At 45.5% G+C, this 556,514-nt stretch overlaps 1 protein-coding gene and 1 pseudogene across 1 annotated transcript; both read right to left on the bottom strand.

Annotated features, from left to right (window-relative positions):
* Window positions 1-242,617: 242,617 nt before the first annotated feature.
* On the bottom strand, window positions 242,618-243,747 carry LOC147683515 (28S ribosomal RNA; annotated as a pseudogene).
* An 18,132-nt stretch (window positions 243,748-261,879) lies between these two features.
* LOC147683514 (alpha-1,4-N-acetylglucosaminyltransferase-like) lies at window positions 261,880-539,872 on the bottom strand. The gene is made up of 3 exons (XM_086944868.1): window positions 539,742-539,872; window positions 425,894-426,433; window positions 261,880-263,143 (listed from the first exon to the last, which is right to left on the bottom strand). The coding sequence occupies exons 2-3, from the start codon at window positions 426,302-426,304 to the stop codon at window positions 262,568-262,570; spliced, it is 987 nt and encodes a 328-aa protein (XP_086800994.1). The 5' UTR covers window positions 426,305-426,433; window positions 539,742-539,872; the 3' UTR covers window positions 261,880-262,567.
* Window positions 539,873-556,514: the final 16,642 nt, after the last annotated feature.

Raw genomic sequence — 556,514 nt, 5'->3', positions numbered from 1 at the left:
ATAGTGGATAGGGACTAAACTGTGCGAATATCTGTATCACTTTGTCAGTGGAGAAGTGTGGCTCAAGTGGTTGGAGCTGCAGACCCTGATGCAGAGGTCTGGCCCGGACCAGGGTTCAATTCCCCGCCTCAGCGTGTCTAGGGCTCAAATTTCCCCGGACCTGACAATTCTCGCCTCGGTGCCTATTCCAATCATGGAGTCCCACTCTGTAACTCTGGGCAATACCTTGCTTAATCTCCACAACAGCCCCTCGCAGTGGGATGCCTTGCTTTCACCTTGGGGATGCCCAGTAATGGGTTATCTCGCAGGGAAATACCAGGACGGGTTCCTTAAGCAAGCGCTGGGATGCTTTCGGGCAGCCATGCGCTCTACAAATCAAATTTCATTCATTTCATTGTGCAAACTGGTTCTCCAGTTGCTTACTAGCTATGTGAAAGTCTACATTAGTTATTGATTAGATAACTGAGTATTTGTATGGGAGAGTGAAAGTGTGTGTGGTTCGTTGGGCGGTGTGTGACTGTCCAAAGATGTGTGAATAGTTGATTCCGTTTTTTTTGCCCTTGGGGGTCCTTCTGGGACCCCTGAGAAGGGCTAGGGGGAAGGGGGGTCTCTACCCTGCCCCCTTTTCGTGTTTTCCACTCTTGTTTGGGCTCTCTTGTGCCTCAGTTCTCCTGTGAAAACAAGATGGTGGCCAAAACTTCCTGGTTTGGACAGTTTGGAATGTTGACAGTCGACTGCCAGCCAATCAGGATCGCGCTCGCGCAGGTAAGGGTACACGCACGTACGCGTACAGTACGCGTACGGTGCGCGGACCCGTAAGTTCATATAGATATATATGTGTTTTTGAACCTAATTTTCATAAAAACCACTGGAGCAAATTTCACCAAACATAGCAAAGGCACATCTGCGTACCAGTCCCTACAACTTTGCCAAATTTTCCCGTAATTCCGTACAGCGGTTCGGGCTATAGACTTGTCAGACCGTCCTATGGAAATTAACATGGGGAAAACACGTTTTGAGACCCCCCTTTTTCTCAGCCCCCACTTCACGAATCCCCCCGAAACTTTCAGGGAAGGAGCGGAGCGCAGCGAGACCATTTTAAGGAAGGAAAATTACAGGCAGATCCTTCAACCGGCACCAAAGTTATTCCCAATAGAATGTTCGGAATTTCCTATGGAACCAATCCTAACTATATATACCTACTGGCTATCGCCAGTAGGTAATATATATATATATATATATATATATATATATATATATATATATATATATATATATATATATATATATATATATATATATATACATTAACACCTAGGTAATAGAGTCTACATAAATAAAGACCTCACGTATTGGGAAAAGCAGGAATAAACAAAAATTAGAAAACTTCTCCTTTGGGATATTATTAATTTTTTAACCAAATATAAAAGAAGATTTTATTCCTAGCCCACCACCAGTGATCCTTGTACAAAAACAATGTTTTTAATCCAACTTCACTTTTTTAAAACACCTTTTTATCACATAGGTTTTAAGAGTGCTCACCACATTACCAACAGAGGCTTCTAGTTGGTAGAACATGTAGCTACATAATGGTAACAATGGGATGGAAACATGAGTGACAGTAAAAATATATTGATAGACCAGGCTATTACCAATATATGTGAGAAATGTGCAGTGATGATTTTAAGTATGTATATATATACAGAGGATATAATGTTTTAGCCTGTAAATACTTTTTTATATATCCTTGAAAGATATAGTTGTACATTAACCCAGAAAAAGGTTTGTTGTATATAGTGTATTTATACTGTGATAATGAAAGCATGACTTTGCACAAAACAGCATGATTTTGCACATCGGGTAGTTATACCGTGACTCAAAGGCTAGTTTTGCACATTTGCATAAATTTGCACATATAAATGTCAACTGTTTACAAGAAAAGCATAATTTTGCACATTGTAAATGGCAGCTATAAGCAGAGTTTTGCACAAAAATATGTACTGTAAGCGTAATTTGCACAGGTACTTTTGTCAAAGATGCTATCAACAAACAAGAGTTTCTGGGGTATGCATTACAAGAAAATGGTTGGTTAAGGTATTTGACCGACACTGTCAACATTACAGATTACCAAGTAGCATTGTATCTTTTATGTGGAAAAGAGCACTGTCACTTTAACACTGCATCACTAACATTGTAGAAAAAAAGTGTTTTGTTGGCATTTAAGGGATCAGGTGACATTGCTTCGTGTCATGTGATCAGGGTACGTTGTGTACCAAAACGCGTAATGGCCGACATCCTGAACAGCTAACAATAAAAAGAAGATTGTAAGCACTTATCTGGGTCTGTGCTCCACGATTTTTTCTGAGAAGAAAAGCGCAAGCGACTGCTCGTGGGAGTGGAGTGGTGCGATATATATATATATGTGTGGCTGTAGTTCTCTTGTGGAGACGGAGGCGAGCTCTTGCAACATATATATATAGGTAGCATTACCTTGAATTGTTATTGTTTCTTTAAATACCATGGTAATTGTACTGGAGCAAAATTACTTGACTGGTTTAGCGTAATAACGTAGCACAATGACAAGTGAATACAAGTCTAACAGCGACCAGTTTCAATAATTGTGGCATACGCGCATATATGATTTAATTTAATAACTGCACTTACAGATATTACGCACTAGCACAATGTGTTCACAATTTAAAATGCCCTAGTTGTGAGTAATAATCAGTAGTTTAAATAACGTGTTACTATTCTACTGCAATGCGCGTAAAAACTACAGACTCTTCTGTGTCTATGTAAATAGTATGTTCATGCATGACTCACCTGTTGTCATAACAACCAACAGCCTATCATTGAATATGACCGAGCCCACGATGTGTCAGCATGTTATGCGTTATAAAAATGTATGCCATTCACAGCAGAGTTAAGTGAGCAAGGCGGAGGCTTCCGCCGAAACGCGTCTGTAAGGCATGTTGGATTAAAATATTTCCTTGAGTCTAAGTCACGGTGTCAGTGCCTTCCTTGCATCCGAAGGAATTGGATTGGTAAACAATACGTAGGATTCAAGCTCCTGGGAATCCCTACACTGACCCTCCTCGTTCTGGCAGCGCTGTGGTACTGGGACACAACTTTTGGTGAAACTTTCGAGAAGAGAGAAACACAGCGCCCCCCCAAACCTGCAATTGTGGAGAAATGGATTGTTGATGACACGGACGATTAGCTGACTCGCCGGATCCCTGCGAAGGCTGGAGAGCAATTGTGGGCGTCCAGGTAAGACGGCGAAAATCTGTGTTACTAACGCAACAAAAACACTGCAAAGGTTTATGGGAGAGGTAGTCCTACCGTGTGTGCGTTGAATACACACTGGTAGGCAGTGACTTTCGCAAGTAAACATACAAATCCATATATCTGTTTCAAACATGTCTGTGGAATGGGAAAAATTGCGGGAAGCGGCCGCTTTGGATATATTTGTGGACGCAGATACCAGCACTGCGACAAAAAACAAAAAGGCAGAAACGACGATAACCACCGATAAAGACAACAGTACCAAAAACTTATGTGCAGAACTAGAGAAATTACGTAAAAAGGAGGTATCAAAATGGTGGGAGATAAAATCACTACAGAGATACCTGGACGTGGGCAGAGTACCAAGAGGACTCAGAATATTGGTTGCGCCCACCTACGAAAATCCTGACCCGGCCATGCTACAAGACTGGGCAGACAATAATGCCCTAGCATCCCAAAACATGCTAAAAATACTAATAAAATATGCAGCAAGTGACCGTGAGAAAATCATAACCAGGATACAAGAAATTATGAAGGATTTGGAATCAAGGGAAAACCAAGATGAAATAACTGTGGCATTGAAGGAAATAACCAGCAGGCTTTCCAAACTGGAAGAGGAAATAAAGGAAAGAAAAGCGATAAAGTTTCAAAGAGACCGAAATGACTATGTAAACGGTCGTATCTACACATTTGCCAGAAAATTTGACAATATTAAAAGACAACAGTTATCGGCAACAGCGAGCGGGTCGCAAATGACACCCGCATCAAGTGGAACAGACCTGAGTGCCTCAGTGGAATCAGATCCAGAAAGTGTCAGCTCCTTGGTGCTCACAGGAGAAGTACCAAACCCGGCCCAGGAATTGGCTTTTTTTCGTTTACAGCGCCTCAAATCATTAAGGCCACGGAAACAATCTCAAACAGAATGGACCAAAGGGAAGTCCAAACAAAATACAAAACAAAGAGCCGAAGAAGAAAAGACAGGCGCTGGGGCGGGAGGAACAACGAAACAAACAAAACCCAAATACAGAAAAAACAGGAAACAATAATGGATGACACACGAATGGGAAATTTAGATAACACTGTTATCAATCTGACTGATCTGGAACTGACTAATAGAGAAACGGAAATTCTATCACTGGGATTGACATTTTGCACCACAACCAACTTTGATTACACCCAAACCAGAATAGATCTGTTCCAATTTGTGAGGAAACTTAAACTGCAAAAACACTTTATAAACAATACTAGTAAAAATACGTGCCCAGAAAACACAGGTCAAGGAATTGCTGAAACCCTAAGTATTGCGGACATGGCGGTACTAGGAGACTTGAATGCCCTTGAATATGAAGAATCCCTCAGCCAATTGACACCGGGAGAAATAGCAAATGCGGCAGGCTTAAGCACATATCAAACAGTTGAAACCAAATTCAAACCAAAATCGATATTTATGCCTGTACTGCTCAAAGATGGACTAGACCTCTTTTCTGAAAATGTCATCAGAGACTTAAAAGAACTTTCTACACTAAGTACACGCCAATTTTGCATGAAAGAGCACAACAAGAGAATTGAGTACAATGCACTTATGGCGAAAATACAAACTAGATCAGATATTGTTGTACGTTGGTCTGATAAGGGTGGCAATGTGGTGCTATGGCCACTAAAAATGTATAATGAACAAGCAATGAAGCAATTGCTTGATCAAGAATGTTATTGTAGAGTGAGCCCTAACATCATAGTAGGTATACAGGAGAAGTATCACTGTGAGTTATACAAATGGAGAAATCTTGGTCTAATAAGTAAAGCAGAACTAGCTTTCTTAAAGAATGATTACCCCACCACTCCCCAGTTATACCTAATACCTAAAATACATAAAGACCCTAAGGAACCACCCGGTAGACCAATCATTTCTGCCATTGGTAGTTTGTTCGAAAATACCAGCACTTTTGTAGATTATTTTCTCCAACCTTTTGTTAAAGCACTCCCGGCTTACATACAGGACAGTGGTGACTTTTTAAGACATGTATACGATTTACAGTGGGAACAGGATTTTGTATTCATGTCATTGGATGTACAAGCTTTATACACCAGTATTAGACACACAGACGGGTTGCGGGCTTTGGAATACTATCTTAATAAACGCCCAATAGCATTGTACCAACACACGTTGATGTTACTACAGATGGTAGAATGGTGCCTTAATAACAATACCTTTTTATTTGATAAATTGCACTACAAACAACTGCAAGGTTCGGCAATGGGCACTTGCTTCTCCCCCAGCTATGCTAATCTGCATATGGGCTGGTGGGAGGAGCAGGTTCTGGCCATCAAGCATGAGGTGGAGATGTCACACAATGTGGTGCTTTACAAACGCTACATTGATGATGTTTTTATCTTATGGAGGGGTACCATTGAGAGTGCGGAGGCATTCGCCAAAGATCTGAATGAAAACAGCTTAAACTTGAAATTCACCAGTACAACCAGTAAAGCAGTGATCCAATTCTTGGACATAGAGATGTATGTACAGAATGACAAAATCCAAACCAGAACCTATAGGAAGCCCACAGCGGGAAATGCAGTGCTTCATGCACAAAGCTTTCATCCCACTAGGTTAAAAGAATCTATTCCTTATGCTGAATGCTTGCGCATGACGCGCAACTGCAGTACGGAGGAAGGAGTCACCAAGGCCAAAAAAGATCTATTTGAAAGATTAAGCAAGCGAGGGTACAGACCACAAACCCTCAAAAAAGCTGAAAGCAAGTGTAACACCAAAAACAGAAAGGATTTACTATTTAGCAAAAGTTTGGAGACCGAAACCACACCCGCGAGTGTGACTGGTAACCCCCCAAGAATGATTACTGGCTACAATATGTACCACAACCAGGTCAGAAAGATACTGCAGAAACATTGGCCCTTGATTAAGAATGACCCTGTGATAGGACAACTGAGTGGGAACAGGCCTAGCATAACATTTAGAAAGGCAAAATCCATGCGAGACCAACTAGTGTGTAATTCCCCTACACTAAGAAAACCAGTCACGTGGCCCCCACCGCAGAAAGGCTTTAAGAAATGCACTAAGTGTAAAGCCTGCAAACAAGGGCTTAACATGAAGGAGGTACAGGTACCATTCAGGAACAAACCCTACACCATTAGGGGCGGCTATTCCTGTAAAACGGAATATGCCGTATATGTACTGGTCTGCAGCTGTGGTAAGCGCTATGTGGGAAGCACTATCCACCAAGCACATGTGAGGATATTGCAACATTTGCGCGCTATCACCAATAATGACCTAACGTACCCTGTGGCCAGACACATTAATACCATGCATGATGGGAATATCAAACACATTTCCTATTATGTGATTGACAGCGTACCAAAAAATCCAAGGGGAGGGAATCGCAGACTTGCCCTAAGACGTCTTGAGTCAAGATACATAATCCTGCTTAATTCAAAAATCCCGAATGGATTAAACTCAGACGAAGCTATGACTGTCCACCTATAAATCCTTAGCTGAGCCCTACCCGACAAGACATTCCCATTCCAATTTTTAACTCTGTATATATTTAACATACACCTAATTTTGTATTTGGGACACATTAAGAGCGCCTAAGGTTGTTTATGATTTAATACATTATTTTTGACACAGTTATATCTGTATGTAAATAGAACTACAGTCACACATTTGAAAGTTAGAAACGTATATGACTATTTTCTTTGTGTAATATTTTGCTCAGCGGTAATTATGTCCACTTGGAGATAATGTCATAGGTAGCATTACCTTGAATTGTTATTGTTTCTTTAAATACCATGGTAATTGTACTGGAGCAAAATTACTTGACTGGTTTAGCGTAATAACGTAGCACAATGACAAGTGAATACAAGTCTAACAGCGACCAGTTTCAATAATTGTGGCATACGCGCATATATGATTTAATTTAATAACTGCACTTACAGATATTACGCACTAGCACAATGTGTTCACAATTTAAAATGCCCTAGTTGTGAGTAATAATCAGTAGTTTAAATAACGTGTTACTATTCTACTGCAATGCGCGTAAAAACTACAGACTCTTCTGTGTCTATGTAAATAGTATGTTCATGCATGACTCACCTGTTGTCATAACAACCAACAGCCTATCATTGAATATGACCGAGCCCACGATGTGTCAGCATGTTATGCGTTATAAAAATGTATGCCATTCACAGCAGAGTTAAGTGAGCAAGGCGGAGGCTTCCGCCGAAACGCGTCTGTAAGGCATGTTGGATTAAAATATTTCCTTGAGTCTAAGTCACGGTGTCAGTGCCTTCCTTGCATCCGAAGGAATTGGATTGGTAAACAATATATATATATATATATATATATATATATATATATATATATATATATATATATATATATATATATATATATATATATATATATATATATATATATATGTATATATATATATATAAAGAAAATCCTGACAGCTATCAGCGCAGACACAAGCAGGCATGGACCACCTCTCCCTTGAAGTTACTTCAAACAATGTTTCAAGAAACGCTATCACACCGTCAATCGTGTTAGCAGTGGTGATTTATTTAGTAGCAATCACAGAGCAAGTGCTCTCCTCGACCCGTTTCGCTCCGCATCCGGAGCTTGATCACATGACGCATCAGGAGTAGGTGTTGCATTTTAAAGTGTGTTAAAAGCCCTAACACCCATAAAAAAGCGGATGAAAGGCATATATATACAGTGACTGCATGACTGACTTTATGAGGGAGTGATTAGGTGTCTCAGTGAATGTATGGGAGAGTGACTAGTTGTGTAAAAGTCTGGTTTATTCAGTTGGTGTATAAGTGGCTGTATGGGTGTGTAAGTGGGAATGTGAGTGGTTGTATTGGTGAGTGATTGTTTGTCTGAGTACCTGTATAGTTGCCCAAATGTCTGTGTGGGTGGGCGATGGGTTGTGTGACTGCCTGTATCGATGAGTGAGTGGGTCAGTCAGTGGCTGTATGGGTTAGAGAGTGAGTGGTGGAGAAGTGTGGCTCAGGGGTTAGAGGCGGCAGACCCGGAAGCTGAGATCGGCCCTGGACTAGGTAGGGTTCAATTCCCCGCCTCGGCGGGTCTTGGGCTTAAAAATTCCACGGACTCGATAATTCTCGCTCCGGTGCCTTCTCGACTCACGGGTTCACACTCTGCGACTCTGGGCAATAGCTTGCTTAATCTCCACAACGGCCCCTCGCGGCGGGATGCCTGGCTTTCACCTTGTGGATACCCTGCCGGGGTTATCTCACAAGGGAATACCAGGACGGGTTCCCTAAGCAAGCGCCGGGAAACCCTTTGTGGGTAGCTGTGCGCTATATAAGCTCAAATACATTTACATTTACAGTGTATGAGGGGCTGTGAGAGTGAGTGTGTGTATGGCTGTGTGGGTGAGTAAGTAGATGTGTCAGTGGTATATGGGTGAATAACTGCATATGTGAAAGGCAGTATAGGTAAGTGATGGGGTATATGAGTGACTGCATGGGTGAGTGAGTTAATTTAAGAGTGGTTGTATGGGTGAGTGTGTTTTTGTGTCAGTGACTGTATAGGTGAGTGAGAACTTGTTAGTATATGTATACGTATGTGAGTGGGTGGGTGTGTATCTGTATGGGTGAGTAAGTGGCTGTGTGTTTGATTGTGTCGTTGAGTAGCTAGGTGTGTGAGTAGCCCTATGGGTGACTGACTCCGTATGTAAGTGGCCATATTGGTTTATGAGTAGATACATCAGTAGCTGTATTAGTGGCTTGAGTGGGTATATGAATGGCTGTATGGGTGAGCAAGTGGATGTAGGAAAGTGCCCTTTTTTTGCTTGTTTACCCCCCACTTTTTGCCTGACATCTGATGTGGCCAGACTTTTTTTTAAACATCATTTTATTAATTTTTAAAACATAACATTATACAAATATATGTGTCAATATCAGTAGATTACCATAAAGTATCAATTCAGACAGTAGATTAGCATTGCTATTTTATCATAAAAATGGATTGATACAGAAGATAAAGGAATTAGTTACAGAAATCTACGGGGATCACATAGTAATAACAATATATAATGGCCATATTGTAACCCCCATCTGTTGGTTCATAAACATATGGCAATTGAATAGCAATAAAGAAATGTCTCAGTGTTCTACTTGTTGTCTTGACGAACCTAGTATGAAATACAAAGAAAATTAAACGAACTAGCAAACTCTCCCCCCACGGTTCACTGGTTCATAACATAGCTCGTAACAATCCAAGGTCTTATGAGGTCACAGATGAAATATATCATTCCTAATATAGACCGTATGACAGTTAAATATATGTATACAACTTACTTCATAATAATGGAGAGTGTATATAGGCATATATAGGTTATAAAGACGTCAAACAAACAAATAGCTATAATCACAGTATTCATGGAAGATGTAGAAGTGGTGGACTGAACGTGTTCAATTGGTGACACCGGGGGTATTAATGAATCCATCATTTTGAAGGTTTCTAACTTTTGGTCCCACTCCAAAGAGATGGGTATTCGACGCAACCCCTGAAATTTCTCTTGCCTAATGATGGCACTTTCAGCCGTACCAAAGTAGAGTTCTTGAAAACCAAGGACTACGCACTGCACAGCTCTAAGGCAATCATGCCTATATGTATTGCTTCAAAATATAGACACAAGTTCAAAAACAATTTATTATTAATCTTCAAAAGTTATTTTCAATCAATAATCCAAATCATCTTGGGCTCCGAAATCATAAATATGCAAAACATTTACCTGATATTAAAGCATAAGATTTTTACAATTATGTAAATCAAAGAGTGAATAATCAAATTGAAAAAAACTCAAATTAACCCAATGCATTTCGGGTTCACTATGAACCCTTCTTCAGGGGTTTGTAACAAACAAAATTAGAAATGTTCAGGTCCTTCGGGATGGTTCAGAAAGAATCTACAACAAGAATATACAATGATCAGAGTTTAAAGTGAATAATACATATTACTTACAATTAAACCATCATCTATCTCCTCAGGGTTTGCATTCTCCGGAATTTCGAAAAGAATAAAATATGTACGAGAGGTTTTAATAAGATGAAGAGTGAGAAAAGAAAATGGAACAATTGGTGTCTAAGAAGTGAAGTAGTTTGAAGGTGCTTAAAAATAAAGTCCATTAGCCAACGCATAGATAGCCACTACAACTCCCATAATGCATCCATGCATAAAAAAATCATCATGTAAAAGGATCACCCATGTGATTATTTAAATTACATGCTTCCTCAACGGATCAATATAGATAAATACCTCACAATGTATCAATGGAACATGTATGGCCTTGGAAGATAGTGAGGTCGGATCAAAGGTTCAACTGTGTGATCTACGAGTAAATAATGCTCAATCAAACCATGTACAATGAATCCAATAAACCATCGTTCTCCAAATCAAAGGAAATTAACATACGCCTGGGTGCTTAGAACATGATCCTGTAGTCCAAGTTAGTTATAATGAAGTGAACGTCAAGGTGTCGAATACAGCACCTACACAATGGTAATAAAACCTGAGTTGTAACAAAAGCATAATGATCATTTCTAACCCCCCTTGTGATATCGGGACCATAGTCTCCCTCTTACCAGAAAAGGCATAGTGGAAAGGTTGCCTGTACTCCAATAGTGCTCCAAAGTGTAGTCGTCAATCTTATCCCAAAGTATGCTAGAAAGGTAAACAAACGTAAATGCCTCGTTCCTCTGCCAGTCCGTAACCCAAAACGTCCAGTACCTTAAGTGACAGTATTAACAGTCCATCTCGTGAACTCATCTTGGCGTGTGGAAGAGGGTGTGCACCATGTTAGTCAAACAGCGTCCTCAAATAGTCAAAGCACAGCGCGTCGAGTAAGTGACACTGAAAGAGGACTATCTAAACCCAATTCCCTGTCCCAAAATGGCGCTCCAAACAGAGATTTTCTAATGCTCTCTAAGAGTTCATTACTACCCTCGAGCTCACCTTATAGAAACGATGTGAGAAAATCATGAAAAGGAATAAGATTAATAGCAGAACAAGAGTGATGAAGAGGAAAATATAGAATAAAAAAAAAGAAAAAGAAAAATTATTCACAAAGGATGCAATGCTCCCCCTTACAGTCAGAGTGATAAGTAATCAGTTACAAAAAGCACAAAAGTTCATAATGGTCGTTCAGACCCCCTGGGAATACGGTTCCCAATTTTTTTATCCATTCAGTTTCTTTTCGTGCCAATGTGGTGTGTATGTCCATGCTTGTGTGTGCTATGACATGTTCTAAAATTATGAATCGTAGTTGCGGAATGGTGTGCGCAGTGTTAATCCAATGTGCAGCCAATGATGAATTCATGTTCTTGTTCCTAATTCTGCTTTTATGCTCAATTATTCTCGTTTTAATTTTTCTACTGGTCCTGCCTACATAAATTAGTCCACATGGACATTTTATTGCGTAAATTACGTTTTCAGAGTGTCTCAGAGATATCGATTTCCCAGTTTTTGGATGATGAAACTCTGTACCTGTCATCACATTTTCACATTGTCCACAGTTGTGGCATTTTTTCATGCCCCTGTATTGTTTAATTTCCTGTTTCATTGTGGTTTTTTTAATAGTTCTCTCAAATTTTGAGCACAAGTGTTTGCAAACAATGGAGGATTAGTGAAAACTTTATGAAAATCAGGTTCATTTTCAATTAAGAGTTTCATCATCCAAAAACTGGGAAATCGATATCTCTGAGACACACTTCTGACTGCACTACTGAAAACGTAATTTACGCAATAAAATGTCCATGTGGACTAATTTACACACCACATTGGAACGAAAAGAAACTGAGCGGATAAAAAAAATTGGGAACCGTAATCCCGGGGGGTCGCAACGACCATTACGAACTTTTGTGCTTTTTGTAACTGATTACTTATCACTCAGACTGTAAGGGGGAGCATTGCATCCTTTGTGAATAATGTTTCTTTTTCTTTTTCTTTTTATTCTATATTTTCCTCTTCATCACTCTTGTTCTGCTATTAATCGTATTCCTTTTCAAGATTTCCTCACATCGTTTCTATAAGGTGAGCTCGAGGGTAGTAATGAACTCTTAGAGAGCATTAGAAAATCTCTGTTTGGAGCGCCATTTTGGGACAGGGAATTGGGTTCAGATAGTCCTCTTTCAGTGTCACTTACTCGACGCGCGGTGCTTTGACTATTTGAGGACGCTGTTTGACTAACATGGCGCACACCCTCTTCCACACGCCAAGACGAGTTCGGGAGATGGACTGTTAATACTGTCACTTAAGGTACGGGTCAGTCAATATGGACGTTTTTGGGTTACGGACCGGCAGAAGAACGAGGCATTTACGTTTGTTTACCTTTCTAGAATACTTTTGGATAAGATTGACGACTACACTTTGGAGCACTATTGGATTTCAGGCAACCTTTCCACTACGCCTTTTCTGGTAAGTGGGAGACTATGGTCCCGATATCACAAAGGTGGATAGAAATGATCATTATGCTTTTGCTACAACTCAGGTTTTATTACCATTGTGTAGGCGCTCCCCAGAATACTTTCAGATCACAATCCGTTGGTTTTGAGTATATCAGTCCCCCAAAACAAAGAAATGCCAAGATCTACATGGACATTCAAACAAGGCCTGCTGAAAGAGAAGGAGTATATTACAAGGATGAATGCTTGGATAACACAATTCTGGGATATGAATAGGTACTCGGCCTCAGCAGATGTGGTATGGGATAGCTTTTAAGGCAGGTATAAAAGGGGAGACACTAAGTTACACAATAGCAAGAAGTAAAAGGGAAAAGGAGAAAACGGAAGAGGAGATTAGAACTTTGGTGGCACTAGAAGAAGCTCTAGTTGATGCAGTAAGTAGGCAAGAACCCTTTGAACAGATTCTACTGGCGTTGGAAATACAGAAAGCAGAAACAGGCACTACATTGGCGCAGAAGACAGCAAGGAACTATCTAGCAAAAAAAGAGAAGTGCCACGAATTTAATGATAGGGTTGGCCACCTGCTGGCAATTAGAACCAGACAAACCTTAGCAGCAGGGGAGATAAAAGAAGTCAGGGATAGTAGTGGGATAATTGTAAATAAGGTGGAGGAGGTACAGGAGGTGTTTAGGAGGTTTTATGAGGTCTTATATGAACAAGACACAAGCATTGGAAACATAGAAGAAGAAAGCACGGAATATTTATTACAAAGGCCACAGACTGGGCTAAGCACAGAGGAGAGGGATAAGTTAGAGGAGATATTAACGGTCCAGGAGATAAGAGATGCGGTAGCTAATTTACCATCAGGCAAAGCAACAGGACAAGATCAGATTCCTGCTGAGTTTTATAAAACCTTCTGGGATGTGGTAGGTAAGGACCTGTGGGCAATCTGTTGTTTGGCACAGGGGGGTAGAATAGTATCACAATCATGGGCCAATGCGGATATTATAGTGATCCTAAAAAAAGATAAACCGCCGACAGAACCAGGCTCATATAGGCTGATTACTTTACTAAATGCTGACGCTAAGATATTTGCCAAAGCATTAGCTAATAGACTGAGCAAGGTCATAGAGAGAGTGGTATCCCCGGCACAACATGGTGTTATACCCGGTGAAGGGACTACTCATCATACCAGGCAGATGATCACTATTCTAGATGCAGCAGAGGACTCCGGGGACCCTGTCGCGGCGATCTTTTTGGACGCCGAGAAGGCCTTTGACAGGGTCTCTTGGGCTTATTTATGGAAAGCCATGGAATGGGCAGGTATAGGTAAGGGATTTATTACAGCAATTCAGGCTCTCTATAAACACCCCACTGCTAGGATAAGAATTAATAAATCCTATTCTAAGACGGTAGCAATAGGGCGTGGGACTAGACAGGGGTGCCCAGCCTCGCCTCTGCTATTTGCCATATACCTGGATACGTTTTTAAGAAGCCTCACAGATAATATTAGGATCCCCCCAGTTATATTGCAAGAGAAAGATTTCAAACTATTTGCGTATGCAGATGACGTGGCTATCACAAAATCAGCACCGGAGGGAGCACTGATTGAAATCGAACAGGAGGCGAGAACATTTGGTACATTCTCAGGGTATCTCATAAACAGAGGGAAGACACAAGTAATACAGAATAGATCCTCAACCTTTGTAGACATAAGAGTGGTCCCGGAAGCAACATACTTGGGAGTCAGGGTGACTGCGGATTTAGGGAAATTGGTAGAGATTAATATGGAACCACTGTTAGGGAAGGTTAAAAGAAATTTGGAGAGGGTTAACAATTTACATCTGACATTAATGGGTCGTATTAATTATATCAAAATGGTTACCTTCCCAAAATTCTTATACTTGTTTAGAGCAATTCCCTTATTTTTTGATGGCACATGGTTTAACAGAATAGAAGCAACAGTGAGTAGATTAATTTGGGCACAGGGTAAGACACGTAGGGCGTATAGATTTTTGACGCTATCAAGGGAGAAGGGGGGATGGGGGGCACCAGATTTTAGATTCTACTATTGGGCGGCAGTTCTGCAATACTCCAAGGGGCTTTTGGGAGGGAGTGATCATCAGGATGAGGGAACATACCCAGAGAATGTCTACGAAGCATTGTTGGGAAAAATGGCAGAGAATGCCTTTGTCACCACTGTGGATTTTGCGTATTTCAAACATACAAGGTTTAAGACTTTGAGTGCTGTATACAAAATATGGAGTGCAATTAAGAAGAAGGTAGGATTGGGAAGATATAATAGATATCTGAGGTTATATACGAATAGCGATCTGCCGGCAGAGATTTTTAGGGATGTTGTTATGAAAGAGTGGGATGGCAGAGGAATTAAGAAATTAGGCGACATGTTGGATGTGACAGGTGGGTTCCTGCTATTTCAAGATATCCAATATAAATTTAAAGTACCTGGGAATAATTTCTTTAAATACTTACAAGTAAGAAGCTACTTTCATACAAAACAGGGGGGATCAGCAGGAATGACTACTTGTAGGATAATGGATTATTTGGGGAGCAGTTTACGGTGCTCAATTAGACAACTGTATGTAGAATTACAGGCATACAAAATAGATGACAGGGAGAAATATAGCGAGAAATGGGTGGAACAAGTAAGGGCCCATCCTGAAGCTCTTCAAGCATCATTAGATCTAGGTAGAACCGTTCTATGCTCAGCAACATTACAAACTCAACATTACAAGACTATTTATTCTTTATACTATACACCAGCCAGAATTGCACAATGGGGGGGGTAGCACCGGAATAACTTGCCCACGCTGTAACTCAACGAGCGCTAATATCACTCATATGTTTTCACAGTGTCCACAGCTTTATACACTAAAATTGGCAATAGAGGAATTTCTGGAGAATTCCCTGGGGTTAAAAGTTAAATTAACGGATGAATTGACAATATTAGGCATCAGCATAGGAGATAATATTACACATACAGAATTTCTGTTCCTGGTTACAGCAGTTTTCAGGCTTATTATTGCAAAAGCCTGGAAAGATAAATTGGCACCGACGTTTCAGATGTGGATAGCAAAGATATTATACATATATAATCTGGAGAAAGCTATTTACGACAGAAAAGGCAGAAGGGCAAGAATTTTGGGGGGGCAAGATCTGGCTTCCCATCGAGCAGTGGAAGAGCAGAAAGAACTGAAAAATAGGGGAGCTGGCATACTTCTTTGTTTGCTTGTCGCTGGCTACTGTAGGGTTATTTCGGATTCTGCTTTGTTTTGTTTCTCCATTTCTATGTTTTCCTTTTTGCTTTTGTTTGCTTTTTTAGGTATGTAGCTGGCGGTATTATAAATGTATAACTGTATGAAAACAAAACTCTGTATTGTAAATACTGTATTGTAATTAACAGAAAAAGGGGGGGGGGAAATAAAAACAATTATAAAATAAAAATAAAAATAAAAAAAGTAATCTGCTGGATGGTATAAATGACTGTATGCCAGAAAAAGCATAGGCGAGGGCATGCCCATAGCATATGAATGAGGTCTGCATCCTCTTCATGACATCTAGGACATGAGAGCTTAGCATTTGGGTAAATGGTATTGAGAGGGTGTGGAGTAAGATAGGCTTTATGTAAAATCATGTATTGAATATATTTGAATTTGGCGTTACAGGACACGCTCTTAAGAAATTCTAATATCGACGTCCAGTCCTTGTCATTCGATTCTTTATGTAAGTCCAGTGACCATCTAGACTTAAGTGAAAATAAGGATATGCCAGAATGAGTCTGGATGCCTTTATACAACCAATGTATTAGATGCCGCCCCTCCCCCATAAGAAAAACAGCCTGTACAAGTGCATGGATATCTGGTTCAGATCCATCAGGTGCCCAGTGAAGTTTGATATAGTGAACAAGTGTGGTATGTTGGAGAATTAACGTTGGGGGGACCCCTAGAGCATGAAGAAAATTATCGTAATCTATCAGTGTGCCCTCTATAAACAGCGCCCCTACTGTCGAGACCCCCTCCTGCATCCATGGGGCTATCGTTCGTTTAGCAATTAAGCCAGTTGTGGGTGGGACCCCGAGTAATAGAATATTGGGTGAGTATGGATTCACCTCCTTAGAATATTTCAATGTTTGTTTCCAGTGTGAAAGTGCTGTTTTAAGCAGTGGGAGAAGTGCATGTATAATCTTACCGGTCATAGCAGCATGTAATGTAGAGTGCCTTGTTTGTAAACTTCAAGGAGTATAGTCCAGTCCTTGTATGTGACATCCCTCCAACCAGTATGATAGCCATTGTAGTTGGCAAGCCATGCAATAGGCTCTAAAATCCGGGGAGCATAGCCCTCCCTCCTTAGGACGTAGCTGTAGTTTTGTCAGACTTATCCTCCTACTGCCATTACCCCATATGAGTTCGGTCAACAGTGTATTGAGTGTTATAAAAATGGAAGCCGGAATCAGAACAGGTATATTAACGAAAAAGTATAGAAGATGAGGGAACATTACCATCTTAGACATCTCAATTCTACCCATAACCGATAATGGCAAAGAAGTCCAACAACTGACCTGTTTTCGGGTTGCTTTCAATATATTGCCATCAATGAGGTCCTGCGGGTTCCCTTATATTTGTATGCCTAAGTATTTAAATGTATCAGGCGCCATCCATAGGGTCAGATCATCAAATAGGACAGCGTTCGGGTTGTCATTGGGTCTCATTAAAAAAAGCATTAGATTTAGTGGCATTGATTGTCAGTCCTGATATCAGTTTGAATCATTTAAAGAGAGACGGGATAGGCTCCAGAGAAAGATTGAGATTTTTAAAATAAAGAATGAGATCATCCACCTAAGTCGATACTATGTATGTTTAGTTATTAATCATGATCCTGAGGTCTATTGCTTCTGTACGGAGTTTAAGAAGCAAGGATTCCATTGCCAATACATACAGTAAAGACGAGAGGGGGCAGCCCTGACGGGTACCCCTAGCTGTGGAATTAATTGTGGAAATATGGGAACCAGTTCGGGCTCGTGCCGTTGGATCACTGTATAATAATTGGATCCACTTTAAGTAACCCATAGGGACTCCAAACCTCTTTAGGGTTGCCCACATATAATGCCAAGAACGGGTATTAAATGCATGTTGCATGTCGAGAAAAATGCACCTGGCCCTATGGGAGAAAGCTGCCGCTGTCTCCAAGATATAATGAAATCGCCGTATGTTGAGCGACGTGCTGCGGCCCAGTACGAAACCGCTTTGATCTATTTGAATTAAGTGTGGAAGATAGGGCAAAAGTCGCTTAGCCTGTAGCTTACTAAGTATTTTATATTCTGTAGCTAGTAACGAGAGGGGGCAGTATCCAGAAACATCGCAAGGGTCACCATCGAGCTTAGAGATCGTGGTTACTAGCACCTGCATAGTCATCAGTGGAAGAGTAAAAGTGTCTAGGGCTATACTGTATATGGTCTCAAGGTGGGGCGCTAATTTCTCGACATATGTCGCGTAAAATTCTGTTGGTAGACCATCTAGGCCTGGAGTCTAGTTTCTAGGTAAGTCCTTGATGGCTTCTTTATTGGCAGTGATAGTGAAGGGAGCCTCCAGTTCAAGTTGAGCATTCTCCGGCAACTGAGGAAATGTTAGGTCACTAAAAAAGGCCTCTATGTCGACATCTGAGGCAACGGGAGTGGTAGAGTATAAGTGTTGATAATATTTAATGAAAGTTGAATTAATATCAGCCTGAGTGGTTGCAACAGAACCATCCGGGAGATTAACTGCTGTAATCGGGACAGGGGAAGGAGAATCGAGGATAAGGCATGCCAACAGAGTCCCAGACTTTTCAGCGTCTTTGTGACTGTATTGAGAATACGCCTTATGGTCTATTAGGCAAAGTTGTTCCAGCAGCTCAGCTTGTTTTATTCTAGCCTCTTGGAGATGTGAGCGCTGTGATGGATGGGTTAGTGCTTTGCTTTCAAGCTTATTAAGAGTATCTTCCACTTTAATAAATAAGGTTCCTTTTCACCTCCTGACAGGCTCCCACTGTAGCCCCAATGGTGGTGCCAAGAATTACAGTCTTAAATGCATCCCATTCTACCAAACAGGAAGATGCTGTGTTAGTATTTTCTAGAAAATAATTAGTAATAGTAGTACCCAATGTATCCCGAAAGACTGCATCTTCCATCATTTGCGGCCAAAGGCGCCATGTTGGGACCGGAGTGGGAATTCCACCCCACTCCATGACCATTTCCAGTGGGTTACGGTCTGACAGTGTCTTCCCAAGGTATGTGAATTTGATGATTTGGGGCATCATAAATGTAGAACAAAATATTCTATCAATCCTAGTATGTAATTGATGCAGTGGAGAATAGTAGGGTAATGTACACGCCACACATCCTGTAGTGCCAAACCCATATCCCAGGCTTGTAAGAATTCTGCATGTTTAGTAGGGACTGCTCCCCGAAACAGGGTATGTGAACAATCTAATTGTATATCTAGGACTGAATTAAAATCACCTCTAATAATACAAGGATATGGTGCCCAATAAGTTAAAACGTGTTAAGCGTGTTGAGGTAAGTGCTCTGTTCTGAGTTTGGAGCGTAGACATTGCCAAGAATTACTGGGGCTCCGTCCAGCGCACCATGTAGAAGTACATAGCATCCTTCAGGGTCTATTTGTTGCTCTATCAATCTAAAGGATACCCCATTTCAAACCCAAATCAGTGAACCCTGGCAAATGCAGAATAAGAAGTGTTTAAAAATTGGCCGTTCAATTTCTTCCGCATTTTAGAAAATTCAGAGTCAGTAAGGTGGGTTTCCTAAATGAAGACTATGTGGACTTTATACCTGTTCAAATGAGCATATATACAATGACGTTTATGCACTGGCCCCATGCCTCGAACATTCCACGTCAATATTTTATATTTACCTAATATAGCCATAGTTTAGTTGATTGTCACAATATATTATCATATGAAGACATATGGACCGTAACCATAGAAATAATATTATCTTGACCACGAACCAAAACCCCTATTTGTAAACAAACTCCCCCAATACCAGGGTCAGCAAACAAACTATGTTGCCCCAAACTTTTCTTAAAACATACTACGTTCTCACGGTTAGATACTGCAGAAACTGCAGGGGGGTGGGCTCCAAATGAGCATTACCGGGTATGTGGCAATGAAGCTGCACCCCGGGCCGTACCCAGTAATAAAAATAGTAAGACATGAACCTAGGGGAAAAAGGGAATATTACAACCATATTTCCATTGTGTCTGAGTCCCTGTAAATAGTAAAACACATATTAAGCAAAATTTCCTGAAACGTGTAAAGGAGAATCATGAGACCAAAGCAAAAGCATCAGTCATATAGATCTTTCACAATTTGTGGGGTTTTCGAAGGAAACAAGACACTGTTACTTTCAGAGTCCGACGACAGTGGATTGTCGTTTAATTGTTCCGGAGATGTGACCTGCGTGGGGTCATGCAGGGAGGCAGCAACCAATAACTCCGACTCCAGTCCCATGATAGCCTGATCTGGAGTAGGTTTTTTAACTGAGAGTTGTCGGGCCACTCTGGTTTGACGGGACCGCGACCCTTCCGGATGTAGAGGTATACGACAAAGCTGTTGATGAACATCATCCAAAATCTGGGGAGGCAGTGCGGATTCTAGCCAAGCATTGGCTGCCTCAGGATATTAGAAAAATAAGATCTCTGATTGATTGTAAATTATTTTTAAGCGTGATGGAAACAGAAGTGCATATTTCAAGTTAAGGGCCTGGAGCTTTTTCTTGAGTGGTTGGTAGGAGGCTCTCTGTCGTTGCACCTGCATGGTGTAGTCTGGGTAGAGTGAGATACGAGTATTGGCATAGTGGATGGATGCGTTTTCTCAGGCCTTTTGTAGGAGATGGTCACGGTCCCTATATTTAAGGATGCGGGCAATAAGTGGTCTAGGTGGGAGACCTGCAGTTGGTTTGCCCGTAGGTATGCAATGTGCCTGTTCTATGCCGAAGAAGGTGGAGAGACGGTCCGGGGCTACATGATGCTGTAGCCATTTTTCGATAAAAAAGGTTTCATCTGGCCCCTGGATCGTTCTGGCATACCAATAATATGGACGTTATTACGTCTGGCCCTTCCTTTCACATCTTCTGCTCTATCTATTATGGTAGCGAGTTGTTTTTGCATTTGGGTCAATTGGTCGGAGTATTCTTTTTGCTGTGGGACAGACTCAGCAAGAGTTTGTGCGTGGTACTTGACTGTGTCTAAGAGTTTGGCGTGGTCCACTCTCAGGAGGTTAAGATTATTAGCAAGGGTGCCCATCTGTTGCTCTATAGCATGACGGGACGCCCTGATCTCATGAAGTATTTGATCCAGTTTGTCAGGGAAAGGCATCAAAGCTGTTGGTGGAAAACAGCATATCGAAGATGATTGAGATGCTGAATCAGAGTCCCCCTGTAGTGGCACATCCATCATTGCCATGTTGGATTGTTTCCCTTTTGCACGTCCCATGACAGCGCAATAGATGAGCGTCTTATAAGGAAGGACCCAGAGGCTCAATATGTGCAACTAAAGTCAGCAGCATGCACCTTTAACGTATGTTGTAGGAATTATGCACCAGCCCAGTACCCAGGATGGGTCTACAGTAGTTTCAGTGAGAACATCAAATCACTAGGGGCCCAGACTATGTGGAACAGTGGGGCCCGTGCTCACCTCACTCATCGTAGATCTCTTTTCAGGATCCTGTGTGGTGACCATCTGACACAGTTATGTTCCTGACAATAGTCGGAGTGATGAGAAATGTCTACTTATATTCCTGTAAGTACACACCATGGGGTGTCAGACAGTGTGAACACGGGTAACTGTTGACTGATAATGGAATCGTACATAAGCTGATAACATGCGTGTATTGATAACTGATGTGGAGTACTCTCAGTCCACGGTATGTCACCACATCTACCTCAGCCTCATGTCAATGTCGAGAATTGGCTAAAGGTTTGCCTGTAGGCCTAGTGGGGGGGGGGGCACCATACCACTTACTAAGCCAATATGTCTAGCCAACAGAACCAGTACCATCCATCCAATTTCGGAGCTCAGCTCACACCAAAATGACATGTCAACACCATTCAACCTATTTTACTATCTGGGTAGCAGCCTCCTCATATGCTTGTGCTACGTTATGCCACATGTGCGCCTCTACAAAACACACAATTGAAAGAAAATTACTACATTGATAAATGGTGGAAATGCGTTGCACGTTTTTCACCTACTTGAGAAAAAGGTGGGGTACGGTGAAATCAGGAAGACAAAGATATGTAATTTTGGGGCGCTAGTGCAAAAAAGAGAGGCTCAAATTGCATACACGTGTTTCCCAAATCCAGAAATGAGTAAATGAAAGAATGACTGCTTGATTTCCCCCCCTTAAACTTTGCCAGCATTGGCAGGATTCTTACTCTGGAGGGTCCTGTGCAATCAGAGCCAGAGGACATTGCCACTAAGCCAAAGCTCCTTCATGGCCTTGTATAATGCAGGACACACTATTAGCAATGTACCGGCCTCTATTGCACATAAAAAAGATAGCCATGATATCAGAAAGATTTGAAAGGCAGCAGTCACGGCAGCCAGTGTTGTCCCCTCTGTAAGTTCCTGACCTCCACCTAGACAACAAGGGTTTAAACCTCAGGGTCAGCACAAGGTAAGTCATGGTGGTGAAGCAGATGTAAGTAGCAAAATGTAATTAGTAAGTAAAGGGTGTGTGTGCAAGTGCGTGGTTGTTCATATGTGCTTGTTTGCCTGTTTGTGCCCTCTCTCAGTCTCCTACAGTATTCAGACAACTTTACCCTCAACATTCTGGCCCCTGCCACTGAATCTGAACAAGATTACAGCAGAAGGCTGCTGTTGGGTTTCTCTCAAAACTCCTATGCTGCATTGTCTTAAAGTTTGTTTTTAAAGTGATTTCTGATCTGTACAGATGACATTCTACCTAAGCTATTCACCATCGGGCAAGCTGACACCATCTGACACCTCACAGCATCCAAGCTGCCTCCTGTGTTCCTCAGAGCCTCCATCCATTGCCCATTGATGGTGACCCACTGACTGTACTTAGGGGTATAGGCAGATATATGGGGTTTTGTTACCATCTCTTTATCCCCCAGAGAAACTAGATTCACCTCTTCTGGCTACCCGAAGCTAACTGTGATTGCCTCCCCCCTGAGCATTACGCTGGCCAACTGAGGTGTCTGCCCACCGGTGGGATACTGTGCCCTGTTGGGCATTTAGAGCCATTCTTGAAATGCCCGTACTTGTAGTACTCTATGCATTGGAGTACAAACCTCCCTGTCGGCTTGTCAAAGAACCCCTTATTTTTGGGTCATACTGGGACTGGTTACAACTGTTCTCTTAAACTTTGTTTTGTGGGCCTTTTCAGAACGACTTATTTTTAAGCTTTCCCCCCTCTTTCTTCTGGTGGGACCCCAGATCACCCTTATGGTCCACTCCCAGATACCTATTTGGATACTCTGGTCCTGACCCAGAGGTTCACATCTTCAGCACACTCCCTAGGGTAAGTCAGCTTGCTGTCAACAAGGTGCTGGTGCAACTCAGAAAAACAAATACTAAGCATGTGCTCTCTCAAAATTAGATTGTGCAACCCATTGTAATCATTAACTTTTCCGCCTCACACCCAAACATTGAGTACTTTGCTAGAGCAGTCCATAAAATACGCTCAGGACTGGTTGTGGAGCTTCTGACTGTCCCTGAACCTCTAGGAGTAATTTTCTTGTGTCAGTCCAAACATAGCAATCAAGATGGCTTTCATGGGAGTGTACCTGGCTTGGTTCCCAAACTGAAAAATATGAAGTGTGTCCCACCCCACTGTAGGCATTAGTTTCTACAACACCCCTGCCCCTCTCCCCAGTGCTCTTCTGTGATCTTGTGAACCCTCCGGGCTACCTCATAGGCAGAAAACCATTTGTCAATATCATCCTCCACTTTACAACTGGGCCCCAAATCCTTGGGGATGCGGACCTTTTTGTTTCCTTCAGACATTGCAGGTATGCTGCTGCCATCACTGCTGGACTCTGCCAGTCTGGCTTTGATGTCCAGCTAGGTAAAGAACAGATTTCTCCTGGGAAAAGTTTCACTACACTGAAATCAGTGATATTGATTGATTTCAACCACACAAACTTATTCTCTCATCCACATTCATCCACGACACCTATAGTGTCACCAGTCACAGCAAAAAGGACCCACCAGGACACCAAAAGTCAGTTATGTAAAACAATACTCAAAAGCAACTGATATGCAAAAATAGACAAGTTAATTTTAATAAAATTACATATAGTTTATAAAACAATTAAAAATCTCTTGTCAGCAAATTCATAATGTGCATAAGGAATAAGAGACACAAATGTACTGACAATATAGAGGAATTATATAAAAGACGAGAGAACAACAAACAACAGTGCATAATCATAAAAACATCCTAGATTTGTTACTCCACATTCAATTTATTGTAATATCTCATGGGTGTCCATAAATCATATTGCCAATGTAAGGCGATGATGCGTCGACGTGTTTCGATGGCACTTATATTATTGTAAGCCACCTTCTTCAGGACAATGTATATAAACCGTTCTCTCTCAATAAAAACCACGAAAATATCCTAATCAAAAAACATATAAACTATTTATTACTTACTCAAGCATGCTTTAGGGGATATGTGTGTACCGGCCACACACTTATCTGGGTGTGCAAAGGGCCCCGACCAGCCCCATAGTAGGTTAGGGGAGCCCTACAGATAGGAAGACTAGAACCAGTTTTGGAGTTTAATTTATATTTTTAACTAACTCCGGAAAGGTATTTACAATATCGCATTTCTTTAGATATGCGATCTGATTCTACAGATTAGAACATAAGATATAGATGGAGAAGGGTATACTATATGAGCTAATTAATAGACATATCTTCCTTGGGCTCAATATTTATTAGTTGAACCATGTGGCACCCACAGTACTTATACAATAATCCATTCCCCTCTTAAGTACGACGAGGACCCGGGCCATTCCATGAATGGATATTGCCCTTTTAATTTTACCAACAATGCGTGTATTCCTCGCAGACGCGTGGTGGGCGGTTCTGCACACTGCCGGGCGGGCGCGCTTTCACTCAGGTGCCGTGAATTCAACAAGGTTTAAATAGGGCACCCGGAGTGAACAAAAGTTATACGCCTATTTGCATGATGGTCGGGAGGGAGTTGTTACTCCGCCGAGAGGTAAGGAGAGCCAAATTGCAGAATTGTCATAGGGTCAATATAGGCAGAAATGAGGGGCGCATCGAGTTGCCAGTGTCCGTGGGCGAACCACTTTGAGAGGTTCCTCTCTTGTGGTTCTACCTAAATCACTAGATGAGAGGTGATATTTCTTCCCAGGGATCATTACTAACAGGGTGGGGAGTTAGGAGGATACACTGGCTAAACAGAGAATTAGATGGACTGAAAGTATATTAAGTTGGGTTACAAATAGCAGGGGCGCTCGATAAGATGGAACACACATCTTTAATATAATATAGTAATAAACTACATGAATAGTAAAAGAAGGTTAGTCTCTTTTCAATGTATACTAAATATTTATAAATATGTATTTCCTTTAGATCTACCCCACATGTCAGACAACAGAGTGGAATTGTATGGGGGACATATGCATGCGAGCTGCACCGCATATGCCCATGTAACTATTGGATCCTGGTGAGTATGTTTCACCAACAGAGTTTGAGGATAAGGGGTTGACTTGGTATTAGTAATAGAACTCTGTTGTATGTTCTTTTACTTTCTGAAAAAAATATTACCACTCCAACTATTGGCAACAGGTTTCTCTTATTTATCGGCAATATAACACCCCCCCCAGCTACCGGTAGGTCCTAAGATGGTGTGGGAACTCACATGATATATCAACCCGAGATGTATCATTTAAAAAAAAGAGGGGGTTTTGATATTAAATATAAGTGGATTATCGTCCTTTTTTCTATAGTGTCAGCACCAAGAAGCGTTTGTATTATCGTCCTTCTTTCTATAGTGTCAGCACCAAGAAGCGTTTGGAGCCCTGAGGAGCCCCGCTTAATTTCAACACGCACCCAGTGGAGGACACAAAACCCCCAAGTTACCGGTAGGTCCTAAGATGGTTTGGAAATCCACAAGATATCTCAACCCCAGATATTAAAGGGGTTTTTGATATTAAATATAATTGGATTATCGTCCTTTTTTCTATAGTGTTAGCACGAAGAAGTGCTTGGAGCCCTAAGGAGCCCCGCTTAATTTTAATATATGCAAAAAAAAATTATGAACCACCCCGGAGATATCTAGAGGTGGGTGGAATTGCTCTATCCTTCCTGTCTTGTCTAGAAAGGAAATGATAAATGGGATGTGGTTTGAAGGAAAGGTGATGCATTTATATATGGATATGGGCATATATACGGAATGGATGTACGATTGGTGAAGTGTGGCTCAATGATTAGAGAGGCAGACCCTGATGCAGAGGTCTAGCCCGGGACCAGGGTTCAATTCCCCGCCTCGGCGGGTCTTAGGCTCAAAATTCCACGGACCTGATAATTCTCGCCTCGGTGCCTATTCCAATCATGGAGTCCCACTCTACAACTCTGAGCAATAGCTTGCTTAATCTCCACAATGGCCCCCACAACGCTAAGGATGTCTGGCCTCCATGTTGGGGGTGCCCAGGAGTGGACGCCTCACAGAGAAAGTCAGGATGGGTTCCACAGCGGTAATCGTACAAGCGCCTTGAGACCCTTGCGGGTGAGTAGTGCGCTATACAAGTATCAATTTACATTTTTTACATTTACCCTATGGACAGTTGTGTTTTACAATACTACTTTTAGAGATGTCCCTTTGGGATCTTGTAAATAGGGGTTCTGTGAAACCAGGTGTAGGCACGCCTATGCTATATTAACATCTAGCATTTATGTTGAGTAATAAAAAGGATGATACCTTTTTAAAAAAAATAAAACTATTGTTTGATCTCCGGTGTATAGATAAATATGTACCACGACTGCCCCCTGTCCCCTTCATTCGGGTGGGGGTGGTATAAGTACTGGAGGGTGGGAAATTAGGCAATGTAATTTAACATTGGACAGATATGCTTGAGTAAATAATATATAGTTCATATATGTTTTTTGATTAGGATATTTTCGTGTTTTTTATTAAGAGAGAACGGTTTATATACATTGTCCTGAAGAAGGTGGCTTACAATAATATGAGTGCCATCGAAACGCGTCGACGCATCATAGCCTTACATGGTGTTACATCCAAGGATCTGACTGGGTGTCGAATAAACAATATGATTTATGGACACCCATAAGATTTTACAATTAATTCAATGTAGAGTAACAAATCTAGGATGTTTTAATGAGTATGCACTGTTTGTTCTGGTTCTCTCGTCTTTTATATAATTCCTCTGTATTGTCAGGACATTTGTGTCTCTTATTCCTTATGCACATTATGAATTTGCTCACAAGAGATTTTTAATTATTTTGTAAACTATATGTAATTTTATTAAATTTAACTTGTCCATTCTTGCATATCAGTTGCTTTTGAGTATTGTTTTACATAACTGACTTTTTGTGTCCTGGTGGGTCCTTTTTGCTGTAGCTGGTGACACTATAGATGTCGTGGATGAATGTGGATGGGAGAATAAGTTTGTGTGGTCGAAATCAATCAATATCGCTGATTTCAGTGTAGTGAAAGTTTTCCCAGGAGAAATCTGTTCTTTACCTACCTGTGGTACCCCTTCTCTTGGGTGTGGGGTAACTCCCATTCCTTCTTTTTGATGTCCAGCTCCTTAGGACTCTGTTCATGAGCCAGAAACAACACCTTCTCCTCCAAGGCCATTTCCGCCTTTTTCCTCATGTCCAGTTTCCAGTTTCCTTGCCTCCCTACTTATCTGAAGCTTAAATTCCCACTCCTCCTACCTTTCTGCCCAGCTGTTCTGAGGATAGGCTGCAGGAAGAGACACTGCTCCTTGCCCTGACAAGGGGGCTCAATTTCAGAGTCAAGTCATTCCCTTACACTGCAGTTGGCTCCACAGGAAAGTCGTCTTCTGGCCCCTCCACCCCATTATACTCTCCTGTGTCTTCAATCAGTGTTTAATATGGCTACTCCCAGGTCCTCAGCAACTTTTACAATTGCCCCTTCCTGGTGGTGCTCTTGGCAGGAAATCCACTCACCTTGTAGAACTCTTTGAGCTGGGCCCCAGTCTGGACATTCATGTTGGTCAGCTCAATTTCCATTGCTGCAGGTGTTGTTTCAGACACAACAGTCAAAGGAAAACTTTGCAAAAAAAAAACAAAAGTCCAATCAGGGAGAATTTAAACTCTACTAGGTCTTAGATATGGGATGGCAGAGTACAACAAATCACGGCCCAGCACTTCACAAACAATCTTCACCGCTGAACACCAGTGTAAGAAATTGCGTTACTGGTTGACTGGAATGTGAACCCTGGTCAAGCAGCAACTGCAATCCTTGTCCAGGTATGACACATGCAAACCACAAATTAACCTGATTGCAACCCCCTGGTAGATTGGCGCAGAGCAGTCAGTCTTAATTTAGAAAAACACACAAGATGATGGACTGAATGTTGCACATTAGCAAAACATTCACCCCTAGTCGCAGATCTGTATTTAATCCATTCTTATTTTGCTCACCACGCCACCCCAGTTCAGACCTGGCTATATGCAAATCAGTCTTGACCCTCTGCCTCATGAGAACAGTCCAGCCCGAACTGCCAAGCCATGTCTTCCCTGGACCGGAATCAAGCATCCTAGGACCGGTTTCTGGCTATCAGCCGTCATCAGCCAGGATAGCTTGACTCCAATGGCGTAGTGAGCATCGCTTTGTTCGCCCTGAGTTAGCTGGGTATGCCCAGATGAGAATACCTTGCTCACTCTACCACTGGATTCAAGATAGCCTGGTTGATGAGGATTATGAATCTGAAACTGGTCCCAGGATGCTTGTTTCCGGTCCCGGGAAGACATGGCTTGGCAGTTGGGGCTGGACTGTTCCCATGAGGCACAGGGTCAGACTGATTTGCATATGGCCATGTCCGAACTGGAGTGGTGGAGTGAGCTAAAAAATGATGATGGATTAAATCCAGATCAGTTGACTGGGGGTGAGCGTTTGATTTGTTCAATCACTCCGTTCATCATCTCTTTTGGTATAGCCTTAATTTAGAGGCAATGTGTAAAGTATTCATACAACACTTCAAACAGAAAACACTGCACAAAAAGATCCTACACCAGGTCAGAGAAATAGAGCTTACATTAATAAATAACACAAGACCAAAATGACAAAAAGCTGAAATATAGCTCCCAAAAGCATGAAGCACCAACAGGGACTGGGTCAAAGTCAAAGGTTGAGGACGATAGCAATGCAGCACGGGCCGGATACAGTCCCAGATTAGTCCAGCTGAAGATTTACCTTCTTATGTTTTTCTTTCAAGAGCCCCGTTCATGTTGGAGAGGGTGGCGGGAAGCAATGAGAGCGTCACTGAAGATGGTCAGCATGGCTCAAAGAGCAGGGTGGGCATCACAGACAGTCAGCCTGGATCTTTACATTGTTGCTCCTCAGCGATGGTCGATGCTTGCTGTGCAAAGAGACAGGCTGGTCGGGGCTCACACTGAATTTCGTTGCCAGCTGCTCAGTTCCAGTGGAAACAGACCCATTTGCGGTTGTAAAGAGCCCAAAAGCATGTTTTCAAGAGCTTGGGAGCCACAACAAGTGCCCAGGACCTGATAGCCACCACTTGGGCATCAGGAACTCACTGAAGACGACTCCAGGAGCTGTTGGGGAACCTTTTATGCCTCTAAGGCTCAGATCAGGTGGCCTGCAAACCAGACATTCAAGTCACTCTGAGTTCCTGGGGTCAATGTGAAGTTGCAGGTCCAGTGATTCCTCTCAAGGCAAGAGGGCAGAAGGTCAGCACAACATGGCAGCTGTTCCTTAAGAGAAGAAGTGCAGCTTAGTGGTTATCCTGGTAGCAGCACAGCAGTCCTTCTTCCTGGCAGAGTATCCACAGTTCCAGAAGTGTACTGAAGTAGTGGTGGCTGAGGTCCTTCTTTTATGCACAATTGTGCCTTTGCAGTGAGGAGAAGATTCTGGAGGCATTTCTTTGAAGTGTATACAAGGCCCTGCCTTCCCTGCTCTGGCTCCAGATTAACTACAGGGGGTATACAGTCCCTTGTGTGGAGACAGTACACACCCAATTCAGGTGTAATTAAGGCTGGGCCCTGCTACTCCCTCCCATCCTGCCAGCGATGACCCATACTTAATTAAGCTCCCATTGTGTGTGGCTATCTAGGAGCAATATACAAAGCCCAATCCCCAACTATATCCAGTTGTATGACCCAGAGACAGGCTCTAGGCATCAAATGTCTAAGACAGGAAAATGCTAGCTTTCGGAAAGTGGCATTTTCAAAATTGTAATTTAAAATGCGACTTTAACTTAAGTTATTTCTTCCCGATTGGAAATTGCACTTAAAAAATGTAACAAGACAACTTTAATGTTATCCTCAGGGAGGGATAGGCCTTGCAGTAGTGAAAAACAAATTTTAGCTTTTCGCTATCAGGACATGCCTGATATAAGAGTACGTGTCAAATATTTTATATACACAGCACCCTGCCCATAGGGCTGTCCAGGGCCTACCTTAGAGGTGACATATGTATTAAAAAAAAGGATTGGGCCTGGCAAAAGGTTTCTTCCCCTGTCTCAGCCATTGCCAGAGACAACGCCGGACAGAGCGGGGTCTCACTACGCCTGAGCCAGGACCAGGACGAGGTGAGGTCTCTTCCCCGGGCACCCTGGATCTAACAAATTTACCAGGTGTCATGGAGGAGTGAAGCCACAGTATTTGGAGATTCATATTCTTTACTGAAATATCACAGAATTATTGTTTTGAGTTTTTTCACCCACACTTTTTTTGCAGTCGCACTATTGAGAGAACAGAGGCCCTGATGAAAGCCTAGGGTCATATTCCCGCTTAGGCAGAAACATGTCGGCCCCTATGCAGATATTTGTTAAACTGCAGTAGTATAGTTTTGCGCTGTTCTTTGTTTTTAATTAGGAAGAGGTCTTGGTAGAATAAAGTTGGAATGAGATTCTCTATCCTATTTTAACTTTTCACACACTTTCCTTCGTTGCACTGCACCTACCCGTCTGATCAGATTCTTATGATTGTTCCTTGTGTTGGCATGTGTAAACCATGTGTCCACAGACGGTACTATTTTGTCTCAATGATCTAGAGACACTGTACCTAGGACGGAGGATCACATGAGAATATTGATCATACATGATATTGATGGGAATCCAACACGGGTGTTTATTTTGCTAACACAGGGGCAACCATCTTCTGGATGATGCCTTGAGCTAGTACTCTTACTAATTTGAGACCATAGCTCTTTTCCTGATACATGAATCAGAAGTTAGACCCATAGGTTTTCTAGGTTGATCGAAAAGGTTTCTTTTGCCAGGTCGACATGGCAGGTTAAAACTGCACACACTGGCAACTGCTATTGTAGGCCTCTGACTTGTTTAAAGAGCTGCCTAAGTGGGTAGTGCAATCAGTGCTACAGGCCAACTAGTAGCATTTGATGTACAGACACTTTCTAGGGAATTATAAGTAAATTAAATATGCCAATTGGGTATGAGACAATATAATGATGTTTAGCGGAGAGACGACATGCACTTAAACCCTGATTAGCAGTGGCAAAGTGCTCAGACCTAAAGCTAGCAAAATAAAGGTCAAATAAATGGAGAAGGAAGGCAAAAAGTTGAGGGAAGACCATACTAAGGCTGACAGGTCACATGTACATATTCAAAGAAGATAGTATACTATAAGTATAGTATAAGAGCCTATATGACAGTAGGTCATTACCCAGTGCAGTCAAAAAATGGTGGTTGTCAGTTTCCAGGTGGCTAAGATCACACTAGACATTGCCTTTATTTAAAGCAGTTTTGTGAAGAGTGTCTGAGCAAAACAGTACACTAAATAGTTCTTGGTGGGAATACTTAAGCCCGATTGGCTTCTGCTCTCTGCGCGGTATCCCATGACTAATTGCATGCCTCGGTCCCTGACACACAAAACTAGTAGTACCACAGTGTATATATCAATTACAGTAGCATTTTGTTTTAAACACATAAAAGTCAGACCTACAGACTTTCCCACAAGATACCATAATTCAAAAGGGAGCACAAAAGTTTTTTTAAAAGCCTTCCATAATATATAACATCAGTCCTACTGACTTCGGAAATACAATCATTAATATTACACTTTTCACCAATCTATCAATCAATCAGAGATTTCAACGTGCTCTACTCACCCGTGAGGTTCTAAAGGTGCTGGGGGAGGGGATCGAGCTGCTCCGAAGATCATTTTAAGAGCCATGTCTTGAGGTCCTTTCTGAATTGGTGCAGCGTTGGGCTTCTTCTGATGCTGAGGGGGGGTTTGTTCCAGGTCTTGGTGGCCAGGTAGGAGAGGGATCTGCCACCTGTTTTGGCTCTGTGGGTGCGGGGGACCATGGCTAGGGAAAGTTCGGCCGAGCAAAGGTATCTCTTGGGGTCATGGAAGGAGATCAGTTTGTTGAGGTATTGGGGTACAGTGTTATGGAGGGCTTTGTAGGCATGTGTGAGCAGTTTGAAGGTTATTCTTCTTTCAATGGGGAGCCAGTGGAGGTCGCCGAGTTGTTGGGTGATGTGGTCATGTCGTGGGACGTCAATGATAAGTCTGGATTGGTGCAGCGTTGGGCTTCATCGGATGCGGAGGGGGAGTTCATTCCAGGTCTTGGTTCCCAATTAGGAGAAGGATCTGCTACCTGTTCTGGGCCTGTGGATGCGGGGGATCGTGGCTAGGGCGAGGTCGGCAGAGCGGAGGTATATCTTGGGGTCGTTGAAGGAGGTTTGATTGAGTTATTGGGGTCCGGTGCTATGGAGGGCTTTGTACGTGTGTTAGCAGTTTGAAGTTTATTCTTCTTTTGATGGGGAGCCGGTGGAGGTCGCCAAGGTGTTGGATGATATGTTTATGATGCCGGATGTCGAGGATAAGTCTGGCTGCGGTGTTCTGGATGGTCTGGAGTTTGTGGAGGAGTTTTTTGTTGATTCTAGCATAGAGGGCGTTTCCATATTCCAGTATGCTGGTAATGAATGCATGGGTGAGGGTCTTCCTGGCATTGGGGTAGATCCATTTGAAGGTTTCGCGAAGAACGCAGAGGGTGTTAGGGCAAGTGGAGGATGCAACATTTATCTAGTGGTTTATGGTGAGTGAAGAGTTGAGTATGATGACGAGGCTGTGTGAGTGGTCCGTTGGGATGGGTAAGATTCTGAGGGCAGGGGCAACCATGTGTTGTACCATGTATGGGGTAGATTCGAGGGTGAGGACTTCTGTTTTCTATGAGTTGAGCTTCAGGCAGCTGTTGCTTGTACAGGTTATGACATTTTTTATCCCTTCTTGGAAGATGCGCTTTGGGATGTTGGGTTCCTTTGTGAGGCAGAGGATGAGATTGGTGTCATTGGCGTATGAGACTATGTTGAGTTTGTGTTTCCTGCCGATGGATACAAGAGGGGCTATGAAGACGTTGAAGCACCTGGGGCTGAGGGAGGATCCCTGGAGTACTCTGCATCTCACCTCTGTTGGTTTGGAGAGGAAGGACTGGAGTCTTATTCTTTTCTATTGAGGAAAGATCAAATCCAGTCTACGGCTGTTCCCTGGATGCCAGCATTGTGGAGTCTGGTGGCTAGTGTGCGGTAGGAGGCGGTTTTGAAGGCTGCTCAAAGGTCCAAGGGTATGTTGTCGGTGGTGGCTACGAGGGCGGTCTCTATGGTGAAATGCGCGAATTCGCAGTCTGCAAATTCGTGCAAAAGCGAATTTGCGATCCGCAAAATTCTGATGAATTATTTTGAGTTAATGTTAAAGACTATTGGCTACAGTATTTTTCTTTCTTTCTTCATATAGATGCTACGCAACAAAAGCTCACCCGGAAGGAGATGGCTGTCCGGACCAGAGCCCGTCAGCTGGAGGCCATTTGCGCAGAATATCTACGGCTGGGGGCTCAGGAACAACTGCATCCTCCTCCAGTGCCCCCGGGTCCACCAGCCAGCAGCCTCCAGCTGAGCTGCGCAGTGGCCCGACAGCCTCCCGCCACCGCCGCACAGCAGCAAAAACAACTGCTGCCCCCCCAGAGCCTGGATGACACGTGTGCACCGTGAAAAACTCAGAAAAAGAGTGGACGTCCTGGAGCGCTTGGCTGAGAAACAACAACGCTAGATGCGGGACCTCCGCAAAGAGCTTCGGGACCTCCGCAAAGTGCTGCGGGACCACCTGTCTACAGGACACCGCCGGAGGAAGTGACTTTCCCTTGCCCCTTTTTTAAAGACTGTTGGGGGGGTGGGAATCGGGAGTTGGGGATACGGGACTTTTCAGAGGACTATTTGCTATTTGAAATGGCCAATTGTTTGGGTTAGGGAGGGATGGGACTAGTTTATTTTTGTTAGGGATAATACAATTATTTATTTTACATACTTCAACATAGTGTACGCGTTGATGTTATTTTGTGGGGTGGTGGGCGGGGGTTATAACACGTTTGGTTACCTCAAACTTACCAGCATGAATTATCTAAAACTTCCAAAAATGTTCAAAAGTGCCACCAACAGAGTTAGTGAATTCAATTGGCCTACTAGTACTTTACTAGTACTACTGTCAGTCTCTCCTCCGAGTCCTAGCCCATTATTGTACCTCCCCAAAATGCTTATTTTACCTGTGATTCGTGTTTGAGAACAGAGCTAGGCACAGCGCTGGCTGCATGGCAAATGGCGATTATGCCACCCGGACCCAAATTCCGTTTTTGCGGTGTTAGTAGGAGTGGTACCACACTAGCAGTAGAAGCATATGAAAAACAAAGTAAAGAAATGAGACATTGAGTGGCCTGAGAGGAGTATTAGAAGGAACAGTAGCCTAAGCAATGCTGAAAATAAGTATGGGGAAAAAAGAATTGCATGGATGATTGTGGCTACAACAAGAACAGTGACACAGCAGCATAACAAGTCTTCTTGACATGTAGGAGGATGATGTTGACGATGGATCCAATTGATGGTGGGCATGAAATTCAGAATTTATTTTAAAATACTCGTTTTTTTTAACCAGAATTACAAAATCCTAGGGTTGATCTAGCTGCCTTAAAACTGATTTGAGGAGGTTCCTTGCACTTTATCCTCCCCAGCAAGTGTCTGGAATTATTGTTGTAATTTACTCATACCTCAATGAAAACCACACAGCCCGGGGAAGAGGAATAGGGTTTGAAACTTGGATGGGAATGGGGTTTGTGGGGACAGTTTTGTGGAGAGAGGAAAAAAAGAACAGCATGGACAAACAACAAATGAACATAAACAAATATTTGGATATGAAGCTATCCATAAATCTTTTGAGGGACATAAAGGAAGTGCATGCACTACTGCATGCATGAAGTTGTTTGCTAAATGAATAGGTTACTGAAAAGTAAGTAGTACTTTCTACAATGTACTAACTATGAAGAAACAATGTGATAGTACAGGGCTGCAATAATTACGCAATTTCACTTGCCTATCTGCCCTCAGAGAGAAGAACCACTTAGTACATTAAATTAGTTTAAAAAAATAGCAAAGACAAAAGTACACAATGGCTGGAGGGATGAATTAAAGCAGAGAGCAAACAAATACACAGAGTCACACTCATAGAAGTTCAGAGCAATAACATTACTTAAAAGATAAGTAGAAATGAAGATGGATACTGTAACTGTATATCGTTGTAGTTGTCCTGTTGAATTTGGGAAGTTGCATGCATCCAGCCATTCCTCTTTTTCGCGGTACTCCTCCATTCCATCTGACGCTCCATTGATCAATGTTGGGGACCAGAAGACACCTTTTCCACTGCCTGCCTGGCGGATGCTGAATTGCGGGTCACTAATTGTAAGCCTTAGTTCATCCTTTTTGCCATTGCACAGTGTGAAAGCAGGCCTGTAATTGTTGATGGAAAAACAGGAAGTGATATTAAAACACCACGGAGAAAAAAATGTAAGGTACGCTGTGTAGTGCAAAAATAACGCTTTCAGTTTCAGAGTCGACAGTATTACAAATTTACAATACATACAAGAATCATTTAGAAAGTGCATACTCTGAGTCTCCTTTTCAAGGATAAATAAGTGTGGGCAAAATTTGCGGATCTTTCCCTTCAAGCTAGGTGTAAAGTGTAAACTGTGATTTTAGAACAAAATTAGACCTTCCCAGCAGTGCCCCTAGACCCCTCAACCTACCCCCAAACATCTAGAACCCCCCCAAGCAGCCCCCCAAAAACATGCGTTACTACTACAAGGCCTAACTTTCAACCGAGCCAAAACGCTTTCTGCAACTAGGGCTAGGCCCAAACCCCCCTTTTCCACCATGGATTTTCTCCAATCCACTTGCAATCAAAATTGGACTATCCCAGCAGTGCTCCCAGACCCCCAAACCCACCCCAAACATCTAGAACCCCCCAAGCAGCCCCCCAAAAACATGCGTTACTACTACAAGGCCTAACTTTCAACCGAGCCAAAACGCTTTCTGCAACTAGGGCTAGGCCCAAACCCCCCTTTTCCACCATGGATTTTCTCCAATCCACTTGCATCCGATATTAGACCTTTCCAGCAATGCCCCCAGACCCCTCAACCCACCCGCAGAAAAGTAGAAGACCCCCAAACAGGCCAAAAGCAAAAATGGAAAATGTGACACTTAGAAAATTTGAGGCCTACTTGAAAAATCACTCCAAACGCGCTCCGCAGGTAGGCCCTAACTCCCCTTTTCCACCATGTATTTTCTTCAAACCACATGCAATCAAAATTATACTATCCCAGCAGTGCTCCCAGACCCCCAAACCCACCCCCAAAAACCTAGAACCCCCCATACAGCCCCCAAAAACATGCAAGTGAGCAAAAAGTTAAAACTTTTTCACCATGGATTTTCTCCAAACCACTTGCATCCGATATTAGACCTTCCCAGCATTGCCCCCAGACCCCTCAACCCACCCGCAAAAAAGTAGAACACCCCCAAACAGGCCAAAAGCAAAAATGGAAAATGTGACACTTAGAAAATTTGAGGCCTACTTGAAAAATCACTCCAAACGCGCTCTGCAGGTAGGCCCTAACTCCCCTTTTCCACCATGGATTTTCTTCAAACCACTTGCATTCAAAATTAGACTATCCCAGCAGTGCTCCCAGACCCCAAAAAACCTAGAACCCCGAAACAGCTCCCCAAAAACATGCAAGTGAGCAAAAAAGTAAAAATGTTTTCACCATGGATTTTCTCCAAACCACTTGCATCCGATATTAGACCTTCCCAGCATTGCCCCAGACCCCTCAACCCACCCGTCAAAAAAGTAGAACACCCCCAAACAGGCCAAAAGCAAAAATGGAAAATGTGACACAAAAAATGTGAGGCCTACTTGACAAGTCACTCCAATTGCGCTCAGCAGGTAGGCCCTAACTCCCGTTTTCCACCATGTATTTTCATTAAACCACTTGCAATCAAAATTAGACTATCCCAGCAGTGCTCCCAGACCCCAACCCCACCCCCAAAAACCTAGAACCCCCCAAACAGTCCCCCAAAAACACGCAAGTGAGCAAAAAAGTTAAAACTTTTCCACCATGGATTTTCTCCAAACCACTTGCATCCGATATAAGACCTTCCCAGCATTGCCCCCAGACCCCTCTACCCACCCGCAAAAAAGTAGAACACCTCCAAACAGGCCAAAAGCAAAAATGGAAAATGTGACACAAACAATTTGAGGTCTACTTGAAAAGTCACTCCAAGCGCGCTCTGCATGTAGGCCCTAACTCCCCTTTTCCACCATGGATTTTCTTTAAACCATTTGCATCCAATATTAGACCTTCCCAGCATTGGCCCAGACCACTCAACCCACCTGCAAACAATGTAGAACACCCCCAAACAGGCCAAAAGCAAAAATGGAAAATGTGACACAAAAAATGTGATGCCTACTTGAAAATTCACTCCAATTGCGCTCTGCAGGTAGGCCCTAACTCCCCTTTTCCACCATGGATTTTCTTTAAACCACTTGCAATCAAAATTAGACTATCTCAGCAGTGCTCCTACACCCCTAAACCCACCCCCAAAAACCTAGAACCCGCAAACAGCTCCCCAAAAACACGCAAGTGAGCAAAAAAGTAAAAACTTTTTTACCATGGATTTTCTCCAAACCACTTGCATCCGATATTAGACCTTCCCACCATTGCCCCCAGACCCCTGAACCCAACCGCAAAAAAGTAGAACACCCCAAAACAGGCCAAAAGCAAAAATGGAAAATGTGACACTTAGAAAATTTGAGGCCAACTTGAAAAATCACTCCAAACGCGCTCTGCAGGTAGGCCCTATCTCCCCTTTTCCACCATGGATTTTCTACAAACCACTTGCAATCAAACTTATACTGTCTCCGCAATGCTCCCAGACCCCCAAACCCACCCCCAAAAACCTGGAACCCCCCCAAATATCCCCCCAAAAACACGCAAGTGAGCAAAAAAGTAAAAACTTTTACACCATGGATTTTCTCCAAACCACTTCCATCCGATATTAGACCTTCCCATCATTGCCTCAGACCCCTCAACCCACCCGCAAAAAAGTAGAACACCTTTAAACAGGCCAAAAGCAAAAATGGCAAATGTGACACAAAACATTTGAGGCCTACTTGAAAAGTCACTCCAAACGCGTTCTGCAGGTAGGCCCTAACTCCCCTTTTCCACCATGGATTTTCTTTAAACCACTTGCAATCAAAATTAGACTATCACAGCAGTGCTCCCAGACCCCTAACCCCACCCCCAAAAACCCTAGAACCCCCCAAACAGCCCCCCAAAAACACGCAAGTGAGCAAAAAAGTAAAAACTTTTTCACCATGGATTTTCTCAAACCACTTGCATCCGATATTAGACCTTCCCAGCATTGCCCCCAGACCCCTCAACTCACCCGCAAAAAAGTAGAACACCCCCAAACAGGCCAAAAGCAAAAATGGAAAATGTGACACTTAGAAAATTTCAGGCCTAGCTCTAAAATCACTCCAAATGCGCATTCCCAGCAGTGCTCCCAGACCCCCAGACCCCCAAATACCTAGAACACCCCCAAACAGCCCCCCAAAAACACGCAATAATGCTAGGTCTCAGTTTAAATCGTGGCAAAACCCTGTCTGCAACTAGGCCCAAACCCCCTTTTCCACCATGGATTTTCTTAAAACCACTTGCAATCAAAATTAGACTTTCCCAACAGTGCTCCCAGACCCCCAGACTACGCCCAAAAAACCTAGAACCCCCCAAACATCCCCCCAAAAACACACAATACTGCTAGGCCTCAGTTCAAATCGTGCCAAAACGCTGTCTGCAACTATGCCCAAACACCCCTTTTCCACCATGGATTTTCTTGAAACCACTTGCAATCATAATTAGACCTTCCCAGCAGTGCTCCAAGACCCCCCGACCCACCCCCACAAATCTAGAACACCCCCAAACAGCCCCCCAAAAACATGCAATACTGGTATATCCAAAACATGGCAAATTGCACTGTTCACAAAAAACTTGCTGTTTTCAGTACTTCCACTACTTCGATCCTCTTGAAACTTACCTGGACACTTGTTCCAGCGATTCCCAAGAATCTCAGAAAGGCAGAACAAAATCGAACCACTGCGCTCTTTGAAGAAGAAGAAGAAGATCTACGACTAGTTTTCACTTTACACCCAAACACACGTGCCCGCAAAACACCAAAAAAGGCCAAAATTCTGCCAATTCTGGACCTAAGAACGCCAAACCCCCCTAAAACTTTGCCAACATCATTATGAACGAGCCTGCATCGGGCCCTGAGCCCTAGACTAAGCGGGAACCCTACCAACTTAAACCCAAAAACCCTAGTACATTGCACTGAACCCTAAACCCTAGATATGCTTTGTCTGTCTGTGTCAAAGAGCCTAGGTATGCTACATCAGGATGCTTCACTCAGTGGTGCCTGCCTTGACTGTCTGCAAAGCCCTGCCGCAAGCGTGGGCCAAAAATCTTTTCCGCTCAAGAATTTGCGAATTTTCGGTAATTTTGCGAGATTCGCAAAAAACCGAAAAACAGCAAATTTCGCAAACATAATGGATGTTTGGCCCAAGCTTGAGGCAGGGCCATGCAGACGGTCAAGGCATGCACCACTGAGTGAAGCAACCTGGTGTAGCATACCTAGGCTTTTTGTCAGACAGATAAAGCATATCTAATTGTATGCAGCAAGCCACATAGCCCCAACTTTACATGAACTGCTGTCTGGAGTGGAGTGGACTCTGCCTGGCATAACAACAACAGTACACTTACCTCGCCCTCGACGACTACAACCACGAATAGACAGACACGTAGTTCTGCTGTAGTAGTTGTTGTAGACTGGTTTACCTGTTTGCTACTCACGAAGTGGCCAAAGTTCTTCCAAAAACCGACGCTGATGATCTCTCCATCCCAGTGAGTTACTGCAAAGAAAAAAGATATATTATTTAATCAATCATCATGGTATATTGGTAAGTGAGTCCACTCCAAGGACATTTTGCATATTGGAAAATGCAACATAGTGGCCCCTGAAGTTGAAGTACAATTTGAATTAAACAAGGTAAAAAAAAACAGTGTAGTAGACATGAGTTACAATTACTATGTAAAAGATTAAATAATAACTAAGACAAGACATATGATTCATTTTGTGCACAAAAAACAAACAGCAATTGGTTTCTTCAGAGCCAGACAGCCATTGCTGTCCACTGCATGCCATCTTCTCATTATTAATTACCTATTCTACTTTTTGTCCGCAAGTTCGGCGGAAAATGAGGGCCCAAAGGGCAGCCTCTCCTGTGAATTTCATAATTTACTCTGTCAGCAATCAGCAAGCATGTAGTCAGTCAGTAATTTCAGTCCCACTTGAGGGGACTCGTCTACGAAGACAAAGTTTCTTTATTCTTCGTAATCCATCCATCTGCCTTGAGGGAAATGGATAGGGGGAGTCTGGAAGAGGAGGATAGAGGAGCATGATTGAGTTGTGAACTTGTGAACCTCAGGAATGCAGACTGCGGCACCTTAAAATCAATAAGGAAAATAAGATGAAGACAGTGCTGCTGATGGACTTGTTGTGATTAGTTGATTAGAGTTTTGTTGTGGTAAAAGTTGCAAAACAAAGAAAGACACACAGGAATAAAAGTGAATAAGGACGGAAAAAAAGGAAGTCATTTTCAGGCCTCGGTGTCAGGGAAGTAGAGCTTGTCCCCAAACTCTATGAATTGAGACGGGAGTAGGTCAGCTAACAGAGAAGAACTTTCATCACCTAAGTCGGTGTCCTCTTCTTCCTGCGTGCATTCACGTATTTTGCAATCTGGTGGTATGAAGTGCTAATTCATCTTGATCAGTGTTAATCTCTCCACATTTTTGGCCGAGAGGCGGGTCCTTTTTAGGTCTCATAGAGAGACCTTTTGCCATCCATCCACAAAGCTGACTTTTTACAATGAGGATTTTCAACAGGTCACGTGAAATCACGTGACCACAAGCTCCTCCTGCACGAGCTTGCATTCAATCATCAAAGGCACACAAGCTTCTCCCAGCAGGCAGCCGACCCCCTCCCTCTCCATATGGTCGCTCGAGTTGCAGGCAGCCCACCCCCTCCCTATAATCCCACATCTTCCCTGTGCCTTCTGCCTATCAGCCTCCCTCCCACCTCGCTGATCCACTTATCCCTGCCAGCAGCATTTGCCACATCAAAGGCTTCCGCTGCCCCGCCCCAGCCGTCACTTATTCACAGCCGCAGGCCATGCCTCCCTTCTACTTCCCCTGCTCTCTTCCCCCAGTGCTTGTTTTTCTTTCTTTTTTTTTTTGCATTCTTAGATATCGCAATCTCGACCCGAATGTATTGATTGGTACATATACATGAGCACCAGTACATTTCACAAGAACACATTCATTTTTTAGAGGCATGGGAGTTCAATTGATTTGCCCAGAATCACAGGTTTGTTCCCCACTTCCAAAGTCAGCAGCTCTGTTCCTTACACGACAGATAGGTGTACATCTTTATTTAGATACTCCGGAGTGCACTGTTGAAGCTCCAAGAACGATTCTGATACGCATCTCCACTGCAGCGGGCACAGGTAGGCAGAAACATGGTACAACACGCACTTATTTTGCATCTGCAGGTTTTCAGAGAAAGCCTTCCTTGAAATAAAGACCGCTGCCTACCCTCTTTGCTCCATCCTCTCTCAGCCCCCTCCCTCTTGAACCCTCCCCCCACCGGTTCCCAGGAGACCGCAGAGTTATTTACACTCGCCCACTAATCCCAGCTCTCTGGAGGCCCCTGATGCCTTGCAGACCCGGCCTGACGACTGACACAGTTGCAGAGTCCTTTCCCTATCTGCTAATATCGAATTTCACCTAGTCAAAGTGATCTAGAAAGAATGTGACTTTCACAGTAGTAAATCATCAGCAGACCGAAGCAGCACAACCTCTGAGGCGGCATTTGGGGCCTAAAGGGGGAGAGGGGGGGGGGGGAGGAAAAGCACCGACCAGAGACTCAAAATTAGGTGTGATAAAGGCCGCTTTATTGGAAGTAGGTGCACCTTAACAATGAAACCCTTGGCCTGTGCCGTACAAAACTATACCTCACTAAATATGCAATTTCCTGACAAAGCCCCCCACCCCCTCCCCTAACTGGTTCCCCCAATCCACCAACAGTAAACAATTAGCATAAACGTCAATTTGCCTCTCCACCTGGCTAAATCCTTTATTATGCTTGACCTACCCCCCGCTAATCCAACAACCGTACTCCTATCCTTCCCCCATATATTAGGAAGAACCGCCCCAAGGCAAAATTCACCCCACACCTGCTCCAGCGACACCACCAACCTCACAACCATTGAGCAAAACTAGATGCACCGGCCCCCAAGAAAACTCCTTCCAAAAACCACCGCACACCACCCAACCCCTCCTATGCCCTGAAGAAAGCATTCACCCGTCCCCCTGCCCCCCCCAGGGCCCGTACCTGAAAAAAAAACCCAAACCACTTGATTGAAAACCCAGGGTGGGAGGGTGGGAAAACAATTACCTCCGCTGCCCCCGCCCGGCTGCTGTGTCACCAGTCACCTTCTTTCTAAAATGGTGGCTGGTGCACAAGCTGTCCGGGGTTTTGCGTGGCCAGCCCAAACCCAGCCCAAAACCAGCCCAAAACCAGCCCACCCCCAGCCCAAGGCTACCAAGTAGCCTAAAAACCAGCCCACGTACGGTGCTGGCTCTACCCCCCCCCCTCCCCCGGCCCCAAAACTCCCCGGGGGTGGCAGGCCTCCCGCTGGTCGGCCGCCCCCCCAAATCCCCATAGGGGCCTAAAGGGGGAGAGGGGGGAGGGAGGAAAAGCACCGACCAGAGACTCAAAATTAGGTGTGATAAAGGACGCTTTATTGGAAGCAGGCGCACCTTAACAATGAAACCCTTGGCCTGTGCCGTACAAAACTATACCTCACTAAATATGCAATTTCCTGACAAAGCCCCCCACCCCCTTCCCTAACTGGTTCCCCCAATCCACCAACAGTAAACAATTAGCATAAACGTCAATTTGCCTCTCCACCTGGCTAAATCCTTTATTATGCTTGCCCTACCCCCGCTAATCCAACAACCGTACTCATAATCTTCCCCCATATATTAGGAACAACCGCCACTCGAAAGGCGTGCTAACGGCTTTCGACCCCCCCCTAGGAATCCAGCCCTTCCAGCCATCTGCGCCCCAACCCTCTCCAGTGCCTCCCTCAAGTGTAGCACAGAACTCCATTCCGTACCCCAGGTGGAAAAACCCCAATCCCCTGCCAGTTCACTGCCCCGTGCCGCAGCTCTGGGTGCTACATCCTCTCATCCGTCTACCTTCCCCGCCTATACTTCCTTGAAAAGTCCCTGCATGTCCAATCTATGGCCGCTGGCCTCTCGCCCCCCTACCACCCTCCTGGGACCAGATTCTGACCCCTCAACCTGACACCCCGCCTACCCGCGCCGTACCTCTACCAGATCCCTCCTCACTTGTTGAACCCAACGCAAACCCATTTCACTGTACCAAGCCCACGTCAGGCACCCTCTCCCCTGTTCCACTGCACACACAGCCTGCCAACGCATGCCCGCTCATGCCCCCTTATCCTTGCCGCTGACCCTGAGACCTGTCGTCCGACTCCGACCACTGATTCCGCTGCTTGACCCAGTCCCCCTTTCGGCCTGCTTTACAACTGAGTATGCCCCAACAGAACTCTCCAGCGCCGCTGAAGTTGTCCCCTCCCCTGCACCTGAAAAGACACACATGTGAGAGGCGAGAAATGTCCATCATATCGCATGTTCACTTCCCAACCCCGCCGCCTGCATCTGCCCCGGAACAGTCCGACCTCCAGGGCCCGCGGCCCCCTTCAACCTTGCTGCGCCACCTCCGTTGCCGCCCCCACTCCGATACAATGCCTCCGTACACCTTCGGGTCCTCACCCATAAACCATAGGGCGTGCCGCAGGACCACTAATACCTGTGCCGCATACGTCCCCCGCCAATGGCGAATCGCCCCCTACAGCCCCCCGTCCACCTACTTCAACCCGAACTGCGAGACCCGCTCCTGCGGAAGCCGTCCATCTCCCTGCCCCCACTGCACCAGCCGCCACACTACCTCCCGCGTCCGCTCATATGCACACCCAGGAAATGCCCCCAACGCCTGTCCCCAGCCAAACCCCCCTTTTTCCCCCCACCGACAACGTACCCGAGGATGCGGCCGCGTCAAAACCGGACAGCGTCGGACCCAAACGACGACGTTGCCATCCCCCTGGCTTACGTCAGGCGTGCTTCCATGGCCACGGAGTCGAGCTCTATACAAAGGAATGACAGCCTCTAACTGGGACCGTGCGTCTTCGCTGGTGCCCGGGGCACCCCCAGGTAAGCCACAATGCCCGGAATACCGTCCAGCTCCACTGGCAGTCCGTCGGAAACCGGCCGTCCCACCAGCGAGACGTCAACCAGATAGTGCGTCACCGCCCAGAGCCTGTCCACCAGGAAAAAACCCACTGCAGAATCCACCTAATGGCGCACCCAGCGCACCAAATTTTGAACAGCCCATGTGCCGTGCTGTCGCCCCCCCCCCCCCATGCCAACCTTGGCGCCCCTCCTCTGGCAGGCGCACTTCCATGGCCCGGAGTCGAGCTCTATCCAACCAAGGACAGCACTGTACTGGGACCGTACATCTTCCCTGGTGCCAGGGGCGCCCCCCCCCCCAGGCAAGCCACGAGGCCCATAACTGACCAGCCACCACCGGCAGTGTGCTGAACCCAGCCGTCCCACCAGCAAGAAGTCCTCCAGATCGTGCGTCTGTCCCAGGGCCTGTCCGCCAGGCAAAACCCACTGCAACAAGAAATCTAACGCCCAAACGCTCCCGCGAAATGACAAAACCCCCCCATGCTCTTGACCCCCACCAGGCCCCCCGGTCAAACCGTGTCCCCCCCCGACTGGTGATCCCCCGCGTGCCTCCGACACCACAAGGACGCCAACCAAACTCTGCACTTTGCCCCAGAGCCTTCACCCAACGCCGCCGGGCTCCTCCGCACCATGTTCCTGCTTGTATACCCCACCCCTGAGGGTACCGCCGCTAAAGTCCCGACCGACTGACCCCCACCCCCCCGACCCCACATGCTGCTTGGACAACCGAGACTGGCCAGGCTCCAACCTGCGCCCAACCCCGCAGGAGAACCCGCAACCCCGCCGCGCGGCTCCAACCAAAAGAGGGGGGGGGCCCATCCCCCGCCCGCTCTCCTCCGTATACACCTGCCCGCGCTGACCCGTGATCGCATTGCCGGCTCAACTCCTCCACCCCCACCGGCGACGGGCCTATGCCCCGAACCTTGACCCCTCTTCCCCTCTCCCCGCCCCCCCCTTGGCACCCCTTCCAACCACGCCATTCCCCGGCGCCCCCCCAAGCTCGCCGGTATCTGCACCAACCGACAGCCGAGGATTACTCCAACCACTCCCCCACTTCACCACCATCCTTACCTGGCGTCAAGGCCGGCGTCCACTGGATCCCGCCGCCTAACCAGCGGAGGCGGGGGGGCGCCTCTCTCAGCGCTCCTTGCCGTGGGCATACCTGAAACAACACTACCAACACCGTTACTTTGCACCCCCCTTTCCCAACTCCCCCCCGGAATCTTCCACATACTTCAAGTGCCCCTGGCCTCCTCAGACTCCCCCACCAGTTCCAATGGCCCATGGCCTCCTGCCCAGCACTGGGCCCCTCCTTCCATCTGTCGCCTGTGACAAACCGTTCGCCACCGTTCGCAGTTTGTTTGCTCGGGGTCGTGCCCGAGGGCCACCATTGCCCACGTAACCCTTGTTCTTGCGCCTGATTGTCTGCCACATATAGCCAACTCCTCCACCAATTCCAATGGCCCATGGCCTCCTGCCCAGCACTGGGCCCCCTTACCACCTTTGACTTGTAACAACAGTTTGCCACCTTTTGTATTTTGTTTGCTTAGATACTTTCACGAGTGCCACCATTGCCCCTACTACGCTTGTTCTTGTCTGAGTGTCTACCACCCATTGCCGCCTCATACCTTCACTGATACCTTGCACGTTTTGTAACCTGCCCACGTATCACTTTATCTCCTGTGAAGCACCGATTGCTACCTCATGTATTGTGGATGCTCACCCTTGGCCTCCTCGACCCATGTAACCCCACGTTTACTTACGTAACTTGTTCCTTTGTAACTGTTACCTCGGTACCAACCTGTCCTATTGTGCAGTGCCCTGACACCTTGGGGTAACGTCTGCGCTATATACAATCTCCTAAATCAATAGATAACTCGTCCCCCAATACCCCCTTCTGTCTCCGTCCTACTCCCCCTGTCAGTTCCAGACACCACCACATCCAATCTCCCTGATCCAACACCTCAATGACATGACACCCCCATCCCTGTCGCCAGCGCATAACCCCGGGGCCTAAACATCACACTACACAATCTACCCACCCCAGTCCCCCAAATGCCAAGCCTGCTCGACACCCACCGTGCCCTTTTGGTGATCTCCGTCGCTTATTCCCCTATCCCGACCTCCACAACCCTGGTCCCATCGCTGGTCCCCACCCAGACTGGACTACCGCACTACTCCCCACCCCTCAAACCTCCCACTCCTCTTCTCCCCCTCTCTAGCGACCCCCCCCCCCAACTCCTCCCCGGCATCCCAAACTGACCTCAAAGTTCGCCACCCTCAAGGCCCTTCCACGGTACAGCAAGCCCCCACTATTACCTGCTGGCAGACCCCATGGGCTAGAAAATTCCTGGCTCCCCCCCTATTTAATTGCCGCTCCATCGGGCACGCGTATTCCATGCGACTGCCACTATTGCAGCACTACCCCGCCCCCTTGATCGGGACTCTAGTTAACATGCCCACGCCACTGGTCCAGAGTAACACCCCGTAGCAACCCCCCCACATCTGTCGGTTTCAAAACTCTCACGGGGCCACCACGCCCGTAACCCTCACTCTTGCATTTCTTTGTATTTTGGTTGAAACGTCTAACGCTTTACCAACTGAGCTATCCTGGCATCAGGCCACACGCTTGTCACTTCAGCCTCCTGTACTCTAACCGTACTTAATCAATTCATTCACTGGCAATGCCCCTGTACCCGGTATGTCCTTATTAACAACTGCATGCATCAATGAAGAATAATTTGCACCGTGAAACAGCTCATGCCGTCCTCCCCAAACCCCGGCGGCCGTCCTGACCCTTCGGGGTGGGTATGGCGGGGGCGCACCGCCCCGCTACCCCTCGTGGTCCAAAAATGGTCCCTCGTGGGAGCACGACCGCCCGTACCAGGCAGAGCCGGCCCATCCTCTCGGTCGAGTGGAGCCGCATGCTGCTCTCCCGAGCGCCGCTCTCCGCGTCCCAAGTCCAGAAATAGAGGTGTAGTACAGCATGCCGGGGAACCAACCCCCCACTACCCCCGCAAAGCTCCCAACACCCCGCCGAAACCCCCCCCCTCCGCGCTCGCCGTGCCTCCACCCCCCCCCGCACAACCTCCGTTCTCCGCCGGACACCCACCCCTCACTCGAAGGCCTCCCCCCACCCAGGCCCTCCCGCTTCCCCCCTCGCCCTGCCCCCTCCCCTCAACCCCGTCCTCCCCCCCGTCGCACCTCGCCGCAGCACACTCCGTCCGACATTGCTCCGCAGTCACCCATTGCAATATACAAACCTCGTGTTCAAAACCGGCATACACCTGCCCTGCGTACACAAATAACCGTTCCCACTTCCTCTTGAAAATAGTGTGTCAGCTAATGCGAGCCCCTTGAGCCCATGGTCAAAGCCTGAATTTTAATTGAACTACTTTAAAAACACATTAGTCAGTCAGAATAATTCTTTCCTTGCCACCGAAGAGCTGACAAACCGCCTCTCCGCCTGACGCCATGGCCACGGAACCTCAATGGCAGAAGTCGCTGCGTTAGCACAGTGTACCCGAGTTCAACTGCACTGGCGTGTAAGCTTGTGCTCCGTCTCCTTCACACATGTCCTGCAGTGCGATTGACGAGAGCAACTCCCAGAGCGTGTATTGTACATACCTAAAAACCGCTCGTGCCGATTACCCACACGGCTCCACGCAGCACGAAAACCGACGGCTATGGGGTATAGGACCCGGCTATGGGGTATAGGACCCGCGGCGAGGCCGCACGGTGAAAGCACGCTCCAGAGCCAGGGCACTCCCAGACGAAGGAACCGAGGCCAAGCCCCCCCAGCATCTAACCCATTCCGCCGCCGCCGCCCGGAGCCACCATTCTCCGCCCGCCCCGCCACAAACATCACCACCGCACCTCCCCCGCCGCAAGCCTAAAACCTCACATGCGCCCCCGCAAAATCCGAAACCGCCTTACCCGGCCCCAACAAATACAGCACCAGCGTAACCATTGCGCTCATTGCACGCCCAACGCACAAGCCAATTATCACCCTCGATCGACACAAGTACCCGACGCACGCGTCCCCTAGAAACGCAAACCACCATGCCGCAACCTTACGGTCGAAATTAATCACCAACAAGTACCTCAAAACAATTACCTCCGCTGCCCCCGCCCGGCTGCTGTGTCACCAGTCACCTTCTTTCTAAAACGGTGGCTGGTGCACAAGCTGTGCGGGGTTATGCGTGGCCAGCCCAAACCCAGCCCAAAACCAGCCCGAAACCAGCCCACCCCCAGCCCAAGGCTACCAAGTAGCCTAAAAACCAGCCCACGTACGGTGCTGGCTCTACCCCCCCCCCCCCCCCCCCCCAGGCCCCAAAACTCCCCGGGGGGTGGCAGGCCTCCTGCTGGTCGGCCGCCCCCCACAAATCCCCATTAGGAGCAAGGCGGAGTTACCCCCTTCTGTCAGCCAACTGCTTCAGAACACCCATAAAACAATTAAAGCATTTCATGGCTATTTATGAATTTCTGTCTGCTGCACTTACGATATTTACTCATCGGATCAGCAAAATGAATAGCTATGTAGGTTGTCATGGAAAGTAGCTCGAAACACATTTACTCAATTCCCACTTGATTAGGCAGCTTATTTTTATTTTTTGGGCCTTTATTGAACATTCTTAAAATTATTAATTTTAATGGTATATTAAGTTAAATATTTTAAACAAATATTACTATAATCAGGAAATCTATAATTGTAGTCTATGCATCTATGTGTACCAGCAAACCCATAAAGAAAAGTAAGGCGCAAAGGGATTCATGGAGTATGCAGTGACATCTTCTAGTATAGTTGAAAGAAAACATTGGAAAGTAAATAAATGCGAATTCGGGAAAAAGTAAATTGTCTCAACACATAAATGTCTCGCCATTTTATATGCAAGTCCTTTTCCCTTCGTTATGGTTTCGAAAGTTAAACAATTCCTAGCTCAACTTGTTCCCTCTTGCGAGTCTCCTGTATGATTTTTTTTAAGTTAGGTAAAAGGGTCCGTGAAAACGGGAGTTGATGGTTCTGTTTTTTAGAGCGTCCGAAAAGAAGATAATTCACGCGCCTCTTACAGAGATTGCCCACTAGAGGGAACTAAACTTCTAGCAGAAAACCGGACTTGTCTCATTGTCAGAATCTTGCATACCTTATAATCGCATGCTTTGGTTGAGTGTTCATAGAGCCCACGGCCTCGCATTAAATAACCTCACTGAGGAAAAAAAACACTGCTTTGAGATGCTCTCAATTGGGAAGCAAAATACTTGGTGAAAAAAAGAAGTTAAAAATATAATTTGTTAAATTACGGAAATAAAAAAAAGAAAATATAATTTGTTGTGTATGTAGATAGGTCAGGAAACCCAACCAAGACAATCTTTTTTTTTTTAGAAATGCCTTGCTGCCATGGTGATTGTTTTTCAAATGAACTATGCTGGTGCACGTGTGTGTGGGGGGGGGGGGGGGGAGCGTGCACAGACTAAAATAAAGGGAGATGGGCGATGTATGTATTTTATATTACACATCCCTGGTCCTTGTCCCAGTCATCCCTGCATGAGGTAAATCCCAAGTCAGAGGCAGGAAAAAAAACTGGACTGGTGAGTGAAGCCTGCCTACCCTCAGATGGGCGCTATAAAATGATAGCATGGCGCTAGCACTTGTTGAAGTTATGGCTTGGTTGCTCCAAGCCTCCTACGTGAATTCCGTCGGAGCCATACTCCCCTTTGGGGCTTGGGCGGAAGCCTGGGAGTATCGATGGATGAGAGGAGTCGGAGGTCTCTAGGCAACCGTGGAGGAGAGCCAGTGTTTGCCAAGGGGCTTGTTGGCCTACATTGAGTAATTCGGATTGGTTGAGATTACCCATACACCAGTTTATAATAGATGTCATCCCAATAAATAAATGGAAATACACTTATGGCCACGCTCTAACCTTTGGAGGACTTGGAGGCTTGGCCATCTGCTCCTATTAGGAGGGACTCCGTGGTGGCGAGCTTGATGGGAAGAGCTTCGATGGCAGCAGAAAATACTTTAATGGACCCTACTGAGAAAAGGGTAGACTCTGTCCTTAAAAGTTGTATGCTAGGGCATAACTTCCACTCCATGTAGGGGTTAATGGGGCTTACACTGCGCAGTTTCTGATACCAGACTTTACATTTCTTCTCACAGCAGTTCATGAGGCCTTCTGCCTGCCTCCTGCCTTGAAGGCAATCTGCTTCTCCGCCCCCCTGGCAGCCAAACGCTCTTCAAAGGGTTTGTTCCACGCCCCCCGCCTGCACCACTCTCCATACTTCTCCTCCCACCTCCCACGGCCTTCCTTTCTGCCCGCCTCGCACACCACATCAAAGCGTCCAGATCACAGCCTGTCCAGCCTGTGCTTTCTCTCCCTACCCTTAACCCTTCACCCTGCCCCCACCACCTCTCGATATTGCTGCTTGTTTGAAACTTGTTTCTTCATTTCGCGGCCGTTTTTTTGCGGCCGCCAATGCTTGTTTTGTGTCTCCCCACCCCGCTCCGAGATCGATTCACGGCACTTCCTATGTGAATTCGATGCTGTGACTTGTTTAGGTTTCTTATTTATGTTGCTTGTCCAATATCTCAGCTCCTCTTCTCTTCACTTGTTTTATGTAGGTTTTCCTTTCCTTCCTAACACGGGGCCCTCTTTTCTCCATGTATGCTTTAAGTATAAAGAAACTTCCCTATACCTGATTTCTAGTTATTAGAGTTTTTCTAGACTTTCCCTTGTTTCTCAGGTCTCTATAACAGGTCTCTTTTTAGGTCTCAAATATACAGCACATGCACGGTGTCTTTGAGGGATGTACCATGTTACAACGCATACCATTACAACTACCTACCATTACAATGCTACCATTACAACGCATACCATTACAACGCATAGCGCTTAGAGGTGCTGGATAGTGGTAAGTATAATTTACTATTCCAACTCCAGTCCCCGTGGACACTAGGGAAGGTGTTGGATAGTAAATTAAACTTATTCCCTATCCTAGAGCGCCCCCCAGCGCAATGCGTTGTAATGGTATGCGTTGTAAAAGTTGCGTTGTAATAGTAGGTAGTTGTAAAAGTTGCGTTGTAACAGGTGTATACCGTCTTTGAGGCATGCTGGTTACAGTTGGTGGTTACAGCCTACCCATAGGCTTACTATTTGTTTGCTTCAACATTGCGCTCATATCGTTCGCTCCACTGTGTCATGGCATGTATGCGCTGTGCCTCTTCTTGAGTTTGGCCCTGCCCTAGAACATGGGCCAAGTATTTGTGTACATTCACTGCTCCACTTTTTAGAGCTACTTTAACCCCTTGCATGCTGCCGCGATTTTGCGCACGGATGGGGGCCGTCATCAGCATGCAAGGGGTTAATTGTGCTTATGCACTCCATATGAGGGCTTGTGTTCATTTTCCCTTCCACCCGCACCCATTTGTGTTGTCTCTTTTCGGTCTCAAGCCCCCCCCGCCCGCCCGTCTGCTTCGGCGCTGATTTGAGTTTTTGCAGTTCAGAGAAGTGCAAGTGTTTGCAGTTCTGTCTCGCCCTCCTGCCGCCGCTTTCCAAGTGCTTTTACCATCCTTGTCTCGCCGGCTAAGGTGTTGCATTCCAGTCCCTTTGTATTTCATTCCAGGATAGCCCTCACACTACTACCAGTCTCTGGCAGAGCGTGGTCTCCCCGCTGCTAGGGGAATAGGTGCTAAGTCCACAGACCCCATCAAAACACCCGCCGCCGGGGACCGACTGTGCCCTTCAAGCCGAGGCATCCGCCTGCTGAAGAAGACATCCTGGAAGTTCGCGAGTGCACATTTGTGCCACCGTCCAGACTCTTCTTCATAAGAAACGCAGACCAGCCCTTAATCGAAACATCCGGTCTAAAGTGTGTAGCTGCTGCTTCAGATTTTTCCTGGGCAACGGTTTGATCTTCCCAAACCCCCTTCCACTCCACCACACAACCCAGCGCCGATCAAAGTCCTGCTTCTTGTCAGTGTATTTAACAAAGTATTTTGCGAATCCCAAAAGTTATGTTGCATAAAATATACATATTATAATATATAAAGGCGCTTTCAAAAGGATTTTTTTTATTAGAACGTCTGTCTCTTTTAATATATGAGCAACCCATTATGTTTTATATTGCCACAGTGCTTTGCATGCTGAGAATTTTCAGCGCTCTTCAGTTACCCAGTTCAATGCCCGAGTAGCATATCCAGTCCATTTTAGGTCTCGCCTCTCAATGCGCATGCACATTGAGCAGAGCGAGACTATAGCGTCTTAAACAGACTTTACCCAACTGGGCGATTTGGTGCTGTGCCCGTGCGCTTTTAGGTCAATGCGCTAGCGCATTAACCTAAAATGCGCGTGCACATCATCAAATCACCATCTGTTCCCTCAGCCGCACTCCTCCCACACCTTTGAAGTGAAGCTTAGCTTCACTTCAAAGGCCCCTGCTGCTTCACACCCTCATCGCCGCTCTCCCCACTCCGCCCCCTCCCCTGCCCGCCGTGTCGCATTTCTCCTCCCCCCTCCCCACAGCAATGCCCTCCGTCTTGTTTAATTATTTATCACTGCTGTGTGCAGCCCAAAGCGCAGTTGCTTCATTTCGTCTATTAAACCTTTCTGAATTTAACCGTGTTCTTATATGTCCCCTTATTTTGTATTTGCAAATCTACTGAAAGAAACCCCTTTAGAAAGAAAATTAATACAATTTTACAGACGTTGTAAGCTTAATAGTTGCCTATATTGTATATAACGCGCCACAATTTAACCTAGACATCCTACTGCGCACTCTCCCACCTGTCTTTAAACATTTGTGCATTGCTTTAGCCCTAAATAGTATCCTCAGACCGTGTTATCAGTACGTGTTGAGGTACGGCCTCTTTTCATGTTGAACCAAGCTTGTATATTTGTAGAGCATATATGTTCTGCCCAATCTGTACCTTCGTGCCTTTGAAGTTAAGCTTAGCTTCACTTCAAAGGCCCCTGCTGCTTCACACCCTCATTGCCGCTCTCCCTACTCCGCCCCCTCCCCTTCCCACTGTGTCGCATTTCTCCTCCCCTCCTCTCAACCCTCTCACCCTCCCAACCCTCTCACCCTCACACACCATCACACCCTCGCCCTCAAGCTCACACCCCCGCCCTCACCCTCACACACCCTCACACACCCTCACACACCCTCACTCACCCACACTCACCCTCACTCACCCTCACACCCCCTCACTCACCCTCACTCACTCACCCTCACTCACCCTCACCAGCATAGCATAACAAAACATAGCATAGCATAACAAAACATAGCATAGCATAACAAAAAAAGCATAGGATACACACCCCTCACCCTCTCACCCTCACCCTCTCACCTTCACCCTCACACCCTCACCCTCACTCACCCTCACTCACCCACCCTCACTCACTCACCCACCCTCACTCACCCTCACCAGCATAGCATAACATAACAAAACATAGCAGAGCATAACAAAACAAAGCATAGGATAGGAAAACAAAGCATAGCATAGCATAACAAAACAAAACCTAGCATAGCAAAACACAACAAAGCATAGCATAACAAAACATACCATAGCATAACAAAACAAAGTATAGCATAACAAAACATAGCATAGTATAACAAAACATAGCATAACAAAACATAGCAAAACACAACAAACCATAGCATAACAAACCATAGCATAACAAACCATAGCATAACAAAACATAGCATAACAAAACATAGCAAAACACAACAAACCATTGCATAACAAATTACACCAAAACATAGCATACATAACAAAACATAGCATAGCAAAACATAGCATAGCATAACAAAACACAACAAAGCATAGCATAGCATAACAAAACACAACATAGCAAGCATAACAAAACAAAGTTTAGCATAGCATAACAAAACATAGCATCACAAAGCATAGCATAACAAAACATAGCATAAAAACAAAGCATAGCATAATAAAACATAACAAAATATAGCATAGCATAACAAAACATAGCATACCATAACAAAGCATAGCAGATCAAAACCTAGCATAGCATAACAAAACATAGCATCGCATAACAAAGCATAGCATAGCAAAACATAGCATAGCATAACAAAACATCGCATAACAAAGCATAGCCTAGCAAAACACAACAAAACATAGCATAGCATAACAAAACACAACAAAACATAGCATAGCATAACAAAACAAAGCATAGCTTAACAAAACAAAGCATAGGATAGGATAGCAAAACAAAACATAGCATAGCATAACAAAGCATAGCATAACATAACAAAACATAGCATAACATAACACAACATAGCATAACAAAACACAACAACACATAGCATAACAAAACACAACAAAACAGCATAGCTTAACAAAACACAACAAAACATAGCAAAACATATAATAGCATAGCAAAACACAGCATAGCATACCAAACAAAGCAAAACATAGCATAGCATAACAAAACATAGCATAGCAAAACAAAGCACAGCATAATAAAACGCAACACAACATAGCGTAGCATAACAAAGCATAACAGAGCATAGCAGAGCAAAACATAGCAAGCATAACAACACATAGCATAGCAAAACAAAGCATAGCCTAGCAAAACACAACAAAACATAGCATAACAAAATATAATAAAACATAGCACAGCATAACAAAACAAAGCATAGGATAGCAAAACTAAACATAGCATAGCATAACAAAACAAAGCATAGCAAAACATAGCATAACAAAACACAACAACACATAACATAACAAAACACAACAAAACAGCTTAGCTTAACAAAACACAACAAAACATAGCATGGCTTAACAAAACATACAATAGCATAGCAAAACACGACATAGCATACCAACACTACAAAACATAGCATACCATTGCATAACAAAACATAGTATAGCAAAACAAAGCATAGCATAATAAAACACAACAAAACATAGCATAGCATAACAAAACATAGCATAACAAAGCATAGCAGAGCAAAACATAACATAGCATAACAAAGCATAGCATAACAAAACATAACATAGCATAACATAGCATAGCATAGCAAAACATAGCATAGCATAGCAAAACATAGCATAGCATAAGAAAACATAGCATAGCATAACAAAATAGCATAGCATAACAAATCAAAGCATAGGACAGCATAGCATAGCATAACAAAAAAAACATAGGATAGCAAAACAAAACATAGCATAGCATACAGCATCACTCAGCACCACCACAGCATCAATCTGTGCAATAATTCAACAACAACTGGTTCAAATATGTTATCTCAATGTTTCAAGCTTTATTACAAATGTAACAAAAAGATGTTAATATTTCACTTCTGTTCTTGGATTTTCGTCACAATAAAATACACTGAACATAATCTTCACAAATGTTATTTACAAAAGTTTAAGCTATTGCCACTATAAAGTACAATAACTTTTATTTAAGTATTATAAAGTGACTTTACTTTGAAGGAAGTAGAATATGCTATTAACTCCATCATTCCACAAAAAGCCGCAGGACCAGATGGCATCCCCGGGGACCTGCTAAAATCTGATGGTGTTAATTGGGGCAAATTAATACACTCCCTCCTTCTTGCCATCTGTAGGGGTGCCCCAATTCCCGTGTCTTGGAAGGGGGCAGAGGTGGTTCCCATCCACAAGAAAGGCCCTAGGGATGATCCGTCCAATTATAGGCCGATTAGCTTACTAGATGTAAGCCAAAAAGTTGTCGGTAAAGTTATTCTACTCAGGATACTCAACTGGGTAGATGAAAACAAAATACTTACCGACTTTCAGGCCGGTTTTAGAGTAGGCACCGGTACGATAGAGCAGGCCTTCAGGCTTATGATGATTTACTGGAAGGTGGTAGTGATAGGCAAGGGCAGTCTTTATCTCGCATTCATCGACTTAAAGACTGCCTTTGACCTTGTCCCCAGGGACTTGTTGTGGAAGGTGTTGGCCAACATGGGGCTTCCAGAGTATCTTTTATCCCTATTGGTCAGGCTCCATCAGGACAGCTTTGCCCAAATTAGGTGGGGCTCTGGAGGGGAGAAAACGGGCTGTATTCCGGTCGAGAGAGGGGTACGCCAGGGATGTGTTCTGGCTCCCACCCTTTTCTCTTTGTACATCAATGGGGTGGTTGAGCACCTACTTAAATCACCATCCGACGAACCATCCCTGGCGGGGGTACGCATACCGACCCTCCTCTTCGCGGACGACACGCTCCTAATCTCCAAGACCCCAATGGGACTACAGAAACTCTTGGACAACTTCCAAACCTTTTGTACTGACCGGGGCTTGGTTATAAATACCAATAAAACAAAATACCTCGTCCTTAATCCCCCTAAACAGCAAGTGCGTCCCCCTATCCTAAACACCGAGTTCCTGGAAAGGGTTAAAGCATTTGATTATTTAGGGATACGCATCTCAGACAAAATGGATTGGACTCTCCATCTAGATAAGATGCTGCTGAACCATAAAAGGATCACAGGTGCCCAATTGAGGGAGCAACGTTCCAGTTCGTTCAAACCAATAGGAACAGTCCTAGAGATCTACGCTGCCAAGGGTGTCAGCTCTGCACTATATGGAGCTGAACTTTGGGGCTTTGCATCTTCTCAAGCTTTACAAAAATCTGAGAACAATTTCTGTAGACAAATAATGTCCCTCCCTCAAAGCACCCCACTTTTACCCTTATTTATGGACCTTGGCTGCACCCAGATTGGCGAAATTGCGAAATTCCGTCCTCTCCTATTATGGGCTCGTATTTGGCGGGTAGAGGAACTTAATGCCTACGCCAGAGGCCTGGAAGAAATAATGGCGTCACCACACTGGGCCAGAGTCAAATGGTTAACAGACATGAAAACCTTATTGTCGAACTTGGGCCTATTGGATTTCTGGTCAAGCAGAACCTCTCCTCCTAAACAAGTACTTAAAAACCTTTACCGGGATTGGATTCGCTCCCAAAGGCACTCTAGCACATCCATTGGTAGGCTCACAGAGGATTTTTTAATGTTTAAAGACTGTCCCAGACGAGAACCCTACCTAGACATAATCGGGAAACCGTTTGCCCGATCTTTGTATTTTAAATTTAGAACGGGCACCTTGCCATTGAATACTTTCACCAAATCATGGAAATCCTGCACAGATAAAACTGATCTGTGCCCATCATGTTTAGCCCACCCAGAGACATTAGCCCACTTCCTATTCGTCTGCAAGGAATATGCCAATCCAAGAAGGGCGTGGCTGAAGAACTTGTGCCGGCAACTGGGAACCAGGAGCCATGATGTGGCAATTAGGATTCTTGTTTCGGACAGCTATGTACCCTACGCCTGTGCCCTAGCAAAATTTTTATTTTGGGCTTGGGCTATTCGAGCCAGAAAGCTTAAATACTCTGTTTAATCTCTTTTTAAACAATATTAATTCTAGTAAATGTTATACTTTTTTGCTATTAACTGGAAATGTGTTGCCAAATTTATTATTAACTACCAATTTTTTAAAAAAAACTTGCTTTTATGATAATGGAATTTTATCGAAATAAAGCTTTTTGACTGACTGATTTAAGTATTAATTATTTAAAACAATTAAAAACCATTGTTATTTGTAATATTAATACATGTAAGTCACGTAAATACAACACATATTGCATTACAAATGCTATAGGTGTCACATTTGCGAAAGTTATAACTATTGGCATTGTAAATGACAAAGCTATTAATTTAGCTATTTTCAAAAACAAAACATAAATAAAAAATGTGTCATTTACAATACCAATAGCTCAAACTTTCCTAATACGAGACCTATTGCATTGCAAATGCTTATTTAAGTTACAATGGCACCAGCAGCACTGAAAACACGTTCAGAAGACACGTTTGTGAGTGGGCAAGACAAATAATTTAGAGCCAGGTTGGTGATCAGTTGTCATAGAGCCCTTTTCCTATACCAATACAGCAATGGGTTCTTATTAACAAAGACCTCTTTTGGGTCATCCAGACAGGCCTGCACCATCGACTCAAGGTTCTCCATGGTTGCTCCACTTTGCGTACCATCTGTGGCCTTTGCAGCACTGGAACGAGCAAACCCTTAATGAGTTAGCCAATCCTCTTCCGACAATATTATGGCTGGGCCTGGTGCAGGTGAGGATGATGATATGGTTGCTGGTGTCATTAACGGATGTGAGGGAAAGTGACTCCCTTCGGCCACAGATTCAGACGTGGAACTTGACGCCGGATGGCCTGCTGATTCAGTTGTACTTCTGCCGGCTCCTTGAATTTTCTGCCGCTTTTTTTCGAACCGAGTGGCTGACACAGCTAGCCAATGTTTGTACTTTGAAACATTTGCTTCATCAAAATGAATGAATGCTTTACTGGCCACTGCCTTTTTGTACCGTGGATCCAGAATAGTGGCACATATGTAATGTTGTTCTGTATGTATATTTTTAAGCCTTTCATTGGCAACTAGGCAGCTTAATAACCTCTCCGCCAACTGATATGCGTCTTGCTTTTCAGCATCATCTCGGAACGTTGAAGACACCGCCTTCAGTTGATGTTCTAGCATGCACAACAATGGGATAGATTTGCCCAAAGAACACTCCTTCCTGCTGACTTCACGCGTGAAGACCTCAAAAGGACGAAGCATGTCTGTCAGGCTTGCAACTAGCTTCCATTCCTCCAACTCTAGCCTCATGTCTTTCATAGTAGAACCCAGTTTATAGGCATAATCATTTATTAGCCCCCACTGCTCAGACAGACGCTCAAGCATGTAAAAGGTTGAGTTCCAACATGTTGCCACCTCCTGGATGAGTCCTTTGACTGGCAGTCTATGTTCATGTTGAATGCTCCTCAGCTCCTTCCGGGCCTTAAAAGAATGGCTGAAATGTGTGCAGATTCTTTGGCAGGTGGTGAGTAATAAGCATTGGCGAAATTTGCAAATTTGCGTTCCGCAAATTTGCGGATTTCCCCGCGAAATCGCAAAAAAATCTGCAAATTCATGAATTTTCCAGCGAAATCGCAGATTTTTTTGCGATTTGCCCTGGAATACTTTCTACTAGCTAATCCAGTAAGTGCTCCCTCATTGGGTAAATGTATAGTGCTGTTACTACACTGCAGCTGCGTAAAGGGCCAGAAGATGTGTCTCCAGTGACCATGTGTGCCTGTAACACATGGTCACTGGAGACACATCTTCTGGCCCTTTACACAGCTGCAGTGTAGTAAAAGCACTATGGGGCAGATTTACAAGCCGCTTGCACCTCTTTTGTGCCACAGTTGAGTCACTTTTGTGATGCCGCGGCAGCACATAAGATGCGCCATGGTGCTGGGTATTAACAACGTGACACATCTGAGAGATGTGTCACGTTGTAAAGCCCTGCACCATCAGGAGGCGTTCCGGCGCAGGGGAGGGCGTTCCTGCGCAGGAACGCCTCCTAAAAGTGGCTGAGTGAAATCTACAAGGTTCACTCAGTAATTTTTAGGCCAATGCTGCGTCAAAACCCTGCGCCTGCTTGAAGCAGGTGGGAGGTTTGACGCAGCATTGGGGAGATAGGACCCCCCAGAGCATTGCTGGAGCTGCGTCGCGCTTGCAACCCTGCTCTAGCAATGCGCTGCTTTTGTGGTACAGATGCGTGACACTTCTGTGCTGTTTTTGCCACATGGTACGCCGCATTGTAAATGCGGCGCACCATGGGTGGCGGAGCTGCGGCACACAATAACTGGCGCATCCCTGGGGATGCGCCAGTTATTGTAAATCTGCCCCTATACATTTAGCCAACGAGGGAGCACTTACTGAGAAGACAGAAGACTCGTTTTTTGTGCCCTTCTGCCCTCTGTTATTCCCTTGTTTTTCTGCCTTTCTACCCTCTGTTAGAATCATTTTTTGTGCCCTTCTGCCCTCTGTTAGACTCGTTTTTGTGCCTTTCTGCCCCCTGTTAGGCTCGTTTTTTGTGCCCTTCTGCCCTCTGTTAGACTTGTTTTTCCCTTGTTTTTCTGCCTTTCTGCCCTCTGTTAGACTAGTTTTTTGTGCCCTTCTGCCCTCTGTTAGTCTCGTTTTTCCCTTGTTTTTCTGCCTTTCTGCCCTTTGTTAGACTGCTTTTTGTGCCTTTCTGCCCTCCACATCATCACTCAGCGCTACCCCAGCATCACTCAGCACCACCACATTATCACTCAGCACCACCACATTATCACTCAGCACCAGCACAGCACTACTCAGCACCACCACAGCCTCACTCAGCACCACCACAGCACCACTCAGCACCATCACAGCACCACTCAGTGCCACCACAGCATCACTCAGCACCACCACATTATCACTCAGCACCACCACAGCACCACTCATCAGTACCACAGCATCACTCAGCACCACCACAGCATCACTCAGAACCATCACAGCACCACTCAGCACCACCACAGCACCACTCAGCGCCACCACAGCATCACCCAGCTCCACCCCAGCATCACTCAGCACCACCACAGCATCACTCAGCATCACCACAGCACCATGCAGCACCACCACAGCATCACTCAGCACCACCACAGCACCACTCAGCACCACCATAGCACCACTCAGCGCCACCACAGCATCACTCAGCACCACCACAGCATCACTCAGCACCACCACATTATCACTCAGCACCACCACAGCACCACTCAGCTCCACCACAGCATCACTCAGCACCACCACAGCATCACTCAGCACCACCACAGCACCACTCAGCACCACCCCAGCATCAATCTGTGCAACTATTCAACAACAACTGGTTCAAATATGTTCTCTCAAAGTATCAAGCTTATTACAAATGTCACAAAAAGATGTTAATATTTCACTTCTGTTCTTGGATTTTCGTCAAAATAAAATACACTGAACATAATCTTCACAAATGTTATTTACAAAAGTTTAAGCTATTGCCATTATAAATTAAAATCACTTTTATTTAAGTATTAATTATTTAAGAAAATTAAAAGCCATTGTAATTTGTAATATCAATACATCTAAGTCACGTAAAAACAAAACATGTTGCATTACAAATGCTATAGGTGTCACATTTGCGAAAGTTATAACTATTGGCATTGTAAATGACAAAGCTATTAATTTAGCTATTTTCAAAACCAACACATAAATAAAAAAAATTGTCATTTTCAAGACCAATAGCTCAAACTTTCCTAATGTGAGACCTATTGCATTGCAAATGCTTGTTTTTATATCTGTCAGTGCTTCCTGCTGAGGTTTATTTTTCGTGACAGGTGCCTCATTGCCTACTTGTAACTATTCTCTGACCCTGCTTCAAGGGTCAGAGCAGCATCAGAGAATAGTTGCAAGTAGGCAACGAGGCGCCAGGAGGCACTTACAGGCTTACAGCAGCAGGTGCCCAAGTTGAAGTTAATTTCTTTGTAACCCTTTTGTAAAAGGTTACAAAAAATTAGCTTCAACTTTTGCAACCTCAGGGACAACCTACCCTATGGGCAGTTCCTGAGGTTGCGATGCAATTGTACCAAGAAGACTGATTACTTTCAAGAATCTGATATCCTGATTAAAAGACTCATAAGAGCGAGGATACCCCAGAAGCCTAGTTAGGAAGGCACGCAAAAGAGCATGGTTCAACAATAGGGAGTTCCTCCTAGAACCTAAACCAAAATCTGACTCCACAGAAAACAGACTCATATGTGTGACCACTAAGCATGAGCGGATTTTGCGGATTGGCAATCCGCGAATTTTGCGGATTTGCGGATTCGCAATCCGCAAAATCCGCGAATTCCCGCGAATTTGCGGATTTTTTTTTTTTTGTGTTCGCCCGTGTTTCTGCCAGTTCGCGAGGGTTTTTACAATTTCGCAATTTGCGAACTTACCTGTCGGGTCGCAAGTTTTGCGAACTTGTTGTTTCTACGTGTCCAGCCTGTTTGGGACACTCTTCTTCATCACTGCCACTCTCTGTCACCACTGCCACTCTCTGACTACTCATGCCACCCTCTGGCCCACCCATGCCACCCTCTGTTTCATCACCACACCCTCTGGTTGTCCAGTGTACATTATTTTCGGCAAAGCAAAGCACACCTTCCCTGCCTCAAGTGACCTGAATTAATTTGGGGCTGATTAATGTGTCACAGAATATTTTTTTAGCTGGCACCTGCTTCCTTAGTGCGCCCTGATTAGTGATCTTTTGCACTTGCTAAGTGCTTTCATTGTTGCAAAATTAGTTACAACACCTGCCCTGCCCCAACTGACAATAATGAATTAGGGGCTGATTAATGGATTTTAACTTCCAGCCTGGCTCCTGCTTGTCTCCCTTAGCTGTAATTCAGGACCTTTGTGGCATATGTGTAACTATTCTGAGGTTCAGAGCAGGGTCACATAATAGTTTCAACTGGCAACTGAACTCTGGAGGGGCCCCTCAGGAAGCACTACAGGAAATGGCTACTAATGATGTGCCTGAACTTTTGAACCTGGTAAGTAGTTACTTTCAGTTTTGCTAAGATCGTATTTCTGCAATTTTGCACTTATTCGCGGGGCGCGAACTCACGCGAACAGTGCGAGCAGCGCGAGCAAAATCCGCTGCTCGCGGATTTGCGGATTTTGCAGGAAATTCGCAAATCTCGCGGATTGCGGATTTCCCGAAAATCCGCAAAATCCGCGAGCGTAACGGATTTTCCGCCCATGCTTAGTGACCACCTTTAATACACGTAGCACGGAAATTAAACAAACCATCAATACACATTGGCATCTGATAGCTGAGGAGATAGGAATAGCTGAACCCCCAATGCACGCCTTCCGCAAAGGCAAGAGTGTGAAGGACTTTGTAGTGCACTCCATGCTTAGTCAACAAAACATAGAAAGTCAAACTTCATTGTGGAACATCGCCCCTGTATTGGGCCACTTCAAATGTGGTAGTTGTAAAGCGTGTACCATGGTATCAGAGACAAAAACATTTACCCACAACAATTACACCCACACGATACAACAACATACAAATTGCAACACGATGGGAGCTATCTATGCAATAATGTGCCCATGTGGTTTCTTATACATCGGTCATACCACCCAGAAAACCAAGACCCGTATTCTACAACATTGTAGCAAAATACGATGCAAGGTGCAAGGGGCCCCACTGGTGGATCAATTTCTCAGATTTAATCACCATCCTGAAAGTCTCAAATGGTGGATAATAGAGAAGGTTGCGAAAAATCCACGGGGTGGCAATTATGCCAAACTTTTAAGTACTAGAGAATGCTGCTGGATGCATTTATTGGACACTGTCAATCGCGGCCTGAACGACCGCGAGGAGGTGCTAAGACAAATGGTGGCAATTCGTAATGGTTGACCACTATACTTAACTATAAATGCCTTCTCTGTTCAAATTACATCTGGTCAATTGTACAATGCTCACTTGGCAACTTCCCCATATGAAACAGAACACCAAATAAACCTAGACCACACATGACATGCCAGATATGTAATTTCTGTACCTTGTACTGTATTGACATTGATGACTTTTGGATTTCCGAACTGTATTGCTTTGCAATGTATTGACAGTGATGACGTCTGTGTCTCCATACACATATTGTATGTATAATTGTCCTTGTATATTATGTTTGTTTGAAATAATGTGTTAAACCTTATGAGGTTTATTGTATGTACAATTGTCAGTGTATATTAAGTTCTAAATAATGTGTCAAATGATCTAAATATTTCCCTAAATTTGGAAGCCAGCCCTAAAATAATATGGATTAATGCAGATAAGATTATAAGCGAGTCCATTCGAATGACTCTAACCAGGTAGTAGGTGTACCATTTAAACATGTGAGAATCGATCGATCCCGACTCGAACTTCTTGTAATTCTACACAAACGAGTCCCTTCACACTGTCTATCGTTCGACCTGATCCTTCCTGATTGGCCGATACGTGGACACGTGATATCCAAACACGGAAGTATTAGCACAGCCCAAACGCGGTGCTTCTCTTTGAACAAACGCCGACAGAAGCTGCTCTGCGGTACAAGCCTTCCTGCGGTACCCGGCCTAGTTAAATATTACTGGAGGTAAGAATAGAACGAAATTCTTATGTCAAAACTCCTCATGAACAACCTGCCTATAATTTATTAAATCGGGCACATGGATCAACCCCTCACTCGTCCCGTTTCTCTTTTTCTATATCAGGTAACTCGAGTACCTGCCAGAGAAACTTTACATAAGCACTCGGGCGAACTTTAACGATAAAGGCATCGCAAGACACCTACAACACCGGAATGCCCGAGGGGCACCGGTAGGAACGCGCTATTATTCTTTTTAGCGGTAAGTCCCCGGCACATTTACTGAAGAAGACAAAGTTTAAACTACATACAAATATGGGTTCTGATTGCCTTTCCATCATTCACAGGCCCCATTGAGAATACCAGCCTGATAGAGAGTCAATTTACCACCAACGAGAGTCAAATTATATCCTCTGAACCACCAACAAGATACTAGGTGAGTTCAGTCATATGCAGATTTGAGAACCACCTGGAGTCGATTACCCTTGGGAGAGGGGTTCTGACCCAGTACTCTCTTTCTGCCCAATAGGTGACCTACCTGTAGACGGAGGTCCATACTAGAACAACATCACCGGTAATGCACCCAATACCCACCTTCAACCACACTTGCAAATATGTTGTACCAAGTTTTTAATACCTACCTCATTTTTGTACTATAGGTGTAAAATCCAGACCGAGTGTTTGATAACAGCTTAGCTTACCCCCCCCCCCCTCCATAGTCCTGAAGAAGACCCGCAGCCGAGGTCCCCAATATCCCAAGAGCACCAGGGTCGAAACGTTGACGCTTACCATTTTGATTCGCCTGTATCCTCCCAGTTTAATTGTGATTCTTTTCGCCCCTAATTGACATTTACAGGGAACAGGCTCATATGATAGCGGAGGCTATCCCGCATTGTATTGTGTAAATATTATAACAGTATACCACTATTGTCTATTTCTTTTTTCCAAATCACTTGAGCACCCCTTTCCTTTTTCACCGACTATACTCTTGATAGTCTGTTGCGCCGTCCAGACAATTGTTTTATCAAATTGTAAATAAATAAGTGAATTTTTTGACATAACAAACATCCACAGTGTGGTCATATTTCAATTGCTTTTCTAATATTCCCTTGTTTTTCTTGGTTAATTGTGTCAACCTTTCTGGGTATTGTCCACCATTGAATTTTTCTCTCCCATTGTTTTGATTAAAACAATATATGCAGATTTAATCGCATAACTAAACAACAAATGATATTCATATAAGTGTTTATTTAAATCTAAGTCAAGGACCACTTCTCTCTATACTACGTAACCCTGTAAGTGCTAGGCTGAAATTCGTCCCCGCTGATTCGCTGATTTTATCAATTTTCTGATGTGCCCCTACTTCTGGAGGAACAAGCATTGTAGGTATTTGTGCCGCTCCATGAACCTCTAGTTGCACCTCTCCATGCACCTCTCCATGCGCCTCTAATTGCGCCTCTACATGCGCCTCTCCTTGCACCTCTCCTTGTGCGTCTCCTTGCGCCTCTCCTTGCGCCTCTCCTCTCGCCTCTTCGTGCACCTCTCCTTGCCCATGTACTTGCGCTTGTACTAGTTGCACCTGTGGTTGTCATTGCGGCTGTGGTTGTTGAACACTCGTCAGCTGAGTTAAACCCGGCGTTGATTGGATGGTACTTTCTTGTGATGAGCCAACATCACTGGTCGATGGTGATTGAGAAACTAAAGTAGCTGCCTCAGCAGCACTCATGGTCTTGGACCTAACTTGGCGTGGTGGCACTGAGCCCAATAAAGCGGAGGTGCTGCTTCCAGCTTGGTCCCCCGCAGACACCGCTGCTGCTGCAGGCGTAGTTTTTTTTACCAAAAAAGGTGTCAGTGGGTCCCCCAGTCTCCTTGGTAGGTGGTGACACTTGCTTCTTCTGCTCCTTCTTACTGGCAGTGGCTCTGGCAACTTTTTACGCTGATGGCTAATTCAACAGGCCGCAGTTGCACGGGTTGCAGAGTTGTCTTGTCTGTGGCCACACGTGATGTCACGTGACGTTGTGCTGCACACATTGCTGCAGGACCTCTTCCTGGCACTGGTGGTTCTCTTGTGCACCTAAAGCAATGCAAGCCAGAGGAACATCAGTTAAACACCCCAAAAAGTAAACAAACACACAAAAATCACCACAATTCAATGCCATTCATGCCCTCAATGATGTTTAAATTCAAGACGACCCACAGAAAGACTTAATCCATGCACCACTCACTACCCCTGGGCCTAATGGAAGAAAGCAAGACAAACTGGGTGCAGGCCTGGGCACACTGCCTGGCTTCAAAATGGCCCCTTGACCCCCAGCCACATGGCCAGGCCCTGCCTGGACCAGGCCTCAAAATGGCCCCCACCCACATGGCCAGTCCCCAACACCACCCCAAAAAGTCGAAAAACACACAAAAATCTCCACAATCCAATGCCATCCATGCCCTCAATGATGTTTAAATTCAAGACGCCCCACAGAAAGACTTGGCCCATGCACAACTCACTACCCCTGGGCCTGATGGAAGAAAGCAAGGCAAACTGGGTGCAGGCCTGAGCACACTGCCTGGCTTCAAAATGGCCCCTTGACCCCCAGCCACATGGCCAGGCCCTGCCTGGACCAGGCCTTAAAATGGCCCCCACCCACATGGCCAGGCCCCAACAACACCCCAAAAAGTTGAACAACACACAAAAATCACCACACTCCAATGCCATCAATGCCCTCAATGATGTTTAAATTCAAAACGCCCCACAGAAAGACTTAGTCCATTCACCACTCACTACCCCTGTGCCTAAACGAAGAAAGCAAGGCAAACTGGGTGCAGGACTGAGCACACTGCCTGGCTTCAAAATGGCTCCTTGACCCCCAGCCACATGGCCAGGCCCGGCCTGGAACAGGCCTCAAAATGGCCCCCACCCACATGGCCAGGCCCCAACACCACCCCAAAAAGTCGAAAAACACACAAAAATCACCACAATCCAATGCCATCCATGCCCTCAATGATGTTTAAATTCAAGACGCCCCACAGAAAGACTTGGCCCATGCACCACTCACTACCCCTGGGCCTGATGGAAGAAAGCAAGGCAAACTGGGTGCAGGCCTGAGCACACTGCCTGGCTTCAAAATGGCCCCTTGACCCCCAGCCACATGGCCAGGCCCTGCCTGGACCAGGCCTTAAAATGGCCCCCACCCACATGGCCAGGCCCCAACAACACCCCAAAAAGTTGAACAACACACAAAAATCACCACACTCCAATGCCATCCATGCCCTCAATGATGTTTAAATTCAAAACGCCCCACAGAAAGACTTAGTCCATTCACCACTCACTACCCCTGTGCCTAAACGAAGAAAGCAAGGCAAACTGGGTGCAGGACTGAGCACACGGCCTGGCTTCAAAATGGCTCCTTGACCCCGAGCCACATGGCCAGGCCCGGCCTGGAACAGGCCTCAAAATGGCCCCCACCCACATGGCCAGGCCCCAACACCACCCCAAAAAGTCGAAAAACACACAAAAATCACCACAATCCATTGCCATCCATGCCCTCAATGATGTTTAAATTCAAGCCGCCGCATAGAAAGACTTGGTCACTGCACCACTCACTACCCCTGGGCCTAATGGAAGAAAGCAAGGCAAACTGGGTGCAGGCCTGAGCACACTGGCTGGCTTCAAAATGGCCCCTTGTCCCCCAGCCACATGGCCAGGCCCTGCCTGGACCAAGCCTCAAAATGCCCCCCACCCACTTGGCGAGGCCCCAGCACCATCCCAAAAAGTTGAAATACACACAAAAAGCACCACAATCCAATGCCATCCATGCCCTCAATGATGTTTAAATTCAAGACGCCCAACAGAAAGACTTGGTCCATGCACCACTAACTACCCCTGGGCCTAATTGAAGAAAGCAATGCAAACTGAGTGCAGGCCTGAGCACACTTCCTGGCTTCAAAATGGCTCCTTGACCCCCAGCCACATGGCCAGGCCCTGCCTGGACCAGGCCTCAAAATGGCGCCCACCAACATGGCCAGGCCCCAATACCACCCCAAATAGTAAAAAAACACACAAAAAATCACCACAATCCAATGCCATCCATGCCCTCAATGATTTTTAATTTCAAGACACCCCACAGAAAGACTTGGTCCATGCACCACTCACTACCCCTGGGCCTAATGGAAGAAAGCAAGGCAAACTGGGTGCAGGCCTGCCGCCTGGCTTCCAAATGGCCCCTTGACCCCCAGCCACAGGATCAGGCCCTGCCTGGACCAGGTCTCAAAATGGCCCCCACCCACATGGCCAGGCCCCAACACCACCCCAAAAAGTAAAAAAACACACAAAAATCACCACAATCCAATGCCATCCATGGCCTCAATGATGTTTAAATTCAAGACGCCCCACAGAAAGACTTGGTCCATGCACCACTCACTGCCCCTGGGCCTAATGGAAGAAAGCAAGGCAAATTGAGTGCAGGCCTGAGCACACTGCCTAGGTTCAAAATGGCCCCTTGACCCCCAGCCACATGGCCAGGCCCTGCCTGGAAAAGGGCCTCAAAATGGTCCCCACCCACATGGCCAGGCTCCAACACCACCCCAATAAGTCGAAAAACACACAAAAATCACCACAATCCAATGCCATCCATGCCCTCAATGATGTTTAAATTCAAGATGCCCCACAGAAAGACTTGGTCCTTGCACCACTCACTACCCCTGGGCCTAATGGAAGAAAGCAAGGCAAACTGGGTGCAGGCCTGAGCACCCTGCCTGGCTTCAAAATGGCCCCTTGACCCCCAGCCACATGGCCAGACCCTGCCTGGACCAGGCCTTAAAATGGCCCCCACCCACATGGCCAGGCCCCAACAACACCCCAAAAAGTTGAACAACACACAAAAATCACCACACTCCAATGCCATCCATGCCCTCAATGATGTTTAAATTCAAAACGCCCCACAGAAAGACTTAGTCCATTCACCACTCACTACCCCTGTGCCTAAACGAAGAAAGCAAGGCAAACTGGGTGCAGGACTGAGCACACTGCCTGGCTTCAAAATGGCTCCTTGACCCCCAGCCACATGGCGAGGCCCGGCCTGGAACAGGCCTCAAAATGGCCCCCACCCACGTGGCCAGGCCCCAACACCACCCCAAAAAGTCGAAAAACACACAAAAATCACCACAATCCAATGCCATCCATGCCCTCAATGATGTTTAAATTCAAGACGCCCCACAGAAAGACCAGGGCCCATGCACCACTCACTACCCCTGGGCCTGATGGAAGAAAGCAAGGCAAACTAGGTGCAGGCCTGAGCACACTGCCTGGCTTCAAAATGGCCCCTTGACCCCCAGCCACATGGCCAGGCCCTGCCTGGACCAGGCCTTAAAATGGCCCCCACCCACATGGCCAGGCCCCAACAACACCCCAAAAAGTTGAACAACACACAAAAATCACCACACTCCAATGCCATCCATGCCCTCAATGATGTTTAAATTCAAAACGCCCCACAGAAAGACTTAGTCCATTCACCACTCACTACCCCTGTGCCTAAACGAAGAAAGCAAGGCAAACTGGGTGCAGGACTGAGCACACTGCCTGGCTTCAAAATGGCTCCTTGACCCCCAGCCACATGGCCAGGCCCGGCCTGGAACAGGCCTCAAAATGGCCCCCACCCACATGGCCAGGCCCCAACACCACCCCAAAAAGTCGAAAAACACACAAAAATCACCACAATCCAATGCCATCCATGCCCTCAATGATGTTTAAATTCAAGACGCCTCACAGAAAGACTTGGTCACTGCACCACTCACTACCCCTGGGCCTAATGGAAGAAAGCAAGGCAAACTGGGCGCAGGCCTGAGCACACTGCCTGGCTTCAAAATGGCCCCTTGTCCCCCAGCCACATGGCCAGGCCCTGCCTGGACCAAGCCTCAAAATGGCCCACACCCACTTGGCCAGGCCCCAGCACAACCCCAAAAAGTTGAAATACACACAAAAAGCACCACAATCCAATGCCATCCATGCCCTCAATGATGTTTAAATTCAAGACGCCCAACAGAAAGACTTGGTCCATGCACCACTAACTACCCCTGGGCCTAATTGAAGAATGCAATGCAAACTGACTGCAGGCCTGAGCACACTTCCTGGCTTCAAAATGGCTCCTTGACCCCCTGCCACATGGCCAGGCCCTGCCTGGACCAGGCCTCAAAATGGCCCCCACCCACATGGCCATGCCCCAACACCACCCCAAAAAGTCTAAAAACACACAAAAATCACCACAATCCAATGCCATCCATGGCCTCAATGATGTTTCAATTCAAGACGCCCCACAGAAAGACTTGGTCCATGCACCACTCACTACACCTGGGCCTAATAGAAGAGAGCAAGGCAAACTGGGTGCAGGCCTGAGCACACTGCCTGGCTTCAAAATGGCTCCTTGACCCCCCAGCCACATGGCCAGGCCCTGCCTGGACCAGGCCTCAAAATGGCCCATACCCACATGGCCAGCCCCCAGCACCACCCCAAAAAATCAAAACACACACAAAAATCACCACAATCCAATGCCATCCATGCCCTCAATGATGTTTAAATACAAGACGGCCCACAGAAAGACTTGGTCCATGCACCACTCACTACCCCTGGGCCTAATTGAAGAAAGCAAGGCAAACTGGGTGCAGGCCTGAGGACACTGCCTGGCTTCAAAATGGCTAATTGACCCCCAGCCACATGGCCAGGCCCTGCCTGGACCAGGCCTCAAAATGGCGCCCACCCACATGGCCAGGCCCCAATACCACCCCAAATAGTCAAAAAACACACAAAAAATCACCACAAACCAATGCCATCCATGCCCTCAATGATTTTTAATTTCAAGACACCCCACAGAAAGACTTGGTCCATGCACCACTCACTACCCCTGGGCCTAATGGAAGAAAGCAAGGCAAACTGGGTGCAGGCCTGCCGCCTGGCTTCCAAATGGCCCCTTGACCCCCAGCCACAGGATCAGGCCCTGCCTGGACCAGGTCTCAAAATGGCCCCCACCCACATGGCCAGGCCCCAACACCACCCCAAAAAGTAAAAAAACACACAAAAATCACCACAATCCAATGCCATCCATGGCCTCAATGATGTTTAAATTCAAGACACCCCACAGAAAGACTTGGTCCATGCACCACTCACTACCCCTGGGCCTACTGGCTAGTGAGGCTTTACAGGCACCCCAAAATTAAAAAAAAAAACAACAACGTATAACAGTGAGCTAAAATTCCATGACATAAATGAGAATTAAGTTAACAAAAATCACAGAAACAGTTGTATCATGCACCCATGACTAACCCTGGGCCTACTGGATACTGTGGCTACCCACAATATATATTTTTTTAAAGTTTTGAAAAAAGTTTTAAATCTGTAGTTGCAGCAACTGCAATGCCCCAAACAAACAACACCAACTTACTTGTAAAATCTCAAGTCCAAAAGTGATCCAAACTCCAAAGTCCAAAAAGTCCTCAAATCCAAATATCCAGCAGCAGCCACAAAAAGTAATCCATCCAGCTTCAGATCCAAATCAAAAGTGACCAGGACATGGATAAAGCACTGGAAGGTTGGAGACTCTGAGGCACTAACTTCCTCCCACCCTCCCAAAAATGTACTCCTTGCACCAAAAAGTGCAGCCAAATGTCAATCTGAGGAGTTATTCTGATCAAAATCATAATTTTCAGAAGGTTTATGCTGCCTGCGGTGGATTTCTTGTGCAGAATTGCAATTTTTGCAAATTTGGGAAATCGAGCTGTTCAAATCTCCTGCCGGAAGTCAGCTGCGCGCCACATCTACGTTTTCGGCATTGTTTACTCCCGCGATGCGTGATCGAGGGCCCTTATGACATACTCGCGTTGTCAAACTCTCACTGTGCAAGATGGCGGGCCACGATGACGTAATCGCGGTCGAAAAACTCTTGCGCGGTCACGCAGCAAGTTCCAAACTGGCGCAGCATACGCAAACCGGGAGAAAAACCACTCGGCGGACTCACAATCACGGTAAGTCAACGCAGCGCGCGCGATATTGTAGTTTTTTAAGCGCGACCAAGCAAAAAAATCCACAAATTGCGAATTTGCAGATTTTTGGGCAAATTCGCGTGATTCGCGGATCGCAAATTTGCCAAAAATCTGCAAATTTCGCGAACAAAACGTATTTTACACCCACGCGTACACCACACACAAACTACAGTTTAGGCATACTAAATGTTCAATAATGCACTAAACGAAGGTTTCCTAAGAGAGGTGATAACAGTCTTCTAGTCAGATCAAAAAATACTTGGATACATTAATAATGGTCTCTCCGTTGGGAGGAAAAGCATAATTACTGCCATATTCAGTTTTACGTCCTAGGGAGAAGCAAATCCCTCATAACTCCTTTTGTGTCAATCAAATGTCTAGTAACCCCCCTGGATCCCAAAACAGTTGCAGGGGACATCTCTCTGACTCACGGCCTCGACAAAAGCATGCAGGTCATGTTGCTGCCCTCCTGCTCAAGGGCAACTGCCTTGAACCTTTTGGGAGATTTGGAACAGTGTACTTTCTCCCTACAGTTGGTGCTGTCTGGGGCATGCAACAAGCAGGGTGTCCACCTGAAGTGGTTGGGTTGGGTGCCCAGCTCACTCGGGGACACCCATTCTGTTTCAATTTTTTTTTCCACTAGTGCCCCACTGATTTGGATGAGGATTGCAGCATTCTGCTCAACAAAGCACCCCATCTCTTGGAGACTACTCAAGATGGTCCACGTTCTTTGTCCTTTCAGCACAGTTGTGAGCTCAACTTGTTGACAGCATCCTGCTGCATGGGCACACTCACTGAATCCTTCTCACTTTAAGGTTACCTCTTCCCTCAAAGCAGATGCATCTGCTATAGCTGAGATAGGTCCTGAACTGAGCCCCATACAAAGCACCTAAGTCGCTAAGCAGTTGTGGAGATGACTCTACAAGGTAAACTTACCTTTGGGGATGCAGACCACCAATATCCTTTCTCCTGTCCAAAGTCTCTTTCTTCTCCAGGCAATCTACATTTTTCCTTCTAGGGATCCTGCCTATGTTCTCCCCCCTGGGAACAAAGCCAGCAAACAGTCTCTGAAGTGCAAATATTCTCACCTACACTGATATGTGAGTGCTGACTAGGGGTGGGCGGACATCACCGTTCCCCCCACGGAATGTGCGGAGATTTGCCCTTTCGCAAAGAAGGCAGAGATTTGAGGCAAATCTCTGCACATTCGGGGGCAGAACAGAAATTGGCCGCCCGCCCGCCGCCCACCTCCCGCCCGCCTCCCGCCAGCCATATTAAATTATATTTAAAAGCCTAAAATTAAATTTAAAAAAAACTTACCTGATTGCGGGCGCATCCTTGCCCATCGCGGCTTCATATGGAAGCTGCGCATGCGCAGTAGCCTGCGCATGCGCAGTCCTGGCGAGGAATGCACAAGCGCAGGCTCCCGTGCATGTGCAATTTCCAGATGAAGTTGCGATGGGCAAGGATACGGTCGCAATAAGGTAAGTTTTATTTAAGTTTAATTTTAGGCTTTTAAATATAATTTAATAATGCGGGCGGGAGGCTGGTGGGAGGCGGGCTGGATGCGGGCGGCGAGTGGGCCTGCGTCGCGTAACGGAAATATGCTGAGAGGCACGGAGATTGGTTCAATCTCCGTGCCTCTCCACGAAAGTCCCTTACGCGACTTCCGCCCATCCCTGGTGCTGACACTGGCCATAGAGAGACCTTGAACCATAATCTGGGTTTCTACACAGTGTTCATTCTAGATTTACTGACGTAAATGGAGATTCCAGAGAGATTGATTTAGCCAGTTCATGGAGCTTGTTTATAAGCCCGACTCCGGTCAGGCTAAAGTCTTCATCACTTAAATTTTTTCGGATCTCCAACTTTGTTGCCTGATGTTTGACCTGGTTCTTTTAGTTCACTTTTCAAATACCTAATATATACTGTGAAGTCTTGCAGAGTAACTTGTCCACCTGAGGCATGATCCTGTAAACTCTGTGTATGAGGAGAGATACTGCACTATAGTTCTGCTTTCAAAGTCAATGTCTGTTAGGCCTGTTTTGCCACACAGCCTGTACCAGCAGATGATAAATAAAATGACATTGTTATTGTCATTTTGTTTATGCTGTCTGAGCGCCGCAATGCAATAACTATAGGGTGGGTTGGGCCAGGTACATGAAGGAGGAGGAGTAGACTGCACTCATAAGTGTGCATGTGTGTTTGGCCGGCATCTGAGGCTGGCCAAACACACATGCCTGTTAGAAGGGAAATCTTAGGGTCGGCCGAGCAAGGGGGAGAGGCCTCCAGGCGAGGGCCCTCTCCTAGGATCGTACAGCCGAGCAACCACCCCCCTACAGATGGACGCCACACAAAGATAGGTTCTTAACACTTTTATCAGTACTTTTAGTCAGGTTATCGTAACGATACAGAAGGAACAGGATTCAGGGATCCTCTTAAACTTAGTCTCTGTGGGAAGGGGGTAGCGGGACAGTCTTGGTACCAGTCTGGTACAGGGATATCTTGCGCACAGCTCTCAATCCTCGAGCTGGGGGGGATCTTCGGTATGGGCCGCGGCAGCGCCAGCAGGACCCCAGGGATGGTCTCACGAAGATGGGCCGCGTCAGCGCCAGCAGGGCTCCAAGGATGGTTTCACGAAGATGGGCGGCGGCAGCGCCAGCAGGACTCCAAGGATGGTTTCACGAAGATGGGCCGCGGCAGCGCCAGCAGGACTCCCAGGATGGTTTCACGAAGATGGGCCGCGGCAGCGCCAGCAGGACTCCAAGGATGGTTTCACGAAGATGGGCCACGGCAGCGCCAGCAGGACTCCAAGGATGGTTTCACGAAGATTGGCCGCGGCAGCGCCAGCAGGACCCTAGGGATGGTTGCGACTCTCGACCTGCTCTGGAGCTGCCCCAGTTATAGGTCTGGTGCCCTTTGATGTCCGGACCCTCGCACTTGGAGGTCGGAGGGTCCGGGATGTGTGAGTCCAGACACCCAGCAGGGGGGTGGAGCCAGCGCCCAGGGAGGCTGGGGGCGATCGAAACCAGGCGGATGGGGGACCATCGAAACTCCTTCCCCCATTGATTCGTCAAGTGGTCTCTTTACCCCCTGGTTGGATCGTGGTGCCTCGATGTCGGGGCTTTGCTGGGTCTGTGGCTGGGGTCAGGCCGAGGCCACGAGGCCTGGTCGTGGAGGGTCCAAGATGGCGGCTGGGCCGGAGACGGTGGTCCGGGAAAGGGTCCGGGCCAGCCGAGGGGGTTGAGGAGAGGAGGTCGAGTTCCACCGGGGAAGAGCTCGGGGTTGCCCGGAGGGGCGGCACTCGTGGAGGGTGGATGGTGCTGCTCTTGGCCGGGGAACAGGGGTCGAGGTCGTCCGGGACCCGTAATGCGGGAGGAGTGGGGCCACGCCACGAGGCCAGGTTCAACACGCGTCCTCCCCAGCTGAAGGCAGGGAGAGTCACCCATCTCCTTGGGTATTCTCCTCGCCGAGGCGGAGGAAGCGGGACAGGCCGTCTGCGTTGGAGTGGTCGTTGCCTGGGCGATGCTCCACAGTGAAGTCCATCCCTTGCAGGGAAATGGACCAACGCAACAGCTTCGGATTCTCCCCTCACATCTGCATCAGCCATTGCAGAGGTCGGTGGTCAGTTTGTACCCGGAAGTGGGTGCCGAAGAGATAGGGCCGGAGCTTCTTGAGAGCCCACACCACGGCGAAGGCCTCCCGCTCGATGGTGCTCCAGCGCTGTTCTCGGGCCAGCAGACGTCGGCTAATGAAGGCTACTGGCTGGTCAATTCCCTCTGTATTAATTTGGGAGAGAACTGCCCGACGCCGTGATCGGAGGCATCTGTTTGCACTATGAATTCCCGGCTGTAGTCGGGGGCTTGGAGCACGGGTGCGGTGCACATTGCTGTCTTGAGGGTCTCAAAGGTGGCCTGACACTCGGGTGTCCAGTGTACCTTCGGTGGGTGTTTCTTTGACGTGAGTTCTGTGAGGGGGCCCACAATACTGCCGTAGTCCTTTACGAAGCGCCTGTAATATCCCGTGAGCCCCAGGAAGGCTCGTACCTCTGTTTGGGTGACCGGGGGTTCCCAGGCCATGATGGTGGCGATCTTGGGTTGGAGGGGGGCCACCTGGCCACTTCCCACCTGGTGCCCCAGGTAGGTCGATTTGACACTTGCTGGCTTTTATTGTTAGACCTCCCCGTCGGAGGGCGGCCAAGACCTCCCGGAGGTGTTGGAGGTGTTCAGCCCAGTGGAGACTGTACACCGCAATATCGTCCAGGTAGGCGGCGCTGAACTCCTCGAGCCCCGCCAGCACCTTATTCACTAGTCTCTGGAACGTGGCGGGGGCGTTTTTCACCCCGAAGGGCATCACCCTGAAGTGGTAGTTGCCATCAGGGGTGGAGAAGGCGGATCGCTCCTGGGCGCCCGGGGTGAGGCCGATCTGCCAGTAGCCCGCGGTTAGGTCGAAGGTGCTCAGGTAGCGGGCTGCCTCCAGGCAGTCGATCAGTTCATCAGCCCGAGAGACGGGGTGAGCGTCTGTTCGGGTGACGGCGTTCAGGCCCCGGTAGTCCACACAAAACCTGAGTTCGGGGGCGACGCCAGGCGCGGCAGCCTTGGAGACCAGCAAGACCGGGCTGGCCCATGGGCTGTCGGAGGGCTCGATCACCCCTAGAGCCAGCATCTTGGACACTTCCGACTGGATGCAGGCACGTACCCGATCGGGAACTCTGTAGGCCCGGTGCCGTATAGGTGGGCTATCCCCGGTTTCGACATCGTGGAGGCACCATGGGGTGACCCCGGGGGTGAGAGAGAATAGATCAGCAAATTGTCGTAATAAGTCTTGGCAACTTTGGTGTTGTGCTGGGGTCAGGGTGGAAGAGAGGTTGACTCCTTCCACGGAGCCGTCTTTTTCAAGGGTCTTCAGGAGGTCGGGGAGTGATTCGGAGTCCTCTTCAGCCCCACTGTCGGTAGCCATTAGGAGGCTTAGTTCTGAGCAGACAAAGTGAGGCTTAAGTCGGTTGGCATGGAGGACCCGGAGGGGGTTCCTGGGGGACTCCATGTCCACCAGGTATGTGACAGGGCCCTTGCGCTCCACCACTTGCCCAGTCCATTTGTCCTGGAGGGCGCATGGTTCGACCGGGGACATGACCCAGACCTGTTGTCCAGGCTCGAACTCAATGGACGAGGCGTTTTGATCATACCAACGTTTCATGTCATCTTGGCTGGCTTCGAGGTTGGCCTTGGCAAGTTCCCGGAACCGCTGAGTCTGGTTCCGGAGGGTCAGGAGGTACCGGTACACATCAGGAGGAACATTTTGGGTGGTCTCCTCCCATCCTTCTATGACCAGACTTAGGGGACCCCGGACGGGGTGCCCATACAATAGTTCGAAGGGGCTGAATCCCAGGGACTTCTGTGGGACCTCCCGGTAGGCAAATAGGAGGCAGGGCAGCAACACGTCCCATAGGCGTCATAAGGGCTCCGCCAGGCCCATGATCATACACTTGAGGGTGCGATTGAAGCGTTCCACCAGTCCGTTCCCTTGAGGGTGGTAGGGGGTCGTAAATATGTACGTGACCCCGCACTATTGCCATAGGGACTTCATGTATCGGGAGATGAAGTTCGTGCCTCGATCACTGACTACTTCTCAGGGGAAGCCCACCCGGGAGAAGATTCCCATCAGGGCCCGGCCCACCACGGGCGCTGTCACGGTCCGGAGAGGTATGGCTTTGGGATAGCGGGTGGCATGGTCCACCAGGACGAGTATGAACCGGTGACCTTGTGATGTCCGGGGCTCCAGGGGCCCCACAATGTCAATCCCTACCCGCTCAAAGGGAGTGTTGACGTCTGGGAAAGGTTGCAGGGGGACTTTTAGTTTTTTGCCGCTCTTCCCACTGGCCTGGCAGGTGGGGCAGGCTCGGTAGTGGTTGATCACATCGTTCCTCATCTTGGGCCAGTAGAAGTGGGTCACCAGGCGGCTGTAAGTTTTGTCCTGCCCCAGGTGCCCGGCGAGAGGTACATCATGAGCCAGGTTCAGGAGTAAGTCTCTGAATCGGAGGGGGACTACCAGCACCCGGCTGGCCCCTAGCTCGGCAATCTTCTGCTCACTGTAGAGGAGCTCATTGTCCCAATAGACCCAGTGAGCCCCTTGAGGGAGGGACACGTTTTTTGCTCTTGGCGGAACTGTTCTTGAGTGGGGCCACCTTCCTGGCGCCACTGGATCAGCTCCGGGAGGTCGCGGAGTGGGCCAGTTTCTTCATCGTTGGGCCCCGGTGGACCGGGTTCAGGGTTGGTGTCTTCAGTGATGACGTGCGGTGGAGGCTCGGGCCACTCGGGTTCTTCAGTGGAGGGGATGGCGCGGGCGGCCATGGATCAGGTCGTCGCACAGACCCATTCAGGGAGGCCAAGCATCCCCAGGTGCTCCCTCCGCTCAACGGCAGCCCAGGGGGAGCTCTCGAGGTCGTTCCCAAGGAGGCAGTCTACGGGGGCATCGTCTCGGACGGTCACTTTCAGCATGCCCGACACTCCCCCCCATTCAAAGGGGACACGGGCCATCTGGCACAGGCTTTCAGAGTTATCCGCGGACCGTACTGGGCATAGTACATTGGGCAAGATTTGATCCGGGGTCACCAGATGGCAACGGACGGCCGTCACGCTGGCTCCCATGTCGCGGAGGGCTTCGGCCCGGTGTCCATTATTAATGGTGACCCACTGGCTGTACTTCTGTGTGTTGGCCGGGATTGGGGCCCAGGGGACCATGTCTCTTTCGCCCAGAAATACCAGGGACATGGCTGCGGGTTCCCACTCGGTCTGGTATTGTTCACAGTCTTCGGCTTCTTCTTTGCCTTGTTCCTCCCCCAGGGAGAAGGCAGCGATCTGGCGGTTTTGCGGACCCGTGGGGTTGGATGGTTGGTTTCTCGGACAGTTGGGGTCATTGGCATAATGACCGGGTCGCTGGCATTTATGGCAGATAACGTTGGAGCGGGATCCCGGCTGTGCCGGATGGGCTTCTCTCCCGGCCAGGGAAGGGGGAGTGCTGGTGGGGGGCACCGTGGTGGTGTCCCGGCCCCGGCCCTGTCCTCCTCCTCCTCCTTGCGGACGGTGGGATTCCTGGGGGCTCGGCCTTGGTCTCCCGCCCAGTCCCGGGGGACCCGGGTGCTCTCCCATCGATCCGCTTCAATGGCGAGTTTCCGGGGCTCGTCAGTTTGCTGTCGAGGAGATGCTGCCTTAGTTCGACTAAACAGTTGTTGGAGAGGTGTTCCCATACGATGAGATCGAACAATTGTTCGTAGGTGGTGACCCGGCTGCCCTTGATCCACCCCTCCAAGGCTCTGCTGTAGAAGTTTACATATTCTACCCAGGTGGTACCGGGGATCCTTTTACAGCTCCGGAATCGCTGCCGGTACATCTCGGGGGTGAGCCCATAGCGAGTGAGGAGGGTGGCTTTCATATGCTCGTAGGAGGTCATCTCAGGGTCGGGGAGCTGTAGCAGGGCGTCTCTCCCTTCGTTGACGAATCTCCCCCACAACCCGGCACCCCAGTCTTTTTGCGGAACACGGTGGGAGGTCATGGCTATCTCGTAGGCCTTAAACCATTGCCGGATGTCGTCGTTTTTATGGTACTCTCGGACGACATCTTTGGGGATGTGGACCTTGGTGTCCGTAGAGGGAGTGGAGCTCTGGTTCCCGGAGACGCCGGTGGCCCCGTTTTTCGCCTTAATCTCTAGTTCTTTCAAACCGCGCTCGTGCTCGTACACGAGCTTCTTCTCCTCCAGCTCCCTCTGGCTTCTTTTCTCTTCCAGGTCTCCCTGTAATCATAGTTGCTCAAGGGCTATCTTCTTTTCCGCTAGTTGCAGTTCCCCATCTAAGCGGAGTCTAACCAGCTCCAACTCGTGGAGCCGGCTCCTCTCTCGTTCTCGGGCATCCTCGTGAGAGAGGCCCGTGTTTCTCTCCTCCTCTGGGGTTGCAATGTTCTCGGTGATTGTGATGTCTTCGTTTTGGGGTGGCGACGCTCCAGTCTCCACCCAAGTCTGCAGGGCCTGCTTGAGATCGTCTTTGGTGCTTAGCCCCTTGGTAGTGATACCCAAGTCTTTGCAGAATTGCTTCAATTCCTTGTGACTGTAATCTTCCAGTCGTTCCATCTGGAACTCTGCGGTTGGTCCGGTTTCTTTAGTCGTCATGGTCGCTGTGTGTTTTTGTTTGTAGTGGGGCGAGTTACTTTCTGTACGATTTGCGTCGGCTCGGATCGCGCCGCTGGCCACCAATGTTAGAAGGGAAATCTTAGGGTCGGCCGAGCAAGAGGGAGAGGTCTCCAGGCGAGGGCCCTCTCCTAGGATCGTACAGCCGAGCAACCACCCCCCTACAGATGGACGCCACACAAAGATAGGTTCTTAACACTTTTATCAGTACTTTTAGGCAGGTTATCGTAACAATACAGAAGGAACAGGATTCAGGGATCCTCTTAAACTAAGTCTCTGTGGGAAGGGGGTAGTGGGACAGTCTGGTACAGGGATATCTTGCGCACAGCTCTCAATCCTCGAGCTGGGGAGTTCTTCGGTATGGGCCGCGGCAGCGCCAGCAGGGCTCCAAGGATGGTTTCACGAAGATGGGCCGCGGCAGCGCCAGGAGGACTCCAAGGATGGTTACACGAAGATGGGCCGCGGCAGCACCAGCAGGACTCCCAGGATGGTTTCACAAAGATGGGCCGCGGCAGCGCCAGCAGGACTCCAAGGATGGTTTCACGAAGATGGGCCGCGGCAGCACCAGCAGGACTCCAAGGATGGTTTCACGTAGATGGGCCGCGGCAGCGCCAGCAGGACTCCAAGGATGGTTTCACGAAGATGGGCCGCGGCAGCGCCAGCAGGACCCCAAGGATGGTTGCACGAAGATGAGTTCGTCTCGGTATCTCTCGACTCCAGGATACAAGTCCCGACCTGCTCTGGAGCTGCCCCAGTTATAGGTCTGGTGCCCTTTGATGTCCGGACCCTCGCACTTGGAGGTCGGAGGGTCCGGGATGTGCGAGTCCAGAAACCCAGCAGGGGGGTGGAGCCAGCGCCCAGGGAGGCTGGGGGCGATCGAAACCAGGCGGATGGGGGACCATCAAAACTCCTTCCCCCATTGATTCGTCAAGTGGTCTCTTTACCCCCTGGTTGGATCGTGGTGCCTCGATGTCGGGGCTTTGCTGGGTCTGTGGCTGGGGTCGGGCCGAGGCCACGAGGCCTGGTCGTGGAGGGTCCAAGATGGCGGCTGGGCCAGAGACGGTGGTCCGGGAAAGGGTCCGGGCCAGCCGAGGGGGTTGAGGAGAGGAGGTCGAGTTCCACCGGGGAAGAGCTGGGGGCTGCCCGGAGGGGCGGCACTCGTGGAGGGTGGATGGTGCTGCTCTTGGCCGGGGAACAGGGGTCGAGGTAGTCCGGCACCCGTCATGCGGGAGGAGTGGGGCCACGCCACGAGGCCTGGTCCAACAATGCCCATTTATGTTTTTCCAACCCGGCTGTGTTACACAGCCGGGGGGAGAAAAAGCACAGGCTCCAATGCACGGTCTGAGTGGCAAACGAGGCTGGTCAGACCAATCCTGGTAATGCTCTCATATGGGAGCAGCATCTGGATTGGATGGGAGCCTCTGCCCTGCGGACACATTCCCTTCCGACCTAGCAACAACAATAAGAGCAGCTAGGCGGCCGTCAGCTGGAGCAGAGGGGTGCAGCAGGTACATTTGTTTTATATATTATTTAACCCCCTCCCCAAACTCCTGCCCTTCCCCTGCAGCCACCCTACCAACTAAGGTGGGCAGCATCCGACACTGGTTAGGCCACTGTAGTATTACAGATACAGTGGTTTTGCTGTGCAATTACAAAACCTTCAACTTAAGTATCACTGGAGGAATAAAATAAATGTGATGATAGAGTCAACCCCTGCGAGGTCCAAGGGTTTGACTTTAATTATTGGTGGTAAGGATACTCTGTCGCAACACCAAGAATGTGGTCCACCCACCCAATTTAGATGAGGGCGGACCATAGGTTTAATCAGGGTGGAGACCACTCTGTCTCTGCTGTGAGTAAAACCCTGTGGAGTAAAGGCCAACATGATTTAGATGAGTGGAATAAAAGGTCAGTTTTCACTGGCCATTACAGCCAGATAAGCCACATAGGTAAGGGGCAGAGAAAACTTTTATGTGATCCCCTCGCCATAGAAGACGACTCTGATGATGTTGAAAGCATTTTCTTTAGTATTTTCAAAAAGAAAATCCCACTTCGGCATTTTGTTTTTAAAAATACAAAAGAAACAGTTTGGCGCATTTAGTACACAAACCATAATAAAAAATGTCCCGTGTCACTTACAGGATGCATATGGTATGCAAAATCAAAGCCTATGGCTTGTAAGTAATCTCTGTGATAGTTTTTCTTTGTAGAACAAAATACTTTATGTGTGATGTCATCTCAAGAACAACTTTCCTTTCCAATTCAGAAGCATATACTAAAGTTCAATATATGTACCAAAGAGATAGCTCTGCTATCTACAGTTAGACACTGTGGGTTCTTTCTAACATAAATACAGAGCGACTGGTTTTATTTGACTATGGAGGGACAAATTACATGATCGTTAGTGTGAGCCAATTTTGAATAATTAAAATAATTTTGAGCTACCAATGGCCAACTAACTTCATGAATGTTCCAGCTACAATGCTTAATTACTCATAGTGCAGGATGCAAGGCAGGCTATGAATGCTAAAGCATTGGCCTAAGGGCATATTTATTAAGTGAAGACAGCATGGATGGTTTGACTTAACACTCAGTAGTAGGGGTCAGTCTCAGCTTCCTTGGCAGCCCTAGTTGATTATGTTTTTCTAACCCACTGTAGGACCCAGATTTCAACATTCCCTGGTTTCTGGTCCCTTCTATCTCCTGCTCACTACTTGGTACCCCAGCACCCTCTGTCTCTCATACACACTGCTTCAAGTTCAATGCCTTAAGTTAGGTGGAAATGTCAGCAATACTGTGATGTAAATTAAAAAAAACACTGATGTAGGACAGCGAGATAAATATAACTTGTTCCCTACCATACACTACTGATGACTTTATGTATTGCATTATTCTTGACATGTTCAATGACACAATTGATAACATCACTGATGACATCCTAAAGGACATCTGTTGGACCTGACACCCTTGGCGTGGTTTTCCCCCATCTTTTTGCCTCTGCCTCCTGTATTTTTGATGCTGTGCTGGATTTCGTTTTTGCTGGATTAGATGCTTTGGACACTCTGCCACTGCTAATCAGTGCCAGAGTGTAAGTGCTCCCTATGTAAATTGTCATATTGATTGGGTATACCTGATTGGCATATTTGTATCACCATGAAGTCCCTAGTAAAGTGCACTGTGTTGTGCCAGGGCTGGTGATGACAGATGCTACTAGTGGGCCTGCAGCGCAGATTGCGCCACCAACATAAGTAGCCCTAAAATGGTGTCTCAGGCCTGCCAGCGCAGCGCCTGTGTGCAGTCAGTGGACTGCCATGTCCGCCTGGCCAGTGTCCCCACTGGCTGGGCCTAACCCTTCCCTGTCTGTGCACATCAGTCACCCCTATGGAAGGCTTAAGGTACCCCCCTGGGCAGGGTGCAGTGTATGGGTAAGGCAGAGCATGTACTAGTGCAGGTAACATGCTCTGGTAGTGAGCAGCAGCCATTTTGTGTGCTCACTGCTGCAAGGTTATCTTGCTCCATAGATTAACATGGGGGAGGCTTGTCCCAATGGACACCAGCCTATCTTCCCATAGGAACAAGATGGGACATAAGTGATTGATATCCCTGAACTCAGAATTTAATAACACATCTTTTAGAAAAGGTTGTTTTTAAATTCTGTGTTTGAGAATAGTACTTTTAGAAAGTGGCTGTTCTCTTGTCTAACCTTTCTGTGTGCCTGGGCCTGCTTGTGGATTGACTGTCTGGTTTGAGGGTGACAGGGGCTGCAGAGACCCCAGGAGGTTGTCTGAGTCAGCCCGTCCATGAAAGGCTGCATCTGCTGCCAGGGAAGTGGGAGGAGATAGCACCTGGGAATGACTAGGGCTGTGCCTGCCTGACTACAATGCTGGCTCCACCTCCCGCTGGGCGACTGTCAGCTCTGTCCCTGATACTGAAAGAAAGAAGGAAGCCAGGAAGCCCAAGGGCTCCAGCAACACCCAGAACTGGTTTAGACCGGGCTCAGGGCCCACTTGCACAAAGACTTCAAATACTTTTTGGGGTATAAGAGAAGGACCCCTGACAACAGAAAAGTAGATTCTACAATCAAGAGGAACCTCTGCTGGAAGAAGGACCGCTGAAGAACTGAAGGAAGATTGGCTTGCTGTGTGCTCTAAGGGCTGACCTGTTCTGCTGACCAACTGAAGCTGAGGAGAAGAGGGACTTTGCTGTGTGCTGTGACCCTGCTTACTTGATCTCCAGAGACTTTGCTGTGTGCTGTGTCTCCTAACTGAATCTCCAAGGGCCTGAGAAGAGCTGGCCTCCTGTTCTGGAACGCAGGGTTAAAAGGTTCCTAAGCATTGCCAAACTGCTGAGGAGATCGTGTGGTGTTTTACCCTAACGCGTGTTACCGCTTGCCAGCTGTGGGAGAAGATCGTTGTGCTCATCGGCACAAATTCATGGGTGAGAAGAGGCCCTTGGTGCATCCCTGCATACAGAATTGCCCCCGACGATCTGCTGGCTGGAAACGGTCTTGCTGTGACCTGTGGCCCCGAAAATCTCTTGCCGCCAATTCACCGCCGCGGCCCGGGGCCAGAAACACCCTCCAAACTTGCCGTCCCTGACCGGAGCTGCGGTAGCGAAGATCGAAGCCGCCGCGCTCCCATTGGCCCGGAAGAACGAACCCCCTCAGTGATCGCCGCACTAGGATTGGCCTAGTGCCGCCGCGTCATCACTGAGGCTGCGTCCCGATTGGCCGATTGCGCTTGAGTCAGGAAGGGCTTGCCCCGGGAGCCGCACTGCCGTTGGCTGACTCCCGGGCGGCTGAGGAGGCTTGTCTGCTGAGCCGCGCACTGATTGGCCCGCGTCATATGGACCGCTGAGGATGCCACTGGAGCCGTGGTTGCGGGCGCCGAAGCCAAGGAAGAGAGACCCGACCTCGCCGAGGGAGAAACAGAAGCGATCTCTGCCCCTGGCCTGTCGTCCCTGCTCAGAGAGCCGAGCTAGCTCCCCGCCGCTCCCTGGAGTGCTGAGAGCGGGTGGAGGGCTGCCGGGACCGGCCGGGGCGAGTAAGAGTCTGCTCTGCTCGGTGCGAAGGTGCTGGCACAATCATCGGTGAGGTGCGCTCGCACCTGTTGGGGCTCAGTAGTTTCAAGGGCCAGATTACTAAGTTAATTACACGCTGGCATTGCTTTTACCACTCGTTTCAAGAGCTGATTTGAGATAAGTCAGTAGCATTATTTTTAATACTGATTTACAGAGACTTGAGACAATTCTTTTATATAAGAACTTCCTAAATACAACTGCAACCATCAAGATTAAGTGCAACCTTTTATCAAAGAAGCAACCACTGTGTATTGTTGATTTTTAATTGCTGCAACTAGATAAAGTTATATTTTTATAAATATACTTACCTGTGTGGTCTCAGTTTGGGGTGGATTGGGGATCATTGTTTGTGTTAAGTGCATTTATTATACACATTGCCTTGGGGATAAGCCTGCCTGCAAGAGCCAAGCTACCTAGAGGGTGAGCAGGGGTTATCTACTGTGTGTATTTCCTTCACCCTGACTAGAAGCAAGGGTCCCTACTTGGTCTAAGGTACTTACCTCTGCCAATTAGAGACCCCCAGATCTAACAACATCATTAAAGGCAACACACATGGCATCGCTGATGACATTGTCTAATGAGTGTGACAATTTGATGTACACTTATGACACTAAAGTGTCTTCATTGAGTTACATCTAAAGCAAATGTTGTATACCTTTTGTACTGCTAGTGAATGTACATTTAGGCTTTGGGTGTCTGGAGGGAGTGGACTCTCAATTAAGTCCTCCGTACAATGTGAAGGGTGTACTTAGTAGTGGATTTGTCACTTTCAAGAGCTTGAATTTCTGAATTGGTTAGATATGGGAAACAGAATAATAGATATGGGAGGAGAAAACTAGCAAAGGAGAGGACAGTAGCATAGATGGAGATAGAGGAATTGAAGGGGGAGAAGAGAGAGTTATAGGGGAAAGAAGAAAATCACTGAGAGACAAAATAAAGTGGTAGGTCAAAATAAATTAAATTGTGTATGATGGTAGGGTTAACAATGGGTAGAAGGAAACATAAGGCCCAGATATACTGAGCATTTGTGATTATCAAAGGAGCTGCAAGCACATCTGTGAATTCAAACATGGACATTGGGGATGTAAAACTTAATGCAGATGTCAAAATCACAAAACGTTAACAAAAAATGCACATTTTCCCTTTAATCATTATGTTAGGAAGTCGCAAAAGAGATCTAAAAATAGTCGTTGTTAAATGTATGTAAAAAGCATTTGAAAATTTTGAATACTTGCAAAACAAGTACAATAAATACCACCAACAAAGACCAGGTGGTAACAAGATGCAAAATTTAAACAGTGGGTATGATGCAAAAATGGCCAACACTATGGGGCATATGTATTAAAAATGCATTTTGTGATTTCCAAATCGCGATTGTTTGCAAATTGCTATTTGGCAGTCGCAAAACGCTATGTAAATATTGTTTCCCAAAAATTAGCGATTTGCTAAAGATCGCAATCGCCATTACCGATTTCCAAAATAGCGATTCCTTAATTGCGAAATTGCTATTAAGAAATCGCAATTTTGCAAATCCTCTATTCCGGTGCATCTTGATGACATCATACCCAGGAAGTATGACTGCCCATGCTGTTCCTGATTGCCTGAAGCTGTGTCAGAGGCTGTGAGCAGGAGCACACCACTCTGAACTTCAACACCATCCAAAACACAATGGTTCCACAGGAGAAGAAAAACGAGGCAACTGGCAGGGAAAAACATACATTCTGTGACTAGCAGCAGGAGGTACTCATTGAGGAGATAGTTAAGAGCAATGTAGTGCTTTTGGCAAGAATTCCCTGCACCTCCCAGAGTCACATAAGCGCAAAATCTGGCTGGACATACAGGCTAAGGTGAAAGCCATAGATGTCACACAGCGCTCTATTGGTGCCCTACGTAAGCACGGGTATGAATTGAGCTCAAGGTCTAAGAACAAGGTTGCCACCAGGCTTGCAGAGGCAAAGAAAACTGGTGGGGGCTACATCCACAGAGCCTGAATCCACACCCCTTAAGGATTTGGTGGAGTCCACCCTACAGCATGAAAGCATCAACTGGGTAGCAGATATCGACAGCTCCGACACGCCCAACACCAGACAAGGTAAGATGCATGCTAAATCAGCCCTAACACATTAGACACTTTAGAACACACTCAGGAATGCCCCAATTTCAAAGTAACAATGCAACTCCATTCCACATTTTCCTGGCCACGACAGCAATGCATCATGGGAGATATATTCAGACACATAACACAGTTGAGCAATGACAAGAGGCAAGAGCACAACCAGCACAGACGCAGGAGATGATCCGTCCATATTTTCCGGCTTGGAAGGCACATTGGTCGAGGTCCAGCGTCTGCAAGCCAAAAGCATGAGATCAATACACAAGAAGCTGGTGTCTGTCAATAATAATTTCACAGACATGAAGGAGGGCATCAGAGAACTCAATCACACAGTTGAAGTGGGCAATAAGGCATGTGCAGACAGCATTAGGGAAATGACAGGCGCGGACGTGCACTGATATGAGACAAGCATTGCTGGTAACCCTAATATGCTTTATTATTAAGCGCTAACCTGTGTTCTCAATTGTTTGCTTAAACAGAAAACTCACGTGCTTTTAAACTTCATTTTTAACCTGCTTGCACTTACTTGCACTTTGCACTCTGCTCTTTCGCTTGTCCTGACGCCTGCATCCCCGCCCACCACGGGGTTTCCCCGCTTGTTGTGGAGGGTGCCGGCGTCTCAGGTTCCGGGTTTTCGATGCTTGGGGGCTGCTGGGGGCGGATCATTACAGTTAGCGCTCTAGCGCTCCCAGGCTACTTAAGAGACATGCCATTCTCGTCGCGCAGCCGATGCACGCTGACACGAGACAAGTATTGCTGGTAACCCTAATGCGCTTGATTACTAAGCGCTAACCTGTGCTCTTAATTGTTTGTTTAAACAGAAAACTCACGTGCTTTCAAACTTCATTTTTAACCTGCTTGCCCTTACTTGCACTTTGCACTCTGCTCTTTCTCTTGTCCTGACGCCTGCATCCCGGTCCACCACGGGGTTTCCCCGCTTGTTGTGGAGGGTGCCGGCATCTCAGGTTCCCAGTTTTTTATGCTTGGGGGCTGCTAGGGGCAGAGCATTACAGTTAACGCTCTAGCGCTCCCAGGCTACTTAAGGGGCATGCCATTCTTGTCGCGCAGCGGGCTCGCCGCCGACGCACCAATGGCAAGCCACTCTACGCCTGTCCACGGCCATCCGGGGCCAGGGGCCATACATTATGCCAATTTTTTTTCGTACTCGGCCTCAGAACTGAAACAGCTGGAAGTCAACTGGCCCATCAACCCCGGGACCAGGGCTATCGTTAACAAAGCAGGGATCTTGGCCCACAGGGACACCTACCCTGAGCTTGCCCACCTACCGAGCTGCAGGGAATCCTCTACTCCCGCCAAGAGCTCACCAGAGTCCCCGCTCCTGTGACACTAAAGGTAGGGAGTCAAACCTTTAGCTACCTTAACACTCGCTCAATGGTGAAACATCAACTAGAGATCTTCCAGCTCATAGACTCTGAGAAACCTGATATCCTTCGACTTTCAGAAACATAGCTCACTGCTGAGTTGCCCCCTGATATCTTAGCTGCAATACCCTTCGGCTACTATATCCTCCAGGCCAATTGTCCCTTAGGGAAGATCGGGGGAGGGCTTGCTGCCATCATCCATCAAAGATTCCAATTCTCCTCACTAGGGATTACAGGCATACCTTCAGTCGACAGTCTCATACTAAAATTCGAATCACCTCAGTCCTCTTTTTCTGTGCCCTATATTATCGTCCCCCACACCACATGCCCTCATTTCCCCAACTCCTAGGCAAAATGATCTACCTACTGGTTATCAATCATACTAGAATGATCATAATTGGAGATTTTAATTATTGGCCAAACGACATACAAGAAAGTGTTAGCTCCTTGGAACTAACAGGCCTCCTCCTGGGGAAGAACTGTACCCAGCATGTGAAAGCCGCCACCCACATAAAAGGGCACATCTTAGATCAAGTTTGGACATCCAACCTAGAAATATCCAAGTTACAAGTCACCCCATGTACATGGTCAGATCATCATCTTATTACATTCACCTTGGCCTGTGCCTGCCCGAACAAAACCGTCCAGTTTGGAAATCATCTAGCCAGAAACTTCAATCAGGCCAACATTGATGATTTCTGCTCACTAGTAAAGGCCACAATGCCCACCCCTTACGAATCACTCCTCAATCAGGAAAATAGCATCAAACTTTGGCTCGAATCAGCCAGTGACAGCTTTGCTCCACTTAAAAATATTAATATCCAACGACCTCACGATACCCGACGCTGGTTCTCTGACGACCTCAAGGCTAAGGAATTGGCTCTGAGGCAAGCTGAACACAGTTGGAGACGTGATTATTCTTCGGATAAAAAGGCCACCTACATAAGTCAGCTCAGAGATTATAAAAACGCTCATCTTCAGACCAAAGTAGCTTATTTCTCCTCTAAGATCATGAACTCGGCCAATAAATCCAAGGACATCTTCTCCATTGTTGATGAACTTGCAAAGAATAGTGATGGATTAAACCCAGATCAGTTGACTGGGGCTGAGTGTTTGATTTGCTCAAACGCTCCATCCCTTATCCCCTTTTGTATCGCTTTGTTCGCCCTAAATTGGCAGGGTATGCTCAGACGTGAGTCCCTTGCTCACTTGGCCCCTGGATTCAAGATAGCCTGGTTGATGAGGATTATGAATCCGAAACCGTTCCCAGGATGCTTGTTTCCGGTCCAGGGAAGACATGGCTTGGCAGTTCGGCTGGACTGTTCTAGGCATGGGCGAATTTTGCGAATCTCGCGTTCGCGGATTTTGCGGATTTGCGAACTCGCAATCCGCAAAATCCGCGAATTCTCGCGAATTTGCGGATTTTTTTTTTTATGTTCGCACGGGTTTCTGCAAGTTCGCGAGGGTTTTGTACAATTTCGCAAATTGCGAAATTGTACAAAACGCGTGCGAACTTGCAGCAACCTGTGCGAACACAATTACATGAAGAGAAAGAAGCTCCTGGTCACAGGAACAGCACGGGGATTGCGCTCATGAAAGTCAAGGATGCAAAGGCCTCTACCCAGCATCACAGCTGATTTTCCACAGTAGATTTGGGAAGAAGCACACCTGTCCCGCCTCGAAGACGCTCATGATTGTTTTTGGGCTAATGAATGAGTCACTGAATTTGAGCATCAACTACTTCGAGCGACCATGTGTGTGTTACTATGCAATCGCCCCGAAGGGCACAGGGGTCCCTTGAGTGAGCTGTCCATCATAGTGGGTGAATGGCGGGAAGACGGTGCAAACCGCGAGTGTGTGGGCGGGGCCAACGGTGCGGGGCTTCCATGCGAGTTCACATGCCTCTTGTGTGCATAAAAGGTCAGAGAAAGATCAGTTCAGCAGATGAAGAGAAAGACGCCCCTGGTCACAAGAACAGCACGGGTATTGTGCTCGTGAAAGTCAAGGATGCAAAGGCCTCTATACAGCATCACAGCTGATTTTCCACGGTAGAGTTGGGAAAAAAGGCACACCTGTCCAGCCTCGACGACGCTCACTATTGTTTTTGGGCTACTGAATTTGAGCATCAACTAGTTCGAGCGACCATGTGTGTGTTACTATGCAATTGCCCCGAAGGGCGCAGGGGTCCCTTGAGTGAGCTGTCCATCATAGTGGGTGAATGGCGGGGAGACGGTGCAAACCGCGAGTGTGTGCGCGGGGCCAAACGTGCGGGGCTTCCATGCGAGTTCACATGCCTCTTGTGTGCATAAAAGGTCAGAGAAAGATCAGTTCAGCAGATGAAGAGAAAAAGCTCCTGGTCAAAACAACAGCACGGGTATTGCGCTTGTGAAAGTCAAGGATGCAAAAGCCTCTATCCAGCATCACAGCTGATTTTCCACGGTACATTTGGGGAAAAAAGCACACCAGCCTGGCCTGTTGTAACTATTTTATGATGGCGCCGGCAAGCTGCCAGCGCCATCCTAAAATAGTTACTAAATTAGCTTCAACAGGAAGCTCTAATAGATAAAATCGAGCACCTGCTTTATTTTATCTATTAGAGCTTCCTGTTGAAGCTAACTTAGTAACTATTTTAGGATGGCGCTGGCAGCTTGCCGGCGCCATCGTAAAATAGTTACAACAGGCCAGGCTTCAACTTTTGCCCCCAGATCCGCCGCTCGCGGATTTGCGAATTCTCGGTAAATTCGTGGGAGTTCGCGGATCGCGAATTTACCGAAAATTCGCAAAATCAGCGAGCGTAACGGATTTTCCGCCCATACTTAGACTGTTCCCATGAGGCACAGGGTCAGACTGATTTGCATATGGCCATGTCTGAACTGGGGTGGCTGAGTGAACTAAAGACTGGTGATGGATTAAACCCAGATCAGTTGACTGGGGGTGAGTTTTTGATTTGCTCAAACGCTCCGCCCATCATCCCCTTTTGTATCGCTTTCCCCTTTGTCCTCAGAGCCATGAAACCGCTTGGCGAACGCACGCTTAACAAGTACCTTTAACATAACATAACATCAAAGAACTCTGTGCCACAAAGCAAAAGGACCATGCATCCAGACACAGTGAAAAACAACGTCTGTTCAGCTGTCTAGATCTATACAGTAAGGCAGTCAACCGTTTGTCCAATGCCACATCGGTACTGTCAAGATGCATACTGACGATACAGATAGAAATGGCACACTGCAGCCATGATATTGCTAAAGGTTTGGTGCAGGTCACCAATGCAGTTGACCAGCTGCAGACAGCAAACATAGGTGGCACAGATATCCTGGGGGCTGGGGACATTGAGGAGCTCTCCAGCCGATGCAGCATCACCCTACCAATGACTAGGGGTGGGCGGAATTTGCAAAATTCTCTTTCGCAAATTATGGCGAAAAAGTCAAAAATCGAAGACGCAGACGTTTTTTTTCCCCGCCTGTTAGCGATATTTTCTGCGTGAACGCGTTAAAAAAAATTTCCCGCCAACTTGCCCATGCGGTCGCCATTTTGTTTTCACTTGTCCCGCCCGCACGTAATGCTTATTTCCTGTTCTGCGTCTCAAATGATGTGTTCACGATCACAAACTCACGCGGGATAGCGCGACCGGCTACCAACAATCCAACATAGGAAAACTCATCGGCGAACACAGGGACGCTAGCACGCGCGCGAGAACGCATTTTTAAAGCGCGAGCAAGAAAAAACTTCTGTTTCGCAGCAGATTGCGAAAGTTTTGACATTTTCGCGCTCTCCGCGGAACGTGAAAATGTCAAATTATCACAATTTCTGTGAGCGAAACGAAATTTACCGCCCAGGCCTACCAATGACAGAACCCACATGGCGTAGTGTGAGGCAGGGAACACCATCAGATGCCATATCAAGGGAGGGCAGTTAGCACACTGAGCGTGCAACTGCAGGATGTGGACGGAAGAAATAGACAGAGTTGCCACAGCTGAATGCTAATGAGTGAAGTAACCCACGGCATGTTTATATTACTCATGTCCTGTGTACATGACATGACATGTGCAAGAGCCACACATAACCTGCATTTGTAGGCTGTGTGAATGAAATTTACCTAATGCTAAAGTACATTAAAACACAGTCATTCTCAAATCATTAATGGCTGTGTCATCATTATTCACCTAGAAATAGTTGTATGTTATTTCGTCAAGTCTCTGTCGGCCATCAGCTGTCCTACACCACCTGCTGGTCTGTGACGTGGACCTAGTACCTCATCCTCATCTGATTTTTTATCTTTGAGTTCCACTGGTATGCTTTTTCTTGTCACAATGTTGTGCAGCATGGCACAGGTAGCCACAATCTTGCAGCAGGTCCCTGGCCTATACTGCAGTGCTCCTCCACTCTTGTGCAGGCAGCAGAACCTGCTCTTCAGTATACCAAATGTCAGCTCGATTACGAATAGCCGGATTAAGGTACGGTGTGAGGATGGATGCGCGCAGTGCTTATGCACTGTCACCTACAGGTTGAAAGACATATGATTAATCACTGTCCTCTCACTTCAGCTCTTAAGTGTATATCAGAGTGCTTGACATGCATTTACCTATCAGGTATCCCTCGCCGAAATTCGTCCCCTGTGGGACGTGTGTATATTCCACTGTGTCTAAAAAGGAAGGAATCATGTGTACTGCCAGGGTATTTTGCCACTATATCAGTTATAATATGTTTTGCATTGCAAATGACCTATATGTTGATTGAATGGAATGATTTCTGGTTCCTGAATACGTACTCATTGTGTGAGGGGGTTGAGAGGGCTACATGTGTTCCTTCTATCAATGACATGGAGAAACTGGGTAATCTGGTAGAAGTCCAGTTTGGTTTGCTGCAATGCCTGTTGCGTGGCGGGGAATATGAAGTGATGCTGTATCCTCTGTACCATTGCATCCAAGAATACATAGAAGAAACCCGACAGGCAATTCTTGGAGACTCCTCCGACTGTCGCATACACCCCCTGGAAGCTCCTTGATGCCAGTAAGTGCAGTGAACACAGTACCTGCACATGTGGTGGAATTGTTTGAGTGCTGCAGGTTGGGTCCAGCCTATATTTCTCATGTATCTCTTCCTCTGTCTGCTGGAACAGAGTGATGCGCACTCTGAAGACCCGTTCCTGCCTCCTCCTTCTCTGTGCTGCTGCTTGAATTCGCATCCACCTGGCTATCACATACAGTGCTACCATTGTGGAAGTCCCATTGGCATTCTGGGCCTGTTTAAATAGGTTGCCCCTGGTTACCACCTGGTGAGTTGGTGGTAAAAATCTGGTGCAAAATTGCGATTTATAAACATTCGCAAATTGAGAATTTTTGATACATTGGTTTTCAATGTCACTTTTTGTGACATTCGTTTTTGCAAAATTTGCAAATAGCGGGACGGTAATTGTGAATTCGCAAATGGATTTTCGCAAAATATATGTTTGCTATTTTAGCAACTACCTGTCATACATTGGAGAAGGCTATTTTGCAATCACAAACACAGTTTTTCTGCAATTTACAGCGTTTCGGACCTCAAAATAGCTTGATACATATGGTCCTTAGTGACTTAATCCACATTGCAATGACACCCCCTGACACTGACCTATATTACAATTTTATTAATTTAGGTGGCAATGCCTTAGCCTATGTCAACTGTACTTGGATCTTGACACCCTGCTGAATCTCAATACTGCCAGTCAATGTAGATAAGATGGAGCACAACAGCAGACGAGGTTTTTAGGTCAGCTCACATTTGGAATATTTAAATCAATAGTGCCTAGGGATGCATAAACCAGGAAGAACACTGCAGGATGATGCAAAACATGCTACTAATTCCATATAACCGGTGCTATCTTGCACAGCATACCCAATAGAAGAGATCAGTACTTCAATAGGGCACAAACATCTTTCGAGATATCATACATGTAAGGGTCTTTTATAATGAAGTACAGTTTACTAAATGTCCCATCATGCATGGTGTTCTAGGATAGAATCCAAACAAGTGGGGCAGACCTATTGCTATTTTTTTTCTTTTTCAAGTGTAACCTTTATGTGTCATGCATATCTTTTCCATGTGTTACAACAACCTTGTAAAGCTGGATTTTGTCTCCTATGAGGAGAAGGTCCACATTTTGATGAGATTAGTAATGGATGCCCTTCTTACATATCTGTGTTCGATACTCCTTGGAATGCTTCTTGTGAAAGGGTACTCTAAGCAACATACTCTGTTGATGCTGAAGGGGTAGGATCCCTGGTCCTCCTTCGTCTGTCATAGAAGATAAGTTATTGTAGTAGAAAGACAGTCCCAACTACAGGCGGGTACCCTGGACTCTCAGGGCTCTACTATGAACGGAGATGGGTAGGGTGGAAAACAATTGTGAGGAGTTGAAAATCAGGACACAGAAAAGCCCTTCCGAGAAACAGGCAATGTTGTAATAGGGGAATGGAGAGATAGATACCAAGCATCTGCAGTGTGGTGACCGAGTGTGAGGTGGAAACTCACCCAGGACCAGGCAGAAGCCTGGACACACAGAGATCACCTCCTTTGCACTGGTGTATGGATTCCCTGATAGAATACCAGGCCTATCTCCTTTCCTGCTATGCTTCAAATACAATTGTTCATGTGTGTGATGACAGCAGTGTTTTCTGCAGCAACGTATACCTCTTTGTGGCTAAGGGCCAAATGTAGGTAGCCCAATACCGGTCGGTAACGGCCGAAATTACCGAATTTCAGCTGTTACCAACCAGTATTGGGCATTTGAGATGTATGAGGCGGGTTTAAGGATCTGGGGCTAGATGTAGGAGCCCTAATACCGGTCGGTAACAGCCGAATTCGGCTGTTACCGACCGGTATTAGGGTTTTGTAATGTAGGGGGCCTAATTATTACCGAATCGGTAAATTTACCAAATCGGTAAATTTACCGATTCGGTAAAATACCAAATCGGTATATTTACCGATTCGGAAAATCCAGATGTAGCTGGCACTTCAAAGAGTGCCACAGGCCCTTTAGGAGTCGGTATTTTCCACCCAATCCTATTGGGTGGTAAAATACCGAATTCAGGTGTACACCTGTGCCATGTGACACACAGACATGCCCTTAGGGCATGTATGTGAGCCACATGGCACACAAGCCTGGAATTGGGGTGCTACGGGGTGTCAAAGTGACACCCCATTCCCCCTTGCAGGAATCGGTATATACCGAATCGGTATTTCTCATTGATTCCTATGGGCTTCTAGGCCCATAGGAATCAATGGGAAATACCGTTACTGAATCGGTAAATACCGAATTTTACAGATTCGGTAATTGTTAAACAAAAATTACCTACATCTGCCTCCTTCCAATTTACCTACTCTTAAATACCGAATCGGTATGATTTGATATTTAAGAGTAGGTAAATCGGAATTACCTACATCAGGCCCTTGGTAATTTACCGAATGGTAATTTAAGGAATCGGTAAATTACCGAATTCTTAAATACCGATTTGGTAAACTACTGAATCCTTCATGTAGAGAGCACTCAAGTGAGTGCATTTTTCATTTAAAGATCCAGTATTTACCACCAACTACAAGTTGGTGGTAAATATTGAAAACCTTTGAAAAAGCAAATTTGTGCTTTTTCCAAAAGTGCCATGTGGCAGACATACATGCTCTTAGGGCATGTTGTGTGCCACATGTGCACCCATGCACTATTCAGGGGTGCAACAGGGTGTCAATGTGACACCCTGCCACCCTTGTAAGTCTTCCCCCTATTAATTCTCATTCATTCCTATGGGCCTCCAGGCCCATAGGAATGAATGGGAATTACCAAATCGGTAAATACCGAATCGGTAATTAACGAATTTTACTGATTCAGTAAAATCTACCAAATTTTTTCCTACATAGCATTTACCGATTCTAAAATACCGAATCGGTAAAATTTGGCATTTTAGAATCGGTAAATGTAGATTACCTACTATGTGTGAATAGCTACTCTAAATTTTGGCAATGCAGGTTTATAAGAGAGACAGGTCGGCTGCATTTGCTGTGGTATCTTTGGATTTTTGATTTGTGGGTCAGATTTTGTGAGTTGTAAAAATGTACAATTGTTATGGAATGATTCTGAAACTGCGAAATCTGAGCACCCGTGCTGTATGGAAAAGGAGGGATACTGAAGGGTAAATAAACTAAGACAAGCCATAGAAGACGTAAAAGGAAAAGAAAAGAGAAAACAAAATAAAATAAAAAAATAAAATAAAGGCGAACAAAGCAAAATCATGAGCGTGATAAGAAAAAAAAGACAAGGCAACAAAAATACCATACATCCATTTTTCAATTTGCTTACAAAGCAGTCAATAGCTATTAAAGTGTCGTCTGAGATTACGACGGTGCTTTGTAAACAGACGTTATCTGTCAAGGTAAAGTCATATTTCCAATGTTCCTATCACGGCTTTTGTTTTGCATTATGCTATAAGTAAACAGTGGGATAAAGATATCGCAGCCACATCCTGGTTAGTCCGTCATGCAGGAACCACATTACAGTCCAAGCTAGAAAGACAAACAGCACAAAGCAGGATCTCTGCCTTTCACTTCATAATCCCAGGCCTTAAGGCAACAATTAGAAGAATTTCTACGCCGCACCTCTCTGCCTCTCCGACGTGTACAGTGGTTGGATTCCGTGTAATGATGGAAGGGCTGAGCACTAATCATTTTCGGACTGTTTATAGGGTCACTTTTGTACGTATTGCTAACAGTACTAAGTGACTAGCAGTATTAGGACATTACACATTATTATTAAGACTTTTTCTTTAAAAAACGGATTTAATCAACTAAGGTACAGGTTACAAACCATAGTTGCTAAGCAATGCAAAGCAGAGAAACTACGCATTGACCAAATATTTAAAAAAAGGATTTTGAACTAGGAGGCGAATATTACTTACTTATCTAGTGCTCGCTAAGAGATATATTGGAGCGCCCCACCGTCTCACCTTTTGCCGAATGGTATAGAGGTATGGACTTATCAGTTGTGGCTAGTGAGTTGGCTTATTAGGCCTGGGATTGTCCACTAAACTTCATAAAATATGGGGAGAGTGGCTGCGTCAACTGTACCCATGGGCTGTAGAGACTTAGGGGTTCGTTGACAAGAAGTCTGAGCCTCCGAAGTATCACTTTTTTCGATGCTCTGGTAGCGAAGGCCTCTCAATCATATCTATGAGGCGACGCAAAGCCACCCTATATGGATTTGCCTGGCCTTATGGATATGGAGCAAGGCAAGGCAGTGCACAGCGCTGCTTTTCCTTATTCTGCATCAAGGAGGCGTTTCATGGTTTTTTTTACACAAAACCCTGTCAACCAAAAAATTGAGCCAGGGATTTGCACAAAAAATTAAGCCCATTTAAAAGCAGGCCTTAAAGGTAGAAATATTTTCCGGCTTTGCTTATGTGCTGTACTATTAAGTACACATACAAAGTAGGAAAAGTTTTAAAAGTTATCTAGGCAAAGTATTTTGTAGTACAAAACCTGTGCATTCTATGGCACATAGGTGTGTGTGTGTGTGTGTGTGTGTGTCGCTCAGCAGTAAAACTCAGGCCGGCGCTAGGGAGAGGGGAGGAAAGAGCTATACCACTGTAGATACGGCACACGCCTGCTCTCTCCTTCTCACCCAAAGCAGCACAGCATTTTTGGCTGCCGTGCTATATTGAGTGAAATCTTTTGTAAATCTGGCCCCTGCTCTTGCAATGTTGGACCAGATGTTCATGTCTTTGCCCACTGTAGAGCGAAACCATTGATAACAAGGGGGCATATTACCAACAACTAGCGATACTTTTTGTCTCTAACTTGTTTAGAGACAAAAATTATCGCCGCACATCGGCGATTTTTATCGCAGATAAACCTTGCTATTAGCAAGGTTTATCGCAAATGCGATAAAAAACAGCCGCAATGCATGAATATCGCTGAAAAGTCAGCGATATTCATGCATTATCGAGCAAATGCTCTTAGCCATGTTATCCACCTCCCATTGGATAACATGGCTAAGAACTGCTCAGGGCAGGTGTTAGCTTTTGGAGATATTCGCGCTTAGCGCGAATATCTCCAAAAGTTGGTAATAGGAGATAGCGATGTTAGGGACTGTTTCCAGTCTCTAACATCTTGGCACGCCCACTTTGCATGTCATTAGTGATAAATATCACTGACATGCAAAGCGGGGCCCAAGATGGTCGCTATCTCCTTTTAGCTGTCACTAACTGGTGTTAGCGACAGCTTGGTAATAGGGAGATAATTTTATCTCCGCTTTCTTGGCTTTTAAAGCCAAAAAAGCGGAGATAAACCCCCTTGATAATATGCCCCAAGATTTCTAGTGGGGTAGGGAGAAGGACAGGCTTGAGGAGAGCCACATCAGGGGTCTGGCTTGGCCCTAACACTCAAAGCATAAACTGAGCCACTGAATGATGTAAAATCAAGCAACAAATGTCATGAAAAAACATAACAAAGACTTTCACATTTCTCAGTTTTTCAATTAAGTACATATATTTACATCACTGAATCGAGTGACATTTATTGAAAGTATTGTTCTTTTAAACATGAAACATTCAGGAATGCCCCAAAGCCCTGCGGGCATTGGCACACGTTAACTGACTACATATTTCAGTTTCATATAGGCTTTATTGTTATTGAGTACGTAGTAAAATTATTAACCATATATAAGTGTGCTTTTGTAGCACTCTGAATTACTTTGATGTGCTCTCCAACTCGACGGTTTAGAAAATGATACATAGAAAAGTGGTGGGGCTGTGGATCACACAGTTTGGCAAGCGTGGAAGCTGGGATTTGATTTCAGGATTACACATTGCACAGTTCTGAGACGCTGGGTTACATCATTTCCTCTTCCATTTAACACCAAAGATCAGTGCATTGTGTTCAGTTTTCCAAACAGTTTTATTATTTGGAGATCCATAAAGGCATTCAGCACACCTTAAATCAAACTGACACTACACACACCCATGTATGCATGTGCATGGTCATGTGATTTAAAGCTGTTCTTTTCTGTTTGGAATGTTTCCACAGACATTGAAGATCAAACATAATGACGGAACATGCGGTCTGAGATGCAATTGAAAAGCGTTTCCTTGAAGAACTGCTTGACAAACAGAAAGGTTTTAGGAAAGGTTCAACACCTCAATGACTAGTATTTAATAATTGACTAAATAGAGAGGTCATAGAACTAAGCTATTCTGGTTACAGTGCTTCAAGAAGAATTTGGGATGTGCAACACGACTTCAGAGGGACATGCTCTGTCTGCCATTGTTTAATTTGGAGTTTCCACTTCGAAATAGGGAGAGAATATTGTCCCCAGTCTCACACCATGAAAAAATCTGGGGGAGATAAATTCCTTCCCACCTTTCACGGTTCCTACGCCCATGCCTATGCATATGAAAAGGGAACCCAACCCAGTGGGAAAAACACAAGCACCCATATGATTTCACCAATGGTAGTTCAGCTAATCCCGCAAAAAAAGTAGTGCAACACAGCTATGCGTGAAATACAAAGGCCACACAGGGCTGTACTGGGAAACCAAAGTGCACTGGCAAATTTTGTCAGACCAGCCCCTCACTCTGTGTAGCAAACGATCCTGACCACTACAAAGGGGCTTTCCGGGGTTCTCGCGCCCAAAAATGTTTGGAAAAAATAGCGAAAATGGTGCATTCTACAACAAATTGTCATTAAATATTCAATTATATTAGCTTTTAAAGCACAACAAATGATGACCTTACAGTGCATCAGGATTGATTCATCAATCTTTGATGGGGCCCTTCAATGGTTCCTTCACTATCACCCTTCAACAGGCTCCTCATCTCTCTATAGCACCTCTCTCACATGTACTTCATTTTGTTTATAGTGCCTCTCATACCAGTGTAGGGTGTGGGAGTAATATACATCACACAGACACACATACAGAGACAATATATCATGCATGTATGAATCAGTGAATAAAAACTGTTACATAAGATGAAAGGGAATACAAGGTGTAGGATTTATATGTCATCCATTCTGTTAGGCATTTTTTAAGGGTGCTTAGTCTGGAGAAGCACACATTCAGGATTAAAACCTAACATAATGGGGGCGTGGCTAGCAGCCAACGATGGCGGCCGCAGCTTAGAGAGGCTCCCGATGCAAGGCGGCTTCCCGCAACAATCCGGTCTAATTATCCGTATCTTCACGAGCTCAAAGGGGAGGGCCAGACCCAGAGACCGTGCAGCTACCAACGCAGCAACTTTGGGGTCAGCGAAGGCCCGAAATCACATCGAGTTGCCGGCCGGAGACCGGAGCGGGGAAAGGCCTACTGCCAGCCTGGAAGCAGCAGAGTCGCGGCGAGTTTACAGCCGGCTGGAAGTGGATGTTACTCCAGAAACCGGGCAGAATACTTTCCGGGGATCCGAAGTCACGAGGGAAACTCCGCGGCGCCCATCAATCCTCTACAGCTCCGCAGGATTGACTAGGGGCGCGGAAGAAGAAGTGAAACTCGGACGCAACGCCGCCATTTTGCTGCCTACGCAGATACCACCTCGCGGACCTCCACACGGAACGGACGCCACTAACAGTGCAAGACCCAACCCGATCTGCCCAACACCCTGCTGCAGCCTCTGGCAACAGCGCAACCACTCGCACAATGTCGAACAGAGGCCTCAAGAACAGCACCACCCAGGCTAAAATGGACAAATTTGCGTATGAGAGACAGACACCGCCTCAAGAACAAGGCAAAACCTCGGGAAAAACAACCGAAAAAGAGGGGGCGAAAAAAGCCACGCTTGAAGACGTCTTGGCGGCTTTAGCCCAGGTGCAGGCGACAGTGGGGGCGACGGCCACGGAAGTCACTCTGATACGGGCGGACCTCCAGAAAATGAGTGAGAAGGTCAAACAGGTTGAGGTGGTCACTAAATCCTTGGTCGAGGATGTCTCTGAACTGCAATCAGCAATGGAACGTTTACAAACAGACAACAAACAGCTCAGGGATAAACTGGATGACCAGGAGGGCCGTCCCGGCGCAACAACGTCCGGATTTTGGGTGTGCCGGAATCCGAAGACACGGGGGCGATGGATCTCTATGTGGAGGACTTGATTAAAAACCAGCTCCAGCCCAAGGGACTCTCGAATTTCTTCTCCGTGGAGAGGGCCCACCGAGTTCCGGGGGGAAAACCAAAGTCTGGAAGCTCACCCCGACCTATCTTGGCTAGACTATTTAACTTCAGGGACCGTGACACCATCTTACAGGCTGCGAGAGTGGCACCGGCCATCCAAATTCAGAACTCAAGGATTGCCTTTTTCCCGGACTATACGGCCGAAGTTTCCAAGAGGAGAAGGACGTTCTTGGAAGTCAAGAAAATGTTGAGAGAAAAGGAACTACCATATTCGATGCTCTTCCCGGCTCGACTCAGAGTCGTGGCGGACAAAAAAGTGTGGTTTTTCGACTCTCCGGACGCTGCCCGGGACTGGCTGGAAGGATGGCACACGGTTGGTCGACAGCGAAAATCTCATAAGCCGGACCACGGAAGCGCAGACCACAGCAAAAATGGTTCACAAGGGCCTGTCGTGGGGGTGGATCAGAGAGATCTCCCTCCCGCAACTTTGCGGGAGCAGGGGGAGAGGAATGATTCCTGACCCAGGATCTATCTCAGCGATATTCAATGTTTATTGACTTTACATTCTTCTTGCTGCACATGGACTCTGGCATGGCTAACCCAAGAGCACGCAGGGACGCCGCCTGCTCGGGGAGACACTCTCCCCCCTACACGCAAGTACTTTGGTTTGGGGATGGGTCAGGCACTCTGCTCAGTTGGGGGGGCGGGCAGTTGAAAGTCCGTTAGGCAGGGATGCAGGGAGGGGGGGATGGGGGAAGGGTTGTTTTTTGACTGTTAGGAAATTGTATGTTAGGTCACTGATGAAGATGAAATGTTCACCCGAGCTAATCCCGGGAGGGGGTAAGGTAGGGAAGCTTCCAACCCACATGAGAATGCTCATCATCCTCCCGCACATTCACACACCCACCATGACTGCTACACCTCTCCGCCGACACCTAGCGGCACCCCTGGGACAGAATGGTTGACATCCCGGCAGCTGAAGGGGGGAATGTAGACCCCGAGATACAATGCCCCTCCTTGCGTTTACTATCTTGGAATGTGAGAGGGCTAGGCAACAAGGTGAAAAGGGGGCTAGTACTCACTGCACTCAAGAGACACAAGCCCACAATAGCTCCATTGCAGGAAACCCACTTAACAGGGGAGACCACCAAGGCCCTGAATAGAAGAGGATACAAGATGATGGTCCACTCGGACTTCACGTCCGGTTCTAGGGGTACCGGAATTCTAATGCAAAAAAACTCACGATTCCTCCCCCTGCACACTAAAACAGACGACCAGGGCTGCTTCGCAGCACTACAAGGACAATGGGAGGGGAGACTCTTCAACTTTGTTTCGGTTTACGTCCCACCTGCACTTCATTCAGTACACCTCCCTAAACTGGGCAATTTTCTCCTGTCTCTCCCGGAGGGGGAAATTATTCTCGGGGGGGACTTCAACGCTATTCTAAATACACAACTTGATAGATTCCCAACACCAGCCCCTGCGGGTGGGGTGCCCCGCTTTCAGCAATTTGTAACAGCCATGGGACTGGTCGATGTTTGGAGACACCTCCACCCCGTTGTACGGCAATACACTTTTCACTCTGCAGTACATGGAAGTCTGTCTAGAATCGATCACTTCCTGACCCTGGGGGATGGACTTCATTACATAGAAGCAATGGAGATCCACCCGCGAGGGATCTCGGATCACTCCCCACTTACCCTAACTCTCTCCTCACAATCGCAAACACGTAAACGCATCTATCCCATACATGCTGCATACCTCAAGATCCCCCAAGTTCGCAAAGCTCTTAAAAAGACGACAGCACAATATTACACTGAGAATGTACACTCGGTACGTTCAGCCGAGGTGCTTTGGGAGGCGTATAAAACGGTGCTACGGGGCCAAGCTATAAATTCTGTCACGGGCTTCAAAAGACAACGGGCTCAGGAGCTGGATGCTCTGGAGTTTACCTTACAGACACTGACTACAACTCATGAACAATGTCCCACTCCATCCACCCTGCATGCACTTACCCTACAACAACAATTGTATAATGATCATCTGCGCACACGAGTCAGGGAAAGTCTGTCCGACACTCAGAACAGGGTCTACGAGGTGGGCGATAAGGCTGGGAAAATGCTGGCATGGCTCGACAAAAGAGATGGGGACTCGAGAGGCATTCCAAAATTGAAAGATGAGCACGGGGAGGTTCACACTAACCCGAGACACATAGTAGAATTACTTGCAGACCACTTCGAACAAGTATACACCCCCGAACACACGGTGACGCCGGAGATGGCCAGAGACGTATTGGCCCCAGTTGGGGTTAATACATTAACCCCGGAAATCTCGGAGTAGTTGGAAGCGGACATCACCGCTGACGAAATTCAGCTGGCGATCCGTGCTTTAAATCCGGGCAAGGCAATGGGACCTAACGGTATACCGGTGGAGTGGTATCAGGCGATGCCGGAGACCCTAAGTATACATCTGCTTGAGATGTTCAAGGATTGTTTGGAAAAAGGTACGCTCCCACCAGATCACAGAGCGGCAACCAAAGTGGCCATCGCCAAACCTGGCAAGCCGCCTGAAAATTGCTCCTCTTACCGCCCCATATCGCTGCTTAATGCAGAAGCCAAGATTTTGGCCAAACTCCTGGCACTGAGAATCTTACCCCACTTGTCGTCCCTTATACACCCGGACCAGTCCGGATTCATGCTCCATCGTAACACGGCGCTAAACTTGCGCAGATTGCACGGAGTGCTGGCACGAGGGGACACAGTGGAAACTCCAGCAGTGATAATGGCACTCGATGCTAGGATGGCCTTTGACCTTGTGGAATGGGCCTACCTCTTTGAGACCTTATCACGCATGGGCTTCGGCCCCCGCTTCATCACATGGGTGAGGTTACTGTACACTGACCCACGGGCACGAGTGGTGGCTAATGGCCATATCTCCCGAGAGTTTCCCTTAGGTAGGGGCACGAGACAGGGCTGCCCCCTATCACCATTGTTGTTCGCTCTTTCATTAGAACCCCTCGCAACCCTGATTAGAACCTCACCCCACCTTCAGGGTATTTGCTGGAAGGAGGGCTGGGAGGATCGACTGTCCCTCTATGCGGACGACATGCTGGTCTATCTCACCAACCCGGAGACCTGTATCCCCGCTCTACTACATCTTTGCGACACCCATGGAAAGATATCCGGATATACACTGAATTGGGGCAAATCCGAATTGTACGTCCTAAAGGGTCAGGCCCCGGTCCTCGAATCGGACTGCCGTTTACGCATAGCTGGTACATCGTTTAAATATTTGGGCATATATGTCACTAGAGACCCAGTAGAGTTCGTGACCAAAAACTTGACACCCCACCTAGACAGACTCAAACGAGACGTGCATTTTTGGTCGGGACTCCCATTGACATTGTTGGGGCGAGCAGCACTATACAAGATGATGGCCCTGCCCCGTTTTCTCTACGTCCTCGAAAATACGCCCTACTCGGTGAACCCCGGTTTCTTCCAGAAGGTGGCAGCACTAGTATCCAACCTCCTATGGGGGAACCTCCCCGCCTGTATAGCACAATCCAAACTGCATAGAGGGTGGTATGATGGTGGTATTGCTTTGCCCAATTTAAAACTGTATTACTGGGCGGCACACCTCAAACCCATCAACCAGTGGATCCACACTTCCCAAACCGAACCAGCCTTCCAGGCAGATAGAACGCAACTAGGCACTGACAGTCTACTAGCCCCACTGTATGACCGACGTAAAACACGTACATTAATGGGACCCACCAGGCTTACTATAGAAATCTGGCACACAGCAACGGCGGCCCTGGGCTGGAAAGGTAGAATTACCAAACTAACCCCACTATGGGACTCTCGAATCCTCGGCAACATGAGAAACAGCAAGGGCTTCTCACACTGGGACACAATAGGGATTTCCACGGTGGGCGATCTTTGGGAGAGGGGTGGAGTGATACCCTTCCAGAGACTGCAAGAACTATATGAACTCAGCGACAGGGAGCTTTACAGATATGTTCAGATTCGTCACGCACTATTAACAGCCTTGGCCGCGGACACTGATTTGCCTGAGTCTGCCCCACTGGAAGACCGCCTCCTTACGGATTATATGGTCAAGCGCGCTACATCCCTTACATACCGCAAATTACTTAATAAACTACCTGACCCGACATTGCCTCTGAAGGAGAAATGGGAGGGAGACACCAGTGAGATGGACGAGCAGGAATGGAATGAGGCACTAGCCTCTCCTAAGGAAGTGGGCATCTCAGCGCGGCTGCGATTAGTTCAATTAAAAATTTTACACAGAGTAAATTACACGAGAACAATGCTACATCGTATTCACCGGATACAACATCCATATTGCCTACGCAGGTGCGGGGAGGAGGGTACGTTTTTCCACACCATCTGAGACTGCCCCCGGATACAGGAATATTGGAGACAGGTCCTGCGAACGATGTCACAAACACTGGACACATCTTTGTTACCAGAACCAAAAAGGTGCCTCTTAAATGTGTGGGAGCCTACCGATATTTCCATATTTAACAACAAGGGGTGGTGATGGACAGAGTTTCTGAATTAAGCAGAATACTCTCACCCAGTCAAGAGATCAGGGCTAGATCCAACACCGTTTTTTAGCTCACTGCACCATCCCAGCTCAGAACCTGGCTATATGCAAATTAGTCTGTTCCTGTCCCAGTGCATGATGGGAACAGGGCAAACCAAACTACCAAGCCAATTCTTACACTGGGAAGGAAACAAGCTCCCGGGGACCGGTTTCTGGCATTTCAGCCGTCGTCGGCCCGGTTTGCTTGAATCCTGATGGTGCAATGAGCAAGGGACTCACATCTGAGTATACCCTTCCACGCTTAGGGTGGACAAAATATTTAACAACAAGGGGTGGTGATGGACAGAGTTTCTGAATTAAGCAGAATACTCTCACCCAGTCAAGAGATCAGGGCTAGATCCAACACCGTTTTTTAGCTCACTGCACCATCCCAGCTCAGAACCTGGCTATATGCAAATTAGTCTGTTCCTGTCCCAGTGCATGATGGGAACAGGGCAAACCAAACTACCAAGCCAATTCTTACACTGGGAAGGAAACAAGCTCCCGGAGACTGGTTTCTGGCATTTCAGCCGTCGTCGGCCCGGTTTGCTTGAATCCTGATGGTGCAATGAGCAAGGGACTCACATCTGAGTATACCCTTCCACGCTTAGGGTGGACAAAATATTTAACAACAAGGGGTGGTGATGGACAGAGTTTCTGAATTAAGCAGAATACTCTCACCCAGTCAAGAGATCAGGGCTAGATCCAACACCGTTTTTTAGCTCACTGCACCATCCCAGCTCAGAACCTGGCTATATGCAAATTAGTCTGTTCCTGTCCCAGTGCATGATGGGAACAGGGCAAATCAAACTACCAAGCCAATTCTTACACTGGGAAGGAAACAAGCTCCCGGGGACCGGGTTCTGGCATTTCAGCCGTCGTCGGCCCGGTTTGCTTGAATCCTGATGGTGCAATGAGCAAGGGACTCACATCTGAGTATACCCTTCCACGCTTAGGGTGGACAAAATATTTAACAACAAGGGTTGGTGATGGACAGAGTTTCCGAATTAAGCAGAATACTCTCACCCAGTCAAGAGATCAGGGCTAGATCCAACACCGTTTTTTAGCTCACTGCACCATCCCAGCTCAGAACCTGGCTATATGCAAATTAGTCTGTTCCTGTCCCAGTGCATGATGGGAACAGGGCAAACCAAACTACCAAGCCAATTCTTACACTGGGAAGGAAACAAGCTCCCGGGGACCGGTTTCTGGCATTTCAGCCGTCGTCGGCCCGGTTTGCTTGAATCCTGATGGTGCAATGAGCAAGGGACTCACATCTGAGTATACCCTTCCACGCTTAGGGTGGACAAAATATTTAACAACAAGGGGTGGTGATGGACAGAGTTTCCGAATTAAGCAGAATACTCTCACCCAGTCAAGAGATCAGGGCTAGATCCAACACCGTTTTTTAGCTCACTGCACCATCCCAGCTCAGAACCTGGCTATATGCAAATTAGTCTGTTCCTGTCCCAGTGCATGATGGGAACAGGGCAAACCAAACTACCAAGCCAATTCTTACACTGGGAAGGAAACAAGCTCCCGGGGACCGGTTTCTGGCATTTCAGCCGTCGTCGGCCCGGTTTGCTTGAATCCTGATGGTGCAATGAGCAAGGGACTCACATCTGAGAATACCCTTCCACGCTTAGGGTGGACAAAATATTTAACAACAAGGGGTGGTGATGGACAGAGTTTCTGAATTAAGCAGAATACTCTCACCCAGTCAAGAGATCAGGGCTAGATCCAACACCGTTTTTTAGCTCACTGCTCCATCCCAGCTCAGAACCTGGCTATATGCAAATTAGTCTATTCCTGTCCCAGTGCATGATGGGAACAGGGCAAACCAAACTACCAAGCCAATTCTTACACTGGGAAGGAAACAAGCTCCCGGGGACCGGTTTCTGGCATTTCAGCCGTCGTCGGCCCGGTTTGCTTGAATCCTGATGGTGCAATGAGCAAGGGACTCACATCTGAGTATACCCTTTCACGCTTAGGGTGGACAAAATATTTAACAACAAGGGGTGGTGATGGACAGAGTTTCTGAATTAAGCAGAATACTCTCACCCAGTCAAGAGATCAGGGCTAGATCCAACACCGTTTTTTAGCTCACTGCACCATCCCAGCTCAGAACCTGGCTATATGCAAATTAGTCTGTTCCTGTCCCAGTGCATGATGGGAACAGGGCAAACTAAACTACCAAGCCAATTCTTACACTGGGAAGGAAACAAGCTCCCGGGGACCGGTTTCTGGCATTTCAGCCGTCGTCGGCCCGGTTTGCTTGAATCCAGATGGTGCAATGAGCAAGGGACTCACATCTGAGTATACCCTTCCACGCTTAGGGTGGACAAAATATTTAACAACAAGGGGTGGTGATGGACAGAGTCACCGATATTTCCAGACATGACCAAATCTGGGTCACAGTAGGGTTGCTTATAGCGAAACGAGATATTGCACAAAAATGGGGGGTGGCGGAGCTACCAACCAAGTCAATATGGTGTCAAAATATGGATAAAACAATGATAACAGAACGGGCTGTGTACTCCAATCGTGCCTGCCCGGGTAAGTGGAATAAAATTTGGACCAAGTGGAATGTGTATAGGGGAGAGATTTGTGATCCTTTACCGGAAGACGATCAAGATGATTCAGATGAAGAAGAGGCAGTAGGCTAGTCCACCGAACAGATTGGGGGGGAGGGTATTGCAGGTGGGATGGGGATGTCCAGTATTGTTGGGATACAGGGTGACCACGGGGGAACTCTGGGGGTCTCTACTTGGTTGAGATGTCCACAATGACGACTACACAGTAACTGGATTCAAATAGTGGGCGGGGATGGACTCTGGTGAGGGACATCTTGATAAGAAGAATAAATGAACACAATTCTGGCATTTACGTGACCGCTTTGACATTCCTAACAGTTATTTTGCTTTTCTGTTGTTCAGGGGGAGGGGGGGGGGGGGAGGAGAAAATTACAAAAATCTTACCGAAAACCAATAATGCTTGGAAAGACTCATGCTAATGCTGCACCTTTTCCTTATGGCGGTAGTGCCGCTGTTTTTCCTACAGTAAAATATCTAGTGAATGTACATGACTGCCATTTGATCAAAATTGCTATAGCGGCCAGCCCGATGGGTTGTAGGCGTTCCACTGTGTAACTTGTTGGTGCAATAAAGGTTTTTCCCAAAAAAAAAAAACCCTAACATAATGGTTGAAGTTGAATTTACTAAAGAATGTACTTCTAGCCAAGCAACATTTAGGATAAGGAAAGAGTGGGCGAAAATACATAACTTTTGAACCTCTAACATGTAGTTTGCATGCAGCTCTTTCAAGGCAGTTCATAGCTCCCTGAGCTAGATTACGATTCTAAATTATGAACTGCAGATAACAAAATCATCTCTGTGACAAAAGCACTAACCCACTGAGCTATGCTCATAAAATACAATTCTGTGATCTGAATGGTACACATTCTTTGCAGCAGGCACAATAAACCTATACTCTACTTTAGATGAGTCAAAACTGCCAATAGACAAAACTCTAATCTGTCTCCCACAGGAAGATTCATCACCAGAGATGTCAATCTCGACACTTTTATTGTTGCCTCCTTGATATAGAAGGGCCGCTGTGAGAGTGAATAAGCTGGTAGGTCTGCTTAATTTGTTAATGGGGGTCGTTATTGCAGCATTGCTGCAAAACTGGCCGTCAGTAACAAAAGCGACCCCTGCACCTTTAGGCTCTCGGGGAAACACCCGATGGCCGGTGAGGCCAGTCAGGCCTAGGCACTAAAGAAAACAGATGCGAACATTTTGCAAAAATATAAACTGTGAGATATTTCCACCTGTGATACATGTAAATTCTGCAAAATTACCCATATCACACAGTTTATTCTTTAGCCTTGTGGGGTTTTACACTAGATGGTGTGCCTGGAGTAAAAATCTCACATAAGACACAACTTGCTTTACCACAACACTAAAGTATTTTTAGCATTGCATCAACAGTGCATTGTTAGCAAAATCATGACCAAGCATGTTTCCAGGTAGAGATGGCTGTTGTAATGTCCTTTAATGTACTTTCTACTTTATGCACCCTCCCTACAGAAGTTCTCTCCCTGCTGCTCAGCCAGTGATGATGTCAGATGGAATGTTGATTGGTTTGGATTGGAAGAGTGTGTCAGTTGGTGTGGATGGGCTGAGCAGTGGAGAGCCTGCTCCTGGTGGGGCATTACAATGGATCTGACCAACATCTAATAAACCTATGATCCTATTCTACAAGACTTGTCATTGCTTCATTCATCATTTTAACACTGGCGATGATTCAAAGAACCCATGGAGCTACCTGGACTAATTTGATTTTTAAAACTGAAGCAAATGAAATAGTGTTTTTAATATGGATATAAAGACTTGGAACTAAAAGACTTAAAGACTCAAGTAAGTGAACTTTAACTTATGTATTTTATGAAACTAGGCACCCAATTGACCCACCAGTGACCCTGCCAACGGTCGCGCTTACTAGATTGTGCCAGTTTCTATTAGCCTGCCTACAGCCTGGGAAGTAAGTGTCAGCTTATATCTGATTAAGGTTAATGAAATTTTAGTTGAGCCCTCTTCGTTTATTGTAAAGGTTTGGCAATTGGACTGGATTTTCCCTAACTGGACTGGATTTTCCCTTCATCAGCGTTTTGCAGCGCTACTCCAGGTGAGCGCATTCAGGGGCCGGGGCCAATATTAAACTTTGGAGGAAAGTATCAGCGATTTTTATCTGTATTTATTGGCAGCGCTGATTAGTATTACCGCATTCTGAGACTGGCCCTGTTCTTGACTAGCGGATTTGTATTTATTTCCAGCACAATTCTGTGTCAGCGCATTCAGGGACCGCCGATGTTCTTGACTAGCGCATTCTAGGGGGCGCTGCAGTATTGTGGCAGTGTGTATAGACTGGACCGCTTCAACTTTCAGTGCCTTTCCATCCAAGCTTGTTTACTCACCGTCCTGGATGCCGATGTCCTTTGGTCGACGGTTGGCCAGCAGTGATCTTCCCTCCTTCCCGTCTGCCGTCCTTCTGATGACGTGCTTGGAATGCTTCGAGGAGTTAGTGAAGCTCTTCTGTGACGTCCTCGTTGTTGATCTGCTCACGGACGCCGCTCAGCACCTACATGCTGTGAGCCATCCGGCACAACGTTAAAAAACGTGCCGCCATCTTTGGTTTGGCTGGTCTTTTGCAAACCACGCTCCGTTTACGCTGTGGGGTATTAGTCCTTTGCGGATGACCGATAACACTGCTTTGCCTTCCGTCACATTGTTTTAAAGCGTTGTGGAACTCTTATTGCACCTTGCCGGCTACTTTTTGTTGAATTGGAGTTCTTCACAACACATCTCGATTAGAGATTCTTAGTTTATTTTGCCAACCACGTTTTTTAGAGGAGATCAGCTACGCATTGGTAAATAATATGGGCAGAGCGATATGAAACCAAATATTGCTTCAGTCTTTTCCTTCCATGCAAAAACAATGCACTGTTTCTAATAACACTTGTACTTTGCAATTTATTTGGAATAGTATGCGTTTTACTGTTTTTTGGTGTGTTAATATGTCTTTTGTCCGACTTTTCACCTCAAGTGTTTGTACATTTGTAGAAATTGTATATTTGTAGATATTGTATACATGATTGCATGTTGTTGAACCAACTGTACTGACAGTCTTCCGTTTATGTCTGTTGTTTTTGGAAATTTATGAAATCTAAGTTTAAATGTAAATAAATTTTTCTTGGAATACATTTCCATTGGTCACGTAGTATATATTGACTGCGTGTGCCTATAGTTGTTTGTCAATGACCCTGACCAGCCAACCTGTTCTGTTTTTCCAGCCAGTGATGATGTCAGATGGAATGTTGATTGGTTTGGATTGGAAGAGTGTGTCAGTTGGTGTGGATGAGCTGAGCAGTGGAGAGCCTGCTCCTGGTGGGGCATTACAATGGATCTGACCACATCTAATAAACCTATGATCCTATTCTACAAGACTTGTCATCGCGTCATTCATCATTTTAACAATGGTGCTACCCATTTATTTTGCCATTTTCTCAGAACTGCAATCCATAGCCCCATGGTGCATTGCGCAAAACTTGGTGAATCTTGGGCTTTCAGTTTTTGGAAAGTCTACGATGCTGTCCTTCTAAGGGAAGATTCACTATAAAAATAACGTATATGAAAAAAAGTGTAAGCTAAGTAACCTTGGGCGTAGGACTTTGCTACGCTCACGTAGTCTGCGTAGTTTGCGCAACTACGTGCTACGCGAATTGCACTTAGCACAGTGCAAAAACGCTTGCTCGCAGTCCTCAAGGTCAAGTTGGCGACCACGAGCGAGCAAAATGACATCCCGGCGAGACTTTTTCCTCGTTCGCGATCAGCAACATTAAGTTGCCAATCGCAAGCGCGGAAAATAAACCTCCCGGCAAGATTCTCAATGCAGGAGGTCAGGTTTCTCATTTTGAGTGGTCGCATATGCTTGCTACCGCTCACGATGAGAAACTACCAGTCCATGTTGAGAAAACTGCAGCCTGAGTGCAAATCTACTCGAGCGGCAGAAAACGACTGCTTGCACTGTGCAAGATGCCGTTTGCAATGAGTGCACAGTGCGGACAAGCATCCGGCACTGTGCAATCAGTGCAAAGAGCATTTTCCCTACCACACTACGCAGTTCGCATAGCTACGCATAACTTGCGTAGTGCGAAGTGCACTTCAAGTAGCTACCCGTAGTGCGACTATGCAAACAACTCCCAGGGTTAAAGATGAGTGCCTTATTTGAATTTTTTAATTGCCACCTCATGCATTTAAAGAATCAGAGGCAGTGATGTTTTCAGTCTTGGTGGATCAGAGAAGTTACCACTAATCTTCATTAAATAAAGTTTGTGGATCAGTCCTGACAATGTTATTCCAAGTCCTATATCATTACACAATTAAATGTACAGATTTGTGAAATGTACAAGGATCCGATGACATAACCTTCTTGCAAACTGAATTACATTTTGGTGAAAACACTGGAATGTATGCAAATCACATTTTTCTAAAACGACTTTATTTAGTCAGTAAAGTCCATTAAAGTGCCAAATGCAGGTAACAAAACAGCAGAACGTTGCATACGTTTTAAAAAGATTGAGATATAAATTGATGACAAGTACCCTCATCGCAATAGTGAGATTAAAGTCAATTTATAAAGATTAAAAGACAAATAAAAACTCGGAACGTGCAGACCTTAAGATGCGCCATGCCATGTACATAAACATAAAGGGATCAAGCATGGGCCTAATAGCGTGAGTGCTTGCCAAAGCTTTTAGCAGATTATGTGTTTTAGCGTAAAGTGATCTTTTGAGTTTTTCGCTGTGGAGCACTTTGCAGTTTAAGCTTCATGAGGTTGGAATTGACAACATACCACGTTAATCATTTCAACTTAGTGATAAGACATTAAAAGTGACTCTCCACAGCTGATTACTAAGGGGTACATGCATCAAAGGAAATTGCATTCGCAAATGATGCGAATCACAAAATTCGGCCGTTCGCAAATGCAATTCCCATTTTTGGGATGCATTAACATTTTTGTAATTTTCGTAATTTAAGAAATCGCAAGATTGCGATTTCTTAAACTGCGATTGCATTTAAGGAATATCAAATTGAGATTCCTTAAATACAATGCATCAAACTCTAAAAATTTGCTAATTCGCAAATAAGGGGAGCAAATTACCATGAAATTGACCTTCATGGTAATTTGCGAAAACTTTGAAAAATGCCCTAAAGTGCATTTTTCAAAGTTCCATTTTACACACACACATGCCCCTGGGGCATGTGAGTATGCAAAATTTACTTCTAAGCAGATTTCAGGGGTGCAACAGGGTGTCCTTTGGACACCCCTGCACCCTTGAAATTGCATTCTTAATTTGCGAATTTCTAATGTTGAATTGCAAATTAAGAATGTCTTTCCATTCATTCCTATGGGCCTCTAGGCCCATAGGAATGGATGGGGAGGTATTCCTTAATTGCGATTCTCAATTAGAGAATCGCAATTAAGAAATTTTAAGAAATCGCTATTTTTATAGCGATTTCTTACTGCATTGCAGTTTGCAATTACTTAATTGCGATTCCTTATTTTTCGCAATTAAGGAATCGCAAAATGCAATATTGATGCATGTGCCCCTATGCTTCTTAAAATGAGAAATTAGCAGCGCATCATAATAAGCAGTGCAACGTCATGTCAAACTGCCCCTCTATTCCCACTGTGGGTTGGATTTACAGGCAACACCTGTACAAAGACAAAAAGAAAGTTCAAAAAGACAACGACAGTAGAGCAGAATTCCAAAAAACACCCAGGCTAAAAGCACGTTCGTAATTGACCTACTAAGGGAGCATAAAGTTAAAAATATTTACCTTTGATGCCCTCCGGGTGGTCTAGTGGATTCAATAATCTCTGAAATTCTAGGTAGCTGGCCAATGGCAGGTCACCTGATTGATCTAACTAGGGGTGGCAATCAATGGCCTGCTACCTTTCCGCATTATTTGTGTATATGGTTTTATGACTCAGCCTAGGGTTCCAAGGAATTTAAGACAGTGGTTTCTTTTCTTGGTGTTGTGTTCGCTTTGTCCAGAAATGTTGTTAAGTTTGGAGCATACTGCAAAAGAAATTTGACAGCCACTGGTATTGTCCGTGTCCCTTCTTTGGTCAAGAGATGTCGGAGGAATGTTCTGTGTTAACCAAGGAGGGCAGGGTATATACAGAGCAGGTGTGTTAAGGATTCTTGGAGGAGGTCGCATAGGCGACACGTTTTGGTGGCTGGTTGACACACCCACGGGGGCAGTAAATCTAGTGATGAAAAGCAGCCCATCCAAAGTTTGCAAAACGTAACTTTATATTACGACCAGAATGTATGCAAAATTAGACATATGGTTGTATAATGGTTACATACGCGAGTGCATATCTTTTCAACTCAAATGACATTACATATTCTCCATTTATATCTTCTGGTCTGTCGGAATAAACGCCTAACGATGGTGCCGGAAACCAGGGTTCGAACCCTGAGGTCGCGTCCACATCCTGTGATTCTGGGCAAATCAATGAATCTCCCCTTGCCTGAATGTGTAATGTAAACACGGTGCTCATGTAAAGCGGTCCAATACCTTCGGGTCGAGTTCGCGCTATATAAAATGTGCAACAAAAAAAACCCCCAAAAAAGTGGGACTCTGTACTACCTCAATTGAGGTTTTACAGAACGGAATCATGTACCATTGGCATCATGGAGTGGGCATTCCGAAATCTGAACCCACACTTCTTGTACCTGATTCTTTCGTTTTTTACCCAACTTCACTTGCAGTGTAAAGCGCTGTCATGGACTGCTGTGAGTTCAAATATATTAATTTGCATCTGGCCATGGACACCGATGTAACCTATGCTTCATCTGCATAAGTGTTCAGCTAATGTGTCAGAACAAAGGGATGAAGGAACAGATAACAATGTATCTAGTTGTATTTAATTAATTTTGTATTTCACTAGCTTTGAGTTCCTGTCACTTCACGGAGCCTTTGCCGCTGAATGTACAGTGAACCTAATCTACCGCCATCTTGTAAGGGAAGAGCATATGTCATGATGTTGCATCTAGACTTGGCTGCCACAATGTCTTTGAGACCTGAAGGCTGTATGTGTTTTGGTGGGTCAAGTGTACTTGTGAAGAGGGGTATTGTACTTCCTGTGGCCGAGAGTCTGGCCACGTCTTATATATATGAGTACTAAGGGCTTTGCTAAATGAGAGAAAATCAGGATTCTAAATGACAAACATGAGCACCTATTAATGCTCTGTCTCATGTGAATCATCCCTAGTTGGAACTCTGGGCTCCTGCCCTCGATTCAGCGCTCTATTGTTCTTCAGCTAGGTGTGTACTATACAGCTACCCAAACATACATGCCTCCTTGCCCAAGAAGGAAGTCCAGGCAATCCAGAGATAGGAATCCAGGACTTTGATTGATTTGAGTGATCAAAAATGTTAGCGAGTCCTTGCACTTCACAGCGCACACATGCTACTCTCAATTACCTGAATGCATTGTATATGTCTAGACAGTGAAGAAACCATGATGTCGTTCTCCTCTATGGAGAAATCTTGCTTCCTTTTTAAGATTTTGATATATGGCTCAGCCATACAAGTATTAAAAGGAAAATACAAAGGTAGCGGTTTCTGATTGTTGTCAGGTGCTCTCTGTACACTAGTGTGTTGAATTTCAGGCCAGGTGCAGAAATCCTAGGGTGTATGAATCGCCCATTATGCATTTTTCATGTTACTATAACTCTGCCTTAGAAAATACTGTTATTTGTAACTAGAAGCAGAATTAATTCCAACAGGGTGTTATTTTCAAGTACGGGAATACACATACAGGGCCTGACAGAGTTTGGCAGCATGACGGATATCTCGTCTAACTTATTACAAGTGCCATAGGATATAATGCCCTTGCAATAAGGTGGACATGATACCCGTCACGTTGTAATGGAGTAACTCATCTGCCAAACTCTAAATTAGGCCCATCGCTTTCTGAATGTAAATGTATGTCATGGAAAGGAGAAGAGACCGACTTCTGGGCAAGATGGCGGCCGCTTGAGGTAGCGCGGATGATTGTTCCCTGACCCGCTAGTTTGATGCCTTGACTATCCCATCGGTCATCTACAAACAATCAGCTGCCTGATCCACGGTTCCCTTGCAGCTTCTCCCGCGACTTTTCCAGCTCACCTGCGGCTCTTGAGGTATTCCCGAGGCTCCCCTGCGGCTCTCCCGCTGCTCTCCCGCGGCTTCAGCAGCTCTCCTGCGGCCCCCTCTGTGTCTTGGGAGTGGCGGCTGGGGTGAAGTGAAGCGGATTTTCGCCGGACTGAGCGGCGCCACCCGAACCTAGAGGCGTGGCGCCCTTAGTGGCATCCGGGGGCTGAGCCAGCAGGGACGTCCTCAAGGCGGTAACCAACCAGGACAGGGAAGAGCTAGCACACGTCATCAGGGAGGCAGGGCCGACCTTCTTCCCCCGAGGGTACAAAGCCCCGGGGGAGGCTGAACTAACCCTCTTTATCCTCTTCCCAATAGCTCCGGCGGCAGCAGACCAGCAAAAGAATTACAGTGGTAGCTGGGTTAACTGCATGGCGGAGAAAAGGAGAGGGCCTCACAGCGTAGTCATTAGGTGAGTGTGAAGTATGTCTGTGTGGTTGACTCGGACGAGTGCTCACCGAGCGCAATTAGTGTGTGTAGTGGTGTGTGTAGTAGCGCGAGATGCACAGCCTAAACGATTCTTTTACTTTCCTTACTTTGAGGAAAAGCGCTCTAGAAAGGATTGAAGATGTGGAGATTTTCCAAGCCCAGAGCAGGAGCCTAGCCCAGTAATATTGGGGACGAACATTGGAAGAAATCAGCAACACGGCAAGCAATGGCGGATGCCTCAGGGCCAGGACATAAGGGTATGGAATGTGATGCAGGTAATGTAGTGCCCTCCCGTAGTTGGGTATAAAAACATGGATAATAGTGATGTGTCCTTTAAAAGGGATTTGGAAATGCTCCTGTATGCGTAAGATTCAATATTGTTGTGCATATTCATTTCGAATGCTGTCTCTGAGTTCGCCTCATAGCATACGAGGAGTGTTTTGCAAGCAAAATTACACAAGTCCAGACGTGCTGCTCATTGTCTAAGCGTTGTAAAAATCGGACCGTTTTGTAAAGGTGTGTTCCCTTCCTGCCCGATTGAATCATAGTTCAATGGCGGTAGGCTGATACCTCTAAGCCCTGCGTGCACGACCGGTCAACCATAGCTGTTAATGCGAGCACAGACGCGCTGCTCATTTGGACCGCTCTGCACCGAGGTGCTTTCTGGTTATTCTTTTCCACAAATTAAAGCGGACCGTTCTGCACCGAGTGTGCTTTCCTTTCCGGCACGACCAAGGATTGGTAAATTCTTTCTTAGGATATCGGTAAGCCCAGCTAGCACGACGGGGTAAAGAGCTCATTTAGGGAAGCGTATGTCTCGTGATATATAAGGAAAGATAACTATTTTCAGACCGCTTACATATGGTCAAACAGAGGGAAACGCGACAACATCGCGGATTAACGTGCCTTGGGCATTCATTTGGAATGCGTTGTACTAAGGAAAAGGACGCCAATATGGATAGCTGCATGTCGGTTATCTGGGTGGCCATTTTTAGGTGGGTCAGCAGTTTAACGGGCCAGCCATTTTAAGGGAGTCGACAGAACACAAACAAAAGCGGACCAACATAGGAAAACCCACGTGGTGAAAGAGTGGCAGAGGCGGTGGGAGAGTGCAATAGGCAGCGGGCGTGCAAAGAGACAGCGCCACTGCGAGAAGGCCCCTGTGAACTATTTGTGTCTTTAGCCGTAAAATTGTTCTGCATGAACGAAAACAGGGCGTACTGTCTGAAAGCTTTTTTTTGCGGCAATCAAAAAGTCGGATTGTGAACACGACTGCAAACAATCAGGGCTGAACACAGCAAGGCCAATGACTTTTGAAAAACAGACTTTCGGCTGATGTAGCAGCGGATAATCGCCCGCTTTTGTGCGGAAGAATGTGGTATATTCAGCTCGTCCACTAGAACAGAAACACAATTTAGAAATCTAAAAAAAAAAAAAGAGGAGCCGAGAAATGCAGGGGTCTGGTTTTATTCTCGGCGCTGTGTTGTATTTGACTGCTCTTGTCCCTTGTTATGAAACAATCCCGTTTCGGCCACATCTAATGTTATTCCAACCGGGCCCGCGTGCTAGAAACTTCTGAGAGAATCCTTCAAAATATATCGTTTGAATCTATCATCTTTTTATTGTGCTACTATCTTTTTCGTTTGGCCTTTCCTTTGATTGATTTTAAATATCTCCCAAACGCTGGCCATATCGTTTGAATCTATCATCTTTTTATTGTACTACTATCTTTTTCGTTTGGCATTTCCTTTGATTGATTTTAAATATTTCCCAAATGCTGGCCTTAGATACCGTTGAACAACTCCATAGACACTACCTCTGGTCTTTATTTCTGCTTTTGCAATTAGGCTGAATCCTTTTTGGCAGCATTCCTCGCGGAGCGACTTCCCCCGCTCTTCGAACGTACTGAAGATAAATAGCAGTTTGGAACATAATACGGAAATGGTGTCATGATAAAGGGGTGTATTTGCAATTAAATACAATTCAAAGGATATTGCCAACTGCCTTGTTCAACAGCTGTTCCCTAAAGAATTGCTTTTAAGAGCTACTGGCGGAATAGATACTCCTCTACAGTCTCCTCAGTCTCCCTAAGAATCAAGAAAAAGGGGAAAACACAGAAAGCAATTAATAAAAAGCAAACTGGGCTTTTTCTGGGTTAAAACAGCAAATTGTTTACTTAACGGCGTTTGTTGTTTGCTAAAAAGGGGTGCTGTATGCGTAACTGAACGCCCAAAAATGATCATAAAGTTTCAGAGTAAGTGTGGATATTCAGTTTGTGGAGTTTGCAAAGGAATCATGGCTTATGGCTTCCTGACATGCGCTTTAATGCAATATTTCATATATGCCAACATGTAAAATTGGAAACAAATAATTTCTATTGAAGGAGAGGCAAAATAAATACAATTTTGGCTTCAGAAATCAGGAGTTTTCCGCCTGAATATGGTCAAGTGGCAAGTAATATTAGTACCAACATAATTTCACCCAGGTAGTATCCACCTATCTTCTTATAAATCATCTGGGATCCGGGCTGGCGGGAGATTTGGGGCTGACCTGCTGGTGGTCCTGGATTCTCTAGCTCTACCCTGGAAGCCGTTGGTTGCCACACGTGGTGGCAGTTATTGATTATTTACCTGCGGCTCCGTTGACCGGAGGGCGGTTTAACTTAAGGAGAGCAGGCCATCCTATCTTGGTTGTGGCCTGCTGGCACAGCCCGGAGGTTAAACAAAGGCCCCGTGGAGAACGGGCGCAAAAATAGAATGATTATGTATATATGTGTAAGTATTGGAATACAGTGATGTTCATAGTTGATAAACAAGTATATGAAAGAGTTTACAAATAAAAGAAGGCCAATGGAGTAATGGGTGTTGATTGTCTGGGAATAAGCCCTTGTCAAGCAGCAACCACAATCCTAGTCAGTTGAACGTAGGCAACTTTAAATTAACCTGCACTCACCCTATGGTAGCTTGGCACAGAGTAGTCAGGCTTACTTTGGAGGCAGGGTATAGAATAGGCCTGCAATTCTCATCAACAAATCAGTTTATGTCTCATATCGTGACCTGATGCTTTTGCACTATTAGCTCTTCCGGAGGGACTCAAATCCAGATGGCTTCCATTAACAAAAAATACTTAGTAAACATTACAATAGACTTTTTCTTAATATTTCAAACAATGTTCTTAAATTCAGTTATTACATGGGTGGGTTATAAGTTGGCAAGACACCATTCCACATTAAGAAGCCATAGGCCCATGGCTATCTCGTTCATTATAAATCGGTAAACAATTACTTAACAGGCCAAGTGCCGGATGTTCGCCAGTTTCATGTTAAGTATTGCAATGATTTACATAATCTGTTAGATCAGACATCCATAAATCGTTAAACAATTACTTAACAGGCCATGTACCGGATGTTCGCCAGTTTCATGTTAAGTATTGCGATGATTTACATAATCTGTTAGATCAGACATCCTTAACAAGGTATTCTTTTAAATCTTGACGTCATGAGTACAATTAATATGCGGTAAAGGTGTTGCACTTCCCCCTTTTAAGCAGGAAAGTTGACATACATGCAACTGGCCCATTGTCTTTACTTATTAGTTTCCTTATTAAGCGGTTAATGTATGCACAACAAAGGTGGGTTAAAACATGTAAAGCAAATCCTGTATAGTAAAGGTAAATGAAGTATTTACTTCAGGATGTAACATTTCTAAGCTCCTCTTCGGGTGGTCCTTTACAAATCCTTCTTTTCTCCGGTGTTTGGGATTGTGAATATTTTAAATAATTTACACAAAAGTGATGGATGGAAGGCCTGAATTAATCTCAACCACTTGTTATTATCCAGTCCACATCCCAGTTCATTGTAATGGCACACCATTCCACCTCATTTTGCATCCTGCTTCAATGGCAACAGTCCAGCCCAGGCTAATATACCCTTAGATTACCATATAGGTCCCCATTTAACGTTCTTAAGTCACCCATTAAGGTAGGCCCTATATACTAATAGGGCGGGGGGCTTGTTATGTCAAACGTAGGGCATGTGTTTTGTCCTAGTCGCCCTGACAGTGATAAGCGCCAAAAGCCGTTTCTAGCACTGTCTCGTGGCTCATTTATCAATAGACGAGCGCTAGGTTACCTTAATCTAATAACTGTTAACCTCATTTGTGAGAAGAGATATTTAATTTGTTTCCCCCTTTTTGTTTAATATTGTAAGTTGCATTTTAATGCTAGAGTTGGGAGTTAAGTTACAATTCCGAAAGCCGAGCATGTAGAAAGTTGCCACTTTCTGCCTAAAACAAAGGTGCCTCTCGGGTAGCGTCCATGTCACACGACCATGAAAGGTTTGGGCATGGTGCTTCAAACATAGGACATATGTGATTATGTTCTATATGCCCTGACGGCGAAAAGCGCAAAAGGTCGCTGACATCATTGTTTCATGGCTCATTTACCAATAGATTAGCTCTACGTTACCTTAGTCCTAAATAACTGATAACCTCATTTCCGGGAAGAAATGGTTAATTTGTTTCCCACTCCTATAACTGGTATTGTAAGTGGCACGTTAATAAGTACGCGTAACTTTTAAAAGAAGGTATGTCATTACTATGAATGATTGGTGTTAATCAGTCAATTTACCAAAGCAGCTTATAGGTTCATGGTTAAGGCGTTCACATTGTAAGGATGTGAAGTTTGCATTCATTTAGATATGATGTTCTTAAGGTGACCACCCGCAGTTACTAAGTGTCAGATGTTACATTTACTGCAATACTCCAGTAGCTAAGATTAGGCCCCATCAGCCGCAGGGAATGCTTCATATTATTCATTCTCTGCATCATCTTTCCTTGGGTATCATATTTGATAATGGAGTAAAGTAGCCTTCTAGAACATAGAATTCCCAGACGCTTCCCAAGCTTGCAATCATCTATGGTATTTTATCAGAGGATCATTGCTGCCAGGTAGCTTGACAAGGAATGCTTGTCACTGCAAGAAGTTGCAGCCAGCCTGAAGTTAATTTATCAATTGTCTACCTTCTACGTCATCGATAGGAGGCCCTGCGTGCCATCAGCTGTGAATTCATACATGAACAAGGGGTGGTGCGGAAGTGGCACCCAGCAACGAAGGCTGTTAGGTCGGGGGGAGGGCGAGCGCGCCAGTAAGCTACTCGCCCTGTGGCGGGGTCCCAGGCAAGAAACGGGTGTGGACTTCCCCTTTTGGTATGGACTGGCTGCCCATGGAAAGGGCAAGCAGTTGTTGTGGGATCTGGGCTGGCGGGAGAGGGGGGACTGACCTGCTGGTGGTCCTGACCATACTGCCTTTACCCGTGATGACGGGGTGTCGGTTTATAAACATTGGGGGAATACCCCGGTATGTTTGTCACAAGTAGTGGCAGATTATTTACCTGCGGCTCTGTTGACCGGAGGGCGGTCAACTTAAGGAGAGCAGGCTATCTTGGTTGTGGCCTGCTGGCACAGCCTGAAGGACAAGGAAAAAGGCCCCTTGGAGAGAGGGGCGTAAATATAATGACAATCTATAACTTTGAGATTATTTAATAATGTTGTATTAATAAGCAAGTCATTTTAAAGATTTACCTTAAACCTTAATCAAGATGAATGAAGGATTAATGTCACCGCTTGAAGTTTAATAAATAAAAGACTACGCGGTGAATGACAACAATCTGTTTCATGTCTTTTGTGGGAAGGGGGCGACTTGCACCCGGTAGGCACACTATGAGCGGCGCCACCTGAACCTAGAGGCGTGGCGCCCTTAGTGGCATCCGGGGGCTGAGCCAGCAGGGACGTCCTCAAGGCGGTAACCAACCAGGACAGGGAAGAGCTAGCACACATCATCAGGGAGGCAGGGCCGACCTTCTTCCCCCTAGGGAACAAAGCCCCGGGGGAGGCTGAACTAACCCTCTTTGTCCTCTTCCCAATAGCTCCGGCGGCAGCAGACCAGCAAAAGAATTACCCACCCACCCATCCCTGCAACAAGGAAGAGAACGGTGGGGTCCCAGGCAAGAAAAGGGTGTGGACTTCCCCTTTTGGTATGGACTGGCTGCCCATGGAAAGGGCAAGCAGTTGTTGTGGGACTCTGGGCTGGCGGGAGAGGGGGGACTGACCTGCTGGTGGTCCTGACCACTCCTGCCCTTACCCGTGATGACGGGGTGTCGGTTTATAAACATTGGGGGTATACCCTGGTATGTTTGTCACAAGTAGTGGCAGATTATTTACCTGCGGCTCTGTTGACCGGAGGGCGGTCAACTTAAGGAGAGCTGGCTATCTTGGTTGTGGCCTGCTGGCACAGCCCGAAGGACAAGCAAAAAGGCCCCTTGGAGAGAGGGGCGTAAATATAATGACAATCTATAACTTTGAGATTATTTAATAATGTTGTGTTAATAAGCAAGTAATTTTAAAGATTTACCTTAAACCTTAATCAAGATGAATGAAGGATTAATGACACTGCTTGAAGTTTAATAAATAAAAGACTATGCGGTGAACAACAACAACCTGTTTCATGTCTTTTGTGGGAAGGGGCGACTTGCACCCGGTAGGCACACTATGGATTTTTTGATTTTGCTGTCTGGCGGTTGCTGTCTCCCTTTCCTGACGGCCTTGTGGTTCCATAGTGGGTGAGGCTCTAAGGGAGTTTCGTCGCTGCCTAAGGTGGATGGTTGCAGTGTGGATTGCCCGGATTGCAAGGACTCAGCTGGCGGAATTCCGCTTACAAACTTTCCATAGCGGAGTTGGGTGGAGGCGGTGTAGCTCAGCTCTCTACTTTAGTTTTTTTAGACAGCAACAAATGCCTTCCCCCCCATGTAAAGATGGGCTAAAGGAAGTTGCAAAGGAAGGGGTCAGGGAAGGGGCTAGAGAAGGGGCTAAGGATGTGGTACCCAGCAGCAAAGACAACAGCAAAACGGGTGCTGGAAAACCAGGTATGGATCACACTCTGGATCCTGGAACTAAGAAAAAAAACTCAGACGGTCCCTGGTATGTTTTCAGGAAAACCGGTAAGCCACAAACCCCTACTACAGTCCAAGGGTACCACCGAAAGTACGCCTATCTTATTAAGGAGTAAGAAAACGACTACAAATGTGCCTGTCTCTATGCCAAGGGGGGCTGGGGGTGTAGAAGCCACAAGTGTGACGGGGACTACTGGCTTTGGACCCGACTCCATGTTAACACAGAGCATTCAGTTACACCCTCCCAGCGCAAGTTCTTTATGTGACAGCGTTCAATATTTGTCGTCAGTACCCCCTGTTATGGCATCAATAGAGGTAGCCAGTACACAAGGGCTCGAGAAGAATAGCTCTGCGATGTCCACTCTCTCTACTCAAGCTTTAAGTCTGACAGGGGAAAATGCTGGCCCTGACTTAAGATCCTTAGAACCTGAGTTGAATTCTCTTTCGGAGGCGCAGGATGGAGGGGGCACAATACCTGGTACCCCGGACAGCGATAATTTTTTCTCCATGGCTGAGGAATCTGATTCTGCTGCTGGCAGTGAGCTGGAGTTAGAGTCATCGGAGGGGGAAGGATCAGCAGAAGTCAGTGATACGGACAGTGTACCCAACACCGCGGAAACACTCAGGCAAGCCAGGCGGGGGGTGGGCGTCAAAAAATCACCCGTGCCCAGTCTGATTTGGATAAACATTTACAGTTGGACTACTCTAATATTAATCTTGACCATGAAGGGGAGGAAGATGGGCGTGGATTTCAAGAGAATCTCCAGGCATCTGGGTCTAAGGACGGGCTGGGACCTTCAATGCCCCTTATAAATGCAACTCTCAAAGCAATGCAACTGGACGCCCGCCAAGAACATAAAAGGGCCCAAATGGTGACAAAAAAAGTAGGGGGCAATTAGAAAGAATACAAAAGCCTGTACTGAAGCCATGGCCCGTACTACTGTGCTGGAGGAACGGGTGGAGAGCCTGGAAGCTGGTGTTGAGCGATCCGAGCAGAATACCTCAGCTAATGATGCCAGAATGACAGATGTACTGTGGAAACTCGAGGAGTCAGAGAATAGACAGCGGCGAAATAATCTGCGCTTGTTGAGTATTGAAGAGAATGCCGAGGGGGGGGACATACGCTGCTTTGTAATCAAGATTTTTAAGTCTGCTTTTCCTGAGTTATCATCCTGGAATTGGGAAGCTGAGATCCAGCGTGTCCATCGGTTCCCCCTAATGCTCAAGAAAAATGCTGGTCAAGATCAGAGGCCGCAAGCCATCATTTTCTTGGGGGGGAATTTTCTTTTGCGACAGGCAATTTTTGAAAAGGCCATACCAGAGGCCAAGAAATCTGCCGAAGGACAGACATTTTTTGTGAAGCCAGACTTCTGCCATACCACAGTGGATAGATTGTGTCGTCTGGGGCAGATGATCCCAGCAATCCAGAAACTTGGCTGTGAGATTTATTTGATTACTACTGCTTGCTTGAAAGTGATCTTTCAGGGCCGGACAAGAGTTTTCACGCCTGAGGTCCAAGCAAAGAGCTATCGGGTTAATAGGACACGGGGTTCTTGGAAGGGCGAAGTGTTCTGGCTTCAATTTGATCTTGCTGAAGTAATCAATTTTTTTTGTCTATGCATTTTCTTTATTTGGACCTTTTCTTATCCTATTGGTATATTTGATGCATTTTTTCAGATGGAGACCTCTGTTTTAATAGAGTGAGAGATCTGGGGCTGGATTTTTTTTTCATGATACAGGCTTGATATAGGTTTAGCCATCGCACATGTCTGATCTTTTTTTATTTCTCTTTTTTTTCCTTGGGTCAGGGAGCAACGGGGGTGCTCAACGTGGGAGGCATCACAAGGGTCTGGTGACCTTTTTTGCGGATGTGATGGGGGTGGGAACTGGGGTGGGGTGGGTGGATCCTTTTTTGAGGGGGGTAAGGTAATGGGCATGGGCAAAATAGCTATCAGAATTTATTTGGTTTTTTTTGGTCTTTGCTGTGTTTATTGTTGATACAGAATGTATAAGCAATGGGGGGTGTTCGGATAGCCACGATCAACATATGTGGTTTGAATGATCCAGTCAAGTGAGGTAGGATTAAAGAGGACATTCAAATTCTTAGGGCTGATATAATTTGTCTCCAGGAGACTCATATCCAAGCTAGTAAAAGCCAAATTTTGAAATTAGATGGGTTTCAGATGGTGATTTCCACAAAACAGGAAACCAAGACTAGGAGGGTTGCTATATTTGCCCATAGGGGGCTGGCGAACTTTCCATGGTCGATTTCAGACAAATACGGTAGATGGGCCATAACTCAATGTGTCATTGATGATAATGTTTTCACCCTTTGCTCTGTTTATGGCCCGGTATTGGATGCTACCGAGGTATATGACTGGCTGAACACAGATTTGGTGGGTTGGCCGCTCCCACTGATTATTTGTGGCGATTTTAATATAAATCTGGGCTGGGCTGTACAGAATCTATCTGAAGCCGGTTATAAGGGGCGGAAACCTAAGGTTTTTAGGTCTCTGTATCAAATGAGAGAGCTTCATGGGCTAGTAGATGTGTGGGCTGCAATAAGAAGTGGGGAAGATGGGTCTACATATTATTCCGCCCGCATCAATCACATTCCCGGTCAGATTATTTTTTTATTTCTCACAATTTGGTGGCGGGGTGCAATATTCAGAAATATCCCAAGGTCATGTCCGATCATAATCCGTTGATCCTGGAACTCTCACTTAAGTGTGTGAAGAACAGGTCCAGTTGGACTTTTAATCAGACTCTATTGAGTGATAATCAATATGTGGAACAGATAGGTATCTGGATCACTAGGTTTTTTGTGGAAAATCAGGGGAGTACTAGTCCTCAATTTGTTTGGGACGCACTAAAAGCTGGGGTGAGGGAGGAGAGAACACAGTTTGGATGGCAGGCGCAAAAACAAGAAAAGGATAAGATTAAGAATCTATATGCGGAATTGAGCAGAGCCGAATTAAATCTGGGCCAGGTGATTCTGGATAAAGGCAATAATGAGGCAGCACAAACGCTGATCGCAACTTCTAGAGCTGCAATAACTGAGATTTCAGCTAGCAAGGCAGCAGCTAGGTATGTTGCCTGGCCTACGCAAATGTACGAAAGCAACGAGCAAACAGGACATACCCTTTCTTTACGTATTAGGGAAAAGGGCGCTCAAGCCCAAATCTTGGGGATTAATGATCCAGATATCGGTCTTGTAAGAGACTCGGATGTTGAAAAATGTTACCAGAGATTATACTCAGAGGAAAGGACTCATAATCTAACTTTGTAAGATGAGATAGCGGGATTTCTAGATCAAGTTCCAATTTAACCTTTGTGCCCTTAGATTTTAGTGTGCTTGAAGCACCTATCACCTTAGCTGAGGTTGGCAAGGCCCTAGAATCAATCGCATCTGGCAAAGCTGTTGGGCTTGATTTTCTACCAGGAGAATTTTTTTTTTAATTCGCCTTGCAGCTTGCTCTAATCCTGTGTGAACTTTTCAGTTTGATTCAGGCGGGTGAATATCCACCTGATTCATGGAGATTTGCCAAAATTGTAGTTTTTTTAAAGAAAGGCAAGCCAGCTACTGATTTAGGTGCGTACCGGCCAATTACTTTGATTAACAATGACGTAAAAATGTATTCTAAGATCTTTGCGAATAGGCTGGCCACTGTTATTAAAAAAGTAGTATCATATAATCAAAATGGTTTTGTTCCAGGCCGAGAAACTATTGACCATATCCGTAGAGTTATAACTTTATTTGACTACACCAAGGTGACAGGAGACCCTATGGCGTTAATTTTACTCGACGCTGAAAAAGCTTTTGATAGGGTCTCTTGGCCCTTTCTATGGGCAGTGATGAAGCACTACAGAATTGGGGAAGGGTATATCCGGGCTATAAAAGGTATGTATTTAGATCCTGTAGCCAAGATAGCATTAAAGGGAGCCTATTCTGGAGAGATTAGCATAGAGCGGGGTACCAGGCAAGGTTGCCCCTGCTCTCCTTTGCTATTTGCAATCTATATTGACCCCCCAATTAGGTTAATACAAGAGAGCCAGGCAATTCAACCTGTATGTGCTCCAGGAGGGAAGGTAAAAATCTTAGGATATGCTGACAACTTAGCAATAGTGACTCCTGCTCCACAGGAGACTCTAGGGGCCATTACATCTCGATTTGGGGACATTTCTGGCTACCACATGAATGAAGGCAAAACCCAAATAGTTATAAATGAGAAGGTGGATACATCTGATCCACGGATTGTACCTAACGCAAGATATATTGGGGTTGAGATTAGCTCTGACTCAGCTACAATTGTCGATCTCAATCTCGGGCCACTCTTAGGAAAAAATGAAAACTGACACTAAGAGAATGACTAACTTACACATGACACTGATGGGTCGAGCCAACGTTAGTAAAATTATTTTTTTGCCAAAAATTCTTTATTATTTTATGGCTATCCCTCTGGAATTTAGTAAAGTTTGGTTCCGGAAATTTGATCAAGTCATTTCTTGGTTTTTATGGGCAGGGCAGCGCCCAAGACAGGCCTTACGATATATGACTTTGCCGAGAGACCGGAGGGGGAAGGTCCTTTCCTAATCTTCAAATATATTATTGGGCCACCACTTTGAAATATTCAATGGAATTGATAAATGGTTGCAATTTAGATGACTCTGGATGCTCGATTTTTCAACTTCTCTGTGGGTCAGAGGCCCGGGGCTTGCTATTACAACAGATTGATTTTGCGTATTTTAAGAGGGTCAAGTTTAAGGTGCTGCTTAGTATATATAAAGTTTGGACTGCTGTCAGGAAAAAGATTGGAATCCCCCGGTTGCATAGGTATTCCCCTTTTGGCAGCAATGCCATTCTCTCTTCGTATATTTTTAATGATGGTTATTTTCGTAGGTGGAGGGAGAAAGGGATTTATTGTATTAGGGATTTTTTGTCTGGGGATTGTATACTTTCTTTTGATGTTCTTAAAGAACGGTTCGGGATTGGGAACATGGATTTCTTTAAGTTTCTACAAGTTAGGGATTTTATAGATAAGAAATGTCACAATCGGGGGCAAATCCCCTTGCTAGAAATGCTTAGCAAAAATATGGTGCCACAAACAGCTGCTATTTATAAACTCATTATGGAAAGAATGGTGGATGATTTAGCTAAACATTTCGAACTATGGCAATTGAAGTTACAGGCTGGGCAGGGGGACTGTGAAGATTCTTTGTACTACAGTCAAACGGCATGTATATCCGCCAATTTACAAGTACAATGTTTCCAAACCTGGTGCAATCTATATGTCACCCCCGCTCAAATACATAGGTGGGGGGGTACTACTGGTACTAGCTGTCTGCACTGTGGAGAGGTGGCCGCGGATAGCACTCATATGTTTGCGACCTGCTCGAAACTTTCTCAATTATTATCTGATATTGAACTTAAGCTAAGGGCAATCTTGGGTCTTTCTCTGATACTTACCCCGCTGACTGTCATGTTGGGTATCTCTGATCAAGGGATGGATGAAAATCATAAGAAACTTGTATTTGTTGCCTTGGCTGTGTATTGTATATATAGCCACAGTCTGGTTAGATATTACTCCCCCGACTGAATATGTTTGGCTCAATAAATTTATGTCTGTGTATAATTGGGAGACGGTGGTTGTGAAGAGGAGAGGTAGACGGGCTAGAGAGAAAGGAGAGAAGCTCTGGTTGCCTATGTCTAATTGGCGCAATAGCTAGGCAAAGACACATTTATATTTATGTTTCTTTCCCACGTGCCCATTTATTGTATCAATGTATCATGCTATTATCTTATTTTTTATCTGATTTTTCTTTTTTTGTTGTTAGTTTTTCCTTGCTCTTGATGAATTGGTTTGTTGAGGGAAGGATGGATCCGCCGGAGGTGGGTTGGGAGAAAAATTATGAAAAACATTTGGGGAATTAACCACAGTCTTTGATTTTTCTGTGGATTGTTATTGTACCTGTTTGTTTTCTCTGCTTGGTACCCCTATAAAAAATAAAAAATAAAGTAAATGTATGGCATATTAAGGTGTATCACTAAACATGATCTAGTATGGGGAAGGTGACTGGGTCTCCGGCACTCTGAGGTTGGAGAGTCTTAGGCTTGCATCTTTGAACCAGTTGCTCATGTCCATACCCTCGCCCTTTTTGGTTGCACTTTTGGTCATGTTTTGTCCTGGGCAATGTACTGTGTTAGAAATGGGGGGTTTGATTGGATAGGGTATACATCTGAGCCAGACAGAACTCACCACTCTGGTCTGAGCAAGTCAGTTACACACCAAAAGTAACCTGTGCTCACCCCCTTGGTAGCTTGGTGGGAGCAGTCAGGCATATCTCAGAGGAAATGAGTAAAGGATTTGTACATACACACACAGTAACACAGTAAAAACACTACAAAAGGAGTCCACACTCGTTTAGAGAAACAGACAATATTTATCCAAATGAAACAAAAACAAAACAACAAAAATACAAAATATACAAATAATGATATCCCTTTTCGAAGGTTAAGCTCATGTAGTCCTTAGAAATCTACGTTTGGGTCCCTTTTAGCAGAAAATACCTGGGCTGCATCAAAATTCAAAGAGGAAAGCAGGCGCAGGGGAGGTGAGTTGCCAGAAAAACAAAGCAATGCATTGGTTCCTTACTGCCAAGTGAGGTGATGCGTTGGTTCCTTACTGCTCCACAGGGGAGGGGAAGCGTTGGTTCCTTGATGTCAGAGGAGGTGATGCATTGTCTCCTTTCTGGAAGGGAAGGTGATGTGTCAATCTCCAGCCACGCGACCTCGGTTCCTTAATGCTGGGCAACATTGATGAAGAAATCGGTGCCCAGGTAGGATGCATTGAAAATTCAGATGTGCTGTTACGAATGCACGTGAGCAGGTGAGGCGTCGATTCTTCAGCCGCAAAGCAGGGGCTGGGTCAGAGTGGGTGCCACGGATGTCAGTGACACTGTGCTCACGACTAGGTCTGGGGTGATTTTTCAGCCACACAGCAGGTGCTGCGTCGATTCTTCGGCTGCACAGCAGCGAAGCATTGATTTTTCAGCTGCACAGTGGTGCTACGTCAAGAAAAATACACGCTCAGAGTCGATACATGAATTATCTTCTTATATCACTGGATTCTAAATGATTTGGCACCACTTAGCAAGTCAGAACTCTCAGCAGCAAAGCACTGGTAGGTGAAGTCTTTGATGGCCCTGAGACTTCTTAACAGGAGTCAAGCATGCACAAGCCATTGGAGAAACTTGGAAGCAGGATACAGACAGCAAAGTCCAGTCTTTTCAGTCTGAGGACAGAAGCAGCAAGCAGTAGTCCTGCACAACAAAGCAACAGACAGCGTGTTAGTTCCTCCTACTGATTCCAGCTCTTCTTCTTGACAGAATGCCCTTTAGTCCAAAAGTGTTCTGAAGTTATGGAGTCACATCTCAAGTACCAGTTTCTGCCGTTGAAGAAGGCCAACTTCAAAGGAAAGTCTTTGTAGTGTACAAGATCCTGCCTTTCCCTGACCAGGCTCCAGACACACTACATGGGGTGGAGACAGCTTTGTGTGAGGACAGGCACGCCCTATTCAGGTGTCAGTTTTTCTTCCTCTTTCCATGTGCGCAGCATTATGGAGCACACACAAAGAGGAAAACGCCTCTCAGGATTGTTTTTGTACAAGAAGGTGCACCTTCCTGCACAAAAGCTATTCTAAATGCATTGCATTCACCCTTGCACCATGGTGCATGGGTGCATGCATTGGCGTTAAACAGCAAATTGTGCACCAGTGCAGAGGGAAAGGACAGGAATATTTCATAAGTATGGTGCATTTCTGCCCTGTCTCATTGACTTAGGGCAGTGCAGCGAGAAGACCTGCGGTACTGCCCTAAGTCAATTTCCCATTAATGAGGCCCTCAAATTTGGAGATTGAGAAATTTCCCTGTGCACATTTCAAACATAAAGGTTGTGGAATGCATACCTATAACAATGTTATTGGTTCTGCATGAATGTTTTGTACATTTCTGTTTTCATGGGACCTACAGGCATAAACGTAAATAGAGGCAAAATGCAAATTTCTCTTAAGAATATGGCCTTTGATGTAAGGACTTGAAACTGTTAAGGCAAATTACGTATCAAGTATTTAGGCCCTTAAAGGGATAGCACTTTATAGTAGGTGTGTGTGTTTAAGTTCAAAACATGCAACTCCATATAAACCAGAGTTTCGCTTTCCTTGAAGAGCTCACAAGGCAACACGGGAATTAGCCATGCTCTAAGTCCCATCAACACTCCTGAGAAAAGTTTTACAGTTACTTCCACCAACTGCATATTCCCATTGCTATAGGAATCTAGCTGCACGTTGCAAGTTTCACTGAGAGGCACCAGTAAACTCTGCTCCGATGGTGGGACACACAGGTTTTGCTGTGCTCCACATGGATCACAAAGTTGCAAAGCTCCCTATACTCTGCCAGCGGAGCAGAGTTCACCGCCCACCCTTTATTGGGAGGGATTAATACACCCAGGCACTCTCAAGCGTCGACACTCAACATCCCCACCTTCTGGAGTCAACTGACAACCCCAGGACTGGGCTGACCCTGACGGGCCTTGTGGGAGAAGTGCAAAGCGAGGAGGGCCACAAGCTGATGGATCGCGATACCCGAAGTGCCTGAGGGACTGCACACACTCCCTGTGGAAACGCAATTGGTATCACTTCTCCCTGCAACCCCTCCAGCCTCCACCCACGGTGTACCAGCCGTGAACAGGCCACATTGACAGCAGACAGCTGTGGAGCTTCCCGGGAACCCTGGGTTCACTGCGATCACTCCAGTGCTCAGACAGGGACTTACGGAGGACATTGGTTATTTGCAGAAGCCCGCCAATATCGCCAGTCCGGTGCTGGGCCGGTGTGACAAGCCCTCTGTGGAAGATGGCTATCGGAGGAGATCATGCCTTGCCCGACAAACACAGAGGGCCGAACAGAGCACCACAATCCATGGCGCATGTCACCCTCCTCCCTGCGACTTTACTGAAGCCTCCCACCTGAGGTGCTCATGAGATGGCGAGGCTGTGCAACTGCCGGGCGCTGCTGTCATTTCCAGGAGGTACTAGCGGGCCGTGCTCGAGTGCTGGGAAACAAGTTCACCACACGCCCCTAGGCTCCATGATGGTGGCTGTGTTCTCCCTTGATACTTCCCAAACACCCCCACTGCATCAGTGCTCAGGTCGGGGTGAACAGGAGTGGCAGAGGCACCGCAAAGAACAGCTTCACCAGTCCAGGCAAACCACAGACCTTGGGGACCCTCGTGCTCAGCAACCAGTTGAACTTGGGGACCTTCTCTTCCCCCATCCACTCCCCCCAAAAAAAGAGGAGTGGATGCCTGCAGCTGACTGATGGGGAGGAATATTAGGGGGGCCCACTTTTGCGTTTCCCACCTCTGTTCTTTATTCCTTCTGTCCAGGCAGTGATTGGATGTAGAGACTCATGGGAGGCCCCATACGGGCTCCTATTCTGATAATGCTGTTCTATTATTCTTGTAGAAGCTTTGCGCTTGGAACGGAGAGAGGGAGAGCCGCCTCCGCTACCACCAGGGTGCCAATACCCCAGAGGGCACACACCCTCACCTAAAGACCTAAGGGGTGAACCCAGCTCTGGCGGCTACCCTACCCACAAGTGAAGATCCAGTGTGGATCGCTGGCGCTTGCTCCAGGCAGGTCGTACCACCCTCTGAACCAACCTGAAGTGGTTGGACACAGCCAATCCACTTCCCATACAAGATTTGGCTAGACTTTGCTGCCCCGACTGCAGACACCTACTGAGGGGGAGCACTCTCTCCTCTAGAAGTGCCAATCCTTCTGCCTCCAAGGCCGCCTGCCCTGCTGCACTCCACATCACTCCTACCCCTCCATTTTGTGAATAACTTACAATGGGGATGCTGCGATTGGTAACACCTATACCAGCACCCGCAGAGGCAGGCCCCCCACCATCCAGGTCATTCCAATGCTGGGGGATAAACCTCTTCTTTTGACATTAGACATACTGGATAGATAACTTCTGAGTCTCCATGGAAACAGGCTTAGATCTTTGGCAATGAATCTGAGTTCCTTGCAAACTTGTGGACAAAGTAACTAATGGGCAGAAAACATTATCCTCCCTGCAACCACTAGCCACCGATAACCAGCATGCAATCTGGGACCTCCAGGACAGAGTCCACCAACTTGAAGGGAGGGCAGAAGATGCAGAAGGGTGTTTACACAGGAGTGAAATCCGGATATTCGGCCTGCCGGAGGGAGGAGAGGGTCGTGACCCCCTGATATACCATGAGACCTGAATCAAATTGTTTGTTTCGACATCAGATTTCACTCCCTTCTTCTCATTGGAGAGGACCCACCTAGTACCATCCCACCGCCTCCCCCAGGTTCACCCTGTGTATTTTGATGTCCAAGCTGTTACACTTTAAGGACTGCAAAGCAACTCAAAGAGCTACCAGACTGGCTGCCCCCCTCCGGGTTGAGGACAAGGTCCTAATCTTGTTTACACCCAATCTATCCAACTCCAGTGCTCCTCCTTCCTGGAGGCCAAACGGCAGATCCACCAACTTGGAGTCCAATTTTCTTTGCTATTTCCAGCCCCCCTCAAAATCATGTTGAACTTTGATACCACATTCTTCACAAACCCGAAAGATGCATGGGCCTGGGTGGACCACTATCGCAATACCTCCCCTCAGGGCTCACCCGCTTCCTTTTGGTCCCCCTTGACCATGCCGGAAACAATGGAACAAACGTCACGTGTAGGCACCCTACCCTCCTCCCCAGGCTGAGATCTCTTATCTTGTAACAAATCATCAAAGACCGCAGATGAGCTCTTAAACTTGAAGCCAGCCTAGGTCCAGGTGCTGGAACCATGGACAGTGAGAGAGGTCAGCATATCCTTACCTCTGACAAAGAAACGGCCTCATCAGATTTTTCCCACCATGGATCTCAGACCCAACCATTGGTGATTCATCAAACTGCAGGCATTTTCATTTAACCCCTTTTCTCTATAGCTCAATGTAGCTATTAAAATCATTCACCCACTTTTCTCCTGCACTCTTCCCAAAGCGCGTAGACTGATAAGTCCCGCAAGCCACCTACCGGGTGAGGACCCAAGCCCCTGCCCTCACTCCCACAGGGTTCCCTGGTCCCTACCAATGATGGCTTTCCCACCAATAGGCACCATGACCAGGCCCCTTCCCCCCATACCTTAATTGTGCCAGGGGAGAGGGCTGACTTCCGCCTCTACCCCAGACTTTGACCATGTAGCTAACCAGACTCTTCCTGAACATCAAGATCATGATGGCAGATGTGAAACAGGTGATCCACCTCTAGGGACCCAAGAATTCAGAGCATGGGGAAAAATTAACACAGAAGATCTCGAAAAGACATTGCGAAACACACCACCTAAAATAAGTGTAGACCCTAATCAAGAGGTTGAAACAGCTACACAGAGATACACAACCTTGGTAAAAAAGAAGATCATGAATATCTTGGCACCTTGAAAAGTGCAGAAAAATGTTGCAGTACCCACTCTGAACCTTGGTTTTCTGAGTGCCTGAGGACTCAGAAACAATTATGTAGGAAACGAGAGTGAGCATGCAGATCCAAGTATGATCCTTGTGAAAAATAGATCTACAAAAAATCCTTTGCTGAATACAAAACTCTCCTCCAAAGAGAGAAAACAAAATACTTCACAGAGAAAATTCACCAAGCCGAAAATTCAGCCAGGGTGAGCTGTGGTTCCCCCATTCTACCTACTTCATACTGGACCTTGTGAAGGTGTTTGACTCATTGACATTGGAATGCCTTTTCCAGGTTTAGTCAGCATGGGAATCGGGAAACGTTGGCTTGCCTTCACCAAGCTGCTCTACACCAAGCCCACCTCCTCGGTACGATTGGGTCTTATCTCCTCACCTTTTCTAGTAGGTCAGGGAACCAGGTATCTCCCCTACTTTTCGTGATGGCAAAGTACCCCTCGCCAGCAGATGTGGGACAACCCTCTAACACAGGATTCTTCAATGTCGGTCCTGGTTGGCCTGATCCTCATATACTCACATTCAGGTAAATGCAGTTATCTTAAAAATCTGGAATGGATCCGGCCCTCCAGGCCCAACACTGGAGAACCCTACTGTAGCAGACATGAAGCACACAGTATCCCTGTACATTGACAATTTAATATTATACCTGCAAGGCATAACAACCGATCTCTCCCCACTACACAATTATTGACTGAATTTGCTAGCGCTGCGAGGCCATAGGTAAACTGGATGAAATCATCCGTCTGTCCACTTTGTCCCAGCCTGAAGCCATGAAAGATACACCTTGGCGACGCACAGCTCCACTGGCTTGGGTAGGCAGTTTTATACCTTGGGATCCTCCAATATCATACCCCACTAGCCCTGGTCGACATCATATCACAGGTGTACTTCTGAAAGAACCTGCCCCTGGCCCTATTGGGAATATATCGCTGGTAAAGATATTGATTCTCCCCTGCTTCCTTTATTATTTTGTGAACCGCCCCTTAGTCCCACCAAAATCCTTCTTTGGTGAGTTGAACTCATTGTTCTTTGTCTTTATTAGGGGCAACAAATTCAGCAGAATTGCCCTGAAAAAATTGCAAATCACAGTGGTGCAGGGCAGACTGAGTGCCCTCTCCTTCAAGGTGCATTTCCGGACAGTGCAATTACAGTGGATGGCATGTTGAATAGCTGGGTGCAACCTGGGAGAGACTTGCCATGGCCAGGACCTCTTCCCCCATCTATGATATGGGGCTTCCTCCTCTCCAAGACCTTACCCCCGTTCCCTGGACCCTGGAGGTGGTAGTAGCAAACATCTGTATTGTTTAACTGTATCACTTCACACATAGTTCTCCTGCATATGCTCGGGCAGTCCCTCTGGTAGGTCTTCCCATTACCAGGTTTCTACTCATCCCGGTAACTAAGTACCTGAAGAGAACCGTCACAGGTCACCATAGGGGACCTCTTCTATAATGGACGCCTCCTTACCTTCGAACAACTTACCACAGAATACGGCCTCCCACCAGGTTTAATACTCATCCACAAACAGCTACGATCTACCTGCCTGACCCTCAGTGTCCCACTAGCCACAGAACCCATCACACACCCTGTGCTGCAAACTATGTTCACCATGGGGTAAGGACGCCACCTGATTACATGGATATGCAAAACCATTCTTAAATTCACTGGAACCCCCCTCCCCCAACAGCATTGTGAAATAAGTGGAAGGATGATCTTAGGAGGGCCCTATATGACAAAGAATGGGAATCAATCAATCAATCACAAGATTTGTAAAGCCCACTACTTACCCGCGAGGGTCTCATGGCGCTGAGGGAGAGGAGGGGGGGTTGCCGCTACTGGTCGAATGGCCAGGTCTTGAGTCATCTCCTGAGGTCAGCAGGTCTTGGGTCTGTCGTAGGTGGAGGGGAAGGGTGTTCCAGATCTTGGCGGCGGTGTGGGAGAAGGATTTGCCTCCGGTGGTGGTTCTCCGGATCTGCGGGACAGTGGCCAGGGAGAGGTCGGCGGAGTGGAGCTGACGGTTGGGAATGTAGAAGGAGAGTTGACTGTTGAGGTAGGCTGGGCCGGGCTTGTGGAGTGCTGTGTGTTCGTAGATCAGGAGTTTGAAAGAGATTCTCTTGTCCATGGGGAGCCAGTGGAGGTTTTTCAGGTGGGGGTGATGTGGCTGTGGCGTTGAATGTCAAGGATCAGGCGTGCAGAAGCGTTTTGGATTTTTTGCAGTCGTTTGATGAGCTTGGGCTCCTGCGTTGAGGGCGTTTCCGTAGTCGAGTCTGCTTCTGACGAGAGCCTGGGTGACTGTTCTTCTCATGTCTATCGGGATCCACCTGTAGATCTTGCGGAGCATGCGAAGGGTGTTAATGCAGGAGGAGGAGACTACGTTGACTTGCTTGGTCATGGTGAGCGTTGAGTCGAGGATGACTCCCAGGTTGCGTGTGTGGACGGTTGATGTCAGGGGTGCCCCTAGTGACGAGGACCACCAGGAGTCGTCCCAGGCTGATGGGTTGGAGCCGAGGATGATGATCTCCATCTTGTCTGTGTTCAGCTTAAGTCGGCTGCACTTCATCCAGGAGGCAACGTCTTTCCTTCCTTCGTGGAGATTGGTTTTGTTGGTGAGGGGGTCCTTGGTGAGGGAGAGGATCAGTTGAGTGTCGTCGGCATTGGAGATTATGTTGAGGTCGTGCTGTTGGGCGAGGCGTGGGAGTGGAGCCATGTAGATGTTGAACAGTGTCGGGCTGAGGGAAGATCCATGGGGTATGCCGCAGATGATCTCGGAGGCTTCAGATCGGAATGGGGAGGCAGACACTCTGGGTTCTGCTGGAGAGGAGGGAGGTGGTCAAATTCAGGGCCTTGTCTTAGATCCCTGCGTCGTGGAGGCATGTGCATAGTGTGCGGTGGCAGACAGTGTCGAAGGTGGCGGAGAGGTCCAGGAGGATGAGGGCCGCCGTCTCTCCTTTGTCCAGCAGGAACCTGATGTCAGTGGCGGCGATGAGGGCGGTCTCTGTGCTGTGGTTGCTGTGGAATCCTGACTGGGAGGGGTCCAGGATGCTGTTATCTTCGAGGTAGCGGGTGAGCTGTCTGTTGACGATCTTCTCGATGACCTTAGCTGGGAATGGAAGCAGGGAGATGGGCCGGAAGTTCTTGAGGTTGCTCTGGTCCGCCTTGGTGCTTTTTAGTAGGGCGTTATCTCGGCGTGTTTCCAGCTCTTTGGAAGGTAGGGTGCGATGGAGCTTTGTTGAAGATGTGGTGCGGAAAAGGGTCTGATGGCGAGCCGGAGTGGATTGTACCCATGGTCTTAAATGTGTCCTTGGTGTTCACGTTGACCCAGGCTGTCGGGGGCCTGTTGGGTTCGTCCGGGAGTCAAAGCTGTCGTAGATGTCAGCGATCTTGCGGTGGAAGAAGAATTCGAGGGAATCACCCAGGGCTTGCATCGGCCGGATGTCGTTGGCGTTGGAGCTAGGCTTGGAGAGTTCCTTCATGATGCTGAAATGCTCCTTGCTGTTGTGTGCGTTGTTGTCGAGGCGATCTTTGAAGGAGGTCCTCTTGGCAGACCTCATGAAGTGATGGTGGTTGCTGATGGTGTCTTTGTGGGCTGTGCGGCTGTCAGGCATCTTCTCGTTGTGCCATTTGTTCTCCAGTTTCGGGCAGGTGTGCTTGGATGCTAGGAGTTCCGGGGTGAACCAGCTGGTGTTTTTGTGGGTTGTTTTTTTCAGTGGGGCTAAGGTGTTGGCGCAGTCATCTATCCATTTTGTCTGAGATTGCGGGCATCGTCGTTGGCGTTGGAGGAGTCAGGCACTGGAATTCCTCCAGGTTGTCTCTAGAAACACTGGCTTTAAAAATATACATTTCTTTATGCTATACAGGATCTACTTGACCCCTGCACAACTAAATTGTAACTACTCCGAGGCACAACTCTGCTGTCAGCGATGCCACTCGCCGGATGCAGACCTAAGTCATATGCTATGGTCTTGCCCGGTCCTGCAAAGCTACTGGCAATCAATACACATAACTCTACGGAAGGTCATGAAACTACCAGATATCCAAACATGGGAAGTGTTAGAAATGGGATTCCTTGTTGGCCGAGGTATGAACCCTGTTTAAGTAGGGGCCAAAATCCTAGTGCCAGTAATTCACAACACAGTTCTAAATTATCCTGTGCTCACCCTCAAGTAACTTGGCCCAGAGCAGGCAGGCTTAACTTAGAAGGTAATGTGTAAAGTATGTGTGCAGTAACTCATACAGTAACACAGTGAAAACGCAGCAGAAAGACTCCACAACAGTTTAGAAACAGAGAATATTTATCTGGGTAAAATGATATAAAAATGGCAAAAATCCAATGTGTAGAAGTTGAGATATTGAGTTTTGAAGAAGTAAATTCACTATGCGCTTAGAAGCAAGTAAAGCTAAAATGGTTACTGGACCAGGGCAAAGTCAAAGTTTGGGCTGGCCACGTTGGAGCGCCGGCTGGCTACAGGACCCACACAGGCCCCAGTGAGCAAAGTTCTTTTCCTGGTGATAGGCAGCAAGATGGGTCAATCTTCTCCATGCAGTGCAGGTGATGCATCTGTTCCGATGAAGGGTACCGGAGTCAAGAGGCGTCGAGCAATGTGCTGCTTTCTGCCATGCTGTTGAAGGGGATGCGTCGATCTCAGAAGGCAAAGTGCTGGGTCTCAGGCTATTTGCCAATTTTACTCCCACAACTGGGTTGATCTGCCGGGTCAGAATCTCACAGGCAGGAGATGCATCAAAATCCGCATTGCAAGTACTTGCGCCACTTCCAGTGAGTCAGGTACAGTAGCAGGTGTACAGACTTTTTATTTTCTTGAGTCTCAAGCAACAGCAGCCACTGAGCTAACCCATGGGGAATCCTTCGCCTTTCCTGTGGACTCCATCTGTGCGGCACCTAAATCTAATTTGTTCACAGATGCATCCCAGTTGGCAGATAATAACCACCATGGCCAACAAAGTGATGTGGCCAATTTCACCATTTGGGTCTGACTTCTGTCCCCATCCCAGGGAAAACTCAGTCTACAAGGAGATCAAGCAACAGAGGCCACTGACAGCTGTCAGTGTCAAGAGCAAGGTCCCAGGCCATCCAGGGCTCTTTCTCATATTGGTTTCTTAGAGTGGGGGGGGGGGCTGTAGCCCCAGGTGCCTTACATCCTTTCTCCACTCCACCTCCCACCAGTTCAGGGGTGGTATCCTGCAACTGGTCCTTCAACCCAGGATCTGTCTCCTTGGGCTGGACAAGATTCAGAGGTGAGTTCTTCCTCCCCCTGCCCCTCCCTCTGGGGTTTTGTACCCTCTGTTTAGGAGAGGTACTGCCAGAAAGCTGAACTGTCAGGGCGCTTGTGTCAGCCACCCTGCCCAGTTATTCCACCAATTCAGTGGTGATATCCTGCAACTGTTCATCCAGCCCAGTGTCTGTACTAGGATTGGGCGTAGTTTGTGAAGTAGCTCTTCGCGAAGCTACGCAAAGTGCACTTCACACTATGTGAGCAAACTGTATCACCACGCGAACTGTGTAGTAACATGTTTGCACTGTGCAAGATGCCGTTTTCAATAATTCCTCAGTGCGGACAAGTATCCGGCACTGTGCATTCATTGAAAACGGCATCCTGCACAGTGCGAGCTGTAGTTTTCTGCCGCTTGAGTAGATTCAAGAGGCAGCTTTCTCAACACGGACTAGTATTTTCTCATCGCGAGCGGTCGCGACCATACGCGACCACTCACAATGAGAAACCTGACTTCCCCGCGTTGAGAATCTCGCCGGGAGGTTTATTTTCCATGCTCGTGATCATCAACTTAATGTTGTTGAGCGCGAACGAGGAAAAAGTCTCACCGGGATGTCATTTTGCTTGCTCGCGGTCACCAACTTGACGTTGCGTTCCGCGAGCAAGCAAAAAATTACTGCTGCACTACGCTACGCTACATGTGTTTGCAGTGTGCTACCTGCAGCTTGTGTAGTGCGAAGTAGCGCAACCTTTGCAAACTACACGAGCGTAGCGCAGTGCTTCACCCAGGTCTAGTCTATACCTGTTGTGAACGTATCTAGGACCCTATTTAAAACATTCCCGATTTATGCCCTTATGTGGTTATATCAAATCATATCCTTATAAAGGCATAAGAATCATATCCATATTAAGTCATAGCCAATGCAGTCCAAATACAGCAAGGCTACTCCCGTAGACTCCTAGAAAGCACAACGCGTTCTTAAACAAACCAAGCCTCCAGCAGCCCAGGAATTCCCCCAGCTTCGGTATTGATTTGTCCTAGAACTCCTGGAGTCCCGAAAGAACTGCGAGTTCTTAATGACTTCTTATGTCCAACCTTACGTCAAACTCGGCACCTTCCAGGTATAAATATACCAACATCTGCCTTAAGCAACAGACGGTGGTTTGGAGCAGATCGGTTATCTACTTGCCCGATGCCCTGCTGATGCGAGTGCCGAAGCAAGCCGACCCTCCCACTGACGCACTGAGAGGCGCTGTCTTTTCTCCTGCAGAGAAATCCAGCTCCAGTGTTTCTCTGTCACCCTTGCGGGTTGCTGGGAGATCGCGTCCTGAGAGAGAGATACAAGACCTCCTTCATTCTATACCCAAGGTACGGAGCTGATTAGACCCTTAGAGAATTCTTGATTCAGATTCTTGGCAAAAACTATAACTCATCTACTCCTTCCCACGTACTAGGCTTAGGTTAGGTACACCGGGGTAGGCGTATCTTAGAAATACCAGTTGAGTACGTTTAGTCATTATTTTATCATTGTATGTATTTTATCCATTTTAAGTATCTTATGGCTTAGAAACCATACAAAAGCTTTTACAGTATTATTTCATAATACTCATTTTACTGGACGCACTTTACTTTATGACAAGTATTGCAATTGTGGCAATTCACTTCTCTTGCATGAGAAAGAAGACTGCTCAATAAATAAGCACTTTTATTGAAAACGCCCGTCTCTCTCTTTCTCTGCACTCCTGGTGAAACTAAGCATGCAAGATTGATTGAGTGAAATAGCTATCTATTGTTTCCGCGACTCTGGAGATATACTCCTCGTTCTAGGGGAGCAAAGTTGTCATGTTTATGCAGTTGTAAGAAACAAATCCCTTCTTGTCTATTCAAGAAAGTTAGCACCTTCTTGTTTACTCGAGAAAGTTTCTAGTGACCTCTGAGCTAGCTGGCATTCATAATTAAGTCTAACAAATTCAATAGAGACTTAGTCGACCTCAGTCCTACGTCTAAACCATTGTTTATGTTATTCAAATGCGCAGAGCTTATTGGGAATATAGGAACTATACTACATGGCGCCCAACGTTTGGTAAGACGATAATTTAACGCTAGCTAATAAAGTAACTCAGTCGTGCTTTTCACACAGACCCCTTTTCCCATAAAAACTCCAATAGACGTCTGGAGTGGGTAAAAGGTTAATATCCGCCAAAGTTTAGTAGGAAGAGATTCCTATGTATTAGTGTTTGGTTTAGTCGACGTTGAAGGATACAGTGTTCCAAAATATTGTGCATCTAATCTTTGTTTCCTTTAAACTTGATCTGCAAACTTTCAGTCAGTAAAATGACGGAAAGTGACGAAGAAAGGGAGAGAGCTAGACTAGCAACTCAACTTTTGGCGGAAGACACAAGTCTCCAACAAAATGAACCGGATGCAATACTCATCCCGGTAAATGTAATTAAAACCATAACTATAAAACTTATAGAAAATGGAGTATCATCAAGAGGTGGTACAGTCATATTTGTTGTCGAGGCACATGAATATCGGCAGACAGAGGTATTCTATTCATGGATACATTTTCCAGCAGCAAATGCTGTGACAAGCGAGTTCCACTACTACAAAATAGAGGAATCTCCAGAGGAATACGCCCCTTTCGAGACGTTGAAATCCCACTAACTTACCAAGAGCATGAGCTCTGGTTTAATGGCGCCCTAAAACATCAAAATCACATTACCAGACTCGGTCCACTAGGTAGACCAGGAGCCACATGGCCGGTTCTAGCCAGCTATACACCAAATCCTGACATTGAAAAAATGTCAAGCGGAGAACTTTTAGTTCAGCTAAAACAGCTAATTAAAATACATAGACAATTGGTACAATTTGTCATGCGGACTTTAACAGTCCAACCAGCAATAAAAATTCCACAGCACACCCGTCACCAGGGGAACACAAATAAAATTACACCACAGACTATACAATCAGTCATTGGCTAGTTACCCACAAAACGGGAACAAATTCCGTTCTGGTTAGCTCAAAAAATTACTCAGATAGAGGCAGTATTTCCTGATACTACCCCTCACGAAAAACACAGAATTCTGAAAATCTGCCTACCAATGGGGATTGCACCACATATGGAGGACTGTGACACTTGGGGAACAGTCTTTGCTTCAATATGCACAAAAACACATGGTGTTCCGTCTATGGCGGTTAGACCAGATCTACTAAGACAGATTCAAAATGAATACGGTCCAGAACCTGCTTTAAATCTAGGAATGAAGTTACTGAAATACTTTAAACAAGTCTCAGCTATACTACTAGCCAACATAAAAGGAGAAGCAGCATCTGTGGCGATCCGCCAAAAATTAAAAGAAACAGATATAGCAGAACAACCTTTTGAACTTGCCAGAATAATTGAAAAATCATATGAAGAATTAGGTAGAGATAGTTTGGTTGGGAAACCACTAAAACCACAACTAACTGAAAATCCTGAAAAAACATTTATTAAGAATAATCTTATTTCTCAAAAGAAGAAGTGGGAGGGTAATAGGCAAACCACTCCCAGAGAAAAACAGTTTCAGACCAGAGGAAGGTCTCCCCAAGGAAGAGATAGATCTCCAGAATGGGGGGGCAAGTCTCCACAACGGGAGCCGTCTGAAAAAATATATAACTTTAGAGATTGGGGCAAATTTACAAAACCTGATAAATATCAAGATATTGATATACGTCCCTCTCGATCTTTTCAGACTTCCTTATAGAAATCGGAAAGAAGAGGACGGTCAGAACATAAAGAATAGCACGTCAAGTCCAAAGACAAAGAACCTGCTCATCAAAGTAAAATATTACTATTTCCCAAACAGAAGATAGCCAGTATTAAAGTAAAACATGCCGAGGACACAACTCAAGAACGGAGAATGGGCCCAGACAATGCTAGACAGCGCAGCAGAAGTGACCATAGCTTGCAAGATCCTGATGAATCTTCTGGAGACAGTGGACAAAAATGAATACATTCAAGTGGAAACTGCAGACACCAGAGTTAGCGTGCCCCATAAATTATATGAAATAACATTACGTATAGAGGGGGACAAAACTAGGAAAATAAAAGGTCTCTTCTGGGAGAATCTGTCTAAAGGCTATGATATCCTTCTAGCAGAGAAAGACTGCCCACCAGAGTTTGTCAGGGAGTCAATCAATAAATCAATCAATCATAGCATTTGTATAGCGCGCTACTCACCCGGAAGGGTCTCAAAGCGCTTGGGGGAGGGGGTCCGCTACTGCTCGAACAGCTAGGTCTTGAGTTGTCTCCTGAAGGCGAGGTGGTCCTGGGTCAGCCGAAGGTGGATGGGGAGGGAGTTCCATGTCTTGGAGTGCCCACATGGCGAAGAAATGATTATACCTGCCTTCTCAAATCACATTGAAATTCATAAAAAATACACATATGCAAGAAAATGAGCAGTGGCCCAAGCCCGTGCATTATACAAAAATCATGTAGGATGGGATGAGGATTCTTCTCACCATAAAATCCAGATTAAAAAAATCAACCTATGCGCAGAAGCAGTATCCAGTTAAGCAAGAAGCTAAAAAACAAGTCAGAGAGATCTTAGATTAACTTGAATACCAGGGGGAGATTGAAACATGCACCTTACAAATGAACAATCCTTTGTTTCCTGTCTCCAAACCAGACGATTCATATCGTCTAGTTTTGGACTACAGACACCTAAACTCTTGTTGCAAAACATTTACAGTACAAAACTCACACAGTGCAGCACTAATGAATAATATTGTGCACAAAAAATGTAAAACGACATTAGATATTTCAAATGGTTTCTTCTGTCAAAATATTGCGCCAGAAAGCAGGTATTTAACTGCTTTCTCCAGCATGGCGGCTCAAAAGCAATTTTGTCGTCTCCCACAGGGATTCAAGAACAGCCCAGGATTATTTTCAGCCAGGGTAACAGAGTTACTACAAATGTATGATGATGAGGCATTATCTCATGTCGATGACATCTATCTTACAGAAGATGACCTGGAGACACACTGAAAAGAGTGAACACCATTATTCTTGGGTTTGCATCTGAAGGGTACAAATTCAACTTTAAAAAATCACGAATTGCCCAAAGTCACTGTCCTATTTTTAGGATATGAATTATCAAATGAAGGCAAAAGCTTAGCAGACAACTTCTTAGGGAAGTGTGCAGTAGTCCAAGCACCAAAAACGCTGAAGAAACTTACAATCGATTCTAGGTTTCCTGAATGTCGGAAGAACTTACATTCTAAACTACGCAGAGAGGGTTAAACCTCTTTACGAATTAATAAAACCTGATTTCAAACCAATTTATTGGACTCGGAAACACACAGAAATTTTACGATCATTACAAACAGACATGTTAACTAAATCAAAACTGCAAACACGTGCAAACGAATGCAACCTTGTAAACCGAGTCATCCCAAGAAGATAAGGATTTACATACCTGACCTCTAATGAGGGAGAAACGGTACCAATAGCTTACAAATCACACTTGTACACACATGCTGAAATGAATGAATCAATCAATCAAATTAACTTTATTTGGTTTGTCACAACCATAAAGTGTACATATACAAATTACAAATAGTAAAAAAGATAAAATTCATTTTCTTAAAATATTTTTTAGTTCAAAAAAGTAAGACATTGTTTTCCTGTCCCCAGTCTTGAGCTAATTCGGCCTTTGAAAGAAGAGTCTCTATTTTCTTCATGAATTTTACCCCGCGGCATATCAAAATGTTCGAGCCCGCACCCATCCAGCTAGTAACAGCCTGCCTGCAGGTGCGGATCTGAAGGGCATTTAGAACTGATTTCAGCAAAGTTCTTCTCTCATCTTTTATTGACTCGCACGTACACATTCGATGGCATAAGGTTTCCGTATGGTACCCACATAGTCTACATCTTATTTTTTGTTGTGTGTTTTTCCACAATGGTATCAAATCTTTAGAAAAATGGTCGCCCAGTCTAAAAGCCATAAATTTCATTTTTAAAGATAGCCGGAAGTGTGCCACAAGGTAAGGTTGCGGTTTTAATCTTTTGTATGAATTTAATACGGTCCATGCGTGTCGACGTTTGGCCAAGATCATTTTGTCTTCTACCAGGATAGAGCCTTTGCATTCAATTTTCAATTTTTTTTTAAACACGCTTCTTCCAGTTGGCTGTTCCAGATTTCCTCTATTTTAAGGGTTTCTAAGGCTATACGCAAGTCATCACCCCAAGAGTTTGGTTCATGTTGATCGTATTGTTTCTTGATTTCCAGCCAACATAGGTTATTTAGGGATCCTGATTCAGCTGATGTAAGCTTCCAGCACCATTTCGCTAAGACTGCTTTCCTTTGGTATGTTTGGTTTTGCAGGCCAAATTCCAATTGTATTTGTGCTGGAGCTGATCCTTTATAAAGATTAAACACTGATTTATATATTTTTGTCTGGAGTGTATTTAAAATATCGGTTTCTTTCCCGTGCCATATTTCTAGCCCATAGGACTGAGATGGTAATACTTGGGCTGCCATTACTTTTAGAAGATGGTCGTATGACGGGCATTGAATCTTTTTTGGAGTGTTCTATAGGCTAACTCAGTGATTGAGCTTTAGCAATGATGTTTCTTTTTTGATGGTAATATGGACATGTTTATGCTTAGTGTAACCCCTAAGTATTTATATGATGTTGTCTCCTCGATATGTTTGTTCTTTGTGTACCATTTAAATGATCGTCTACTTGAGCCCGCCAATCTCACCACTTTCGTTTTTTTGATGTTTAATTCCAGTCCTTCGAAGTCAAAGTACTCCGTTAATTTAGTTATTACTCTTTGGAGACCTATCGGGGTTTGACTTAAAACCACAATGTCGTCAGCATATTGTAAGAACTGGATGCATTCGTTGGCCAAATTTGGTGGGTGTCCATTCACATTCTGCAGGTGACTTTCAAAATCTGCGAGGTATATATTGAAAAGGCTTGGAGAGAGCACACAGCCCTGTTTAAGGCCATTTCTTATTTTTAATTCTGTGGATATTCGTCTCCCATCGCCAAGCTTTACTTTTGCCCACGTTCCCCGATATAGAGCTATTATAATGTCAATTAATTTCTGAGGGAGACCCCATGTTTCAAGTTTTTCCCACAGACGGTCTCTTGGAACTCGGTCGAAAGCGGATTAAAAATCTATATAACACGCTAGTAGTCCGGTCTTCTTTTTTCCTGCTCCTTCGATTAGCAGCGCCAGTGCTGAGAGATTTGTTGTGCAACCTGTGCCTTTCCTGAAACCCGTTTGGAATTTTGGTACTATTTTGTTTTTATTTATCCATTCCCGAAGATGAATCAGTATACAAGATGCGAAGAGCTTTGCCTCAACATCAATAAGGGCTATCAACCTATAATTCCCAGGTTCCATTCTACACCCGTTTTTGTATATTGGGTGGAAGATGTTGCCCTGCCAGGACTGGGGTATCTTTTTTTCCATGAATAGTTGGTTGAATAATGGAGTGAGGTACTTTAACTAAAAATCGGGATCGTATTTGAATAAAGCATTTGGAAGCCCATTGGGGCCTGCGGCTCCTTCCGCTTTCAGTTTTTTTTATCATGGTGGTTGTTTGTTTTACTGTTGTCAGCAAGGTTAGGTCTTCTAGGTCACCATTGAAAGAATTTTCATACTGATCATCTTTTCTGTGTCTGGTTACTGCTTCTCTCTGGTCCATTCCTTTTATTGAGTCTTTATTTATTTCTTTGTGGGGTTGATACCTGTAAGCTGAAATGAAATTCAGTTCTACTGAAAAAATTCTAACTGCGATACAAACTGGTGTCGCAAAAGAAAGAGCCCTCGCACAAGGTAAACGTATAATAATCGTTACACCGGTACCTGCCCTAGAAGCAGTAACAAGAGCAAGCATTCTGAATGCTAAAGCCTTACATCCAAGATGGATACAATGGGTTAATTTTCTTGCTGCATCAGACGTAGTATACGAATTTGATCCTAACTTAAAAACGCAAGAATTTCTTCAATACGAATACGAATGTCCTCTGTCGACTGAAATTCTGCCTCTGGAACAGTACACCTGTGTAATCTACACAGACAGATTTGCACAACACTACGTTGTGGATAAAAAAGTTTACAATGCTGCATGTGCGATTGTTAAAGGTCGATGGCACGAAGGAAAATTTAGACCATTGATCATTAAAACTGAATCACTCAGAAATTGTACAGCTCAGCGAGCTGAACTACGAACTTTGAAGATGGCGCTTGAAAATGCAGATCGCGAATTTCCCACACTAAGGCGTCGATTCCGATCCGGTAAAAAAATCCCCCTGTACGCATCGTATTCGTAGCCGAATCCGTACAAATCGTAAAAATCCATACGACCTGCGTAGTACGATCCTGTGGCACATATTCCCGTACGAATATCAGTCATCCGTACGAACAACAGTCGAAGCCCCCGTACGACTCGGCTTCGGAAATGTAACCGTACGATTTGTAAACCTGCCGTACAACGACACAAGTACGATCCAGTTGGGGAACCCTGTACGCGATTCGTACGGGCCAAATTAGTCGCGCATGAAGATGGTCCCATACTGTATCCCATGCCTCACAGCAAGCGTAATCAATACATACCAAACGTGTACCCCTTGCGCAAGCCTACGCGACCGCGCTCCCCCCCCAAACGGCCCGTAGAACTCGCACGCACGCACAAGTACTGCACGCACACCCCCCCAACAACGGTACACGAGCCCCCGACCCGCCAACGGCCCGTACAACTCGCACGCACGCACAAGTACCGCACGCACACCCCCCCAACAACCGTACGCGAGCCCCCAACCCGCCAACGGCCCGTACAACTCGCACGCACACACAAGTACCGCACGCACACCCCCCCAACAACCGTACGCGAGCCCCCGACCCGCCAACGGCCCATACAACTCGCACGCACGCACAAGTACCGCACGCACACCCCCCCAACAACCGTACGCGAGCCCCCGACCCGCCAACGGCCCGTACAACTCGATCGCAAAACCAAGTACCGCACGCACACCCCCCCAACAAGCGTACCCAAGCCCCCCCCGGCAACGGCTCGTACAACTCGATCGCACGGCCAAGTACCACACGCACACCCCCCCCCAACAAGCGAACCCGAGCCCCCGACCCGCCAACGGCCCGTACAACCCGATCGCAAAGCCAAGTACCGCACGCACACCCCCCCAACGAGCGTACGCGAGCCCCCGACCCGCCAACGGCCCGTACAACTCGCACGCACGCACAAGTACCGCACGCACACCCCCCAACAAGCGTACCCGAGCCCCCAACCCGCCAACGGCCCGTACAAATCGCACGCACGCACAAGTACCGCACGCACACCCCCCCAACAAGCGTACCCGAGCCCCCGACCCGCCAACGGCCCGTACAACTCGCACGCACACACAAGTACCGCACGCACACCCCCCCAACAAGCGTACCCGAGCCCCCGACCCGCCAACGGCCCGTACAACTCGCACGCACGCACAAGTACCGCACGCACACACCCCCAACAACCGTATGCGAGCCCCCAACCCGCCAACGGCCCATACAACTCGCACGCACGCACAAGTACCGCACGCACACCCCCCAACAACCGTACGCGAGCCCCCGACCCGCCAACGGCCCGTACAACTCGATCACAAAGCCAAGTACCGCACGCACACCCCCCAACAAGCGTGCCCGAGCCCCCCCCGGCAACGGCTCGTACAACTCGATTGCACGGCCAAGTACCGCACGCACACCCCCCCCAACAAGCGAACCCGAGCCCCCGACCCGCCAACGGCCCGTACAACTCGATCGCAAAGCCAAGTACCGCACGCACACCCCCCCAACAAGCGTACCCGAGCCCCCCCCGGCAACGGCTCGTACAACTCGCACGCACGCACAAGTACCGCACGCACACCCCCCAACAACCGTACGCGAGCCCCCGACCCGCCAACGGCCCGTACAACTCGATCGCAAAGCCAAGTACCGCACGCACCCCCCCAACGAGCGTACGCTAGCCCCCGACCCGTACAACTCGCACGCACACACAAGTACCGCACGCACACCCCCCAACAAGCGTACCCGAGACCCCGACCCGCCAACGGCCCGTACAACTCGCACGCACGCACAAGTACCGCACGCACACCCCCCCCCAACAAGCGTACCCGAGCCCCCGAGCCGCCAACGGCCCTTACAACTCGCACGCAGGCACAAGTACCGCACGCACCCCCCCCAACAACCGTACCCGAGCCCCCCCCCCGCAACGGCTCGTACAACTCGATCGCACGGCCAAGTACTGCACGCACACCCCCCCCCCCCAACAAGCGAACCCGAGCCCCCGACCCGCCAACGGCCCGTACAACTCGATCGCACGCCCAAGTACCACACGCACACAACGCCAAAACCCAAAACAGCACAACAACACCAAACATGTCTCCTGTGTGCACACCATTGAGTAAGAATGAACTGGTCACAGCTAAACAGAGGTCAACACTGACACCCACCCCATATATGACACACCCAACCAATTCAAAATAAGCCACACCCACATCTTCACCTATAAAAGGCTTCACACATACAACCCATCATCCTTTGCAACATATCCATTATAGCAAATAAACTGAGAGCACACCAACAATTGCAGCCACATACCTTCACACATACACCCTATCACATCTACACCCACACCACCCCCTTCACAATCACAACCACACACCCTCATCCATACACACCATCACCACCTCAATCACATACACACCACACCATGGGCACACCCAAGAATCCAAAGTTCACCAACCCGGAGATGGAGATCCTTACCGATGAAATCATCAGAGTCGAGCCACAGCTGTTTGGCACATTGGTCAGACAGACCAGCATGGCAGAAAAAACTCGCCTGTGGGAGAGGATCATAGACCGGGTAAATGCTGTTGCACCCATCAGGTGCACCAGGGCGGATTGCCAGAACAGGTGGTACGATCTGCGGAGGATGGTCAGGAGGAAGATGGACCAGGACTACGCCGCTGCACACCACACTGGAGGTGGTGGTCCCCGCAGACCTCCTGTATACCATCCCTGGGAGCAGAAAGTCATGGAGCTGCTGGCACCGGTGGGAGTACACGGAATACCAGGAGCCGTTGAGTCTGGTGAGTGTGCAAGAAAAACATGTGACAGGGGTGGACTTACAACAGTGCCCAGCAGCATGGGGTGGGTGGCCATGAGTCCCAGCATGACTAAACAACATGGGGATTGATGCAAGGGGGAGGCACAAAGGGTGGAAGGTGGAGGGTAGGAGGCTACTCCCATGTCATATGTCCCAGGGACACACCCAAGCACCATGCCCAATGTACAGGGATAGGGAAAAATCACACTACATAGTATACTACAGTTGCTAAACTATTTCATGTGGTGGACACACCTCGCGCAATAAACACACCACGCAGTGTCAGCGTAAAAGGCCATTTCATTACACCAGAACTGCAAATCTGAACATAACAGTAACAGCAACATAATAATAACAACAAACCCCCACTCACACTGCCCCATCATTCGTTTCACTCGTCCCGCTTCATCACCAAGCCCTTGAGCCACCAACCACGCTTCATTCTTGCCCCCCAATGACTCGTCATCCAGCCCCACTCATTGCGTCGTGCCATTCACGCTTCTATGCGCCCTACGAACTCACCCCCCCCAAGGGATGGGTGTGCCCACTCTTGCCCCCCTTGTCCCTTCAAATACTGACAACCAGTGAACCCCCTGTAGGGTGGTTCACTGCCCCCCCCCCCTCAAGGCTGCCCATCCACCACACACACACCATTCACTCCCTGCTACACCAGATACCCACATTCCACAACTTGCTCCACACATCTCTCATATCCATCATGTAGTACGCATTGCCCAGCTGGGGCAAGTGCACCCCGTCACCCCTGAAAACTAACCGCTCCTCCAGTCGTATCCCGCCATGTGCAATAACCTCAATGTCCTTGTACGCACAGTACAGTCTCACAGCCCTATTGAGCTTCCTCCGAGCCTTCTCTATGGCTCCATGCTTCACAGCCCCTCTCCACACTTTTCTGGGGATCAACTCCGTCCAGGCAATGCAGGTCCCCGCAAGCCTCTACTTCAAAACCTTCTGGTCCCGCTGCATGAGTTGTAACAATGGCAATGCAGACAGTTGCACCAGGTCGTTCTCCCCCAGAAGAATGATCAAAAAATCCAGCCATCCCCTCTGTGGGACCACTTTTTGCAAGCCCGGGCAGTAGTGCCACCCATCGCATTCCACTTCGGCCCCACCATTGTACCTCGTGCAAGTGTCCTCTCAGTCCCAGGTTGCGCCCGTAAACCTGCAGCTCTGCATATTTGGATGCCCAATGCACGAAGGAGTGGCCAACAATCCAAGTCACTGTCCTACTGCCCGGTCCACCCACGCAACCTACAAAGAAAAAAATGTCAGAACAAGAAAAACAGTCCAAAACAACCAACATCCTGCCTGGGACCATCCTACTTCCTCACATACCTCTCACAACAGCGCAACTCCCATCGCCCAATCCTCCTAATCCTATCCCTGGACCAACCCAACCTTGCCGCCGCAGTTGCAGCCCCAATCCGGAAAGAGGGGGTCCCAAATGCAGCCTCATCCATGCCCAAACGCCTCAAGCCCTTACGCAACACCGCCAACAACTGGCCCGCCGTCACTCTTGCGCCAGATGCATGACAAACAATCTCCACACAACGCACCCCCCCCTGTCCCCTGGAAAGTTCGCCATTCCAACACTGGGCAAACCGCCACGCCAGACTCTTTCAACCACACCCACTTGCCTCTGCCCAATGGAACCGCCTTGGAGCATCGCAGCCAAATACCCATGCGCCCCTCATCCACACAAACCTCCTCAAACAACCTCCCAGCCCCACTTCTCGTACCCAAAAGCTCAGACACCCGGAACGCTCCGAAAAACATCCACACCATGCACATACGGAAACGACCCAGCTCACCCAGGTCACAACTCCATTCCAGCAACACCCCCACCAGCCTGACCAACAACTCAAACATCACCGCCTCTCTCAGCCTACCCCCACCCACCCCACTTTCCCTGCCCCAACCCTGCAACATTCTGGCCAGAATCACATCCTTAGTTGGGTCAAAGCCCAGGAACAAAACACAGTAGAACTATATCCCTGCCAACTTTCCAGATATCGTAGCCGCAGTCAAACCCTGATCCATGCAAGCCAACATGTAACTCCTCTGCCCCTGTACCACAGTTGACTCCCCACTCACTACCCCATCCACCGTCCAGCCCATGAAAGTGCTAAATTCAGACCATGCCAAATGATACGTCCTCCTTGTGGTCGCAGCCAGTGATCCTTCCACCAGCCCAATCATCCTCACTCCCCCAAGGCCCAGATGCCGGCCGGCAGCTCGGTCTTGCACGTATCCGCTCACGGTGCCAGGTGTCGAAAACGCTGCCACAGCGAACGAGACAAAGCATCGGCAATGTCATTTTTCGCCCCAGGGACATGCTTAGCCCGAAACACCACATTCAACTGCAGACACAACAACATGAACCTCCACAACTGTTGCAGCACCCTCAGGTCCCTTGCCCTCTGATGATTCACCAGCCCCACCACCGTCATATTGTCGACGTGGAAGAGCACTGACCTATCACGAAATTCCTCCCCCCACACCGCCAGTGCCACCAGCAAAGGGACGAATTCCAAGAAGGCAATGCTCCTGCCCTGTTTGATCCAGGAGGCCGGCCAGCTCTTGGGCTTCGTCTATTCTATACAGACAGTGACACAAAGGGTACTAGATGTAGTCAGGATGGTGAGGCAACAGCTGGGACCAGCCGTCTTCTCGGCAGATCTCAAAATCTCGGCCCAACTGCGCTCCCTGGGACCCTGGTAGGCCACCCTAAAGCCCTCAGTGAAACCCCAGAAGAGCCGCGCCGCAGCCTCCTGATCCGGGTAGCACGAGAGCCACGGGGCCATCGCCTCCACCCTAACCGGTGTAGGCGCCCTTTGGTCCAGGTTGGCCCCGCCCCCTGGTGTTCACCCATTGCTCCGAGGGGGTGGCGAGTGTGAGGCACAGCGTAAGGGCATGCTTCCCGCAGCTATTGTAGCACTTGTGCTTGAATTTACAGGGAAACCTGGAACAATACCCCCTATTGTAAATCCAACAGGCCCCCATGGAATAACCCCCCTGCTTGGACTGCTGCCCCAAGACAATGGTGCTGGGCACTGTTCCACCCCCCGCACCGCCTTGTGCGGGACGTGGCGGAAAAGACCGACGCACCACCGGTAGGCCGCTGGCCGTGTGAGTGGACGCCGTGGAGTGCGACAACGCCATCCACTGCATCCAAAGCTCCTGATCCACCTCCCCCCAACACATCTCGGCATTCGCGCTAAGCCTTGCTCCAAACTCCTCATCATAGCTTAACCAAGCAAAACCTCCAAACTGCATCTGTGCCTTGCGAATGATATCCATGTACTCTAAAAGTGCAATCGCCCTTTCCAAATACCTCTGGCAATAAACACTGGCATAGATCAAGAAAGCTGACGTCCAAATCTCCATCGTCACCGGCACCCTAGGGCACCTCGTCAGCTCCCACTCCTCCTCTTTAGACCCCTCCATAGCCTGTACCTCCCTATGGAGCTACTTTAACACATCGACAAACTCATGTTTCCAGATCCGCTCCTTGAGTTTCTCCGAGAAATGCGACACCAGAGGCATCACCAGCCCCATCTATGGGAGCCTCTCAGGCACCTTCACTCCCTTCTCATCCTTACCATCCCCTTTGTCCGTCTGCACCCCCAAAGTCACTGACTTACCATCCACCTCCTTACCATCCCCGGGTGGATTGCCCGATGGCCTCACCGCCTCCCGCACTGAACCGTCCCCCACACCCACCGACCTGCAAGTCCTCTTCCAACCTCCCCCCCCCCCCGCAGGGCCTCCTCCCAAGATGCCCACCAGGCACCCTCACCTGTGAGTGCCGAGGCCCGCTCCCGGGGCCGTCCTCTGGACTCCGTCACCTGGACTGGCGTCGATCCCGCCTTTGTCTTTGTTGCCGTTTTGACCTGTAACACACCAAGGTTGCCGTTGGCCGCTGCGCCGCCTACGCCTTCCAAGTCATCCCGCACCTCCCAGTCTTCCAGCTCATCACTCTTGGCACCATAATCCAGCTCAAGCACCGGTTCCAGATCCACACCCACATTGTCCACCTCCTTCAGCTCACATTTCACACCTTTCTGCACACCTCCCCACCCACACACTCCAGATCCGCCACGCGTTGCAGGTGCCCGAGCACTCGGTGGAGGGACAGCTGCTGCAGACTGCCCTACTGCTTCTGTCTTGCGTCTTGGAGCCGTCTTGCACCCCGCCAGGCACCCCAGGGCTCTGCCGACAGCCGCCGGCTAGGATCCCCGCACACCCCTCAGGTCGCTCAAACCTGAGCGGGCCCCAGCACCATCGGGCCTCAAAGCCGTCCTGGCCGTCCATACACCTGCCATACCCCCCCCCTGGGGGGGGGTGGACCTGCACTGCCTTCCTGGCCCTGACCCTCCTAGACTCCTCCTCCCTCTCCGCTTCCCTTTCCTACTCAGAGGTCGGGGTGGGAGGGCCCTCAACCTCATGGCCCCACACAGCCCCCACCCTGGCCTGTGTCTCCTCGGCCCACCTGACCTCCAGAATCTGCTCAAACACCCTCTCTCCCCGGGCCCTATCCTCCCAGGAAGCGGCACCCCAGATCCGAGGGGGAGGGTGCGGGCAGTAGCTAAACAAATCAGCCCCCTGGGGGAAGAAACCCACCTGCGGAAAACCAGGAACCCAACCAGGCCCGGCAATGGGAACCAGAGTGGGGGTCCCACTCCGGCCACCCAGGTTCCCCACCACCCCCTGCCTCGCCATGGCCGCCGTGCCAGCCCTAGAGCCGGTGGACAGGTCAATGTGGGCCTCCTCTTCCAGCCCTGCAGACTCTTGCAAGGCGTCCCCAAGCACATCCTCCCCTGGATCATTGAGAGCCGGCTGCCCGGAAAACCCAGGGCCCACCCCCCCGGTGTTCCCGCCTGCTCCAGGGCAGGCCCAGACAGGCTGTCTGCCTGCCCCTCACCCTGCGTCGCGCCGGCCGGCACCAGCAGAGGCCCTTGGGGCGGAAGCGCGGGGGGCGCGGCCCTCACGGCCGCCCCCGAGGCCACAGGCAAAAACTCAAGCAGAGGGAAGGCCCGCGGGGGCCGGCTCCTGCGTTTCCAGCCTCGCGCCGGGTCCTTGGGCACTCCGCCCCCCCTCTGTTCGTCAATCCGGGCCCGCAGCGTCCTGCTCATCATCCTGGCAGGCCACCACCGCAGCTTAAACCCCGGCCGAGGCAGCGCGCGAGCCCCTGGTGGCCCCCACCCAGGCCTGGACCAAAACCCCCGGCTGGATAAGGTCTTTCCCACCGGCCCTTGCGAGCAACAGCAAGGCCTCCCGGACCTGTATTGCGGATACCCCCGACAGCTCGCCAAAAACCATGCTACAGGCTTGAATAAAAAAATACCCAGCTGGCGTGAAACAGCTCCGGAAAAACTCCTACCCAAACCTGACACTACGGTCACTCCAAGAATAACTAGCCCTAAACTACCCAACTTCTGATCTCCCTCCCGATGGTGCCATGCGCAGAAAGAGGAAGTTCCCTTCCTCCCCTGCGCCTAAATACCCACCCCCGGACTCCTCCCCTTCCCCTACCTGGCCTATCCCCTGCGCTAAAGACCCCGGGGGAAGACTAGTCTGCGACTCTGCTTCCCCCGGGGCCCGGCATTCCAGAGAAGCAACATTTTGTGGCACAGTAAGGCAGTGCAGCGAGCAAGCATGCACAAACAACCTGGCTCCATCCCTGTCTCCCTCTCTCTCCCACTACCACTGTTGCCCACTCCCTCTGTTGCCCTCTCCCTCGGTTGCCCTCTCCCTCGGTCGCCCCCTCCCCCTGTTGCCCCCTCCCCCTGTTGCACTCCCTCCCTCCCTCAGTCTGCCTCCATCCCTCTGTCTACCTGCCTCAGTCACCTCACCTCAGCCCCCTGGGCACGCAGACAGTTGCACCCAAGCACTGCACAGGCATTCAAAACACCATAGACATGAATGTCCAGGGACAGCAGTCATCTACTAATAGCCTGCAACACACCCACCTTTTGCAGTGGACAATGTACTGTGTCAGGACACACATTTGGGAATGGTCTGTAGTACACAATGGGCACAGGTGTAGGCACCACAAGTCTCTCATGTGATCAGTGCAAACACAAACACCAGGACAAGGTCACACATCCTGTGCATGAACCCAAAATCACAAATATGCCCGCATGCCACATCAGGGGCCAGCCAAATTTTTAACAATGGAGGCTTGCTAATCACACCAAAACTACTGACATGGCCTGTCATACACACCCCTTACAGAAACTCATCACCTGGGGACAAGCATCGGAGTGCAACAATGTCACAATTGTCATGTATCACAACTAAACACTCACTCATATGAATATGCATACAAGTAAGACATGCACATTGAAGAAGCTACAGTCCATTGTGCCTTCCAAACAATGCACTTGCCCCATCTCATGACTGATGTGGATGCACGTAAGTAACAACATGGACATGGGTATTGACAAGGTGATGCGTCTCAGAGAAGTGACACGTTCAATAGCAATGATCGATAAGTGTGTGTACAGTTCCAGGGGTGTTGGCATTGTGTGGCCATCATGGAACAGCAAAATACATCCAATGTAGTTGATGTCATGCTAATTTATGATGCCCTGTCTCTTACATCAACATGCTGCATCTAAACTCTGTGCATGCTTGACGCAGGCATAAGGATTTTCACCATATCCTGGATGTTGCGTCAACCTGAGCAATGCTTAACATGTGTTGGGCCGGCAATACAAGACACAGCAATGGCTGTGTCAGTGATTGACAAGAGATTGGAAGAATGAAAAATACCCCTGAGTACATGTAAAATTACTACCACTACATGCACAACTGAACAATGACAACAATGTAAAGCATGTGGAACAGTGATGCAGATAATGGATAAATAACCAATATGTCACTTGATAGTGCCTTAACAGTGTCTCTCTCTCCCACACACAGGGCAACGTGTGGAGCCTAACCCACCCCAGGGGGGAGAAGGATCCCAGTCCCAGGCTCAGCCGGACACAGACCCCACCGACAGCCAGCCCACTCAACGTACTGTGGATGACCCCAACCAACTTGGCACCTCTGGATCCCAAACACCTGCAGCAACTGTACCAGAAACTTCTCTGCCAACCACCGGAACCATTCCCAACACATCACAGCAGACAGGTCAGAGCCTTGCACATGATCCATCAGAGGGCCTGTCTGAAGATGAGGGACACCCTTTGTCGGGTGCCCCTGAGGTGGCTGACAACCTCCACTCTGCCAGCACTCGGGGGGCCCGTCGACCAGATGTGCCCACAAGTGCAGGCGGTGCACATGTGGGTCAGGGTGGTGGCAGAGGTGCAAGGCGGAGGCGGGAATCTGGACAGGCAGCTGCAGGGACCGGTATGGCTGAACTCACTAACATCCTGGAGGCATACCGGCGGGACACCAGGGAGGTAGGCCAGCTTGCCGAGGTCCTCAACCAGGTGAAAGAACAGCAGGCAGAGCAAATAGCCAGGCAAGACCAACATTATGGACGGGTGGAGGAAAGTCTGGCTCAGCTCTTGAGGGTGCATCGGGAAATGAACCACTCGCTACGTCAGATAGCTGCCAACATGCAGCACCCTCCCTGTGTCACAAGACCATCAACATCATGGCAAAGTGTGACACCAGCCGCAGGGAGGGGGGAGGCGGAGGAGGAGGAACTCTCTGACATAGCTTCCCATGCATTGTCCAGGTCTGCACCTGAGGGCCCCCCAAGGAAGGTTGGTCGTCCACGTCGAAGACGTTGAAGGGCAGTGGCCCATGCACGACTCCCAGGACACAGGACCTGGCATATTGCCCCTGGGTGCAACAGTTTCCCCTATGCAACTCTCCCACATGGACTTGCTGGTCACAGTCTACCCGATGATGCCACGCACTGTGGCCTGGACTCTGATGAGAGTAACTGTAAGGCAACTCATCTCCCCACCACTGGACTTTGGATTCAACACCTTTATGTACTGCACCTATTCACGTTTCCAGCACAAGATCACCAAATAAATACACTGAACCACATACGCATTTGTCAAATTATCTTTGAACCACAGCATAAAATGTTAGGTGTGTGCAAATGTATACAATGCAAGGGTATGCAGCAAACAGCAGCAATCCACACACTTGCATCAGATTCCGTGTGAGGACACACATCAGTCAGAAATCACTAACAACTACATACATGGATGGCAAAACACAACTGTGTGGGATAGTAAATGCTGGAGGGGGGTTCGGATGCCAAACTGCTATCACAGCCAGGCCCCGGAGAGTCACATTGAGGTGTACAGATCATTGTGACAAAAGTAGTTGTCCACGTAGGGAGTACCTACAATTGTGTCCTAGGGTTATGTGAACTATCATCAACATGATGCAGTACTGTGGATGTAATGAATGGCGCAAAGGACAAGGGTGGCAGGACAGACTGTGGGCAATGGGCTGTTGCTCTCTACACAAGCACACCTGAGTAGGTGACCTACCCCTATGTAGCTACAAGTACTAGACTCCTGTCACGGGAGCAACGCATACAGAACAACTACCCACGTCGGACACATACCTACACCAGACTGGGTAAATCACACCACACCCAAGAGATGTGGTCATGGTGTGTGTCCCCTGTGGCAAGTTGACTGACTGTGACAGCTATGTCGAAGTGGTGTGACCAGGTTGTGTACTGCCACGTGACTGTTAGCAAGATGATTTTTCCTGCAGTGGTGTTGACAAGGTAACAATGTACAATATTGTGCCTATGGAAGGTGTGTGTGTGCTGTGCACCGCACATGACCTGGTGGTACGTAGACCCAATGTAATGTGAATCTGCATAGTTGTGGCAGTATGTGCTTCACACACAGACACATAAGCTGCAGTGGCTGAGTCAGAAGGATTGTGATACCAGGAGGGTGATTGTCTGGTGTTGTCTGTGTGTAGGGTGGCAGGAGCATGCTCTACAAAAGGATGGAAGGAGGGTAATCCTGTGGGTGTCTGTGTACCTGGATCGTGTGTGCTGCATCGTGCCTGTGCATGCAGCAGCAATGAGTGAAGACATGACGGCAGGAGGGCTGTGACAACTTGCCAAATGGGCACATACCGCAAGGGCATTTGCAAGCCACAGACTTAAATGTGAATGTGAAGGCAGGAGTGTCTGACTCACTCGGGGTCAATGCAAATACAATGGCACAGTAATGACCAAAGATCACAGTCACTCTATCAGGGCCCTTACATACATGTGGGGCACAGGACACACAGCGTCAGCAGGTGTATACTACAGCTAGGGTGTGGAAAGCTGAACAGCTGCTACAAAGCCATCGACCTTACACAAAATATAGTATTACAGCCTTCCCATACACCATGCATGTGCCCGCTGGACACGTCAACACAACAAGCATAAGCATACTACATGCCAAATACTACTCATGCACATTAGAAGGACATGTCCGTTGACATGAAGGCGGCAGAATCTCAAATATGAACACACGTCATGCACAACATGAGTTAATTATATTGTGAGCCCATGGAGCACTGTCAAACATACATGTGCATTGGCAAGGACTCAAATGTACACTATTAATGATGTCACCTGTAATGCAGCAGTAATATTGGGTAGAAGCCTGTCAAGGACTGGCTGTACCTTTCTACATCAGAGTGGTGTGATGCTCAAAGGGTTCCACCTCCAAATAGCCCCTTGGTCTGAGTACAAATGACAGACACAAAAGGGTGATCAGGCGACGGAAGGAGAGGATGGGAACTGCTGGGAGGGAGACCTGAAACAGAGGCAAATAACCATTATGAGTACATTCCATTGTCACTGCTAATACAAAGACCTCATGTGATACACTACCAGTCACACCTGTGAAGTAAAATGACTGGAGACAACATTACATTAGTCCTCATGCTATCACATCAGATCCAATCCAATGACACGGACACATAAAACCTAGGACAGTCTGTGATCCATTAGAGTATTGTGAAACGCTCACAAGTGAGCAACCATGCAATGTGACCTATGTTGGTAGAAATACATTCACTGGCTCAGATGCGGTGGAACTCACAAACTAATGAAAACATTTGGCAATACTACTTACGCAGACTGTAATATCTGTTATTGACCATGTGTACCCACAAGGGCCATGTAGGCAATATTTCCTTCACCCACAACAGCTGTAAGAATCACATATGATGAGCAAGCTAATGACCTACATGCAATGAAGGTTGTTGGACTTGGCCCGTCTGGCAGGTCCGCCCCTGAAGTTTTTATGGTATATGTAACCTGGGGATGGTGATTCCCCCTCTGAGTGCGTGTAAAGAGAGAGCGACCTACCCTTCCATAGGAATACATGGGGAATGGATGAGTCCTCGGTAGTTCCCGATGCGTAGGTTGTGCAGGGTCAAGTCTGGTATGCATGAACTTGTGACATTGAGTGCTGTGCAACTGTATATGTGGCATGAGTGTGTCTATTGTTGAAGTCCCTATTTTAGAAGTTGGCATATTTGTGAAATGTGTGCCTGGCGTATGATTGGCTGAGGCAGGCTGGTGAGCCTGGCTCCCAGGATCTGGGAGGGTCTGCCCCGGTGGTGAATGGAGCGTTTAGCATGCTGATGTGAGGGGAGGAGTGAGCCTGGGTCTGCTTGTGGATTGACTGTCTGGTTTGAGTGTCATGAATGAGGCTGGGTTTTCCCCAGACAATGCTGGCTCCACCCTCTGGGGTGCGGCTGATGTTCCGAGCCTGGCCAGTGTAAAGTATCCCCCCATAACCAGTTACAGCTGGTTCTCTCCCTGCCTGCCCCTTCAGACCAGGAATGTGTGTATGAAAAGGGTGCTGTGACACTCTGGACTTGTTCTTGTTCTTAACTTGAATCTACCAGGGGCTGCCGCTGCTTGGGCTCAGGGTTGGCTTGCCTCCCTGGGCCCTGCCCTACTCCTGGACTACTGATGACCTTTTTCCCTCTAGGGGCTGCTGAGCTCCACCTGAGGTCCTGGACTCTGTTTGGACTGCTGCTCTTCCTCCAGCATTTACTTCTGACCCCCCAGCGCTTGGGGAGCGCTGTTCTTCCTACTTAGCGCCTGGAAGCGCTGCTTTCTGCCCTCGAGCGCCTGGAGCTCTTCATGGAGTTTACCCGCGCTGGGAGTGCTCTACCTCCCCTGCAGAGCGCCGTAATCCTGTCCTATTGCCTGGGGGTACTATTTCTTCCAGCCGGTGCCACCCGGCCTTTTGCCCTGTTCTTTGGGGTGTTCTGTTCCCCCAGCGAGTGTCTACCTCACTAACTGCCCTACTCCCTTGAGGGAACCTAGCCCTCGCCAGTTTCCCCGAGGTCACCGGCCCAGGTTCCTTCGTGTTGTCTAGCCCGGGCCGTGCTGGGATTGGCCGCTGACCCGGGTCTAGCTGCTGACGTCTCCCCGGGCCGCGCTGGGATTGGACGGCGGCCCCAGGAGCATAGGAGGCGTAAAGGAGAGAGCGAGTGCAGGGAGCCGCGGGAGCCTACTCCGCGCCCCTGGTATCCCCCCAGGAGACTGCCGCTTCCCCCCTGGGGCCCCAGGAGCAAGAGGGAGCCCCGGAGAGCGAGGAGAGACCAGCGCGTCTGCCAGCCGACTGGTGAGTGCTGCAGGAGGGGAGGCGGGGCGTCGGGGCGCATTGCCGGTGCCCGCCCCTCACCTCCAGCGCAAGCCCACATGCGCTTAGAGACCCGCAGGGCCCCCAGTGACGCCGGGTCCCCCGAGGGGGGCCCAGCCTGCCCACAGTTCCTTTACCAAGCCCCGAGAGGGACTCCTCCGCTCATCATGAGCCCCGAGAGGCACCACCATTGCCCCCCTGTTCCCTCGAGCCGGCGAGGCTCCACCCTGCATCTTTGCTCTGGAGCCCTGGAGGCTCCCTCATGGAGTCATCCTCCCCCGAGCCTGCAAGGCTACATCAAAGCCCCTCAGCGGCCCAGCACTTCGTGGGCCGCTGCCACGTTAACGTGTGACCCGGGCCCCTTGCAGCCCACTCTGAACATCGAGACTCTAAGGCGCCCTTGCCCCAGGTAGGCCATCTGGCCTATGGGGTGCTACTGACTAATATCAAAGTGATGCTGAGAATTACTCTGTGTTGCCCTGCTGATGGGGGCCTCTGTTGTGTTATGTACCTTGTCCCTTCCCTCCTGAATACCCGATGTCCCATGTACGTGATCCCTGGTCAGAGTGAGTTCTACTGCTAGTTCTAGGAAGCTCCCAGTGGATATGTGTTCTAATGCCAGTTCTATCATGTGCATACCCCTGGCAGGGTCCCCTTGGCCCTGCCCTGTACCTTCTTCCGTGTAACCCCGGCCTGTGCCTCAGGCCACTTGTACCATGTGTGTTCCTATGTGTCCTTCTTAATACAAAGACTATTTTCATATATACTTGGTGTGGAGTCCTTTTGTGGGAGGCCCTGGATATTGTTGTTGGTGGGTGCGTGCGCAAATGCTTCACACATGTCCTCCGAGACAGGCCTGACTGCCCACACCGCGTTACCTGGAGGGTGAGCAGGGGTCGACTTTACATAGGAGTGCCGGTCTCTGACTGGCTGTGGCGCAAGCCCTGGCCGGCGGGGGGGTCCCATTTCCTACAAAGGCACTCTGTGGCCAGTCTTATGATCTATCAACATAGCATTACTAAGCTAAACATGAGATGCTGTTAGAAGAAATATCAACTTGAAGTCAAGTTGAACCAAACCACAATATGATACCCTACCATTGGACATGAATGCTGCCCGGAACTCGAGAATCATGTGCATGACCACACTCCACTGGAGCAACACAATAATTAAGAGATTCTTCATCCCAACATTGTCATGTCTCAAGCAAAACATACATGACATCATGTGATTCAAAACAGAAGTGCTACTCACTGTGAAGGCTGGTGGAGCTGGATTTTCCACCTGCATGGAGGTAACGACATGACAGTGACATGAAATAGTGCAACAAGGGGCAATGCATCCATGTCCACAGATTCACACGACATTTCTCAGGACATGTGGAACATACAGTGGGCAACACCTGCACGACATGGTGGAATGGCAACCAAACTGTCCCACAAGGTGGAGGCAAGGATCCAGTCACATTCTAATGCACACGGTGATGCTGCAATCCCCCACAGAGTCTGTGTTTGAGAGCTCTGACACAATGTCAAACCATGGTATGTGCTATGTTGCAGTGGCAATGTCTACACACATTGATGCATCCATCAGAGTATACAACTACAACAGATGACTGTCAGATGGGGTGACTATCCAGTCATGGGATTGGGCATACATGTAATAAGTAACAAATTGTTGATGCATGTATTCATGGTCGCACTACATGCACATGAACATGTACCACACGTTTCTACACATACCAACGCTAAACAGCCTCGTATGAGTCCTTACCCAAAATGACTTCTCCACATGTCCATGCATGCTCCGTTGATTAGGCTGACGTTGCAATCATCTTCAGCAATAGCAGGGTGACCACAATGACCCAAACGGACAACAGGCGGGGTGAGCTGTGGATGAGAGTGGCACACAAGGGGTCAAATTCTGTACAATGTCATTCAGATAATGTCCTTTACCATATCCAGTTGTTGTAGTACACCTGTACATTCCAAGTATACACATAGCACGTATGTGTGTTGCATTACATCTGCACCTGTGTGACACAGCACTACAGACATCCAAGTGACATTGCATACAGTCTGCTGCATTCACATCGTGCTACCCATGCAACTCTCTCATACATGTATTACATATAACCTGCTATGACTCACCATTATGAGAAGAAGTTGCGGATGAGGTGAGCCCGGATATCATCTTCTACCTCCTCATCACTGGTATCCTGGCCAAGGCCTTCATCCTCTACGGGCGGATGTTCCAGCTCATCAGGGTCAAGGCAGAGCGGCACGGCCTTCTCCACTGCCATGTTGTGAAGCATGCAGCACACAGTGAAGATGTCACACACCTTGCGTGGGCTGTATTGGAGGGCTCCGCCTGTCCTGTCCAAGCACCTGAACCGGCTCTTCAGGACTCCAAATGTCCGCTCTATCACCCGCCTGGTCTTCCCATGAGCATTGTTGTACCGCCGGTCTGCAGCTGTCCTGGGGTTGCGTAGTGGAGTCATGAGCCACGGCATGTTTGGATATCCAGCGTCTATTGCAAATCCACATCATGGAAATGAGTGTGTAATATGATTCTGATCAAGAAGGTGTGACATACTGACATACATAGCTGACGAATATACTCACCAACAAGACATGCCCGGTGGTTGTGCAGCTGCAGCATCATCTGTGGCACCCTGCTACGCCTCATGATGAAAGCATCGTGGCACGATCCTGGAAAACGTGCAGATACATGCGAGATAATCATGTTGGCAAGACACACCACCAGGGCATTTATTGAGTGGTAGTGTTTCCTGTTGCGATACGCCTGCTCCTGAGCCTGTGGTGGCACCAAACTAACATGTGTACCATCAATTGCACCAATAACATGTGGCATGCGTCCCAGGGCATAGAATTCCCCCTTGACATCTGTCAACTGTTCTGGAGTAGGGAATGTGATGAATTCATCTAGGTGGAGCAACATCGCTGCCAAAACATCTGTCAATACACGGCTGAACATGGTCTGAGACATCCCTCCCACATCAGCTATGGTCAATTGGAACGTACCTGTGGCAAAGAAATGGAGGGCTGCCATCACCTTTACCTTGGGTGTCAGCGCCGTTGGATACCTGTGTCGTGGTTGCAGGTGAGCCTCCAGTCTGTCCGTCAGGTCCTTGATCAGCTGTCTGGTGAAGCGATAACGACGGATGCAATTGCGTTCCCTCATGGCTTCCAAGTCAGGTAACGGCCGTTCCAGAGGGGGTGCCCTGCAAAACACATATGTTAGGAAATGTGTTCAACTGTCTGACTAAGACAATAACAATGTACATGGCACAAGCAACACTGCTTCAACAAATCTAGACAAGTGTGAGTGTGGTGTGGGAGACACACTGTTGTAACATGTTCAAACTCCCAGCCACTCCTCCGTGAACAGTACAAGACCTGTGGTCTGTGGAATGGATATGACATGCATACAAAATATCTGATGGAAAGGTCTTATTGAGCATGACAATGTATCATGTCAGTGACACACGGCATGTGAATGTCAGTAGGAGGTTGTCTGCACATCCAGACAGCTTACAGCAATACACACACCACATGTGGCATCATTTGCACAGTTCTGACATAGTCATGTTGCGGTGTGATATTTCCCTAACTATTACCTGAACATCATCATCCTGCATAAATGTTTGATTAGTCACAAATGGTCTGTGATGCCATCACACATATGAGCGCTTCATTAACACAAGTGGCATGGTGTGCGTACATTAGAAACCCTGTAATCACGTCAAGGACACAATGTGGATGCTCCAACAGAAGATGTACTGAAATTTATGAACTGGTTACTTACCTTTCGTAACACTATATCATAATGGAACAGTAGTAAGTAGCATGTTCCTGACTTTGAATACATACCAATCTTCAGACAATTTTGCCTCCCTGGATGCCATCTATGTGAGTCGGGGAAATTGAGCCATCACTGGATGTAATACGGTGTTGCTGACTGGCATCCTACAAGTGCTTGGCCAAGTATTGCCCGTACCTACAACGCACACTCTGCCAGCAGTTACACAACCATGTCCCACAGACAGTGTGGGAAGCAGACAAAGAGGCATGTGATGTTGTAAGACCTCAGTCCCAGACTCAGGGAGGATGGTGACATCTGTCCGTACTGCTCAGACCTCTTGGATACCCTCTACAGCAGAGATAGGGGGAATGTGGTATGTGATTTGGCGGGCAGGATGCCCATGCTCTCTGGGGTGGGGTGGGAGGACAGGGCACATGGCCGGTCCAGGGAGGGGTGTGGTCGTCTGACAACGTGCCTATTTACAGCCTGTACATGCAGAACAATATTGATACAGTACATTCCTCAGGATAGGCCTGCAGACGCTCAGCAGAGCGTGACTGCACTTGAAGGACCTCAGTGAGGAGGTTGGTCCTCACCGCAGCAACGGGGAAATGATTGGGCAAGGCTATGGCCGCACACATAAACATTACACTGTCCGTTGGTCGGTCATCCATGAACAGGTTTGGAGTAGACATATCACCAGTGTCTGGCTAGGTGTCCAGACCACTTGCATGCCCCAGTCCACCTGTCCTGTCACCTTGGGACCGACACTCATGTGTCAGTGGGTCTTCACGAACCTCCCAACACTCTTTGACACACATTTCATGTTAATTAGGCCTGTCATGAGCTGTGGCCGGCTCGTAGGAGTTGAACCACCCCCTGCAGCATTAATGGCGGTATGCTGCCGCACAGTTCCCACGCCAGTGCCGTACAGGGTGTGGTATTGGGGACACCACCCCCCGAGAACGCCGCAAAGGCTGGCACCTGGGGGACAGTTGCCAGTGAGGTTGTGAGTTGAACCAGCGAGGACCAGGATCAACATTCAGATCCTTTCTGTCACAGAGGGTCTGGCACAAATGCGCCGCCTGCATCAGGGACGAAGTGAGTGATGGCGTCACGGGCAAATCACCAGACGCGCACGTGCCCCCAGACGGGTCTGCTGGGCCAGAATCCCCCGCTTTGGCCTTTGTTGGTGTGAGGGACATCATGGACATGAGGACCACAGGTCGTGGTGCAGGCTACAACGTCTGCAAATTTGACAGAGCCGCGTGGGCGGTGTCACCCAAATCCCATGCAGCATTGCACGTGCATTGTGTAGATTTTGAAGTGTGATGACATCTCTTTCACATACATGGGTTACCTGACGACTTGGCCCTGGAGGACTGATGTCAAATCCAGGGGCAATGATGTCTCAACACCCACGCCCAGGCACTCCTCCTACGTCCAGACCATGAGCCATTGTGCTGCAGGGACAACTGCTGGAATCTGAGCGGCATGTGTGACCAATCACACCTGCATTCATATGTCTGGTCCCAGCAGTCGGAGCAGCTCTACTTGTCTTGCTTGCCGTGAACACTGTGGAGACACCGACGGTGAGGGTCAGTCACCTACATGAGAGGGTTGCAATCCTCACAGGCTTTGTAATGGACATCCCTATTGGCACCGTCCTGAGTCAGACAATCCAAGTGAAATGGTCAGAAGTGATCGTACTATGATCTGGTTTCAAAAGTGAGTTAGGTTACACTTATACAGGACCAGCGCAGGTGTTGTAAATACAGGGGACCTGACGTGAGCACGCTGAGGTCCCGTATGAGTACCCAGACAACGTCATCACGGCACACACAACGCCAACAACACACGGTGGGCCACAGGACATGCCTACCAACACACAAGTGTACTACTGAGCGGAAATTGGCATGTCCAGGATGACACGTGGGGATATTCTAAGGTGAGTAAGATGATACTGTCCTGAACATTTCATATGCAAACAGCTGCCACAATATAACATATGGCACACACATGACGTGGTGACTCTGCGTCATGCTGTGTGTCTATTACACCTCTGTCACAGTGGGCATGTTGCTGTCATCATGTGCCAGTTCCCTGTACTGATTGGTGTGGCAGTCCAGTGTACATGTGCATCGCAATATGTTGTAGACGTTACGTCGGTGCAAAGTGTTGTATGCATGTGATGCACATGTGCTGAAGGAGTAATGCCAAGTCTTGACAGCTCTTCACACATCAACTGAGGCACTAGGTCACAGTCCCTGTGCTTCTTCAATGTCTGACACACTTGGGGCATGCTGATGTGAGGATGGCATGCTGATGTATGCATCCACATTGTCAACATGGGGTAGAATACATCCCTGCTATGTGATTTCCTAGAGTCACTCTCCCAATGGTGACATGCAGGAGGTCAGGAGCGCAGCCTACACAAACGTTCACATGAGCATGTCTGACACACTGTACATACGCCTCGTTTCCCTATCGCTTTTCAGCCCTACGGGAGCAGAGCGTACCCCAATGGTACGTGCGTGTGTACGCCTTGTTTCCCTACAGCTTTTCAGCCCTACGCGAGCAAGGCGTACCCCAATGGTACGTGCGTGTGTACGCCTCGTTTCCCTACAGCTTTTCAGCCCTACGCGAGCAAGGGTACCCCAATGGTACGTGTGTGTACGCCTCGTTTCCCTACAGCTTTTCAGCCCTACGCGAGCAAGGCGTACCCCAATGGTACGTGCGTGTGTACGCCTTGTTTCCCTACAGCTTTTCAGCCCTACGCGAGCAAAGCGTACCCCAATGGTACGTGCGTGTGTACGCCTCGTTTCCCTACAGCTTTTCAGCCCTACGCGAGCAAGGCGTACCCCAATGGTACGTGCGTGTGTACGCCTCGTTTCCCTACAGCTTTTCAGCCCTACGCGAGCAGAGCGTAGCCCAATGGTACGTGCGTGTGTACGCCTCGTTTCCCTACAGCTTTTCAGCCCTACGCGAGCAGAGGGTACCCCAATGGTACGTGCGTGTGTACGCCTCGTTTCCCTATAGCTTTTCAGCCCTACGCGAGCAGAGCGTACCCCAATGGTACGTGCGTGTGTACGCCTCGTTTCCCTACAGCTTTTCAGCCCTACGCGAGCAAGGCGTACCCCAATGGTACGTGCGTGTGTACGCCTCGTTTCCCTACAGCTTTTCAGCCCTACGCGAGCAAGGCGTACCCCAATGGTACGTGCGTGTGTACGCCTTGAATGGGTTGCATCAGCAAGGGCAATGTCACCTTACTTGTGTGGGTATTTGATTAAGTACATAGGAGACATCTAGGGGAACAGTGGACAGATCAAAATGCAACCAGGTTGTCATGGATACTGCATTTTTTGAACCTCCTACAGGTGTTCTAGAAAATTCAGTTGGGCAAAAGTATACAATGTTGCAAAAGTTGTTGTTCAGCTCAGGCTCAGTGTTCAAACCATGCATATGTGTGTCATGTCCTTCTGTGTGAAGTGATTGGATGGAACGTAGGATGCTAACTATGGTGGCCTATCAGACACTACTCCTTGGACTCACAGCCCCTCTGCAGCACAGATATAAGGCAGCATGTGGCTGTGGTAGGGCACTTGCCTGCACAACATTGGTGTGGTAACCACAGCTGCTGTCTCTGAATCCTCTGGACCCTGATTGGCTTAGCATGGAGAGGGCACCTGCATTCACTGATGGTGAGAACAAAGCGCTGCTGGATGCCCTCCTCCCTAACTACAGCAAGCTGTATGGGAGACCAGAGGATCAGGTGAGTGATGTGTGCAATACCTTGGAGTGTGCACCTGTTTTGTTTGTGACATTATAGCCACTGTGTATGTATAGTGTCTACATGCAATGTTGTTGGGAGTGAGTGGCAGGGGGTACAGTGTTGTTACTAGAGGCTTATTTGTTGCAGTGGGGTGTGTGACAGCGTGTCACGTGCTGCAGTGCACCCAGACGTAGCATACATTGCTCAGTGGGTGCCATGCTGGGAGAGTGTTTAGCACCCATCATGTCATCTGTAGCCTTTCAATGGCATGTCATGCAGTGGTGTTTGCTCACACGCCACATACTCAGGCCCAACAGTGCTAATGTGTTTATCTTACAATGCCCTGTTATCATCAAGTTTAATGTGCACATATGTGTGTGTTTGGAACATGGACCAGGTGTACTGATGCTGTTTTACTTTACATTTGTGACAGGTATCTGCCTATGAGAAGGGTGAAATCTGGCTGGACATCGCCAGGGCTGTCAGGAGCGAGGGGGGGCCTCGCAGGAGGCTCCGGAACATCAAAAAGAGGTGGCAGGACATCCGGTGCTGGAGCCGCCGCATTGCCAGAGTCCAACTAAAGCTGGAAGCTCCACGCCGGCATGGCGGCACCCGCCACCTCACCCCCAACATGCTCCGGGTCCTGGAAGTGGTGTTCCCAGACCTCCATAGGCAGTTGCAGGAAGGACAGCAGCAAGTAGTGGGTAGGTTTATGTCTGTATGTTGTGATGGGTGTCACATGCTCCCTGCAGTGCTCAAAGGCATGGTTACACTCCCATAGTTTGAGTGTTGTGGTCAGACAGGCACTCCATGCATTGGCCTCAGAATGTCCCCATTTCTGCAGCTGCTTCTTTACATGCCTTGCCCTAATCCACTTTTGACCTGCGCTTTGGATGATGTTTGTTTTTCACATGTACTCCTATGGTGCAATGTCTATGTATGCATCTTCCTTTGCACATCATCATGTTGGAGGGGGGGGGTCTGTGACACCTGTTGGAACCTTACATGTGGCACCACATGTGCACTGTGTCGGCTGTTCTACATATTTGGGCACTGATCTTGAGTCTAAACATGTGTCTTCTGCACGAGTCAGCCTCAGTGGCCTTTGTCCATGTTACTCTTTAGAGCAGTCATGTGTTGGCTACAGGTGCACAATGTACAAGTGCAATATTTTGGGCTTATGCATACTCACACTGGGCAGTGTGTGTGTGCATAGTGGCCACAGAAGTCAAATGTTCTTTGTAATTACTATTGATGCTCAGTCACACAATGAGGCTTGGGGTGTCAACAGCTGTGATGCCAGTGTGAGGTGATGTTACACTTTGTTCAGGGCCCAGGATGGCATAACATGTCACTTCAGGAAGGACTTTTCACATGTGGCACAAGGTGTAAGGAAATTCAACATGTGCAGGTCTGCGTTTGGGTGGCTGGGTGTCTAAATGAGCTGTGATGCTTCATCAGCTATCCTGTTGTCAGGCAGTCAATCATCATTGTGTCGCTCATGATAGATTTTTCCATTCACTGTTGCTTGTATCCTACTATAAATTATGCATAGTGTCTCTCGCAATTGGCCACAACTAGACTTATCATTGTGCAGTGTTCAGTCTCCTGTGACTCATGATGCATGCCATGTTCTGAAATGAAGCCTAATGAATTGTAGCTGACATGTCTGATGTGTACAGGTGACTGATATGTTATTATTCTTCTCCTTGCCCACAGCATCATCATCTGAATCTGGAGGGCACACAGGCGCGGACCACGAAGAGGGACACACCGACAGTGCCACCTGCTTTGAGGAGTCGGAGGGAGGCAGTGGCACGGAGGGTGATGATAGTATGCTGGCCGGACGACATGTGACTGACACATCTTACCATGCCGACAACTCCGAGTCAGACTCTCAGGAGGGGGGGGGAATATGCTGCAATGGTCTCTCCATCATCTTTGGCTGGCGTCCCCTCCTCCAGTGCCATCTTCACCCTCCCAGTCATTAGTGTCCCTAGGGTCCGTGCTAGCAGCCGTGTCTCCTTTGTTCCCGGCATCGCAGCCCCTGCCCCTGTGTCCCCTGCTGCCCTCAGTGCTGAGACTGTGGACCTACTCCGACAGATTGCAGTAGGTCAGACATCCATACTGACTGTCCTCCATGGACATACACAACTGTTTACACAGTTGGTGTCGTTCATGGAGGGCATGTCGTCAGCCATGTCTGATCTACGTCGGGGTGTGGCAGCCATAGAGTCAACACTGACGGCAGCAATGTACTCCCAGCACCCTCTGTCTCCCCCCCATCCTTCAGACCCATCCACCTCTGCCTCTCCCATATCTACACCACATACACGCAGACGCCACAGGTCACACACACCCAGCACACCCACACGTCAGAAAAAGCTCAAAGCTCCACGCACACAATCTCAAGGGGATGTAGGCACACCCACAGGGAGAGGGGACAAAACGCACACACGCATCCACACACCCAGGAGTACAGACTCACAGCCCTCTACCTCCACCCCCAATGTGTCCCCGGGTTCAGGTGGTAGCTTTTCCACACTGGCTGAGGTGTGCAGCCAGGTTTACGTAGCTACTTTCGACGCTGCACCAGCCAGTGTGGATGAATCCACTACACCTGCACCCACTCCGCCTGTCCTTCCCTCTCCTGTCCATGCGGTGCCGGAGGATTCCACAGATGATGCCCCCATAGTTACCACTGCGGATTAAACACCATGTGCAGGCAAGTTAGTGTGGGATCACACCCATGGAGGCACATATTGTTGCTCGGACTTTTTTGGACTGGCCATTGGCCTTTAATGAGCAAGGACTCTTATTTGCTTTTCTTTTTTGGAGCAGCTGAATAAAGCATTTGTGTTAATTTTCTGAAGTAGAGTTTGTGTGATAAGGTCTGTGACTGCTATGTGCCTGGGAGCTGATGTGATGTTCAAATGTAGGTATGTTAACATGTGTTAATCTCCTGATGGTAATGATGTTCACAATGGTATGTTGTTTTGTAACAGCTGGGCACTGGTGGGCACTGGTGGGGGTGTTAGCCACACACACACTCTGATGCTGGGCACTGGGGGGCACTGGTGGGGGGTGTTAGCCACACACACAGTCTGATGCTGGGCACTAGGGGGCACTGGTGGGGGGCTGTTAGCCACACAAACACACTCTGATGCTGGGCACTGGGGGGCACTGGTGGGGGTGTTAGCCACACACACACTCTGATGCTGGGCACTGGGGGGCACTGGTTGCCACTGGTGGGGGGTGTTAGCTACACACACACTCTGATGCTGGGCACTGGGGGGCACTGGTGGGGGTGTTAGCCACACACACACTCTGATGCTGGGCACTGGTGGGCACTGGTGGGGGTGTTAGCCACACAAACACACTCTGATGCTGGGCACTGGGGGGCACTGGTGGGGGTGTTAGCCACACACACACTCTGATGCTGGGCACTGGGGGGCACTGGTTGCCACTGGTGGGGGGGTGTTAGCTACACACACACTCTGATGCTGGGCACTGGGGGGCACTGGTGGGGGTGTTAGCCACACACACACTCTGATGCTGGGCACTGGTGGGCACTGGTGGGGGTGTTAGCCACACAAACACACTCTGATGCTGGGCACTGGGGGGCACTGGTGGGGGTGTTAGCCACACACACACTCTGATGCTGGGCACTGGGGGGCACTGGTTGCCACTGGTGGGGGGGTGTTAGCTACACACACACTCTGATGCTGGGCACTGGGGGGCACTGGTGGGGGGGTGTTAGCCACACACACACTCTGATGCTGGGCACTGGGGGGCACTGGTGGGGGTGTTAGCCACACACACACTCTGATGCTGGGCACTGGGGGGCACTGGTGGGGGTGTTAGCCACACACACACTCTGATGCTGGGCACTGGGGGGCACTGGTGGGGGTGTTAGCCACACACACACTCTGATGCTGGGCACTGGGGGGCACTGGTGGGGGGGTGTTAGCCACACACACACTCTGATGCTGGGCACTGGGGGGCACTGGCCACACACACACTCTGATGCTGGGCACTGGGGGGCACTGGTGGGGGTGTTAGCCACACACACACTCTGATGCTGGGCACTGGGGGGCACTGGTGGGGGTGTTAGCCACACACACACTCTGATGCTGGGCACTGGGGGGCACTGGTGGGGGGGTGTTAGCCACACACACACTCTGATGCTGGGCACTGGGGGGCACTGGTGGGGGTGTTAGCCACACACAATCTGATGCAGGGCACTGGGGGGCACTGGTGGGGGGGTGTTAGCCACACACACACTCTGATGCTGGGCACTGGTTGCTACTGGTGGGGGGGTGTTAGCCACACACACAGTCTGATGCTGGGCACTAGGGGGCACTGGTGGGGGGGGTGTTAGCCACACAAACACACTCTGATGCTGGGCACTGGGGGGCACTGGTGGGGGTGTTAGCCACACACACACTCTGATGCTGGGCACTGGGGGGCACTGGTGGGGGGGTGTTAGCCACACACTCTGATACTGGGGGGTGTTCTGCTCACCACTTACACTTACAATCACATTGCAGGCATTTGTGCCACACGTCTATTGCACTGGTGTAGTGCGGTGACGTACCGTCGCCCCTGGTCGATGACGTAGGTACGGCCGATCTCCGTATTGCACTGGTGTAGTGCGGTGACCTGCCGTACCCCGTGGTCGATGACGTAGGAGCGGCGTATTGCGCTGGTGTTGTGCGGTGACGTACCGTACCCCCGGTCGATGACGTAGGTACGGCCGGTCTCCGTATTGCACTGGTGTAGTGCGGTGACCTGCCGTACCCCGTGGTCGATGACGTAGGAGCGGCGTATTGCGCTGGTGTTCTGCGGTGACGTACCGTACCCCCGGTCGATGACGTAGGTACGGCCGGTCTCCGTATTGCACTGGTGTAGTGCGGTGACCTGCCGTACCCCGTGGTCGATGACGTAGGAGCGGCGTATTGCGCTGGTGTTGTGCGGTGACGTACCGTACCCCCGGTCGATGACGTAGGTACGGCCGGTCTCCGTATTGCACTGATGTAGTGCGGTGACCTGCCGTACCCCGTGGTCGATGACGTAGGAGCGGCGTATTGCGCTGGTGTTGTGCGGTGACGTACCGTACCCCCGGTCGATGACGTAGGTACGGCCGGTCTCCGTATTGCACTGATGTAGTGCGGTGACCTGCCGTACCCCGTGGTCGATGACGTAGGAGGGGCGTATTGCGCTGGTGTTGTGCACTGACGTACCGTACTCCCGGTCGATGACGTAGGTACGGCCGGTCTCCGTATTGCACTGATGTAGTGCGGTGACCTGCCGTACCCCGTGGTGATGACGTAGGAGCGGCGTATTGCGCTGGTGTAGTGCGGGAGTGTGTGGCGCAACATGGGCAGACATTATAATCGTTTAATGGAGATGTGCGCGTGTAGCAAGACGTACAGGTATGTAGAACCTCCTTGTCCTCACCTTCTGCGCCGTCGTCGGTTTCTCATTACGAGGTGGTGGGCGTACAGGATAGGGATTACACGGACGATGGCGTCCATGTCCTGCTTGTCGCGTACCGGGGTGCGGCTCGTGCCGGAGTCTGGTTTTACGGTAGTTTTGAACTGTCGTAGAAAAAGAGCCGTACGGAGTGTGTGGAACACGGATCGTACTTTGTGGTTCGGGAGACGCCGTTTATGTACGTACGGACGTAGCGTCGAGCGTCAGCCGACTGATATTCGTACGGACTTTCGATTCGTACGGCGTTTTTTACGAGACGTACGGAGTGACGCATTAAGTTGTGATCGTACTTGCACATTCGTACGGGGACGCCTTCGGGTTCGATTCGTACGGGGAAAAACGCTCCGTACGACTATTTGGAGTGCATTTTACCGGATCGGAATCGAGCCCTAAGAGTATGCGATTCACATTACTGCGTCGAATCTTACAATAATTCCATGCAGACCTGGATTGAAAACGGTTACAAAGATGAGAGAAGTGGCACAATAAAACATAAAAAACTATGGGAACAGGTAGTTCTTTTACAGAAAGAACTACGAAAGACTCACGTGATACATACGCAGAGTCTTTAACGTGATGGCGTTCACGTTGCAGGGAATTCATTGGCTAATAAAGCCACAGCGGCAGCTGGTCAACTGGCTTCCGTAGCTACAAAAAAGCGTTCTAAAAAACAAATAGATGGAGAAACGCTACTAGCAGTAAAAGCCTCAATGTAAGGCAATTATGCGGTGTTACCTCTAAATTATCCACTCTGAAATACATACATAATTGATGTGAACTCCGTTCCTTTTGCTCAAATCCCTGGAGTGGGGGATAGAGTAATTCCAAACAAGAAACGGAGGGCTTACTTGATTCAAGAACCACACATGGAAATGGGTCTGAGGCACCAAGAGATCCTGAAATCTCTAATAGAATTGCAATCAAAATACTGGTGGCCGGGAATGAGCGTGCAAGTTTATAACTTTGCAATGGATTGTCAGGACTGCAATAGAGATCGCAGTTATGAACCGGACCAAATATCTGACTCTAGCACAGTAAGACCAGCCCAGACACCTCTATTAGACAGCATTAGACTATCTACACGCAGGCGTCCGACCAGACAAATACGATCCCATAAATATTAAGACGAGATTCAATTGGATGTGGCCCCAGCGCTCGGCTGACACCAGAACTGTTATAAAAGGTTTGTGATTCTTTATCGGCACATACGCAATTGGCATGCTATATTTTGACCAGGGTCCTGTGTGTAGCTCTCGAGCCTACAAGGAGGCCATGACCAGCTTGGGCATTGCATTGCAGTACTCTAGTCCATTCCATCCTGAGGGAAATGCGGTAGTGGAGAGAAAAAAACGTGACATAAAGCAATCTATAACAGCGAGGGTATTAGGTTTGGGTGATGGGTGGGTTAAACATCTGATAAGTGTCCAACGTAGTGTTAATATTCTGCCAAGACATTCTCTGGGTGGAATCACTCCGTATGAACTTTTGTTTGGTACAAGAATGATAATCGAAGATCTCGATTGTCAGACTTCAGTGGTGGAACAAAAAGCTTTTGATATCAAAGATCGTTTGGCTGTTTTCCAGGACTTGAATGAAACAAGAAGTAGTCTAAGTAACATAAAGCTAGAGCCAACGGCCACTGAAGAAAAACCACCAGTCCCAGCAAGATCTGTCAGGATTCCAAAGATTGGGGATCTGGTCAGAGAAAAGATCGCAGTGAAGAAGGAATTTGGGCCTTCTTACAGAAAAGCAGTACCTGTCATAGCTATCAGCGGAACCAGATCAGTAATACTACCGCCCCTTGCTGGTAAAAAGGAGAACAGAGTTGTATCAATCGACCTGGTAAAACCACAACCATGTGGCCAATAATAAGTAGTAGGCCCAGTGGACTCCCAAGATGTAGCTGAAGACCAAACCTTGCTACAATTCAAGAGGTTCAAACTGAAAGACTATTCACATTTGGTAAACCTGCAGTGAATAAAAAAAGGACTATGCAACAAAGCCATGGAACTTGTGCCTCTTGAAACCCAAATTGCAAAAGTTCGTCAAGAAACACCTGTCTATAATGATGTAGCCTCAGACTATACTAATGTGATAAAGGAAGAAGCAAATACAAAGATTAATGAAAATCCTGAAGCAATTCCAACAATTGACAGAACTGCATCTGGCTATTTCATCAATTTCGATGACTTTGCTGAAGATCCTAGTGACATGAAGAAAAGCCGGCAAACAAAACTTTCAAAAACAAAATTACAGAACTATTTCATCAACTTGGAGAAACATATCTGATTTCACCCTGGATTGAATTGTGGATTGTGTTAGGTGTACTTTTTCTCCTGCTCTGGCTCATTTTGGTTTTAAGCTTGGGAAGAATGATTGTTGGAAAATACAGTACAATGGACACAGCAAGTCAGAACATCAACTTGGTTCTGAAACCTCACAGATCCTCTCACATTAAAAAAAGAGAACTATTATCAGCGAACATCACAGCCATTCCTATACCTGGTGGTGTAGCATGGGACACTACTGATTATGAAATCTATGGCCCGGTTGAACTCTTGAAATATCCACATAAGTTCAAGGTTTCTTTAAGTGACTTTGTATCACCTAGTACTTTCTCTGATGATTGGGACTTTGAAAATATTAACAATATGATGTCAGATTTAGAAATGTCAGCAACATTTACAGAACATGATTATTTACAAGGTTCATCAAATTATGAAGAAATGTATTGCTTTAATCATTATGGGCATCACTATTTGCATAAATCTGCTAATCCTAGAAATGTTTTCAGTTATAATCAATGGGAACATTGTCCAACTCCGCCAAAAGGCAGCTCGAAAACATTTTATGAGAAATTCCCATACTTCTAAGGGTTTAATATCACTGATCCAGAAACGTTTTATTTTAAAATTATGAATAAGACAGGAATGAAAAACATGTTGACAAATACTAAACTGATTTATTCTGAAAAATGTTATGAAAAAAAGTCTACATTTGGTTTTGATTTCTGGAAAAACAACATTGAGACAAAAACTGTCTGGGGTACAAAAGAATGGCAGGTACAAGGTTTAGAATCATTATTCAGAGCCTGCATGATCCCAGAACAAATAATGTTCCTTAATGACACCATTCAACAAACAACCTGTTGTGGCCTAGCCATGATAAAGGTCTTAAACAAACCGTCTATACCAAAACCCATACCCAATAGTAATAGCACTACAGAAGTGGAGATAGACGTATCACATATTTTACAACAAAACAGAACAAATCCTGATTGGAAAAAATGGTTGATCTGGCCCACAGACACAAATAACTGTCAAGATAGATTCCTGAACAAAATACAGGGGTTCAAACAGAACAGGCCAGACCCAAGATATTCCCAGACAACATCCAGGGATAATAACAACATACAGTGTAGGAAAACTATGCCTCGAATGGCTACAGAAATCCACACTACCTGAAATTAAGCAACACTTGACTTTACTTAAAGAAGGTGCTGACTTGCGAGATTTCTTACTGGGACCTCGCAAACAGCGTCAAAAACGTTTCATATACGCCGGTATATACTCAGCTTACAATGAAGCTTGGAAAGTAACGCAAATAGAAACTGCTGAAAAAATACGAGAAATTGATCGTATTGCTTTGGAAAAATCCCTGTCTGTAGTGGACAATGGGTTAACTACTCTGTCCTCCAGAATTTATTCACTGGACAGCATTGTATCATCTGCTATTGATATAATAGAACAGGATATGCTAATGTTACAACATGGCCAGTTCCAATTACGTTCTATTGTACAGTTAGGCTGGACGTTACAAAACCTGCGTTCAGGCTACGTGCCATGGCGCCTGATCAACACAACGTCATTATTTTCTATCTTTAACCTTACTGATAAACAAATCTGTTTGGCACAAAGAGGGGCAGACTATACGGTGCTGAGAATTGAAAAACTAGAAAGATTGCCATTGACAGTCTCCGAAAAACCTGTCATTGAATGGATAATACATGGCGCCATTACAATTCCGATAACGACTTTTCAGTTTCAATATTGCCAAAAGCATATACCAGCAGGCCTGTATGAAAGGTTGGGTAAAGGGTACATCAAGTCAATCTGGAATTTGCCTTACACACATAGATGTTGGAGTGGGAGCAAGAAAGAGGTATTTCTTAGTGGTAACAACTGTAAAAATTCACTAAGCGGTACACTTCTGTGTCAAGGAATTAACTTGCATGAAGCCTGCGAAGGTTCATCAAATAACCTTTCATGCCACCTGCACGGCACCCCTGCTACACAGATAGAGCCCTTTTTCAGACAACTTTCCAACTGCAAATACGTTATAATAAGTGACCACAGCTGTTGTGGCATGGTGCCAGGAACGGCCTATCTCGTGAGTGTTACTTCCAGGGTCACTTGCTGTATGCAAGTATTGTATCCAAACAACAAGCCAGACATGGAGGCAGCAATATCGCCTTCTCTGAATATCTCTTCTATTCGAATTGATTCTTTAAGCAGAATGAAGTCTATTCTTTTACAAACAACTATGCCTTTAACCTCATCTAGAGAAAAGTATAATCTGCAAGTTGCAAGGACAGCAGCAGAGATACATACATTATTATCGACAAATTGCCCCGTGCATTTCATAGAAATGTTAGGTCAAATCTTAAACATGTCATATACCAGTGGCATCGCACATATATTTAAGACAATTTTTTCGGGACTGTTAGCACCCTTTGAAGCAGTCCTGAGCATCTTCCCGTATTTCGTGCACTCTCTGTTCGGTGGCCTGCCTCTCATCTTGGGACTCGTAGCAGAAATCTTATTTTTGTTCCTTCTGCTCCGAAATGGCAAGTCAAGTCACAGACAAAACTCAGGGTATAATGGAAGACACGATCCTAGCATTGCAATACCGAGAGCGGATTACTAAAGTCCTCTGCTTGGCTCGGCTAAGAGATCTGAATACTACCTAGTTTCTTTCATTCAGACCAATCTGGCAAGATTGCATCTTACCTGTTCTACGATGCCTGCTTTGCAGAGAAGAATGCGTGTTAGACGTCTGTCTCACACTCCCATCAGCAGTACCTATGGATATCGATACTTTGCTTGGTTCGGTAACGGCTCATGCAACGTGTTGTCCCCAGCGGCTACTTATTCGGATGCCGGCATTCGTTGGGACCTCACCATTACGATTAGGTGGCGGTGAGGTACAAGATGAAAGCGACGCACAGGTACAACCTTCCGTGACCATTGCTGATCTAGACACCGATGATGGCAATGCTTCGCACGTATGCACTATTTCTACTTTTTTGGACCTGGTCCAACTTTCACCTGCTGTTGTAGACAATTTTTTTGCCAGCCTAGCTGAGTTAATGTTCTCCCCTAACAACGAGAAAAACTTTTTGAAAACACGAGCACACAGCGTTCCCTGAACTCTGAATTCGACCTTCAGTTTTGATAAACAGAACTTCTAAAAAACATTGTAACTATTTTTCTTCCCTGAAAGCAAAAGTATTTTTTCCGTCCCCAAAATATTTACCTTTTTTGCACATGATACTCTGCTTAAAGTAAAACTATTCTTAGAGAACAAGATTTCTATTTTAAAAATCTCTAGAGACAATATTTTGACTTAGCCTCTAGCACGAGTACAGTCTTGTATAAATATGTGATGAAATGGTCTCAACCTTCTCGTCTGTATTAAGAGCCATTTCATACATGTAAATTTCGTGATTCATTCAGTCAACATTCTAAATGTACAAAATATGCAATATCTGAATGACACCACTGCTTGCAAAAAAACAGACAGTATTATACTCATTTTTGGTGTATATACCATTTCAAATGCTTATTATGTATTTTGGGGTGGGCTGGAAAACCCATGCATCGTTATATGTTTAGTATTGCTTAGTAGTTAGTAATGATGGACATTATACATGGAGTGGGTGTTGTGAACGTATCTAGGACCCTATTTAAAACATTCCCGATGTATGCCCTTATGTGGTTATATCAAATCATATCCTTATAAAGGCATAAGAATCATATCCATATTAAGTCATGGGCAATGCAGTCCAAATACGGCAAGGCTACTCCCATAGACTCCTAGAAAGCACAACGCATTCTTAAACAAACTAAGCCTCCAGCAGCCCGGGAATTCCCCCTGCTTCGGTATTGATTTGTCCTAGAACTCCTGGAGTCCTGAAAGAACTGCAAGTTCTTAATGACGTCTTATGTCCAACCTTACGTCAAACTCGGCACCTTCCAGGTATAAATATACCAACATCTGCCTTAAGCAACAGACGGTGGTTTGGAGCAGATCGGCTATCTACTTGCCCGATGCCATGCTGATGCGAGTGCCGAAGCAAGCCGACCCTCCCACTGACGCACTGAGAGGCGCTGTCTTTTCTCCTGCAGAGAAATACAGCTCCAGTGTTTCTCTGTCACCCTTGCGGGTTGCTGGGAGATCGCGTCCTGAGAGAGAGATACAAGACCTCCTTCATTCTATACCCAAGGTACGGAGCTGATTAGACCCTTAGAGAATTCTTGATTCAGATTCTTGGCAAAAACTATAACTCATCTACTCCTTCCCACGTACTAGGCTTAGGTTAGGTACACCAGGGTAGGCGTATCTTAGAAATACCAGTTGAGTACGTTTAGTCATTATTTTATCATTGTATGTATTTTATCCATTTTAAGTATCTTATGGCTTAGAAACCATACAAAAGCTTTTACAGTATTATTTCATAATACTCATTTTACTGGACGCACTTTACTTTATGACAAGTATTGCAATTGTGGCCATTTACTTCTCTTGCATGAGAAAGAAGACTGCTCAATAAATAAGCACTTTTATTGAAAACGCCCGTCTCTCTCTTTCTCTGCACTCCTGGTGAAACTAAGCATGCAAGATTGATTGAGTGAAATAGCTATCTATTGTTTCCGCGACTCTGGAGATATACTCCTCGTTCTAGGGGAGCAAAGTTGTCATGTTTATGCAGTTGTAAGAAAGAAATCCCTTCTTGTCTATTCAAGAAAGTTAGCACCTTCTTGTTTACTCAAGAAAGTTTCTAGTGACCTCTGAGCTAGCTGGCATTCATAATTAAGTCTAACATATTCAATAGAGACCTAGTGGACCTCAGTCCTTCGTCGAAACTATTGTTTATATAATTCCAATGCGCAGAGCCTATTGGGAATATAGGAAGTACACTACTTATGGAGTACACCTACCCACTCCCCCACATGGAAAACACACTCTTCATGTGTTGTGCAAGAATCTGCCTGGCACAGGTCTCCTGACCCCGGCCTATATGATAGAGCATGGATTCCCGCCAGGCAGAGGTGGTCTCATCAGGGTGAGTCTTGGTGTGCTATGATCTCAGAGCTGGCAACCCCTGACCCTCGAGTCCTTCCACTAGAGACAGTCTCCCCTTTTCCCCCTCCACTGGGCTTCTGCACCCTCCTCTGTGAAGTGGTACTGCCAGAAACCAGAACTGGTTGGACGCTTGGGGCAGCCACCCCACTAGGTTCTCCTGACATGGTGGAGCTGCCTTCAGTGAATGGTCTCTCAGTACAGACTAGGCTCACTTGCTGGTGGTCTCTGTGGGACATTTTGAAGCTCTGGGACTGGGAATAGGACACCATAGGTCTCTGCACACCTCCACCTCTCCTTATACTCTGAGAAGGAAAATGAGACCCTTTTAACCCCCTGCTATACTGGACCTGTCTGTGTCACTGTGACTTTTCCTCACCCTAGTTTGGGGAGAACTTGAGCCAATCCCCTTAAGATCACTGCCAAATGCCTTTTCAGACACTCTGGTACTCACCCGGAGGTCTGCCACCATTGCAAGTTCCCTGGGGTCAGAGAACGTACACTGAACCAGGTGTTGGCATAGCCCTGGAAAACAATAACTGAACATGTGCTCTCTGGCACTCAAATTGTACTGTTCTTCGAAAGTGTTTGCCATGCTACCTTTCACCTAACCATCCAGTGCTTTGCAAACGTATCCCACAAAATCCTCCCATGACTGCTGAGACAGTTTCTGACTGTCCCTGAATCTCAACCTACACTCTTCTGGAGTGAATTCATACTCCTGGACCATGGGCTCAATCATGGGGGTATACCTCACGCTGTCTCCCTCTTCTATGGCCGGTAGGACATCCCAAGCACCTGCAATATGACTCAATATGCCAGCTCCCCAATCCTCCTGAGGGATCATGTGCACCTGTAGTGCTACCTCATATTCCTCAAACCAGTGGTGTATGTCTCCCCCTCCCTGAAGCTAGGCACTAAGTCTCTGGGTATATGGGCTGTGTCTTCAGCACTGGACATGTTAGTTTTGTTGCCATCAATATTGTTATTGCTAGACCCCATCTGAGGAGCCAGGACTTTGTCAGCCTCAGCTCTTCTCTCCTCCTCAGCCAGCAGGGTCAGCTGCAGTTTCAGATCCCTCTCAGCCTGCCTGTCATTGAGCTCCTCAGGGGACATTTTTTGGGAGAACACTTCTCCCAGCATAGGATCCAGTAGGGGACTCCATCTATATGGACTCTCCTATCTTTTCTAAAGCCTTTTTCAGGCCATTTCTCTTCTCTTCTTCCTTTAAAGGGACAATGCCCTCTTGGGACTCTGGTGGAGAATCATTCTCTAGAATTCCAAGGGGTCCTCCCACTCAGAGTTTCCTGTTGTTGCTTCTCCCTGCAATTGAACTCAAATGCATTTAGGGCCAGCTTTAGGTCCAGATTGTCGGAATCTATGCTTACAGGCAGGCCTCTCTCCTTGAAGAACCTCCTCAGCTCCCTCATACTGCAAGTTGACAGGCAGCTAAGATCCATTTCCATTCTGTCAAGGTTTCATTGGTGCAACAACAGAGTTAATGAAGATGAAGCAGGAGTAAAGTTTGAAAAATTACCAATTGAGAGTACAGGAGAATTGAATCATCACAATGGTCTTTGTATAGAGTTGTAGTGCGTTACTATGGTATAGCAAAAACACATGCGCCTGGATCTTTATGCCTTCAAATAAACTGCACACATTTCAGGTTTTCTTGCCCGTGTTCAATATTCCCTTTTGTTTTTCTGGAACAAACTTTCAAGGACTGGCAATTGTCGCCTTGAACAGACACTCATCTGGCAAACTCATTGCCAGGTCAAGAATTTCGGATGCCAAAGCCAGCTCCCCTTGACTCTAAGTGAGGTACAACCTAATGATGCCAAATAATATTGAATAATACATTAAACGCTGAGCTGGAGAAATAGATGTGAGATAAAAAGAAGTTCACATTTCCATGGGGCTATTGGATGGTGGGGACCCTGGGCAATAGCCCATTTTGCCCATACCTTAAAACAGCTCTACATTTAGGGATACATTAGATACTTATATCAGTTTCAACATTGCTGAAAACGGTCCTTGAGAATCACTTTTGCATTAAGATTATGCCGCCTTTTGATAACGTTTTCATACTCACTTCAGGAAGTGACAAAAGAATACATAATGTAATTTGATATTCATTTCCATCATCCAGGCATTCGGTTGGAACAAGATCAAACTGAGGGGCTTATTTACAAGCTCCTTGTGCCGACGGTACGTCACTTTCTCCCATGCTAAAAGTGATGCACCAATGGCTCAAGGGTCTTGAAAATAAGCCCCTGGGATCTAAAGACCTAGGAACATATTTACAAGGGCAATGCGCCACCGGAACGTCACTTTTTGGAATGCTCTGGTGGCACTGTACCCTGAGCCATATTTACAAGGTGGCGCTAACACACTTTGCATGGTTTAATGGCGTCTTGCAAATATGGTACTCCTTGATGCAGTTTTCTGCTGCAAAGGGGCGTGCAATGAGAATTGTTGTGGGCATTCCCATGCAACACCCATTGCTTTTTGACACTGCTCCAGATTTACAAGGATCTGTAAAACTGAGGCAGTGCCAAAAACATACGCCTCCCTGGGGAGGCGTAAAAGTGGCATTCGTGTGGCACAACAAGGAGAAATACTTTTATTTCTCTTCGTTTTTTGCTCTTTCTATGTACACATAGAAGGAGCAAAATGCCATTAATGATAGTTTTTTTTGCTGGAAGCTGTCCTTTCCTGCACAAAAATAATCATCCCTGAAACGCAGACACCATTGCACCATGGTGCAAGGGTGCCTGCACTTACACAATGCTGCTTTTGTTGCGCCAGCCCAGCTGTGAAATGAGCTATATTGTTGTAAATACTGCACATTCATGTACTTAGAAAATGGCACTGCCCGGCACAACAAAATTGCTTGCAGCACCGCCTTTTGCCATTTTCTTGTAAATATGACACCTACAGTTCATTTTCCCTTTGAAGCTTTTTTAGAGCATGTAAATTGATACTTGTATAGCGCACTACTCACCCGCAAGGGTCTCAAGGCGCTTGTACGAATACCGCTGTGGAACCCATCCTGGCTGTCCCTGTGAGGCGTCCACTCCTGGGCACCCCCAAGGGGGAGGCCAGGCATCCTTAACGTTGTGAGGGCCATTGTAGAGATTAAGCAAGCTATTGCCCAGAGTTGCAGAGTGGGACCCATGATTGGAATAGGCACTGAGACAAAAATTATCAGGTCCGTGGAATTTTGAGCCCAAGACCCGCCGAGGCGGGGAATTGAACCCTGGTCCCGGGCCAGACCTCTGGATCAGGGTCTGCCGCTCTAACCATTGAGCCACAGTTCTCCACTAGCCACACAGCCACTAGCCATACAGAGCCAGCTGAACCCACTGACACCTAACAACGTAATATCCTATCAGGCGCTATACTTCTGTACAATGGGGATCCAGAAGCTTTTTAGGAACTTACAGAGTTCTTTTCCAGCACAGAAGGTCATCAACTGACATGTACCCATATCAAATAATGAAGAACCAAGGCACTGAGGAACTCGCAACCTTCAAAGGAACTGCCCACTAGCAAGTATTAGAACAACACAACAGCTCTCAAACCAAAAACCAGTTTAATCTCCCTAAGCAGGTGCTGCATAATGTTAATGTGGAACCTATTATTGAGTGTACAATGAGGCATACATCTGACTGGTATGTACCTATTGTAAATTGGAACGTGTTCTATCCTCCTCTCCCCTTCTAGATATGCGTATGTTTAAAAGCTGCATCCATCTCCACATCTCTCAGCTCCCCTTGGAGCCTCAGAAGTAACACTATAGTCTTCCCATCTAGGCAACTTGGCAACCACAAACTCATTTAACCAATCTTGCATACTCTGCTTACATCTGATCCTACAAGGCGTGCAAACCCTTCGGACAAGGGAGGTAGCTCTGGCTTACAAATTACTGGACAAAGTAGCACTGTGAAAACACACACTTGGGTGACATAGGCTATTTAAATGCCAGCTAACAGTACCAACATTGAATTAAAAAACATACTGAATTATAGGGTGATATAGTCTACTCCACTCTTGCCAGTAGGTTGAGCACTGCTGCCAACCCACAAAACACAACCTTACTACAAAGTTGTATTTGCTGTTTATTGAATGAAGTAATGGAAGAGTCTTCTGAAGCAACAATGGAAGACAATTCGAACCTCTGCAATTTGGACAAAAAAGCTGCACTTTCCCTTCATGGAAAGTTTGAATCTAAGCATCATACAGAGTACAATAGGGCCCAGTTTGGGTTTCAAGCCATGAAGAATATTGTTCAAATTCAGACACCCACCTAGCACACTAATTCGGCCTGTGCCACACAGTGAATGCACAGGTCTTTCCACCTGCGATACGTGTTGTCATCTTTTCAAAATTCAGATAAGGTTACTGTCGGTGTTCTTTGCTCAATGCAGTCTATAATAATATGTCACTAGTAGGCCATTATCTTCAGTCTTCACATACAAAGTACTTATTTCATGTGTGATGTTCACATTATTTCAATAGTGGAGCAAAAGGAGCCAAACAAGACTACAAGACTACAACAACCAGATTGCATTAGGCTATAACAAAAGTCCAAGACTGGCAGCAGCGTCTGTACTGACCAGGAGAAAGACACCTGACTTCCCAAAGACAGATCGTCAGAGAGACTTACTCCAGAAGACATTAGGCTCGGATATGTCACATTAATTAGGCACAATAAATTCACTTGTCACTCAGTGTTAAATCATAAAATTAAGTTTTCATTTACAAAAGGAAAGGGGAAGACTCAAGAGAAACCAGAATATTCCAATGCATTTTGTGGTTGAGATGCATGAACAAACATTATTGTACCATTATATGAACAGTGTCATGACTTGTGTAGACATGGATAGCATATTTCCCTCTTACAGGTTAATCCACCTCCTATATTGTTACTTCAGGATGTTAAAAGGGACCACGGACTAGAGGACAAGGGGCTTTGGATGAGAGAAAGAGAGAGAGTGAATCCTCTCACCTGCAGGTTCAATGGTAGAAAACTAGACTACACTCTTAGGTCTACAGAGGCCTGCAACAAGAGTGTGAAACCCAATTATCTAGTGAACTGCATAGTCTCACTGAAGCTAGCCCCAGGCAAACCCATAAACTTACCAAAGAACTGAAGATGAGAAAACTCAACAGGACGGGCTGCTTGAGAAATGTAGGATTTCCCAAAACAGAACCACAGTACCATAGACAAAAGTGCCACATATACTGGAGCAAAATCGTCCACGAGATAATCATCTCCCTTTAAATCTCCGCATTCCACACTGTCAATCAAACACGAGAGACTATCAGTTGAAACATTGGTAGCCCCAGGGATCATTTCAATGATAAAATCAAACTCCTGTAGAGAGATAACCCATCTCCTGATCTTAGAAGAGATTGAGTCCAAACCCTTTTTTTCAAAAAATTGTTTCAGGGGCTTGTGATCGGACCTGACAATGAAGGGGGTACCCCCGACAAACCTCTTGTATTTATTCAATGCCCAGAAGATGGCAAATGGTTCTTTCTCGATGACTGAGTAGTTCACCTCAGCAACTCTTAGACATCTTGAAGCACAAGCAACCAAATGCTCTTGACCAGCCTCTTTTGGACCAGGAATCCAACGAGTCCCTTTCTTACTTGCATCTGTTACGATATATGTCAAATCACTTGGTTTGAAAGCCTGTAAATCAGGAGCACTCTTGAGATCCATCTTAACTTTTGCAAATGCTTCCTTGCACACCTCATCCCACACAAACTCAGTTTTTTTACACTACAAGCTTCTGAGATGGCAAGTTTTATCAGCAAAATTTCTTATAAACTTGCTGTAAAACTCAGCCATGCCCAAAAACAAGGCAAGCTCTTCCTTTGAACATGGCTCCTTTAAATTGACAATGGTGTCAACCAACTCTTTCTTCAGTTTGACACCACTGCCAGATATGTGGTGACCAAGATAATCAACCTTAGCCACCCCAAATCTACATTTGTCAAGATGTAGAGTCAAACCAGCTTTAAGTAATCTCTCTAACACCTGCGCTACTCTGCAATCATACTCTTCAATGCTTTTACCATAAATCAAATGATCATCCTGATAACACCTGACACATGAGATTCCCTTGACCACATCACTCATAATCCTCTGAAACACGGAGGCCACTGAAACCAATGTCAAGGACATCCTGAAAAACTTAAATGCTCCCATAGGAGTAATAAAAGGGGTCAACTCCTGTGAACTCTTATCCAGGGGCACCTGGTGATATCCTGAGGCTAAGTCTAGAGTACTGAAATACCATGCGCCCTCCAGTGTCAACATCATCTTGTCTATATTTGGAAGCGGAAATTTGTCCATGATAACTTCCTTATTGAGTGCGCGAAGATCTACACATGAGCAAATCTCATTGTTAATCTTTCTCCCTACAACTATGGGAGCTAACCACTCTGTCCCTTCCACAGGTGTAATCATACCAGAATAAAGCAATCTGTTAATTTCGTTTTGCACTGCACACTCACTGGAATCCTCCTCACCTTAGCTGCAATGGGCTTAGCACCCAACTTCAGCTGAATCCTGTGACTATATCCCTACAATCGCCCCAGTGTATTCTTGAACAATTCTTCAAACTTCTTCACAAACCAGTTGTCAACATTCTCTATTGTCCGCACCTGCACAGGAGGATTACCACTTGGATTGAGGATAATGCCCATGCGTGGCTGGTGTGTCCATCTGTAACGACAGGGTAATTTTAGTCTATTTTTAGACTGGTGGTGACTATAATCCACTACTATCTCAGTCCTAATTGCATTTGCGTTCGTTGTAGGGCTTAACTATGTGCTTTGACAGGGTTTAGTACCTTTTCCCATTTTCTCGGACCTACAGGCCCGAAAGCTAGAGAGAAGCCATTTTGTATTTCTGCCATGACTGTCCGATGCGCTAGCAGGGTAAAGGTAGTGTTTAGAATTCATTCTGTTATTCGCTAGTGAGGAACCGGTCAAGACTAGCCCTTATCAAAGGAATGTGTTTCTCTCCCCGGCTCTAGACTCAATACGCAGGTGGCCACTGTGGTAGGCGAGGGGAGCCGGGTACTAGTACAGGAATTTGGTGGGAGTCGGCCTAATACCGGAATTTTCCATAGAGAAAGGAAGCTCTATATTATCAAAGAGCAAGGAGAGAAGAGGAAGAGAACAACGTGTGGAGTAGACAGAAGAAGTTGGTCCAAAGGCTAGTGCGCTGAGACTGATACCATCAGCTAATTGAAATCCTGAAACGAAGAAGGAAAGTGATTGAGAATCCTGTAGTGACATCATACAGGAGTGGCAGAGACTGAGTACAGAAGAGGGTTCGAGTATTTTGGAACCATGGCAGCGTAAATGAGGCGTAGCGGTGCAGACGTGTATTCGTAAGCCATAGAGGGAGAGCAGAGTCCCGAGACAGAACGAGAGAGAGAGAGGGATCAGCTCTGCTGCTGAAATGGAAAGACACACGTCCAAGGTGAGGCGTTCTGAGCTTAGTGTAGAATATATATAATCATTCATGTTTATTCCCCTTTTAGGTTATAGGTAGCGATTAACTTAACTCATCTTTCTTTTGCTCATTCTGTCATGCTTAATTGTAGAATAAAGATTTAATGGTAACTATCTTTGAATGTTGTTTTTATGAATGGGGTTAACCTTTCCTTTTAACCAGGTGCTGATATACAGAAGGATGGGATATGCCCTTCTGAAAAGGTAACTGATGATGGGGGGAGAGTGTGAACTTCATTTGGGAAATAACTTTTAAAGGTGAATCCCCCTTAGTGTCCCCATTAGTGTATATCGTCGGGTGACGTTAAAGATATCGTCGGGAGACGTTAAAGAATCGTCGGGAGACGTTAAAGATAAAGAATCGTCGGGTGATGTTAAAGATATCGTCGGGAGACGTTAAAGAATCGTCGGGAGACGTTAAATAATCGTCGGGAGACGTTAAATATTCGTCGGGAGACGTTAAAGATATCGTCGGGAGACGTTAAAGAATCGTCGGGTGACGTTAAAGATATCGTCGGAAGACGTTAAAGAATATAAGATGAGGTAATTATAGGATAAGGTATGGAATCCATTAGGTGTTAGTGGTATTCTTGACTGTATAGGCTTGTAAATAGCTTCTTTTCACTTTCTCAGGTGAGTATTCTAGATATCTTATAAATAGTGGCATGAGAAGAGTGTCGTTATGTGACGACTGGGTCAGCCACGGCTGGTAGGCGGCCTGTTTTGAGAATCCGGTTGTTACATTTGGTGTCACGAACCGTTTTCGATTGATGGGTGCGGGTATGCCTTCGTGATTCTGTATGGGGGTCCATGGGTTCTCGCCGTGAATGATTTTGTATATATTTGTTTGATTGAATAGTTTTGTTTAAAATTGGTTTTTATTTGTTCTTGTTTGTTTGATCCGATTGTATAATGTTTTCGAGAAAATCAAAACCGTCATTTCAGTTGCCCTTGGAAATTCCTGGTTGGGAATCAACTGCTTATGAAGCGCTTGCTCATGAATGGGCTAATTCTACTGGTTTGAGTGAGAACTGGAGTTCATGTTTGGAGAATGCTGAGCCAGCTCAAGTGGTTGCGTGCCTGCAGAAAGTTCCAGTGGTGAAAGGTGATGAGCTTCCCATATTGGGACGTAGAGGTTGGATTTTATTATACACGTACAGGCTTGTACATGAAAAATTTTCTCAATTGCAATGTGAGAATAAAACTTTGGAGGAACAGTTTGTTCAGGTTCAAAATGATGTTACTCTTTTACGATGTCAGAATAAACTGCTTGCTGACAAGTTGGAAACGTATCAAGCAGTGGCCGAAAGGGCTGCTGTGCGCATTGCGAAATACAAATATCGACACAGACGTGGTAGGGTTAATACCAGAAAAGTGCGTATGGTTGTTGCAAAGGCAGGGCTCGATTGGAACCCTGACGAATGAGATGGTGATATTTGGAATTCGTCTGATTCATTATCTTCGGCTGAAGAGAATGCTGAGCGTGCGCCTTCTCGCACTAGACGTCATTGTCAATCTAAAGAACGTACTGAAATTTCTGCTCAACTGATTTATCAACGTAAATTACAGGGCAATCCTAATAATCCACAGGGAATTCCGCTTAACAACTTAGAAGATTATACTCAACAGGAATTGAATGACATTCTGGAAAGGTTCCGGCAAAAGCCGGGTGAATCCTTGCTTACTTGGATGGTTCGTCTTTTTGATTTACGTGCTTCAGGAATCTCGTTGGATCACGGTGATGCTGTGAAGTTTTGTACTTTGAGTTCTGATCCTACGGTTCAGGAATGTTTTCGAAATTTTAATGGCAATAATCAGACTAATCTGTTGCAGTTGGCAGTTGAAGGTTGTAATCACAAGTACCCTACTGAATCTGACTGGCCTCTTAATGAGAAGCCGTGGTATACTTTGAGAGATGCTTCTCAGCGATTAAAAGAGGAAGGTATGAAGACCGCTATCTTTTTAGGTACAGCGCATCGGTTGATGGATGGTTTGCTTAATGCCTCTGTGCGGAATAGAATCATTCGTACTTCTCCTGCTGCATACAAACAAGTGATGATGACTTTGTTGATTAATCAGACTGGTAATGCCTTGTCTGAAGTGATTGAGGCTGTGCGTGAACTCGGTGAGTTGGGTGAATGGATTAAACCTGAACGACAGTCTCGACCGGAAGGTCACACTAATGATTACAGATTCTCTAGATGTGACATGTTTAAATCTTTGATAAAAGATGGTGTGAAAGCCCATGACATTCATGATTTGCCTAATAATGTGTTATGGGCTATGTTTCGTAAGCGTGGTCTGAACAAGAAGGAAGGAGCTAGAAAGGTCCGTAAACAGGACTATGATATTAATCCTTCTGATGGCAGTGGGGATGATGCTATGCCGCGTCGAATGAGAGGCAGAGAGAGTGGAGAGAAAGAGAGTGGGATAGGACACGAGATGAATCGTCTCATTCTAGAAGAGAGAGAGAGAGAAAGAGAGAGAGAGAGAGAGAGAGAGAGGAAAAAAGAGATCACTCTGAACGCAGAGATAGAGGAGAGAGAGATCAATCCCCAGAGGTGAGGTTGAGAGACAAAAATTCACGATCCCTTGAGAGGAGATCACAATATTTTTCAAATGACAAAAATTATTTTCATGAAGAGAAAGGGTATGAATGAGAAGTGACACTACCTAAAAGATATGAGAGTCTTTATCCTGATTTGACTTGGGCGACAGAATACGAAAAACGAGACTAGGAAGTAGGTCAAGCTCCAGTGCAAAATTGGGCTCCCAAAGATTACAGGCCTTATGTAGATATTGAAATTTTTTGGAAGCATCGAAATATACAGAGGGTCCGAGCATTGGTGGATACTGGAGCGGAGGCCACTCTAATTTCTGGAAATCCCAAAAAGTTTAAAGGACAAGGCTACACGATTACTGGATTAGGTGGTAAAGAAACCCCTGCAGTACAAACCACACTCGAATTGAGAATAGGTAGGAATCCCCGAAAAGACTATCATGTATTGGTGGTACTTCTTGATGAATATATAATTTGAATTGATATTTTAAAAGGTATGACATTGTATTTAGATGACGGATGTTACAAATTTGGACATAAGTATTACATATCAACAAAATCTGTGAGAGTCGGACGTTTAAAAATACCTCCGATTAAAATTCCCCAAGCCACAAAGGTGGTTTCAATGAAACAATATCGTATTCCCGGTGGGCACGATGAGATCAGTGCTACTATTCAAGATTTGATGGATGCAGGAGTGATAATTCCCATTACTTCGGCCTGGAACAATCCTGTTTGGTCGGTAAGCAAAAGTGATAATTCTTGGCGCATCACTGTTGATTATCGAGAATTAAACAAACATACACCTTCTCTGACTGTTGTAGTCCCTGATGTTATTAATTTAATTGAAAGAATTCAGAAACATTCAGGAACATGGTATGCAACCATTGACATTGCTAATGCTTTCTTTTCTATTCCAATTGCCACCGAATGTCAAGAACAATTCAGTTTTACATGGAATGGCCGTCAAATGACGTTTAGAAGTCTTCCCTAGGGCTATGTACATAGTCCGACAATCTGTCATCGAATAGTGGCAGAGCATTTAGATGAGGTGACTGTGGATCCAAACATTCAGGTGTGTCATTATATAGATGATATACTGATTCAAGGTGAGACACAAGATCAGGTACAAATACAGTTAGAACGAATTATTGCATATTTATAAAGCAAAGGCTGGGAGATTAATCCTGATAAATTACAGGGTCCAGCACAACATATGAAGTTCTTGGGTATTCATTGGCATTAAGGGAATCGAGAAGTGATTCCACATGTAAAACAGAAAATTGCAGAATTTGCAGTTCCTAAAAACAGAAAAGAAGCCCAAAGATTTATTGGTTTATTTGGCTTTTGGCGTCAGCACATTCCACATTTGAGTCAGATTCTGGCCCCTTTGTACAAAGTTACGCGTAAAAAGAATGTGTTTGAATGGAACAGAGCACAACAGGATGCATTTGATTTGGCGAAAGAGTCGATTCAACATGCTTTGGATCTGTGGCCAGTGCGTGATGGTGATGTGGATCTGAATGTATCTGTACAAGATATGCATGCAAATTGGAGCTTATGGCAAAAGCAAGGTAAAACCTACCCCTAGGTTTTTGGACTAAAAAGTTACCTGAGGCTGGTGAGTGTTATACACCTTTTGAGAAGCAGTTGTTTGCATGTTATTGGGCTTTAGTGGATACTGAGCAGTTAACATTAGGACATGATGTGAATTTGAGACCAGAAATTCCTATAATGCAGTGGGTTTTGAGTTTGCCGAAAACTCATAGAATTGGCCATGCTCAGGAAGTGAGCATTATAAAATGGAAGTGGTATGTACAAAATCGGGCTCGTGTGCATGTATCGGGTGCGCTCCTCCTTTGACTCAGGTACCTTACTGAAGCCCGGGACGTAACCGCCCTGGCCCTCCACGCCTGCTAGCTCAACAGCTCTCTGGCGTTCTTCTGTGCTCACAGTGCACACGGACGTGGCTAGCTTTCCACCGTTCCGGGCCTCATCGTTCCCGTCACAGCTGTGGCCTATCAGGACAAGATGAGTCACATCTCCTTCACGGTGTGACGAAACACGTGTCGGCTGGCTACTATTTTTCTGTACTGACCATTACTTGACTTAGGGGACCATAAATCCCCCTCCCCCTTAAAATATATACTGCTCTGGGGATGGGGTGCCCAAGGCCTGAGGAGGCTTGAGGAGAGGGGCCATGCATCCTCACACACCTCTAAAAAATTTATGTGGGTTAGCTGCCTTAGCGTGTTTGGCCACAAGGCCTGGCCTGGCCACCCATCCACTGCGTATGGCCAAACGCTGAGTGCAGGGTGGGCTTGGGGGTCTGTGGGAGGTCGGATTTACATATGGCAATCAAAAATTACTTTATGTTAAAAAAAATTGAAATTCACTGAAAAAAGTAAAGATTAAGGTAACATTATAGTTCGGTGAATTTGTCAGTGACAACATTATCATTTTGAACTAAAATAAAACAAAGAAATGTTATAGTGATAGTCAGTAGAGTCAGTAGAGCTGACTATAACTTGTTCCCCTGCCATGCGCTGCTTATGGCCTCACGTAATACATCACTCATGACATGTTTTATGACAATATTTATGACAGATTTGCATATAGCTGGGTATGAACTGGGGTGGAGAAGTGAGCAAAAGAACGATGATGGATTCAACCCAGATCTGTGACTGGGGGTGAGTGACTAAAAAGTTTCAGCGCTTCATCCATCATCTCCTTGTGTTCGCTGTGTTTGCCCTAAGTTGACATGGTTTGCCCAGACATGGGTCCCTTGCTAACTCTGCCACAGGATTAAAAGTAGCCTGGCTGATGAGGGGTGTTACCCCAAAACCGGTCCCAGAATGCTTTTTCTGGTCCAGGGAAGACCTGACTTGGCAGTCCAGGCTGGACTGTTCCCATGAGGCACATGGTCAAGACTGATTTGCATATAGCTGGGCCTGAACTGGGATGGCGAAGTGAGCTAAAGAATGATGATGGATTCAAACCAGATCTGTGACTGGGATGAGTGTCAGAAAAGTTTCATTGCACCGTCCATCATCTCCTTGTATTTGCTGTGTCTGTCCTAAGTTGGAAGGGTATGCCCAGACATTGGTCCCTTGCTCACTGGATTCAAGATAGCCTGGCTGATGCAGGTGTTACCCCGAAACCGGTCCCAGGATCCATGTTTCTGGTTTAGGGAAGACATGGTTTGCCAGTTCAGGCTGGACTGTTCCCATGAGGCACAGGGTCAAGACTGATTTGCATATAGCTGGGTCTGAACTGGGGTGGCAAAGTGAGCTAAAGAACTATGATGGATTCAAACCAGATCTGTGACTGGAGGTGAGTGTCTGAACATTTTCAGTGCTCCGTCCATCATCTCCTTGTGTTAGCATTATTTATAATATCACTGATCTCAAATGACATCATTGGTTTATTTCAGTAAACATATTTAAGCATATATATGTATGTGTGTGTGTGTATATGTATACATACACATACATATTTATATTCACTGAAAAACCCATAGTTTCAGGCACGTTATAGGTAGGTCAGTGACATCACTGACGACATCACTGATGACATCTCAAATTACATCACTGATGACATCACTGATGACATCATCCAGCGAATGTGTGTTTCTGTAAAGGTTAAATATTTTGCATATTTATCTATGCCAAGGTGTATTGAACAATGAGTGGATTTACAAGTGCCTAAAGGGATTATATAGTAGGTGTGTGACTGACTGTATAAGTGAGTGATTGAACGTGTCTTACTGAATGCATGGGTTAGTGACTAAACTGTGTGAAATTCTGTATTAGTCTCTCAGTTGGTGTGTAAGCGGCTGCATTCGTTGGGGAGTAGCTACATGTGTTTCTAAATTGGTTATTGATTTGTTGTCTGAGTATCTGTATGGGTGCCTGAGTGTCTGTGTGGGTGGGTGGGGGGTGTGACGTTGTGCATAGATGTGTGAGTGATTTACTGGGTGTATGGGTTCAATAGTGCATCTGTGAAGGGCTATATGGGTGTGTGAGTATGTGCATGAGTGTGTTGGTGAGTGAATGAATGTCTCCTTGGTATATGTGTGAGTAACTGTTTTGGACTTGGCCCTTCTGGCAGGTTCACCCCTGAACTTTTTGCTTTTTAATGTTACCTAAGTATAGTGATTTCTGGTCTTTGCGCACTTTTGCACTGAGGTGAAGTGTAGAGTGCGTGCGCCCTCTGAGTGCGTGTGTGAGCTTGGCCTGCCCTCCAATAGGAATGCATGGGGTATATGTGTGTCCATGGTAGTTCCTGATGTGTGGGGAGTACAGGCTTGAGTTTGGTATGTGCGGACCTGTGAGATTGAATGCTGCGCAATGATGTGTGCAGATTTATTGTGTCTAGTGTGGAAGCGCCACTTCTAGAAGTTGGCCTGTCTGTGCAGTGAATGTGATTTCACTGTCTGGCTTGTGATTGGCTGGAGCTGGCTGGTGTGCCTGGCTCCAGGAGTCATGATGGGTCCGCCCCGGTGGTGAATGGAGAGATCTGCATGTTGATGGCAGGGAGGAGTGCACCTGGGACCTGAATAGGGCTGGGCCTTCCCTTTACAATGCTAGCTCCACCCCCTGTGGTCTGTCTGATGTCCCATACCCACCCTGTGAATAGGCAGAGGGGCTGAGCAAAACAAAGTGCTCAGGAACTAGTTGCATCTGGTTCGCCCCTTGCCTGCACCTTTGTAGACAAAGGATTTGTGTGTATAAAAAGAGGCTGTGACCTCATGTAAAATGTTCTTGTGTCCTAATACTTGAATCTAACAGGGGCGTGCTGCTGCTGGGGCCCAGGGGAAGGCTTGCCTCCCTGGGCCCTGCCCAGCCCTTGGATTGCTGATGGATGTTGTTGCTGGGGGCCTTTTTCTTTCTTTAGGGGTCCTCCCTTGGGGGCTTGATGGTCTCTGTGCCCCCCTGGCATCTGGAAAGTGCTTTTTCCTAATTTGCCCTGTGACTAAGGGAGCCTACCCCTCATGGCTGCGTTTTTTTATTGGCAGCGCAGGTGCCCCCCCACTTATTTTTGGTATTTACAAAGCAGGTGCCTACCCTGCTTGATGCCCATATTTTTGATGGTTGATGTGCAGGTGCCCACCCTGCATCTTCGTTATGGCGTAGTTATTGCGGGTGCACCCCGCTGGTCTAATTGCTTATCTGCGCGGGTGGCCACCCCGCGACTTTGCCCTGATTACTATTTCTTTATCTCGAGGGTGCCCACCCCTCGTTTTGCACAAAGAATCACCGCGCTGAAAGCGGAGGAAGTCCCGCGCATGCCGCCGCCTGAAGCTGCCCGAGTGAGGAGATGATGGCGCCTGCCTTTGCGGGGCTCCCGTGACCGAGGGAGAGCCCCGCAGGCACCAGCAAAGAGAAGTGCGGCAGAGGGCGGAGCTGCTTCGGGGGGAAGACGGGAACCTGCCCGGCCTCCCCGAGGACTTGTGACAAGCCAAGGAGCTGGACCGCCGCAAACCCAGAGTCCCGCCAGAAGAAGAGAAGCTGGTGAGTGAGGACAGGCTGGGGGAGCTCCGGGCGGCCGAGTGGTGGTGCCTGGTGAAGGCCCCGTAGGTTAGTGGTATTTTAGAGCGGCCCCGGATGGCAGCGGGCCGCTCCACTGGTTTGGATAGTGGTAGGGGGCCTGTAGGGCAGCCCCGGATGGCTGTGGGGCCGCCCCCAACTTTCTCCTAGACCTTCCGTGAGCCAGAGGGCTCCAACGAAGTCCCATTATTTTAAGAGCCTAGATGGCTCCTGGGGACACATTACTTGTAGAGCCTAAAGTGCGCCAAAATGTCCATTATTTATTTAGAGCCTAGAGGGCTCCAGCGTGCGATTCCCGAGCCAGAGGGCTCCAGTAGTTGGCACAGTCTTTGTTCAGAGGGCCAGTGAGGGCCCATGTCTCAGTTTGATTTCACAGCTGCCCAGCAAGTAGTGGGCAGCTGCACCGTTTAGGTTCTTTACTTTCTAGGGACATGTACTTTGCATTTAGGAGTGAGACGCACGCCTACATCCCTACCTTGGCATTCCACAGCTGCGCAGCACTTAGTGCCAGCTGCAGCTTCTAGGCCCTGTTCTTGTCCTCAGCTGCCCAGCAAGTAGTGGGCAGCTGCTACGTTTAGGTTTTGGCGCAGTGCGCAACCTGGACCTTGATGTGATTTATGTCCTACTTTTTGGGTGTTAGGAAATGTACTGTGTGTAGTATGTTTTGCGCACCCTGTGTCTTTATACCTCTAGCTATGATGTATGCATAGGAGGTTGATTTACCTGTTTAGGTATGTTAGGCAGATTGTACTTCCCTGTGTGATTTATGCCTCTAGTGTAAGGTTTTACTTAGGTGGTGAGGGTCTAATGTAGTTAGACGGGTGGGATACTGTGTATGATGGATTTCATGGCACAGACTGTTGCAAGTGCAGTGATTAGCAGTGTTTACTGACTGTACGTTCTATGACCTATTTTTACTTATATGTTTTAGTTCACTTTTACCAAGTTCACTTTGTGATGGTCCTGACAGTGGTCCATGTGGCCCTGTCAGTTGTACATAATCTCTTGTAAATATTGCCCGTGCCAGTTGGCACAATGTACATGGTGTGATTACTATCTGATGTGTTTTGATAATACAAAAGCTATTTTTGATATAACCTTGTGTGGAATTCCTTTTGTGGGAGGCCTTGGATGCTGTTGCTGGTGGGTGCGTGCGCGATTGCTTTACACACTACCTCCGGGATAAGCCTGTCTGCTCGTGCCAAGCTACCAAGGGGGTAGCAGGGGTTGTCTTTGGCGTGTAACTCCCAAGCCCTGACTAGAGTGGTGGTTTCTACCTGGCTTTGGCGCAAGCCTTAGCCAACCAGAAATCCCAGTTCTAACAAACTACATATATTTTAAGGCAGTAAATGTGAGTGTTGGAGTATATAAATGACGATACGTGAGAGTAAGTTATTTGAAGAGTGAGTGTATAAATGAGTATCTGCTTGTATCAGTGATTGTATAAGACAGTAAGTATGTGTTAGTATCTACATAAATAAGTGATGTGGTGTGTGTATAAATAACTCAGTTGGTGTGTATAACTGTATACATGAGTAAATGAGTTTATAATTCACTCTTTGCATGTGCATTGCGGGCACACAAGGTATAGTTAGCTCAACTAACTATAACAGGTGAATTTCTCTGGTTATATATGAGTCAAATGTCCAACTAACTATAACGTCCCTGAAACAGATGGTCTTTTTAGTGAATGTTTAAGGTATTTTAAATGCTAATTCCTAACTATAACGGGCCTAAAACCTATGATTTTTTTCAGTGAATTTCCAAGGTTTCTTAAATGTTAATTTCATATTTTAATGTTTCTAAAACCTATATTTTTGAAAATATTTTTTAAATTTTTTTGGAACTCTATTATACTTCTTTTTTTAACTTTAAAAATGATGTAATGTTTTATATCTTTCCCCAAAAAACTTTGGGGAGGAGAAAACTGCATTCCCATCCCGGTAGCATACCAAGCTCCATCACCACACGAATCCTATCCGCCATATTGCTGAAACTCGTAAATGATGCGCATTTTGTATCTGATGACTTTGTGTCACCGTGTCACTTGTAACATCATATTTGTATAAAGTCACCCCAGGTGCTACTTTGATATCCGATGGGTACGCAGTACCAAGCCACACGTTACATCATGTACATATGGGGTCGCACTCGCTGCGCTTTGGGTATGCGACGAGTACACATTGCCAGGCCCTGTGTTACATCACAGACGTATAGTTTCACACCGGGTACGCCATTCCCCTTTTTTTGTCTCAAAAGTATATCCAAATAACTTTAAAAAGAATATGAGAGCAAGCGATAATCTAAAATATTTTAAACATTTATATATTTCTAACTGTAATAAACTTATATTGCCATGTGACCTTAAAGAAAAGCATTTGATTGGTTCATAAATTTCCCATTGTAACAGTTGGACAACCCCACCCATTTTACTCATTCTCTCTACAGCGTTTGATGAGAGACACCTCTTCTACTTAGAAAGGTTTTTTGAAAAGTGTTTTCCTGTATACACATATCTTATACTACACACAACATGCAATGATCATCTTGATCAATATTCATGCTCTTTACATTAGCCTTCCACATGTGATTGCCATGCATCTCAAACGTTCCATCAAAAAACAAATATGTGTTACATGATGCCCCTGGTGTGTGTGTGTGTGTACACATTATTGTGCTCCCTTTCGGCCTGGGTATTTGTGGCTCTGAGAACTATCAGGAGCCAATGGCAGAATGCACATCCTAGATCACATGTGACAAACAGTAAACAGCAATGTGTAGATTTCTTTTGCTGTACGCTCTGTTGTCAGGCTTTACCAATATAGTAGTGTGTTATATGTGAGACTTTCAGATTCACATTTGACATGCATTGCTTGACTGTAATGAGTGTTATCACTGTGTATGGTGTAGCCTCACTGCTGATCCTCCCTCCATCCGAGCACATTCACATGTGTACGCTTCGCGATAGCAACACTTTTATAATACCGCACACCATTGACATGCGTGTCTGCGCATATGCACAACCTTGACAACGACATGTAATGTTCACAATTCAATCTTTTCAAACACCATCTCATTAACAATAGTTTCCGCCCTCCCGACACATGCTACACCAATCTAAATTGCACACTCTGCGAGGTCAAAACTACAAAATAAACACACATAAGTACACTTCCTGGCCAGAAGGAACTGAACAATGCCCAGGTCCCCGGAATAATTATTCACCCCCTACGCTGGACAGGCGTATGAAAGTCCAGCCCACTTTGCTATATATAAGTAGGATAATGACAACGCCACATGTCCCAGTTCTTCCACACTGCCTCAGGTGATATGGCCACATCCACCTACTGCCCATCATCTATGAAAGGGATCCATGAGGTGTACACTATCCTGCAATCAACACTCCATATGAATTGTGAGCACTGCTGCCCCGTAGTGTTCGCTCACACAACAATGACAGCAGGTAAGCAGAGCGGCCTGGGTGCACAGGGCCTCCAATTAAGCATGGTGCGGCGGGACGGGTGGGGTTCATCACCCTGGCTGCGCAGGTGCGAACAAACGATCTTGCCATGCATAATGATGTGATCTCTGACCTCATTCAGTCTCATTTTAAAGACCTGCTGGACCGTACTGTAGGCCTGAGTCAGCGGGTAGCGCTGCCCTACAGACACCTCTTAAGAGCGGAGCTGCAGGAGGGGTGTAATGCATCAGCCAGAGAGCGCACGTGCGAATAAGCGATGTTGCCGTGCGTAATGATGTGATCTCTGACCTCATTCAGTCACATCTCTGTCTCATTTTAAAGACCTGCTGTACCATACTGTAGGCCTGAGCCCACGGGCAGCGCTGCCCTACCAACACCTGTTGAGCGCGATGCTGTGGGAGGGGTAGGATGCATCACCCTGAGTGCGCAAGTGCCAAAAAGCAATGTTGCCGTGCGTAATGATGTGATCTCTAACCTCATTCAATCACATCTGTCTCATTTTACGGACCTGCTGGACTGTACTGTAGGCCTGAGCCAGCGGGCAGAGCTGCTCTACAGACAAGTGGCTTTGGCTTTTAGGACACTGTAGTGAGCTTGTTACTAAGTGTACATGCCTCAAGAAGGGTGGAGCGGGAGCTGACTTCGCAATGATGCCCTGTGCATTATGACACTTACCATCGTGGTATCAAGACACCATCACCAACTGGAGACCTGGTCTACCGTACAAACATACCCCGGACTCGGAGCTTGCACCAACACGTTGTGGGACACATCGGTGGTAGCAGGTGAGCAGAGAAGCCTCGGTGTGCAAGACCTACAATTGAGCACAGTGTGGGGGAGGGGGCTGGGTGCAGCACCCTGGGTGCACAGGTACATGCAAGCGATTTTCCCGTAGCTAATAATGAAGGACTATATTATCAAAGAACGGCAATAACATTGTCACCATTTTAGCGGCAGGAAACTGCAGCTAAAGTTGCTATAATGGGCTTAATAATAAGCCTTTGTGAATTCCCATAGACGCCCAGGTTCACAAAAGAATAACGAATTTGTTTCCAAACTTTCATGAAGATTCATCAAACAACACCAAAGTTATAAGCAAAAGAAAAAATGCTCTTCCTATGGAAACTCGGTCCTAACTCTATAACTACCTACTGGTGACCGCCAGTAGGTAATAAAGAACAAATTAGAATAGTTCCTTGATTCTTTTAGATTTCAAAACTTCTCTCTATTACTGTCTTTCTAATTTTCCATATAAACAATTTTATTAATATTCAAGTACACATAGAAGTCAGAAATGCAACGTATTCTATCAACACACTTTTTAAAACATTCTACAACACGTGGAGGTTAAAAGTTCATCAATGTTTTTAAACCTAACAATATTTTTTTGCAACATTCTCTCAAACGTTTAACGGCACGTGCAGGTTAAAAGTTCACAATTGTTTTAAGTTCGAACAGTGCCTTCCAAGTGCAAGTAGCAGGTGTGATTGAGTTGAGCAAATTTTATCCTATAATATGTACTCCCCTTACAAATTTCTTTTTCTTAACCAATCACAAAGATGCTTTTCCACAAAATGAATGTGCACCCTACTTTTAAAAAACAATGCTTTTCGTCTCCCAATCAGGTACTGTTTTGTATGCGAAGAGAAACTAGTTCCCCATCTTTAAACATATCTCTTATTCTACGAAGGAACTGCATGAGCAACAGACATCTTTCCATACCTTCCAGCCATACCTTCAAAATACTAGTGTGGATCGTAGGACATAGCTATGTTTTCTGGTGCAAGAGGTATGCAGGAAAGAGACGAATTGACTTAGACCTAGGTTTATAAAATGTGGACATTAAATGGTTTGGACAGACAGGATTGAAGGGGCACCAATTGTTGCTTTTGGTTAAAACCTGTTTGCATCTCCAACACCCTGACCTCATGATTGCGCAGTGTGGTGGAAACGACCTAGGCACGTTGACTGGGGTAGGTTTGGAAATACTTATGAAGGACACCTTTGGACAATTGATGTTATTTTTGCCTCAAACTGTCTTGTATATTACAATATATGCCAAAGACAGAAATGGAAATGGTCCAAACAGATTGCAGATTGAAGAATCTCGGAAGAAAGTCACCAAAGCTGTCTCTGCATACCTCAGAGACCACAACATGGGCTCCATCTACAACAACAACAACATAAGTTTTGATATGGCGGATATATACAGAAGTGATGGTGTACACTTCACAGATCAGGGAGATCGAGTTTTCCTGAATAACTTGAAGCGGTGCATCCGCACTTATATGTAGCTCCAACTAATGAAAACAAGGGCTCTTTTTAGAGCCATCCTATAACGTACAACTTAAGCCTGCTATTTTAGGGCCTGATAACGGCAGCTCCCGGAGCCTCGCCAAAATGTATTCTCCACACAGCTGGGGCACAGCCGCCAGACCATCGCACTTTGCAGCACAGACCTCTCGCTTTGATCCTCCCTATACAACACCACTGAAGCACCATATACAAGTTGAACATGTGTGGCACAGCGCCCAGAGCACATGACTTCACAGCATAGCAAACACAGTTTAGGCTCATGGTTTCATTCCAGAGTCCAGCAGCAGATCAATTTAACAGCAAGACACTCTAGGCAATACCTCACTTAATTTCGGTACCCAGCTCTTTCAGACTGGTAGGGGTCAGTAGTTTAACAGCTTTACCCCGAGTCCATCAGCATCTCAGCTTACGCCCCCAGCACCATCAGACCCGTAGGAGTGAGTAGTTAGCACTTCAAAAATCCTGAATTGATTTGATGCGCGCAAATTTACCTTCACACTCCCTCTATAACGCCCCTAAGCACCATACACAAGCTACAATGTTCAAAACAAAGTTCATACAAGTAGCTATAACTACATGCTGACATTACTTGGACAGATGTGGCACAGCGGCCAGAGCATATGACTTTACAGCATATGACACACAGTTTGGACTCACGCTTTCATCCCCAAGTCCGGCAGCAGCTCAGCTTAGCAGCATGAGACTCTAGACAGTACCTGACATATTTTCCGTACCCCAGGACTTTCAGACCAGTACGGGTCAGTAGTTTGTCCTAGTAGTTATGAACACATGCTGACACTACTTCTACAAGTGTAGTGCAGCGGCCACGGCACATGACTTCACAGCATAAGACACACAATTTGGGCTCACGCTTTAATCCCAGAGTCCCGCACGAGCTCACCTTAGCAACATTAACTCTAAGGAATACCTCACTTAATTTCCATAGCCCACCACTTTCACAATGGTAGGGGTGAATACTTCGCTTCTCACCCCTTCTATGGCACACCCTAAACACCCCAAAGAGGTTACAGTGCTCCTACCCTTCTCTTTACCCCTTTCTTCACCCTTTTTCCCTTACTCGCTTCAACAGAAAAACGAAATGGCGGCCAACACTTTCCTAGTTGCAACTGCTCGCACCGCTTGCAGCCAATCAGCAGCAAGCTTGTGCTCGTAACGCCTCAGCCAATCAGATGGCAGAATTCCCAAATATCAATATCTGTAAATTTCAATATTTCTCAGAAACTACTGAATGAATTTATAACAAATAACCAAAGTGTGCTTTCTAGACCAAGACCCTTCTCCCTGCCAAATTTGGGGTAATTCCGTTCACCAGTTCGACCTGTAGCCTTGTCTAAAGTTTCCTATGGAAAGTAACATGGAGAAAACATGTTTTAGGACCCCCTTTTTTTTCAGCCCCCCCTTGACGAATCACATCCAAACTTTCATAGGAGTTGATATCAACAAAGAATTAGATTTGAAAATTTCGCAAAGATTCGTCAACCGGCGCCAAAGATATTGGGAATAGAATGTTGCCATTTTCCTATGGTAACTCGGTCCTAACTATAACTATCTACTGGGGACGGCCAGTAGGTAATGTAAAGAAATCAGAAAAACAAATATGAAGATCACAAAAAGGGGGCAGGGTAGACACACCCTGACCCCCTAGGCTTGCCCAGGTAGTCCCACAAGGACAAAAAGGCCCAAATCTTTCTTTTTAAAAAACCTGGTCCGTTTTTTTAAAAATCGCGGGGCATAGTGATAAAGAAGTGTGGGGGTCCCCAATCCTCCCCACAGCCCCCAGGGCAAAGCAATGCAGCCCCTTGGTGCATACTGGAGGCTCCTGGAGGGCTAGTTAGCCCCCAGGGGCACCCAGTATGCAAGGGGAATTAGTTCCCCCTCTGCAAACGCGCCAGGGGGCTGCGTTGCAGAATGGTGTATAAAAGGGTGTGGCCTCATTACACCTCTCTGCAATGCAGCCCCCTGGCGCATACTGGAGGTTCCAGGTGGGCTAGTTGGCTCCCAGGGAGCCCGAGTATGCAAGTAGAATTAGTTCCCCCTCTGCAAAAGCGCCCGGTGGCTGCGTTACAGAGAGGTGTAAAATAGCGTGTGGCCTCATTATACCTTTCTGCAATGCAGCCCCCTGGTGCATACTGGAGGTTTCAGGTGGGCTGGTTGGCCCCCAGGGACCCCTAGTATGCAAGGGGAATTAGTTTCCCCTCTGCAAACACGCCAGGGGGCTACGTTGCAGAGAGGTGTACAAACATTTTTTATCAATTTATATTAAAAATATGTAATGTAATTTAAAAAATAATATATCTAAAAATAAAAAATTTATAATAATGTAGTAAATCAGTATAAAAAATATAACAATTATTACATTTAAAAATTATCATTTACAAAACCTTTGAAATTCACTTAAAAACCATAGGTTACAGCCACGTTATAGTTAGGAATTAGCATAAAAAAACCTTGCAAATTCACTGAAAAAACCATTGGTTTCACACACGTTATAGTTAGGAATTCGCATTTTAAAAACCTTTTAAATTCACTGAAAAAACCATAGGTTTCACACCAGTTATAGTTAGCTGGTCATTTTTCTCATATAAAACCGATGAAATTCCCCTGTTATAGTTAGTTCAGCTAACTATAACTCGCGCACCCGCAATGCACTGCTGATGACGTCACATATTACATCACTCATGACATGGTCAGTGACATCACTCATGACATCACTGATGACGTCTCAAATGACATCCCTGATGACATCACTGATGACATCATCCTTGTGGCAGACCTCCTCTCCTTTGATACACAGGATCAAAAATAGAAAGTAACATTTTCAAAAAAATGGAGATACCAATTCCAGTTAGAACAACCTATTCAGTATTTCAAAAATCTACATACATATACAGTCATTCACTAACAGTACTATATAGACACTCATACATGTACTCATCCATCATATGTACTCATACACCTATACATCTTATTACTCACCGACACTCATCTAAAGAGTTACTCACACATGCAAATAAACTATCAAACATCCATTTACTTGCATATACAGCTATACACCCACCACTACACAAATTTCTACAGAATCGTACACATACTTACTCTCTAAAACAATCACTTATAGAAACACATACTTATTTATACTGGAACTCTTACAATCTCTTGCTCTCATATATACTCATTTATATACATCAATACTCACCTATACTAGTTTAAAACATATGTAGTTACTCATAAAGATACTTTTGAGACAGTCATTCACTCACTAACACACTCACTAACACACCCATACACACACTCCTCCACTTATACAGTCCTGCACACATGCAGTCTTCAAAACACATACAAACAGTGAGTCAGTCATTCATGCATCTGTGCGCTAAGTAATACTCCCCACCGAACCATACAGACACTCATTCTGATACTTAAAAAAACCAAACAAATAACCCATATACACACTCATGTAGCTACTCACCACCCCATGCAGCCACTTAAATACGAAGTGAGACACTGATACAGATATTTGAATATTTAAAGATTAATCACTAATACACCTATTCACTAAGATATACTTAATAAGTCAGTTATACAATCAATTTTACAAAAAAACTGCCATTTAGAGACTTATTTACCCATTCAATCTTCCATCGACCTTTAGATATACATATATAAAAATATTTATTTATTTTTCAGAAAGAGACACATTCACTCGATGATGTCATCAGTGATGTCATCAGGGATGTCATTGGAGATGTCATCAGTAATGTCATGAGTGATATCACTGACCATGTCATGAGTGATGTAATATGTGACATCATCAACAGTGCATTGGGGGCGCGCAAGTTATAGTTAGCTGAACTAACTATAACAGGGGAATTTCATAGGTTTTGTATGAGTAAAATGACCAGCTAACTATAACTGGTGTGAAACCTATGGTTTTTTCAGTCAATTTACAAGGTTTTTAAAATGCTAATTCCTAACTATAACATGTGTGAAGCCAATGTTTTTTTCAGTGAATATATATATATATATAACCTTCTGGCGGTCGCCAGTAGGTAGTTATGGTTAGGACCTAGTTTCCATCGGAAATCCAAAACATTCTATTTGGAATAACTTTGGCGCTGGTGGGCCAATCTTCGTGAATTTCTCCAGGAAAATGGCCTGCTCAGTTCCACTCCTTCCCTGAAAGTGTGGGGGTGATTCATCAAGTGGGGGCTGAGAAAAAAGGGGGGTCCCAAAACATGTTTTCCCCATGCAATTTTGCATAGGGACTTTTAGCCGGGGCTACAGCCCGAACAGTTGAACGGAATTACACGAAATTTGGCAGAGAGGTATAGTTCGGTTCGCAGATTGTGCTTTTTGTTAAATGGTATAAATCCGTTCTGTAGTTTCTGAGAAAATTACAAGTAAAATCATAGCAATATCTACTGACAGAGTTCAACACACGTACGGAAATCCGCTCAATTACGAGCGCGAGCTGCAAGCTGATTGGCTGTGAACTGTCTGTCAACACTCGAAACCAGGAAGTGTTGGCGGCCATCTTGTGCCTTGGTAGAACCGAGTCACAAGAAAACAGTAAAGCAAAGTTGAGAAATAAGGGAAGGGGCAGGCTAGAAACATTCTGAGCCTCTAGGCTTGCTCAGGGGATAGTACATGGATGTTTAGGCTCTATTTTTTTTTTAAAGAAAAATCTCGGCGTACGCGTACGGAAATACGTACAATTATGAGCAGGAGCTGCATGCTGATTGGCTGTCCATTTTCCAAACCAGGAAGTGTTGGCAGCCATCTTGTTTGTCGGGAGAGCAGAGTCACAAGAAAATAGTAAAACAAAGTTGAGAAATAAGGAAAGGGGGCAGAGTAGAAACATTCTGACCCTATAGTCTTGGTCAGGGGGTGGTACATGGATCTTTAGGCTCAATTTTTATTTTTTCAAAAATAAAAAATGGCGGCGTACTCGTGCAGTACTTGTACGCGGTGGAAAAAGGTGAAAAAAAACCTAGAAGTCCGTTTTATTCATTAGGTCCCGGGGGGACAAATTACGGGGGCAATTATTTTACATAATGGGGGCTTGTAAAGTGCCCCGAGCACTGGGAAACGGCACTCCTCTGGTTTTATTTTAAAGTATGCGGGGGGGTTCCGGTCCTACTCCCCGCAGTCTCGGGGAGCGGCACTCCTCGGATCTTTTAAAAAAATATATATGTTTTAAGATCTCTCTCTCTCTCTCCCTGTACACATTGCGGGGAACGCCACCTTTCTAGGGCAGTAATATGTAAAATTACCTTCCAGCTACGGTTACCTGCATTGTCTGGGGTTTTTTATTAATGTTGGGAGGATGGGCTTGATAATACGTCCTTGTTAATTCCCATAGAAGCCTATGTTCTGGTATTAACATGGGCTTCTATGGGAAATAACAAGGCCGTATTATCAAGCTCATTATCGCCATTTTATCAGCAGTTTCCTGCCAATAAAAAAGCGATAATTTCAACACCGGTCCTTGATAATATGCACCTAAGTTTTACTGGTAAAAAAAAGAGCAATGGGTCATATTATCAACAAAAGGCGATACATTATTGCCGCTTTTATCGGCAGGAAACTGCAGATAAAGCAGCGATAATGGGCTTGATAATATGCCCTTGTGAATAACCATAGCAGCCTAGGTTAACATCAGAACCTGGGCTGCTTTGGGAAATTACAAGGGCCTATTATCAAGCCCATTATCGCCACTTTATCGGCAGTTTCCTGCCGATAAAAGCAGCGATAATGTATCGCCTTTTGTTGATAATATGCCCCTTCATTTCTATGATAGTATGTAAAACTTTCCTGTTTTTTGTGTAGCAGTGTACTCTCTACGCATGCGCAGCCTCGTTTCGAAGCCCACTTTTTTTCTTTTTCTTCAAGTTCAACAAGCAAACCTTTCTTTATTTCAAGTAGTAAATTTGACGCTTTCTTTTCCCAGGTCGTGTGTGTCATCCGCTGCTGTACTTTTGTAATATATTAATAATCATATTTGTTCTATATTTATTTGAAAGGTAATGCCGAGGCGCCAAACGTTGATTACGTACTCCGTCCACCGCCATTTTAGTAGTTTTTCACCGTTATTTTTATTATATCTGTTACATAGAACTCAGTAGTTTTCAATCCTAGTCTTGAATATCTTACTATAGTATTTCAACATTATTTTAATTGTGGACTGTCATACCCCTCCCCCCCAAAATAAAAGAATTATGTAGTTTTTTTTAATTAACTTTTATTAAATCAATAAATGTAAACAAAACTGAATTATAACTATATTAGAAGCAACTAGAAAAATAACTTTAACAACAAACAATATTATAAACAAATTGTTAAATGGACTCGAAAAGATGTCCGATTGGTAATCTTCAAAACAAAAAAGAAAATTAGAGTTTTGAATTATGTAGATGTGAGTAAATGTGCTGAAGCATTACACGTTTTGGTAACTCTACGGTTTTACGTGTGCAGTGTGCCTCGTACATTTCACTTCTGTTATACTGCCGCGTTCAAGTGGTGTCTATATGGAAGTGCCTACTGCGTTACTGACGCCCGCTATGCCAACTTATTTCTAATGCATTGCTATGAAGGCTTTATAGATCTAGGCCTCTGTGCTTACCGTTGTATAAACCTTGCGGCCAAACACTTCATGCAGTTGAATTCACAACTTATTTTGAACAATTCTTCTACACGTCCAAGCAGACAACAGTGTCTATAAGTTTAAGAGAAAAAAAGAAATGATGTCACAGAGAGTGAGAGAGAGAAAGAGAGAGAAAACAACATTAAAACTGTGTCGCAGAGTCTGGAGTTGAGATTTTTTCTGGAAAAGTCAGACGTAGAATTACAAGCTCCTTGCATCACTTTACCCATGTTAAAAGTGACTTAAAAGTGGCGTAATAAGGTTGTGGATCTGTTTCTCAGACTGTTGTAACCTATCTGTTGTCACTGCTCAGAGGTAATTATAGATTTTACAGAGAAGCTGCTGTACACTACAAACTCTGGGCCATAATATCAAGCCTGGGCGACAAAACTATCGCCACTTTATTGGCAGGAAAGTGCTGCTAAAGTGGCGATAATGGGTTTGACAATATGCTCTATGGAATTCCAATTGAAGCTCATGTTAGATGTACTTCACATCTAACATGAACTGTTATCGCCACTTTTATTGGCAGGAAACTGCCAATAAAGCGGCGATAATGGGCTTGGTAGTATGCCCTTGTGAATTCCTATAGCACCCCAGGTTAACACAAGAGCCTGGGGTGCTATGGGAATTCACAAGGGCATATTATCAAGCCCATTATTGTCGCTTTATCGACAGTTTTCATGCCGATAAAACAGCGATAATTTGAACACCGGTCCTTGATAATATGTCTGTTTGTATTGTGAATATATTCCGGACATTTCAGCGATTATAAAAACGTTACTGCTATTGGGAAAAAAATTAAATATGTAAAATAATACATTATATAGTGCGTTCGTCTAAAATATTAAGTCACATTTTTGTATGTAGTCAGCCACAACCCTTTGACTCCTTCTGATGCGTACTCAAGTATCACTGCTCACCTTTTGTGGAAACGTGTTTCTTCATGATGTAGTCACGATCTTCAACAAAGAAGTCTCATACGTGTTGCCGAGTCTTGATACCTCTATGGCTCACAACATACTTGTGCTCCCATCATCATCATCATCGCAGGTTCTTCATCCGCTCAGTGCTTCGGCCAACACTAACTCAGTGACCATAGAGGCCACACATGTGGTAGTGGGCCTTTTGTTCGGTGCTTTGGGAACAACTCTAAAATGGCGTACAACACTTGCGCTCCATTTTTTTATAGATATGGTCATGTGTGTAGTGACGGATGCGCTGAATGGGAGTGGTGTGGGTGTATACCAGCCATGAGGGAGTGTGTGTGTCGATCTTACAACTAGACCTGCAACTAAGAAATCACTACAATGGAAGTTTGGGCACTGTACTTTTGATGTGTTTCCTGGTAGCGTACGAGTGGCCTTCTTTTTTCTATGCGACGTTATAGAGTCACCATGCATGTAACCTATTTTGTGACGCATTGTATTGTACAATGCGTTCGAAAAACTAGTTGGGTATTTTTTAAATTAAACTGTGACTCTGGTTACGAGTTTGTTCAGTGTAGAAGTATATATATTTTTTTTCTATTTTGTATTCTATCATAATTGTGCTGACTTTTCTGCTTTAGCGTGCAGTACTATATTATTTTATAAAATGTATAACAAACTGTTGAAATCATGTTTGAAATTAGAATGGAAGCATGTGAGCTGCTCTTTGTGAGGAATAGCAATGCCGGCTCCCGCAGGAAGTGGGGAGCCGGCTGGGATCGTGAAGGCCTTGCGGCTGTTCCCACGGTCCACAACGTTAGATTTGAGCCCCGGGGGATGGGGTCCTCGGGAATTATAGAAAAATAGTGATAAAGGCTATTTTTCTTCATGGTAGATTTATCGTATGCGAACCAAGCACGTATGGACGACGTACAGCTGGAATATTGGAAGTCGTTCTGTAAGCGTACCTAAGCAAGAAAAATAAAAGTAATTTTAGATATTTATGAAGTGTATTTATTTATGTGTTGTGTAGCTCTAAAAAGAGCCATTGTGTTTATTGGGAGATTTTAGTACCTACAAGTAAGTACCGATGCAGAGTCTTAGGTTTATGAGGAAGACTCTGTTCCCCTCATCTGTAAAATGTACACCATCTCTCCTATAGATGTCATGCATATTGTAACGCAGATTGTTGTTATAAATGGACCCCATTCGATAGTCTCGGAGAAAGGCAGAAACAGATTTATTCACATGTTTCCTAGCTTTTTCAATCCGTTGACAATAGTGGTTGGACCAGTTCCATTTCTGCCATAGGCATATATTAGAATATACAAAGGCAGTTTTAGGAAACAGTGTCATCAATTGTGCAAAGGTGTCCTTCAGAAGTATTTCCAGACCTCCCCTGTCAAAGTGCCTAGGTCATTGCCACCACAGTGCACAATTATGAGGTCAGGGTGTTGGAGATGCGAAAAGGTTTTCAACAATGGAATCAATTGGTGCCACTTTAACCCTCTCTGTCCAATCCATTTAATGTCTACATTTGGTAAATGTAGGTCTTTGTGAATTCCGTTCCGTTCTGCATACCTTTGACTCCAGAAAATATAGCTGTGTCCCACAATCCACACTGTAAGCATCTTGAAGAGAGTTCTGGATGCACTCTGAAGGTCTCTGTAAATGAAGTGGCAGTAGGAAAAGTGAGATTTTTTCTAAAATGGTGGACAACATGCAGTTTTGAAAAAAGAAAAGGGTTGATTAGTTGTTCGAGAACATTCTGCACTAAGCCACGATGAATGTTTCTGTGTTTTAAAAGGCAGATTTTTATTGGTTAAGAATAAGTGTTAGCAAAGAACGTTACATAAAATAAGCTGGTATATTCTCAAGTGAAGTATACTTGCTGTTTTAATTTGCAACAATGTATGTTGAACTTTTCACCTGTGTGCTGAGTTAGGTGTTCCCTGAAGTGTTTCTATGGTAACTTGCAGATTGTGGAATGGAGGAAGGGTTGAAAGTTTTGTCAGTTGGAAAGGGTGCAAAAATTCACGCAATATAAATGTGTGTTTCGTTTTGAATTTAATGTGGGAATAAATGTGATTTTTTATTTATTTGTATATGTGTGTAGATTGAGTGTGTAGTTTGATTGGAAAAGTTTGCTATTTGCTGTAGGACTTCCTGGTCCCGTAGGACTGCTGAGGGGGATTTACAATGATGTCAAAGTTCAAAATCTTTGATGGCCTTCCTTGAGCCTTTGATGGCCCTGGGGAGCACCGTCTCTGAGGGTGGGCTCTTGTAGTGTTATAGGGTGCCTATTCGTGGGAGTCTGCTGTTTGCTATGGTTGGGTGAGAGTTCTCTTTGAAGTAGGAAAACAGATTGTTTTTCATCTGGGAGAGCAGTATGTAAGGTAGTTTCTCTGACAAAAAGCAATTCCGCTCCCGCCTTAAGACCCTTCCGGGTGAGTAGCGCGCTATACAAGTGTCATGATTGATTGATTGATTGATTGAATGATGCAGGGAGCCGGCTGGTACCGTGGTGGATTTGGGGCTCTACCTACGGTCTTGAACGTTATATTTGAGGTTTGGTGGATGGGGTGTCTGGTGATTGTAAAAAATGAGTGATGTTTGATATTTTTTTTTTTACGGTATATTTATTATGCGCGTACAGTGCGAATTTTAAAAAGTTATTCCATAAGCATTCGTAAGCAAGAAAAATGAATTAAAAATACATCTTTTACAGATATTTTTTAAGTTTATGTGTTTATATCTTTGTTGCTTGTAATGAGAACTTTTTGCTTTATTGGCACTTATAAGTAAGTGCTTATGCATAGTCTAAATGTTTTGAGGAGCAGTGTTTTATACAGTGCTGAACTTTTGACCTCTGTTGACAGTTGATTTTTGCATGATCTGTTGGGGGTAGGGTGGAAAGTTATCTCAGTTGGAAAGGTTTGGAATGTTAAATCAATAGAAATGTGTGTTTTGTTTTGAATTAATGTGTGCAGGATTTCAATTGGTTATTTATATGTATGTATGTGTAAAATGAGAGGGAAAATGTTCCATTTAACGGTTCTGCTGCAAACACAGAACTAGAGAGATTCTGTACAAGAATATCCACTGTGTGAGTGGTATTCTTCTTAATCTACAAATCAATTTGAAAGGTGAGTTGATAAGTTGTATGGGAGTGTGTGCAGTGCATCTTTGTACATTAAGGAATTATGGGGTATATCAAGACAGGCGACGCTTTATGGGTAGAAAATTACAGATAAAGCAGCGATAATGTTATCGCCTGTCTTGATAATATGCCCCTATATTTGTCCGTTGTTAAATGTTTTATAGTAGTAAATGTGTTTTGCTATAATGCATGCTGTTATGTTTTTTATTTAATATCAGTTTGTGAGTCTCTGTACATTAAGGGATTATGGGCCATATTATCAATAAAGGGCGATACATTATCGCCGCTTTTATTGGCAGGAAACTGCCGGTAAGGTGGTGAAAATGGTCTTGATAATGTATCCTTGTGAATTGCCATAGAAGCCCAGGTTAACACTAGAACCTGGGCTGCTATGGGAATTTACAAGGGTCTATTATCAAGCCCATTATCGCCGCTTTAGCTGCAGTTTCCTGCCGATAAAAGCGCCAATAATGTATCGCCTTATGTTGTTGATAATATGCCCCTTCGTTCCGTGCCCTGCATCGCATTTTGTGATGCAGGGCGCCCTACGAAATTCTGGGTATATTATCAAGGACCGGTGTTAAAATTATTGCCGTTTTATCGTATTTGTAGAGTATTCTGAGAATGATTAGAGTAGAAACTATGGTGCGATCACTCTCTCACTGTCAAATCAGAGCAAAGGGCGCGCTATGAGAATAGTTTAAAGTGGTCACTTATTGGAGATCCGATTCAGCTGTGTGGCTTATTGTGCAATGTTAGAAGGCATCGCTTACATGATTACGGTACCTGAGCATGTGATTTGCTATAAAAAAGTGTTTTTACTCCGCTGTATGGGAAGCTGGATGTTTCCATCTGGCGGTTGATTCCGACCTTGAAAGAAGAGTCAACCAAATGAGCTGTATAAGAGGGCTATTGTCTCAAAAAGAGGTCGCTCTTATATCTGCTAGAGAAACATTTGTCCTTCATGTAGCAAACACCCAAACAGAAGTGTATGCTTTATTAAATACAGACGTGCCCCGGAATTTTAAGGAGTTAACTTAGACTATCTTTAATGCGTCCTCGAGTAGGGGGTTAGCTTATTTTTTAAAGTTATAAGCATTGGCCTTGTGACTTCTGTAGAAACTATATTGGGTTTCTTGTCGGTGTTTTTTCATTCGATTTTTTCCAGCATCTTTGGTGAATTGTGCTTAATGCTCACATTAGTTGCCGGTGTGCTTGTATTAATTTGTTTACTTAAATATGGATGCACATCTTGCAGCAGATGACAATATTTCTCGGTTGTTGCTTGTCCGCAACCGAATGCTTAGTTACTATGGAGCGCTGCCTCTTGCAACGTTGAGTGCAGCTTATGGATTATCGTTTTGATTCTCCTTTTTCACATGCGTTCAACCTGTGTTCCATTGCCTGAGCTGTGATTTCGACTGGGCCCTGGATTTGTGTCTCTGCAGTACGGTGCCTCCCAACGCGGATTATGACCAGTTAATGAGCCCCTTAGTGGTTCATGACTTGCTCTGTTCTGGTGGGAGGATTATGGCCTTAGCAGCTACACATGGAATAATGGGACGTTGGAATGTTTTTGCAGCAGCACATGACTTCTTGGCACGCAGTTACATTGAAGATGACCCGAGTTTTCCTCCGATGGTGATAGAGTCTCCGGTCGTTGAGGAATATGTATGTTCATTCTCACTATTGAACTGGATGGCTGAAATGTTTTCAGATGATAACAATGACTTCCTGTTGGAGGCTGTTGCTACATACTGTGCTTATACGCTGGTGGAATAAGACTGTTTGATTTTTCTACCTATTCTTTATTATTTAGTTACTGCTTTTTATCAAAGATCAAATAATTTGTTTTGCAAAATTGAACTTGACTCTGCTTTTTAGGCTTGGACTCTGCGTTCATAATTTGCCCACGTTTATATTATGTGCTTTGGTCAAGGAAATATGTCGTGGGCTGAGCCTTGCACTCACACCGTGTTAAGCTAGCATGGGTTTATTAGAAGCGTAAACGCCATTTTTGTTTTCCTGCTCTTCTTTGCACAAAACACGCACTTGCAATATTGTTTAGAGAAGGGTGAGTATTTTGCTTCATATGAGAATAATTTGATATACTACATTTGTAGACTGCCTCACTACTTTAGTGTGTATAGAGAGAGCATGAAACCTCAAGGTTATGTTGGATACTGTGTGTGTTATTCGGAATGATGTTCGCACGTTCGAGCCATAAGACATATGCAGCTGTGGCATCTCTGATACTGGCGCCTTTAGTAATGCACTGTGCAGGCATGATTACACACAGTTTGTGAACATTCGTATCTTGACAGTTTGTGTAGAACTCAATGTGATCCACTACTGCTGAGTAACAGAGGTATGGGTCTGCCTATGTAGTCATATGAGATCTTCTTAGTTATAAACTAACCTGCTAAGTAGGGAGGGTGAAATGTAGGTATATTTTAAATCTGTTTCCCTTTTGCATTATAGGATGCTTTCTCCCTTTGTATTTTATGGAATAGTAACAATGCTGACAACTTTTTTTCTGATAATATGTTTGCTTGTATTATGTAAGGTACTGGGCATGAGATTACGGTGTTAGAAATAAACATTTCAAAGTTGCAGGTGTGTTTATTAAGTGCTTGTTTTGGACTGGTGTAAGAATGTAACGAAAGAGTGCTCTTGTTATCTACCTTACCTGAGGTAACCTAAGTCGTATTTTGTGGGTTGACTAATAATTGGTGTGTTTGCTAAAGGAGGAGTAACCAATGAGTCACTGATTGCTAGTCTGTTAGGGGGTTTGGGTACTAAGGTGGGGTTTGAAACACCGTAATTCACTGAGGTCGTCAGTCTTTATGCACAGTTGTATGTAGGAGCAGAATCACTGCAACAGTAGTTACACCAAAAAGGCTTTGATAAAGGGCCTTGAGTTTGAATCACAATATGAAATTGAAGAATAATTGATAAGTGCAGCCAAGAAAGGGAGCAAGCGTGCAAATTTCATAGTACCTTCGACCGGGGTAGTTGTTATAATAAAAAGCGTTGATAAAGGGCCTGTACTTTGAATTTGAATTAAAGAAGAATGATTGATAATCCCAGCCAAGAAAGGGAGCAAGTAGGTGTGTGTATGTGTGGATGATGTGTTGATGAAGATAAATAAGGTGAAAAACAAGAAAGGCTGCAGACATGCAAACTTTGTACTTCTTTACAAGGGAAGTGCCTATTTAGTTTTCCTGTGCATATATATATATATATATATATATATATATATACATATATATATATATATATATATATATATATATGCCACGAACTTCGCCAAATCCCCCAAGTCAGACTCCAAAGGAAATAACGAAACCGGACCCAAGTGGATGTTTTGCAAGTTGGTTTATTTCATCCTTAGTGCACGGAACACGCCGCCATGACGCGTTTCGGGACCTCAGCCCCTTGATCACATGACATGGTCGGTTACACCCCCATCATCTTTAAAGTGCCAATACACAGTCAGCTGACCCCACAGCCTGTGGAAATAAAAAACATACTTCAGCCTGGTTCAGTAGCGCTTACGTTTGACAGTATGATTGTGCATTTGACACCTCAACCACACTTAAATGGTAGTTCACCATATTGAAAACAATATATAATAACAAACAAAACAGATTTAAAAGAGAATGTCCCTCTCGGCTTGTCTGTTCAATTTGATGTTCCACGTAATTCATCGTGATTCATTCCCAATAAATATATTGATTAAAATCTATAACCAACAATTTTATATACAGCACATTAAAATCATGTACAAAAATATATTAATAATTTTATAAATTTTCTTATTTTTTGTGCAAATCCGCTATGTATTGTGCAAAATTCGCTAAACGGGACACCATCACTGGCTGAATGGGAACAAATGGTTTGGTGTCAAATTTACCACATTTCAAAATTTCCGTGCACTAAGGATGAAATAAACCAACTTGCAAAACATCCACTTGGGTCCGGTTTTGTTATTTCCTTTGGAGTCTGACTTGGGGGATTTGGCGAAGTTCGTGGCATATATATATATATATATATATATATTTATTTTGCAGCACCGGTTTCTCACCGCCGTCGCTCCTCGCAGTCCCGGGTGCTTGGTCAGCGGTGGTGAGCCGCTATTATGTTCCCACACAATCCACTCCAATCCGGCTAGAAGAATGACCAGCACACCGATATCGTATGATGATTTACTTTAATTCAAGCCCCTACCCCCACAACGGACGCGTTTCGCCAAAAGGCTTCGTCAATGTCAACCTGTGCAATATTACACGGCGCCATTTAAAGCCACTTTTCCTATTTACATCAACAACATAGATGACGGTACGTTTGTAATAGGACAACTAATGAAGCGGCCATCTTTTAGTGTGCAAATAGGCAGACCAATTCATTTTACCAAAACGGCGCTATGTACAATAAAGTGCTCTAGTGCATATTAAAAACAATTGTAGCAACAAGTTACTATTTCATTACATAGTGCGTGCATATTGAGACATATTCATTGAGCTATTGAGCAAATAACTATTTATTGAATATAAAAATTATCAAAATATAAATATATAGTTGCACTAAGAAATAAAATCATTCTTTCACAGCTTATCCTGTACTGTACTCTAGATAGTGTAAGCCATCTAGTATTGCTTTCTCTTATCGCAGTTCATAACTGACCCTGAGTTACCCTAATTATGCCCCAGTGGGCTGTAAACATTGCAATATGCATCCAACGGACATGTGTGTAAATTCGGCAAATAAATAATGGCTAAAAACAGTTACGTGCAACCCTGTGTTACTTCAATGTGAATGCGTCTTGGTTAAAATTGTGGAAGAGGCAGCTACCATGTTAGTATATATAGACACACTTGTCATGTTTGCATATATATTGTTTCATAGGTAAGTGTGGCAATCTTCCCCCGCATTCAGCCCATTGGGATTCTTGGTATCGAGTAGGATAATGTGCCGTGTTTCTAATCTACGCAGTAACAGATCACGGTCTCCTCCTCTTCTCTGAGGTGGGACCGTGTCTATAACAAAATACCACAAGTCTGACGCTTTTTTGTCATGTGCCTCACCAAAGTGCCTGGCTACCGGGTACGCAGTGTCACCGTTGGTAATGGCCCTTAGGTGCAGGAGTATATGTTTGTACACCTGTGGCCTCGTGCTGCCTACGTAGCGTAGGCCACAGGGACACTCCAGCACGTACACTGCGTGCTCGGTGCGGCACGTCAGTTTGTACTTGATGGTGGTGGGTATGCTGTTAAATGGCGTAGAGTACTCTGTTCTACTTATTCCATTCTTGCATGCTTTGCAAGATGAGCAACGCAGGAATCCCTTACTTTTGTCTAACCACGAGCCCTTGGTCCTGATCTTTGGGCTGCTTGACACCAGGCAATTGCCTAGTGTTCTTGCGCGCTTATAGGCTATCTTAGGTGCCCCAACAATGATTGCCCAATACTGAATCACTCGTAATCAGTGGCCAGTTGTGCTTAACAATATTTCTAATGGTACGATGTTGGTTACTAAAAGTGAAGATCAATCGAGTTTCGCTTTCAGTTTTGCGGGTGTCTGCCTTCTTAACATTCCCTGTTGCTGGCTGTAAGGTAACTGAGCCAAATGGTATTATCGATAGAAGGGATGCCCTATTGTGTGCATTGGCTCGGTTCATAGCTCTCTTTATGACCTCGCTGTTGTAGCCCCTCTGTCTAAATCTGTTACTGCATTGTAGTTGAGCTGCTCTACAGACTGCATCTGTGCTAAAGATCCGTCTTATACGGAGCATTTCACCGTAAGGTATGCTCCTTATAAGATGGGAAGGATGATGGCTACCTAAATGGATGACGCTGTTACCAGCTGTTGATTTCCTGTACAGCTTGGTTTCCAGCCTGCCATCTCTTACAAAAACTTCTACGTCCAAGAAGCATATAGATGTGTCACTAATCTGGCTGGTGAACTGTAGATTCAACCCATTGTCATTCAATTTGTCAATGAACTCTGCTGCCTCTTGTGCAGTGCTGAACGTGACAAGTGCCATCCCAAATTACAAAAAGGTTGTCTATGTACCTTAACCACGTGACTATTTTGGTAGACATAGTGTCTGCAAATTTGAGCGAAAGGACCTGCTCCTCCCAGTAGCCCATATGCAAACAGGCATAACTGGGAGAGAAGCAGGCCCCCATCGTGACTCCTCTGATTTGCTGAATGAACTGTTTTCTAAACATAAAGAAATTGTTCTCCAGACATAAACTGATCATGTCAATAACCATACGGGTATGATCTCTTAACCCCTCAGGTCTAGAGCCTAAGAAGTGCTGCACTGCTCTCAGGCCATCCATGTGATGTATATATATTTTGACTGAAAAAAACATAGGTTTCACATACGTTATAGTTAGGAATTAGCATTTAAAAAAACTTAGAAATTCACTGAAAAAACATAGGTTTCACACACGTTATAGTTAGGAATTAGCATTTAGAAAACCTTAGAAATTCACTGAAAAACCCATTGGTTTCACACATGTTATAGTTAGGAATTAGCATTTAAAAAACCTTGCAAATTTACTGAAAAAACAATAGCTAGCTGGACATTTCACTCATACAAAACCATTGAAATTCCCCTGTTATAGTTAGTTCAGCTAACTATAACTCGCGCGCCCGCAATGCACTGCTGATGACATCACATATTACATCACTCATGACATGGTCAGTGACATCACTCATGACATCACTGATGACATCTCAAATGACATCACTGATGTGTGTATCAAAGGTTATATTAGGGTGTGAGGAGGAGCATCATATGATAACATGGATGATGTCATCAATGATGTCATAAGGGATGTCAATTAAGAAGTCATCAGTGATCTAATCAGTGATGTCACTGAGGATGTCATGAGTGATGTAATATGTGACGTCATCAGCAGTGCATTGTGGGGGCGCACGTTATAGTTAGCTCAGCTAAGTATAACAGAGGAATTTCAATGGTTTTGTATGAGTGAAATGTCCAACTAAATATAACATCCCTGAAACCTGCGTTTTTTTCAGTGAATTTCTAAGGTTTTTTTAACTGCTAATTTCTAACTAAAACGTCCCTGAAACATATGTTTTTTTCAGTGAATGTCAAAGGTTTTTTTAAATGCTTATTTGTATCTATAACGTCTCTGAAACCTATGGTTTTTTGGGTGAATTTCAAAGATGTTTTAAATGCTAATTTCTAACTATTAAGGCCCTAAAACCTAAGGTTTTTTCAATGAACTTCTAAGGTTTATTAAATGAAAATTTCTAACTATAACGTCCCTGAAACCTATGGTTTTTTCAGTGATTTTCTAAGGTTTTTAAGTGTTAATCCCTGATTATAACTTCCTTGAAATCAGTGTTTTAGTGAATTTCTTAGGTTTTTTAAATGCTAATTTCTAACTGTGCATACATAGGTAGGACATGTGCAGAAAGAGGAAGAAAGGCGCAGAAAAAAGCAAGAGAAGTGCAGAAAGAGGCAACAGAAGTCCAGAAAAAGTAAGAAAGGTACTGAAAGAAGCAAGAGATGTACAGAAAGAACCAACAGAGATGCAGAAAAGTAGCCTAATCACTAATCCGTCTCCCAAGATATCTTAAACCTCATTTTTCTCTTGTAGGTTCAATATTCATCGACTGTTCAGAATGTTAGGTCTATCAAATATAAAACAGCAATACTAAGCATATCACAGTCTGACCAAGTTTGTTAAGGAATGCATGCGCGTGTCTCTGCTTTTACCTAGTGACACGCTACATAAAAATAAATATACAAATACTTCAATACCTGTGTGTCAAACAGAATACTCTGTACATTTGTGTACAAAAAGGTAGAATCAAGAGAAGTGCACAAAGAAGCAACAGAGGTGCAGAAAGAGGCAAGAGGAGGACAGAAAGAGGAAAGAGAAGTACAGAAAGAGGCAAGAGAGATGCACAAAGGGGCAAGAGAGTTACAGAAAAGGACAAACGATTTGCGGAACAAGGGCACAGGGGTGCAGACAGATGCAAGAGAATTACAGAAAGAGGTGAGAGGAGTGCAAAAAGAGGCAAGAGGGTTACAGAAATTTACAAGAGAGGTGCAGAAATAAGCAACAGCAGTGCAGAAAGAACTAAGTGAGGTACAGAAAGAGACAAGATGGGTGCAGAAAGAGGTAAGAGAAATACAGAAAGAAGCAAAAGAGGTACAGAAAGAGGGAAGACGGTGCAGAAAGTAGAATTGCAGAGAGAGGCAACAAAGGTACAAAAAGAGGCAAGACAGGTGCAGGAAAAGGGAAGAAGGATGAAGAAAAAAGCATGAAAGGTGCAAAAAGAGGTAGGAGGGATGTACAAAGAGGAAAGAAGGGCACAGAAAGAGGCACGAGGGGTACAGAAAGAGGGAACAGGTATGCAGACAGAGGCAAGAGATATGCAGAAACAGGGAAGAGGGGTACAGAAATAGGCAAGAAGGATTCAGAAATATGCAACAGAGGTGCAGAAAGAAGCAAGAGAGGAGCAGAAGGAACCAACAGAGGTGCAGATAGAGGGGTACAGAAAGAGGCAAGAAAAGTGCAAAAAGAAGCAAAAGAGGTGCAGAAAAAGGCAAGAGAAGTGCAGAAAGAGGCAGGAGTGGTGCACAAAGAGGCAAGAGGGATGAGGGATACAGAATGAGGCAAGAGTGGTGCAGAAAGAGGCAAGAGAAATGCAGAAAGAAGCAACAGAGGTACTGAAAGAGGCAAGAGAGGTTCAGAAACAGGCACGCAGGGTGCAGAAAGAAGCAAGAGGGGTGTAGAAATGTGCAAGAGAGGTGCAGAAAGAAGCAAGATCAGTGCAAAAGAAGCAACTGATGTGCCGAAAGAGTTAAGAGAGATTCAGAAAAAGCATGAAAAGTGCACAAAGAAGCACCAGAGGTGCAGAAAGAGGAAAGAGAAGTATAGAAAGAGGCAAGAGAGATGCACAAAGAAGGAAGCCAGGTGCAGAAAGAGACAAGAGGGGTGTTGAAAGAAGCAAGAGAAGTGCAGAATAAAGCAACAGGGGTGCAGAAAGAGGCAAGAGGGATACACAAAGAGGCAAGAGGGGTACAGAAAGCGTCAACAAGGGTGCAGAAGGAGGCTAGAGAACCGCACAAAGAGGCAAGAGAGTTTCAGAAACAGACAAAAGATTTGCAGAATGAGGGCACAGGGGTGCAGACAGAATCAAGAGAATTACAAAAAGAGGCAAGAGGAGTGCAGAAAGAGACAAGAGGGTGCAGAAATGTACAAGAGAGGTACGGAAAGAAGCAACAGCAGTGCAGAAAGAACCAAGAGATGTGTGGAAAGAGGCAAGAGAAGTGCAGAAAGAAGCAAAAGTGGTACAGAAAGAGGGAAGACGATGTAGAAGGAGGCCGTGGAACTGCAGAGAGAGGCAACAAAGGTGCAGAAACAGGCAAGACAGGGGCAGGAAAAGGTAAGAAGGGTACAGAAAGAAGCAAGAGAGGTGCAGAAAGAGGCAAGAGGGGTGCAGAAAGAGTCAAGAGAGGCACAGGAAGAGGCAAGAGAGATGTACAAAGAGGGAAGAATGGTACAGAAAGAAGCAAGAGAAGTGCAGAATGAGGCAGCAGGGCAGCAGAAAGAGGCAAGAGGGGAATAGAAAGAGTCTAGAGAGATGAAGAAAGAGGCAACAGAGGAGCAGAAGGAGGCAAGAGAACTACAGAAAGAGGCAAGAGTGTTGCAGAAACAGGCAAACGAGGTGCAGATTGAGGGAACAGGGATAGAAACAGACACAAGAGAAGTGCAGAAAGAGGGAAGAGAGGTACATAAATGTGCAAGAGCAGTACAGAAAGAACCCACAGAGGTGCAGAAAGAAGCAAGAGGGGTGCAGAAAGAAGGCAGATGAGTGCAGAAAGAGACAACAGGGATGCCGAAGGAAGCAAGAGAGGTACAGAAAGAGGCAAAGGAATTGCATAAAGAAGCAACATAGGTTCAGGAAGAGGCATGAGTGGTACAGAAAGAGGAGCGAGAAGTGCAGAAAGAAGCAAAAGTGGTGCAAAAAGAGGCAAAAAGGGTATAGAAAGAGGCAAGAGCAGTGCAGAAAGAACCAAGAGATGTGCAGAAAGATGCAAGTGAGGTGCAGAAGGAGGCAAGAGAACTGCCCAAAGAGGCAAGAGCATTGTAGAATCCAGCAAAAGGGGTGCAGAAAGAGGGAACAGGTGTGCAGACATAGGCAAGAAATGTGCATAAGAAGGGAAGAGGGGTACAGAAAGAGGCAAGAAGGATGCAGAAATTTGCAACAGAGGTACTAAATGAAGCCAGAGTGGTGTAGAAAGAACCAACAGAGGTGCATAAAGAGGCAAGAGAGGTACAGAAAGAGGCAAGAGAAGTACAGAAAGAAGCTAAAGAGGTGCCGAAAAAGGCAAGAGAATTGCATAAAAAGGCAACAGAAGTGCAGAGAGGGGCAGGAGAGGTGCACAAAGAGGCAAAAGGGATACAGAACAGACAAGAGGGGTACAGAAAGAAGCAGAAGAAGTGCAGAAAGAAGCAACAGATGTGCTGCTGGAAGAGGTAAGAGGGGTGCAGAAACAGGCAAGAGAAATGCAGAGAGAAGCAACAGAGGTGCCGAAAGAGGCAAAAGAGGTGCAGAAACAGGCAAGAAAGGTGCAAATAGTAGGAAGAGGGATGCAGAAAGAGGCAAGAGGTGTGCAGAAATATGCAAGAGAGGTGCAAAAAGAAGCAAGGGCAGTATAAAAGAACCAGCAGAATTGTAGAAAGAGGCAAGAGGGGTGCATAAAGAGACAAGAGAAGTACAGAAAGAATGAACAGAGGTACAGAAAGAGGCAAGAGGGGTAACAAAATATGTAAGAGAGGTAGAAATAGGCAAGAGAGTTGCACAAAGAGGGAAGAAGGATGCAGAAAGAGGCAAAAGGGGTGCAGAAAGAAGCAACAGAGGTGCGGAGAGAAGCAAAAGACATGCAGAAAGAAGCAACAGAGGTGCAGAAAGAGGCAAGAGAAGTGCAGAAAGAGGCAAGAGAGGTGCAGAAACAGGCAAGAGAGGTGTAAAACGAGGAAACAGGGGCACAGAAAGTGGCAAAAGAGGTGCAGAATGAGGAAAGGAAGAAGGGTGCAGAAAGAGGCAAGGGGGTTACAGAAAGAAGCAAGTGAAGTGCAGAAAGAGGAAACAGATGTGCAGAAAGAGACAAAAGAGGTGCAGAAAGTGGAGGAAATAAGCAAAAAAGGGGTAAAAGAAGTACAGAAAAAGAAAGAAAGGTGCAGAAAGAAGCAAAAGCAGTGCAGAAACAGCTAAGAGAGGTACAGAAAGAGGCAAGAGGAGTGCAGAAAGAGGCACGAGAAGTGCAGAAAGAAGCAAAAGAGGTACAGAAAGACGTGTAGAAAGGGGCAGTGGAACTGCAGAGAGAGGCAATACAGGTGCAGAAAGAGTCAAGACAGGTACAGAAAGAAGCAAGAGCAGTGCAAAACAACCAACAGAAGTGCAGAAAGAGACAAGCGAAGTACAGAAAGAAGAAACAGAGGCACAGAAAGAGGCAAGAGGGGTACAGAAAGAAGCAACAGATGTCAGGGTTGGCTCCACAGAATCCGGTTGTAGTATATAATGGTCCACCTCCAAATGCCACAAACACTATAGTTGTATATACACAGAGTATTTGAGCCATCAGGCGAGGGAAAAAAGGAAGGCGAAGGGAAGGGACAGCTGGGAAAGGAGAAAACCTGAAACGACAAAGCATACACTTAGAAACAAAGCTTTTAACATCAGGCTACACTCACTAGATGATCTAATGTACCTGCTAAGATAAGGTAACATAAACTTCTGTTGAACGCCTCCTCATTCCCCACCTGTCTTGGCTTTGTTTCGCCTAGTGAAAACATAAACAATGCTCAGTATTCACATGTAACCACATCTGACCTACATAGGTGAAATATGGAAACAACCTTCCTCCGTACCTTAACAAGAGCAATAGGATTGCGTTGTAAAACTGGATTCTGGTAGCAACAATTCCACAAACGAAAAGAAAAGCTATTAATCCTTTTTGAGGTACTGTTAAATAAGAATAGCACCCTGGCTTCCAGATACGGTGGTGTGTAGGGAGCAAGAACCACAACACTCCGCTCTGCAATGGTAGAAATAATGAATCCTCTTATCTCCAACAGTAAAACATTAGAGTACATGTAGGAACAGAGTAATCTCAAAACAAGAGCAGCACCTCCCTAATGCTGAATGAAAATGTCCTGGAATAAGGAACACGGTAGTGAGGAGACCTTCCCCCCAGCACTCCGCTTCCTTAAATAAATGTCTATACAAAAACTGACCCACACGGTAGCGCGTAGTTGAGACCACTATGGCGTTCCGTTGGGATTCAAAGTACCGGTAAATTCCCAGAAAAAAGTAAAACAAAACAAGAGCTCCTAGAAGTTAATAACCACTTCTAAATGAAGCCGAACGGCAACGCTTAGCCTGAACTACCGCGCTCCGCTCCTATGACCAGGAAGAAAGGAAAGAACAATCTGCAGACGGCAGCACGGCGGAAAGCAGCGCGCTCCGCCCGTGAATATTTCCCCGAGTCCCCCGGTCGTACCTTGAGTCGGGGAACCGGTAGTAGGATTCTGCAAACTCTGATGCCGGGATCACTGGCGACGTGCAAGAAGCTTCCCCTTTACAGGAAACTGACAGTGTCTCCAAGAATTACACGCAACAGGAAGCGTGTCTCTGAGTCTCAAATACCTCCCCTCACCGAGGAGTCTGGGAAATGTAGTTTATGTGTCAATTCTTGGTTTCTTGCCGTGCTAAGCGCGAGGACCCACACGATAAACACACACAGCACTGTAGGCGCGACACATGGAATCCTGACAACAGAGGTGCAGAAAGAAGCAAGAGAAGTACACAAAGAAGCAACAGAGGTGCAGAAAGAGGCAAGAGAGATGCACAAAGAGGTAAGAAGGGTGCAGATAGAGGCACTAGGGGTACAGAAAAAAGCAAGAGAAGTGCAGAATAAATCAACAAGGATGCAGAAAGAGGCAAGAGGGATGCACAAAGAGGCAACAGGGGTACAGAAGGAGGCAAGAGAACCGCACAAAGAGGCAAGAGAGTTGCAGAAACAGACAAAAGATTTGCAGAACGAGGGCACAGGGGTGCAGAGAGAGGTAAGAGGATTACAGAAAGAGGTAAGAGGAGTGCAGAGAGAGGCACGAGAATAACAGAAAGAGGTAAGAGGAGTGCAGAAAGAGGCAAGAGAGTTGCAGAAATTCACAAGAGAGGTGCAGAAAGAAGCAACATCAGTGCAGAAAGAACCAAGAGAGGTACAGAAAGAGGCAAGATGGGTGCAGAAAGAGGCAAGAGAAGTGCGTAAAAAACCAAAAGAGGTACAGAAAGAGGAAGGACGGTGTAAAAAGAGGCAGTAGAACTGCAGAGAGATGCAACAAAGGTGCAGAAAGAGGCAAGACAGGTACAGAAAGAAGAAAGAGCAGTGCAAAACAACCAACAGAAGAGTAGAAAGAGGCAAGAGGGGTACAGAAAGAGGGAAGAGAGGTGTAGAAGGAGCAAGAGAGTTGCACAAAGAGGGAAGAAGAATGTAAAAAGAGGCAAGAGGTGTGCAGAAAGAAGCAACAGAGGTGCAGAAAGAAGCAAGAGAAGTGCAGAAAGAAGCAACAGAGGTGCAGAAGGAGGCAAGAGAAGTACAGAAAGAGGCAAGAGAGGTACAGAAACAGGCAGGAGAGGTGCAGAATGAGGGAACAGGGGTACAGAAAGTACAAAAGAGGTACAGAAAGAGGGAAGGTAGATGGTGCAGAAAGAGGCAAGAGGGGTACAGCAAGAAGCAAGTGAGGTGCAGAAAGAGGCAACAGAGGTGCAGAAAGAGGCAAGAGAGGTTCAGAAAGTAAGAAGAAGGATGCAGAAAGAGGCAAGAGGTGTGCAAAAAGAAGCAACAGAGGTGCGGAAAGAGGTAACATAGGTGTGGAAAGAGGCAAGAGATTTGCACAAAGAGGGAAGAAGGATGCAGAAAGAGGCAAGAAGTGTGCAGAAAGTAGTAACTGATGTGCAGAAAGTAGCAAGAGAAGTGCAGAAAGAAGCATCAGAGGTGCAGAAAGAGGCAAGAGAAGTGCAGAAAGAGGCAAGAGAGGTGCTGAAACAGGAGGGAGAGGTGCAGAACGAGCAAACAGGGGTACAGAAAGAGGCAAAAGAGGTTCAGAATGAGGGGAGGTAGAAGGGTGCAGAAAGAGGCAAGAGGGGTACAGAAAGATGCAAGTGAGGTGCAGAAAGAGTCAACAGAGGTGTAGAAAGAGGCAAGAGAGTTGCACAAAGAGGAAAGAAGGATGCAGAAAGAGGCAAGAATTGTGCAGAAAGAAGCAGCAGAGGTGCAGAAAGAAGCAAGAGAAGTGCAGAAAAAAGCAACAGATGTGCAGAAAGAGGCAAGAGAAGTGCAGAAAGAGGCAAGAGAGGTGCAGAAACAGGCATGAGAGGTGCAGAATGAGCAAATAGGGGTACAGAAAGAGGCAAAAGAGGTGCAGAATGAGGGGAGGTAGAAGGGTGCCGGAGGAGACAAGAGAGGTGCAGAAAGAGGAGGAGATGAGAAAAAGGGTGAAAGAAGTGCAGAAAAAGAAAGAAAGGTGCAGAAAGAAGCAACAGAAATGCAGAAAGAGACAAGAGTGACGCAGAAAGAAGCTAGAGTGGTTTGCACAACATTAGTACCAATTTAATATCCACTTTTAGCAATACGTAACTGGTGACCATTCTAGGCTTGCACCATACTGGAACACTTGTCACTGCATTCTTGCTAACATTTGAGCTGTTTGAGCTAGAAACAAGTTTTTTTTTGTTCAATTCTGCAGATTATGCATCTGATGATGGATTATGTGGCAAATGCAGAACATATATAATTATGCAAGAGTCGGAGCAGCGAAACATTTGCAACATTCCACTGGCCCTGCTCATACCTCTGACTAGGTCCAAAAGAGCTCCTCAGTGGTTCCTTCTTTTTTGTCTCATTGAATATATAGTTGAGCTTCCATGGAAAGGAGGAAGACTAAACCTGAGGTTACCACTCCACAACACAGACTATCATACCACACAATTACTCTCCATAACACATAATCCCACTCTAAATAATTCCTGTACACTAAATACCACATACTTTCTATCCACATAATTTCACTGCACAACATACCGCATAGTTCCACCACACACACCCTACATCCACTCTACTCCAAGAAACATTATTAAAACACTTTTACATTTACAACACCAATAGCTCTAACTCTTGCAAATGTAAACCTATTATATTGCAGATGCTTCTTTAACTAGTAGTCACCTTTGCAGAGAGGTGGAGAAAGGGAGCTGGGCCTCCGACCACCGCTCAGTAATTCTGCTGCATAGGACTTACAGGAGGTACCAGAAGGGCTTCTTGGGCCCCATAGACCATCAGGAGAAAAGAGGACTTCATCCCCCAACCCGTAGTGTGCCAGGAGGCGCGTTTGCAGAGTGGTGGGGAAAAGGGGGCATGGCCTCCGAAGACCCCTTAGCAATCCCACAGTGTGGGACTTACTGGAGGTAACAGGAGGGCTAGTTGCCCCCCAGGACAACCTTGGGGGCCAACTACCCCTCCTATTACCTCCAGTAAGTCCCACAAAGTGGGATTGCTAAGTGGTCTTCAGAGGCCATGCCCCTTTGCCCACCAGTCTGCAAACGTGTTCCCTGGCGCAGTCTTCAATGGGGATTAAAGTCCCCTTCGCTGCTGGGGGTGATTAGTTGCCAACTAGCCTACCTGTAATGTCCAGTAAGCCCAACACAGTGGTATTGCTGAGACGTGGACACCGGCCATGCCCCTTTGTCCACCACTCTGCAAACGCACCTCCTGGCATGCTCTTGGTTGGGGTTGAAGTACACTTGCCTCCTGACGGTCCCTGGGGACCTACTAGCCCTCCTGTTCCCTCCAGTAAGCCCCACACAGCTGGATTTCTGAGAGTGGTCTGATGCCACTCCCCCTTTTCACACCACTCTGCAAATACACTGTCTGGCACACTGCTGCTGGGGGGATGAAGACCACTTCAGTCCTGAGGTCCTCATGACAGAAGAGGACTTCATTGCCCCACCAGCAGTGCGCCAAGAGGTGCGTTTGCAGAGTGGTGTAAAAAGGGGTGTGGCCTCGGACCACCTAGTCGGAATCCCACTGTGTGGTGCTTACTACAGGTACCTGGTGGGCTAGTTAGTCCCTAAGGACGCTTAGAATTCAAGGGGACTTAATCCCTCAATCCCCCAATCCAGAACGCGCCAAGAGGCACGTTTTCATAGTAGTGCAGGGATTTGGCGAGGCCTCAGGCAAGATGCATTTTTTTTATTAGAAGGGGGCTGTGTGGCCCCCCTTCTTTTAAAATTTTGTGGGCCCTGGGGACCCCATCCCCCAGGGCCTGACCCATAAAAAAAATTGAAAACAGGAAGGGGGACTAGCCACCCACCTCCTGAAGCCTTTTTCATCCCTGTGGACCCCAACCCACTGGGCTGTGTCTCATTTTTTTTATTTTGACGGGGCCTCTTTTGGCTTTGGGGACCCCATCTCCGAGGCCTTCCTGCTTTTTTTAATTATTACTTTTCGAGGGAGCTGCGTGCCCCTTGGAACCCCATCCCCCGGGCCCTGGCCTTATTTTTTTTAAAATAAATATTTAAAACAGGGAGGGGGCCACGTGGTCCCCCTTCCCTGGGCCACTATTGGACCCCATCCGCAGGCGCCTGGCCTTACGTTGGTGATCACGGGTGAACCCCAATGCCCCGAGGTGACAGCCGGGCGACCCCAATGCCCCGCGGTCCCAGCCGGCACCCCGCCTCCTGCGGGAGCCAGCATTGCTTTTGGGCAAAGGAAGCTGATAACATGTAGCTCCCTTTGCCCAAAAGTCATACTCCTTTGCTTTGTGGACGCGAGAGCAGGCTTCCTGCTCTAGCTTCCACAAAGCAAAGCAAAAGTTTGCAATGACAGGGCGGGAGCAATGCTCCCACCCTGTCATTGCAAACTGCCATGTCCTGGGGTGGGCACCCCGGGTCATTGCTGGAGCCAGCCCTGGGGTGTGGCGGTCCCCAGGGCCATAGAAGGCTCCAGGAGGGGGGCAGTACTTCCACAAAGCAAAGCAGAAGTTTGCAATGACAGTGCGGGAGCAATGCTCCCACCCTTTCATTGCAAACTGCAATGTCCCGGGGTGGGCACCCCGGGGCATTGCTGGAGCCAGCCCTGGGGTGTAGCGGTCCCCAGGGCCATAGAGGGCTCCAGGAGGGGGTCTGTACTGCCCCCTCCCAACATGTATGTAGCCCCAGGAAGGTTGCGGTCTCTGGGGTTTGGGGGGTCTGTGAGGCCCCCCCAACAAATAATTAAGCAAAACCCCAGGGAGGTGGTGGTCCCAGGGGCTCAGGGGGGCTGTGGGGCCCCCCAATATCTGAATGCCCCGGGAAGGTGGGAGTCCCCGGAGCAGCGTGGGGCTGCGTGCCACCCCACACATAATTATATACACACCAGGGACGCGGTGGTCCCTGGGACTCTGGGGTCACGTGAGGCCCGCATATATTTAGCATATTGTCCCTGGCCCATCCAGGGGCTCATTAAAATGAGGTGCAGAAGCCTGCGCTTTGTTTTTTTAAAATTTTCTCTGCAGGATTTGCAAACCCAGCGGGAATCCTGCTGTTTCTTTTTTTTAAATGCTTTTTGAGGCCCTGGGAGTCCCTGTGGGACCCCCTGGCCAGACCTAGGGGGTCAGGGTGTTTCTACCCTGCCCACTTTTCTTTTTTTTTTAAATTGTTTTATTCCCTTTTTTCTTGTGACTCGTTTTTACCAAGTCACATGATGGCTGCCAACATGTCTTGGTTTGGATTGTTGGCAGCCAATCAAAATAAAGCTTTTGATCGGGAGGTTTCGTGGATCCACTGCGGTCACCAGATATCAATATTTTTTACTTGTACATTTCTCAGGAAGAACTGAACGGATTTACACCATTTAAAGCAAAGATTTTACTCTGGACCAAGAGCTACCTCTATGGTGTAATTCCGTTCAGCAGTTCGTGCTGTAGCCGTGGCAAAAGTTCCTATGGAAATGAACATGGAGAAACCGCATTTTGGGAACCCTTTTTTTCCAGCCCCCGTTTGATGAATCACTCCAAAACTATCAAGACACGAGCTGACCAGAGCAGGCCATTAGTTTTGAAAATGTCATGAAGATTTGTCAAACGGCGCTAAAGATATTGGCTATTCGAAAAACATTTTTCCTATAGAAACTAAGTCCTAACTAAAACTACATACTGGCGACTGCCAGTAGGTAATATATATATATATATATGTATGTATATATATATATATATATATATATATATATATATATATGTATGTATATATATATATATAAATTCCACACCTCTTCCGAGGGTGCCGGGACTCCAAGACAGCGGTGCACCCCAGGGTCGGAGGTTGCCCTTTCGTTAAATTATCAGTTTCCCAAAGCGCAAAAAGTTTTTGCCGATGCACTCCACTCCAAGAAAGTCTCACCACTCCAGGATTGTATTTGCAGAAAAGCGGGTTTATTCAACAAATAGTTTCAGCATGGTGTATCAAGTGATGGAAAAAAACACCCAACGCGTTTCGACGAAGAGCTTGTCTTGCTCACGGGTAACATCAATTTAACGTTCAATACATTAAATAAAGTTCATTCAAAGTGACGTCCCAAACAAAAAAGTGTCGGCATAAGTGAAGGACTTCACATTCAACATATTGGCAAGAAGCGGCCATATTTAAGAAGGGTTCCCTTTGTATCACATATCTTTGTTGGTATAAAGTAACTGTTTTAAACGGACCGGTTATGCTTCATTACAATGAATGACAAATAGATAACCATCTTAATAATTTCAGGCGTCAAAAAGTTAAATATACATTCTTGGTATCAGCATTTCGACATAATAAATGGTACATCTTTCACTGCACTGCCTTTTCAATACGGTAATAATACATTGTGTCAATCAAAATTCCAAGCTACCAATACTCAAGTGGCAATCTCCCAATTAGTGTACCAACAGGCAGTGTGTTTGTGTACCTAGTTGTAAGGGCCAACCATGGAACGAAACCATTTCTAATCGTGCAATATCACGATTCCGTGAAAACCCCAGTGGGTGATAATTAATTCTTGAGAATCCCAAGTGGGAAAATATATTGTCTAAGTCACGGTTATTGGACTAAAGAAGTCAACATTGACTATTCATATCAAAATTGTCCAAATGTTTGTTATTCTTCATATTATCACAGTCAAAATAACAAAATAACAAATCCTAAGGATCCCAAGTGGGAAAAATTAATAATTATTAAACAATTATTAAACAATAAAGTCAATTTGATTGTTCATTCCAAAGTATCCAACCATTTGTTGTTCTTCATAGTGTCACAACTTGCTTGCTTTTTCGCCTGAACAAAACAAAAGAAAAACCAGCCTGTTCAAACTTATCGGAGCAGATTAATTGTCTTAGACTTATGCCAAAAGTTGCAAAGAAATACATTCAAAAAAACAGTGATCAATACAGTTATGTGAAATTAAAAACTATGGAAGAGCCAAAAGCAGGAGGCTCAGTAGTCATCACATTAAAACCAAGATGAAATAGAGCATGAAATATCATCACTTCAGGAATTCAATGTTCCAAAGATAATCCTAAACAAAATTACTCCCCCAGATGCCAAGCTAGCTCCTCTTCTGAATTAAGCCCACCAGGGATCTTAGTATCCAGGTCTACAATATAGCAGCTCTCCAATTGTCGTAGTTTTCGTATCCTGTCACCTCCTCTTTTCATTGGGGGGACACGGTCAATGACAAAAAAATTCAGCAGATTGCGATTGCTTTTATGGTGTTCTTCGAAGTGTCTAGCAATCGGCGAGAGTTGGTCTTTGTTGTGGATTGCCCTCATGTCCCCCCAATGAAAAGAGGAGGTGACAGGATACTTCCCGTGCTCAAACTGCAATGTTTGCCACTTGAGAACACACTCAAAAACATTACAACTTGAGCCTGGCAAGACGTGGATACAGAGAGACCATACCAATTGCAACACGCAGAACGTAATATATCTCATTACGTGTCCTTGTGAACTACGCTACGTAGGCATGACCAGCAGAAGGGTCAAACAGAGAATCTGTGAGCTTCGATCAAATATCAGATGTAAAAAATCGACAACCAAGATGAGCAAACACTTCTTAGAACTCAACCACACAACAAACGATATGCAATGGACAGTCATTTCACATATTAGTAATGGTAACAACATCAACCACCGCCTCTTCGAAAAAGAACAGCGCTGGGTCTACAGACTTGGAACCCACATCCTCAGATTAAATGATGACATCCCATGGAACTCTGTGATAAAATGATTATCGGGGGCCCTCTGTTGTTCTTACGTCCTCAAAACTTAGGGGTAATCTAATATCCCTCTTTTTCAGATTTATTGCCAAATCTAACCGGTCGTCAGTGTCAACAAACTCTTGGGCCCCTTAACAACGGGCTCTCGATTGGAGCACCTGACCAAGCCTCTATTTCACTCAAGAAAAGAACTCTTTGATCTTTGAGTCTGCTGTCACTATGACAACAGCCTACATCGACTCTCATTGGTCCACATAACCACAAGATCACGTGCCAACAATCGTAAGATGACTGCGTGCCTCCCCGATTGGCCTACACATGTAGCCCGACCGCGCCCACCCGGAAGACGATCATCACTCAAAAACCTATTTAACGCTCTCCTGGTCTCACCTCTACATCTTAGGGGTCCAGTCGAAGGTAGATGCAGGTACACAGCGGGTGCCGAGCGTCGAGGGCGTGAGTAGAAGCGAAAACCGTCTACTGATTACTCCACTGAGCTAAGTACCTACCCAATGCTATATGACTGACTGTACGTTTACTCCCTTTGTTTCGACTAATTGCAGGGTGTGCCAATTACGTTCCCACCCCCCTCCTGTGACCCATGGTGTGAATCCTGAACACCACATAAGTGAGAAATTTTAACCTGTTAGCGCCATCGCGCCTGCATTTTACTTTGATAGCGATCAAGGAAATACCCTTCCTTTTTAACTACCTTTCATAGCACATATTTAACACATCACTACCCACCTTTAGCGTTTAAAGTCTGGGACTAAGGTGGTGATAACTATATTGTTATTTTTACCACAATTTGTCTCGTATACCACACACTGGAGCACTTTGGATTGACATGAGCGATCAACATCGATATTCTATGTATGTTTTGTCCTACATGTCTGTCCTTGTCTTTTTTTCCACAGGTGCAGAAACCGAAAAGACGGAACCCTCCTGAACCAGGAGTCATTAGGAAGACATAATTTTCTCCTAATTTTTTTGCACTTTTACACCCTTTTTTGTTAAATTTTCACTTTCACGTCCCTAGGTTAGGGTGGGCCTTAGAGAGTCCATTCCACCCAGGTTTAGTACACGCTGAAGTCCTGATGAATGCCAGGTAAATTCATACCGTTTCGTGGCTGAAACATGTCGACTGATTACTAGGAAACTACCACTTAATTAAGTGTGGACGCATTTCCTACACATAATTTTTGATTATCCTGTCCCTAGTGATCTCTAGAATAAAGTTAATTTTGATACACTACGGACTACTTTTAACCAGCCATCACTCACTAGTTCTCTTTACACAACACTGCCTAAACTCACCAACCCGCTCTGCAGTAACATCTGGCGTCGTAGCACACAAAAGAGGCACTCTGTCTCTTTTGTGGGGCCCGATGATGAAGCATGTCATCACTAGGTGGTGAGTGAGGGCTTTCTTGAACACATTAAAATCTTGTCACTCCAAACTTCATTAGTGCCTCTCCATGCCTCGTGCTTCTCCCACCAGCCCACAAACAAGTTTGCGTAGCTGGGGGAGAAGCACGAGCTCATAGAAGTACCCCTGATTTGTTTTTACAATTGGCCTAAGAAAAGGAAATAATTGTTATACAAGCAGAATCTCATCATGTTTAGTGACATGCTACTGTGTGCATGAAATTTGTCCGGTTTCCTAGCCAGGAACCATTTTGTAGCTGTCAGACCTTTTTCATGATTTATACATGTGTATAAGTTAACGACATCTAGCGTTATCAAAAGCATGTTGGATTCCCACAAGATATTGTCCATCATGCGGAGAAAGTCTTGTGTATCCCTCACATATGAGAGTAGGTCCTTCACGATGGGGGCAAGATAAAAGTCAATGAAGCGGGATGTGTTCTCCAAAAGGCTGCCGATTGCCGACACAATCGGCCGCCCTGGTGGTCTTTTAGTGTTCTTGTGAATCTTGGGCAAATGATAAAAGGTGGGTAACACTGGTGATTCACATTGGAGAAATAAAAGTTCATCTGTGTTGAGCATGCCTGCTTCCTTCCACTTACTCAACATTGTTTGATATTCCATGATGGTCTTAGCATATTCATCTCTCTTTCTGGTGATGTAGCACTCTGTATCTTTCAATTGTCTTAGTGCTTCCTGTTCATAGTTCTCCTTACTGAAAATCACAATATTTCCCCCTTTGTCCGAGGGCTTTATCTCAATTGTTTTGTCATTCTTGAGGTACTTGATGGCGTCCCTTTCCCTTCTCGTGATATTTGGGGTTCTCATATCCATTCAATCTTTTGTCATTTTTTCCAAGTCCGCAATTACCGCTTCATTAAAAACATTGATTGCATCATGGGATGCATTTGGCAGTTTTTTAGATTTGTTTCTCAGATTGCTCGGATCTCTCACTTGTGTTGCAGATACAGAATTGCCATCCTCAACTTGTGACCCCATATCCTGAATCTCTTGTGTGGGGGACAATAAAAAATTCAAAAGAGTGTTTGGATCATCTTCTGTGGATTCCTCCGTGGCTTTATCCAAATGTGTTCCCACTTCCACATTTTTAGGATGTTGAAGAAAGATTTTTTTTAATTTTAGTTTGCGTATGTATCTGAAAAGATCTATTTTCGTGTCAGCAAGGTTAAATTCGCTCGCAGGGAAGAAGCTTAATCCCTTCTTCAGGACCTTGATTTCATCCCCTGTTAGTGTTCTTTTTGACAGATTGATAATGTTGTTGTCCTCCGCCTGATTTATCTTCTCCTTCGATTGGATGCACTCCGTGTCACCATCGGGGATGTAGTTGCCTGTGTACCTCCCCTTGCCCCTCTTCCCCCGCCTTGTCCTTCTCTTTGACTTTGTTGGGGGGGGGTGATTTCTTAGTTGTGGGTGCAGACGGGTTTCTTTCATTACCTGATATTTGTTGAAAAAAGGTTTTGCTGTTACCTTCCCTTTTGTTATGGGGCAGTGGGTTGTTCTCCATCCGATGCCTCCACCTCCGACTCTTCTATATCAGCGGCATTTACCCCCACAGTGCCTTGGGCAAGTCGTTTCCTTGTGGCATCGAACTTGCGAGCCACAATATATTGCATATATTACAGATATGTCATGTATGTGCACAATCTTCATGCATGATTGTTCATTGTAGGAGGTAGTCCCACCCATTTTATCCATGGAACTGTTTGTGCCCCCCTCCTAGGAAAATCACTTCTAGATATGCCACTGGTTCAGGACTAACCACTCACTGAGCAAAGTTGCCAGTTTAGTCATAGGAAACATCAAAATATGCAACTGCATTAAGTAAGTCATCAGAGATTTTAGAAGAATTGTTCCAAAGACTTCAAGCACAGCAAGACTAGGCTCACTTATTGACAGCCACCTAAGTTCCAACAGTCTCAGGTAAAAATAGTGAGTGCCTAGTGACCTTCTTCCGAATGGACAATGGAAATACTGACATCAAGTAAAGAAAGTTTGTGTTGTGATATTTCCAGGGCCACACTGTCTATTCATCAATTGTCAAGGGCCCATGTGATCGACAGTAGGTGGTTGAGGGGTTGTTCTTTTGAGGACTACTCTTAAATGGCTGTATGATCAGTACTATAAATAATGTATAAGAAAATCCAGGGTTGATAAAGCATGTTTAGAATTCTAATAAAAGCATTGTTCATACTTGCATCTGAGAGTATTTCATTTTAGACCACTAGATCTTGTAGCATATATGGCCCTTAGCTTCCCACACAGCATCAATCCCTCACTCTGATCTCTCCTTGATACACAGAATTATTGGCATCCCACAACCCCTGTTATGATTACTTTGATTTCTCATAGGAAGATCATCTACAACACAAACCTTCTCTGAGACCTTAAGCAGTAAGTTTAAGACATCTTTTGAGTCTACCAATCAGAGCCCTCACATTAAAAATACACCTGTATATATCTTTAAATGTGGACAAAGTCCAGGATCCAAGTAAACCTTAGTACTACCATCGAGGCTGTCGATATACTAACCTCATTTCCAAACTCTACAAAATCATCATCTTACAATTACCTGCATCTCCTTCCTCTATTGACATCTGCACTTACTCCTCACGCCACCACACTTCCCACAAAAGCGTAATCAGGCAGACTGGTAGTCTTTTCGAATGCTATTTTTTTTACCATGACCTTTGCCATTTGAGACAATCGTGACTCTATTCTCACTTTCATCATCTACTCTTTTACACTACCATTCAACTCTCTATTTTCTCTAGCCCCATAGATCCCCATAGATCTCTTTGTCAGAACCTCCATCAATAAACACACACCCATATTTCAATCAGTAAAACTTTCTTGCAATCCTTTTGATTGGCTTCTCTGTAATTATGGGTATACTCCCAGTACTGTCAACCAGCATTTAGTTTGCTTCTTTACAGTTGCTAGCTACTACTTTATGTCTACACTCTAGCTCATATTCTGAAAGTTTTATGTCTGCAGTAGGCTTAATACATAATTTACAATGTAAACAAGACCTTTCCTCTCCCTCCAAATAAATCTTTTTATCTCAACCAATCTTCTTTTGAAAAACATGGATAACTGGCATTGAAAATACTGGCCTGCTACCTACCTTAATTAAATGACTCAAAGTACTGCAGACTACACTCTACCAATTCAATTATATGAAAATTACTACAATATTTTGGTGACTCGTACAAGTTCAGCAATAAGTTTATGACAGCTTTTGAGTCTACCAATCACAACCCTCACAATAAAAATACATCTCCCCCAGATTTTCAAGGACCAACCAGAGCAAATCGAACTCTGCCTGAACAGCAATGTTTTCTAAGGCTCGGTCCCTCTCTCAGGGTGAACTCATTCCAGGGTGCCCTGCTCTTTATAAAGAATGGGGAACTCTCCCCGGGGCTCCCACCAGCTTTTCTAGAATCTTTACTGATACCACACAGGACACCGCAGAGGTGCCCATCTCCACCCCTCCAGGTTTGGGGATCTTAACCCGACTCCATTTGTATTGGCCGAAGGCAATGGTTCAACTGCTGTTGACATGGAACCATTCTCTAATTCGGCCCTCCAAGTTCTTGTTTGAATTTCTGCTACTGCCACCAAGATCTGCATCTTTAGCAACCCCATCTGGGTCCTTGTCTCAGGCATCCAAGTACACTGCAGGGGTTCTCCTACTCATCGTGGCTTAGCCCCCATGGCTCTCAGTGCCAGCGATGGCCAGGTATTTTCCCTGCACTGAAGTGACATCAATTTTCAGGGCTAGTTCATTCGGCAGGTTGATTAATGGATTACAACTTCCATGGCCACCATCCTGTTATCTATATAAACCAACACGTTTTTTTGAGGTTTGATGAATTTTGGCATTGGGCATCTTAACCTGGCATTTGGTTCATCCCGCAGTGCCAGTTCTGCTTACGAAAAGTAGCCCACTAGGCACTCACATTCAATGCGATGCTCCATATCAACAAGCCGGCTTGTTACCCATTTAAAGTTTGAGAATCGGTTGAGATCTTTTTGGCCCCAAGACCTCTAAACATTCACTGTACCTGATAAACTGGGGGTTACGAGTGCCAGCTATCCTGAGGGAAACTTTAAGAGAACCAGCTACTAGATGGTTTGTTTAGTCTTTCACCGGTATACCCAGGTCTAATGACTGATGTACAGATCAGGAGTCAGGACCGCTATGGACTTCCACCAGAGTTTCCTTTGGTTTCGCCCTGCCCCGGTACAGTTCACCTTCTTTAGGGTCCTAGCCCCCTCGAGGAGGCCACCTTGCAGTGGTTTGTCCTTTTGCATTCCTGCCAGCTCTCAGTGAAGCGAGACTTGGAGGAAAGGCCCATCGGACAAGGCTGGAAGGCAGCTCCAGTCTCATGAATCTGTGTGCCCCCTAGGGTGAGAATGACTGGAAAACAAGGGTGATCCAGGGACACTCACCCTACTAATCCAGAAGAAGATGACCCCCTTTACTTGTAATCAGTGCATGTGGAATGAGAGAGGGGGTCATTGGAGAAAACGCACTAGAACTCATGGGGCCCTGTCTTGGCTTGAAAACTCAAATGAGCCCTCATCAGGACTTCCAGGGAAGCCCAGCCATCTGGACATGCCATAGGAACTCATTGTATGTTTAGTATTTCACCGGTATACCCAGGTCAGATGACTGATTTACACATCAGGAGTCAGGACCGCTATGTACTTCCTCTAGAGTTTCCTTTGGTTTCAACCTGCCCAGGTACAGTTCACCTTTTTTAGGGTCCTATCCCCCTCGAGGAGGCCACCTTGCAGTGGGTTGTCCTTTTGCATTCCTGCATGCTCTCTGCAAAGCAAGACTTGTAGGAAAGGCCTATCAGACAAGGCTGGAAGGCAGCTCCATTCTCATGAATCTGGGTGCCCCCAAGGGTGAGAATGACTGGAAAACAAGGGTGATCCGGGGACACTCGTCCGACAAATCCGGAAGAAGATTACCCCCCTTTACTTATAAACAGTGCATGTGGAATGATTGAGGGGGCCATTGGAGAAAGCATACTCGAACTCATGGGGCCCTGTCTTGGCTTGAAAACTCAAATGAGCCCTCATCAGGACTTCCAGGGAAGCCCAGCCATCTGGACATGCTATAGGAACTCATTGTACATGTCCAGATGTTCGGGCGACTAGATGCCCAGACTAAAGGGACAGCCATCTGGTCACACCATAGCTTCTGAAAAAAGATTCCATTCACCATTGGAGGGGAAATGGACTCTTAGGCCCAGGATCTTGTAGCCTGAGCTGGTGATCAGTAGAGGGGCTGTGACGGGTTTCATGAGCTCTGGCCGGGGGCCTGGTTAGAGTTTCTGAACCCAGACAAGCAGGGGCGTCCTCCCTGGTCCCCTGAGACCCTGTTCCTCTGAGACCCTGTTCCGTGCACTTTGTGATCCAGCAAACTGGAGAAGGGAGCCCAAGGTGGTAGCTTTCAACCCAGGGCCCACCAGGGCTATGACATGGGGCCCGGTCAGAGGTTCTGAACACTGACATGCAGGGAAGACCTTCCAAGGCCTAAGTGGCCTCATCCTGTGTGCTTTGTAACACAGCGGGCTGGAGAAGAGAGCCCTAGGATGGGTGCTTCCATCCCAGGGCCTGCTGTAGCACTGACCCAGGGCCTGATCATTGCTTCTCAACCTGGGCAAGCAGGGGCAGACTCCAGCGTGCCTGTGGGATGCCGTCACAAGCACTATGTGATACAGTGGACCTGAGAAATGAGCCCAGAGCCTGGGGCTCCCACCCCAGAAACTGGTCAGAGCTTCTGAAGACATGCAGGTTATGACTACCAGGGTCTTCGAGCCCCCATTTCGTGCACTTTACAACATGGCGGGCTGGAGAAGGAAGCGCAGGGCTTCCAACCCAGAGCCCACTGGAGCTCTTACATGAGGCCCGATCAGAGCTTCTTCTCCCGGGCAGGCAGGGGAGGCCTCGCTGCGCTTGTGGGATGCCATCCCAAGCACTTTAGGACATGGTAGACAATAGAAGGCAACCGGGGCCCGGTCAGAGCTTCATAAACCAGGCAAGCAGGAGTGGCCTCCCTGCGCTTGCGTGTTACTCCCCCGGGCTCCAAGGGACACGGTGGGCCATGGTACAAAACCCAGTACTGGAGGATTCCACACCCAGGCCTGCTGGGGCACTGAATCAGGGCCTGGGCGGAGCTTCCTATCCCAGGCAAGCAGGAGAGGCCTAACTAGACCTTTGCAAGATGGCACATGGAAAGCAGGTCCACTGGATTTTCCCTCTGGGCCTTCCTGAGAAATGCCCATCCTTGTAATCCATGTACTCCGAGTGACAGAAGGGACTTTTGAAAAAATGTATCATGATTACCAGGCCAAATGCTGTGCGGATTGACAAGCAAGGGGATAAAAAAAATAGGGATTTTAGTATAGAGCCTTAAACAGCAGTAGATATGCACAACCTTGGTAGTAATATGTACATATTTTCTTACAAGTGCATATTTTACCATCTGACTGTGTATATATCATTAAAACCTATCAGGCATTGAGGCATGAGTGCACATTATCTGGTTAAATAAATGCAGAAAAATACACATCAGCTTAATTGTTTCACAAAACCTAAAATAAATATGGATTAATACAAGTAAAATTAGCAAAAAATAAATATGGATAAATACAGATGGAAATGACAAAAATATAAATACCATAAAACCGCAAGCCCTAATCATAACTGATCAAGCACTGTTTTTTATTTCTGTCGTTAACATGGATATTGTTCAATGGAAAAGAGGAATGCAAAAGAGCTTGTCTATATCTTGGTCAATTCTGGCTAGTTGGATGACCCCCCCGTTTTTGATAATTTTGGACAAAGTGGTCAATCATGCTTGAAATACAGTATATGAATTTTGGATAGCCCATTTGGGCATCATTGAAAATATTGAAAGTCTAATGTTATTACGAAATTTTCTGAACAAGGAATAACAGAAGTTGCCCACTGGGGCAGAATTGTGGAAAGTTGAACACTTAAGGTGTAGATTTCTTTGTGTGTATAATTTGTATAAAGAGAGAAAGATAAGAACGTTATGATGATGAAGGTAATCATTTAAATTAAATTAAATTGTACTCAAGCAAGTGATACTTTAATTGAAGGTACAAGTACAAATATAGCTAGCTTGAAAATGCATTTTTTGAAATTATAATGACTTGTTGGTAACGTGAATATGAAAGCTTTAAGATTGCCGCCATGTGAATTTACGTATCTATAGAACGCCATGTAGTCATACTTTTGTTTTGTAGAAGTGAGCACTTGTGTTTATGTAATAGAAAAGCAAACGCAATTGACCCGTGAGCAAAGAGCAGTTAGCTCCAAAATGCATCGGGCGCTTTTCGATGTCAATAAAAAAAGCATCACGTTCAAAGGAATTGAGCTGTTGTTCGTCTCTGTAAAAAGACGTATGAGGAGAGATGATTTTTGGCGTTATTGAAGAGGTTCGCCATATCTCTGTGAGCTCGCTATCTTAAGAGGCGGGATAATCAGTGACTTTGAAAGGTGAATATATAAATATATATCCACATGGTACATAGGGCGCACCAGGTCAGCTCTGTTCTGACACTGGTCTGTATGGGTGTCATTTACACTCTTCTTCCATCCATGATGGCGTACTCCATGGGGTAGCGGTTCAGTCCACATTAGCCATTGCTCTCTAGCCCTGTGAATAACAGCTTTTTCTGATCAAATTTTCAACCATCTAAAAATCGATATGTTTCATTGTGCTGGGTGGTGACCAATACTTTGTATTTCAGTTTTCTTCTTTAATGGATCTACTTTCACTTCTTTGCTTCTCTTCTTTTTATTTTAATATCTCCTAAGACAATGCTGCAGCTCACTAGACAGTGCTAATGGGTCACTTCCTTGCTGCTGATTTCATCTGCAGTGCACCGCATCTCATGTGGCCACTTCCTCTAAACCTGGAGACCATGAGGCACTCCTGTTGTTAATACTGTATCATTGTTTTACCACTCCAAGATGGCCAAAACATTGGTTCTAAATGAGGTGGCCATGCTGCAACATTAAAACAATTATATACTATGTACAATACCTCTACAAGACGAGCAACCGCTCTGTTTATTTGTGGTATTGCAAGCATATGTCTGCTGTGTTAGACATCTGCAGGTTTTTCATTTTTTTCTTGTTTTCTTTTAATGTATGATGCATATGTTGTTGAATTACTCTGTCAGAGGGCGAAACAAGTAGGATGAATGGGTGAATCGATGCATGAGTGGAAAGATGAGTGACAGAGTACACGTATGATGACTTACTGAGTGTCTAAACCCATCAGTGACACAAGAGGCACTTTCATTCATAATCCAGGCCTATTGACATTGCCAATGCTTGTTATGAGAGGGTATGAAATTAGTGCAGATTGGGAAGACTGCTACTATGCATTCCACACTCTCCATATCATTGTTCCAGCCTCCTCCACTGCCTTCACATCCATACGCATTGAGCCTCTGGTGGCTGCCTCTGGCTCCTGCCTCTTCCATTGCTGTCACCACCATTATGCGGTCTGAGTCTGCTAGTGCCAGGATTTATCTTTTTTATGACCATTCTGTGCATGGCCTCCAGACATGAGCACTGTGTGAATTCAGCACTATGCATGTCTGGTAGCCACGTTAGATGCTCCTGGCTCAACTCATTGCTTGGAAGCTCTTTTCCCTGCGCTGTTCCTTTGACTAATCACCAGTTGGAATAATTTGGGGGGCGGGTCTAATATAATTTGCCTGTAATTATTTGGCCTTTCCAGTATGAGAATGAATATTAGTGAAACAAATACAGGAGGTCAAATTTACTTATTTTTAACACAATGCACAAGTCAACTAAATTTGCTGTGCTGCGTTACACAAGGTGATTCAGAAAAGGGGGTGGTGATGGACAGAGTATCTGAATTAAACAGAACACTCGTACCCAGTCAACAGATCAGGGCTTGATCCATCACCGTTTTTTAGCTCACTGCACCATCCCAGCTCAGAACCTGGCTACATGCAAATTAGTCTGTCCCTGGCCCAGTGCATCATGGGAACAGGGCAGACCAAACTACCAAGCCAATTCTTATACTGGAAAGGAAACAAGCTTCCGGGGACCGGTTTCTGGCATTACAGCTGTTTTCGGCCCGGCTTGCTTGAATCCTGATGGTGCAGTGAGCAAGGGACTCATGTCTGAGCATACCCTTCCACGCTTGTGGTGGACAAAACGATTCAGAAAAGGGGGTGGTGATGGACAGAGTATATGAATTAAACAGAACACTCGTACCCAGTCAACAGATCAGGGCTTGATCCATCACCGTTTTTTAGCTCACTGCACCATCCCAGCTCAGAACCTGGCTACATGCAAATTAGTCTGTCCCTGGCCCAGTGCATCATGGGAACAGGGCAGACCAAACTACCAAACCAATTCTTATACTGGAAAGGAAACAAGCTTCCAGGGACCGGTTTCTGGCATTACAGCCGTCTTCGGCCCGGCTTGCTTGAATCCTGATGGCTTGGTAGTTTGGTCTGCATCATTCCTAAAGGCAATTGCAAAATAGGGAATCGCAATTCTTGCGATTACCTATTTTGCAAATGCATTTAGAGAATCACAATTTGTGATTCTCTAAATGCAATGCAGGAAGCGCTTTTTAATTTGTGACCCTGCTTTAAGGAATCGCAATTTACCACCAACTTCAAGTTGGTAGTAAATTGCAGATCCTTAGAAAAATGCACAATTTTGCATTTTTCTATGTGCCATGTGGCGCGCATACATGCCCTTAGGGCATGTATGTCCGCCACATGTGCACACATGCATATTTCAGGGGTGCACAGGGTGGCCTTTTGGCCCCCTTGCACCCTTGAAATTACATGCGCAATTTGCGAGTACCTATTGGGTACTCGCAAATTCCGCATGCAATTATGCAATTCCCATTCATTCCTATGGGCCTCTAGACCCATAGAAATGAATTGGAAGCCGTTACAGTAATTAAATTGAGGCTTGGCTGGTAGGGCACTCTCAGATCATGTAAGATCAGTACTGAAAGGAGAGAGAAGGGAAGGCACTGAGAGTGATGAGGATGAATGGCAAGAGGACACATATATATTTTTAATTTTGGATAGGGAGGAGTTGCCAGGCTATGTATGATTTCCTCATTACTCTTCTGCCCGGGGTGAGAATTGAAAGCAGGGGCAGATGATTTTTGGGGCCCGTACATCACATAAAATTATTGATGGGCAAAAAATGTATTATATGATGCTTTTGACCTCGGGGTTCTGAATGACAATATAGCCAACTCAAGCTTCGCTCTCGTTGACAATTTGATGTCACTCAGAACTCCTCAATGAAAAACATCCCATAATTCATATATAGTAATTGATTAATTTTCAAATTCAATGAATGACTCTAGAGCAATAGTAATGCTGGATGCGAATAAAGCCCTTGACCTTGTAAGCTGGGAACGTTTGTTCCTTATTTTAAAACCACCAAACCTTATACTAATGTAATGACTAATGTACTGATACATTCATAGACAACAGAGAAATGTATAAATACATGAAGTACTTGGCAGAGCTGTCCAATGTCCCCAGTGTGATTTCTGCTATTTATTGAACCTCTTGCTATTTTAATTAACAAAGAAACACCAACTGTAAACCAACCATATCAAATCAAATCAAAACGAGCTTTATTCTATTTTAGGCACGTAAAATCAAAAAAGCAGACAATTTAAAATGCCTCATCACACTTCTAAAAATACATAGATAGACTTAAATTTATGCAGGTTAATAAATCAATTCATTTTACTTTTCCTGTTTCATAGGCATACAAGTAAAACTATATCGTTTTATTATGAAAGCAGAAAAAACAAACATCGAAATCCCTGGATAAAATCCAGAAGTTTACCATAATCAGGGGATGCCATCAATCATTTAAAAATGGAAAACGTACAGTTTAATGCCTCGTTGGAGGTTCATCCCCCAATATTAGGATCTACTTACATGAAAGATAAACCTATAAGGTATTTATGGGTTACCTTTCAGAATGCTATGAGGACCTTTATGAATTCATGTATGTTCCTTTCTTACCTAAAATCAAGAGTTTATTAATGTGATGGCAGTGCCACCCCTTTCTATGGTAAGTAGAGTTTCATTGATAAAGATGTCAATCGTATCATTCTTTATATTTTTATTTTTAAACGTGTCTTGCAAATTGCAATCTAAGGGCCGGATTTCTCAATATGGTAAATATGTAAAAGTGGTGTGGCTCACTGGTTAGAGGCGGCAGACCTGAGAGCAGAGGACAGCCCGGGACCAGGGTTCAATTGCCGCGTCGTGGACCAGGTTCAGCGGACTCGATAATTCTCACCTCGGTCCCTCCTCTAACCAGGGATCACACTCAGCAACTCTGGGCATTAGCTTGCCTCATCTCCACAACGGCCCCCCACATACGCCAGGGATGCCTGGTTTCACCTTGGAGATACCCAGTAGGAACCATCTCAGAGGGAAAGCCAGGATGGGTTCCCCAGGGTCTACTGTGCAGAGATACTCCTTCAGGAGTTGATTCTAGCACGTTAGAAACCCACAATTAAATAATTAGAAACAATTAAGGGCCGGATTTATCAATATGTGATGCAGCGCAACACAGTAAGATAACTTGCTGTGCTGCATGGAATAGAGAGGGCAGGAATGCCCCACATCTATTAAGGTATGGCACATTCCTGATCTCCATCTAAGCTGGTGCACTAGTGGCTGCCAAGTGCCAATGCAGGGACCCTTGCGCCATGGTGCCAGCATTGCTGGCAGGATTGTTTTTGTGCAGGGGAATACCTTCTTGCACAAAAACAGTCCTGTGAGGTGTTTTCCTCTTTCTATGTGTACGGCTGCAGAATGCAGCACACATAGTAAGAGGAAAAAACAGGGAGAAATAACCATGTTTGTCCTCGTTGTGCCTCCTCAGGGAAGCTGTACTATTTTGATGCATTCCCAGGGTTACTAGTCTTCGTAAATCTGGGAATGCGCCAAAATCCATGGGTGGGTGCATGGGAACACTGACGCTCAACAAATAGAACGCCTTACCAGTTAGAGTAATGCAAGGTAGCAACTTGTGCTGCCTTGCGCTGTCTTGCATTACTCTAGATTTACTATGTCACGCAGAGCCACACAAGGTGAACCTGCATAGCATAGTAAATCTCACGGAAGGCCTGCTTTGCTCTAGCATCTCCTTGCCTGACGCGAGGGCAATGAAAGCAGATTGAACTGTTCCACATTTGAAAGTATATGATTGAGTTTAATTCACAAATGTCATATCAATGTTTAACTTAAATTGTCAAATTTGTTCTTATGATAATTTCATAATCAGAGAATTTAGTGAAAGCCTTATTCTTGGATGAATAGCAAGTTGACGGTATGGGTCGCTCTTTAACCCTTTCGCTGCGGCCGCGATTTTACCGCTGTGCGGTAAACAAAAGAACAGGGCGGGGCCAATACGAACCCTAGCCGTCATCAGCACACGCCCACCGCGGGGCGTGACGGCTGGGGTTCATCACCAGCATGGGAGGGGTTAAAAGCACTGAAAGAGGGAATGTATGTCAACTGCATTCAGGGCTTGTTCAATAAATAGGAAACAGATGTCAGGGTGAAGGACACTAGGAAAATAGGGAAGCAGTATTATGTTTCAATTTTGAGTCTATTAGAGGTGCCTGTTTTAAGCGTATAGACATCTGATACAAAAAAATGATTTACTATATGGCAAAAAATCTTAATGCAGTTAACTATAGAATTCTCCCCCCCCCCCCCCCCCCCCCATTCTCTGAGATGACACCAGACGCAGCCAGTACAGGTAAGAGCGGAAGGACAGTGGGGCAGACGGACGGGAGGGAGTCAACATCAAACAGGAAAGGGTCAATGAAAGAAAGAAAGAAAGATGCGGCGAGCACAAGGTAAGTGGTTTTATTTATTTTCCCTATCCCGTCATATGTCGACTTCTTCTCCACTCCGCCCTGCCGCTACTCCACCCCACAGCTCTCACCTGTACCAGCCGCGCCTGGATGCCACACTGACAGTTTCGAAGTATGGAAGACTGGAACTATGTGAGCTGGGGCTGCCCTAACCTAGATGTTTTCTACAAGTACATGTCTAATTCTTTAAGCAATAAAATCAACTTTCACATTGTAATAGACCCTTTAATTACACTGCTCGGCTCTGCAGTGCAAGTAATAGAGCTGGACCTTACAAATATGAAATGTATTTATACTGCAGTTCTTATAGCTAGATCATTAATTATGCTGCAATGGAAATCTAAGCAGGCATCAGGTTTCCAGAATTGGTGCACCAGGATGCATTAAGTAAAACATTTGGAAACTGTATTTGAAAAAACAAGATTCCAATGAAGCAATTTCTTAAAGCATGGCAATATTTCACTCTTGAACATAGTGAACTCTCAACTCAATTATGCAGCTATATCTACACACATATTTTATTAATGATAATCATGGGTTTATAATTATTAAGAATATGTTATTTCTTCCTCTTTTTTCACCCAACAACATTGTTAAAAAAAAATGTATAGCTGCAACGAGCAACACTGGGTTGCAGTTTAAAGAAACTACAATACATTATGACCAGGAAAAGCAACTTTAACATTTATGGAAGCATTTTTATAAACTAATAAGGCACCCCTAAAGCATACCTTATAATCCACAGTGCAGGGTGCCTGATATGTGAAAAAGTGTTCAACTGCATATTTGAACTAGGTACTGTAAGTAATTGGGTTATTAATTGTGTTGGCTGTGAGTTCTTCACAAGTAATCGGTCCACAGTTGTTTTCTTAGTAGGAACTAAGTACTGCATAGTAGCACTTGACTCTCTCAGGCTCGCGAAGGAGAGTAGTCCTCCTACTCAAGGCAGGTGGTGCAGGACCCCACCTATGCCTGATGCATCATCACAGTGCAACAGGGTGTCATTTTCCACAATGTAGGCCTATTGGCTTTGTCAAGGGGTCACCACATCAATATATAAGGCCAGACTTCTGGCTTTGTTAAGGGCTTACCTCATCAATATGTAAGGCAAGCCTATTGGCTTCATTAATGAGCCTTCACCTCAATAAAACAGTAACCACATAAGATTTATCAATAAAACCTGTAGAATAAATAACCATATTCAAATACATTAATTATTAACATTGCAGTGCTCATCAATGATACTGTCAATAAAACATAATAAATGAAGAATTTTGTTTCAAAGATAAACATATGTTATAAGACTTTTTTTAATCTAAGTAGGTCACAGCATGTAGCCATAGCCCCAGTCACTAGAGATCTGGTATTCTAGAGCACAATAGAAAAAGCTGTGAGTGCTTTAAATCCAAAGCAAAACCGCTCCCAAGGTAATTGAGACACAGGACAAGTTCTTACAACTGTTCTGGGGGCTGCACCACTTCCTGCAGCCACCCACATCACTTCATAAACCCATTTGTAGTGCCCTGTCACTTCTTGGGGACACCACAAGGAAGAAAGATATGTTAATTGGCCCACACAGGACATTATGGGACGCTCTTGGGCCAGGGTAATGCCTATTATAGTATCGGCTTGCTTCTCTTCAATTTGACAGCACAGCCTTCCATGGGATAATTTTGTTTTTTTATTTTGTGGAGTACCCACGGCCTCTGCTCAACTTTCTGAAGGTTCAGTGTGTGAGTTCACTCCCGCACTGCCGAACTAGTTCTGCAGTACTTTTTCCTCCAACGTTCCTGCATCCACCGGTGAGAAGAATATAGCTTTTGCTTTCCAGCTCACGTGGACCACAGGTGGGGCACTGCTGGCTTGTGGACCAACACCCCCCTCCTGGACATGGGCACAATGACAGAGAGGGCCCATGGCATCACTCCATCGGGGTCCCAGGGATCGGACCATGTAACTATCTCAGTCCCCCTTACCGTAGCTGTGCCCCAGTTGCATTATCTTAAAAGGGGAACACTGATGATAAACATGCTCAGTCCAATTATCCTGTAATTACACGGAGTGAGACACAGGTAATGAGATTCATCCACACTAAAGTACAAATACATGGTGAACAAAAGTGAAAACAATCCTGGTGGACAAAATGGGTGGAGCATATTTGCAACAGGTATCCTCAGAGTAACTGAAGACCTGAAAGCTGTTCAACTGTGTAAGTTAGACTAGATTTTCCTTACACAGACCTAGGTATGATTAAAATATTTACCATTTTTAAAAAGCCAGAAATATAATTCAAAGTTATTTTCCACTTAGTTTCCCCCAAAAAGTTTTGATAAATTTAGTGGAAAATAGTGTTATAAAAAATGTTCAGTTAGTTGACACTGCTGGAATTAGCTTAAAACACGAATGACCACTTATTACACCTCCAGTGGCCAGTTCACATTCCTGGCTGGAGTTGAGCAGAGAACAATGGCTTGACCTCTGGACCCATGAAGACAGAAGTGTTGTCATCAAATGGCCACTTGGCTACCCAAGGATTATCCATTTGGAAGGGGTACTTGATAGTTGTCAGAACAAAGGACAGCCTTAACATCGCTTCTTTTGACTTGCTGATCCAAAATGGAGCTGACATGATCTGCTCTCACTCATTCCCTGAGAACCAGTCTGGACCCTTGAAGGAGGATAGGTGAGCTAATCTATATAAAGCAGCAACTAGGGACCTGCATGGAGCTTTCCATCGGGAATAAGGGTTCAGCCATCTTGACTGTAGGGCTCCTGAGAATCTTTACAGTGAAGTGAAGGGGAGCTTCTCCAAAAGCTGATGGGCAAAGGGCAAGAAAATAAACAAGATTGTCAAGCCAAAATTCTCCAATCACTGGCTAGTGTACAGGATAAGACTGGCACCTCACCATCACCTCCTCAGAACATTTCGGAATCTGGAAAACTATCGCTGAAAAAGAAGAACATTCTGAAAGAAAGAAGACTCTTGATCCCTGATTTTTACCTGGCACATAGGACAGAAACTGAAGTCCAAGAGACTGGTTTCCAGCCTTGCCCCACATGAGGATTTTGAAAAATGAAAAAGTGAACAAAACCAGATATACAAAGAGTTTTAGCATTCACAAACTGAACTGGTAAATTAGAGGGTTTACAAATGCTAAAATGCTTTTTCCTATGTACTGAACTCATTTAGCGATTCGGAAAACTGTTTTGGAATTGCTAAATGTGTTTAGAAATGGGTACAGATTTGGTATTTGGTATTTGGATTGTTGTAGACGTCCCTTTGAAATACCACATTGGTATGCTATATATAATTGTTTTGCAACCAAAATCCCGTTGCTAAACATTATATTTTACAGACACTTCAAAGGAGGCAGTAACCCAGTGCAAAACCTTCCTTCTGTGAATGGAAACAAATAGTTTGTAGCAGTTTGTAGGAGGCAGTGGTCCACGGGACCACTGCCCCCTCCTAAACAAACAAAAAAAACATAGTTTTAAATGCAGTCCAATTTCCCTTAAAAGCTGCATTTGAAAAAAGAGATTGCTTTAATTAAAATCAATCACATCCCCGTGATGGCAGTGAATCCTAGTGAGTAATAATTTGCAACCAACCTCATTAATGTTAATGAGGTAGGTCGAAATTGCAACCCACTACGAGTCGGTGTTTTGCGAACCTACCTGTTAGTACATGGATTAGTTAGCAAAACACCTCACTTGTAGCGCAAAAACTAATTGTAACTTGTGGCCAGTCAATGTTTTGTATATCTAGCCCTTTTTCTTAAGATAAAACCATGACAGGCCGAGGAGCCAAATTAATCCAAACAGCAAAGTAAATTCACCGTCTATAAAATCCACCTTAGTCCTGCTAATATCTTTTTGGCTATAAAATCCACCTTAGTCCTGCTAATATCTTTTGGTACCAACATCAATAGCTTCAGCGAGGGCTTGAAGATGATGTGTCCAATTTCGGAGATCCTTCTCCCACGTTATCCTTAGACCTGCAGAAGAATTTTGACTTCCATTTCAGAGACTAAGAGGCTGATCTAGAGTTTGGAGGATGGAGTGCAATCTGTCAGGGTCGAAAAGGACATTATGTCTGCAACCCTGAGGGACTGAGTCCACCAAATGTATAAGTCACTGCTGGCCCAGCAGTGATCTCTGTACATTTATAAGAGCAGCTGGCATGATAGTTCCTGAAAAGATACAAATAGTCTTGTGACAGCCCCCTTGATTTTGATGGTAGTCTACCAAGCTTTACAAAAGTTGTCTACCCATCACCATCAGGTTTTATTTGACAGTGATGAATAGAAAAAAGGGCATGACACTGGACACCCTAAATATAGATGCAGATAATGCTTGGCCTTGGGCTGAATGGCCCACCTGAAGAACTGTGGGGTGCACCTGAAGGGTTGGAGCATACACTGCACTGTGGGGCTGCAGAGCCCTGCTTTACGGCCCTGTACATAGTTGTATAAGAGTACATTTATAGTATGGGTGGGCAGAATATGCGTAATCGCGTTACGCAAATCTCCGCGAAATGGTAAAAAATCTCAGCGAACACGCAGAAATTCTGCGAATACGCGAAATTGCTTGTTCGTGGTGCTTTTTTACTGTCGCGATCACTGTTTGCGTGCTCGGGGGAAATATCTCGCGAACACGCATTTTGAGAACGCAAACAAGCAAAACAAGTTGCGGACCGTAGAATTTTGGGCAATTTTGCGTTCTCAGAGGAATGCGAAATTACCCAAATTCCGCAAGCGGAACGGAATTTACCGTCCAGGACTAATTTATATGTGGATCACGTTATGGAGATGCATTTCTACTAAAATATAAGCTGATGGCGGATGTTTTTAATCCAGCGTCAACTCTGGTGTGTATGGGAAGGACAGGAAAAATCGGGGCATGCGCTATCCCATTTGTCGGAGAGTCAGGCTGAATTGAGATAGTCCATTCATGAAAAGGTAAAAGCAGGAATTATAAAGCTCAATGTTTGAACATTTCTCCACGTTGCATTGTGGGGCGGATTTTCCTTGGTACTGCAGTATTTATTATGCAGTAGCCTGGTGCAGCATAATTTAGCGTTCCATGCACTTCTGCATCATATTTACATATTATGCTGTAACAATGGCAATCTGTGTGCATTGCATTATTCAATCAACAGTAGGTGGCTGCATTTACAAATATTGAGAGGCCCATGTAGATAACTGTATTGTAATAATTGTATTCTCTCATGCTTAGTTGGTTGCCATCTTTACCTCTTGTGGATGACATGACCAGTATCCAGGCGTCAGTCACTTGGATTATTTCTTTATAAATGCATTTCAAGTTTCATGTTGCTCTTTCCCCTGCAGGTGCCTTATAGAAGAATGCTCAATAGTAAGTATAGCCACTGCTTATTGTAGAGAACTGTGAGATTTAGGTTGCCTGATTAGATTTTTGCCATGCACATGTAGCATGCAGATGTGGAAAAGAGCCTCATGTATCATGCAGATAAAACTAATGCTAGCGTTAAGACCGCACAGCTGCATAGTATTTATTCAATGCTAGGAACCTGGAGAATCTGCCTGTTCTCAGAGAGCCCTATCTTCCGATTGTGCCATCCAGAGGGAGTTGGTGTGATGAAGCTTTCAGAACCTTCTAATGTGTATTAATTGAGTGTTTCCAAGAATAGTGTAGCAGATCATGTCCTGACTTCAGCGAGAGGAGACCTTTCCCAACTCTGCAGATTCCTCCTGCCCAGGGTGTTGAGCTTCTTGCTTGAATGCCAGTTTCTTCCTCAAGGACCTTAATGTGGTTCTTCTGATGTTGACACCTTCCTCTTTGAAATTCCACTTGTTACTTTCAAAGCTTTATTTAGATTAGGGTGGTTCCTTTATGGAACCTATCTATTTTATTTTCTGTACTTTGCATCTTGATATATTTTGCATTTTTTTTATAACTATTTGTAAAGAAAAATATGCAAATTAATACTGCAGAATTATATGGATATGTACTCCATTAATTTGACTAAATGATAGTTGTTTGTAACCTGTTAGATTTGGGGGTCTCTAGTTGGCAGAGGTGGGTACCTTTAACCAAATAGGGACCCTTGAGTCTAGTCAGGGTAAGGGGCTACACTCCTAAAATAACCCCTGCTCACCCCCTTGGTAGCTTGGCACAAGCAGGCAGGCTTATCTCAGAGGCAGTGTGTAAAGCATTTGTGAACACATACAGTAATACAGTGACAACACTACAGATGGACACCACACAGGTTGTATTATAAAAATAAGTATTTTTATATAGACTTAACACAAGACCAAACGACAAAAATCCACAATACTGTACTCAAGATATACTTAAAAATAGGTTGTTCACTTAAAATCAATCTCTAGCAACAGATAACTCCAAAGTGAGTTATCACGACGTCGTGACAGGTGAAATCCCAAAGTACGGCGTCAACAGCGAGGTGCGCGGCATCGGGGGAGGTGCGGCTTTGTTGGCGCTGAGTGGCGTTGGTTCCTTACGACCCCAGGGGAGGTGTAGACTCGGTTTCTTACTGCAGCACAGGGGAGGTGAGACGATAGTTCCTTACTGTATCGGGGAGGTGATGTCACGATGGCGCCGAAACCATGGTTCCTTACGATGTCGTGCTGTTGGTGGATTCTCGGTCACCCACGTCAAGGATCGGCTCCGAGATGTCGATGTTAGCTTCGGAGTCGATGCGGCCCAGCAGCAGGCGTCGAAGCCACGGCACAAGTCGGAGCTTCAGGCAGGTTATGGCGTCACTCGCTGGCGTCGATGTGGCACGGCGGCCGGCGTCGGGTCTACGCTGCAAGTCAGAGTAGCGCTCACGGCTTTGGTGCAGAAGACGGCATCGCTCGCCGGCGTCGGTGTTGCAATTTCCTTCTGCAGCAGCTAAAACCGGAGTTCTAGATGCAGGCAAGCAGAAGGGGTGAAGTCTTGTATCCCTGAGACTTTAGGCAGGAGGCAAGCTCAAGTTCAAACCCTTGGAGATCTTCCTCAAGATGATGAAAGCACACTCAGTCCTTTTTCTCCTTTCTTTGGCAATGGAGCAACCACTGCAGGCCAACCCCAAAGACACGCAGCATAGGGGTAGTCTCCTCCTTCAGTTTCCCAGTTCTTCTCCTCAGCAAAGGTTCGTCTTGATTCCCAGAAGTGATCTAAAGTTCTGGGCCCCAATTTTTATACTACTATTCTCTTTGTTCTCTGAAGGCAGAGAGTGTCTGTATCTAGTCCAAACCAGTTCTGGTCAGTCCTGGAGCACTTTGTTGACATGACTCCTTCTCTACTTTGACAGTGTGGGCTAGGGACATCAGACGCACCACAGGAGGAGGAGCCACCATTGTGGAAGTCAGGCACAGCCCTATTTAGGTCCCAGGTGCTCCCCTCCCACCACTCTACATGCAAATTGGTCTATTCAGCCCTGTGCTGACTCACCCTGTCTCCTGGAATCCCCCAGCCCCTGTCACTCAAACTCCAGACAAGGAATACACAACCTAGCAGAGGCAGACTTGGACAGTTAGGCAAGATAATACCTACTTTCTAAAACTGGTATTTTCAAACACAGAATGTTAAAACCAACTTCACTAAAATATGTATTTTATCAGTCTGAGTTCAGGCATACTAAACTCGAATTTCTACCTAGTTCCATGAGTCAGTTACGATTATAAGGTGTTATAATCAAGCTGCCCATTCTGACTATGGGGAACAGGTAGCCTTGCAATAGTGAAAAACGAAAACAGCTGTCATTCACTATCAGGACAGGCCACACACATCAGGGTATGTCCTACCTTTTACCTACAATGCACCCTGTCCTTGGGCCTACCTTAGGGGTGACTAATATGTATAAAAGGGGAGGTTTAGGGACTGGCAAGTGGGTGCACTTGCCCAGTCAACATGGCCGTACCAGACTGCACACAGGCTCTGCAATGGCAGGCCTGAGACACACTTTACAAGCTGCTCCGATGGGGGCCACAAACAGTGCTGCAAGCTCACCAGCAACATTTGATTTACAAGCCCTGGGCACACGCAGTGCACTGTACTAGGGTCTGACAAGTAAGCCAAACAAGCCAATCATAGAGTCACTAATCCATACATCAATTTACATTAGGAAGAGCAGATGCACTTTGGCCCTGATAAGCAGTGGTAAAGTGCCCAGAGTCATAAAACCAACAAAAACAGGTCAGACAAAATACAGGATGAAGGCAAAAAGTTCAGGGATGACCCTGCAAAAAGGGCCAAGTCCAACATAACCTGACTAAAATGTGCTAGTAAACCTTCACGGTTTGGAGACCATCCTCTGTTGTTGTTTTGGAGCCAGATTGGTTTCACTGTAATTGAAATGTATTGCTGATGCTAGCTCCTTTCATAGGCTTTCAGGTGACAACCAAAGTTCCATTTGACCAGTGGAAGATCCTGTATGACAATCATACAAAAATATTTAGGTACAGAATAATCTGCCCCTTCAAGCCCAAAGTATTTTAGATGGACCTTCATTTGCTGCTGCTGCTGCTGCTGCTGCTGCTTCGTTTTATGCATGGCTCACTCCCTTCTCACTTCAGATATGTTTTATAAGTTGACCATTTGGTCTTTGGTCCTCAAAGGTTTAATTACATTGCACCCTTTTTCACAGCATAGAATCCCAGTGTGCATAAGCCCAAATAGGAGAATAAGGTGAAAGAACAAGATTGCAAGCACTAGATCTGCATATATACTCATAAAGTCTTCCTCAATTAGGCAAAAGCCTAAGCCCAAATAGGAGAATAAGGTGAAAGAACAAGATTTCAAACACTAGATCTGCATATATACTTATATAAAGTCTTCCTCATTTAGGCAAAAGCACACCCTGGGGTTGTTGGCTTTGAGTTTGGGCTGTTCTAATGTTCTCACTTCTTCACCTCAGTGATGCCTGTCTGGAATTTTGGAAAGTGCTTCACCATTATTGTGTTAGAGTTTGGGGTTGGCTTAGTTTCCATCCACCTCTTGTGCAGACAGCAAATGAGACCAAGGTGCAGTTGAATGCTGTTGAGCGGAAATAAACAGATCAGCATGCATGGCAGCATTTTGCCTAACCTGTGGGAAGTATGTAGCTCTGTTGGGTGGTGAAAAGAAAAGTGGTGGCTGAAAAAGAGCACCAGGGGTTTTTAAGTCGGGAGGAGAAGGTCTCAAGCAACATCAATCCTCCTTTCAGGTCCCATGTCATCCTATTTGGTTGACACTGAGGAGTCAATATCTGCTGACCACACTCTTTGTTGAGAACACTGGGTATATTTTAGGTGTTGAGATGTGCCAATAGTAAATATTATAGCCAACACAAACCCTAGTTTGACTCCACTTGGAACATAATTCCTCATCTCGAGTAACTGCAACAGTTACATGACATGGGATCACACATGTATAGGAAAAATGTATATTTATTTACACCAAACCAAATTAAAAGTAACATTTATATCAATCACATAGTATCTGATGGATAATACCAAAAACAGTCAAAATAGCCATTATCATAAAAAATAGATTTACAAAATTGTTTTGTGCTTTCTCAAAGTTTGCATATATATTGTATTGTTCCCATCCATTGTTAGTCATTGGTACTAGAAGCTAAGTATACCAGGACCTTTACTGAAATTCTAACTCTTCATCCCCAGTGGAAATGTGTCTTAGTGTAAGTAATGCTTTCAGTTGTTTCAAAGTTGGGCATCTGGTGGCACCTAACCTAAGACCTGCCATTCTCGTAGGATAGGGAATAAATGTTTTTTCCCCTTTTTTGCATTTATTGGCAATCACCATTCTGTTGTCTACTCTGAGTGTCCTTTAGAAAGCTAGGTTCACGTGGCTTTAATCAAAGTGATCCATGTGCTTTTAACAGCTGACCCTCACCCGGACAGAGTGAATACCACCTTAGGCGTATGTTGTACCATCTAATGGGGGGTCAGTCTTCCTTTCCGCTTTGTATTAACTGTGATTGGCAAAATGACTCATAACACTCATGCTCTACTTGTATAATATAGGAAATGACCTACAACTAATAACTAATTAATTTGATTGTATCCCAGATGATTCTCCCATGAATCATTCCTGAGTGGAAAGGAAAAGAAAAAATGATACTAAAAAAGTAACATAACGTTGATCAACCTGACTTGATTAAATTACAGCCAATTGACCCAGTCCATGCTTCTGTAAATCTCCATCAATTACATTCATGTGTTTTGGATCAGAACCTCATAGGTCTTTGGGCAGTAGGTTTTGTAAAGGTGCTCAACTAGTGTATTGCTCCCTGCAACCACAGATCTTCCCTCTGAGTTCATGTAATTCCATAGGTGCAAGGAGTATGAGTCATTAAAGGTTGGGTTGATCTTCCAGACTTCATAATACTTTCTCCAGGAAGTGTACCCAATGGGGTAAAACCGTTGAGGGTTCAGGATTGAAATGTTCTGACACAACCCATCCTCCTTGCCATTGAACAGTGGGAAACTGCACCAATTTTTCAAAATTCTAGTAAATAAAAATGGGCCCTGGTTCCCCCAAAGGTTTCCATTGTATTTTTTGACAAAACTGTTCATGCAATCCCATGCAAAGTCATGTTGGGGAGAAAAACTGAAGATTCCATTACTGGAAAAATTCTGATGCTGTGCAGCCAGAAAATTCTCCATTGGGATACGTCTAATGGAGATGATATCTGTGTCCATATAAATCCCACCAAACTTCCAGATGATTGCAAGTCTGCTGGCATCTGAACTGACGTGGAGCCAGTGCTTTTCTCCTGTGTAGTTAACCTGCATAATGAAGAAACATATGTCAGACTTGAGGTTTTGAAAAGGATCTCATTACACATATTAGCATAAAGTGTTTTTTAATCTAATAGCACAGCTATTTTTCTAAAACTATTAATACGCATTAACATTGACAAATAATCTACTGTCCCTGGATTAAATCCATTGTATGGAAAACAGTTTCTGATATATTCAGAAATACTTTGAAATATTGCCTGTAATAATAAAATTAAATTTTATGTGAATATGTTGGAAATTGAGAAATATAAATAAATGGCCACAGGTTTAATTAAGCGTGTTCATAGAGGAGTACCATGAAACATCCAACCTCACACGCAACAACAAACACCTTCATGATAAATACGAAATTCACCGTCCAGTATACATTTGGAGACTGTGTAGTATTTGCATCCACGGAAACAGTACATAACATAAGACACCTGAATGTGAAACAGACCAATACATCACGTATAAAGATTGTGACAGTAAAGATGGGCCCACATTATCAATTCTTCATGCAACATCCTACATGTAGATGGAATGAATTATAAGTAAGAAATGTAGATGTTTTATTGCATTTTCTACAGAAACACGACGAGGTCGCTTAGCAGACAATAAAATAATCAATGAACAATTGGACAAACTTCAGGGCTACCCATAAATGGACACACACATCACACTTGCCAACCTCCATTCCTGATGTGCACTGTTGATATATCAACCCTGATTACAATATATGAATTTTCACTACCTTTTCCACTCATACCAAAACTCTGGGAAGGTCAACACATTAGAAGGGCTACAATGCTTAATATTACATCTACATCATGTAGTCAGTAATAATACTGATTACTCAAATACCAGGCTTTCAAAAACTAATTACATTTAATTTACTTTGACCAATCATATACCCAGCAGCAGAGTTCAAAGAACATAGGTTCACATATGCTAACATTTTAACAGTTGCAAAAACTCCGAATCAGAATTTGCAATTGCAAAAAACTGCAATATGTATCAATCCCATTTTAGTAGTCGAATGTCCTATAGGAAAAAATTACAACTTATTAGCAAAAATGTTTATCTTAAATGTTTAAATTGAAGCCACATCATCTCAGCTTTGTGAAGGACATGTGAATCAACAGCATCTGACTCGAGAGAGACATCTAGTAACAACTTGAGTTACTGAAGCCTTGTGAAGACCTAAATCAGTTGGACCTGACTCGAGAGGGACATCTAGTAATTACTTGTGGTTACAGCAAATATTCAAAAAGCCAAACAGGCTAATTGGATTTGCAAGTGCTTTTTTCACATGAACTTGCCTACCCATCGCTGCATGTGGTGTAGGAAGCCTACTTCAAGCCTTCTCCAATGGGGTTTACTTTGCCTTTAAAAGATGATGACAAAGAAACCTTTACCCTCAAATTAAATGTTATTTAATGTACATCATGGTGGTGAAAGACAAGGCCCTTAATTACTTCTATTATCATAAGCCCAAGTGACTGATTACAACTGCATAAGCAGTAAGTGAACAAGAAAGGAAACAGTGTGTGGGATGTTTTTGCCTTGTGTTTCCGGTTTGCCCACTAGAGACACAACTAATAGCCAGGAGATAAGTAACTCTTTCTTACAACTCCTCGTGTTGCTATTTTAAACCTCCTGTTTCTTTCTACCCTTCCTTTTAACCATCTAAACCTAAATCTATCTTTTGTTGACCCTGGAGGTATCATATTATTCCACTCTCCGCAAGCATTTTCTCCTCATCTGCCCCTTAGAGTGGCTCTTCCCTCAGAGATTATTGCACTGCTTTCTCCCATTAATTAGATTGCATTCTATTCTCTACCTTTTTCACCAATTCACTACAGATGCTGTTCATCTGAGATATTTCGGGGTTTCCACACATCACCCACGTCATCACTGGTTTCTCCGTTTGGTTCAGGGAGTCAGATTGTGTAAAATAGTGCTCAGCAGAGGCGGGGCTTTAGATTTTTTTTTTGTGTGACACCCCCTAAATAAATGTATTTTTGGCTTGGGAGTTGGAGTTCGGTGTGTGGGTCGTGAGACAGGTCTGCTATTTATGTGTTGATTTTCCTATGTGCCAAGAATAAAAGTGACTTTGATGTAAACGGGAAAGAGAGACAGAGACACCTTACGAGTGGCTGAATTTCAGAATGCAAAACCAGATAATCTGCTTGATGCCACTGTGTGATCCTATGCACGTATTTTATTTCATAAAACCTTCTTTTTCTTTATCATCACATATGAGCTTTCTTTGAAAATTCCTTGAGTTCAGCATGTATGTTGTTCAAGCATTTCTTAAGTGTTGCTCCATCTATAATTACAATCTAGGCCATGTTTAGATATTTTACATGACTACTGACCTACCTCTTAGTTGACCTATGGCATTATCATTAGGGGCCGAGCCAAAGACATTTGTAAAAACTTTTAATGTCTTTCTATTAAATAATATAATCCAAGTTACTCAGGTGAAACGCTTCCGCATGTTAACCCCTTCGCTGCTAGGCCTTTCCCCCCTGTGCTAAGTCTTTGTTTGGCTATTAGGGGTAGTTCACGCTTAGGCCCCTGTAACTTTTTGACCACATAAGGTATCCACGCCAAATTTGCGTCCGTTTTTTCCAACATTATGGAAATTCTAAAGGTACACAGGGTTTGTAGATTCCCCTGGAGGGGACCCAGAAATTAGCCAAAATACAGGTAGATTTGAGTTTTGGGGGGACAAATGGGAAAAAAGGGCTACAGATGAAAGCGTTTGGTTTTTCCCTGCAAATGGTATCAAAAAAGGTGTATGGTGGTGCTGAAATCACCATCTTCTCAGCTTTCAGGGACAAGCAGACTTTTGTCAGAAAACCAAAATATTTTACACAGTTTTGCCATATTTCTGGGACATAGCCTATTTTTGCTATTTTTTGTGCTTTCAACCTCTTTCCAGTTAATGGTAGAAATGGGTGTGAAAGTAATAATGGATCCTGGAAAGCTATACAATTTAGAAAAGTAGACACTATTCTGAAATCAGCAAGCAGTCATTTGTGTAGCTCCTTCAAGGTTTCTTCATAGAAACTAAGGGCCAAATGTAAGTAGCCTAATACCGGGCGGTAACGCCTGAAATGACCAAATTTCGTCCGTTTCCGACCGGTATTAGACTTTTCAGATGTAGGTGGCATGATTGTAGGATTCGGTATTTTACCAAATCTGTAACTTAAGGAATCGGTAAATTACTGAACTCTTAACATACCGATTTGGTAAATTACCGAATCCGTAATGTAGGGAGCACTCAAAAGAGTGCTTTTTCCATTTTAAGATTCGTTATTTACCACCAACTACAAGTTGGTGGTAAATATCAAAAACCCTAAAAGAAGCAATTTTTTGCAATTTAAAACAACGACACGTGGCAGACAGACATGCCCTTAGGGCATGTATGTGTGCCACTTGTGCACCCATGCACTATTGAGGGGTGCAACAGGGTGTCAAAGTGACACCCTGCCACCCTTCAATGTGTTCCCCCTTTTACCAAATCGGTATTTACCGATACAGTGATTCCCATTCATTCCTATGGGCCGGGAGGCTCATAGGGTTGAATGGGAAATCGGTAAAATTTACCGAATGAAGGGGGGCGCTAGAGGGCGCACTGCAGAATGGCCACACTGCCGTGAGGCTCCTGCTGCCCGGAGCTATTATCCGTTTATTGATCCTGCTGACCATCACTGCGCCCTGATCTGACCCCAGAGTTCGGCTGGTATATCGATTGACCACCCACGGTCCAACTCCTGCGCCATTCGGAGCTTGCTAGCCGAAGATACGAGGGCTCCAAGTTTCCCCGACTCGCGCTCTGGATGTCGGATGCTCCATAGCCCGGCGTTACCTTCTACGCTAGCCCGAGGCTTCGCACGTGGGGTGGAGGCCCGGGTCCCCCTCCCTCCTCCGGACCTGATAGCCGACTGGGCGCGTTGCGGAGCGCTCCCCTGCAACGGGACTGGATGACGGTCTTCACCTCTAACTGTCCTGGAGCTGTTGCCTTGCGAAGACGCCGCGGATTGTCGTTTGGGCGCTTAGGGAGCGAGCCCTTGGCCTGAGGGGAACGGCGGCCATTGTTTCGTTGGGAGTGGCGGGGTGTCCATGCCTGCTCGTGCCCCCGACTGTGGTGAGTGGTCGCGTGTTGTGCACAGCTCACGGCCTGGTCCTTATTGACTTGTGTGCCCCATCGAACTGGTAGCGTTTTATCATGGGGAAGCCGGACACTAAGCAGTCCAAATTATCCTTCGACTCGGGGGTGGCCAGGAGGGGTACGCGCCTGTTGCAGGAGGCTGGGGCCTCGCGGTCTCCCCGCCCGCCTGTCGCTGATACTGGGCCGCAGCTACAAGCCCCGGACTTTCAGCAGATGATGCAGGAGATGAGGCAAGGGTTTGCCACGATAGTGGACAAAGTGGACAAACTGTCGTCGCGCATGGATGCGGTGGTGCAGAAGCTAGATGTGCACGAGGAACGCCTAACATCGGCGGAACAGCGCATCTCGGACCACGACGATACTGCTGCCACCCATACCACACAGTTGGCGAGGATTGACAATATATTGCGGGTGATTGCCGCTAAGAATGAGGAGTTGGAGGCGAGGAGTAGGCACAACAACGTATGGATAGTAGGTGTGCCGGAGTCGACAAATGTTGGAAAAATGGAGACCTATGTGGAGAGACTCCTGGTGGGTGCCATTGGTACGGAGGCCTTCTCCTCGCAGTTTATCGTCGAGAGGGCGCACCTTTCACTGGGGCCTCGGCCGGCCTCTGGGGCTGCGCCGCGCCCTATTATTGCACGACTTTTAAATTACCGCGACCGGGACGCTGCCCTCCAGGCTGCCCGCACTAATCGTGCCCTCTCCTTTGAGGGGGTGTCCTTCACCGTGTACCCTGATTTCACGCCGATGGAGCAGGACCAACGTCGTAAGTTCCTAGGGGTGAAGAAGAAACTTCGAGAACTTCAAGTGGACTATGCTTTGCTTTATCCTGCTAAGCTGAGGGTGACTCATCAGGCAAAGCAGCACTTTTTCACTAACCCACAGCATGCTGAGGACTTTGTGAAGCGTCTCAAGCGTGAACGAGCTGCTGCGGACCGGAGAGGTGACCGGGACCCCGAAGGAGACCATTCGGCGGCAGAGGAGGAGGTCGCCTGAATGGGGTGATCTTGCATTCATGAGACGTTGATGGTGCCTGCCTTGCGTGCCCACGCGCTTGACTGTTTCGGTGGCCTCGGTGCTACCTTGCCTTGTACTGTGGGGAATAATCGTGGCTGATTGCTGATTTCTGTTTGAGTAACGGTTCTTGGGGTCGGTATGGGACCGATGGTTGGCGACTTTTTTTTTGCGCTCTGGGCACCCACCCCCCCGCGCTGCGCCTGGGCCGTGTGTGACTCGTTGGCCCGGACACTGGCGTGGTGTATGGGAGTGGTGCTGTGCACCTCTAGTAGGTACCCCATAGGGTGTTCCCCACTATTACCTTTGGTTGGGTTTCTAGTCCTTTGTTGGTTGACTGGATGGGTGTTTGGGACTGGAGGGGGGTTGGGGTATGAGTGTCCTGATAGTTGGGGATTCATCAGGTGGGAGGTGGGGGAGGGGACAATGTGGGTGACACGTGCTCGGCCCGGTCCTTGGGACTATTGTGCTGTTTGCTCCTGCTGTGTGTTTGCGCAAATACGGATACGCTTCCGCTGCACAGGCTGGTCCTTTAACATGTTGGACGGTATTGATCCTGGGATCTGTGCCTTCGCGCTCCTTAGACCTGAGCGTCATGGCCGCTATATCCGTCGGCTGGATGGGAGTGAGCGCGCTACATGGGGGATGCGTGTGCGTGTTGAGGGCCGAGTGAGCTGTGTATGCTGCGCGTTGTGTGTTGTATTCCTTGCGTGCCTGTTGCACGGATGGGGCTGTCTGGGGATGGGAGGTGGGGTTCTGGTTGATTGGTTTGGAGATGGCTGGGAGGTCTGTGGAGTGTGTGTAGTTGGGCGATTGTGGTTTGGGCTGGTGACGTGCTGCTGGCTGGCGTTGGGAGTCGGGCACACTGCCCCTTATCACTGGGTCCTATGGTGCCCCGACCATGGCTAATGTCGACTGACACTATAGACAAGATATCAATATTGTCCTGGAATGTACGGGGTCTTAATGATGCCAGGAAATGTCGAAATGTGATACAGTATTTGGATAGGCATGCTATTCATGTGGCCCTCCTGCAGGAGACGCATCTGCGGCCTGGGCCTGCCCCTAGGTTTGGTGGGCGGTGGGCTGCGGTTAGGGTGTTTACATCGTACTCCTCGTATGCTCGCGGGGCTGTTATTCTTGTTAAACGATCGCTCGCCTTTCAAGAACTGGGATCTGTGGAGGACCCTGAGGGGCGCTATGTGCAGTTATGGGGGCGGCTTGGGCAGGTCACTGTGCTGTTTGTCAATTGCTATGCTCCTAATATTGATACTCCGGCCTTCTTCCTTACCCTGTGGGGCCATGTGCTTGCTGTCGATGCCTCTCACATTGTGTGGGGGGGGATTTCAATTTTGCATTTCAAGCTCAGGTGGATAGGTCGGACGGATCCCCTCAGTACAATGTGCAAGCTAGGGATGTTTTGCGGGGTATTGTGGAGGAGGCTGGACTGATTGACAGCTGGAGGTATTCTCACCCTGCTTCTAGGGAGGGCACTCATTACACTGCGCATGCATGCTCCTGGGTGAGGCTGGACTATGTCTTTCTCTCCAGGGGGCTGGTAGCTGGTCTGCGGGAGGCGGTACATCTAGCTCATACATACTCGGATCACTGCCCGGTGAAGGTTGTGCTCTCTGTGCCCGGGCTGCACAGGCCGCGCCCACCTTGGCGCCTTTTTCCGACTGCCTTGCTTGACCCTGTGTTTAAAGCGGAGCTTGGCGAGGAGGTGGAAGCGTTCTTCCCGAGGAACAAAGGCTCTGTTGATAGTGTTGAGGTTATATGGGAGGCTTTCAAGGTTACGATCCGGGGTGTCACTATATCCAAAAGCTGTGGGATGCTTAAATTGATTGTTCGAACTCTCGAGGGCTTGGAGGGGGATTTACGCAACTTGGAACACAGATTGCAGGCTGGCTCTGATCCCGATCTATTGGGCCAGATCTGCACCAAGCTCTCCGAGTATGAGGAAGAGGCTGCCAGGGAGGCTAAACATAGGGGGAAGTACTGGACGGCGAGAAGGTACTGTGAGGGGGAGAGGCCGGGGAAGGTCCTTGCTGCGCTTACTAGACATCAACGGTATGGTTCGGACGTACTAGAATTGGTTTTGCCGGATGGCACTCGCTGTCGGGACACTGCGGAGATTCAGCGCACTTTTATTCACCATTACACCCAACTGTACACGACTCAGCAATCAGGGGAGACACGATACGGCGGATTCCTGGATGATTTGGCTCTCTGTTGGTTGTTGGACGATCATCGGGCGTTCTTGGGTAGACCTCTAGAGGTGGAAGAGATCAGGAATGCCATCATGTCTCTGAATAACGGGAAGGCCACAGGCTTGGATGGCCTTCCTGCTGAATTCTATAAATGTTATGTGGACATTATGGCCCCCGTTCTCCGTGAGGTTTTTGTGGAATCCCTGGAGGAGGGACGACTGCCGTTCTCCATGAGAGAGGTCGCTATTACATCGTTGCTCAAGCCGGGTAAGGATCCCCTGGACGTGGGTTCCTATAGGCCCCTCTCATTACTTAATTGTGATGTCAAAATACTCGCAAAGGTTTTGGCGGTGAGATTGTCTGAGCTCATGCCTGTTATTGTCTTGCCTGATCAATCGGGGTTTGTGCCTGGTCGCGCTACTTCCCACAATCTTCGGACTTTGTTTTCCCTTATCCCGACCATTGCTCCCGAGCTCCCGGTCGCCGCCATCTTCCTCGAAGCCACTAAGGCGTTTGATTCAGTGGAGTGGGGTTACCTTATTGATGTCCTGTGCCGGATGGGGTTTCCTCGGATCTTTATCTCTTGGGTCAAGCTCTTATATACCGACCCGGTGGCGAGAGTGGTGGTGAATGGTGTGCTCTCCCCCCCATTTCCTCTTACTAGAGGAACCCGGCAGGGGTGTCCCCTTTCGCCCCTCCTGTTTGCCATTGCCATAGAGCCCTTAGCCTGCAGGATTCGCCAGCAACACCAGCAGAGCGCTTTCAATTGTTTTCAACGTCAGGTCGGGATCTCTTTATACGCGGATGATGTCACGCTCTATGTGAAGGATCCTCAGAACAACCTTAATGGGCTATTGCGTGAGTTGGTCGCTTTCGGGGGTGTCTCCGGGATACACATCAACTGGCAGAAATCCCAACTCTTCCCGCTTACTGCGGCGGTTCGTAGGTTTCCTCTTGATTTATCTTTGGAGTGGTGCGATTCAGAGCTGCGGTACCTCGGCATTGTTGTGTCATTGGACAGGGAGGAGACTGTCAGGCTTAATTATGGCGTAGCGATTACCAAGCTGGCGGATGACGTCACTAGATGGATGTCGTTGCCTCTTTCCATGGCTGGTCGGGCGTCCCTCATCAAAATGGTGGTCCTGCCCCGGTTTCTATACCTGTTTCAAAATATTCCGTATCACCCTGGGGCTTACTTTTTTCGCAGGCTTTGTTCTGAGCTCATTCGTTTGTTTTGGGGGGGCAAACAGCCACGGGTGGCCTGGGCTACCCTTACGTTGCCCTATTCTGATGGAGGCTTTGATGTCCCTGATTTTGAGCTTTACTACCTTAGCGCCCAAACGCATTATGCTTACCATTGGATGCGCCCCACGCCGTTTATGCCCCAAGTTGCGGCTGAACATTGGGTTGCCCATCCGCTCCCACTGGAGGGGTTGGTACTGGGCAATGTGTCTGATGTGGACACGCATCAAACGACGGTGACATGCACAGTAGACGCTTGGAAACGGGTGGCGCGTTTGTTGGGCGTTTCCTTTCTCTACTCGCCGGCACTGCCTCTATCCTATCATCCTGATTTGTCTCTGTTGCAGGAAACGGGGTTTCAGCATCTTTGTAAGCGGCTTGGAATCCTTACGTGGGGTGGCGTTTTTCATGAGGGTGCCATTCGTACCCAGGCTCAGTTTTTTGGTACTGCCGCCTGTTCCCCTTTGGAGCTGTTTTATTATGTGCATCTGAGACAGGGCTTACGTGCCTTGTTGCCGGATTTCCCTTCGGAACCGGAGGCGACCCTCCCTCTTCACGTGCTCCTGGTCTCAGACGGTCGTCATCTAGTTTCGAAGTTGTATGGTGCCATTCGACAGCAACGCTCTGTCCCGACCAGTCGGGTACGGGAGCAGTGGGTTGCTGAGTTGGGCGTCCCTATTACCGACGAGCAATGGACGTACTGCTGTGGTCTTACTGCCAATGTCTCCTCCAGTTGCCGTCTGAAAATCATACATTACAAATTCGTCCAGAGGTTTTATTACACCCCGGCGAGGAAGCTTCGGTTTCATTTAGCGGATGATGACAGATGTGCTAGGTGCCGAGCAGAGGGTGCCGACTTTCTGCATTTGGCGTGGGAATGTGCAGGGGTTCTGGAGTATTGGGCTCAGATTCATGCGGCCCTTCAGATTATGACAGAGGATGGAGTGACGTTCGACCCCTTAGTGATGCTACTGGGTTATTCCAGGGACGTGCCTGCCCCCCACCGTAGATTTGCTGACGTGGCCTTGTTGTTGGCCAAGCGTAGAGTGGCCTGTTGTTGGGGTCGTGGCAGGGTGCCGCGATTCAAGGATTGGTTGAATGATCTCATTTATTGTCAGGACCAATATAATGTCTACTCGGAGCTGATGCCCGTGAGGTGTAGGCCCAAGGATTTTTGGAGCCCGCTAAAGGTGTATCTCCTCACTAGAGCTGTGCAGGACTCTGAATCTGAAAGTGAGGACCGGGTTGGAGTTGGTTAACACCGGCGTAGTGACTGAGATATGGTATTGCATTTGCTGGTCCTCTGGCGTTGGGTGGGGGGTGGATTATCGCCTTCTCCTGCTGAGTTGAGGGGGTTGTACTCCCCTCTGTGGCACTCCTGTGACAGTGATGGTGATCCACTGCCTGCATGCTTTCTGTTGACGGACAAGGGGGGGCCTGTATGGACTATATCGTGCGTGGAGGGTGCTGGTATTAGCTGACACGGAGGGACTCTCCCTTTCATTTGTATTTTTGCACTGACAGCTCCTGCCCATGCCATTGTATGCCCACCTATTAGTATGTATTATGTGATGCCCATTTGTGAATGATATATGCCTTTATCCGTTACTAACTGCACTGATTTATATGTTAACCTGTATTCCGGACTCATTGATTGACTCGCTTTGTTGTACTGGCCATATACGACTGTATGTATCATGATTGCACTGCCTTTTCTCTGGCTTATCTCCAAATAAAGGTTTTAAAAAAATAAATAAATTTACAGAATGAATAACTACATCCCATTTACCGAATCTAAAATAACAAATCGGTAAAATTCTGTATTTTAGAATCGGTAAATCTGGATTACCTACATCTGGCCCTTACTGTTGAATATAGGAAGCATTGAAAATTAGTTGAAAAAAACAGCCGTTTGTGTCAACGTTTTCACCTGTAACTTCTTTTAATTATGACAACTGCTTGAAAGCAATATACCGTTACATCCGCTGGACCTCTCTGGTTCTGGGGATATATAGGACTTGTAGGTTCACCAAGAACCCGACAAACCCAGAGCCAATAAGTGAGCAGCACCTTGCAATGGTTTTTTATTATGTACCTGGTATATAGCAATTATTCTGGGAAAATGTATACATGGAAAAATCGGTATGAAAGATACCTATGTATTTCTGAAATGGGAACAAAATATAGATTTAGAAACAGTAGACATTTGCAAATTTCCGAAATTGGGAATACCTATACTAGCATGAAAATTATAGGTAATTTTCCAAAATGACATGTGTTTTACACATTGGCCTCGATTCCGATCCGGTAAAATCCCCGTCCGTACGATTCGTATCCGGAGCCGTTTCCGTACGACTCGTACACACACCGTACGACTCGGCGAGTACGATCCAGACCGGGTGATCAGGACGCTATTCGTAAGGTCCACGTCGGGTAAGGGCGATTCGTACGGAAAAGCGCACAATAACATACACACCGTACGGCGCGTACCCCCCCATGATCGCAGGGGTACTCCACGTACCCCTGCGATCATGGGGGGTACGTGCCGTACACCCAGCGTACATGGGGTACGCACTGTACACCCACTGTACATGGGGTACGGTGCGTACCCCATGTACGCTGGGTGTACGGCACGTACCCCCCATGATCGCAGGGGTACGTGGCGTACCCCTGCGATCATGGGGGGTACGTGCCGTACCCGGGGGGGTGTTCGTACCTGTTTCAGTGCGAACTCTACGTTTACGGCTGTTTTCGGCTCGCGTAAAAAAAGGGTCGTACGGTGCATACCCGACACGGATCGTACTTGCTGGGTCATAAAAACCAGCCACGAACCGTAGTGATGTAGCGTACAGCGGGTTCCGAGTGAGACCCGTATGGATATTTGAGTCGTACGGAGTCCTGTACGACTCGTACGGAGTACGGCTCCTGGTACGGATCGTACTTCGTCGTACGTACGGGACGTTTACGGGTACGATTCGTACGGGGAAAAAATGCTCCGTACGACGATTCGGAGCGCATTTTACCGGATCGGAATCGAGCCCCTTGTCTTTCATTTGGATGGCAGAAATGCATTGAAAGTCAATAGGTAATTACAGTTGGTCTACAATTCTGAGTTACTCCAAGTCTCTTGATAAAAATGGTACCTCATTTGTGTGGGTAGGCCTAGTGCCCATGACAGGAAACGGCCCATAATGCAACGTGGACACACCACATTTTCACAGTGAAAAATGACCCTTTCTTTGCAAAGTGTCTAGCTGTAGTTTTTTAACCCTAGCTCTTCCGGCACCTAGGGAAACCTAGCACACCTACACATTTTTGAAATCTAGACATCCAGGGGAATCCAGGATCGGGTGACTTGACTGGCTCTCACCAGGTTCTGTTACCCAGAATCCCTTGCAAACCTAACAATTGGTCAAACAAAACACATTTTCCTCACATTTCTGTGGTGGAAAGTTCTGGAATCTGCGTGGATCCACAAAATTCTACCCACCCCGCATTCCCCAAAGTCTTCTGAGAAAAATTGTACCTAAATTGTGTGGTAGGCCTGGTGCCCGCATCAGGAAACAGCCCAAAACGCAACGTGGCCCCGCCACATTTTCGCAGTGAAAAATTACCCTTTTTTTGCAAAGTGCCTAGCCATAGTTTTTTAACCCTAGCTCTGCCGGCACCTAGGGAAACCTAACAAACCTATACATTTTTTTAAAACTAGACACAAAGGGAATCCAGGATGAGGTGACTTGACTGGCTCTCACCAGGTTCTGTTGCCCAGAATCCCTTGCAAACCTAAACCATTATTTAAAAAAATGCATTTTCCTCACATTTCTGTGGTGGAAAGTTCTGGAATCTGTGTGGATCAACGAAATTCCACCCCCCCCCCACGTTCCCCAAAGTCCTCAGAGAAAAATGTTACCTCACTTGTGTGGGTAAGCCTAGTGCCCGCAACAGGAAATGGCCCAAAACACAACGTGGACACACCACATTTTCATAGTGAAAAATGACCCCTTTTTTGCAACGTGCCTAGCTGTAGATTTTTAACCCTAGCTCTGCTGGAACCTAGGGAAACCGAGCAAACCTATACATTTTTGAAAACTAAACACCCAGGGGAATCCAGGATTGGGTGATTTTACTGACTCTCACCAGGTTCTGTTACCCAGAATCCCTTGCAAACCTAAAAAAGTGTCACCAAAAACATTTTCCTCACATTTCTGTGGTGGAAAGTTCTGGAATCTGTGTGGATCCACACAATTCTACCCACCCTGAATTCCCCAAAGTGTTTTGAGAAAAATGGTACCTTACTTGCGTGGGTGGGTCAAGTACCCTTGACAGGCAAGGGCCCAAAACCTACTGAGGCAACATCAAAATTACCTATCACAAACCAGCCTGGTTTTGCAAGTGGGGTCCCATGAGTTTTTGGCCTGGGGCTCGGCTGACATCTAGGGAAACCTACCCAACCCACAGATTTCTAGAATCTAGACACCCAGGGGAGTCCAGCGAGGTATGTCTTGCATGGGTCCCCCAACATGCCCCTACCCTAAGTCCCCTTGTCGCCGAATTAGCACTAACCCCTGCGAATTTCACAGTTCTTGGGGACCTTAATATTCATCTACATAACCCCCTTGACCATCAGGCAATAGACCTTCTATCTAATCTATCAGCTTTTCAAATTGTACAGAAGGGCTTTGTCCCTACACACAACAAGGGTCATGTCCTTGAAGCTGTGCTTAGTAATGATCCATAGTCTCCCCTGATGCGGAGAGCTCTGTTCCACTGCTGGAAAGGAAATGGTCCAATCTTTCCGTCAGTCAGTGGTCCACATCGCTAACTGCCACTACCCCCACTTTTGACCCAGACCCTGAAAAGGCCAACAGCAATTTCAATTCCTGGATATGTCAATCTTTAGACTCACTATTTCCAATGAAACTTTCATATAAGAAATCGAAACAAAGATTGGCACCATGGTTTTCTCCTAAATTAGGAGACCTCAAACAAACTTGTAGGAAACTAGAAAGGAGCTGGCGACAGAACCCAGAAGTTGGTAGGAAAAATATCTATAGAGAGGCAATTAGAAACTACGAGGCCGAAATCAAAACTGCGCAATCCATATTTTATGAGGGTAGGATTAGTGCGGCTGTGAACTCACCCAAGGAGATCTTCTGGATTGCCAAATCCCTCATTAGTATCCCACAAAAAACCCCCAACCCAAAAGATGCCCAAGCTCGCTGCAACAACCAAAAAATTCAGCTAATATCTCAATCCTTCACACCTTGCCAGGATGAGTCTGTAACCTTTCGCACTTAGAGCTCCCATTCTGATTCACAGTGCTCTCTAACAGAGTTTCCTCTGCTTGATGAGGGGTTTATTGAACACTCTAATCTCAAGGGTAACATCAGGTTCACCTACCGACCCCGCCTCTCCACACTATCTCACTATCTCACTCTAGTTACGGATGTAATCTGGCCAGTAATCCTGAATGCTCTCAATGCCTCCATCATTTCGGGAAAGGTGCCACTGGCATGGAAATGTGCCCAAGTCAGAGCATTACTGAAAAAACCTAACTTGGAAACTTCTAACTTGGCCAATTATCTCCCCATCTCCCTTCTTCCCCGGTTGGGCAGGCTGCTTGAGAGACATGTTAATACCATCTTAGTTCACTACCTGAAGTCCAACAACTTACTCCTCGACTCTTAGGCAGGATTTCGTCCCAAGCTTGGGACAGAAACGGCTCTCTTGACAGTGACAGAAGAGGCACGGAGGCTACTGGATCAAGGCGACACAGCAGCAATTATTTTGCTTGACCTCAGTGCCGCCTTTGATACTGTGGACAATAACATCTTGCTCACGTGATTAAAACAGCTGGGTGTGACAGACCTAGCTATCACTTGGCTTCAGTCCTTTTCGAAAGATTGATTTTTCCAGGTATCGGAGAGTGCTACCTCATCAAACTGATGGCCTCTTAGCTGTGGGGTTCCACAGGGATCTTCCCTGAGCCCCACGCTTTTTAACACCTATATAGAGCCGCTGGCTGGGATAGTGCTTCCTTTCCGCATCAAAATTATTACCTATGCAGATGACACCCAACTGGTGGTGGCGCTAAACTACCCTGAGGGGTCATCGTGCACTTGGGGCACCTGCCTAGAAGATGTAGCCAAATGGATGGCACTATCTCACTTTAAGCTAAATGGGGACAAGACAGAACTGATGTTTCTGGGCAAGTCTCCTTCACCCATCCCGGCTTTGGTGTGGCCGACCTGTCTTGGCATCATGCCGGCCCCAAAGGATCAGATCAAGAACCTAGGTGTATGGCTTGACAGCTCCCTCTGTTTTAATCACCAAGCCACCAAATTCCATGCTACCTGCTTCGGTCTGATGAGGATGTTAAGAAAAATTCTGTCTCTACTCCCCTTTCAGGCCCAAAGGATCATGGTGCAAGCCCTCATCCTGTCCCGGTTAGACTACGGGAATGCTTTGTATCTGGGCGCGCTGTTGGCCACCATCAAAAAACTGCAAGCGACCCAGAACTGTGCGGCCCGCTTACTCCTGGAGATTCCTCAGAGACATTCAGCGTCGCCCGCATTGAAGAAACTCCACTGGCTGCCAATTCAGTCCAGAATACTATTCATGTGCCTGGCTCATAGAGCCATTTGGAAAACAGGACCTGCCATTATTCACTCCTTTGTTACCCCCTATCAACCCTCTAGACGTCTGCGTTCTAGCACGGCCTTCCTCGCTACCACGAGTAAAGTACGGAGATCCAGATTTGAATTTGAATTTGAATTTTTTAAAATTTATAAAGCGCACGTTCACTATGCAGTTTCATGGCACTAGAGGGATTCCAGGGCAGGGAGAATACAAAGGACTAAAGACTAAAAGCCTGCTGGAACAAGAAGGTCTTAAGGGCCCTACGGAACTCCATATAGGAGGGGGAGAGTCTGATAGGGGGCGGGAGAGTGTTCCAGAAGGTGGGCGCAAGGACCGAGAATTTCTGGCCTCCCGATCTATGTTTCTTGAAGCGGGGGATGACTAATAGGGATTTAGTGGATGAGCGTAGATCTCTAGAGGGGCAGTAATTGGTAATAGCAGAGTTGATAAAAGCAGGAGCCGTGCCCGCTAGGGCTTGGAAAGTGAGGCAACCAAGGGGATACCTTGCGGCTGATTCACCGGCAGCAGCTTCTCGACAGCAGCTGAATTTTCTTCTTTTCCCTCCGCCTTCACTAGCAACTCGCGGTACCCGCTCCGCGGGTCCCGCGTCGTGTGGGCAGCTACCTATAAACAATTTACTATCAGAGGGGTCAATTGCCATCCGAACCTGCAGGGCTGCGAGCGAGCGGAGGCGCAGGACTACCAGTCCCAGGAGCGCCCGCACTCCCTCATTGCATACACCTGGGCAGCTCTCCCTGCAGGCTCCTCCCCCATTGGTTCTAAGAAAAGGCAGCAGAATCGGACCCTCGTTGGGATACCTTGCGGCTGATTCACAGGCAGCAGCTTCTCGACAGCTGCTGAATTTTCTTCTTATCCCTCCGCCTTCACCAGCAACTCGCGGTACCCGCTCCGCGGGTCCCGCGTCGTGTGGGCAGCTACCTATAAACAATTTACTATGAGAGGGGTCAATTGCCATCCGAACCTGCAGGGCTGCGAGCGAGCGGAGGCGCAGGACTACCAGTCCCAGGAGCGCCCGCACGCCCTCATTGCATACACCTGGGCAGCTCTCCCTGCAGGCTCCTCCCCCATTGGTTCTAAGAAAAGGCAGCAGAATCGGACCCTCGTTGGGATACCTTGCGGCTGATTCACCGGCAGCAGCTTCTCGACAGCAGCTGAATTTTCTTCTTTTCCCTCCGCCTTCACCAGCAACTCGCGGTACCCGCTCCGCGGGTCCCGTGTCGTGTGGGCAGCTACCTATAAACAATTTACTATCAGAGGGGTCAATTGCCATCCGAACCTGCAGGGCTGCGAGCGAGCGGAGGCGCAGGACTACCAGTCCCAGGAGCGCCCGCCCGCCCTCATTGCATACACCTGGGCAGCTCTCCCTGCAGGCTCCTCCCTCTATTTTAGATCCTATAAGTACATTGGCTTAGTCCCGCAGCGTGGGATCGCGCGGGAGCGACCGGGAGAAGCCCGGGACAAGGGCGGGACCGTCTGTGGCCGTCAGGGGCCGTAAGAGGCTGGGCTGGGCCACCCCCTTTATATTTGGAAAGCGGAACTGTGGTATAGTTACCAAAGTTTGATTTGTCCCTTATTCCTGTTTTCTCTATTGATTGTTATGTTTTACATGACTTGTTATGTTTAAGTGGGGTTGTTACTAATTGCACCCTTAGGTTTCTCCCATACATGTTCCATTTAAACTCTTTTCTTATGACCAAAATGTCTTCATCAGTAGCCTCTACTCTTGGTCCACTGGACAAATTTTTTCTAAAGTGAAGAATGAGGTCGATAAAGAGATTACGCTAGCAGAGAAGCGAGCTGGGCGCCGTCTCTCTATTGAGCTCTTAAAACAAAGACCACTTCTCGCTCCCCAGAGGGTGGATATATGCACCTCATCAGATCTAATTATACATAAAGAATCTGATGCCGAGTTATTTAGCACAGATGATATTCCGCTCATATTTCAAAATAATCACCCTGCCCTAGATGATATTATAGTCATTCCTGATCTTAATACTTCTGAGTCAAACCAAAATCTGCCAATTGACTTAAGTACTCCTTTACCTAATGATGTAGTACCCCTTCATGATATAAATGTACCTTCCCCGGTGTTCACACCCTTAGGATTTGATCCACACCCGATCATTGTACTTGATAAAAAGTCTAAAACACCTTTAACTAAGGGATTTAATATCTTTCGTTCACCACCAAGAAAGAGAAGAAGGAAGGGTGGCATTAAAAAGGGGAATACACTTCTCATTAGTAATATGTACTCTCCGCACAAGATAATATATCTTGCCTTCAAGAAACATGGGCAGAGGGGGAACATAATTTGAGTGGCTTCATAACAGTCTCCATCCCTGCTGTAGCTTCGGCACAAAAAAGAGCGAAAGGGGGTTTATGTATGTATATCTCAAATCGCCTAAATTAAAAAAAATTACAGCTATATTCCCACACATCCTTCTTTCATATCATTGGGGTTCACTTTAGTAGCTCTGTATCTTCCCTAATAGTTACCTTTTACAATAACATTCCTTCTGCAACTATATTGTTGGTACTTAAAACTCTGAACAACAAGTTAAACAGTATCACCAATGGCTCTAACAGACTCTTTACGGTAATATGGGGCGGGGATTTTAACTGTTCTTTATGTTCAAGAGCTGGAACAGGAAATTGTGGATTATCAATAGAAAGGGATACTAATACATCCCATTTTGAGCATTCAACATTGGGGAACGCATTAAATGATATTCTGTTTACCTATAATCTAGGGTTTGCAAATGAACTATGCCATAACAAAATGCCATTTACTGCAACCTTTAATGGCAGAGGAATGATGTCGACTATTGATTATATCCTCATGTCTATCAGTTACCATGACTGTATTGATAATTATAGCGTTCTGAATGTCCCTCTTAGCGACCATTTTCCGATAAGGCTAGAGCTGTTGGATACATGTCTAACTGTGCATAAGAAAGCAGAGGTTTTTTCTATTGATGTGAATATAAATAGACAAAATGGGTATGCTCTCAAATGGACTAAGGTGGTCCCTGAGATATTCCTTAGTAAACTTGTGAAAGCTTGTTGTATAAACTTCGACGCATGTCTAGACCCGGAAACAAAGGACTCTGAAATTATAATTAATTTCAGTGAGATTATTGCCAACATAAAAAAGGGTCTATGGGTTGATGTTAAGGCTAACAAGTGTAAAGCGAGAAACAAAGGGTGGTTTACACCGGAATGTAGCAAAGCTCACAAATTGCTAAAATTGGCTCTGCAGCAGCAAGTGAGAAATCAATCCCTGATAAGGGTTTTACGTAAGGAGTACAAAACAGCACTCAAAACCCAAAAGGAGTTTTTAAAAAATAAGGCATGGTCTGCCATTCTGGAAGCCTCAGAACTAAAGGACATGACTGCTTTTTGGAAAGCAGTCAATGCACTTTTTTTAAGGACAGTTCAAAGGCCCGTATGGAGATAGCCGTAAGTGAGGAAGATTGGGTGAAGCATTTTGAAACTCTATATAAAATAGCAGTACCCACCATCGATTTTATAAAGGAACCTATGGCTAAGGAGAAATATGTAGAAGGCCATCAACTTAACTTCCAACTTGATGAGGTAATTAAGGGTATTAAGTCTAGTCTTGGGGGCAAGGCACCAGGGCCCGACGGTGTCCCAGTAGACATCTTTAAAAAGAATATTGATCTTTGGGCTCCGATACTTACCAGGATCTTTAATGCCACATGCTCTAAAGGATTACTTGATACATGGTGTAAATCGATCATTATTCCGATATTTAAAAAAGGAGATAGATCCAGCTGTGCCTGTTATCGGCCCATATCACTACTTGATTCTACCATAAAAATTATTGGGAGAGTGATTTTAGACAGACTCCAGAAATGGGCAGAGGAACACCATATTATAAGTGATCTCCAATATGGGTTCCGAGAAGGAGTTGGCACAACTGAGCAAGTACTTAATCTATCAATCCTGATTGAGAAATATACCACGGCTAAGGGAGGTAGACTCTATCTAACATTTTTAGACCTCACTTCAGCATTTGATTTTGTAAACCACGGCAAATTATGGATAATCCTAACTAGCCTGGGAGTAGAAGCGAATATCATCAGCTTTTTAAGAGAATTATATAATGGAGCTTGTGCAATGGTCAGATTTGGCTTAAACGGTGAGTGTACAAGGGAATTCAGAGTGGGGAAGGGCGTGAGGCAGGGGTGCGTCCTTGCCCCATTCCTATTCTCTATTTACATTAACAACTTAGAGGACTCACTCCTAAAGGAATGTAATGATATGCCAAGTGCCATGACTCGCCGGTTACCTGCACTCATTTATGCAGATGATACGGTGCTTATGGCCAGAACCCCGTTAGCTATGCAGGCCATGATTTCGTCTTTTAGTGGTTTTATGGATAAACTCGAACTTCAAATTAACTGTACCAATACATTTGTGATGAATTGTGGGGGAAATGTTCGACAAAAGAAGAAAACAATGTTCATTGGATCAACCCCACTACAGCATACTCCGACCTTTTCGTATTTGGGGATTCTTTTCGATCATACTGGGAACTGGAACAGGGCAATACAGGCCAGGAACTTACTTTTCTCCAAAGCCATAATGGCCCTCAAGTCCTTTAGCAAAAAGATGGGCAAAAAGCCAGTCAAAGAGCTGCTATATATTTATAAGAGTAGCTGTGTCTCAGTAGCACTATATGGGGCTGGTATTTGGGGAAATCTAAATGTTACTAGTTTGCAAATAAGTGAAAATAACTTTTTACGATTTTTATTGTCACTCCCATCGAGCACGTCAAACTATAACTGTCATACAGAACTGGGTATCTATTTTTTGGAAGATCTAATTAAAATTCAACCGTTGCTGCTTTGGCATCGGGTATGGACTACTGAGAGATGTCATTTAAACCGACCTATCTTGGGAGATGTGTTAAAGTTGGACGGGGCCAAAAGGATAAAATGGCTACGCTACATAAAAACTGTTTTTAATAACATCAAGCATCCGGAGTATTTTGATGAGCCAGAAACTATGTTCAATATTACTAGGAAGTCTCTCAAACAATTGTGCCTAGACTTTATGGTGAATCAAAGAGAATCAGCGGAAAAGGTAAAAAAGACTGTGATTTCCCATCAAATGATTACTAAAGGAGGGACTCTTCAGCCTTATCTAAACTTACAAATGAACGATCATGAAAGGTTCTTACTGATAAGATTTAAATTCGGAATATTGTTTAGATTACTGAGCTTCCCAGTCATAAATGACTGGTCCACGGTTCTGTGTATATGCCCTTGTGACAATGTCTCTGAACAATCGGATATTCATATTTAATTTTTTTGTAGATTTTATGTGACATCTAGAAGGAGATGGATTATGCCAATTTTAAAATATATGAATTTGAGACAGTGTCGTCCTGCATTTCTGGCCATACAGACCCTTGAAGACATTTTTTCTGTTTCTTCCGTGGTGGCGTTTCTTAAAAATGTATTTTATCTGCGTAAGACGATGATAATATGACTTTTTCTTGTGTATAAATGCTTAGTATAGATTGTTATCATTTTTCTTAAATTGACTGTTAACTGATGTTTGATGACTGAAAAATTTTAATGTGATTTTATGTACTTTTATGGTTATGAAACATAACCGAATAAAGTTTTTCTGAATTCTGAATTCTGAGGCAACCAAGTTTGAAAAGGGCCCGTTGTTTGATGGGGTGGAAGTTCCTTTTCCTGGAATGCCTCCATTTTTTGGAACTCCTTGCCCCCCACTCTGCGCAGCGAACCCAACCTACAGATCTTCCGCAGACTCCTGAAAACTTTTCTTTTCACTACCACCCATTAATTGGCTCTGTTCTCTGCCCGCCCGGTCCTAGCGCTACGAGGCCTCAGGGTAGAAGTGCACTATACAAACCCAATTTCATTTCATTTCATGAGCATAGAAGGGATTAAGGAAATAAAAAAAATATATTAGAAAAAGAGTGTATCATATTTTTACATAATGCTTGCTTCACTATATATATTCCAAACATTTTCATGGCTCGACTTGTACACAAACTCTTTGGCACGAGCCAGACCTATGGCTCGGCTTTGACACTGAACGCTCAAATTATTTGCCTGCACGCCCTCCTCTATTTGCAAATCAAGCTTACAACATAGGGCTGTCAGTCCCTTGATAACATGATTTGTAAAAGGCGAACACTAGAAAAAGGGGGCCCTGCCCACATGCACTGATTTGCAACTCAACCATTAAAGCAGAGTGCATGCAGTGAAAATACATTTGAAATAAGTGATCCCAGTGCTGGTACTCCAGCCCATTGGGTTGTACGTGACAGTAGTCATGAGTTCCCAGGGAGAACTAACTGGTGGGATGGGAAGAGGCAGAGCTTCAGAGGGAGGTGTTTTGGGGTATGATACCCCTCATATGCATTCTTGGTTTGGTAGTTGGGTTTGGGTAGATCTGCCATGTCTGTGTTGGTTTTTCTCATTATTTTTTACTTTATTAAGAGGCTTTAATGTGCTGATTCACAACTTTTTGAAATTCACAAACATTGGCAGTGGTAAGCTCAGAATGTTATGCCATTCTCAAGTGTCCAGGCATACGACTTAAAATCAAACACCCGAAAGGTGATGGGATGAGCCACTCGCAATCAGTCAGGGTAGCATTCCAGCCCATTGTTTTTCACCCTCTGTGCACTATAGAAAGAGCTGACCGACCTAATACAAATCATTACTGGCCCTGCTCCACATGGAAAGAGTCCAAGAAAAACCTTGGCCATCTCAGCCTTCCATCCTACCATCTACTACATTTTTAGTTGGGAAATTTGAGATTCACACGCCCAAACCTCACTAACTATGCTCCCAATGCCCAGTCCATGCAATGACCTCAAATGACTGCAGCCAACTAGTGCAAATATTCTTATGGAGCATGACCTTGAGATTTGCACAAGTTTGGTAGGTCTGCCTGCATGGAATGTGTCCTGTGAAATGGGACAACCCAGTGCGATTTATGCAATCTCCTTCATTATTAGCTGCTTTTTGTTTGAATGCAAGCCATCCATTCATCTGCAGTCAATATCTCTGGAACGACAGCTGTGGCTTAAGGTGGTAGGGTGTTGGGGCTACTGTGTTAGATTATGCTATTTGGACCTGTGCAAGTGGCTTTGCCCATTTTGTCACAGAATGTCTGTGTGTCACAACTTTTGTGGCAAATTGTGTGGGATTGGTCTGGTGGGTAAGTAAAACCTAATTGGTCCTTGCTTCTCTTTTGCTCTGGAAATATAGGCCCACCAACCAGAGTGGTGACTTTTTCATAGATATGCCACCTGTATCTTCCTGGCACTTTATCAGTCACACATGAAATGGTTCCTAGGAGCAGCAGGAATCCTTAGGGCCAGTTTTGAGGCACTGAATATTCCATGGACAGGGTTTGCACAACTCATCCGGACCTGGGAGGTTGGTCAGAGAGGAGAATTGAAAGTGTAAGATTATGAGGCTGGGGCAAATGAGCTGGAGTACAGAGTACCTGGGAGCATCAGTCTAGCATTGAACTTGCTAGAATTTATATTCTGGTCTCTGTTTGAGGATACAGGGTGGGTGAATTTCGAAGAGGGTAGCTCATTGAGGGGTATATCCGGTGGGCTCGAAGTAAGGGCCTTGAATTTTGCCCAATTCATGTTCCTTATGATGATGGATGAAGCAGTTGGGGTTGGGTGTGGGGAAAGATCTGGTACACATTGCTAGTGTTGTGATCTGGCTATCTTCCTCTGGAGTGTCCTTGTGGTGATCAATCTCCCTGGTGATCTCTCTGGCCTCTTTAGCCTGGTTACTAGCATGCTTCCCTCCCATCTACTCTAAGCATCTTCTATCAAACTGGTGCATTCAAATCTAGTTAGATACACAAATATCACAACAGTTAACATCAAACCCAACTCGAGGACGCCATCATGTTTACAATAATGAGGAGCCACCTAATTAGCTAAGTGTTTGCCGGGTAAACAGCACTTACAGATCAAATTATACTCATCCTACATCCCACACCAACTGCACATTATTGGCACAACCCATAGTTTTCTTTCACACTCAACATGCTCCCAGGCCATATACTTGGCTAACTATACATCAATTTATGTTATACCAACACGTCTACACCTGATCCCCAACTCATATAGCAATCTTCCAAATGGAATTAAATTAAACTGAGATTATATACACCCACATACACATAGTATCACACAAAACCCACATGATAGGCTCAGTGCCTTGAAATATAACAACAATTAGAAGCTAAGCAAAGGTCAATCGTACACTCCAGCCACTCAAAACTAATGAAATATACCCTTAGACACAAGCATGATTTCACATAAAGCAATACACAAGGCCATGACAGGATCTGGTTGAACATCACTCTGTGTAACTCATCATTAAAAGTACATTGGTCTAATCTACCATTTCCACATTTATCTAACTTCGTTAAGCTCTAAACAACACAAAATACAACTTAGTTCACACAACATGGAACACAACTCAAAGTTACAATATCAACAGACTACTTAGATTAGTAAATGAGAATCACAGAATTGTAAAGGACACCAAGCTTCAGAAAGCACTCCAAGAACATATAAACCATTCAAGAAAACGCGACACCAATGCATTTTAACTAATTTAACATACATGTTCTCTTGTGGGTGGGATTATGTTTTGTGTCTGTATTGTCTCAGTGTTTAAGCCTTTGCCTTCATGTATGGTATAGGTTTGTGGATATATGGGGTTGGTATGTGGTATGTGATATGATGTGTTTATATGTGTTCTAGGAGTGTCTGCTTTGCCTTTTGTGCATGGTGTGTATGTGCATATCCCCTGAGTTGTTGGTGGTAGTGGTTCATGTGTTTTATCTGTCTGAGATTAGTGTGGGTGCACAGTCTAAATATCGAGTTTTAAATATCGACCTACAAAAATATTGAGTTGGAAATATCGAAGGTTCAGAATATCGAGGTCAAGAATATCGCTGGACAGAATATCGACCCTAAGGTAAGTAATATTGATTTTTTTTTATATCGATGTAAGTAATATCAATGTTACTAATATCGATATTTGTATTATTGTTATGTATTTTATTATGTATGTGTAATATGTTTTTTGTTAAGTATTTTACTTGTTTTAAATTATATGTGTACTATTTTTATATATTAATAATGTTATTTTTAAGTACATTTTATGTTTTAGTACCGGAGCGGGTTGTGGGTTTATAGGAGAATAGGGTGGGAAGTAATTTAAATATACTAAATTGATTATTAATTTTTAGGAATTATAAATTAATTGTAAGTAATTTTTGTGTATATTTCTGTAGCGGTAATTAATGTTTTTAATTGGTAAATATTTTTTTAATTTGTAATTAATTTTTTAATTGGTAATTAATTTGTTAATTGCCAATTAATATTTTTAATTGGTAATTCATTTTTATTAATTGGAAATTATTTTTAAATAATTGGTAATCAATGTTTCAGAAAGAGTAATATTTGGTATGAAAAATACTTTTACTGTTTAATATTTTTTAATTGTGAATTCATTTTAAATAATTATTATTTTTTGTAATGAAAAATATTTTGTTGTTCAATATTTATTATTTGGTGACTAATATTTAATTATTAATATTTATTGGTATTTATTGTTAATTTATTGTTAATTAATTATTCAATTGCAATTATGTTTTTAATATTTATCAATGGGAATTTGTAAATAATGTAGAGTTATTTAATAATTAAATTCTTAATTATTTTAAATACAAAAATTATTTATAAGTATGTTATATTTAAATTGTACGCTATCCAATGTTTTCCCTACTTTTTCCCATTCTGGAGTTGGAATAGTAATTTTTAGCCCTATGCTATCCAACGCTTTCCCCACTGTTGCACCCTCTGGAGTTGGAATAGTAATTTTTACCCCTATGCTGTCCAAAGCTTTCCCTACTATTGCACAGTCTGGAGTTGGAATTGTAATTTTTACCCCTACGCTATCCAACGCTTTCCCTATTGTTGCACCCTCTGGAGTCGGAATAGTAGTTTGTAACCCTACGCTATCCAACGCTTTCCTTACTGTTGCACCCTCTGGAGTTGGAATAGTAATTTTTACCCCTACGCTATCCAACGCTTATTATTATGCAATAGAAGGTATTATTAGTGCTGCAGAAAGAAAAATTAGGGCACATTTTGAGTGACTTTTCAAATCCTCTTCTATTTCATTAAAAAATTCTGACATGCAGTCTCCCAAAATGGCCACCAGAGACAAAAGAGCCCAAATGTAGCCCAAATATCACCCAGATGTAGCCCAAGTATAGCCCAATGACAGAATGTCCCAGAGTGTTCTAAAGAACAACTAGAGCGCTAACAGTCCTACTTATTACAAAGGTATGGCACACCTGAAGCCATCTTGATTGGAATAAAGTGGTAACTCTTAAAACATTTAATTTAAAAAGGAACAAAATGAGGGGGTATATTTTGCCATATGAATTATGATTAGTGCTGCAGAAAGAAAAATTAGGGCACATTTTGAGTGACTTCTCAAACCCTCTTCAATTTCATTAAAAAATTGTGACATACAGTCTCCCAAGATGGCCACCAGAGACAAAAGAGCCTAAATGTAGCCCAAATATCACCCAGATGTACCCCAAGTATAGCCCAATGACAGAATGTCCCAGAGTGTTCTAAAGAACAACTAGAGCGCTAACAGTCTTACTTATGACAAAAGTATGGCACACCAGAAGCCATCTTGATTGGAATGAAGTGGTTTTGTGTGCCTCTGTTGCCTGCTTGTGATCGGGTTTTGTGTGCCTCTGTTGCCTGCTTGTGATCCGGTTTTGTGTGCCTCTGATGCCTGCTTGTGATTCGGTTTTGTGTGCCGCTGTTGCCTGCTTGTGACTGGGTTTTGTGTGCCTCTGTTGCCTGCTTGTGCCTCTGTTGCCTGCTTGTGACCCAGTTTTGTGTGCCTCTGTTGCCTGCTTGTGCCTCTGTTGCCTGCCTGTGACCCGGTTTTGTGTGGCTCTGTGTGTGTGTGTGTGTGTGTATGGGTGCAAATGCAATAGGTGTCGCATTTGCGAGAGATTAGGCTATTGGCATTGTAAATGACAATGCCATTTATTTATCTGTTTTCAAAGCCAACACATAAATAAAAATGTTGTCATTTACAATTCCAATAGCTCTAACTTTTGCAAAGGCGAATGCTTGTTGTATATTCTATCTCAATTTATGCCATTAGTAAAATCCTTTATACATTTCTCAAGGCATTTCATATTCTTGTCTGTGTGCCAATTTTATCACTCTGCATGCATTTACTGCTTGTACCCATGTTAAATATTGTGCAAGGGGCTTGTAAATATGCCTTTCTTTTTTTTATATTCTATCTCAATGTATGCCATTAGTAAAATCCTTTACACATCTCTCACAGCATTTCATATTCTTGTCTGTGTGCCAATTTTATTACTCTGCATGTGTTTTCTGCTTGCACCCATGTCAGACATTGCGCAAGGGGCTTGTAAATATGCCTCTCTTTTTTGTATATTGTATCTCAATTTATGTCATTAGTAAAATCCTTTACGCATCTCTCACAGCATTTCATATTCTTGTTTGTGTGCCAATTTTATTACTCTGCATGCATTTTCTGCTTGCACCCATGTCAAACATTGCGCAAGGGGCTTGTAAATATGCCTCTCTTTTTTGTATATTCTTTCTCAATTTATGCCATTATTAAAATCCTTTACGCATCTCTCACAGCATTTCATATTCTTGTCTGTGTGCCAATTTTATTACTCTGCATGCATTTTCTGCTTGCACCCATGTCAGACATTGCGCAAGGGGCTTTTAAATATGCCTTTCTTTTTTGTATATTCTATCTCAATTTATGCCATTAGCAAAATCCTTTACACATTTCTCAAGGCATTTCATATTCTTGTCTGTGTGCTAATTTTATCACTCTGCATGCATTTATTGCTTGTACCCATGTTAAACATTGCGCAAGGGGCTTGTAAATATGCCTTTCTTTTTTGTATATTCTATCTCAATTTATGCCATTAGTAAAATCCTTTACGCATCTCTCAAGGCATTTCATATTTTTGTCTGTGTGCCAATTTTATTACTCTGCATGCATTTTCTGCTTGCACCCATGTCAAAGATTGCGCAAGGGGCTTGTAAATATGCCTCTCTTTTTTGTATATTCTATCTCAATTTATGCCATTAGTAAAATCCTTTACGCATCTCTCACGGCATTTCATATTCTTGTCTGTGTGCCAATTTTATCACTCTGCATGCATTTACTGCTTGTACCCTTGTTAAACATTGTTGAAGGGGCTTGTAAATATGCCCCTCTTTATCTTATATTCCATCTCAATTGATGCCTTTAGTGAAATTCTTTATGCTTCTCCCACACCATTTCATATTGTTTTCTATCTGCTATTCCTATCCCTCTCCAAATATTCACTGCTTGCACCCATGTTAAAGGTTGCGCAAGGCGCTTGTAAAAAAGGAGCATATTTACAAGCAGTGTGTTCCTTGTCAAAAAACTTAAAGCCAGACATTTCAACAAAAAACGTTTAGTATGGTAAATCGTTTTAGACACAAAGAGTGAGATGAGACACACACACAAACAGACAGATGGTGTAGGCAGAGATTGAGATGACACACACATACAAATAGAGAGATGGTGGAAGGAGAGAGTGAGATGAGGCATGCAAAGAGGGAGATGGTGCAGGCAGAGAGTGATATGAGACACACAAAGAGAGATGTGAACTAGTGTTTATATTGTTTAGTTAATGTAATTGCTATGTGCTATGTTAGTAGTGGTCTATAATATGTTATATTTTTCTTTTCAACAGATTGTAAATATCTACAGAGTCATAATAGATTATGCCTACCAAGAACCGCAAACAAAGAGTTTATAAGCAAGCTTTATCAATCAAGAGGACTGAATTAGAAGATTCATCCAGAAGACAATCTTCAGAGAAAAGAAGAAATGCTCCTGGTAATGCACCTGCGCTTCCTGATTTTTTGCAGGATAACTTGAATGGACTCTTGTGCAAAGGTTATTAGTTTCTGGCAACGAATGCATTGCATCATTACATTCTTAAGTTCAGGTTGGATATTTGCAACCATTGATGCTTGCATTGGTGGTGCTGTTGCTTCAGAAGAAGTGCTGGGAGCTGAGCCCTGCTCCTCTGATGATTTTTTTATTACAGCTTTACTCCAATTATTTGGGAGTATATTCCGGACATGACATTCCATGCTATAAGTTCCAAAGCTGTACTGTTTCTGTGGATTCCCTCTTGAAAGTACTGTGTGACAGATTTTACATGTGACAAAAGGCACATTTACCTTTTTCTTTCTTTCTGGGTTTTTTTAAATTTCCGTACTATGGACTCTCTCTGTGTTCTAGGGGTTTCAGGAACAAACTCTTCTGAAGATGAAGTAGAAGAATGAACTGTTTACACAAAAGAATTGTTGCATCTGTGGTTCCTGTTCTTCTGCAAAATTACAATGGACTGTTTTCCGAAGGCTACTAATTTATTGCAATGTATGCATTGCATCATTACATTTTTCAGTTCTGGCTGAATGTTCGCCACCATTGAAGATGGCATTGGTGGTACTCCGGTTCTTGCTGTAGATGTACTAGGAGAAGAGTCCTGCTCCTGAGATCTTTGCACCACAGCTTTACTCCAATTGTTGGGGTGTATATTTTTTACATGGCGTTCCATGCTGTGGGTTCTGAATGAATATTTCTTATTAGGATTTCTTCTAGATAACACTGTGTCACAGATCTTGCAGATGACCAGTGGTGTATTTACTGTCGTCTGATGTTCTGGAAAGCTGAAAAACTTCCAGACTATGGACTCCTTCTTCTTACTTGGGTGAGGATCCTCTTCAACAAAGTCTTCATTAGAAGAATGGTCAGACTCTGGATGTTCAGCCATTTTGAAGTATTTTTCTGTAGCTAGGAGCTGTAGAAAAAAGGTGTTGCTCCTCTGAAAGCCAAAGAAGAATGATGAACATGGGAGGAGTCTTTCAACAATTGGAGTGGGAAGTATTATAAACCAATTAAATATTTTGTTTTAAGGTCACATGGTTGGACGTAAGCTTACAGAGCGCTTACGGAGCGTTTAAGGAGCGCTTACGTAAGCTTAAGTTGCGTTTACGTTTTAATTACGGAGTGCTTACGTCATCTTATGATGTGCTTACGTGGTACGCACCCTCGTGAGATTTATAATTGTTTAAATAAAGTTATATATGTTGTTTAAAAGTTTAAAATAAACATGTTCTTTATTATCCCAGTTAATATGTTCCTTTATATTGTACAATGAATATGTAGATATAATGATTTAGCACCCTTGTGAGATTTATAGTTGTTTAAATAAAGTTATATATGTTGTTTAAAAGTTTAAAATAAACATGTTCTTTATTATCCCAGGTAATGTGTTCCTTTATATTGTTCAATGAATACGTAGATATAACGATTTAAATTTTATAAAACCTTCGGAGGTAAATAATGAATTCCTGTGTACATTTAAATCTGTGCATGTACATTTGTGCCATGTGGCACACATACATGCCCTAAAACCATGTATGTGTGTGACATGGCACCCAAAGCAGAATCAAGGGTGCTACAGAGTGTCAAAGTGACAACCTGTCTCCCTTGACAATTCAGTAATTTTACCGATTCGGTATTTACTGATTCGGTAATTGCCATTGATTCCTATTGGTCTCAAGATTTATAGGAATCAATGGCAATTACCAAATCGGTAAATACCAATTCGGTAAAATGACTGAATTATACAGAATCAGTAATTTCAAAAGAGAAATTACCTACATCCGAATTACCTACTCTTAAATATTGAAGTGGTATGATTTGGTATTTATGAGTAGGTAAATCGAGATTACGTACATCTGGCCTATTGAGTTGTAACATATTTATATACATATGTTACATTTCAGTGCTTTGGAAGTAGTACAGTATACTATAGGTAAACACCTTATAGCTTTATGCTGTACCACATCCTTATAGTTTTGCACTTTGACATTCAGTATGACAAACTTTTACATACAAACATAGAAATGTAGGTCTTTTTTTAACCAGTAGAGGTAGTTGTAAAAAGAACTGTTTGGTACGCACCCTTGCGAGATTTGGAATTGCTTAAATAAAGTTATATATGTTGTTTAAAAGTTGCTTAAATAAAGTTATATATGTTGTTTAAAAGTTTAAAATAAACAAGTTCTTTATTATCCCAGATAATGTGTACTTTTATATTGTACAATGAATATGTAGATATAACGATAAAACTTTCGGGGGTAAATAATGAATTCCTGTGTACATGCACATCTGTGCATGTACATTTGTGCCATGTGGCACACATACATGTCGTAAGACCATATATGTGTGTGACATGGCACACAAGTCAGAATCAGGGGTGCAACAGGCTGTCAAAGTGACAACCTGTCCCCCTTGACAATTCGGTTATTTTACCGAATCAGTATTTACTCATTCTGTAATTGCCATTGATTCCTATTGGTCTCAAGGCCCATAGGAATCAAAGGCAATTACCGAATCGGTAAATACTGATTCGGGAAAATGACTGAATTATACAGATTCAATAATTTCAAAAGAGAAATTACCTACATCCCATTTACCTACTCTTAAATATTGAAGTGGTATGATTTGAGGCCCGATGTAGGTAGGCATTTACCGTTCGGTAATGGCCGAATGCCTTTTCCTATGTAGGAGGCATTTATTTACAGATTTGGTATTTTTACCGATTCTGTATTTTCTGAATCGGTAAAATTACCGAATTGGTAAATACAGACTCGGTAAAAATACCAAATCTGTAAATTCTAACGTAGGTAGCACTGTTGACAGTGCTAGAGGCGTCTAAGAATTCGTTATTTACCACCAAATACAATTGGATGGTAAATAAGGAATTCCTGTGTACATGCACATCTGTGCATGTACACCTGTGCCATGTGGCACACATACATGCCCTAAGGGCATGTATGTGTGTCACATTGCACACAAACCAAAAACAGGGGTGCTACAGGGTGTCAAAGTGACACCCTGTTCCCCCTGGCAGAATTCGGTATTTACTGATTCGGTAATTACCGAATCGATATTTGCCATTGATTCCTATGGGCTTCAAGGTCCATAGGAATCAATGGCAAATACAGATTCGGTAATTATCATTCGGTAATTACCGAATTTTACCGAATCGGTAATTAATTCGGTAAAAATACCTACATCCCCATGTATTTATTTATTTATTTCAATTTGTATAGCGCATTATCACCCCAGGGTCTCTAAGCGCTTGTACAAGAAAAAAACCAACTCAACAAAAAACAGGTAGCCAACTTACAACACTCCCAATTCTTCTCGGAAGAGTATGGTTTTTAACATTCGGCGGAATGGCAGTAGATTAGGCTCCTTACGGAGATTAGGTGGTAGTATATTCCATGCTGCAGGAAGCAAAGTGGAGAAAGCACGCCCACCCAAGGTAGACAGGCGGAAACGTGGATTGACCAGGAGAGTGGCTTCAGAGGACCGCAGCACCCTACAAGGGGTATAGCCAGATAGTCTAGTTTTAATGTAACTGGGCGCGTTACCGTAGAGTGCCTTGTGGGAAATGCACAATCCTTTAAACAATGCCCTCTGTCTAACAGGGAGCCAGTGTAACTGACGCAGGAGAGGTGAGGCATGCGTCTTCCTAGGCTTCTTAAAGATCAGTCTCGCTGCATCATTCATTACTGTCTGAAGCCTTGCGAGTTGTTGCTGGGGCAGCCCTATATACAGCGCATTGCCGTAATCCAATCGCCCCAGAATCATAGCTGACACAGCGCTTCTTAGAGTGGAAAACAACAGCAATTGGGAGATCTTACGAAGCTGTCTCAGAAGACCAACACACGTGCCTACCACTACAGACACCTGCTTCTTCATAGACAAATTGCTGTCAATATGGATTCCAAAGCTTTTCACCACGGTTGCTGGTACCGGCGTCCTACCCAACTCCTTGGGCCAAAACCCATCATTCCAAGGGCTGCCTGAGATGGTTATAGGCAGCACCTCGGTTTTATCAGGATTAATCTTCAAGGAGTTGGCGAACATCCAGTTTACTGTGTACCTCAGGATGTTATGCAACCTGGCTTGTGCTCCTGGAGAATCCTCTATTTGGATGACGATCTGCGTGTCGTCAGCATAATTATAAATCTGACATTCCATCTGATTAAGAGCTGAAATCAATGGCTGCAGGTAAATGTTAAATAGGAGCGGTGAGAGAGCCGAGCCTGCGGCACTCCACAGGTGATGGCCGCTGATGTTGATACTAGGTCGGACAACTGCACTTTCTGCGATCTATCTTGCAAGAAAGAGGTAAGCCAACCTAGTGTGGACCCCCGATGCCCTGATCTCTCACACGCGACAGCAGTTGACTATGACACACCGTGTCAAAAGCAGTGGAGAGATCAAGTAGCACCAGGGCCCCTGGGATCTTTTTATCAGCTCTACACCTCAATTCGTCCAAAATGGACACCATCACCAGCTCCGTACTATGATTGCCAGTTCCAGTTCCATTGCCAGTTCTTAAATACCGAGGGCCTCATTTATGAAAAGTGACGCATCGCTGCGTGAAAACAGCGATGCGTCACTTTTCACTGCGCACTCCTTGCGACAAAAATGATGCGTCATATTTAATGTATGACGCATCATGTCTCAAGGACCTACAGATACGTCAGTATTTCTGACGCATCTGTAAGCGCAAAAGTGACGCATTGCTGGAGTGTGTCACAAAAGTGACGCATCTCCAGCAATGCGTCCTTTCACATGGGGAAAGCCCCATGTGAAAGGGCTTGCGTCAGTCTTACGCCTGCTGTGAGGCAGGCGCAAGATTTTGACGCAACCGCATCCTAAAAGTGACGCAGTGAAATCTCATAGATTTCACTGCGTCACTATTACGAGGCTTTTTGCGTGGGAACGCCCCCTCTGCATACATTATACCTGACGCAGGTATAATGTGGCGCAGGGGTTTAAAAAGTGACGCATCTACCTAGATGCGTCACTTTTTAAATATGGCGCAACAAGGCGCATGTTTTACGCTGCAGATGCGACACAAAAAGTGACGCATCCGCAGCGCAAAACTGACGCAAGGCCTCATAAATGAGGGCCCGAATCGGTATGATTCGGTATTTAAGAAGTGGTAATCTGGGATTACCTATATCGGGCCCTCTGTATTTATGAGTAGGTAAATCGAGATTACGTACATCTGGCCCATTGATTTGTAACATATTTATATACATATGTTACATTTCAGTGCTTTAGAAGTAGTACAGTATACTAAAAATTAACTTTTTACACAAAATAATTGTTCAACAGGAACAAACTATGAAATTGAAAGAAAAAAATTATTTGCTGCATCTGTGGTTCCTGTTCTTCTGTAAAATTACTTCAATGGACTGTTGTCCGAAGGCTACTAATTTACTGCAATGTATGCATTGCATCATTAAATTTTTCAGTTCTGGCTGAATGTTCGCCACCATTGAAGATGGCATTGGTGGTACTTCGGTTCTTGCTGTAGATGTACTAGGAGAAGAGTCCTACTCCTGAGATCTTTGCACCACAGCTCTACTCCAATTGTTGGGGTGTATATTTTTTACATGGCGTTCCATGGTGTGGGTTCCAAATGAATATTTCTTATTTGGATTTCCTCTTGATAACACTGTGTCACAGATCTTGCAGGTGACCAGTGGTGCATTTACCTTCTTCTGATGTTCTGGAAAGCTGAAAAATTTCCAGACTATGGACTCCTTCTTCTTACTTGGGCGAGGGTCCTCTTCAACAACGTCTTCATTAGAAGAATGGTCAGACTCTGAATGTTCAGCCACTTGGAAGTATTTTTCTGTAGCTAGGAGCTGTAGAAAAAAGGTGTTGCTTCTCTGAAAGCCAAAGAAGAATGATGAACATGGGAGGGGTTTTTCAAAAATTGGAGTAGGAAGTATTATAAACCAATTAAATCTTTTGGTTTAAGGTCACATGGTTGGACGTAAGCTTACGGAGCGCTTACGTTGCGTTTATAGAGTGCTTACGTAAGCTTACGTTGCGTTTACGCTCTATTTACGGAGCGCTAACGTCATCTTACGATGCGTTTATGTAGTACGCACCCTCGCGAGATTTATAATTGCTTAAATAAAGTTATATATGGTCTTTAAAAGTTTGAATTGACATGTTCTTTATTATTCCAGTTAATGTGTACCTTTACATTGTGCAATGAATACGTAGATATAATGATTTAAAGTTCATAAAACTTTCGGGGGTAAGAGCTCGAAGCTTTCATGGTGCGCAGACGGAGCTCTTACGTTGCGTGCACGTGTGAGCTACCCTCGCGAGATTTGTTACTACTTCAAAAAGTAATATACTGTTGTTAAAAGTTTAAAAAAAACATTTTCTACATTAAAGCAGATATTGTCTACCTTTAAAATCTACTTTAGAAACGTAGATATTATGTTTTAGAAACTTAAAAAAATTTGTCGGGGTAAGAGCTCGGAGCGTTCAAGGAGCGCCAACCCTGTAATCATATAAAAAAAAAAGTGAAAATAAAAATTATATATATATTATATTAAATATATATATTCACTGAAAAAACCATAGGTTTTAAGCCTTACATAGGGGTCGATTAGGATCGCGGACGGAAACGTGTTCCGTCCGCCGAGGAAGGTGGCAAGACCTGCCCGCGGAAAAACCGCAATAGCGATTAGGATCAAATGTGACCGAAACGCTGACCACGGCGGACGGAGCACAACAATCTCCGTCCGCGGCGGTCGAAGTACACCTGAGGCCGCGGCATGCGGACGGAACCTACAAAACACCGACCGCCGCGTACGCACATGACCAGGAGAACAACTACCTCCCCCGCGATACCTGCGTACTGTCCGTGTCCGCAATTAGGATAACTCCGCAAGTACCCCAGTAGCCACCGCGATCCACGTCCGCGGCGGTAGCAATGCTATGAGAAATGGTGCACCACAGCGGAAGTCCAACATCCCTACAGTCAAACCAATGGCATACATACCGACAGAATCCATCACTACGGCGGTAGTGGAGGGGGCCTGAAGCGGCGGTAGTTGGCATGGCCGGAACGGCGGTCATGGGCTGGGCCTGGCACGGCGGTAGTGGAGGGGGCCTGAAGCGGCGGTAGTTGGCATGGCCGGAACGGCGGTCATGGGCTGGGCCTGGCACGGAGGTAGTGGAGGGGGCCTGAAGCGGCGGTAGTTGGCATGGCCGGAACGGCGGTCATGGGCTGGGCCTGGCACGGCGGTAGTGGAGGGGGCCTGAAGCGGCGGTAGTTGGCATGGCCGGAACGGCGGTCATGGGCTGGGCCTGGCACGGCAGTAGTGGAGGGGGCCTGAAGCGGCGGTAGTTGGCATGGTCGGAACGGCGGTCATGGGCTGGGCCTGGCACGGCGGTAGTGGAGGGGGCCTGAAGCGGCGGTAGTTGGCATGGCCGGAACGGCGGTCATGGGCTGGGCCTGGCATGGAGGTAGTGGGTAGAGCTGGGCCTGCCGGTGTAGGCTGGCTGATGCAATGTCACTGTAAGGGGGGTCATGAACTGCCATGTGCATGGACATCAGCTTATGGATGTTTTGGCCTCCACCTCCCCCGCCGAATACGTGCCCCGCCATGGTGGCGCCACTGTTACAACTTTGTTGCAAATGATGCATCCGTCCCGGTGTCTAGCACGTGCACTTGCCGGTGTGTGAGCGTGACGGTCTGTGCACGTGCAGCCAATGGGAGGTGTGGACACGAGCCACGGTTGGCCAATAGCAAGTACCGTATGCTGTTCACCGCAACACCAGGGCCAATCATTGGCCCAATTCCAATCACGCTCTCACGGCGGACCAATGGCTGGCGCCGTATGCCACTGACATGGCCACAGGGCCCTATATATGTGTGATGTGCAAAAGCATACTTTCTACGATGACCACCGACTGCTGCCTGTGACCATCACCTCCACCTGCTGCTGCGGAGCTGACCACCGACTGCTGCCTGTGACCATCACCTCCACCTGCTGCTGCGGAGCTGACCACCGACTGCTGCCTGTGACCATCACCTACACCTGCTGCTGCGGAGCTGACCACCGACTGCTGCCTGTGACCATCACCTACACCTGCTGCTGCGGAGCTGACCACCGACTGCTGCCTGTGACCATCACCTACACCTGCTGCTGCGGAGCTGACCACCGACTGCCGCTCTAGTGCCATACTCCGTGACCTTGCCATGTCGAGAGTCAAAGAGGTCCGGTCTCGTCCCTTCACCGCCGCGGAGCTGGATGTCCTCGTGGACGCTGTGCTCCGCAACTACGGACGCCTGTACGGCGCACCCGGACAGGCGGTAAGTGCAGTGGGGGATAAGTTGTAGTGCATGAGGTGTCATATGGCACCTGGGCTCTGGAAACTTGGCGGTGTGATGTGTGACCAACTAAAGAATCGATATGTGCATGGCTGCTGAGAGTAATGTGTTGCTCCTATCTGTGTGACTGGCCAACTGTCCACTGACTTCCACCCTTTTGTCTCCCATCATGGTAGGTGAAGCTGCACCTTCGCAAGGACGTGTGGAGGAGCATTGCACGTGAAGTACGAGCAGCGGGGGTGTCCAATAGACGACATACACACTGCCACAAACGCTGGGACGACATTTCCAGACTGAGCAAGAATCTAGCGGAAGTGACACTAGGGATGATTCCAAGGACGGCACGTCTGGCCCGACGCTCAATGACCCCTCTCATGCACCGTATCATAGCTGTGACGCATCCTGACCTGTCCGAGCGGTTGTGTGTGGATGAACAGCAACGTGGCGGTAAGCATACTGTCAGTGTATGTTGCTTGTGAGTGCTATGCATGTATGGTTGCCCACACACATTAGGGTCTTCCGTCGATCGTGAGGCTCTTTCCAATGGCATGTTGGTGACATTGCCACAGTAAAATTTCACTTCCAGATGTGGCATGTTGAGACGCCACCTGCTAAGCGGTTCAGTTGTCATGCACATGCTGTAGTGCTCCGTCACCCCTTGGCAACACTTGTGTGCTGATGTAGTTCCTCATGCCCAGTGTGCATGCTGTACATGTATTACGGACAACGCCACAGAATTCCTGTGAGGATGACTGGTTGGGGTGGGCCGTGTGCAGGTTGGGGGATCGATGGACATTGTCATCAGTGGCTTTAGGGATTCCGCAGCATTAATGTACGTGTGTGTGCCCATTACTTACACCCATTTCCTGTGCATTTCAGCTTTGGCAGAGGGCACTCAGCCACAGACGGCGGAGATGACAGAAGGCAATGCATCCGGATCAGACGTCGCGCACACGCAGACTGACACCGAAGGGGCCAGCGCCGGAGAGGGGGACAGGACCGTCCCGGAGGACTCGCATGTGGAGACAACATCGTCATCATCTTCCGACAGTGTTGGTGAGTCAGCACTGTTGTCACAGACTGGGAGTGGGCAACCAACACCTTCGGTCGGGACACAGCACACAGGGCCCACCCTGCCGCCAACTGCACCATGTACTGGTCGTGCACGCAGGAGTAGGGGGAGCAGAGTGGCGTTCGGTGTCGGCACCAGCCTCGGTGAGCCAAAATGCACTTTGTGCAGAGGCTGTTGATCTGCTGCGACAGCTGTGTGTGGGGCAGACCAATATGATTAATGCTTTCCAAGACCACGATAGGAAGTTGGGGCAGGTGGTGGCATTCATGGAAGGTATGCATGGTGATCTGGCTGGTGTACACAGGACACTGCAGTCATTGTCTAACAGTGTGTCGTCTGCCATTGCACAGTCGCATGGACTGGGTGGTACTACTGTTCCACCATCTACAACTCTGGATGTGTCAGGGGGGAGTGAATTTTCTGACCTGGACTCTAATACAGGTTATTGCACTAGAAGCAGCGTCAGCCAGCATGTCAAGGCACAGAGGCCTCAGACCTCATCCCCTAGGTCAGGTAAATCTGTTCACAAGGACAACGTCAGATATAGTGGAGTACACACACGTGAAGCAAAAGAGGGGTTGGGTGTAACGGCTACACATGCTGCACAGCCATCCCACACACAAGGTACTACCAGGCCAAGACTCACTCCCGCTTCCATTGACACTACCTTGTACGAGGACAGTGAGAAGACAAATACATCTCTTGAGGGCTCGCATACTCCCAGTGCCAGGGACACTAGGAAGGAAGGAGCCACTTCCAAGGGCAGGGAAACCAGGAAGGAAGTAGGCACTCCCAAGGGCAGGGAAACCAGGAAGGAAGTAGGCACTCCCAAGGGCAGGGAAACCAGGAAGGAAGTAGGCACTCCCAAGGGCAGGGAGACTAGGCAGGTAGGAGCCACTCCCAAGGGCAGGGAAAGCAGGAAGGATGTAGGCACTCTCAAGGGCAGGGAAACCAGGAAGGAAGTAGGCACTCCCAAGGGCAGGGAAACCAGGAAGGAAGTAGGCACTCCCAAGGGCAGGGAGACTAGGAAGGAAGGAGCCACTCCCAAGGGCAGGGACAAGGACAGTCACAAGACAAATGCACCTAAGAGGAGCACGGACACTCCCAGGGGCAGGGACACACACAGGCAGAAGGGGTGTCCTGGGGATATGTACACCACAGACGACAAGTCTGCTGCCTGGAAGAGGGCACCATCCAGGGAACAGGGAAAGTCCGCAGACTACAGTACTCCTACGGAAATGGAACATCCAAGGCCCAAGGACTCTCCCATGAACAGTGGCGCTGTCAGGGACAGGCATACATCACCCATTGTTGCACTGAGGCAGCTGTTTTCTGGGAAACGGAATACAGAAGACTCCGCAGTGGAGTCACCCCTTACCTCCACTCCCATCAGGGCCCGTCAGGGACGGATGCAGGTGGACCCTGTAGTGGCATCCCCCATGACACATGTTGCAGAGGCCACAAGGCAGCCACACAGCAAACGACAAGCAGGCTCCAGCACGTCCCCAGAGAGCATTCCCCCCCCAGCACATGCACCTCCCATGGTGGGTGAAATTGCTTCTCAGTCCGGTCCACTTGTGAGTCCTGTCCTGTCCAGGGTGCAGGCACATGTCCAAAATAAGCGTAGACACACAGCATTGACACATGCCCAATCCGATGTCGGCCAATTGCAACTATCCCCCGCTCCCAGAGCCACCCTGCCTCCTGGACCATACAGCCCTGTGGCTCATCATTTCAGTGGTCACAGTGGCGCAGGTGCAGTTGACTCGCATGTGTCTGTTAGTGGCAGGGTATCAGTCGAGACATATCCTGTATCAGGTGCTGGCAGTGTATCTGGGTCTATGGGCCATGTGTCAGTCACTCGGTCTGTGGCTGTGTCTCACACTCCTGTATCAGGTGCTGGCAGTGTATCTGGGTCTATGGGCCATGTGTCAGTCACTCGGGCTGTGGCTGTGTCTCACACTCCTGTATCAGGTGCTGGCAGTGTATCTGGGTCTATGGGCCATGTGTCAGTCACTCGGGCTGTGGCTGTGTCTCACACTCCTGTATCAGGTGCTGGCAGTGTATCTGGGTCTATGGGCCATGTGTCAGTCACTCGGGCTGTGGCTGTGTCTCACACTCCTGTATCAGGTGCTGGCAGTGTATCTGGGTCTATGGGCCATGTGTCAGTCACTCGGGCTGTGGCTGTGTCTCACACTCATGTATCAGGTGCTGGCAGTGTATCTGGGTCTGTGGCTCACGTGTCAGTCACTACATCTGTGGCTGTGTGTCACACTCCGGTTTCTGGTGCTGTCAGTGTGTCCGATGCGGGTACTTCACGCAATCCACCTGATAGTGTGCTGTAAGTTGCTGTAGTGTGCCCTCTGATGTACTGCCTCTGATGTACCTGCTCTGGTGTCCACACTGCCCTGTTGCTATCCTCATACTGATGTACTGCCTCTGATGTACCTGCTCTGGTGTCCACACTGCCCTGTTGCTGTTCTGATACTGCATTGTGCCCTCTCATGTGCTGCCTCTGATGGATGTTTTCAGTGCAATGGACTGTTGGTGCCCTTAGCCCCTCTCATGTACTGCCTCTGATGGACGTTTTCAGTGCAATGGACTGTTGGAGCACTTGGCCCCTCTCATGTACTGCCTCTGATGTACCTGCTCTGGTGTCCACACTGCCCTGTTGCTGCCCTGTTGCTATCCTCATACTGATGTACTGCCTCTGATGTACCTGCTCTGGTGTCCACACTGCCCTGTTGCTGTTCTGATACTGCATTGTGCCTTCTCATGTGCTGCCTCTGATGGACGTTTTCAGTGCAATGGACTGTTGGAGCACTTGGCCCCTCTCATGTACTGCCTCTGATGTACCTGCTCTGGTGTCCACACTGCCCTGTTGCTGCCCTGTTGCTATTCTCATACTGATGTACTGCCTCTGATGTACCTGGTCTGGTGTCCACACTGCCCTGTTGCTGTTCTGATACTGCATTGTGCCCTCTCATGTACTGCCTCTGATGTACCTGCTCTGGTGTCCACACTGCCCTGTTGCTGCCCTGTTGCTATCCTCATACTGATGTACTGCCTCTGATGTACCTGCTCTGGTGTCCACACTGCCCTGTTGCTGCCCTGTTGCTATCCTCATACTGATGTACTGCCTCTGTTGTACCTGCTCTGGTGTCAACACTGCCCTGTTGCTGTTCTGATACTGCATTGTGCCCTCTCATGTACTGCCTCTGATGTACCTGCTCTGGTGTCCACACTGCCCTGTTGCTGCCCTGTTGCTATCCTCATACTGATGTACTGCCTCTGATGTACCTGCTCTGGTGTCCACACTGCCATGTTGCTGCCCTGTTGCTATCCTCATACTGATGTACTACCTCTGAGGTACCTGCTCTGGTGTCCACACTGCCCTGTTGCTATCCTCATACTGATGTACTGCCTCTGATGTACCTGCTCTGGTGTCCACACTGCCATGTTGCTGCCCTGTTGCTATCCTCATACTGATGTACTGCCTCTGATGTACCTGCTCTGGTGTCCACACTGCCCTGTTGCTATCCTCATACTGATGTACTGCCTCTGATGTACCTGCTCTGGTGTCCACACTGCCATGTTGCTGCCCTGTTGCTATCCTCATACTGATGTACTGCCTCTGATGTACCTGCTCTGGTGTCCACACTGCCCTGTTGCTATCCTCATACTGATGTACTGCCTCTGATGTACCTGCTCTGGTGTCCACACTGCCCTGTTGCTGTTCTGATACTGCATTGTACCCTCTCATGTACTGCCTCTGATGTACCTGCTCTGGTGTCCACACTGCCCTGTTGCTGCCCTGTTGCTATCCTCATACTGATGTACTGCCTCTGATGTACCTGCTCTGGTGTCCACAATGCCCTGTTGCTATCCTCATACTGATGTACTGCCTCTGATGTACCTACTCTGGTGTCCACACTGCCCTGTTGCTGCCCTGTTGCTATCCTCATACTGATGTACTGCCTCTGATGTACCTGCTCTGGTGTCCACACTGCCATGTTGCTGCCCTGTTGCTATCCTCATACTGATGTACTGCCTCTGATGTTCCTGCTCTGGTGTCCACTATGGCCATGCTCCATCCTAGACTGTGACTTTGCTCCGAATCTGCGTAAATAAAATTGGGATTAATGTGTCGTGGTTTGTCAGAGTCATTCTTGCGTGTGTGATGCTGGTGTGGATTAGTATTTTCTTGGGAGCGGTGAGTTCTGGTACATGTCACTCTCCCCTACCTGAGTCACGACCCTTGGAGGCGTTGCCGTACACAGGCATATGTGCATTTCGGGACATGTCACTCCCCCCTCCCTACGTCACCTCCCTTGCCGGTACTCCTCTCCAGACAGCGAATGGTTTGTTGCCTACCTGCGTCGTCGTCGATGGTGGGCCAAGACGAGGACATACTGGATCGCGTAGAGTATCGGGTAAGCCTGTAGTGCATGGTCCATGTCGGCGTGCGGCTCGTGGTGGGTATGGTCGCTGTGGAGCATCCGCTGTGTTCAGGCAGGTTGTTTTTCCGCCGCGCTTTTATGTGTGTTTTCCGCCATCTTGATTTGGAGGACGGTCCTAGTCGTCAGTCCGTACGGCGGCGTCTCTGGAAAGGTTACGTCCGCCGCGTGGTTGGGTGTGGTGGTGCGGCGGACCGTGTTCTACCGCCGCGGACGGAATTTGGCACGTATTTCGTATCCTGATTTGGCGGACGGAGTGTCCGCGACGGGCGCACGGAAAATAGGCTTGTTCTGCATACTCTGGGTCTGCGGAGGCACTTCCGTCCGCCATCCTAATGAGCCCCTTAGTTAGGTATTTGCATTTAAAAATTGCAAATTCACTAAAAAAAACATAGGTTTCAGGTCATATATAGTTAGGTATTAGCATTTAAAAAACCTTGCAAATTCACTAAAAAAGCCATAGGTTTAAGGTCATATATAGTTAGAAATTAGCATTTAAAAAACCTTGCAAATTCACTGAAAAAACTATAGGTTTCAGGTCATATATAGTTAGGATTTAGCATTTAAAAAACCATTGAAAATGCTCCTATATAGCTAGTTGTACTAACTATATATCGCTCACCCGCAATCCACTGCTGATGATGTCACATATTACATCATTCATGACATGGTCAGTGACATAGACATCACTGATGACATCTCAAATGACATCACTGATGACATCACTGATGACATCATCCAGTGACTGTGTGTAAAAAAACAAAAATTGCGAGGTGCGCGCACGTTGTGCGCACGGCAGTAAAAAAAATACAGTTAAATAACAAGTTTGAGTGTTTAGATGTTGGTTGGCTCTAAAAAGAGCCGTTGCGCTCATTGAGTGTTTTTTGTACCTACAAGTAAGTACCGATGCAGAGTCTAAAGTTCAAGAGGAAGACTCTGTTTCCCTCATCTGTGAAATGTACACCGTCTCCTCTATAAATGCCTTGCATGTTGTAACGCAAGTTGTTGTGGTATATAGAACCCATACCATAGTCTCTGAGAAAAGCAGAAACCGACTTATTCACATGTTTCCTTGCTTTCTCAATCTCTGGACAATATTGGTTGGACCAGTTCCATTTCCAAAGGCAGTTTGTGGAAAAAGTGACATCAATTGCCCAAAGGTGTTCTTTAAAAGCATTTCCAAACCTACCCCAGTCAAAGTGCCTAGGTCATTGCCACCACAGTGCACAATTATGAGGTCAGGGTGTGGGAGATGCAAAAAGGATTTTACCAATGGCATCAATTGGTGACATCTCAATCCTCTCTGGTCAATCCACATAATATCCACATTTGGTAAATCAAGGTTGAGAAAGCATCTATTTTCTGCATACCTTTCACTCCAGAAAATATAGCTGTGTCCTACAATCCACACTCTAAGCATCTTGAAGGGAGATCTGGTTGTACTCAGATGGGCTCTGGAAATATAATGGCAGTTTGAAAAGTAGGTGTTTAGAAAAAAATGTGGATGAGATTCAGTGTTATTGTTATTGTTATTGTTAGGTGTATTTATAAAGCGCAACATTCATCCTACGAGGATATCACAGCGCTGCAAGAAATGAACAGTAAAACCTAGGCAGTAACCTGGAAACATATTGATTATTCTGAAATAGGGAATAGTGCGGTTTTTTGTTTTTTCTTGAAGGTGGGGTAGGAGTCCGTGAGTCTGAGGTTGATGGGTAGTTCATTCCAACATTTAGCAGCAATGTGTGAAAAAGCACTTCCGCCCATTCTGGATAGCTTGATCCGAGTGGTGGCTGCTTTGGCTGAGGCTTGTGAACGTAAGTTCCGCGCTGGGGCATAGAACTTAATTCTATTTCGTAGAATATAAGGGCCAGTATTGTGAATTGTTTTATGGGCAATACATAGCATTTTGAACGTGGCTCTTTGTCTCATGGGCAGCCAGTGTAAGGCTCTCAGACAGCTTGTGGCTGAATCGTACTTTTTCTTATTGCAGACAGCTTTTGCTGCGGCATTCTGGACCAGTTGTAGTTTTCTAAATAAGTAGTCCGACATTCCTACAAATAGTGAGTTGCCATAATCCAGCCTGCTAACTAGTAACGACTGGACTAGGATCTGTCTGCATTCAAGTGGGATCCAGGGGAAGACCCTTTTCAACCTTTTTAATATAGCAAATCCTTTGCCACATATTGAGGAGACATGGCATTTCATTGATAGAGTGGTGTCCATCTGAATTCCTAAATTTCTAGCAGACGAAGTGGGGTTAGGTGGAGAACCTAAGGAAGTTGGCCACCAGGTGTTATCCCAGAGCTGTTTGGCCCCACCAACGAGTAGAACTTCTGACTTGTCAGCGTTCAGTTTTAAGTAATGGCCGTGCATCCAGTTGGATAACTCTGACAGGCAGTTTTGCAGTCTACTTTTGGCGTCGTTTTCTCCATTTAGGGTAACCATCAGCTGAGTATCGTCAGCGTAGGAGCAGATATTAATGCCCCATTTCTTGCCAGTCGACGCCAATGAGGAGACATATACATTGAACAATGTTGGGCTCAATGTAGCTCCTTGGGGAACTCCATATTTAATCTTACGAGGGGTAGAGGTAAAGTGGCCTAAACAAATAGACTGGGATCTGTTTGATAGAAAGGACTCCAGCCAGTTTAGGGCTTTACCTTGTATTCCTTTTGCGGCAAGTATGTGGATTAACAGTTTATGGAACACGGTATCAAATGCCGCTGATAAATTAAGAAGTATCAGGGCAACCGTTTTGCCTTTATCGACCTGCATACGAATGTCATCCATTATGGCCAGTAGCGTTGTTTCTGTGCTGTTATTAGCTCTAAAACCTGTTTGGGAAACATCGAGAAGTTTGTTGGTTTCTAGGTAACTTGACAGTTGTTTTGTTACCAGTCTCTCTAAAACCTTCGATAAAAAGGGGAGCTGTGAGATGGGGCGGTAGTTGGCTGGGTCGTTTATATCCGCGCCCGCCTTTTTTAGTAATGGAATTACTGCAGATTTTTTCCAAACTTCTGGGAAAACAGCTTGCTACAGAGACTGGTTAAGAACTTTTGTAACTGCGGGGCCAATTATGGGAGTCAGTTGAGAAAAAATAAAGTGTGGGCAAACATCCCATGGTGAGCCAGATTTAATTTCTGACATGGCTTTAATGACCTCGTCTTCTGAAAATGGGCCAAAGGTAGAGCAGTTGGTTTGCAAAGTAGGGTCAGTCCGATACTCCACAGGGGCCTGGGCGTTGTTTGTAAAAGAGGCATATATTTTATCGATTTTATCACAGAAAAAATCACTTATTTTTGTGCAGTTCTCTTGTGATGGTGTCAAGTTGGATGTAAGACTAGGAGGATTACAAAGTTCCTTTACAATTTTAAAAAGCTCCTTGGACGAATTTTTATTCTCTAGAATTTTTTGAGAGAGGAAGTCTTTCTTTGCTTTGCGTATGGCAGTATGGTATATTTTCAACTGATGTTTGTAAGTGGCTCTGTCTTCGGCGTTTCTACTTATTCTCCATTTATGCTCCAGAGAGGTGCATTTTCTTTTTTCAATTTTTAGGTCTGGGCCATACCATTTCTCAGAGGTTTTTGGTTTCAATCGATTGGTTGCGTGAGTCCGTGAACAGTGGCCAAGTGCTTTCGCTATGTTTTCTCGTAAGAGGCAAATTTCTTCTTCGCATGTCCCTTCAGAGTTAGAAAAAAAAGAGAAATCTTCCTTGAATTTTTCCAAAGAGAATTTGCTCCAACATTTAGTGGAGTTAGCCGACTGGGCTAGCGATCTGTTGGTTTTTAAAGGTAGGTTTAAGGTAAAATTTATCCTATAGTGGTCCGTCCATGTCAAAGGGGTTATATTTGTGATGTTGGTCTTCGATATGTTTGTAAATATGAGATCTAACATGTGCCCCGCTCTGTGTGTGGGGCGAGCTATTTTCTGCGATAGTTGTAAGATTTCCATGTCTGTGGCAAGTCGTTTAGTTAGGAAATTATCAGCTAAATCGAAATGAACATTGAAGTCTCCAATGACAATAATGTTTTTATGGTTGAGGCAGAATGGAAGGATTTGTTCGAGGAGTTGGGTGCTAAAGTCAATTGTACTGTTTGGGGGATTGTAGATGATTGCACATCCGAGGATAACATGAGTATTGATGGAGATGGAGATGATTAACACATCGTGTTTGCCTAGTTGAGTGACTATTTCTTGGCGACATGAAAAGCTATCTTTAAATATCATGGCCACTCCGCCTCCTCTCTTAAGTTGTCGATTTAGATTAATGATTTTGTACCCAGTAGGTAGGGCTGCAGCAATATCCGGGGTGTTGTGCTCACCGAGCCAAGTCTCCGAAATAAAGGCAAAATCGGGTCTGCTATCCTGTAACATGTCCCATATTTCAGTAGAGTGTTTGGGGAGGGACCTAGCATTGACATAAATGCATGTGTAGTCCTGTGTAGGTGTAATTTCCGATGAGGGTGGCTCCGAGTGGTTACAATTCCATCTACAGTAACGGCAGCTAAAGGGGCCCATGGTGTGGGAGGGTCCAACTTTGGCACAAAGGGAGGATGTTAAAGGAGTATTAAAAATAAGCAGCTCACCACGCGAGTATACCAGCGAAGGTTTGCCTGGTCTATCTGTAGTTGGGGAGACAGGAGTTGTGGCCCCAGGTCCCGGCCTGTCGCAGACGGGCGCAGACGGGCTCGCCTTTGGCGAGCCTTCGTCGCGCATTCGTCGCGCCCGCTGCACTTGAAAAAAAAATGATTGGTGGTTTCTGAAAATTCAACATTGAAAACTAGGGTGCATGCTACTGTTTTTTTTAAGGAGAAACGCTAATGGTTGAGAGAAAGTGATTGAAAGGAACATTGCACAGGATTCGCTGCTGTATTGAAAAGTCAAACACCCTTGCTGGTTTGCTTTGCAGATGAACTTTTCACCTGTGTGTTCAGTTAGGTGTTCTATGGAGTTTTACCATGGTAACAGGCAGAGAGAGCAGTGGGGGAAGGTTGAATATTATGTGAGATTGAAAGTGTTTCAATGTAGAACCAATTAAAATGTTAGTTTGGTTTTGAATTTGTGTGGGAAGATATTTGATTGGTTATCTACGAGAATATGTGTGTAAAATGAGAGGGAAGCTATGCCATTCTGTGGTTGCAGTGGCTGGTGCACAATTCAGAGATTCTGCTTAAGAAAAATTGGTGTGTGATTGACACTGTTCTAAAACTACAAAATCATTTTTAAAGGTGAGTTGTTAATTTGTAAGGGGATCTATGTTGTGCACTTTAAGTTAAATTGAAAAATGTATTCTAATGTGGAAGCAGGAGTTTATGTGTATAGAGTCTGATTTTGAATTTGTCTGCTTTGGGAAAAACATTGTGAAAGGAGCATTTGGCATGTTGATGTGTTTGAGGAGATATTTGTTTGCAGTACAGTGCTGTTGTTAAAAATGTAGAGTTTGTACATGAAGTGGTCTAACCACTTATACACTTGTATATCAGGGTTGGAATTCTCAGATAGTCTCCTTGCAGTCTAGTAAACATTCTGGGTGTGCTGAAGAAATGCCATAGAAAATCTTTGAGTAGCAGATAGTAATCATTTTACTGAATTGCAAGGGATACTGTCATGTGTCTAAGATCACAATGTGAGTCAGAATTCATTTCAGAAAAATGTGGCAGAATAATTTGCTTAGTTGATGTGTTTAAAAATATGGGTATACATGTACTCATGAAGTGAGCCAGGCTTTAGAACATGTATTGGTAGAAAGTCCTATGCAGCATGTGTGTCAGGCCTCTCAATTCCCAAATAGTCTCCATGCTGTGTAATAAAGATCCTGGGTGTGCTGTAGAAATACCATAGCAACTCTCTCTGTAGCATGTAGTAATCATTTCAGTGAATTTTCATTTCTACATTCTCAGTCCCACCTTGACCCCCTGCACTGCCTGAACATCACTGCACTGTCCTAAACCCTGAAACACCATCTGTACCAAAACCTGCTAAACTCTTTCAACACTACTGCACTGCTCTAAACCCTGAAACAGCACTCCCAGCAAGACCCCCATCCACTGTAGTAATCATTTTACTGAATTGCAAGGGATACTGTCATGCCTCTAAGATCACAGTGTGAGTCAGAATTCATTGCAGAAAAATGTGGCAGAATAATTTGCTTAGTTGATGTGTTTAAAAATATTTGCATACATGTACTCATGAAGTGAGTCAGGCTTTAGAACATGTGTTGGTAGAAAGTCCAATGCAGCATGTGTGTCAGGCCTCTCAATTCCCAAATAGTCTCCATGCTGTGTAATAAAGATCCTGGGTGTGCTGAAGAAATACCATAGCAACTCTCTCTGTAGCATGTAGTAATCATTTCAGTGAATTTTCATTTCTACATTCTCAGTCCCACCTTGACCCCCTACACTGCCTGAACACCACTGCACTGTCCTAAACCCTGAACACCATCTGTACCAATACCTGCTAAACTCTTTCAACACTACTGCACTGCTTTAAACCCTGAAACAGCACTCCCAGCAAGAGCCCCTTCCACTGTAGTAATAATTTTACTGAATTGCAAGGGATACTGTCATGCGTCTAAGATTACAGTGTGAGTTAGAATTCATTTCAGAAGAATTTGGCAGAATAATTTGCTTAGTTGATGTGTTTAAAAATATGGCAATACATGTACTCATGAAGTGAGTCAGGCTTTAGAACATGTATTGGTAGAAAGTCCCATGCAGCATGTGTGTCAGGCCTCTCAATTCCCAAATAGTCTCCATGTTGTGTAATACAGATCCTGGGTGTGCTGTAGAAATACCATAGCAACTCTCTCTGTAGCGTGTAGTAATCATTTCAGTGAATTTTCATTTCTACATTCTCAGTCCCACCTTTACCCCTACACTGCCTGAACACCACTGCACTGTCCTAAACCCTGAAACACCTTCTGTACCAAAACCTGCTAAACTCTTTCAACACTACTGCACTGCTCTAAACCCTGACACAGCACTCCCAGCAAGAGCCCCTTCCACTGTAGTAATCATTTTCCTGAATTGCAAGGGATACTGTCATGCGTCTAAGATCACAGTGTGAGTCAGAATTCATTTCAGAAAAATGTGGCAGAATAATTTGCTTAGTTGATGTGTTTAAATATATGGCAATACACGTACTCATGAAGTGAGTCAGGCTGTAGAACATGTATTGGTAGAAATTCCTATGCAGCATGTGTGTCAGGCCTCTCAATTCCCAAATAGTCTCCATGCTGTGTAATAAAGATCCTGGGTGTGCTGTAGAAATACCATAGCAACTCTCTCTGTAGCATGTAGAAATCATTTCAGTGAATTTTCATTTCTATATTCTCAGTTCCACCTTGACCCCCTATACTGTCTGAACACCACTGCACTGTCCTAAACCCTGAAACACCATCTGTACCAAAACCTGCTACACTCTTTCAACACTACTGCACTGCTCTAGTCTAAACCCTGAAACAGCACTCCCAGCAAGACTCCCTTCCACTGTAGTAATCATTTTACTGAATTGCAAGGGATACTGTCATGTGTCTAAGATCACAGTGTGAGTCAGAATTCATTTCAGAAAAATGTGGCAGAATAATTTGCTTAGTTGATGTGTTTAAAAATATGGGTATACATGTACTCATGAAGTGAGTCAGGCTTTAGGACATGCAGTGCTTTATACTCCTAGTCCTTGCATCATACTATACATTGCCCAAACACAACTGTTTTGCTCTAAACTCAGAAATATCAATCCCACTATGACCCCCTACACTGCTTGAGCGCTACTGCACTGTCCTAAACCCTGAAATACCATCCCTAGCAAAACCTGCTATACTCTTTCAACACTACTGCACTGCTCTAAACCCTGAAACAGCACTCCCAGCAAGACCCCCTTTCACTGTAGTAATCATGATACTGAATTGCAAGGGATACTGCCACGTGTCTACGATCATAGTGTGAGTCAGTATTCATATCAGAAAAATGTGGCAGAATAATTTGCTTAGTTGATGTGTTTAAAATATGGGAATACATGTACTCATGAAATTGATAAAGCTAGTTTTGTAATATTTATAAGTAAAAATAATAAAATTAAGTGTTTACATTTTTCTGCAAGGTACAGCAACATAATAAAATTTATTATGGATCAAAATCAGAACAACATTGAAGTCACTTTTGAAATTTCTAACACTCTGATAGAGTACTTAAATGTACCTTTTGTGGACAACAGCAATGAAGAACAACCTATTGGTGCAGGAGATATGACCTTTGATTTTTTGGATGAAAGGTTGGACAATGAATTCATTGAAGCATTAGATTATATTGAGTTTAATGTCACAAGTTTTGAAGTTGATGAAGAAGCTAATGAAATTTCTGATGAAATCATGCTAGATGTACTATTACAATATGAAATGTTACAAGAATACGTTTATGATTAACAATTAAAAATGATGTGAGAGAGTCTTCTTGTACAATTGTAATCTTTGAGCTAGTAGCCAAGTTATTGTGGTATAAACTGAGTCTTACAGCATAGTTTTTATTTCCAGGTGTATATTGTTTGACTTTTAGCAAAGTCTCTGTGATTGTTGATTTCCTATTGTACAGAGGTATTCAACAGAATGTCTGTTCGTATGCACTGTGGTTAAAAAAAATGAAGTTATTTAAAATTCAGTAGGTACTCTCCTTGCAGTACTTTAATCAGTCAGTTAGTAACCAAGTACTCATGCAGTGATCCAGGCCTTAACACATAAACTGCTACAAACGCCTCTCCAATTCACATTCAGACCTTTAACCACCTACACACTTGTGTTTCACAGTTTTAATTCTCCAGTCAGTATCTAAACACTCCAGCAAACATCCTGTCACTCCTCTTGCACTCCTTTAGTTTATTTTACTGAATTGCAAGGGATACTGTCAATTGTGTAACATCACACTGTGAGTTAGTATTCATTTCAGAAAATTGTGGCAGAATAATTTGCTTAGTTGATGTGTTTAAAAATATGGGAATACATGTACTCATGAAGTGAGTCAGGCTTTAGGACATGTAGTGGTAGAAAGTCCTATGTAGTATGTGTGTTAGGCCTCTTAATTCTCAAATACTCTCCATGCTGTATAATAGAGATCCTGGGTGTGCTGCACAAATGCCATAGAAAATCTTTCAGTAGCACGTACTTATCATTACAGTGAATTGCAAGGGATATTTGGATTTGTCTAGAATCACAATGTGAGTCAGTGTGTTTTGGGGAATATTGTGACAGAATCACTTGCTCGGTGCATGTGTTTGCAGACATGGGAATACATGTACTCATGGAGTGAGTTAGGCTTTAGGACATGCAGTGCTTTATACTCCTAGCCCTTACATGATACCATACACTGCCCAAGCACAACTGCATTGCTCTAAACTCAGAATTATCAGTCCCACCTTGAACCCCTACAGTGCCTGAACACCACTGCACTGTCCTATACCCTGAAATACCATCCCTAGCAAAACCTGCTAAACTCTTTCAACACTACTGCACTGCTGTAAACCCTGAAACATCATTTTCAGCAAATGCCCCTATAATGTTCAGACACCACTGCACTGTCCTAAACCATGAGACAGCACTCCCTGCATGATGCTATGTAGTATGGTAGTAGTGGTCTACAATTTAAAAAAAAATGCACATGTTTTTTTTTTCTTCAAAACAGATTCTAATTATCTACAGAAAGAAAAAACAATATGCCGTCAAAGAGTAAGAAAAGGAAAAGATATAAACAGGCTTACTTTTCCAAGAAAAAAGAAGTACAAGATTTATCTAAACAGCAATGTGTGGAAAAAACAAAGAAAGCTCCTGGTAAGTCAACAAAGGATTTTATAAGGAAAATAACACAAACTAAAAAAAGTGTGGAGAATCAGGAAAAAAAAATATCTGTAACTACAAAGAAAAACCAGACAAAAAAGAAAAATGATGGAAAAATATGTGGTAAAGATAGTGTGTATAGTAATAGACGAAAAAATCAGTTTGTTGAGATTCGGAAGCGAATGCTTTATAACAGAGTTGTTTTAAATTTATTAAAAAATATAAAGAATTGTAAAAGAAAAACAGCTTTTTATAAGAAAAAAAACATATAGAGACATTTGTTGAGAAAGCTTTTGAATTAAAAAAAAAGTTGTTCCTTTTAGTAATCAGTAGGATTCGAACACTAGATAAGCCAATCAATGATATGAAGGCCAAAAGTAAGTGGAAAAGACTAATTAATAGAATTAATTTTTGTAATGTTTTTTCTGGAGAATGGAAACATAATTCAAGTTGTGAGCCGTTTGTTAATGAAGAGAGTTACCTTCAGAGTAATGATTTGTTGCATGCAGTTGACACCAGTGGTCGAGTTTATGAGGTTAAGAATAGTTGTCCGATTGAAAAAGAGAAATATGTCCCTAGAAATGCAGAAGTGGTGTTAGCTGATGAAGTTTTAGGGAGATGTCCTAAGGCTCCAGTGTACACTTGGAATTGCAGTAGTGTTTGTAGTGTATGACAGGATTCAATAGATTTCTTTCGCAATTTCTTACGTAAGTAGAGTAAGAAAAGTGTTAAACAAAAGATTAAGATGTTGCAAGAATTAGATGCTTGCAAAGTGAGAGAAAAAACGGGTTTGCAAGGTCATTCTCTGGCTTGTCTTTCTAAAAAAGTATGTCCGAGTGTTTTTCACCATTTCAGGATGTTAGCAGTACATCATACTGAAATAAGAAAATTAGTGAGAAGGTTGTATTATGCAAAAAGTCCAGCACTAATGTTAAAAAAGTTCCACAGTGCGTTTTTGCATGGATCTGTATTCGATGTAATCAACATGTTTGAAGAAATTGAGGTTAGTTACTTTGGTCCTGAAGAAGACAGTGCAGAAACAGATACATTAATAGAAGGAAATGTGGAAGAAATTGTACAGAATTTTAGTACAGAAAATAAAATTTTAAGCAAGAAATTACAAGGTTTAAGGTCATTTCAGGTGAAAGGCCAAACTTTTCTTGTATTTGTTGTAGACAAATTCATTATAGAAATCAGTCCAGGTAAGTTGATCTATATTTAAAAAGTGAAAAGGAGAATAATAATGACTGGAAGGAATTTGCAACTTATTTGTTGGTAGAGAATTGTTTTGATTTGGGTTTTGATCAACGTATTTGTAAATATTGTTGTAACAAATTAAATGAAAACAAAATGCCTGCTAGAGCTGTACATAATAATCTTGAGTTGGTAAATATTCCTTCTGAATTGATGGATTTAAATACTTATGAGTCTATTCTTGTTCAATGTATGCATCCATTTCAGGCTATTGTTCTTATGGAGCCTAAGACAGGGAAATTGCCTCCTTCAGATTTACAGAGAGGATTAAAGGGAAGAGTTGTATATTTGCCTCTAGATTTAAAGAAAAATATTGAAACAATTGGTGTAGAAAACGTGGAAGAGGAACCTCTAGTTATTCTAGTTAATGGCGTTCCAACGAAGAGTAAGAAAATCTGGCAAGAATTAGTGGATGTTAGGAAAGTGAAAAAGGCAACGTTGTATTTGGTAAACAATAATCAATACTATAAAAATGTATATGTAGGAGAAGAGGAAACAACTGTAGAAGAGGACAGTGATTTGTCAACTGCACAAATTGAAAAAGTGGATGTGTCCAGAACTGAAGAAATTTATGAATATTATAGTGTGCACCCACTTCACTCTAAAGAAGTGATGGGGAATACTATTGAGTTATTCCAAATGAAAGAAGCGAAAGGAAGTCCCATTAGTGTATGGGAAAAAAGCTTGGAAGCTCGTTGTTTCCCTCAGTTATTTCCAACAGGCAAAGGTGGACGATATGATGAATGACCTGTGCAGATTCCTGCATCTGAATACCGGACAACAAGTTTATATGCAGAAGATCCAAGGTTTCGCCAATGTATTCCATATTTGTTTCATCTTCTATTTGAGAGTGACTTGTCTGGACTTTCTTATGCACTGAACCATATACTAAAAAGTGGAGTACATCTGCAAAATGTTTCGGCAAAGGACTTTATGGATAAAGTCCAACAGAAAGATACTGTTTTGGAATCACAGCTAATTAATCTCATGGCATGTCAGCGTGGTACTAATGAGTATTGGTACCGTCGTCATGGGGAATTGAAATGTATGCTAAGAAACTTAGGAACTCCTACATGGTTCCTTACTCTAAGCTGTGCAGAGTGTGCTTGGGAAGATTTACTTCAATTTCTTCGAGAGGCAAATATAAACATAGAAAATATAGAATACAAGACACCTGGAGAACTGTGCTCTTTGGATACAGTTAATGTATGCAGGTATTTCAATCATAGATTTGAAGCTATGATGTCTTTTATCACAAACAAAAAAAATCCTCCTCTTGGAGAGGTTCTGGATTTCTTTTGGAGAAAGGAGTATCAAGCAAGAGGTGCTCCTCACATACATATGCTGCTATGGATCAAAGATGCCCCCAAATTCGGAATAGATTCAGATGACACAGTGATGAGTTTTATTGAACAATATTCTACATATGCTGTACCAAAAAGTACAGAACAAAAGAATTTAAGACATCAAGTCTTACGGTTTCAAACCCATCATTGTTGAAAATACTGTCGTCGAAAGTACAAATCTAAGGATAAGTTCTACACAAAATGTCGATTTGCATTTCCACGTCCAGTATTATCAAAAGGAAGAGTGAACAATTTTATGTCATCTTTGGACATACTGTCACAAGAAAATCACCGGAAAATACCTACAACTTAAGAAGAAATGAAGAGTCAAAATACATAAATGACTATAACCTTCCATGTGGAATGCTAACATGGATATTAATTATGTTGCAGACAACTCCATTGCTGTGGCTCGATATGTAACGTCTTACATTACTAAATCTGAAAAGACGGAACTAAAGGAAACGTGGGAAGAAATTTCTCATGAAAAGAGCCTAAGTAAGAAATTTGCAGCGACAGTTTGAAGATGTTGTCTCATCGAGAAATCGGAGCATATGAATGTTCAGATCGCTTATCATCTGCAAGTCTATACTCCAAATCTAGAACGATCATTTGGGTGAGTTTAGGTCTTGGAAGAACACGAAACCGAGTTTTGAAATCTGTAGAATACATTGAGTATTTAGCAGAGAGAGAACTAGACAGTACAGACATTTTGAAGACAAATATGTTGGATACATACTATCCAAATGGAAGTAATCATCTTGAGAACGTTTGTCTCTATGAAGTACTGCAAAGCTATACTTTTAAGAGGAATATAACAGAAGATATCAATAAAGGAGTATATGCTGTGATTGGATCTGAAGGATGTTTAGTGAAACAAAGAAAAGGACATTTGATTAATCACCGAAAACTGAGTTGCGAAACTCCTGACAAAAGGGAATTTTACTATTTAGCTCTTTTGCAACTCTTTAAGCCATGGCGTACAGAACTGGTGCTACTTGGAGATTTTGACAGTTATGAAGATTCATTCAACGCAACTAAAAATACTATAGAATGTCCTGTTTTTACTAATTATCTGAACATGTTGAATGACGAAATACAGCAAGAAGCTACAATTGCAGCAGAGATTGCTAGAGACAGTTGTCAAGACAGTCAACTTTCTGCTTCGTTGAGTTAGGATCCACTAGGAGAACCAATTATTCAAAATGAAGCAGCAACTGCCATGGATGAGGTGGAAACAGCAATGCAACAAGCTCAAGAGGATGTAATAAACTTAGAAGAATTGGAAAAACAACTAAATGTTGAGCAAAAACAAATATACGATCAAGTGACAGAACAGATTGAGCATGGTTTATATCATGAGAAAAAAGAGTGCTCATGTACGTCATTTAAACCTGTCCAACTGTACGTGAGTGGGGAAGCAGGAACTGGAAAAAGTTTTCTAATTAAAGGAATTGCAACTTATCTACAGAAAAGAACTGAGTCGTCACTCTCTTGTGTTGTTACTGCTCCAACTGGGTTGGCAGCACATAACATTAAAGGGATTACTTTACATCGTTTATTGATGCTGCCAGTAGAGCATGAACATAAATTAGAATACCACAAGCTATCTGGAGAAGCTTGTTGTGAAGTTTCTAGAGTCTTGAAAAAAATTAAACTTCTCATTATTGATGAGGTAAGCATGGTATCAAATTTAATGCTTGCCTTTGTGTATTTAAGAATGCAACAAATCCTTAAAACAGAGTATGATGTGTTATTTGAAGGCAAACACGTCATCGTTTTTGGAGATCTACTACAACTAACTCCTGTGAAAGGACAGCCAGTATTTAAAACAGTTACACATGAAGACACCAGAAAGTGCCTGGGAAGCATTGGAAATGTTAATATTTGGTCATATTTCGAATATTCAGAACTCATTAAAAATATGCAACAGATAAAGGACGCTGATTATAAAAGTATTCTTGAAGATATAAGAATTGGAAAAGTGAGTGAACATGGCAAAGAAGCTTTACAGACACGATTACTTACAAATTTGTTTCCAAACAAAAATATTCTCCCAGACAATATATATATAGAAAAATTGCAGAAAAGAAATCAGTGATATGCTTGATGCCAACTCTGCAAGAATGTTCAATATTCAATGAAAAAAATGCTGAAGTTAGAAAATCAAGAAATTATAAAACTGGAAGCTATTGATAGAATAGAGCATGAAGGAGCTACTATTATTTTGTCAGAAAAGTTGAAGTCAAAATTGGATTCTTTAGAGAAATCAATATCTAAAACTGCTGGTTTAGAAAAGAATCTATATGCATGTATACATTGTCGGATAATTTTACGACGTCATTTACATGTGGAAAGAGGTTTAGTAAATGGAGCAATGGGTAATGTTGTTGATTTTGTGAATTACCCAAATAGAGATGACATTGAATTTTTGAAAATCAAATTTGATGAAATTGAAGAAGTACAACAATTGAGTCGTTGTTCAGCTCGATTTTTGCTTGTAAAAGATTTATATGTCCGCCGAAAACAGTTTCCTGTTTGTTTGGCATATGCGGTGACTATTCATAAATCTCAAGGTTTAAGTGTAGATTGTGCTTTGGGGAACATTGGAAGTACTGTGTTTAAAGAGGGTATGGCATATGTTGCTTTATCTCGAGTCAGAACTTTATCTTGATTATACCTGTTTAATTTTGATGACACAAAGATTAGTGCAGATGTAAATTGTGTAAAAGAGTATAATAGGTTAAGAAGAGAACATGCTCCCACTTTACCTCAATATCCAGTATTTGAAAAGCGTGTGGTAAGTCGAAAAAGAAGATATGAGAAAAATTGTAGCGAGGTTGCAGAGAAAAGAAAAAAACTAGATGAATCAGTGATAGTAACCAAAAAAAAAGTATTTCAGATTGAAAACAGTTCTGGTGTCAAATGCTATGCTAATGTAGTGGTTAATGTTTTTTTTTCTTGAAACTTTACTACAACTAATTGTTGAAAATCGGGACAAAAGATTTTGTTGTTTGTTGAATTCTGTGTTTGAGAAATGTAGTAGTGATAAAACTAAAATAGAAAATGTTTCTGATATTCGAAATGTTTTAGACATATGTTCTGGTTTAAATCAATTTTCACAGAATATTAAGCAAGATTGTCAGGAATTTCTAATGTATATGCTTGTTGTATTGCAAGATGAAGGCATAGATATTGAAAATCTTTTTGGCCTTTCTCATAAATGGCAACATGACTGTGATAATTGTTCGTTTTCAAGTAGTACTGAAATAGACACTGAAAGATTTATGTATTTGACTTTACCAGACTGCAAATCAGTGTCTTTTAATAATCTAGTTAGAGAAGCAAATCAAAACATGGTATGTACCCAATGTACCCAATGTAACTCACAAATGTTATCAACATTATTTATACAAAGATATGGACAGTATGTAATTTTATTGCTGCAACGATGCAGACATGATGGAAGAAAACTGACAACTTTAATAAAAAATGTTGTGGCTTCTCAACTATCAAGATCAGGAAGAACTTTTGTAACTGTAGCAATTATTTTCTCATGATGGTCCTTCTACAACATCAGGACATTACACAGCTTATTTAAAATGTACAAAAGGCTGGACTCATTGTAATGATACTCAATTGATTTTTAAACAATGTTTGCCTTATGACTTACCAAATTCTTACCTAGTGTTTTTACAACCCAAATTGTAGGGAAAATATTTCGCCTGGGAAAATTACTGCTGTTAGGAAAGGGTAGTCTGGTGTTGAAAAGTACTTTGTGAGTGAGGATGATCAGTTTCAAAAATTTCTAGTAGTTGACGTAGAGGTAGTGTAAGTGTATCAGATAGTGGGTGATGTGGCTATCACATGTTATGTTAAAATGTTATGTTAAATGAACTTTTTGAGCGCACTAACACCTTTAGGTTCCTTGGCGCTGTATAGAGGGAGCAGGGAGAAGAGACAGGAAATAACATAACAGTGGTAGCCGGCTAATTATAGGCCTCAGTGAAGAGGTACGTTTTGAGGGAAGATCTGAACCTGGAGTAAGGGGAAGACAACCTAAGAGAAAGGGGTAAGGAATTCCAAAACGACGGGGCTAAAAAAGAAAACCTAAGGCCACCGTGTTTCTTCGGCTTGAATCTAGGAACAGATAGCAGGGCCATTTGAGATGACCGAAGGGTACGGGGGGGGGACATATGGGTGAAGTAGGGAGGAGATGAAGAGGGGGCTATGGCCTGTAAGGGATTTGGAAATGATACAACCAAGCTTAAATTTACAGCGAGCAGAAACCGGAAGCCAGTGGAGACTTTTTAAGAGGGGGCGAACATGTTCATCTCTTGGTTGGTGGTAGATCAGGCGGGCAGCCTGATTTTGGATCAACTGGAGTCTCCTAAGTTGATATGCAGGAATGCCTACGTATAATGCATTTGCGTAGTCAAGCCTGGACATGACTAACGCAAGCAGGGCCAAAATAAGGGCGTCGGTGGTAAGTAGGCGAGAGATTTTGCGTATTTTCCTGAGTTGGAAGTGGCTTGAGGAAACTACGGCGCTTATCTGGGGCGTCATAGAAAGATCGTTGCTTATGACAACTCCCAGACTTTTAGCTGAGTTGACAGGACAAGGGGGGCTGCCAAGACTGGCAGGCCAAAAGGAAGAGTGCCAGGGATTGGAGGGTCCCCCGACAAGAACCAGCTCGGTCTTGTCGGGGTTGAGCTTCAGATGGTTTGAGCCCATCCAATCGCTGATGAAACAGAGGGTGTTTTGAAAGGTGGGGATAGATTCGTCCCCGGAGTCGATGGTGAAAACCAGTTGAATGTCGTCCACGTAATTGAACGCGGAGACATTGAATCGGCGGAGGGAGCGGATTAACGGGGCCAAATATAAATTAAAAAGGAGAGGGGATAAAGAAGAGCCCTGTGGGACACCGCAAGTCAGCTCGACATGAGTAGCAGAAAACTGGGACAGCCTGACAGCTTGATGGCGTTGGGTCAGGAAGGACCGAACCCAGTCCAGGGCGGTGCCCAGGATGCCAGCCTCTCTGACACGGTCGACCAAAATGTCATGGTCGACCGTGTCAAAGGCGGCCGACAAATCCAGGAGGACCAGAGCCTGACAGGTGTTGGAGTCGGCTCCCCTGCGCAGTTCGTCCATCACAGAGAGGATGACTGCTTCTGTGGAATGCGCAGGCCTAAACCCAGCCTGCTGGGGGTCCAACACACACGAGTCTTCCACAAAAGAGGCGAGGGTTTGAGTAACATGTGACTCCAGGACTTTTCTGAGGAAAGGAAGGAGGGAAATAGGGCGGTAGTTGCTAATGATAGATGGATCTGCCGAGGGTTTTTTCAGAATGGCAACCACCTCGGCCCGTTTAAAGGATCCCGGGACCACTCCCGTAGTCAGAGAGTTGATCATCTGTGAGGCAGAGGTGTTTTAGATTTGTTGTAGTTGATGGAGATGTTGGTAACATTTTTTATTCCCTTGTAGAGGTTTTTTTTAATGGTATACAGCTCCTTGCTAAGATAAAGGATGAGCAGAGTGTCATCGGCATACCAGATGATGTTGAGATTCTGATAGCATGCTAGTTGTTTAAGGTTCCATGTACATGATAAATAGCATCGGGTGGAGGTATAACCATTGTTAGATGGTACAAAAGATGTTGGTGCTTTTGATTCAGAAGGTTGGGAAACGGACGCTTAAGAGTACTATTAAGTATCTTCCGAACTAAGGATTTCACTCATACTATTTGGCCATGAGGAATGGTATTTGAAACAAAAAATGACTATTTCGGGTAAAAGTTGTTAGCATATGTTTGTACATAACTTTATTTAGAGTGTATAAAAAAGAAGTAATAATGTTTTATTACTTTGTGATTGTTGGAGATATCCAATACTTACGTAAGAATTTGCTGTTCGAAAAAAACATTTAAGATATGTTTTTTTCAAATTTTTACATTCTTAATGAAAATGTTGAATGGGTTTTTTAAAGACAATCTTATTGATTGTCTTTTTTTTGCCCGCTGTTATATGATGAGTACTATTGAACTCACTGTTTTCAGTGAAATTCAATATATTCTGAGAACAGCAAAATAAAATACATAACATATTGTACACATTATTTTGTATTGTGAAATATATATTATAACTCAATTTTTTCTTCTCTTCCACAGATATTATATTTATGAAAATATATTATTAACTTTTCATTACTTATAAGGTGAGTATGACAAACAAAAAATACTTTCTCATCACTCTCTTACTTCTCTTTCCCTTTTTCACTTTCTTCACTCTGTCTCTTACTCCACTTCCTTTGCTCATCTTACTCTCCTTCCCTCACTCTCTTTACTCCCCTTAATTCACCTTTACACTCCTTCTCTCACCATCAGTACCCTTCCCTCACCGTCACTTACCTTCTCCTGCTCCCTTTTTCCTCTCTGTGACCCTCACTTCTCTTTTCTTTCTTCCTCCATCACTACCCTTCTTTTGCTCTATCCCTCACTCTTTTCTCTCTCCCCCCTCACTCTCTTTCGTTCACACCATCCCTAACTCACTTTCAGTCACTCCCCGTCTCTTATTCCCTCACTTCCTTTTGCTCACTCCCCTTCCTTTATTCCCTCCCTCACTCCCCTTTCCTCCATCTGTCTCTAAGTCTCTTCCTCTGTCTCAGTCACTATAACTGCCTCATTCCCTCACAGTCCCTCACTCTCCATCTCTTTCTCTCTCTCACTGTCTCCCTCTCTCTCCACCAATCTCCCTTTTCTTTCCTCTCGCTTTCCGTAAATTCTTCTCTCTCACTCACTACTTTTTCCTCTATCTTAATATGCTTCTTTTTCCCTCACTGTCACTGCCCTTCACTCAATCTCACTCCTCTTCTCCTACTTCATATTCTCCTCTCTGTGCATCACACCCATTCCCTTTCACCTACTCCAATTCCCTCACTCCCCCTCACTCTCTTTCCCTCACTCCATCCGTCAGTCCCCTTCCCTTACTCCCCTTTTCTCATTCACTTTTGCTAACTCCCATTCCTTTAGTCCCCCACTCCCCTTCACTCCATTTATCTCTCCCTCTGTCTCACTCACTCTAACCACCTCACTCCCTCTCAGTCACTCGCTCTGCCTCTCTTTTTCTCTCTCTCACTCTCTCTCTCTCTCTCCCTCACACTTCCTGTCTTTTCCTTTTTGTTTCCTTCACTCCTACTTTATCCCTCAGTCTCCTTTCCTCTCTCTTAATCTCCTTCCTTCTCTCTCATTCCCCTTTTGTCACCCTCATACCCCTTCTCTCACTGTTACTGCCTTTCACTTGTATACACATAGAGGGGTGGAGAGGAAAAAACAAGATGAAAAAAGAAAACAGAAAACCCCTATACATCCCACAAAACAGAAAAACTCCTTTGTTTTGAAAATACTGCCCTCACTCACACACCGAAGTGTGTGACATGCTTCATCATCGGGTCTGCTTACAATACGCCCAGGTGTAGCCACACTCTGGACGGAGCCTAGGGAGGGGGGTTTTAACATAAAAAGACCATAAGACAAATGCACAAGACCAAACAACATATATACATATAAATCAAATAGTGATCAGTGGATATCACCCGGTGACTGAAATAGGTCCACAACACGTGCAGTTAAAGGGAAAGTGTTTAAAACTGGTTTGGGGATACCAAACAAAAACTTTATTAACAGGTTTCACAACCAGGATTAAAAGAAATAAAAGGATGGGTAGTGTTTCCAAGAGAAACGTCAAGATTCTCAAAACAACCCTCCTAATACCGTCTTTGTCAACATGTTTCGACCAACTTACTGTGCCACGGAGGTCACCCCGGTCTTCTTCAGGACATGTGTTGCTACCCGTCCCACTATTGGTCACACCGTAATTCGGTCAACGTACCAATTCACTGATCGCATGGGATTCCATTTGAATCAACATGTATGGAGGGGATCCCAACAACAAGGGAAACATATGCTGGAATAGTAAAAATCCCCTGTAAGTATATTGTTAGAACCCCAAGGGAGGGAAAAAGAATATAATCATATCATCACAACCTCCTTAGTCATAATAGAAGATTTTTCTTTTTGTCTATTGTCTTTGGGGGTACAATATTTAGCACCCACCAGCATCATGTAAAATGAAATAACTTTATGTGCAATGTTATGATCAAAATCAAGCTACATATCTTTATGCATCCGCCCTCTGTCTCCGATCATCATGTGCCTTTCACTCACCCTCGGTACTTTTCCCTTACTCATCTTCCCTCACTCCCTTTCCTTCACTCCTCTTTCCTCACTCCCTCATTCAATCTCTCTTACTCCCCTTCGTTTATTCCTTACCTCACTTTTTTTTCATCCATTTTTCTCTCCCTGTCTCCCTCTGTCTCACTCACTCTAACTGCCTCACTCCTTTTCAGTTCCTTGCTCTCCCTCTCTCTCACTCTGTCCCTCTCTCTCCCTTACCCTTAATCTCCTTTCCTCTCTCTTTCTATCACTCCTCCTCTCTTCCTCACTCACCTTCGCTCTCTCTTAATTTACTTCCTTCTCCCTCATTCACCTTCCCTCACCCTCATACTCCTTCCCTAACTGTCACTGCCCTTCACTCACCGTCACTCCCCTTCCCCCTCTGCACTTTATCCTATCTGTATTTCTCACCCCTTCACTTTCCCGCTCCCTTTTCCTCACGCCCCCTCGCTCTCCTTCTCTCACTCCATTCCTTACTCCCCTTCTCTCACTCCCCTTTCCTAACTCCCTCCATCCCCTCACTCCACTTCTCGCTCCCTCACTCCCCATCTCTCACTTTCTCTTACCCCCCTTTTCTCATCCTCATACCCCTTCCCTCACCGTCACTCCACTTCTCTTACCTTCACTCCCTTTACCCTGCTCTACTTCTCCCTCTCTGTCTCTTACTTCCCTTCCTTGTCTCCGTCCCCTGCTCCCCTTTTCTCACTCCCCCTCCCTCACTTTCCTTTCCTTACTGCCCTTCCCTTACTCTTTCACTCCCCTCACCTTACTCTCCTACTCTTAGTCCCCTTGTTTCAGTCACTCTTTCACTCCCCTTTCCTCACTCACCATACTACCTTGTCCTCACTCATTTCCTCAGTCCCTTCCCCCCTTCACTTAGTCATTTCAGTCATTCATTTATACACTTCACATTAATTCAAAAAAAGTATGACACAGTATATAAGAGATATAGCTCTTCTTTGAGAAGTGAAGTTAGTTCTTATAAGAACTGGTTTTTTTGTCTTTTTTTGTTTTAAATTTCTTTCTTTTTTTGAACAATTTTATATATTTTTTGTTTTTTTTAAACAAAAAAATAAACATGTAATCAAAAACTGCTCAACAGGAACAAAAATAATTAAAGAAAAAAATTAATTGCGGGGGCATGAGTGCTGCCTAATCCTTACCACAATCAAGTCTATGCTCTGCTCTCCATAGCACAAGATCTCATTGCAGAAGTTGCATCGTATGTGGACGACCGCAAAATCCGACCAGATGTCAAGAGTACTTGTGGATGGAGATACTACCGATGAAGACGTACTGGGGATAGCAGCTGCAGGATTGTCCCTCAAATGCTGAATTGAAGCCTGAGCATAATTGTTGGGATGAACATTCTTTAGATGCCGCATCATTCTATGGATACTAAAAGAATAGTGTTTGGTGGGATCACCTCTTGATAGAACAGATCCACAGATGTTACAAGTCACCTTTGGGACATTCACCTTTTTTTGCCCTTCAGGGTATGAACATTTTTCCAAATAAAAGACTCTTTTGTCTTCTTTACCTTTGGTTGTTCTGGTAAGTAGTCGACTTCAGAGTCTGAAGATTCCTGTGGCTGCTGTTCTGCCATTTTGAAATGTTGTAGAAAAATCCTGAAGATGCTTCTCTCAAAGAAGTGAAACAGATTGTGAGGGAAGTGGGTGGGGTTTTTGAAGATTTGGAAAAGAAACTACTATAAACCAATCAAAAGTGTTGGTTTCAAGTCACATGACTTTACGTGCGTGCATGGGTGCGCGCACGTTGCGCGACCGTCGCATATGAATGACGTTTTACCCGATTTTCGTAAATGTTTTCAAAAATGTGAAAAGGAGGCAGGTAAGAGGCTCCCTGACCATCCACGGCCCGTGGAGGGAGTTTCGGTGGGGCGGAGAGACGGAGCGGGGGAGGGGCAGGGTGGGGGGTGCTAAAAACCGGAGTATGGATAATTGAAGGTAAGTAAACAATTTAATAAATAAAATGAATTTCGTAGTTTGCCCTGCATCTCAAAATGTGATGCAGGGTGCGCTACGAAATTCGTTTTTATTTATTAAATTGTTTACTTACCTTCAATTATCCATACTCCGGTTTTTAGCACCTCCCGCCCCACCGCTCCGACCCACCGAAACTCCCTCCACGGGCCGTGGCTGTCCCTGCCCCCTAGGCCTTCTCATGGAGTCCCTGAAGGACCCCGAAGGGCAAAAAAAAATGTATATATATATTTTTTTAAAGCGAGGTGCGCGCACGTTGCACGCACCCTCGAGGCAGAATTGAGTCAAAAACAAAACTGGAGAACGTGAAAAGAGGGCAGGGTAGAGACTTCCTGACCCCCAAGGCCTTCTCAGGGGGTCCCTGAAGGACCCCGAAGGACAAAAAAAACATTTTTTTTTTTAAATCTCGAGGTGCGCGCTAGGGAACATAACTTGACCAAAAATATAAATTTTTGGTCAAGTTATGTTCCCTATCGTGTACCCCACCGTCTCCATGTACGAGCTTAAAGTGCATGTAACTTCCCTCCTGTGCCAGCTATGAAGACGCAAATACATTTGCGTCCAACGTTAACATGTCCTCTTTCAGACCCACCCAAAATGGGTTGAATAGTCCGTTCCTAAGTATGCCATGCCAACGTCTTTTTGTGGTGTACTTTACACGTTTTTCAGCTCTGGCGAAGCAGGCCCTGAATTCTGCCATCGAGCCTTTTTCTGCTTTCTGACTCTGAAAGCCTCAGCCCAGGCTGTCTCTGTACCCGTGACCTCTGCCTTACTCCTTGCGCGGCTCACCGCGTTTAGCTCAGCCTGCTGCCTGCCAAGACTGAATTCAACCTTCGAGTTATCTGTTTCCCTCTCCGAAAATGCATTCCTGCCTACTAGTTTAAGTAAACATCCCCCCAGCTGCAGAGCGAAGGGCCTGGCCTTACTGTCTCCGCGCAAGTGATTCATAGCCTCTGTTACCATGGAAGGCCCATGCCCCCCTCGCATCTCATGAAGACACTTAGACGCTTATACACGCACTCACAGTCAGTATAGAATAGCTTCTGCCCCAGAGACCTTTCCGCCCAGATAGTATGGTTCCCAAACATCAGATATCAGATATGATAGAGGTACGAGTTGATCTGACATGCCAGACTTCTGTCTCTTTCCGCCACTGTAAATGTCAAGTCCCCTGCACCCTCCAGTTTCACGTCAATCACACGTCATGCAGCTGCGCGCGCATCCAGGCCTCAGATTTCTGCTGACATTGCAAGATTCTGCTTTTTTGTTACCACCCACTTATGACACCTACTTATGACGTTTCTAGCACACACCTCTATGTTCACGCCTAGTTCACGCCTTCTAATTACGTATTATTACCACGTGTGTGTTTTATCTTGTTTCTCTCAGCTGTTACGCCTTCTGTATTGGTTCCTATAATGTAACTCAAGTATATAAGCTATGTATTGTCAATAAAATATTGCTCTATCCCTTCCTGCACCCCAGTGGTGGCAGGAACAAGATATCCGGTCATGACCATTCCTTTTTAAGGAATAAAACCCCTAAGAACTCTAACACCACGGACTCTGCCTTTTTCTTTCCGATTGAGTTATTATTGATTAAAGTACTTACCTGCATAGAAATTAGGACGGTAAATCAAATATTTACCACATTATTTTGGCGCCCGAACAGGGACCCCTCCCCCACCTCACGCGCCGGTTGGTGCGTTGCAAGCTCTGTCCCCTGCCATCAGTTAGATGGAAACTACGCGTACTGGCAGGATTTCCTGTATCTCCCTCTGGCCCACGGAGGCGACGAAGACTGCAATCAGCACCCAGACGAGGCGGTGAGGAGCGCGGAGGATCCCGACCAGAGCCTAGCCAAAAGAAGCAAGGTCCGAGGTGTCAAGAGGCCCACCAGTTTTCCGAAGTATCAACGTGACGAGTCGAGTCGAGTCCGGTCCGGTCCAGTCGAGTTTTCCGAGGCCTTCTGTTTTCCGTGCTTCCCGGTGAGTACCATTGCTGGGACGTATCTAGACGGGTTTGGGTACACAAATTCGGTCTGCACTGTTTTAGACAGTGTATCTGTACTGTTTAGCAGTATATCAGTTATCCTAGTTCTTGCACTGTTCTTAGCAGTGTATCTGTGCTGTTTAGCAGTACATCCAGTATAGGGGGTAGTCATATATGTTTCAAATGTCTTTTTATGTGTTCAATGTCGTGGTATGAGTGACTGTTTCTAATGTGCATTACTGTGTTCTTGTGTAATTAATTGTGTTCAGAGTCAGAATTAAACAGCTAGGATTGAGCATTCAGTACTAAGTAAACAAGATGCCGTTTTTCAATAAGTTAAAACAGATAGGAACTAGAAAAGGGATACTAGAGGAAGAAATTCCTATCCCCCCTAGGGACACTCCTGGAAACTTCATGTATCAGAAACATGGCATAGACGCCATATTGTATCTAGATTTATGGGCCGATTATACTAAGCATCTAGACGAAAGACACAGATGGCCTGTTACTGGAACATGGGATGCCGAGTGCATCATGAAGGTAGAAGAAGCATTATGGAAAAAGAAAGCCAGACAATCTCAGAAAGACGCCATAGAATTTTGGCGTAAAGAATCACATAAACGTGCTGAAAAAGCACTCCGTAGAGAAGACAGACATAGAGAAGAATCAGATAAAGCCCGAGAAAACGAATTAGTTACTGAAGGGATTCGAGTAAAATCAGAACAAGTAGACCGCGCACGAAACAATCTTGTAAATGGTATGTACTTAGTAGCCGAAGGTACGCCTGAGGCCACTTCAGAAATGCCGAAAAATCTGCCACCACCATTGGTTCCAATTAAAGTAAACCACAGGACTACTAAAGACATCTTTCTGAATTCCTATCTAAATGATGTAGCACCCGCTTACACAAATCCACGTGCCCTCGTCCCGCCTACTGACGGTGACGGAGATGGCAACACGCCTCCAGATCGCACCCCGCCATTACCGCAACAAGTTCCCCCTGACCGACAGCCTGTCGTTCCTCCACCTCCACCACTTCCCTCACCTAAGGTTAAAATACCGAATCCGCTTGCGCAAGATCATCCTAAAAGACAAGTTCAAGTACAAATACAGACTCCACAGAGAGATAATGCTCAAGCCTCCGCCTCAGGAGGTGCGACCAGGGGTTACCAGACCCCGCCAGCAACACACAGATTAAACCTTAGGGACATGCAGAAGCCCTTTTCATTCCAATCACCCCGTCTCGACATACTCAAAGAACCGCTTCAAGTTTGCAGATACGATCCAGTACCCGGTAAAGACGATAGGATGTTGACGGCATCGCTACGTCTACGACAAGCTACAGATTACCTAGTGTTATTCTCAGGAATGAAAGAGCACCTAGATAGGATATATCATTTTGTCCGGACTGGGGAAAATCCTGAAAGTATTAAGGAAGCCATGGCACATCAGAAAGTCGACACTCAAGCATATATATTACGTTTTTTCATAAATTGTTTTATAAGAGAACGAGACAGGCCTGAGACAGAACAGGATGAAATGGATGCCCTAACAAAGTGGGGTCAAAATATAGCCGAAGGAAAGCATGATAAACAGAATTGCATAGCCAGTATGTACATGAAAATAAGAAGTGCAGTAATAAAAGTACACGAGAATGAGAAAGAAGAAGCTTCCTCTGAAGAGGAGGAAGGATCCGAAGAACCAGAAAAGACTACAGACACAATAGCGTATGTAGGTAAAGGAACTTATCTTAAGAAAGGCATTCGTCCAGAAAGCAAGAGAGTCTTCCTCTCTGGCATAACAAAACCGAATTCTCCCAAACATCAGTTTCAAGAGACTGATAAAATGCTTCGAGAACGAATGGGGTACCATGTATTAAATTCTATGGATGAACAAGAACTAGCCCGGTCAGCCGTATTATGGGCTGACAATCCGAACATATACCATGATGACACAGTAGCGCAGACATTTCTGAACCTTTCCCCAGACGAGCAGAAATTAGCAGGTGTATACATGATTCAGCACCTTCTCACGTTATTCAGATATCAACATTCTGACCCAGGTCCCTTACACGATACATTAGAAGCACTACTCATGGATAGATGGAGAGGCCTAAGTACCAAGTTAATTCAAATAATTCTAGAACAACGGCACAGATATAACACGTTCTTAAGCTCCGAATACGTTCCCGCTCCGCCCCCAGAAAGAAAAATGTATCACATGGAGCGTCTGCATGGCATCGAAAGTCAGAACCCCTTACGAGAAGTACACCCAGTCATGGGTCCTGATAACGCCCTGAAACGTGTGTATGTACACACACCTCTGACCAAGTTAGAACTATTGGAAATGAAGAAACTAGTACCGTGTCACGATAAAGACCCTGCAGGTTTTCACAGAGAACTTAAAGACATGTTACTAATGGGAGATTACACATATGAAGATATTATGAAAATGTTAAAGGTACTGCTGCCCACGGGCATCTACGAGAAACTGAAGGAAAGAGAATGGGAGGTGGGAGATAAAAAGATTGTGTGGACAGAAATAGAGGACGAGGAGAAACTTCGTACCCCTGGGCTAGGCCTTGGGGAGAAAACTAAAGCATTACCAGGTTTAATAGTACAGGTTCTGCCAAGATTACTGACAACTAGAAAGGAAGACTGGGACGCAATTTCGGCCTGTAAACAGAAACACGATGAAGATACTAGTGACTTCTATTCAAGATTCGAGAAATGTTTTATTATCAATAGTGGCCTTAAGCCAAGTAGCGAGTCGTACCCGCATCTTTTTGTATCAAAATTAGTCGAGAATTCCCTGCCACTAGTCAAGAACCGCGTGTACAAGGTTGAAAGTACTTGGCAAGCAAATACGCCATCCCAGATGTTACAGATGTTACAATACCATCAGAACAGAATTAGAGAAGAACAGGATCAGGAACAGAAACGCATGAAAGACACGAAAATGAAAATGTTAGTGGCCCAGTGGGTTCCAGCCGACGGCCAGAGAAAGGGTACGACCCAGACAGGTCACGCCACAGCTCCCGTTAAAGGGACATGCAATTATTGTAAGCAGCCAGGTCACTACGTACATGAATGCCCAGTTCTGAAACATAATATCTCGACAGGTAAAACTAAAGAAAGACCGCATCCACCTAGACAAAATCAGGGTCAGCAACAGACTTCACAGAATACACAGCCTATGCATGTTTCACCAAATGCAGCACAGACAGTAGCGGTACCACAGAGACAGTCACAGTCACAGCCACAGCCCATTGCCGCGACTCAGCAAGTCTCGCAGCAGATGTACCAGTATGCCCAATCTGATTACCCCGATTATCCACGATACACATGAAACAGCCTAGAGAGGGAGGGTGGCTTGCCTCTTATTGAAATTCCTGTAGATCAAGAAGGTCCTTGTGTACACAGTCAAGTATTAGGAAAAGACAGAAAGTTTTTAATTGACACAGGGGCAAGTCGCACCACAATCAGCCATGATGAAGTCCCAGGGGCACCCCTCTCAGGCTCACAGAATGTTTCCCTTGGTTTTTCAGGACAGCCTATTGTAAATGAGGTATCGAAACCAGTCCCCCTGGCTGTGGGTCCATTATCACGTGTTACAGACTTGTTACTTACGAAATCTTGTCCAGAAAATCTGTTAGGAATAAAAACATTGAAGGCTCTAGGAGCCGTGATCTGCTGTTCTCCGGAAGGAGTTAGACTTTTCTTGAGAGACTTTAAGGGTCATTATGTATTACGAGAGTTTGATGTCAGATTGAAAAATGTACCGGATCACTTATGGGCAAAAGGCCCAACTGACGTAGGTTGTATGCACATTACACCATACCGTGTTACACTCAAACAAGGTGTTGTTCTACCCAGAATCAGACAATATAAGTTACCACCCGATGCTGTAGTGGCTTTACTGGAAATCATTGAAGAGCTCATTGCCCAAGGAGTGGTCGTAGAGACCGACTCCAATATCTGTAATTCCCCTATCATTCCGATTCTTAAACGTACTGATCCCAATGCACCGCCAGTATATCGGCTGGTGATTGATTTAAGAGAACTGAATAAATGTATTATTCCACAGTACCCTGTGGTTCCCGACATCTCTTCCCTATTGACTGCTATTGATTCAGAAGCAACGTTCTTTACTGGAATTGACCTCAAGAACGCCTTCTTCAGTGTACCTATTGACCCGGAGAGCCAATATCTCTTCGGATTCAGTTTAAATGGACGAAGTTTCAAATTTTCACGCGCACCTCAAGGATTCACAGAAAGCCCCAGCATCTATAGCCAAGCACTGAAAAGACAACTTGATTGTATCATAATGCCAGTTAACACTGCCTTACTGCAATACGTCGATGATCTGCTGATCACCGCACGAAGTGAGCCCGAATGTGAACAAGCATCACTGACAGTTTTACATTTTCTGGCCGACAAGGGACACAAGGTGTCTCCTTCGAAGCTACAATTCTGTGTTCAGCAAGTTGTGTACTTGGGTCACTTGCTGTCCAAAGTGGGGAGACAGCTCACTCCCGATCGCATTCAGTTAATTGTAAATATGCCACAACCCCAGACACAAAAGGAAGTGCAGGCCTTTATAGGCCTCACCTCGTACTGCAGACAATGGATTCCCCAGTATGCATTTCTAGCTAAACCACTGATTCAGTTAACAACACAGGAGGCAGCGACTTCGACTGCCCTCCCTTGGACTCAGGAACATACACAGGCTTTTGAGGAATTAAAGAAAGCTTTATGCCAAGCACCAGTTCTAGCGACACCATGTTACAGCAAACCGTTCACACTTTTTGTTACAGAACGTGATGGTACAGCGTTGTCTGTCCTCACTCAAGACCAAGCAGGTTCACATAAGCCTTGCGCTTATTTTTCAAGTACATTGGATTCAGTAGCCCAGGCACTCCCTGCGTGCTTGAAGTCAGTAGCAGCAACAGCACTAGCAATCAGACAGAGCGACTCAATTGTTTTAGGACATCAATTAACGGTACAAGTTCCACATTCTGTAGAGGTTCTTTTAAACAGAACTCAGACTCAGCACTTGACTATAGCACGACTGACAGGTTATGAATTGACACTATTCCAGCCACACATAGAAATCAGACGCTGCAGCATTCTGAATCCCGCAACATTGTTACCTACAATTATGGCAGATCCAGCCCCGCATGATTGTATAGAGATCATTAATGCAGTAACAAAGCCTCGACGAGACTTAACAGATGTCCCACTGACAAATCCAGACCTGACACTTTACGTGGATGGCTCATGCATGAGAACAAGTACAGGAGAATTAGTGGCCGCGTATGCAGTGACCACTGAAACTGAAGTTAAAGAAACACATCGTATTGACACACTGTCTGCTCAAGCGGCGGAGCTCATCGCTCTGACCCGAGCTTGTATACTAGCCAAGAACAGAAATGTTAACATATACACTGATTCCCGTTATGCGTTCGGAGTCGTACACGACTTCGGAATGTTATGGCAAGAACGAGGTTTCTTGACCTCTCATGGTGCCAAGATACAACACGGTCCCCTCATTCAAGCACTGTTAGAAGCAATACATCTGCCCTCAGGCATATCTGTCATGAAGTGTAAAGCACATACTAAAGTTACGGATTCTGTTTCCCAGGGTAATGACCTGGCAGACCAGACAGCAAAACATACAGCATTGACTCACACCCAGACTACCGATGTGACAAAGACAATAGTACCAACACAGTGTATGTCAGTCAGGGATCCCACCCTAGATGTAATCGATATCCAGACACATGCTACTTCAGATGAAATAAAGAAATGGACTGAACTAGGAGGGATCCAGACAGATCAAGGATGGGTCACGAAGGGAAAATCTACATGGTTTCTCCCCGACTCAATGGTTCAAATCATGATAAATACAGCACATAGTCCGGCACATCTAGGAGAGAAAGCTATGTTAGACAGTTTACAGAATCTCTGGTACAACAAACACTTACGAGCAGCAGCGAAACAGAAAGTGCGTACTTGCATGATCTGTTGTCAGTTCAATCCCGGTAAAAGCGTTCCTGTAGAGCAAGGTGGATTCCATCCTCCCGATCACCCTTTTGAAGTCCTCCAGATGGATTATATCCAGATGGACCGTTGTCGAGGATTCAAATATGTCCTCGTAGTTGTTTGTGCACTCTCCCGTTGGACTGAAGCATATCCAGTCCCAGATTACACTGCCCCGACCACTGCCAAGCAGCTGGTTCGAGAATTCTTCCCACGGTACGGCTTGCCTCATGTCGTGTACTCAGATAACGGACAGCCGTTCTCATCCGAACTTATGAAGCATGTTTCCCTTCTGTTAGGATATCAGTGGAGATTCCATTGTGTCCGACATCCCGAAGCCGCAGGCCTTGTAGAAAGGAATAATCAGACACTAAAGACCCGCCTTGCCAAAGTTTGTAAAGAGAAAGGGGTCGACTGGATAGTCGCCCTGCCAGTTGCATTATTCTACATGAGAATGGTTGCCCATTCGAGATCAGGACTATCCCCGTACGAAGTGGTCTTTGGTAGACCACCGAATATGTGGGGGACGCCCATGCCTAAGAAAATTACTGATGTCGATTGTAATATGCTGACAGATTACCTTGCCTCCTTGATGTCTGCACTCCAATCATGTCGTTCACAGGTTGCTGCAGCCTTCCCTGACAACACTGATGTAAAGCCACACGATGTCCGACCAGGAGACATTGTCCTGATTAGGAACTTCGACAGAAAAAGTCCGCTGGAGCCCCGCTGGAAAGAGCCGAAGACCGTCCTTCTTACTACGAAGACCGCAATCAAGGTGGAAGGCAGAAAGGGGTGGATCCATACGAGTCATATTAAAAAGTGCAACAAACTGAAACCAGATCCTGACTCGTCCACCCCCTCCAAAGACTGTATCGAACCTAGTGACTTTAAGGTTCCCGAACGAGAGAAAACTCCCCAAGAGGAGTATAGATTGAAACTTCGATCTAGCAAGTCAGACAGTTTAATTGTTTAAGTCCTCCCCTAGGTGAATCGGTTAAATAGTTTCTGACATGTATCCCCTAGATCGAGATAGAGAGAGAGAGAGACAATTCAAGAAACGTGCATATTGTAAATCACTTCGTAGTCACTGTATAGTGACTTTATTGATTATGTTCTTTTTAAGTCTCCTGATTATTGTTGCTAGTATATTGCTTCCCATATACTACCCTATCTTCAAACGTGAACAATCTGCTTTCAATGTTTCTGCTGAACATTCTTTTAGTGAATTACCTCCCCATGAACTTTCTTACAGACTCGCGCTGCGCAACAATACATTCATTAGTATGTTACACCATTCCCATCAGACTAACAATGCTACAAACTGTTGGATATGTGGCCGACTCCCTCCCTACCAGAAATACAAGGGAGTTCTGCCCCTCTTTCCGTACCCGTTCACTCATAATGGCTCCTGTGGTGCATGGTTTAGAATAATTAATTCCTTAGATCCTGATGTTGCTGTTTTTAAAGGGAGCTGGGTTTGGGGAAACTTGAACTTAGTTCTGCTTAATGCCTGTTACCCTGACAAGAAGGGACTCCCCACTAGAGTAGGAACTGATCTAGAAAATGAAGTATATGGATTAGGTAATTATACAATTAACCTTATGATTCTCACTGTTGAATCCGAAGCCGCACCAGTTCTCCCTGCTATGTCAGTACTACCAGTCACAGGTGACTTATGTGTCAGAAAGAAGGGTTCAGTACACTTAGGTCATAGTAAATGTACTACCGTGGTCGAATACAGTGATCATGGCAAGTCCTCCTTTAAAGCTACTCGTCATTCCTACTTTGTTTGTGGCTATACTGCATACATACGCTTACCTCCAGATTGGGATGGTACCTGTTACATTGCCTTCCTTCTGCCACCTGTTTTCCTAGCCCCTCCTGATTATCACAGAAATACAAATCTAGTAAAGAGTAGACTCAGAAGAGATCTCCCGATTGTCGACTATACCGAAACAGCATGGGAGCAATACACAGATTTCAATAAGGGATTCTTTTTCTTCACAGGCCCCGTCCAAAACAGTAAATTAATACGTAGATTAACCAGAACACTCGAAGCCGTAGTAAATGAAACTGCCTCCGCTCTAGGTAACTTAACAGAAGAACAGTCTGCTATGCGGATTGTTGTTCTTCAGAATCGTCTTGTTATTGACGTCATCTTGGCAGATAGAGGTGGAGCCTGTAAGGTCATCGGGTCAAGTTGCTGTGTTTTCATTCCAGAAAACGCACCAACTGTCTACAAAGCTATTACACGTCTTCATAAGATTGCAAGTTCGATACATCAGAATCCAGGCACCTGGTTGGTTCTGGACAACGTTAACCGCTTGGGGATGGAAGATCCTATCCTTCCCAGGCATTGCCCTTGTCATAGTATTCAGTTGTTGCCTGTGCCTACAGTGTGGGCCAGCGATTTGTGGACTGTGTGCCACATCGTGCATTGAACATTCCAGTTTTCTCTCAAACCGACAACGGAAGAGAGACGAGCAAATGATGTTACAAGAGCAGACTGATCGATTCATGAGGATCGAGATATCATGAAGGGTCCGTAGGGAACAAGGAGGGAATGAGGAAATATAAATTTTTGGTCAAGTTATGTTCCCTATCGTGTACCCCACCGCCTCCATGTACGAACTTAAAGTGCATGTAACTTCCCTCCTGTGCCAGCTATGAAGACGCAAATACATTTGCGTCCAACGTTAACATGTCCTCTTTCAGACCCACCCAAAATGGGTTGAATAGTCCGTTCCTAAGTATGCCATGCCAACGTCTTTTTGTGGTGTACTTTACACGTTTTTCAGCTCTGGCGAAGCAGGCCCTGAATTCTGCCATCGAGCCTTTTTCTGCTTTCTGACTCTGAAAGCCTCAGCCCAGGCTGTCTCTGTACCCGTGACCTCTGCCTTACTCCTTGCGCGGCTCACCGCGTTTAGCTCAGCCTGCTGCCTGCCAAGACTGAATTCAACCTTCGAGTTATCTGTTTCCCTCTCCGAAAATGCATTCCTGCCTACTAGTTTAAGTAAACATCCCCCCAGCTGCAGAGCGAAGGGCCTGGCCTTACTGTCTCCGCGCAAGTGATTCATAGCCTCTGTTACCATGGAAGGCCCATGCCCCCCTCGCATCTCATGAAGACACTTAGACGCTTATACACGCACTCACAGTCAGTATAGAATAGCTTCTGCCCCAGAGACCTTTCCGCCCAGATAGTATGGTTCCCAAACATCAGATATCAGATATGATAGAGGTACGAGTTGATCTGACATGCCAGACTTCTGTCTCTTTCCGCCACTGTAAATGTCAAGTCCCCTGCACCCTCCAGTTTCACGTCAATCACACGTCATGCAGCTGCGCGCGCATCCAGGCCTCAGATTTCTGCTGACATTGCAAGATTCTGCTTTTTTGTTACCACCCACTTATGACACCTACTTATGACGTTTCTAGCACACACCTCTATGTTCACACCTAGTTCACGCCTTCTAATTACGTATTATTACCACGTGTGTGTTTTATCTTGTTTCTCTCAGCTGTTACGCCTTCTGTATTGGTTCCTATAATGTAACTCAAGTATATAAGCTATGTATTGTCAATAAAATATTGCTCTATCCCTTCCTGCACCCCAGTGGTGGCAGGAACAAGATATCCGGTCATGACCATTCCTTTTTAAGGAATAAAACCCCTAAGAACTCTAACACCACGGACTCTGCCTTTTTCTTTCCGATTGAGTTATTATTGATTAAAGTACTTACCTGCATAGAAATTAGGACGGTAAATCAAATATTTACCACATTATTTTGGCGCCCGAACAGGGACCCCTCCCCCACCTCACGCGCCGGTTGGTGCGTTGCAAGCTCTGTCCCCTGCCATCAGTTAGATGGAAACTACGCGTACTGGCAGGATTTCCTGTATCTCCCTCTGGCCCACGGAGGCGACGAAGACTGCAATCAGCACCCAGACGAGGCGGTGAGGAGCGCGGAGGATCCCGACCAGAGCCTAGCCAAAAGAAGCAAGGTCCGAGGTGTCAAGAGGCCCACCAGTTTTCCGAAGTATCAACGTGACGAGTCGAGTCGAGTCCGGTCCGGTCCAGTCGAGTTTTCCGAGGCCTTCTGTTTTCCGTGCTTCCCGGTGAGTACCATTGCTGGGACGTATCTAGACGGGTTTGGGTACACAAATTCGGTCTGCACTGTTTTAGACAGTGTATCTGTACTGTTTAGCAGTATATCAGTTATCCTAGTTCTTGCACTGTTCTTAGCAGTGTATCTGTGCTGTTTAGCAGTACATCCAGTATAGGGGGTAGTCATATATGTTTCAAATGTCTTTTTATGTGTTCAATGTCGTGGTATGAGTGACTGTTTCTAATGTGCATTACTGTGTTCTTGTGTAATTAATTGTGTTCAGAGTCAGAATTAAACAGCTAGGATTGAGCATTCAGTACTAAGTAAACAAGATGCCGTTTTTCAATAAGTTAAAACAGATAGGAACTAGAAAAGGGATACTAGAGGAAGAAATTCCTATCCCCCCTAGGGACACTCCTGGAAACTTCATGTATCAGAAACATGGCATAGACGCCATATTGTATCTAGATTTATGGGCCGATTATACTAAGCATCTAGACGAAAGACACAGATGGCCTGTTACTGGAACATGGGATGCCGAGTGCATCATGAAGGTAGAAGAAGCATTATGGAAAAAGAAAGCCAGACAATCTCAGAAAGACGCCATAGAATTTTGGCGTAAAGAATCACATAAACGTGCTGAAAAAGCACTCCGTAGAGAAGACAGACATAGAGAAGAATCAGATAAAGCCCGAGAAAACGAATTAGTTACTGAAGGGATTCGAGTAAAATCAGAACAAGTAGACCGCGCACGAAACAATCTTGTAAATGGTATGTACTTAGTAGCCGAAGGTACGCCTGAGGCCACTTCAGAAATGCCGAAAAATCTGCCACCACCATTGGTTCCAATTAAAGTAAACCACAGGACTACTAAAGACATCTTTCTGAATTCCTATCTAAATGATGTAGCACCCGCTTACACAAATCCACGTGCCCTCGTCCCGCCTACTGACGGTGACGGAGATGGCAACACGCCTCCAGATCGCACCCCGCCATTACCGCAACAAGTTCCCCCTGACCGACAGCCTGTCGTTCCTCCACCTCCACCACTTCCCTCACCTAAGGTTAAAATACTGAATCCGCTTGCGCAAGATCATCCTAAAAGACAAGTTCAAGTACAAATACAGACTCCACAGAGAGATAATGCTCAAGCCTCCGCCTCAGGAGGTGCGACCAGGGGTTACCAGACCCCGCCAGCAACACACAGATTAAACCTTAGGGACATGCAGAAGCCCTTTTCATTCCAATCACCCCGTCTCGACATACTCAAAGAACCGCTTCAAGTTTGCAGATACGATCCAGTACCCGGTAAAGACGATAGGATGTTGACGGCATCGCTACGTCTACGACAAGCTACAGATTACCTAGTGTTATTCTCAGGAATGAAAGAGCACCTAGATAGGATATATCATTTTGTCCGGACTGGGGAAAATCCTGAAAGTATTAAGGAAGCCATGGCACATCAGAAAGTCGACACTCAAGCATATATATTACGTTTTTTCATAAATTGTTTTATAAGAGAACGAGACAGGCCTGAGACAGAACAGGATGAAATGGATGCCCTAACAAAGTGGGGTCAAAATATAGCCGAAGGAAAGCATGATAAACAGAATTGCATAGCCAGTATGTACATGAAAATAAGAAGTGCAGTAATAAAAGTACACGAGAATGAGAAAGAAGAAGCTTCCTCTGAAGAGGAGGAAGGATCCGAAGAACCAGAAAAGACTACAGACACAATAGCGTATGTAGGTAAAGGAACTTATCTTAAGAAAGGCATTCGTCCAGAAAGCAAGAGAGTCTTCCTCTCTGGCATAACAAAACCGAATTCTCCCGAACATCAGTTTCAAGAGACTGATAAAATGCTTCGAGAACGAATGGGGTACCATGTATTAAATTCTATGGATGAACAAGAACTAGCCCGGTCAGCCGTATTATGGGCTGACAATCCGAACATATACCATGATGACACAGTAGCGCAGACATTTCTGAACCTTTCCCCAGACGAGCAGAAATTAGCAGGTGTATACATGATTCAGCACCTTCTCACGTTATTCAGATATCAACATTCTGACCCAGGTCCCTTACACGATACATTAGAAGCACTACTCATGGATAGATGGAGAGGCCTAAGTACCAAGTTAATTCAAATAATTCTAGAACAACGGCACAGATATAACACGTTCTTAAGCTCCGAATACGTTCCCGCTCCGCCCCCAGAAAGAAAAATGTATCACATGGAGCGTCTGCATGGCATCGAAAGTCAGAACCCCTTACGAGAAGTACACCCAGTCATGGGTCCTGATAACGCCCTGAAACGTGTGTATGTACACACACCTCTGACCAAGTTAGAACTATTGGAAATGAAGAAACTAGTACCGTGTCACGATAAAGACCCTGCAGGTTTTCACAGAGAACTTAAAGACATGTTACTAATGGGAGATTACACATATGAAGATATTATGAAAATGTTAAAGGTACTGCTGCCCACGGGCATCTACGAGAAACTGAAGGAAAGAGAATGGGAGGTGGGAGATAAAAAGATTGTGTGGACAGAAATAGAGGACGAGGAGAAACTTCGTACCCCTGGGCTAGGCCTTGGGGAGAAAACTAAAGCATTACCAGGTTTAATAGTACAGGTTCTGCCAAGATTACTGACAACTAGAAAGGAAGACTGGGACGCAATTTCGGCCTGTAAACAGAAACACGATGAAGATACTAGTGACTTCTATTCAAGATTCGAGAAATGTTTTATTATCAATAGTGGCCTTAAGCCAAGTAGCGAGTCGTACCCGCATCTTTTTGTATCAAAATTAGTCGAGAATTCCCTGCCACTAGTCAAGAACCGCGTGTACAAGGTTGAAAGTACTTGGCAAGCAAATACGCCATCCCAGATGTTACAGATGTTACAATACCATCAGAACAGAATTAGAGAAGAACAGGATCAGGAACAGAAACGCATGAAAGACACGAAAATGAAAATGTTAGTGGCCCAGTCGGTTCCAGCCGACGGCCAGAGAAAGGGTACGACCCAGACAGGTCACGCCACAGCTCCCGTTAAAGGGACATGCAATTATTGTAAGCAGCCAGGTCACTACGTACATGAATGCCCAGTTCTGAAACATAATATCTCGACAGGTAAAACTAAAGAAAGACCGCATCCACCTAGACAAAATCAGGGTCAGCAACAGACTTCACAGAATACACAGCCTATGCATGTTTCACCACATGCAGCACAGACAGTAGCGGTACCACAGAGACAGTCACAGTCACAGCCACAGCCCATTGCCGCGACTCAGCAAGTCTCGCAGCAGATGTACCAGTATGCCCAATCTGATTACCCCGATTATCCACGATACACATGAAACAGCCTAGAGAGGGAGGGTGGCTTGCCTCTTATTGAAATTCCTGTAGATCAAGAAGGTCCTTATGTACACAGTCAAGTATTAGGAAAAGACAGAAAGTTTTTAATTGACACCGGGGCAAGTCGCACCACAATCAGCCATGATGAAGTCCCAGGGGCACCCCTCTCAGGCTCACAGAATGTTTCCCTTGGTTTTTCAGGACAGCCTATTGTAAATGAGGTATCGAAACCAGTCCCCCTGGCTGTGGGTCCATTATCACGTGTTACAGACTTGTTACTTACGAAATCTTGTCCAGAAAATCTGTTAGGAATAAAAACATTGAAGGCTCTAGGAGCCGTGATCTGCTGTTCTCCGGAAGGAGTTAGACTTTTCTTGAGAGACTTTAAGGGTCATTATGTATTACGAGAGTTTGATGTCAGATTGAAAAATGTACCGGATCACTTATGGGCAAAAGGCCCAACTGACGTAGGTTGTATGCACATTACACCATACCGTGTTACACTCAAACAAGGTGTTGTTCTACCCAGAATCAGACAATATAAGTTACCACCCGATGCTGTAGTGGCTTTACTGGAAATCATTGAAGAGCTCATTGCCCAAGGAGTGGTCGTAGAGACCGACTCCAATATCTGTAATTCCCCTATCATTCCGATTCTTAAACGTACTGATCCCAATGCACCGCCAGTATATCGGCTGGTGATTGATTTAAGAGAACTGAATAAATGTATTATTCCACAGTACCCTGTGGTTCCCGACATCTCTTCCCTATTGACTGCTATTGATTCAGAAGCAACGTTCTTTACTGGAATTGACCTCAAGAACGCCTTCTTCAGTGTACCTATTGACCCGGAGAGCCAATATCTCTTCGGATTCAGTTTAAATGGACGAAGTTTCAAATTTTCACGCGCACCTCAAGGATTCACAGAAAGCCCCAGCATCTATAGCCAAGCACTGAAAAGACAACTTGATTGTATCATAATGCCAGTTAACACTGCCTTACTGCAATACGTCGATGATCTGCTGATCACCGCACGAAGTGAGCCCGAATGTGAACAAGCATCACTGACAGTTTTACATTTTCTGGCCGACAAGGGACACAAGGTGTCTCCTTCTAAGCTACAATTCTGTGTTCAGCAAGTTGTGTACTTGGGTCACTTGCTGTCCAAAGTGGGGAGACAGCTCACTCCCGATCGCATTCAGTTAATTGTAAATATGCCACAACCCCAGACACAAAAGGAAGTGCGGGCCTTTATAGGCCTCACCTCGTACTGCAGACAATGGATTCCCCAGTATGCATTTCTAGCTAAACCACTGATTCAGTTAACAACACAGGAGGCAGCGACTTCGACTGCCCTCCCTTGGACTCAGGAACATACACAGGCTTTTGAGGAATTAAAGAAAGCTTTATGCCAAGCACCAGTTCTAGCGACACCATGTTACAGCAAACCGTTCACACTTTTTGTTACAGAACGTGATGGTACAGCGTTGTCTGTCCTCACTCAAGACCAAGCAGGTTCACATAAGCCTTGCGCTTATTTTTCAAGTACATTGGATTCAGTAGCCCAGGCACTCACTGCGTGCTTGAAGTCAGTAGCAGCAACAGCACTAGCAATCAGACAGAGCGACTCAATTGTTTTAGGACATCAATTAACGGTACAAGTTCCACATTCTGTAGAGGTTCTTTTAAACCGAACTCAGACTCAGCACTTGACTATAGCACGACTGACAGGTTATGAATTGACACTATTCCAGCCACACATAGAAATCAGACGCTGCAGCATTCTGAATCCCGCAACATTGTTACCTACAATTATGGCAGATCCAGCCCCGCATGATTGTATAGAGATCATTAATGCAGTAACAAAGCCTCGACGAGACTTAACAGATGTCCCACTGACAAATCCAGACCTGACACTTTACGTGGATGGCTCATGCATGAGAACAAGTACAGGAGAATTAGTGGCCGCGTATGCAGTGACCACTGAAACTGAAGTTAAAGAAACACATCGTATTGACACACTGTCTGCTCAAGCGGCGGAGCTCATCGCTCTGACCCGAGCTTGTATACTAGCCAAGAACAGAAATGTTAACATATACACTGATTCCCGTTATGCGTTCGGAGTCGTACACGACTTCGGAATGTTATGGCAAGAACGAGGTTTCTTGACCTCTCATGGTGCCAAGATACAACACGGTCCCCTCATTCAAGCACTGTTAGAAGCAATACATCTGCCCTCAGGCATATCTGTCATGAAGTGTAAAGCACATACTAAAGTTACGGATTCTGTTTCCCAGGGTAATGACCTGGCAGACCAGACAGCAAAACATACAGCATTGACTCACACCCAGACTACCGATGTGACAAAGACAATAGTACCAACACAGTGTATGTCAGTCAGGGATCCCACCCTAGATGTAATCGATATCCAGACACATGCTACTTCAGATGAAATAAAGAAATGGACTGAACTAGGAGGGATCCAGACAGATCAAGGATGGGTCACGAAGGGAAAATCTACATGGTTTCTCCCCGACTCAATGGTTCAAATCATGATAAATACAGCACATAGTCCGGCACATCTAGGAGAGAAAGCTATGTTAGACAGTTTACAGAATCTCTGGTACAACAAACACTTGCGAGCAGCAGCGAAACAGAAAGTGCGTATTTGCATGATCTGTTGTCAGTTCAATCCCGGTAAAAGCGTTCCTGTAGAGCAAGGTGGATTCCATACTCCCGATCACCCTTTTGAAGTCCTCCAGATGGATTATATCCAGATGGACCGTTGTCGAGGATTCAAATATGTCCTCGTAGTTGTTTGTGCACTCTCCCGTTGGACTGAAGCATATCCAGTCCCAGATTACACTGCCCCGACCACTGCCAAGCAGCTGGTTCGAGAATTCTTCCCACGGTACGGCTTGCCTCGTGTCGTGTACTCAGATAACGGACAGCCGTTCTCATCCGAACTTATGAAGCATGTTTCCCTTCTGTTAGGATATCAGTGGAGATTCCATTGTGTCCGACATCCCGAAGCCGCAGGCCTTGTAGAAAGGAATAATCAGACACTAAAGACCCGCCTTGCCAAAGTTTGTAAAGAGAAAGGGGTCGACTGGATAGTCGCCCTGCCAGTTGCATTATTCTACATGAGAATGGTTGCCCATTCGAGATCAGGACTATCCCCGTACGAAGTGGTCTTTGGTAGACCACCGAATATGTGGGGGACGCCCATGCCTAAGAAAATTACTGATGTCGATTGTAATATGCTGACAGATTACCTTGCCTCCTTGATGTCTGCACTCCAATCATGTCGTTCACAGGTTGCTGCAGCCTTCCCTGACAACACTGATGTAAAGCCACACGATGTCCGACCAGGAGACATTGTCCTGATTAGGAACTTCGACAGAAAAAGTCCGCTGGAGCCCCGCTGGAAAGAGCCGAAGACCGTCCTTCTTACTACGAAGACCGCGATCAAGGTGGAAGGCAGAAAGGGGTGGATCCATACGAGTCATATTAAAAAGTGCAACAAACTGAAACCAGATCCTGACTCGTCCACCCCCTCCAAAGACTGTATCGAACCTAGTGACTTTAAGGTTCCCGAACGAGAGAAAACTCCCCAAGAGGAGTATAGATTGAAACTTCGATCTAGCAAGTCAGACAGTTTAATTGTTTAAGTCCTCCCCTAGGTGAATCGGTTAAATAGTTTCTGACATGTATCCCCTAGATCGAGATAGAGAGAGAGAGAGACAATTCAAGAAACGTGCATATTGTAAATCACTTCGTAGTCACTGTATAGTGACTTTATTGATTATGTTCTTTTTAAGTCTCCTGATTATTGTTGCTAGTATATTGCTTCCCATATACTACCCTATCTTCAAACGTGAACAATCTGCTTTCAATGTTTCTGCTGAACATTCTTTTAGTGAATTACCTCCCCATGAACTTTCTTACAGACTCGCGCTGCGCAACAATACATTCATTAGTATGTTACACCATTCCCATCAGACTAACAATGCTACAAACTGTTGGATATGTGGCCGACTCCCTCCCTACCAGAAATACAAGGGAGTTCTGCCCCTCTTTCCGTACCCGTTCACTCATAATGGCTCCTGTGGTGCATGGTTTAGAATAATTAATTCCTTAGATCCTGATGTTGCTGTTTTTAAAGGGAGCTGGGTTTGGGGAAACTTGAACTTAGTTCTGCTTAATGCCTGTTACCCTGACAAGAAGGGACTCCCCACTAGAGTAGGAACTGATCTAGAAAATGAAGTATATGGATTAGGTAATTATACAATTAACCTTATGATTCTCACTGTTGAATCCGAAGCCGCACCAGTTCTCCCTGCTATGTCAGTACTACCAGTCACAGGTGACTTATGTGTCAGAAAGAAGGGTTCAGTACACTTAGGTCATAGTAAATGTACTACCGTGGTCGAATTCAGTGATCATGGCAAGTCCTCCTTTAAAGCTACTCGTCATTCCTACTTTGTTTGTGGCTATACCGCATACATACGCTTACCTCCAGATTGGGATGGTACCTGTTACATTGCCTTCCTTCTGCCACCTGTTTTCCTAGCCCCTCCTGATTATCACAGAAATACAAATCTAGTAAAGAGTAGACTCAGAAGAGATCTCCCGATTGTCGACTATACCGAAACGGCATGGGAGCAATACACAGATTTCAATAAGGGATTCTTTTTCTTCACAGGCCCCGTCCAAAACAGTAAATTAATACGTAGATTAACCAGAACACTCGAAGCCGTAGTAAATGAAACTGCCTCCGCTCTAGGTAACTTAACAGAAGAACAGTCTGCTATGCGGATTGTTGTTCTTCAGAATCGTCTTGTTATTGACGTCATCTTGGCAGATAGAGGTGGAGCCTGTAAGGTCATCGGGTCAAGTTGCTGTGTTTTCATTCCAGAAAACGCGCCAACTGTCTACAAAGCTATTACACGTCTTCATAAGATTGCAAGTTCGATACATCAGAATCCAGGCACCTGGACTTGGTCCGGTTGGTTCTGGACAACGTTAACCGCTTGGGGATGGAAGATCCTATCCTTCCTAGGCATTGCCCTTGTCATAGTATTCAGTTGTTGCCTGTGCCTACAGTGTGGGCCAGCGATTTGTGGACTGTGTGCCACATCGTGCATTGAACATTCCAGTTTTCTCTCAAACCGACAACGGAAGAGAGACGAGCAAATGATGTTACAAGAGCAGACTGATCGATTCATGAGGATCGAGATATCATGAAGGGTCCGTAGGGAACAAGGAGGGAATGAGGAAATATAAATTTTTGGTCAAGTTATGTTCCCTATCGTGTACCCCACCGTCTCCATGTACGAGCTTAAAGTGCATGTAACTTCCCTCCTGTGCCAGCTATGAAGACGCAAATACATTTGCGTCCAACGTTAACATGTCCTCTTTCAGACCCACCCAAAATGGGTTGAATAGTCCGTTCCTAAGTATGCCATGCCAACGTCTTTTTGTGGTGTACTTTACACGTTTTTCAGCTCTGGCGAAGCAGGCCCTGAATTCTGCCATCGAGCCTTTTTCTGCTTTCTGACTCTGAAAGCCTCAGCCCAGGCTGTCTCTGTACCCGTGACCTCTGCCTTACTCCTTGCGCGGCTCACCGCGTTTAGCTCAGCCTGCTGCCTGCCAAGACTGAATTCAACCTTCGAGTTATCTGTTTCCCTCTCCGAAAATGCATTCCTGCCTACTAGTTTAAGTAAACATCCCCCCAGCTGCAGAGCGAAGGGCCTGGCCTTACTGTCTCCGCGCAAGTGATTCATAGCCTCTGTTACCATGGAAGGCCCATGCCCCCCTCGCATCTCATGAAGACACTTAGACGCTTATACACGCACTCACAGTCAGTATAGAATAGCTTCTGCCCCAGAGACCTTTCCGCCCAGATAGTATGGTTCCCAAACATCAGATATCAGATATGATAGAGGTACGAGTTGATCTGACATGCCAGACTTCTGTCTCTTTCCGCCACTGTAAATGTCAAGTCCCCTGCACCCTCCAGTTTCACGTCAATCACACGTCATGCAGCTGCGCGCGCATCCAGGCCTCAGATTTCTGCTGACATTGCAAGATTCTGCTTTTTTGTTACCACCCACTTATGACACCTACTTATGACGTTTCTAGCACACACCTCTATGTTCACGCCTAGTTCACGCCTTCTAATTACGTATTATTACCACGTGTGTGTTTTATCTTGTTTCTCTCAGCTGTTACGCCTTCTGTATTGGTTTCTATAATGTAACTCAAGTATATAAGCTATGTATTGTCAATAAAATATTGCTCTATCCCTTCCTGCACCCCAGTGGTGGCAGGAACAAGATATCCGGTCATGGCCATTCCTTTTTAAGGAATAAAACCCCTAAGAACTCTAACACCACAGACTCTGCCTTTTTCTTTCCGATTGAGTTATTATTGATTAAAGTACTTACCTGCATAGAAATTAGGACGGTAAATCAAATATTTACCACAGTCAGAAAAAAAAATACAGTTAAATAACAAGTTTGAGTGTTTAGATGTTGGTTGGCTCTAAAAAGAGCCATTGTGTTCATTGAGTATGTATATATATAAAATGTATATATATTTATATTCACTTAAAAAACCATAGGTTTCACAAACGTTATAGTTCAGGATTAGCATTTAAAAAAACCTTAGAAATTCACTGAAAAAACCATAGGTTTCAAACACGTTATAGTTAGGATTTAGCATTTAAAAAACCTTGCAAATTCACTGAAAAAACCATAAGTTTCACACACGTTATAGTTAGGAATTAGCATTTAAAAAACCTTTGAAATTCACTGAAAAAACCATAGGTTTCACACACGTTATAGTTAGGAATTAGCATTTAAAAAACCGTGCAAACCGTGCAAATTTACTGAAAAAACCATAGGTTTCACACATGGTATAGTCAGCTGAACATTTCACTCATACAAAACCTTTAAAATTCCCTCGTTATAGTTAGTTCAGCTAACTATAACTCGCGCGACCGCAATGCACTGCTGATGACGTCACAAATTACATCACTCGTGACATGGTCAGTGACATCACTCATGACATCACTGATGACATCTCGAATGACATCACTGATGACATCACTGATGACATCATCCTTGTGAAAGAGTGGCAGACCTCCTCTCACCCTAATATAACCTTTGATACACACATTCAAAAATGGAAACTACAATTTAAAAAGAAATGGAGATACCAATACCAATTACAACAACCTATTAGGTAATTCCAACATCTACATACACATCCACTCATTCACCAACAGTTCTATATAGTCACTCATACATGTACTCACTCATATGTACTCATACACCTATACATCCTGTTACACACTAATACTCATCCATATAGTTACTCACACACATATTCACACATGCAAATAAACTATCAAAAATCCATTTCTTTGATTATACTGCTATATACACACAACTACACTTATTTCTACAGAAACGTACACATATTTACTCTCTTAAACAATCAATTATAAAAACACATACTTATTTATTCGGGTAAGTTTCCAAACTCTCACTCTCACATATACTTAATTATATACATCAATACTCACATATACTAGTTTAAAACATCAATTTAGACACTTGTTTACCCATTTATTCTTCCATCAACCTTTAGATATACATATGTAAAAAATATTTATTTTTCAGAAAGATACACATTCACTGGATGATGTCATCAGTGATGTCATCAGTGATGTCATGAGTGATGTCACTGACCATGTCATGAGTGATGTAATATGTGACGTCATCAGCAGTGCATTGCGGTCGCACGAGTTATAGTTAGCTGAACTAACTATAACGGGGGAATTTCAAAGGTTTTGTATGAGTGAAATGTCCAGCTAACTATAACTTGTGTGAAACCTATGGTTTTTTCAGTGAATTTGCAAGGTTTTTTAAATGCTAATTCCTAACTATAACGTGTGTGAAACCTATGGTTTTTTCAGTGAATATATATATATATGCCCTTCACTCTGATGAGTTTGTACAGGGAGACAGAAGCGGGAATGCCACTTGGAGAGAGAACTTACTGAGTCTTTGGGGCAGTATAAGGCTCCGCTTGAGGAGGAACTGTAGCTTAGTATGTGATTATAAGAACCAAGCCAAAGATCTGTGTGAAAAGCTCACGGTCCGCCAGTACCCCAAAAAAGTGATCAACTCTTGTAAGAAACCGGCTCGCAATCAGCCAAGAGAAGCTCTACTGGAAACACACCCCAAGACACAGGATGAAAGGACCACATGCGTCACCACTTACAGCCCAGTCACAAATCAGGTGAAAAAGATAATCAACAGAAATTGGAAAATTGTAACATCAAACAACTTGAACTGGCCGAAACCACGTTTTGCGAATAAAAGAAGTCGAAACCTCAAGGACCTATTGGTCCATACCAGATCACCGCCTAAGAAAAGAAAAGAACAACCAAGAATATGGAACACCGCTCCGATAACAGGACATTACCCGTGCGGCACCTGCTTAGCCTGTGACACCTTAAAACCTACGAAGGAATTGCAGTTACTCCCTAATTCCAATTGGAAGTTAAAAGGACACACTAACTGCAACACAAGCCATGTTATTTACATGGTTACCTGCCCATGCCAGATGAGGTACATCGGCATGACTTGCCGAAAAGCAAAACAACGACTATATGAGCACCGCAGCAATGTGAACTGCAAGAGAACCACCACCAAGATGTCCACCCATTACAAAGAATTAGGTCACACTGTTAATGACCTACAGTGGGTCATCCTTGAAACCTTGGACACAATAGACAGAAATTCAGCTAAAATCTTGTTCGAAAAGGAGCAGCGTTGGGTGCACAGGCTTAAGACAGACAGTACTGGTCTTAACGATTCCATTCCATGGTTATCCCTTAACAAATGATCCAAACCATGCAAATTCATCTGCGTCACACCTAATGACTTCTTCGCCCCCACAACAACAAAAGAACCTCAGTACAAAGTATTGAAACCTCCCTACACAGAGTGCTACTAACCATATGAGTGCAAATTTAGTGCCCAAAAACCCGTGAACATTCACAATGTCAACGATGTCCTCCAGGTCACACAGAATGAAGCCCTTCATTATTAGTATTTTAATAATACTCTCGAAATCATTATGACAATAAATTAACTTTAACAATTACAGATGCCAACCAATCCCTATACATATATCCGGCAAGGAGTGCAAGGCACGTAGTAACTCCACACTTTCCATGAATTTGACCCATACATTTTGACAAATTACTTTATGTCAACCTAAATTGATTTCGGAACATCAATTAGTACACCTTTTGCATAACGCGACAATTCATCGCATTTATAGTCACGACGAACATATTTCGTCTATCTCTATGAATCGGCATTATAAACATACCGGATCCACACCCGTGACCATTTCCGGGTGAAGAGTGGCAGAGACAGCACATGCTGCAAGAACGGAGGCGAAGGTCTGAGGTATTATGTAGGACTGCCCGACATCTTGAGGCCAAATCGCAAGTATATTCCAACTTCACTAATGGTTTACTCCTTCACCTCCAACAGTACAACCTCCCGCTGTACGCCACATCCCTGAAGAAGCAAAGCCTGTAATCCGCAGAGGTATGCTCTAATATTTACCACACACTTAATTTACAAGTCAACACGTGACTAAGCACCCAGCGTAACTCTCTAAACAACATGAGAGTCTTACAACAACACGAACACGAAGGGAGCACCAGACATCGAGTGCGATTCCTTTCAAGCACGCCTGCATAGACACGTGTCACTCTCCGGGAATAAAATGGGAAATACACGCATAAATTAAGCACACCGTATACTAAACATATCACAGGAACATGACCAATATGTCATCGCGGTCAGTCTATACGGTTAGCACATCACCATGACTATTACAGAGACACTATCGAACTAATACAGGGCAAACATAATGACCACCTACAAATGAGCAGATGATTATCACTTTTTTTCGTGAATAAGCATGTCATCGCACAATTTACCAGTATTCACGAGGTTATCATGGCACGGAGAAAATTAAAGCTAAGGGCACTGCACTACAGTATAGCAAAATCATTTTCCTTCGCTGTAGCATGAGAATGGGAGGGTTGCCACCTGAAATGACCGTGATTCTGCGCAAAGTATTGGCATTTTTTAGTTTCTTTTCAAAATCTAGTGATTTTGAGAATGTACAATTGTACATAATTATGTGTTCTCCACTACCCCTTCCCCCCTTTGTTGTTGTGTGTACGTCCCTTTTTCTTTACAGGTACAATGCGACCTTTTACTACCAGAAGAATCAGGTTATAATTTTACCTATTCTTTCACTTTCATTCACTTCACCACTTACTGGTCCTGAAGAAAGCCTACTGACCAATTGGCAACAAAGGCTGAAACATGTCGACCGTTTTTTATCACACTATCTAAGTGCGCTAGAATTCATAACCAATTCCATAGCTGCACAAATTTATTTTATAATTGTCCGAATCCAGACTCATTAAAGTTCAATTTCTGGCTGTCCGGGCATTTTTAACATGTCACCACCTCACCACTCACTTTTCTACGATCACTACTGCCCTAACCAAAGGTAAAGCCTCCTGGAGGAGGGTGCACACAAAAGAATTGACCCAAGGATTACGCACTCACATGTTAAAAAGAGCAGGGACACATCATATACCGCTACGAGAAATCATAAAAAACGCGTGTATGAGGGTCTTTTTATTGGGAGACACCTACTTACCTACCTGCAGACCTTGGTTTACGCAGGACTAGTGATCCTTTCCCCTGTTGATTATGAAAAAAGCAGTATAAGGACTACCAGGACCATGATGCCTTTGTCGATGCCCACTGGGGCGAGACTCTATATTTGAAATAAAGCAGTGTTCTTCACGTTCTGCTTCATGCCTCATTATCTGCCAGTGATCAAGGGCTCGAGGGAGCCCGAAACGCGTAGGGCGTTGAAGCGCGTGCTGCCTACTCTCATTGATGCCACCTACGGTGTACTGTGCAGAATTCCGAGGTGTGTGATATCCTCATTAGGTAACCTTTGTTTTTGATATAGATAGATATATAGATATATATAGATATATATATATATCAATCTCTACAAAGTGCTCTGAGAGGTGGAGGTGAAGCATAAACCAGGTAGGAGCAGACCTGTTCAAGATCTTCCAAAGCAACAAAACAATGTTCACATAGTACCGGGTCAGACAATGTCAAGTGGTTTATTGATGCAACTGATGATGCTTTTCGGCCCTGAGGACCTTGATCATGTGATCAAGGCCTGCGGGGGCCGAACGCATCATCAGTTGCCTCAATTCAATTCAATTCAACTTTATTCGCTTTCATGAATATAAAACCATAAAAGTTATCTTCACATATTAAAACATAAAATCACATCTTTTTACCTGTCACAAATGAAACACATTCCACAACATTCCATAAAAGATCACTAAATTGGCTAAAACTGCAAAATTCATATAATTAATTATCTAGCAACATCATTTCACCGTCCCGTAACTATAACTAAAATTAAATTTAAAAACAACCTTGACCCCTAATAACAGTTAATATTCAATGAAGACAGGTTCTGGATTTTACCATGCATTTCAAGTACCCAAGGACAAAAGAAATACACTCCTCCTTCAATATTTGTAAAAACAGGAGAGCTGGACAAGCCTGTTTAAAATCCATTCTTTTCAAAATTGGCACAATAAAAAACTTCAGAGGGATCACATAAAAACTACAAAATAAAACAAAGTGTAGCAGATACTGTGGAGACTCTCTGTCACAACCACAGGGTGCTAACACTTGCCCTCTACTACTCCCCCTAGGTACATCGAGCAGGGGGTGAAAAAGGTCCAATTGGAACCTTGACAATAAAAACCATTCATATGTGCTAAAAGGTCCCAGAAGATAAGGCTCAATTAATAATGTAGTCTTTATCATTATAAATACACTGGGTTTACATAGTTCCAGCTCTTCCCTTTCCAATCTCCTGAGATTGCCGAAGGACTCCTTTACTGTCCCCACGTCCTGTTTAGTTATTAAGACAGGGTTAGTGTACAATTCACCTTGGCCCAACATTTCAAAGCTATCCTTAATGTATTTGAGCCATGGGATGCTAAGCACACGGTTGAGGGTCATACACTCCTTTAAGATCATATGACTAAGCGTTAGGTCCTTATTCAGCCAGGTTTTTAACCAAAGCGTTAAGGGGCGGAGGGCAGTTTTATCATTTAAAAAAGGCACCCCAAGTTCCTCGTGTACCACCATATTCGGTGTGCCACGAGGAACACATAATAAACGTTTCAGGAAACTGTTTTCAACTACCTGGATGTCATCTAAGGAGATATGCCCCCAAATTTTGCTCCCATAGAAGGCAGTAGCAACACTCTTTGCCTGGTAGATCGTCAACAAGGCTGCAATAGGTCTCCTTCCTTACTAGGATGCAAAGTTAAAAATAGCCATGTTCACACGCATCAGATCCCCTTACTTACTTCTGTAAGTGGGCCCCACTTTCCACGTGTATCCAGAACGGCCCCAGATAAGAAAAGACGTCAGTTCGCGGGCACCTTTGACAGGCCAACCCTGAATTGAAACAATTTTTTCAGGCGGGTCCCCACTTGCATGACCTAGGATTTAGAATCATTGATGGATAGATCCCGATCCGCCATGAAGGTGGAAAAAGCATCAAGTAGTGTGTGTAGCCCAGTCGCAATCCTTGAGATAAGGAGTGCACCGTCCGCGTAAAGTAATACTGGGAGGCCGCGTCTTCCTGCGTATGGGTAATCTACCCCTGTAGACAGAAGAACTTTGTCCAGATCATTAATATATAAATTAAACAGGAAGGGCGCCATAATGCAACCCTGACAAATGCCTCTTTTAATGTCAAAGTCACGGGACAGCCGCAAATCTTGTGAAAACCTGACATTAGCCTTGGTTGCACACTGGAGATCCTCTAGAAAGTAAATAATGTTACCATCTACCTCTATATATTTCATGGACTGCCACAGTTTGGACCTGTTCATGCAATCGAATGTGGAAAATAGGTCCATGAAAGCTAAGTAGAGGATACCAGGGCGTGCAACCGTGTACTTGCTAAGGATCAAGGTGAGGTTAAGACACTGGGCCACAGTGGACCGGCCTCGGCGGAACCCGTATTGAACATTTGGTAAGATAGCGTGTTCCTCTGCCCATCTGGGCAATCTATCCAGAAGCACACGATCCACCACCTTAACCACTGAGTCCAACAGTGATATTGATCTGTAACAGTGTGTGTTGCTGCGATCCCAATTTTAAAGACTGACACTATGGTCGAGGTGGCCCAAGACTCAGGGCAACCAGTCCAGGCCACCACATTAATTAAGGCTGTGAGTACCGGGACCCAGAAAGAGGGGTCAGCTTTAAAAAGATCCAGAGGAATACTGTCAGGGACCGGTTCTTTATTACTTGTCAGCCCTGCAATGCTCTCCTCTATCTCCCCCAGCCCAAAGGTCAATGTAGTAGAGCCTACTTCCTGACTGGACTCACAAATCAGCCAAGGGGGGCTCTCAAACATTACTTTAAAATGAGACACCCAATCGTCCTCCGTAATGTGTGCTCATATGGCGCTTCCTTCAACACTCTCAAGGAACGGGCTATTAATGATGCCCCAAAATCTCGAGCTATTCTTAAGGGTACAAGCCTCGATCACCTCCCTCCAGGTGTCCTCCTTCAGAGTAGACTTACGATTGGCCAGTTTCAACTTTTAATCCTTGCGACAAGCCCTGACTATGGTCTGATTTCTAGGACTCCTGTCAAGTGCTTCCCGCAAGGATCTTGCCGCCTTTGAACATGAGGAATCAAACCACCTAGGGGTAGGGGAGACTATTCTGCGCGCTGGGGCGCTTAAGAGATCACTGACTCTGGAAGAAATGGAGTTAAAGGCACTGATGATCTCCCTTGGTGAAGTATGCGGCGAGGTACATATGGCCAGTTCGCTGGCACATTGATCTATGACCGATTTATAAAAAACATCTGGAGCGATCTGTGTCCATTTAAGCCTTCGTTTACCAACTGTTGTTCTTAATGACCCCTTTTCCACAATACCCCTTTACAAAACATCATTGGATTTCGCAGTTCAACACACAATGGTTTATGGTCACTGTAGGCACTTTCTTTTATGTGGAAACCCCAAAATGATGATTTCAAAATTGTACCACACCCTCTTCCTTTAAAGGTGGGAACAGCTGCCTTGCTATAGGGGTCATCCTGTGACAGGAGAGATATCAAGTCGAATTCATGAAGGAGTATATTCAGGACGTCCCCCTGAGCGGTGTACTCAAAGTGTGGCCCCCTCACCCGAGGGCAATCTAAATCACCCAGTCTAGTCAGCATAGGATCTCCACAAAGGTGTACATAAAAATCCCCTGTGATAGTAAGGATTTGATGTTCAATTGTATGATGATGCCTTATAAAGGAGCCCAATAGGCTAATGTTACACTCACCAGGCTTACTTGATGCTGTGTAATAAAAGTTAATTTGGGCTAATTTTCTGGAACCTTTTCTTAGAGTCAGGTGTTGTATACAGGGACTATGTGAGGGTGAGGCCTGAATCTGACAGTCCAATGCGACAGAAATAAAAAATTACTAGACCACTCTCGGCTCTTCCAACCATGGAGGGTGAAGCCTGGACAAAAAAAAACTTTAACCCTCTATAAATAAACTGCAATCTACCAGCCATGTTTCTAGCAAACAAATCACTTGGAATCATCTCATAAAAGCTATCCATAGAGGGTCATAGAACTTGTTAGCCAAACCTGCGACATTCTAGGATATAACATTGTATCATGTCCACACATACTTTGCTGATCTTTCCCTGGTGTGTCCGGCTGAACCACACACTTTACAGAATCCGTGTCCATGTCCGATACCGGGGATCTACCAAGTCAATCGCATGTGTCCAATCTAGACAAAGGAATTCATCTGTTAGACAGCTTCAGGGGTGGTAAACCAGATCCCTGCCAATACAAACTCGTGTCATCAGGATGTGGTGTTGTAACAGATGGATACAAAATGTACATTCCTAGTAATCAGGATTCGTTGCGGCTGGTTGACACGTTGGAGCCGTGTTAACATGATTCATGTGTGTGTTCCCCGCAAAAACGTGTCTTTAAAAGAACCCGAGTGGCAGGGCCACAATTGCAGACTCTTGACTCAAAGAACCAGGGTGTAACCTTGAGGATAAAATCCTTTCTGCCAGATGTGGACTGTCAAAATTTGCAATAACACAATCCCCCGATAGAGATTTATGAGAGCTACCAATCCACTTCACTCTTCGCACCATAATAAGATTTCTTTCAACCCTTGATCCCAAATGTGTATTGTGTGCTAGCCAGTATAAAACGTTATTCTTCAACTGGGAGAAGTCCTTCCTGCCCCCTGGAAGAGTTAGCATATTCCCCAATACCACAACGTAAGGGGTGGATTCCGCGGGCAAATGTATTACTGGAAGTTCTAAAGGATGGACTTCCCCTCCCCTCGTGGGCCATGCCCCTGTTGGATTAATCCCTGTCAGGGGCTGGTGCTGTGGCTGCAGAGATGAGCTGCTACTTGGGTGAAGAGAACCTCTCTGTGTCTGTGGTGGATGACTTTCGTTTGCCCTGCCTCTGTGTTTGACTGCTATCGGAAACTTGCGGGCAATCCAGGTTAGGAGGATCTGGTGCAGAAAGATGTACAGGTTGAGCGGCTATGCCTCCATTCTGTGCTGTTATCGGGGAACGCTTCAGGTCCAATAGACTCTTTTCAATTGCCGTTAGTCGTTGAAATAACGGTGCCAGCTTACAGTCCAACATAACCTCCATCGTTAGCCTGAGGGACTTCAGAGCACCCATCATGTCAAGGTTAGGCAGTATGGATATAGCTGGTGGTTGAGTTTTAGGTGGCAAATTAGGTTTTAGTTTTTTTTGCTTTGCCCCCCATAGTTTGTGATTTCCATTTTGTGCCTGTAGTCACCCCCTTGACTCCCAACGTGATCGGGGGAAAATTTCCCTGCGTGAGGTCAACGGGTCTGGAAGTGGGCATACAGGGGGTAGGTACCGATAATACCCTCCTGATTATTGATTTTAACAGCCGATGATAGAGGACTCGGTTGAGCTGTGGGAAAGGAGGTGACCCCACTACAATCATACATTTGTATGATATCTGTGGAATTGGGGGGGGGGGCCTTGTCCGTGCTAGTCTGTAACTCAGGTATGTCTGTGTGCAAGACAGTTGTACCAGCAACCAGTTACCTAGAAAGACGTTGATTAACTAACTCGATCTCCTTATCCAACACAGCTGCAGCCCATTGGAGAAACAAGTCCATGGTGGTTACTGGGGTGATAGCTCCTCCTGGGGCTAATGTCGCTTTGCATCTAACCATGACAGGTTTGATGCTGGCTGGTGCTGGTGCTGGATGAAGCCAGACGATGGTATTACTCTGGCGGGATATCAAGTGGGAGATTAAATGAGATGACAATCAAACAAAACTGGCAAACTGTAGCAGCGGCGGTACCCTGGACACCAGGCTAGAGGGACAAGGGTCAATAAGTAACCCAACAAGTACGTGATGTAATAGTCAAAAACAAATAAAGGGTTAGAGAAGCGCCTTCCTACCTTCACCTTATATGCTGGAGCTGCTACTTGCGGGCACGAGACATGCAGGAATTATCAAAATTACTCAGTGATGCTCCTCTGGCGGTGTATGGCAGGAGGTGGAAGACAAGCCAAGAGAGTGGGCCCAGCCCTGCCTCTTCCGGGCTTGGACAGGCGCAGACGGGCCTGTCCGTGGCGCTGTGGGAGCCCTCCGCCGCCTATGAAGCACCACCTGGTGCAAGCGGTACGCATTGGCGCCTCCTGGCATGGAGAATGCTGGGGGATGTGGGTCCGCTATGCCTCCCGGTCCCTCTCGGTATCGAGTGTGGCTCTATGCGGTCCGAAGGTGCTCCTGTGCTCTCCTGCGAACTACTGCTGCTGCCGCCAACAAGAAAAGGTTCCCGGCTGCTGGAGCCCTCCGCCGCCTAAGAAGCGCCACCTGGCATGAGCAGTATGCGTTGGCGCCTCCTGGCACAGAGAATGCTGGGGGTTGAGATTCCGCTGTGCCTCCCGGTGCCTCCCGGTATCGCGTGTGGCTCTATGCGGTCCAAAAGTGTTCCTGTGCTCTACTGCGAACTACTGCTGCTGCCGTCAACAAGGAAAAGGCCTCAATAAACTACTCTAATTTTGCTGACCCATTCCTGAGTGAGCCTTCTTGTTTGCTGTGAAAAATGTATTAATATTTAAGTTGTTATATAAATGTTTCAAATTTTTTAGGAGTTATATTGTTATGAGTGTATTTATACATTTTATTGGGGTGAATTGTACATTTTTCAGTGATGTAATAGATTTACTTTTAATTTAAACATGTCTATAAAATGTGTTATGTTTGTTTTAAATACCTTTCCATTGCTGGGAACTGCCGTGGCCCTTTTCTTTTTGCAAAGCTGATTGCACTGCTTACCTGCCACCTCGCTGTTGCCGCTGGAGCCATCCCGTATTCCGCCTCCCGCCACACGCCTCCTTGGACACCTGGAGAGCTGCCGCAGTGTGGAGGGCGGACCAGGGGTACTACAACCCCCAGCAGGCACTGCGTCCACCGCGCACCATCCACAAGCGCCAGGAGGCGCATAAAATAGGCGCACACCCTGCAGAGCGGGGGAACTTTCCATTGCTGGGAACTGCCGTGGCCCTTTTCTTTTTGCAAAGCTGATTGCACTGCTTACCTGCCGCCTCGCTGTTGCCGCTGGAGCCATCCCGTATTCTGCCTCCCGCCGCACGCCTCCTTGGACACCTGGAGAGCTGCCACAGTGTGGAGGGCGGACCAGGGGTACTACAACCCCCAGCAGGCACTGCGCCCACCGCGCACCATCCACAAGCGCCAGGAGGTGCATAAAATAGGCGCACACCCTGCAGAGCGGGGGAACTTTCCATTGCTGGGAACTGCCGTGGCCCTTTTCTTTTTGCAAAGCTGATTGCACTGCTTACCTGCCGCCTCGCTGTTGCCGCTGGAGCCATCCCGTATTCCGCCTCCCACCGCACGCCTCCTTGGACACCTGGAGAGCTGCCGCAGTGTGGAGGGCGGACCAGGGGTACTACAACCCCCAGCAGGCACTGCGCCCACCGCGCACCATCCACAAGCGCCAGGAGGCGCATAAAATAGGCGCACACCCTGCAGAGCGGGGGAACTTTCCATTGCTGGGAACTGCTGTGGCCCTTTTCTTTTTGCAAAGCTGATTGCACTGCTTACCTGCCGCCTCGCTGTTGCCGCTGGAGCCATCCCGTATTCTGCCGCACACCTCCTTGGACACCTGGAGAGCTGCCGCAGTGTGGAGGGCGGACCAGGGGTACTACAACCCCCAGCAGGCACTGCGCCCACCTCGCACCATCCACAAGCGCCAGGAGGCGTATAAAATAGGCGCACACCCTGCAGAGCGGGGGAACTTTCCATTGCTGGGAACTGCCATGGCCCTTTTCTTTTTGCAAAGCTGATTGCACTGCTTACCTGCCGCCTCGCTGTTGCCGCTGGAGCCATCCCGTATTCCGCCTCCCGCTGCACGCCTCCTTGGACACCTGGAGAGCTGCCGCAGTGTGGAAGGCGGACCAGGGGTACTACAACCCCCAGCAGGCACTGCGCCCACCGCGCACCATCCACTAGCGCCAGGAGGCGCATAAAATAGGCGCACACCCTCCCTCGCGGGACGCCGGGCCCTCTTAGGCCCTCAGAGGCCTGAGGAGACTGGACTGGGCCGGTCCCCCTGGCTGAGTGATTAAGCACCTTATTTGTTCGGAGTAAGTTGATCTATATACTCCTCTGTCTGGGAATTCTTTTCTTAATTTATTCCTATGTCTACCATCGTGTTAAGTCCGGCCACCGCTGCGTCTGAAAAAGCCGGGGGCTTGTCCAATGGAACCCTGGACAATTATTTCATTAAAACTTTTTCTGAAGGTTCCAAGGAACAATCTCTAGCAGAACGGCGAGCTGAGCGCCGCCGCTCGATCGAACGTATTAAGAACAGGACTTTGTCAGAGCCAACCCCTGTTGTTAATTTCGATAATGAGCCCTGTCCTGATTCTATTAATGACACCTCAACTACAGACAGTGTGCCTCTCTTGCTCAGAGAATGTTTAGCACCCCCTACCGGCCTCAATCAAACCGGTGTTGGAACCTCACCTCATATTTCTACTTGTACACTCAGTGCATCCAAGGGATGATCTCTCCAACACCCAGGCCTGGTAAGATAGTACGAGGTAAGAGCAAGAGGACCACGCAACACAAAATCTTTGGCCCACCACCAACTAAAAAGGGACGTAAGAGGGTGGAATTAACCAAACTAAAACTGAGCCATTCTGATTTTGGGAAGAAGCTTAAGCTTATAAGTACCAATGCTACGGGTATCACAGCTGTTGCGGAAGATGTAGGAATAGCGTCAGCCCCCTCACCTTTGTCACTGTCTCTATATCCAGAAAATGAGGTTAATATCGATCTTGACCAAACGGTCGATGGGTTACAATCAGTTCATACTAGCAACCTACTGGATAGCATCGAACTTATTGTGAGAAGCTATACACTAGCAATAGTAGAAAGACTAAAAAGTATGGAGGATAGACTAGGGAAAATAGAGGCAGATTTGGGAAGACAGGGAAATTCCATCGGGATATTAGAAAACAAAGAGTTAACAACAGTATTAGTCCCTTCTCAAGTTATTACATCTGCCCATAACCCCCAACCAGCAGTCACTATAGCAGTACCTTCAACCAACAACTCACATACCAATATGATACCAGCTGCACCAACTGCCACCAACCATTTACCTGCGAAGTCAACATCTGTACCCAAATACCCCCACATTTCAAATATAAATCAGCCAATAAAACCTATAACAAAGCCGATAACAAAACCCAACCGTATTCCTGTTATTCCTGCTAATAAGCCTGTAAGGGATATGGGTATTTCATCAATCGGGTTACCAAGAACGGAGGAGGAAGGTTCTAGGTATTCTAGGGGGGTTCAAGGTAGGAGACCACTCACAGAACTTCCGCCGGAAGCTGCACCATATGTGGTGGTTCTCACTGGGGTACCAGAGTTGTCTGAAAATAAGCGGGAAGGCTTTTTTCAATTGAAGAACAAGATAATGCATTGGTTGACCTCATATAGGCCAATAGCTAGTAATATTAATGGCGAAATAGTTCACGTTCGCCGCCTCCAGTGGTTAGGTGGAAGACCAAAGGATATTGGGGGAGATGTGGTTGTAGTTAATTTTAAGGATCCAAATGCAGTTCAATACATACTAAACTGGCCACAGGGCAATGCTAATAACTGTATCACGCCTCGCCCTTTAACATATTTCTATCCAAGATCTGTAGTATTTCCATCTCAAACTAGCTACAGTCATGCTTTCTCCACCAATTACTTTCCAAATATGGAGAATGCTAGGAATCCTGCTTATATGTATCATTCAGTACCAGCTCCAGATACACCTGGGTGGAACACCATACCCCCCAGATTTAATACAACTGCGCATAGAAGAATGGACTATCTCATGCCATTCACGCCACTGGAGATAACAAACAGGTACGACATATTCAGTGGTCTGGATGAATGCGATTGAAGATTAATGAACAGAGGGGAAGATAGTGAAGGTGCAATTATCCCTAGGATAGACGGAGCTGAGGTGGACGAAGGGAAAGGAGTCCCTAGGGAAGACATTCTAACTACTGCACACAGCTCAGTAGAGGAAGCATCAAATCCATCCCATTACCCTCGGTACGAATCTGGAATCCCTGACCCCTATGGAGTGGGAGAGATAGTGAAAGTCATATCCAATAAATATATTATAAATGACATTCAACTCAGCAGTTCAGTCAAGAAAATAATGTATGATTTAACCAATAATACTGACAGTGTCAGGGAAACAGAGACTATTCCACTCAATTTCTGCACAGGTACAGTCAACCTAACTAGTACTCTGGTTGAGGAAAGAGAGATAGCGATAGAGGGAACGCAGGACATTGGTCAGAATCAGTTGGGGCATAATGATCTTCACGGGGAAGCTCGCTCACGGGGCAATAAGATCCACAATGTATCACAGACACACACGGGGGGTCAGTTCCTGGCATCCTGGAATGTGGCAGGCCTTAAGAATAAGATGTCTTCTAGGGATTGGGCCACCTTTATTGACAATTACTTGATAGTTACTATACAGGAAACTTGGGCAGTGGAACCACAATATAGACCAGGGTACCTTCACTTTGCGATAGCGGCAACACACTCTTGCAAGGGAGGACCCATGGGGGGCCTGACAACCTGGGTCACGCAGGATGATAGATATACAACATCCCAACTCATAACCGATTCCAAGGATATACTGGTGGTTAAGCTCAAATCCCCCATTTTCGGTGAATTAATTATCTTAAATGTATACGCCAGGGGGGAAACCTGGGGGTAAAACGTCAGAGGTGGTCTAGGCGCTGGGACACTATGTAAGAACTTGGAGGGGAGGTGCTAATGTATTAATATGCGGAGATTTTAATTGCACCTTTGAGCCTCTGGATCATAGTGACCTAGAGCTCACAGAGGTTGAAGACACTTGCTGGCAAATTCCCCCATTAAATATACTCCCAATAAAAAGGTGGACCCAAGCAGCCCTTCAACTTACGACCTTTAGTCTCGAATGTGGGCTTAGAGCAGTAAACGGGAGAACGCGAGGGGACAAGCAGGGTAATCCAACTTTTAACCCCTTCCATGCTCATGAGGAGCTCAGCTCGTCATGCAGTACACCTCTCGTACACTCATGACGAGCTGAGCTCGTCATGAACAATAGGATTTTAGGACTTTCAGCACAGAGGGAAAATTCATGCAGCACTGATGTGGTTAATAATGGCTTGAGTACAAGCAGAATCGACTATATATTAGTGAATCTTGAATTGTGGTCCTCTGTCTGTGACATGACCATAATTCAACGAATAGAGAGTGATCACAATCCGCTTAGTCTTGAAATATTGCTCCTAAAGGGACAAGAAGCACCGAAAGTCAACAGAGTAGATGACTTTGTCATGACAAATGACACAAGGAAGTTAAGATGGGCTGAGTGTTTGGGCAATCCCCAGTCTATTAATGAAATGGAAGCTTTGGTTAAAGAAGCAATTGTTGAAATGCAGGGTCAGTTATCTCATGAAGATCGCAACATCAGGGTAGTCCATATTCACTCGACCCTTTTTCTTAAACTTGGTAAATTTTTTAGTATTCCAAAGAAGAACCCTTCTGGCAAAGGAAGACGGAAACCTGACTCATGGTATGATAAAAATTGCAGGTCAGCATATAAATCCCTAGCGCTAGCAGTGCGATCTGCTGATAGGGAGGCCACACAGGGCGCTAGGAAATATTATAAAAGGACGCAATATGTTGCTAAAAAAGCCTGGGACAATAAATACTGGGATGAGCTGTATGAAGCAAGCAAGCTGAGAGATATGACGGGCTTTTGGCATCTCGTGAGGTGGGGCAAGGGGAACCAAAAACCTCAGCCCGAAAATCATGTCCCCCCAGAAAAGTGGATAATGTATTTTAAGTCCCAGTTTGCTAATATAAACACCGTACCTACAACAGCTTTGGACCTTGCCAGCTGTTCCAAACCTACAAGCCCATTAATGTTCATAAAGAAAGATGTGGAATATGCCCTCAACTTAATACCAAAAGGCAGAGCCCCGGGCCTAGACAAAATTCCAGCAGATCTGTTCTTACATAATAAAGAAGTCTGGGTCCCATACATAGAATTGTTGGCTAATGCCATTGCAAGAGGCACTGCTTTGCCGGACATATGGCGGGGAGCTGAAATCATACCTATTTTTAAAAAGGGGGACCGCGCTGATCCAGCTAATTACAGGCCGATTAGCCTAATTGCCTGTATCCAAAAGGTTGTGGCCAGGATGATACTTCTCAGGATCCAGAAATGGATAGAGGAATCGGGAGTCATGTCTACTCTACAGGCTGGCTTCCGACCCTCTACCAGTACTGTTGATCAAGTTTTTAGGTTTTCCACAATATACTGGAAATGGGTGATCCTAGGGGGCGGTACACTCTATGCAGCCTTCGTTGATTTGAAGGCGGCGTTTGACCTTGTCCCTCGAGATAGGTTGTGGCGAGCGCTTCATGAACAAGGTATGCCTCCTGAACTGCTCGCAGTCTTGATTAAATTTCATGATAATAACTACGCGCAGGTGAGATGGGGTAACCAGAGCCAGGTGACCGATAGATTCCCAACAGCAAGAGGCGTCCGACAAGGATGTGTGTTGGTACCCACATTATTTACTTTATATATTAACCGGGTCATAGACTACTACAGGGATTCTTACACAGACGCACCCAAACAAAATGGTATCTCGGTCCCCTTGTTAATGTTTGCCGATGATACCCTTTTAATATCCAAAACCCAGGAAGGGCTCCAAAAAGCAATCGACTGTTTTGAAAAATTCTGTAACGACTATGGCCTACTTGTTAACGTATCAAAGACTAAATTTATGGTAATGCATAAGCATAGGAGCCGGGTCTGGTGGCTCAGTGGACTAATGCGTCTACTCCAGGGGCCTGTGTTCGACCTCATGGTCACAGGTTCAAATCCCGGCGGGTCCACTCAGCCTTTCATCCAACTGAGGTCGATAAAATGAGTACCATTGAGTTGGGTAACAACAAACATCTGTTATTCAGCGCCAAGATACCCGTAGTGGTGAACGTGCGCTTTACAAATACACATGTTATGTGTTATGTTATGTTAGGAACATCAGGGGCCGAGTTTATATGAATGGGGAACTCTTAGAGCAGACCGACAGCTTTAGTTACCTGGGCATAACATTAGGTTCCAGGCTTCAGTGGAAGCCACATATGTCATACTTAACTTCCAAGCATGCACAGCTGGCTGGTGTGCTGTTAAGAGAGTTTAAGTCCTCAGCTACCAAACCAATGGCCCCAGTACTTAAAATTTATGATGCAAAGGTGAGATCGTCCATGATGTATGGAGCAGAACTATGGGGGGTATCCGATATAACAGGCTTAAAAAACGCACATAATAAATTTCTCCGCAGTATAACAGGGCTCCCACATTCAACACCACTTGTACCATTACATATGGATCTGGGAAGCCATAGCATACAGGACACCTGCAGGTTTAGACCAATCGCCTACTGGAGGAGATTGTGGGTAACGCCTGAACTCCATCATTACGCACTAGCACTCTTGGAGGCACGAAATTTGGACTCTGGAGGAAAAATGTTATGGTTTAGGAAGGTCAGATCCCTACTTAAGGCCTTAGGTATAGAGGATTATTGGGAAAATCCCCAGGAGAGCATCTTCCCCTCGAAACAAAAGTTAAAAGAAGCTTACTGGGCATTGGTATCCCAAGAGGAGTTTCAGTCACACACTGCTCCATCGTTTACTAAGGCTTTCTTGGAACTGAAACATACCCCCTCGTATGAGAGGTATTGGGATCTTATTGCATTGCCATATGACAGGAAACTGTTCCATCAGTTTAGGGAAGGAACCCTCCCACTTAACACGGTTATTTGCAAATGGAAAATTAGTAAAAATGATCATATGTGCCCCTTCTGTATAACACTCTCGGAAAGCATAGCTCATGTCCTGTTTGTATGTCCAGAGTACAAAGCTCCTCGCCACAAATGGATTAGGTCGATCTGTATTCAAAAGGGGATACAGATTGGGACAGTAGCATTGAGGATATTTCAAACCGACTGTTCGGACACTATGGACACTATGGTGATTGCGATTGCTAAATTTTTAAAATGGATGTGGACTATCCGTAGTGGTAAACTGAAAGCATTGCAGCCCCTATAAACTTACTGTGGTATTTTTGTGGAACATCAATCTTATCAATTTTAAATGTTTTTTATTAAAATACAGTACCTATTTATTTTTTTAATTGGTCGAGTTGGAATACCATATATGTGGCAATCTTAATTTGAATATCTCAACTGTATTTCCCTGTTAATATCAAATATAATGCAATGTTAATGAAATGTGATTTTTAATATGTCAATGTGTGTCTTTTATGACTAACAGTCGAAATAAAGACTATTTGAATTAAATAACTGCTTTACGTAAAAAGTTTTTTCCATTTATTATTGATAATGTAATTATTTTGGTAATAATATTGTAGTCGATATTGTGTGAATAGATATTTTTGACATATATGTTTATTTTGAGGTGAGGATATTTTTGTTTTTGATATTTGTGTTTTTGATTTAATTTAAAATGGATATTTTTAACAATGATATTTGTGTTCTTGATATGTGGGGTTTTATTAGTTAAGTGAAGGAAAGTGATATTTTTGTTAACAATATTTATCTTCTGATATTTTTGTGTCACATCCAGTTTTCCGTGTATAAAAATGGGCTGCATTTAAAAAATATTTGCTTTCTTAAAAAGCAGTCACAAACACGGTGGTTTGCTGAGCTGGAGCAGAGCTCTCAATAGAGTTTTGCAGCAAGCTGAGTCATGAAACCAAAATCTCCCACTTAGGCCCAAGCGAAATTCAACTACACTGCATAATTACATGAATTTCATATTATGCTTGTTACATCAATTCACTAAAGTATGCCATTATACTAGGGTATATAAATGCGCCACATTTGTGGCAAAATTACAGTTCTGGAACAGTGCAAATGACCAGAACACAAGTGGCTGTCATTCATTAAACTTGTAGTTTGGCACTATTTGTTTAGCACAAATTACTTCCTTGCGTCCATGTAAAAAGCAAGGACACATTTTTCACTGAAATATAGTGCTAAATGCCGGATGTGCATTTTATGTAATTACACGTAATTATATGCAAGTTCCTACCCCGTACCTTCAAGTAGTCTTCAACAGACATACATGACTGGCGGGCTACGCCATTTTAAAGTTTCGCTCCCACACCTCAATGTCACTCTATATAAACCTCTGCAAACACAACTAAACAAGCAAACGTGTCGTGGATAAAGTAAAAAGGGTAGAACGGCACCACACAGGCTGATGAATCATGATGTGGTGCAGAGCGTTCACGGTGGATAAGGTATAGGCACACGTTCAATCATAAAAACACTGGACCAGTAGTAAGTTTAATCAGAAGTACAAATAATAATGTGACTTCTCTAAATGTAAACCGAGGAAATGTCAACAGGACTGATGACAGATAAAGCAAGAGAACAATTGCATATCATTCTGTGTTGCTCAGAGAGGCGCTAAAATCACTGATAAGGAATAGTAAACTATTAAACCTACTCTGATATAAATCATATATGCACATTGCATAAAGTGCTTAATTTGAACTGATTTCTGCAGGTAGGGCCAACCAGCACTCATTTTTTGGGAGCCTGCACTTATTTTTCTTCATCAGATTTTTGACCTAGAGCAAGAGAGAGAAAAGCACAAAAGGGAGAAAGAAGATAGATGGAAAAACTGTAATAAAGACAGACTCCAGTAATGAAAAAAACCCTGAAAAAGTGAGGTAAAAGAGAAGGGAGAAAATGGTGGTGGATGAAAGAGCCATGAAGTGGAATCCAGTGTAAGCAGCATTGCTATTCAGCACCCCTGACGCACGATAGCACTCACCCCCGTCTTCTGAACACATTGGCCTCTACACATATTCTTTTAAAAATTAACACTGAAAATCTCTATCCTGTCCCAGAACGAACTAAGGGGTGTACGAAGTGACAAAGATTTTTCCCTGTGAGAGAACAACCACTTTTACATGGTGCGCTGTGCAGAGTTAGTCATGATCTGGCTTAATTTGTAAAAGAAAGAGTGCTGGTGCCTGAAACTCTGTTCAGAAGCCTACCCCTGGGGCAATTAAGCATCAGTGTGCTGAATACCAAGGCTGTTTAGTTTTGAATTCACCTCAGGCCTCTTTAATCCACTACTAGACACTGTTTATTCACTTATCTCACATTGGCAGGTTAATGTTAATTCCTGCTTTCTCTTCTTGTGATAGTTTTGCTGTAATCCTCTTCCTCTGTCTTTCCGAGCTGTGTGTTTTTCATTTTCGTGTGCTTAATAAATATCTGATGCGGACAAATATGTTCTTGTCCCCAAATTTAAGAGCTGGTAGGCACCCACTAGTAATCACCAGCTCACATTAAGCACTAGTCACAATAAAAACCGCGAGCAAGCTATGGCTTTCTATAGTAATGATTCCTAATTGTTTGAATTGATTCATCTAACTATATTGTTGTGTAATTGATCAGATACTTTTGTCTACCGTATGCCAGACGCTGATAAAACACATTAACTTACTGTTCAAATTTGCATAGTATTTTTCAGACTTTGGACAGTTTTGCATAATTGAGCGAATTATGAACAAACAACATAGGCCAGATTTATCAAGATTTGACTCAGGCAACATGATGCATCAAATGAAGACAGCACAACTGCACCATATTTACTTATATATGGTGCATTCCTGCTCTCTCACTGCGCTGGCCCACTATGTCCTCCCTAGCCCTTATGCAGGCACCCTTGCGCCATTGCGCAAGGGTACCTGCATTGAAGGCAGGATTGCTTTGTGCAGGAAAGGACACCTTTTTGCAGAAAAATCGTCCTTAGAGTTGTTTTTTTCTTTCTAAGTGTGTTGCAGGGCAAAGAGTGGATTGATAATTTTTCTTTAGTTGGAGATTGTTGGGTGGACCAAGGAAATGTACCCAGGGGAACATAACTCACAAGGTTTAAAAATAACCCTCTCAAGTTCTTTTGCTACATATTTGAATAAATTTTATAATGTGAAATCATGGCCACAGGTTTCTTCTAACATGCACACTTTGGGGTCATATATTCATACATTGTCCGAGAATCAGGTGGGGCAGGCAAACCTAATCACTGCTGGTGACTTTAATATCCACCTATGTGAAAGCCCCTTTGAGGATCTGAGTAATTGTCATAGGTGTATGCTATTGTCGGGGTTACATATGGAACACTCTAAAGAGGGGTCAGATCTAAACACCCTGTTAAATGATTTTAATATTGTCTTTACTCTGGATAAGTTGTTTGATTCTAAGTGGTATGAAGTTATCCCCAACTTTAGGTGCGCTTTTGCCACATTGTCAGGTTAGAAGCTGTGATTGTCTGGGTATATGGACCATGGTAGAACGCAGGCGTTTTAACCCCATGGCTGCTAGGCGTTTTCCCGTCCTGCGCTGGGTTTTATTATTCTTCATTGTTTTATGACGAGCTGGCCTTGTCATCCGCGCACGGCAGGTAAGCGCCATGACGAGGCCAGCTCGTCATTAGCCTCGAAGGGGTTAAATGTACCTTGTTCCATAGCTATGCCCAGGAAATTCTAATCTGCCTTGAACATAACGTCCCAGATTTTGCACTCCTAAATCCTTTTGGATGCATTTCTGAAAGGATAACCAAACCCTTACATTCTTCAATTACTGATCCCTCTTCATCTGCCCCTAAATGATTTGACTCAGTTGCTCCAAGACTTTCTGTAACTTAAAATGTGCCCCAAAACCAATACCTAAAGATGGCGAGTGATTAGCGATTTGTTGGTGCGTATACAAGGAGGAAATCAACAGGAGAAAAGGGGCAGTGAGGGAAATATCCTAGGATGGTCTTGAACATGCAAACATTGGGAATACTTTTTCTGCCTTTTTGCGTATCATTAACCACCCCTGCTTTGCACAAGAGATCACCCCTACTTTGTGTCATCACATCACTGCCCGTCAATGGGCTGCGCATTTTTAGGGTATATATAATTATTAATTTCCCTCTGCTACCCTTGAGACAGGAATCCAAACCGGGAGAGGTCAAACCTCGAATTCTCCCTCGAGCAGACAACACAGGGTATCATGGGTCTTACTGGCCAAAGGCCCCAGGCCCTAGCGGAATCCTCCCGGATTTGTTTATCAGCGATGTGGAATTTTGGGGTCCCTAGCTGGCACTAATCCTGAATGCGGTGGTTAGAGATAGTCCTCCTTCCCCCTGGTCTACTGCAGTTACAGTGCCCATCATTAAATAAAAAAGGATGATAAAGACAACCCTCAGTGTTACAGGCCCATTTCACTTAGCGGTTCAGTTCTAAAGGTCCTAGGGCAGGTGATACTGAATACGCTTACATGTTGTGATGAAAAGAACAATATGGTTTGGTTTCAGATTCACAATATGGCTTTAGGCAGGGTAAATCTACCATCAATGCATGAACCTTTATATGGTCACCAATAAATATAAAGTTGCCAGCTCGGAGTCTGTCCACCTCACCTTCTTGGACCTTAATTCCGCCTTTCACCGTGTAAATCACGACAAATGATGGAGTATTCTCTTGGAGATGGGGTGGATCCAAATATAGTATATTTTTTACGGGATCTCCAGGCCAATACGACTGTATAAGTGAGATACTCTAAAGATTCTGCATGTACTAATAGTTTTAAAACGAAGAGAGTGGTATATCAAGGTTACATTCTTGCTCCTTTTTTATTTTCCCACTATATAAAAAGCTTGGAACAGGCCCTAATAGCTGCCAATGTAGACTACCCCCACAATGGTCCTCATCCCCTTCAAATTCTTTTGTATGCAGATGATGTGGTATTGACAGTTAGGAAAACCAAAGGTCTGCAAAACATTTTGAATTAATTTCATATGTTTATGAGAGAGTTGGATCTGTATGTTTTACCAAATCTTTTATCATGGTGATTGGTCCTCCTCCCACAAGCTCTAAAACATTTAGTATGAGTAATCACGTCTTGGCCAAGGTTAGGACTTTTCCCTATTTGATTCCAATATGGGCTGGAAATGTCTAATTACTGCAAAGAAAGAGGAACGTAGGAGGACGTTTGGGGCCATTTTTAGGTTTGCAACAAGACTAGGGAGTAGACCATTCAAGGCTTTAGTGAAGATTCGTCAGGCCAAGTGCATTTAAAGGGCATTTTATGGGAGTGACATCTGGGGTTATGCTGCATCAAATTAATTCCAGATCAAAGAAAATACATTCCTTAGGCATCCATTGTGTGTCCTACAAAGTACGTTGACTTTTTATTATATGTATAGGGAACTGGGGGTCAAGTATCATAGCCTGACCTGCTTAATATTTAGAGGCTGTTTGTGTCATGGTCGCGACGCCGGAACAGGGGTGTGGGGTTTACAGGTCACCTACCCCTCTATCCCTCTTTCTCTGTATGAGTGTAGCAGTGTCTGAGTGGTGTAAGGCGCCAGCAGAGGGTAAGTGGCACACAGGAGACTACAACTCCCAGAAGCCCTTGGGATGCTTGACAGAGAACCGGATCCGACATTGCCTTCCAGTCCGATTCTATAAAGCCCCTCCCCTTCATAGGGTCGAGGCTTGACAATTTCACCAGCAACTTCTGCGTTTTTCTACGTAGCGGATGATATTCCCCGCTGGAGTTCCTGTGTTTTCTCGACATCCCCAGTATTGCGGTACCGCTCGCTTCCTGAAGCCTATTTTTAGCAGCCATGTACTTGAGCTGTTAACTGCAGTAAGGATTCCCCCAGGTATTTAGTTGTATAGCAGGGAAAGGCAGCGCCAAAGTGCTCCCCTTATGCCTGTGACTCCTCTGTTATTCTATTTTGGTTTTCTGCCGGATTAACTCTTGTCATTTGGGAAAACCTTCATGCTGTGAATGTAACAGTGGCTGAGGGAGCACTCGCTCTCTGGTGATTTAGGGCCATATGTATCAAGCAACATTGCAATCGCAAATGCCGAAATTTGCAGAATTTGACGCACTGAGAAAGACGCTGTCTTTTTCTCCAGCCGATAAAATCCAGCTCCGGTGTTCCCAGTCACCCCTACGGGTTGCCGGGAGATCGAGTCCTGAGAGCAAGATACAAGACCTCCTCCATTCTAAAAACCAAGGTACAGAGCTGATTAGATCCCTAGAGAATTCTTGAGTCAGAATCTTGGCAAAAACGAACTTAACTTAAACTGCAACTCATTTACTCCTTCCCACGTACTAGGCTTAGGTTAGGTACATCGGGGTAGGCGTATTTAGAAGCACCAGTTGAGTACGTTTAGTCAAACTATTATCGTTGTATGTAACTGTATATATTTTATACCTTTTAAGTATCATATGGTTCAGAAACTATATCAATGCTTTCACAGTATTATTTCATAATACTCCTTTTACTGTACGCACTTTACTTTATAATAAGTATTGCAATTGTGGCAATTCATTTCTCTTGCATGAGAAAGAAGACTGCTCAATAAAATAACACCTTTTATTGAAAACGCCCGTCTCTCTATTTCTCTGCACTCTGGTGAAACTAAGTATGCACAATTGACTGAGTGAAATAGCTTTCTATTGTTTTCACACGACTCTGGAGATATACTCCTTATTCTGGGGGAGCAAAGTTGTCATGTTTATGCGGTTGTCAGAAGCTGAATCCCTTCTTGTCTAATCAGGGAAGTTCACTCCTCCCTGTTCATTCAAGGAAGTTTCTAGTGACCTCTGAGCTAGCTGGCAAACCTAAATTAAGTCTAACATGTTCAATAGAGACCTAGTCGACCTCAGTCTTACGTCTACACTATCGTTTATGTTATTCCAATGCGCAGAGCCTATTGGGAAAATAGGAACTACACTACAATAGAAGACCTACTTAGGTCTGGTGAAGAACAATGGGGGCAGATATGTGCTTGGTATATTTAGGCTTAATCTACTGCATCTGTCTGTGGTTTGCCCTAGAGATTTTTACGATTATAAATCCCTAGATCCCTGCAGCTGCAACAGTAGGTCTCCCCAGGACACAATGCATTTTACCATGTTTTGTAAATTTTGTTCCAGGCGAATCACGGGGGGCATATTATCACCACACAGCGATAAATATCGCTGAGCGCGATTAGCGCTATTTTTTTTATCGCCGGATTAAATGGCTGAGATAACACTTTATTATCAACGTTTTTCTCCACAGCGATAACAAATCCTGCGATAGCGGCAAAATAAGGGGACATCGCAGGAAATCCAAAGATACAAATGGGACAATAAGGGAATCCTTGATAATAGGGAGATGTGGACTTAGCCTCAGATTCCACCTCCCTTTATAAATATAGCTAAGTCTGACATTTTGCAAATGTTACGTTACAGCGAAAACCGCGCTTAGTGTAGCTTTTTTGTATCGCTATGGGTGTCCTGGGCCGGCTTGGTAATTCAGAGAAGTGCAGTTAGCAAACTTTTCTGTGTTATTTTGGCACGAAACGCTCACTTTGCGTCTCATTAGAGATACAAAGCGAGGCGTCGGTAACAAGGCTGCTAACATGCGCTAATGCATGTTAGCACTGCCTTGTTAGTAGGGCGAAAACATTATCCCCACTTTTTTGGCTTTTAAAGCCAAAAAAGCGGAGATAAGGCCCTTGATAATATGCCCCTTACTCTTTTACATTTTGTATGCTTTATTAAGAGCCATTATTATTCACAGAAGATTAATGGTCCTGTAAATGTTTTTAGTATTTTCCTTGTAGAATGCATTGCTTTTAAGTATCGTATGTATGATTTTATGTATGCTTTTTTGTTTTTATATGTAACCAATTAAATATATATTAATTGAATGCAGCACAGAAATTTAAAAACAAGGAGAAACAAAGATAACTCTCCTGATCGTGCCTCTATTGAGAAGGTGCACAATTTTGACTCAGTTCTAGGTTTACTTGTCTTGATAAGCATGGGAAATTGCCAAAAGGCATGGATTGACGTGCGGGAACTCCCACTCTTCACCCGTGTAATGCCTTCCTGGTGCAGAGTAATGCAAGGCAACGGCTTGGGCTGCCTTGTGTTACTCCAGATTTATCGAGCCACGTAGGGCCAAACAAGGCGGCCTTACGTACCTTGGTAAATCTGACTTAAGGAGTCCGCAGCCCTTGCGTCACTGTGCATGATGTAAGGGGAATGTAACCTTTTGATAAATCATACAGTGCCTGGAAATATGTGTCAGTGTTCCTCCAGCCAACAAGTGTAGTTATTCATTTCCATGTGTGGGGCTCACAGAACAAGCCTTTTTCAATTCTCCAGATGAATTCCGGTAGCAAGAGGAGATGGGATGTTTTAAACGCATCATAAAAAGTAAGTATAAAAATTGATTTCCTTTGGGGGCTTGAAAGGTCCAGTGTGTATAGTCCGTTTTTTGCTCATGGGCCATAGAGAGAGACCACAAAACTGGTCCACACACTCAACTTTTCAGTGGTCCACGTGACAGTGCCTGATTGCCAGACTGCCAAAAAGGCCAGTCCAAAATGAGACGGTAGACATTGCAAACAAAGGGGCAGATTTACTATGAATGTACACAATGCATTGCAGCAATGCAAGTTGCCGTGCTGCATTATTTGAAGGGGAGGGAGCTGAGGAGCTCAATGTTTACAAAGATATGTCATGCCTCAGCTCTACCCCTGTGGTGGCGCACTTGTGGCTGCCTTCTACCAACACAAACACACTTGTGCCATGTTGCCCGGGGACCTGCTTTGTAGGCAGGATTGTTTTTGGGAAGGAATAGATACCTTCCTGCACAAAAACAATACAATATAGAATTCTCTTCTTTCTAAGTGTGATGCAGAATGCATCAGGCCTAGAAGGAGGAAGTAATGGGAAGAAATATTTCTCCTTGTTACGTCTCTCTGTGGTGGGCGTACCGATTCACGCAATTCCATCTTTGCGACCCTAAGTAAATTTGGAATTGCGTGAAATCCATGGATGTGTACACAGGAAAACCCTTGCTCCAATCATGTAACGCCTACCACTAAGAAATGTAGGGCAAGGTCTTGCAGCTTTGGAAAATACCAAATAAAGGCTTAGTAAATGTAGTCCAAAGTGTAAAGGGCTGGAAGGCAGCTTTCCTGAGGTAAAAGTGTGGCGTAGATGTGGAAGTGAACAGTTATGGTAAAGATAGGATTTAAATAGAGAAATTCCATTCCCATGTTTACACCAATATGTACATCTTTTTTTGCTGCTTAATGACCGAATATTTTACAAACCCAAAATTAGGAACTAAGGACCAGATATACAAAGAATTGATTCAGTAAAGGGGTCTCAAACTACACACTGACTTTTACTGAATCCATTTGGTTTTTGTGAATCGACTTATATACAAATGGGTCGGTTCGCAAAAACCTGATTCATACTTGGTTGCAATGCAACCCACTTCATGAACATAGACTAGGTGATTCGCAACTTGCAGCCCACTATGAATTGCAGCCAACACCAGGGTAGGGTCCTGCTGAGGTCAGCAGGCCACTATGTCTGTGATTACTTTTAAATAAAGCCTTTTTTTGATGCAATGGTTATCTTAAAGGAAAATTGAATGCATTAAAAAAAGTTAAAGCGAAAATGTTATGGTAGGCAGTGGTCCTAATGCCTACTCTTACAAATGTGTTGTCAATATTCACAAAGCAGAAGGTGTCCCTTGAAAAGCCCTTGTGAGTTATCAGTAGATGTTTGGAGTTGATCAAATATTTATGTTTTGCAACCAGATCTCTGCTGCAAAACATTACGACATATCATTCTGATTTGGTACTTGTAAGGGATGCCCTAAACACACCCTTTCAATTACAAATCGGTATCCGGTTCCAAACCCAAACTGCAAATTGGTAACATGTCAACAAATTGCAATTTTGTTTCATACATGACAAAAAGCCTTTTAGCGGTCCTGAACAGTATGATTCTTTCAATGTGAGTCCTTTTCAAATACAAAAATGATTCATACATCTGCTCTAGGGGTGTGATGGACAAAAATAATGTTGAGCCTCTCCTAAATGGCGACAAATACTAATTCACAAAATAGAAACAGCCGAATATGAATCACGTCCCTTTCCTTTATGCAGTGAGTGATTAATAAGTAGTCATAATTTTTAAATACTTAATCAACAATTGTGAATTTGTATGAGTTGCAAATTGCTACTATGCCATCAGCAGTGAGGGATGACCTCACCTAGTTCAGGAAGTAGATCTACTTTAAGGTGTAGAGCAGAAACAGTCCCTACAGAGGACTATCCGAGAGCACAATGTCCTGCCAGGAACCATAGGAGGAGTTGGGCAGAAAAAGAAAGCACAAATTGAGTGGCATACAGCTGGAAAGACTAGTGAAGAACATAGCAAACTCTTTTGAAAAACACCCATGTCTGCTCCAGAGACAACTAAAAAACAAATTTGAACGAGTATACAGTACTGCAGTAATCGAATGGGAGTCACAAACCGGCCGGTGGAAGAGATCATGAGGTGCTGGTACGACCTGTGATCCTGCACCAAGGAGAAGAAGTAACAAGAAAAAAGGAGGCTACAGCTGCAAGTGGAGGGTCAAGAACAAAGGAGCCACTCACTCCTATTTCAGAATTCATTGATATGAAATTCCAGACTGAAGCCTTTTTGGAGTCAGGGGTGCCACAAAACTTGAGGGGGCCCTCTGCAAAGTGCAGGGAGCCCCCCCCCCCTCTGGACTCAGTCAAGAGGTCTCAAGCCAGGGTATTGTACTGAAGGGGTCACCCCACCCCACGGAGGCTCCAGGGACCTGTGTTATGCCACTGTCTGTGTGTCAAATAGAAACATCCAACCGCTGTATCTGATGCTCTAGGTTGAGGTTTTACAATGTACATTGGGACATTATTTCAAGTTCTCATAGTGATCAAAACAATGCATTTTTGGTAATGTAAGCCGTATGCATAAAACCAAGAATTACCTACAACACTTTTATCTTTATATTTCGACAATTATGTCCTATATAAAATATCTTGATACGGAAAAATATATGATAAAACTCATACATGAAATTAAGCAATAATGTTGACATGTATTTAGTGTAGGTAATTTCTAAAACATGCTGATCATTTACATTAACTGAATATTTTCACTGTATTGTAACCTACAGTAGCTAAACCGATTCATGTAACTCCATCAGAAACATAAGAGATTGGTGAAACATCCAGTCCTACAGAAAGTGAAATTACTGAATCTGTGATTACCATTCCTTCAGAGACTGAAAGTGCGCCAAGAAGTCAAACTAGCAAAATTAAATTACGAGACCCAACTACAACTATTGTTTTTTCTGCAGTAACTCAATAACAGCCAATGCAATCTCTTCGTATTTGAGAAAGGAAAATAAGGACTTCAAGGTCTACTCTGAGGCCCAGAATGAAAAAAAGACCTGGAAAGCTTGCTACTCCATCACAATTCCATGCATTGGAAAAATAAATGTTGAAAATTCAATTAAAGCAGCACATGGCTACTTCTGAATTGAGTACACAGGTAGTAACGTTAGAGAGACCTTTTTTTGAGGTAATGAAGCAATAAAAACAGGCTCTGAAGAGTTAACAATGGCTATAAAATATATAGCCCACAAATGGTTCAAGAATCTGCATCACACAGGTGTCATCAGAGACACATGCACAAACCCCTCCAAAAATGTAGGTGTTCTGTTGAAGAGCTGGCTACCACCACCTCATCAATGTGTCAGAGAATTGCTAACATCAGGTGGAGCTGATACACCACAATAGTGATGTAGCATGGAGACTAGCCCAAATAAGAAACACATTAGAGAAAATGTAAAGTGATAATTCAGGAGTTAGGGCAGCAATGGCAGCTGAACGAAGCTGAGGAAGGCTTGTGTGTGAAAAGTACTTCCACTGGTGAGCCAAATTCATCAAGGAGCACTAAAAGCCAGAGCGAAGAAGGGCAAGGAAGGGTCTGAAAGTGTTCACTAGGAAGACCAACTACTGAAAATCAAAGGCAAAAATAGTAAAACATACAAGGATACAAAAAATGAAAGAAAATACTGTTTCTTTTTTGTTTAAATTTAAATAGGATCATTATTCCAGAGTGACATGTTCAAAGTGTATATGTTCCTCATCTTCAAATTAATCTGTGAATAAACAGAAAACATTTGTTTAGTACTCAATACAGTTTGTTTGGTAATTATTTAGAAATGTGTATGTGATATGGACCTTAAAAGCAGTTGTTTATGACAGTATCCCTGCATGTGCATTCCTCTGCTGCTCTTGCAGCTTCAGGTCCTGGAGGTGGAAAGCCGGGGAGATACATTTCGTGGTCACTTGGGACTCTATTATTTTGTAGCTCATTGCTGAAACTTACACTAGGGTACCCCCACTGGTGGGCAGACATCGGACTCTGACTTTAAATAAAACAAATGTCCACTCAGTACTGCTCTTTGTTTTTCTATGAGCAGCATTGTACCTCCTTTGTCTAAGGGTTCGAGGATGAAAGTATCGAGTCATTATCCATGGTCTTAACGCAAAAGTATTGTCACTTGTTTTATAATTTATTAAATACTCAAATCTGGTGCTAAGGTTCAATTTAACTAACACTCACTTAACAACCAGTTATCTCCAAGATCTCCACCTACTCAGTGCTCATTTAGTACACTGTCTAAAATATAGGAGTCATGCGTGTTCCAGGGTATCAAGCAACAAGGTCTGTGATCAGACAGGTAATTACAAACTACATGGCTATTTAATGTGTGTTGTGTGTTGGCTCTTTCTATAGCAATACACATAGGGGCCCATTAGGATGGCGGGTGGATTGCCCCCGCCAGCCTGGTGGGGGCAATCCGCCCGCCACCCTCTCCTAAATGCCCCGCCATATTAGTATGGTGGGGCGGCCGGGGCAGAAAAGGTTTAATATGGTTACGGTGTCTATTAGACACCGCCAGCCATATTAGTATGTGCCAAAACAGATGCCTTTCCACATTGAAAGGCATGCGGTCTTCACTCTGGGGGCCCCCTGGGGGCCCCCAGAGTGAAGGAGAGGTGGGGGTGCACACGGGGGTACCTGTGGTACCCCCCTGCATTTGCATAAACAAAGCGGCAGGCACCGCGTGGTGCCTGCCGCTTTGTTAATGCAAATGCATTAATGCATTTTTAGCATTGTGGAGGGCGGTGCTGAGAGCACCGCCCACCACATTGCTAAAAATGCAGGATGCGCCCTCATCCTAATATTCCTCCCCCCCCCGGGGCCAATCCCAATCCCCGGTAGCATGACGGGCGGACAAAGTCCAGCCGTCATCCTAAAAGGCCCCATAGTCTATTTCAGAGAGTGGACACAGCTGAATGTGTATACTATCTACACATCAAAGCACAGAAATGTGCTATTGCATAGAATTAAATGTGTGTAGCTTCCAGATCAGCAGGAGTACTTGAAAATGCAATGTGTGAATATATTTTAGTCGAAATTTCTAAAAACCTTGCATGAGACACTCTGGGACATCCCTCCTGCAACTGCAACAGTGCTTTGGTAGCAACCAGAAGCTAAAAGGTGTAAAGCGTAAGCTACACAAAACCTGAATGTTTGAAGGAATAGCCCCAGGTTAGAAGAGGGTTCAAGTCCTTAATTAAAGTAAGAATTACCTCTTTGGTAAACCTGCACCTAACATAAAGCTCCTCGTTTGTTCAAATACATTCACCCTCTGTCCGAAAATCCTATCTATCCTCCTCCTCCTATGTTAAGTATCAAGAATCTGCATCCTTCTCACTACGGCATGGAGTACAGCAATTATGAAATACTGCAATGCATTTAGGGCCCGTTTTATATGTTGCACCTGGTTAGCACCTTATTAGATCTGGCATCCTTGGGGTGGTTTTCCCCCTAACTTTATGCCTTCAGACATCCTGTTTTTCTGACTTTGTTTTTGCTAGCTTCAGGATTCTTCACACTTTACCACTGCTAACAAGTGCTAAAGTGCTTTTGCTCTCTGCTTTAAACATGGTAATATTGACTTATCCCCAATTGGCATACTTAATTTACCTGTCCGTCCCTAGTAAAGTGATACTACCTGTGCCTGTAAATTAAATACCAATAGTGGGCCTGCAGCATTGATTATGCCCCCCACTTAAGTAGCGTTTTAAACATTTATCAGGCCTACCATTGCAGCCTGTGTGTGCAAATTTAAACTGCCATTTTAATCCAGCAATCCATTTGCCAGACCCAACCCTGCTTTTTAATATTCATAAGTCATAAGTCACCCCTAAGGGAGGCACTGGACAGCTCAGAGGCCAGGCTGCATTGTATTTAAAAAGTTGGAAATGTACTTTTGAGGCTTATATATTCTGGCAGCAAAAAACACTTACATATGTTTTTCACTACTTCAAAGAATACCTCTCCCATAGGATAACATTTGAGTTACCTTATCACATTTTATATGGTTTATTTCCAAATGGGAACAGGTGACCAGTTTATGTTTGGTGTCTTTGAAATAGTAATGAAAAATCCTAATTTATGTTGAAGTCGGATTTAAAATTAACATTTTGAAATGTTTGAAAATGTCACTTTTAGAAATTTTCCATTTTCCTGGCTTAGTCATTTGGTGCCTGCAACCTGTCTCTGGGTCACATGACCACACATGGTTGATAGTAGTACTTTTGTATTCTTCCTAGATCACTAACATAATATAGAATACCAAAATATAGACTTACCAAAATATCGTTGACAAAATATAGAATGCAAAAATATCGAATTACTATCTACAAACAGGTAAGTACAAAAAAATCGAATCATAAAATATAGTTACTCGAAATACCGATTTTCTTTCAAATGTCTTAAAAGTATTTTAAAATTAATGAAATGATAAATATAATTAACTAAAACACACTTAAACATACTTATATAACCTCAAAAATAATAAATATAAAATTTAAGTAAAAAAAAATAAACATACAATTTTATATAAATTATATATATATATATATATATATATATATATATATATATATATATATATATATATATATATACGTAATATTAATAAAAACTATACAATATTTTTACTGTAGGATAGCGGGAGGGTAAAATTTACTATTACCACTCCAGTGAGTGCAACAGTAGGGAGAGCGTTGGAGAGCGTAGGGATAAAAATTACTATTCCCACTCCAGTGAGTACAACAGTAGGGAAAGCTTTGGACAGCGGGAGGGTAAAAATTACTATTCCCACTCCAGAGAGTGCAACATTAGGGAAAGCGTTGGATAGCGTAGGGGTACAAATTACTATTCCCACTCCAGAGAGTACAACAGTAGGGAAAGCGTTGGATAGCGTAGGGGTAAAAATTACTATTCCCACTCCAGAGAGTGCAACATTAGGGAAAGCGTTGGATAGCGTAGGGGTACAAATTACTATTCCCACTCCAGAGAATACAACAGTAGGGAAAGCGTTGGATAGCGTAGGGGTAAAAATTACTATTCCCACTCCAGTGAGTGTAACAGTCGGGAAAGCATTGGATAGCGGGAGGGTAAACATTTCTTTTCCCACTCCAGAGAGTGCAACAGTAGGGAAAGCGTTGGATAGCGTAGGGGTACAAATTACTATTCCCACTCCAGAGAGTACAACAGTAGGGAAAGCGTTGGATAGCGTAGGGGTAAAAATTACTATTCCCACTCCAGTGAGTGTAACAGTCAGGAAAGCATTGGATAGCGGGAGGGTAAACATTTCTTTTCCCACTCCAGAGAGTGCAACAGTAGGGAAAGCGTTGGATAGCGTAGGGGTAAAAATTACTATTTCCACTCCAGAGAGTGCCACAGTAGGGAAAGCGTTGGATAGCGTTGGGGTAAAAATTACTATTCCCACTCCAGAGACTGCAACAGTAGGGAAAGTGTTGGATAGCATAGATGTAAAAAATACAATTCTTACTGCAGAGAGTGCAACAGTAGTGAAAGCGCTGGCTAGCGGGAGGGTAAACATTACTATTCCCACTCCAGAGAGTGCAAAAGTAGGGAAAGCGTTGGATAGTGGGAGGGTAAAAATTACTATTCCCCCTCCATAGAGTGCAACAGTAGGGAAAGCGTTGAATAGCGGGAGGGTAAAAATTACTATTCCCACTCCAGAGAGTGCAACAGTAGGGAAAGCGTTGGATAGCGGGAGGGTAAAAATTACTATTCCCCTCCAGAGAGTGCAACAGTAGGGAAAGCGTTGGACTGCGAGAGGGTAAAAATTACAATTCCCACTCCAGAGAGTGCAACACTAGGTAAAGCGCTGGATAGCGGGAAGGTAAAAATTACTATTCCCACTCCAGAGAGTGCAACACTAGGTAAAGCGCTGGATAGCGGGAAGGTAAAAATTACTATTCCCACTCCAGAGAATGCAACAGTAGGGAAAGCATTGGATAGCTGGAGGGTAAAAATTACTATTCTCACTCAAGAGAGTACAACAGTAGGGAAAGCGTTGTATAGCGTAAGGGTAAACATTACTATTCCCACTCCAGTGAGTTTAACAGTAGGGAAAGTAATGATTCAATATATTAATAAAAATGAATTAAATATCAATACCAATAAAACATTAATTAAAATTAATTACCAATTTAATATTATGTAATAATTAATTGATTAGAAATACAAATAAATATTAGTTATTAAAAATTAATTACCTATTTATAATTAATTAACAACTAATTAGTTTTCAATAACAAAAATGAACTAATAAAAATTAATACCATTTAATAATTAACAGTAAATTAATTATCAATACACAAGTATTTTTAATATGTAATTCAATACAATTACATTACTTCCCACCCTATTCCCCTATAAACCCACAACCCGCTACAGAAAATAAATTTATACAATTATCATAATTATCAAATAATAAATTAATACAAATTAATTACTAATTAATACAAATTAATTACCAATTAAAAATTAATTCACAATAAATTAAACATCAATAACAATAAATTTTTAAAAATTTGAAATTTAATGAAATGATAAATATAATTAACTAAAACACACTTAAACATACTTATATAACCTCACAAATAATACATATTAAATTTGAGTTAAAAAAAAATAAACATACCATTTTATTTTTTAATACATATATATATTACCTACTGGCGGTCGCCAAGAGGTAGTTATAGTTAGGATTATTTTCAATGCAAAATCTCAACATTCTATAGTGAATAACTTTGGCGCCGGTTGAGGAATCTGCCTGAACATTTCCTCAAATTTGCCTCGCGGCGCCCCGGTCCTTCCCTGAAAGTTTTGGGGGGATTTGTCAAGCGTGGGCCGAGATAAAAGGGGGGTCCCAAAACGTGTTTTCCCCATGTTAATTTCCATAGGGCGGTCGACCTCACTTTTAGCCTGAACGGCTGAATGGATTTCCACCAAACTTGGCAAAATTGTCGGGACTGGTACCCCAATGTGCCTTTGCTATGTCTCAAGATATATGCTCCAGTGGTTTTTACGAAAATTAACTTTGAAAAAATATATATTGGGCTACATTGGGCTATATATATGTTAGAGCCCAAATGTAGCCCAATGTAGCCCAAAGATGGCCACCAGAGACAAAAAAAAACAAATGTAGCCCAAATATCAGCCAGATGTAGCCCAACTATCGCCCAATGACAGAATGTCCCAGAGTGTTCTAAAGAACAACTAGAGCGCTAACAGTCCTACTTATGACAAAAGTATGGCACACCTGAAGTCATCTTGATTGGAATAAAGTGTTAACACTTAAAACATTTAATTTGCAAAGGAACAAAATGAGGGGGTTCATTTTGCCATATAAATTATGATTAGTGCTGACGAAAGAAAAATTAGGGCACATTTTGAGTGACTTCTCAAATCCTCTTATATTTCATTAAAAAAATTCTGATATGCAGTCTCCCAAGATGGCCACCAGAGACAAAAGAGCCCAAATGTAGCCCAAATATCAGCCAGATGTAGCCCAACTATAGCCCAATGACAGAATGTCCCAGAGTGTTCTAAAGAACAACTAGAACGCTAACAGTCTTACTTATGACAAAAGTATGGCACACCTGAAGTCATCTTGATTGGAATAAAGTGGTAACACTTAATACATTTAATTTGAAAAGGAACAAAATGAGGGGATATATATATATATATATATATATATATATATATATATATATATATATATATATATATATATATATATATATATATATAATATTCACTGAAAAAAACATAGGTTTCACACCAGTTATAGTTAGGAATTAGCATTTAAAAAACCTATTAAATTCACTGAAAAAACCATAGGTTTCACACCAGTTATAGTTAGGTGGAAATTTTACTCGCATAAAACCATTGAAATTCCCATGTTATAGTTAGTTGGACTCACTATAACTTGCGCGTGCAATGCACTGCTGATGACGTCACATATTACATCACTCATGACATGGTCAGTGACATCACTCATGACATCACTGCTGACATCTCAAATTACATCACTGATGACATCATCCAGTGAATGTGTATCTTTCTGAAAAATAAATATTTTTTATATATATATATCTAAAGGTTGATGGAAGAATAAATGGGTAAATAAATGTCTAAATGGATGTTTTTTTGTGTAAAATTGATTGGTTAACTGACTTATTAAATGTATCTTAGTGAATACATATATTAGCAAGTAATGTTTAAATATTTAAATATCTGTATCTGTGTCTCACTTTGTGTATAAGTGGCTGCATGGGTTGGTGAGTAGCTACATGAGTGTGTATATGGGTTATTAGTTGTTTTTTTGAGTATCAGTATCAGTGTCTGTATGGTTTGGTGGGGGATATTACTTAGAGCACAGATGCATGAATGAGTGACTCACTATTTGTATGTATTTTGAAGACAGCATGTGTGCAAGACTGTATGGGTGGATGATTGTGTGTATGGGTGGGTTAGTGAGTATGTGTTTTTATAATTGATTGTTTAAGAGAGTAAATATGTTTCCGTTTCTGTAGAAGTATGTGTAGTGGTGTTCATATAGCAGTATAATCAAGTAAATGGTTTTTTGATACTTTATTTGCATGTGTGAATTTGTGTGTGAGTAACTATATGGATGAGTATTAGTGTGTAACAGGATGTATAGGTGTATCAGTACATATGATGAGTAAGTACATGCATGAGTGACTATATAGAACTGTTGGTGAATGAGCGGATGTGTATGTAGATGTTGGAATTACCTAATAAGTTGTTGTAATTGGTATTGGTTCCTCCTTTTTTAAGAAAATGTTAGTTTCTATTTTTGAATGTGTGTGTCAAAGGTTATTTTATGCTGATAGGAGGTCTGCCACTTTGTCACAAGGATGTTGTCATCAGTGATGTCATTTGAGATGTCATCAGTGATGTCATGAGTGATGTCACTGACCATGTTATGAGTGATGTAATATGTGACGTCATCAGCAGTGCATTGCACGAGCAAGTTATAGTGAGTCCAACTAACTATATGGTGGGAATTTCAATGGTTTTATGCGAGTAAAATTTCCACCTAACTATAACTGGTGTGAAACCTATGGTTTTTTCAGTGAAAAAAATATATATATATATATATATATATATATATATATATATATATATATATATATATATATATATATACATATGGTCATGTGATCAAGGCTATCTCTAGCCGAAACGCGTCATGGCGGACTGGTGCTGGGCTAATATTTAAATAAAAGAAAATTTGCACCATCTTTGGGTCTTGCTGGTTCCTGCAGTGCTGATCGGCTGAATTTGCTGAATTGGTTTAATCTCGGGGGCGCCACGTACCTCATATTTATATATATATATATATATATATATATATATATATATATATATATATATATATATATATATATATATATATATATATATATATATATATATATATATATATATATTACCAGGTATATTACCTACTGGCGGTCGCCAGTAGGTATATATAGTTAGGATTTTTTCTCTATGGGATTTTTGAAAATTCTATGTCTAATAACTTTGGCGTTTGTGGACGCAATTGGCTGAAATTTTCAGGAAAATGGAACATTTTGTTTCTGAGCAGCCCCTGACAATTTGGGGGGGTTTCATCAAGGGGGGGCCGAGAAAAAAGGGGGGTCCCAAAACGCGTTTTTCCCATGTTAATTTCCATAGGGCGGTTGGCCTCACTTTTAGCTCGAACGGCTGAATGGATTTGCACGAAACTTGGCAAAATTGTAGGGACTGTTAGCCCGATGTGCCTTTGCTAGGTCTCAATATATGTGCTCCAGTGGATTTTGAGTAATTTAGGTTCAAAAAAAGATATATATCTGGGCGGAGCCTAACCACACATCTGATCTGATTGGCTGTCAGCACTTCATCCAAGAAGTGTTGGCAGCCATCTTGGGACCAATATACATGATAGCACCTCATTAAAAAGCATTGTAGTTAATAGAGGGTTTTAGGACTTTAGTTACATCATAAATCATTTGTTGATGGTACCATACTCGTTTTAGGAATTGTGGTGGGTTCTACGGTGATTTTACCATGTGAAAAAACCTTCTGCTGTGATATCATGAATATTGTTTGAAAGAAAACTAATATCTCATGATTTTCCCACAGTGGTTTGGAAGGGGATCTATAAGCTAAACTGAAAGCATATTTTCTGTAAATTCACATTATCTTTCTCAGTCATGTGAAAATGAAGTCTGACATTCTCAGTAAAACATGTACATCCAACAAGGACAGAGACTGTCAGTTGATTCCTTTGTGTTCTACTGCAGCCTCCTAGAGTGTTCTAAAGAACAACTAGAGCGCTAACAGTCCTACTTATTACAAAGGTATGGCACACCTGAAGCCATCTTGATTGGAATAAAGTGGTAACTCTTAAAACATTTAATTTAAAAAGAAACAACATGAGGGGGTATATTTTGCCATAGAAAGTATGATTAGTGCTGCAGAATGAAAAATTAGGGCACATTTTGAGTGACTTCTCAAATCCTTTTCTATTTCATTAAAACATTCTGACATGCAGTCTCCCAAAATGGCCACCAGAGACAAAAGAGCCCAAATGTAGCCCAAATATCACCCAGATGTAGCCCAAGTATAGCCCAATGACAGAATGTCCCAGAGTGTTCTAAAGAACAACTAGAGCGCTAACAGTCCTACTTATTACAAAGGTATGGCACACCTGAAGCCATCTTGATTGGAATAAAGTGGTAACTCTTAAAACATTTAATTTAAAAAGAAACAACATGAGGGGGTATATTTTGCCATAGAAAGTATGATTAGTGCTGCAGAATGAAAAATTAGGGCACATTTTGAGTGACTTCTCAAATCCTTTTCTATTTCATTAAAACATTCTGACATGCAGTCTCCCAAAATGGCCACCAGAGACAAAAGAGCCCAAATGTAGCCCAAATATCACCCAGATGTAGCCCAAGTATAGCCCAATGACAGAATGTCCCAGAGTGTTCTAAAGAACAACTAGAGCGCTAACAGTCCTACTTATTACAAAGGTATAGCACACCTGGAGCCATCGTGATGGGAATAAAGTGGTAACTCTTAAAACATTTAATTTAAAAAGGAACAAAATGAGGGGGTATATTATGCAATAGAAGGTATTATTAGTGCTGCAGAAAGAAAAATTAGGGCACATTTTGAGTGACTTTTCAAATCCTCTTCTATTTCATTAAAAAATTCTGACATGCAGTCTCCCAAAATGGCCGTGTTAGACCTGTCTGCTTCTGGGGATACTCTAACCATTAATATTTATTTTTGTCCCCCTTAGCCTCCCAGAGTTTTTATTTTTATTTTTACATATGTCCATCAGGATTTTTCAGTGCTGTCAGGGGGCTAGGTGTTCCTTGGCTATGACGCCATTTTCCCCTCATAACCTGTGAGGCCTAGTCAGGCCCCTTGAAAATCTAGGGACCTCCAGAAACCTAAAATGGTGTCCACCAACTGCCATAACGGACACTACTGGAGGACAGGCCCATAGGCTAACATTAGGGAACTTTCTAGAATCAACCAGAGACTTCTGCAGGTCTCAGGCCACCCTATATAAGGCCAGTGACCAGCAGCCATTTTGTGCTGACCCAAGAGTGGAGGAGTGAGGCAGTGGTGAGAGGAGGTGGACACACTGAGCGCAGCTAGTTTGTCTTGGAGGCAGACAGTCACTTCAGAGGGACGTTCCCCCTTCAGCCTCTGACCAATCCCTCCCCATACATCAATTGCTGAGAAGAACAGCTACCTGAGTGTGAAGGAAGACCCTTCTTAACCTGCACCCCAGTGAAAGCTGACAGGACACTCTTACTGAAGATCAACCTAACTTCCCATGCCCAGCGCTGCACCTACCAGCGTGAAAGAACAGCTGTGAACCCCGTGACGTGGCTGGAGTCCCTTGTCGTGCCCTGGTGAGGTCGGGGGACTGTGGAGCCTTATATGTCCTGAGGAGCGTGGGCGCTGCTTGAGCACATCCTTCCTGTGAAGCCGGTGAGGGAAGTGACTGGGGAAGAGCAGCGGCGCTGCTCCGATCGGCTGTGGGACCCCGGGGGCACCGGTCGCGTTAATTGAAGAAGAAAGCGCTTCCGCGCATGTCCCCAGCGAGATCACTACTGTGGAGGCAGGAGGGGCCTAGGTTCGGGCAGGCCCAGAAGAGCAGCGACTCCGAGGTGAGCAGCGTCCTTCCTGGGAGCGGCCGCTAGAGGAGGCGGGAGCGGAGGCGGAGCCGTCGAGGAGCATCGCGCATGCCCAGGAGTTCAGCGCGACCATCGGGTTGTCTGAGGAGGCGCCGGAAGGATTCCCTGAGCGCCGCGTCTGCTGCATTAATCCCCCACGCTCGAGCGCTAACTGGAGGAGCCAGCGCGAACGAGAGGAAGAAGGCAAGGAGTTGACTGCCGGTAGCGAGTGCCGGGTGCCGTGAATCCGCCCTCGAACCTTCCTGCTTCCTCGGACAGAAGGCCGGCTGTGAGAGAGATTCCCCCTCAGACACTGCCAGCCTGGACTGCGGTGGAGCTGCCCTATTGAGCCTAAAACGTGGAGGCTTAGGGAGTAGCGCCTCCCTGATGCAGTAAGGAGTGTGTGGGGCAGGTGGGGAGAGGTAACCAGAAGGGCCTAATCTCCTTCAGTCATATCAAGAGGGAGAGTAAGGGCGCTAGAGCGTGGTGTAACAGATCCAACACCCTGACTGTCTTTTTCACCTGTATGTGAGGAAACTATCCCTAAAAAGTGTTGGCTCTGAGTAAAGTAAATCATTGTGATAGAGCCTAAGAGAAGGAGCACGTGCCAAAGTGGTGTTGAGGGTTCTAGTAAATTAAAAGAGGTAAAACCCTAATTAAAGTGGCTAAGACAACTGTTGGCATCTGGGAACTGGAACTACTCATTGAATGTGTTCCCTGATAATGAGTAATAGTGGGAGGAGGTGAAGTCTAGAGCCCTTCTCAAGAGTGTAATCTAATTAATACTGAAATCTGAGGAAATGTACCATAGATATTGATTATTGATTCGAAGTTAACCAACCTGGGAGTGTATGCTGATTTAATGACATTAGAACTGTACTGTTGAAATTGACTGTTTAATTGCTTAGTAATTCAAATGAGATAGTTACTGATCTAAAGTGACTTGAAAGGTTCTAAGCTATTTTATATTGTGAGAACAGAGAGTAAATTATTTTTATATAAAGCAGTACGTATTTTCACACATTTTTGGTGTAGTGTTTTCTTTTTGTGTGCTATTCAGTCGCTTTACTTTTGGGTGGTCTGCAACCTTTACACAGAGCCTCTGGATGTTAGTCTTGCCCTAGGCCAGGCTACCCTAAATTCCAACAGGCCACCAGAGACAAAAGAGCCCAAATGTAGCCCAAATATCACCCAGATGTAGCCCAAGTATAGCCCAATGACAGAATGTCCCAGAGTGTTCTAAAGAACAACTAGAGCGCTAACAGTCCTACTTATTACAAAGGTATGGCACACCTGAAGCCATCTTGATTGGAATAAAGTGGTAACTCTTAAAACATTTAATTTAAAAAGGAACAAAATGAGGGGGTATATTTTGCCATATGAATTATGATTAGTGCTGCAGAAAGAAAAATTAGGGCACATTTTGAGTGACTTCTCAAACCCTCTTCAATTTCATTAAAAAATTCTGACATACAGTCTCCCAAGATGGCCACCAGAGACAAAAGAGCCTAAATGTAGCCCAAATATTACCCAGATGTACCCCAAGTATAGCCCAATGACAGAATGTCCCAGAGTGTTCTAAAGAACAACTAGAGCGCTAACAGTCTTACTTATGACAAAAGTATGGCACACCAGAAGCCATCTTGATTGGAATGAAGTGGTAAGTCTGAAAACACTCAATTTAAAAAGGAACAACATGAGGGGGTTAATTTTGCCATAGAAAGTATGATTAGTGCTTCAGAAAGAAAAATTAGGGATCATTTTGAGTGACTTCTCAAATCCTCTTCTATTTCATTAAAAAAATTCTGACATGCAGACTGAAACATGCACTTTGAATACCAGCAGCAGACGTCCCTGGTGAGCAGTAGCTTTACTACAGTGATCTAATGTGCAACTAGAGTGCTAACATTCAGAATTTATGGCAAATGTGTGACACATCTGAATGCCTTCTTGATGGAACCAAAGTAAACAAGCATTGAAAATGCAATAGATCTCGCCCTCGTTTAAGTTAAAGCCATTCTGTTTGTAATGAGGTGGCTTTTTAGCTTTGCTTTTATTAGTGTTTTTTCAACTTTCATGTAAATAACATGCATCTGTATGCATATAAGTATATGTATGCATGCATTTATGTTTGTATTTATATAGATATACAGATGATATATGTTTATATATGTATGTATATATATATATATTCACTGAAAAAACCATAGGCTATAGACCATATATAGTTAGGAATTAGCATTTACAAAACCTTGAAAATTCACTGAAAAAAACATAGGTTATAGACCATATATAGTTAGGAATTCGCATTTACAAAACCTTATTTTACTCACACAAAACCATTGAAATTCCATATATAGTTAGTTGCACTAACTATATATCGCGCACCCGCAATCCACTGCTGATGATGTCACATATTACATCATTCATGACATGGTCAGTGACATCACTGATGACATCACTGATGACATCTCAAATGACATCACTGATGACATCACTGATTTGAATTATTGGTTTATTTTCTGTAGGTTCCCCACCTACGCGTTTCGGACATGAATCTGTCCCTGATCACGGTAACAAACAATAGTCCATCATTACTGTTTACATTAAATACCTGTAGACACCACATGGCTGTTAGGATGCATTGTGGGCTCAGTAGTTATATGGATCAGTGTGATTCCTAACAATGCGCTGTGAGTTCCCGGATCGCGGCATTTATGCGACACAATTAGAGCTCTTAAGTGATTTTGGGGAGTGATTGCCAATGCGCACGATATTTGTCCCAGGGACTATCATAATCATGTGGCTGGTTTCGCTCACGATAGATTGCGCAAATTAACACTGCTAAGGGAATAACGGACTGAGTGTCCATGTTATCATTAGTGGCTGAGTGCCTACGAGTTCCATTGTGTCGTTTCATGCTTTGATCAACAGTAGTCACAGTGCAAAGATAATTAAAATATTTTTCTTTTTATAAATGTCACATGCATTGAATTTGAATTGTCTGTTTTTAGAAACAAAGATTTACTGATTATCATAGGTATATTCCTCAAAAAAGTGTTCTGATTGTCAAAATTATAAGTGTACATAAAGTTCCTCATCGGCGTTGAGGCCCCACGGGCTTCTGGTCTTAAATCTTATAATTAGCTTTGATTCAAGCCTTCTCAGTCTGGTCACACGATCACCCCCTCTCTCATTTTCACCAACCATAGCAATTCCAGCATATTTCATATCTTTCCAGGTTTTTCCTGGATGAGTTTTTAGATGTTTAGCTGTTGCGTAGGTTGAGTCATGGTTCTGGATAGCTCTGGTGTGTTCAAGAATTCTCTTTTTAAGTGGACAGATTGTAGAACCAATGTATTTTTTTCCACAAAAGCACTGTATTTGGTAGACCACAAATTTTGACTCGCATGTTATTTTATCTTTGATCACAAACGTTCTTCCCCTCGGATCTGTTAAGGTTTTGATGTTATGGCCAATTTTGCACGCTTTGCATGTCGTGCATTTACTGAAGCCCAGTTGTCTTTTTTCTAGCCAGCTCTGAGTTTTTATTTTCCTAAAGTGGCTGTTCACTAGTGTGTCTCGAATGGAAGGAGCTTTGCGATATGTGACCAAGGGTTCGTCACCAATTAAAGTACCTATCTCAGTGTCTTTTTTGAGCACATTCCAATATTTTGTTAGAAGTTGTCGAATTTTGTAACTTTCCTTGGAATAGGTTAAAATTAGTCGTGGTTGGTCTTCTTCCGTGTTATTCGCTGTAGATTTTTGCCTTGCGACCAATGTTTCAGCTCTTGAATTGGCTCTTGCTTTTTTGTTCTCCTTTTATTATATCTGCGTGTTTGTATCCACGTTTGGAAAATCGATCTTTGGTTTCTTTGAACTTGTTTTCCATTTCATTCTCTTCTGAGCAATTCCTTTTCATTCTTAAAAATTCCCCATACGGGATACTTTTTTTCAATGAGGTAGGGTGAAAGCTGGTTCCGTGTAGTACACTGTTTGTTGACGTTGCCTTCCTGAAGACAGTAGTTTCTAATTTGTTGTTTTTGACATAGATTTTCGTGTCCAGAAACTCTATTTCATTTTTTTGAATATTCGAAGTGAATTGTAGTCCAACTTCATTTTCATTCAGGATGTCAATATACTCTATGAGTCTTTGTTTCGTCCCTTTCCAGAGGAGGAACAGATCATCTATAAATCTGAGCCATATAACCACGTCCGTGGTATATGGTTCATTTTCTTCTCTCCAAGCTATGTTTTTCTCCCACCATCCCATAGCTTGGAGAGAAGGAAACTCCCATGGCACAACCGCAAGTCTGTCTATAGATTTTTTTGTCAAAAGTGAAAACGTTGTTTTCCAAACAGAAGGTCATCATGTCTATTACCATGTTTGTATGACGTAGTTCTGATATTGGTCTCTGGCTAAGGAAGCATTTGGTTGCAATTACGGACGTGGTTATATGGCTCAGATTTTCCAAACGTGGATACAAACACGCAGATATAATAATATATAATATAATAAAAGGAGAACAAAAAGCAAGAGCCAAGTCAAGAGCTGAAACATTGATAGCAAGGCAAAAATCCACAGCGAATAACACGGAAGAAGACCAACCACGACTAATTTTAACCTATTCCAAGGAAAGTTACAAAATTCGACAAATTCTAACAAAATATTGGAATGTGCTCAAAAAAGACACTGAGATAGGTACTTTAATTGGTGACAACCCCTTGGTCACATATCGCAAAGCTCCTTCCAATCGAGACACACTAGTGAACAGCCACTTTAGGAAAATAAAAACTCAGAGCTGGCTAGAAAAAAGACAACTGGGCTTCAGTAAATGCACGACATGCAAAGCGTGCAAAATTGGCCAAAACATCAAAACCTTAACAGATCCGAGGGTAAGAACGTTTGTGATCAAAGATAAAATAACATGCGAGTCAAAATTTGTGGTCTACCAAATACAGTGCTTTTGTGGAAAAAAATACATTGGTTCTACAATCTGTCCACTTAAAAAGAGAATTCTTGAACACACCAGAGCTATCCAGAACAATGACTCAACCTACGCAACAGCTAAACATCTAAAAACTCATCCAGGAAAAACCTGGAAAGATATGAAATATGCTGGAATTGCTATGGTTGGTGAAAATGAGAGAGGGGGTGATCGTGTGACCAGACTGAGAAGGCTTGAATCAAAGCTAATTATAAGATTTAAGACCAGAAGCCCGTGGGGCCTCAACGCCGATGAGGAACTTTATGTACACTTATAATTTTGACAATCAGAACACTTTTTTGAGAAATATACCTATGATAATCAGTAAATCTTTGTTTCTAAAACAGACAATTCAAATTCAATGCATGTGACATTTATAAAAAGAAAAATATTTTAATTATCTTTGCACTGTGACTACTGTTGATAAAAGCATGAAACGACACAATGGAACTCGTAGGCACTCAGCCACTAATGATAACATGGACACTCAGTCCGTTATTCCCTTAGCAGTGTTAATTTGCGCAATCTATCGTGAGCGAAACCAGCCACATGATTATAATAGTCCCTGGGACAAATATCGTGCGCATTGGCAATCACTCCCCAAAATCACTTAAGAGCTCTAATTGTGTCGCATAAATGCCGCGATCCAGGAACTCACAGCGCATTGTTAGGAATCACACTGATCCATATAACTACTGAGCCCACAATGCATCCTAACAGCCATGTGGTGTCTACAGGTATTTAATGTAAACAGTAATGATGGACTATTGTTTGTTACCGTGATCAGGGACAGATTCATGTCCGAAACGTGTAGGTGGGGAACCTACAGAAAATAAACCAATAATTCAACTAACGAAGTAGTGTGCGGCGTTTTTCTCTTTTGAGAAGCTATTGCTGAAAGTAATTACCGCGAGGGTGTCCTGAACCTTGCCGCCGGCACCATCTACGGATGCTCCTCTCATCTTGGGACATTTGCTCATTGATAAATATATATATATATTCACTGAAAAAACCATAGGTTATAGACCATATATAGTTAGGAATTCGCATTTACAAAACCTTATTTTACTCACACAAAACCATTGAAATTCCATATATAGTTAGTTGCACTAACTATATATCGCGCACCCGCAATCCACTGCTGATGATGTCACATATTACATCATTCATGACATGGTCAGTGACATCACTGATGACATCACTGATGACATCTCAAATGACATCACTGATGACATCACTGATGACAACATCTAGTGACTGTATGTTTCTGTAAAGTTAAAATATGTCTTACATATTGAAGAATGAGTGGATGTATAAGTGTCTGGATGAAGGATTTAGTAGGTGCATGACTGACTGTATGAGTGAGTGATTAAATGTGTCTCACTGAGTGCATGGGTTAGTGACTAAACTGTCTTAATTTGTGCATCATTATGTCTGTTGTTCTGTAAACTGTTGCATGTGTTGATAAGTAGCTATATGAGTAACTATATGGGTTATTGATTGGTTGCCCAAGTATTTGTACGGGAGACTGAGTGTGTGTGTGGGTGGCTGGGAGGTGTATGACTCTGTGCATAGACGTGTGAGCAGTTGATTCACTAGATGTATGGTTTCAAAAGTGCATGTGGAAACAGCTGTATGGGCGGTTGACTGCATGCATGAGTGTATTGGTGAGTGAATGGATATCTCAGTGCTATATGTCAAAGTAAGTACATATGTAAAACACAGTACATGTGAGAGTTGACATATATAAATAACTGTGCATAAGAGCCAGTGAATGTGTGAGTGGCTGTATGGATCATTGTGAACTTGTATCAGGGATTGTATAAGAGAGTAAATATGTGTTAGTATATGTTTGAATAAGTAAAGTTTGTATAACTGTATAGTTGAGGAAATGGAGGTGTGATTGATTCTTTGCATGACTGACTAGGTGTGTGAGTAACTCCATGGATGAGTGACAGTCTGTGAGTGTCTGTTTACACTGATTGTATCTAAGGTTATATTAGAGTCTGAAGAGGTTCATCGTATTATCACATGAATGATATCATCAGTGATGTGATCAGTAATGTCAAATGAGATGTCATCAGTGATGTCATCATTGATGTCATTTGAGATGTCATCAGTGATGTCATTTGAGATGTCATCAGTGATGTCATCAGTGATGTCACTGACCATGTCATGAATGATGTAATATGTGACATCATCAGCAGTGGATTGCGGGTGCGCGATATATAGTTAGTGCAACTAACTATATATGGAATTTCAATGGTTTTGTGTGAGTAAAATAAGGTTTTGTAAATGCGAATTCCTAACTATATATGGTCTATAACCTATGGTTTTTTCAGTGAATATATATATATATATAACCAGGTGGGAAGCCTGCGAGAGCAGCTAGCGATTTAGATTCCCTATTAAATAATATCACTAGTGACAAATGTATAATGGTTGCAGGTGACCTTAATTGTTCTTTTGAACCTTTTCCTAGTCTTGACAAAGATGGATATGGGGAAATCGATCAAATTTGGAATATTCCACCATTATCTATCCCTCCAATTAAAAAAGTCACCGAGGCCGCTATGCAGTGGTTAGGCCTTTGTCTTGAATGGGACCTGCGCGCAGCTAACGGTAGAACTAAATCAGATTCGATGGGAAAGGTCACTTTTGACAATTCCCAGCATTCGAGTCGTATTGACTACTTCTTAATAAAGATAGAGTTTTGGAAAATCCTAAAGGACATGGAAGTAGTCTCAAGACCAGAAAGTGACCATAATCCCCTGGCAGTAAAGTTATTACTGAATGAGGGTCTTAGATTAGAGTCTAAATCTACTATCGCTATAGCCGAGGCTGTTCTCACGTATGATTGTAGAAGGGTACGCTGGACTAGGCTTATAGACAACCCTACCGTATTAGAAAGGGTTGCGGTGGAGGTTTCAGCAGCCACCAATTCGATGGTACCCATAGTTAACGAAGGCACCCCCCTGGAACACATAGGGATGATCCATGAGTCTCTTTTTAATAAGATTAAAACTTTTTTTAACGAACCCATAAAAGGAAGGAAAAATGGTCCAGTACCAACTAGGACCAAATGGTATGATAAATCTTGTCGCCTTGCCCATAGCACCCTGATAGCTGCTATTAAAACCAAGTCAGCCAAGGACATTAGGTCAGCTAGGGCTAATTATAAGAAAGTACTTAAAGTGGCAAAAACCAACTGGGACGAACAGCGCTGGTTAGATTTATATCAAGCAAGTACTTCATCTAACCAACAAAAATTCTGGGAGGTTGTGAGATGGGGAGGGACTGGAGATTCGAAAGTCCCTGTTAACCATGTGCCTGCAGAACAATGGGTCAAGCACTACGCGACGCAGTTTAGTAACACGGAACGGATCTCCCACACCTGGGAAGATGCCAGTGTACAGACTGCGGTGCCCATACTTGACCACATTGTCTTCACTGAAACAGAAACTGTAGCTGCTCTTAAACAAGTCCAGAACGGTAAAGCCCCCGGTATGGACTGTGTCCCAGCGGACCTTTTTAAGTATGACCAAGTGCACTGGGTTCCGTACATAACTACCCTTGCTAATGCGATAGCTAGAGGGACCAGGATCCCAAATTCGTGGAAAGGGGCAGAGATTCTGCCCGTGTATAAAAAAGGGGACAAAACTGATGCAGGAAACTACCGACCCATCAGTCTTATTGACGCCCTTCAAAAGGTAGTGGCTAGAATGCTGTTAGGGAAAATCGACTCCTGGATGACTGAAGCTGACATTCTCTCTCCTTTACAAGCTGGCTTTAGGGCTCACATTAGTACTATAGATCAGATCTTAAGATTTGTTATGATCTACTGGAAAACTGTGTTTTTGAGAGGTGGCACGATATACGCTGCATTTGTGGATCTCAAATCAGCGTTTGATTTGGTCCCCAGAGGAAAGATGTGGGCTGCGTTAAGAAAGATGGGTGTTCCTTCTGCGCTCCTAGAATTTACCATCAGGATGCACGAGGGAAACTTTGCTAGAGTCAGGTGGGGTCGCCAGGGCCAGGTCACAGAATCCTTCCCCGTGACTCGTGGAGTGAGACAGGGCTGTGTCCTGGCCCCCACCCTTTTCATACTTTTTATTAATCAAGTGGTTAAGTTTCTCTCAGATACCCCTACCGATGCTCCAACACTGGGTGGGACTAAATTCCCCCTTTTAATTTTTGCTGACGACACGCTCATACTGGCTAAAACACAGAAGGGTCTGCAGGTAGCTATAAACAAATTTGTGGATTTCTGTAATAATAACGATTTAGAAATTAACATCAATAAAACCAAATTTATGGTCTTAACAAAGAAAAAACCACAGAGGGGCAATGTTACGATGAACGGGTCTAGCCTGGAACAGGTTGAAGTGATGACCTATCTTGGTGTGACTATGGACTATAGATTACGCTGGAAAGAGCAAATAGCGGCGCTTAGCCTGAAATTTGCGCGTCTGTCCGGTTGCCTGGTGAGGGAGCAGCGGAGTTCTCTGACTAAAAGGGTATTGCCCGCTCTTAAAATTTATAGTGCAAAAATCAGCTCTGCCATATTATACGGGGCTGATATATGGGGTTGTGTGGACTTGGCTGTCCTTGATAGGATTCAGAACAAATTTTTTTGAAATCTAGTCAGTCTTCCCCCATCAACACCCGCTTTACCACTTTTGATGGATATGGGGTTTCATTCCATTAAGCACCAAGCCCAGTACAGGTTGGTGGCGTTATGGAGGCATATATGGTCCACACCGGAACTTGCCATGTTTGCCCAAGAGCTTCAGGATGTTAGATCGCAACAGGGGGCAGGTGAAATTCCATGGTTTAAGTCAATTAGATATACTCTTATCGGAATGGGCCTCCCCCTATTGTGGTCTGAGCCGGGCTCTCACATTTTTCCCTCTAAGAAAGATTTTAAACTTCTCTTCTGGTCCATGGTTAAAGAAGAACATGTTGCTCTTTCAGAGAAACCGAATCTGACCGGTCTGTTTCTGCTTCATAAAATAGTCCCTCATACCGAGTGCTTTTGGGATGTAATACTCAAAACATTAGATAGGAAACTTTACTTTCAGTTCCGTCTAGGTACACTGCCACTAAGGGCCTTCACTAGTGGTTGGCAGAAATCAGAGTCTTCACTTTGTCCATGTTGTACTGACCATAAAGAAACAATAGGTCATTTTTTGTTTGTTTGTAATGCTTACCGTGTACCACGTCACAAGTGGCTAAAGCCTATATGCAATAGACTAAAGACCCGGTCGAGTAGTGAAGCCTTGCTCATCCTAAGAACTAACACCTCAGAATGGCTATCCATTGGATTGGCCAAATTCCTTGGATGGGCTTGGTTACTAAGGTCTAAGACAGTTCGCAACATTCCGACATGAAAAACCCATACAGCATGTTAGCCCACTAGATTGTGACTCTGACCAGTATTGATGTTGTGTCTTTTTATACTTACTTGTTTAATAATAATTCTCTTCTGCCGTCTTTATGCACATATTTAATTGAGGTTTTTAACCAATTCTTAATTTAAATTTTTGTTCTTCTTACGTTTAATTTTCATATAATGTTATTGATCATATTATGTTGTTAGTATTCATGTGTATGTAAATATCTTGTCTTTTATGAAGAATATTCGAAATAAAGACGTTAAAAACTGAAAACTGATATATTACCTACTGGCGGTCGCCAGTAGGTAGTTATAGTTAGGATTTTTTTCAATGTTAAATCTCAAAATTCTATTTGGAATAACTTTGGCGCCAGTTGACGAATCTGCCTGAAAATTTCCTCAAAATGGCCTCTTCAAGCCCCGGTCCTTCTCTGAAAGGTTGGGGGGGATGCGTCAAGCGGGGGCCGAGATAAAAGGGGGGTCCCAAAACGCATTTTCCCCATGTTCATTTCCATAGGGCGGTCGACCTCACTTTTAGCCCGAACGGCTGAATGGATTTCCACCAAACTTGGCAAAATTGTAGGGACTGGTAGCCCGATGTGCCTTTGCTATGTCTCAAGATATGTGCTCCCGTGGATTTTGAGTAATTTAGGTTCAAAAAAATATATATATCTATAAGCGTGTCCCGGTACGCGCACCGGGGATCGCACAGGGCGCGCCACGCGACTTGCGCACGGAATGCTGATTGGCTCATGGGTGTCTGTAATCATTCGAAACAGTCCGGAGCAGCCGCCATCTTGTGTCTCGGTAGGATCGAGACACAAGAGGTGACATAAAAAAAGGGAGAAATGACTGTAAGTGGGCAGGGTAGACCCCCTCCTGACCCCCTAGGTTTGATGTGGGGGCTAAAATAGGGTCCCGCGGGGCATTTAAAAAAAATAATTTTTTTCGATATGCGCGGGGGGAGCGCCCGGTACGCGCACCGGGAAGCGCACCGGGGAGCGAAGCATGGGGAAAATCCAGGGCCTTATTTATGAAGGCCTTGCGACAGTTTTGCGCCGCCTGTGCGTCACTTTTTGTGACGCACCAGCGGTGTAAAAGATGCGCATCATTGCGCTATATTTAAAAAGTGACGCATCTAGGTAGATGGGTCACTTTTTAAAACCCTGCGCCTTGACGTATCTGTAACTCGTTGCGACATGATTCGTCATACATTAAATATGACACATCTGGAATATCGTAAGGAGTGCGCACAGAAAAGTGACGCATCGCTGTTTGCACGCAGCGATGCGTCACTTTTCAGAAATGAGGCACCCAGTTTATTCACTGTGTCACCTCTACGACCCTTTCTTGCGTCAATACGTCCCTTTTGCATACATTACACCTCAGGTAGGAATAATGTGGCGCAGGGGCTTACAAAGTGACGTAACTACCTAGATGCGTCACTTTGTAAACATGACTGAATAAGGTGCATTTTTTACAGCACTGGTGCGTCACAAAAAGTGACGCATCGGTGGCGTTAAAGTGACGCATGGCCTCATAAATGAGTCCTTCAGTCTTCTACTCATGCGTCATATTAAATTTATGACGTATTATGTTGAAAGTTCTTTTAGATACGTTAGTATTTCAGACGTATCTGTAGGCGCAAAAGTGAAGCATTGCTGGAGTGTGTCACAAAAGTGAAGCTACTCCAGCAATGCATCCTTTCACATGGGGCCAAGCCCCATGTGAAAGGGCCTGCACGCCTGCTGTGAAACAGGCGTAATATTTGGAAGCAACAGCATCATAAAAGTGACGCTGTGATATGTCATAGATTTCACTGCGTCACTTCTACGACCCTTTCTTGCGTCAATACGTCCCTTTTGCATACATTACACCTGACGTAGGAATAATGTGGCGCAGGGGCTTACAAAGTGACGCAACTACCTAGATGTGTCACTTTGTAAATATGAATGAATAAGGTGCATTTTTTACAGCACTGGTGCGTCACAAAAAGTGATGCTCTGGTGGTGTTAAAGTGACCTATGGCCTCATAAATGAGTCCAAAACAAACTTCATGAGGATGGTAGAACAAGAGCGGGAATACGTGGAGATGTATAAACCCCTTGTTAGATCTAACTATGTTTTAAAAACTACTCCACATATAGAACCTTACCTCAGAATTGTATCCATTCCACAGCATCAACATCTTCTGATTAGATTCAGATTAAGTATTGTTCAATAAACCCTGGGTATTTCTTGTGTGTGGGGGAAATCCGGCCTTACATCTCCTTGTAGCTGTGATAGTGTCTCTCCCCAAAGCCTTTTGCACTTTATTATGTTTTGCCAACATTTCTCGGATATCAGGAAGCAATACCTAGTGCCAATACTAAGAGAAGCTGGATTCACCCAGGTCAAACCAGCACTGATGTTTTTACAAATGTTAAGCACTCCGAAGGTGATGTTCGGGGTTGCCAGCTTCCTGGTGGCTGCTGTCCGTAATAAGAATAAGAGGGTGGCATTTAGGCAACTGGAGAACTGATTATATCCCCTTCTCAATGAACTGATTATACCCCTCTGCAAATGAATTTTGATATTTTTTTTAACTTTTGAATGAGCCCATTACCAATACCTGATTTTATGTCTTTTTTACATGTTACATGTATATATTTTAATGTTTTTAATATTCTTGTGTATAATATAATTGTGTGATCGCTTTTATGATTTTTAGTAATCGAAATAAAGTGCTATTGACTTGACTTGAGTCCTTCAGTCTTCTACTCATGCGTCATATTAAATTTATGACGTATTATGTTGGAAGTTCTTTTAGATACGTTAGTATTTCAGACATATCTGTAGGCGCAAAAGTGAAGCATTGCTGGAGTGTGTCACAAAAGTGAAGCTACTCCAGCAATGCATCCTTTCACATGGGGCCAAGGCCCATGTGAAAGGGCTTGCACGCCTGCTGTGAAACAGGCGTAATATTTGGAAGCAACAGCGTCATAAAAGTGACGCGGTGATATGTCATAGATTTCACTGCGTCACTTCTACGACCCTTTCTTGCGTCAATACGTCCCTTTTGCATACATTACACCTGACGTAGGAATAATGTGGTGCAGGGGCTTACAAAGTGACGCAACTACCTAGATGTGTCACTTTGTAAATATGACTGAATAAGGTGCATTTTTTACAGCACTGGTGCGTCACAAAAAGTGATGCTCTGGTGGTGTTAAAGTGACGTATGGCCTCATAAATGAGTCCTTCAGTCTTCTACTTATGTGTCATATTAATTTTATGACTTATTATGTTGGAAGTTCTTACAGACACGTCAGTATTTTAGACATATCTGTTAGCGCAAAAGTGATGCATTGCTGGAGTGTGTCTCAAAAATGAAGCAACTCCAGCAATGTATCCTTTCACATGGGGCCAAGCCCCATGTGAAAGGGCCTGCTCGCCTGCTGTGAAACAGGCATAAGATTTGGACGTAACAGCGTCATAAAAGTGACGCAGTGATATCTCATAGATTTACTGCGTCACCTCTACGACCCTTTCTTGCGTCAATACGTCCCTTTTGCATACATTACACCTGATGTAGGAATAATGTGGCGCAGGGGCTTACAAAGTGACGCATCTACCTAGATGCACCACTTTGTAAATATGACGCTCTGGTGGTGTTAAGGTGACGCGTGGCTTCCAAAATGAGGCCTTCAGCCTTCAACTCCAGCAATGCATCTTTTCTTACCCTTCCACACCCCCGTTCCTTTTCAACATTTTCTTTGAATATCAACATTCCCTATATTCACTCTTCGTCTCCTTACTTTCCTTCCCAACATTCACCTTCTTTCAGTCCCCCTACTTCACTTCTTTTCTCCTCTCATACCTTTCTGTTCTTTCTTACTCATTTTCCTTTCCATTATCAATGCACTCCATTTCACTTACTCTTTTTCATTTTTTAAAGAATATAGCTCTTTCATGAGAATTGGAGGTAGTTCTGAAAAGAACTTTTTGTTTTCTTCTTTTTTCAAAACAGGAACAAAAACAGGGAATGGAAACTGCTCAACAGGAGCAAAAAAAAACAAAAAAAATTAGGGGTGGAAAGGGCAGTGATGGTTTTCCAATGCTCGAACCATGAGCTGGACACTTTGCTCCCCAAAGGTAAGGAGTTGATTGCACTATCTGCATCTCAGGACACCATGGTTAAAAGCAGGTTGAATATTTGGCACAAGCTCCTGCGATTGCCCCCTCCCAGAAGTAGTTGCTCCTCCGGTGGATGTAGAGGCCCCATCACTGGGAACCTCTTGTGCCAGAGCCCTGACACTTTCCCAGGCAAAATTCTGGGGGTGCCTCCTCTCCACATGCCGGATCATCGTAAAGTTCCCAAATGAGTATTTTTTTTTGGGGTCACCCCATGACAGGACTTGTTTGCAGATCCTGCACTCCACTTTTGGAGCATTCACCTTTTTTTGGTTAGGTGGTATTTTAAAAAATGTCCAAATAAAATGTTCCTTCACCTTTGGGGTAGGAGGCTCTTCATTGATGAAATCAGGTTCTTCATCACTGCTGGATTCTCTGACAGCCATGGTAAACCAAGAAAGATCCAGGAGCAAAAAACTGGTCTTTCAGTCACAAAAGTGAAAGAAGAAGTGAAGGAAATGGGTGGGGATTTCATTCTTTGTAAAAAAAACTGTTAGCAACCAATGAAAAGTGTTATTTTAAGGTCACATGACTTGACGCGCTGACGCTGCACGCACGGGAGCGCTTCCGGGTGCGCACATGCGGCGCGAACATAGGCGCTTCCGGGGCGCATACGCGGCGCAAACGTAGGCGCTTCCGGGGCGCATACGCAGCGCGAACCTAGGCGCTTCCGGGGCGCATATGCGGCGCGAACGTAGGCGCTTCCAGGGGCGCATACGCGGCGCGAACGTAGGCGCTTCCGGGGGCGCTTACGCGGCGCGAACGTAGGCGCTTCCGGGGGCACTTACGTTGCGCGCCGAAGTGACGTCTTCATAGTTTTACGGAAATGCAAAATCATTTTCATTTCCTTATAAAAAAAAAACTGCTTTTATTTGTATGGTACGAAATGTTTTGCGTTATTATTAACTTTTCATTCATATTTTTTTCACGAACGAAAGTAGCGCTCTGGGTGCGCTTTCCGGAGAGCTTCCCGGAGCGCGCACCCAGAGCGCCCCAGGAAAAAATGATTAAAAAAAAAAAAAACTTCAAAAGTAATACTTACACAAAACAGCAAATTGTAAAAAAAAACATAGGTTAGAAACTCGATATAGAAAGGAATTGGCATTTAAAAAACCTATGAAATTCACTGAAAAAACCATAGGTTTCACACCAGTTATAGTTAGGAATTAGCATTTAAAAAACCTATCAAATTCACTGAAAAAACCATAGGTTTCACACCAGTTATAGTTACCTGGAAATTTTACTGACATAAAACCATTGAAATTCCCACGTTATAGTTAGTTGGACTCACTATAACTTGCGCATGTAATGCACTGCTGATGACATCACATATTACATCACTCATGACATGGTCAGTGACATCACTCATGACATCACTGATGACACTATCCTTGTGACAGAGAGACTGACCTACTTTCACTGTAAAGTAACCCTTGAAACACATTTTGAAAAAAAAAAACTAACATTTAAAAAAAAGTGGACATACCTATACCAGTTACAACAACCAATTCAGTAATTCCACCATTTATATACACATCCACTCACTCACCAACACTTCTATATAGTCACTCATACATATACTCACTCATCATATGTAGTGAGACACCTATACATCCGTTAATATACAACAGTCTTCCAAAAGTTGCTCACACACATACTCACACATGCAAATAAACTATTGAACATCCATTTATTTGCATACACAGCTATACACACACTACCACCTTACTTCTAAGGAAACTTACTCATACTTACTCTCTTAAACAATCACTTATAGAAACACATACTTATTAAAACAAGAACTCTTTCAATCTCTCACTCTCACATATACTCACTTATATACACCAATACTCACATATACTAGATTAAAACATATGTAGTTACTGATAAAGACAGTAGTGAGACAGTCATTCACTTACTAACAAATACATATACACACTCACTCACCCATACAGTCTGGCACATATGCTGTCTTCAAAACACATACAAACAGTGAGTTAGTCATTTATGCATCAGTGTGCTAAGTAACACCCCCACCAAATCTTACAGACATTTATACTGATACAAAAAAAAACATCTAGTAAGTCATAGAAACACACATGTAGCTACTCACCAACCTATGCACCCTTTATATACAAAGTGAAACACTGATACAAACATTTAAATATTGAAACAATACTCGCTAATATATGTATTCACTATGATACACTTAATAAGCTAGTTAACCAATCATTTAAAAAAATATATATCCATTAAGACACTTATTTAACCATTTATTCTATGATCGACCTTTACATATACATATATAAAACATATTTATTTTTCAGAAAGACACACATTCACTGGATGGTGTCATCAGTGATGTCATGAGTGATGTCACTGACCATGTCATGAGTGATGTAATATGTGATGTCATCAGCAGTGCATTACACGCGCAAGTTATAGTGAGTCCAACTAACTATAACGTGGGAATTTCAATGGTTTTATGTCAGTAAAATTTCCAGGTAACTATAACTGGTGTGAAACCTATGGTTATTTCAGTGAATATATATATATATATATATATATTAACGTAATATTAATAAATACTATACAATATTTTTACCGTAGGATAGCGGGAGGGTAAAATTTACTATTACCACTCCAGTGAGTACAACAGTAGGGAGAGCTTTGGAGAGCGTAGGGGTAAAAATTACTATTCCCACTCCAGTGAGTATAACAGTAGGGAAAGCTTTGGACAGCGGGAGGGTAGAAATTACAATTCCCACTCCAGAGAGTGCAACATTAGGGAAAGCGTTGGATAGCGTAGGGGTAAAAATTACTATTCCCACTCCAGAGACTACAACAGTCGGGACAGCGTTGGATTGCGGAAGGGTAAACATTTCTTTTCCCACTCCAGAGAGTGCAACAGTAGGGAAAGCGTTGGATAGCGTAAGGGTAAAAATTACTATTCCCACTCCAGTGAGTTTAACAGTAGGAAAAGTAATGATTTAATATATTAATAAAAATGAATTAAATATCAATACCAATAAAACATTAATTAAAATTAATTACCAATGTAATATTATGTAATAATGAATTAATTAGACATACAAATAAATATTAGTTATTAAAAATTAATTACCTATTCATAATTAATTAACAACTAATTACTTTTCAATAACAAAAATTAACTAATAAAAATTAATACCAATTAATAATTAACAGTAAATTAATTATCAATACACAAGTATTTTTAATATGTAGTTCATTACAATTACATTACTTCCCACCCTATTCCCCTATAAACCCACAACCCGCTACAGAAAATAAATTGATACAATTATCATAATTATCAAATAATGAATTAATACAAATTAATTACTAATTAATACAAATTAATTACCAATTAAAAATTAATTCACAATAAATTAAACATCAATACCAATACATTTAAAAATGAATACAATAAATACAAATATTTAATTAATTACAGTTAAATTACTTCCCACCCTATTCCCCTATAAACCCACAACCTGCTACAGAAATACATTGCGCAAAAATTAAATAACATAAAATTCATTACATAAAATAAATTAAACATACATTACAAAAATAATATACACTTTTCACACATATACTAACATACAAAACACTTTAAAAAATTCGATATTATTAAAAATTCGATATATTTTAATGCCTATATTATATACTTTGATTATTTTTACTTCTATATTTTGACAATCGAGATTATATTACTTATCTTCAATTCGATATTTTTACCCACTATATTGTGCCCATTCGATATTTGGTGCATTCTATAATTTTACTTCGATATTATGGCCTTTCCATATTTTGTTTTCGATATTATGTGTAGTTACCATTCTTCCTAGATAACCACACACAATAGGGAGCTTAGGTGTACCAACAGCAGGCTTCCAACAACCTTGTAGTGGGGCTCTGCCCTCAGTTCGTCTATCCTGTCAAGTGGTGCCAACCCAGTCCAGGACCCTTGGAAGGAGGCTTAAGGTACTCTGTCAATCTCTGTGGTACAGCGAGCCAGATGCATCTCCTCTGCTGCCCAGCTCAAACCCGAGAATAACCGATGCATTGCGCCGCTGCATTGATATAACCCGTCGCAAGGACCCGCATTACATCACAGGTCATCAGAACTGCGGCGGTGTGATGCATCCTTGGTGCAGGCCCTCAAATCCCTCATCACAACAGCTTCCACGACAATGCGTGACACTGCATCGCTGCTCCTCTGTAATGGCGCATCACCTCGACTGCATGACACACCTGCGACTCCGGAGTTCATATCTCAAGCCCTCTTTGATGAGATTCTCAATGATAAGTGAAGTACCTCGCACCACAGCGTCGCTGCATCTCGGAACTGACGCATAGCTTTGGCTGTGTTACCCATCTACAAAGATGTGCCTGGCAAAACTCTGTAAACCAATACATTTAAGGTAATTAGTTCACTGGACCTAAGCGGGTCCGTGTACCTGGCCCACGAGCCATTGTGATCAGCTTGAACTTGTGACTTTGTCATGGTCCGGAACGTCCAAATATCCAGAGTTGGTACTTTGTGCTTTTGTGTACTATTTTCACTAAAATCTTTAAAACTGCATATCTCCTGTTCTAGTTTTTGGATTCATGTTATTTTGGTCTTGTTTTATCTATTAAAGAATGCTCCATTTTCTCAGCTGGTGTGGGATCCTTTTTGTGTGGTGTTTTCACTATATTACTGTTTGAAGTGCTGCACAAATTCTTTACACATTACTGCTAAGTTAAACCTGACTGCTTAGACCAAGATACCACAGGGATGAGCACAGGTTAATTTGTTCCACACAAGCTTCCAGTTACTGGTATTTTGAACATATAAAATGCTGTGTTTTAATTAATTTCCTATTTGCAAATGATTTTACATCGAAACAGTGATTCACTATCTTTCATCACAATCAGGAATCATTAAATATCTGTTGTGGTATGCTATTCTAAGAAACATACCATTAGCGATATTTTGTAAATAAAAAACACCCTATTTAGTGGTCTATAACTACTTTGCAACTGGTTAGCTACTTTTTATCTTCCTGTACTTTAGGTGCTATCTTTGTTGTGTGTTTGCAGGACATATTAATGTTATATCCTGTGTGCCCAGTATTATCTATAAGTTCTCTAAGGGTTTTTTTTTGGTGTCTACGTGTCTGGAACAGTTAGCAATTCTAATCCATAATTGTTTGGTACCACAATAACATGGACTTAATATTGCCCAACAAAAATTTAAAGGGCCTTATTCACAATCTTTTTACGTAGGGCAGGGCCCAAAGCCTTCCTTCTGCACTCCTCTACATCAAATTAAAAGGGCAGGAATACACAGTATCAATCAGATAGGGCGCATTCCTGTCCTATCCCAATGCGCTTGCGCACAAATGGCTGCCATGCACAAACGCAGGCACACTTGCGCCATGGTGGAAGGACGTCTGTGTTTCAGGGGTGATTGTTTCTGTGCAGGAAGGGACACCTTCCTGCACAAAAACAATCAATGGAAGAAATTTCCTCTTTTCATGTGTGCTGCAGAATGATGTCGACACCATTGCGGAATCTGGACCTCATGATTAGAATGAGATCGCACAAACTCATTTCTCTATGGGAGCCGGTTGCTGCTGCCGTACACTGGCTGTAGCACAAGCTCCCATGAGGAAATTGGGATGTTTCTTAAACCCTGCACTGCGTGGCAAGCCCCACTTGGTGCAGGAATTAACAGGGCCCCCCAGGCCTTCAACCAGATGCCGCTAAGGCATGGGGGGCCCTGCTACGGTACCCCTCAGTCAGCTTCCGACAGGCTTTTCATATCGGTGATCCCGACATGAAAAGCCTGTCAGAAACCAACATTGTAATCCCAGTGGTGGAAACTGAGTCATTATGGGTTTATATGCCGGAACCGACTGACTGACCGTTTTGAATTCTGACTGCCATATTCATATTACGACAGTCACAATTCTTTCCACAGATGCCCGTCTGAAAAGCCTCTTATCTGCAGTCGGAGGCTTTTAGTCCGACATCCAAATTGACCCCATAGAAAAAGGGAAAATTGTGGAGAAATAATGTTATTGCTCCTCTATGTGCCTCCCCTACACCACCCCTGGGGAGGCAAAGGCTTTTGACGCATTACCAGGTTCATGAAATCTCTTAAACCCGGGAATGTGTCAAATGCTATGGGTGTTACGTCTGAACACCCACAGTAACGCCCTTGGCATGCCTCTCTATCGCAGAGTGACCTTACTAGTGGACTGCTCCCTTCCCTGCACAGCTCTGTCTGGTAGGTGCTGCCCCCCATTGCTTCTGCTGACCATCTGGTCAGGAGTTCGAGGACCTCCTTCACCCGCATGCTTCCGCCTGCTCCTCTTCTCTAATGATCTGGTGATAGAGCGTCCCTACTCTGCTGCTGACCTGCCCTTCTGCCTCTCTTTTTTCAGTTTTTTGCCTTTTTTTGCTTTTTGCTATTTTTCTGTCCCTTTTTGTGCTTTTTCTTTTCATTTGCTCTTTTCTTCGCCACCCTTGCCCCTGCCACTGTAATCTGCCCTGGCCCCACCCCCTCCAGTGACTCTTTCCCGCTCCCCACTTTTCTCACCTCCCAGCTGTCCAGCCCCCCCACACTACTTAATGGTGGTCCCTGTGCGGCTGGGCCACTGGCGTGCCAAAGGAATGCCCGTCTGTCCCCGGTCCCGCCTGGACTGCATCCCGCACCACGGACCCTGGTTCTTAGACCTCCCACCAATACAAAGCTAGACCCCTTTATTGCCCCAACACAGGACACCACACCGCCTGCCACCTCGTGTCACTGAAGCATACCCAGGGACCCTTCTACTGCTGATAGTGTAGCTACACCCTCGCTCACCTCCACACGCTATCTAATCTTGCCGTCCAACAACGCACCCAAACGGCACAGCTGCATCCTCCTCAGCACAAGCTCTCTCCACAAACATGTCACGGAATTTCGGGACCTCCTTGACACCACCTCTCCCGACATCACCTTCCTCATGGAAAATTGAACTAACCCCAGTTCTGGCCTGGACATCTCCACCACCATCCCCGACGGCTACAAAATCATCCGTAAGGACCGTGCCGACCGACCAGAAGGAGGCATCGCCATCATCCACAAGAACACCATCAGCCTAACCACTCACATGGGTGACCCAACAACAACCATGGAATACCTCCACTTCCAGATCCAGCCCAACCCCAACACCACCCTACTCAGTGCCCTCGACTACAGGCCTCCCAGCCTCCACCCACCCTTCACCGGCACCATCGTCAACCTCGTCACACCGTAGGCTCTAGTATCTACAGATTAAATCCTACTCGGCGACCTCAACTTTCACCTGGGCAACCCCAGTGACCAGAACACTGCATCCCTTCTGGAGAACCTTGCTAACAATGGACTCAAGCAGCTAGTCACCGCTCTGACCCATTAGTAGGGACACACGTTTGACCCCATACTCTGTGCCAGTGAAAACATCACCTAGAGCCACATCACTGAACTTTTCTGGACCAACAACCACTGCATGTCCTTCGCCATCACCACACCCACCATACACTACCACCCTCACTGCCCCCTGGTTGTAGCTGGAAAAAGGTCACTGAAGAACGTCTCACTGCTTTCCTTAGCACTACCACACCACTGACATCAGCAGACGCTAACACCTCAGCACGCAACCTCCATCAATGGATCCTCAACAGAGCTAACACTCTGGCACCCTCAAGAAGGAACCTGGCAAGCAACACTCCAGTCCAGCCAGCTGGTTCACTACCGCCCCCCATGAGTCCTGATACACCTATAGATGACTCGAAAAAAGATGGAGGAACAACAACAACATAAAAATGGAGACCCATGCAACCTTCAAAACCGCCGTCAACGCACAGCAATTCCTCCTCAAAACCACAAAGGAAACAGCCCTCCAAGACAGAATCAATGCCAACGCACACAGCAGCAAAGAACTCTTTGCCATCAAAAAATAATTTGCCAGGCCCCACAGCGACACCACAGACCTCCCATGCTCCTAAGACCTGTGCAACAAATTCGGCACCTTCTTCCACCACAAGATCAAACAGATATACGACAACTTTGACACCCAAGACTCTCTCATCACACCCAACACCACCGCATACAACTGCGCCTCACCCCCAAGAGATCCTGCTCAACTGCACTCCGCTCACCATGGATGACACATTCAAGACCATGAAGAGCATCCACTCTTGAAACCCCTTGAATCCTTGCCCATATCACTTCTTCCATAGAGCATCCATCTCCATCACTACCGAGCTTTTCTGCACCATCAACTGCTCCATTGAAACTACCACCTTCCCCAAAAACTGGAAACACACCAAGATCAATCTCCCGCTACAGAAGCTTAACCACTGACCCGGCAGACCTCAAGAACTTCAGACTCATCTCCTTGCTTACCTCCCCAGCCAAGGTCATCAAGAAGGCCATCAACACCCAACTTTTCAAGTTCATCGAAGGGAACCACGTCCTTGGCATTTGCCAATGCAACTTCCGTAGCAACCACTGCACCGAGACCACACTCCTCGCGCCAATGATGACATCCGCACCCTCCTCGACCAAGGCAAAACCACAGCTCTCATCCTACTGGGCCTCTCGCCGTCTTCAATATTATCTCCCACTGCACCCTAATCATGAGACTCCTCGATGCCATCATCCGCAACAGGACTTGGCTGGATCCACTCCTTCCTTTCTTCCTCTCAGATCCTACAGAGATCAGCTGTGCAATGCCCCAGGACTCCTCCCTGAGCCCCACTCTCTGCAAAGTCAACATGGCTACCTTGCTGCCATCATCAGGAACCACAAATTTAATATCATCTCCTACGCCGACGACACCCAGCTGATCCACTACCTCACCAACGAACCCAAAGCCGGCAGAATCAACTTCCATAGCAGGATGATGGCTGTTGCCTCCTGGATGAAAGATAGCTGCCTTAAACTCAACTCAGACAAGACCAAAGTACTCATCCTGGGACCCACCCCGCCAGAATCAACTTCCATAGCAGGATGAAGGCTGTTGCCTCCTGGATGAAAGATAGCTGCCTCAAGCTCAACTCAGACAAGACCAAAGTACTCATCCTGGGACCCACCCCCTCTAGCTCGGGTGATGCCTGTTGGCCAGACGCACTACAACCCCCACCCCCACAGACCATGCACGTAACCTCAGCATTATACTGGACTCCTCGCTCCCAATGAAATGCCAGATCAACGCTGTATCCTCAACTGCTTCCAAACGCTCTGCCTGCTTTGAAAGACATTCAGGTGGATCCCCACAGAATACAGAAAGACTGTCACCCCCACACTCATCACCAGCAGACTTGACTACGGCAACGCTCTCCATGCCGGTGTCACCCAGAAGCTCCTCAGTAAACTACAGTACGTTCAAAACGCAGCAGCCAGGCTGATCCTCAACATCTCCCGCCACAGCTACATCACTGAAAACCTTTGAGAACTCCACTGGCTTCTAGTCAACAAAAGAATCACCTTCAAGCTCCTCAAACATACCTACAAATCTTTCCACAATGCAGGATCAGCATATCTCAAACACTACCTCTCATTCCACGTACCCACCAGACACCTTCGCTCTGCCCAATTGGCCCTGGTCACCATCCCACAGATCCACAAGACAAAAACAGGAAGAAGATTCTTCTCCCACCTTGCCACCAAGATCTGGAACACCCTGCTTCTTCACCTCAGGCAATCCCATTCACTGGCCCAATTCAGGAAGGATCTCAAGACCTGGCTCTTCAACTGAACCATTGCGCTCAGATGGACCAGTAGCCCCCGTGATCTGTATATTTTGCTTATTTGTACATGTGCAAAACAGCAGTGAATTAAATATAAGTACAGATGAAACATTTCAAAAAGTCTCACTTACACTTCTGAGATGGCAACCCTAGAATACAGGTTTCCAAAAGCTTATTCATCTCTATGCAAAGGCAGGACAGCCCTGAGGACTAGAAAATATTTTGAGACGCTTCTTCTAGAGCAAAGTGGGACAGAGATGTAGTCACCACTTTATGTTGTGTATATGAGCAGCTCCCTTTTATTCCTTGAGTTGAAGCTGTATTTTTCCTAATTACTTTTATACTTCTCTTGTCTACATTAAGACTCTTTACACTATAAAATAAATAATTCATGGCCTATCAATGTTGCTATCCAGGTCTGTTCAAGAACATACACACTGATTATATAAATCTCTTGAGACTTATCTCTAGCACAAGCAAGAATAACAGATGGTGGACAGAATGCTGAGCAATGCATAAATGTACCCCCAGCCACAGATCTGGGTTTGATCCATTGTTTTTTTTGCTCACCACTCCACCTAAGTGTGGATGAAGCCATATGCAAATCAGTCTTGACCCTGCTACTTATGTGAACAGTCCAGCCTGAACTGCAAAGCACAGTCCTCCTTGGACCAGAAACAAGCACCCTGGGACCAGTTCTGGGATATCACCCCTCATCAGCTAGGCTAGCTTGAATCCAGTAGCATAGTAAGCATGGGACCCACGTCTGGGCTTACCATTCCTACTTAGGGTGACAAAAGCAAAAAGAACAGATGATGGACGGAATGCTGAATGATGCAAACATTCACCCCAAGTTACAGATCTGTGTTTAATCCATTGTTTTCTGGCTCACCACTCCACCACAATTTGGATCCAAATTTATGCAAACCAATCTTGATCCTGCTCTTCATGAGAACAGTTCGGCCTGAAGTGCCAATGCAGGTTCTCCCTGGCCTGGAAGTAAGCAACCTGGGTACAGTTTAGGTATATTACCCCTCAAAAGTCAGGCTAGCTTGAATCCATTGGCACCGTGAGCACTGGACACATCAGGGCATACCTACCCCCCTTAGGGTGATAAAAGCAAAAAGAACAGATGATGGATGGAATGCTAAAGGCTGGGTCCAAGCTGGGGTGGCATAGTCGGCAAAAGAACAATGGATTTAACCCAGATCTCTTGACTGGGGGGAAAATGTGTGAATCATTCAGCATTCCGTCCATCATTTGTTGCAGCTACACTTTTCGCCCTAAGTGGGACTGGTATGCCCATACGCAGGTCCCTTGTTCACTGTGTCACTGGATTCAAGCTAGCCTGGTTGATGAAGAGTAACATACCCTGAAAACAGTCCCAGGATGCTTGTTTCCGGTCCAGGGAGTACCTGTCTTGGCAGTTTGGTCTGGACTGTTCCCATGAGGCACAGGGTCAATACTGGGATTTGCATATGGCTGTGTCCAAGATGGGGTGGCATAGTGGACAAAAGAACAATGGATTTAACCCAGATATATTGACTAGGGGAGAATGTTTGAATCATTCACCATTCCGTCCATCATTTGTTGCATTTATGCTAAAGGTTGTAAACATTCATCCTCAGTCACAGATCTGAGTGTAATCCATTGTTGTTTTGCTTACCACACCACCACAATTTAGACCAAACCATATGCAAATCAGTCTTGATCTGCTCCTCATGGGAACAGTCCAGCCCTTACTGCCACCACTCCACCTAAGTGTGGATGCAGCCATATGCAAATCAGTCTTGACCCTGCTACTTATGTGAACAGTCCAGCCTGAACTGCCAAGCACGGCCCTCCTTGGATCCTGAAACTGATCCCCACAATTTTTGTTTCTCTTCCAGGGAGGACCTGGCCTTGCAGTTTGTGCTGGACTGTTCCCATGATGATAAGGGTCAAGACTTATTTGCATATGGCTGGGTCCAAACTGTGGTGGCATCGTAAGCAAATGAATGATGGATTCACCCAGATTTCTTGACTGTGGGTGAGTGATTTAAACGTTTGTGCACTATATCCATCATCTTGTTGTGTTTGCTTATCTCTGGTACACCCTCCAAGGCATTAGTCACTTATCTCCCATGTCCCGCAAACATTTGAATTATATTTTGGCCAATTTGAAATTGACATAATAGTGGTCTAAACAGGGCTTTGGAAAAGGTGCTTAGATTAACACCCTTAAAGCACAAAGAAGTTAGTGATCCGACTATCTCCAAGAGACTACGTAGATTTTGAGTCGCAAACTATATTTGGGTCTACAAGAAAATTATGTGTGTTTCCTCCGCTCTGCTTCCCTGGAATGATAGCTGAGGATCCCTATGTCTGTCCTCCACTAAAAGCCTTACCAGCATCCTCAGTATACTGAGGGGAAGTTCTCGGTGTCCTAAAGGGTCAGTCCAGTCCTGAAAGGACATGATTTATACGAGCAGACTGTGCATTTTTGGTGCTATGGGTCTGATGAACCAAAAGACAGATCACAGAAAGTAGTCACAAATTGCAAACTTCACTTTTTATGGCCTGTCTTTAATTTTGCATTGTAGCCAGTATGCCATCAGGTGCATCCCAAAATGTTATGTTACAGGAAGTCGTAGAATGACCTGATTAGTATTCAATTCAATTCAATTTGACTTTATTCGGCATTTAAAAAATTCCATAAAAGTACATAAAAACAGTAAAAAATGGTTAAAATACAATCCATTGACCCATGATTAAACAGTTTACAAACCGTACATTCAACACCGCCCCCTCGAATTCCTCAGCCTTACAGAGATCCTGATAAAATTCATTATACAAAACAGGGTATAGGGATCATTAGCCCTTTGCAAAAACAATAATGCAATCTTGGCGTGTTTAAACTTTTCTTGTTTTAAAATACCCACTAAAAACTTACGCCTGAGTAAGGTATAAAATGAACATAACAATACGAAAGGAAGGGTATCCTGCAGAGACCTATTGTCGCAGCCGCAGGTACCCTTCTGCTCAACCAGTGGCGTAAAACCTGAAGGGTCGGCCAATTTGTGGTGTAAAAGATTGAGCCTAAAACGAGTCACATACAATCTATCCTGGGCATTATATGTCAGTGCAAGATATGGTTAATTCCTAGCTCTGTTTTCAGGACTCTGTAAGCACCCACTGTGACTTTTTGATCATCCGTTACAGCCCTACGTGCGGCAATCCGTTCCCCAAATATTTTTTCAACTCTCAATTTGTCCTGGGCGGTGATTTCCTCAGGGTTGGTGTAGAGGTTCAAGCAGCCAATACCATCAAATGTGCCCTTTACATATTTAAGCCAGGGGATACTCAGTCCTTTATCCCTTTTCAAACAATCTTTGATGATTTGTCTACTTAGATCTGCCTCATTGTTGGTCTAGATCTTCAGCCAGGTTATAAGAGGTCTAACTTTTATTAGGTCTTCAATGTACTCACCCCCTGGTTCATCGTGTATGATATGAGCAGGGATACTTTGTGGGGTTTTAAGGACCTTTCTAAAGTATTTGTTTTCCTCTGCCTGTATCTGTTGGGTGTTTGCGAAACCCCAAACTTCCAACCCATAAGTCACTTTAGAACAACAGATTGATCTGTATAGATTCATGACTTGTTCAGGCGACCACCTTTCCAGCCTCCGACCAAAGTTCATTATAGCCCCCGAGGAGGCCACCAGTTTGGAGCGAGGATTTTCCACTAGGAGTTTAAAGTTTAGCAACCCATCCAAGAGCAAACCTAGATATGTAAAGGACTGAGCCAGCCCTAGTTTATAGTTACCTATCTTATATACAAAATTCTTACAGGGTTTGACCCCTGCCAGCATGATGTAGGATTTATCCAAATTTGCAGATAGGACAAGTGAATTCATAAAACTAACAAATCCATCAATCAACCTCGGCAGGCCTTTAGGGGTACGGGCCAGCAGTACCGTGTCATCCGCGTACAACAAAACGCGGACCATACGGGAGCCTATCTGGGGGGAATCCACTCCTAGTTTGCCTAATTCACTATCTAAGTTGTTGATGTATAGAGAGAACAAAAAGGGAGCTAAAATGCAACCTTGCCTAACCCCGCTATTGCATGGAAAAGGTGATGTAATACCTCCTGGGTTAAAACGCACTTTGGCAGAGGTGTTCCAATGTAATGCTTTCAATATGTTCACAAGCTCGGGCTCTACCCCTAAAGTTGTCATCAGGGCCCAAAGCTGTTCTCTATTTACATGATCGAAAGCCGCAGAAAGATCCATGAACCCCAAGTATACTGCCTCTTTCCTAGGAATTGTATACTTGGCGACCAGGAGATAGAGGTTCAGGCATTGGTCCGTTGTCGACCTTCCCTCCCGGAACCCATATTGTGTATCAGTGATGATGTTATGTAAGTCAGCCCATTCCTTAAGGCGATTAAGGACCACACGACCCAACACCTTATCCGTTACGTCAATTAGGGATATCGGGCGATAACATTGGGGTCGTCCCTGTTCCCTTTTTTAAAAATGGGGACTATTATTGCTGTGGACCACGATCGAGGGAGACCTGTTTCGGCCGCTGCATTCAAAACCCTCGTCAAAATGGGGGCCCACAGCTCCACCTTACTTATATAGAGGTCAGGTGGTATGCCATCTGGGCCTGGGGCTTTATTTTTAGATAGGCCCTGAATTGCCCCTACTACTTCTTTCAGCCTGAACTCGGGCCTGGCGACCCACAGGTGGTCTGGCTCGTTACCCTCATAATTCGCACCTGTGTGGTTGTATACATCTTTGAAATGGGTGTGCCATTGTTCTGGGAGAATTGTGTTACATATCTCTGGGGCGTTTGCATCCTGGAAACATGGTTTATTTATAATTTTCCAAAATGCTGTCAGGTCCCTTCTCTCCGCAGCCTCCCTTAAATTCTGCCAGGCTTGACATTGAAGAGATTGTTTCCTAGTTTGTGAAGCTTCCTTATATATGCGCCTGCATTGAGCAATGTGTAACTTATCTCGGGTAGTGTTTTGAGACTGGCTATCAACTTCTTGTGGGCCTGCGAGCAGGCTTTGTCAAACCATCTTGGGGTGATGTCTAAACTCGCCTTCTTGTTGGTCGTTAAAAATCCATCAATCAGGTGTGCTATGTCCTCGAACGCATTTACAACAGCAACACCGTCTAAGGAAGAGGTCGAGACACATCTTAAAAGCGTCCCCCCCTCTGTCCATTAACGATTTAAAAAACCTATCCCCGTCTACTTTGGCTCACCTGAGGCGCCACCCCTGGTCAGTTGCGCTCTCAATGTTGCCCAACCCCCGGGATACCCTTTTAAGGTGGATTTTTTAGCTCCAGCACTAGGGGATTGTGGTCGCTATGAATACTCCATTCAATCTTTGCTCCTTCTTTCACCCAAACTTCAAGCAAACTAGAGACCATGATATAATCAATAAAGGAGCGGCAATCTCTGCCCTTAAAAGTGGGATTAATCTCCTCTCCATCTTCTGCTGCCACTAGGTCAATTGTGTGCACCAGATCGTGACCTTTCAACAGCCTATCCAGTTCCATCCCCTAGGTTGAGTGCAGAAAGTGTGGGCCGTCCTCTAACATGCAACGGGACCAGTCCTTCTTAATAAATCTCAAGGTCGGGCAAAGGTGGCAGTTGAAGTCACCAACAATAACAAAGAGTGGCGCCACCACCCTTTTGCCGAAGACTGGCTCTGCATTAGGGCATCTGTCCAGTTCTTTTGATATGGATTCCTTCCCATTAGTTCCCACTGCGTTATATAAGTTGATAATAGTAATATTGAACCCCTTTATGTGTAACCCCATGGCCTGCATGTTATGTGATCGCCAATTTAGGTCAGTCCACACACCTTCGACCTGTAGGTCCACATACGTAATCAATCCTCCCATTGCTCTCCCTGATGTAGACTTCTGGGCAGGAACCGAGAAGCACTTATAACCCGATAGAAAAAAAGGGTTATAATCAATCACCCAGGTTTCCTGCAAGCATATTACCTGGAACCTGGTGATATATTCCTTCCAGTCCTGGTTATTGAATTTTGCTGCAAGCCCAGCTGATTAGTAGATATTAACTAGTCAGGTCGCTATTTACGACCACCTGTAATTGAAACCGCTGTGATGGAGGCCTGAAAGGAACTGCAGACCACCATTCATTCATTTGCATTCCCAAGCATGTTTTTTAGAGCTGCCCTTGTTCCTTACAGGAACCGGTGCTGATCTAAAAAAAAAAAAAAAAACAATTTTTTCCATTTCAGAACACATCGAAGGGAGCACTCGGTGGGCCCCCGGACCACTTCTTGCTCTCCCCAAGGTCATCCAGCAAAGAGGAAGATGTCCAAAACGAGCAGCTTCACATTTGCGAACCAGTTGCCCCCTTCTTTGGGGTGTAAGTAAATATTCAGTGGTTTGCAACTGTTAGTACATACAATGCTGAATCGCAAATAAGAGGGGGATACCTTTTCACTCACTTCCTAGTTGTTATTCAATGTGGGTCGGTAAACTCGTTTTTGGAGTCAGAAATGCTATGCCGACTTGCAATATTAGCAAACTAAAAACCAAGGGACATATTACCAAGAACCTCATTAAAATTATCGCTGTTTTAGCGGCAGTTTCCTGCCGCTAAAACTACGATAATTTTAACGAGGTTCATGCTAATATGCCCCCAAGAATCTTGCAGTAGCACGCCCTGTGACACTGTGAATTTCTTTTGACAGAAAATTACCTGGTACAGCAGGCCCCATATTCTTTCACTGAGATATTTTACGCAGCACTTAAGAAGCTACAGGGCATATTATCAAGAAACAGCGTTAACATTATCGCCTTTTAGCGACAGAAAACTGTCGCTAAAGTGGCGATAATGGACTTGATAATATGCTCTTGTGAATTCCGATTGAATTCTATGTTCCGGTGTTAACATGGGCTTCTAGGGCCATTCTCTATGGTGCATAATCAAGCCCATTATCGCTGTTTTAGCTGCAGTTTCCTGCAGCTAAAGCGGCGATAATGGACTTGATAATATGCCCTTGTGAATTCCCATAGATTTCCAGGTTAACGGCAGAACCTGGGATTCTATGGGAATTCACAAGGGCATATTATCAAGCCCATTATTGCCGCATTAGCTGCAGTTTCCTGCAGATAAAAGTGGCGATAATGTATGGCCCTTTCTTGATAATATGGCCCGCAATACTATAGCCTTATAGCCCGCCGTAGCGGGCTATACCGGCTATTAAAGGCCCGCTGAATCGTTAAAGACCCAAGCCAAAGGCGAGGGACTTAAACGAGACAGCTGGACTTTAATTGCCGCTATAGCCTTGCTACGAAGGGCTATAAGGCTATTAGAACATTCTGCCACTAGAGGGTAGAATGTTCTAACAAATTAAACAAAGGGTTCTCGAAGCTCGAGGGGATATAAATCCCCTCGAGCTTCGAGAAGCCTTTGTAGAACATTGGAATGTTGCTCTGCGGGCCTTTACAGGCCCGTAGAAGCAGGGAGCACTCCATTGTCCGCAATGGAGCTCCCAACATTCCATTGTTCTAATACTCGTTCATGTTTAAAAGCAAGAGCGCAAGAAAAAATGTCTGCTCCGCCATTAGTAAGATTCCTTATTATGCCGTTTACTGGTGACAAAATGTAACTACTAGCACTTGCTGATGTACTACCACAAAGAACAAAAGATAGCCTAGTGCAAAAATGTGTAACTAATCCTGACCTCTAGGTCTAGTTTCAGGTAACTCTTTTTGATAGCAAACCATTGCACTCAGGAAGTCTAAGAAGTTTCCTAGAGTTAAATAAGTAATGGCTCCCCCACAAAAAAATAAAATAGAAGTCAACAGTTTGGAGGAGCAGGAACAGCCCTCCGATTATATGATGTTTAATCTCGAGAGGAAAGTCAGAGCTGCTAATGGAATTTGTGAGAGTATCGATTCGGGCAGAGGACTACTGTAAGTGAATCAGGAAGACTTTGGAAAGAATAGTACGACTCCCGTTTAGAAATACTTCAAGGGGCAGATGTACAAGAAACTGATACATATCTGCATTAGAGCAGAGATGTGAAAGTTTCCTTGTGCCGGGCAAACAAAAACTTGCGCCACCGTGGATGCGTCGTATGCCACCATGGATGCATCGTATTTACAATAAGGCGCACCATGGCTCAAGGAGAAACAGATGCGTCAGAAATGATGACGCATCTGTTGGTGCAAAAGTAGCGCATTGCTGGAGTAATGTCGAGACCACAATGCAACTCCAGCAATGCATCGGAGGCCTATACCTAATACATTACAGGCCAGATGTACGATGCGCAAAAAGTGCCTCGCAAATTGCGAATCTTTTACGAGGAGCTATTTTCCATGTACAACAGTGTTTTGACCACTGTTTGCGATTCCCAATGGGGTCGCAAATTGTGAGGCTCATTAACATTAATGAGTCTCTCACAATTTGCGAACCCATTGGGAATGCCAGCCCTCCCAGGGATGGTGGCCTGCTGGGCTCAGCAGACCACCATTTCTGGGACTGCTTTTTAATAAAGCAGCTTTTTTTTTCTTTTAAATGCAGCCCGTTTTCCTTAAAGGAAAACAGGATGCATCTTAAAAAAGAAATGAAACTTTTTTGTTTAATTTTTTTAAGAGCAGGCAGTGGTCCCTGGGACCGGTGCCTGCCCTTAAAAATATTTTGGGACACAGTCACAAAGTGGAAGGGGTCCCCAGGGGTCCCCTTCCAAATTGCGACTACAAAGAGGGTGGTATTTTGCAAGTGTTCTGCGACCGCAATTGAGGTCACAAAACATTCGTACATTGATTTGCGGACACAATTGGGAAGGGAACGCCCCTTTCCAAACTGCGACTCACAATTTCTAAACAGCGAGCCGCACATGAATTGCGAATCGCTATTTAGGAATTGTGGCGTCCTAGAAGTGGCACAGTGAAATCTTGTAGATTTCACTGCGTCAATTCTACAAGGCTGCCCTGTGTGCGAACGCCCACCCTGCATACATTACACCTGATGCAGGTATAATGTGATGCAGGGCTTTATAACGTGACGCATCTCTCTAGATGCGTCATGTTGTAAATTGGCGGTTAAACAAAAATGGTTCTGTCGGGTAACAGCACAAATGATTTGCAAATGCTATTCAATGCACTTTACAACACGAAGAGAACCCAACCTCTGGCAAAAGCAAAATACAGTAAAATCAGGTTCTTGCAATAAATGAAAAGAAGACATGTACTTGACTTGCTGTATTTTTATATATTCATTCAAAAAATAAACCATACAATTAATACAATGACTGTCAAACACAATTATTCAAGTGCAAAAAATTCCAAAAGATTCCAATACAATCAATATATATTGGAATACATCATTATTGTACATATTGTGTTTTTATCACAAGATCACAATTCACTTTTTTTGCACTTGAATAATTGTGTTTGACAGTCATTGTATTAATTGTATAGAGTATTTTTTGAATGAATATATAAAAATACAGCAAGTCAAGTTCAGGTCTTCTTTTCATTTATTGCAAGAACCTGATTTTACTGTATTTTGCTTTTGCCAGAGGTTGGGTTCTCTTCGTTTTGTAAAGTGCATTGAATAGCATTTGCAAATCATTTGTGCTGTTACCCGACAGAACCATTTTTGTTTAACCATTAATTACCCAGGTTCTGAGGGACACAGGGTTACCCCCGTTTTCCTAAACAACGTTGTAAATTGGCAGCAGCCTGGCACATTGTTGGCACCACCACTGTGTTACAAAAATTGATGCAACGGCGGCGCAAAAGTGTCACAAAGGACTTATAAATCTGTCCCCAGGAGTCAAATTCTGGAAGTCATTATTTTGAGACAGTGTGCGACGTGTGTTTTTTTCTGACCCTGGAGTGTCCAAAGAGCCATTAAGGGAAGCAAGTAGTAAACACAGAAGGGAAAAAAAATCGGTTTAGTTGAACATCACAGTTGGGTGGCTTCAGAGCACACCCTGGGAAGTAATGACTCACCGATTGTGTAAAAGAATTAATATGACGTTGCAACAACCACTGTTACCTACCAAGCACGCATTAAGGGTAGGACATTTTGCGACAGCAATGAGCTTCCTCGCTCACTGTTATAATCACATAATAGTGGGTTGTTTTTTTTAACGAACATCGTAGGTATGTCTTTAGCCTTAAGTGAAAGTTAACACAATTAATGTTGAGGGAAAATCATCTACAGGCCTACCACTAATACGTAAGTCTCAATAAATAACACACATATTGCACAGAACACACCACACGAACCACACACAGATACAGCCTGAGAAATAGACGTATCCTACTATAATGCCCAAATATTTGAGTATTAAGTAGATTTGAATAATATTACTCTTTTGATGTGGAAATTCAAGGTGGTCCAGGAAAGGCTCACTAGCAAACTGATAGGAGAACCCCTGAGTGTATATTGCTGTCTTTCGGGTCTGTAATGAGGTAATCACAGTTCAAGACCCATCACTTTTGCTCAGTCACATTCCCCATCAATATTTTTCCATGCACCTTATTTCACCCTATAGCTCACAAAAAGCTTCATCGTACCTTAATAAACCATGGAAGCAGAGGGGTGTCTTCAAATAATGTTTCCATGTTGAGTGGGAAAATAAAGACATTGTGAATAGCGGACAACAGAGTGAAAGCTTCAAGTGTTCTGTTTGTCTCCTCAACCGTGTGGTTCACCAGCCCCTTCATCAGAAATACCACTGGTCTCTCGGGGTAAATCCTCGCAGCCGATTCCACTGCACAAGAAACCAGGGGCCTGGGTTCTAGGCGATCACTCGTCTCCAAGAAGATGATTCCAGTGCCTGGTTTCAGAATGTTTTCGAGATTTTGAGGATTGTTGGAGAACACGGGCAAGCACAGCAAGCAGCCCATATCCAGGCTAAGTCTGTAGAGAACCCCGCAGACAACGATAGACATGATGAAGAGGAGTAGGCCTGCAGCCTTCAGCATTGCGGGTGTTTGTCCCTTTTTCAGACACGCAATAGCTTCAATGATGGCTGAAATCAACTGTTTGTCTTGGCCGGAAGATAAGTTCTTCAAGGGATCCTTGCTGCAGGTAGTCACATCTTACTTCGGAATCTGGGATAAAACAGTAATAAAATTCATGAGTCACAAGCCTACTAATGATTGGTTCCTCACTTTCTGGATATTTTAAAATCACTGCCATATACTTCTCTGGCTTTGGACATTTATTTGGCCTCTCGCGAAATATTTTAAGGACTGGACTGAACATTTGGGTCACAGGCAAAAATCACACATAAGCTGAGGGGACACAGTTGTGTTCAGGACTGGAGGTACTCAGGGACCCCTAGGGAGCAGCAGAAAATAAATCGTAGGCACATATCTATTTCAAGTTTGCAAAGAAGTAATGCCCCAGAACTGTGCCAGAATTTAAAGGACAGGAATATTTCATGGGGTCCTCTTCGGAACCTCGTGTAAATCACATGATTACCTAACATATTTGAAAGAATGTGCTGTAAAACGAATCTACAGACCCATTTTTTGAAATAAATTCTTAAGAGAGAAGCAACACAACCATTTCTATGGAAAGTAGGATGAATAACACTTCGCATATTATGGGACTGATAGTAAAAAAATGAATACACAGGGATGATTTCTGGCCCTGATAACAAGTTGAACAGTATGTCAGGGTGCAAACTGTACATTTGTAACCAAAGGAACCATGTGGTAACATCCAGCCACATGCGAGGCAAGGGCAGGGCCATAACTTTATTTCGGTTCGTTGAACCACAAAAGTACAGATACAAATATTAAAACGTAAATAGAGGCAATCGATGCTGTTTGAAGTAAAATCGGAACTATCAAGCGAATAAAAAGAATTTACAAGTATTCGACCTTTGGTGTTTGGCATGTACCTGTTGTGGCAACCCTGTCAAATCTAAGCAAAATTTCCTGTGATGTGGACTAGAAAAGTCCATTGTGCCATTCGCGGATACACGGCAGGTAACACATTATATTAGCCCTAGGCCAGCATATAACACTTGAGATAGACAGTTTAAAAGGCCTAATCATTTTTCTGGCAGTTTGTCATAAAACACAGTTAAAGTACACCATTTCATAAAATTATTGGGAGTGAAGGTGTCTTCAGTTAGCTGCATAGAGTTATGAAGGAAGTCTTAAAACAGGCCAACATTATTTTACATCTTGACTGATAACTGTGTGTTCAGTGCACTCTGGCCTCCTCTAGTATTTAAAGTGCTGTACAATCAGGGAGAATGGGGGAGTCAGGTCCTGGGACGTGGGGCTAGCTGGACCATTAATATAACTAAGTACACAGATTGCCAGCCGCACACTTACTTAAATCCTCTATTTTTGAGGGAACAAACCATAAGAGACTTCCTGGTTCGTACGGGTATATCACTCCAACCCTTTTATTGTTTATTTGTTTTTTGTCTTTTTTTAAGTATTGATGTATGAAAGGGACACCTTATCGTTTTGTACACCTTATATACAATTATTTACAATTCGCGATTATTTACAACACAAACACATACACATAACTAGTTGTATTATACAAAGTGAATTGCTCTGATATATATACACTCAAATATTCATACTACGAAGAAAAAATCATCCGTATTTCCATAAAGACCAGAGTCAAAAGTATAAACTTGATGACAATCATAAATCAATGAACTACAGTTGAATGTAGGCAGTTCAAAAAAGGAAAAATAGACTTCAAATTAATTCATTCAGTCCATTCAACCAATAAATGGCTAATCTTTTTACGCCAACGCGTTTCGAATCCGGTATGTCAACTCTACGGATTCTCATCAGGGCTCTGTCTTAATACGGGATATCTGCAAGTGTATAAAATAAAACTTGTTTTAGCTACATTTCTGACAGTTGTTTAGCTTCCAACTACATTTAACTCGGATTCCTCATATTACCTGTTGAACCAGCAGCCGCCGGTCAAGGGTAGGGTATTAGTTCTGACTGAGTTTCTTTTCTTTTCGGGATCTAAAAACAAACGCAGGTATCATGACCTGTTCTTGCTCACTTTCTAAGACCAGAATGGGGCACATATGTTATCAACATACCTTACTGGATCATGCTCGTGATCCTACGTTTCCACCAAATGGGAGTTAATTTTCAGTCTTGTATTACAGCCTGAAAATAATGAGAATAACGTTTTACGCGCTTTTTATGCACAGACGGAGAGAGTATGGCACTCGTTGCTCTACTCGGCATACCTGCTCTGAGGGATTCCTCGCTTGGGCTGTTCGTGTTCTAATCGGTTGCAGCGGTAAACGCTTTCTAACCATGTAGGCACCGCTTTCCTCAGTCCTTATTATTTGCGCTCGCTTTCCCTAGAGGAAATAACAGCGTTTTATTAGGTTTCTGGGGCTACTACAATATTGGTGGCAAATCAAACCCATGTTAGCTCTAGACTGACTTGAACAAGCTGTGACTCGGCATCTAGCTCTCATTCACTTAGTTTGGCAGCCATGTTGTAACATGGTTTTGGACCTACTTATAGCTACCTGCTTGGCGGCCATCTTAGAGTGGGGTCGCTAGAGAAAGCTCTCATTCACTTAGTTTGGCAGCCATGTTGTAACATGGTTTTGGACCTACTTATAGCTACTTGCTTGGCGACCATCTTAGAGTGGGGTCGCTAGAGAAGGCTATCATTTAGATGTGAAAAAAGGTGAATTTAAACCACATATGAAAACATACGCGCAATTACCATCGACCCTTTCTTTTGGAGGCACTATACTAGATAAAGCTCACACTCTAGATATTTCAGAAAGCGAGTTGAGCCCGCTGAGTGCGCTATTAAACTTAAGTATAAGGTAGGCCTCTTTTTTTAGTAGAAGTTTATCATAGTCAATGGGTCTAGACTGTTGCAGAACATATAGAATTGACCACTTTAAGTCATTCTCAGTGTGTTTATTTTCAATGCAATGCTCCACCATAGGTGCTGTAAGCACTTTATTCTTGATTCTAGACTTATGTTGCGTTATGCGCATATTCACTTGTTGTGTTGTCTTGCCTATGTAAATATTATTACATGGGCAGATGACTACATACACAACATTTCGTGTTTTACAATTTGAGAAACTTAAGTGTTTCCACTTAATATTCCCATGTTGGAATTCCTTCCCCTCCACAGTAGTCCCACAGGCCACGCATGTCCCACATTTATGATGTCCCTCAATGGGTTTCATTCCCCATTGAGACAATAGGTCACTCTTAGGTTTGGGTAATGCTATCTCGGCTCGGACAAGATGTTGTCCGATGCTCCTGTTCTTACGATACGCGAAAAGAGGACGGGGAAATGGACAGTCCAGGTTTTCTAGTAAGTGCTAATTTTTTAACACGGTTTGTCTGAATTTGTTTGTGTCAGGCCCAAATGTGGTGACACAGACCATCCGGTCTAGTTGAGCCTTTGATTTTGTTTGTAGCAAACATTCGTGTGGTGTACATCGTGCCCGCTTGAATGAGTTTTTTAACAGTTTTTTCGGATAACCACGGCTTTCCATTTCATGACAGAATGTGTCAGCGTGTCTTTCATACTCTGACAACTCCGTGCAGTTTCTCCTGATACGGAGCAGTTGGCCATAGGGCAAGTTAGCCTTCAAGTTCCTGGGGTGGTCACTTTGGCGGTGCAGTATTGTGTTTTTATCAGTCTGCTTCTTGTACAAAGAGGAGACCAACTTCCCGTTTGGACATGTGATTTCCACATCCAGGAACGTCATTCTTGTGTCACTGATCTCAATAGAAAATTTAATGTCTGGATGTTTGGAATTAAGCCATCCATGAAATATCATCAACTCCGTGTGGCTCCCCTGCCACAGGAGCCACACGTCGTCGATATATCGTAGCCATTGCTTAATGTGACTGCAATATGGGTTATATGGGAATATTAAGTGGAAACACTTAAGTTTCTCAAACTGTAAAACACGAAATGTTGTGTATGTAGTCATCTGCCCATGTAATAAGATTTACATAGGCAAGACAACACAACAAGTGAATATGCGCATAACGCAACATAAGTCTAGAATCAAGAATAAAGTGTTTACAGCAACTATGGTGGAGCATTGCATTGAAAATAAACACACTGAGAATGACTTAAAGTGGTCAATTCTATATGTTCTGCAACAGTCTAGACCCATTGACCATGATAAACTTCTACTAAAAAAAGAGGCCTACCTTATACTTAAGTTTAATAGCGCACTCAGCAGGCTCAACTCGCTTTCTGAAATATCTAGAGTGTGAGCTTTATCTAGTATAGTGCCTCCAAAAGAAAGGGTCGATGGTAATTGCACGTATGTTTTCATAGGTGGTTTAAATTCGCCTTTTTTCACATCCAAATGATAGCCTTCTCTAGCGACCCCACTCTAAGATGGCCGCCAAGCAAGTAGCTGTAAGTAGGTCCAAAACCATGTTACAACATGGCTGCCAAACTAAGTGAATGAGAGCTTTCTCTAGCGACCCCACTCTAAGATGGCCGCCAAGCAAGTAGCTATAAGTAGGTCCAAAACCATGTTACAACATGGCTGCCAAACTAAGTGAATGAGAGCTAGATGCCGAGTCACAGCTTGTTCAAGTTAGTCTAGAGCTAACATGGGTTTGATTTGCCACCAATATTGCAGTAGCCCCAGAAACCTAATAAAACGTTGTTATTTCCTCTAGGGAAAGCGAGCGCAAATAATAAGGACTGAGGAAAGCGGTGCCTACATGGTTAGAAAGCGTTTACCGCTGCAACCGATTAGAACACGAACAGCCCAAGCGAGGAATCCCTCAGAGCAGGTATGCCGAGTTGAGCAACGAGTGCCATACTCTCTCCGTCTGTGCATAAAAAGCGCATAAAACGTTATTCTCATTATTTTCAGGCTGTAATACAAGACTGAAAATTAACTCCCATTTGGTGGAAACGTAGGATCACGAGCATGATCCAGTAAGGTATGTTGATAACATATGTGCCCCATTCTGGTCTTAGAAAGTGAGCAAGAACAGGTCATGATACCTGCGTTTGTTTTTAGATCCCGAAAAGAAAAGAAACTCAGTCAGACTAATACCCTACCCTTGACCGGCGGCTGCTGGTTCAACAGGTAATATGAGGAATCCGAGTTAAATGTAGTTGGAAGCTAAACAACTGTCAGAAATGTAGCTAAAACAAGTTTTATTTTATACACTTGCAGATATCCCGTATTAAGACAGAGCCCTGATGAGAATCCGTAGAGTTGACATACCGGATTCGAAACGCGTTGGCGTAAAAAGATTAGCCATTTATTGGTTGAATGGACTGAATGAATTAATTTGAAGTCTATTTTTCCATTTTTTGAACTGCCTACATTCAACTGTAGTTCATTGATTTATGATTGTCATCAAGTTTATACTTTTGACTCTGGTCTTTATGGAAATACGGATGATTTTTTCTTCGTAGTATGAATATTTGAGTGTATATATATCAGAGCAATTCACTTTGTATAATACAACTAGTTATGTGTATGTGTTTGTGTTGTAAATAATCACGAATTGTAAATAATTGTATATAAGGTGTACAAAACGATAAGGTGTCCCTTTCATACATCAATACTTAAAAAAAGACAAAAAACAAATAAACAATAAAAGGGTTTGAGTGATATACCCGTACGAACCAGGAAGTCTCTTATGGTTTGTTCCCTCAAAAATAGAGGATTTAAGTAAGTGTGTGGCTGGCAATCTGTGTACTTAGTTGTACAATCAGGGAGGGCACAGAGCCTTGTAAATGTCAGGGCATTGGATGTTGGCTCATCTTTTGCTTAATCCTCCACACAATTAACAAATATTTTGATACAGCAAAAAACAGGCTTTGGCTGAATCTGATTTTAAAATACAAAAGGCCTTTGCTAATTTCCTGACTCCTAGATTCTGACAAACATGGGCTAACAATTTTCTCCTTATTTTCCAGTAGGCTGGAGAGAACAAAACATGCTCGTCTGATTGTTATACCCCCAGGAAGAGCATACCAGCCTGGCTGTCTTGTGAGTTTTCACATATTTGGCGGTAAAGGAGGCAAGCCTTAGTGTACTGAAATGAAATTGAAGATATAAATTCTGTGCTGATGTGCTTCAATCTCATCAAGAAACTATTTCATGTTAAACCCGTCCTTCATCGAAAGAAAAGAATCAGACAGTGTTACAAATGTAGGATGAGCCTGCAAGTGGGACATTTTATACTGCCTCTAGTTTCTCTTTAAAAATTGTTAGTTGAGGCAGCTACCTGCGGATACGACATCCCATCATACCCAGTGTCTCTCCTACATACTTTATTCAGGGTATGCTTTCTGACCAAGGGAAGTCTAAGACTTCCTTTAACCCTTCACGGAAGGAGTGGAGCTCATGGTAGCTTACATATGTCTCCAATAAAGGATACATCCAACTACAAGTTAAACAACATTGAGGAGTCAATAACTGTGCATATCCAATTTTCTGAAAATAAATCCACATGGTTCTCACATTATGTGGGGGTTAATTCACACATTTACTACCCCTTCTGAACAAGTGTTTAATGTGCCCCGGGACCAGTGTAAGGCATGATGAGAGGGAGGGTAATATAGAGACAGGGAAGAGCAGAAGATTGTCTGACAGGAGGGAGCGGTCCACGTTCTGCCCGCTCCTTGCCTTTGGCTCGGATCTGGTCTGTAGCTCAGTCCTCTCCAATGAGATTTTACCTGCCAGATTTCCCCAACAGAAAAATGTGGTCCTTTCTTCCAAATCCTGGTGAATCTGGGTGCTGGAACAAAGACCCACTCTGAAAGTATAAACTATTCCAAATCCACTCCACATGAGTGTTAGTAAGACTGCGAGACCTGTCGATCTTTGTTGAGAATGTTCAGCCCAGAAAGAAGGCGTGAGTAGAATGGGTACGTCTGACTCTTGTTATTAAAGAGTATCTGCATTTAGGGTTCAACAGTTCCAAAACATTACCCACATAACATCACAATATCAAGTGTGACTTTAGACATTGCTCTATAAACCATGTGTACATCTTTTGAGATCTTCACCAATCATTGAGGCCACTTGCTTTAGTTCGGGATAGTGAGTGGATGCAAATACTTTCAGCTCTGCAGTAATAATTTTGTAGTGATGTTAGTGTATGCCCCATTAAATTAAAAAAAGGCAATTTTTCAGGCATTAATTACAAATTTGGCATCCTCTCTCGCAGGCACCCTAACATCACCTTGCATCACCTTATGATTGCCTCGATAGATAATAAATGTAAAAGAATTTCAAAGACTCGACGAGCAAAATAAATAGAGAGAAAGCTCAAACGTTTTTGAGCAACTTAGACTGAAATATCATCTACAGAATGTGTGACTGAAGGTCTGTAATTTATGGTACCTTAAAGTAAAACTGACCAATCAGTTCATTAAAACGCGAGCCTCTGCCCACGAGTTCTTAATGGCTGTGAATTTGTTCCTCAGAACTACAGAAAATATTCAATTGGAGGTTAGAAAAAAAATGTACACCTCTCTTCGAGGATATACCCCAATGAAACAGTTATCAGGTGCTTTCTATTCTATCCAAATGTGTCACATCTGTAGAACAAATGGTGCAATTGAATTGACTATATTTACCACTAAAATTGAAGATGCTTTTGGTGTTTAGTGTTATTATTTTGGCACAGGTGACTGATTATAACTTAATTAAAGTAATATTACATTATAACTGCAAAACACTTATTTGTTGTGAGGGTTTTCCTAAAAATAAACTTACTTATAGTTTCTACCAAGTGGGTTAGTCTCCTCACTATTTTAGCTTCACTGGCAATCTGTAACATCATTGTGTTCTTTATTCTTTCCTGCAATTTGCTGCAAAATAGTTCGTTTACACTTATCCACTCGATCATTATTTCCTTCTGAGATGGCAAAACTCTCACACACGTTCAGTGCGTCTTTAAAGCAATTAAACTAACTAAAGACAAGAGGATGCCAACGGTATTTTTTAGGGAAAGGTTATTTGCGGGGACAGATACTACTAATTATCTATCTCATCACATTATAAATTGTACTGTATCAATCTATCAACATATTATAACGTTCATCTAGTAGCTATTAACACCAACTGAAAAGAAGGAACACACAGACAAAAGTTACGATTTGTAACTTTCTTTTAGAAGTCTTTTTTCATTTTTACATCATAAATACAAATAAACTCATCACACAATATTTAATCTTGTGTGGAAGCACTTTTCAAGATCCAAGAAACAAAATATCTTCTTGTTAACCCTTAGTCCATGGGTTGTGTATGAAGCCCAATAAATAATATACAAGGAAAATACTGGCAATGTCTTTTCTTGGCCTTATTTCCTTTTCAAACACCAAAGTAACAGGGAGCGTAAGAAGCAATAATCAGTGTCTTTATGGCTTCTAATCACAATAATGCTCCTAGGGATTAAATCCAATCAATTTCCAAATCAAAGCGGTGTCGAAATTGGTGATAACTGCCGAAGCGTTTCGGCCTGTCAAGCAGTTTCAGGCCTCATCAGGACAATGGGCAACAAAAATCATAACAGTAAACCAAAGCATAGTTTCACAAATCTTCCAAGCCGATTTCAGCTAGGGTGACCAGGAGTTACCGTCTTTGTACCGAAAATAAATTGCTCCAGGAAAACAAGGAAGAAATTCCTTTAATAGGCACATCCTGTGCTTCCCCGAATCTCATATGTCTCACCAAACTGGTAATCCAAACGCCTTGCTACACGCTTGCATGATTCTTCAAAGTCTCACTGCTTACACCGGAAGATTACGACCAACTCAAGTGTTCGAACCAGTGCCCGATTCTTCTACTACTCGGCGCTCAAACCAGCTTCCTGGAAATCGGTGCCGGACTAGGAGGGTCCTAGTCCGGCGCTGATTTCTATGCTTTGGTTTACTATTATGATTTTTGTTGCCCATTGTCCTGATGAGGCCTGAAACTGCTTGACAGGCCGAAACGCGTCGACAGTTATCACCAATTTCGACACCTCCTTGATTTGGAAATTGATTGGATGTAATCCCTAGGAGCATTATTGTGATTAGAAGCCATAAAGACACTGATTATTGCTTCTTATGCTCCTTGTTACTTTGGTGTTCGAAAAGGCAATAAGGCCAAAATAATCTTTATTGACACGCCTTCCTTCATTATTATTTCTTGCAGAATCTTGTCACATAGAGATTATTATCACAAGGTATTCGGCTCTACAATTTTTAATTTCTAAAGTAGAGAACATAAAAATGAAGGTGAGCTTCATTTTGTTTAAAATGTTGATCAGTAGGCTACATTGGTCAGACAACTTGGGCAATTATATGATTGATATTTTATTGTTTTAGGTCTACAGATGTCTGTACACCAAACTTAGAATGAACCTATTGGCCTCATAGGAATAATGAAAGTAATGTTACAGTGAATTAAGAACACAATATTAGATATCCGGAGGTATGTGAACACGGATATTGAAAGGGATAAAAAAAAGTCTATACTTTTGTCCTCTGTCTTCATGATAAAGGGTTGGTTCACCTCTTTCTAGAATGGATATAAGCAGGTAGAATGAGAATGTGGTAATTTTCAAGAAATATTGAACCTTTAAAGGGGGATCCTAAATGTTCAATACATAAATTGTTGTGGATCGTTTTTCTTTAACCTTTGTCAATCTAGCAAGAAGACGGCAATTGGTTGATATGTTTTGTCTTATTATTTATTTCAGCCCTGATGATGTTCGCATAGGACAAAACACGTCAGCTGATTTGAATTTGTGAATGTGTGGGTCTAAAATATATGTGGAAATGAACTGTGACCTTTAAAGTAAAAGAAGAAAGGGACTTGTTGAACAAGAACTTGTTGAAAAGAACTATACTTTTGTTGAATCAAAGAAGACGAACATTTATTTTGGAATAACAATTTTCTGCCTATGGACTGGTTATTGATAAGATTCCAAATATTGGCCACATTTGTTTTCAGAGATTGTTGGGGTTCTTCTTGAGTGTAATTATTTATTTCATTGCAAGGTGGCCCGAGGGTGGTGGACCACCAGGGTTGTAGCGCCTGTTCTCAAGTTGAAAGTTTACAAAGTGTTTAGGATAATTAACTTGTGCGCCCTAGTGCTAAGGCCTTACAGCGGAGTGATTCTGAATGTACACATGCGAAAGCAGGCTACAGCCAAGGTAATGTTTTCATTGTGTTGCTGAATGTTTTTGTTGCTTGTCCCTTCTCTAATGGACACCTCCTGGAGGAAGAGAGAGAGGATATGCAGGAAGAGTGTTGACATCTTTGGAATGTCCAGGGAAGCAGTAGTTGGTACTTATTACATCTATCCAGATATGTGGTCTTTGACATGGTTTTAGAATGAGAGCAAAAGCTCAATTCACCTTCACCCAGATCACAGGCCATCCCTGCATATCTAAAAATAAGGGATGCAATTCAGTTCTTGTCCACTCGAACATTTGACAGGGTCACTGGAATACTGTGGTTATCTCACATGCAAAACAATCAAGCTGTTTGCGTCAGGTACTGAGATGCATTACCAGGTTAGTACACCAGTATATTGCTATGACACAGTCACATATGAAAAGGCAATAGGTGGCAAGATGATTACCATTGTCTTCTTAGCTCATATATGAGGTGCCATTGGTTACACCCACGTAGCATTTCTGCCACCCCAACACACAGAACACAATTTCCAAAAAAGACACCACTAATCATAAGGGAGTTTCTCCAGTACTCCCCAGAAGGATTGTACAAGATTATTGTAGCCTGATGTCTGTTGCCAAACATTGCCTTGTGACAAGACAATCTTGTATACCTTACCCATCATCAACTATGGCCCCATCCGGGTTCCCGGAAAGGTCACAGAACAGAGGTCAGTGTTTATCAGTGTGTGGTCAGCTAGTATCCCCACATTTCACCTCAACTGCTAGACAGTTTTGAGTAAACGATGAATGATGGATTATTACACCATCCACATATACCACACTGAGACGCCACTATTGCACAACCATGATGTTACAACCAAATCTGGAATAGTAAATGTTATATGCACCCGAATAGGTACCACTCATTTAGTGTTCATGACAAACAATCATTCCTCAACAATTGCCATTTGATCCCAACTGTAATCTCATTTCAGTACACACACATCTTCATTTACAAATGTTACTATTACATATTTAGGTCTGGCATTAGGCAATACTTTTTGGTTTTTCAAAAGTTATATCTATAATATATTTAGTTAAATGGGCTTACAGCAGCTCTCTTCATCAATTGGTCTGTTATTGTGTGATTTACATTATGGTACTGCTCATTACAGAACAAGGCATGTGCCAATTGGTCAGCCTGATTCCGTCACTGGCAGACTTCACTTTGAATGACTGCATTTCATTTTTTTTACAAGGAGCACATCTACACATAAGGCAGTTCCCTTCAGTGCCGTGTTTTTACTTTATTGTTAATTTAGTGTAGCCTTTGTGTTTTGAGCCTGACATGATAGCAGGACTCCTTTTACCACCTCTTCGTGATGTGAGCTTTGCCAGTTCCTACCCTCTGCTAATGCAGTTGTAACTTCCTTTTAGAGTGGCCTTTATTTTTCCGGCTGCTGACATTTCACAGCAGAACAGATTGTGCATATTTATAACTATTCTTGATAAAGTTAGCCTCTTTTAAGTGTGCACACTATGAAGTGAGTTTATAACTGCATTCCTGTATGTCATTCGGGTATACATTTTAATTAAGGACTACCATTATACTTGTAAGCCAATTTAGTCTGTATGTTCAGCATGTATGGCTTTCCAGTTTGTTCTCAGTGAGCTTGTATGTTGTGCTTCTATAGACATGTAACTACTATATATCTAATTGAATTAATTCATTTCCTGTTTGCCGATGCGTCTATAGTGCTGTCTGTCTGTCTATCCATCTTTGCAAGTCTATCTACATTTGCAACTCTATCTATCTATCTATCTATCTATCTATCTATCTATCTATCTATCTATCTATCTATCTATCTATCTATCTATCTTAGCAAGCCGCTGTATTTATCTATCTTTTCCACTCTGTCTATTTGTAATAACGATTTTTAAAAACATGATAAAACAAGCACCATCAAAGCAAAGGGCTGGCAGCCAATGCCAGAACAATTGGCTTTTTTAGGCATGATGTTAGCCAAGACGTTATGATTTTACTGATATTATGTGTGTAACATAGTTACTTATATCCGTTTTCAGTCAGCATAAAGCATCAGTCTTTTGTGTCATTATCCACACCAGCATGCTTAATGGAGCAGCGGGTCAGCCTACTTCACCCATTCGCTGAATTCACTGTGAGTTAGGGCATGCTGCACTTTCAAAGGCAAACAAAACAGGTGATGGACAGAATGTGGATCAATGTCACACATTCACCCCAGTCCAAAGATCTGGGCCCAAATCCATCGTTTTTTTGCACTCCACACCACCCTGGGTTAGACAAGGGCGGTATGCAAATCAGCTCTGACCCTGTGCCCCATGGGAACAGTCCAGTCCGAACTACAAAAGCCATGTCCTTCCCAGAACGGAATCAAGCATCCGAGGACCGGACCGGTTTCAAGGTAACACCTCTCATCAGCCCGGCTAGCTTGGCTCCAGTGGTGTGGAGTGCCTGGGACCCACATCTGAGCATCCCCAGCGCACTTATGGCGGCAATTGCAAACAAAACAGGTGATGGACAGAATGTGGATCAATGTCACACATTCACCCCAGTCCAAAGATCTGGGCCCAAATCCATCGTTTTTTTGCACTCCACACCACCCTGGGTTACACAATGCCGGTATGCAAATCAGCTCTGACCCTGTGCCCCATGGGAACAGTCCAGTCCGAACTACAAAAGCCACGTCCTTCCCAGAACGGAATCAAGCATCCGAGGACCGGACCGGTTTCGAGGTAACACCTCTCATCAGCCCGGCTAGCTTGGCTCCAGTGGTGTGGAGTGCCTGGGACCCACGTCTGAGCATCCCCAGCGCACTTATGGCGGCAATTGCAAACAAAACAGGTGATGGACAGAATGTGGATCAATGTCACACATTCACCCCAGTCCAAAGATCTGGGCCCAAATCCATCATTTTTTTGCACTCCACACCACCCTGGGTTAGACAATGGCGGTATGCAAATCAGCTCTGACCCTGTGCCCCATGGGAACAGTCCAGCCCGAACTACAAAAGCCATGTCCTTCCCAGAACGGAATCAAGCATCCGAGGACCGGACCGGTTTCGAGGTAACACCTCTCATCAGCCCGGCTAGCTTGGCTCCAGTGGTGTGGAGTGCCTGGGACCCACGTCTGAGCATCCCCAGCGCACTTATGGTGGCAAATGCAAACAAAACAGGTGATGGACAGAATGTGGATCAATGTCACACATTCACCCCAGTCCAAAGATCTGGGCCCAAATCCATCGTTTTTTTGCACTCCACACCACCCTGGGTTAGACAATGGCGGTATGCAAATCAGCTCTGACCCTGTGCCCCATGGGAACAGTCCAGTCCGAACTACAAAAGCCATGTCCTTCCCAGAACGGAATCAAGCATCCGAGAACCGGACCGGTTTCGAGGTAACACCTCTCATCAGCCCGGCTAGCTTGGCTCCAGTGGTGTGGAGTGCCTGGGACCCACGTCTGAGCATCCCCAGCGCACTTATGGCGGCAATTGCAAACAAAACAGGTGATGGACAGAATGTGGATCAATGTCACACATTCACCCCAGTCCAAAGATCTGGGCCCAAATCCATCGTTTTTTTGCACTCCACACCACCCTGGGTTAGACAATGGCGGTATGCAAATCAGCTCTGACCCTGTGCCCCATGGGAACAGTCCAGCCCGAACTACAAAAGCCATGTCCTTCCCAGAACAGAATCAAGCATCCGAGGACCGGACCGGTTTCGAGGTAACACCTCTCATCAGCCCGGCTAGCTTGGCTCCAGTGGTGTGGAGTGCCTGGGACCCACGTCTGAGCATCCCCAGCGCACTTATGGTGGCAAATGCAAACAAAACAGGTGATGGACAGAATGTGGATCAATGTCACACATTCACCCCAGTCCAAAGATCTGGGCCCAAATCCATCGTTTTTTTGCACTCCACACCACCCTGGGTTAGACAATGGCGGTATGCAAATCAGCTCTGACCCTGTGCCCCATGGGAACAGTCCAGTCCGAACTACAAAAGCCATGTCCTTCCCAGAACGGAATCAAGCATCCGAGGACCGGACCGGTTTCGAGGTAACACCTCTCATTAGCCCGGCTAGCTTGGCTCCAGTGGTGTGGAGTGCCTGGGACCCACGTCTGAGCATCCCCAGCGCACTTATGGCGGCAATTGCAAACAAAACAGGTGATGGACAGAATGTGGATCAATGTCACACATTCACCCCAGTCCAAAGATCTGGGCCCAAATCCATCGTTTTTTTGCACTCCACACCACCCTGGGTTAGACAAGGGCGGTATGCAAATCAGCTCTGACCCTGTGCCCCATGGGAACAGTTCAGTCCGAACTACAAAAGCCATGTCCTTCCCAGAACGGAATCAAGCATCCGAGGACCCGACCGGTTTCGAGGTAACACCTCTCATCAGCCCGGCTAGCTTGACTCCAGTGGTGTGGAGTGCCTGGGACCCACGTCTGAGCATCCCCAGCGCACTTTCAAAGGGAGCACATCCACACACAAAGTAGATTTCTCCAGTGCCTGGGACTACTATGGTTATGTGTGCTTTTTTGAGAAACAAAAATATTAGTGCCTGTAGGTAATTTTTTTAGATTGATGATGGCTCTGCAGCTTAACCAGCAATAGAGATTTGAAAAACCCATGACTCAGTAAAACAAGAAATGTCAAAGTCAAAAGGCTGAAGATCCTGGCAGCCAATGCCAGATCAATTGGCTTTGCTAATGCTTGTTAAACATTTTAAATGATTAAATGAATGCTAAATATTTTCTTCATACTAATAAGGTGCCCTTCCTAACCTCAGAGTGTTACCTTCACTCTCTCTCTCTTTAACTAATCAGATGTAATCAGATGTCTAATTTCAGGAAGGGGGTTTGGGGGGCAGCCAAGCCCCAGGAGGTCTGCCCCGGGCAGTTTGGGAGGTGGAGGGGCGGGCTACCAGCGGCCATTTTTGTAAAGTTGTTTGGGCTACGTAGGGAATAGCCCTAATGTAGCCCAACTCATTTGATAGCCCAATGGCTATGAGGGGCTGGTTCTCCCTCTCCAAGACACCATTTTCGGTGTTGATGGCCTGGTGGCTGGAAGTGTAGTAGAATTTAGCTTTTCAGTAGTATTTAGCCTTTTTGTGAGGAATTAGATTTTTGGGTGGGATTTAGTCAGAGTGGTTAGGATTATTATTATCAGGCGTTCGTTGACCATGATGGCGAGGGAGGATCACAGAGTTGTGGAGGCGGTACGGCTGCTCCGTGAGGCCGGGCAGCTTGAGCTGCTTGGGCGGAAACTAGCGCCCGGCGAGGCGCGCGTCCGCTGGGATGGCAGCTGCCGTCGCTGCCTGCTCATTCCCCAAGAAGGCGAAGCGTGGACAGGCGAGTGACCCGGGCCGCAAGAATAGTGTGGGTGCAGTCCAGGGTGTTGTCAAGGAGCCACAGCCTCTAGTGTGTTGAGGCTGCGGTGGGACAGTCTGTGGGTGGGGCTCACCGGCGGAGCACGTCTCGCCCCTCCCCGGTGGGTGCGGAGAAGGTTTGGGGCCGCTCATACACCAGGAGAGCGGCCCGCTTGTGACGGATGCACCGGAGCCTCTAGTCTCCTTGGAGGCTCCGGCGGGAGGACATGGGGGCGGGGTCCACCGGAGGAGCGGGCTGCATGGTTCCCAGGCCGTAAACCAAGGCAGCTTTGCATGGAGAAGGGGGGGTGAAAAAGTGGCACAGGGTAAAGGCCCAGTTGAGGTACTCGGGGAGGGGGGAAGCAGATGTGGGGGCCAACCGGCACAAGCTGTGCAAGTAGGCCCAGGATGGTCTTATTGGACCTCAACAGGACACAGGACATCGTGCACGCAGGTACACATATGGTGATACTGTTGTGGGCCAAAGGAGGGTGCAGTCGGCGCCTCTGCTAGACAGGAGTTGAGGGCAGTTGGAGTCCTTTGATTTGGGCAATGAGGAGGATGGTCTGGAGGAGTGTGAATTGAGGGAAAAGCGAGGAGAGCGGTGCGGGGGCGAATAACGTCTGTTCTAGTACATTGCAGAGGTCCCGACGCCTGACGGAGCCCGCAGCTTGGACAGCTGGCTTAGAGGACGCAACAGTTCCTGTGGCAAGGCGGACTGCAGCAAGACGGGCACCCTCCTTGGACCAAAGTGAAACAAGGGACGGAAGGGTGAAACCTGTGATGGTGTCAGTGGGGATTGAAGGGGGAAGGGGTGGGGAGAGGTAGATATGTGTTGGATATGTGTCGGATGTGGGTGTGGGCATGGACGACACAGGCAAGATGCCGGTAAGTGTGGGGGACGATCCTAAGTCAAAAGTGGAGGGCATCGCAAGGGCATCAGGGACGGTAGAGTCGGACGTGAAACTAGAGAGCAAGGAATTGAAAATCAAGACTTTGCCATATATGGGGTCACGAAGCCACAAAGCCATTTGATGTTGGCCATGAAGGAGCCATATGGAAAGGGGAGTATGTGGAAATGCTCAGGTTACTGCACAGGGAGGTGCATGCAAAGAAAGGGTCAAAGTAGGAGGAATATGAGTTGGCAAAGCGGCCCAGGGTGTCCCTCACTGTTGAAAACTGGACAGCAGCTTTTCTCATATATGCCAGTGTGTATTGCGAAAAATACCCGGAGCGGTGTGTGGCCCTCTTTAAGTATATGGATGTCATTAGGAAGGCACAAATCACTGGGAGGGATACGCTTGGGCCCAGTACGATGAGGTGTTTAGGGCTTGTATGGCATGGGACACAAAAGCTAAATGGGGGTAGTTAGATACGGATCTGTGGCAGCACACGGTGGGGTCCTCTAGGGCACGGAAGAAGATTTCTACAGCCAGCGGGCTACCGCTCGTTTACCGCCCCTTTCAGGGGCAGCCCAGCTGGGGTGGGGTGGGTGGTACAGGCCGGGGGCAGATGGGCTCTGGAGGGGCCTGCTGGGATTTTAATAAGGGAGCATGCTCCAGGGAATTTTGTAGATTCTGGCACGACTGCTCGAAATGTAGAGGCAGACACGCCTTGGTTATTTGCTTTGGGGGCTGCAGTCGTGTGTCAGCAGGGGCACCAAGGGAGGGACAGCAGCAGCAGCCTTTCAGGGGGGTTGGGGCTAGAGGGGCTTGGCCAAAGGGCTGGTACGCCAGTTAGGGGGACAGATTAGTGGCAGCCTGCTAGGTTAGAGCAACGAGAAGGCTGCGAATACGCGATGGGACAGGTTTACAGACAGTTTTTGTTTAGGTTTCAAGGGCCCCAGGGGTAGGTGAGCGAAGGACAATGTACAATCAGCAAGGGAGCACCCGGAAGTGGTGCAAGGCAAATGGGATAAAGGAGTGTGTGAAGCTCGCAAGGTGGTCCCACTTACAGGGGGCGGTGGGATAATTTGGTGGTCTCTATAGTTGGCGGTTCATGCGACAGACCAAGGAGAATTCATGTTAATTCAGCATTTTATGGCCGGACGGAAATACGGTTCATGATTTTATGGACGACATGGAGGATACTGTGTCTTAATAATCAGTTGACGTGGCCATGTCACTGGTAAGTGACCATGGGCGCAACAGCGGAATGATTATAAGTCGGTTGACGTGGCCATGTCACTGGTAAGTGACAATGGGCGCAACAGCGGAAAGAGCATAATGTCACATTGTCAGCTTTCTGAGTGCTGTTAGTCCACCCAGAGGTTTGGGACTTCTTGTGCATCCATTTCAATGGAATAGTATGTGGGCAAAGCATTACCAATGGGCTGCTCTATGTTTGGCGCATTCAAAGGTTTCAGTACGTACCTCCAGGGGTCCCCAGTTGGCAATGCCTATCTGGATGACTTTTTTCCTTGTCGGCACCTCAGACTCCACGGAGTGCCAGGCAGCACTGGACAGCTTCAAAGAGATCATAAGGGAACTTGGAACGCTTTGGCGCGGGATACAATGATGGGGCCCAGTACGTCGCTTTTCTTTTTTGGGGCGTGGAGCTGGATGCCCACTTGAGAGAGGCTCGGTGGCGAATGGTTAAATGACAGCAGGTGCTGGGGCTGCTTGAGACAAGGATGGCCAGAGACAAAGGCACAGTTCATGAGATGCAGATGTCGTTGGGACACTTTAACTTTGCTTGCGGGGGGTAGGAATAGGGAGGACTTTTTGCAGACGACTCAGTAGGACACTGACAGGACAGACGTTTACATCACCATGTTCGACGGGTGGTGTGGGGGCACAATGAGCCCACAAGAGTATTTTTCAGGATTGCCAGTCGGGCAGTGGAGGTGATGGAGCAAGGATTCGCACGTAAAGCGACTTGCTCTCATTTAAGAACCTCGTTACCCTGTAATAGTATTAACCAATCCCGTTTGTCATTATTATCGCACTTTTTCAGTACACGCGGGTGTCCTAGAGATGCTTGCCTATGTGTCTATTAATCATAATGAGGCTTACATACTACAGCATCGCTGCTTCGCAGAAATCCAGTCTGCGCATGCGTCGGTCATACCCATGTGATGTGACGCACTCGCAGTTCTGGAGGGATTATTTCACTCATGCGCATTATTGCTAAAATGGCCGCTTTGTCTTTAAACACGCTCTCTGCTTGCCAGTGCCGCTTTGCACATCTGTCTATTTCTGCATAACTCCTAACCACTATAGTTATTATAAAGTAAGGGGTGTAGTGTAGCTTATCATGGTGTACAGTGTATTCATTTTTTCTGTGTTTCTAATTTGTTTTCGCTTACTTTTCATGTACCGCGTATCTGTGGGCCTGGGAGTGGGGAGCTGCTCCATCTTTGAAACCTCTTGCTCCCCTGTCATGTGATGAGGGACAATTCAAACCGCGCAGAAGCAAAACCCTGCCAGCTGGCTGCCGAAGCTGGGATACTCATGAGAACCTGAACTGTGACCCAGCGAGAGGAGCCGAGCTGAACCTGAACTAGAAACAAAATTGATACTTTACTGTGTGACCCATTGTATTCCTTGCTGTCTATGCCCTGGGAACTGGAATGTAAGGGGTGGGTACGAAATATGAATATTAAATATGGGAACCCAGAATTTTAGGTGGTGACAATGACCTAACCACCTCTCCTGACCAATCATAAGTTGGGGACCCTGTCACTTTCAACATTTGTGGGTGGTCTAGGGACCCGCAAAGGGTATAACTAGTCTAGTTTTAGCTAGAGAAATTGTCCGACTTGTCCGAGTAGCTGACCTGTCACCGACCCTACGAGCTCTATAGGTGATTGATACAGAGGGCTGCGGAGCACTCTGTCCGCAATTTCCACAAACTCCAAGGGGTGGAAATAGTCTTAAGTGCTGGCGAAGCACTTTGCTGGGAGATTCCAGAACCCAATCGGGGTTACTGGCGGATTCCGTGCAGAGAGGGAGTAGCGCAGGCGTTGCATCCGAAGCTGCAGGTGTTGGTCGTGCCCTTTGGTGAGCCCAGTCCTGACCCAAATTCTGAGGGGTATCCTGTCCTGATTGTCCGTGAGCTGTACCTGCTCACCTACTGGTATCCTAAATCCTTGAGGGTCCTTGTCCTCGTCTTTCCCAAGCTGACCCATGGCCAGGGTTTGTCCTCATTTCCTGCCCTAGGTAAATATAACCTGTGGGTGTCTGTCTTTCTATCCTCCGTCCTCCTACTCTTCTAATAAAGCCTCTATGCCCATGATATTCTCTCTGCCATCTCCAAAGTCGTATATGCATACTGTTTATTAGTTTTGTTCCCTTTTTCCCCTACCTATAGAACATTATTGAAACTGTTTTCTCAATTAGCGTGATCTAATATTCACTTGTGTTTAAATCTAAGTTTGAAGTTACAGTTAGACTAAGATTAGTTTGGATCATTTGTTGGACTCTAGCAATCCACTGACTAATGTGTTTGAAACTCACCTACCTTAGTATAAGCCTTAACTGAATAGCATGTTCCCTGTTACCCTTACCCAGTAGAGTCCCACTCGCACTCAATGGTGCTTGCCCTCATTCATAGCTATATCATAGTTGTAATCTTGATTATTGATGTTTTGATTTGCATCAGCCTTATACTCATGTCACTTTGAAATTTAATTGCTATATAAAAAATCCTTAAAACCCTTCAGGTGTTTGTGGTCATTAGAAAATTATCAAAGTATTGTAGGATGAATAAAGTGTTTAGGATTATCTTATCTCTTGTCCTCTGATAGCTCCTGATCCGTCAGGAAAATATGTGCCTGTGGTAAGTCAGGTACCTTGGTAATAGTGTTAAAGAAAACACATAGAATTACTGATGGTGGTGTGTAAACTCGCCCGGCTCACAAAAATATTGTCATAATCACGTCATAGGCCCAAGTGCGTGAAATCTGGTAAATCTAAGGGTCGGGCGACCTGCGCGCTCTATCAGTATTTTCTGGTAGCAGAGTTATGGTTAGGACTAGTTAAGATAGGTAGATAAGATAGTTTAGGAATTGTGAAAATTAAAATGTGCTGCTAAAATGTATTGCTGCTAAAATACGTCTTTGCATTTAAAAGGTTTAAAATTATATCTCATGAAATGCTGCTATATTATTGCATGTAATTAACACAATTGTGAGTAAGTGTTCTATGTTGTTTGGAATCCCCGGGGAAATAAAATAGCAGGTGGTGAGTAGAATCCATTTGGCTGTGAGGTCACTGGCTAGGAGGGAGATTAGTGCATGGTTAGGCAGAACTGGAAGCGCTAATTAGGATTTTCTTCACGAATTAATTGATGTATAAATGTTAGCTACGAGTACCCTGATGAAACTCCCGTTGTGATATCACCTAGTAAGGGTCACGCAGGGAAGGAGTAATAGGTTCTTCGAAGCTTGAGTGATAGCAGAGGAGTCCGCTGGTGAAAGTTTGACTTAGTATATATCCCGGAAAGAAGTGGATAAGTCAAAAGAGTAGCAGGTTCTCTAATGCTTGTGTGAGAAGGTAGGCAGAAGAGATCTATCCGTAGTGAATGAAAAGTAGACAGAAGTGGTTTACTTGCAGTAAAAGAAAAACTCTTTTCCTCTTTAAAACCCTCAAGCACAGTGGCGAATGTTATACGTTGTTAACTAAACTAGGTACTTGCACTTTAAGAAAAATTCAAAGTTTCCGTTACCTTGTGAAGGAGGGAGTCGGTGGTAAGGCTGCACTGACGTCACTCCGTGCCGCGCTGGTATTGGTTGAGCCAGCGGGTGTGTAGCGAAGCCAGAATTGTAAGGGAGGGGTGAGTGCCGAGGAGTGAGACCGCGTCTCACGAAGGGGCCGCGCACCCATTGGTCAACAGATTTTTGCAACCTCGGTGCTGATTGGTTGCCGTGAATTGAAAGACGCGCTACATTGGAAGCACATAAATAGACAAAATTAATCAATCCGAGCTTGAAGATAGTTTGAAGAGGTGTATGTGGTATCCCGAATTCTTACCTAATCTGCAAAACCTAGGTTTTCATAAGGAGCAGATGCTAAGAGGTAGACCTTACAATATGTACGGAGGGAAGAGAAAACTGACTCTTGCCGAAAAGATCAAGAATTATTTCAAGTAATACAAGCCCATTAGAACTAGGGAGGGTGTGATTATTCCGCCTCCTAATACTCCCGCATCCTTTATGATGTTTGACAAAGGGTATCATACCTGTGTGTGGTTGGAAAATTGGGTAAAATATACTGAAGATGACGGAGTCCTAGCATTTCCCCTCGATGGTACCTTTAATGGTAGAATCCTGTTTAATTTGAGGACCCGAATTAATGAATTACACCCCGACCCAGATTAACGCAATATGAAGCTTTAGACGAATGGGAGATTGAGGCTCTAGAGCGAGACAGACCCCGAATGGATAAGGGAGTGAGCAAATGGTATCCAAAATTGCAGCGGGAAACAAAAGAGCAAAAGATGAAGCAGTGGAGACAGAATATGATGGTTGAGGGACTATTTTCGATGTTTGGGGTAACTGAACAAGGAGGAGGGAAAAAGGCAGAGAAAACTCGACATCTAATGGCTATGGGGGATTCGGCCATTAAGACCAATGCTGTTTACCCGAAAACCAGACAGTATAAAATGAGTGCAGAAGTGAAAGCTGGAGTTGCAATTGAAGTAAACAGGTTGCTAGAGGCAAACATAATACAGGAAGTAATGAGCAGCCCTTGTAATTCACCCATAATTGGAATTAAAAAGCCTAGCGGAAAGTACAGGGTAGTGCAGGACCTGCGAAAGGTAAACCAGATTGTTGTACCTTGCTGTCCCATTGTGCCAAACCCTGCAGTGATCCTGTACCAGATTCCATGGAATGCGGAATGGTTCACTGTCATTGACTTATGTCATGCATTCTTTTCCATCCCATCACATCCAGACAGCAAATTTCTTTTCTCTTTTGAGTTCGACAGTCATGTCTACGTCTGGAATCGTGTCCCCCAAGGGTACACCGAAAGTCCTTCAATTTTTAATCAGATTTTAAAAAGATGCCTTGAATCCTTAGTCCTGCCAAAAGAATCTGTTTTGGTCCAGTACATAGACGACCTTCTGGTGGCGTCTAAAAGTCAAAACAACTGTGTTACCGATACCATTGCCTTGTTGAATCATCTAGGCAAGGGAGGACATAAAGTATCACCTGACAAATTGCAGTTCTGTAAGAACTCGGTGAAATATCTGGGCCACCAGATAGAAAAGGGTATCCGGAGGGTTACTTCAGAAAGAATTAGAATAATTCGAGATATGGAGTTACCTAGAACTCAGAAGGAAGTCAGAATGTTCCTAGGCGTTGTGGGAAACTGCAGACAGTGGATTGTGGGATTTGCTGTTTTAGCCAAACCATTGATAAAAATGACCAAGAAAGGAGTAGATGATCCAGTTAGCTGGGATGACGAAAGCATGACAGCCTGGATAAAATTGCGAAATTGTCTGTGCTCAGCTCCTGCATTAGGAATGCCCGATTATTCCAAGAACTTTGAATTGTTCTGTGATACACGAGACAATTGTGCACTCTCAGTCCTAACACAAGAACATGGTCTGACCAGACGTCCAGTGGCCTACTTTTCAGCTACTCTGGACCCAGTGGCTGCTGGGCTGCCTGGGTGTCTGAAAGCAGTAGCTGCCACCTGTACTAGTCTGGAACAAAGTGAAAACATTGTCATGGGACATCCTGTAACGGTATATGTTCCACATTCTGTTGTGATTCTGTTGACCCGAACAAAAACACAGTATCTCACACCTAGTCGGCTGACTAAGTACGAGAGAATTCTTATTGGTGCAGAAAATGTGATAATTTCCCGATGTAATATTTTGAACCCTGCAACTTTGTTGCCCATCACCAAAGTGCAGAAGTGGAGGGTGAGATTGAACATAACTGCATTGACTTAACTGAGTTTAGCACCAAACCACGACCTGATATAAAAGAAACAGCCCTACCTGTAGAGGACCTTGTGATGTTTGTGGATGGCTCCTGCTTGAGACATGAGGATGGAGGGTTGAGCACTGCGTATGCCGTAGTCACACTGGAAACGACCCTAGAAGCATCCTATATGAGTGAAATAAAATCTGCCCAGGTAGCCAAATTAATTGCATTGGCAAGAGCTTGCAAGCAAGGGAAAAATAAGAGAGTAACCATATACACTGATAGTCAATATGGTTACGGGGGAGTTTCATGACTTCGGCCAGTTATGGTTACAAAGAGAATTCATGACTTCCTCAGGTACCCCTATCAGAAATGGAAAAGTGGTACAAATCCTGCTGGAAGCAATCCAGTTGCCCAAAGAATTGGCGGTGGTCAAGTGTGCTGCTCACAAATCTGGCCATGACGATGTGACAGCCGGAAATCGATATGCTGACCAAATTGCCCAATACTGTGCCCGATACAAAATGTCCCTAAAAATTAAATTATGCGGAGGCGGAAACAGCTGCCAACTTATGGTGTTTGAGAATGTATCTTCTTGGAGGGAACTGAAAGAGTTGCAGCAAGCAGCAGAAGATGAGGAAAAGCAAAGATGGGAGACTGAGGAATGTCAGCTCAGGGACAGGGATGGTGTTATGGTTGATAAGACGGGTGTGTCTGTGTTACCAGACAGCATGGTTGCCCCAATGGCCAGGATGATCCATGGAGACACACATATTGGGAGGGATGCGATGTGCCGTATGTTCCATGAAGTGTTCTATAACTCAAAGTTCAGAAACATTGCGGAGATGCTTTGCCAGAGGTGTTTGGTGTGCCAGCAGTTTAACCCAGGGAAGAGGACTGTAGTAGACCAAAGTACGATTGGAAAGGCAGAAGGTCCCTTCGTCAGACTACAGGCAGACTTTATTCAGTTACCCATGTGCAAAGGATATAGGTATGTCTTAGTGATAGTTTGCCTATTCTCAAGGTGGGTGGAAGCCTACCCGGCAAAGAAAAATGATGCTATTACTGTAGCCAAACTATTACTTAGGGAACTAATACCTAGGTATGGATTTCCAGAGACAATTGAAACAGACAGAGGTGGGCACTTTGCCAACGAATTCTTAACAGAGCTCTATAAAGCATTCAAGATTGAGCCAAAGCTACACTGTGCATATCATCCAGAGGCTTCTGGAATAGTCGAACAAGTGAATGGCACTATAAAATCAAGATTGGCAAAAATGTGGAATTCTACAAAATTGAACTGGATAGAGGCATTACCTCTTGTCGTGATGGGATTGAGAAGCATTCCAAACCGAAAGACAGGCCTGAGCCCACATGAGATACTAATGGGAAGAGTGATGCGACAGGCATGGGTACCTGGACACAAACTGCTAAGTATTTCTGATGATTTGGTACTAGAATACTGCAGGCAGCTGGGTGATCAAGTGCGTTCTATCTCTCACCAGATTGGGGAGACTGATGTCGAATGGCCAACAACTCCAGCCCATAAACTGAAACTGGGGGATTGGGTTGTGTTGAAGAAACACACCCGGAAGAGTTGCCTTGCACCAAAGTGGGGAAAACAGAGGCAAGTGATCCTTGTCACTACCACTGCTGTGAAGTGCGCCGGCGTGCCAAGGTGGATCCATGCCAGCCATACCAAGAGGGTAACCGGAGAAGAAGCGACTGAAGCTGAAGGTGGTGCAGCTGAGGAGACTCCAAACGAGGGTCCGGATCTAGCTGATGTCATACTACCGAGCACCAGTCAAAACGAATGGTTCCCAGCAGACGATCTGATTCTTGATCCAATAAGAACCAGAAAGTATTCCTATCTAGATAGAGAATGGGATAGTGAGGATGAGACAGGACTAGAGGAAGAAGGTCAGGTTATCGAGTTTCACAACAGACCTGATCAGGAAATAGGTCAAGTAGGGACAGACCAAGTCATCGACACACCTCCAAAGACTCCAGAAACTGAAAAGGGACAGATAGTAATTAGGGCTGAAATTCATGCGGAAGAAAATCAAGGGTTCGAAGTGCATGAACAGGAACAGATAGACATAGACGAACGTGTTCAGGAGGCAGAGCCAGAAACAGTTGAAAATCAAAGACAAATCCAGAGTATACATGAACAAGGCCAGCTTAGAAACCAGGCAGAAGAAACTGAAGAAAGACCTGGGACTAGTCAGACAGGAAGGGAGAAAGATACTGTCGAAGTAACAGTGCCACAACAGAACAAAAATAAAAGGGCTCATGAGGAGGGCCAAACTACAGTAACAGCTAAAAGGCTCAAGAAGAAAAGTGAACCCAGATACATAAAGAGACTGAAATTAAGATTAAAAACAGTGGAAGAAAAAATAGAAGACCGAAAAAGAGCTGCTAGTGAAAGACAGAGAGCAGGAACTCAACAAAACAGACGCAGTACCAGAATAAAAAGACAAAACAAAAACTACCGAAGTCCTGACTGGACCTACTGGGGAACATCACTTACAACGCATTTTTTACAACGCACTACCATTACATCGCAACCATTACAACGCAAACCATTACAACGCATTGCGCTGGGGGGCGCTCTAGGATAGGGAATATATTTAATTTACTATCCAACACCTTCCCTGCTATCCACGGGGACTGGAGTTGGAATAGTAAATTAAATAATTCACTATCCAGCGCCTAAAAGCATTATGCGTTGTAATGGACTGCGTGGTAAAAACCGCGTTGTAAAGGCATGCGATGTAAAAGCATGCGTTGTAGCGACACTAATCCGACCTACTTGGTGTTGGAAGCAATTGATGATCCCGAAATAAGCGACAAAAGCGACCAAGATTCGATTGAGGATCTGAGTCCTGAGGAAGAAGACCCAACTTGAGAGTGAAACTGCGTAAGCCTCTTGTGTTGAGAAGCAAAGAGGGGTTGGAAAGCCACCTGTGAGCCAAAATGTCTGATTCAAATGTGAATGGAAGACCTAGAGGGAATTGTTGTAAAACTTGCTGTAAAATATGCTTATGTAGTGTAGCAATAGTAATAGTGATATGGATAGGACTAACAGTCTTTATACCTTTTATGATAAGTAAAGATACTAACCTGTACCCTACTAAACAGGTGACGCCAGACACAGAAGTTGCACATACCGAAGAGACACCACGAAGTGTAGAAAGACGTGAGAATTCAGTTAGCTTGAAACAAACCAGACCTGACTTAGAAACACAAGATAAGGAAGGACTACATTTTCACAGAATCAGAAACAGGACACATTTAAATGTCTTTGCAAATCTTTTAGTGCATTATGTAGAAGCTATGGAAATAGAAGATTGCTATGTCTGTATGAAGCTACCTACTTCTGTAGCTGAAGGTCTGACCTATCACCATTTACCCCTGACCTATGGAATTTCCTGTAGTATATTAGCAAGCTTATTTTACAGAAGCACCTTACAGCACTACTATTCAAACACTGACGTGATCTTTTCTGAACTTCCTATTCGGGGAAACCTGAACATTGTACATGTTAGAAGCGAAGTGACTCGTTACATGGGAGAATACTTTCTGACTATAGGTGACATAGATTTAAATGAAGCACGCAGGGATAATTTGACTTGTTCATTACATGAGCAGGAGAAGATGTTTTTGAAAATGGCAGAAAAGAGAAGGGAGAGTTTCCAAAGAAAGGCCAATGATAAGAGACAGAAAACTCCTAAATGGACTGAAAACATGGAAAGCACCTCAAATGGTGAAGCAAATCCTGCATTGTTGCTGGACTTTGAACGGAAAGGGAAACTCTGTCTTCATAGAGAAAAGACTAGTTATTATAACAATGTATTCATCGGTTCCAGTGAATGCGAACATAATTACAAGGTAATTGGAGGTTGGGGTTTCAAAAATGGGTCAGAACCTGTGTTTCCCGGAATTTATTATATATGTGGAAACAAGGCTTACTTTAAATTGCCGGATCACTGGTATGGAAGCTGCTATTTTGGCATTTTCTTCCCGAAAATATACCATGTGAACAACGCTGCTGGAAGCAATGAAAATACTAATGGTTTAGTACGTAGTAGACGTGAAAGTGTAGGAGAAATTATAGGTGATATATTTAGTGCACTGATACCTGGAGTGGGAGTAGTTCTGAATACTCACCGTATTTGCAAATTATCTACAGTAGTGGATCGGTTATCAACTGACACTGCTGCTGGATTCCTGCTGGTCAATACTGAAATGGTTGCGATCAGATCAATGGTTTTGCAGAATCGACTTGCTCTTGATACCTTATTGGCAAAAGAGGGCGGAGTCTGCAGGATGCTGAAGGCGTAACATTGTTGCACTTACATTCCTGATAAGAGCGTAGAAATTAGGAAATATGTGCGAAACATAACTAATTTGGAAAAAGAACTCAAACCACTGGAGGTTGATAGTGCCTGGAAGAGACTGACTGATGGTCTCTCCTCTGTAGGTAGTTGGTTTTCTAATATAGGACGAAGTCTGGTTGGGAAAATACTGATGCCAATAGCTGGAATAAGTTTGATTGTGTTTATTATAATTATTTGCTGCAAATGTCAAAAGTGCAGAAAGAAGTATACTGTAAACAAGAGAGGAATAAAGAGGAATATTGACGAACTTGAATTAGAAGAGTTGAGAAATCAAATCTATAAGAAGGCTAAGGGTTTCCATCCTAATAAGGATGCTGAAAAAAGCTCAACAACAAATTCATTGAGATTGAGATGAGTGATATGTGAGAAAGGAAGTTGGCATCTGTTTCCATTAATGGTGATGATAGTAAATATCATCAAAGAGGGGATTGATGGAGCAAGGATTCGCACGTAAAGCGACTTGCTCTCATTCAAGAACCTCGTTAACCTGTAATAGTATTAACCAATCCCGTTTGTCATTAATATCGCACTTTTTCAGTACACGCGGGTGTCCTAGAGATGCTTGCCTATGTGTCTATTAATCATAATGAGGCTTGCATACTACAGCATCACTGCTTCGCAGAAATCCAGTCTGCGCATGCGTCAGTCATACCCATGTGATGTGACGCACTCGCAGTTCTGGAGGGATTATTTCGCTCATGCGCATTATTGCTAAAATGGCCGCTTTGTCTTTAAACACGCTCTCTGCTTGCCAGTGCCGCTTTGCACATCTGTCTATTTCTGCATAACTCCTAACCGCTATAGTTATTATAAAGTAAGGGGTGTGTTGTAGCTTATCATGGTGTACAGTGTATTCATTTTTTCTGTGTTTCTAATTTGTTTTCGTTTACTTTTCATGTACCGCGTATCTGTGGGCCTGGGAGTGGGGAGCCGCTCCATCTTTGAAACCTCTTGCACCCCTGTCATGTGATGAGGGACAATTCAAACCGCACAGAAGAAAAACCCCGCCAGCTGGCTGCCGAAGCTGAGATACTCATGAGAACCTGAACTATGACCCAGCGAGAGGAGCTGAGCTGCACCTGAACTAGAAACAAAATTGATACTTTACTGTGTGACCCATTGTATTCCTTGCTGTCTATGCCCTGGGAACAGGAATGTAAGGGGTGGGTACGAAATATGAATATTAAATATGGGAACCCAGAATTTTAGGTGGTGACAATGACCTAACCACCTCTCCTGACCAATCATAAGTTGGGGACCCTGTCACTTGCAACATTTGTGGGTGGTCTAGGGACCCGCAAAGGGTATAACTAGTCTAGTTTTAGCTAGAGAAATTGTCCGACTTGTCCGAGTAGCTGACCTGTCACCGACCCTACGAACTCTATAGGTGATTGATACAGAGGGCTGCGGAGCACTCTGTCCGCAATTTCCACAAACTCCAAGGGGTGGAAATAGTCTTAAGTGCTGGCGAAGCACTTTGCTGGGAGATTCGAGAACCCAATCGGGGTTACTGGCGGATTCCGTGCAGAGAGGGAGTAGTGCAGGCGTTGCATCCGAAGCTGCAGGTGTTGGTCGTGCCCTTTGGTGAGCCCAGTCCTGACCCAAATCCTGAGGGGTATCCTGTCCTGATTGTCCGTGAGCTGTACCTGCTCACCTACTGGTATCCTAAATCCTTGAGGGACCTTGTCCTCGTCTTTCCCAAGCTGACCCGTGGCCAGGGTTAGTCCTCATTTCCTGTCCTAGGTAAATATAACCTGTGGGTGTCTGTCTTTCTATCCTCCGTCCTCCTACTCTTCTAATAAAGCCTCTATGCCCATGATATTCTCTCTGTCATCTCCAAAGTCGTATATGCATACTGTTTATTAGTTTTGTTCCCTTTTTCCCCTACCTATAGAACATTATTGAAACTGTTTTCTCAATTAGCGTGATCTAATATTCACTTGTGTTTAAATCTAAGTTTGAAGTTACAGTTAGACTAAGATTAGTTTGGATCATTTGTAGGACTCTAGCAATCCACTGACTAATGTGTTTGAAACTCACCTACCTTAGTATAAGCCTTAACTGAATAGCATGTTCCCTGTTACCCTTACCCAGTAGAGTCCCACTCGCACTCAATGGTGCTTGCCCTCATTCATAGCTATATCATTGTTGTGATCTTGATTATTGACGTTTTGATTTGCATCAGCCTTATACTCTTGTCACTTTGAAATTTAATTGCTATATAAAAAATCCTTAAAACCCTTCAGGTGTCTGTGGTCATTATAAAATTATCAAAGTATTGTAGAATGAATAAAGTGTTGAGGATTATCTTATCTCTTGTCCTCTGATAGCTCCTGATCCGTCAGGAAAATATGTGCCTGTGGTAAGTCAGGTACCGTGGTAATAGTGTTAAAGAAAACACATAGAATTACTGATGGTGGTATGTAAACTCGCCCGACTCACAAAAATAGTGTCATAATCACTTCATGGGCCCAAGTGCGTGAAATCTGGTAAATCTAAGGGTCGGGCGACCTGCGCGCTCTATCAGAGGAAATGGTCAACCGACATCCACTAGAGATGAGCAGGTATTGAAGCTGTTGAGGGATTTGTCTTTGGGACAGCAAGGGCTTTGGGACTCATGGTTTTAGGATTGGGGAAGCTCTGGATGCCGGGAACAGGGAGTGGGGCGGAAAGTATGGGGTTGAAGAAATGGGATTTGGACTGTTACCAGGGATGTGTTCGCGGTGCTCTAGGAAGGATTGCACGCGGGTATTTGTTTTCTTCTGTTCACGCAGTTTTCTATTTCAGGTTCGGTTGGGGGCCCCCTCGCCAGGGGGACCATATGGATAGTGAGACATTCTTTCATGAAGTGGGCCCAGGTCCAGGCGCAGGCCAAGTATTTTTGAGAAAAGTTGGATGTTAATAAAGATTTATTCAAGGTTTTGTGGAAAGGGAAGGGGGGCATGCTGTGGAAAGAACTTTGGCACTTAAGGAGTGGTATGTTGGTGGCTGGTAGGTGCCCCGACATTTTTCTGATTCACCTGGAGGAAAAAGTATATGGTTAGAGAGAAGGGTTTTGGTCCTTATGTGAAGAGGGAAGCAAGACCTGGCCTTGTTGAAGCAGCAGTTGTCCGGGGGCTCTGTCATTTGAACAGAGCTTATCCCGCATTGGGTGGAGAGGGGTTCTCATTCTTGGGGGGTGGGCAGGGCCAGGAGAAAACTGAATACAGAGTTGAGGTGTATTGCAGAGAGTTGGGTTTTTTCCAGGTTTGCACATAATGAGATTAAGTTGGACACAGAGGAATTTTCAGTTGCAAGGAAGTAAATTGGTCTGGTTGCGGTATGGACTTGTATCTGCTGGAGTTTAAGGTAGTGTATTAAGAGTGGTGCATTAAGAGTATTAAGGTAGTGTATTAAGAGTATTAATGTAGTGCGGGATAGGAGATTGAATGCCTAGAGTCAGCAGGAGAGCATTCCTACTAAGGCGCTGGGGCAGGAAAAAGGGGAGGCGGCGCCACCGCCTATGCTCCCGCTTTTTCCTGGGCGGCAGGGTTGGTAAAAAGTTGGCCAGATTGGCAGAAATTTTTAGTTAAATGTTGAAAGTTTTGTGGGCAGGGCCAGGGAAAGTTAGGCAGGTAGGATGAGTTTAGAATATAGGTTAGGTAGTTACAGTTGCAGAAGGACAGATAGGGTGGTAGGTTTTTATTAGTTGGCAATAGTTTGGAACTGCAATATTGTGGAATGAGATTGATATAGAATGTTATGTAATGTTATGTTATTGTCAGGGTGGGGGATTTAATGTGGGGATCGTAGGGTTGGGGGAAATGGAGGATCAGGTATTTTATGTATAGTGAGGTTTTAGTTTGTAACACATTGGCTTAGTTTAGACTTTGTGATATGCAACTGTCTTTAATAAAGCGGCCATTTTCACACACAAAAATGGGTCTCAGTGTTGGCTTGCCCCACTCCCTCCCAAGGGGGTTTTGGGGGGCAGTCGAGCCCCGGAAGGTCTGCCCCCAGGTAGTTTGGGAGGGGGAGGTGCGGGCCAACAGCTGCCATTTTTATAAAGTTGTTTGGGCTACGTGGGGAATAGCCCAACTCATTTGATAGTCCAATGGCTATTAGGGGATGGTTCTCCCTCTCCCAGCCAACATTTTAGGTTTTGGTGACCTGGTGGCTGGGAGTGTAGTAGGATTTGGGTTTTTTCCTCCCACCCACCCTTTACTTAGGGGTTTTAGTAGGTGTGTTTCGGAGAGGATGCTTTAGGGTTGGGCAGTTTTTGTTGGGGAAGGGTGCATAGGGTTCTGGTTATTTTGTATATGCTGTCGCTTGAAGCAGGTGCAGGGGGGTTGTTAAAAAATTGGCCAGTTTGGCTGGAGTTTTTAGTTACATTTTGGATGTTTTGTGGGTATGGCTAGGGAAAGGTTAGGCAGGTAGGATAAGTTTAGAATAGAGGTTAGGTAGTTACATTTGCAGAAGGACAGATAGGGTGGTAGGTTTTTAGTAGATGGCAGGAGTTTGGAACTGCAATATTGTGGACTGGGATTGTTATGGAATGTCATGTTATCGGCAGGGTGGGTGATTTTATGTGGGGATCGTAGGGGTGGTGGTGGGGGAAATGGAGGATCAGTTATTTTATGTACAGTGAGGTTTTAGTTTGTAAGGCATTGGCCTAGTTTTGACTTCGTTATATGCACCTTTCTTCAATAAAGCGTCCTTTTTCACACACAAAAATGGGTCTCGGTGTTGGTTTGCCCCCTCCCACCCAATTCTCTGATCCTGCTATGTAGGCCGAGAAATACATAGCGAAGGCATACAACAAGGTGGCAGAGGGGGAGTTTTCACCAACCTCAAATAACAGGAAGTTACCTAGAGGAAGTAGTACATTCCTGAGCACTCTTAAAACCACAACTTAATCCTCCTCCATCCTGCTGCTCCTTTAGATCAGGAAAACTTCCAATTACTTAAGGAGGAAGAAGAGATGAATTTCCACATCTCCCAGAAGGATATAGCGAAGGGGTTCTAAAAAATGGCCCCAGTTCTGGGGGGATCAAATACCTGCTGAGCAATGCAGCGCTAATGCAAATTTGATAAGACATCACCAGGTGCTGCAGTGCAGTGAGTGTTCACATACATAGAGTCAGGGGGTGCCACAAGCACTTGAAGTAAACCTCCAGCACTGGACATGATCAAGGCAAAGGATGGGGTGGGGTAACTTCCCAGACCCATTTGTGGTACCCCATCAGTGGTGTAGCAAAACTACAGGGTCCCTCCAATTACCTCTTGCAAGGTAATTGGAGGGGCCCTGCTCCGGATTTAATCATGAGCTCCCGGGCCAGATTACTGTTGCTGAGGGGGCCCACTACAGCACCGTTGACTGCAGGGGCCTGTGTTATGCCTCTGCACCCCATGCTCCCCCCACCGCACAGGAGGATCCTTACCACTGCACAGGAAGGGTCCTTATAGCACCATGGCTGACTATCCACAATCAGCTGGAAGCTCAAGAGTTACATCACGGTGGTACTTCTTAACATATAAAAAAAGAAAATTATATGTGGATTTTCAGTATTGTAGAGTCATGGCTCATGTATAATGCACTTTATTATACCCATGCTCTCAGTAACACATATTTTCTTCCACAAAGTATAGTGGAGAGCATGACAATATAACTAATGTTTAGGTTTCTCCTAAAATAAATCAATGAAAGGGCATTGTGTCACATGTTGGCACATAGGAGCATGGGCTGGATAAATCATTTGAAGGAAAGAATGTTCAGATCACCAATATTATTTTACCTAATTTCCATAGTGATCGAGTGACTTTATATTAAAATATTCGCAGAACACCTGCATCTATGTCTAATTCTATCCTGTTGAACACAGATCATAGACAGTGTGAACCAGACATCTCGCCAATTCTGATATTGTAACATACACAAAACGGTCAGTGTCTGGTTATGTATTTACAATGTACACTTAAAACTATCCACCATTACTGTGATAGCTGATAAATGTGTACTGTATTTTAAAATCAAATGCTAATAAAAAAGATGTTTTCAAAAATAAATATTCACCATCAGATGCCTGCTAACTGCTAACCGCCATGTATGTTGAAACCATCAGTCATTTGACCTCCAAATCATGACAGCATTCATGTTTGAGATCATGAGGGACAGTGAGAGTAACCCTGCTTGAGTAATCAAGGCACCTAATGTGCTAGGGGGTAATTTGTCTGTAGAGCATGAACAAATGTTTATGTTTTAGGGGCAAGTAACATGCTTCAGCAGCACAGCCATTTATTATAGTGTGAACTATTCATTCTTGACATGGTAAACTTAAAACCCCTTCTGTACTCCCTAGAATTGGGAATTAGGTTAGGAGAGCTGGGTATTTCAGGTTGGGATATCTCATTCTGGTCTTACATCTTCTGTGTATTTTCTTTACTCCCACCCAATAAGAACGTCTCTCTGAGCGGTCTCTCTTTAGCTGTTTACTTATGTGTTTCTTTGAGGGAGAAAATGGGAATGAAAAGAATAGAGAGAGGAAAAGAGCGAAAAAGAAAACAAAGAAGACAGAACAGATGAAACAGAGAGGTGTAGAAAACGATGGGACAGTTGAGAAAACAAAAGAAGGGAGGGGATTAGTGTTATGGCATGAGCCTCACATTGTACTCTGGTTCACTCCTGATTTACATCATTAGCAGAAGGATCCCTCTGGTCTACTCTTATCTCCGCCTGCTGCTACACCGGCCACTCCTGTTTAGCCGACAGGTTCATGAGACTGTCCAAGGGTGTACCTGTAAGATTGTGGTATATGCAGTGATTCTGCATAAGTGGGATGCAGTCCACCTCGTCCCAATTATAACTGTCTTTTACCACCAAGCAGAGGGCAGGGACATAGAGGCACATTCCTATCCTTATGACACCACTGGATATCTGGCATACAAATAGTGAAAAGGAAAAAAAATGAAGAAACTAACAACTAATAAAACTATCCAAATATGATTATATATACAATTTGGATGTACAATACACTATACCTTTCAGTGGCACAAAAACAAAGTTGTAATTATTCCAAAGAGTGAAAGGCTCATGCACAATTTCAACCAGCTCCTGGTACTTTTCAACTTTTTCTCCTATGTTATTATGTCATTCTTCCTAATCAGACTTATGCATTCAGCTTGCCATTGTCTGTAACTCTGTGATATTTTTTTCAGGCGAAACAGATACATTTAGTCTCCTAGACTTTTATCTAAAGTATCTATTACACAATATTTTTCAGTGTCTCTCTTTTAAGTTTGACACTTGCATCACACACTTCCTCGTCTAACTCCTTTTCATAACACTAACATTTGAGAGTACAGATTAGTTCTGCTAACGCAGTCTGTTCAGTCTATATTTCCCACCTGCCATATTGTTGTAGCCCAAGATGTTGCTTCATTATGTAGGAAATTTGGTTATTAGCTGTATGGCCAGCATAAGAAATAGGTCCACAATTTCTCCTTACTGGGAACCTAGCATCCCATTGTAGTGCTTGACTCTCTCAGGGTAGCAAAGCAGAGCAGTCCAAAACTTGCGGAAAGCTAGAGAAGAACTTGCACCATGAACGAACACAGGACAGCTACGCAGCCCACAAGAATGCCACCCGCAGACACCATCACCTCATCTGATCCTCCAAATCATCGTGAAGGAACTCTCCAACCGCAGCTCCAACACCAACGACATCCCGCCTTCGCAAGACCTGTGCGACTCGGTGCCACCTTCTTCCATCACAAGATCGCTGACATCCACAACAGCTTCAACGCCATGACTGCCCGACAACCACTGAGACCTCTGTCCCCACGACCACCATCCGCACCGACCACCTGCTCTCCTGGACCAACATAAACAAAGACAACACCATCAAAATCATGAACACTATCCACTCCGGATCTCCGTCAGACCCATGCCCACACCACATCTACAACAAAGCCAGCACCACCATCGCACCACATCACCGGAAAGCCATCAACATTTCCTTCGAGACAGCAACCTTCCCGGAGAGCTGGAAGCACGCCGAGATCAACGCCTTACTCAAGAAACCCAAGGCGGACCCAAGGCGGACCTCAAGAACTTCAGGCCATCTACCTGCTCCTGTTTCCGGTGAAGGTCATCAAGAAGACCGCCAACAAACAACTGACCAGCTACCTCGAGGAGAACAGCATTCTGGACTCGTCCCAGCCCAGGTTCCGCATCAACCACAGCGCCGAAACTGCCCTCATCGCCGCCACCGATGACATCAGGGCCCTGCTGGACAATGGAGAAACAGAGGCCCTCATCCTCCTGGACCTGTCTGCCACCATCCACACAGTCTGCCACCGCACACTACGCACACACCTCCATGACGCCGGGAATCAAGAGAAGGCCCGGATGGACCACCTCCTTCCTCTCCAGCAGAACACAGAGTGTCCGCTTCCCCCCTTCTGCTCCGAAGCCACCAAGATCATCTGCGGCGTACCCCAAGGCTCATCCCTCAGCCCAATGCTATTTAACATCTACATGGCACCGCTCATCCACGTTGCCCTACAGCATGACCCCAACATCATCTCTTTCGCCGATGACACCCAGCTGATCCTCTCCCTCACCAAGAACACCCACACAGCCTAAACCAACCTCCACAAAGGAATGAAAGCCGTCGCCGAGTGGATGAAGAAAAGCTGACTGAAGCTGAACACGGACAAGACGGAAGTTCTCATCCTCTGATCCACCCCCTCGGCCTGGGATGGCTCCTGGTGGCTGACCGCACTGGGAATAGCTCCAACACCCACCGACCACGCACGCAACCTTAGGATCATCCTCGACTCCAACCTATCCATGACAAAGCAGTTCAACGCCATCTCCTCTTCCTGCTTCAACACCCTCCACATGCTCCACAAGATCTATATGTGGATCCCCACCGAAACAAGAAGAATGGTCACCCAGGCCCTCGTCAGCAGCAGGTTGGACTATGGAAAGCCCCTCTGCGTGGGAGCCTCGGCTAAGCTCCTGAAACAACTTCAACGCATTTAGAACGCCTCTGCATGCCTGATCTTTGACATCCCTCGCCGTAGCCACATCACACCCCACCTGAGAGATGTGCACTGGCTCCCTGTCAACAAGAGGATAACCTTCAAGCTCCTCACCCACGCACACAAGGCACTCCACAACACCGGACCTCAACAGACGACTCAGCTTCTACAACCCTCACCACAGTCCCCCGCATCCGAAGAGCGACCTCCGGTGTCAGATCATTCTCCCACCTCGCCGCAAAGACCTGGAACACCCTCCCCATCGACCTACGGCAGACGGCAGACCCAAGACCTGCTGACCTTCAGAAAACTCCTCAAGACCTGGCTCTTTGAGCAGTAGCAGCATTCCCGCAGCGCCCTGAGAACTTCAGGGGTAAGAAGTGCGCTTTACAAATGCTATGATTGATTGATTAAAGGCCTTCTCAGGGGAGGTGGTGTAGGCTAGTAATCACTATTCACTGGCATACAATATTAAAACTCAATAAATGATCGTCCAGCCCATACTTTTTCTTTAGAAAAAGAATATGTACATTTATTACACACACAGGCACACACACTCCTCAAGACTACAAATTAACTTACAAATATATACATTAGGCTGATGGGAAATAATGTAGATGGCATTGCATCATCACATTTGACCCCTTAAAGGGTCTTAAAAACATATGAGGTAACTATTGGGTTGCTCAAAGATTACCAATCAACAAATCTCATGTTAAAATCACTATCATTTTGCTTGTAAATGCAATCATCAATAATAACCACGTGTAAATGTAGTTATTAATGTTAATAAAGTATTTTCACCTTGATCAGTAATCACTGTCTACATTATTATGCCAATAAAGCATTTTACAATGAACAAAACATTAGGCTGTGTGCTTTTTGTACACTTTCAGGCTATATATACACAATCCTAAAAACATCCCCAAGGGACCATTGATTTCTGATCACATAAAATGCAACTATAAAATAAACCCCCAAGGGTACTACACTCCCAGCTGCAGAGAAAGAAACTTCTACATTGAAGGGGGTTTGAAAGAAGTAAATAAAAATCCCTGAGGGTCATGGATATGTTGACCCCCCAGACACAAAGTTAGTTAGCAAACATTACTTCTGGGGGCTGCTGTGACTCCTACAGCCCCCCCCCCACCCCCACAAAACTGTGTAGGTTTGTTAGTGGTGCTTCCATCCTCCTGGGGAAACAAGAAAAGAAAAACGTGCAAATTAGCTAGCTCTGCAGGACATTATGGGGCTCTCCTGCGAGGAGCAATGAATATTTTATCAGCAGCTCTCCCCCCCATGCCGGGTAGAGCCACAAAGCTTTTTTCCCCTTTCCTTTCATTTTTGTTGTTATGTTTTTTACGTGGTGCAGGTTCCACTTGGACACACCAATGCTCCTCGGGTTGGGGACATGTGGGGGCCCACCCCAGTGCGACCCAGCCGGGTCAGTGAACGACCAGCACGTGAGTCAAGGCAAGGTGCAGCATTCTGTGGTGGCCACCCCTTTCCCCAGACACAGGCATAGGAAGCAGGACAAGGCCACTGCCACTGGAGGAGGGCACCCCCTCCTTTCCTGCTTTGGGGAGCGGGATGGGGTCCTGGCTCCCTTTTCAGTATATACAGTCAATGACATTGGGGCCCGAGCGTATATAAAGTCTGGGGAGGGGGCCCCATGCACACCATCCAAAGCAATCAAATAATCAGTTGTATGATGACCCTCAGGCCCTGGCCCACTCCAGTGATAATTAGTGACCCAGCGGCAGAAAGAAAGGTCCTAATGTTGCCAGTCTTCAAAATGCCATAACTTGTGCCCCATTGAGCTGATTTGAACTATCTTCGGATCCTTTTACTCCTAGTGGCAAGCTGTAGCCACCAAGAGCAGTTTTAGCAAACTTCCTCACCTCTTAAGTGCTGTAATCTAAAGGGAGCAGGTTCTCATGGCCCACTGTGCCAGCCTTCCGCCTAGTCTTTGTCTCTGGCCACAGACGTCCAGGACTTTCCCCCAACTGGTCCTCAGGGGGTCTTAGGGGGCCAGCCTCACTGGCCCTTGGGGAGTCCCACTGGTTTGGGCATATAATCACCAACAAAGAAAGTGTGTCCCCTTTGTGCATGACACTTTAAAAGAGGGTGGAAGCCAGGTACCCCTGGCCAATCCTGTGGTGCCACATTACCTCTCCACCCTTGTCCCAACCCTCCTGTGCAGCATTCAGGGACAGTTCAAGATGTCATCATCCAGGAGACACTAGTCACATCTGCTCCTGAGGTGCTTGCTATTACGGGTGAATCTGCGTTCGGCTGGGCTACTGCCCCGCTGAGAACGCACATTGGAACATCCCTCTTGACTTCAGTACCGGCCGGGCTTAGCTCCCCCGGTCCGGGACTACCACCCCCAGCAGCCCCGAAGTTGTGCTCCAGGTGACGCTGCTGCCCCGCCCACCAATCAGCACCAGGAGGTGCATAAAGCTCCTTGTGGCCTGAGGACCTTTGTGCTTGCTATTATGGGGGAATCTGCGTTCGGCTGGGCTTCTGCCCCGCTGAGAACGCACATTGGAACATCCCTCCTGACTTCAGTACCGGCAGGGCTTAGCTCCGCCGGTCCGGGGCTACCACCCCCAGCAGCCCCGAAGTTGTGCTCCAGGTGGTGCTGCTGCCCCGCCCACCAATCCGTGCCAGGAGGCGCATAAAGCTGTGTGTGGCCTGAGGACCTTTGTGCTTGCTATTACGGGGGAATATGCGTTCGGCTGGGCTTCTGCCCCGCTGAGAACGCACATTGGAACATCCCTCCTGACTTCAGTACCGGCCGGTCTTAGCTCCGCCGGTCCGGGACTACCACCCCCAGCAGCCCCGAAGTTGTGCTCCAGGTGACGCTGCTGCCCCGCCCACCAATCCACACCAGTGGGCACATAAAGCTCCGTGTGGTCTGAGGACATTTCAATTAATGTGTTCATTATATTTGGTAATATTTCTAAGTTGAGCAATATGGGACTGCAACCACATGTCTCTGGCTTGGGTATTAAGGTTGTGCTGTCCTGGGCTTTGTGTATTAAGGAGTTCAAGTGGTCCAGTTTAGAATCTATCCCAGAGATCGGCCCCGCGACTACTTGTAAGATATTAATTTGAGCGTCAAGCTTAACAGCATGCATTATTGCTGTACTTGCCATTGAGATAAGGGACTCGTTAATCATTGTTAGATGGTTTGTGATCAATGGAGGCTTCTCGTCCTTATCCGCACCCCCGCTCTCAGAGCTTTGAAACTGCACCTCTTTGTCGTGTTCCGGGGCGCAGAGTTTTGACAAATTCGCGGGCAGGATATGTGAGATATCGGGTAGTGTTGATGTTTTTGCTCCATTGACTTCATGGGTCATGTTGGGTTCAGAGGCCATAGTCGTTCCATGTATGGTGAGACTCAAATTAGGGTCCTGTTGAGGGGTCAGAATAAATGAGCTTGTGTGAGTAAGCCTGTTTGGATCCATGTTTGATATCAGAAGTTTGGGAGGTCTTCCCCCTTGGAGCGTGATTATTTTGGGTGACAGTAGAATGACTGGCCTCCGAGGAACTGTGGGGCTTGGAGTTTTCCCGATCTCCGTTGCTGTGACAATGGCACCGGGGAGTTTTCCCGAGCGTGGGGTGGATAGGGGATTCGAGGCCCCACCTTTCCCAGGAGGTGTTTTGTCGCACTGGGGCTAAGCTTCTGGGCCATGGTATTGAGTGGGCTGGAGATCTTCCCTAATGAAGCTACCAATGCCGGTGCCGATGATTCTGGTGACATCGGTGTGGCTCCGGTTGCCCCCATTTGTTCGCCATCCTTAGGCCCTGTCCCTAGATTGGAGCTCCCTCTTCCAGGTGGGTAAAATAACTTTGCCTTTTGTCTCATTGCTGATTTATGAGGCCAGGGCTTCTCCTGAAGTTGGATCAAATTTGAATTTCTGGTCCTCATGGTTAAGCGCTGTTCAGCCCTTCCTTGCGGCCCAGGCAGTCTTGACCGCGCTTGCAAGGTATGGTGACCGATGTTGCGATGTAGGTTTCGGCGACGCTATAACCAGTGCAAGCGCTGTCCGGGGATGGTGTCACTGGAGAATTTAATTGAGTTAGAGCTATTTTTCCCAGTTGTTTGTGTTCCTAGTAGCTGCTTTCATCCGAACAAAAGGGTGGTTGTTCTTCTTCAATTTGTTGCAAAAGGGCCCGCAGCTCATTGCTCGTCAATTGCTGCTCGTCGTTGACCCTCCCGTGTTTGTCACGCTTTTCCCCCCCAGGCAAGGGGTAGAGTGGGTGGCGTCTAGTCGGGTCGCGTCGGGTCGTATCGGACCACGTAAAGTAACAGCTGGCTTTGGGCTTTGGTCTTTGGTCTTCTTTAGGCTGAGCGCTTGTTTTTACAGTGCTTTTTGAATCTTAGTACTTAATGCGCTGGTAGTGACCAGTGGTGAGCGATGATGAGCGGTGGTAGGTAGTGGCATGAAGCGGGTGGAGCTGCTGAGAAGGGGCTGCGAGTGAGGGGGGATATCGGAGGTAGCATGGTGGGATGGTGGAGTGGCTCACCGCAGCTTCCTGCACCCGCACACACCAGCGGCACTCAGCTCTCTACACACCTGGAATGCTGTTCCTCCTCCGCCCCTCCGCTCTTCCCTGCACCTGCCTGCCTCCGGTGATGCTCCTCTGGTACTCTGGTCTGCACGCTGCACTGCACCGCACTCCACGCGGGCTCCTCCTGGAGCCCGCGTGGAGTGCTTCTTGCATGCGTGCTGTGGTGTGTACTGTGGTGTGGCCGTATCGCCAAATGCCTGTTTCGTTATGTCCTCCGCCCTCTGCTGCTGCTGCTGCTGTTGTTGGGCCGACGCCGGTGCCGGGGCGGGGGCCGGAGCAGAAGCTGCAACTCGGAGCCAATGCTGTCTTTTGCCTGAACCCGCACCTGCGTGGGGTTGTCAGCTTTGTCGCCTTGCCTTGCACCCTTCTCGGCTTTCTTGGGGTTTTCTCGGCTTTCGGCGTTCTCGGCTCTCGTGGAGCGGCTCCCAGCTCTCACGAAGCAGCTCTCACGGAGCGGTCAGCACAGCAAGGATCCTCAGCAGCTCCTCCCTCCCCTCAGCAGCTCCTCCCTCCTGTATGGAGAAGTAACTCTCCTCCCACTTTGTTGAGCAAGCAGATCTTGCATGCCCATATCAGTCATTTTGCATGCTTACATGAGCCAGGACTTCCCCTTGGTCTTATGCTGGCTATGTAACCCTAAGCATATATAAGGCCTCTGTTTTCTGTACTCCTCAGACTGCCTCATTCATTTGCTAAGGATTCTGTGTATATATATTATATTTCAGCTTTTGTGCCAATTTCTTCTTTATTGGTTTAAAAGGACCAGTGGGACCCCTGAGAAGGTTTCTATTTTCTACAGCCCCGGCATCTAGTTTAAATGGCCTCTAAGCATTTCCAAGCTTGTCATAATCTCTTAGGCGTATAATATGTACAGTGTAGGTTGTTCACCTGAATAAGGCGTAGCTGGGAAGATATTGCTTATGTGTGTGAAGCCACGCATGCCTCCCTCCATTTCTCCTCCTCTAAAGGGCCCTGCCAACCCTCCCATTATGCCTTCTGACTTGAGAGATTACACGGTGAGTGATTAACCAGTGGCCTCTATAATTGATATACCTCCTTTAACAATGAGACCCATGAGGAGTCATACCTCTTGAGGGTTATATTCTCGTGGGGCAGCGAGCACCTCCTGATGACTTGATAAGGCATGTATGAGCTGGAGGTAGCGATAGAACTGGGATCTATGTAGGGAGAGTTCAGTTTCAATCAATTAGGCATTTGTTAAGCGCGACCACTCACAGGTAAGGGTCTCAAGGCGCTGGGAGGGGGGTGGTTTAGCAGGCTCCAGTCCATCAAGAGGGGGTCTGTCCAAGAGCCAGGTTTTATGGTTTCTTGCGAAGATGGGGAGGGATGTTGTCTGTCTGAGGTGGAGCGCAAGGACGTTCCAGGCTCGGGCCGTGAGGAAGGAGAAGGAGTGGCCTCCCAATCTGGTCTTTCTGGTGAGGGGAACCAAAGCGTAGGAAAGCTGGGCTGATCGCAGGGTCCTCTGGGGTGCGTGGAATTTGAGTCGGCTGTTCAGGTATTCTGGTCCGGTGTCGTGGAGGGACTTGTGGGCATGGGTGAGCATCTTGAAGGTGCTCTGGCTTCCATAGGGAGCCAGTGGAGTGTGCACAGGTGCTGGGAGATGTGGCAGTGTCTTGGCAGGTCAAGGACTAGTGTTGCAGCAGCGTTCTGGATGTTCTGTAGCTTGTGGGTAAGGAGTTTGAAGATTGAGGAAGAATTTCATGTGATTGCCCTGCCACACATCTCCCAGCCTTGACACCCCTATTTTGTACCATCCTCTGAAACCCTCCAGTTGTGATACCTGGTGCAACCACCTGCCCACCCAGAGAGGTGTCTCTCAGATCACCCAGCAATTCCAGCTTGTCTAGCAGAGTGCCACCCTCCAGACATGAAATAGTACCCTGCTCAGTTTCTGGAGAGTCTGAAGTATCAGTGCCTCATATAGCATGCCCAGAAGGATGTCTTAAAAGCATGGTCTGACCAGCCCCATGCATCCAGGCACTCAATATCAGGGTATGACCTGCCCCATATTAAAGATGGCTGTCCGACATGGGCAACCCCCCCATCAAATGTCAGACATACACATTTGTCAAAGGAAATTCTGAGGGGTTTAATGGCCCAGCTAAAGTTACAGGCTTTAGCGGTGATAGCATCGAACCAATGAGTTTGTATGGAGAAAGGGAAGTTTTGAATGATATACAGTAAGTGTGTTATGACCATAATTTTATAAAAGACTACTCTTCTCAATAGATTGAGCAACAGTTTGGTTCATCTATCGAGATTCTGCCTAACTGCGTGTGCAAGTGGTCCGAGGTTAAGGGTCCAAAAAAGGTCTGTCTCCCACGTACTATACAAACCTAGTTATCAAAAACTAAGGTGTTGAATAAGGAGATCAGGATGCCAGGTTTCATCCCCTCTGTCTCCTCACAGGGGGAATAGGAGTGATTTAAACCTACATATTTGAAGGCCCTATGCAGATCAATAAGTGTCCAAAATGGAGAGAAGACGGGTACAGTTTCAACTGGGCAGGCCAAAAACAGGGGAATGTTATCAGCATATCCAGCTACCCTGTCCTACAAAGTTATTCCCCAGTCAAACCCCCAGACCTGGTTGTCACACTGTATCCTGGTCACCAATGACTAAATCACCAGGGCAAAAAGAAGGGGGGACAGAGGGCAGCCCTGGCTTGTACCTCATATAATCAGCAATATGGGTGATACTGCCCCATTCACCCATGCCTGCGCCTGTGGTTTGGCATAGTGGATTTGAATGAAAGATAAGAAACGGGGACCAAAGCCTTATGTAGGAAGGTCCCTTCCAGTGAGTCAAGGCCTTTTTTAAATCTAGAAGCATAAGTACCATAGTGCATTGTAGCGAACGAAAACGGGCCAGGGCCAAGTAAACCCTCCAGATACAGTGCCTTGTGGTACGATGTGAAATTAATCTGATCTAGTCTGGGTGGAGCAGGTGGCTCAAGAGCAGGGTAAGCTACTTCACCAAGGTCTTCGCAAACCTTTTAACTTCAGTATTTATAAGAGAAATGGGCCAGTAAGAAGCTAACCTGTTGGGCGGCTTACGTGATTTAAGCAGGACTACAACAGGGGCCAGGTCAATTTTCATTAGGAAATGGAGTCTGTTGATGTCTTCTTGGTAGATGTTTTAAATGGGAGGTAAAAGGATGTTGCGCGGTTTAAGATAGTTTTCTAACCACCTGAACCTGGGGTTTTGCCAAAAATTGAGGTTTGAGAGGGCTTCATAAATCTCATAAAAGGTCAATGGAAATCCAGGTTCTTCCACTCTGCAGGAGTCAGTATGGGCAGGGGGATGTCTGTAATCAACGGGGCCTGTGACTCTCACTCCGGACATGGACGTGCAGCATACAAGGACCCTTAATAATCCACAGAGGCTACGTCAGTGCTAGTCTTTAATAGCACTGCAGTTCAGAATTTTCAAACGGTGTTTCTGTGCTGTATGTTAAATTTGTGCACTAACTTGCTAATAGCATTTCTTGGAGACACATGATACTGTGTTCTGATTGGCTAGAGGGAAACCAATCAAACGCCAGTGGGGCCAAGTCAGTAAGAGCTCCAAAACCCACAAATGCCGGCTGCGGTGCAAGTGTTCTCATAATAACAGGAACGTCGCTCTCAGTACTCTGTGTCTGTTCTTTTAATAGCACTGTACCTTAGAATTGTAAAACTGTGTTTCTGAGCTATATGTTGAATTTGGGCACAAACTTGCTAATAGTATTTCTTAGAGACACGTGATACTGTGTCCTGATTGGCTAGAGGGAAACCAATTAGATACCAGGCTGGAGGAGTCTACTGTGTGAGCGTGCAGCAGGCATGTGCAGCAGGCGTGCCACTGGTGTGTCAAAGGTGCAACAAAAGCAATCCCTTCTGTGCCAATCTGCCCCCATTCCTTGACCTGCGCCAGCCAATATGGCTGGTTGCAACCCGATAATCCTCTCTCTTCTGAATATCTCCATAATCTTGAAAGACAACCTTCCGTTAACTACCATAGATGGGATCTAGCTAGGGTGACCAGAAGTCCCCAATTTGCCCAGACAGTCTCGTTTTTAGGTCTCGGACCGCATGCTGCGCTTGCTCGTGCTTGCTGTCCTGCCCCCTCGTTGCTTGTGCTTGCTGTCCTGCCCCCCACTGTTGCTCATGCTTGCTGTCCTGCCCCCTCGTTGCTTGTGCTTGCTGTCCTGCCCCCCTCGTTGCTTGTGCTTGCTCTCCTGCCCCCCTTGTTGCTCGTGCTTGCTGTCCTGCCCCCTCGTTACTTGTGCTTGCTGTCCTGCCCCCTCATTGCTTGTGCTTGCTGTCCTGCTCCCTCGTTGCTTGAGCTTGCTCCCCTGCCCCCTTGTTGCTTGTGCTTGCTGTCCTGCCCTCTCGTTGCTTGTGCTTGCTGTCCTGCCCCCTCTTTGTTTTGCTTGCTCCCCTGCCCCCTCGTTGCTTGTGCTTGCTCTCCTGTCCCCCCTTGCTGGTTGTGCTTGCTCTCCTCCCCCCCCCTCGTTGCTTGTGCTTGCTGTACTGCCACCTCATGCTTGCTGCCCTGCCCCCTTGCTGCTTGTGCTTGCTGTCTTGCGCCCTCATTTCTTGTGCTTGCTGTACTGCCCCCTCATTGCTTGTGCTCTCCTGCCCCCCCTCGTTGCTTGTGCTTGCTGTCCTGTCACCTCGTGCTTGCTGTCTTGCCCCCTCGTTGCTTGTGCTTGCTGTCTTGCCCCCTTGTTGCTTGTGCTTGCTGTCTTGCCCCCTCGTTGCTTGTGCTTGCTGTCCTGCCCCCTCGTTGCGATTGCTGTCCTGCCCCCCTCGTTGCTTGTGCTTGCTCTCCTGCCCCCCCTCATTGCTTGTGCTTGCTCTCCTGCCACCTCGTGCTTGCTGTCCTGCCCCTTCGTTGCTTGTGCTTGCTGTCTTGCCCCCTCATTGCTTGTGCTTGCTGTCCTGCCCCCTCGTTGCTTGTGCTTGCTCTCCTGACCCCCCTTGTTACTTGTGCTTGCTGTTCTGCCTCCCCTCATTGCTTGTGCTTGCTTGTCCTGCCCCCTCGTTGCTCATGCTTGCTGTCCTGCCCCCTCATTACTTGTGCTTGCTGTCCTGCCCCCTTGTTGCTTGTGCTTGCTCTCCTGCCACCTTGTGCTTGTTGTCCTGCCCCCTCCTTGTTTGTGCTTGCTGCCTTACCCCCTCGTTGCTTGTGCTTGCTGTCCTGCCCCCTCTTTGCTTGTGCTTGCTGTCCTGCCCCCCTCGTTGCTTGTGCTTGCTCTCCTGCCCCACCTCATTGCTTGTGCTTGCTGTTCTGCCCCCTTGTTGCTTGTGCTTGCTCTCCTGCCCCTGCCTCCTCATTGCTTGTGCTTGCTGTATTGCCCCCTCGTTGCTCGTGCTTGCTGTCCTGCCTCTCATTGCTTGTGCTTGCTGTCCTGCCCCCTCGTTGCTTGGGCTTGCGCTCCTGCCACCTTGTGCTTGCTGTCCTGCCCCCTCATTGTTTGTGCTTGCTGTCTTGCCCCCTCGTTGCTTGTGTTTGCTGTCCTGTCCCCTCTTTGCTTGTGCTTGCTGTCCTGCCCCCCTCGTTGCTTGTGCTTGCTCTCCTGCCCCACCTCGTTGCTTGTGCTTCCTGTCCTGCCCCCTTGTTGCTTGTGCTTGCTGTCCTGCCCCCTTGCTGCTTGTGCTTGCTCTCCTGCCCCTGCCCCCTCGTTGCTTATGCATGCTCTCCTGCCCCATCGTTGCTTGTGCTTGCTGTCCAGCCCCCTCGTTGCTTGTGCTTGCTCCACTGCCCCCTCGTTGGTTGTGCTTGCTCTCCTGGACCCCCCTCGCTGGTTGTGCTTGCTCTCCTGCCCCCCCGTTGCTTGTGCTTGCTCTTCTGCCCCCTGTTGCTTGTGCTTGCTGTCTTGCCCCCTAGTTGCTTCTGCTTGCTGTCCTACCCCCTTGTTGCTTGTGCTTGCTGTCCTGCCCCCCTCGTTGCTTGTGCTTGCTCTCTTGCCCCCTTCATTGCTTGTAATTGCTGTCCTGCCCCCTCGTTGCTTGTGCTTGCTATCCTGCCCCCGTTGCTTGTGCTTGCTCTCCTGCCCCTGCCCCCTCGTTGCTTGTGCTTGCTCTTCTCCCCCTGCCCCTCGTTGCTTGTGCTTGCTCTCCTGACCCCCCTCGTTACTTGTGCTTGCTGTTCTGCCTCCCCTCGTTGCTTGTGCTTGCTTGTCCTGCCCCCTCGTTGCTCATGCTTGCTGTCCTGCCCCCTCATTACTTGTGCTTGCTGTCCTGCCCCCTTGTTGCTTGTGCTTGCTCTCCTGCCACCTTGTGCTTGCTGTCCTGCCCCCTCATTGTTTGTGCTTGCTGCCTTACCCCCTCGTTGCTTGTGCTTGCTGTCCTGCCCCCTCTTTGCTTGTGTTTGCTGTCCTGCCCCCTTCGTTGCTTGTGCTTGCTCTCCTGCCCCACCTCATTGCTTGTGCTTGCTTTTCTGCCCCCTTGTTGCTTGTGCTTGCTCTCCTGCCCCTGCCCCCTCGTTGCTTGTGCTTGCTGTATTGCCCCCTCGTTGCTCGTGCTTGCTGTCCTGCCTCTCATTGCTTGTGCTTGCTGTCCTGCCCCCTCGTTGCTTGTGCTTGAGCTCCTGCCACCTTGTGCTTGCTGTCCTGCCCCCTCATTGTTTGTGCTTGCTGTCTTGCCCCCTCGTTGCTTGTGCTTACTGTCCTGTCCCCTCTTTGCTTGTGCTTGCTATCCTGCCCCCCTCGTTACTTGTGCTTGCTCTCCTGCCCCACCTCGTTGCTTGTGCTTGCTGTCCTGCCCCCTTGTTGCTTGTGCTTGCTTTCCTGCCCCCTTGCTGCTTGTGCTTGCTCTCCTGCCCCTGCCCCCTCATTGCTTATGCATGCTCTCCTGCCCCATCGTTGCTTGTGCTTGCTGTCCAGCCCCCTCGTTGCTTGTGCTTGGTCCACTGCCCCCTCGTTGGTTGTGCTTGCTCTCCTGGACCCCCCTCGCTGGTTGTGCTTGCTCTCCTGCCCCCCGTTGCTTGTGCTTGCTCTCCTGCCCCCTGTTGCTTGTGCTTGCTGTCTTGCCCCCTTGTTGCTTCTGCTTGCTGTCCTACCCCCTTGTTGCTTGTGCTTGCTGTCCTGCCCCCCTCGTTGCTTGTGCTTGCTCTCTTGCCCCCTTCATTGCTTGTAATTGCTGTCCTGCCCCGTCATTGCTTGTGCTTGCTATCCTGCCCCCGTTGCTTGTGCTTGCTCTCCTGCCCCTGCCCCCTCGTTGCTTGTGCTTGCTCTCCTCCCCCTGCCCCTCGTTGCTTGTGCTTGCTCTCCTGCCTCCCATTGTTGCTTGTGCTTGCTGTTCTGCCCTCCCGTTACTTGTGCTTGCTGTCTTGCCCCCTCATTGCTTGTGCTTGCTGTCCTGCCCCCCTCATTGCTTGTGCTTGCTCTGCTGCCCCCCTCATTGCTTGTGCTTGCTGTCCTGCCCCCTCGATGCTTGTGCTTGCTCTTCTGCCCTTGCCCCCTCATTGCTTGTGCTTGCTCTCCTGCCCCTTCGTTGCTTGTGCTTGCTGTCTTGCCCCCTCATTGCTTGTGCTTGCTGTCCTGCCCCCTCGTTGCTTGTGCTTGCTCTCCTGACCCCCCTCGTTTCTTGTGCTTGCTGTTCTGCCTCCCCTCGTTGCTTGTGCTTTCTGTCCTGCCCCCTCGTTGCTCATGCTTGCTGTCCTGCCCCCTCATTACTTGTGCTTGCTGTCCTGCCCCCTTGTTGATTGTGCTTGCTCTCCTGCCACCTTGTGCTTGCTGTCCTGCCCCCTCATTGTTTGTGCTTGCTGCCTTACCCCCTCGTTGCTTGTGCTTGCTGTCCTGCCCCCTCTTTGCTTGTGCTTGTTGTTCTGCCCCCCTCGTTGATTGTGCTTGCTCTCCTGCCCCACCTCATTGCTTGTGCTTGCTGTTCTGCCCCCTTGTTGCTTGTGCTTGCTCTCCTGCCCCTGCCCCCTCGTTGCTTGTGCTTGCTGTATTGCCCCCTCGTTGCTCGTGCTTGCTGTCCTGCCTCTCATTGCTTGTGCTTTCTTGTTCTGCCCCCTCGTTGCTTGTGCTTGCGCTTGTGCCACCTTGTGCTTGCTGTCCTGCCCCCTCATTGTTTGTGCTTGCTGTCTTGCCCCCTCGTTGCTTGTGCTTGCTGTCCTGCCCCCCTCGTTGCTTGTGCTTGCTCTCCTGCCCCACCTCGTTGCTTGTGCTTGCTGTCCTGCCCCCTTGTTGCTTGTGCTTGCTGTCCTGCCCCCTTGCTGCTTGTGCTTGCTCTCCTGCCCCCTCGTTGCTTATGCATGCTCTCCTGCCCCATCGTTGCTTGTGCTTGCTGTCCAGCCCCCTCGTTGCTTGTGCTTGCTCCACTGCCCCCTCGTTGGTTGTGCTTGCGCTCCTGGACCCCCCTCGCTGGTTGTGCTTGCTCTCCTGCCCCCGTTGCTTGTGCTTGCTCTCCTGCCCCCTGTTGCTTGTGCTTGCTGTCTTGCCCCCTTGTTGATTCTGCTTGCTGTCCTACCCCCTTGTTGCTTGTGCTTGCTGTCCTGCCCCCCTCGTTGCTTGTGCTTGCTCTCTTGCCCCCTTCATTGCTTGTAATTGCTGTCCTGCCCCCTCGTTGCTTTTGCTTGCTATCCTGCCCCCGTTGTTTGTGCTTGCTCTCCTGCCCCTGCCCCCTCGTTGCTTATGCTTGCTCTCCTCCCCCTGCCCCTCGTTGCTTGTGCTTGCTCTCCTGCCTCCCCTTGTTGCTTGTGCTTGCTGTTCTGCCCTCCCGTTGCTTGTGCTTGCTGTCTTGCCCCCTCATTGCTTGTGCTTGCTGTCCTGCCCCCCTCATTGCTTTTGCTTGCTCTGCTGCCCCCCTCATTGCTTGTGCTTGCTGTCCTGCCCCCTCGTTGCTTGTGCTTGCTCTTCTGCCCCTGCCCCCTCTTTGCTTGTGCTTGCTCTCCTGCCCCCTCGTTGCTTGTGCTTGCTCTTCTGCCCCTGCCCCCTCATTGCTTGTGCTTGCTCACCTGCCCCTGCCCCTTGTTGCGTGTGCTTGCTCTCCAGCCCCCCCTTGTTGCTTGTGCTTGCTGTCCTGCCCCCTTGCTGCTTGTGCTTGCTCTCCTGCCCCTGCCCCCTCGTTGCTTATGCATGCTCTCCTGCCCCATCGTTGCTTGTGCTTGCTGTCCAGCCCCCTCGTTGCTTGTGCTTGCTCCACTGCCCCCTCGTTGGTTGTGCTTGCTCTCCTGGACCCCCCTCGCTGGTTGTGCTTGCTCTCCTGCCCCCCCCCGTTGCTTGTGCTTGCTCTTCTGCCCCCTGTTGCTTGTGCTTGCTGTCTTGCCCCCTAGTTGCTTCTGCTTGCTGTCCTACCCCCTTGTTGCTTGTGCTTGCTGTCCTGCCCCCCTCGTTGCTTGTGCTTGCTCTCTTGCCCCCTTCATTGCTTGTAATTGCTGTCCTGCCCCCTCGTTGCTTGTGCTTGCTATCCTGCCCCCGTTGCTTGTGCTTGCTCTCCTGCCCCTGCCCCCTCGTTGCTTGTGCTTGCTCTTCTCCCCCTGCCCCTCGTTGTTTGTGCTTGCTCTCCTGACCCCCCTCGTTACTTGTGCTTGCTGTTCTGCCTCCCCTCGTTGCTTGTGCTTGCTTGTCCTGCCCCCTCGTTGCTCATGCTTGCTGTCCTGCCCCCTCATTACTTGTGCTTGCTGTCCTGCCCCCTTGTTGCTTGTGCTTGCTCTCCTGCCACCTTGTGCTTGCTGTCCTGCCCCCTCATTGTTTGTGCTTGCTGCCTTACCCCCTCGTTGCTTGTGCTTGCTGTCCTGCCCCCTCTTTGCTTGTGCTTGCTGTCCTGCCCCCCTCGTTGCTTGTGCTTGCTCTCCTGCCCCACCTCATTGCTTGTGCTTGCTTTTCTGCCCCCTTGTTGCTTGTGCTTGCTCTCCTGCCCCTGCCCCCTCGTTGCTTGTGCTTGCTGTATTGCCCCCTCGTTGCTCGTGCTTGCTGTCCTGCCTCTCATTGCTTGTGCTTGCTGTCCTGCCCCCTCGTTGCTTGTGCTTGAGCTCCTGCCACCTTGTGCTTGCTGTCCTGCCCCCTCATTGTTTGTGCTTGCTGTCTTGCCCCCTCGTTGCTTGTGCTTACTGTCCTGTCCCCTCTTTGCTTGTGCTTGCTATCCTGCCCCCCTCGTTACTTGTGCTTGCTCTCCTGCCCCACCTCGTTGCTTGTGCTTGCTGTCCTGCCCCCTTGTTGCTTGTGCTTGCTTTCCTGCCCCCTTGCTGCTTGTGCTTGCTCTCCTGCCCCTGCCCCCTCATTGCTTATGCATGCTCTCCTGCCCCATCGTTGCTTGTGCTTGCTGTCCAGCCCCCTCGTTGCTTGTGCTTGCTCCACTGCCCCCTCGTTGTTGTGCTTGCTCTCCTGGACCCCCCTCGCTGGTTGTGCTTGCTCTCCTGCCCCCCGTTGCTTGTGCTTGCTCTCCTGCCCCCTGTTGCTTGTGCTTGCTGTCTTGCCCCCTTGTTGCTTCTGCTTGCTGTCCTACCCCCTTGTTGCTTGTGCTTGCTGTCCTGCCCCCTCGTTGCTTGTGCTTGCTCTCTTGCCCCCTTCATTGCTTGTAATTGCTGTCCTGCCCCGTCATTGCTTGTGCTTGCTATCCTGCCCCCGTTGCTTGTGCTTGCTCTCCTGCCCCTGCCCCCTCGTTGCTTGTGCTTGCTCTCCTCCCCCTGCCCCTCGTTGCTTGTGCTTGCTCTCCTGCCTCCCATTGTTGCTTGTGCTTGCTGTTCTGCCCTCCCGTTACTTGTGCTTGCTGTCTTGCCCCCTCATTGCTTGTGCTTGCTGTCCTGCCCCCCTCATTGCTTGTGCTTGCTCTGCTGCCCCCCTCATTGCTTGTGCTTGCTGTCCTGCCCCCTCGATGCTTGTGCTTGCTCTTCTGCCCTTGCCCCCTCATTGCTTGTGCTTGCTCTCCTGCCCCTTCGTTGCTTGTGCTTGCTGTCTTGCCCCCTCATTGCTTGTGCTTGCTGTCCTGCCCCCTCGTTGCTTGTGCTTGCTCTCCTGACCCCCCTCGTTTCTTGTGCTTGCTGTTCTGCCTCCCCTCGTTGCTTGTGCTTTCTGTCCTGCCCCCTCGTTGCTCATGCTTGCTGTCCTGCCCCCTCATTACTTGTGCTTGCTGTCCTGCCCCCTTGTTGATTGTGCTTGCTCTCCTGCCACCTTGTGCTTGCTGTCCTGCCCCCTCATTGTTTGTGCTTGCTGCCTTACCCCCTCGTTGCTTGTGCTTGCTGTCCTGCCCCCTCTTTGCTTGTGCTTGTTGTTCTGCCCCCCTCGTTGCTTGTGCTTGCTCTCCTGCCCCACCTCATTGCTTGTGCTTGCTGTTCTGCCCCCTTGTTGCTTGTGCTTGCTCTCCTGCCCCTGCCCCCTCGTTGCTTGTACTTGCTGTATTGCCCCCTCGTTGCTCGTGCTTGCTGTCCTGCCTCTCATTGCTTGTGCTTTCTTGTTCTGCCCCCTCGTTGCTTGTGCTTGCGCTTGTGCCACCTTGTGCTTGCTGTCCTGCCCCCTCATTGTTTGTGCTTGCTGTCTTGCCCCCTCGTTGCTTGTGCTTGCTGTCCTGCCCCCCTCGTTGCTTGTGCTTGCTCTCCTGCCCCACCTCGTTGCTTGTGCTTGCTGTCCTGCCCCCTTGTTGCTTGTGCTTGCTGTCCTGCCCCCTTGCTGCTTGTGCTTGCTCTCCTGCCCCCTCGTTGCTTATGCATGCTCTCCTGCCCCATCGTTGCTTGTGCTTGCTGTCCAGCCCCCTCGTTGCTTGTGCTTGCTCCACTGCCCCCTCGTTGGTTGTGCTTGCGCTCCTGGACCCCCCTCGCTGGTTGTGCTTGCTCTCCTGCCCCCCGTTGCTTGTGCTTGCTCTCCTGCCCCCTGTTGCTTGTGCTTGCTGTCTTGCCCCCTTGTTGATTCTGCTTGCTGTCCTACCCCCTTGTTGCTTGTGCTTGCTGTCCTGCCCCCCTCGTTGCTTGTGCTTGCTCTCTTGCCCCCTTCATTGCTTGTAATTGCTGTCCTGCCCCCTCGTTGCTTGTGCTTGCTATCCTGCCCCCGTTGTTTGTGCTTGCTCTCCTGCCCCTGCCCCCTCGTTGCTTATGCTTGCTCTCCTCCCCCTGCCCCTCGTTGCTTGTGCTTGCTCTCCTGCCTCCCCTTGTTGCTTGTGCTTGCTGTTCTGCCCTCCCGTTGCTTGTGCTTGCTGTCTTGCCCCCTCATTGCTTGTGCTTGCTGTCCTGCCCCCCTCATTGCTTTTGCTTGCTCTGCTGCCCCCCTCATTGCTTGTGCTTGCTGTCCTGCCCCCTCGTTGCTTGTGCTTGCTCTTCTGCCCCTGCCCCCTCTTTGCTTGTGCTTGCTCTCCTGCCCCCTCGTTGCTTGTGCTTGCTCTTCTGCCCCTGCCCCCTCATTGCTTGTGCTTGCTCACCTGCCCCTGCCCCTTGTTGCGTGTGCTTGCTCTCCAGCCCCCCCTCGTTGCTTGTGCTTGCTGTTCTGCCCCCCGTTGCCCGTGCTTGCTGTCCTGCCCCCTTGTTGCTCGTGCTTGCTGTCCTGCCCCCCCCTCGCTGGTTGGGCTTGCTCTCCTGCCCCCCCCTCGTTGCTTGTGCTTGCTCTCCTGCCACCTCGTGCTTGCTGTCCTGCCCCCTCGTTGCTTGTGCTTGCTCTCCTGCCACCTTGTGCTTGCTGTCATGCCCCCTCATTGTTTGTGCTTGCTGTCTTGCCCCCTCATTGCTTGTGCTTGCTGTCCTGCCCGATCTTTGCTTGTGCTTGCTGTCCTGCCCCCTCACTGCTTGTGCTTGCTCTCCTGCCCCACCTCGTTGCTTGTGCTTGCTGTCCTGCCCCCTCGTTGCTTGTGCTTGCTGTCCTGGCCCCTTGTTGCTTGTGCTTGCTCTCCTGCCCCTGCCTCCTCGTTGCTTGTGCTTGCTCTCCTGCCCCCTCATTGCTTGTGCTTGCTGTCCAGCCACCTTGTTGCTCTTGCTTGCTGTCCTACCCCCTCGTTGCTTGTGCTTGCTGTCCTGCCCCCCCTCGCTGGTTGGGCCTGCTCTCCTGCCCCCTCGTTGCTTGTGCTTGCTATCCTGCCCCCGTTGTTTGTGCTTGCTCTCCTGCCCCTGCCCCCTCGTTGCTTGTGCTTGCTCTCCTCCCCCTGCCCCTCGTTGCTTGTGCTTGCTCTCCTGCCTCCCCTTGTTGCTTGTGCTTGCTGTTCTGCTCTCCCGTTGCTTGTGCTTGCTGTCTTGCCCCCTCATTGCTTGTGCTTGCTGTCCTGCCCCCCTCATTGCTTGTGCTTGCTCTGCTGCCCCCCTCATTGCTTGTGCTTGCTGTCCTGCCCCCTAGTTGCTTGTGCTTGCTCTTCTGCCCCTACCCCCTCATTGCATGTGCTTGCTCTCCTGCCCCCTCGTTGCTTGTGCTTGCTCTTCTGCCCCTGCCCCCTCATTGCTTGTGCTTGCTCTCCTGCCCCTGCCCCTTGTTGCGTGTGCTTGCTCTCCAGCTCCCCATCATTGCTTGTGCTTGCTGTTCTGCCCCCCGTTGCTCGTGCTTGCTGTCCTGCCCCCTTGTTGCTCATGCTTGCTGTCCTACCCCCTCGTTGCTTGTGCTTGCTGTCCTGCCCCCCCCTCGCTGGTTGGGCTTGCTCTTCTGCCCCCCTCATTGCTTGTGCTTGCTCTCCTGTCACCTCGTGCTTGCTGTCCTGCCCCCTCGTTGCTTGTGCTTTCTGTCTTGCCCCCTCATTGCTTGTGCTTGCTCTCCTGACCCTCGTTGCTTGTGCTTGCTCTCCTGACCTCCCTCGTTACTTGTGCTTGCTGTTCTGCCCCCCTCGTTGCTTGTGCTTGCTGTCCTGCCCCCTCGTTGCTTGTGCTTGCTCTCCTGTCACCTCGTGCTTGCTGTCCTGCCCCCTCGTTGCTTGTGATTGCTGTCTTTCCCCCTCATTGCTTGTGCTTGTTGTCCTGCCCGATCTTTGCTTGTGCTTGCTGTCCTGCCCCCCTCATTGCTTGTGCTTGCTCTCCTGCCCCACCTCGTTGCTTGTGCTTGCTGTCCTGCCCCCTCGTTGCTTGTGCTTGCTGTCCTGCCCCCTTGTTGCTTGTGCTTGCTCTCCTGCCCCTGCCCCCTCGTTGCTTGTGCTTGCTCTCCTGCCCCCTCATTGCTTGTGCTTGCTGTCCAGCCCCCTTGTTGCTCGTGCTTGCTGTCGTACCCCCTCGTTGCTTGTGCTTGCTGTCTTGCCCCCTCATTGCTTGTGCTTGCTGTCCTGACCCTCGTTGCTTGTGCTTGCTCTCCTGACCACCCTCGTTACTTGTGCTTGCTGTTTTGCCCCCCTCGTTGCTTGTGCTTGCTGTCCTGCCCCCTCGTTGTTTGTGCTTGCTGTCCTGCTCCCTTGTTGCTTGGGCTTGTTCTCCTGCCCCTGCCCCCTCGTTGCTTGTGCTTGCTCTCCTGCCCCCTCATTGCTTGTGCTTGCTGTCCACCCCCCTCGTTGCTTGTGCTTGCTCCACTGCCCCCTCGTTGGTTGTGCTTGCTCTCCTGCCCCCCATTGCTTGTGCTTGCTGTCTTGCCCCCTTGTTGCTTGTGCTTGCTGTCCTGCCCCCTTGTTGCTTGTGCTTGCTGTCCTGCCCCCCGTTACTTGTGCTTGCTCTCCTGCCCCTGCCCCCTCGTTGCTTGTGCTTGCTCTCCTGCCCCTGCCCCTCGTTGCTTATGCTTGCTCTCCTGCCTCCCCTCGTTGCTTGTGCTTGCTGTTCTGCCCCCAGTTGCTCTTGCTTGCTTTCCTGCCCCCTCGTTGCTTGTGCTTGCTGTCCTGCCCCCTTGTTGCTTGTGCTTGCTGTCCTGCCACCTCGTGCTTGCAGTCCTGCCCCCTCGTTGCTTGTGCTTGCTGTCCTGCCCCCTCGCTGGTTGTGCTTGCTCTCCTGCCCCCCCCATTGCTTGTGCTTGCTCTCCTGCCACCTTGTGCTTGCTGTCCTGCCCCATCATTGCTTGTGCTTGCTGTCTTGCCCCCTTGTTGCTTGTGCTTGCTGTCCTGCCCCCTTGTTGCTCGTGCTTGCTGTCCTGACCCCCCCTCGCTGGTTGGGCTTGCTCTCCTGCCCCCCCCCTCGTTGCTTGTGCTTGCTCTCCTGCCACCTCGTGCTTGCTGTCCTGCCCCCTCGTTGCTTGTGCTTGCTGTCTTGCCCCCTCATTGCTTGTGCTTGCTGTCCTAACCCTCGTTGCTTGTGCTTGCTGTCCTGCCCCCTCGTTGCTCCTGCTTGCTGTCCTGCCCCCTCATTACTTGTGCTTGCTGTCCTGCCCCCTTGTTGATTGTGCTTGCTCTCCTGCCACCTTGTGCTTGCTGTCCTGCCCCCTCATTGTTTGTGCTTGTTGCCTTACCCCCTCGTTGCTTGTGCTTACTGTCCTGCCCCCTCTTTGCTTGTGCTTGCTGTCCTGCCCCCCTCGTTGCTTGTGCTTGCTCTCCTGCCCCACCTCATTGCTTGTGCTTGCTGTTCTGCCCCCTTGTTGCTTGTGCTTGCTCTCCTGCCCCTGCCCCCTCGTTGCTTGTGCTTGCTGTATTGCCCCCTCGTTGCTCGTGCTTGCTGTCCTGCCTCTCATTGCTTGTGCTTGCTGTCCTGCCCCCTCGTTGCTTGTGCTTGTGCTCCTGCCACCTTGTGCTTGCTGTCCTGCCCCCTCATTGTTTGTGCTTTCTGTCTTGCCCCCTCGTTGCTTGTGCTTGCTGTCCTGCCCCCTCTTTGCTTGTGCTTGCTGTCCGGCCCCCCTCGTTGCTTGTGCTTGCTCTCCTGCCCCACCTCGTTGCTTGTGCTTGCTGTCCTGCCCCCTTGTTGCTTGTGCTTGCTGTCCTGCCCCCTTGCTGCTTGTGCTTGCTCTCCTGCCCCTGCCCCCTTGTTGCTTATGCATGCTCTCCTGCCCCATCATTGCTTGTGCTTGCTGTCCAGCCCCCTCGTTGCTTGTGCTTGCTCCACTGCCCCCTTGTTGGTTGTGCTTGCGCTCCTGGACCCCCCTCGCTGGTTGTGCTTGCTCTCCTGCCCCCCGTTGCTTGTGCTTGCTCTCCTGCCCCCTGTTGCTTGTGCTTGCTGTCTTGCCCCCTTGTTGCTTCTGCTTGCTGTCCTACCCCCTTGTTGCTTGTGCTTGCTGTCCTGCCCCCCTCGTTGCTTGTGCTTGCTCTCTTGCCCCCTTCATTGCTTGTAATTGCTGTCCTGCCCCCTCGTTGCTTGTGCTTGCTATCCTGCCCCCGTTGCTTGTGCTTGCTCTCCTACCCCTGCCCCCTCGTTGCTTGTGCTTGCTCTCCTCCCCATGCCCCTCGTTGCTTGTGCTTGCTCTCCTGCCTCCCCTTGTTGCTTGTGCTTGCTGTTCTGCCCTCCCGTTGCTTGTGCTTGCTGTCTTGCCCCCTCATTGCTTGTGCTTGCTGTCCTGCCCCCCTCATTGCTTTTGCTTGCTCTGCTGCCCCCCTCATTGCTTGTGCTTGCTGTCCTGCCCCCTCGTTGCTTGTGCTTGCTCTTCTGCCCCTGCCCCCTCATTGCTTGTGCTTGCTCTCCTGCCACCTCGTTGCTTGTGCTTGCTCTTCTGCCCCTGCCCCCTCATTGCTTGTGCTTGCTCACCTGCCCCTGCCCCTTGTTGCGTGTGCTTGCTCTCCAGCCCCCCCTCGTTGCTTGTGCTTGCTGTTCTGCCCCCCGTTGCTCGTGCTTGCTGTCCTGCCCCCTTGTTGCTCGTGCTTGCTGTCCTGCCCCCCCCTCGCTTGTTGGGCTTGCTCTGCTGCCCCCCCCTCGTTGCTTGTGCTTGCTCTCCTGCCACCTCGTGCTTGCTGTCCTGCCCCCTTGTTGCTCATGCTTGCTGTCCTACCCCCTCGTTGCTTGTGCTTGCTGTCCTGCCCCCCCCCTCGCTGGTTGGGCTTGCTCTCCTGCCCCCCTCGTTGCTTGTGCTTGCTCTCCTGTCACCTCGTGCTTGCTGTCCTGCCCCCTCGTTGCTTGTGCTTTCTGTCTTGCCCCCTCATTGCTTGTGCTTGCTCTCCTGACCCTCGTTGCTTGTGCTTGCTCTCCTGACCTCCCTCGTTACTTGTGCTTGCTGTTCTGCCCCCCTCGTTGCTTGTGCTTGCTGTCCTGCCCCCTCGTTGCTTGTGCTTGCTCTCCTGCCACCTTGTGCTTGCTGTCATGCCCCCTCATTGCTTGTGATTGCTGTCTTTCCCCCTCATTGCTTGTGCTTGTTCTCCTGCCCGATCTTTGCTTGTGCTTGCTGTCCTGCCCCCCTCATTGCTTGTGCTTGCTCTCCTGCCCCACCTCGTTGCTTGTGCTTGCTGTCCTGCCCCCTCGTTGCTTGTGCTTGCTGTCCTGCCCCCTTGTTGCTTGTGCTTGCTCTCCTGCCCCTGCCCCCTCGTTGCTTGTGCTTGCTCTCCTGCCCCCTCATTGCTTGTGCTTGCTGTCCAGCCCCCTTGTTGCTCGTGCTTGCTGTCCTACCCCCTCGTTGCTTGTGCTTGCTGTCTTGCCCCCTCATTGCTTGTGCTTGCTGTCCTGACCCTCGTTGCTTGTGCTTGCTCTCCTGACCACCCTCGTTACTTGTGCTTGCTGTTTTGCCCCCCTCGTTGCTTGTGCTTGCTGTCCTGCCCCCTCGTTGTTTGTGCTTGCTGTCCTGCTCCCTTGTTGCTTGGGCTTGTTCTCCTGCCCCTGCCCCCTCATTGCTTGTGCTTGCTCTCCTGCCCCCTCATTGCTTGTGCTTGCTGTCCACCCCCCTCGTTGCTTGTGCTTGCTCCACTGCCCCCTCGTTGGTTGTGCTTGCTCTCCTGCCCCCCATTGCTTGTGCTTGCTGTCTTGCCCCCTTGTTGCTTGTGCTTGCTGTCCTGCCCCCTTGTTGCTTGTGCTTGCTGTCCTGCCCCCCGTTACTTGTGCTTGCTCTCCTGCCCCTGCCCCCTCGTTGCTTGTGCTTGCTCTCCTGCCCCTGCCCCTCGTTGCTTATGCTTGCTCTCCTGCCTCCCCTCGTTGCTTGTGCTTGCTGTTCTGCCCCCAGTTGCTCTTGCTTGCTTTCCTGCCCCCTCGTTGCTTGTGCTTGCTGTCCTGCCCCCTTGTTGCTTGTGCTTGCTGTCCTGCCACCTCGTGCTTGCAGTCCTGCCCCCTCGTTGCTTGTGCTTGCTGTCCTGCCCCCTCGCTGGTTGTGCTTGCTCTCCTCCCCCCCCCATTGCTTGTGCTTGCTCTCCTGCCACCTTGTGCTTGCTGTCCTGCCCCATCATTGCTTGTGCTTGCTGTCTTGCCCCCTTGTTGCTTGTGCTTGCTGTCCTGCCCCCTTGTTGCTCGTGCTTGCTGTCCTGACCCCCCCTTGCTGGTTGGGCTTGCTCTCCTGCCCCCCCCCTCGTTGCTTGTGCTTGCTCTCCTGCCACCTCGTGCTTGCTGTCCTGCCCCCTCGTTGCTTGTGCTTGCTGTCTTGCCCCCTCATTGCTTGTGCTTGCTGTCCTAACCCTCGTTGCTTGTGCTTGCTGTCCTGCCCCCTCGTTGCTCCTGCTTGCTGTCCTGCCCCCTCATTACTTGTGCTTGCTGTCCTGCCCCCTTGTTGATTGTGCTTGCTCTCCTGCCACCTTGTGCTTGCTGTCCTGCCCCCTCATTGTTTGTGCTTGTTGCCTTACCCCCTTGTTGCTTGTGCTTGCTGTCCTGCCCCCTCTTTGCTTGTGCTTGCTGTCCTGCCCCCCTCGTTGCTTGTGCTTGCTCTCCTGCCCCACCTCATTGCTTGTGCTTGCTGTTCTGCCCCCTTGTTGCTTGTGCTTGCTCTCCTGCCCCTGCCCCCTCGTTGCTTGTGCTTGCTGTATTGCCCCCTCGTTGCTCGTGCTTGCTGTCCTGCCTCTCATTGCTTGTGCTTGCTGTCCTGCCCCCTCGTTGCTTGTGCTTGTGCTCCTGCCACCTTGTGCTTGCTGTCCTGCCCCCTCATTGTTTGTGCTTGCTGTCTTGCCCCCTCGTTGCTTGTGCTTGCTGTCCTGCCCCCTCTTTGCTTGTGCTTGCTGTCCGGCCCCCCTCGTTGCTTGTGCTTGCTCTCCTGCCCCACCTCGTTGCTTGTGCTTGCTGTCCTGCCCCCTTGTTGCTTGTGCTTGCTGTCCTGCCCCCTTGCTGCTTGTGCTTGCTCTCCTGCCCCTGCCCCCTTGTTGCTTATGCATGCTCTCCTGCCCCATCGTTGCTTGTGCTTGCTGTCCAGCCCCCTCGTTGCTTGTGCTTGCTCCACTGCCCCCTCGTTGGTTGTGCTTGCGCTCCTGGACCCCCCTCGCTGGTTGTGCTTGCTCTCCTGCCCCCCGTTGCTTGTGCTTGCTCTCCTGCCCCCTGTTGCTTGTGCTTGCTGTCTTGCCCCCTTGTTGCTTCTGCTTGCTGTCCTACCCCCTTGTTGCTTGTGCTTGCTGTCCTGCCCCCCTCGTTGCTTGTGCTTGCTCTCTTGCCCCCTTCATTGCTTGTAATTGCTGTCCTGCCCCCTCGTTGCTTGTGCTTGCTATCCTGCACCCGTTGCTTGTGCTTGCTCTCCTACCCCTGCCCCCTCGTTGCTTGTGCTTGCTCTCCTCCCCATGCCCCTCGTTGCTTGTGCTTGCTCTCCTGCCTCCCCTTGTTGCTTGTGCTTGCTGTTCTGCCCTCCCGTTGCTTGTGCTTGCTGTCTTGCCCCCTCATTGCTTGTGCTTGCTGTCCTGCCCCCCTCATTGCTTTTGCTTGCTCTGCTGCCCCCCTCATTGCTTGTGCTTGCTGTCCTGCCCCCTCGTTGCTTGTGCTTGCTCTTCTGCCCCTGCCCCCTCATTGCTTGTGCTTGCTCTCCTGCCACCTCGTTGCTTGTGCTTGCTCTTCTGCCCCTGCCCCCTCATTGCTTGTGCTTGCTCACCTGCCCCTGCCCCTTGTTGCGTGTGCTTGCTCTCCAGCCCCCCCTCGTTGCTTGTGCTTGCTGTTCTGCCCCCCGTTGCTCGTGCTTGCTGTCCTGCCCCCTTGTTGCTCGTGCTTGCTGTCCTGCCCCCCCCTCGCTTGTTGGGCTTGCTCTGCTGCCCCCCCCTCATTGCTTGTGCTTGCTCTCCTGCCACCTCGTGCTTGCTGTCCTGCCCCCTCGTTGCTTGTGCTTGCTGTCTTGCCCCCTCATTGCTTGTGCTTGCTGTCCTAACCCTCGTTGCTTGTGCTTGCTCTCCTGACCACCCTCATTTCTTGTGCTTGCTGTTCTGCCCCCCTCGTTGCTTGTGCTTGCTGTCCTGCCCCCTTCGTTGCTTGTGCTTGCTCTCCTGCCACCTTGTGCTTGCTGTCATGCCCCCTCATTGTTTGTGCTTGCTGTCTTGGCCCCTCATTGCTTGTGCTTGCTGTCCTGCCCGATCTTTGCTTGTGCTTGCTGTCCTGCCCCCCTCATTGCTTGTGCTTGCTCTCCTGCCCCACCTCGTTGCTTGTGCTTGCTGTCCTGCCCCCTCGTTGCTTGTGCTTGCTGTCCTGGCCCCTTGTTGCTTGTGCTTGCTCTCCTGCCCCTGCTTCCTCGTTGCTTGTGCTTGCTCTCCTGCCCCCTCATTGCTTGTGCTTGCTGTCCAGCCCCCTTGTTGCTCTTGCTTGCTGTCCTACCCCCTCGTTGCTTGTGCTTGCTGTCCTGCCCCCCCTCGCTGGTTGGGCCTGCTCTCCTGCCCCCTCGTTGCTTGTGCTTGCTATCCTGCCCCCGTTGTTTGTGCTTGCTCTCCTGCCCCTGCCCCCTCGTTGCTTGTGCTTGCTCTCCTCCCCCTGCCCCTTGTTGCTTGTGCTTGCTCTCCTGCCTCCCCTTGTTGCTTGTGCTTGCTGTTCTGCCCTCCCGTTGCTTGTGCTTGCTGTCTTGCCCCCTCATTGCTTGTGCTTGCTGTCCTGCCCCCCTCATTGCTTGTGCTTGCTCTGCTGCACCCCTCATTGCTTGTGCTTGCTGTCCTGCCCCCTAGTTGCTTGTGCTTGCTCTTCTGCCCCTACCCCCTCATTGCTTGTGCTTGCTCTCCTGCCCCCTCGTTGCTTGTGCTTGCTCTTCTGCCCCTGCCCCCTCATTGCTTGTGCTTGCTCTCCTGCCCCTGCCCCTTGTTGCGTGTGCTTGCTCTCCAGCCCCCCCTCATTGCTTGTGCTTGCTGTTCTGCCCCACGTTGCTCGTGCTTGCTGTCCTGCCCCCTTGTTGCTCATGCTTGCTGTCCTACCCCCTCGTTGCTTGTGCTTGCTGTCCTGCCCCCCCTCGCTGGTTGGGCTTGCTCTCCTGCCCCCCTCGTTGCTTGTGCTTGCTCTCCTGCCACCTCGTGCTTGCTGTCTGTCAAAAGGTACCTGAAGATTCTGGCTCCGCTGGAGTATCAGACCCAAGGAGATGCTAAGCTCCCAATTCCCCTTCACCACTGTGCCGGATTTCTCTTGCAACCGTGATAACAGGGAAAGGGGAAGTGGATAACAAACAGAGAGACTGCTCACACAAATATCTTCTCCCGCTCAAGGAATGATGTAGATTATTCTGTAAAACATAAGGACAACATTACTAAGTTCTGACCTCTCAATACCCTGGTTCCTAAACTCTCTCCTAGAACACCTAACCTCAATTACCTGTGGGAATGTGAGCTTTTGCTGCTCTCTGATAGACCTTATATCTTTACTGTTTTGGTGAAGATTGAAGAACTGACCAGTTGACCAGGAGAAGTTGAAGATAGTGAACTGTCCCGCTGCACAGGAGAAGTTGGAGGTACACAAGAATATATATATATATATATATTTTCATCTACATGAAGTACTGTCCTTGAATTAGAGTAGTTGCTCCTGACAATTTTCTCCGACTGTTCAAACAGGGAGTTCCAAGAAGGCAATGGAAGTTTATGGCTGACTACAAGCGCAAGTCTTCAAATAGCACAAGAACACTGAAACTCAGCAACTGGAATACAGTTCAAGAATAAACCAAACTGGTTCGAGCTCACCAACAGGAGGCTGCTTGTCGCTTGACAGCTCTGCAGGATCTGGTCTCTGACTCACTCAGCGCACAGGCAACAGCTGACTGAAGAATGAGGAAGTCGCTCCAGGCAAGTCGCTCCAGGCGCCCAGGTGAAGACACCAATTTTCGAAGCGTGAGGACAAAGGGGCGGTGAACTGCTAGCTAGGCTGAAGGAAAGGGGAATGCCTCGCTAAAGTCCGAGAGGCTCAAGCGAATGAAACGTGAGGGAAGGGAGCAGCCGAGAAAGCCGCCGAACTCTAGGAAAATGCTCAGGAAGGTGATAGGAACTAAGGAAACACCTATCCTGACTGAAAACTTACTTTAGCTATGAATAAATACTATGACAGAGAGCGCGAAAGAATACGTTCGCCTCTCAGGGATAATACCGTTGAAGTGCGCCGTTTTTAGAACGCTCGCGCTCCAAGTCACAGAGACGGCGTTCTAAGGAAAACACTAGAACGCTAACTGGTCCCCTGACAATGGCAACAAGGAAGTGGGTGTTCCAAGGCGCAACGATAAGTCGCCACTAGAAAAGTCCAGTTGAGAGAAGGGGGGGAATACTTGCTGATGGAGGGAATCTGCGAAGAGCTGCCTGACCTGAGTCCAATCCTGACAGTACCCCCCACCAAAACCCCCTTCCTAGGCTTGTGTGGATAAGTTTTGTGAAACTCTCTCACTAGTCTGGCTGCATGAACATTAGAGCTGGGTTCCCAGGATTGTTCTTCGGGACCAAAACCTTTCCAGTCCACTAAATAGAAAAGCTGTCCCTTCCTGATCTTAGAGTCTAGAATTCTCTTAACTTCATATTCCTCCACTGAGTCTACCTGAACTGGGACGGGTGGAAGGACCTTACGCAGATTTGGTGGATTTTTCCGAATCAAAGATACATGGAATGTTGGATGAATTTTCAATGTGTTTGGCAAATGGAGTCTCACACTAACAGGATTTATCATTCTGTCCACTGAATAGGGTCCCACATACCTGGGTTGAAACTTCCGATTTCCCCGCAAGCGCATGTGGCGCGTGGAAACCCAAACCTTCTCCCCAGGAAGATAAACTGGATTTGCCTTGCGACCCTTATCTGCTTGCTGCTTAAAAGCTGCCTTAGCCTTGACCAAATTTGCAGTTGCTGACTGCAAAGCAATCTGTAACTTATGGATAACTTCCTCAGCAGCAGGAACATCCCCTACAACTCTGCCCACCAACATATTGGGATGTCTACCAGAATTCAAGAAAAAGGGAGAAAACCCCGTGGCGGTATGCACTGAGTTATTATAGGCAAATTCCGCTGGAGCTAGTAAAGATGGCCAATCTCCCTCCTGGTCCAGCAAATACAGACGCAGGTACTGTTCTAAATCTTGGTTCACTCTCTCCGTCTGTCCATCGGTCTCGGGATGATAACCAGTTGACAAACGAGAATCCACCCCCAGACCTCTTAGGAAAGATCTCCAAAATCGGGACACAAACTGGGACCCCCTATCTGAGATCACTACTTTTGGGATTCCATGCAACTTGACTATGTGTTGAACAAACAGAGTGGCCAAATCAGTAGCATTAGGGAGACCCTTGAGAGGAATGAAATGACTCATTTTGGAAAATTGATCTACCACCACCCAAATGACAGACATCCCTTGACTAGATGGTAACTCAACAATAAAGTCCATGGAGACGGTGTGCCAAGGATAAGGTGGGACTGGTAATGGCATTAAAAGGCCTTGTGGGGATTGCCTGAGACTTTTCCCTTTCAAACACAGTTCACAAGTGGCTACATACTGTCGAACCTGAGCTTCCATGCCTGGCCAAAGAAAATTTCGTTTTACCAGCTCCAAAGTCTTCAAAACTCCCTTGTGGCCCGCCAAGGGCTGATCATGGAACATTCGAATGGTCTCTTCTTGTAATTTCTCTCCAGGGACAAACATTTTCCCTTGAAAATAAGGTTTCCCATTTTCCACAAGACGATCTGGACCCTTATTCTCCCAATTCATGTATTCTTCTTTTTTGAATTCCAAGACTATCTTCTCTTCCATCTCGTCCTCTACAGTCACTGCAACGATCTTATCCGCAGGGATGAGGAACTTCTCAATTTTCTCCTCTGAATTCTCTCCCACATTTAGTCGAGAGAGGGCATCAGCCTTTCCATTGGTCACACCTGGCTTGTATGTGAGAACAAAATCATAATCAGCAAAGAATAAAGACCACCGAAGCTGCCTCGGGGTCAAGGTTCGCGCCGACTTAAGAAACTGCAAATTCCTATGGTCTGTAAACACAGTTACCACATGCCGGGCTCCCAACAAATAATGTCGCCACTCAAGAAACGCCACCTTTACTGCCAGCAACTCCTTGTCAGCTATAGCATAGTTTATTTCGGCTGCAGAAAGTTTTCGAGAGTAAAAGGCTACTGGATGAAGTTGCCCCGTCTTCTTATGGCGTTGGGACAAAACTCCCCCAATGGCCAGATTGGAGGCATCTGCCTCCACAAAAAATGGTTCCAACGGATCCGGGTGTTGCAAGATGGGTGCCGAGACAAAGGATTCTTTGAGGAATTGAAAAGCGCCTTCTGCCTCGGTTCCCCATACAAATTTTTCGTTCTTCCGCAGCAAGCGAGTAATGGGGCTCACCTTCTCTGAAAAATTCTGGATGAATCGCCGATAAAAATTGGCGAACCCTAAAAAACTCTGGATTTCTTTCACTGAACTTGGAGCTGGCCAATCTCGGATCGCCTTGAGTTTGGATTCATCCATGGAAACTCCCTCTGGGGAGAGTATGTATCCCAAAAACTCCACCTTGGTTGCATGAAACACACATTTCTCCAACTTCACAAAGAGTTGATTCTCCAACAGACATTCCAAAATGGTACGTACATGCTGGATATGTTCCTCGGTACTTTTGGAAAAAATAAGTATATCGTCAATATACACCACTGCGAAGCGGTCCAAAAATTCACGAAGGATGTCATTCACAAAATTTTGAAATGCCGCTGGCGCATTGCACAACCCAAAAGGCATGACCTGATATTCGAAAAGCCCATAGCGAGTTCTGAAAGCCGTTTTCCACTCGTCTCCTTCTGCCATCCGGACCAAGTGGTAAGCCCCCCTCAAATCCAATTTAGTGTAGATCTGGGCCTCCTTTACCTGATCCAAAAGTTCTGAGATGAGTGGCAATGGGTATCGATTCTTCTTGGTCACCAGATTCAAGGCCCTATAGTCTATACAAGTCCTCAGACTTTTGTCTTTCTTCGGAATAAAGAAAAGAGGAGAGGAAACTGGGGATTGAGAGGGCCTGATGAATCCGTTAGCCAAATTTTCGTCTAGGTATTCTTTCAAATGCAGATTTTCAGATTCCGAAAGAGCATATATACGACTACAAGGAAGCGAGGCTCCTGGTTCCAACTCAATTTTGCAGTCGTATTCCCGATGGGGAGGAAGTCTCTGCGCTCCTCGTTCATCAAAAACTGCTTTCAAATCTAGATACTGTGCAGGAATTTCGGGGAGTTCCACCAAACAGATTACTTGTGGTTGATTGGCCAAACAGTACCTGTCACTCGACTCCGTCTTCACAGGATGAGAGTGGAAACAATGTTCCAGACAAAAATCAGAGGTCAAATCTACAGTTCTCCTAGTCCAGTCAATTTTCGGATTGTGCTCTGTTAACCAAGGCAGACCCAAAATCAGTTGGAATTGCGGAGCATCAATTAAACTGAATCGAAGATAACTCTTATGCTCTCCAGGGCCAATAACTGAGATGGTTTCTGTATCGAAAGCTATCGGTCCGGAGGATAACGGGGTACCATCCACGGCTCGCACAGGTTCCGGCTTTTCCTTCCTAACAAAGTTAATGCCCAATCTTTTTGCAAACAGAATATCGCAAAAATTTCCGGTAGCTCCCGAATCAATCATGATTGCTACATTGGCACTTTGTTCCTTTCCAAATATTATTTGACAAGATAGGATGAGATGCGGTGCCGATAACTGCATGGTGTTTGACAATGACTGAATTAATGGAGTTGTCTTACATTCGGCTTCCACCAGGGCAACCCCGTCTACTGGTGAAGCTTGTCTTTTACCCACGTCGAAGTCTTGGGTCTTCGTGGACACTCCTTGACGAAATGCCCAGAACCACCACAGTACATACATAACTTGCCTTGTCTTCTCTTTTCCCGTTCCTCCGTACTAAGCGGTCCACGGACTGTTCCAATTTGCATTGGTTCCTCTACTGTGACTTCTTCCTTGGACTTAACACTCTCAGGCCGCATGCGATCAAATCTTGGAGGAAAGGTCCGAGTTTCTTTTCGTCGCTCCTGACGTCTCTCCGATTGCCTCTGGTCAATTTGAAGTACTAAGTCTATGAGTTCTGAGACGTCGGTAGGCCTCTTAGGAATCTGGGAGAGTCCATCCTTCAGTTCGTCACGTAGACCTCTGTAGAAAATTGCTGCTCTTTTTTCTGAAGGCCAATTAGTCTCCACAATAAGCTTATTGTACTGCGCTAAGTAGGCCACCAACTCTCGATTTCCTTGCTTTAAATCCAGTAACTCATTATCTGTGGTTTGAGAGATTGCTCTTCTGTCAAAAATTCGTAAGAATTCTGCCTTGAATTCCCGAAAATTGTACAACACAGGATCATTAGTAGACACCAAAGGCAATGACCAAGAAGCGGCATCTCCACTCAGGTACGACAGCATGAACGCCACCTTGGACTGATCTTCTTTGAAAATTATTGGCTTGCAGAGATAGTGCAAAGAACACTGAGTGACAAAAACTTGTGCCTTATTTGGGTCACCCAGAAATCTCTCTGGAGGGGCTAATGGAATAGTGGGGGACATGGCATGCACTACCTGTGTGGAAAAGTCACTGGTGGCTGGCGAAGGATTAAAGGTTTGTAACTTAGGACCCCCAAAATCAGGACTGGGACTAACTGTGAGTTCATTTATCTTTTGACGAAGAAAACTAGTCTCCTGATTAGATTTCCTAACCTCCTCTCTGGTTTCTATTAACTGTTTTTGCAAATCTTCTAAGATGGATCCCAAAGCCTTTAGGTCGAGTCCTTCGGCCATGACACCCAAGCGGAATTTCAGCTGGCACTTCAATCTGTCAAAAGGTACCTGAAGATTCTGGCTCCGCTGGAGTATCAGACCCAAGGAGATGCTAAGCTCCCAATTCCCCTTCACCACTGTGCCGGATTTCTCTTGCAACCGTGATAACAGGGAAAGGGGAAGTGGATAACAAACAGAGAGACTGCTCACACAAATATCTTCTCCCGCTCAAGGAATGATGTAGATTATTCTGTAAAACATAAGGACAACATTACTAAGTTCTGACCTCTCAATACCCTGGTTCCTAAACTCTCTCCTAGAACACCTAACCTCAATTACCTGTGGGAATGTGAGCTTTTGCTGCTCTCTGATAGACCTTATATCTTTACTGTTTTGGTGAAGATTGAAGAACTGACCAGTTGACCAGGAGAAGTTGAAGATAGTGAACTGTCCCGCTGCACAGGAGAAGTTGGAGGTACACAAGAATATATATATATATATATATTTTCATCTACATGAAGTACTGTCCTTGAATTAGAGTAGTTGCTCCTGACAATTTTCTCCGACTGTTCAAACAGGGAGTTCCAAGAAGGCAATGGAAGTTTATGGCTGACTACAAGCGCAAGTCTTCAAATAGCACAAGAACACTGAAACTCAGCAACTGGAATACAGTTCAAGAATAAACCAAACTGGTTCGAGCTCACCAACAGGAGGCTGCTTGTCGCTTGACAGCTCTGCAGGATCTGGTCTCTGACTCACTCAGCGCACAGGCAACAGCTGACTGAAGAATGAGGAAGTCGCTCCAGGCAAGTCGCTCCAGGCGCCCAGGTGAAGACACCAATTTTCGAAGCGTGAGGACAAAGGGGCGGTGAACTGCTAGCTAGGCTGAAGGAAAGGGGAATGCCTCGCTAAAGTCCGAGAGGCTCAAGCGAATGAAACGTGAGGGAAGGGAGCAGCCGAGAAAGCCGCCGAACTCTAGGAAAATGCTCAGGAAGGTGATAGGAACTAAGGAAACACCTATCCTGACTGAAAACTTACTTTAGCTATGAATAAATACTATGACAGAGAGCGCGAAAGAATACGTTCGCCTCTCAGGGATAATACCGTTGAAGTGCGCCGTTTTTAGAACGCTCGCGCTCCAAGTCACAGAGACGGCGTTCTAAGGAAAACACTAGAACGCTAACTGGTCCCCTGACAATGGCAACAAGGAAGTGGGTGTTCCAAGGCGCAACGATAAGTCGCCACTAGAAAAGTCCAGTTGAGAGAAGGGGGGGAATACTTGCTGATGGAGGGAATCTGCGAAGAGCTGCCTGACCTGAGTCCAATCCTGACACTGTCCTGCCCCCTCGTTGCTTGTGCTTTCTGTCTTGCCCCCTCATTGCTTGTTCTTGCTGTCCTGACCCTCGTTGCTTGTGCTTGCTCTCCTGACCTCCCTCGTTACTTGTGCTTGCTGTTCTGCCCCCCTCGTTGCTTGTGCTTGCTGTCCTGCCCCCTCGTTGCTTGTGCTTGCTCTCCTGCCACCTTGTGCTTGCTGTCATGCCCCCTCATTGTTTGTGATTGCTGCCTTGCCCCCTCATTGCTTGTGCTTGTTGTCCTGCCCGATCTTTGCTTGTGCTTGCTGTCCTGCCCCCCTCATTGCTTGTGCTTGCTTTCCTGCCCCACCTCGTTGCTTGTGCTTGCTGTCCTGCCCCCTCGTTGCTTGTGCTTGCTGTCCTGCCCCCTTGTTGCTTGTGCTTGCTCTCCTGCCCCTGCCCCCTCGTTGCTTGTGCTTGCTCTCCTGCCCCCTCATTGCTTGTGCTTGCTGTCCAGCCCCCTTGTTGCTCGTGCTTGCTGTCCTACCCCCTCGTTGCTTGTGCTTGCTGTCTTGCCCCCTCATTGCTTGTGCTTGCTGTCCTGACCCTCGTTGCTTGTGCTTGCTCTCCTGACCACCCTCGTTACTTGTGCTTGCTGTTTTGCCCCCCTCGTTGCTTGTCTTGCTGTCCTGCCCCCTCGTTGCTTGTGCTTGCTCTCCTGCCACCTTGTGCTTGCTGTCATGCCCCCTCATTGTTTGTGCTTGCTGTCTTGCCCCCTCATTGCTTGTGCTTGCTGTCCTGCCCAATCTTTGCTTGTGCTTGCTGTCCTGCCCCCCTCATTGCTTGTGCTTGCTCTCCTGCCCCACCTCGTTGCTTGTGCTTGCTGTCCTGCCCCCTCGTTGCTTGTGCTTGCTGTCCTGCCCCCTTGTTGCTTGTGCTTGTTCTCCTGCCCCTGCCCCCTCGTTGCTTGTGCTTGCTCTCCTGCCCCCTCATTGCTTGTGCTTGCTGTCCAGCCCCCTCGTTGCTTGTGCTTGCTCCACTGCCCCCTCGTTGGTTGTGCTTGCTCTCCTGGCCCCCATTGCTTGTGCTTGCTGTCTTGCCCCCTTGTTGTTTGTGCTTGCTGTACTGCCCCCTTGTTGCTTGTGCTTGCTGTCCTGCCCCCCGTTACTTGTGCTTGCTCTCCTGCCCCTGCCCCCACGTTGCTTGTGCTTGCTCTCCTGCCCCTGCCCCCTCGTTGCTTATGCTTGCTCTCCTGCCTCCCCTCGTTGCTCGTGCTTGCTGTTCTGCCCCCAGTTGCTCTTGCTTGCTTTCCTGCCCCCTCGTTGCTTGTGCTTGCTGTCCTGCCCACTTGTTGCTTGTGCTTGCTGTCCTTCCACCTCGCGCTTGCAGTCCTGCCCCCTCGTTGCTTGTGCTTGCTGTCCTGCCCCCTCGCTGGTTGTGCTTGCTCTCCTGCCCCCCCCCCATTGCTTGTGCTTGCTCTCCTGCCACCTTGTGCTTGCTGTCCTGCCCCATCATTGCTTGTGCTTGCTGTCTTGCCCCCTTGTTGCTTGTGCTTGCTGTCCTGCCCCCTCGTTGCTTGTGTTTGCCGTCCTGCCCCCTCGTTGCTTGTGGTTGCTCTCCTGCCACCCCTCGTTGCTCGTGCTTGCTGTCTTGCCCCCTCGTTGCTTGTGCTTGCTGTCTTGCCCCCTCGTTGCTTGTGTTTGCTGTTGTGCCCCCCCTCGTTGCTTGTGCTTGTTCTCCTGCCCCCCCTCGTTGCTTATGCTTGCTGTTCTGCACCCTCATTGCTTGTGCTCGCTGTCTTGCCCCCTCGTTGCTTGTGCTTGCTGTCCTGCCCCCTTGTTGCTTGTGCTTGCTGTCCTGCCACCCCCTCGTTGCTCGTGCTTGCTCTCCTGCCCCCCCTCGTTGCTCGTGCTTGCTGTCCTGCCCCCTCCTTGCTTGTGCTTGCTGTCCTGCCCCCTTGCTGCTTGTGCTTGCTGTCCTGCCCCCTCGTTTCTTGTGCTTCCTGTCCTGCCCCCTTGGTGCTTGTGCTAGCTGTCCTGCGACCTTGTGCTTGCTGTCCTCCCCCCTCGTTGCTTGTGCTTGCTCTCCATCCACCTTGTGCTTGCTGTCCTGCCCCCTCGTTGCTTGTGCTTGCTGTCCTGCCCCCTCGTTGGTTGTGCTTGCTTTCCTGCCCCCCCCTCGTTGGTTGTGATTGCTCTCCTGCCCCCCACTCGTTGGTTGTGCTTGCTCTCCTGCCCCCTGTCATCTGTTGTGCTTGCTCTCCTGACCCCCCTCGTTGGTTGTGATTGCTCTCCTGCCCCCCCTCGGTGGTTGTGCTTGCTCTCCTGCCCCCCTCGTTGGTTGTGCTTGCTCACCTGCCCCCCCATGTTGGTTGTGCTTGCTCTCCTGCCCCCCCTTCGTTGGTTGTGCTTGCTCTCTTGCCCCCCCTCGTTGGTTGTGCTTGCTCTCTTGCCCCCCCTCATTGGTTTTGCTTGCCCTCCTGTCCCCCCCCCTCGCTGGTTGTGCTTGCTCTCCTGCCCCCCCTCTCGCTGGTTGTGCTTGCTCTCCTGCCCCCTCGTTCGTTGCGCCTTCTCTCCTGCCCTGCAATTGGCATTGTAAATGACAATGACATTTATTTATGTTTTAAAAACAAAAACGAAAACATGAATAAAAATATTGTCATGAGCAATGCCAATAGCTCTAGCTTTTAGAATGCCGAGACCATTGTATTGTAATTGCTTGTTTCGACAGCTGTCCGGGCAGATTTCAGGAAATTCAGCTCATGTCCCGGTTTTTTGAGAGGGTCAGCTGAAAAGGGTGGGAGGTATTTGTTTATGTTTCGCAAAGTTTTGCTTGCTCTCCAGCCCCCCCCTCGTTGCTTGTGCTTGCTGTTCTACCCCCCGTTGCTTGTGCTTGCTGTCCTGCCCCCTTGTTGCTCGTGCTTGCTGTCCTACCCCCTCGTTGCTTGTGCTTGCTGTCCTGCCCCCCCTCGCTGGTTGGGCTTGCTCTCCTGCCCCCCCTCGTTGCTTGTGCTTGCTCTCCTGCCACCTCGTGCTTGCTGTCCTGCCCCCACGTTACTTGTGCTTGCTGACTTGCCCCCTCATTGCGTGTGCTTGCTGTCCTGCCCCCCTCGTTGCTTGTGCTTGCTGTCCTGCCCCCTCGTTGCTTGTGCTTGCTCTCCTGCCACCTTGTGCTTGCTGTCATGCCCCCTCATTGTTTGTGCTTGCTGTCTTGCCCCCTCATTGCTTGTGCTTGCTGTCCTGCCCGATCTTTGCTTGTGCGTGCTGTCCTGACCACCCTCGTTACTTGTGCTTGCTGTTCTGCCCCCCTCGTTGCTTGTGCTTGCTGTCCTGCCCCCTCGTTGCTTGTGCTTGCTCTCCTGCCACCTTGTGCTTGCTGTCATGCCCCCTCATTGTTTGTGCTTGCTGTCTTGCCCCCTCATTGCTTGTGCTTGCTGTCCTGCCCCCCTCATTGCTTGTGCTTGCTCTCCTGCCCCACCTCGTTGCTTGTGCTTGCTGTCCTGCCCCCTCGTTGCTTGTGTTTGCTGTCCTGCCCCCTTGTTGCTTGTGCTTGCTCTCCTGCCCCTGCCCCTCGTTGCTTGTGCTTGCTCTCCTGCCCCCTCATTGCTTGTGCTTGCTGTCCAGCCCCCTCGTTGCTTGGGCTTGCTCCACTGCCCCCTCGTTGGTTGTGCTTGCTCTCCTGGACCCCCCTCGCCAGTTGTGCTTGCTCTCCTGCCCCCCCTCGTTGCTTGTGCTTGTTGTCCTGCCCCCTTGTTGCTTGTGCTTGCTGTCCTGCCCCCTTGTTGCTTGTGCTTGCTGTCCTGCCCCCCTCGTTGCTTATGCTTGCTCTCTTGCCCCCTTCATTGCTTGTACTTGCTGTCCTACCCCCTCGTTGCTTGTGCTTGCTGTTCTGCCCCCGTTACTTGTGCTTGCTCTCCTGCCCCTGCCCCCTCGTTGCTTGTGCTTGCTCTCCTGCCCCTGCCCCCTCCTTGCTTGTGCTTGCTCTCCTGCCTCCCCTCGTTGCTTGTGCTTGCTGTTCTGCCCCCCAGTTGCTCTTGCTTGCTTTCCTGCCCCCTCGTTGCTTGTGCTTGCTGTCCTGCCACCTCGTGCTTGCAGTCCTGCCCCCTCGTTGCTTGTGCTTGCTGTCCTGCCCCCCCTCGCTGCTTGTGCTTGCTGTCTTGCCCCCTTGTTGCTTGTGCTTGCTGTCCTGCCCCCTCGTTGCTTGTGTTTGCCGTCCTGCCCCCTCGTTGCTTGTGCTTGCTCTCTTGCCCCCCCTCGTTGCTTGTGCTTGCTGTCTTGCCCCCTCGTTGCTTGTGCTTGCTGTCTTGCCCCCTCGTTGCTTGTGCTTGCTGTCGTGCCCCCCTCGTTGCTTGTGCTTGTTCTCCTGCCCCCCCTCGTTGCTTATGCTTGCTGTTCTGCATCCTCGTTGCTTGTGCTCGCTGTCTTGCCCCCTCGTTGCTTGTGCTTGCTGTCCTGCCTCCTTGTTGCTTGTGCTTGCTGTCCTGCCACCCCCTCGTTGCTCGTGCTTGCTCTCCTGCCCCCCCCTCGTTGCTCGTGCTTGCTGTCCTCCCCCCTCCTTGCTTGTGCTTGCTGTCCTGCCCCCTCATTGCTTGTGCTTGCTGTCCTGCCCTCTTGCTGCTTGTGCTTGCTGTTCTGCCCCCTCTTTTCTTGTGCTTCCTGTCCTGCCCCCTTGGTGCTTGTGCTAGCTGTCCTGCCACCTTGTGCTTGCTGTCCTGCCCCCTCGTTGCTTGTGCTTGCTGTCCTGCCCCCTCGTTGGTTGTGCTTGCTTTCCTGCCCCCCCCCTCCTTGGTTGTGATTGCTCTCCTGCCCCCCATTAGTTGGTTGTGCTTGCTCTCCTGCCCCCTGTCATCGATTGTGCTTTCTCTCCTGACCCCCCTCGTTGGTTGTGATTGCTCTCCTGCCCCCCCTCGGTGGTTGTGCTTGCTCTCCTGCCCCCTTGTTGCTTGTGCTTGCTGTCCTGCCCCCTTGCTGCTTGTGCTTGCTCTCCTGCCCTGCCCCCTCATTGCTTATGCATGCTCTCCTGCCCCATCGTTGCTTGTGCTTGCTGTCCAGCCCCCTCGTTGCTTGTGCTTGCTCCACTGCCCCCTCGTTGGTTGTGCTTGCTCTCCTGGACCCCCCTCGCTGGTTGTGCTTGCTCTCTTGCCCCCCCGTTGCTTGTGCTTGCTCTCCTGCCCCCTGTTGCTTGCAGTCCTGCCCCCTTGTTGCTTGTGCTTGCTGCCCTGTCCCCCCTCGCTGGTTGTGCTTGCTCTCCTGCCCCCCCCATTGCTTGTGCTTGCTCTCCTGCCACCTTGTGCTTGCTGTCCTGCCCCATCATTGCTTGTGCTTGCTGTCTTGCCCCCTTGTTGCTTGTGCTTGCTGTCCTGCCCTCTCGTTGCTTGTGTTTGCCGTCCTGCCCCCTCGTTGCTTGTGCTTGCTCTCCGGCCCCCCCTTGTTGCTTGTGCTTGCTGTCGCTTGTGCTTGCTGTCTTGCCCCCTCCTTGATTGTGCTTGCTGTCTTGCCCCCTCGTTGCTTGTGCTTGTTCTCCTGCCCCCCCTCGTTGCTTATGCTTGCTGTTCTGCCCCCTCGTTGCTTGTGCTCGCTGTCTTGCCCCCTCGTTGCTTGTGCTTGCTGTCCTGCCCCCTTGTTGCTTGTGCTTGCTGTCCTGCCACCCCCTCGATGCTCGTGCTTGCTCTCCTGCCCCCCCTCGTTGCTCGTGCTTGCTTTCCTGCCCCCTCCTTGCTTGTGCTTGCTGTCCTGCCCCCTCATTGCTTGTGCTTGCTGTTTTTTGAGAGGGTCAGCTGAAAAGGGTGGGAGGAATTTGTTTATGTTTCGCAAAGTTTTATAGTTAGCAGCTGTTATAGAAAAGCAATTTAAATTACCAGGTATGCAACAGGCTTTAAAAATGGCATTTTATGTATTTTCGTACTGACTTTTCCGAAATTTTCAGCGAAGGAGCACTGTCATTCTGTGCACTATGGTGAAGTAAAATTGTAGTCCTTCTTCTATTTTGGGGAAATGTCCAGTTTTTTTTGCATTAAAATTCTGGTCACCCTAGATCTAGCCCATCTGTTGAGCCTGGAATCAAGTATTGGCTGCGGGAACGAGTTTGGTCATTTCGGAAAGCCGTTCCTGGAAGCCTTACATGTACCTATGTATCCCAAACAGTGCCTGGCCAGAAGGCTGATTAATATGCAGTCTGAGTAGACACACACAGGACATCACTGATCTTATCACAGAAGATAAATTGGATTTTATGTTTATCACGGAAATCTGGGTAAAATCATTGTGTAATCCACATTTGGCCATAGCAGTCCCTCCTGGTTACTCAATCATGTCCAAGGACAGAATATAGGGAGAGGTGGAGGAGTAGCAATTGCATTTCTTAATAGTTTTTAAATAAGCTCATCCGACTTGGACACTCTCAAGGGTGTAGAATGCCTGGGCTTTTGTTTCAAAATGTGTGCTTCTGAATCCTTTGTCGGCTATATTCTCTATTGACCACTGGGACTTAACACTAGTTTTTTTATTTGTTTTTTATTTTTTATTTTTGGAAGGCCTTTATTGATAGAAAATTGCACATACAGCCCAGCAAAGAGCCCGAGGGCTCACAGATACAGTACATTTCAACATAAGAAAGCGCAAAGGATCTGTTACAGAGATAATGAGGTCTAATTTTTAAAGTTTTTCCTGAAGGATAGACAGGAGCAGGATATCGCAGAACAACGAGTTGGTTCCGGCCTCGTAGGATCAGGATAGACAATACACAATGTAATAAAATGCCAGAATTGCTGCTTACCACATAGAAGAAAAACGTCTAAACCCAGAAAAGAAAGAAAAAGAAAAAGAATAGAAGGCCCATAGAACCAAAAAGAATAAAACAAAAAACCCCTCCCGTCCACCCCCCACCCTGCACCCCTGCAGCTGGCTACGGCCTACCCCCCCCTAGCAGTGTGCCTGTCGCCCAATAAAAGGAGTCCCGAAATATAGAGAGTAAGAAAAGGGTTTTAATCTATAACTCTCATTAAATAAAGAAAGGCGGGGAGGAGCCCACCACCCGTCCCCCGGCTTCACCCTCCCGTGAGTCCAGTAACAGCGCAAAGGATAGAGTCCGGTGATGTTAAGCATTACAATCAAAGTAAGTTGGAAGCACAAAGTCGGCACACAGCGTAGTCAAAGGTAGCAACACACCACCCACATGCCCAGGTCAGCAACAAAGAAACCGCCAAACCATGAGAATAAGCGTTCACCCCTGACCCGTTCTCTCTTTTCCACCACTGCGAATCATGGAAACCCAAAGGGACGTGAACGGTAAGTCAAGAGAGCCAGTTTGGTACAAGCATTGAATAGGTCCAGGTACAAGCAGAGCAAGTGATCCCAGGAAGGGCACAAGATACACAGTTCCCTTGTTGTAAGGCGTGTCCGGGTCTGGGAAGAAAGTCTCAGTGTTCGGTCCCTTCCGGAGTGGACCCCGGGAAACAGGGGGCATGAGATGGGGAGAGCACTCCTGTCGCTGTCGCGAATCACTGATTGCACGCCGTCCCGGGCGAACACCAGCCACAGCGTGAGGCATCCCGGGGCTTGGGGCGCATGAGGCAGCCATCTTATTGCCGGCGGGCATGGAGGAAGGAGAGTCACTGTGGACCTGCGAGTCAGCCATTTTGAAGCATCCCAGTGCACACACTATGTCGTCCACTTTGCTGGCCAGAGCTCGAGTAGAATGCACCACATCACGGTGAAGGGAAACAACAGCTGCCAATAAGTCACTATAGCACAGAGCGTCCCCTTTGTCCTTTCCAAACATGGCCCGCTGCTCCATACATCCGCGACCACACTGCGTCACAGGCATTTCAATGCTGCACTCGAGTACGCCCTCCATAGTCTTCAATAGGGACGCTACAAATCAGGCCAGGCTATGCACAAAGGGGCATAAGTCCCCTAGGAGGCAAGGGGCGGCAGGCAGAACCGAGGTGGGCCACAGACGTTGTCCCTTAGAGATGCCGCCCCATCCGATGATAAGGGAACGGAGAGGTCGGGAGCCCCCCGCCGTTAGCAGGAAAGTACACAATTAGTCACTGGGCAGCCAAAAGACCGGGCTCACACAGACAAACGGCTTAAACGATCGAGCCGGCAGGCACACTCAACTCTGTACCTGCAGTCCAGCGGGGCAATGAATGCAGGCTCGGCCATTTCGCGGTAAAAAGTTCCGACCGGAGCACAGTAGTCGCTGAAGTCCGATGTTGTTCGCCTGGCAGCCGGCCTCGACATCCACTCGAGGTCCTGGCCTCAGAGCTGCAACAGGCCGCGAACTGCCGTCGGTCGGTTCGCCCACTTGCAGTGTAGCGCGAGCCTCGGGATTTCGGCACCAGCCGTCGGAGCACGCCTGCTTCCGCGGTGTGCCATCTCGGTTCAGGATCACCGGCAGGATACATACAAAGGAGGCGACGGTCCTCGGAGCCGAGGGACTACGCGTCCGACCTGGACGCCATCTTGGCTCCTCCCCCCAACAATAGTTTTTTAACCACAGTAGAGGTGGCATTTTCCCCTACGGTAGTCCGTTATGCAAATTTTAAAATGTTGGGAGACTTTAATTTCCATTTTGACAACTTAGATAACTCTGAGGCCACCGCCATTCGAGTAGCTTAAAAATATTAGGATTACCACAACTAATATGTGATCCAACCCATTCATGAGGGCATACTCTTCACAGGACTTGCACCAATTGCTCAAGTATAACACCTGGTACACCCATAAGTCAATAGCAGACAACTCATTACCTGGTCCCATTCAACATAATAATGATGTCTCAAACCTCCCCCCTCGCAAAACAGATTCATCAGCCCTCACTCATCGGAAATGGGGAGCCTCAAAATCAAATCCAATATTTATTTCCCACCTGTCTTCTACTACCACTGTCCTTAAAGGGAATTTGACGGAAGTTATAGATTCCTTTAATGTATGGATCACAGATGCAGCAATAGACCTTGCATCTCTCATTCACACTCGATGCAGCCGGTTGAATCCCTCTCAGCCTTGGTTTTTTGCGGTGTTACATGAACAGAAGCGCCATTGTAAACACCTTGAAGGTAAATTGCACCTATTTTACAGCACAAAAGATTTTCTCTTTCAGAGAGGCCCAGAAAACATATCACAAACTGATTAAAACAAAAAACGTTGTATTTTAACCCATAAAATTGAAGAGGCCATCCAAGACCCCAAAACTTTCATCAATATATTAAAAAAATGTATGCAGCCCAAGACGCTTTCAAGAGAGATCCCCCCTCTCTAGCCCGCTGTGACCAGAGCGCAACATTTTTTGAATAAAAGATCCTGGTGATACAGCGGAGATTCACCTCCACCCCCATCACAGACCAACCTCAAGGGGCCTAGTGATGAGTAACCCTGACAATAAGACTAAGGCTAGTCTTACCACATTTGCAGATGTTTCCCTGACTCTTTTACGCCAAACTATTCTTTCATGTAAATCAGACTCACCCCATGATCTATGTCCACCTGTTATCCTTCATGAGGCTATTGACACGATAAATCCACTTATAAACCAAATCATGAACAACTCTTTAGCTACTGCTGAAGTCCCACAAGCCTGGAAACTGGCAGTTGTCAGACTGTTACACAAAAAGCACCTAGTAGATCCCACCATTTGACCAATCTTGGGCCCATCTCCCTGCTACCTTTACTAACTAAAATATTAGAAACAATTGTGAACCAGCAACTAACTACTTTTTTGAAAAGCTCTAAATCCCTCCACACACACCAATTGGGCTATAGGCCTAAACATTATATGGAGTTGGCCTTACTTGAGGTCACAGAAACTATTAAAATAACCCTGGACGCTGGGAATGATGCAGTATTGATTCACTAGGGCCTCTCAGCAGCATTCAATACCATTTCACATGACATTCTTCTTCAGAGAATCCAAGATGTAGGGATCTCCCGCAAAGTCTTATCTTGGCTCAGATCATTGTTTACTGATAGGAGACAAATGGTGGTCCTAGGGAAATTTGACTCCAAAGAAAAACTGATTAGCAGGGGCATAACATTGGGATCTTCCCTCAGCTCTTCCCTTTTTATTATCCACATTGCTCCCCTTATCTCGCTAATTGACTCCTACCGAATCACAACTACAACATACGCGGATTACACCCAGTTAATCCTTTCTCTACATAATCGGTCAACTGGTCCAGAAGTGAATTTCCAAAAATGTCTCTCAAATGTAATTTTATGGATGCAAAACAATCACTTGGAATGCAACTCTGAGAAAATTGAAATTCTCCTCTTTGAAAAATCTATTCTCGTTTCTCCTACACGCTGGTGGCCAAACTCAGTCCCCCCTCTACCAGAGATGGTTAAAGTCTCCAACAATTAGGGGGTGAAACTTTACACAGAACTTTCCTTTCAACCCCAAGTGGCAGGAGAAGACAGGATGTGTTTCAATCTTATCCAGTCCCTTAAGAAATGTCTTCATTTTCTTCCCATGAATGCCAGGAAGACAGTAGCTTTTGCACTTATCACATCAAAATTGGATTATTGTAACTGCTTGTATGTTGGATGTGCAAAACAGTTAATACACACACTTCCGATTGTCCAACACACAGCAAATAGAACGCGCTACAACTCCCAAATCTAGGCTCTGCATAAGCAGCATTAAAAAGTATTCTCTGGCTACCCATACATAAAAGAATCTTGTTTAAGACACTGCTGCTTGTCTTTAGGGCCTTTAAGGCAACATAACCCAAATATCTCACATCCAGATTCAGCCATTATAAGACTCTGAGAACACTGAGATTCTTTAATGCAAATCTGCTGAAGCCCCCCTCTTTTAGATTAAACGCTCACGGTGGAAAATCCCTCATGGTAAAAGGCACCAGGGCATGGAATCAATTGCCAATGCATCTCTGATTTATAAACACGAAACATGCTGTTAAAACGACCCTGAGGACGTGGCAGTTTCAAGCCTCTGATAAGCTCAATCACTCCCTCATTTAAACCACACCTTTTAGGCAAGGGTAAAGGCTGCACTGCTGTTTAGTATCAGAGCCAGGATGCTCATTTGTTTGAGTGAAAGTAGCTTGAAAAATACACATTCATTCAGTCTCTACATTTTCCCCCGTGGGGTCTTTATGTCAGGCTCCACTCTGGATTCCAGGTCTTTAGTAGCAAGCCAGTGGAGGAAATTACCAGACTTGTCACCCCCATCCATATAACTTTCTATTTGTGGCTTCCCAAGCCTGGCGGACCACGTTCAGGCACAATTGACCAAGGGTAGCTGTCTACCCAAAACTTCCATCAAACGTCCCCAGGCCCTTATTTATGAGGCCTTGCGTCAGTTTTGCGCCGCTGGTGCGTCACTTTTTGTGACGCACCAGCGGCGTACAAAATGCGCCTTGTTGCTCCATATTTAAAAAGTGACTCATCTATGAAGATGCGTCACTTTTTAAACCCCTGCGCCACATTATACCTGCGTCAGGTATAATGTATGCAGGGGGGGCGTTCCCCCGCAAAAAGACTCGTAATAGTGACTCAGTGAAATCTATGAGATTTCACTGCGTCACTTTTAGGATGCTGCTGCGTCAAAATCTTGCACCTGCCTCACAGCAGTCGGAAGACTGACGCAAGCCCTTTCACAGGGGGCTTTCCCCATGTGAAAGGATGCATTGCTGGAGTTGCGTCACTTTTGTGACACACTCCAGCAATGCGTCACTTTTGCGCTTACAGATGCGTCAGAAATACTGACTTATCTGTAATTCCTTGCGACATGACGCATCATACATTAAATATGACGCATCATTGGTGTCGCAAGGAGTGCGCAGTGAACAGTGACGCATCGCTATTTTCACGCAGCGATGCGTCACTTTTCATAAATGAGGCCCCAAGTGTCTAGTCTCAAGGATTGAAATAGTTATTTCAAGCTGTGGTATTCGAGTCTGAGTCTCGTGGGACTGGACCTTAATATGGGAGTGTGGTTGTTCACTCATACTTGTCTTACAGGCTTTCCAGAGTACTCCTGGTGATTTTACCGTTCCCTGGTTAAGTTTTAGGAAGCCTGTAGGCTTCAAGTAAATGATGGGTACTGAAGGAACCAGGCATTATGGCACCCCATCGGCTGACCCCTCCTCCTCCCCCTCCCCATTCCCCCATCTGGATCCGGACCATAGCATGATACAAAATGCCCCGTGCAAGAGTACGGGCACCTTGAATGAGCAAGAGATCAGGAGACGGAAGCAATAATTAATCAATGTGAGACAAAGAACTGTGCCCCCACATGTGGTGTCAGGTAGAAAGGGCCGGAAAATAAGGGGTACACATAGCCTGTTCCTTACACCCTTACTTTACTGTCGCATGACTGGGAAGCGTGTGTGTTTTCTGGACTACAACTTTCAGCAGCCCAAGGGTTTGCAGACAGGAAGGTGTTTCCTGCCGGACAGGGTTAAGGTATAAGCCTGGCCTCTGCACTAACCCGGTACTTGACAATCCGTGTTCTTGTGTGTTCCGTCGCGCTGGGATTCCTGTTGCCTGACACATTCCGTTCCACTACATTTGGGATATCCTTGGTGAGCCAGCAGCGCTCTCGTTGGAGCATATTTCAGCGCTGAGTTCCCTTCAGCGCCTCCAGTTCTGATTGCGGCTCTCTTTTGTGCCGCGTGTCCGCTGCTTGGGCTTGGTGGTAGAGGCCGCGTCCGCCTGCGTTCTAATCAGCGGAATCCTCCCAGCAATGTGTGGTTGCCAGGAACTGCTTAGCAGCCACATCATTTTCATTACCAGCTGCCAGACGGCGACAGAGGATGTTACGGGGACGCAGAAGTGATGCATTCCTCGTAAACCCCTGACATCTAGATTTCTTCTTGCTCCTGTGAAGTAACAGCGAGCAACGCTCAGAGACAAAGAGTCAGGTAAGTGGTGGGAGCATGTTTTCTGCACTCCTGACTTTTTCTTTACTTTTTCATAACGCTGGTATTTTGCACTGATGTTCTTGACTTTATTTGAATAAGCCAGTCAGTCAAATTATCTTTATTCGACTTAATTAAAAGTCATACAAAGAAATTAAAAAACATTTCATGCAGGAATTTTTAGGAACATTTCATACATACTAAAATATGACGATAAAAACAGTTACATTTCATACATATTAAGATATAACAGTAAAATCAATTACATTAAAGCAAATGTAGGCGTACGAAAGTTAAAAGAAAAGGGAATAACAATGGTTCTAATGGGTATGTTTTTTCATCCTAGCTGCAGCTACCAAGAAGTTAGCTATACAAAAGGTAATGCGTGGGTTAGCCAATGATTGTAAAAAGAGCAAGGCCGGTCTCACTTGTGTGAAGCCCGCCTCCTTCAAAACTGGTACCAAATATTTTTTCCTTGGCTCTAAATAAAACCCGCAAAACATAACAAAATGCATAGTATCTTGGGGTGAGAAATGATCACAGCTGCAGGGTGGAGCTAGGTCCGGTTTTTCCCATGTTTTAAAAGTGCCTAAATAAAAATGTAACAAATTGAACCTAAACTTAATTAGAAGAAACCTATGAAATGGGATTGTAACAAAACCAAGATAAGGAGCTAGCGAAAATGAATTGACAAGTAGATAATGACCCCTGACTGATGGTTTCACTAACTCCCTTTCCTCACGGGATGCTCGTGCCCTCCCCATAAAGTGCTTTTTAACCTGATCGATATCTTGGGCCTTAATGTCTTGGGGGGAGGTAAAAAGCTCTGGTCGCCCCAAATCAGAGAATGCCTTCAACAGATAGGCCAGCCAGGGAATCTTTTTGAAATGATCTAGGGACAGGACGTCGGACATGATCTTATGATTCAGCGGAAGGTCTTCGTTGAGCCACGTCTTTAACCAAAAGATTAGGGAAGCCATGTTCAACCCATCAGTTAGAAAATCTAGGCCCACCTCCATGTGTATAGAATAGGTTGGTGTTGACTGCGGCACAGAGAGAAGTGTTCGTATAAATCTATTCTCCGCTCTCTGGATCGATTCCACATTTACATAGCCCCAGAGTGGAGAACCATATGAGGCAAGGGCGACCGATTTGCTCTTGTAGATTTTTAACAGCGCTTCCATTGGTCTAGCCCCCAACCTGCCCGAAAGCCCATAAGGGCAGACGATGATCTAATAACCGCCAACCTCTTCGCCCTTACTTGAGGACCCTAAGTTCCTTTCTGGTCGAAGAGGACTCCCAAGTAGGGGAACGTGGGGACTCTAGACACCATATCTCCTCTACACGTGAAGGGTTTTGATCTCCTTTTGAGGCTTTCTCGTCCCACCACCATGGTATGTGACTTGCTAGCGTTTATTTTTAGGTCAAGCTGTTCCATGAATGTGCCGAAGGCATTCAAGAGGCGTTGAAGGCCGACGCCCGTGCGCGCGATTAGCACGGCATCGTCCGCGTACAGGAGCGCTGGGATCTTAACTGCTCCTGCACACGGAACGTCTACTTCCTCCTCCTCCAAGTATGCACCCAGGCCGTTAATATAAATGGTAAAGAGCAAGGGAGCCAAGATACAGCCCTGCCTTACCCCCTTCAGGGATTTGAAAAGGGCCGTGCACTTACCCTCGTTTGTGACCCGTACGGCCGCAAAAAGCTCCTGGTGTAGGGAAGCCATGAACCTTACCAATGCCTCGTCGATCCCCATCCTCAGCAAGGCCGTCCATAACTTGGCCCTGTTCACCAAATCGAAGGCCGAGGAGAGGTCCATAAATGCTAGAAATAAGGACCCCTCCTTGGCCACTGTATACTTTGATATGAGCAGGTGCAGGTTAGAGCATTGTTCGATTGTGCCTTTCCTTTCTCTAAACCCATGCTGGATCTCTGACAACCCTCCACAACTCTCCACATTATCCCTTAACCTGGACAAAAGGACTCTCCCTAAGATCTTCACTGACGAGTCCAAGAGGGATATGGGTCTATAACACCCAGGATCGTCCCGCTGGCCCTTTTTAAAAATGGGGACGATGGTTGAAATATCCCATGAGGATGGTGTGGGGTTGCTATTAACGGCAGTAAAAACATTGGCCAATACCTCTGCCCACAGCCTTGGCGAATGTAAGAAAAAGTCGGCTGGCACCCCGTCGGGGCCCGGGGCCTTATGCTTGGTTGTGGCCAAGATAGCTTTCTCCACTTCTGTGCTCAAGAAATGTATTGGAGTGGCGTCTAAGATGGTCAGCGAGGTATCTTGGGTGGCCTGATCATTATCCCCATATACATTTTTAAAATGAGACAACCACTTATCGTCTGAGATGACACAGTCCATGGCCTCATTACTTTGATCGGAAAAGAATGGTTGTTTAATTATCTCCCAGAATTTCCGACTGTCCTTCAGGACTGCCGTAGATAGGAGATTTTCCCAAGCTTCCCGTTTGATGCTATCTTTTCTTGTTTTAATAGCTGACTTGTAGATTTTCCTCAGTCTGGCAATTTCACCCTTTACCCTTGGTACTTTTTTCAAGGCTACCATCAGAGACCTATGAGCATTGTAACATGCGGTGTCAAACCAGCGCTTCTTATTCGGTACTCCTTTAAATGGCTTCGCCAAGAGATCCGACGCCACCTGACCACAGACCGACTCAAAGGCCCCTATGATTTCGCAGCCCGGGGCACAAGGGTTCTGGCACACCTCAACCTGCTCCTTAATTTTTGGAAAAACCTTCGCATAGAAGTTTTCTGGAACCACCTTGGCCCACTTAACTCTCCTGCCCTGATCAGTAGTACGCAGAGTAGGCTCCAATCTCACTTTCCCCGGGATTGGCCCCATATAATCTCCCCAAGCCACTTCAAGTAGGACAGGGTTGTGATCGCTATGGTGAGATGGGACGGTACAATAGGAAATCACCTGATTTAGGATACCTTGCGTAGTGAAGATGTAATCTATTATGGTTCCTGGATTGGTGCCAGTAAATGTAGCTATTCTTAGTCCACCCTCTGGTTCATACAAATTAAAATTTGCCAGAAGATCTTCTAACTCTTCACCTTGTGTGGTGTGTTCGAAGTGAGGTCCCTCGAGGCCTTCGCCACTTTCCTTGTAATTAGAACTGCATGCTAACATGCAGGGATGAATATTAAAATCTCCTAATAAGATATACTCTGTGTCCAGCTTATTTGAATAAGCAGTTTCTCCTGGAGGAGTGTGTATGTTACTGAACCTTGTATTTCTGGAACTGAAACTTGTGTTGCCTTTGCAACCTAGCAGTTTGGTGGGTGTCGTCCACTGGGACAAACTAAAGGGTGCTCCTTAGACATTTCAAGGTGTGCTGTGTGAGTTATGGTTCGCTTTTACTCTTTTACTGTATAGTCGATGGTTCCCCGAAACCCTAGAGGTCTGCATTGCCCAAGAGGGGTTCTAGACCAGCGCCTTCCAGAGACACTCTGCAGCCTTTATTGATTTCTCCATTCCCCTTTCCCCCGGTGCATTCCTTCACAAAGTAGTGATTGTAAAGCACTCTTTGGGTGGCAACATAGAAGGAAAATGTAGAACTCACTTCCTATATCATACCAGCTGGACGGCTCTGAAGGTCAGGGGTGTTTCAATCTGACAGTCCCGACAGGAATGCAATAGATCTGCCATTTGCGAGAGCTTAAGCTACACGCATTGGAAATTACAATTCCTTTTATTTATGTTTTAAAAACCAAAACACAGATAAAAGGTATTGTCATTGACAATGTCAATAGCCCAAATTCGGGCAAAGGCGAGACCTATTGCTGTTTGATACTGATTTGATTTTAAATAGGGCTACTCAAAAGTTTTGAAGAGCTAGAATGCCTGAAATTGATCAATTCAAATGACAGCGACCTGGTAATAATCCAGAGATTGGAAATTGGAATATTGACTAGGGTAAAATTCCATTCTAAGCTCATTGTCAATCTCGCTGTAAAGCAGTCTGAATTTTTTCAAAGTCTTGGGATTGATGTTATTCCCATTTTGGGGGACCCACGGAATGGCTGATTAGCAGGGGAAAGCATTTTTCCTCCCCTTAGTCGACTGGGTCTGGTCTGGCTGGCTTTGATGACCTAAAAATCTGTGTCTCTAAAAATACACGTCTGGTCTCCAGTGTAAATTCTGCTCCTGTTATTTCCCGCGGAGATATAGTCGAGGAGAGCACCCAATAGAATTGGCTTCCTGGTATACTTTCTAGTAGGACAACAGACAATATGATCTCCCTTTCTCATCTTTAGTTGTAACTTAAAGATATTATCGTGGAATGCTTCAGGTATAAAAAATAGCCCAGATAAACTACAGTTTCTCCATTCTTTTGATGCTAGTGTGATTTGTCTCCAAGAGACTTGGTGTATGGATAGAACTCTTGCTGGAGGGGGCTATATCTCTTTGGAAGGTGGTGCCACCCCTTCCAGGAGAGGTCATGCCAAAGGGGTCATTGCTTGTCTCTTGTCTAATCGGATTAAGTGGAACTTTACCCACTATTTGGACTCAAGTAACCTCTTTCAGGTGGTAACATTGTTTGGTCATGCTAAGGTTGGGGCGGCCAAACCTATCATGTTGGTAAATGTTTACATTCCCCCAGATGCTTGTTATAATGTAATTGTGAAACAGGTCTTTTCTTACATAAAGAGTATTAAGGCCAAAGCACCTGCAACCCACATAATTTTAGTGGGCGACTTTAATTGTAAGGTCTCTAATACGAGTCTAGCTCTGTTCAGAAATAAATATAAAGAGCAATCATTACAGATTCCACAGGCTTTATTCCCTGGTAACAGCAAAACTGATAAGAGAGGGAAATTGTTTTTGGAAGAACTTGCGGAATTGGAGGGGATCATCGTAAATGGCAGGCTTCCTTCTGATATTCCAGCAAGTTTTACTCACAAAACCAATCAGGGTGAGTCTATTTTGGACTATGTGGCTGTGGATAATGATTCCTTTTATCTCCTAAAAGATCTGATAGTCATTAAAACCCTAAATAGCGATCATAATGTAATAAGCTTAACTGTTAATATAAACCCACCTACAACGGATCCATGGTCGCTTGATGGTGATCTGGTTGGTTTTAGTGGTAAAACAGGGAGATGTTTCTGGAATACAAGGGCCCTAAGGGGCTTGTCCATTTTACTAGATAAAACTGTAAAAGAACTTCCTAGTTGGAAAGGGTTGGAAATCTCGTATTTTGTGGGGTTTATGAAGGAGGTAGTTTTGGTCACAAGAAAATCTAATTCGCACAGAAACATGCGTCCTGTCCCCAATTCCTTTCGCCTGCTTAATAGAGAAATAAAGACACTGGTTAGGGAACAATACTTGAATAGGTCCACAGAAAGGTCTCGCAAAATAACCTTACTAAGGAGAAGGAGAAGGAGAGCAAGGTTAAAAATTAAAAAAGAGAGGGAAGATTTCCTATGGATAAAATTAAGGGAGGCTGCAAACAGAGGGAATGTACGACTATTTTGGTCTCTCATTGGTGAGGGTTGTGAAACAAGAATTAGGTCCCTCCCACCTCCTATTTCTGAGAAAGTATGGGTGGGTTATGTCATGCAATTATATGCTGGTAATGGGCCTGTTGAGAATGACAGAAGGGTGGGCGATATCGGACCATTGTTTGAGCCGCCCTTTGAAAAGATCATCGAATTAGCCATAAAAGACTTGCGTTTGTCCGGCGCCATGGACCCTGACAAGCTCCCAGATTCGGTGTTAAAACAGGATGCCGAATCATGGAGCTAAATCTTATTTCCAGTATTTAGATATTGCTTCCTACATAGAACTGTTCTTCCCTCTTGGAGGGGGAGTATTCTGGTACCCCTGTTTAAGAAGGGCGACAGGAATGCTCCCCAAAACTACCGACAAATAGCTTTGCTTGATGCCATAGGGAAAGTATTTGCGAAATGTCTATTAACATTAATATCTGATTGGGTAGATGGGGGTCAGTTGTTGCCCTTGGAGCAAACGGATTTCCGTAAGCATCACAGCACAATGGATAATTTATCCGCCTTACAGATAATTTTGGACAAATATATAGGGGCACGAGGCTGAAGAGTTTATGCTGCGTTTATAGATTTCTCCACAGCATTCGATAAAGTTGATCGCCCCATGCTGTGGAGGAAGCTATCTTCTCTCGGAATGCCCTCATTGCTCCTAGATTTAGTTAGAGATCTCCATACGGGCACCTGGTGCAGGGTTTTATTGGGTGGCGAAAGAGGGCTATCCCAGGAGATACCCACTGCAAATGGATTGAAACAAGGATGTCTACTAGCGCCTTTATTATTCTCTCTTTACATCTCAGACTTACCTTCGTTTTTGTCATCAAGTGATGGTAACGCCCCAGTACTTGGGGGCTCTCCAATTGTTTGTATGCTATATGCGGACGATATTCTGATATTGGATTTAACTCTGAAAGGTTTGAATAATCGTCTACAAGCACTTCACATATATGCAGAATATCATCACCTGAAAATAAACGTAGCAAAAAGTAAAATTATGTGCATGGCAGGTAGGAGAAAGATGAAATATGAGAACTTTAGGTGGATGGTGGGAGGAGACAGGTTGAAGGTGGTGAATTCCTATGTGTTCTTAGGGAAGATAATATCTGCCAATTCGAGCGATAAGGATCATGCTGCCAACAATTCTCGAAAGGCTCTGGCTCAGGGCAAAAGTCTGAGTGCTTTATATTGCGCGACAGGGAAAAGACACTTCCCGTATTTACTAGAGGTCTTTCGCGCAAAGATTTCAGCATCCCTGCTCTATGGTGTTGAATTAATTTATCTGGGGCAATGGAGTTTTCTGCATATTGTAGAGGGAAAAATCCTCCGACAATTAGCCTCAGTTAATACTGCCTGTACAACGGCCGCACTTAGATTAGAGTTTGGAATCCGCAGTAGTTGGGTGCAGGCTTTAGCAGGGATGGTCCGCTGGGTGGCATGCATGGCTCGGGGAGAACCTGGGACCATGCGGAGTCTCATGAAAAAAGAATTATTGGAATCCTTAAAAGAACACTCGAGAATTGTGAGGAATTTCAGAAATGTGGTTGAATATCTTCAACTAGTTGAATTAACTTTATTCACATTGTCCCCTGGCCAGTTGAAGGCTGTTTTAAAACTGGCCACCTGGAAATTGAGTTTTAGCTTAGACAGGGAGGCAATTCTTGCAAAAAGAGGCCCCTCACCTTTTACTGACTCCTGCCTATATAAGAAAATGCAACCGTACGTGTCATGGAACATACCTCACGGTATACGGCGTTTTTGGTTTCTTCTGAGGCAGGATCTTCTTCCTCTAAACAATTTAACATCTAGATGGTATGGGTCCCCTGCAATTTGTCATCTTTGCAATATGTCCATCCAGGATACTGTACATGTTCTCTTTATATTCCCAGCCTTGCGGACATTACGTAGAAAGTGGTTTAGACATATATGTTTAAAATTGAGTCTCTTGTCGGCGAGCTCTTTTTTAAATGCCTTCTATAATCCGCCCAATGAAATGTTCTGCTTTAATATATTCAACTTTTTAAAATGTTTTATTGATATTTATTAGAGGGCTTGGGAATCAAATGTCTAATAGTATATGTTTTTTATCTTGATATGTAAAGTATGTGTAAATTTATGTTCTATTTTCTTTTATGTGGATCTCTTTTGAGTTCCAAAACATAAATAAAGAATTGAATTGAAATACCCCTCTCAACATTTGGCATGTGCTTCTGAGACTAGCATCCCCAGTCCCTTTCTGGGATCCTATGCATGGGCAAGGCTGCTTCAAATGCAGAAAAGTACTTGTCATTATCACCGCCTTCAACATAACTGGACACCAGGTCTTTAGGGATGTGGACCTTTCTGCTTCAATTGGACAATGTGTTCTCACTGCCACCATCACTACTGTACCCTTTGAGCTGTGTAACTTTTAGGTCCAGTTTCTTCTGACTCACTTCATTGTCCAGAAATATTTTATTTTCATCAATGGCTAGCTGCCCTCCAGGGCCAAGCTTTTATCTTCTGAAGCTGCTTTCATTTCCTCAGCAGCCACTTTTATATGGTTCCGTCTGCAGATTGAGTTTTCTCTCCGCACTCCTGTCCTCCAACTCCTCATGGTACAGGTTGTGAGAGTACACACTGCTCCCTGCCCTGCCAGTGGATCTCACGCCTGTGAACAAGTTGTCCACCTCCTGCTGCAGCTCAGGGTCTGTGGCTAGGCCAATCCCTTCCTAATCTTCCATAGGCACATCCTCAACATCCTCCTCCTCCTCTGTTACAGCTTGCATCTTGTGGACTTCTTCAAAGGCTCTGAGGGCTATTTGAAAATCCACCTCTTTGGCCCTGTTACCCAAAAAGATGCTTCTGTCCTTGCACAGCTTTTTCAACTATGTCACTGTGAGGGTATCGATGTTGCTGAGCTCCAGCTCAATCATTGTAAGACAGTCATTAGCGCACAAATGTGAAGCAGGAGTTAAATTTGGAAAAGGAACTAATATTGCCTATCAAACAGAAATGAAATATAATTTGATTCTGATGTTAGAATATTTATATGGGATTTCTAGTTTTGCAAAAATCACTAAGTGACACTGTAAAAACAGAAGTACTGGATCCCTCCACTGAACACCAATGTAAGAAATTGAGGTACTGGTTGAGAAGGGTGGAAGCCCCATTCAAGAAACAACTATAATCCTTGGCAGGGCGAACCTCGAAAGTCACTAAATTAACATATGCTTAACCACATCGTAGCATGGCACGAAAGCAGTCAGGCCTAACATAGAGGCAATGTGTAAAGTATTTATGCAGAATATAAACAGTGATAAAGTGAAAACATAAACACAAGAAAAATCTCAAACCAATTTATAAAGATAGAGTCATCTTCAATACATCATATGATATAAAAACAAAGAAAATGTAATCAGTAAAACTGGCGATATTGAATTTTAAAGTTTTTGGTGACAATAGAACCAAAAAGCAGAAAGTGGCACCCACATTTACAAGTCTTTGCTGCACCGGAGGAAAATCAAAAGATCAGGCCAATTGGGATGGGGCAATGGAAAGATATAAGGACCAGACTGGTCCCACAGAAGAGTTACCTTCTCAAGTCTGGTGTAAAGAACTCCGTTTGTGTTGGAGTAGGCTGCAAGACAGTGGCTTCCAGCACAAAGAGCAGGCCAAGCATCGCAGATGGTCATAGCTGTAGCACAAAAAAAACAGTAATGACTGGAGCTTCGTGTTGGTGTTTGCTGCAAGCTGTTGTTGCTGAAGCACAAAGCGCAGGTCCAGTTGACGATACAGTTGCTGTTGGCGCAAAGGGCAGGTTCCACTTGAGCTTTGCATTGGCAGTTGTCGAGGGTGGCAGATCTTTGACATGAAGAGGTTATTTTTGGTTGTGAGAAGCTCCCCTTCAGGATTTTCACATTTACTTGTGGAGAAGCTCACATCAACACCAGACAAGGGTCGAGGACGGTAGTGCACTTCTTGTGGATCAGGACTCTCTTCAGCAGAGGCCAGCAGCAGGGCTCAGGCAGGTCCAGACAGGTCCAGTTGGTGCTGGTCAGCTAGGCAGTTGCAGGAAGACCTCTGGAAGCATGCTGTCTTCCTGTAGCTCACACAGGAGGTCAGTCAACTGACCCTTAGGGTTACTCTAGGTCTCCTTGGATTAAGGCAAGCAGGTAATCATCCTTCTTCAGACAGCAGAGAGTCCTTATGGCAGCAGGGCAGATCTTCTGGCAGCAGGCCAGTCCTTCCTCCAAATCTTCCACAGGCCCAGGCATGTTCTGATGAGTATTTGTGAAGGTCCTCTTTTTATACATGGTGCTTGCCTTTGTGTGCGAGAATTCCCTGATCTACACCCAAAACTGGTTCAGTTCAGTGCGTCCCCATCCCCTGGTCCTGGCTCTAAACTGTCAAGAGGGACAGAGTTGACAACAGGCCTAATGTCAGGTTCATTTGTGTGTGCTATGGCCAAGGAACTCTGAAACGTAATCAGGGCAGGGTATAGCTCCTCGCCAGCCATCCTGCCAGGAAAACCCTCTCACAGCTACACACTGGTCCCACTGTTCACTGTCTGGGCCCAATAAACTTTCTTGATGGGGGAACCATTCACAGGGCCAGACACCTGGGAACTCCTAGAGAGGCCTCAGAAACATTCGAACAGAAAAATGCTAACTTTCTAAAAGTGTATTTTCAAAATTATAAACGAAACTCCAACTTTACCATTTAGAAGGATTCTAAATTACAATTAATTTGAGTATAAACAGCATATCCGTAGCTTCTCTCAATCTGAGATTAGCACTTACTAAAATGTAATACGGTAACCCAGTGTTAGAGAGTTAGGACACTGAGAGCAGTGTGCTTATTTTACTTTATTGTCATCAGGGTGCAGATAGCAGAGCCTGATAATAAGCAGTGCTGAATCTAATGTATGAACTTAGGTTGGGCACAGAGGTGAATACCAGGGGCCCTAATATGTAAAGGATGCACTTTTCCTGTTTGCGCCCGCACACCTTAAAACATGTACGCCGCGCGCAAAAAGGGAAAGTATGCCCCAGGGCAACCACAAACTCACGCTGCTAGTTGAAAAACGGAGTTGCCCCTTTAAAGCGGATCCATGTTTACCCAGTGCAAGCAGGAACTTGCCTGCACTTTGAAGGTGGATTAGAGATCCCCTTGCAGGCGGGTGCAGTCAGTGACTGCACCCGCCTGCAAGAGGATGTCTCTGGGGCCAAAGGACTGCCTCCCCCCCTCCAGAGGGCTGCTATCAGGGGGCACACTGACAGTGTGCTCCTGAGACCTTATTTGCCACTTTGCCGGCATCTGTAATAACGGGTGGGTGCAGAGGCAAAGAGATTCCCTCATTATCATGGGACACGCCCCCATGCAATTGAGGGAACACCCCCTGAAGATCATTTATGTATGCTTTCCCTATCAGTATTACAGAAGGGTCCGCACAAGCATCTGTAGCCTCTTCTGTAATACCAAAGTGATCCGAAAGTGTGCAAAGTGGGCGCAAACACCAGTTGCGCCCCTGTGGCACCTACTGTAATAAGTGCATTGATCTACCACCAGACTCTTTCCCGTATGTTGTAGTGTTATCTGGGGTCCCTGAGTTAGATAGTAACAAAACAGAAACTTATTCTGAACTAAAATTAAGGCTATTTTTTGGTTGAATAAGAATAGACCACTTCCGCCTAACATTCATGGTGAGATCCTACACGTTCGTAGAGTAAGTTGGGTTGGTCATAGAGCAAAGGACCTAACCGGTGATTGTATCACCATTAATTTTAGGGATAGAAGGATGGTTAGTCACACTTGTGATTGGTACCACCAAAGAGGAGATGGTGGCATACAATCCCTTGACCTGAGCTTTTTTTATCCTCCATCCTTTTTTGCACCATCAAACATGTATGTACATGGGATTGTCCACGGAGGTATCATGGGCGTGCATAAAAACAAATACAACATCCCCAAGTCCAACCGCTTTGACTTGCTCTCGGGGCTTGAGGGGGTAGATTGACTTAGAACTGGGAGCTCTAGTGTTAACCCAGCGTTTAATGCTCCAAATGTGCTATGTGTGACTGGGGGGACACATGAAGGAGGAAATTGCTCATGGGTGGACCCTAGGATAAGATCGGGGGAATTTAACCCTGAAGAGTCTGACCTTTTGAAGGATAGTGATGCAGTCGTAAACATTTCTGATAATTCTGGCCTTATTAGTCCTGTGGATACCGCTGTTAAAACGGGCAGATGGGCGATAATGTACTGGAATGTTGCAGGCCTACCTAAAAACAAAACTGTCTAACCAAATATGGGTTAACACTGTAAATAACTATGATATAGTGAGTCTACAAGAAACCTGGGTTACAGAGGCACATCATTTATGCGGTTTTAAAACTTTATTCTCACCAGCAATAAGTTCAGCACATGGCTGGGCCAAAGGGGGATTGTGTACGTAACAGAAACATGGATGAACGCCTCATCAGCTCCAGACATCACCATAGCCATCCCGGACGGCTACAAGATCATCCGAAAAGACCGCACCATCCAAACAGGAGGAGGCATCGCCATTGTCCATAAGAACTCCATCCGCGTCTCAACCAGCTCAGACGACAACCTCGCTATCGCCGAACATCTTCACTTCCAGATCCACACCGACCCCAAGACCACACTCAGAGGCACCCTCCTCTACAGACCACCAGGACCCCGTACACAATTCAGTGAAGACATCACTGACTTCATCACCCCACACGCCTCCCCCTCCAAGGACTACATTCTACTGGGAGGCCTCAATTTCCACCTGGAAAAGAGCAACGACAGGAACACCACCACCCTTCTGGACAATCTTGCCAACCTCGGACTCAAACAACTTGTAAACACCCCCACCCACTACGCAGGACACACACTCGACCCTATCTTCACCTCCAGCAAGCACATCTCCTTCAATCACACCACAGCTCTCCATTGGACGGACCACAGCTGCGTTCACTTTAACTACAAAAAGACCACAATCCACAACCACCCCCAACCAACTCTGCGAAGAAACTGGAACAAAATCACCATTGACCAGATCTCCACATCGCTTCTTCAAAACCCCCCTGCCTATTCGTCGAACCCTAACCAAGCAGCCATCAACCTCACACAATGGCTAACCCACAGCGCCGACAACCTAGCACCCTTGAAAAAATGTCAAATCAAGCTAGGCAGCAAAAACGCCCCCTGGTTCAACGATGACCTTAAGAAATCCAAGAAACTCTGCCGTTCCCTTGAGAAAGCCTGGAAAAAAGACCCAAACACTAGCACCAGAGACGCCTTCAAAAACGCCACCCGTAAACACGACCAACTGATCCAGTCAGCCAAGAAATCCGCATTCAAAGACCGACTAGACAACAACGCCCACAACAGCAAGGAACTATTCAACATCGTCAAAGAGTTTACCAACCCCACTGCCAACTCCAATGACATCACTCCCTCTCAAATCCTTTGCGACTCCCTAGCTTCATTCTTCCACGACAAAATCGCCGACATCCATAACAGCTTCGACAACCAACCCGTAGACCAACCCACCCAACCTACCTCCGAACCTAAACCCCCCCCCGAACATCCTTTATGACTGGAACCCAATCTCCACTGAGGACACCATTCGCCTGATGAACTCCATCCACTCAGGATCCCCCACAGACCCATGTCCTCACCACATCTTCAACAAAGCAGACTCCATCATCGCACCCCACCTCCGAGACGTCATCAACTGCTCCCTCAACTCCGCCACCTTCCCGGAAAGCTGGAAACACGCCAAACTCAGCGCCCTTCTGAAAAAACCCACAGCAGACCCCACCGAACTCAAAAACTACCGCCCCATCTCGCTCCTACCATTCCCGGCCAAAGTAATGTAATATGTAATATGCTGTTTTGTAGCGCGCTCAATTACTACCGGAGTATCCTGGCGCGGAAGACCGCTGGGGAACCCGTCCTGGCTTTCCCTGTGAGATGGTCCCTTTCTGGGTATCTCCAAGGTGAAACCAGGCATCCCCGGCGTCTGTGGGGGGCCGTTGTAGAGATGAGGCAAGCTTAATGCCCAGAGTTGCCGAGTGTGATCCCTGGTTAGAGTAGGCACCGAGGCGAGAATTATCAAGTACGTTGACCCTGGTCCACGACCCTGCCGCGTCGGGAATTGAACCCTGGTCCCGGCCCGTTCTCTGCTTCCGGGTCTGCCGCCTCTTCATTGAGAAAGCCGTCAACAACCAGCTCGCCGCCTTCCTCGAAACCACCAAATCCCTCGACTCCTCACAGTCCGGCTTCCGAGCAAAATACAGCACCGAAACCACCCTCATCGCAGCAACAGACGACATTCGAACACTACTGGACAACGGAGACACAGTCGCCCTCATCCTCCTTGACCTCTCCGCAGCCTTCGACACAGTCTGTCATAGCACCCTTATACAACGCCTCAACAACATCGGAATCCAAGGAAAAGCACTAGACTGGATCACCTCGTTCCTTGCCGGAAGACCTCAGAGAGTCCACCTCCCACCGTTTAAGTCAGAGGCCACCGAAGTCATCTGCGGTGTGTCACAAGGATCATCACTCAGTCCTACTCTCTTCAATGTATACATGAGCCCCCTCGCGGCCATCGCACGCCAACACAACCTCAACATCATCTCCTACGCTGATGACACTCAACTGATCCTCTCACTCACCAAAGACCCTACCACCGTCAAAACTAACCTACATGAAGGGATGCAAGAAGTAGCCGAATGGATGAAGCACAGCCGTCTAAAACTGAACTCAGACAAGACAGAAGTCCTCATCTTAGGTACTTCCCCTTCCGCCTGGGACGACTCTTAGTGGCCAGTGGCCCTAGGAAAAGCACCCATCCCAACGGACCACGCACGGAACCTGGGCGCCATCCTGGACTCCTCACTCTCGATGACCAGTCAAGTCAACGCCGTCTCATCATCATGCTTCAACATTCTTCGCATGCTCAAAAAAACATTTCGCTGGATCCCCACCGAAACTAGAAAAACGATCACCCACGCACTGGTTACAAGCCGCCTGGACTATGGAAACACCCTGTACGCCGGTACCACCGCAAAACTTCAGAAAAAACTCCAACGCATCCAAAACGCTTCAGCCAGACTCATACTAGACATTCCGCGCAAAGACCACATTTCCGGTCACCTGAAAGACCTCCACTGGCTCCCCGTCAATAAGAGGATAACGTTCCGCCTCCTCACCCACGCACACAAAGCCCTATACGAACTTGGACCCGAATGCCTCAACACGCGACTATCCTTCTACACCCCCTCCCGCCAGCTACGTTCTTCCAACCAAGCCCTCGCTGCTGTTCCACGCATCAATAAAACCACCATGGGGGGAAGATCCTTCCCCTACTTAGCGGCTAAAACCTGGAACTCCATTCCCATTCACCTCCGCCTTACTCGAAACCACCTAGCCTTCAGAAAACAGCTTAAAACCTGGATATTCGACAAGTAATTCTCCACCCTTCCTCTAGCACCTTGAGACCCTCTGGGTATGTAGTGCGCTATATAAATCACTTGACTTGACTTGACTTGACTATCGAACCTGTTTAAATGTGAGAAAATAGAGATAGCTGTTAATAACAGGTATTACCACATGGTTAGGATACATATTGACAAAGTGCTTTGTTTGATTATTGTTATTGTCTATAATAACGCTCCTACGGGGGCAATTGAAGAAATGCTGAACGCATTGTGTATAGATCTTAAATGTCTGATAGAAGGGGGATCTAAAGAAATTTTTGTTATTTGGGAGGGGAATTTAATTGTTCCTTATGTAAAAGAGGAGATCAAGGGACATGTGGTATAACGCTGAGCAATTAGACCTATTTGACACATTTTGAAATACTACATGTGGGGACCTTTTGAATTAAATTATTTTCTCCTGCGATATGGGCTTTGCAAACAGAATTTGTAATTTGGAGGTTCCGTTTCGCCCCACCTTTAATGGAAGATGTGTTTTATTCAACAATCGATTTCATATTGTTATCAGCTAGATATGGAGGACAAGTCAAAATGTTTAAAACCTTAGATATCGCACTTAGTGATCATTTTCCCCTAAGTGTGGAAATTCTAAGCCCTCATCATGATTATGTTGCAGATAGCACACTAAGTCAGCCCATAGATAACTTTATTTTGAATAGACAAAATGGTTATTCCCTAAAGTGGACTAAAGTGGTCCCAGCGGATTTCCTTTATAATCTAATTAAGAAATGTAAATCCATTATTATTAAAAACTTTTTAATTATTGCCTCACATATTAAAAATAGCTTGTGGGTAGAAACAAAAAGACAGAGAGCTGGTTTGACACAGCTTGCACCATGGCTTATTCTAAATTTAATAACGCTTTGAATGCTCCGGTCACAGATCAGACCTCAATCAGGGAGCTGCGAAAGGCCTACAAGATGACTTTGAAACAAAGAAAGGATACTATCAAAAAGGAAGCCTGGGATTCTCTGTGTGAGGCTTCTTTGGATAAGGATACTGCGGCTTTTTGGAAAGTAGTTAATACTCCATTTTTAAATAATAATACTAAGGCTAGGGTAGAAATAGCTATTTCTGAGAATGAATGGGTAAAGCATTATTCTGATTTATATACGGCTCCGTTTGTTATGGAACAAACACTAGCTGAGGATTCAGATGTTGAGGAGACCTCAGATATTAGTATGAAAATGGATCTGGGTATTACCCTGCATGAAGTAAATTTAAGCATAAAAACTAGTCTGGGAGGAAAGGCACCTGGCCCCGATGGGGTGCCGGTTGATCTGTACAAAATTAATATGGACCTATGGTGTCCACTTCTCATGCAACTGTATAATGCTTCCTGTTCTAATGGTCTGTTACCATCATGGTTTGAGTCTATTATTGTACCCATATTTAAAAAGAGAGATAGAACAAGTTGCTCGTGCTATCGCCCTTTATTATTACTAGACTCATCCATTAAGATTTCCGGCCGTGTCATTTTAAATAGATTACAAACATTGGCTGATTCAAAAAGTAAAAAAAAAAAAAACAACAAACATTGGCTGATGACCACTTAATTATTAGTGACCTACAGTATGGTTTTAGGAAGGGCCTTGGTACCACTGACCAGTGCCTTAATTTGCACATTCTTTTAGAAAAATACACTAGAGCCAAGGGGGGCCGCATTTTTATAATCTTTGTTGACTTAACGTCAGCTTTTGATTGCATCACCCACAGTAAGCTTTGGACCATCTTGGAGAAATTGTGAGTGAAGAAAAATATTATTTTTGTTCACATGGAGCTGTATTCGGGGGCCTTTGGCAAGAATAGTGAGTGCACTAGGCCCTTTAGTATCGCAAGAGGGGTGAGGCAAGGATGTGTACTTGCCCCTTTCTTATTTACAATTTACATCAATGACCTGGAAAAGACACTGCTGCGGGAGTGCAGGGACATGCCCATGATAGCTAATAGATCTGTCCCTGCACTCTTATACGCGGACGATGCGGTCTTGATGGCCCGGACGCCTTTGGCTATGCAAAGGATGGTTACATCTTTTTCCAATTTTATGACCAACCTGGACTTGAGAATTAATTGTACAAAAACATTCTGCATGAACTGTGGTCCTGGGCAGATAAAAAGAAAAAAGTAATGTACATTAATTCGAAACCATTGGATTTTACCCCAACTTTCCCATATTTAGGCATACTGTTTGATCACTCTGGTTTATAGAAAAGTGAAATAAAGGCAAGGAGGTTGATGTTCTGTACATCCATAATGGCCTTAAAAAACTTTAGTAAGTTGATGGGCAAAAAAACGATCAGGGAACTTTTAATCGTTTATAGAGCGACCTGCGTAGCAATTGCTACATATGGTGCAGGAATATGGGGATATGTAAACGTGAAATCATTGCAGGTGGTGGAAAACATTTTTATGAGATATCTTTTAGCAGTCCCGTGAGGGTGTCTCTACATATATTTGTCACACTGAACTTGGCCAACCACATATAGAAGATATTATTAAGGTACAACAAGTCCTTCTGTGGCATAGGGTGTGGACCACCGAGGAGTGCGCTTTTAACCACTCCATTTTGAGGGGCTCGATGAGTCTGGATAATGCTAGCAAGATGGGATGGTTATGTTATGTAAAGATGTTTCTTACAAATATAGGCCACCATGATTATTATGTTGATCCCTCACTAATGTGTCATGTTTCCAGAGAAAGAACTTTAAAATCTTTGTATGATGTACCTGGGAGATTGTAGAGCAAACACTGAAATGAATAAAAAGACAGTGCTTGCTCATCAATTAACAATGACTACTAGTCATATGCAACCATATGTTACGCTACAAGTGAGTGATTTTGAAAGGCTCTTATTAACTCGTTTTAGGTTAAACATTTTGTTTAGACTTTTTAGTTTCCCCGAAATTAACAATTGGTCAAGGCAACTTTGTAAATGCCCTTGTGATGACTTGTCTGATCAATCAGATATTCATATTCTGTTATTCAATCAATCAATCAGTGAATTTGTAAAGCGCACTACTTACCCGTGAGGGTCTTAAGGCGCTGAGGGGAGGGGGTGCTGCTACTGCTCGAAAAACCAGGTTTTGAAGAGCTTCCTGAAAGTGAGCAGGTCCTGGGTCTTCCGCAGGTGGGTGGGGAGGGAGTTCCAGGTCTTTGTGGCGAGGAAGGAGAAGGATCTGCCACCGGAGGTAGGTTGTTGGATGCCCGGGACGGCGGCGAGGGCGAGGTTAGCGGAGCGGAGCTGGCGGGCGGAGTGTAGAAGTTGAGTCTGTTGTTCAGGTAGGCTGGTCCGGTGTTGTGGAGTGTTTTGTGTGCGTGGGTGAGGAGCTTGAAGGTGATCCTCTTGTTGACGGGGAGCCAGTGCAGGTCTTTTAGGTGGGAGGTGATGCAGCTGCATCAAGGGGTATTGAGGATCAGGCGGGCGGAGGCATTCTCGATGCGTTGCAGCCGTTTCGCCGGGATTCCTGCGTAGAGTGCGTTGCCGTAGTCCAGTCTGCTGCTGACGAGAGCTTGGGTCACCGTTCTTCTTGTTTCGGTCGAGATCCATTTGTAGATCCTGCGAAGCATGCGGAGGGTGTTGTAGCAGGAGGAGGAGACGGCGTGACTTGCTTTTACATGGAGAGGGAGGAGTCGAGGATGAATCCTAGATTGCGTGCATCGTCGGTGGGTGTTGGTGCTGTTCCCAGTGTGGTCGGCCACCAGGAGTCGTCCCAGGCAGAGGGGGTGGGGCCAAGAATGAGGACTTCCGTCTTGTCCGAGTTCAGTTTCAGGCGGCTGCTCCTCATCCACTGGGCGACGGCCTGTAAGTATTATACAACTCCCAGGAAAAGATGGATTGTGCCCATATTGAAGATCATGAAAGGTAATCAGTGTCGCCCTGCTTTTTTAGCCATTCTGAAATTAGACAACATACTAACTGTTAAATCTGTTTCTGTGTTTTTTAAAAATGTTTTTAGATCCCGAAAATGAATTCATGTATGAAATGTAGTAATTCTTTTTCTACTCTGTCGTGATCATTTTTATATATTTTAAATGTGATTTTTTAACTGTACTTTTAGGGTTGTTTTAATGATAATAACCGAATAAAGTTTCTACTACTACTACTATCAGTATTACAGAAGGGACCGCACAAGCATCTGCAGCCTCTTCTGTAATACCAAAGTGATCTGAAAGTGTGCAAAGTGGGCACAAACGCCAGTTGCGCCCCTGTGGCACCTACTGAAATACGGCCCCAGAAGCACTAAGGTAGTCAACTCTTAAATAAAAGTCCTTCTCCACTCAATATTTGAGCCTGAGAACAAAATAATGTTTCTAAATGCTTTTCAATGGGAGGAAACAAAGAGTTAACTTAATGATTACATTAAATCATCAATAACCTTTTTTCTCACTTCAAAGTGTTGCATTTGCAAACAGAAGCCTTTGTGCTCCTAGTGGCCAGTCAGTAGACAATGTTTTTTTCAGCTATTAGTATGGCACAGTCATTTTTTAAAGGAGAGAAATTTAAAGTGAAGAAACATATTTCTATGAAAAATTAATGTCAATGTTTTTCTTCAATTTCAATTAAGCCAATCATGCCTTAATATTATATCTGCGGCGGTTCTACCATGGGGGCGTTTGGGCGCCGCCCCCCCCTGTTTTCTCGCCGTGCGAGAAGAAGGCAGAAACAAATGGTAGTTATTTATTTATAACTACCATTTGTTTCTGCCTGCCCTTCTCGCACGGCGAGAAAGCAGTCAGCAGAACTTGATTACTCGAGGCTCAGGGCAGTGGGGAGTGGCTTGGGGGAGTGGCTTGCCCAATGTTGTGAATACGGACTGTTTGGACAGCCTGAGAGGCTGTCCAAACAGACAGTATTAGCAACAGTGGGCAAGCCGCTCCCCCAAGCCTCCTCCCACTCTCCGTTCTGCAGGATGCAGACTAGGAGGAATTACGTAGTTAGGGCAGCCGGCCGAACCAATCAGCGCCGGCTGCCATGGAGGGGAGGGAGGGGAAGGAGGCTGCCTGCAGCCTTCCGTGACGAGAGCCCACACACGTCAGACGCGGCGGCATTCAAAATCCAGGACGCCAAGGTAAGTTTTTTATATTTATACTGTATGTGTGGCTCGGTACTGACAGGCTGAGGCTTTCTGTCACACAACCCAGCCCTGGCCAGCCGAACACGGATGATCACTCTCTGGCCCTTGCTCCAGTCCTTTCCACAGGCCCCCACCTCCGACACTGTGGCTGTATTTTTTTGTTTATCTAGCTGCCCATGTATGGAAGTTAGGCACTTCAGATGAGGCGGGCAGGGGCAGAGGGACTGACATCATGCAGCCGCGTACAAAGGATGTTAGCGAGAGCTTTCACTCACTCGTGGCCGCGTCATCGACTTCATTCTATGGGGTGCCGGGGGTCTATCTGTGTGTTAAGCGTCGGGTTAAGTTCGAGTTCAGTTTAGGAGTTTGTAAAAAGTGCGTGCAGCTAATCCTGGCACTGACAGCAGGGTTTGTATTTACTCATAAGTAGTGAGCTGAAGCAGTAGGATTTTTCTCCTCACTTTTGCGGTTAGGTTTTATACTGTGGGTTTATATATACACACACCTCCCTTCTTGTGATATTGACACATTGTCTATTACTTAGAATCTGCTGTGATGCTAGGAAGGGACCGAAAGTAAAAACGTTTTAGTGAGCGCTGCACTGGCACAAAAGGTAATCAGGCAACCCGCAAATTGAGTTGCTGCAGAAAAGCAGTGGGTTCAAGAGGGTCCAGAGTTTTAACAGGCAGACTTATGAATTGTAGTATAAAACTCCAAATCCGTGTGTATTATCTTCACATGCTGTCCTCTCGAAGAAACGGACTAGAAGGAAGTGGGTGGTGATACCGTTCTGGCTTATTTAATAGGCCACAAACTTCAAGCATTTTAAGGCAGCTTAATGCTAAGCATAAGCATTAGCCCGGCTGCCTCGCGATCATTAAAAGGCAAGGGGAGAAGAGGCAGAGCTCAGCCCCATGATGTCACCTGCAGCCCCCACCACCAGCACAACAAAAGGTGACCAGCCGGGTTGCTTTCGGTTCATCCACGTGACTTGTGTAATTTAATGGTAATGCATTTGTTTACAGTACAGTCCGGTTACAGGGGATCAATAGGGTTAGTCTCCTATTTCTGGTGCTGTTGCTCAATTGGCTGTAATTTCTGATATTTAGAAGTTTCCATTGTCTTAATTGCATGATTTTTGCTTGTGAGAAAGTGTCACTCATAGTCGTTGAAATGTCAATCATAATTTCACTCAATTTTTTAAAATGTCACACATAGCAATCTGAAACCTTGGCAGCTATGGCCTAGGGGTAGTGGCAGGGTCACACCGGTCGAGGAGCATTGGCACGCCCACGGGCATTGGCACACCCATTGGTATACATTTCCACCTATTCCTGGTCCCTGGCTGTTTCTGAAAAACATTGCGCAGTGTAGGTTACTTCCTGGCTAAACGTGCGCGTGGCACATTGTTCCCATAGAATTTGTAAACTGAACTTGTCCGTCACCTGCGGTTACCAGCTGAAGCGGATTACTTCCCATCTCCTAACGAGGCCCAAAGAAGAAAGTTAGTCAAAATGTCCTGTGATAGGCGCAGGAAGTCTAACTCGTCACTTTTATTTACCATTTTGTAATCCGTGCTAAATGAAAGTGAAGGTACTCACTCCCTCCTTCACCCCCACCACCCCACTGTTTGCTGCTGATCTCCCACATTAAAAGTATTGCGCCCCGACAGAGAAGTGAAAGTAGTGCCTCTTTACACATTTTTTTTTGATTAAAAGCACAGGCACAGTATTATTAGGCTACAGAAATACAAGGGATTTCACTGTTCCGGACCCTAGCTCCTCCTGCCATGAGTAAGGCTGCACCAGTGAGATCAGACACAGAGGACACAACTTACAAGTGGCAGCCGTAAGAGTTTACTGGAGGGACATAAAATACGAATTGAAATTTACAAGTGCAAGTGTTATCCTCCTGTCATGAATAGGCACAGCACAGTTTATGAGCTGGCTGAACCGCCAGGGAGGCTGCTGCACAGGGCTGAAGCTGAAGACTGCGCTTTTGCAGTGATATTATTGGAGTACATTGAATGAATGAGAAAACTTAAAGGTACTTCAGATCAGTATTTCGCAAGGTTTAGTGTCGCCATCTTAGGGGGTCTGTAAAGCTATGCATCTCAAATCGCTGCATTGCGTTACTGTGCCCTGGGAAGGCGTCCCAGGGGTGTTGAGTGGCTCTTCCTCTGGTGACTTGCTGCTCTGCGCTACGTTGCATTACTTTTTGCGAAATATGCCCCTTAGTTCCATTGCAATTCGGTACCTTCATTTCTAGGCACATCAAGTCACTACGCATCTGAAAAAACTTTGCACATTTTGAGTAGATTGATTCCATCCCTGGCCTACCTCATGTGAAGGGGATCATACAGCTGGACAGCTGTGTCGTTACACTCAGGTCCTTCTCTGAATTATTAATTAATGTAACACATAATCTAATGTTTCTTAAAGCAACCTCTGTCAACGTAATTATACCAGTGCCTCTCGACAGTGCCATCTGCATCTCTAGGTTACGGTAGTATCATTGAAAAGCAATGTCAGCTCACACCAACCAAGGTCCCAAAACCCTTTAGGACATACGAAATTAAAGCCCACTCCCATACTCACTTTATTGACAGGGATGGTGTTAACATTGATATAAGATACAGGCATTCTCTTTGACCACTTAGGTCCTGGGAAGTTACGATGTCCAGCCAATGATGTCGTTTTCAATTGCTTTTATTAATAAACCTCAGGAACAATGAGTAGGACGTTTTGGTACAAGTGCCTGTCCATCTCTGCGTGGTGCGTGCTACCGCAAACAGGCACGTTTATAGTGTGCCGCCATTGTGGAGGGAGTACATAATTACCAGGTATCTTGCTGCAATTGCTAACCACGGACTATTCCTTGCACTTGATGTTGAGCCTACTGCCATCCCACCCGAAGGCTGTGTCATGTGCTGAGTGTGCGATACCCTGACTGTGAGACCCGTGAATAGAGCTGAGCTGCCTGGAATTAGCCCGAGGCTTCTGCTCCGCCATCGCATCACGGTGTGTGCCTGCCTGCTGTAAAACCATATGTTATTAAGCCTAAAAATAGATGCTATGCTTTGTGTATGTTATGTAACTAGTGTACTTCCCTATATTGATGCGATGGTAGCCGTTACACATAGGAATCAGAACAGAATTTGGCAATGTAAAACCAATCTGCTTTGCTTGCTCTGATGCACTAACGTCATGTTTGACACCAAACAGCCCTGACTTTTGTGTAACTGTTCTTTCTATTGTGGAATATATAGTTTTGCTTTTCCCATTAATGGAGTGCTTTAAACCTATCTAACCGTGCAAACTGTTAGTGGTTGAAAGGGCGCCAACACCTGCTAGTTGTCAAACATCCGAACCCTAAGTGTTCTTATTGACAATAAACACACTGCTGCTCCTTGTAAAACAAACCTGCAGGCGCCGAAGTGTGTCCATAAAGTCACTACAAATGGAGCGTTACAATTAGATGCATGTATTTAGTTAATACCGTGTTTTGCTTGCATGTCCCAAAAATACATAAAGATTGGTAAACGTATGCATATGAGACACCTGCTTAAGTCCCTTCACTCTACCGAACAAGTCCATTAGTCCAAACATGTTTTGCCTATATATTTCTTTTCCTGTGAGCATATTTTCCTTATGACAAGATTTCATTTTCTCTGTCTTTATTATGCAGTACATTTGGGTCTGGGTCATATTGATGCCAAAGGTTATGGACTCCAATTAATATAAAGGGGTTAACCAACGATTGACATTTCATGATTCACTTTTTCCTGACTGTTCTTGTGCAGTTAATTTTTCGCTTCCGGCTAAGGAGATTTCCTATCATCCGGTCACTATGAACACTTCATTCCAGAACCTTTGTGTGATAGCCTACTGCATTGTGTATACTGTAGTCATGCAATGAGTGCACCAAACCTGCTAGATAGAATTAACACACCTGAAAGCAAAAATTTGCAGGGAAAAAGTTTAGGACTGGAGGTAGCATACATAATGACCTTAAGTAAGGTGGTCAATCACCTACTGTGGGCCTAATTGAATATAGCTGGAGAAAATCATTTTTAGCTTGCTATCCACATATGGGTTTCATGTTTTTCATTAAAAGGCAGTTGAAGATTTTTCCAACTCGATCTACCATGGTCTGCCCAAAACATCGATGGGCAGACTACAGGTGGTCCAAAATCAGGCGGCGAGGCTGGCCCTAGGGATCCCGAAGTGGCAATCTGCCAGGCCCCTCCTCGTCAAACTCCACTGGCTCCCTGTTGCTTCTAGGGCAGCCTTTAAGATCGGCTGCCTCATCTTCAAATCCTTGGCTGGCTCTTGTCCCACCTTTGTAAAATCTCTTATCCTACCCTACTGCCCTTCCCGCTACTTGAGATCCTCCTATCTTCATCTCTTAATCGTTCCCTCTTACAAGCTCTGCAGATCTGGAGGCCGGAGATTTGCTTACCTGGCCCCCAAGTTCTGGAATTCTCTCCCTCTTTCTCTTAAAACTTCTAATTCTCTGATTCTCTTTCGTAAATCTCTAAAAACTTGGCTTTTCCCTCATTCTGGCTAGTCTTTCTGTCCTCTCTATTTCCAACCAGCGCCAGGAAACCCATGGTGTCAGTGCGCTATACAAGCACTCCTTACGATACGATACGAAGGAAGCCGCTTTTGTCATAGCCTGCTCTCCCATAACACTAGTTTTTTCACTTTGTTTTATTCTATAGAAAATCGTGTCATATTTTTCTATACATTCTAAGTTAACTCTACAGAAATATTGCTTGGTGTGAACCTTACATATATCTGATAGTTCTACCTGTGGTTGGCCTTTAATGGTTTCCTCCCTTCAACCACAACTTGTTGAGGGGATGTGGGAAACTTTCAAGAGCTGGCATCCGTGATGAAGTTGATTGCAAATGTACTGGTGTAGTGCTCATCTAAAATACCATATGTTACATAGAGTCTGCAACCTCCTCCTTGTGGTCCATCTAGTGGCACCACTTCTCATGTCAGTTTGTATAGTATTCTGCCTAGGTACAAACTCAATGATCAATCACAGACCACCCCTATAAACAGAATCTTTTGTGATAATTCAGTGCATCATAACTGTTGTTTTCAGCGAAGCACTCAGTCATCTGCCCACCTCCCCCAGCCTCTCCTGCTCGAAACCTCTCAGAGGAGCCCCACCTCCACCCTCGACTGCTGCAGGCATCTTGTACCCCACATGGAACCCGTGCTGATGTAGAGCGCTCTAACACATTCGGGACGAGTTTGCGTCATATAAAAAAAAATGCAAAGGACTCCCTTGGAGAACTTATCAAGCGCCCAGAGTAAAGAAGGATGCTACGATTAATCAGGCGCTATCAAATACATCATGCCTGGGGTCCGATCAGGCCTTTTAGAACCCACAGTCTGGGGCCAACAGCCTTCTACACCCTTCTACGCGTTCTACGCATGTCTTGAATAATAGCCCCTCACACCTCAGCATGCGCTCTCACTGTATTGGGGCTAAATCCTCTGAAATAACACCACCCCTCCAACATATTTCTGCAGGCTGTCTGCTGGTTTGAGACACTGGTGGGCTTAGGGTGTCCAATGGTCTTCTTTAGACATCTGTCTTCTTCTCAAGTCTTCAATTTCTTTATCCTCCTAAGCCCTATCCAATGGAATGATATATGGTAAGGTAACGGATACCAAGTAGTACAGTGTAGGCATTCATGGGGTGTACTCTTCCCCCTACAACCAGTGTGGGACCCAAATAAAATGCTGCACTGCAAAGATTCACAGCCTCGACAGTTGTGGAATGGTTGTAAATCGCAAGCAAGGTGGGCACTATGAAAAGGAACAGTGGTGGAAAGAAAAAGCAGCATGCAGAATGACCATAATCTATATTCCAGCGCTCCGCCGTCCTCGCGCTCTCTTAAAGAGGTGGCCCTCTTGCAAGGGAAGCGGACACAGTCTCCAGTGCCACCATATTCACATCGGAGCGCTTAGTGTGGACGTGTCAAGAGTAATGATTGCTTTTGAGAGCTCAATAACTTTATTATGATTTTTACAGAATAATATCATGTATCAGTGGCCATTGCAAAACACTTGATGGTACTAGTGTCTCTACTACTTTTGTATACTTTTAGTGTCTGTCGAGCTGCAGGTCATATTACACCCTGTTGTCCGGGGTGAGGTACATCCTCCCAATGCAAACTCTCCTCTACAAACCCCCTGCAGTGGTGGTTAGGAGGCAAAACCATGAGTGCCCAACCTCAGGGACTCCAGTCACAGGTACACACACACTCATACAACACTCACACAATCACCAAATAAACACACAGGCAGACAGCTCTTTAATAATGTAATACCTGCACTTTGACAATAGCTTTATTAACCTTCCTGCTTTCTCAAATTTGCTTGGAAATGCACTGTTTTTCCACTATTTTTTCAAAATTTTCTCGGGGGGAATTCCCCCCGAACCCTCCTTAGGGGGTTCGGGCTTGCTCGCTACGCTCGCTCGCTATGGTGCAGTATGATTATCAGTTTCCGCCTCACCACTTTCAAATGTCACCAGCCGCCACTGTATTATATGAAGTATGTTTCTTCACTTCGTTATCTCTCATTCCAACAAATGGCTGTATTTTTCCATTATAAACATGGCACGGCCTCTGCAGGTCACTAGGGGGCAAGATGTCTACAGTTTGTGAATGGGATCAAATTAAACTGAAGAGTTAACTTTATGATTATATGGATGCCATAAAACTCATCATTTAAATGTTCTCCCATTTCAACGTGTCACATTTACACACAGCAAGCAGCTTGCTCACCAGTGGCTGTTGGTGATCTACTGAAGGTCAAACTACTCATGCAGTGTTACCAGACACCCCCATGTCCAGCTTCATTGACTTTAAGCCTGATATCCATAAAGCCAGATACTGTGGTTAGAACAAAACTACTTTGACTAGGGCCACTGTGAGAGGATGCCACGTGTGTCAGTCAGAGCGTGATCTTTGGGGATGTATGAATGTGTGTGTATGAATGGGATGTATGTGTATGGCTGAATGAGAGCCTGATTCATATGTACTTGTGGCACCTGACATACCTTTTGCCATATGTGGCATCATTATTTATATAACACAAACATACAATTTTTATTAATAAAAGGGAGAAATTTAAAGTGCAGAAAAACACCAATGAAAATGATGTGCTTTTAGACTAGTTGCACACTAATTAGTAAAGAAATGCCACTATTTATCCCAGCCATTGCATTAAAAACAGTGTTTGTACTATTTGGCCAGTGGTGATACAAATAGCATAGGACCTTCCCAAGCCACTTGGCTGGTTGCATAGAAGAGGATCTGTGATATTTATATAGAACAGTGTCTTTGTTATTTGCAAACCTGCTGTACAGATAGTAAAACATCCGTGCTGTTTAGCTAGAAGCCAGCTGAAGAGCTCCCACTGAGGGAAGTTAAATTGCTGCCACCAATAAATCGTTTGCTTGTATTTTAAGCCATCCTGAGTTAAACTGAAGGGTATAGTTGTTTAAATAGAAAATGTGGATGGATTGTAGTTGATTGCTGGTTCGACATAATTACTGTTTTTGTAAATGAGCTGTAAATCAAATCACGTGTGAATATCAAATTACATTTTTATATCAAATCACATTTGTATTATAGCGCAAAAACCTAACAGAGAGACTATGCGCCAAGAAGCCCAAAGTAAAAGGAACATCCAAAACTACAAGACTCTGCAACCTGCCCATGTGTAAAATATAAAATGTTTTCAAACCACAGAGCTGGGCGTCCAAGCAGTAAGTGGGAGTGAATTTGTAGTTCTCATATCAGAAACTGTTTCAGTCAGACACTTAGGAGAAGCTACCTGAGCTATTGCTAATTTACAGACAAAGTAATTACTGTCCTGAGTTGGGAAATTATCTTCAAACTGTGTCTTAACCCCACCAAAATACAAGCCTCATTTTCTGGGGAAATTTCTTGAATTACGTACACCTCACGCACACCTCAAAATAGAAAAACTTTTTGCTCCTTTGCTTAAACTGTATTTTTGATAATGCGTACTGGGACTATTTACAAGTCCTCATCACCACCGGAACATCACTTTTTTTGATGCTCTGGTCACACAGCACCAATTGCCATATTTTTAAGGTGGCGCTAAGCCACTTTGCATGGCTTGACATCACCTTGTAAATATGCCCCTGTCTGCTGCAGTCCTCTGCGGCAAAGGGGTGTGCAATGGGTGTTGCTGTGGACGTTCCACCCCAAAACCCATTGCTTTTTGACGCTGCCCCAGACTTACAAGGTAGAGGAGGTGCCAAAAACGAATGGCATGGAAATCAGTGGAGCAAAAAATGATTTCTCCCAGTTTTTAGCTCTTTCCGTGTGTGCTGCAGCACATATAGAAGGTGCAAATCACCATTACTGATTGTTTATGTGCAGGAAAGTGTCTCTTCCTGCACATAAACAATCATCCCTGCAGTGCAGACATGGGGCAGGGTGACTGCACTGGCACTAGGCAATTTTTTTTGCACCAGAGCTAGGGGAAACACAGAGGTGAGCCGTATTCTTGTTAACATGGCCAGGGCCGGACTGGGAACCAGAACCGGCCCTGGCAAAGTGCTCGGCCGGCCCCCTCCCCCACTCCGGGAGGAGAGGGGAGGGGGGAGAGGTGCGACCGCGCTCTGTGACAGGGCCGGTTTTCGGCCGTTTTTGTTACGGGGCCGTTTTTGCAGCTTAACGGCCCTGTAACAAAAACGGCCCCAGGGGCACAAAACCGGCCCCCAACCATGCGGTCCACCGGGGAATTGCCCGGTGCCCTCAACGGCCAGTCCGGGCCTGAACATGGCGCATCCCTGCGTTTTGAAAATGTCTGGGTATGGCACTGGTTGGTTTGGCACAGCTCCATGCTCCGAAATGTTCTTGTAAATATTCCACTGTATGTTTTATTTTATTAACAAGATATTCATCTTCTGATCTCCATTGTAAGTTTGGCTTGCTTGCAAACCTATATAAAGCATATATTTACTGTGGTACACAAGGAATCAAAACAGTAAATCAATTTTTGTCTTAATCAGTGACAAAATATGTCATCAACCAGTTCTGCAATATTTAATACTGCTGATTATATGAAACATGTGACATAGTTCTGAAAAAACAGGATGCCATTTGGAAGAGTGTGGGCGATCAAGCGCCAAGTGGGGTTCCTCGCATGAAAAACTTGAAGTTCACTGGTACAGCTGTTCCGATGACAGAAGAGTCTCATACTTAGGAAAGTATAGATATGTTTTTAATTCTTATGGAATAGTAGCTTACATTTTTCTTCCTCAATAAGTATTTTAACAACCAGATTGAAATCACTTGTATGTTCTATTAACGGTGTGAGAGATGTTAAATTAAGGAGTGTGCATGCACAATCAATAGACAAATTGTCCATATAAAGAAATCAGAGAAATAAAAAAGAGAAACAAAGGAATTTGAGCAAAGCAACAAAGACGTGAAGGACAAAAAGTCAGAGAGATAGAGAAAGTTGGAGTTGCAATATATGACAGAGAAATGGCGCTTGTGGTGAGCTGCTCTTGAGCAGATCAAGATGGAAAGGAAACGTGTGGGAATTAAAAAAGAAAAGGCAAACTACGCGAAAGAGAGAAAAACCATCAAAAGTTTCGAATGGAATTTGGAACGGGAATGGTGAGGACAGAGAACCCAGTTCAAATATTATTGAGAGATATTGGGGGAAATGAAGTGATAGATGCAGACAAGTAAGGGAGACAGATCAACTAGGCTCACGAAACGCAAAAGGTAAAGACAAACAGGAAAGAGATTCATAAGATGCACAGAAAGGAAAAGACAAAGGTAAGCTGAGAAAATCACTTAAAGGGGAACAGAGAAACATAATGTGTCAAAAAGCATATGAGCATTTTGAGACAAAGATATAGACAAGTGAGACAATTATACAACCAACTTCAGGAGACAGCCTGAAAATGAAAATAACATAGCGAAAGATGGTGCAAAACAGAAAGATTTTGATCAAAAAGAATAGAGAAGAAAAGGAGATGTTTGAGGCTCCAATGAAAGAAAGAAGCACAAAAGACTGAGGTGTAGAAAGAATATCTGGAAAACCAGGAGTTTTTTGGATAAGCTGGGCATCAACCATCAGAGCAATACTTAGGTGTAAAAGGAACTACGACCAAGGATTTTTAACACCCTACATAAAGCAACATTTTGCCACCCTCTTTTCTAATTATTAGATGTCTTGCTTGTGTGATCAATCAGCAACCCCCTACAGCATCCCGCTTGTGTATCCCCAGGCAAACAGAAGTTGAGAATTGTCCCTGGCATTGATATATTTAATGAACAAAAATAATCCAGCTACGTAGAGAAAGATAGCTAAGGCTGAAAGAGAAAGCATAGTGGGAAGGATTTGGTAGAAAACGTTCCAAAGATGTTGGCTGTCGAAAGTAGTTCAGGTGAAGGAGCTTGGGGAGAATGTCAAGAGCAAATGTAAAAAGAGAAAAGGAGGAGCAACAAGGTGATGTAGACCGAATTTACATGGCAGAAGGTATAAATTGCACAAGTGCTGGGCAATTTCCTACTGCTGCAGGCCATTTTTTACCTGTGAAAGGCAATTTTGCTTCAGTGTCTTGAACACACATCTGCACCAATCAACTGCTCTAAAATACTAGCCAGTTAGTAAAAATTAAAAATTTCGTACTGGTCAATCAGTGAAAATGCCACCGCAAAATGTGTGGACATTAGTGCACAATTGCATACAACCAGTGCAAAATTACCCATCACCAATGAAGTTTTTGTTGTGAAGATAACGGTAGTTTAAGAAACTATTTTGATTTCAGCTTACCTCAGAGTGGACAGCTGTCAGTCAGAATCCGTGCCTGCGGCGTCATTTAGCGGGAAGCGCAGGTGATTCCTGAACAGTAGGCGACCCTGGAAGAAACAGCTGCTGAGCCCTCTGCTGGAGCTGAGGAAAACCGTGCCCCTCTTGTATATCTCGCCCTTGCAATGTGCCCAGTAAGATTTCCACGGAGTGCGTTTGCACACAAAACTTTCCTAGCTCTCTGTTTGTTTTTTGCATGGGGTCATTCCTTCTCAAAGAAAGGCGTGTCCGCGGCACCTTCTTAAAGCAATTGATAATCTCCATTCGGTGTTTTTAAAATCTCCGAGTCACAAATGTAGACTTACCTTGAATGCATTGCATCCTGGTTGGTTTTTTTCACACGGTTCACTACAGGTTCTCTGTATAAACAGTACAGCTCATATTACATAAAGTTGTGCGCTCGTGTAAATAACGGAGCTGATCTTTTTCTAACCACTGCCCACATTTATAAACAGTTTAAGGGGGCGGTTGTGCAACGCTTACATACACGTTGCACAGTACTGGTGGGCTGCAAAGTTCGTCCTCTCAAACACTGGTAGTATGTGGAAATACCTCACCGATGGAATGGCTTGTTTGGAGTAAGGATGACTGGAGGGACTTCGTAGGCAGTTGCAGTTCTACTTCGGCATTTGCAGCTACTAGAAGGGATGCCATCTATGACAAGCAGCCGGTGACAGGTGCCTGGACGGTCGCACTGTGAATCCTGGGGCCAGGACGCAGTTCGCGCTTGATGGCGACTTACAGTTGGTCCTCCCGCAGAGCTGCAGAGCTGTCTCCTGAGGAGCGCTCTTGGCTACTCCCACTTTCTATGCCTATGACAAGTCAGTACTTTTATATTGTCTGAAGCAGGTAGTCACTAGGGGGCATGTCCTACGCATATGTTTTCTCCCATACGGAGGGACAGGGCAGTGTCACTGTGGTACAACCTCTGCTGGAGGCAATAGGAATTTTCTACTTGCTGTAGTGGCCTACGGCCATTAGGGACGCATAACACAGACAGTGCTGTATAGCAGGACAGGCTCTTCCACTGATGGTCTCGGCTGTCGCTTGCTCTTTATGGGGTTTGCAGTCCTCTGGGGCTGTGCTTTGTCTTTCTGACATGTGCCACGGCTTTAATTGAGGTTTTTGAGGCACTGCAGATGTCCAATTGAGGGTATCCCACTGACTCTGCACCCGTCTGTTTACTCTCTCTACAGGTGGGTGGTAATTCTGTGTGTGGTGGCACAGAGGCCTCTTTCCTCATGCCGGGGGCTGGCACTGCGTGGCTAACGGGATTTGCCTGCAGCGCACGGCACCATTGAGATTTAACTCCAAATTGAAATATTCATGGAATCTGTTTTATTATATACCCACTATGATGTACATTTGAGAATTTAAAAGAATGTCACAAAGAAACTAAACGTAGCCTTGAGAAAGCCCTGGCGCAATTCGCCAGAGAGGGCGAAACACGTGTCGGCTGTTAACGTTCAATTCTGCACCAATAAATTTCTATACTTTTCTAAAATTGGATCAACTTTATTCTTTGAGTGGAAATTTGAATCAATGATTACAGGATTCAACCTAAATAATACTACGTAAATAAACTTGGAAAACATACTCTCCCTTTCTAAAAACTGTTCATTTTTCAACACTCTAAAAGGTCCAGAGTTTTTGGGTATGTCTCCTTTGTCCTCATAAAAACCTTTGTGAAAACAGATATAGTTCTGGAATCCTTGGACCTTCAATGCTCATTTGTTATGAACTGAGGCAGCAGATGCCTGTAGGTGCTGGGGTATTCCTTTCAGGCAATGCCTTCAGGGAGCCTCCCTCGGGCATGACAGAGCTGCACCCAGCCTACGCATGGGGTCAGACACGCTCATCGCCAATGTAAAGTACTGGTCGCTAGGCACACATACTTGGAAAAAAGGCACAAAGACACAGTGGTATGGTTGCTGGAACTGGCCCAGGGCACATGCGCCCAGCACTTTTTATTAGCAGAGTCACCTGACCAGTGAAGCCTGTGATGGGTAGGTATACAGCACACTTTTGAAACACTAGATTGTGTCCAACAGGACACTACAGAACCCAACAGTGGAATTTCATTTAAAAAGGGATATTATGGTAAAGGAAATACTAACAGTGGGTTCTCCTCTGGGTTTAACACTTCCTCCAAAAAAAGGTAGCTTTTCCAATATCACCCGTCCACTACCAGAGCTAGCACAAGATTCCTCTACTTCTCAGAATCACCTTTTGAAGAATGCGGAACTCAAAGCACTCACAAGGACATACATCTATTTAATTTCTACGGGGAATGGTGTTCTTCTGAAAACGTCAAGGTTTCCTAAAGCAAGTTGTTACTGACTGTAGCAAGCCAATAAATAGAGTAAAAAAGAATACAACTTTGGGTGTAGTACAGGACACATTGGAGTTCAAGGGTGGTTTTGAGTGTGAGTGACACAGAAAAACACAGCTGAAGAAAGAAAGAATTTACAAGACTGAAAATAAAGCTAAAGTAAAACTCAAAGTGAAGACATAAACTGAGATAGTGGAAAGGCGGGATTTTTACTCTAGAATCAGAATAGCATTTTCTAGACTCCCGTCACAGGTCGACTAGACCTTTTTACCTGTCATAGAGTGTAGAAGGCAATCTGTCTTAACAGTACAATGTCAACCAGTACAATCCCCATTCCTTTCCCCAAAGAACCACTGACTAAGGATCGAGTTTACAGGTTTATTACAAAGCCAAAAACAGTTGAATATATAAACACCTCAGCAAAAGATTCAGAAGGTAAACAGGAACTAATACAAAAATAATTTTACGGAAAAGTCTTAATCGACTTAGAAGCAATACAATTATCAATTCCAAAATCATCAGGCTAACAAGAATTGCTATAATCTGGGTTTTAGTAGGCATCAGAAAAGAAAGGAATCAATTCAGATTAATCTGTCCCTACACTATACTAAGTGACATCCCTACTTAACAACGTTCCCTCCTATCAAAGGTGTCAGCCGTGGTGATTTCCAAAGAAGTACACTCACTTTGTTCGGACTTAGCCTAAGAACCCCTCTCGCATAGCAAAGCTCTCTGCCTGACCAACATCTTCCTTCGCCCTCGTGTGCATCTGCTCTGTCTCTCCTTCGGGGTGCTGTCCCTAATACAAAACCCACAAAATGGACGACACGCCCTAAGGTACGCCCCTCTCAAAGGTATTAACTTTCAATAACTTTCATTACGACATCTTCATCCTTGTCCGTTGAAAACGTCCTTGGGTCCCAGTGCTCTCTTTTCTTGAAGTTGCTTCCCTAAAATTCCGCAGTCACTCCTCCATGTCTGGGACTACCATCCTAACACTCATGCACAATGGGCCCTTCTACAATCTCTAGTTAACCTTGCACCTGCAAAGGAATGCACATAAATCGATTCACAGTTCCATGCTACTTGCAATTAATTTTCTAAAGCAACCTTTTAGAGAAGACATTTCCATGATTTAATGTCAAGTGAAACATTCTCAGTTCGGCCTACACAGTCTTTCTCCCCACCTGGGCCTCTGCACGTTTCTGGGTATCACATCCTAACATGAGCAATACATTTTCGTTCATTAGGCCTTCATCATTATAGCAAGAATACATTTTCTAAACACATTTTCTAACTTGAGCACTTCTATCTCGTTATATGAATACAATAATGAATCTTTAATAAGGCAGCTCAATACTCTAATGACTTATTGATTATCTCTTAATTAGATTGATACTTCACTGCAAACAATATTTCTAGGCTAACATGGCATTAGTACTTTCAAAACACTTTACGTTACTCTATGTAAATTCTGGCACATGATTTCATAGCTCTATATCACATTTAAACATGATTATAGTCCTTTATATATGTGGGTGCTGATTATTCATGAATATAGTGCACCCCTACAATTTCTAACTCAGTTTTGCGCTCTCTCAGTCCCCCCTTTGATGACCTGTGTCATCACCATCAACCCAACATTCCTTAGGGTAGGGACCGAGCTACACAGAACTTGTCGCAAGGTTCCCTCGTTTGAGCATCTCCAATGCCCTCAGACTTCGATATTGATTGTCTTGTAAGTTCTCCAATCTCTGCTCTTGTACTCTCATCGACCTTCTCAGCCTATTTGACCTATACCATTTATACAGTCTCAGCAAACCCCATAATCCGATCACACATGCCACTATGATGATAAGGGGTTTCAGTATGTATCCAAGGAAGCTCCTTCCCAGGTTTGCAAACCAGTTTCCAACACTTCCAAATCCTTTTCCGACTGTTTCCCATGCATTCTCTTGCGTCAGATCCTCAATTTCGTAATGAATTGCAGTAATGTTACGTATATATTTCTTCATATCCTTGGAGTTATCTGGAATATACGTGCAACATTCCTGAACCTTCAAAAGTTTACAGACTCCGCCCTCTTTCGCCAGAAGGACGTCTAGAGCAAGACAGTTCTGCAAAACCATTGTCCTTATCGACAACATCTCACCCTCAATCAACACCAATGACTTAGCTGTACTCATTGACAATTCATCCACCACAGTTGCCAACCGCCGTATCTTCACGTCATTCAAGATCACTCCCAACATTGGTATTGCAGCTCCAAACACATCCCCCACTATTGCACCAGCACTCTCTCCTCGCTTTACCCTCGTCAAGTGTCCACCTTCCACCAGAGCAAAGTCCTCGGTGTGGTATATCTTAGGAAAAATAATCGCAAGGTAACATGTCCCATACCACTTATCTGGCAACCTCACGTACGCATTTTTCCCACAGACAAAGTACACCGTAGGGATCACTTGTACCACACTCTTCAGGAAATCCTTGGTGTAATATTCTAATGTGAAAGTGTGTTCACAAGTTGTCTGGCCCACATACACATTTTCATAATACGTCTTTGGTCTGTGCAGGCATAACTTCCCTTTCTGTACCTCGTCCAATGCTATTGGACCATAGCTTCCCCTTGTCTTATGCAACTTCTCCTCATCTGTCCAACCTACTTTACCTTGGCCTGACGCCTGCAACTGCTTTTGTTTTTGATACCTATCCTCTACCTGTTCTATGAACTTCTTCTCTACCTCTGCCAACGAGCAGGTCAAGTTGTGTCGATGAGCATATGAGGTGTCTATTTCTCGTGTTGGAATGAAAAAGTATCTAAGTCTATCCTCTGACTTATAATAATCCCACTTGTTCAAGTGCTTATAATTTGGGACTTCTGGAAGCACAGCATCATAATTCGAAAAGAAATATTCAAAATGATTCCGCCCATAAAATATGCTAAGCAGCAAACTACATGAAATTCCATATGTCAATGGCAGGTGATGGTATCTAATACCCTAGTCTACTGAAGCTGGCAACTGCATACACACATAACAATCTTTCCCATCCATCGCATCAATGTACTCATACAACAACTTTGCATACGCATTCTTTCCAAAGTTTCCTTTAGACAAATCTGCATGTAATCTACGGCTTTCTTCTGCTAGCAAAGCTTTCTCGGCTCCTATGTTAACCTCTTTCTGGCTAGGAGTGGTAGGTGTAGGCGTTCCCTCGACCTCCGCTTCCTGCTCTTGTGTTGCTAAATAAGAAACTAAAACGACTAAAAATATAAAGAATATCACTTCCCCTAAAGTTTGCCTATAATACATTTTGCCCTATGAGTCGGGTTCCCAGCCTCCATGGTCTCAAACAGTGCTATTCGTTTCTAGCAGCAACACAAAGTTTTTTTTTTTTTCTTGGCCTTGTGAATCGAACCACACCTAGAAGCAGAGATCCCCTTTCAATTCTTTATTTCCATTCGCATTCAGGCGAGCCTGACCCTTCCCCGTCCTCTAAGGGATGTCCCTAAATTTCTTCTTCTTCCACTCGGCTCTAAGTGAATTCAACAGCTATTTACAAAGTCTTTACTGATCAATGATGATATTTTCTCCAACTGCACATAGCACGTAATCCAAGAGTTCCATTCGAAGGACTATTGATTCATAAGCAGGTATCTCAGGACCAAATGTAGGAAAGATCAGTCTTCCTTTGTTTTAATTCCTGCTCCGTGAGCTCATGAAAGATTTTACATTGTCAATTTGAATTAGCGTTTTAAAAGGGGAATAATTTGTTTTGTGCTTAATACTGATTTAATAGTTGCACATTGTAAAAATTGCCGCTTACCCACACGCACTGAGGGACCTGCTCTGTTGTAGCTCGACCTGTGCCTGCACGCCCAGTCCGACCCTCCAGCCAATCACGGGCGCGGAAGGCGGGGCAGAGCCAGGAACATCCAGGGAGGCGAGCGGTTAGCGCTCTAGCTCTCCCCTACTCGAGGGCTATAAAGGTAACGAGGAGGCACCCAACTTTGCGGTAAGGGGGACGGTGGCAGCTTCTCCCCGACTCCGCTTGGCGCCATTCTTTGAGCATTTCTGCTCTTCCTGTGTTTTAATTGCTGCTCCGTGAGCTTGTGAAAGATTTTACATTGTCAATTTGAATTAGCGTTTTAAAAGGGGAATAATTTGTTTTGTGCTTAATACTGAGATAATAGTTGCACATTGTAAAAATTTCCGCTTACCCACACGCACTGAGGGACCTGCTCTGTTGTAGCTCGACCTGTGCCTGCACGCCCAGTCCGACCCTCCAGCCAATCACGGGCGATATATCTAACAAAGACAACTGTCAGCCTTCTTAATGACCCACCTCTAAATTGTAAGAGCTTCCTGTGCAATGCACGCTCATTAGTGTCTCACTCCACTCAGGTTTGGGACCTTATAACTTCTGAGAGCCCACATCTTTGCTTTTTAACTGAGACCTGGCTTAAGCCCCACACTGTCCCGGCCATAACTATGGGGGTGCCGGCAGGGTACAAAATAGTGAGGATGGACCGCCCTGTTAAAACTGGGGGTGGGTTAGCCATTGTCTTCAAACAGGTAATGGAGGTGGTGGTTACCGAGACGGTGTGTAACCCACAAATGGAGCTCCTGATTTTTACTATCAACCCTAGCTCTAGGGAATCTAGGAAAGGAGCACTAGTTTATCGACCCCCGGGTCCTGCTGGGAATTTTTCCATCCAACTTGTGGAAATACTTGCCCCCCCACATGCAGATGAATTCAGATTTTATTGTGGTAGGGGACTTCAATGTCCACAGCGAAATAGCGACATGTCTGGAGGCACAGATACTCCTGGCTGATCTGGCCACTCTTGGCTTTAATCTAATGAATCAGGGACCTACACACATAGCTGGTCATACACTTGATCTTGTGCTATGTAATTCTACATATATAAAATGTCTCCCTCCTCACCAGGTGGATTGGACTGACCACGCCATCATTGAATTCTACACCCGCTCCAACCATAAGGCAAAAGGTATCTGGAGGACTATGGCAGATGTCAGAAGACCCTGGAACAAATTAACCTCAGAGGGCTTTAGGGGGAAATATTTAGAACCCAATTGGGCTGAATGTGGGGACAATGTTACCTCTGCATTAACCAAATTCAATGAAGCTATAACCATAACCATTGATCATGTTGTTCCTTTGAGGACATATAAACCGCGGCCTGCCCCTAAACAAGAAGTTTGGTTTACAGACGATCTCAGACAGTTAAAGCTTACTACGAGGAAGTTAGAGAAACGTTGGAGAGCTACACGTAAAGCAGAGGACAAAGAAAATCACAGGACCTCCCTAAAAAGTTACCACAAAGCTATTCGGGCTGCACGGAAACATCATATCGCAGCCCAATTATCAGCAGCTGGTAATAACTCCGAAGTACTCTATCAAATTTTACAAACATTCACTAAGCCCTCGGCCTGCGAAACGGATGGGATTGAGTCCCAGGAACTTTGTAATAACATTTCACAGTTCTTTGTCAGAAAAATTGACGGCATCTATGCTAAGATCTTAGCCTCAAAATGCACCGTTAATAACATGGGTTCTGTTGATAGCATGCCTCAGCCTCTCCCTAGCTCAGCAGAAAATAAGATCAGTAAACTTGCAGAATTTCCACCGGTATCAATGAAGGAGATAACCACCCTAATCACCCAGACAAAGAGTGGGTGTCCTTCAGATATCATCCCAGCACGGGTCATGGCACTTTTGAGTGACGAACTGGGGGCTGGAATTCGGCAGGTCGTCAATCTTTTCCTGAGCACAGGGGAAGTTCCCCTGTGCTGGAAGCATGCTTTGGTAAGACCTCTACGGAAGAACAACTCCATTCCATGGACAGATCTGACAAACCTGAGACCCATCTCCCTCCTCCCTTTCTTAGGGAAGCTCACTGAGAAGTTTGTAAACCAACTCTTATCCAAATACATCGAAAGTGCGGGGGGGCTCGATCCATCCCAATCGGGGTTCAGACCCAGGCACAGCACTGAGACCGCCTTGCTGTCCGTCGCTGACGATCTTCGTATGCTACAGGATAAGGGTTTTTCCGTTATCCTGGTGCTCCTAGATCTGTCAGCGGCGTTTGACACTGTGTCACATGATATCATGACCTCCAGACTAATTGACATCGGTCTGGGAGGCAAGGCGCTGGCCTGGTTAAGGAGTTTTTTCACCAATCGCACTCAGAGAGTCATACTGGGTCCTTACCAGTCAGAGGAGGTTGAGATCTCAAAGGGGGTGCCACAGGGCTCCTGCTTGAGCCCAACGCTTTTCAACATCTATGTGGCACCCCTAGCTAACATCATGAGATCTCATGGGTTTATCCCTGTATCGTATGCAGACGATACTCAACTCCTCTTTCCGTTTAAAATCATGACTCCTGAGGTGCGTAACTCCTTTGCACGGGGAATGAAAGAGGTGGCACATTGGATGGCAGCAAATTTCCTTCAGTGTAACGTCTCTAAGACTGAGGTCATGCTCTTTGGGGAAGCCAAACGATTATGGACTCCTGACTGGTGGTCTCAAGATCTAGGCCCAGTCCCTGTACCCAGTGTGGTAGTGAAAGACCTAGGAGTTAAGCTGGATCAGGAGCTTGCCCTTAAACATCATGCTAATCAAGTAGTAAGCTCTTGTTTCCATGTTATTGGCCTTCTCCGACAGGTATTTCCCCTGTTACCTGATACCACCAGGAAAACACGAATTCAGTCGCTCGTGCTGAGCAGACTGGATTATTGTAACGGTTAGTTGCTAGCCGCCAATGAGGGGGTCATTGCCAGACTACAAGTCGTGCAAAATACAGCTGCACGGCTTGTTTTCAATGCCCCAGCCTGCACTCCCTCACTTCCACTATTAAATAAACTCCACTGGCTTACGGTGAAACAGAGGGTGTTGTTTAAAACGTGCTGCACCATCCATAAATGCCTTACTGGTAAAGGTCCCGACTATCTAACTAAAAAGTTCATTCCCTACACCCCCGGAAGGTCTCTGAGATCTGGAGACCAAGAATTGCTATGTGTCCCTAGGTTTTGGAAGTCCAGACAAGGGGGAAGGGCTCTGTCAGTAGCTGGTCCAAAGCTCTGGAATGTTCTCCCCTATGACATCAGAGTTTGTAAGGAACATTTTCCTTTTAGGAAAAAACTAAAAACTTTCCTGTTTAATTACTAATTCTGATAGGGCAACTGTTATACATCAGACAGGGCTTTTGTTCACAGATGTTGCCAAAGGCGCGGAGATACTCCTCAGGGAGTCAAGTTCCTAGCGCGGTATAAGTCTGTAAATAAATAAATAAAAAATTCAGGATTAAATCATGTATCTTGCTTAGGTAAGGGGGATTAGGAATTGTGATCGTCAGTATACCTTCAATTTCCAGTCCAGGTACCAACAGTATCACTTCCAGTTTAACGTTGGGGATCGTACTGGTCACAATCACTGACCTCACCCTCCCGGACCTCAGTACACCTGGCATTTGTCAAAGGGTAGGTCCACTCCGGGGTGGCGTATCTTCGACACAGTACTCTCACCCTGCTTGATCTCCTCGGACCTTTTTCCTCTGATTCTTGGTTTCCCCCTTCCGGATCTGATTCTTCAGATACAGGTGCAAGATCTCTTTCAGAGGTCAGCCTCACGTTCAGCCTTCTTCGCCTCTCAGGCCAACTTGCCTCTGTGCTCTTCACTCCTCGGCTTCTCGTTGGCACAACCTGCTCATCACTACCTTCAGCTTGCTCTGTGCTGAGATCACCTTCACAGCAACTTCCCCATTCAGAGGCGGATTCCGTGTCACTGTTGTCGTGATCTCCTTCAGCTCGGTCGGATGAGTTACCAGCCTCTTCAGACACCCCCACTGCTTGACTTGTCCCCTCTAGTGGATCGTCCTCCACAGCTGGATTTCCATCAACGAGAGGAGCTGTTTCTTCCAGGGGTGCTGGAACTCTTCGGGTGTGAGAAGCATGTATCCAGTTCGGCAATCCACCACACTTCACGGCAGTGTTCGTCACCAGGATAACCTGAAACGGGCCTCGCCAGCGCACATCCAAGCAGCTCTTCCTCACATGCTTCCGCACCAGGACCCAGTCACCTGGACACAGGTCGTGACAAAGGTCTCTAGAAGCCGGGACTTCAGCAGTCTGCACCTGAAGAGACACAGAATGGATGACATCAGATAGTCCCTTGCAGTAGTCAAGAATCAGATCATCTGTGATATTTAACAAGGCTGCCGAAGGGACAGACGGCAATCTCATAGCCCTCCCCATCAACACCTCATGTGGCGAGAGTCCTGTCCTCCTGTCTGGTGTACTACGCATGCTCATTAACACCAACGGTAAAGCATCTGGCCATTTCAGGGACGTGGATGAGCATACTTTCGCCATTCGGGCCTTGAGTGTTCCATTTATTTGCTCTACTATGCCAGAAGCCTCTGGTCGATAGCTACAATGCAGTCTCTGGTCAATGTTCAGTGCAGAGCAGAGCATTTTCACAACTTCACTGTTAAAATGCGTCCCTCTGTCCGATTCCAAAGAGGTCGGGACCCCGAATCTTGGCACTAACTCCCTCAACAATAGTTTTGCTACTGTAAGTGTATCGCACCTATGAGTTGGGTATGCCTCAACCCATCTGGAAAACACACATACAATCACCAAGACATATCTGAGGCGATTACACCTAGGCATTTCAATGAAATCCAGTTGCATCCTATTGAAAGGCCCCCCAGACCTTCCAATGTGACTCAGTGTGACTGGTGTCCTTTTACCAACATTCATTTGTTGACACGTAACACACCTCTGACATACTGCTTCCGCAGCCGTTCGAAACTTGGGATTGTACCAAGTCTACCTGAACACTCGCATCATTGCATCCCTTCCCAAATGCACAGGACCATGTATCTGTCGAGCCATCGGGCTCACCAGCTCATTCGGCAACACAGCTCTCCCATCAGCTGAAATCCACAAGTCCAATTCCCCTTTGATACAACCAGATGTCACCCACACTCTTTTCCCGAAATCTGACGCTTGTTCCTGCATCTTTCTCAATTCATCCCACGTATCTGCCACTTCAAGTATCATGTTTAGCTCGGTCCCTCCCTGCATCCCCTCGATAATTTGATCAGTAAATGAGTAACCCTGTTCTGCTCAATAGCGTGCAACTTCATCAGCATAACGATTACCCAAGGACACAAAATCAGCACCTTTGCTGTGTGCTGTACACTTCACCACAGCGATTTCTGCTGGACCCTGCAGAGCCTCCAGCAGTAACCTGACAAATTCTCCATTCCTGATAGGGGAACCTGACGATGTCATGTAACCCCTTTGAGACCACAACTGCCCGAAGTCATGAACCACACCAAACCCATATCGGCTGTCGGTGTATATGGTGACTCGAATTTTGTTGGCTGCCAAACAGGCACGTGTCAACGCAATTATCTCAGCCACCTGAGCGGAGTGTACTCCTTCTAGGCAGGCAGCTTCGACTATCCCATGAATCGTGCAAACAGCAAAAGCCGCTCTTAACTGTCCAGCACTGTTTCTTATGCATGAGCCATCAACAAAGTAAATTTCATCAGGGTCTTCCAATGGCTCATTGACAATGTCTGGTCTAGGTTTGGTGCACAGTTCAGTCACCTCAAGGCAGTTGTGGTCTTCATAATCATCATCTAAGACATTTGGCAATGGCATTAACGTAGCAGGGTTCAAAACCAAGCACCTCTTAAGGGTCACATTCTCCGCGGCAAGTATAACCTGCTCGTAGCGTGTGAGCCTATTGTTGGTCAAAAGCTGCGTTTTGGTCCTGGTCATTAACAGTTCTACTGAATATGGAACATGTACCACCAATGGATGTCCCATCAGAATGCTTTCACATCTCTCAATGCTGACACCTGTTGCAGCAACGGATTTGAGACATCCGGGCAACGCTGCGGCTACTGGGTCTAAGGTAGCCGAGAAATAAGCAACTGGTCTATGGGCACCTCCATGATCTTGGGTCAAAACTACCAACGCGCAACCCTCTCGCTCGCAGCAGAACAATGAAAACAATTTGGTGTAATCAGGCATTTCCAGAGCCGGAGCACGACATAAGTCCTCTCTCAACTCAAGGAAAGCCATCATGCAGTCTGTGTCCCATGGTACCGGATCACTTACGTCCTTGAGCGTCAGTTTCTGCAAGGGCTTCGCCTTCAGGGAAAAGTTAGCAATCCACTGGCGACAGTACCCAACCATCCCCAAGAACATTCTAACCTCTCTTTGAGTCAAGGGCACCATCATTTTCATTATTGCCTCTATTCTGTCAGGATACACTTTCCTTATTCCCTTCTCTATTCTGTGTCCCAAATACTGTACCTCTGGCAGACAGTATTGTAACTTGCTGGGAGATACCTTGTGACCATTTTCTGCCAGATAGTTCAACAAAGCGATGGTGTCTATTCTACAGGCATCTTCTGTCTCTGACGCAACAAGGAGGTCGTCTATGTACTGTACGAGAACCGAGTTCTGGGGCAGTACTAGACTCTCAAGATTCCCTTTCAACAATTGGTCAAAGATCGATGGGCTCTCTGTATACCCTTGAGGGATACGACACCATGTCAACACGCGATCTTCCAGCTTAAAAGCGAAAAGAAATTTAAAAAAGGGGATCGAAATAGCCCATCTTGTTATAGACCTATTTCCCTACTGGATTCGCTCGGAAAGATGGCAGGTCGGATTCTTCTTGACCGACTCCAGGAGTGGACAACTAGTCAGAGCATTATCTCGGAAATACAATACGGGTTCCGCGAGGGGTTAGGAACAGTAGATCAAGCACTAAACTTGACCTTATTGGCCGGAAAATATGTGGAGGCTAAGGGGTCCATGCTGCACATGGTGTACGTTGATTTATCCGCAGCATTCGACTGTGTAGTACATTGGAGGCTGTGGAAAATCATTTTAAAAATGGGTGTTGACCCCCCGATTGTAGATTTTCTTCGGGAATTGTACACTGGAACAAAAGGGAGAGTGAGATTTGGGATTAAAGGAGAACTCACTGATAGTTTCAGGGTGGAAAAGGGTGTAAGACAGGGATGTGTCCTGGCCCCTTTTTTATTCACCCTATACACAAACGGGCTAGAGGCCGCCATGCTAGAAGGAAGTAAAGATCTCCCCTCAATTGGTCGTCGGCAGATACCAGCTCTGTTATACACCGACGACGCGGTCATTCTAGCAAGAACCCCTGTTGAGCTGCAGTAAGCACTAGATAGATACTGTGCCTTCATGTTGAGTCTAAACCTGACCCTAAATGTAAAAAAAACATATACTATGAACGCAGGGAAAAGTACTGCAAAGACCAGAAGATTGTTTGTAAAAGGGGAGGTACTGGACAGAACTGCAACATATCCGTATTTGGGGATTGTGATAGATGAAAAATTTAAGTGGAAGCCAGCGATCAATGCTAGGAAATTGGCCTTTCTGAGAGCAAATACAGCGCTAAAATCATTTGCACAAAGATTAGGTCAGAGGCCACTAAGGGAACTACTAAAAATATATAATGCTAAATGTGTGAGCACTGCCACGTACGGGGCAGGGATATGCGGTCTCGCGAATGTGGATGAATTGCAAAGAATAGAAAATTATTTTGTTAAATATTTACTCGGTGTACCGAAGAGCTCTTCCACATACGCTGGCCACTTAGAGCTGGGCATTGATTATCTAGCAGACACCATAAAAACCCAACCAGTAATGCTGTGGCGCCGAATTTGGGTAACTGAACAATGTCATTTAACAAGATCAATCATACAAGACATTCTTACACTTGATCATTGGGGAAAGATTAAATAGTTAACATATGTTAAAGCCCTGTTAACAGACTTGGGATATGAAAAGTTTTTTGTAAAACCGTTAATGATAACTGAGATCTCTACGGCGGAGTTAAAAAAAGCATGCCTGGTACATTTGCGCCAGATACGCCTTCTAAAAGAGATACAGAAACCATCCGTTCAACAGAGCTTATTAGCTCAGACTGTGTTCTCCATTGAACCTTACTTGATGTACAGTTTAACCCAATTTGAAAAAATGTTGCTGACTCGTTTTAGACTTAATATGTTTCATTTAATGGTCTCTTTTCCCACTCAAAACGATTGGTCATCAAAATCAATCCCATGCCCTTGAGACTCTGTTTCATTACAATCAACTATAGATACAACTTTATTCTGCAAATTTTATACAGAACCACGAAAGCGCTGGTTATTGCCCATACTGAAAATTTGGGGGTTGCGCCAATGTCGTCCAGCATATTTGGCGTTTCAGTATCTTGAAAATGAAAAAATAGCAAAAGCGATGGTGTGCTTTCTTAAATTTTGTATTCGTCATCGCCTAAACCTTTGAAAAAGATAATTCATTTGCTTAAATCAAGAACTGATGAAGATATTGTAAAAACTGCATGAAATGGTTAACATTTTATGAACTGAGATTTGCTATTGACTCTTTACATAGTAATAACTATATTTAAAATTTTAAATAATTTTTAAATCGTGAAAAGTGTATAAAATGTATTACATGAACTTTTATGGTGTTTTTACAAATTTGAACAACCGAATAAAGTTGATTTGATTTGATTTGAAGTGTCATTTAATAAATTGGTCTCTAATTCATTCTTGAGTGTGTTTCATTTATTGCCTCTGTGAGTATAACAACTGCTTAGCATTACCCTCTGATAAGCCTAACTGCTTGCCCACACTACCAAAAATAGCTCGTTAGTATTATCTACTTTTGCCTCGGTTTACCAACCTGGGTCTCACTAGACTCTCTAAACAGTGTACTTAGTTTTAGTGCACTATATAGAAAGACAGCTTCCTACATTACCTTTATGCACTTTTGTATTTCAGGAGTTCCTTTGGGCATGGGACTGTGCTCCCCCCACCCCAGGGCCAAATTGATTTTCTGTCCCAATTTGCCCACCCATCGGGGGGCAGAAAGTCCAATAAACACCAGTGATTTCAAAATTATGCCAAAACAAACAAAAGGAGGTGGCGGCCTACCTTGGCATCAAGCCAAACAGCTGCACCAGAGGGGTAATAGCTTTTGTAAGGGGTAGTTCAGTTGTAGTGGCTGGGTCCCTTGGGTTCTTACAGAACCTACAAGCTTTATATATCCCCACAACCAGAAGGGTCTAGCAGACGTAATGGTATTGCTTTAGTGAATCGACCATCATGACAAAAAGTTACAGATTGATGGCGAGAGATTACCAGCTTGGGTTATTCATAAATACCATTCTCACCTGGGCCCATAAACACACATACTATAAGCTGGTAACCTATTTGCTGCTGATCAGGAATTGTATTTACCTTAAAATAAAAAGTTTCAATTTTCCTCAGGTCAATAGATCAGGTTGTTAGCATAATAGGCATAAACAACAATTACTTTTATTTCTTTGAATGACCACAGACTCTGTAGAGTTTTAAAACTTTTATCTATGCAATAATTTTGTGAGTCAAATACCAATACATGTAAAACACCAACTTATCTAGGAGAATTTTATGATTTAAAGAAAAATTCATGAAGAAGACTTAATAAAATCTTATGACATTGGTACCTGGGAAGTGTGGATAAGGAAACAGTACAAGGACATACCACACAGATGTATATTTACCTAGAATGGTGCGAGGACCAACCCCTGGCCAAGGGCTGGAAAAGAACGGGCTCCCGAATAGTTAGGAGGCAGAAGTTCAGGACAGGTGCAGGACAGGACAGGTAACCTCTTCTAAGTGCAACGCCAGCGTTACACCACTCTATGGTGCTACTCTCGTTCCCCTTCTAGGTGGATTGATTCTTTTTCAGCAATCTTACCTATTCTTCTTTCAGAGTGCTTGACCAGCCCTCTGATCTCCGTGGCATTTTCCGTCCTCTTCCGCAGTGTTGGGTTAGTGACAGGTCTGTGACAAGTCAGACAATCTAATTGACTGAGCCTACCTTAGTTATACTATTCTCATTGTATGTACCTCCCTCCAATGTTTCAATATTCGTGTATTCCCTTCATTCGATTTGGTTAGTGGGATGGGGAGAGGTCATCACACCATACTAATATGAAGTCATCTTCTTTGGTTTAATTGTTCTACGTTCCCACCCTTAATTTATTTTCCCATGCTTTATTCCTCCCAGCAATATTCACATTACTTCATGTACAATGTATATACATTTTATTCAATTTTTCTTCCTCTCTCTGGGTCAAGAGGTGAGGTTCTCAAGCACATTGCTGGTAAAATGGGATTTGGCAGCTCTACAATGTCATTGCTCGAGGTCTTTCAGTGTCCCCGACGCATGCGTACAGAATTTTAAGATGGAGATTTAAGTCACCCTCAGGGCCTACAAGCTAATAATAAAGTCAAAGAAGAAATGTTAGAATACGAAAATAAATGAATG

Source organism: Lissotriton vulgaris, chromosome 11 (assembly GCF_964263255.1).
Source record: "Lissotriton vulgaris chromosome 11, aLisVul1.2, whole genome shotgun sequence".
Classification (NCBI taxonomy): domain Eukaryota; kingdom Metazoa; phylum Chordata; class Amphibia; order Caudata; family Salamandridae; genus Lissotriton; species Lissotriton vulgaris.
The sequence above is the reverse complement of the archived record's forward strand: the minus strand, read 5'-3'. Positions and strand labels throughout refer to the sequence as shown.

What these genes read in the sequence shown, in the direction of transcription:
- LOC147683514 (XM_086944868.1), bottom strand. Translation starts at nt 426,304, where the DNA reads ATGCTGAAGGCTGCAGGCCTACTCCTCTTCATCATGTCTATCGTTGTC. An exon ending in TGCTTCCATGGTTTATTAAG is followed by an intron (nt 263,144 to 425,893) that starts GTACGATGAAGC and finishes TTCATTATGCAG; the next exon opens with GTTAACTACACAGGAGAAAA.